This window comes from Rhodnius prolixus, unplaced genomic scaffold, assembly GCF_049639745.1.
Source record: "Rhodnius prolixus isolate KJV_2025 unplaced genomic scaffold, Rpr scaffold_2, whole genome shotgun sequence".
NCBI lineage: Eukaryota > Metazoa > Arthropoda > Insecta > Hemiptera > Reduviidae > Rhodnius > Rhodnius prolixus.
This window is the reverse complement of record NW_027411592.1, coordinates 14,027,032-14,500,379: the sequence shown is the minus strand read 5'-3', so window position 1 is coordinate 14,500,379 and position 473,348 is coordinate 14,027,032. Positions and strand designations below refer to the sequence as shown.

At 32.6% G+C, this 473,348-nt stretch overlaps 19 protein-coding genes and 4 long non-coding RNA genes across 69 annotated transcripts; 12 read left to right on the top strand and 11 right to left on the bottom strand.

The window, feature by feature from the left end:
- Nucleotides 1-7,849: 7,849 nt before the first annotated feature.
- On the top strand, nucleotides 7,850-90,662 carry LOC141449047 (uncharacterized). 3 transcript variants are annotated; one of them, XM_074118074.1, is made up of 13 exons: nucleotides 7,850-8,119; nucleotides 38,895-38,955; nucleotides 47,105-47,227; nucleotides 62,728-62,888; nucleotides 74,746-74,831; nucleotides 77,265-77,345; nucleotides 77,429-77,537; nucleotides 77,618-77,776; nucleotides 78,143-78,430; nucleotides 79,800-79,972; nucleotides 80,098-80,240; nucleotides 80,801-81,166; nucleotides 81,705-90,662. In XM_074118074.1, exons 1-13 carry the CDS (start codon nucleotides 8,117-8,119, stop codon nucleotides 89,951-89,953), a joined length of 10,002 nt encoding a protein of 3,333 aa, XP_073974175.1. In that variant the 5' UTR covers nucleotides 7,850-8,116; the 3' UTR covers nucleotides 89,954-90,662. The 3 variants fall into 3 exon arrangements, with proteins under 3 accessions (XP_073974175.1, XP_073974176.1, XP_073974177.1); XM_074118075.1 differs by lacking the exon at nucleotides 7,850-8,119; XM_074118076.1 differs by lacking the exons at nucleotides 7,850-8,119; nucleotides 38,895-38,955 and adding an exon at nucleotides 45,383-45,400.
- Nucleotides 90,663-92,397: 1,735 nt separating this feature from the next.
- On the bottom strand, nucleotides 92,398-114,037 carry LOC141449049 (sialin-like). Of its 2 annotated transcripts, XM_074118082.1 has the most exons (12): nucleotides 113,814-114,037; nucleotides 99,684-99,831; nucleotides 98,370-98,563; nucleotides 98,086-98,189; nucleotides 97,184-97,313; nucleotides 95,973-96,060; nucleotides 95,645-95,862; nucleotides 95,414-95,566; nucleotides 94,655-94,787; nucleotides 94,184-94,422; nucleotides 93,836-93,986; nucleotides 92,398-92,978 (listed from the first exon to the last, which is right to left on the bottom strand). In XM_074118082.1, the coding sequence occupies exons 3-12, from the start codon at nucleotides 98,526-98,528 to the stop codon at nucleotides 92,920-92,922; spliced, it is 1,434 nt and encodes a 477-aa protein (XP_073974183.1). In that variant the 5' UTR covers nucleotides 98,529-98,563; nucleotides 99,684-99,831; nucleotides 113,814-114,037; the 3' UTR covers nucleotides 92,398-92,919. The 2 variants fall into 2 exon arrangements, with proteins under 2 accessions (XP_073974183.1, XP_073974182.1); XM_074118081.1 differs by lacking the exon at nucleotides 99,684-99,831.
- On the top strand, nucleotides 107,508-108,548 carry LOC141449059 (uncharacterized). Its single transcript, XR_012455317.1, has 2 exons — nucleotides 107,508-107,679; nucleotides 108,191-108,548. It is a non-coding gene; the product is annotated as an uncharacterized lncRNA (long non-coding RNA).
- Nucleotides 114,038-130,635: 16,598 nt separating the features above from the next.
- Nucleotides 130,636-168,037, top strand: LOC141449048 (cilia- and flagella-associated protein 52). Of its 3 annotated transcripts, none has more exons than XM_074118080.1 (14): nucleotides 130,636-130,653; nucleotides 141,887-142,086; nucleotides 142,327-142,504; nucleotides 143,164-143,351; nucleotides 155,677-155,863; nucleotides 157,626-157,783; nucleotides 158,828-159,003; nucleotides 160,002-160,150; nucleotides 160,241-160,386; nucleotides 163,039-163,190; nucleotides 163,508-163,745; nucleotides 165,163-165,580; nucleotides 167,159-167,263; nucleotides 167,910-168,037. In XM_074118080.1, exons 2-14 carry the CDS (start codon nucleotides 141,895-141,897, stop codon nucleotides 167,945-167,947), a joined length of 2,325 nt encoding a protein of 774 aa, XP_073974181.1. In that variant the 5' UTR covers nucleotides 130,636-130,653; nucleotides 141,887-141,894; the 3' UTR covers nucleotides 167,948-168,037. The 3 variants fall into 3 exon arrangements, with proteins under 3 accessions (XP_073974181.1, XP_073974180.1, XP_073974178.1); XM_074118079.1 differs by lacking the exon at nucleotides 130,636-130,653 and adding an exon at nucleotides 131,121-131,193; XM_074118077.1 differs by lacking the exon at nucleotides 130,636-130,653 and adding an exon at nucleotides 140,040-140,191.
- On the bottom strand, nucleotides 135,652-139,997 carry LOC141449057 (uncharacterized). The gene is made up of 3 exons (XR_012455315.1): nucleotides 139,874-139,997; nucleotides 137,035-138,123; nucleotides 135,652-136,275 (listed from the first exon to the last, which is right to left on the bottom strand). It is a non-coding gene; the product is annotated as an uncharacterized lncRNA (long non-coding RNA).
- On the top strand, nucleotides 144,013-145,229 carry LOC141449054 (ubiquitin-conjugating enzyme E2 L3-like). The gene is made up of 2 exons (XM_074118093.1): nucleotides 144,013-144,276; nucleotides 144,645-145,229. The coding sequence occupies exons 1-2, from the start codon at nucleotides 144,168-144,170 to the stop codon at nucleotides 145,094-145,096; spliced, it is 561 nt and encodes a 186-aa protein (XP_073974194.1). The 5' UTR covers nucleotides 144,013-144,167; the 3' UTR covers nucleotides 145,097-145,229.
- A 13-nt stretch (nucleotides 168,038-168,050) lies between the features above and the next one.
- Atg12 (Autophagy-related 12) lies at nucleotides 168,051-172,047 on the bottom strand. 4 transcript variants are annotated; one of them, XR_012455314.1, is made up of 5 exons: nucleotides 171,807-172,047; nucleotides 171,600-171,736; nucleotides 171,370-171,531; nucleotides 170,583-170,744; nucleotides 168,051-168,792 (listed from the first exon to the last, which is right to left on the bottom strand). XR_012455314.1 is itself a non-coding variant. In XM_074118095.1 (4 exons), the coding sequence occupies exons 1-3, from the start codon at nucleotides 171,904-171,906 to the stop codon at nucleotides 171,406-171,408; spliced, it is 363 nt and encodes a 120-aa protein (XP_073974196.1). In that variant the 5' UTR covers nucleotides 171,907-172,047; the 3' UTR covers nucleotides 168,051-168,792; nucleotides 171,370-171,405. The 4 variants fall into 4 exon arrangements, 3 of the variants coding, with proteins under 3 accessions (XP_073974196.1, XP_073974198.1, XP_073974197.1); XM_074118095.1 differs by lacking the exon at nucleotides 170,583-170,744; XM_074118097.1 differs by lacking the exon at nucleotides 170,583-170,744 and having other exon boundaries at nucleotides 171,370-171,528; nucleotides 171,807-172,005.
- Nucleotides 172,048-172,110: 63 nt separating this feature from the next.
- Nucleotides 172,111-182,957, top strand: Mrm2 (Mitochondrial rRNA methyltransferase 2). Of its 4 annotated transcripts, XR_012455311.1 has the most exons (11): nucleotides 172,111-172,251; nucleotides 172,327-172,507; nucleotides 172,596-172,687; nucleotides 174,754-174,860; nucleotides 174,950-175,120; nucleotides 175,193-175,332; nucleotides 176,633-176,870; nucleotides 177,871-178,160; nucleotides 178,259-178,537; nucleotides 179,796-179,926; nucleotides 181,413-182,957. XR_012455311.1 is itself a non-coding variant. In XM_074118092.1 (7 exons), the coding sequence occupies exons 4-7, from the start codon at nucleotides 174,960-174,962 to the stop codon at nucleotides 178,058-178,060; spliced, it is 729 nt and encodes a 242-aa protein (XP_073974193.1). In that variant the 5' UTR covers nucleotides 172,334-172,507; nucleotides 172,596-172,687; nucleotides 174,754-174,860; nucleotides 174,950-174,959; the 3' UTR covers nucleotides 178,061-178,205. The 4 variants fall into 4 exon arrangements, 1 of the variants encoding a protein (XP_073974193.1); XR_012455313.1 differs by lacking the exon at nucleotides 172,111-172,251 and having other exon boundaries at nucleotides 172,334-172,507; nucleotides 177,871-178,065; XR_012455312.1 differs by lacking the exon at nucleotides 172,111-172,251 and having other exon boundaries at nucleotides 172,334-172,507; nucleotides 179,796-179,979.
- LOC141449052 (uncharacterized) lies at nucleotides 180,446-249,640 on the bottom strand. 3 transcript variants are annotated; one of them, XM_074118088.1, is made up of 7 exons: nucleotides 249,302-249,640; nucleotides 205,924-206,047; nucleotides 189,730-189,840; nucleotides 187,870-188,007; nucleotides 185,799-185,896; nucleotides 184,805-184,973; nucleotides 180,446-181,671 (listed from the first exon to the last, which is right to left on the bottom strand). In XM_074118088.1, exons 1-7 carry the CDS (start codon nucleotides 249,425-249,427, stop codon nucleotides 181,559-181,561), a joined length of 879 nt encoding a protein of 292 aa, XP_073974189.1. In that variant the 5' UTR covers nucleotides 249,428-249,640; the 3' UTR covers nucleotides 180,446-181,558. The 3 variants fall into 3 exon arrangements, with proteins under 3 accessions (XP_073974189.1, XP_073974190.1, XP_073974191.1); XM_074118089.1 differs by lacking the exon at nucleotides 184,805-184,973 and adding an exon at nucleotides 183,311-183,476 and having other exon boundaries at nucleotides 249,302-249,638; XM_074118090.1 differs by lacking the exon at nucleotides 180,446-181,671 and adding an exon at nucleotides 183,354-183,476.
- A 37,068-nt stretch (nucleotides 249,641-286,708) lies between these two features.
- On the bottom strand, nucleotides 286,709-306,244 carry LOC141449046 (uncharacterized). Its single transcript, XR_012455310.1, has 4 exons — nucleotides 304,688-306,244; nucleotides 287,998-288,071; nucleotides 287,670-287,896; nucleotides 286,709-287,577 (listed from the first exon to the last, which is right to left on the bottom strand). It is a non-coding gene; the product is annotated as an uncharacterized lncRNA (long non-coding RNA).
- On the top strand, nucleotides 300,543-357,274 carry LOC141449024 (uncharacterized). 6 transcript variants are annotated; one of them, XM_074118022.1, is made up of 8 exons: nucleotides 300,543-300,647; nucleotides 320,048-320,098; nucleotides 344,953-345,085; nucleotides 348,986-349,234; nucleotides 349,358-354,922; nucleotides 355,584-355,663; nucleotides 356,342-356,453; nucleotides 356,534-357,274. In XM_074118022.1, the coding sequence occupies exons 3-8, from the start codon at nucleotides 344,980-344,982 to the stop codon at nucleotides 356,686-356,688; spliced, it is 6,267 nt and encodes a 2,088-aa protein (XP_073974123.1). In that variant the 5' UTR covers nucleotides 300,543-300,647; nucleotides 320,048-320,098; nucleotides 344,953-344,979; the 3' UTR covers nucleotides 356,689-357,274. The 6 variants fall into 6 exon arrangements, with proteins under 6 accessions (XP_073974123.1, XP_073974122.1, XP_073974126.1 ...); XM_074118021.1 differs by lacking the exon at nucleotides 320,048-320,098 and having other exon boundaries at nucleotides 300,549-300,647; XM_074118025.1 differs by lacking the exon at nucleotides 320,048-320,098 and having other exon boundaries at nucleotides 300,554-300,647; nucleotides 344,956-345,085.
- Nucleotides 345,086-360,236, bottom strand: LOC141449045 (uncharacterized). 3 transcript variants are annotated; one of them, XR_012455308.1, is made up of 7 exons: nucleotides 360,091-360,236; nucleotides 358,109-358,324; nucleotides 356,214-356,254; nucleotides 355,737-356,136; nucleotides 354,983-355,545; nucleotides 346,208-349,225; nucleotides 345,086-345,684 (listed from the first exon to the last, which is right to left on the bottom strand). It is a non-coding gene; the product is annotated as an uncharacterized lncRNA (long non-coding RNA). The 3 variants fall into 3 exon arrangements; XR_012455307.1 differs by lacking the exon at nucleotides 356,214-356,254; XR_012455309.1 differs by lacking the exons at nucleotides 356,214-356,254; nucleotides 358,109-358,324.
- Nucleotides 360,237-360,370: 134 nt separating this feature from the next.
- On the top strand, nucleotides 360,371-376,292 carry LOC141449032 (uncharacterized). Of its 5 annotated transcripts, XR_012455305.1 has the most exons (6): nucleotides 360,371-360,613; nucleotides 362,947-363,168; nucleotides 363,980-364,600; nucleotides 365,955-366,131; nucleotides 375,541-375,655; nucleotides 376,159-376,292. XR_012455305.1 is itself a non-coding variant. In XM_074118049.1 (5 exons), exons 2-5 carry the CDS (start codon nucleotides 362,960-362,962, stop codon nucleotides 366,826-366,828), a joined length of 1,191 nt encoding a protein of 396 aa, XP_073974150.1. In that variant the 5' UTR covers nucleotides 360,371-360,613; nucleotides 362,947-362,959; the 3' UTR covers nucleotides 366,829-367,877. The 5 variants fall into 5 exon arrangements, 4 of the variants coding, with proteins under 4 accessions (XP_073974150.1, XP_073974147.1, XP_073974148.1 ...); XM_074118049.1 differs by lacking the exons at nucleotides 375,541-375,655; nucleotides 376,159-376,292 and adding an exon at nucleotides 366,642-367,877 and having other exon boundaries at nucleotides 363,983-364,600; XM_074118046.1 differs by lacking the exons at nucleotides 375,541-375,655; nucleotides 376,159-376,292 and adding an exon at nucleotides 366,642-367,877 and having other exon boundaries at nucleotides 360,373-360,613.
- On the bottom strand, nucleotides 366,845-370,450 carry LOC141449037 (uncharacterized). Of its 2 annotated transcripts, XM_074118055.1 has the most exons (6): nucleotides 370,304-370,445; nucleotides 370,025-370,111; nucleotides 369,502-369,583; nucleotides 369,250-369,338; nucleotides 367,061-367,190; nucleotides 366,845-366,974 (listed from the first exon to the last, which is right to left on the bottom strand). In XM_074118055.1, the coding sequence occupies exons 1-6, from the start codon at nucleotides 370,343-370,345 to the stop codon at nucleotides 366,904-366,906; spliced, it is 501 nt and encodes a 166-aa protein (XP_073974156.1). In that variant the 5' UTR covers nucleotides 370,346-370,445; the 3' UTR covers nucleotides 366,845-366,903. The 2 variants fall into 2 exon arrangements, with proteins under 2 accessions (XP_073974156.1, XP_073974157.1); XM_074118056.1 differs by lacking the exon at nucleotides 369,250-369,338 and having other exon boundaries at nucleotides 370,304-370,450.
- frj (membrane bound O-acyltransferase domain containing farjavit) lies at nucleotides 371,497-379,712 on the bottom strand. The gene is made up of 9 exons (XM_074118045.1): nucleotides 379,363-379,712; nucleotides 379,143-379,269; nucleotides 378,921-379,068; nucleotides 378,077-378,228; nucleotides 377,874-377,973; nucleotides 377,143-377,257; nucleotides 376,886-377,065; nucleotides 374,812-374,953; nucleotides 371,497-373,771 (listed from the first exon to the last, which is right to left on the bottom strand). The coding sequence occupies exons 1-9, from the start codon at nucleotides 379,572-379,574 to the stop codon at nucleotides 373,529-373,531; spliced, it is 1,419 nt and encodes a 472-aa protein (XP_073974146.1). The 5' UTR covers nucleotides 379,575-379,712; the 3' UTR covers nucleotides 371,497-373,528.
- Nucleotides 379,684-385,193, top strand: LOC141449038 (uncharacterized). 5 transcript variants are annotated; one of them, XM_074118059.1, is made up of 6 exons: nucleotides 379,684-379,811; nucleotides 380,492-380,635; nucleotides 381,487-381,564; nucleotides 381,647-381,740; nucleotides 382,057-382,205; nucleotides 384,636-385,193. In XM_074118059.1, exons 3-6 carry the CDS (start codon nucleotides 381,529-381,531, stop codon nucleotides 384,741-384,743), a joined length of 387 nt encoding a protein of 128 aa, XP_073974160.1. In that variant the 5' UTR covers nucleotides 379,684-379,811; nucleotides 380,492-380,635; nucleotides 381,487-381,528; the 3' UTR covers nucleotides 384,744-385,193. The 5 variants fall into 5 exon arrangements, with proteins under 5 accessions (XP_073974160.1, XP_073974161.1, XP_073974158.1 ...); XM_074118060.1 differs by lacking the exons at nucleotides 379,684-379,811; nucleotides 380,492-380,635 and adding exons at nucleotides 380,989-381,145; nucleotides 383,688-383,744; XM_074118057.1 differs by lacking the exons at nucleotides 379,684-379,811; nucleotides 380,492-380,635 and adding an exon at nucleotides 380,990-381,145.
- Nucleotides 385,194-386,992: 1,799 nt separating this feature from the next.
- Nucleotides 386,993-391,692, bottom strand: Rad23 (UV excision repair protein Rad23). 2 transcript variants are annotated; one of them, XM_074118051.1, is made up of 6 exons: nucleotides 391,501-391,692; nucleotides 391,144-391,222; nucleotides 389,658-389,971; nucleotides 389,446-389,557; nucleotides 389,057-389,376; nucleotides 386,993-388,121 (listed from the first exon to the last, which is right to left on the bottom strand). In XM_074118051.1, the coding sequence occupies exons 1-6, from the start codon at nucleotides 391,564-391,566 to the stop codon at nucleotides 388,011-388,013; spliced, it is 1,002 nt and encodes a 333-aa protein (XP_073974152.1). In that variant the 5' UTR covers nucleotides 391,567-391,692; the 3' UTR covers nucleotides 386,993-388,010. The 2 variants fall into 2 exon arrangements, with proteins under 2 accessions (XP_073974152.1, XP_073974153.1); XM_074118052.1 differs by having other exon boundaries at nucleotides 389,057-389,373.
- Nucleotides 391,693-391,981: 289 nt separating this feature from the next.
- Nucleotides 391,982-423,819, bottom strand: LOC141449028 (uncharacterized). 7 transcript variants are annotated; one of them, XM_074118037.1, is made up of 13 exons: nucleotides 423,562-423,819; nucleotides 403,198-403,438; nucleotides 402,486-402,636; nucleotides 400,086-400,306; nucleotides 399,755-399,973; nucleotides 399,182-399,479; nucleotides 398,528-398,579; nucleotides 397,365-397,441; nucleotides 396,766-396,878; nucleotides 394,280-394,429; nucleotides 393,931-394,091; nucleotides 393,525-393,843; nucleotides 391,982-392,966 (listed from the first exon to the last, which is right to left on the bottom strand). In XM_074118037.1, the coding sequence occupies exons 1-13, from the start codon at nucleotides 423,624-423,626 to the stop codon at nucleotides 392,649-392,651; spliced, it is 2,385 nt and encodes a 794-aa protein (XP_073974138.1). In that variant the 5' UTR covers nucleotides 423,627-423,819; the 3' UTR covers nucleotides 391,982-392,648. The 7 variants fall into 7 exon arrangements, with proteins under 7 accessions (XP_073974138.1, XP_073974137.1, XP_073974143.1 ...); XM_074118036.1 differs by having other exon boundaries at nucleotides 394,271-394,429; nucleotides 423,562-423,818; XM_074118042.1 differs by lacking the exon at nucleotides 423,562-423,819 and adding an exon at nucleotides 423,250-423,470 and having other exon boundaries at nucleotides 394,271-394,429.
- Nucleotides 423,820-424,017: 198 nt separating this feature from the next.
- LOC141449044 (uncharacterized) lies at nucleotides 424,018-443,895 on the top strand. 2 transcript variants are annotated; one of them, XM_074118072.1, is made up of 3 exons: nucleotides 424,018-424,165; nucleotides 442,357-442,541; nucleotides 443,687-443,895. In XM_074118072.1, coding segments are annotated over exons 1-3 (303 nt in total). In that variant the 5' UTR covers nucleotides 424,018-424,163; the 3' UTR covers nucleotides 443,803-443,895. The 2 variants fall into 2 exon arrangements, with proteins under 2 accessions (XP_073974173.1, XP_073974172.1); XM_074118071.1 differs by lacking the exon at nucleotides 424,018-424,165 and adding an exon at nucleotides 440,756-441,264.
- Nucleotides 424,249-462,124, bottom strand: okr (DNA repair and recombination protein RAD54-like okr). Of its 8 annotated transcripts, none has more exons than XM_074118034.1 (15): nucleotides 461,995-462,100; nucleotides 458,214-458,454; nucleotides 457,927-458,123; nucleotides 457,787-457,856; nucleotides 454,706-454,900; nucleotides 437,644-437,865; nucleotides 434,790-434,951; nucleotides 433,151-433,266; nucleotides 431,385-431,530; nucleotides 430,692-430,872; nucleotides 428,749-428,950; nucleotides 427,400-427,606; nucleotides 427,118-427,281; nucleotides 425,788-425,977; nucleotides 424,249-424,665 (listed from the first exon to the last, which is right to left on the bottom strand). In XM_074118034.1, exons 2-15 carry the CDS (start codon nucleotides 458,292-458,294, stop codon nucleotides 424,588-424,590), a joined length of 2,211 nt encoding a protein of 736 aa, XP_073974135.1. In that variant the 5' UTR covers nucleotides 458,295-458,454; nucleotides 461,995-462,100; the 3' UTR covers nucleotides 424,249-424,587. The 8 variants fall into 8 exon arrangements, 5 of the variants coding, with proteins under 5 accessions (XP_073974135.1, XP_073974133.1, XP_073974132.1 ...); XM_074118032.1 differs by lacking the exon at nucleotides 461,995-462,100 and adding an exon at nucleotides 458,545-459,322; XM_074118031.1 differs by lacking the exon at nucleotides 461,995-462,100 and adding an exon at nucleotides 458,545-459,322 and having other exon boundaries at nucleotides 458,248-458,454.
- On the top strand, nucleotides 444,045-450,590 carry LOC141449041 (uncharacterized). 3 transcript variants are annotated; one of them, XM_074118068.1, is made up of 4 exons: nucleotides 444,045-444,685; nucleotides 445,307-445,497; nucleotides 448,607-448,653; nucleotides 450,502-450,590. In XM_074118068.1, the coding sequence occupies exons 1-4, from the start codon at nucleotides 444,648-444,650 to the stop codon at nucleotides 450,505-450,507; spliced, it is 282 nt and encodes a 93-aa protein (XP_073974169.1). In that variant the 5' UTR covers nucleotides 444,045-444,647; the 3' UTR covers nucleotides 450,508-450,590. The 3 variants fall into 3 exon arrangements, with proteins under 3 accessions (XP_073974169.1, XP_073974168.1, XP_073974166.1); XM_074118067.1 differs by lacking the exon at nucleotides 450,502-450,590 and having other exon boundaries at nucleotides 444,045-444,574; nucleotides 448,607-448,890; XM_074118065.1 differs by lacking the exon at nucleotides 450,502-450,590 and having other exon boundaries at nucleotides 448,607-448,890.
- On the top strand, nucleotides 450,452-452,354 carry LOC141449043 (uncharacterized). Its single transcript, XM_074118070.1, has 3 exons — nucleotides 450,452-450,589; nucleotides 451,116-451,300; nucleotides 452,204-452,354. Exons 1-3 carry the CDS (start codon nucleotides 450,585-450,587, stop codon nucleotides 452,320-452,322), a joined length of 309 nt encoding a protein of 102 aa, XP_073974171.1. The 5' UTR covers nucleotides 450,452-450,584; the 3' UTR covers nucleotides 452,323-452,354.
- LOC141449033 (glutaminyl-peptide cyclotransferase-like) lies at nucleotides 462,086-469,940 on the top strand. Its single transcript, XM_074118050.1, has 6 exons — nucleotides 462,086-462,367; nucleotides 462,457-462,600; nucleotides 467,214-467,483; nucleotides 468,345-468,503; nucleotides 468,630-468,840; nucleotides 469,518-469,940. Exons 1-6 carry the CDS (start codon nucleotides 462,278-462,280, stop codon nucleotides 469,670-469,672), a joined length of 1,029 nt encoding a protein of 342 aa, XP_073974151.1. The 5' UTR covers nucleotides 462,086-462,277; the 3' UTR covers nucleotides 469,673-469,940.
- The last annotated feature ends 3,408 nt before the right edge of the window (nucleotides 469,941-473,348 follow it).

Here is a 473,348-nt window from a genome sequence, read left to right as displayed (position 1 = left end):
TAATAATTACCCCTGTTAATTTCGTTGGTTTTAAAGAGGAAGAATTCATAAAAACCTACTCTGGTTTCTTGTTCCTTGATAATAAAAGTTAAGTTTTCTGTTTTCTGAGAATAAATAAAAATGAATTTTAAAAAAGCTAAATTTCTAGTCTCTGAAGATAAGTGTGTGTCTTTTAGAAAAACCACTTTTCACACTAAAACCATTAATTCGATCGCAGAAGATGGAAGTGGACCACAGATACAGAGAACTAGATCTAAACAAACAGAATGTATCACCTCCATCAATCACAAGTCTGCAGTAGCTGATGTACGACCATTTGGTACTATATTCTGGCTCATCAACTCTCACACATGGCCTCTATCAATCAGTGCCTTAAAAATCCTTCAAAGAAAGGCTAAGTTTATTGCTATCTGATAATGAATTATTACTATTTATTTTATTTTCTTTTCCATACTCCAGGAAAATGACTGCTCTTTAAGTCATATTACAGCACATGTAGAAGACAGTAATGCTATAAGCAATACATGGCAAATGAATGTCAATAACAGGTGTTTTTCAGATGCACTACTAAAGAAGTAGCTTCACACTAATCTTTCATTTCAAACTATCTCATTGATATTTAAATTTCATCTATCTTCTTCTTATGAAGTTAATAAAAATAAAAACTGCAGAGGAGTTTTTATTGCATTAATAAGATTATTCTTGTTTTTACAAAGTCTTTGCTTATAGTTCGTTCAGGTGTAGAAAGGTGAGTTGTCTAAAAGTATTTTATTTTTTAAATAAATAATAACAGTTGATTTTTTATTATATGTATAAAATTAAAATATTTTTAAGTTAAATGTCAAACGTTTTACTAATATTATTATGGTTTCAACCTCAATTTGTTGTGGAAATATTAACTTTAAAAACTTGTTTTTCTACTATTGATCATCTCTGAAATTCATCTTCCTTCTCCACTTCGTCGTAAAGTTTTCGAAAGATCGTGTCTATTTTTTTTTTTTTTTTTGAGGCAGCTAAATATAAAACAAAAACAAATCTTGTCAGAGATGAGCGTGCTGATACACATGAAGAGCAGCTTATCCTTGATGACGTCCTTTCGAAGGTCACCATCTGACTCCTTTACTGTTACCTAACATGACGTCATTCTTTATAGAACTAATCCAACTAGGTAATTCTGTTTTATCGTTTTGCAAATAATTTATTTGTTTACAGAGAGTTTTACAAAGTATTTTAGGCAATTAATTATTTAGTCATTGTTTGAGATCTACAGTTTTGAATTGATTTTTATAATTTGATAATCTTGAATAGTAGATTTCCAGGAGACAAGAATGGTGAATATTCGTGTGTAAATTGGAAGCAGAGCGCTCAGTTAACATCTGCATTATCTCAGTTAATTATGATTCAGCAATTGGTGGTTTTCACGTTTTACCGATACGTTTATCAGATCTTCTTTTCTTTAAGTATAACTTCGAATGATTTTTTAATAGAGAAGTAATTGTTCCTGATGCCTTAATTGTGTCCTTTTTTCTGTAGGTTAGAGTTATGAAATCTGGTGAGATTGTATGTTAAGAAGTTCCTCATTCTTGCCGACGGGAATTCAGGAATGATCGGTGTTTCCGTTGAAGCAATCACGACTTCCTTCCCTACTCTCTCATCTGTCCTTGCTTTTATTAAGAAGCGAAGGAAGAATCCTTGGTTTTAGGGCACTTATCTTCGAGCAAAGAAAAGTCTGCTAGTTTATTGAAACTTTTCCGAGCTTTGTTGGTTCATTGTTGGTTAGAGATGTCTACAATAAACTAATATAAATATAATCGATAGATTATTTTAATTTGCTGAGATAGTCTGCTGCACTTTTGTTGACCTTAAGCTATTACAGCATCCTTTAAAAATGAAACCCCGTCTCTTGCAATATTTGCGGCTAAGGTGACCATTAGAGAAATCTCTTAACTTTGTTCCTGCTACTTTTCTACCAATACAACCCACTGCTGAAATTGAGGTAATCCTCAACCTTTCTGTACTTCAACTATTGGTTTAGAAGTGGGCGGACACCTTCAGAATATCTTTTTTTCTGGGCCTCAGCTTGCACCATCAGCCGTGAAATTTTGAATATTAAAGCTTGGGAAGAGAGAGGGACGTTGTTACCACGGAGCTAATTTCCCTGTCTAAGCTCCCCTCTCTAAAATCTTACTGTAGTCAGGATGATAAACCTCTTTCAACTTTTTCTTCTAGTTATCAAATAAGAGTATAAAAAGGTCAGTTTAGGAACAAAACTTATTGAAGTTCACTCTATAAAGAATTAGGTAATCAGAGAAAGCGCGTTTGTGTGGTACACGTATGAATGTAGAACACCAGAAAAGAGTTGATTTTCCCAGGGTATTTGGGCAAAGAACAGGAACCCTGAAGAAATAAATAAATTTCCAAGCACCTTCTATGAACAATTTATTTATTAGAATGGCAGAAACATGAACTTGTCCACATGAAGAATCGTGATCAAGACCTCGTAAACCTGTCCGGTAGCTTGGCCATCATTATGCGCTGAGTTCTTAAATGTTAACAGCTCGAATATAATTTGGGAATCTGAAGGCATGCGGCGGTGTTGGTCCTAAAAAAAATTAGCTACTTAGTGTCATCTTCTTTGGCAAAGGATTGGAGGATTTTAACTTAATTTTTTAACTTATTTCTTCTCTGAACCCTGTGTTTTAGGTTCTGGATGAGGTGATGAAAGAGACATTGTTAACTTTCGGTCCAATGTATTACATCAGTTTTGGAAATGTCCTTCAAGAGTTTTCTTGTGTGCATTCATGCAACTAGAATTACCGCTTTCATCTGGGAGCAAGATCTTTTTTTCAGGAAGTGGCTTAATTTTGACTTTTCTCATCAAAATAATCTCATTCGGTCAGCTGATAAGTTGGCCTAATAGTTTTCTCGCTGTAATTAATATTTATTTAAGCGTAATTAATTAATAGTTTTTAAAATTAAAAATAATATTTGTAACTGTATTTTATTTTAATATTTGAACAATTATTCTTGAAAAAATAGGGTGTTGTGTAAATTTGTTTGTTTTTTTGTTGGTTTAAAAATTTCAAGTTATGAGTACAGACTGCTTTAGATTCCCTTTGAACTGAATGTGACCAGATGGAGATTGTTAGTTTTTGCTTTGTTTGAATGCGTATATTATAATATCAGTGGAAAGCTTTTGCAGATTTAGAGAGGGATATGTGAAATCGAGGAATGATCTATTTACCCTACGTTTTCTTTTGCTGTTATTTAAACAAATAGTCCATTTTCATCAATTTTTGCAAAGATTAACTTAAATTTTTTCAACTATTTGGTGCAAATATGTTGATGAAAATGTCAAATTTGCATATAAAGGCATCTATCAGAAAACGAGAAATCCACCATGCAAAGACTGGATAATAGATACTAGTTCTCCAGGAAACTTATCAGCAAACAATTTGGTCGGAGAACGCCCAGCGAACTTTTTTAAGGAAGCACTTCTACAGAGATGCATTTTTCCAGATGCGCCATGCTAATGGTAATCCTCGGTGTGAATTACAACAGTTTTTTTTCAAATATTTTTTAATTAGTTAAACATAACTTCTTTTTTTGTTAATGTTTCTAAAAGCTTTGGAAAACAAATTTCTGTTATAATTTATTGATTTGACAAATTACTTTGATCTTTGGAGCTGAGCTTTTTATAAATATTATTATTAATAGAACCTGACGCTCATGTGATGAAGCGTATCATGAGAACATTATGATTGGTTCCAATTTGTTTTTGTTTCTACAAGGACCAAAACATTTATTCCACTTTTGTTTTTCTTTATTAAATTCAATGGCACAAGGAACTGTGTGGAATTATTTTAACTGGACAATAATTTTTTGACATTCAAACCTTTGTAGATTACCATTTAAATTTCTTGATTGCTATTTAAATTTTGTTTGATAATGTTCACTTAAAATGTGAACTGCTGCTGTCCTTCAAGATTTGATGATTGTTTACAAATGTTAGGAGAAATTCCTTTAACATTACCAACACAATTATCCTTTTTTGATCCAAAGGATCTTGATTAAATAACAGTTCTGGTCAATTTGCATTTTTTTTTTTTTTTATTCATTTATGAGTTTGTAACAATGATGCGTATCTAGGGCAAAAGACCAATAATATGTTTTCAGTATTGATAACTGACTAGACACTTTTCAAAAATCTCTTTACCTGCAAGCAATACTAACTTCATTTTTACAAGGCAGAACTTTTGTAATTAGAGTGAATACAACTCTTATTACTCGTCAATGAACAGAGCTCGAGTTCTTTAAGGTTCAGTTCTTAGTCTAGTTCTATTTGCTGTACCACGGTACATGCAACTTTCGCAAACGATATCCTCTTTCTTAAATGAGGTCACCAACTATACAATAGAAAACACACAATCTTCATTATAGTAACTAAGTCATCTACCCACCACTTAAGAAGTCTGTTTTCAACTCTACAGCTCCTAAACCCCCAAAGTACCCTGAAAAATGTTTCAAATAAAAGTGATACTTAATAATACAACAGTAGAACTTGGTTAGTACACTGAACTCCTCGCGAAAGCCCTGACTTCCATTCCATCTGCTGGCCTGTGGATTTTTCCTTCTCAGAGTGTTCGGTGATGGATAGTTTTTAACTATTTAGAACAGTGATTAGAGGCCGATAGTGTAGTGAACAAGTCTCCGGCGCTGATACCTTCAGATGTTAGCAGGTATTGAATAAAAACAAAAAAATACATCTCCAAATTTTGATAAGAAAAAAGGTAAATAACCATTCTAGTTGAGTTAGACATTCTGGTTGTCGTTTGTCCGAAGAGATGAGTTGTTCTACAGTTGACATTATAGTGGCTACAAAAATTTTAGCAAATGCTTTAGGCTTCACGAAAAGAAAACAAAATATACCTAAATAAATACTAAAAGTGATTAAAAAAAGAAAAGAAATACTTTAATGCTTAACGCTCATGTACTTGAAGGACCTAAACGATGATGTAAATAATAAAATTAGCACACCTTTATTCTTACACCTTATTCCTTGTATTCAATAAAAATTTATCTCAAAACAAAACCGACCTACTAAATTATTAAATACAAAGAAAATAAAATCTAGATCTTAATGGATTAACAGAAATTGAATTATTTTATTAGGAACTGGCTCTACTCTGGAACTGGAAAAATTTAGGTCGATCTCCACCGTTTAATAACTCAAACTTCTGGCATTATTCATTATTTTAAAAAATCACATTAAGCGGAATAATTTTTAGGCGAAAATAAGAATTCTTGGTACTTGGTAAATTGTCTTATATTCTCGTTCTAGCTGTAATAACTGTCAACAACTCTCACTCAATTTATCTGCAGATCGATGCAATCTGCCTCATATAAATAAGTAATTATCCAGGTGTTTGTGCTATCTATCTTCAGAGCCTGCTAAAACTCTTTATTTTTAAAGCTATTTGCAAAGTAATCTCTTAGTTGCAGCACACATTCCGCTTCCTAGCAATGGATCAATCGATGTTTGCCATTGTAAACCGCAATAATTTTCTTTTCAACTACCATTTTCCTGAGTAGATTTAAAAAATTTCAATTACCCTGAAGTTTAGAGATGTGCAGGACAGATGGTAAAAGGTCAGTTTACTATCTGAGAAATGTCCCTATTTCCTTGATCGATGAGGGTAAATTGCAATTGAACCACATGTTATTCTAATTTTAGGAGTTTATTTTTTTAATAATTAGAATGACTTTTGATTGCTCTCTTCTACTCATTAATAGAAAATAGTTCCACTAATATGTGTTTATTCTGTTGTCAAAATTTAGGCCTAACGTTTTCTACATTACAAGAACCTTTGGATTATAGGGTTACCTTGTAAAACGCAAAACGTACCTTCTGACCAAAAAGTTTCTCCATAATCTCGAAAAATCATTTCGATAAAATAAACGCTAGAAATAAAAACGATAAGCTTTTCTATGGGTAAAACGCAATGATTGAAGACAGTTAATTGATGAAAATGAAATAATTGCTCTGATGGAAAATTCGGTTAGATTTTAGAATGAAAGATGAAGATGTTCTTTCTTTAACGTAGCTTCAACATATTCCATAGTTCTAAAAAACGTAGTCTTCAGAACTTTTTTTTCGTGGTTTATTTCAAATCAGCAATCATAAAATTAATGAAGAATTCACTCAGTCTACTTCAACTACTTGCAACAGTTATTAGGAATTAAATACATTTAATTTCTATGATATTGTGAAGAGAATTTAAAAAAAAAAAATCATTGTAATTTAGAAGAGAATGAGATTATCGATTTATAAGATACCTCTGAAGGTTTAGGAAGTTTTGAAGCATTGAAGACTTTGTAGATGCAGACTGGAACATTTAAAAAGAGAAAATTTTTGCCAAATTAAGTCTTAAGTTCTTTAATTGCCAACTTTTGACCAAAGGTTGAGCCATCTTCACTTCACGTCTTGAACGATTCTTAAATATTTACTTGGCCCAAATTATCATTGAATTTATATTAAACATGAACTTGTTACCTTAAATTCAAGATCCCTGCACCCTTCATCGGATCCAGTACAAGCGAAACTAGGTTAAGATTTTATCCCCCAAAGTTAATGAATGTGCAGTTTGCATATTAGATATCTTTTACATTTTGAAGGTGTTTAGCACTGACTCAAGAATTTTCTGATTAATCTGTGCTAGTTTTAAATTTTAAATTACACAGATCAGCTTGAAGCAACATAATGCAGTGCTTTTTTTCATTGTATTTTTTATATAAGAAAGTGCATCCCATTAAGAAGCACTCAGCAGCCATTGGAACAATGTTGATAAAAGATTTAGCCAAAGGTTGAACTGCAGGAGAAAATTTTGAAAAACGTCGCTCTCGAAAAGTGGATTTCTATACATCCGAAATGATAATGGAATCCTGTAACACGGCTTAGGTGAACGTCAATTAGAACTTCACAAAGTTAAAGTCAGAATATTGTATTGCGTTTTGTATTACTGGAAACAAAATCCTTTCTGCGTCAGCCTCGAAGAAGTAAGATTTCCAATATGCTTTCACTCTGCTTGATGCTAGGGGAACTCAAGCACCTTTAGGTAAACAAAAATTATTACAAAAATATAAAATTCGTTTTTATAATACAAAACCGAAAGATGCTGTAGATGTGGAAAAAGTACCTTCGGTGTACACAACATATCGCTTTCCTTTCTTATTTACTCTTTTTTTTCACCGATTTGCGAAAGATATGTCAACTGTTATTATTAACTATTGTAAACGTTTGTTTTGTGTATTCATAATTTTGTTCGCAGAAAATTGGTGTTTTGTAAGGTTTTGTAAGAGCAGAACTTCAGATTGACGTCGTACCACAATGGCGTACCTTTGGTACTCTTGTCCCTAACCATTCGGATATCGAGGTACCCAAGGAATGCTTTGATTTTGAATTAAATTTGATTCATGCACAGAGGAACTGTAAACACTCTTCAAACAACGAAAACCTGTGAAGAATAAGTAAATCTACATTGTAAGTAAGCTTGAAATAAAAAATCTGCGAGATGAATCGTGTGAGTAAGCTCTAGGGCCAGTATACTGAGCAAAGGGATGTAACTTAGTGAAGAAAGTAAAGAGATGTAGAGTCCTGGCCTTTAGGTAGCTAATCTTTTCTCTCAATCATTTGACAAATATAGTGTTGATTTTTATAAATACAATATTTCTAGGGTGTGGTTATACAAATCGAAAATCTTATAAGTAGTTGGCCGTCTACTGCCTCGCTTTTAAAGAGTGGGACTTTTTATAAGGTGGGGATTTTACAAGGCATGGTCCAATACTGCTTGAAACAGAATCAGATTCACTTTCGCACAAGCCTACTAGACAATCGGTACAATATCACTTTCGATTTTTTTTTTTTTTAAATTGATACAACTTATTCGAATAGAAAAGTTTAAGTCTTCTTTTTAATACATTTTTAACTGAGAACCCCCTCGGCGGAAGAAATAACTTTGTGAATGTGGAATAAATAAATAAAGTTTGATTTTTTAAAAATTGTTTTACCGCGGAGATTTAAAAATTCAGAAATAACGATTGTCAACTACTACCACTTATGGTGAGTTAATGATACACCACTTCGTTATCTAACCTTATTTATTATAAAGAAATTATTTACCTACTTTAAACTAATACACTAACAATTGACATTTTATGAAAATTAATACATGTAGATTAAGGTTGGAGATTCGACAAATTGGTAGATAACAAAAATCTAAAGAACCGATTGTTTATTTATTTACAAGCATTTGGTACTTGGTTGTACTAAATAAAGAATGTTGATGTAACTTATTCTTAGACGTATTTTATTATTAGTATTACTTCAGATAAAGTAACAAGTCGTTTCTTTTTTTATATGAATTTTTTATGAATAGATATCAGATATTTTTTCAACTTGCTTAAAACCAGAAATTTAACATTGTGTAATTTTTAAATTGGTGATTATTGTAAGAATGTGATATAATTTGTGATATCGCTTATCATCTCAAAACATTTACATTTTACTATAGTTTCATTTTTGGTCATCATAAAAGTTTCTTTCTATGCAATCTTCAACGGTTTTATCATTCTCAAAGCTGTAAACGTTTTTCAAATTTTGTGGCAACAAAATTCATTTTATTCTTATTAACTCAGTTCTATTTTCCAAGTTATATTTTTCTATTATTTTATCAATTTTATTATTTCTATAAGTAGCATTCTTATTCAATAAAATTGCCATACAATTAACTGTTTGATAAACAGATAATTGATTCTTTACTTCGTTTCATTTTATTTCGGCCTTGTGAAAGGTATGAAAGTCAAATTGATAATAACTTTGTGCTTTTCTTTTACTGAAGGCTTTTTGCTTGCACTTGTTACCTCTGAGTTACGCCCACCAGTCAGATATCGAGCTCTTCTTCTTGTTCCATGTCAGTTTAGCATCGACGCCTTGAATTTGTGATTTTTACGGAAATGGTGTTAGAACCCCAGAGTCTTTCCTGTCTTCTCCGCCTGCTTGTTGTACAGTCCCTGAATCTGCAATTCTCTATGCTAGCTGCTTTTTATTTTAAGGTTAAGTATGGTCGCCCAGCTTAAATGTAATATTAGTTTGGAAGAAAATGTTTTAAGCTTAAAAAAATGTTTGAAAGTCGCATTTCTACCATTCTTTTTCCTGTAAATATATTATATTTATTTTCAACCTCCAAACAATCTGTTAAAAATCCCAGAACGTTTCTTTGGTATTATTGGATTTCAACACCCTAAAACTATTATCTGTATAAAGTAGACAATATCTGACGTTTTTTCTCCTAAGTTTACTTCACTCTAGAGTCTGCTTTGGTGGAAAGTCAGGGAAACTAGGCTGAGTTGTCTCACAGTACTTTTAGCGATGTCTTTCATCACATTTGTTATTGAAGTATACATTCTCCAGAGGATATAGTAAAGTATAAAAGAAGCATAAACGTCTGAGCAATATTTTGTCTACCTTTCTTTTATCTACCTTCTTTCTTCCTGCTCCTTTGGTTATCCTTTTGCTTTTATTTTAGCAAAAAGTGATCTATATTTTTGCGAATAATTCTTAGTTCAATTTCAGCAATAAACAAAATTTTTATAAACAGAAAATCCACCTAATTACTAACAGCTTCGCTGTTAAGTACCTTTAGGTTTGTTCTTAATTGAAATGTTGGGTACTTGCTGATTTGTGTACCTTTTGGCGTTTAATCAACCCTTAGGTATACATAACTTTTTAAACTGTAAGTTTTTGTTAAGGTCAATTAATAGAAACAAAAATCCTTTGTTATTTGAAAAGAGGAAGTAAATGCGCATTACATAAAACAAAAATTAAAAAAGAACCACAGAAAGTATATTAAAATGAAATAGTCTCAAAAATTAAATTATAAAAATTACCACTTACTATTACCCCTTCACACAATAAATAAATAGTAGGAATAAAAGGAAAATCTATATTATTAATTAAGACACCTTTCTGCGGTTGTTTTGCTTATTTTCCCTCCAATGCTTTGTTCTGGCATAGATTTAAAATCCAAGGGAAATGTATAGCTTGCCTGCACTTTTCTTCTGAAATTTTACTTTCCTTGGACCTACCATTTTATTTCCTTGAACTTCTACTATAAATATTAGTAATGAAAAAGTAACTGCCAATTTCAGTCATATTTTGTATTTTTTATTATTATGCCGAGCTTTCTACCTAAGGACTAGGTCATCTTCAGGGCTAATTGACAATGTAATATTTTACATCATTCAAGGTTGGTGTGTCTTCTATCTTCTCTGCTCATGGACTGAATGTGATCAGTTTTATGTGTTTTGTTGTGAGGAAGACCAATAAAAGATATATAATAAAAGAATAAAAAATATGACTGAAATTGGAAGTTAATTTTTCATCCTATTGAAACAAGGAATCAGTCACCAAAAATAATGAACAGTAATTATAGTACTCGTAGTAATGTTTGTGAATCTGTCTTTGACAGAAAGTTATATCCTCTTTTTCCCTCCAATTGTGGAATATCTCACTTGGCTTTACCAAAACTTTAAGACAGTGAGAGTTCACAATTCTTCTGAGAGAAATAGTAAATAAAGTGATCACGTTCGGCAAGACTTATGCAACTTAATGAACTGAAGGAAGTCCAATGAATCCTAGAACAAATAATAATAATAATACAAATCTTTCAAATAATTAATAGATATAGGTATAACAACAGGAAATCTGGCAATCGGAAATGTGGAGTATCAGCTACCTAACTGCACCAGTATATTTTTTTTAAAGTATCATTGCAGAGCAGGGAGTTGCAATCGGCGAGATTGCTGGTGAAATGAATTCCCTTCTGGAGGAGCATGCCGCGTTGCGTTGTTATATAATAGCCGTGAACCTAACTAGTGTCAGTCGTACTTTCAGTCTCATTCGGTGGGAGTGGCCAAGTATCTCCGCGTGAGCCCACATTGCACTACACTACGCATCTACGTAACTCAAATTACGCGTTGCTGATTCATTATTCTAACTACTCAATCTCTTTGTGTTTTATTATTGTTTAATTCTCAAAAAGGCTGCAAAGTTACAGAAATAAAAGGTTTCTAATAATTCTTGGCGAATCGGGTGTGTACGATTCGTATGACTAATGTTTATTACCTTATTTTTCCTCTTAAAAATAATATTAATCGCATTAGAGAGATTGTTTTAAATACTCATCTTTCAAAATTCAAATTGCTAATTTCATAAAATCCAGCGTCCACTTGATGTTCCCGTTTTTCTAGCCCAGAGATAGTGGCAATGCACAGTTTTCTTCGTCATAGCTTTCTAGTAGACTCATATTGTTGCTAAACCGCCTCAGACTCACCTAGTCTCTTTAGAGTAATCTTAAAACTGAGTTCGTCATATGCTGGTTAAGTAAATCTTAGGAAATTTCGGTACAGCTGTGAGGCCAAACTTCCTATTCTCAAGCATAACAGCGAAGTAAGTACAAACACTATTTGGATCATCGCTCGTGATCTTCTGCTCTCTACAACACTACCTCCATCAATGACTGAGAATGATGTTAAGTTTACCGTTCATACCCTAATTCTGATGGTTGGTAGGGTTATTTTCGCTACTTAAGTGATAGTTGAAGTGAGTTGAATGAAATAATGGAATTGGACTTTATACCCTAAACCCTAACTTTCTTCTGGAAATTAAGGAATAACTGAATCGTTAATAAGATTAGAGTATTCTTGATCTTTTATTAGACTTCAGATTTTACAGAAGAGAATCATTCAACTCTCGCTATGAGAAGTAGTTTTTAAATAAACTTTTTATCAAGCAAACTATGTGCGTATTTATTTATGTTAATTTTTAACAAAAGTAAAAATAAAAATACTAAACCTGATAAACAGAATTGAGAAACTCGTTCAAGGTTTAAGTTTACAATGTATTAGTTCGCTAAAACAGTCACTGTTCGCTAAATGCAGGACCCTTTAATTATAATTCATATTTCTTTTACAAACCTGTCAGTAGCTCAACCTTGAGCGGTCGCTTGCTTCTGTCTGGACCCAGTTTTATAAGTACTGACCGTATTTACACACACACACACACACACAAAAATCAATGAACTGTATAAAAAAAGATATCTTGATAAATATCCTAATTTTAAAGCTTGGAAATCGAATGTTTTAATTATAGATGTAGCTGACTCATTTTTTTCAGAATTGTTTTCATTTTATTAGTAATGTTTACTTTTTACAACAAATTTAACAAGTAAATCTGATCTTATTGACTCAGTTCACTTGTAAAGTCATGTAAGAGCAATCACCCAGTGGTGAGATTCTTTCACGGTGTATTACACTTAAATCAGTAGGTCCCTAGGCCACTTCCGCTCCAAGCGTCGAGGAAGATTGACTGGAAGGTTAGGAGAGGAGAGCTGTTGCACGAAATTATTAGGGTGGAGAGCTAGTAGGCTGTGAAGTTTGAGGCAACGAGACTTAATTAGATCAGAGACAAAAGGGATTTGAAGGTCTGTAATAAATGGTGAGGTCAGATTGTAGTATGATGAGTTAAGGCTTTTGCGCAAGATTTTAGACTGTAGCGTCTGCAGGCGTTTTGAGTTACGAGGGTTTGGTTGAGCCCCACACTTCTGCTCCATATATCCATATCAGTCTTAACACTGTCTTGTAGATGGTTTACTTGTGATTCAAATCAAGATTTTATCTGCGGTCAAGTGTTCTAGTGGTCTAGAAAGTAGTTTGAAATGTCTTCACGTCTTGTCGTTTCAGTCGAGTATGTAGGTTCCAGGTGAGTCTCTTGTCAATGTATAGTCCTAAATACTGTGTTATAACGCGTGGATAGACAAATTTCCGTAATGTAAAAGGAATGTTCATTGATAGATAAAAATATAATGTGCATTTCTCATAAACTGTCCCTTTCTGCATGTTTCTTTAAGCTTAGGTATTTCTACAGTAACCTGCCTTGGACGATTTCTTTTATTATCATATTTCTTCCAAAAAATTATTGGGATTATTTAAAACTGATCTAGCGTAATATTTTTATACCAATTCTACTAAGATAAGGGATTGTTGCATGTCTTTCCAGTCAATTACTGTTTCTTCCTCAGTAGCGTTGGATCTGATGAATTTTGGTGGTTGAACACCCCCCCCCCCCACCGAAGATAATAATCGTAATTTTCATTGTCAATGTGGGCGATAATGTTTATATAACGTTAGTCATGCATTCTAAAAATTTCAACATTTATTATTACACTTCCTGGGGCGCATGCATCTCAATATGTCGGATTCAATCAAGATGGCCTTATAATACAGAAAAGAATCTAATTTGGCTCTCTTTGGTGTCAATGTTTCAAAGTAAAATGTTCTCTGTTGGAGTGTGTACAACGTGGGATGAATTTAGAAAGAATTTGTCGATGTGTTGTTTATCCAAATAATTGATACCATCATCTACTTCCTCTTCAATTCTATGCTAACTTTTTCCAAAATATAGTGCAAATTATTTATACACATTCGATTATTTTAAATGCAATACTAGAACCTGCTGCATTAGTAATGGTGTGTATGTTGCAAAACATTTATTATCAAGGAAGAAGTGAAAACCATAAAGCGCATTTCTCGCATTTAACATTTTCCAGAACATTTTCCTTATAGAAGAATATTAAGCCCCTAGATCCTCACGTTTTCTTCTCATAATTCATGGTAATTGACTGGTCAAACACAACTCTTAGGAGAGGACACAGAAGAAACAATCAGAAATAAAATTGACTTGATAATCAAAAAGCAAGTGCTGGAAGGATCACTTATTTACATTGTTTAACGACATTATTTTGTTTATCATAAAGAATACTAACTTCTTTTCTGTTAAATTTGTAAAGTAATCAAATTAAACTTAAACAAAATTAAGTTCAGTAGAAGAGAAATCACAACTCATACCAAAAAAGAACCATGTGAGAAATCATAGCTGTAGACATTTCTATTCTATGCAAAGTTGTGTCGTGAAACATAATACATCTGTCATGATGCAATATATTTAACTCGTATCTTATTTGATTCCTACAAACAATGAAGATTGTTATAACGCAATCTTATTGTTTATATGTTTACAATAGTATTTCAAATTGGAACTTAAAAATTTGAACTGGTACTTCGCATCGTTTAGGAAGAACCGTATTTCGTTCTGATTGAGCGAATCAGGGTATTAAAGATTTTATAGTTGGCATAATCCAAAAATTAGTTTCAAAATGATCTGCCTGCTACGGAAGCTCGAATAATCTTCCACTATACTAATCAAACACTTGATGTCGATTGTACAGGCATTTATCGTATGTGCAAATAATTTAATGTTTGTGTTTAAAAAAAAAATTGTACTTAATGACCATTAAAAGCAAATTTGTAAAGAATATATTATTTACTCACAAGAGATTTTTTGAGTACACCTCTTCGCGTTAATGATAAAGAGCAGATAGATGTAAACCTAAGGTCGAGCACTGTATTTGTTTAAGAGGCAGGTATTTGTTTTGGTGAGAGTCAATGAACAGAAAATTTCTCATCTTCAGTGGTACTACTCACTATTACTGCCACATATAAGATAAGAAGTATTAAAATCATCTCAAATTTTTGACGTCAAGTTATAACCGCAAAAAAAAAGTAGAAAATGCCTGCATGTATATGGATGCTCGCTAATTCAAACAGAATAATCGCTGCAACTCAGAGTTTATATTTCGTTCAGCTACTCCTATGTCATACCCAAGTAACTACTTGTAAATTAGAAAAGGAAATCTACAATTTAAAATAGAAAATATATGGACTTAACTTACCCGGGTAAGTTTTTCTCTAAATCACCACATGACGGTCCTATATGAAGGCATAGAGCGCTTATACACCTTTGTATAAGATGAAATATAAACTGTGTCGATGAAATCCTGACTGTGTAAAAAAACAATCAACTAGTTGGAAGAAGGACTTTGCGAACAAATAATATCTACACATGTTATTTTGAGCCCCAGCTAACAAATTGATTGGTGCTGGCGTGGGTTGATGCAGTGACCAGACTCTTAACTAGCGTGTACTGACCTCTTCCAATCTAATCTAATTTGATCTCGATTCAGGTCCTTCCCAGGGAAAAACAGCTGTTAATAGACCTTAATTTACCTATGTTCTCCTTGGAAATCACTAACATCAGCCCTGTAACTTTCACAAAACCATGGCTGGTACAAGGAAGAACTCCGATCCAGGATTATAGACTGCATGCTCCTTTCTTTACACAAATATATTAGAAGTTATGTCGTAAAAATAAACCCAGTATGGATAACTTTCAATTAAATTTGTATTCACTTGGTAAATAGTACTGGAAAGTAAAGCATTCTCGTCGGTAGGTGCAATATTTTAGTTAACATCGGACGGATATTTGAGATCACTCTTAGACATTCTTCTGTCGCAGTAGATTAATCGAACTGAAAGTGGTGGTGGGCGTATCTATAAAATAGAAAGTACATTCACCTGTTAACTTTATTTGATAACTAACTTATATACTCGTATTTATTTTCAACTTATTTTATTCATCATTTATTTCTTACTTTTACTACTTCTTTAATTTCATATCTTTATAGTGAAATTAATACCACCCACTCTATGGTTGATAAACAGCTCCAATTGCTGCTTAACTTTTTAATCTATTATTTTTCTCATCTCTAAATTTCTCTCCTTTAATTTCTCATCTTCTACAGAGCTTCTATTAGCTAATCAGTATATTAGAAAGTTTCCCTCTTTTTTCAATAATAATTTTATAATGTGCAGTATGAAACTACATAAGTTTTCTACAGATTTTGTGCAGAGATGTTATTTAAAATAGGTATTTATTAGCCATGACACGTTCTCAATTTAATGCTATCACGATTTCAATTATTCTTCTATCTAATGCTCTTCATGAACTTGATTTTGTTGCACTACTTTTTTCTATTTTGGAAAGGCAAATTCAACCAACACAGTTGAATTGACTATAAATATTTTTACTGTAAAAGTAAAAGAGATAGATAGGTTCTGCTTTAATGCCTTCAATCGATCACTTGATTACAAAATTTACTTGATGAATTATTGTGTAGGGTTTGTTCTGGTGAGTATAGTTAGAAAGTAGAGTGGTACATCACGCTAGACTAGTACAATGTGAGATTTCAGCAACATCTTACCTTCTCTAGTGTTGATAATTATATTTTTTAGACAATTATGGAGGTCTAGAGTCCTTATAACCCTACAGCATGTTTTCGATACATAGATAGATAGTGTCTGAACTATATGTTTTCTACTGATGGCTTTTTGAATTTTATGTTGCAGTTAGAGGAGCTACAGATCATTAGAGATAGGTTTTTCTAAAATCTATGCAGTTTTTTTTTTTTTTTTTTTTATCGTAAATACTTGAAATTTTGGGAAATAAAAGTGAAATCCTTAGATGGTTTTGAGATTTAGATTTGAGAAGTTATCTTAATTTTTGCTTTGCATAGAAGGGCCGAATGAATTTAATTGTACTCATTAAGAGTTGTGAAAAGGCAAATTTGATATTTTGTAGCTGATTTTGTCACTTCAAGGCAATAGAAAATTTCTAGTATTATCAGGAAGTGACGATAGTTTCCTGGTATACCGTCTCTTGAGATCATTTATATGCCTTGTACAGATATTGTTTGGTCAACTGAAGATCTGTTACAAAAAGTAGTCTCTCATTTAATAGCTGATCATCTTTTAATAATATCGGATCAAATATATATAGTATTTATTTATTCCATTCTTTGGCCTTGTTTACTCATAAATATTTAAAAGATTTTATGTGTTAAGTTCTTCGAGTAAGTTTTTCTTTCCAAAGGTTGTTGCCCTTTTGAATTATCAAAACGAAACTATGTTATTAGCTAGGGTGTCAAATAAGCCTGATTAGGGTATATAAGTTGATTGGAGGATGGTTTGTAAGCGATGAGGGTGAAATGAAAGAGAATCACATAGCTAGAAAGAAGATGCGAATGGTAGAAGATGGTAACTTAAAATGGTAGGCCCTCGTGCTAGTTAATAGATCAGCCATTTCATTTTGATGATCTGGTCTTTGTTAAAACTCCAGGGACAGGTTTATACAAAGGACTGCAATTTTATGCAACATGATAATTATCTGATGATAATTATCAAGTTCAGGAAATTTGTAATGATTTGCTTCAACATAATCAATAAATTTAGCTAATGGTTAATATATATTGAGACTATCTTTTTATTGTGTTTAGGGTGTTGAGTCGGACAATAATTTGTTGGAAATCGATACACTGACTTCATCATTAGAAGAAAGTATTAATCCCAAATCTAAACTCATACATTAGTACAATATGTGTGGGCGTCGTAAATTATGTATAATTGGTGACATGAGGAGAAAGTTAATTGCCACACATGGTTAATGATAATAACAAAAATTGATGTGTTCCATGAATATTTCTTAAATGGCATAACAATAATCATAATTTAATACAACTGAATTAATTATAATATCTTATTATAAGCTTCAATTACTTTATTAAGCTAAAAGACATCCTTTACACATTTCTAATGACTGTACGGGTACCAGAATGTTGTTATTCTGGAATACCTTCGGCAAAACACTGATACAATTGGCTGCCTAACTTCCCGCTTCGGAAAAGAATAAATACTTATTATTTATAAAATATTTACAGCCTCCGAAAAGTTTCTGTATGGCATTTTCAGCCACAAAATTTCTGAGAATTGACTAAAACAATTTACTGAAAGGTTCAATCAACTAAATAAGTTTTGTATGCATTACATCTTACCTCTGGAGCTGATTCCAAATCTACTTGAATTGTCTCCTAAATTTAAGTTCTTTAAAGCTCTAAGATGGTATTCTAAACTGAACTGTTAGAAAACAAATTAATGAGTTAATTAATGTGAACCCAGTCACATGCGGCCTTATTGAATTCAATAAAGGCACTAGAACAAACTGCCTACGCCTGCCCCTTATTTTTTTTTATTGTTTTCCTGTTGCAATAATAACAAGGCTTTCCAGACAATGATGGTTTTTCTAAAGCAGTCTGAAGTATTCAAATTTTAATTGTTGCTGTAAAGTGCAATTATTTTAAAAGAGTAAAAATTATTTTTTTTATAACTTCAAGAGAGTTCAGTTCTTTTATTTTCATTTTCATTATCTAGTTTTGTTAATCTGTACCCTTAAGAACCCTATTTGATTTCCACATCCTCTTTGCTAGGATTTCCACGTTTAATAATAAGTTTCAAATTTAATATGATTATAGTGTGTAAAGAGTGGAGCCCGACACTAGTTTCATTTTCATGGAAAAATGGGTCTGCACCCTTGAGAACCCTATTTGATTTCTACACCCTCTTTGCTAGAATTTCCACGTTTAATAATTAGTTTCAAATTTAATATGATTATTGTATGTAAAGAATGGAGCCCGACACTAGTTTCATTTTCATGGATAGGTGGGTTTTTATATTAGGCCTAGATAGTTAATATGTTGTAAGCAGAAAACAGTATCCTAATTTTTGAGCGCCACTTCAAGAAATAGAAAAATATTTTTAATAATTTAAACAAAAAATGATTGCACAGACATAAACATTTTTACATAAAATAAAGAAGTTTTATTTCCCAGTTTCTTTAGTAATTTAAACCAACATTTGCTGAAATAAATGGGTGATTTATTCAAGGCCCAAAACATTGTACTGGGTAAAATGCCCAGTCCTCATCAAAACCCACAATGTTTGAATAATTTAAATAATTTTTGTATAATATTATTCAGATATGGGAAACCATAGGTGGTGTATTCGATATTGTGAAACTAAATATGAGTGGTTAATTTGAAGCCATTAACGTTCCGTTCTATCCTGCCAAAGTTGGTAAATCGTACCCAAAGCCAACCGGTCATTATAACTGGGGAAAACCACTTTCCAACGGTACACTGAGTCATCTGAGAGTATTGCGTCACTCAGTCTGATCAGATTTGCTGTTAATCACCTGTTTAGTTTGCATATAAATCAAATACTGTATTAATAACAGATAAGTTATTTAATTCATAAATTTTTGGAGATGTGTCCACAGTTAGAAACTTATAGCAAAACAAGTTTTGAAGTCTGTGCCTGTTTCTCTCTTTCTGAGAACCAAATATCTCAAAAGTATAAATACGTAATTGCTGCGTATTTTGAGTACCATCATAGTAACCGTCTGTAACGTAATTGCATTGTTGTGCTGTACCTTGGAAACATCAATGTTAGATAATTACTAAACTTAACTCCTTGTTTTGAAGAAAATCATTAGTCCAGAATCGTCATGAACGTTTTTTTAATTTTTGCCGAAACCACCGTTTTGTCTTAAAACATGGATTCTGTCAGAGACTACCGAAACATCCAAAATCATCTTCAACTCCTTGAACCTTGGCTTCGCCTGTGGAGAGTCAAAGTTAACGAAACGAAATCCAAATACATAATGTATATATTAAATCGCAAAACTCTCCCTCCTCTTTGCATTAATATAGCTGCGAATCTAGTGAAACATCTTGGACTTGATCTGGATGAACGACTCACTTGGAACGCCCACCACCACTCAAATAGAAGAGACTTGAGCTTCAGAAACAAAATGTTAGACCACTATTCGAGAGCCGCTCCAGGCTAGCACTAATGAATAAAAGAAAACTTACAATGCCAGTCTAGCACCCATATGGACTCCAACTAAACGTGACAGCTAAACTATCCAAGAAGATTGGATCTCCTTCGAGATCAAACCCTCCAACATTTGTAAATGCTCCTTTTTACCTCTCCAAACCATACAATCTACACCGACCCAAATACTCCGTGCGTGTACCCAATCTAGCGGTATCTCGCTATGTTAAATTCCATGGCTAATTAATTATCTGTCCACTTTAATCCCCTAATCTGCACTTCAATGCCCTTATAAAACCTTTTAAATTGATTTTTGTTTTGTTTAATTTTTTTTTATTATTATTTAAGAAAAAATAAAAATGGAAAAACTTTTGTCAATTTAAGGGATTTTAGAATACTGGACTCTCTCAATAATCAATTGATTATTAAACGTTAAACTTGATTAGGGGAATGTTCCAATACATACAGAATCCTGGGAGTTAAGTGCATTTTCTTGGTTACAACCTTTCTGTTTGTATATCCCTTTAATTTTATTGAATATGATTCATATCCATTGTTTTAAATTAAAATCTCAGTCAGTTACACTTACCTTCATATTAGTACTTGGGTTAATTGAATTATATGAAATGAATTAGTATATTTTAAACTCCAAAGGTGAGTATTTTGTGAACTACACTAACAAATAATACACCTGCTATTTGTTTATATCACCAAGGTCTGAATCACATTTAATATTGCCTTGAGGTGTGAAATTTTCCTTTGTACTTTTAAGTTTGCACAATATGGATGACCTTTTTTTCTATTAAAGCGTGTTTTCATTTTTGGTTCAATAGCAATTATTAAGTTAAATTGAATTGACTAATTATTTAAAAGAAGTAAAGTTCAGACAACACGTCAAAACCGAAAGTAAGGGCTCAAACCAGTGTTTTCGGTGTGGACACTAAACTAAATAAACCACTCCTGCAAAAGTTTATTGGTTCAGTTTTAAGTAGAAATCTATTAGGAATGAATGCTCTTTGGTGCAGAAGTGCAATATTCTTATGCTTGCTCAAGGTGAAATGAAATGAGAACTAAGTATGAGAAACAATAATTTAAATTTTTATTTTCATTGTCTAGTGCTTCATTTAACTTTCCTAAGAATCCTAATTATGTTTCTTTATTTTATTGGCAATTTGACTTATAAGATTTAATGTTATACAGCCTGTGTAAAATTAATGATTCTATTTTTACTTTTTCGATATTATGATATAGAAGTTTCATTCATTCGCAATTTCAAACAACAAATTTTATTATATTTGACTAATTTGTTTAATTTATACCAAAACTCCATTTGTATAGGGTACTACTCTGGAAACAAATAAAATTATACTCAATCAACAAATTTTGCAATAGATGTATACAGTTCTTCTGTATACATGCAATGGAAATTTTTTTCACGCACCGCAAAAAATTAAAATTTGTACATTTCAATCTTGTTAATATTGCTTAATACTTGAGTAATTTACTCAAGAGGGAAGGTGATGTTAAAATTTACACTTTTTTTTTTTTTTAACAGAAGACTGTTCAAAGAAGACTGTAAGAACCCCAAAAAGAAGTGATTGTGGGTTCTGGAAAAATTTTCTGGGTGAGTGCTTGAAAACAGAATGGGTCACTCATCAGTTGCGATTAAAACCCACGAAATGGTGCGATAAACTCAAAATCTTCTCACAGGCTATTTTCTCTTCTGTTTAAGATTAAAATGTGTTTTCGAAATGACTATTCCATTGCCTTCTTTGGGATTATTAGATCACTATGTATGTTCTTATAGTGTGAGCACTGAAATGATTGATAGCCTACGGCAAATAATGATGTATTAATTTAATTTTAGAAACTAGATGCGAAAGGAAATGAAATGATTCTATTAGGATTTAGACCTAATTTTTCAGAAATTATTTAAGGATAACGTCACTCCTTTGTAAGAGATTTACAGAAAATTTAGTATCATATAACAAGACTTAAAGTTGAGGTACACGAATAAAAATCCCATATTTCTAATTTATTTCACTATCAAAACTCTTTTCTGTTAATTACTCATTTTTTATAAAATTATAATCCTTGCCAATGTAGGTCTGAATATTGTTTAAAGGAATAGAAGGGTCACTGCCAATGCTTAATTTGGTTAAAAAAAGCAACAAGTCCCTCGCCAATTCTTCTTCTAATCGGCGCTAAAGCTCAAGTCGAGCTTTCGTCTCCATGTCTTCGTCAGCCAATCTCGAACACAAATTATCAAGCGTCTCTAGCCATCTGTTGTTAAGCCTGCCGACGTGACGCTAATCAATGGATCTATACTATAAATAGTCAGTAAGATGGAGAAGCTGTTAATAGACAGAAAAATGCATTGCTTAAACATTAGGTACATACTTAATTACCATCAATATGGTTTCAAAACTCTGAAAAGTAAAACTGACGCGATATTATGGGCAAAGAACTTTGTTAAGCACCATTTCACCAGAGAAAAAAAGTGTGCTGACGATACTGTTCGCTTACAAGTTGCTTTTTGAATTAACAAATGAAAGCGAAGCTAATAATCAATTACGGTAGCGTAGCGGCAACAAGAGCCCGCTCCCTCAGGACTCGGCTTTTGGTCTGGGATTCTGTAAATTATTTTGTAATACGTACATTGGCAAAAACAAAATTGTCCAAAAACTGCCGAGCAATGGTATTTCCAGATGTTTATTTACGATTAGTATTATTGAAGATGTTATAGGTCTACAGATCGCGGTAAATAAAGCACTACTTGAAATTAACCAATGGGCCGCAAGCTTGCAGCAAATACGATTCAATAAATGTAAATCACGGATCTGCAGATTCATAACAAAAAAACGCTACAAAAAATTTCCATGTTCCTCGATGAAAAATTGCAATTTTTGAAATCATAGATTAAACTGAAAGGCTCCAAATTAAAGAACATAGCAGAGGTTTCCAGTATTGAACGCTTTGGCATAATGCGTCCGGACTTATTGGGGCCTGCGGCCTTAAAAGTTAAAAAATGGGGTATCTATCCACCATAAAGGCAGCGTTTCTTCTTAGAAAGAAACAGGTCAAAGGGTTTCTCTTACAAATGGAAAGTGAAGGTAAAGATATAAAGTATATCAGCATATAAAACATTTTATGTTTTTTTAACCTTTTAATTTTAAAAGAAAGATAATTTAAATATGACATTTTAGATCTATTTCGTTACGCATTTGATGATAGTAGATATTGTCATTAAACTTGATTCTTTATTGGTTGGTGATCAAGGGAAACAAGAAAAGTATTTAAAAAGTGCAACTTTCATTAGAGTATGGTCAGAAGATGTGTGCCAAAAGTTGGAAGGACGGTTAGCTCTTAAAGAAATTAACGTTTATTTAATGCTGTCCGGTACATTTAATAAAAGAAATGTCATGACACATAAAATGCGGAAAGTGGTCGACCTTCTATTCTCTGAAGAGTTACCATTTATAACTTAAATAAAAGAACAATTTCGTAATGCTTAGTTAGTTATTATGTTACCAATAAACTGGACTTAACAGATACTTAGCAGTATTTTTTTTATTGCTTTTTAACATTTTAAAAAATTTATGCTCTGAATTAGACGTTCAGTATTCTTTCTCTGCTCTATGTGAGGATGGAACTTATTTGTAATATTGGCGAGCTCGAAATTTCTGTAAGTTTGCATTCCACAGGCGAATCTTACTCACTACTGAATGAATTATCCCAACTCGAGTGCTGAGTAGGGTCATTATCGGTAATTAATCGCTTTCCTTATGAGGTAATCAACATAAATATGTTCTAAGTCTAATGCTAGTAAGTAAATTTGGACTAAAAAACTTGGCAACGTTTTAAATATGTTTTGAGCGTTATTCGCCAAGTGATTTTCAGCTTGTATCAGTGACGATGAGTTAATTTTTCAATTTTTATAGGAAACTCTGTGAAAGTGTTAAAGACACTTTTTTCTTAAGCAAATTACTATTATTTCTCTAGATTGTTCCATTATTTCTTTCAAAGTGCAACTAATTAATTTCACTAAGTCTTGTGAATTTGTTCTGCAGATCTTGTGTTCTTCAAATAGCTGCGCTTTGGATTAGATTTAATAGCGCTTAATGAAGTAATAATCAGATCAAACATGAATTATTATCTTCTATTTTGCATAATATTTAAGATTTTATTTAATTCACAGTTATGTAGAGAGTGAATACCTACATTAATAATTGGGTGATAATATTTAATATATAATAATTTAATTTATTTCCTTATTTTCATTTTCTTATTATAAAGAAAAGTCTGAAATCACTTTGAAAAGAATATATTTTGGTCGTTGACAACCAACATACATGTTCTGCGATTCTTATGAATGTGACTATTATTCAATGCTTAGTAATGAGTAAAGTTTTACTTTTCTAGTGGTGATTCCAAAAACTCAGAATCTATTTGTAAGACCTGTTTGTTAGCCGCTCAATGTTGACCTCAATCAAAATTTGTTAATATTACTTGGTACTTTTATTAACATGGAACATAAAATTTTCCCGATGTGGCACTAGATGAAAAATTAAATTAGCAGTTTACACGAAATCCCTTTCTTCAAAGATAACTAATTTAAATTGAGTGATATTCAGCGGGTAAGTAGTTCAGTTATATAAAGAATATCGTAGGAGCATTTTCTTGAGAATACCACGAAGAACTAAAAAAAAATCTTTAAAAAAATCCTATTTTTCTTTATTCGGCTGAAATCTTAGAACGAAAGTAAGCAGAACACTAACATTGATATTCTTTAAATATTTATCTAGATACTGTGCTCTCATAACAAGTTTTTGATATTCAGAGAACCTCAAACATTTATTTACCAGCTGAATGAGAATTTAGACATTAAAGTCTTATTTTATTATTGTTATTAACAAGAAACGATGCGCTAGATTTTACGAGCTCTTTTGAAAATGATATTTGCAACAGTTATAAATTTTGTTAGGTATTCATAATGAAACAGTGAAACTATTAGTTGGAATCATACAAATTGCTTTTAATGAGATACCTCAAAAATGCCTTAATTGTATTCCAGTAACTTTTTCCTAGTGACCTGTATTTGTATGAATCAGTAATGAATACGTATAAATAACACATATTTCAGAATCGCAAATCATTACATAAACTTGTATAACTTCTGTCGTGAATGTTAACAGTGTTTACGTATAGAAATAAGACGAAATTAAAAGGTTCAGTAATAATTAAAGGAAAAAATGCAGCTTTAGAAATCGTCTATTTACAAATTCAAGTGAGCATATTTTGTGATTCTACAGAGAATAATTTAACCTCAATCAACAACCTGGTGTTTGATGAAAGCTTCCTGATTGGATTGGACGGTAATAAAACAATGTTATTCTCTTCACATGACCAATTGTTTTAGCCAAGTAAGAAGAAAACTTTACTTCCATCTATTTCATATATCTTTTATTGTACATCCACGAGTTTTAGGTTCATACTTGATCAGATTTTATCTTTGCCTTCTTGCCTTATCTTGTCAATATACAAGTATTTCGCTCTTCCCATAAGACATCACCTGTTCAAGATCTCTGTTGCCTTTGTTCTTTTTGATATTGTAATTAACTGGAAACTAAAAATGTCCGCAACCCTCGTCTTTTAAAATCAAGAGAATTTCCGTTTTCAAAGTGTATAATAGCGATCTTTACATTTAAAACAGGTTTTACATTTCCCCATTTAAACACCAAAAAACTGTTCGTGACAACAGAGAAAAATGCCGATTTTGATGTTGGTTTTTTTTTCTTTTTAAGACGTAAATAAATCAATTTGAATAGTTAGCGCCTACATAGTCACATCCACATTGACATAAAATACTTATTGGGGCTCTCTTCGGCGACGGTTGTATGTTCTCAGAAATGTGAGGATTTCCTAAGATTTGAATGTGTATGTCTCAGTGTGTTTCCCGTACAGAGATTTCTAATGGGTTCGCTAATTCCATGCAGTTGCACATATTAACTATTTCTGCTGTCGCTATGTGAGAAGAGGCTGGAATACCCATGGAGACGCCAAGATAAGACGCTTAAAAGATGCAAGTCGACTTCCTCTCACACAATTTATGAAACTGAATTCTTTGTTTATCGTAATGGGTGTTATGAGAAAAGTCTACTCCATTTTTACCATTTACTGCCTTGCTACTCGTATATCCATGTACGTACCAGAAAACACCTGTACCTCATCCAACTAGCTCACACATTCTTACTTTTTCTTCGTTTCTTGAAATGAAATAATAAAAAAAAGGTCTCCCCAATTTGTATCCTTGTCCATTGCCCTAGATAGCTATGAACGCAACGGAAAACACTGTATCATGTCCAAACAGCACACAGATTTTTGTTTTTCCTATTTTTTTCAAAATGAAAAATAAAGAAAAATATTTACCCAATGTGTATCATTAATATTGTCGTATAAAATACCCATTTAGCTCGTCAAACTACTAGCTCACCTAGCTTATCTTTCATCTTTAAGTACATTGTACACCACCGGTTAGCTGGTTTTGGAACTAGAGGTTCTCAAAAAAGAGAAAGCTAGAAAAATCATTGTAGATTTACTAGAATTTCCTAGGTTTCTGTTTCTAACACAGTATTTTTAAGCGAGACATACGTTGGACACTTTTGGTTGGCTAGTTTTGGAACTAGAAATTCTCAAAAACGAGAAAAAATACAAAACTTTCCTTAGTTTTACTTGAATTTCCTTGTTTTGTGTTTCCAACACTCTATTTTTAAGCCAGGAATACATTGTACACCTTCAGTTGGCTAGTTTTCGATCTAGAAATCCTCTAAAAAGAAAAAACTAGAAAAATCTTCGTTAGATTTACTAGAATTTATTGGTATTCTGTATCTAACACAGCAGTTTGGAGCCAGGCATAACATTGTACACTTTAGATCCGCTAGTTTTTAATCTTGAGGTCTAGATGTAGAATTACGAGAAAAATAGAAAAAACTTCATTTGTATTGCTGGAACTTCTTTATTTCATGTTTCGAACATTATATTTTTAAGCGAGGCATTCAAGTTAGGTCGGCGGTTTGTGAGCTGTTTTTTAGAGGTCATTTTCTAACGAAGTTGGCGAAATGTAGAAATTTAGGTAGAAGTATAAAGAAGACTGTTATGTTTGATGTATTTTCAGCAGATGCTGTATGCTGCTACGTACCGAGAATGTTTTAGTCTCTTCTTATGCTTGGATCAGAATGGCTCTTCTTTCATCTATTTTCTATCTTTCTTAAGCGAAGTCCCTTAATGCTCATTCTTTAAATGCATATTTTTGGGCCCAGATTTACTATTGTCGAAACCTTAAACAGTTAGGGTTTCAATGCATATAAATAGAATGAAGGGTATCCCCCTATTGGTAAGGATGCCAAAGAATGCGGACCAGGAAGAAGTCACAGAAAGAAATAGGATGATAGTGGCAGAGAAGCATTACTTCACACGAGCTGGACTGGAGTCCATCCAACTTTAAAAAAGGAATTCTACGTGCTAGACAAGTTTAATGTTAGAAGGAGAAAAATATTGCATTAAAATATTAAAATGGCGTGGCATTTTAATTCATTGATTAAAATTACATTTAGAAAAGTTGAGAAACAATGGCATTTTGATATCAGTGCGATTGTTAAACTCGTAACCCCTTGCACTGTTTCTCTGGCACACTTGGCCGTGGATGGAGGTGAATTAGCCAGAAGGATATTGCATACTTGTGTACGCTCAATTCATCCATAGTTAGAAAGCTAACCACTACAGGTGATAATATTTGTTTTGTTACGGTATATGTAACCTTGACAATGCTAATACAATTTCCCACGATAAGAACCAGTTCTTCAATTCAAGGTTGGTTTTGTTTTTAACTATTGTCCGTATGTTCTTCATATACTGGACATATCTACACAGTTTAATAGATTTCTGTTTTAACTTTAATTATTCGCTGAACTGTTCAAATAACTTTTATCTTCATAGATTGCGTATTCATAGTAATTAAACGTATTTATAAAATTCAGTTCAAGTTGAATATTAAAGGTAATTTTAATTTAAATAATCATCTCATTGCAAAAATATTTTATTCCTTTTATTATTCATGATGAGATTGGAAAAACCGTAGTATTACATGGGAAAATATTTCTTAAGAGGTTCTCATATATAGCTGGTTTTTACTTCGCTAAATTACTTTAATTTACTAAATATGTAATAAAACTTTTCGATATCTAGTTGATTCTACTATGATGTGGTCTTACTTTGCATTTTCGATTTAAATTCAGACATGATCCTTTTCGAGTTTCTCTTTCTAGAATAACCATTTACTGCTCACTGTCTAGTGATTGTGAATGTAACAGTATATATTTCTGGAAACCGGTGTAGCACTGAGTATTTCCAGGTACCAATGACTAGTTGTTTTTGCTTTAAAGAATGAATAAAAGTAATCATCAATGAAAGTGCATTTATCATGTTTTGGAAGGATGATTTCCAGGCTCCATTCTTTCTATATTTCACAGTCATCTCAGCCAACCGGTTTTGACACACAGCTTCTTTAAAAAGGGCCGTTTAGCTGTTTTAGTTTTTTGTCTTCACTAAGCCGTTTTCCTTGTGGTAGATTACTTAATAATTTTTCTTTAATCTTTCCCTTGAGTTGAAAAATTGTTCACATTTTTTTGTGTGAACTCATAACTCACTGACGAAAGCAAATATCGGCCTACACAAAGCCCTCACAGAAATTACCTGAAAGTGCCTGAAAGCATCGATATAAAGCTCTAATTCCCGCTTTTATTAGTGTTATTATAATGTTCTAGGAACTTAGACCTGATTCTGATGACGTTCTCAAGCAGCTGGTGTTGCTGATGTTACTAAGGCTACAGCCTCTTACTCCTTTGCTAAATTCCTCAAGAGCCCCTATAAAAATGTTGGTTATGTTCATTACTAAGGTGATCACATCGTGGTCATTAATGAGTTGAGCCAATGTCGCTGGACCTGACCACAGATTAACCGGGCCTTACTTTAATGCTTCCATAAAACAAAAGATTTTCTCCTAAGTCATACAGAAAGGTGTCCAGAGTAACTTTTATTTACCATATGTTTCTGGGATAATGTTCATTTTTATTCATATCTCCATGATGAAAGCATAGATCTCAAGATGAATGCAGTTTTTTAAGTACACTTTACTGTGGCTCTTAAGAAAAGAGCAAATTCTTTATCTTAGAGAAGAAGATGTATCAATTTTAAAAATAAGTATTCATAGGGAAATTTAAGGAGGACCAAGTATTTATTATGTGGGCGAGTCTGTAACTTCAAGGTTAATTTCGACAACCTATTTCGCGCTGACCTCATAATACGAGGTCGACAACATGCTATAGTAAAAAGTATTTGTCACTTATTAGTAATATATTAAACGTTACACAAATTCAACATATTGGGCCATAAATTATTAAAAATTATGAAATAATTTTTATAATCAATATTTTTGCAAAATCAAATTTATAGACTTCATTAAAAATTGTTCCTCCAACGTATAAATTTTGATTCAGGTCAACTTTTTTTACGTTTGAATTTTCATCCACAACTAGAGAACTCGTCTGCAAGTTCTTGGTAATTCCTGTTTGTATGCCTTATTTTAGCTACTACAAATTTACAAAATAAATTTTATATATCTACAAAGAAGTAAATAATAACTTCAAAGTTATTCAAGAAACTTTGAAAATGTTAAAATAAGAGTTCATTTCAGTTAGGTGAATTATGAGATTACCACTTTATCCTTTTTCAGTAAAAGTGTACACTTTGAGCACCCAATACAGTCGAGATGTACTAGTTTATATCCAAGTTATTAAATAAAATCTATTTAATTTTAGAATATTTGTTTGTTTTCATGATGACATTTAGATTCACTTATTCACTTTATACAATTGTGGAATCTCACCATCCAAATAGTGATTATTAACAACACAGGTTGCGAAATATAACATTAGTCAATGTGACAGTAACTTTTTTAAATAAAGGTCAAAATTATTGTTTTTATTTTTTAGAAATTTAATCTTTCAAGTAAACTTGATTTTTAAGCTAGATTTATCGTTCAAGTGTTTTATTGAATACTCCTGAACATGGCATAATCATTAACTTTGTGAGCATTAATAACTTAATTAATTAATTAATAGCATTAATCCCTCAGTAAGGATGAACCAAAAAAACCTTTATTACGTATTGACAGTTTCTTAGTAAAATTATTTTTGAGCAGGTAATGATCGAATAGTACTATGATTTTTATTGTTTTTCAATTATGTACGAAATTGTGAGTTAGAAGAGACCACTTATTGGGAACAGTGAATTTCCTTTAGATGTTTTGATCTGTTCATTAAACCGCTATTCAGATATATCGCTTCTTCCAAAAGTTCTTTTAATTTTTGTGAACATAGAATTAAGAAAAGTAATATTTACTATAGAATTGTAGTTTAAATTTTGGTATTACAAAGTTGTGGGTGTTCTCACAGAAGATTTTTCTGATACAATTGTTGAGTAGTTAGGTACCAAAGAAGTTATGACTTGAAGGCCTAAAGCCCTGAACTCAGTCAGTAGGATTTCTCAGGCTTAGTGAAAAATTCATTTTACTAAATAGTTTTTCATTTATGTCAAGAATTTCCCAAAGACGGTTTGAAAGATTTAGTATCTTATTGTTATAGTTCTATTACTTTTATTTGAAAAATTTCTCTCAAAATTTTCTCAAAAAGTTTGTTTAAGGGCACTTCTTGAAAATGGGATTGGTAGATTCCATTTTTCTGAAATGTTTGGTCCTACCTCTTATATTACGTTAAATCGGGCTAAATGTGTACCTAAATTCAAGTTTAAAAAAAAGAAAATTCCTCAATCAGTGGTACTGGTATCTTTTTATTCAATTAAGAATTCACTGTCTTGAAAATTGAGTTTAGACTATTTTTGCCTGGCGCAGCGATTACTATGGTCATTAGCGCCTCTTAGGATTAAATATGAGCCAAAAGTCAAGATAATTGTGGCTTAGAACCTTATGATAGTAGCAGCAACAGAAAGTCGAGTGAGTGCCAACCTCAGACTTGTTTTAAGGATGCTGAAAATGAGTCACTGAACCCATTTGTAAATCATTGGGACATACGTTAAGCGTAAAAATGTACTATACACTGATGTCATTATTGAGTTCACACAATCACGCCTACTTCTCAGAAATATTAGTACATCTACCTCAGTCCACAAAATGCTTATGTAATTCATGTGAAACTGCTTATTTCTGAACAATTAAATTTCAATGCTGTTTAATAATTGTTATTTAAAATGATTGCTTGAATTTATACTTCTTGAAGAGCGCAACAGAGTGCATTGCAATTTGCTTCTCAATTGATTTATTTTTCTTTTTTAATATAAATGCTACAATAATGTTGCAATAAGTTTATAAAAATCAAGTTTTCATAAGATATTTATTGCTTTATAAAAGCTTGGTTAGCTCGTGGCCCTCTTTTGACCATATTAAATTGGATACAAAGTACCTGTAAAACTAAATATTCATGAAGTAACCCAACTCTTTAGTGAAATTGGATCAGATACATCTTTAAGTAACTTAGCGTCCCTGTGTTTATCACAGCCAAACTGCAAAACAAAATACAGAATTGTATTCCGAAGATCTCTCAAGAAATATGGATAACTTAGTAGAAAACATAAAAAATTATTACCAAATTAAAACTATTGAGTTTGTAATAGGTACCAGAAGCAATAAAAGGGCAGAAGACTACCTGTAGGGTTATTAAGACTTTATTAATGTAAAAGTTTGGGAGCGTTAATATGCAACGACCATCTTTAAACAAAATAAAGTACAATTTAATTTAACCAAATACAGCCTTGATCATGATGCTCAAGAGCCAATGACATACTTTTTGAATGGTTCTCTCTAAGGTGCGATACAATGAACAGATGCTGCGTTAAAAATATATGTAATTTTAATAACTTAATAAATAGTTTGGAAATTTATTCTGCGCGCCAGTTGGCGTATCCAAGTTAAGATGGTAATAAAACAGTTTACCAATTAAGGAGGAGTCACCAGGTAGAGATTTTATCATTCGTTCTTCAAAAGCTTCTTGTGAAATGTCATTCTTTTTGGCCGTGGCGTACAAGTTGCTAACAAATAATTATTGGCTATTTCCTATTACGTCTTTGTCGTATGTTTTCGTGATTTTTGGTATTTAATTTGGGTTTTTAATCTAGAATGAATGGTGGACTTTTATTTTTTGAATAATGTTTAAGTTAAATCAAAAAGCACAGTAGAATATGTTCAATAAATGACTACCAAATTAAAGAAACTTCAACTATTCTATTGAGTTTTTTCCTCAAGATTTTGCAAAATAAAGTTTTAGTAAAAACTCTTCGAAGTGAGAGGATCTAATGCGTGCGAGAATCATTGGTGACCCCCAGCAAAATAAAAAGTGCAAAGTCAATAAATTTTTTAGTATTCTCAATGTTACAAGCATATGAAATTAAAAATATATTAGACCTAAATATCTATACTTTCGTCTGAGACATTTGTGTTTTAAATACTTCACGAACTGTCTTCCTTTTTAGTACCGTTTTGTTTTGTGAAATAAAACAAAACTTAAATGAATAAATTAATAATAATCTTCTCTAGGTCTACTCCTATGTCTATAGAGTATTGAAACATGAAGTAGATAAATATTGGGAGTTAGTGCCACTGGGAAGTCCCCAAAGCCAACCGCAAATTTCTCAGATTTATTGGGCTCTTACTTTACTTTTCGTTTTGGAAATTCCATGTCTTTGGGAGCTGGACGTTAAGTTCACACGAAAAAATAGATATTGCTTTTCTTCCTTTAATTACTTATCTGTAAACTCAACACCATAAAAATGAGTGTTTCTACAAACAAAAACCCAAATTAAGTTTTGATCGGGTGATTGGTATATTTATTTTTTATTTTCTTCATTTATTTGTCATCCAAAATCTACATTAAATATAATTAGTTTATCTCATCTAATTGGTGGATGCCTTCACTTATCAAAATAAGGGTTCATTATTAATTGGAAGGATATTCTGATAGTCGAAGGGTTAAGGGCTTTATCATATTCATGTATCCTCAACACTTATTTTTTTTTAATTCTCTCTCCACTAGGCTTGACGAATAATAATAGCCGTTTAGTAGTTCTAAGTTCTGGCTGGCACCGTTTTACATGGCCAGGCTACATCGATCTTATTTTTTTTGGCGCATGTGTCGGTTTCCAATGAAAACATCCATTAACTCTCTGTTGGGGTATCTTCCAAAGTTTTTCCTGAAATCCTTAGACCAACAAGATTTCTCACGCTAAAAGGGCTGTAGCCTTACAAGAGTCAAGCCCACAAAACCCTCCGCAACATATAAAGCATTGGCACAGTGCTAAAAGAAGCCATCTGCATCCAGTAGAGTAAAAAACTGAAGCCTCTTAGTATCAATCCGCTGCATAAAATAAACTCCTCTAATAGTTACCGAATTATTAATTAATATTTACTATTAATGTTCCATTTTTTAGAGATAGTTCTCAAACTCAAGAGAGATGTTCTGTACTTTATTCTCAGTAAATACATGTATAAATGAATTAGATGATCTTACATTTCTAAAATTGTTTTTCCATAACAGAATCACTTATTTTCCAAGTGAAGTGACATTTATTTTTTAGATTATTTTATAATGAAAAGGCCACAATAGAGATTGGTACAATTAATGTAATAAATGTAAACTGTTTTCAAAGATAATAGTGATAAAATAAGATTGAATATTTGAAATAAGATTTAAGAAAAAAAAGAAACATCAGATTCGACAAAAGTAAGAAGTTTCTGTTATTAATGATATGTCGTTAGTTGGTTTTTTTTATTCTGGCAGTTCGTTTTAAATGTTAGTATATTAATAATTGATAGCTTGCTCAGAGTGTTAAAAGTCAACTGTGAGTGTACGTCACGTCAAATAAGTGTACTTTACTTCCTGGGTTTGAACATTTCTCTATATTTGAAGATTCTGGTGGGAACGGTGGGTATTTATTTAAAGGTCAATACACATTTTAACTTATATTCATTATTAATAAATTAAATAAACTGCTAGGGCAATGACTTTCATTATGATTTCTTCAGACCAGGTTGGCTTCTTTAGCTAGACTTACTTACGGCTAAACTTATGGCATTTAAGTAACTAAATTTCTGAATATAGTCTGAATATTATTAAGATATTTGCTTCAATATTATTCATGTAAACTGTAATAAAATTATTCTGTAGAATGAAGTCTGTAGTCAAACTTACATTAAAATCAATTTTCGCCTGAAGTGTCAAACCAAAGAGGAAGTTCTGCTATCAAAACAGAGGCCACGGTAGCCGAGCAGATAGAGGCGAGGCCTGTTTTGCTGCCTAAGCCTAGAATTTTTAGTTTAATGATTAATTGTAAAGAAATTAATTGTAAAGTAACTTTTTTATAGCCGTCTCCGTCCACGACACCTAATTCTCTAATTACTTTATGTTATCAAATGAAACTCTTTGGCTAATTTTGTTCAGAAAACACTGGAAAACTTATTCAAACAATCACACTTCTGGAGAACTAATTTTGCTCCAACTTGGAGTTGCGATAACAAGTGACCTAGTGAGGTTACTAACACATTACTCTAAAGCATTGGAAAAGAACATATTTCTCCTCTTCTGAAGAACCCTCTGTCCGTCGCAGTTCAATACAGGTGTTGAAACTGAACAACCCACCGAAACTATCCTGTGTACGAGTTCCTGCTGAAACAAATATTTCATACTCTATATAACAATAGATTTTCCGGAAATGGTTTTGTGATTTTCTATAAACATGATATACAAATAGATAATTTGGTTTTCATCACCGCACAATGTATTGCACACTCACACATAGTAGATTAATACTTTTATTAGAACAATTTTCCCTGGGGAAATCGTTTCAAGGTAATCCAGAGAAGGCATGAGAATAGATCATTCTAAAGTCCTACAGACTGTATCCGTATGTTACTGCTGATCAGTTTTTTGAAATTCTGAGATTGCAAAGAATGAATCAGTTGGAACCTTGAGTTAGAAGAGAAAGGTTCGTGCCAGATTTTCATTATCAATTTTCATATTTAAATATTAATGCGCTACATATTAATAATAATTTTCATATTTAAGAATATTTTTTATGGGTATAATCGTACTTCATTTAATTTACTTAACTTTTATTAAGTTAAAACACAATAATACAAATAGTGTAACTGAATCAGCCTTAGCTACTTTTACAATTAAGACGAATATCCAATTTGTTTACAAACTATGTCATATTACGTCATTTTGATATATTCTGAGTCTTGTTTGCACTTTAAAAGATAAAGGAACATGCCTGCCTGTGGCCGGGTGGTGTCCAGTCCTGGGTTATTGTGATCCGGCTGGCCCAGTTACACTGACTGTCTGGCGATTATGAAATTGCTGCTGCGCTGCACTCTCGGACCTTGCCCTGTTTCATTTAACTAATACGTCAATTTGCGTAGGTCGTCAATGTACAGTTGTTTCATGTTTTATATCTTGATTTAATGCTTATATAGAAATTCTCTCACACAATTTTTTTTACTCGCTAGAGAGCTAAAGATGATTTTAGAGTTTTGGTCCGTGAGATTTCACGAAATTTCAATTTTTTATTTTCTCTGAATTTATAAGCTCTTGAGATTTTAGTTTACGATAAAGAGTGATATTTGGAAGGTAAAGGAGAAACTTCGTTGAAGAATAATTTTGCATCCGCATTGTCACGACAAGAATTTATCACCAATGTTGATTCTAGTCATTAAGCTCACATTAGCGGACTCCAACATTTTTAATAAAGGCACCTAAGTCCAAACTTTTGGAATTTAATGCAAAAATATTTCTGTATTGTACATGTTAGAAGTTTTGTAATTATTAAAAATACTAGATAAAATTTTTTTTCTGGAAGTTGTACTAATGTTAATGTTTTTCTCGGCTTGTCTAAGAGTTGTTAAAGGTTGGATTGATCTTCTAACAATAACAATCAGCTTTCGTGGGAGTACCAAATCGACACTCAGACATCCTGGAACTTTACTCCTTTCTAGTTCTTTGACCCGTACGTAGATGGGAACCCATCAGAAAGATAGCAATTTTGATATATAGAATAAATATTAAAGTCAACCAATTTATTTATTCTTAATGAAATTCGAAGTTTGAGGAATGCCTTAATAATTGTTGTTTACGAAAGCTTGAGATTAACAGTTTAATACAAAAGTATCCTCTAAGTAAACAAAGCGAGCTCATCTAAAAAAATGACAAAAAATCCCATTTTTTGTTTCCCTGTTCGGTTACTTATTTCTGAAGAACTTCATTGGATTTTAGAATAGTGCCCCACAAAGCAAATCACAGCCCACGTCCTCGATATTCCCTTATTCAGAACTTTTTCTTGTCAAAGGATCTAATCTGTTTCATATGAAGCCCTTTTCTTGTTCTTCTCTCTCCGCTTTGATCTTTGTTATTTCTTTTTTATAGCAGATAACGAACTACATCCTAGCCGTACCAGAGGTTTCTTCTTTCTTTCTTCAACTTAGTTGGTGCTTAACTCTCCGGCCTCTGCAAAACGAGAAGCATGTTGTTTGAACATTTTCCAAGCACATTAGCCGGGGCATCATTCTCCTTCAGCAGAGGGGTCCAACATGTCCTGTTAACGGCAGCTCGGAGAGACACATATTTATATTCAATTTAATAGTTCTAGTCTAAAAAGACAGGAACAACATTTTCTTATCCAGGTTTCATATTAGATTGGCAGTTAAGTGGAATCCCCCTGTCATTCGCTTGATGCCCACTCATTGAAAGCATTCATTCTTTTAATCAATTTCCGGTGCTAGACGCTTCGCGCAATCTGATGGATCGGCACCATAATTGATTGGAATTTAGTGATCAACCATTGTTGTATTAGAGCCTCCCTCTCACATTGTAAAAGTCCTGATCGACGAAGGACATAAATTTTGGCAGTAAAGGCTTTGGCCGCCATTGTGTTCATAAAAAAATTAATCTTTATCTACATGTAACTTGTTTTATACCATAATAATGTGCAGATAAATATAATTTATGTATATATGTGGAATAGAAATCCGTGGAGGCACCCCATTATAAATTTATTTTATTTAAAATGCTATTTTATGAACATATTTATATTGATGGCAATGGGAAAAGATATTGTTTTGTCTAAATCATTTCCAGGCGTTAAATATATTATCATATTGAATGTGTGTATTAAGACGAAAAGGTGTAAAGGCGAGAAAATATATTATTGCATATTGATTATTATTGAAGTGATTCCTTGTTTTTCTTTCTTTCTTTCTTGTTAAGTATTATCTACTCTCTTCTTTCCTACATATATACTTATCATATTACTACTAATTTCTAAGTTATCGTTTCACACGTACTATAAATGAGGTACGTGCGCTCTGGAAAAGAGCGGCTGTAACTTTCATCCTCAGTAGGATGTAAATCGATCTGATAATTAAGTAAGCAGGGTGTTTTAATCGACTGAAATTTTACTAAATCTACATTGATACACAAATTATAGACAATTAAAAGCATTCTAGGGTATTTAATTCCAAGATGGATATTGAATTAAAATGGTTCCTTTCAATAACAATTTTATCTTGTTGCGATAGTCTTACATAATTGTTTCTCTAGATGGATGAAATTGGATTCATTATTTATAAAGTACCTTTACTTTCAATAGAAACTAATTCTATTTTCAAACAAGATATTTGATAATACGAAATTTCAAATTGGACGGTCGGCTAGGCTTGGCGATAGAAAAGTGAGAACAACTTTCTATTGCCAGATGCAGAACTTTGAAAGTACTCACAACCTTGTTGAACGATCCCATTTGCCTGCATGTCGGTCGAATGTTGAGGTCGAACATAGATCAAGGTTTTACGTATTAATTCGTATTAATTATTTGATTTTTTTAAAATTATGCACTAGTGTTATTAATAAAATTATCGAATCAAATACTATCGTGAGGTTTTGAAATCTCTTCTATGTTTCATTATCTGCGTGTAACATACAAGTGGGGATATATTTGTACTTGTTCTTGTTTCTAAATCTTCTGGTCAAAATTTTGAGCAATGGCCAGTGGAAATCCTTTGAAAATCTATCTCTTTTCATTTTGGGTACCACTGGTGCCCGTCATCTGCTTAATGGACAATACGATAACATCAGTGGATATAATGAATAATTTAAATTCTTTTATTAAAGATGCTCACTTGGTGAATCGTAGATTCTAACAATATGCATTCAAAACTACTGAAATGAGTTTGATTTTCCTCTTAATTAAATCATCATTCTTTCTTCTGTTCAGTGATAAGAATGCAGACAAACGTGTTCCTTAACTAACTCTTTGGCCTAACAAATCTTGTTTGGCCAGAAATCTGTTTTCCTGAAAAATTATCTTGGATTAACAATTTAAGTTTCTTATTTATTTTAATATGATATTAATTGATATCAAATTATTATTTAGAGATCGATGAAAAATCTACAAATATTGTTTTTTTTATTAGAAATATTCAGCAATTAAAATGTTTACTATTAGAGGGAGTAACAAACAGTGGTAAACTAGTTATTTGTAGTTCATGGACTAATACAGTGGAATCCCAGTTCTGGACTTAAATTTAGATTTGCTCTTCCTTCTGTAGTTTAACATTAAAGTCGCTTGATAATGTAAGCCATACATTTTCAATTCTTTGTTTTTTTAAACTTACAGGAAGTATGTTCAACTGCATTCATTCTACTTTTACTGGTTCTAAATACAGTATCAGCAAATTATGTTTAATTTCAACTGTAATCATTAATTTGTTTTTTCCTAGTTTTAAAAAAAAGTTCAAGATACATTTTGATTTATAGAGACAAATTCAAACATTTTCAAGCACATACTTTCAAGCTTTTTGATTAAATGGTCAAAAATGCTTCCGAGTGGGAACAGGAGTGTAAAAAAAACATTACTTGCTCCCTTTCACATAAATAACAACTTTGCCCACCAAAATAAAAGATTGTTCCTATACAAAGATGAAAGTTAAAAATTAATGTTTAACATTAATTATAGTTAAATAGTAAGATCTAAAATGAATATATTTGTTAGTTAATACAAAAAAAATTGTCATTTACTAAAAATCCCTTTTCTTGTTACAGATGGAGCCTTTATGGCAGGTGATAACGGTTTTCTTAGCCGTAATCACCACCGCAACAGCTGGTAAGTCTCATTATTATTTAATTATTAATCGCAAACAATAAATATATTATTGTTATGCAATTGCTTATTGCCTATAAACTTCAGTTCATCTATCTTACATCTATAGTCTTGATAACATTATTTCTTTTATTACCCAATCCGCATTTCTACTATTTATTTATCTGACCTAATTTATCATGATTCTTCTTTCATCAACGGTTATATTTATGAATGTTATTTCTCTTGTTAACCAAACGAACTTTGCAAAAAAAGAAAGTAAAGTAATCACTTTTTTTTTTAACAGCCGGTCTTTTATGTCGTAACTACTAAATTACGGTAGCGGAAGCATATACTTTGCTATTGACATTTTATTTACAAATTGGAAGCAGCTACACACAGGAAACGAACGAGGAGGGCATCCCATCTACAAGTCTGAACACATAATTATTGTACCAAACCACCCAGTTCTGAAGTATTGGTGTTTGAAATTGATTCTTCATTAAAAATAAATGCTTCATAATACTATTGTTTTAATTCTTTACAATAACTACTCGCCGAAAATGCCTATTTCCCTATTTCAATTCACGGTTTCTCTTTAAATGATACTGCAACTTTTTTGGGGGAGTTAATTTCTCTCAGGAGATCAGGAGATTTAGGAAAAACTGTGAGCGGTTCTTCTAATAGGCACCAAAGTTATATTCAAAAATGAAGAAAAAGTGATACTATTCAATCATTTACACATGACTCACTCTTCTGACTTTTAAATCTAATTAAACATCCTCCATTGGGGAAGCTTTTTTTTAATTATTGCTAATTGTCAAGGTGATAGCCTAGGTTAATTGATTTCCTCTTGGCCTACAAAACCCTAAAGAATCTGCATTCGGAGATGTAACAGCCCAAGTAGCCAGAGGTCAACAAATTATATTGAGACTAACCCTTATTTTTCATTATATTTCCATGTAAATGGGTATGGGTATGAAAAAAGATTGTTAGGATTAGTTTATTTTAGGTAAAGAGGGGTTCGAAAGAATGCAAAATCCACTCTAATCTCAAGGGTCAATCAAGGGTTTGTTGATAGGTTTTGTCGTCTCAAATTAAAAATTGCAATTTACTTTTTTAACCCATAAAATAAAATAATAATAAAATTGAGTATAGCTCAGTAGTTATATACTTAATTTCCTCGAGTAGATCTCAAGTTCGGATCCATCTTCTAGCCTTTAGAAGCTTCCTTGAAGCTTCTTACAGTTCACTGTCTGGTTATGGACAGTGTTTTCTGTATCGAGAGAATAGTGACCAGAAACCCTGGCAGTGTACTGAAAAAAGCTCCAGATGCTAATGAGTTGATGTGCCTTGAAATAAAATAAGTGGCCCACTTTTTCGATTTTGAAACAAAACTAATCGTAATTTTACTTTCAATTTTATTCCTTCTAGTAATGGAATTTATTTCATATTTCTGCTGCAAAACAGGAAATACTTTTAACTAGATTTGTTTTTAATTATTTAACGGAAATGAGGGATATCATTTTGTATTGATTATTAATTTCCTCTTGGCAATGAACAAACTGAACACTAACTGCTGCGCAAAACAATTTAACGTTATGACAGAAGTATAGATGTTTTATAATATGTCGTCTAGAATACTTATTTTCCACACACTGAAAAAAACCTTCTAGCTCAGTATTCATTGTTTCTCTCGCGTGTTTTCATAACTTCACAAGCGGGTTGATACCATCTAGTAAACAAAGAACCGCAAAATGAACGGTATTTTCAGCCGTAACTGTTTGATTTCAAATAGTTCAGTAATCACCAAACCTCTGCTTTATATTGTTTGACATTTTAATTCACCTTTTTCGGATGATGACACTTTTTTACAATCTCTTGAATTTTAAATTAGACAATTATTTACACTTCTTTGAGACTGGTACTCTTTTGATCAGCATACTTTCCAAGTAAGGAAAAAATTATGTACGAAACATTTGAGAGACCGTAAGAATCATATGGGGATATGCTACTCCAATAGTTCCCTTGAGAGAGTGGTCAACAGTTTACATATTTCAGATAACTGAATTGTTTTCAAATGTTGAATTGTTTAAAAAATGACTCCGATGGATTGAAACGTAGTTGAATGATTGTTTTTCTGAAATAAAACAATATAAGACTGTTAAAATTTTTTGTTAGAAGTATCTTTACGAATAATTTCTTCCTGATAACTCTGTCTTCTAATGGATTAGTTTAAGATTCTAAAAGAAGCTAGATCTTTTCTTCCAATTCTGTCTAAGCAATAGATGTTTTTGGTCTTGCAAATGTTTTCTCTTCGATTTCCGGCTGGTGAATGTTTTATTTCTGAAATGGAACTGTAAAAGGAATTCAGGGAACAGACTGTTTTTATTGGTTTTCAATTTTTTCAAAAAAATTGTTTCTACAGTTTCCTTAAGACTTCATTTGTTTGTTTGCGCTCATTTAGCTTTGTTCACAATATCTTCACGTCCAATGACGTCCCAATGGATTTTAATCTTAGTTGAGAATTAGGCGATTACTTTTCTTTACTTTTTACCATTAATATATTTTTTATTCCCTGGCTATTTTCTAACATCCTTCCAGTTATAGTTTAAGGAGTGACAAGTCAGAATCAAAGTGTTCAGAAACTTGTTTTGGCTGTTCCTAATGGGAGACGAGCTAGATCCAAGCTCGGAAAGTTATGATGCGTTCCGAACAAACAACAGCATTTTGAATTTGTCTAATAACAGCTGCAATCAATAAATTTTATTTGAACTATTACTCAAGATTTATCCTATCAAAAATTTGTATAAAATTTATAAGAAAACTGGTCTTAAAATTCTCTTATTATTTCATTATTTTTAGTTTTAAATGATATATTTTACTTAAATTAATAAGTTTTTTGTACGTAGATTTTACTATTTTGTAAATTATTTGCTTTATAGTTGAACGAATGCCAGTTTTATATTATTTGTTATCCAACTTTTCATTACTCTGGCAGTTATGCGTAGAACAATTCTCAAAATAATGTTTTTATCGGTTTTTTTCCCCGGTCCAATTAAAGCCGCATCTATTCTTTAAGACAAAGGCTACCAGTCTTTTTATTTTCAATTGTTTGATTTTATTTCTGTGATTTAAGCAGAACTAAAAAATTTATTTTCTCCTATTTTCTGCGCCTCTTCTTAAGGAGGAGACCTGTCAGAGTGTAGGACACTTGGTTACCTTCATCGCCAACAGCAACTGAAACCAAAGCCGGCTGTCATAAAAACGTCTGTTTAATTAGTTATGATATTCTGCCGTGCTGTAACTTCATTCCTCTGGATTCCTCATCAATAGCAATATAATACTAATTTGAAATTTTTCTTTGTCTGGGCATTTATGCATCTGTTAGCCACCAACTAGGCGCCATTATCCTTGCACTTCCTTCCTAAACAATGGTTTGTACGGTGAACTTCCTTGACCCGCCAATCCGAACACCCCTATGCATCTGGGTCAAGGCGTAAACGTCATCGTAAAAGATAAATCTATATTAAAACGTTTTTTCTTTGTTATTTATTACAACCTTAGATAAATATTTTATAGAAATGTTTTCATACATTAACATTTTATCTAAGTATAGTTTTTTGTTTTCGTTAGATGATTTATTTTTGTAAGAATGTCGTAGTAAAATTTTGGAGTAATTATTTGGATTTGATTTCATATTTTACTTCGCTTCTATTTTATAAGTTTTTCAATTCAATGAAAGAAGTTTTGGATGTAAATTTGTATTTAAACATGGTCTCTTATGATTAATTTTCTATTTAAAGAGTAGTGGTTGGTGTACTGATCGCTCAGCCATTCTCTCCTCATTGCTATTTTTTTTCTTTTCGTTAATGCAAATTTCGCATTTTCACATAAAGGTAAATGGTGCAGGGATAAAATCTTTTGTATTTCTTCAAACCCTTTTCTATCGACTGATAACTGATTGAAGGCAAGATCGAGGAACTCTTCTAAAAAAAGTTTATCTCTAGTTTTTTGTTTTGGCCACAGAAGCAATCTCAAATCGTACTGTTCGATGCTGAGGAGAAATTCATGACCTCCTCGAACTAATGTGGATCAACTTTCTTTCCATCCACTTCTAAGTATCTTCTTCGTTATTCTTGTCTCACATTTTCGTTGTAAAACTGATTATGATTCGGTCTCAGAAAAATTTGTTGAGAGATTTCATTTATTGAAAATGTATTGTCTCTTCTTCATATAACTTTTTGTTTCAGGCATAAATCCCATTTTTAAAATTGTACAATCAAATGCAGGCTTTTTATACTTCCCAATTTTAATATTACGGACATCAATTAGACAAACTTAGGCAGGAACTTTGGATTTGGAACTACCAGATGGCTTTTGAGTACTTACAACACTTAAAAGTATGGAAGGTAACCGGAAATGAATCATAATTGTAGCGATTGTTTCTTCGTACTTCTGTCTTCATTAGCATTTCCTTTTAAAATAATTGACAAGGAATAGGGAAAAAAAAGAAATCCGGTTTCTTTCTTAGTACTTTTTCATTCGGCTATTTTATACTGAACAAAATATTTTATCCTCTATATTATATTTTTTGTTTTTTGTTTTACGATAATTATTCTTGTACTTCACTTTGAATTAGTTGAAAACAAGCTAAATGTAATGGAGTTCTCGACTCCAACGATCATCGCTTAAGACCTATTTAAGTCGCCAGAGAAATAAAAGTAATTCCCTGATCGGCCTTACTTTCTTTTTTACTCCCGTAATCGAACAGCCTGTCGTGGGTCATTCCTTCCCAAACATTAATTTCTTTCTCGTGCCTTTTTTTTCCCATCATGGTCATTTCATTGCCTTTGACGTTTCTCCACAAATTGTAGCCAACCTTTCGTCCTGTCCTTTCTTTCAGTGCCCAAGAATGGGCTGTTGATTGTTCTTCACTGCACCCGGTCTGCTGACAAGCCATCAGTCCGGATATGTCCAACATTTTTGATTTGATTCGAGGTTATACTTTCAAATATTTCTTTTTTCTTCTAGTTTCTATTTTAGTTGGGAAATTAGTATTATTCCTTAGCACTAATTATACTGGGAGTATTATTCCTATTACGTTTAGTCCGATTTTGGCAAAATTTAGCACGAAGAAGTATTTAAAAGCTTCCCTACCTAACTCTAAAGCGCTATTAAGCTCTTACACCTACTAAAGGAAAAAGAAAAGCTTGCACTATAACTGGTATAAATTACAATGACTTAGTAATATAGTTAATGAGATATGGAAAGTATTACAATTTTGAAGGTTTTCAAATTAGTTCACATTTCAGTTCGTTCAAATTTCAAACCTTTATATCTCTCTTCGTATTGTTCAGTTTTCTATGAATTCAGTACCAAAATGTAAAGATTAGTTTACTCTATTACTGAAATAAATTGCAATGTTTTACTGATTGTAGTTAATGAGATGTATCAGGTTAAAGTTTGGAGGTTTTGCAACTTTGTAGTAAAATACTTTAATAATTAACTGTCCTAAAAATATACATATCTTATCTACTTTATATTACATATATACAACATTGTGGGAAGAATACCTAGATTAAGAATGTAATTGAAGAATACTATATCATTTAATATAAGCCAGATTAATTATAACAATTGACTACTACTTAAAGTAAAGTAACAATCAATTTAATCGAAAAATAAATATTGTATAAACTGACGATTTCATTTAAAAAATGAAAATAAAATAAATTAAATAAACAAAATCATTGATGTATGTTGATGTAAACATTTTTTATAAAAAGTTTTTTAATTTTTTAGCCTCATATTTTTGTTATTTTTATGACATTTTTCTTTTTAATCTGTATTAATAGTTTGATTATTATAAATTAATAGATATTACAGTCAATCTACTTGAACAAATATTTTGTAGTTGACCAGCATTAGGGTGTATGGCATCAAATAAATTCTAAAAAATATCAATGAAAAGTAATGCAGTCAAATTATTTACTTGAATGATATCAATGAAGTATTGATGAAATGTTAGGTACTTGCTGATTAGTGTATCTTTTAGCGTTTAGTCAACCCTTATACTTAACTTTTAAAAGTGTAAATTTTTGTTAGTGTTTGTACTTATTAATTTGCCTTATTTAAGTATAAGACTGATCCCAGTTATTCTGTAACAAAGTCAACAAACATTACACAAGGGGGAAGACTCTTAACGGAACTAAAAATATCTTTAAAACGCAAGGTCACCTAGAAACTTCGTTTTGAAAAACCAGGTGTTTGCAAAATATTTCCTTGTAATATTTTGTCAATTTATTTTTACCATAAATGGTATTAATAAATTAGAATTCTTTACGAACGTATAAAATTTGTATGTGTTCATATTTAATTCGTGAGACCTCGAAGTGGGCATGTTGTAACTTTGTACTTTAGAAGATGTATCATAAATTTAAAATTTATAAGTTCTACATTTAAATTGGTAATATTTGTGTATATAAATTAGAATTAAGTATTTTGTTTATTAATTTTTTTGTTTTTTGTAGTTTTATTTCATTCAAGTTATTATTTTATTTTAATACTTAAGAAAAAAGTCAAGGCTATTAACGGGGGCCTAAACATCCCCATTTAAATGCAGACGATCTTTCTTCTTTTCCACTAACATTTGCATAACTGTTAAATCAAGTTAAAAATAATTATTGTAATATGTTTACTTTTTTCACTTTCAATGCCGCAAAAGAGGAATTGTTTATTTTTGGCCAGCAGACCTATATCTGTTTATTTGAAGTATTTGAGGTTCGAAGGTCTATTCTACCCACCAATCATTCATATTTGGTCATATTTCCATTGCAACCTCGATTCTAATAGGCTTGCAGGTAATCCATCGCCACATGAGTTTGTCATTTACTGTCCAATAATCCCAATTTTTCTATTCTTCAGTTACCCATAAGCCCTAATTCTCTTCTGTTCAGCAAGATATTGCAGAAATTGATTGATATAGAAATTATTTCTTTTTTCTTGCCAAACAAATGACCAGGACTCTCCTGGACGGCTCATGGGACAATGAGCCCGTGAATCTCTATCATACGTTGCTTCTGCTCTATTTTAAAAACTTTGTTATTAATTAAAATCTCTCTCTCTTTCGCTGGGGCTCTACAGTCCTTAGCCTTCTCCAACAGCTACCTCTATTTTTGCCCGCCTCAGACCTTAGTGGTACCATCTATGAACTCTCATAGATCCGTCAACGCAAAAAACCTTTCACTTGAAGACCCCCAACTCCCTGAAGTGCCATCGAGCATTATCATCCCACCAATTCAGTTCCACATCACCTAACTTCTTCTTAAACAATTTTTAAAAATTTTAAGAAGAATATATGATGACCCCATTCTGGAAGGGGACATATGGAGGATAAGGACCGACAGGGAAGTCAGAGATCTTTATGCTAATCAGGACTTAGTTGGACTTATCAAACAAGGAAGGAATAGATGGTTAGGTCACTTGGAACGAATGGAGGAGGAAAGAATAACCAGCTAGTGGTAGAGAGGAAGGCCCCGGGTGAGATGGCTCGACAGCGTTGAGCAGAATTTGAGAGATTTACCAATTTCTAAGATCTCTTTTTTTTTATGTATAAAGGCCTAAATAACCGTTTCCTGATATAGGGATCAGCTTTGCTTCCGACTTATCCTTCACTTATCTCCTTTTTCACTTCCCGGGAATTCTTCTGAAGATTTTCTTCTCCCACACATTCTCCCAAAATAGCTCCCACATCTGACTTGCTAAGTGCTTCCTGATCTTATAATAGTCTTGCTTATTGTAGTAACGTCTCAAGGCGTGCTGATTTTTGACTGTCTCCATCTGTTGTCCGCAACCATCCTTGCCTTAATGTCATTGAACGTAGTTACAATTTTTCCTAAAAATTTAAACGATTTCTCGCAAAAATATATGATTAACTACTTCGATGATTACTTTTTATCTCCATTGATCTTGCATCTGGAAGATCTTCTGTGTCTAGGTCTCTTGCAGTTTTCATATGAAACACTTTAGAATTCCTCCGTTTTATACCATATGCCCATCTTTGTAACATAATTATGAATGTGAATTTAGTTCTAGAATTGCTAATCTAATTAAATATTTACCTATTAATTTTACTTTGTAATTAATTATTGACTTGATTTATGTTTTCCAGTGGGAACGCCGGGGGGGTGCGAAGAAGAAGTTCCTACAAAGAAAATTCTGTGCCATATAAATAATGCAGTACATCCTGGGACCAATCCCTGCTTGTGTACACACATGGTGGTGCACGATCCTGGTGAGTAATTCAGGCCTTTTTATTTATTTATTTATTTAACATTTTAAAGGTCGCCTAATAATGTTGGACTGTAATTTAACCTATTTTTAGGTACATTCGTCTGCTAAAAGATTCTGCGTGAAGTGAAAGTTTTAGTCCAGCTAACAACCCCTTACCTTCTAGTTCCAGAATATTGATCCTTTTAAAAATAATTTATTTGTTTCACTTAAATGGTCGTAATTTGGTTTAACCTTGCGCTCGTAGTTTGATGCAACCTTGAATTTAATTTTTAAACGAAATTAATTTAATTCAACGTTACATAAATAAAAAAAGAAGAATTTAAATTATAAGTGATAAATAAAAACTTTCAGAAAACCACTTTACTCACTTTATTTTTACTTTTTAAATTATTGTATAGAATTTTTATGAGCATCTGTTTACCAATTTTCTGCCTTTATTTTTATGACGGTTCTTGAATCTTTGTGCTTTGAGCAGCCCCTGTTCCTCAAAAGCTAGCTGAGGTAAGAAAGATGCTTTATATTTTGGCATTTGTTGACGAGATTCTAACAGAAATACTCTTTTCGAAAATGTATTTTTAGTGAAGCATACAATTTTTATGCACTCCTCTTAAATACTCCTCTGACTAGTACGGTTGACCAAAAATAGGAAAGTTTTTATTTTAAATAATTAAGTGTTGTTCATAGTTTTTGGTGTCTGATTCATTAATCCAGATGGAAGAAAGAATATGTCAGGATTATTTTTTTCATTTTTGCCGAGCTTACCGTCTGGGGACTAGCTCATCTTCAGGGCTTACATTTATTGACAATTACAATATTTATTTTACATTTTATTGTAAGGTTGAAGTGGTTTCTTTCTTGTCTGCTATTAAACAAAAATAACTTACTTCCATTCTAATGATCAACAATTAGATCTATGTCGCATGAATGAAATTGAAGGGCTTGAAGAAAACTGTATTACACAAAGAAAAGTTACAAATATTTGATGTGAAAACCTCATTTCTCGCAGGGATATTTCGTAAAACAAAAGTAACAATGCAATACAATTTTCCTCGACTTTTTCATTACATATTAAATACATTCTAATATGGTAAAAACAAAAAAAAATATATATATATATAAATAATATTTACTTCAAAATCCCAGATGTTCTGTTTAGATAGTTGTTTGGCCAGAAATCAGTAAATAAATTGGGATTCAGTATTTTAATAAAACAATGAGTTATTATATTGCTTTACACCACTTTCTCTCGCCTCATATTAAAGAAACAATTTGAGTCGCTACTTTTGATAAAACAACATTATTTTACGGTGGTTATTTTGTTAGATATATCCCATTATGAAAGAAAACAGCCAACTTGAAAGTCAAGAATAAATATCTTGGATAATTCAAAGTTATTAACTGTTTAAATATACCTCTATATTTTACCGACCTAAATTGAATAATTACGGACAATTATTTATCGTATGAGGGATAGTTGATAACATTTACAGGTAAAATCTACTTTTCCTTTATTGACCCGACTAGAAATATTTTTACTAGTAGTCAATCTTCAAGGTTCCCTATGCATAATGTTGAAAAGTTAAATTTTGCTGTATGGATGCTTTTCAGAAATTAAGAAAATATGTAAGTTATACATTTTTATTTTTATAAGTTCTGTTTTAAAAAAGTGGGGAAACAATTTACAATCTCTTGAAGACAAATAAATAGTATTTTATTCCTGGTTGAATCACCAGTCCCAATATATTGGAGCTTATGTGATTGGTACTTAATGTTAAAAATTGGCGAAATGTTATACATGAATCCGAATAAGAGTTTTACTGATTAAGTGGTGTTTACCATGTGTAATGACTATATTTCGGTAGGCAAGAGAATAGAATCTTCTTCAGCCTGAATCGGAGAGATCTGTTGGCTCTCTTCACAATGGTTTTAGGAGAAAGTTCTAAAGTATTCAGAAGAGATCGTGCTTGAATTGAGGGACCATTTTCTTCTAAACTTTTATGTGTAATTAGCACAATGCAAACTAGAAGTATTGTTGTAATTTGCATATTTTAGAGGATTCACAGATTAATTTAAGAATAGGCAAGCGTGGGCATTGCTGTTCGGAGGTTCAAACGGAGGCAAACTAGCCAGGCTCTGAGCCCACTCATATTTCAAGTACAAGTTACCCACTAGTTTATTTTACTTTCTGTTGCTTTTGGTTTGATCAAAGATGAAAATGAAAGTTGCTTGATATAAAAATACTAAAATGTTAATATTATTAAAACTTGTCAAATATGCAAAATTTATTGTTAAAAACATTTTTGCATAAGATTTATCATGTACTTTGTTTTTTGAAATTTTTGGTCAACTCCTACTTATTAACGTCAAAAACCACGTTTTGGCAGTTTTATTTTTCCACTGAGGGGGTTTCGCTCGTTTCCCACTTGGTCTACGCCTTTGTTAACTACAACTTATTTTGCATTCTTTTTGAGTTTCTTTCCAACCACTTCAGATTAGTTCGAATATTGCTGAATTTCGGCCTCTTTTGTTGAATTAAGTATCGTGACTATTATTTTTAGCCCAATAAAACCGTAGTGGTAACTAGAAGATTAAAATGTAATTTAAACAAGTAAAATCTACTTTTTTTAAAAAAATATACAAAGTGGCAGATCTTGTAATAACTACCCATAAGCCTTGTTCCATAAGCAGTAAATCTGTTGATTGGTTCCTGATCTTCCCATTTTCCTTGGGATTTTTCAACTACTTTAGGAGAGTGAAGATGTCTTTATGCAATAGGTTATCCTAAAACAAATTGCAACGTTGCTGGTACCAATGCTACTAGAGAAGTAAGCTTGAGTATTGGGTAGCTGAATATCACATAGTATTTTTAAGCATGGTAAAATAGTAGTTTGAAATAGTTCACACTGCATCAATTTTGATTAAAGAAATGGTGTATTAAGCGCTGGTGTAGGCTAACAAGTAGATTGCATTATGTGCCTTGAATATGGCTGTATTCGTTTATTTAATGCAAGAGAATTATTTCCGGGAGGAACACCATGGATAAGACAGGATTTGTGCTATTACGAGTATTCGTATGCATTACAATGCAGAGACTTCAGTACACTTAGTGAAATGACTCCGGATGCCATTGACCTTAAATTTTACTCATTTTAATTTATATACTTATATTTAAAGAAAAAGGCCGTTATTTGTGAGAAAGTGTGGTAAGTGTTATTCCAGGTGGAATACTGAGACACGGTTTTTGCAAGAGTGTTGCTGATATTAGTTTCTAACATCATTCATCAATTCGTGTTTGGCGAGTTTGGGAATGTGAGATACTGAAGTGCTTTATCCTTTCAAAAATATTCGGCCAGTGTTAAGATGGCAGAGTGGCAAGCAGAGAAACATTGGCATGTTGAAATTACGACCGGCTATCTTGGATATCACTGTTCGAGACTAGTGCTCATGTTTAAAATTTAAGGGTTCGATAACAATGAAACCTAATATGAAAGTAATTTCCAAATCTGAAGCAAATAGGCTGAATAAAAGTGTCAATAATGAATAGGTTTTGTCGTCTACGATTTTCTTTAAGTTGTTCAACTAATTGTTTATTAGGAAATCCGCAGTTTTTATTCGGAACGTTCTTTCTGGAAATGCCCATTCAGTATATTTCTAGGAATTGGAAAGGGTAGGTTCCTTAGAACATTTGCATTTCACGGTCCTAAATCCTGGTAAAAGGGTCGCTAAAATCTAGTTAATCTCTTGAGTTATTAAATGTTTCACATTCTCGATTATGGCTACCAGGCTTTTGAGCAGTTCCCTGGAATCGGTTGTAATAAACTCCCTTTTAGCAACTTCTAATTTCGGTGCAATGTTGGTTACAAACTGTAGTAATGTTAAGAATCAAAATATGACTCAAATCTACGGAGTTTGCAGAAAATTTGTAAGCTCGATCCTTGAGAATAGTTAAAAGAGCAAATAGTATGTGGTTTTACTCTAGATCTTTAATTTCATAAGATGTTCTCCTTGAGTTTATGTAATTCGTAGATTTTGCTGGAAAGGATGTAACTCTTTGGTGTGAGTTAATAGCTAGAGTTGTCAATGTTATATCAATAAGTTTTTAACAAGTCCTTGGCCTTTATAAGTAGGTATTAGTCACAACTTTGGGTAATAAAAATGCATATTATGTTTGGATTGAGGTAAGATCGTCTCCCATTGCCGGTTTTATTGGTAGTCATCAATGTTATCTTAAATCTATCTGTAATGAAAGAGTAAAAATGGAGAAACAAACCTTAGTGGTACAGTTTCTTGTAAAACAACACAGTTAGCTCATCTGTTTTTCTTTTCTTTTTTTAACCTTGTGTTCTTTATTTCAACTTTTTAAATATTTCTTTGCGCTTTGAGTCTTGTTTGTCATTTCCTTCTCCTTGAATGAATATTCTCCCAAGCAAGGTGGCCATATAAAGGATCCGGTTTTCTTTTATTTTTGCCATTATTCTCGGCTAGTGAGTGGGCTTATCCAATGCGTGGTTGTGTCCAGTCTTAGAGATATTTCTTTTGGCGCCTATATATATAACTGCTATTTCTTACTGATTTTTTAATTGATAAAAATAATGAAAAAAGGTTTATGTAATATAAACTTTTGTTGTTCCAACAAACCCCATTTCCCACGTACATTTGCTCTTTATGTATTTGTATTTGATTTTCAGATGTATAGATGTTTACCACTAACAACATTATTCTCTTGAAAATCTAATCGTTCACATTTTCTAAGTTGGATGCTGTCAGAGTAATTAATTGACTAATGTTCAGTTTCAGAAAAAAAGAATCAAACTAACATATTTTAATGAATATTATTCCAGACATATAATGTATAAACCAGACAAAGCACCATTTCTCACTTTTGAAAAACAAGACGGGAATAACAAGCTATGAATTCGATGTAAACAAAGGGAGTGTTCGCTGAACTGCACAAGACTAGGGGTCATTTTACAAGGAGATTGTCTTCCAATTAAAACAATATGGGCTGCGTTTTGGACATGCTATATTCGGAACATATTTTATTAAAGTTGGAAAAAGAAATAACCCGTTGCATCCACATACCAAGATAATCGAGGACTAGATGCACAGTCTCGGAATGTCAGGAAAATGATAGAGAAAGAAGAAACATGTTCAAAGAGTTCTATTTGTATTTAAAATGGTTATTTAATTGTGAAGAAAGGATATTCTCGGATAGCGTTTATGTTTTTTATTCTGTATCTGAATTTTTGACGACTTATTTAGAATTATCATTATTTTAGATTTATTTTGAACCAAGGTTGATCACAGATAAGAATTAGAAGTAGGTAACCGAATGTGTAAGAAAAGGAAGGATATAATTAGCCTTTCCTTTTTCAGAACTAATTCATACTGAGCGAACTATCAAAAACACAAAAATAATGTTCTGGATTAATAGCTTCAAGGATATGCAAATAATAATAATAATAAGGAGGCGCGTCAGCATATAAGATCATTGGGGCCGCCTGGAGCTTTTTTCAGTGGACTGCTGAGCCTCTGGCAGTGTTCTCTCGTGACAGACAACAATATCCACCGGACAGTGAGCTATAAGAAACTCCTTAAAAGAAATTTCAATGGATGCCGTCATACATTACCCATATTTTAAGGGGATGAGATATTCAGAGAGAAAAATACAGTTTCAAGGTCTAAAATTGTAACTATTGCTCTGTTGGGATGAGATCCAGAAGAATCCCTTTCTTGTCAAACTTTTAAAGGAGCCAATTATGGCAGTACATCCTCTGTTAAGTTTAGTTATGTCGTTCAGAACTAGGCTACGCTAATAACGTCGTCCATTATTGCTCATTTTTTTTACGGCAATTTTTCTTGATTTTGCTGTCGGATTTTTTGCGGTCAACCTGGAACTTCTCTCTCAAATGGCGATAATTGTAAGAATACTTTGTAATCATAAGGAATATGAACTTTTACTAAATAATAACCTGGAATAAAACTTTTGCTTTGTTATCTTAGATCTCTTTTTAAAAAACTTTACGTTACTAGCTAAATTTGTGTACTCTACTGAAATTATTTAGAAAGGAGTCGGATAGGTGAGAATGGAAGTGGAGCGGCTCATAAGGAAGTTCCTGAAACTACGAACGAAATTTCGAGATAAAAAAGTGTCTGAGATAAAAAGAAAAAAGCTTGGCGCTAGGGTGTCATCTCAGAAGTATATCTCAGAATTACAGCAGGAAATTTTAACAGAACAGTCAATTATAAGTGTCCTTTTGCACCAGACTCGCTGATACTGGCTTGTTTTTCATGCTTTTATTAACTTATATATTAGCTGAGACAAATCGGAGGGTTGGACAAAATGTAGCGGTCCTCTATAATCGTTCTAAAGACGTAGGTGTATCGGGTGTGTGCTAACTGATTGACCTTTCCCCATAAGGGTCACAAGTTACCCAACGTGCGTGATAAAAACGCGTGTCTTATTTTGCCCTGCTTACATTTTTAAGTATTTAATAATTTATGTATAAAAACTTTCTACTTTAATTTATTACAAATACCCTATTAGCTGAAAGTTTATTTGAATTTAAAAACTAAACACAAGAATATGTTCAGCACGACAGTTGGATGTAGAGCAAGGACCACGATATATTTGCATTTCCTTTTGTAACTGTCTCTTATTAACAGTACATGTTCTTGATTCAATGTAATTCACACAAGTGTTGAGTGTTTGACACTTGTAAATAATTATCTCATTTACTGTATTAGATAATATTATCTAGAATGCATTCTATTTGTTAATAAAATATTATTCCATTAACCTTTTTTTCTGTCGCAATAAGTGATTCAATTGAAACTCTAAATTTTTGATCCTTCATTATGGTTTCCTGCAAACTCATATCTCAATATCTAAAGTTCGCTGGAGCCTTTTAAAGTGAAGCTGTACTGAACTCCATTTTTCATTGGTAGGTCGCACTTCCAATCACCGGACAGTGAGTAGTATGAGGTTTCTAAGAATAGAAAATCTAATTTGAATTGTTCACCCTGGTTATAGAACCACATCCTTGCGAATCATATTTCGAAGCAATTTAGGGATTTTCACCAATGGTTTCATGTATCAACTCTGTGCCATTTTTACATTTGAAAAATTAAGCTTCACGATGTCCGTTGGAAAAACTTCATTGGTATTAAAAGTTATTATTAAATCAGTGAATTCAACTTTTGAAAGATGTTGCACGTTTAAACAAAACATATCCTGCCCTATTTTAATTCATAGTAAATAATGAATTAGGAATTTTATCCATGAAATACTTGTTAAGAAATAGTTAATATGTTAAAAAACGAACTAAACCATCTTAGAATAATAATTTTAATAAGTATTTAAAAAAACCGTTCTCTGAGATTTGACCTTCTACAAATAAAGTGGTTGCTCCATTCTGTTCATATTCACCAGAACAACTGTTCGCTCAGGACACTGTGTGTACACTAATGAACTGTAGTGAAATATAAAAGAATCTGTATTCATTGGCCTTCCATTTTCTTATTTTAGAATGACATATAATACAAATGACTGCCGAATTTACAATAGAATTAGATGACTCATAAAGTCATATTTTCAGCAGAACACTTATTGTACTTGAGTTATTCCTGTTATTTATTGCATTTTAATGAATCAACTTTTTACCAAAAATCTGTATACAAATCCATTTTTATTTATCTTCTTGTTTGTTACCTTAAAATCGTGAGACCTAGAAGTTTGGTGAACATCAGATGTGCGAATATATTAGTACACTTTACCTTTCTGCTAGTTCTTCTTTTGTGTACAATTATAGTAAGACAAATGACAAACTACAGAACTTTAATTATTAATAAAGTACTTTTGGTTATTGTTAACGAAGCTCGCATACTAAGATTCGAGGCATTGATGTTAGGTTTTAACTAAGCAGTTCCATAGATTTCAAAAACCATTTTACTCATGTCAGATGCGCACAAAACCATTTAATAACGATCCTGAGAGATTAAAGTAGTGCATATTTTTTTTCAGGCTGACTTTAGTCGAACTATAAATGAGGTGTGATGGCTGCTAGCATTCGTACTTTAATATTGTATAAACTTCTTCCATTTACCATTTAAAAAATTTGCTAGGCCAACACTGAAAATCGAACCCAGTATCACAATATTTTACCTTTGCGGCGTCGCCTCTAACTGCTCAGCTATCGTTGCGCCAGTGACTTATATAAAACATTTTCCCTTCAAATACTGTTTAAATTTTTGTTTCTGTTTCGGACCATGATACTTTTAATGCGTGAGAAAGTGCAATCACCCAATTGAGAGCGCAGTTGAATGATTCGAAACTACATGGGATTTCTAACAAACGGCTGGCATAGAGGAGGCTGTTTGCAAATTACAAGAGCTGCTATTTGGAAGTTATAATTTGATGTTTTATTGAGAGAGAAAAAAAAGTTATTGTGCACGTTATATTATCTGTCACCTCAAAATAAAGTATCAAGAAACAAGAGTTGCTGAGGAGCAAAGTAGATCGCCAGACTGAAATAAGTTATGCTATTGAATTCAATGAAGGTGCTCAATCAAATCTTGAAATTATATTGAGTGGTCCAGAGGGAGATTCAACTGTAGTTGGTTACCATATCCCCTGTCCACAACCATAACTTACTGGTAGGTTGTTGTATCGCTTGAAAAAGTCAATTTTACTTCATTTACTCTACTCCAATTGAGCAAAGGAATGATGGCATTGTCATTATTAAATTAAAACTCTTAAATGAAACGCTAATTGTTAACAAGGCAGGTATTCGTCATCCGGTTTTTGAAGAATAATCATAATATAAAAAAGGGAATGGCAAAAATAGGATTTTCTACTCCGACAACGAGGGTAAATTCCCTTTTACAGGCTACAAGGGTCTCTCAAAGGTAAATTGGTATTATTTTGTAAAAAATTGTTAGATGAGTAGAACCAAAAATGAGAAGTGAGAGACTAAGGAATGGACGAAGCAAAAAGAATAGCAAAGAAAGTGAAGGTTGTGTGAGTATTTTAAAAGTTTCCTGACGGTAACCCGTAGCATAGAAATTTCTTGTGAAGAAACTGAAAGGGGAAACTAATTGATGGCGAGCGATTTGTAGAAGTAACGCTTTGGAACGTTAAAATGGCCCAACATTCTTGTCGTGCAAGTAAAATTCCTGCGTTCAATAATGCGCTATGTTATTGCCACAAATCTTTTATTCGCATTGCATATGTAAATTTCGGTTTGTGTAATCGTATAAATAAAGTGAAAGAGAAATCAACAATTAATAATCGTTACATGGTATATTATTCTGATTGGACTCCATTGAAATGTCACGCAGTTCCCCCTGTAATCAAGTTTTGTTGCAAGAGTGCGCTATAATCAGCTAATTGTTATAACTTATCACTATGTAACATTTAATGAGTAGTTACAAGACAAAAGCAGTGGGATCTGCTCTCCTGCTGTTCCTACTAATCATAATGTCCGTCTACAGACAACAAATCCCAAGTTGAGTGTGGGATAGTGTTTCGCATTGTCTGAGGCCTACGTGTTATTTTAAATTAGCCATGCCCGAGGTTGAACTAGCTACCAGTTGGTTTAAATATAAAAAACAAAAAAACATGAATGATTTTAATAAATTTTGTAATCTTAAGGCTGAAAGTATTAATCATTTTTATGTTACTTTTCTTATTTTTATGTGCAATATTAGTTACAGAACTTTGCAATAATTGTAAGGTAATAATTTTCTCTGTCTTTTATAAATTCTTATCATTAAATATTAATTAGAATTTGTTCGTTCTTTAAGAGAATTTAGTCGTAACATTTTTCTGTTCTATCTACCAGTATTTATATCGAAATTAATGTTTCTGTTTTTTTCCGTAGGAGCATAAGTTAGTTGCTCTGCCTTCTAATTTCATGTTATAATAATTTTATGACAATTAGTTTAAAAGAAGAAGAATTAGAAGTTTTATTATCGGTGCTTCCTATTATTTTATGATTGAGGTGTAGAAAATAACTTAAGAGGTGCACGATAACTTATATAATATGTACGGCTAGAAATTAATTAAACAGTTTGTCTATTAATTATGATTCAGTCCAGAATATTAAACAACATTTTATTTACAGCAAAAAATGAATCAATTAATAAAAACAAATGGGAGTTTTATATAATTAAAAATAAATTATGAAAAACTTAATAGAATAATTATAAGAATTAATGATTGAAAAAAAAAAGAAATAGAAAACCTTTCTTCATTTGTCTGTTTAAGTATTCTGTTCATGTTTTAGTAATTTACCAAAAAAGTCATTGATTCCTTGGAAAACAAGTGGATTTATCCTATAGCAATTTTTTTTTGTCTTCGAAGTATTCTGCACTGCGTCTTTTAATTAGATCTATTATGAACCATTATTGTGGTAACTGAAACCCTGCAGCATCTTCAGTGATGGAACATCCTCTAAGAAAGTCCGAATAGAAAGGAGCCGACAGAAATGGAAATTCCTGCTATCGGATAGCCTCAAATTGGGATAACCATTCTTGCACATTACTTTCTTCCAGGAAAACATATCTCACCCAACTCACCCAATTCTTGGTGTCTACTTCTCTCAGGAGTACCCGTGAGACAAGAGTTGAACTGAGAAATTGGGATCACCACTCCCTTAAAAGCTTAAGGCTCCTTTCCCAAAAAACAGAGTAAAGCTTTCTCCAACACTGATATCTTTCAGAGGTAGTCAAATTCACTTCCAGCCCAGCTCTCCTTAATTGAGTGTTTAAATTTGGCTTTTTATTGATAATAATCATTACAATCTATTATTCTCTTAGAATATATGGGTTTTCATAAAAGGTTTTATGTGAAGAACATAATTTCTTAGCGTTAGCCTTAAACGTTGAGCAAGTAAAACATTTGGATAAAATACTTTCCAGTTAGTACTATCACAGCAAATGGACGAATACATTCTATTCTATAAGAACTTCAACCAACAAACATTCCGAGCAAATTAATTAAAAACACTCTTAATAGTTCTCTTAAATACGTCAATGGAAGGCGTTTTAAAGAGTCCCATCGGACCCAAGTGTAGTTAAAGCCGATATAATTAGAAGTTTAAATTCATATAGAAGAAACATTAGTGTTTATGTAAAAGTTATTTTCTTTTTTTAGCGCATCGACAGGTCATTAACGCCAGCACAATTTATTCTAATTACAATTATACAAAAAAGAGAAATGTTAAATTAAAGGACCTGCCAGGATAAGGACGTGATTTCCAAAAATTTGCGCTTTTTAACTTTATATTTAGTTGTATCTTTCATCACCCATTTTGTACCTTACTAACTGATATAAGAATATTTTTAAAATATTAAAATTTGAACAGAATACTTTAGTCTAAGTAATATGGCATAAACCCTATTTGAACGGGAAGCATTAAGGCGTTATCAGCAAGAATCTTGATTGAATTAGTTCAATATCATGTAAGCTGCTAGTCCACATTGATGAACATTAAACAAGGACACTTTTCTTGATAGAATAAAAAATATATACTTTACCAATGGAAAATATTCTTAAATCTTATAAAGATCATTTTGATCAGCTCTATGTAAAAGGACTATAAAAATATGTTGAGGTCGAATTCTTGTTCTCTGGTATATTAGCCTGTCAAAGCGACTAGTTCGGCACCGTGTTGATGACCATATTAGGAGGTTTGTTGCGTCTTTAGTCCGACAATTCCGGTTCAATGTTACATCACAATTCTTTTACCAAAAACCACTAACTCATTCTCTGCTTTGTTTGGTGAAATTGGTTGCGCTGATGAGTAACTATTTAGTTCTTTACATAATATGTTTTGATGCAGAATTTAAAGAGTGTCAACTGCTAATTGCCCTTCTTAATTTGTAATTTGTGTTTCATGAGAAGTTTTTTTGGTTCTATCTTAATGTGTTGTGCAATTTCATATAGTATTTTTTATGAAACTTTTAACTGATTTTATTATTTTACTAAAAGAACTTAAGTCGTAGATCGTCTAATCATGTGATTCCGGAGATTCATTTTGAAATAAGTTACTAATATTTTGATTTTTCTGTAAAGGTGAGAATCCGTACAACTGCATTATGCATCATTTATGCTCTGTCTTGTTGAACCTATTACCAGACCAGAGAAAGTGAATTTAATGTTGTTTCTCTGAATGATTATCTCCCTACGATGGTGAATCATTCGCTGTCTCGAAGGCTCTGTAAAAGAGATTTAAGGACAATCATTTTGAACAGAGGTGCTTCCCATAAACTTATACTAAAGCGTGAGAGAGGTCGTAAAAAGCACACCTACGTCCTACTATGTTCACAAAACGAACAGCCGATATCTCATCCATTAGGGTGGGTGCTATTAGGATGGCTAACTTGCAGTTCTAGGGTACATGTGATAAAAAACACCAAACTTTAAATTTATTACTATTGAAGGAGAAAGAAACGACTATTTTAACCACTTCAGTGTTCCTCATAAAAAAAAGGAGCTTTTTTGTATGCGCATAGTATTATTAAGTTGAAAGGGAGAAATCGATGAAAGCGTTTTTCAAAATTGGCAAGAAGTGGTATTGATCCCTAAAGGGAATAAAACTAATTTTAAAATATTGCAGCTTTTGCTTTTTTGGCTGCACAATTTGCAATTGAATAGTTTTTTTATATTCAGTTGAACTCAAAACATTTATTTACTACATTGACTACAGATGTCAATGTAATAGTGCTGCAGTATATAGCAGATGCAATGTAGTAGTGGTTACTAGCATTAATTGCCATGTGATGATATAAAAACGTACGTTAAATTCTGTTGTAAAACTAGATTGTATAAAAGCCAAATAAAGAATATCTGGAGCAATTCTAGAGTTCTCTCTGCTGTAATAGTAGAGTTACTTCAGTCAATGCGCCTTAAATTAAAAACAAAATATATTTCCCGGGAAAATTTAATAATGAAAATTTGTCAAGACTTCAATCGTTTCCTTTCTTAATGGGGAAGAAGTGAAGGGGAGTAAGGAAAAAGAAAGTAACAACTTATGAAACCTTTTTTTCTTTAGTCGTAAACAAACTAAATAGTGAATGAGTTACTTATCTAGAAAGGTTTTTGAACTAGTTTCATCTGAGTATGTGCTAAAACTCATTTCATTAGAATGGAAGACTGGCCGCAAGGCACAGACTTTTAATGTTCACCAATTTCAACTTTCAACCGCTCTGGGCGCTAGATATTGATTTGTAGTTCCATTACCTATTCAATAAATCTACAAATGCGTTTTGTATCAGATTTTAAAAAATATCACGTTTCAAAAGATTCCATTCCTAGTTTAGGATACGATATAGGTTTTGGTTACACTGATCGTTAAGAGTGTTCAAATTCTCTTCACAATCAGCTGATCCTGTTTTTCAGACTTGGATTGTTGATAGTGTATATTTTCAAAAATACTGAAACCAAAATTTAGTTTCTTGATGTTTTCTAATTACAATTTGGCTACCAGTTCTTGCAGAGTCTATTTTCACTCATCTCTATATAATGTCTAAAAAATACTATCTTTTAATCACATAAGTAAATAATATAAGCTTCTCACCCACGAAGTTCTAGTTTAAGTGAAATCAAAATAGATTTTTGTTTTCGAAATAATGGATTACAAGCGAAAACCTTATAATTGGGTAATTAATGAAATAATTTTACATATTTTTAGTAGATTTTGGGTGTTAGCTCGTAATTAAATATTTTTTATTTAGTAGTACCAATTTTGATGCAAAACTCTAGTTATCCAAGTATCAGATCTTATCAATATATTATCTAAGGATACAAAGTGCAAGTAATTAGTACTAGTTTTGCAATTATACATTCAGGACTCTCCTTAAATTAAAAAAATAAATGAAAATTTATTAACTGTCTATTTCTCGATATGTAAGCTGTGTAGCCAAATATACTGCTCTGATGGTGTTAGTATTTAGTAACGCAAAGTCTGCAACGTGAGCGCGATAATAGCTGTCTGGTTTGTGGGGGCGTATCTGCAATGCTTTGGATTTATTTAATGTGCAACCATTAGAAATTCATTGCGTTTGCTTTTGGCCACTACACGCTAGTTGGAATGTAGCTAACTGGAAGCAAGTAGCCATTACTTTAACTTTTTTTAAAGTTAAAAAAAAACACCGGGACAGTTGAAAATGTACGATGGAGATCTTTACAGCTTGCTAACGTTACACATCACCTTCCTCTCTCCAAGCTCCTTGTGGTGGACTCATAGTTAAGCCTCCTGCAGCAACCCCTCAATAGTGCGTTCTAATTACCCCAGTGAAGAATATTTAACTTATAACAATAACGGTTGTTGAAGTAATCAATATTAATTAAAGGTAATTTACTCACTTTGTGAGCTACCTTACTGTATGCAAAATGATATAATATCAAAAATTATAACGAATGTAAAAATATTTAAAAACTTATTTTTCTATGAAGAAGTGAAAGTTTTGAATAAAACATTAATACTTTGACCCAGATTGTACTATATTATGTTTAAAGCAACGTTGTCAGAATTTTTAATGGATTATAATAGATTACACCAACATGAGACAGATGGCATTTGTAAAATATTTCTTTATTGTTATTCAGACATTCTTTGCTATCCACAGAGAATGTTAGTGGTTTAAATTTTTACTCCAATAAATTTTGATATTAATAAATAATGCATACATGTAGACTTCAATATGGTGCTCAAATTTCGAAAAGAAGAAAATCCTGTCTATAGATGAGTATAATGTTAGTCGTGATTCAAGAACGAAAATCGATAGAGTGGTAATCAGCTGCTTTTAAAAGTACTTTTTCGGCGTAAAAGTTCTCTCGAAAAGAATAACAGTTACTCTTCGAAAAGACAAAAATTTTGATCTTCTCCAAAGGTAGGCGCCATAGTAATAGAGCGGTTAGAAACAAGGCCTGTAATGTTAAGAAGTATCATGGTACTAGTAGCTAGAAATAGATCTTAGTTTTCTTTGAATGATAAATAGGTTGAGAATGTTTGCTAGTCACCACCTTCCATTAAACCTAATTTGGTAATTTTACGTATAGCCCGCCTGAAAAAATATGCATTATTTCTTCAAAGGACGATTTCTGAACATTCCAGCCTTTTTCAGCAGCTCTAATATTTGATGTTTTATTACTGATGCTTGGAAACAAAAGACCTGTTCTGTTTACACCTCGAACAAGCGAGGAAAACATGAACATTCTACCTCCTATTTTGGTGGCCGATTATAAGGTCCATATTACAATTTGTGCTAACCACTTAAACAGTGAAGATTGTACTAATCTGGCTATTCACTTATAGAATTTTCGAAATTATAACAAATCGAAAGAATTGCAATTTTTATTTCATCAATTTATGCATATATACAAATAAAGAAATCTGTACAGTGAAAGGGCTTCAGTGCGTGAAATTAATAAAACTTAATTGATTCAGGAATTGTTGCCAACTAAAATGCTAATATTATCACATTATTTGTCCATAGGTCTGCTGAACCAGGTTGAAAAGTTCAAATTGAAAAACAAAAGGCTGAAGATTCTCACAAAAGAGAATAATGCTAATGTACATCCACATCGAGGATTGGATGGTTTCTACTTGAAATTGGACAAACCACCAACAAAAGGAAGATTAAATGATGCTGTCAAGGTAAGTTATTTCATTCTGATAATGATCTAAAGATTTATTACTTAAGCTTTTATACCAAGCTTAGAGTAACTTAATTAGTCTAGTGGACCTTGTTACAGTTTTAGCTAATGCAGCTTGTCTCGAAGAACTACAGATTCAAATAAGTTTGAATAAAGCGAAGAATGGAAGCATTCTGAACATGTTAACTCATTTGAAGCAGCCTAAACTCGAATTATTTAAATTTAATGTTAATATAGTAACATGGGCCTGCATTTGGGGCACACCACAGAACTTCATTCCATTAAATTTAGTTTTGTTGGTATCAAAATTATTTATTTAAAATAATTATTAATTGGTTCAACCGCAGATACTAGGTCAGGTTGAACGTCCAGCAACTAATCTTAAAAAAGAGGCAGTCGGTCTTTTGAAAGAAGTGCATGAAAAAGAAGCGATAGTTCAGCTTTTAATGTAATAGAGTCCGGCTGCAGTCATTTTATTTTGTAAAATACTATTCCGTTTTTAAAAGCGTTGCATCTCAGTAAGTACTAGCTTTAAACAAGAAAGCAGTTCTAATGGAAAACGTATGCGGACGCTGATTTTGATTGTGCTAAAAGACATTTGAAGTAAGCACTAAGTATTTTAGCCGATGAAGGTCAGGAAGCCTCCAGAGAAGTCTCATTTGATTGAGGAACGTAAATGTTGGACGGAAATTGTTTATTTACAAGTGTTATTAAAGAACAGAAGACTTTTCATTGACAATCCATACTTTTAGCCATTGCACTGAATCCATACAAAACATTGTTTAATAATTTTTATAATGATAATTTTTTTAAAGTATTATTGTTCTATTTCAACTTTCTCTTATTTTTAATAGTTAGTGAAAACTGCTCAGTAACAGAGTTGGTTTTTCTTAGTATATTGGGTGAAGCAGATTGTGAGCAATTTTGGAGCAGGTTTCTGAGTTCATTGTATTATTTAGTTTGACATAAATTAGATGTGATCTCTCTGTCTTTAATTTAGCAGGAGCATTCCACTCAATCAATTCAATTTGTTTTGAAAAGTAATTTTGAATTCACAGTTATTATCCCAGTTTTTATTTGGAGCTCTCAACTTCCTCGGATGTATGAAAAAGTAGATGTTTTTTTAAATCATTTACTTTTAAACAAATCAACCGTAATCCTGCGCGAGCTTAGTATTTTATGTTTGTCCGCATAACAGAAATTTTAATGGCTTTTAATATGGCAGCAATCCCACTTAAAAAGGCATTTTTGTTTTTCATAAATTATAGCATGTAATTTCCAAATAAAGGGCTTTAAATTTGATTCCTAGCATCCCTTCAAATGTGTTCAGGCTTTTGTTAACTTTAAGCAGACTCATCTCAACAAAATCTTTCTTTAAAAATGTTAAATTTGTTTTACCTTTGTAGTCGAAAGAAAATAAGGTATTCTGTATGGTACGAGTAGAACACACTCAAATTTTACTCGAAGCACAAAGGCTTGAGTTTGAGCATAAAATTGAGACCATCAAAAGTATTAAGAACAAAAGTACATGAAAGAAGGGAGAATTAGTGTTGAATATATCTTTTCTTCAATTACACTTTAAACTTGTCTGAGCTAGAGGTTATTGCACATTAAAGACAGAGTAACCGTCATTTTATTATAGATTCTAGTTGATGAGACATTTCCTACATATCTTAAAATACCATCAAAACGTAAATCACGCTCTGTTGAGTACATGTACGTTCAAGGGAGTGTACTCCATTGAACTTTCAAACATATCACATTTATGTCATAATTTTTGTTCATTATACTTAAAAAAAAACTATCAATTTGATCTTAAGGCATTTAGAGTTTTTAGAAAGACATTCCTGTATAATTCTTCATCTTATGATGAGTATGTGGAATTACTATTTAGCTTCGTTATAGTTCAGTCTATTGTTCATAATTCACAACTGGTATGAAGTTCTCCTTCAATCAACTGCCATTATTTTTACTTTCTCCTTCCGTGAGTAAGAGGAATTAATGTAATCGTGTGAATTTTCTTTTAGGCTGGAAAATCTGTTTCTAGAAAATACCTGTTTTAGTTCGTAGAGAATGCCTAAAAGAAGTTATTTTATTGTATGTAAATATATACATATATATATTGTTTTTGTCCAATTATATGAAACAATATCAACAGAAGCTGTCGTTAAGTTAATTTTTTTCCGAGATAGAAATCTGGAAAACTGATTTGGAGCAATATCTAGTGACGCGTTCTTTGGCTAACATAAAATACTTTTATCCTGTATATTCATCTTGTACACTTTTAACGTTTATCCTACAATCACCTTTTAAACTTACTGTTGGTTCTTTGAAATCTGTGAACACAACAGACGACTTTTTTAAGTAGGCGAGATATAAAAGTAGATCCGCAAGTCAAGGTCAGACTTAGCAACTGTGGAGGTGTTTCAGAATCTCTTTTTATTATTGACAATTCGTGAGAATGTTCATTTATTTTTAAAATATACTACATGCTTTTGTGGGAACATAATTTATTCTTTCCGTTTAAAAGTTTTCAGTTTTATTGTGGACACAATTAGCCAGTGTTTAAAATAAATCGTATTAGTGATTGTCAATGAATGCAGAGCCCCAGGAATGGGCCTTGGTTCCCCTCACAACAAGTCGCCAGACATTCCTGTCCTTTGCCTTTTCTCTCCAGTTCGTCACAGCCTTCGTTCTCAGGTCTTTCTGATGTCCTGCAATCAACGCCTCCAGGGTCAAATTCTCTTTCTTGTAAAAAACATTCTTGAATCTTACCTTTAATTAAGTGGCCCAACTATTCAGTTTAACGCGCATTATTGAAATGGATGCTGTTGCCACTCTGATATAATTCGAAGAATTCCTGTTAGTTATTATTTTCAACAGATCACTTGTTACCACTCGGACATAAATCTTCCTCAAAATTTTACTTTTGAAATACAAAATACTTTGCAGACTTGAGGATCTCAGCAACATTAATTGCTACTGTTATTATTCATCTTATATTTTGATGTGAATTCATCCAAAACTCGCCAAGCCGCCATTCTCCTTGAAAAAGTGAAAATACGAATAATTCTGCTACCTGAAAAATATTAGTCATCTTAACTTTATTCGCTTAGGTTTTTATGTAAAATTAATTAAAGGGCGAGAGAAAAAACCTCGCTGAAGAATTCGTTGACTACTTTTAGTTAGGGTCTCCTCCTGTTAACAGAATGTAATATTTAAGTTGTTTTATTTGTCGTTATTTGTACTAAATTTCTTGCTTTGTGTACTAAGCATAATATTAAATGAATAAATAAACCACACTGGCAGGTCTCGCAAATTTAGATCGTACTTTCTTAAAATTTGTTGGATGTTGTGCTTATAATAATAACAGCAATAATAATAGTGCGTGCCAAATTTTAGCAATGTACCACCGAAGCGAGGGAAGGCATTAGCTGGGTGAGTAGCGAATACTAGATACTAACGCAGTGATTACGGATTAGAATCCATCTATTGATCCTTAGATATTCTCTTCTTAGGAGCGTCCTACAGCTCACTGTCCGGTGATGGCCAGTATTGTCTGTAACGAGAGAACGAAAGAAATTTAATAAAAAGATAGGGCGTTTATTTGCAAAAACAATAAAAAAAAAATACATTAATGTCATATATATTCAAACAAGTGGTTATATATAGTGGGATTGTAAATAGATGATTCCCAGTTCGACACCCGCATTTAGCTAGCTACTTTTCATTTACTGGAAAAAATATTATTTTTCGCGTGAAAAAAAGGCAATTACTTTATTTTACTATACACACACACTTAAACAAAATTAAATTAAAACAAATTCTTAAGAGGGTAAATTACAAAGTAAAAAATAAATTACTCCTGGCACTTATCAGCATTAAATCCTTCTGCCGATTTAAAATTGAAATTGGAATAACTCATTTTCAAAGAAATGGAGAACACAGATATTCTAAAATTGACAACTTAATCCTTTAGAAAAAAAAAAGAATGATGTTAACTGCATAAATTCTTCCCTTAACCACTTTCTATAATGTAGGACATTTTCTACATAAAATATATAACCAGTCCTCACCATCCCATCAACATACTGTGTATTATAAGTATTATTCAAATAACTTAGAAAAAATGCTTTAATGAAGTGTACAAATCTTCGATTTCACTTAAACTACAAAGGGTACACAGGAGACAAATATGCCGAGTTGAGGTCCTTAAGTCAAGAAGAGTGACTCTGATCTGTATAATAAGTTTAATGTAAGTAAGAAAAGTTACTTTGCTTGTAACTATGCTCTACATTATGTGTAAGTCTGGTGAGAAACTATGCATCTTTCGCTCTTACTTCTCTCTGCAATTCATTAATAAAGTTGTTTAAATTACATTTCGTGTGCCTTTCATTTTCAAAGCCAATGTTCAAATTTTGCAGAAGTACAATTATGTTCTAGTACCGTAAAAGCTCCTTATTCGCGCTTCCTTCATTCGCGTTTTCACTATTCGCGGATTAAAAAAATGCGACCCAATTCCTATATTCGCGGATATTCGCGGAAGTACACTATGATAATAAAAGAATTCCAATAGGTATCCAACCCAATATCCTTTGTAAATGCCGACAAATGGACTAATAAAAAAAGTAAAATAGATCTTAGTATTACAACTTTGCCTAAAGTATGTTGTTAAATGATATCGCCGAGGACTTTGACATAAGCCGCCTTCGCCGCGATCGGTGTTTTTGAGAATGTAAACGCACAGAATGAAAGCAATTGTTCGTGATCCAGCAATAGAAAAAAATGGAAGTGGCGTTGTCATTATGGATCGAAGACCGCATCCAAAAAAGGGTGCCCCTGAGTGGTCCAATGGTCCGGGAGAAGGCAAAGTATCTTTACGCTCATTTTAAAGAACCTGATGGTAGTTGTAGTGGCAAGTTCAAACTTTGACTGCAAACAAAAGCTTTTAAAAACTGCCAAGCAAGAGAAAATTACAAAATTCTTCAAAATTCTAAGCCTTAAGATAATTAATCAAAATGTTCAAAAACTTCAATTAAATTGATTTTTTTATATATTAGTTTTTTTTTTATTTTGTCAGCTAGGAACGTATCCCCTATAATCCCATATAAATTACCATTCCGTATTCACGGTTTCTGTATTCGCGGCATATTTATGGAACATATACCCCGCGAATAAAGAGCTTTTACTGTATAAGTGCTTCTCACGTACTAAACTTGATTGAACTAAATAGAAACTTAAAACTAAATAGAAAAATGGACACCACATTAAATGTTTTTCGTCTCTTTAATTCGTTTATAAAAAGTTCTTCATAGAAATTCACTCTTAATTTTTTAAATGCTAATTTTAATAAAGGAATTTTAACATTTAGGGTGAAGGGACCAGTAATTGACCGGGCACCAGTAATTGACATACCAGAAATAAACTGGTATTATAAGGGATATGAGCCGTTTTTAGTGGTGATTCTTTCAATTTCGTTATTGAGAAGCCTTTGGGCAGCAGTTCCAGAAAAATATTAATTATTGGAAGGTTCCTTGGTATCAGTGGAAGGTTATTTGCGTTAAAAGTTCAAAATCAAGGAAAAAACAAGCCGTTGCTAAGGAGGATTGATAAGAAAATAATTTTCCTTTTTTCTTATTTTTCGTTTATTTGTTCATATATTCGTGTGGTTATCAATGTTCTGTTATAATTAGTATTACTTGTAGATTTCATTTATGTAGTTTTTTTTTTAATTATAAGAAGCATTGAGGATTAAACTGGGGCTGTCAATCACTGGTCCTTGAAACGGCAATCTGCCCAGTAATTGACATGTATGTCAATTACTAGTCCTACAGCTTTTTTGTTTGAGACCAGTGATTGACATCCTGGGAAAATGATAAGATAGGTTGATAAATTTTATTATAATTAAAAATTCAATCATTGTAAAATAAAATCATTGATAAAAATCGGCAAAATAAATAGTAAAACTTCCAACAAAATATGTTTAAATTAATGAATTAGCAAATGTACGCCTTATTTCAAGAGGGCATGCAGAATGATTATTCTGTAGAGAACAACAATGTATGGACAACAAACTGGAATAATCGTGATCGCCGAACAGCTTCACGAGACCTACGTGATTGATAAAAACGACGCCCACTTATCGGAGTTGGAAAATCTCTCATTCTCCCTCAGTTTTGGGTCCCAGCCACATGACAAAGAAGAAAGGGAGGAAATGGCTGAACCATAGAATTCCATCAAATAAAACGGCCAGGGGAAAAATGAAGCTCCCTCAAGAGAAATACCAGGTGCGAAATCAAACATACGTGGAGAGTTGGTGACTTTGTGATGTTACACATTAATAACATAAAAATGTTTGTAAGATCTATTGTATTTACCAATTAACAGACATGTTGACCGAAGACGAATATATAGCATCCCATAGGCTAAATAGGCTAAACTGTAGTAAAAAAAAATGAAATCGGTATGAAAACCATTTTTAATTCCCAAATAGGTGAAGGTTGGATCGCCCTGTACTACTTTATGGAGAACGTTACCAATTTAATAAAACCGTTGATGTGTGAGGTTTTCAAATGGCTTGTGATTTCAAGTGGCTAATTATCAATTACGTAAGATATATTATGATGTTCATTTCCTATGTATTCCGAAAGAATATTTTGTTTTTTCATTCATTTTTTCTTTTATGGTGTGCCTATTTTAATAACACATATTTTTGTCAATTGGTTACCTAGTTATGTGAATATCAGTGGTTTATTTGTTGGTATGTGTATATTAATACCTATCCTTTCCAAGTTAAAGAGTCAATAACAGATATATATTTTTTAATCTAGTTGTTTCTTCATTGACGTTTCATTTATTTATTACTGTTATAAGTGCGAATGCTTACAACCTGTTGCGGGACGCGATGAACGTGCACACAATGTATATATACATGTGCCCAAGAGGTAACTCAGTAATAATAAACAATAAAATACTGAATAGATGCAGAAAGTAAGAATGAATTACATTCAGATAGTTTGGTTTCGAAGCAAATGACACTGGCAGCGCAGATTGTGGAAAATATTAGCGAAGCGCTCCAAAAGAAGGGAAGCTAGGAGAAATTTGGTTCACTAGAAAGCACCAACAACTCGAACCCAAAGACGCGTAGATGCCATCGGTAGCAGCGTTATAGGCGGAATGAATGAAACAAGGATGTGACCACATAGTCTAATCGGAAGTAGAGAGGGTAGTTTGGTAAAGTGAGAACCAAAAAAGTTCCCAAAAAAGGGTTTAAGTAACAAAATATTTAGCGGAAACTTGAAAGGATAAGAGAGCGGAAGAGTTGAGAGAAAGAGATAAAAGCGAGCCGACAGACATTGTGTACGATCTAACAAGCATTTTAGCTAATATCTCCTTGGTACTATTGAAAGTAAGGGCTGTTCTTCAAATTACCTGTCTTGGTTTAGACTTAATTAAAATTGTCCGGTAGGACAGTTGTGTAAGGGTTGGTCGTCAAAAACTGCATAAAAAAGGGCAATGTTGAAAAAATATTAGATTATTTAGGTTTGCCTATTTAAAAACTGATTGTAATTAATTATGAATAAGACTAATTTTTGTTATAAATCCAATTGAAAAAGTGATTTAGGTGATTTATTTAGATTTAAAAGTGATTTTGAATGCATACCTTATGTCGTTTCATGAATATATTTGTATGTCAATTACTGGTCCCACCCCATGTCAAACACTGGTTCCACCGAAAATTCGCTATGTCAATTACTGGGTCACTGACATACTTCCAAAAAAAATCATTTTTGGTTGACATAAAGATCGAATTTACTGCTTTTAAAATATTAATAAAATAAAATACATCCTACTGGAGCGGTACAATTTTACAACCTTCACCTGGAGCCAAAATAACGGAAGTTATTCTATCTTAAACTCGAATTTTTTCTTAAGCAGTCAATTACTGGTCCCTTCACCCTATAATTATAAATAATTTAAGAACTAACATTTAGACCGTATCTTGATATTAATGACACCTCCGTCATGAATTAGTAATTTATGAGAATATATATGGAATTATCTTGAAATATCTTGAAAGAACCGTAAAGGCAGGTTGAAGAATTTAGGTAGGTTGATCATGATTCATGACAGAAAATAATACCGTTGTTTTTTTCTTACGAAACTATTCGGAATTAGTATTGCAATTAATGTTCTTTTAAATTCTTGTAGAGAAATCACAAGAGAAGTTACATAAATTACATCAATGCTTTAAACTATACTACTCAAGCTTGAATGGGATAATCTAAAGAACTGCCTTAAAAATATTATTATTATTTATTATTATTATCATTAAAATTATTATTATTGTTACAGAACGAAAGATGTGCTCGACTTCTTTGTCTGCCAAATTTATGATATTCAGTTATTTTTATTATTTAAAATTGACCTTTAAGAAAAGACAATGTTGATCTCATCATTGAGATCAAAGATTTACTTTTTTTTAGATTTTTCAAGTGTGTGATAACATTAACTAGAATTACTGCCCAAGTACTTGGAAGGTTCAGAAACGTTTAGAATTGGTTCACTCCCGTCGCGGAGTTGGCCGTACGCATTCTCCTGCAATTGTTTAAAGACATTTGACATGTACGGGGGGCAGCACTGCTTTCTCTCTTGAAATTGGCAGAGATCGTTCTACTACTGCTCAATTTGTATTCGGTGCGACCAAGAACCTATAAAAAAATCGTCTTCTTGAACACGGTTTAAGAGCCAGAAGAACTGTTTTCATGGCATCCAACAGAAAAGTTTGGACTCATTGATTAGAGCAATTAAAAATGGGACTAATTTTGAACTTTCTCTGTCTTTAATCTTTGAGGTTTTCTATTCTCACTCTCAATCACATCTTGCAAAAAATAACATTTTTTTTGCTTGTTCTAGAAGTTCTCAAAAACTGTCACTTTGGTAAAAACTCAGATCCGACTTTCTGTTAATATCAGTTAATTAATCTGAATACATCTTTTTGATATTGTGATAGATTTCTATCGCCAGGTTTTTGTAGTATGAAAATACAAGTATACAATGAATATTGTTTTGTTCTGGTGAGCCAACAATCCAGACAATAGTAATATGTATTATAATTGGTGTAACGCCCTTGCGAATTGGTACATTGTAGAATGTGACCTATTGAGAAATTAGGCTTTCTAATAAGAAACATTTATGTTAGTTGCACAATTGATGTACTTAAATTGTAAGGTGGCGCCCGTTATGCACTTTATATTTACAATTATCTATGGAATATTTGTCATTGAATTTTCTTTAATATAAATATTTTCGCAAATAAGTATAGTAGATCTATTGGGTCAAATACAATCAATAAAAGTAAAGCAACATAAACAAATATTGTTTACACTCCATAGCAAAATATAATTAGTGTTTTGAATTTATGAAAATGTTGAACTGATTTTTACCAGAATTACTTTAAAAGTCAACTTAAAATAAACGTTGGTAGTTCATAAGAAGGTTATTCTTTTCCATAAATACTTTCTTTTTCTTTTCTTTTTTTAAATTGTAACATATACCTTGACTGTTCATACCTTGGCTCTAGTATACTACTAAAGACTAGTAATTGATTCCAATGCCAGTATTTGCTTTATATTAACTGCGCACCATAAGAAGGTTATTCTTTTCCATAAATACTTTCTTTTTCTTTTCTTTTTTTAAATTGTAACATATACCTTGACTGTTCATACCTTGGCTCTAGTATACTACTAAAGACTAGTAATTGATTCCAATGCCAGTATTTGCTTTATATTAACTGCGCACCATAAGAAGGTTATTCTTTTCCATAAATACTTTCTTTCTTTTTCTTTTCTTTTTTTAAATTGTAACATATACCTTGACTGTTCATACCTTGGCTCTAGTATACTACTAAAGACTAGTAATTGATTCCAATGCCAGTATTTGCTTTATATTAACTGCGCACCATAAGAAGGTTATTCTTTTCCATAAATACTTTCTTTTTCTTTTCTTTTTTTAAATTGTAACATATACCTTGACTGTTCATACCTTGGCTCTAGTATACTACTAAAGACTAGTAATCGATTCCAATGCCAGTATTTGCTTTATATTAACTGCGCACCATAAGAAGGGGTTGCAAATTGAAATTTCGTTAGATTCGAGTTGTTTCTGTTTTCAAAGTCTTTTTTTGTCAAAATCACTTAAAAAAAAAAAAGAAATCATAATTCCTATTCAAATTGTATCAATTTTGGCGTTAATAGATAGTTTTGACTTAATGCGCGATAAAAATAAATCGGATCGGTTTTATTTATGTTCGTTTATATACTTCCAAACCCGTACCCAATAGTGTTTATTCAAATAATTTGTTACTTCTAAATGCACAATGTAGTTGCTAATTATTATGTACTCGTAGAACATATCCATATAACATATTCATATATTCATCTTAGGTTTGTAAATAATATGACTTGATTCAACTTTTTGTTTTTTAATTTCATTTAACACTAATTTAATAATTTGATTAATACTAATATCCATTTTATATTAAAGCCTATTCACAAAAAACCCGTGTAGAAATCACACTGAATGTCAGTTACATTCCAATCGCAGAACTCGATTATCATATTATGAAATATTTGTATGTAAATCAACAATGTTTCTTATTGAACTGTAACCATTGTATTTAAATGCTCTTTATTTGTACTCATAGATCTTTGAAGATTATTATATCCCACTATGGTGTAAACAAATAGTTTTGAAAAAGTATTGTTAAAGTAAAACTTATTTATAAATGTATTCAATTGGATCAGTATTACAGTAATTATTGCAAAAAAGTATAGTAATAATTAAATAAAATTAAACTTAATTACAAGTAATTAACATTAATTGAGCAAAGTAAAACAATTGCAGTGGCTTCATCCGCCCTGCATTAAATGTTTTCAGTTTGAGATAAAATTGATTTTGTGAAGAATCCTCCAAAAATAGAGGATTATTGAACGGATGAAATCACTCATAATATCCTAGCCATGAGTTCAATGAAAGTGGCCCTTGCCTCAAAGAGCTAGCACAGGCTGGTCTAGGCAGAAGATGTCCTCCATATTTGATGCCCTATGAGTATATTATATCCTGAAGTTATGCCGTTGAAATCTGAATGCCCACTTCGCCAACTCCATTTCAATTTTCTTTTCATGAATAAGAGATTTCAATTCCAATAACTACAATACTTTAGAGTTTTAGAGTATAATGACTCAAGAGTAATAAAGTACCTTTTAAATTTGTTGTTATCCCAGACAATTATAAGAGCTTTTATTTCTGGTGTGTATTCATTGGGCTCAGCTGTTGTTAAAAGTCTACTGTCATATTCTACTCGCACTCATCCTCTTGGCCAACCGGTATCAAAAACACTGCAAGAGTAGGTCTCAGGGTCTTCCTCTAAAAGGTTAAGCCTCATTGACTTACCTTAGCGGATGCATTTGTTTTGAATAAAAGACACTTTCCTGATCTTGCATGTTTCTCAGAACTCCTTAACGGATTTCTCGGCTAGGTTTATTTGTCCGAAGTGGTTACCAAGATTACGGTGCGAAAGATGAAAAGTATCTTCATTTCCTCGCAAGAACTAATTAAATTGCTGCCTTTAGGTTTCAATTAATACAGGATCTAATTGGAGATCTATCTATCTCGACCCAAACGTATCTCTCCTTACTTGGTCTATGAATTAGTAGTGTTGATATGGATTGTCTGTAAACAGCCATTTATTATCATGTAATGTAATTGCCAATCTTAAAGCCATTTATAACCATGATTAATTAATATTTTATTATGATTGCGATCTGATCTTCAATTTGTGATATTTCTTATTACAGGCATTGGCGATATCTCTCGACAACGCCCAGTCTTCGAAACGAGCAAGAGCAAAGTATGAAGGACTCTCAGCTGGAGATAGTGCTGGGTATGTAAATTTTTTGTATTCCATTAAATAACCTGAATTATACAATTTTTGATTAAACTATGAAAAGAGCAGCCTAATAAATACAGATGGTTACTGCTCCATTTCAGAATTAAGATTGCCTAGAAGTTAAATTAGGTTTTTGTAATTTGCTAATATATTACCATCTTATTATTCTTTTGTAGAATTTGAACAATTGCATATTGATTCGTCTCCGAGAAAGAACCCACTTTCTAATATTATAAAGGTTTACTAACTCTTTATAATATAATTTTACTGGTAGTTATAATCTTTATTAAAATTTGCCGCAATTTTCATTTATTCATTATTTATTATTACAATAAGTGCATTACTGACTTCAGCATGAATACATTCTTTAGTTGGGAAAATACAATCTACTTCTGGCTAACTGTGCTGATAAGAAGTTATAACTTTCATAGAATCTACGGAATTTTGTGAAAACAATTTTCTGCTTCGATGCCTGGTAGAAATAGTTTGCAAATCCAACAAAGAAATAATGTTTTTGTTATTAATATTCATAAGTGAGTGATCAGTTCCACTGGGATTCTTGGCATCCGTGCTGGGCAGTTTCCTTAGACTAACGACTACTGTCCTTTAAAGTCTGCAAAGTAAATAGGCCACTAATGATAACGAGTACCAAGTAATCTAAACTGGTCTAAGTATAATACTTGTAATTTCATTTTTATTATTAGATTCACAAATGCTATGTTTTATATAGACAACCTCATGTTTTTAGATATACGGAAACCGTAAATGAGACTTTGTAGGTCTTTCTAGATAAACAAACCCTTTTTAAAATAAAGTCTTTTTAGGGAATAACATAATTTTTAGAGTTTCCGCTACATCAAGTAAAGTTTGAAACCTGCAAGTCAGATTAATTCCAACTTTCTTAGCTGTAATTTCTAGTTTGCTAAACATTTTAATAATGTGCAGCTTCGCTCGATTAAATACATACAAAATGTATTTTCAAAATTGAAAGTTATTGTTGCCTGGAAACGCCTGTAAAGTCTTGAAAATGAAATTACATTCCTACCATACGTATTAAAGATTTGTTTTTGGAGGACAAACGAGTACAAACATGTTCCTCAATAATTATACTTCTACCTTTTCTTTAAAAAAATAAAGTACTGTTATATTCTGAATAATAATTATACAATATTTTATTTCTGTATAAAGCAGGAAATGAGTTTTTCTATTTAATTTATTTTATGATTTTGTAGATAAATTATATCACTGATATTGTATCTAAAACTTTGATTATTCTTTCTTTTTTTTTCAATTGTAACAAAAAATATTATTAAGAATTATGATAATTTAGCTCAATTTTACCACGAATATTAATTCATATATTACATTTAAACCATCGATTAGTAACGTATAAATGATGAATAATCACCAAAAGATTAATTGGGGAATAATTCCGGAAATAAGGAACGCTGAGTAAAAGGCAACTTGTAACTTGTTTAGATCGTTACAACTTCCTCTGATGATTTCCCTAATGAGTTTTCGGCAGGAAAATTCTATTTAAGGGGAGTTCTGAAAGAAGAGATGTTTTAGGTATGTCCTAAACTGGACCAATGTTACCTATTGGATATTGGGTTAAAATTCGTCGAAGACTTTTGTTTCAAAAAACTTCCAATGGTGAATTTCTGTTTATTATATTTTGTTTAAAATATAACAGTAATGAACTCAGACTGAGATAACTTTACTCTCGTTTAATCTGTTTGATTATGCAGAGTAACGTTCAGGACCTTTTTGTTTTAGAGTTCTTTTCTTTTTTTTTAATTTTTATTTTCAGTTCCTCTGGAAAAAACAGAAACATAAATTTAGTATTTTTGAACTGAATTTCCGTATCACAGTTAGTTTGTTTAATTTTATCATTGATAGTATCTTTTATCGTTGATTTTTCGCTTTTCATAAAAAATGACCTTAGATATTGTCGCGCCTGAAAGAAAATAATAATAAATTTGGTGCTTTCTAGAAGTCTCGAGAGTGAATTTAGGCGCTTTCTGCATTATTTTCATTGCTTTGTTTTAAAACACTATTCTTGAGTTTTCTCTCTCCATAGTTTATCAATAGAAAAGGCCCATCAACAATAAAGATACTTGATCTTTAAGATGCTGATGAATGGAGTTCAATTAGGAAAGAAAAGTTAATATCGGGTACCCATTTTTGCCAATTCTCCACCAAACGTACTCTCGGCTCCCATTAAAAGAGTATGAACTCCTTTCAAGATCGTAAATTCATTTTAATAAGACAAAAATTACAAATTTATGGCATCAATTTAAGTTCAAAAGAGAACTTTTTCATTTTGTTCAGTAATTCCCAAATGAAGATTTCGATTATGTCAAAGCTAGTTATAAGAAATTGTTATCAACTATTTTGTAAATACTAATGCAAAATTATATTTTTCAGTGATGGATTGGAAATTTTTATGGAACTTCCATCAGATCCACAAAAATTAGCAAAACATTACGACCTGAAAGCACTTACAAAGTAAGCCTATTACAAAACCACCCCTATCTTGGCTATAACTGGTAATATTTATGTTGTTGATAATAAAACATCGTATTTTGCAGGTACATTAATTATTTCGTCGTGCCTAGCGAAAATTTGACCGATTCGACTGAGCAAGGTCTGGCTTACCATCCCAGTCGTTTAATGGGCATTGATGATATTTTAAATGCGGTCAGTTAAACTGGAAATAGCTGGCATTAATTTTTTGAATTTATTGATTAGTATTAATAAACTCTAATTTATTTGTAAAGGATTCACTTGTTGATTTGCTTTCTGGACTTGGCGCTGAACACGAGAAGTTAATCGTAGCGCTTCCAGCCTATGTTTTAAAATTCAGACTGAAAAGTCCCAAGAAAAACATGCCCAGAGATCCAGTTATGGCATTGCCTATCAAGATATCACAAGCCCAGGTCTGTGAAAAATTTGTCTTCTGTGTATATTTTTTTAACATATAAAGAAAACCATATGTACTCGTTATATGTTATGTGATTTATCTAATATTATAACTATCATTATTAATTTGACTGAATTTCTTATAACTTTTTCTTCCGTCTGACACTGGCTAAATGAGATTCATCTCCACATTTTCCAGAGTGATATATTCTAAGATCCTGTATTTTTTAACACATTTATTAGTCAGTTACACCTGGATTAATTTGGCTGCATAGAAGAAGTAATAATTAAACTTAAACCAGAGAATCTTATTTCGTAAAAAAATTGTAATTAGGGAGTAGAAAGATCATAAAATTGTGCTCATAAATTTGTTCTTATTTCAGTTTTGTAAGATGATGGAGGAAGGTGGCTGGACCCTGGAAAGGGAAGAAGATATGACCGCCCCTTACGCTTACAAAGGGACTGATTGGATGGCATTCGACGATACCACCAGTACATCTATTAAAGCGAAATACATTTTACTAAGAGAACTAGCCGGTCTGTCTGTCGTGTCTTCAGAGCATGATGACTGGACACATTCCTGTTCAGCAAGACCGCTCCTTGATACCATTCACTACACTTTTACTAATTTAGCTAGGAAATCTAGAGCTGCACAATTATTATCTCTCCAGGTATTATTACTCTCTTAATGTATTGCAATTACAATTATTATCTCTCTTAATGTTATTTTTTAGAAAATATATTAGTATACTTTTAAAAACAGCGGCAATATTGTTATGCCAGATAATGGTTTTTTAACTCTCTTAACATATATGATGTAAAAATGACAAGTGAGATTATATTCTTTTTTTTGAAAGACAGTTTTCAGATTTTTTACAACTAAAAAAAAAAAATTATTAATTGAACATTCAATTCTAGCGATGTCTGAAAAGTTCTCCTTAAATTTATTTTTAATAATATAGACATTTTTAGAATCAAAACAAAAATATTAGTCTAGTGAAAATGTGCCTTCACGTTGTCAAGAGTACTGGCTCCAAATCATAACTATGTAATGTAAATAAAAGATTAACTCTTTTTTGTTACACCTATTTAAAATGGTGTGATTTTTTTTAAGCAGAAGTAAAGCAGATAAAAGAAAATAACAATTATCAAAAGAATAAGAAATTCACACAAAATTATCACATCTCTTTTTTTTTTTTTATTACATTTTCTTTACTCATTAAAAGTGGATCTTAAGATTCTTCACCCTTACTTCGTAGTTTTTTCCAATTGTCATCAAATTCAGCATATATTTTGTTTTAATAATTCTATTCTATTTCGTTTAAGTTGGGCTCTTGTAAGATTTTCTTTCCTGTAAAATTATAGTTTTAGGAATAATCTTTATTAGGTTGTGATGGATACCAACTTTAACGTAACTCTACGTCTCTAATTTCAAAGGGACATATCTCGAAGACTTGTTACTACTTAGCTATCAAATATCAAAATACCAGGCAGAACAACTCTAGCACAATATTTATAATGAGTTTCCATTATGGTTTCTGGTGCAAACTAAATAATATTGCTTATAATCACGACAAATAGGCAATAAAACATTTTTGCCTAATTCTTGGTTGGTTGGGTCGAACTGCCTCCATTATTTTAAGATATATTCGATGATAATGAAAAAGCTAGTATTCTCTAATAATTAGAACGTATTGATTGAGAAATTTTTTAATTCCTAAACATCATATGCTCCTATTTCTAACAAAAACCCTCGTTAAAGAATTACCCCAATTAAATGGCTGCCTTAGAACATCCGAAAATTCGCCTCATTTAACGTAACCTTGATAGAAAATCTGTAGGCATTTTTAATAATTTACACCACTATTTCAAAATTATTTTGTACATTTGGGTTCTTAAATAATGTTGTCCAGTTTCTAATCTCACATATCCGTCTGGGGTATGTACGTAACTGTGAAGTGACTATAGGTATTTAAATCTAATAAAAACCAGAATAAATAATTAAATATGATTTCATAGTATTTTGTGTAAAATTTTCAGGATCAGATTCATAATTCCCTTCTGCCTTTCGGCGCGGACGTCCATTTGTCTCCTTATAGAATTGTACGAGTTGTGGATCGTGCTGGAGCGGTGCACGTTGTGAGAAAAGAAGCAAAAACTGAGTTCCAATGTTCTAGACAGGGTTTCTTCACTCATCCTTCAGGATGTAATAGGTACTGTTCATATAATAGCGTAACAGTTTCATGTTTATAATATCAAGGAGCTTCTGTAGTTTAAGTTCAAATGGACAAAGTTGTTATTTTATTTATTACTTAAACATTGCTAAACTTAATTTCAGATTTTACCGTTGCGTTAAATTCAACCAATACTCATCAGACTTTACAGTATTCGAATATGACTGCCCTGCCGGATTAGCCTTTGACGAAAAATACGAAGTTTGTGTATGGCCAGGCTCACTTCGTGACGCTTCACCTTGCAAAGGTAACGTCTCTAAGCGTACAAATTATTAGCAGTTACAAATATACAGATTAACGTAGAGTCTCACATGCTCTTACAGAAAAAACAAGTTCACTTATAGATTGCACTAAAATATAGAACTAATTTTTGAATAAATATTTATTTTTTCAATAAATTTATTACAAGTAAAATTTTTGTTAATGTTTAAAAGTGCACTCTACGGCTGATTTTTTGAAATTTGATAGTTTTCTAAAGAGGGTTGATCCCTTCAGAAAAAAGATGTGAAAAAAGTTGGGCTTACAAATAAATAAAAAGCAAAATTTACCTGTTTCAACTATGTTCTGCAATTCATTTCTATATTTCTTTTAGTTCTCTTTGATTTTTCATTGGCCTTAAATTGAAAATGATTTAATTGGCTTTATTAATGCACATTTTTTAAAGAAATGCTAGAGAATAAAAGTTGTATAAAATTTTCTTACCAGAAATCAGATATTCATCTAAAGAATTATTGGAATTTACTACTTCACAATTTGTACACTTCGTGGGTTTTTTTGTAATTTAAAATTATACTTCCACTTTTGCAGGGTCCAGCGAAATTGCACCTGTCCCCAGGAATAGATTTGCGTGTAACGCTGAAGGCTATTTCGCAGATCCAGAAAACTGTCGTTGGTTCTTTGCTTGTCTTGACCATCAGAGAGATGGCACCACTCCTCCTACAGCTTATGAGTTCCGATGCCCCTTTGGGTTAGTGTTCGATAATTCACGTTTGGTATGTGACTGGCCGTGGAAGGTACCCGGTTGTGGATCTGGTCATGTTGGAGTTATTTCAACTGCTTCTTTATATCCTGGAGATATATTAGAAGGTAGACTTAGGCCAGCTTATGCTGATGTTTCCGACGCACAAGTATCTGGTGGACGAATATCTGGAGGGCCAGGTGGTCTAGTTTTAGGTAAGATTAAATATTTGAACATATTAAATTATAATTATTATAATTATCTTCATTACAATGAATACATTGCTTTGGTACGTAATTAGATGTTAATTGTCTTTGAGTCCACCATTTCTTATTCTCTTGTTTAAATGATTTAAAAACATAGAAAAGTAATTTACTACCTTTTCCTCTTTTTCCTTTTTGGATCAATTTGAACGGGCTGATGTGTAATTAAGGTCGCCGATATGTACAACAATATTAAAAACTCAAACTCTTACGGTTTATACTTTTTGAAATTAATAATTACATGTTGAAAATAAACTTAATATAAAATACTTGTTGGTCTTTTTATCTTGCAGATTTTTCCATTCGGCAGGAAAGAAATTATTAGCTCAATAGTTAGCGTATATTGGATTCCTACGCGGAATCATGGGTTCGAATCCAGCACTGGGAATTTCCTCACGAATACAATAAAGAAGGGTGCCAAAAAGCGATAGAACATAAATGTATGAATTTTTGATATTTCAACTGTCTCACAAAATTTTTGTACTTACAGGTACCACACTACTGTCAGGTATCGCTGATCAGAATGCAGGAACATATGCCACTGGAGTAGATGCATCAAGAGGTAGTTATCTTCGCGGCGGTCCAACATATTCTTTGGGATTAGGCTCTTCAAATCTTGGTGCTGTAGATCAAAATGGGCAATACGTGGAAGATAATAGCGGAGCTTATGTACATGATCCTACTGGAGACACTGGCGGTGAATATAGACATGAAGGGGAGTACTCGTCCAGATATTCCGGTGATGAAGCTGTCGGGAAATTACCTTCACAAAATATTGTAGGCACTGTTGTCTACGATAGCAATAATTTAGCTCCAGGAAGTGTAGTAAGTAGTGGCACATATGCACACGATGGTAGAGGTGATACTGGAGGGGCTTACGTACATGATGGATTTGTAAAAACTGTGCCTGTACTCAGCAGAGGTAGGCTTGCCCAAGGTATTTCATTAACTGGAGCTCAGCGAGAAGGATTGTATGTCCCAAGAGGAAATGTTTTAACTGGAGGATATGGTGCTTACGTACATGATAGTAGAGGCGACACAAGTGGACCCTACGTTTACGACAGTGGTCTCAAAACAGTAACTGAAAGCAGAGGTGGTCAAAGAATATATGCAGCAGGCGCAGTTCCTGGAACTGTAGTGGGCCTGGCTGGAATAAAGACTGTTCCACAATCCACATATGTTGATACTAGTGGAGGATTTGTTCACGATCTGAGAGGTGTTACTGGCTCAGGAACTTTAGGGCCTCAAGGCATTGCTGTTGGAACAAAAACGTTGCTTGGGCCAAAGTTAAAAACTTCAGCTGATATAAACTTAATAAACAGTGGTGTTTACGTGCATGATAGTAGCGGAGACTATGCCGTACCGTACATTCATGATAACCTAGGTGATTATGATAGCACGTATTACGGAGGTAAATACAAAGTTGGTAGTGGTACCACATTAAAAACCAATTTGTATGGAGTACCAGGAGTGGGTGTTTCCTACGGAGATGGTGCTTATATTCATGACACTAGAGGAGATTACGGAGGTGGCTACTATCAGCCAGGTTTTAAAACGTATGTTCCTGCAAGCACGTATGGCATAAAATTGAATCAGGCAGATTTATATCAACCAAGCGCTCCTGTTGTTCACCCTTACGGTGCGACAAGATTAAGTGCGATTCAACCCGGTGTAAAGATAAGCCCCATTACCGTAAGCAGTGTACCATCAGTGCCTCTGAAATCTGTTCAATACATCCAACCAGCAGTAAGACCCGTAGTGTCCGTGTCTACTCCCACACCACAATTAGTGGGATATCAATATAAGACAGGGGTAAGCCCATCAGCTGCAGGATCCAGCTTCCCAGTAGGAAAGATACAGCCAGTAATTCTAGGCACACCATCGTTATCATCACAAACTGTGCGACCTTTAACCAATTTCCCATCTGTAGTAAGGCCTGTCGGCGTAGCTGTACCTGGAGCTCCAGCAGTGTCTTATGTGCAACAACCGTACATCAAAACCCAAACCATCCGTCCTATTACTGTGTCCAGTACTCCTGTAGTTCCATTGAGTCCCGTACAATATGCCCAAACACATTTCGTCAGTACCCCAGCACCACCAGTTGTTAGTTATTCACATGTTCCTTTGGCATCTGCGGTATCAGTCGTTCAACCTGCTCTAGGTGGGCAGACTGTTCATCCAGCGGCAGGACTGGTCAGTCCTGTAGTATCTTATGGACAAAAGGGTGCCGTTAGCACTCATGTCCCATCTGTAGTAAGGCCACTTGGGGTAGCTGTTCCTGAAGCTCCAGCAGTATCCTACGTGCAACAACCTTACATCAAAACCCAAACCGTTCGTCCTATTACAGTATCCGGTACTCCCATAGTTCCATTGAGTCCCGTACAATACGGACAAAAACAATTTGACAGCACTCCAGCGCCCCCAGTTGTTAGTTATTCACATGTTCCTTTGGCACCTGCGGTTTCAGTCGCCCAACCTGTACTTGGAACACAGACAGTTCATCCGGTTTCAGGACTAGCCAGTCCAGTACTACATTATGGACAAAAGGCTGTCGTAAGCACTCATGTCCCATCGGTAGTAAGGCCAGTTGGCGTTGCTGTACCTGGTGCCCCAGCAGTGTCCTACGTACAACAACCGTACATCAAAACCCAAACCGTTCGTCCTATTACTGTATCCAGTACACCTGTAGTTCCATTGAGCCCTGTACAATATGCCCAAACACATTTCGTCAGTACCCCAACACCACCAGTTGTTAGCTATTCACATGTTCCATTGGCACCTGCAGTATCAGTCGCTCAACCTGCATTTGGAACGCAGACTGTTCGTCCAGTAGCAGGACTAGTCAGTCCTGTAGTACCTTATGGAGAAAAGAGTGCCGTTAGCACTCATGTCCCATCTATAGTAAGGCCTGTTGGCGTAGCTGTACCTGGAGCTCCAGCAGTGTCCTACGTACAACAACCGTACATCAAAACCCAAACCGTCCGTCCTATTACTGTGTCCAGTACTCCTGTAGTTCCATTGAGTCCCGTACAATATGCCCAAACACATTTCGTTAGTACCCCAACACCACCAGTTGTTAGCTATTCACATGTTCCATTGGCACCTGCAGTATCAGTCGCTCAACCTGCATTTGGAACGCAGACTGTTCATCCAGCGGCAGGACTGGTCAGTCCTGTAGTATCTTATGGACAAAAGGGTGCCGTTAGCACTCATATCCCATCTATAGTAAGGCCTGTTGGCGTTGCTGTACCTGGAGCTCCAGCAGTGTCCTACGTACAACAACCGTACCTCAAAACCCAAACCGTTCGTCCTATTACAGTATCCGGTACTCCTGTAGTTCCCTTGAGTCCCGTACAATATGCACAAAAACAATACTTCAGTACCCCAGCGCCCTCAGTTGTTAGTTATTCAAATATTCCTTTGGCACCTGCAGTATCAGTCGCTCAGCCTGCATTTGGAACGCAGACTGTTCGTCCAGTAGCTGGACTAGCCAGTCCAATACTACATTATGGACAAAAGTCTGTCGTAAGCACTCATATCCCATCTGTAGTTAGCCCTGTTGGCGTTGCTGTATCTGGAGCTCCAGCAGTGTCGTACGTACAACAACCGTACATCAAAACCCAAACCGTTCGTCCTATTTCAGTGCCCAGTACTCCTGTAGTTCCTTTGAGCCCTGTAAAATATGCCCAAACACAATTCGTCAGTACCCCAGCACCACCAGTTGTTAGCTATTCACATGTTCCATTGGCACCGGCGGTATCAGTCGCTCAGCCTGCATTTGGAACGCAGACTGTTCGTCCAGTAGCTGGGCTAGTCAGCCCTGTAGTACCTTATGGGCAAAAGGCTGTTGTAAGCACTCATGTCCCATCTGTAGTAAGGCCTGTTGGCGTTGCTGTACCTGGAGCTCCAGTAGTGTCTTATGTGCAACAACCGTACATCAAAACCCAAACCGTTCGTCCTATTACAGTATCCAGTACTCCTGTAGTTCCATTGAGCCCTGTGCAATATGCCCAAACACAATTCGTCAGTACCCAAGCACCACCAGTTGTTAGTTATTCACATGGTCCTTCCATACCAGCGGTTTCAGTCGCTCAACCTGTACTTGGAACACAGACTGTTCGTCCGGTTGTAGGACTGGTCAGTCCCGTAGTACCTTATGGACAAAAGTCAGTCGTTAGCACTCATGTCCCATCTGTTGTGAGGCCAGTTGGGGTTGCTGTTCAAGGAGCACCAGCAGTGTCTTATGTTCAACAACCTTACATCAAAACCCAAACCGTTCGTCCTATTACTGTATCCAGTACTCCTGTAGTTCCATTGAGTCCCGTACAATATGCACAAAGGCAATTCGTCAGCACACCAGCGCCCTCAGTTGTTAGTTATTCACAGGTTCCTTTGTCACCTGCCATATCAGTCGCTCAGCCTGCATTTGGAACGCAGACTGTTCGTCCAGTAGCTGGTCTACTCAGTCCTGTACTACCTTATGGACAAAAGGCTGTTGTAAGCACTCATGTCCCATCTGTAGTAAGGCCTGTTGGGGTCGCTGTACCTGGAGTTCCAGCAGTATCTTATGCGCAACAACCTTACATTAAAACCCAAACCGTTCGTCCTATTACTGTATCCAGTACTCCTGTAGTTCCATTGAGTCCCGTACAATATGCACAAAGGCAATTCGTCAGCACTCCAGCTCCCTCAGTTGTTAGTTATTCCCAGGTTCCTTTGGCACCTGCAGTATCAGTCGCTCAGCCTGCATTTGGAACGCAGACTGTTCGTCCAGTAGCTGGTCTAGTCGGTCCTGTACTACCTTATGGACAAAAGGCTGTTGTAAGCACTCATGTCCCATCTGTAGTAAGGCCTGTTGGCGTTGCTGTACCTGGAGTTCCAGCAGTATCTTATGTGCAACAACCGTACATCAAAACCCAAACCGTTCGTCCTATTACTGTATCCAGTACTCCTGTAGTTCCATTGAGCCCTGTACAATATGCCCAATCACAATTCGTCAGCACTCCAGCGCCCTCAGTTGTTAGTTATTCACAGGTTCCTTTGGCACCTGCAGTATCAGTCGCACAACCTGTACTTGGAACACAGACTGTTCGTCCAGTAGCAGGACTAGTCAGTCCTGTAGTACCTTACGGACAAAAGTCAATCGTAAGTACTCATGCCCCATCTGTAGTAAGGCCACTTGGGGTAGCTGTTCCTGGAGCTCCAGCAGTGTCCTACGTGCAACAACCATACATCAAAACGCAAACCGTCCGTCCTATTACAGTAGCCAGTACTCCCGTAGTTCCATTGAGTCCTGTACAATATGCACAAAAGCAATACGTCAGCACTCCAGCGCCCCCAGTTGTTAGCTATTCACACGTTCCATTGGCACCTGCAGTATCAGTCGCTCAGCCTGCATTTGGAACGCAAACTATTCGTCCAGGAGCTGGACTATTCAGTCCTGTAGTACCTTATGGACAAAAGACAGTCGTTAGCACTCATGTCCCATCTGTAGTAAGGCCTGTTGGGGTAGCTGTTCCAGAAGCTCCGGCAGTTTCCTACGTGCAACAACCGTACATCAAAACTCAAACCGTTCGTCCTATTACAGTAGCCAGCACTCCCTTAGTTCCATTAAGCCCTGTACAATATGCTCAAAAACAATTCGTCGGCATCCCAGGCTCTCGTCTTCCTAGTTATTCCTTTAAATATCAAGATCCTTTTGTTTCCTCCTATGCACAACCTTTTGTTACAGCCCAAACTGATCGACCATTAACGGTTACTAGCACTCCAGTACCTTTGGGGGCGGTTAGCTATGCACCTAGAATCATTTCTCCATCGCAGCAGGCAGAACAGCAAAATGTTTATTGCGCTTCTTGCAGCGTGGCCCAGACAGTAAGTCCAATAACTGTCTCATCCACTCCGGCACCTCCAGTTGTTAGTTATTCATATAAACAACAGGTTCCTGTCGCTTCTGTAGCTTCAATAGAAACTGCTCAACCTGCAATACATACACAGACGCTGCGTCCTGTCACTATTTCTAGTACTACATCAACACCATTCATATCTTACCAACAACCACTTATAAAGACACAGACTGTACGTCCCATTGTTGTGTCTAGCAGCCCTGCTGTACCGCTAAGTCCTGTGCAATATGTGCCGAACGCTTATGTAAGTACACCTTCACCACCAGTAGTAAGCTACACTTATCAGAAGCCCGTTTATAAAACACAACCCATCCAACCAATAGGCTTTAGCACTCCCGATCCTTTCATTGACGACTCTAAGATTGGTGTTCAAAGCGAAACTGTAGCCCCTCAAACGGTGCAATATGTAACCGGAAAGGCACTACCATCTTATCAACAGTCTCTTGGTTATGCTTATCCTAAACCGGTAAATCTATTTGAAACGCCCGAAAAGAGAGTATCATTTCGTCCAGACGGTCAACCTGTGGTATTGACTCAAACTGGAACGCTTGTTGGCCAAACCAATCTCTTATCTGGTAGTACCCCTGCAACTCCAGTAGTCGGTTATTCATATTCTCAACCTGTTTTACAAACAAAAACCCTTGTAACAAGTGCGCCAGTTGTTCCACTTAATCCTGTTCAGTATGTCAGGCCAGTCCAACCTAAACCTGTATTCCCTTATACCTTTGAAAGACAACCTTTGCAAACAGTATCTACATCAGCTCCCATTGGTTTCCAGCAACCAGAACTTAAAACACCAGAAATTCCAGTAAGGCCTTTGGTAGTTACTACTCCTGCTCCAGCTTTAGTATCGTATAAACAACCATTTATCAAAACTCAAAAAATTAGCCCACCCACCTTTACTAGTACTACAGCGGCACCTTTAGATACTGTGCAATTTGTTAGACCAGTTGAACCTAAACTGTCTTACACATATTCTAAACCCCAACCATTTACGGTGAGCACTGCAGCACCCTCTGTTGTACAATATCAAGAACCCTTTATCAAAACACAAACATTAAGCCCAGTAACAGTTACAAGTACTCCTGCAGTTCCATTAAGTCCAGTACAATATGGTCAACCGGCTGTGAGCTTCAGTTACGTTAAGCCTCTTCCAGATGTAGTTAACACGATCAAATTACCTATTTCCAATTATCCACAGACCTTTATAAAAACTCAAACTATTAAACCAATAGCATCTGTAGTGACTCCAGCTCCAGCAACAGTCACATACTCTCAGGAGCCATTAATTAAGACAAATATCGTTTCTCAAGCACCTTCAGTAGTGAGCTACCAACCAGTTGTACATAAAACTGTTTCTCCCGTCACCGTAACTAGCACTACGCCTGCTGTTCCACTCCAAGAAGTTCATTACATAAAATCAGAAGAGCCCAAAACAATATTAAGTTACAATTTAATCAAAGAACAACCTGATGTCACTTTAACTTCTCAGGTACCTGTAGTTCAACAGAAAGCCTTTGTAACGTCTCGACCTGAAAAACCTCCCGTTGGTACCTATTTCGAAGAGTACTTTGAAGCTAACAATTACCAAAAACCAATTATTGCAGTGCACGATTCTGGAATTGTAAATGCTCCTCTATCACCTGTTGTAGTACCAGAAGTTAGCACCGTGAGACCTGCTATTAAATTACCTTTAGGTTTGGACACTGTACAGACTGTTCCTCTTGGTGTAGAAGAAGAAGGTTTGAACGTACAGTTCGATGTACAGAAAGTTGGTCTGCCCTTAGTTACATCCTCAACTCCACAACAAGTGGTTGAAGTAACCACGGCGTCACCTGTGGGGCATAAAGTTCGCTTTCAAGATGGAAGTTCCAGAGGAGGATATTATGTTAGAAAACAAAAGGTCAAAGTACCTCTTGGTACAACCTCTGAAAACTACCCTGCGTTTTACACTAGTACAGTAAAACCTGTTTATTCAAGTACTGTGGATCTTACTTCTCCAACATTTTATTCAACTACAGTCACTCCTTCCACAACAGCTCTTGATGATTATGCGGTTGATGTGGAAGGTGATGTAGACGATAGCAGCCTATTAGGTCAAGTATCTGGAGATTTCGGTGAAATAATCCACGCAGGAGGACAGGGTATTATCAGAGAAGGTGTATCTTCCACAACGGTATCTAGTCTGAAGGACGGTGAAGCTGTTGTTGGAGTAATTAAAAAGGAAAGAGAACCATTAACGGGAAGAAAGAAAACTAAAGTGGTTGTTGTATCTCGCCTGAGTGACTTCAATCCCTTGCTTGTAGGCAAGCTTGGCGCTGTATGCAGTTGTAAGTCTGACTCACAAACATTGGATCTCAGAAAGAATTCGGAAACTCAAGGAGAGCTATTTATACCAGATCCCTCAAGAGAATATTTGCCTACCAGTAGCGCACCATTACCTCAAGAATTAACTAGCTTTGATTATAATGATGTAAATCCATCCGTAGTAGAAATCAAGCCAGTACAAAGAACTCAGAACGTGTTGACAACCTCGCCAGCAACACCGTTGACAGTGGTTACAGTGGACTCTGAGACAACTCCAAGAACAAGCAGAAGAATAACAGCGAATGGAGGTAGACTTCTGGAATCTCAGATTGATTGTCAAAGGCCAGGTTTATTCAGACATCCACATCTTTGTAATAAATTCTACAGTTGTGATTGGGACCAGAAGAAGAAGAGATTCACTGTCAATATCTTCAATTGTCCTATACATCTTGCTTTTGATTCTAAACTGGGAGCGTGTAATTGGCCATCGAAAGGACCTGCTTGTTCTGACAATAATTTGTTGGTGTAAGAATGTATAACGGCAGCCACATTGGTAAATAAAGTATTTCAGAGATCACACATACGCTTAATATAAATTCAAAATTATAAAATAGTAATAATGTTTGTTCATAACTTACAAGTTTTATTATTTATTTGATTAATTCGTCATTCAATTGAAATGCTTTCTTTATCTTTGTGGCAACTTATTATTCAATATAATATCTATTAGTTACTGAACAAATTTGATCAATTGAACAAAATTGAAAAATATGCATTGGAGAAGTTAACAACACCTTTGTCTTGAAATAAAATTACTGATCGAGGAAATAGTTTATATTAAACGGCGCCTCGGCTTTCTTATTGTATGCATTTGAATGCAAAAATTTACGGTCTTAGATTAAAATGGACATATTTGTCTAGTTAACAATGGATATTATATATTTTTTCTAAAAGAAAATTTAGCACTGGGAAAAGCTCAGAGCTTGCCAATTAACTTTCCCATAATTTGATTAGGATAAGAGGGTAGTTTTATTAGATTTTTCCAATTTTGGTGTCTTTAAAACTATTCCATGTACATATTCTGATATTATATACTTTACTTATGTTGTACTGTGAAATTATCTCTAAGAGTTTGGCGAGATTTTGTGAACTTCTAGTTATTATCAAAAACATATTGTAAAATTTTATGTTAAAAAATTAAGATTAGTTATATATGAATAAATTTATTTTTTCAAGCATCCAACTCAATATCCGATAATTTTCCTTTTCCACTGCAGGGAGGTTAACAAAAAAGTTGGGAAAAACTTCTTCTTTTTCTTTTAGTGATATAATCTCGTTAATTAGAAAAACAGCAACACTGTAGATGCCCAGAGAGATAGTGTAATGGTTGCAAATAGACTCTAACTTTTATTTAATACAATTATGATCCCTGTTGTAGGTGCTCTCAGGTTTGACATCGCAATGAATTTAGTTTGATAGAATTTATATAAATATCTTAATTATATGTTCGTTGTTGTTACTCACAGCTTCGTTATTAGTCTGTTTTAAAAGATTTATCATAAAATGGTTATACAGATCATTCTCAACAGAGAAAGAAACTGTTATTTTATTATGTTGGAGTACATTTTGCAATCGTTATTTCATTCATTTAAGGAAACGAAAATTGCACATAGTTTTTATGCTTAAATTGTATTATCTTTGGATATTTTTTAAAAGGATGGTTTCTACTTAACTCAGTATACAAAAGAAGACTAGGTGCTTAAAGTGTTTCAGAGCATTGGAATTCAAATTTTATTTTTGTTTCCCTTCTTTTTGTGGTCATTCTGTGTACTATAATGATTAAGTGAACTAAATGAAACTTATTATAATTATTGCAGTTGAAAAAAACTCAAATAAACACGTTAATTTCATAAGTTCATACTGTTTGGTAATTAATAAATTGGGTACAGATTTTAAGTTACTCATGGGAAAAATTTATTAATATTTTTTTAACCATAAATTCTGTTTAGACAGACTATTACAGTTGTTACTTACCCAAAATAGAATCGTGTAAAGTAGCTTTCCTAGCAAACTAAATCAGTTACAATTATTACCTATTATATATTATTTTTAATGATTATAGCATTTAAAGTAAAATATATTGACAAATTTAAATGCCAGTTTTTGACATTTTTATATATCCAGCTGTAATACTTAGAATGTACAATAACACTTGAAGGATAGTGTGTGATGCTAAGCTTAACAAGCTACCAAGGCGATGGCAAGCTGTGAAGGGAGAAGAGTAAAAACCTCGGCCAAAATGGTAAAAAGGCATCAAAGGATGCTAAGCGACATCTCTTGTTAACTGACACACTAATAGAGTAACTGGCAAACATTTAGACAAAATTTCTTTATATTATAGAATAAAATAAATGTAAATGAATACAAAAAATAAAGTAGAATTCTTCTCCTACTATACTTACCCATTCAAGCTAGCTAAGAATTATTTGGCGTTATTTTATGGAAATCAATAATATCAATAGATTAAAATGTTCAAGAGGCTTTTTTTAGGTGTCCTAGAGGTTGGAAAAGAGTTTTTCCCTGCCACTTCGCTGGCGCCAAGTTGCGGGAAGATTAAAAATGGGCAACGTGAGCCCGATGCCTCAACCGCTGATGTATTTTCGGTTGACTTTCTACAGGCTAAAATGCGTACGCTTGCTCAGTGTTCTTGATCTTTCTTTCGGTCTCGTTCCCTGTGCACTGTATCCAATGTATTACTCCTTTTTACTTCCTGCATTATTTAAGTAGTACTTTGATTTTATTACTTTACGAGTATAATACTTTGGTATTATTATTACCATTATATTAGTAACATTGTTTTTATTAATTATTTCAAAAACGAACTGCGATCAGAGGTTTCCTGCTTCCCTTCCTAAATTTAGAAATAAATGTTTTCTTGTCTCAGGCTCTTGATGGGATGGATTAAAACAAAAATTATTAAATAGGATTTTTCCTTTATTACTGACAACTAGACTTTTTTAAAAAAAACTTTGAGGGCATTAAAGCTTTTCAACTATAATTAAAAAGAAATTTGTCAATAAACATTCCAATTCCAAAATTAAATATTGTATGATGGATAAAGATAGAAAATAAATGCATTATTTTTTTTTTTTTTCTAGTATCAAAAGATTAAATTTGGTTTAAAATCATCTGCACCACTGATTAAGTTCATAAAAATTTGAATTGTATGATGATCATTTACACAGATAAGAAATAAAATTTTTAAAATATATACAGTCTTACATTTTGTCTAAAGAGCGTTGTTTAGTTTAGTAAAGCTCTAATATAATTACACAACTTATTTACATTAAAAATATTGGAGCGCAGTTGTATATACAAACTCATTATTTACAAATCATCACTCAATTGAAAAATTGGTAACATTATTACAAAGAGATCTTTTTCCACATTTAAAGGAAATAAGAGTTGAATGTTAAATTCTCCTAAATGGAACTGTCAGACGTTGTTTTCCTTTATTTTTTCTTCATCTTCAGGTGGAATTACAATCTGACTTCCTGAAACAGACCGAAAAACATCCTACTATAGTGTTAGTTGAAAAAGACAAACATACATTGATTAAAATTTATTCACCATAATTAATTCGAGAGGAGATTAAAAGGCTAAGTTGGCATTATAACTTGCTAGGGAAACCAGTTTCCCTCATAGGTTCAGAATAGTAAAAAATATATATTAAATAAAAATGGTCTGAAAAATAAAATCAAACATATTCCACAAAATGGACAACATATATTTACTGAAAGTTTTACTGGTCATCACTGTTTTCTTTATTTTTGTAAACTGATTAAAATATGGTGCTATGATCGCTTTCAAGCTTGGAATCCAAGTACATGAAAAATCTTTGACGAATTGGAATCAAAGTTTAATATTTTTTCAACCCAGATAAAAAGATCTAATCTAAGATTAGAAACTTGAGCTCCATTACAAACTTTTCAAAGTTAGTTGGTAATGGAAGTTTTTCTATAAACATACCAAAGAAAACAAAAATGTGGAACGCTTTCACTTCAGGTTCTAGCAGGACCTGCCAAAACGTACATAGTTAACCCAATAAACCATCTTTCGGATTCATAACTGAATATCTGTACTCACTGGATAATATAGAGAAACCACATACAGTTAGTGACATAACAGAGCAGGGAATTTTTCACTTTGCGTAATAATTTACTTTCTATTCTATTATTAGGAGTAAAATCTAAATCACAAATGTGAAAAACACTTTTGTTTCTAATAGTCATGTTTGCTTTATAAAATGTGATGTTTAATGGTCAGAAATTATTTACTTATTATTTACAAGAGAAAAAGCTGAATAGGAATGTTTTTCTTTTAATAATTATCATTCAATGCACTGACTTACTATTGAGACCTATAGTTTCTTTTTCATTTAATGTGGTCAGATCATTCCACGGCTGAACCTTGGCAGAAGCAAAAATCACGTAAATGATATTCGTTGCCATTATCACAGCAAATGAAATCCAAAACACCGTTCTCCATTCCAGTAGAGTGGACTGAAACAATATATCAAACCTTATTACCTTATCAGTTTTATTATAATAATTATCTAAGTTTAAAAGTCATACTAAATTAACACTGAAGGCTTGATATTGCAAATGGGATCATAGGAAAATAGAAATATACTTTTCTTTTATTGAATTCAGAAATAAATTTAACTGAAGCATATTTTGTTTATTATTAATTAACTTACATTAGGCGCAAGATAGCCAATAAGATTTGGCGTAATGATTCCAGACACTGCACCCACGCCGTTAACAAACGCCATGAGAGTGCCTGCATAGTTTGGCGACAGGTCTAATGTGTTTACTTTAAGACTAGAATAAAAAAAGCCCATGAAGGCAAAACCGATGGTCATTAGAACAGACACGGCTACCCGATCGCAACCAGCGTATGATGCGGCAAGCATTCCACCAGCCGGTCCCACAGAAGCTGAAAAAAATAAACATCAAATATTTTTAAGATGAAGTGTGATACGTTCAAAAACATATTCATCAATTCAGCTTGTCAAAATCAAAAGCTATTGGTTTAAATAATTAACTAAATTTACGGAAATATACATAGTTGACAGATAATTTAATACACTAGTATCGATAGATATAATTGTTTTAAGAGGATCTGGAATTGGAAAAAAATAAAAATAATTTTTGAATCTATCACTTACCAATGGTTGTGAAAATTTTCCTCTGAGCTGTGATTGTCAAATATTTTCGTTGGAGAAGGTAGTCACATAGCCAACCAGTACCTAAGGCTGTGAACCACATCACCAGAAATGGTAGAGATATTAGAATACCATTCTAAAAAGCAAACAAGTTAGTTGACACAAATATTAAATAACTGTATGTTAGATTGAACATTCTTTCATTCTTAAAATCCTTTTCTAAAAAGCATTAGAGAACTTAGTTTCGAAACTCCATTCATTGCTATACTTTTTCGACCACAAGAACAAATAATTCAAGAACAATTTTGCAATATTTCAAATAACTAAGGAAAACTAACATTTCATTCAAGTTGTTCATTTAAAATGGTTTTGAACGAAGCCTTAGGCTGACGAGTATCAAAACTTTCCGCTATGTTTTTTCGTAACCTAATTGGCTAAGAATTTTACGAGAATTTTTATAAAATTGCATTTCATAAAACAAAACAAAAAATCAGTATAGGTTAAAATCGAGATATGGTTCTGAAAAACGGTGTGTTGAGAGAGATCAGCTAATTGCTGATTGGAAAGTACAGTAATTAATAGAAGCTTAATGCTAAACTTTTACCTCTACGCCCCAAAATAGAAATTTAAAACAAAAATTGTCAACTGGATGATCGATCGATTCTACAAGCGAAAAGAATTTCATTGACTTATGTATGAAGTGTGGCAAATTACTAAATAACATATAACTGAACACTTTTGCTAAAATATTTTATAAATTACCTGCATACTATTAAATTTCATCACAGATTTCATGTACTTGGGTCCATCAGTAGATATTGTAAAAAGTGCCCAGTCATGTCCAACTTGGCCAATAATCAGCGCCCATAATGGCATGGAGACGACCATCGCTTTCCAAGGTATTGGTGGTAAATTCTAAAGAAATACAAAATGTCATTGCAATGAAAAATAAGGCAAAAGTTATTGTTTAATGATATGATCATAATTTAATACTTCTTTTCTCTTCAAACAACCAAGCGTCTCCTGTAGGTAATCCTTTTCTTTTTGTGAGACGTAAGGATGTGATGCTGGATCGCTGTAGCAAGTGAAACACCAAGCTAGGTACCATATAACACCGAGGGCTCCAAATAAATAAAATACAATAGGCCAATCTCCCTCTCTGATCAGGATGCCAGTTAATGTTTGTGATAATACTGTACCTATCTGATTTCCTGTAAAAAAAATATATTTAAAAATAAATCAGGTTCTATTTGGAAAAACGTTCTTATGAACACTTGAAAATTCGCTTAAAACTGCATTGTATAAAACCACAATATATTACCTGCAAAAACCAATGATCCCATTTTTCCTCGTTCCAGTGGAGGCACCCATTGGGCGAGAAGTGCATTCAGAGCTGGAAATGTTGTGCCCTAGAGAGGATAAAGGCGTATAAAAACAAGGTTGTTCAAGTGGAAGTAGAGAATTACTACTCTTCTATTTAAGAATCTATGAGTTTGTTAACATTAGGCGACTGTATTTATCTATGACTACCATCCTTTCTCTTAAAAGGCACTTCTACAGAAAATAAAAATTAATTACTTATATATATATTAAGTTTTTATTACAACACTGCAGTGAAAGTTGCCAGGATCCGGAGCTTAATAATTGTACTAGGAGAGAAGGTATAAGCTATGTGGGTTAGCTTAGTAAATTCCACTTGGAGATCCTAGTTCGAATCCAGCTGCTGGCCCTTAGATTTTCTTTTCCTAGGAGCTTCTTACAGCTCATTGTCCGGTGATAGGCAATGTTTTCTTTAAGAGAGAACCTAAGAAGTTGATGCGCCTTAAATTAAAAAAACTAACTAGACCTGCTCATCTTTTCGGCTAATTCGCCTCCTCTCTTCTGGTAAGAAATAAGGGAGTACGCGAATATTGTAATAATTAAGCAGGAGTTCTAAAGATAGATAAAGACGCGTGAAGAAGAAAGAGCAGGTCTTCAGAGTAAATTTTTGGATGACTTAAAAACCGATTTTCAAGGGCATTGTTTAAAGCAGCAAGAGTAGTAAATGGAGTTCACAAACTCTACAGTTAAGATGAATTTTTTTTATGGGAATACAAGGAATTGACAATATAACTAGGTGGACTAATAAAAGGAGTCACTCAAACGTGTATTTGCTAAAGACGAGAAATACTCGTCGCCAACTCCAAAAAGGGCCTTTCTATGAAGGTAGGTAATTTACAAAATTAATTTATGTTGCATAATTTTTAAGACTTCCCTCTTTTGACATGAATTGGTGAGAAGAAAGAAGAAAGAAATAAGAAGTAATAAAGTTTGGAATAGCAGCTTCCCTAGCGGATAGTTAGCGCAACACATCAAAATAACTTTCTTCTGATCATGATCAAAAAGTGGAGTAAGCCTTTCCCAACAATTAAGTACATGAAAAAGATCCTCCATTACATTATCTTTTATATGAATCCCAGGAAAATAGCACATTTTCAACTTATTATCTGTATTTTTAAAAAAATGTATTCTTTAACCAGGTAAAGTACTTACTTCACCTAGCCCTTCCAAAGCTCTAACGGCAATTACCCACCCAGCACCAGCCCTTGCCGCCATCGGGGTAACTAGTGTTAATAAAGCTGTACCTAGTATTCCAAAACCTAATACTTGTTTTCCTCCAAATCTAGAAAAAAAATGTTATCAATTAATTTTCAAGTAAATCTTATTAAAACTGTTTTATCATCATTTTGCTTTTAATAAAATACCAATAAAAACAATAATTTCCTAATATCTTTTAAAGTCCTAAGAACTTTACTCGTTAGTGTATGCACTAAAATTCTCTTATGATGAAATAAAATAATGACATAAAAAATAATTTTAAAATTAAAACTAATGATCCGATTCTTAAAATTCATTGTTTGTAGCAGAACTGATCGCCGTATACTTGAACAGTTATTTTGTAGAATGACATTTTGAAAAAAAAATAATAATAATAATAATAATAAATAAAGAAATCTAAGTTGGTTCTTTAAAAATCAATATCCTAGATTTTTAAGGTTGGAAGCCCACAATATACGCTTGTAATTTTAATTTTTATTACTTCTCTTCTAAATTCCTTATGTTAAAAAGGTCCTGCAAGGAGATCCACGAGCAACCCCCTTTTTATTGAATTCGAAACCCAACGAATATGTAACTATATTGAAGTTTATCTTATATTTTGTTAAAGTTAATACCTTATTTTAGCTGATTTCTTTGTCTATTTAATTCGAGATAAAATAAAACAATTTAGTAATCTTAATATTATAAATTTGAATAACACAGCTTGGAGTAATCAATAAACAAGTTGATTTTGGAACAACTCAGATTAAGTCTTATATTACACGTAAATTCTTCTTTATTAAAAAAAGAAAATTAAACTACTGTTCGAAGATATAAAACTAAGACGAACAACACACCTTTCCGCAATCATGCCACCAGGTAAGTGAGTGATTACATAGCCCCAATAGAATGCAGATAGAATGTAACCTTGCGTTTTCTCATCCCAATGAAACTCATTTTCCTGAAAGAAAATAAATCATTATTCCTTATCTTTTAGATTTACTAAGAAGTAATATTATTAAATAGCAATAAAAAAATAATAATTACTATTACTAGAATAAGTAATTATTGTTTCTCAATCAATCAGGAACGTATTCAATTTTTAGGTGATTGCAGCATTTGTTAGAATAAGTATACTCACAGGATTTGAGGTTTTATTGGTGATTTGTAATTCCAATGACGGGCAAGCGTGTGTATCTATTTTAAGTGAATCCCTTTTCTGCTCGACAACCATTTCGGTTATGGCGATGTTTAAGCAAGATCTCATTGCGTAGGCGTTTACCACGGCTAGAAATCCCATAAAGCCCAATACATATCTCTGTTTGATCCAACTATCTGCGAACAAACAAAATGTTTTTAATTTATTTTCGAGTATTGATTTTGGCAATAAAATGTTGTCGATTTATGATAACGGTAATTATAAACATCAACCAACAGATCTTTGTCTAAAAGCTAAATTTATGTCAAATTTAATCGTCCGCTGAGTAAAGACTTATCAGTATTTGTAACTACGAGGTAAACGTCAGAAAGCTTGTAATGTTTCAGTTTACAGAGTGCTGAATACATAAGAGGGATTCCCTAAATGCTCCCTAAATCCAAGTAAATGTGCAGAACTACTATTTATTTGCTATTTTTGGGATAACACACGAGAAAGTAACGTCTTTTATGAGGCACTTTCACGAATTAACATTCAAACTAATTCATGTATTCAAGTTGAAATTGCCAACTTATGTAATCCCAGACAACTGGAGTCCCAAGTAAGGGCTGAGTCCCAAGAAGGGAATAGTGTGAATTGCCTCAAGATTTGGTTATCTCTAAAACTGTAGAATCCCTGCTCTATAGAGGTTTCGCTGGAGCGCCTTGATATTAGCGGGAAAAGATACGCTACCTATAATCCTCTTGGAATATTGGAATCTTTAGAATATTTAGGAAAGGTAATTAACAGTATGGGCGAGCTGAACCAGCCTTCACTGCCCTTTCCAGATCAATGCTCTCAGCTGGAACCTGTAGAAGCACAGTAGATCTATCTAGCAGAAACAAGAACTGGTAATGCGACGGCAAGTTATGCCCAACTCGTCTACAAAAGTTTAAAAGCATTTGCTTTGCGTGAGTAGTAATTAGATATCCTTAATCCTTAATAATTTTTTAGGATTAAATGCACGCATATTTCGCTTTAGAAGGAAAGTTTGTCTGCCGATATATTTTGTTCTAGCTGGTATATAACTGTATCCACAGGGGCTTTAGATAGCGAAGGGTTGGAACTCTAATTACAGCAGAGTTGTCATAAAAACAGTTTGCATTAAGAAAATCCATCAATTAAGTTACCAGTGACCAATAAAATGAACAATAAAAACTAAAATGTGTTTGGATAAATTTATAAACTTATACTATCCAATCCCATGCACTAAAACGTTTAATTAATACAAATATTACGTAGTTTAGAAGTAGTACACACATCAAACTTTGATGTAAACTGAAGTAGTTTTCCCGTTCAAGCTGTAGCAGTGAATGAACCAAACAAGAAGGGGTTATCGTCTAATAGGCGATTAATATTGACTGATACGATCTTTAATTGGAACTGGTATAGTGTGTCATTCTTGACCCTGTAAGAATGGTTTTATTAATTATCTTCAAAGTAAAATCATTCCCGAATTTACACAATTATTGATAACATTTATTGAGTATTACTACTCGTTTTAACTTCTGTTCCAACGATTTTTACTCATTTTTTCGCCACAAAATATGTTTTAAGGGGATTTTAGTTTTGGTTATGATCTAAAATTAGTTGGTTTCGTCCAAACCCGTGACGATTCTAGTAAGCAAAAAATAAAGAAATCTGTCCAGGCGTTATTAGCGGCTCTTCAATGGTTTCAAGGGATCTATAGCGTTATTTCTGGGCACACGCTACAAATATCTTTTAAGACTTCATGACTTCGCTGTACTTTCTTCTTTCAAAATGATTCTGAATGAGTAGAATGAGATTATGAAGTTGTAGAATGATTCTGATCCAAATGTTTAGAGATCTCTGCAACTTAAATTAAGTCATTTTCAATAATTAAGAATATAAAAAATAGAATGAATTGTTAACTGTCCCGAATTCTCAACATCGGGGCCAGCAAATTGAAGTTTAGTTCACGAGGTCCTGTAAGTACCAGTTGGACATGAAACCATTCAAGCTCGGAAAGAGAGCTCTCCAAAAAAAAAAAATTTCCTTAACTTTGATGGTTATGAGGCTGCGATCATGAGTTATCTCGTATAAAAATAGTTTTCCTTAAAGTACACAGACTGGGAAGGCTCATAGGTTAATTCATTTGGTTCATCTTTCATAAATAACCATATCACAGACAAGAATTTGCAATCAACTCGTTCGTTGCAGGTTGTTAACCCCTTATTTATAGAAGAATTGGAATTGGAGTCAGAAAGGGAGGTAGATAAGATTTTTAATTCTGTGTTACAATTGTTTTTTGTAATCTACATTTACACTTCTCTAAACTCATGCTGGATGTTAACTTTGACAAATTAGGAAGTGACTAAGGAACAAGTATTTAATTGCTTTCTGAGTATAGTTGACTGGTTTCTTGCTTCCTACAGGAGTTTTCAAGTGATACAAAAGGCATTGTTAGGTTAATGTCTGGTATAAAAAGGCTTAATCATCGCTTATTGTAAGATGTTGCATTTTATTTACGAATGAAATATTGGCATCAATTTGCTCTAAGTTTACGAACATGCAGATTTATGACATTGCGTTAGCTGTCTGACTAACTTAACAAATGTACTTTTTCAGACACAAGATATCACAAACTAAATTTAGTAATCGAATACGTAAATTTGGATAATACTGAATATAATACAGATAATATGTTTTTGGCCTGCCTAAAATGAAAAAGATAAAATTATGAAGGCTAGGATTTGGAAATATTTTTCGATTTAAATGACCTTACAAAAACAAGACCTTTCAGGACTTGAGGATTAAAGGAGAAAGTTAAATTACAAGTTAATTAGACTTTAAGCAGTGAGAACAGGGAATAGTCTCTAATGTTGTAAAAATGAAACGGGTTTTGAGAGATCGGTTAAATAATTTTCATTATTATTATTATTATTATTATTATTGTATTTATGTTTCTTAATCACTTCCGTGGTCAGTGTCACTATTTCGACGAAGATTAAAGCGACCAAAAACGCGGCCGCATGCTGAGTGGAGCAAGAATCATAATAGACAGAAATATCACTTTGCTGTAATCAAATGGGCAAATTTAATTCTGTTGCTCTTACTGAATGAAATTTTAGGCCGTTTGTAAGGTCTCCCAAACTGAACCTTAATTCTTTGTGTGGCTATTAATTGCCAAGACCTAGATACATGGGTTTCGGGTATGGGCTATGACCATAAGTCGTCAGATTTCGATTAAATCTAGATTCTTGCCGTGTGATGGTACAAAACCGATTAGAAAAAGAAGAAAATTGAAAAAATTTAGAATATGAGATTCTTTTCATCAATTTCCTGGATGCTCCATATAATGATGGCATTGAAGGCCACCAAGAAGTGAATTTGGAGTATTTTCTATCTTCTCACTAATTGTCCTGGAAAGACGCACCACTCTCCCAATGACCACCGTGTCTAAATTGCCCTTTGAGACTTTTCATTAGCGTTCGTAGACTTTTCCAGCATATTCAGATGGCATGAATCAGATTATTTCCAGTCGTAATGGTCCTGTTATCGTTAAACATCCATATCGTCCTGTTATCCTATGTTTAATCCTCTTATCGCTATAATGTTAAATATTACAAATTGATTTTTTAGGAGATTGTAGAGGATATAGATTTAGCACTAAAAGAGAAAACTACTTTTTTATGTGATTAGAGTTAGATTCAGTGTGGGATGTCTGAGTCCTAAGTTAAGTCTTTGCTTATTGATCCCGGACGTATTAAACTGAATGCCCATGGTGATTTAATCTTGGTTTTCCCTTCTTAAAGGGCGTAAAATAGGTTGAGTATTGAGTAAAATCAGAATTTCGTCATTAAAGTTGTTGATCAGGAAACTTTAAAACGAAACTCAGTACTTAATAATAAATTTGAAATAAATTATAAATTTATAGAAAATAAATTTAAATATTCAAATTCTTCTCAAATGATTTTAATAATAAATGTCTCTTCCTTTGGGGAATAGTTATTCTAAAAAAAAATAAAGATATTCACTTAAATAAAACATGCAAATGTTTATCTTACAACATCATAAAGTATTTTATGTGTCGGTAAATCTTATGTCAATAAATGTTATGGCATTCGATTACTTTAAAACGTTGATTACGAATTAGATTGAGATGAGAAAAAGGTATATTGAGGAATCCAAACCTTCAAGATATAGAGACCTTAATTCTTCAACGTATATTGAAATACTACACGCGAATAACTTTACCACTGTGATCTCAACTGACAACATTTTGACGCTGATTGTTTGAAGATAATACTGTGATTGATAATATTATTGATTTCTTCTGTTAGTAATGAGTTTGCCATAATTGCAAAATGTTCTCAATACAAAAACATTTGTTCCTCTCAATTTCATGGCTGATGGCACGAACTTGTTGCCATAAAATAAGGAAAAAAAGATATAACCAATTAATTCGAACGTAAGACACACCCCTTGATTTCATTGCCATATTTCTAATAAAGTAATTTTAAAATATTACATCATACCCGCTAAAAACAATTATTTATTTTCCAAACACTTTTCTTGCGCTTATCAATTTTTTGCTCCAGTTTTTCTTTTCTTTTTTTGTGAAAAATAAGTTTTGAAAATTATGGATTTTTTCCTTGTTTATTATATTAATTTATATTGTTTTCCTTATGTTTCCAAGTTTATCTCAATATTTCATATTGAAACAATATTGACATTGCTGCTATTCTATTTTTATTTTGAAATAAATTCCAGGAATGTCTTTTATTCTGCGAAATAACTGCGTCAATTTCTTGATCACATTGTTGTAACTACTTAAATAATCGAAAGTCGAAAATAGACTTTACTTATTTGCGCATTTCTGGTTTGATTGTTTATTGATGATTGATTATTGTTGCAATATTAAGAAAATCCGGGTACACACGTGGAGCTGATAATTTAGCATTGTTAACGTTACTGTTATTTACGCCTTCACACATGTAACTTCAATTGACTATGTGAATTACATAAAGTAAAAACATTTTGTGCATATTTTCATCTTTCCAAGAAATAAATTGATGTTAAAAATGGAAATAATTGTTTTATGATACTGTAGAGTGATGAGTTGTGATATTTAGATTATCTTCTATTGCGTAACATATACTCATTCCGTTTGGTTCATTTAGATTAACTGTTTCTCACTTCCTGCAACGTTGTAGCTTTTAATACTAATTGCTTTCATCCTAATTTATGTTAGGCCTATATTCCTTTCTTAAACATTGGTCTAATGTGCAAGTTGAAAAAATTGAGTAATTTATTTTTATAACTAAAATATTTAAAAGTTATCTGTATTTAATGGGACCAATCAGCGCAAAACATCTCATTACAGGACGATAAATTATATTAGAATTGAGAGCAGTGCAGTGGTACAAGTTTATTAGCATACTTGAAGTTTCAGTTTGCCAAATGAACTGTATACAAATTTCACAACGTTTAATTATCAAGAAAAATAGGTCTTTCGCTATAGTTGGTCAAAGAACTATAGTGCGATGCATTATTTCAATCAAAGTAATATGAAACGTTATTTATTTTTCACAGCTGATTTCTTACATAAAAACAATGCGACTGGTCTAATGATTTCAAGAATTGCGAATTCTTCTCATTCTTACCAATTTGGCCAGTGAATGCAGCGCGTATTATGAAGAGACGGTTTGTTGTGGTCCAAAGAATCTTAAGAAATTCTGAGGCCGAGAATCAACAATAAGATTAAGAGATTTAATATTATTAAGATAGTAACTTCCAAAATATGTCCCTATGAAGAGGAGATTGTACAATTTTACCGTGCAAATAAATTTTAAAATTCCTTGAACGCCCTTTTTTCAGGGGAATGAATATCTTTTTACAAAAGTAATGAAATATAAATAGGTTTGTCACTGAACTTACTGAACTTAGTCACGGAAGCCAGCTCTCCTTCTTATAGCTCCCTGTTTTAATGGTGTAATCACAATGGTCACTCCATTTGTTTGGAGGGGCGGATGTAAATATTGTTACGATGGAATATGAAAGTAAAGTTGGGATTTCCTGACAAAACTTCAGTAAAAGTGCGAAGCTAACGCTTCTCGGCAGCAGAGGCGATGTCAATGTGTAACACCAATCCAGCTACTTATCAGTTTCCAATACATCTCTTCCAGTACTTGATTCCAACTATGATTCATCCTTGAAAAGTTCAAGTCATCTTCGCTTTCAGAAACTTTATTTATTGTTTGGTACCAGCTGCCTCATGCTCGGTGCCGACAATACTAGAATACTAAATTTCAACCATACGTACATCTTACACTGAAGTTTTGTCAGTAAGTCAGGAAATGTTATACCGCACTTCTACTGAGCCTGCTATCGCCAATTCTGGCAAAATAAAAGGTAAATTTATTTAAAGTGTTAATTTAAAAAAAAAAGATTGCTTTCTGTAGCCTTGATGCAATAACTCTGCTTCATGAATGAACAATCTTTTTCTTACTCAATCTTTCTGATCTCCTTCAATTACTTAGATCCAATTGCGTGATCAATCATTTAAGAATTTATCATAAATGAATAAAGTTATTCATCATAAAAAAATTGTTTAGACTTCTCCCGTTGGAACGTTGGTAAAATGTGTTTCTTTAGACTCTTCTGTTGAATTATCTTCATAATTGCGAACCAGATATGTTACTAAAAGATAATTTCTCATAATGATGTTTGGCGCCCAATAACTAATATCAATTAAAGTTAAGTAAATATGTAAAGATAAGTAAATATAAATGAAGGTCAAAAAGAAAAAAGACAAAAATTATCGTTTATATCTCCATAACTCTGCTGCAAGTCGAGTGATGCTTCACATCAAGGAAAGATTTTTTCGAACACTTGTAATGATAGTGAATGCTTGAATTTTCAAAGGCGACACTGGCATGAATAACTAAAGTGAGCTATCTGTCTATTTGACCTTCCATCCATCTCAAGGATTCACCATGACCTCTTAAACTAAAGCGGAAGTGGACCATTATGAATTTAATTAGAATAATTTTTTTTTTATAATCTTAATTCTTAATTCTATGAACTAAATGGAAAAGAATTGAATTTATAGTCGATTATAGCAACAATATATTTAACAAACATTTAAAATTGCGCGATTTTGTTTTTGAGATACTCTAAATTACATAGATCCTCTCGGCTCAAGCTGAATTCTCCATTTGTCCCTTCCTTGAGCTCAGTGAGACTCGGCCGTGGCCTCCCCAATTCCTTCTACCCACTTTGTCATAGACCCTTCCCCTTTTCCATCTTCCTTCAAGCTCCCAGTTAAAAAACTGCCTGGGGTACTTGGTATTCATTCATTTTAAGTAGGTGTCATTTCAAACTACTTCAATTGCTTTAGTTCTTTTGCTTGAAGGATGTTTACATTTACCTGTAGCTCATTTCTAATGTCCACGTTCCTTACTTTATATTTTCTGGATTTTCCTGCCGATCTTCTCAGTTGCCAAAAGTCTTCCTCTTTCGAGCTTATAAAGACTCCAGGTTTCTGACCCGTACAGTATTACACTTTCACTACAGATAAATTTTACCTGAAATGTCTTATAAGCTCCATTATTTTTTCTCTAACTAGACACTAGATTTTGTAACAGAAGTTTTAATGGAAGGAGAATTTGCAGATTACTCAGAAAAATGGTTCAATCAAATTAATTTATACTTTATGTGAGCTTTTTAAATAATATTGGATTTCACTTCAAATAATATAAAGTAGCACAGCAAAATAAAATAAATATATTTATACGTAAAATAAACTATTTTGGATGAACTTTCAAAATTTAAATTTTTTGAATTCAGTAAAATCGCCACTACCGTGAACTATATTCTCTTCAATATGTGGTCCTACTAAATATATCACCCGGGTGATAAAACCGAACATTCAGCAGAAGTTGAACATTATGAGGATAATGTCCCGAGTTCTACCTAATAAGCATTTTTCCTTAAAAAGAAAGAAGATAAAATTTATTTCTTTTATATAAAATTTGTCACTGAATTTCATTACAATAATGTTAATTTAGTCTGACTCTCCTGCGGGGCTCCTGCCCACCTGTCCTCTTCAACAGAAATCTTCTTCCTTCTACAGATGTGGTGCACTTCCTTCGGCTCTAAATAGACAGACAACTCACGTGGAACCCACACACTATACTTACAAGTCAAGCAATCACAGAACGTCCCAAACTGCTTTACAGACTACTTGGACGACGCTCCAAATTGCCCATAGAACTCAAACGTTTAATATACAATACAATCCTCAAACCTATGTGGACTTACGGACTAGAGCTGTGGGGTTCAGCCAAACCAACAAACGTATCGGCTGTACAAACATTTCAGTCAAAACTACTCCGACAGATAGCTGACGCTCCTCTCTACGTGACTAATCTCACTCTTCATAACGACCTCAACATCCCATTTATTTTTATTATTTATTTATTTTTTATTTTATTTTTTGTGAAGTGAGTGAATTTAGTTTATTTATTTAGTTTTGTTTTGGTAAATTTGTTTTGGTTTAGAACAAACTCCCCAATCTCTTAGAAAACTTATTGTATTCGCTACTATTTATAGAGGTACTAGATCATAAAACTAAAAAGTAAGTGGAGATGTCAGAGTTATGAGAACCCTTCTCATTGGTTGACTTACGGAAAAGAATACCTCCAGACATTGTTCTCTCGATATACATCACACAGTCCACAATCGGACAGTGAGCTGTAAAAAGCTCTTAGGAAGAGAAAATCTAAAGGCCAGCAGTTGAAATCGAGCCCGGGATCTCCAAGTAAAATTCACTAACCTAACCTCAAAAAATATGTATCATCTTCTGCAACGACTCAAACTCTTGCAAAACCACATTGCCTCCTCCTCTAAAAAATGGACTATCAGCCCATTAATCCCCTCACTCATGTTTATTATTATTATTATTATTCAATTTCCATCTCATTAAGCGATTACAACTAAAAAACTTTAAATTAAATAAGTGAAACTAAAGACAAGAATAACAGAAAATTTAATAAATTAACCTAAAGGACAAAATAAATAAAGGAAAGCTATCCAGATAAAATCACCTGATAATATAAATGTAGAAAAAAAAGATAAAATTATGAAAAAAATATTTAATTAAGGAGAGAGGGTTCAATAATAATAATCCGATAGTCAATAATAATTATAATAATTTAACTGTATACAAATAAATTTTAAATTCTGTAATTTTACAGCGTGGTAATACCCGTCTACCAGAGGCAGGAACGTTGTAAGTATGATCCCTATTTATGAACATTTTTCAAGAGAGATTATGTTGAACGTAGTTTTCTTTTGCATGAATGAAATTTACTTCATTTTCAAAGGTAAAGATACAATCAAATCAACATATTCAATTGGACGATCGTAGTTAAGACATACTACAGGCAAATAATTTTTAGCGAAGTAACCGAGTAATAAGCGCAACAAGTTTAGAGATAGTTGGTTGTTACTATTATAATGTCGCTCTCCAGCAAATACTTGCTGCTCACTGATCATAGTGAACTTAAGCTGTTCGAGGGACCGAACGAATAGAGTTGCATCTAGTGCAGTGTGTTTTGGTTAACTGGGGCTAACATCAGATGGTCAAGAGCTTTCTATAATGTAACTGTTTTATTGTTGCAAGCAAATGTTTTCTTTAGAAAAGAAGCTGATACTTTAGTAAACAGCATCTGTTACTATTAGCTTTTTTGATATTTGACCATTAAAATGAAATTTTATAAGGCAAATAGTATTTGGTACAGGTTGCTGTTTCAATACCCAATGGTAACAAATTGTCTACATAAGTAAATACTTTTTCACTTACTTCTGCTAAAGTAAAAAGTATTGTGACGGTAAAGATTCACGAGTATTCGTTCTGAAGACTCTCTCCCACGAGGACACGTTCCGAAGATGTTCTAAAATGATATAATGATGATATAAGAGTTTCAAAAACGGAAAATCGAAAGATTTAATTCGATATTTAAGTTAAGACATAATTATGGAAGCCATTACTAAGCGAAATTTACGTATATTTACATATATTTTACGTTTATCCATTGCATGGATGTACATGTCTTTATGATAGTAATAACATTTATGTTAAATAAAATTATATGAATATTTTAAAGGGTCTGAAATTATGAATTTTCTTTTAATTTCTTTTATAGTTTAATAATAAGTTTTTTTTGATGGTTTTTATTTTAAAGAAACCTAATAAACCAGTGTCTTCCAATAAATAATGTTCTAGATATCTGACTCTATAGAATGAAGGACAAGCATCGAAAAATATTAAAAAGATCATCTTTCAAATTTAGATTTCAATAGTGGCTTGTAGTTTCCGCGACCCACTTGCAACTAATTTTATTTAAAGAATAAAAAATATATCTAGAATGCAATGGCCTAATTCTACCATGACCTTTGGGTACTGTCAAAAAAATAAATAAAAATACTCTTCTATGCCCAGTACTGTTTTTAAAGAGAACTAGAGAGTGTTATGACATGAATCCTTTATTCTCTCCCAGTCCTTAGAGAAAAGTTTATTCTCATAAAGGAAAAGATAAGTTTCTTGTAGGGCGGCCTACGCCACTGCGACCCCTTTGGATCTACTGTGGCTCCCCAACTTTAGAGCTCACTCTCCAGACTCGTTCTTTTAATCAGACTCCTGGGTAAGGCTCTCATGCCTTGCTTTTTTCCTCCCCGAGAAGTAACATCCTTAGACAGACAAGTCCTTCACACTAACACAACACTTGCAGTGGCACCTGACAGAACCTACAAAGGCGGCTATCATCTGCCAGGCCCATACGATGCATGTGCTTCCTTAGCCTGCAGTGGCCAATTAGTAGTCCTACAATTATCCTAGTAACCACACCTACTTAACGGATTAAATCTGGAGTCTATAGTATGCGCAACTGGCAAATATGAAGGCAAAGAATTTATTCGCTCGCCTCTCGATGAATTTTCTCTTACTATCAGAACGTTTAAAGATCCAAACTTGGAGTTTTTGAAATCATTTAATTGTTACTAAAAAAAAAAGAAGTGGCCCTTGCGGTTGATAGAATTAGTTCCCTCCAAAAATCTGTGGGAGCTTCCTCTGCAAGTTTTGGTTTTTGAGCTACACTCTTCAGAACATACTCACCTAAGCACAGGTTAAGCACCTAAGCAAGCTATTATCTATACATCACTTTTTGGACCCTAAAGACCTCCGAATAGATATTTCCTTTGGCTCACCGTCTAGAAACTATTTATTTTTCTGCGCACATCCAATTTCCGTTTCTTGTAGTAAGATTAGAGCTTTCCCATTTGCGTCTACTGTTAAGTTAACGCAAAGCTAAATTAAGTTTCTCTCTATTTTGTAAGGTGTTCTCTAAGAGTTTCCAGCAAAATTCTTCAACATCTGAGGTCATTGGCCTTTTTAGTCATTTGGCAGTGTTTTCAAAGTTACAGACCCAAGTAATGAGCTGTAACAGATTCGTAGGAAGAGTGAAGCTATGAGCCAGCTGTTGGATTCGAATCCGTAATACCTGCTTGTCTAGAAGCTTTATATAGCTCATAGGAGTGTGATGGTCAGTGTTGTCTGTAAAGAGAGAACGCGGCCCGAAGGTGGACAATGCATTGAAGCAAGATAAGGATGGCAATGAATGACCTCTGATGTTAAAAGATGTGCCTTAAATTAAAAAATTATATATTTTTTTTTACTTAAGAGAGCGAAAGGTTTTTTGAGATAATTATCTCCCGTTCTTCTCATTCCTCAGATCTCGATCTCTAGTAACTTTCCGTTTGTCTTGAACTGATAACGTTTGGATAATCAGCTGACTCCACGATAAAAATGTAATTCAAAATAATAACAATTTACAAGGAGGAAGAAACCAAGCTGCCTGTCATTAGGATTTCTCTCTTCCGGAAGTTTCTGACGGTTCACTGACCTGCGTTGTCTCAACGAGAGAACTCTGTTTGGTAGCCGGTAGAGCTCTGAAAAGGTTTAAGGAGCCAACGACCTCAGATCTTAATAGGCTTTAAATTAAATAATAATAATAAAATAAATAAATGATGAAGGTTGTTTTGAAGTGTTGCATGAAAAGTGGTCATGACGTTTAAAAGATATCGGCTCGACTCTAAACCATTTAGGATTGTTTAAAAGGTCCAATTATTTCTGCGATATAGCGTTTTGTTTTTATATCTACTATCTTATACCTCTTTATAAAGAAAGTGTTAACCTAACAAACAAAAAAATACAGGTAATTACATTGTGCTAATTTTATAATGGAAAACAATGCAAGTCATAAAAATAATAAATAATAATAACTCAATTGGAAAATGTACTAACGAAATTACGAAGCAAGCGAATGCACAAAACAACCTGACACAAAAATACATCCACCATAATACGCCATTAACTTAGTCCAATTTCAAATTTCTTTTTTATTCAGAATTTTTGCTAAATGTTTAAGTTACTTTCAATATTATGAATACGTTCTACACGTTTGATGGATAATGCCACTTCTGATTTAATCACGATGCCTCCAATTGTCAAAGGTAAAGGTTTATTGGGAAAAAGCAGATTTTTAATAACATTCTTTGTTATTGTCTACAAATAAGCGAAAGATAGTTCATTCAAGTCGCACTTCGGGTCGATTATTTTCTGCAACATCCTTCCGGAAAGCATAAAAGAACAAATGTCACGAATAAAATCCTCAGAGCAAAAAGGTTTGGTGGGGTATCGGAGGACTCTTTAACAACACTGAAGAATTATATCCCATCAATAATTCTTCGTAAGAGGCGGAAATAGGAAGCATTACATTAATTCAATTCTTTAATTAGGAAATTGTATTTCTTGTCGTTTTTATCTAATTTTTTTATTTAATTAAATAACAGCAGATTTATATCTTTTTAAGTTTTCATTTTATTCAATTGTGCGTGTTCATTTTAGAGGATAACCGTAAGAAATATTAGGTTATTAACCTTGTTATTTTAGTCCAAAAATCTAATTAAATGTACACAATATTTATCTTATGAGTTCCTGTAATGTTAAATTCCTTTATTATTACAATTAATAATTAATATTTTTTTTGATGTTAGATTCAACATCCATTCTGTTTCAACAGGATTAAACAATAGCGCTATTCCTTAAATAGAAAAAAAATACGCTCATCGAAGAGTAAACTTAATATTACAGATTGAACTTTTTGCTGCTACTTTTGGGGAGAGAATAATTAGTTAAATTCCCTTTCTTTCAGCAATAAAATTCCCAAAAATAAACTAGAATTCAAATCTTACTCGATTTTTTTCGAAGTCTTCGTTAAAACCGTGGAATTTTAGCTAAATGCTTCATTGTTTCAATAACTTAAATATATATAAATATGGTTTCGATATATTAATGTATATAATACAAAAATATAATTTAGAAAAGAGAGTAGCTAATCCTGAAGACGACTTAGGGAATGTTATCACTGGGTAACTTCTCCCCTCAATTAGTGAGTTTGTAGTGGTCTCAGTTATTGCCATTGTTACAAATAGTGCATCTAGCGCTGCTGTAACTTTACGAATAAATTAAAAAAAAGAAAAGAAAAATAGAACATTGAAAGGAATGATCCTGAAAGGAATGATCCTGAAAGGAAAGATCCTGAAAGGAATGATCCTGAAAGGAATGATCCTGAAAGGAATGTTCCTGCAGAAATTTTGCAGTTTTTAAACTGAGCATTAGAGAGAGATCTTTTCTTTGAAATCCACTGTTATCACAGTTACGCGATTGCTTAGGCTTTTTGGCCTAAAATTCAATGTCGTTGAAAGTTGTTCCTTGAGATTAAGTTCAATAACTTTAAAGTTTAACCGAGCTAACTAGTATTAAGCATTAAATGTAAGGGAAGGATGAAAATCCAATCTACTGTAATTTATTACTTACAGACTTGTTTTGCGTATGCTTCAAAATTGTTTTATGAGAGGTATGGAGTAATAAGATAAGGGCTGCTACGTAATAGTTGTGTTAATATAAGAATTATTGCAACCTTGGTTACAAAAAAAAACACTTTTACCGCAATTTCAATAATTTAATTTCCGTAAAACACCAAATAACCATCTTAGAAAATTAAAATTAACCGAACTAATCGCTAAAGACTTGGAAAAAATGTATTCATTAAACCTGTTTTTCTGGTCAGAATTAATTCTCTTCAAATTTGAAATTTCTGTTAAATATTTATTAGGTATAACAAAAATTAGTCACATTTACTGAAATGAGACTTTCAAAAAAACATTTCCTTTCCCATAAGTACCCTCATTCGCATTTTTCCGGAATGACAGAATATTATATTTCAAAGAAAGGTTTTTTTATTAGATTTATGCGTGAGCAATACGCATGATCATTTTATATAAAATCGTAGAAGGTGCTTTTTTGAAAATCTGTTAAAAAAAAAAAAGAAAAATTGAAAAGTCTATTCTGTAAAGTGGCACTTTCGCCCGGATGCATCTTAAATATATGGTGACTTAATCTCAAATGTGGGCTTCCTGCGATGTTTTATTCTAGTTAGCTGTGCCACTAACACATAAACATGTGATAAATTTGTAAAAAAGAAGAAAGAAATTCACACTCAAGGGACCCAAACGAATTATTTCCAATGAAAACACGAAATCGACATTTTGAAACGATCGCAGCTCTTCCTCTTCCTCTTAATAGAGGAAGAAAGTGAAAATGTGATGAGTCTGAAACCGGTCAGGCATACAAAAAAACCTGCGTGACTGTAGGATAAAATCAGCATAATTTTATATTTAAATAATTAAAAATAAAAAGAGATACGCTTTGGGATAATACCCTCAAAAGTAAAATAAAAAATCAATCTAACTTGCCGGATTTGGTCCGAAAATGTCGTGGATGTTATGATTCATTTAAAAAAACTTACTTGAAAATCATTTCGTACAAATATTGGATATTATGATAATAATATCATCTGTTTAGTTAGTATCATCAGAAGTAGAAAGAAAATTAAAGTATGCAAAAAGTGAAGTAGTTCCGGTTTGCTGGAAGATTACATTTTTACACTCTAGTCAATAGTTTTTGAGTTACGTTCGCTAATCGTCAGACAGACTGGCTGACAGACGCTTGAATAAGCTTTTCCGGTTATTTGTAAAAACTAATTTATATACCATAGGAACTCAGAGAAAACTAATCTCAAGATTAGAGAATCTGCATTTTCTGAATCTGAAATTTCCTCTTCCAGTTGGTACCTAACCGGAAAGGCAAAGAACAATTATTTTCATAGCTGTCAAATATTCTGGTTATACGAACCTGTGTATTTCTTTATAGATACAAATTTTCTAATTTTAGTTTTCAGCTAATAAATAATAAATTAAAAACTTATACATACTAAGCTTGTAAAAATAATAACAAAAGCATACCTTTGGTTTTATTTATCTGTTTAACGTGATTCTCAGTCATAATTATAGTCCATACACATACAGTGGCAGTAAAAACTGTTAACTATTAGTAAAGTTATTATTAATAAATTAATTTTAAACAATCTAAATACGAGGTATCAATCACAGAAGTACTTAAGACTTGCACAGTTCACTTTTGACGTACTGTTCCATGGTTGAATACAGATTAGGAACTATCATAGTCGTGCATCGGGTTATATATACCGTAATTCGTGTTTACTCCACTTGAAGCGCTTTATTTTTATTTTGTTTTTAAACGGTTAAATGCTTCTAGAATATTATTATTTGTTTGTTTTACTTCTATAGTGGAAAGAATTTTTTCTATGAAGTGAATTCGTCAATATACCATTTGATAATATGTGCGTAAAATGTTTGTGAATTAAACTTGGGTAAGCAAATTCTAGAGAACTAGTAACAATTAATTATTAAAGAATAATAGAATACGTTTCATTCCTAATTATTTTTCTGGAAAATATGTTTATTCGTAATCATTTATATTATTGAATGCTTTATCTAAAAACTCTCAAGATTTGCTCACTCTGTAATTCTTAAATTTTTCTTGTGATTTGGAAATAGTGGACTTTAATATAAAATTTACTAAAACTACAACAACATACAAACCAAGTCAGGTAATAAAAATGAAGTTGCGAGTGGAAACTCAGATTCTTATAAAAAAAATAATATTGTACAGTATATTTCTTATAATAGATTAAAATCTGAATCCGGTCAAAACTTCCTGTACTAAAAACGATAAATTCCTTCGAGAAGCAAAGAATTGAATAAATGGTATTTATATAATAGACCGCATATGATAGATTTAGATTTTAGCGATGTATATATGTAAGAACTTTATCGAAAAATAGTTTGTAAAAGTTCGATGTCTGTTCGATGGATTTTGACTTTATTATAAACTTCACTAGTAATTAGACAATCATTCGTGGACAATTAGGTGACTGTAAAGTAAAAGAATAAAACTTCTAGCTTTAAGTTCGCTTGTAATGGTTACGGCAGACAGATAAAAAAAGGAAGTCAACTTGCTAGCTTTAGAAGGAGAGAGTTTATTGTTGCTCGGCTTTTACCAAACATTATAATTACTTAAGACCTAGTTTTACTAAAAAAAAGATTACAAGAAGCCCTGATGTCCGCTCGGTGGTGTAGTATCGCATTTCTACACCTGTTGAGGTGAGTCCAAGACTTTTGGCTGATGTCCTATGTCGATAAGGCACGCTAACATTTTTTAAATATAAATCAAATTTATACAAGGCAGCCCGTAATAATAGACTAACACCTAATCCAAATGTCAAGCTTGAACTATCCACGATTTTCTGCTTTTGAGTTCTGTGGGCAGAAGACACACACTCCAATTGTCCAAACAAATGAGTACATAATACACGTTTTCACCAGAAGGTGAGATGAACATCAAACCGACACATTTGCTACACATTCTCTTCCAAAATAGAAGTAAAACTCTGGTGAGAAACACAAATATGTCTTAGGCCTGCTGCAATTCTCTTTATTTGTACACGTCCTCATGATGTATAAAACGCTTTAGAACTATGGTACAGGTGCTAAATCTTCATTCTCCTAATCAAAGTGTTATTAACAGAGAAATTGCTCTTAAAACTTTTTCCAGGTCATTCCTGAAATTTATTTTAATGAAAAATCAATTAGAATCTTTACGAACACTTCGTAAAATGGCGTTTTAGCTCGAGCGATTTTCTTCAAATTTTGAATGAAGACGTAAATTTACTTAAAAGACTTAAGTTTAAGTCTTTTACTTAAAAAATGAAGTTTAATTCTATCTCTGCCTCAGAACTAGCAGAGAAGCATTTTCTGAGATTATTATATCAACACATGTTTCTAACTACGAATATAAATATATATCTAAATACGAATCACATAACGTATTATGTGATTGCTTTAAGAACATCCTGGTAGTTATCTTTAAAAAAGGCTTACAATCATTTTTGCTTAGAAGTTTTATAAGATTCAAGTTCAAGTTTAATATGATTGTTTTACAACTAATTATGTATCATTTCCGATCTTGGACTTGAACTAAAAAGTAGGACGAACTATAATTGTAGTTGTCATTGCTAGTTTGGTGTCATTGCTAGTGTGGTGGATTAGTTGTTCGCATTTCTGTCTCGAAGGTTTGAAACAGGAAGTCTACGTCTGTCCTCATCACGAACTTCTAGTCCTCAAAATTCCTTTTTCTTCTTTATCTACTATTGATAGTCGATTCTAGGACAAAGTCAATTTATTGTCTCTCAAAATGAACAACCTTGAACATGTGGTCGATTAAAAAAAAAAAGTTGACATTCATTGACTATTCGATCTGTACATATTTGTTGAAAAACATGTCGAAAGGTAAATATAAATTGTATTCACTTCGTAACACACTTATGTTACCAACATGTTTGTCAACTTTAGTTTTAATTAGGTAACCTTGAGGCTAAACAGTTAAATATGTAATATTACAACCTTCATGAATATGTTTTTGTTGAAACCAACATTGTTTCAAATTCAGTTCAAACTATCAATATGTTAAGTTCAATGGAATATATTATAACAAGGTAAATTTTAGGCTGGCATAACATTTTTGTTCTCGTTAACGACTAGAAAAACAATTACAATTTTGAACAGCAATTAACCAGTTCAACAAGTGAGGGAAAAATCTTTTGGAGGCACTTACATGATTTTCACTTGCTAACAAATTGTCATCAGGAATTTCAATTGTGATTTGTACTAAAAGCTCCCTTCTTCAAGTACCTTGATGTCCCCGAGGGTATCCCAGTCTGTATCACATGACAGTAGATATCGAGACGTGGGCAACTATTTTATTTAGCGAATCCACTGAAATTATGAGACATCACTAAACACACTCTGTTAAAAAGAAATCAGTAATGTGCATAGAGCGTGCGCTGTATTTAAATAGGAGAAGCGACTAACAAGTCTCCTTCCTGATTAAGACGACTACACCTCTTACTCACCCAACTGGTCTCTTAGGATGCTGTAACTGGTTTGAATCTTACTTCTGTCGGCATCTTGGAAATCAAAGAACGGAACCAGTGGCATTCAGTGACTCAAGGCACCAATTTACATCACATATCGCGACAATCTCTTTGACCTCGATACCCAATTCCACCGCTGCCAACAACACCTACAAGAGTCGAACAAGCGAGATCTCTCCAAATTGACTGATCTTACAACATAAAAAGCGCAATAACTCACTAACCCTTTCATTTGTACTAATTTACAGATGCACAAACGCTGCCTACACTTTAGGGAGCCACAATGCACTCTCATTCCACTCGATTTATCTCATACTCGCCTACTAAACGTTTCTTGAAATATTAAGAAGGCATAACATCTTTGAGGACAATATGATGTACCTATCCACTTTCCTTAATAACCACCTACAATCAATGGGAAGCGAAAAATGTACAAGTTTTAGTGAATAAAGCTGGAAGAAGAGCTAGCTAGTAGCTCATAAAAACCTGTTATTGTTTTAATCATGTTAATAAAAAAAACGTTTAAGCCACATTTCTAATCGAATGATTTTTTTTTCACCTCGAAATGAAGGCTAAGGATAAACAGTCAACAATATTCAGCAACAGGAAAATCTCAATATAGGTATAATATAAAACTAAATGATTAAAGGAACTAATAAATTTCCGGAACTAATTGTTAACTTCCGACCCCGAGACTACATGTACACATTTCAGTACAATTTTTGTAGATAACAGTGAGTGAGGATGGCCAAATATTCACATCACATTATTTCCTTTTTGATTCTTCGATTCGAAATAATTTTCAATGAGGAAAAGTTGTGAACGACGTAATAGATGAGCAGATGGATTGTTGAAGGAAGTTAAGAGGGCAGTGCTCTTAATCATTTCAAACTTGACTTGTAACCCCTAAAACAGAGCAAGTAATCATCATTACACACAATGATTGCCATTGTGGAATGCCTTTTACTAACTACATAATTATACTCTCAATTAATTTAATCTAACTGTAGATGAAGATACCAGAATACTTAGTGAATGCTCTTTCTAAAAAAACAATAAAAAAGTCTGGTGGTTTTAAACATTCAAATAACAAGGAACTGGTTGTTTATTTACCCATTATTTTTAAATAAAAATCCATGTAATAACATCATTGTGAATAAATATTTTACATAATATGACGGTAGTATTTTGTTTTTGTAATTTTATTTTAGAATTTCTATGTTTTTAAATATATACATATACATTTAGCTTATTGAAAACATGATAAATCGTTATCATGTATTTATTGTCTCTAGGAATAATATTCTGGTTATTTTCATTTACATAACAGGAGGAATTCCCGAAAAAAAAAATCTTTGTTACAAATTTCGCAAAACTTTTATCAATACCCAGCGTAAAACCATTCCCTTTATTTTTAGATTATTGTCATCTGGAAAGAAGGCCAAATTAGTATTTAACACTTTATAAAAAATATCAACTCTTACTGTTCTTGTAAGCAGAAATACTGCAATAATCAAACTTCCAATATAGTTTTCACTGTTATTGGAGGTGTCCCATGAACAAAAAGTAGTGCCACATGTGTAAAAGGGACTTGTCATCATCATGATTATCGCTTTTGATAAACATCAAAAGTAGCCGCCGACATCCGCCTACTGAATTTGCTGCCATTATTAAAAATTAATTGCTATTTATGGTTCACTATAAATAATTAACCATCAGTTTCATGGCAATTTCTCTTTCATTCAAACAATTTTTTTTTTTTTTTTAATATGATCTCTAACGAAAAACTTGCTTGCGATTGCTCTGTAGTGATTTACCTATTTCTAGAAATATAAAACAATTTTACTAGATTCTGTTTGCAGGATCGTACTAGCCTCAGGGCTTCTGAACTCTCGGGGTGGACCATTTTATGAGAGTGGTTGTTCGGCAGCTCATCACCGCCAGGAATTTGAAAGTGTTCGTCCCTGAATTTTCATTCCTAAGAGACAGAACACACAGTGAATTTTCTTGTGTATGGCAATAAATCCATTTTCTTTATAAAGGGAGCACGTATATTGTTTACTGATGAGTCTTAGATTTGCCATAACTGCGATTTGTCAGACTTGATTCGGAGTTCAAGGAGTGTAAGAGGTGAAAGATTTGTATGATACAACTTTTACTTTTAGGCGTTCCCAATCTCTGATGATTTGAGATGGTTCTACTTAGCGTAAAGAGTTTGTGATCATTAGAGCAGATTTCATGACTGCGATTCATTATATGTTGCGAGAACATATTGAAAGAAGAATACAGGCGTGTAAAGAGGGGAAACTGCACTCCAAAAAGTACCTTTTCTTAATAACAATGCATTGATGTCTTAAACTGGCCTGCTTTTACGCTACCTTATTTTCTTTTCAACATTTATTGAATTCACTCGAGAGGCTGAGAAAAATTCATATGTCGCTACTTGTGATCCAATTGGAGTCTTCAAAAAGGAGAGGCTTTTTCAATCACGCAATTTGAGATTTCTGGCTTAATGAAGGCTGACCTGGAATTGCAGTCGAGAAAATACTCGAATGTACCCCATTATCTGGACTGAACACCCACTTACACATTAACATTCCTGGCAACAATAAATTGCTTCTCTAATAATTTCTAAGCACAACTGATACTCACTTTGTTTCTTTCTGCTGAGGTAAAATGTTAAATTCATTAAATTTAATATTTTTTAATTAACCCAAAATATTTAGAAACTAAGTCTTGGGACCTGGAAAGCCCTGGTTCATATAACTCTAATCCTACTCTTGCAGACTGCAGACAATATAGTTCTGTAGGTTGGTTGAAGTTTCTTGTCTAATAAAATTCTAAAAAATAAGGGAATCATTTAGTTAATTTGTGGTCTACATAAAGTCCTAAGACCTTAACTATTGGCGATTGCGAAACTTTAAACGGCCCTAGCTGTATAGTGCCAGCAAGAATGTTCTGACGCTTTCTACTAAACATGGTGACTGAGCTCTTATTTTCAGAAATGCGAAAACCCAAGTGGTTGCACCATGCATTGAGATCATGCAAGGCCTGTCCCATTATTTCTACCAAATTTTCTTCGGATTTTCCTCCAGTGTATACAGTGAAATCATCAGCAAACTGGACTATCCTGATTTCCGGAACGAGCCAGTCTCTCAAATCAGATGTATATATATTAAATAGCAAAGGGCTAAGCACGGCACCTTGGGGGAGACCAATGCCTGTTGTTCTGGGACCCGTTACCAAAACTCCCCTTCTAATAATTAACTGTCTTTGTTGTAACATATTAATTATATTTACTATTACCCTACCAGGTACTTGCATTACCAACATTTTATCCTTTAGTATTGCGATATTTACGTTATCATATGCTTTATGAATATCTACGAAAGCCGCTAATAAGGGTTTGTTTTCCGTTCTATTTAAGTGCACTTCATTAACAAACGCTGCCAGACAATCTAATGTGCCACGGTGCCTTCTAAAACCCAGCTGATGTGGGGCCAGCTTACTATATTCCTCCACCCACCAATCCAACCTATGCTTTATCATTCGTTCATACGTTTTGCACGCACAGGACGATAAAGCAATTGGCCGATACGACTGGTACGAGTTGGGATCTTTACCAGGCTTTAAGAGAGGAAATATTAAATGGGTTCTCCAACTTTCAATCATAGCTCCCCCAACCCACATTTCGTTCATAATTCTAAGGAGCGACAAAAGGGCCGGAAATGGAAGGTTTTGTAGCATTTGATAGTGAATACCGTCTTGGCCGGGCGATGTACTGCCTCCTTTTTTTAGAGCATACTTCAATTCCCACAATTGGAATGGCTGATTCAAGTCCTCATCACCAATTGGGATATTTGATAGGTCGATAAACTGGCTAGCATAGTCCGGAGTCAGAGATTTATGGAATTCTTCAACCCAATGGCCATCATCAGTGACTTCTACTTGGGGAGAGTAACCTTTTTTTAGACTTCGAATTCGCTTCCAAATGACGTTAGAGGGAGTTTGTCTATCTAAACTATTGCAAAATTCGTACCACATTATTCGTTTTTTTTCTTTGTACGTCCGACGACTGATTGCTAGTTTTCTGTTTAAATTGACGTAATTTTCCAAGGTGGGTGCTCTCTTATAGCTTTCGTAGGCTATTACTGACTCTTGCTTGACTCTATTGCAATCATCATCCCACCAAGGCTTGATTGCTCGATTTGGGTTTAAATAAAGCCATTGTGGGAATCTAGGAATGGATCCTAAGGCCGCTGATCTTATTTCTTGAGTCAAATAATCATAAGTGCAGCTGGTGGATTCCGATGCACTGAATTTTAAATCCAGTACCATCCGATACTTTTCCCAATCCGCCTTACTGAGATTCCAACCTCCTGCCTTAGGGTGCCTAATGCGTGCACCAGAGGTTGCCTGCCGCCCATCAAATGACTTCACCAGAATTCCCAGGTGATCCGAACCCAAGGGCTCTTGTATTACTTCCCAACTGAGCTCAGACATCAGATCCGGAGAACATAAAGTTATATCCACAGGTTGAGCTCGAGCCCCCGGTCGGGGAATCATAGTGGGTGACCCATCATTTAATGTACACAGATTGTACGAATCTATTAACTCTGCTAGAGCTCGTCCTTCTAGGTTTTCCCGATGTCCCCCCCACATTGGATGAAGCGCATTAAAGTCTCCACCAAGAATAAGAGGACCCGAAACCTGATTTAGCACATTACTCCATTCCTCTACTGAGGCTTTATGCCCAGGACGGCAGTAAGTGCCAAGGACCGTAATACTGACGCTCCTAAATAGGATTTTAGCCCCACATATCTGAACTCTGCCCCTCAATGGATTATTCAGCACTATTGGGTCGAAAGGCAATTTTTTACTGATAAATATGGCACTTCCACCATATCCATCCTCACGATCGTCTCTGACAACGTGATATCTTCGCAACTCTAATTTTAGGTTATACTTAAACCATGTTTCACTTAAGATGGCCACATCGACGCACCTCTCGCGCAGCAGGACATCAAGACTGTCCCTATTGGCTAAGTACGATCTTATATTTATTTGAAAAATTTTCATTAGGATTGAGAATGTTTTTGTGTGATTATCTTAGATTTACAGCCTAAAGGCACTTTTGGAGTATCCTTCATATGTTCAAGGTTATATGCTTTTGTTTTACTATTCTCATTTCTTTCCGAACTAGACCGCAGACTACTCCTTCGTTCTTTGGTGAGCATTCTCGCGTTACCCGCAGAATGCGCTCCTTTTGAAGGAGTAGCACTCTCAGTTTTTTCCCCTTTATAGAATTGGGATACAAGTAGTGCTAGGGATTTGGTAGTTTCACCAATATCTCCCTTACTCAATGAATCGATCACTCCAATGATTACATCCACCACTGGGTGATCTACTGCGGCAAAAGTTTTTCGGATATCCTTGATACTGATTTTATCCTTGTCTTTTTTTTGGCTGACTTCTTCGATTTCCACAATAGGCCCTTCAGGAACATCCCGATGTTCGCCCAAAATCGGCGTTTTCTTCTCTGACCGCCTCTTTTGTTTTCGTGGTCGTTGATGTTTTATGGGGTGGAGTAAGGGATCTGGAAGGGGGGGAAATTCTTCCTCCGACAAGCACTCGAATCTGTTCCTTTTGGTTACCTCTACGAAGGTGGTACCTCCTAGATATGTAGTACCATATGTAACTTTTTCTTTAATCAATTTGTTTTCTTCTTTATATTTTGGACACGCTGCATCCGTAGCCAAATGATTACCTCGGCAGTGGATGCATTCCGTTTTGTTTATTTCACATTGTTCGATGCTATGAGCACCAGAACATTTACTGCACCTCGGTTGCCCTTTGCATTGTGAGCTGGAGTGCCCGTATCGAAGACAGTTGACGCACGGTCTTCTATTTGGTACATATGGTTCCACTTTAAACCTGGCACCATACATTGAAACGTATCTCGGTAAGCTCTGAAACGTCAGAAAGCAGGTCTCGAGTGGCCTGTTTTCTACCCTTCTGAATATTCTTTTTACATTAACTACTCGGATTTGACTTTGAATATTCTCCAAAATCTCTTGTTCAGATATTGAAGACTCCATCCCTTTTATGACACCTTTTGAAAAAATAAGGTGGTCCGGAATGTAGGCTTTCAATTTTTTTTTTAAAAAACAATTATTATTTGTCAAATAATTTGCTGCCTCGGGGGTACTTGTTTCAATTTTCATTCTATTCTTCCCAACTGACCTTATATCCAGGATATCATGGGAATGTTTATTATCCTCGGTGTAAATCCATTTGCCAAAAGTAACCCGATGGATACTTCCCAGGTTACCCTCATTTCCCTCAACAAAGATGAAGTAGGGACCTTTATCATTTGGCTTGAATTTATTTCCAGCCGGTAATTGTAATGTTTCTATGGCAACATGACCACTATTTTTCGTCATGTCGTCATTTTTACCCAATTTGGGAGCCCGGATTAGGTCCAAGGGGGTTCCCTCCCGAACCAGCGACCTTTTATTTGATTTGCCTGCATTAGGAATTACGCTAATGTTTTCTGTAGGCGAACTATTGGAGTTATTGCTACTGTCAGTATTACTATTATTAGTAGTATACTTATCCGCTTGGATGTAGGGTATCGGTGGTGGTCCTCTGTCATGTGGCAGCCCATCGCTACTCTCCTCCATTTTAGTTTTGCTGTTGGGTTTAGTCCTTTGTTATTGTAAAAATTTCAAGTGTAAAAAAACTTTTTTTGCGCGGAAAAACGAGAATTTTTTTTTTAAACAGCTCCCTAACCCCACAAAGTTCCTTATTCTAAATAATTTTAAAGTTAAAATTCTTTTCGTCCAACAAAAAACTACAAACTTTGTGGAGCTAAAAAGTGAAATTAGTAACATTATTTCTGTTTTTCTGTAGTAGTTGAAATAGTTTATTCTATAGCAAGGCCAAGTTGATTAATTGTCGACTCTATTATCTAATTTCAATTTATATTTTTATTTTCAAAATTACGCAGAATTGTGGCTGTGACCTCATTGAGAATTTCTTTTTGTTTAATTAATATTTTTTCTGCGCATGCCACTTAATAAACATTACTTCAAAATTGATCTCTTCTATTTCCTCCTTGCGAGTTCATTTGAATATATTAATTTTTTTTTTTTTTTTTTGTGACTGATTCAACAACCCAAGAGGAAGAAAGATTATGGGTAATTTTAGTTATAATTGATTTAATTTTGTTTTATTTATTACATAATGCTTTTGGGGTTTATCCCCTTAGCATGGAGTTTGACATAGAATGATTTGACAAATAATATAATTCATAAATACCAGTATGTAAAAATAAGCAAAATAATAAATTTAAATTCATGAAAACAAAATTATATCCACCTCCTCTGAGCTTTTCTTTTCCTTCTGTCTTACATCATATCTTACCTTTTATTAGCTTTCTTAGCTTTTAAAAAAATTACCACTCATTAAGTAAAAAACTTCTTATTTGTAAAGATAATTTTGATATAACCATAGCACTGATTTGCTGTACAGAATTAATTTAAAATAGATTCACATAATTTTCTGAGTCAGGCAAAGCTGTTGCAATAAAGTTGTTCAATTTGTGTGATCGGAAAGGCTCGAAGACCTGGCAGGAGAAAAGGAGGTGCAGCAAGGAGTCTGGAACATTATTTTTACATAGAGTGCATATATTAGAACTATCAAAGACATAAGTACCAGAGTTTAAATAAATTTTTGTCTTATTGAGGTTAGCTAATCTAAGCTGGGATATTAAGCGAATTTTTTTGATGAAGAAAAGCCAAGATAGATACTGTGCATTGCTGCCCAGACTACTTATGTGACGGTACAATAATTTCAGTTATAATGTTTTTTATTTCTATTAATGGCAAGTTTTCGATTGGCCTTAAGCACCTACGATGACAAAGCCAGTACTTAACGTAAGGCATACAGAGATAAATCTAGAATACAGTATTTGGGTTTGGTGTTTCCTGCAGACAATCTCTTTTTTAACGCCACTTAAACATTCACTGCTCATAGTCATTCTCTTTTCAGAAATGGTATTATTTGCTCTAACTCCGCTGTGAATATCATCTACAATATTATATACTAAGTGTCCCGCCTGAGACAATTCTGTTCTGGCCAACCTAGCACCAATTATTTGGTTATCATCTTTTAAATATATAATTCTATTTGATGTTTGATGGATTATTCATCATCTTATATGTTTGAATATATAAGTTCACCCCTTCACATGCCTTTCTTATGCCAAAGAAAATGGCTAGAGTCGACTTTTCAAAGTAAACTAAATCTTAATAGGACTCTTTTCTGAACCCTTATTGAGATGAGATAGTTTGGGCGTTTTTCTGACTTCCATTCTAATTTATAGTTTGTTTTTTTTTTAAATCTTTTCAAACGTTTGAAGACAGTGCGATGGGGCTGAATTAGATAAGTTGGAACCTCTTCAGAATTATATCACACGCCTTCCATTCAGTCGGAATAGCTTCAAAGCTCCGAATATTGTTGTATACATTTAATAGAATGATTATGTTGCGTTTGGGCAAGTTATTAATTATTTGGTATCCCTATTTTATTATTTCCCAGTGCTTTATTTCATTTATTGTTATCACTTTGAGTATTTCATTTAATGCTTAAGGAAACTGTTCTCGTTAGAATCTAAGAAAAGGTTGATCATTATCAAGAGATAAATTATTCACGAATTCATCACTCCAGCCAAAAATTGTCTGCAGTTGCGATTAACAACTTTTCTATTCTTTAATTTGATCTTATACTAACAGATTTTGATAAGGGAATTTTTGTTTAAATTATTACTCAAGTTTACGTTTAATACATTTTTGTTATAGCAACTTGCTTTTTAGGTAATTTTTCATTAATTGTGCTTTTTTCTGTCGTTTGAGATTGCAGAGCAGTCTCCGAAGTCCCCCAAGGATAGCAATTTAAATTTAAACTAATCGACTGGACAGTTGTACATTCGAATACCTAATTTTAAATTGCAAGTTTTTGTTAAGGGGATTCTACACTTTAAAATTGAGGAAAAGAATTGAATTAAATGCGATTTTAATCTAATATATTGTTATTAGCGCCGCTCCCTTTACAATTTAACTTCATCCATATTTCTTTAAATTTATTTCAATATTCCAAACGCGATAATTATTAATGGGCAGATAATTGACTTTTGAATTGGTTATTATCAACTTTTATTGACAAGTGGATAAGGAATCATTCGCCGCTCAAAATCATGGGCTACATTCGAGGGGTCCTAATATTCACTGCTGAATTTCATGTCTGAATAACGGTCTCCTCTATTGTCTGCCCAATCTGACATCAAGACAACATTATGGCGATTAAAGTTGCCTAGTACTTAAATAAGGGCCGTGGTAAGCAGTTAAAAAAAGGAATTCTACGTCTGACCAACATTACTATGCCCGCATTTATATTCTGATACCAACTTTATATTTATTTTGCAGCTTTATTGTACAGCTGTTGTGAATATTATTACTTATTCTATACTATAATTTACTTTTCTTTGTATAATAATGTTGCTCCTGCGATCAAACATGCCCGAATAAATTGAAATCTCTATAGATACAATTTATTTCTAATCGGGACCGAGTCTCGACAAATTAACAGTATTATCATTATACATCATTTCCATAGTCTTCTAATTCTTCTTCCTTGCTTACTTCCGCTATTGCAAGATTATTAGAGGGTCAGTTATTTTAATGGAAGTATAAATTTCATTTAAAAAAAAATGAAAAGAATTTCATAAATTATACTGTTAAGAATGAAGTTATTGTGAATACTTTGTTGCTTGGTCCTTATTTAAACTGAGGAAATTATTATATTATAAAATAAATGCTAATAACAATATGTTACTTTAAAAGCCATATCTTTATAGACTGTTGACTCTTTCTTGCATCTTGCAATTATTACATTGTTTCATATAAATAAGTCAATCTATATTCATACAATTGATTAAAGAGTATACCGCTACCGAAATAACATCACTTTTTGAACTTTTATAATTGGACGGTAGGGATTCTGCTGCACTAACCCTCAGGATATGTATGTTTTTAGGACAGTTTTGTTGTATAATAGGTTTTAATTAATTTCTGTTTTGTTTTTTTTTCTTAACTTCTTTTTAGTATAAAAAAAACATCATAATTCGTTCAGTTTTCTCTTAAAAGTCGAGCCTTTAGCAGCACACATTCTTTTTGGTTTATATTAAAAAATAAAACACTCCCAGGTCATTTAAATCTGACATTGTATTAATATTAACTACGACAGAAAATGAATTATTCTTTAGATAATTTACAGCTTCTATAAAAGAAATGTTACAATCTACTGCAACTTGCTTGATAGTTATTCTTATTTAAACTTGTGACTCAAAGATTGAATTTTGAAAACATGATCTCGCTGACACAATTTTTCTGAACTTTCACAAGAACTAGCAACATCTAGACGAGTGCACTTTCCATCAATAATTTCCCTTTACACTGGTCCTTAAAGTGCCCAAAATTAGTGTACCTCTCAGATATGCACACAACTGGGCAGAGTTCTGTTCTCTGTAGGCGACTAAGATTCCCCAGATAGACACATGTTATCCTTGATTATTTCTCTCATTTTCCTTTTCATTCCTTTAATATCCACTATTGCATAATTAAGCTCTTGAGGGAAACACATAACGCTTCTTATTTCCTTATCAGACAGTTGCATATCTACTTTCCTAATTGCACCCCATCCAAGGAGTAAATACTTCAGAATGTCAAAACCCTTTTCTTCAGTTCAATGGACTCAAAAATTCATTTTGCTGATACAGCATTACTAAATTCTACTTTGATTCTATTTCTCCCAAACATTTTAACGTTTTCTTAATGTTTTTGGATGTGTAAGTGTAAATAAATTTTGTTGGGACAAAGGAATCATTCTTATCTTTATTTGTATTTTAAAAAATTAAGTAGAATGGTCCATAGTGTCTCTTCTACATTTCATCTTAATTTTAGGGTTTGCTCTCTTCTTCCTTCTTTCATCAGAACGATATTTCTACTTACCTCATTTCCTGCAGAAATTACAATATCAGGAAATATATCAACTTTTCCTTGATTACTTCTGCCCATATTTACTAACTATATTTCCTACAAATTATTTAAACTGACCCAGTTTATAAAACTTACTCTAAAAACATAGTTTCAAGCTCTTTACTTGGTTTACAGATGGATCTCATGTGCTTGAATCCACTTCCTTGACACAGATATGGATAAATTTTCTGCTTTCGTTGTATTAAATAAAAGCATCAAACACCAGTACTGCATCTTCTTTCCTATTCAGAGTCAACTATGTAATATGAAACCTAATTTAAATATGGTATTTGACAAAGCGTCCAACGATACTTGAGTGGTCAAGTTACAGTTGTATTAATTTTTCCCCAGCTTTAGCAGACTTGACACAAGCTGAAGAGGGAACTTATTATTCAAGCTAAAGTGAGAGCTGTCTATATTCCTCGGGAAGGGATTCTTGAAATCCATGTATAATCAAAGTTTTCTCGTGTGTGAAGATTACTTTTTGCCCTAAAAGGTTTTTCTGTAATAACTACATTTGTTTATATCACTTTCAGTTATTTATCATTGTTTATGTTAACTCATTGTCAGAGAAGTTACAATAGGTTTTCTTTACATTAAGAGCAAAATAAGCTCTCCAGAAAAGTACAGAGAAGAGAGAGAAAACCCAGAGATGGAGATAGCGCCATTCCCAAGCACCAGATCCCCTAATTTTTCCAGTGAGGACATATCCCATCCATCGCCTGGTGACTATCCAGTGAAGGATGGCTCCTCCCAAAGTCTTAACGCCCCTGTTTCCTTATATATCGTATATATCTTCCTCCACCGCGCGATATTAACGAACGCTTTCTGGAGAGATTAAATGTACTTCTAAACCAAAGTAAATTAATAAAAGAATACTGTGGAAGATTATAGCCTTTGCTTTCAGATAGGCAGCCATGTGCCATTCATTGCTACAGAATGGGTCGCCTTACGCCTTGAATTGGGCTTTGGAAGAGAAGGAAGCCGCAGTTTGGGATAGTTGGTTGCCCACCGCCAGACATCCTCTCCAGAAGATGATCAAATGATCTTTCTCTTTGCCAAACTCTACTCAGCAAGATGGAGGGCTGTCAGGTTGAAGATTTCCTTTATCCCCTAAGACTAAGGGACAAGCCATACCATTTCTGTTGCCTACTCTGAGGAGGGGCACCTCGAGGTGATAGAAATCGGTTTTTACCCCCTCTCCCAACTGGAAGTTAAGTACAAATAGGTAATAACTTAATTATTTGGTAAATAATAAGCAGTAACTTCCTTCTTTCTATTTTAATTGGTCTGCTGCACGCTAATTTTACAAACCTGTAATTTAAATTTGCTTGGTGCACACACATTCCTTTTTCAAATATTTGGAATAAAAAGTCCTTTAAAATATTGAAGTTTTAGTTATAGCCTTTCTTTTTAAACTCATATAGTATATATTATCGGTGTGGCTGTTGTTGCTTATACCCTCGGTTAGTATTTTTTTTTGAATTCTCAAACTCATAATCCCAAACCAATCGCCGACTGCTATATTCATTTGATGCAGTTTGAACCACATTTTTGATATTTTTCTAATATGAAACTTTATTTAAATATGGTATTTTGCAAAGCGTCGACGATCAGTAATGAAATCCATGAGTGGTAACTTGTTATATTGTGATATTGTTGTAACAAGTCTTCTGTATCATGACATCACGAAAAAGTGATCAGATAAAATTAATGTAAAACAATTGGGGTCAATCTATTTTAAGTGCACAATATTGATAGCAATAGAGATAATATTCATAAAGTAATTTTAGAAAGTTGTTTAAATATTTGTCGTAACTTAATAAATAATTATAGATCTGTGTGTAAAGCTTGCTAATGGTATCAATTATATGTTCCTAAGTATTAAGTAGAAATGACACTTCAAGTTGGTCAGCTGCACTTCAAGAGTAGGTACGCTAAATCCACGAAATTACTACAAGCAGTTTGCTTTTGGCATGCATAACCCCTTCAAGGATCTTACCAAATATTCTTATTTTAATGCTTTTCTATTTCCAGTCGGAACCAAGTCAACGTCCACCTTCCTTTTTTATATCCACGAAATAGGCTATCGCCTATAGCTTTTTGGCCACCTGGGTTTGCTTTTCGGGGGTATGCTGAGGGTAAATATGTGGTAATGGGTTCGATTTCCTGTCTAGCCCTTGGATTTTATTTAATTTTTAATATGAGAACTTTACAGTTAAGTTTATCGCAAGTCACCTCCATCCACAACACCTAATTGGTAGTTGGACGTAAAGCTCGCTTGAAAAAATAGGCATTACTTTACTTTTTTAAATTTTAACATATCATGGAGTTTAAATTTCTTCAGAAAAAATAAATTGCAGATTTGTTTGCACTAAAGTTTGATTCAACTACTTGGAAAAAAAAAAAGATCCTGAGTAACGTATTTTGCCCGAAATTTTCGAGAATGACTTTAGAACAAATCAAAAGTTATGTGAACTATTTTTGTACATAAAATATTTAACCACTGCTTCAGATGGGGCAAGCTGATGCGATGGCTGAGCCTTGTTGAAAGAATGCTATCTTATTTGTCTCCCTGAAGGCTGATGCAAGCATGCGGAGGTGGAAGATGGACTGCCTAGGGAAGGATAGAAACATAATAGCTGTTATGAGAATCGTGATTTGTAGCAAAAAATCGGAGAAAACAAACTGTGGGTTAGTAAGATCTTGAAGGAATGTTATATTCTACAAAATTAATATTGTACTTCCAGAGATTCTGAAATTGGAACAAACTTATTTACTAATATCACTTTTATTTTTGTTGAAGCCATTTAGAATTTCAAGTTAAATTTAAGAATGTAAAAAAAAAAAAAATGTTTTCTCTTGCACATACTTCATTTCTTAAAAGAAACAATCTTTGATTGAACGCATTACGTACATTAAGAGATACGTATCAACGAGTTTCTGAATAATCTTATATTATTAATTTATGTCATACGTTAATTTCCTTTGATATTTCTAACTAGTAGCTAGTATTGACTATCTAAAACCTTCTTTTTATCTAAAGTTGTTTACAGATTTGCAAACAGAGTATATATATTTTTATTATCTATAATACTGATTGAGTTAAAACGACTCAACACATTACATTATCGTTTGTTTCTAAACTTACTCTTCCGTTCAGAGATTATTTTTGTATGAAAATTTCTCAGCAGAATTGCTACTCCCCCGTAGAGATCCCGAGTTCGAATCCAGGTACCTCTCTTAGACTTTTTTTTTTTTTTTTGTAGATATACGTACTATTAGCAAATTCTTTTTCTTGATAGCCAAAGTGATTTATTGGGAAAATTCAGTGAGCGATGTAAAACGGGCTGGATTGGACGTGACCGCAACGCAATGGTGGTCCCACAAATTTCGTATCAACTCTAGCCCTGACTGTATTGTATTATTAGGCTTTCTAGCATGTAAAGAGACTTTTGGGAATACCTGAAATAAACAAGTCTTTTCCTGGTATAACAAGAACGTGAAATCCTGTTTCTTCCTGTGAACTGATTAAACCTGCATAGACTATTCCTTAAGCTGTTCAATAGAAGGTCAATCCTCACTTTCCTGCGCTACAGAAAGGTAGATGCGATAAGAGTTATTAGCAATATATTAAAGAGTATTGAAATATATTTGCTCTGTCTTATGATTTCAGCAGCCCAGAAACTGGTAAACCACTGCCTCAATAACTGTTACCAGCTTTCCTACCCACACATTCCAGTTCCCCTCTCGCTTCATTTCCGAAGTTATCCAAGTGATAATTAACGCCAAATATTACTATAGATCTCCTACTTTATATTTCCGGACAATCTACCCGTTACAAGGATAACGTAGTAATTGGTAACCATCAAAAAGGAGAGGTGAATTGATTATAATAACAAATAATTTTAGATTATTTAATTGTTATTGTATAATGTAACTGTCAATTTAAAATTAGTTCGTGAAGATAAGAAAATTGTCAATAATTCGTTATTGGAATTATTATTCGAAGTTATTCAGATTTTTGTTCTTAATAGTAGATCCCTGGGAAATAAAAAAAAATTAATGGATTCTTTAAAGGTTAAAAAATAAAATCATATTTAAAGATGTTTACCTCACTCTTTTAATTTTATAAGTAAAATGTTGCATCATGAAATTCTGGCGTAATTTATCTTTTTACAGGAGGAAAAAAAATAAAAAATTAACTATCGTCTCTGATTATTTTCATCTTTGATTTGCCGCGTATTAAAACTATAAATTTAAATTCATTTTGGATACCTTTTCCTTGATGATAGTCGTCTTATTTTGTGTTTCCCCGATCTTTTAGGTTTTTAAGTATTTTCCTAATTTTGTAGCGTTCGTGATAAATTTATTAACCAACTAATTTTACCACATTTTCCAATAGATGTACTGAAAGACAATTAGTTCTCAAAACGGCCAGTAACTAAGGGGGGAAAAAAGCAAGAATTGTCTAATTGTAATTCCGGACCTATCAATTTGTCAAAGGAAAACAAATAAATTATTTAGATACTGTATTTAATATTATGGAAGATTAACAAGAAAATGAGGGTTCACATTTTATATACCTATCGTTGTTATAAAGTACTAAATGTCTAGATGGATCTGCGACAGTTTTAATCATAATTTATTAATACATGTCCTCATTTATCCAATTTCTCGCTAGGCTTTTTATTTTTATAGTGTAGAGAAAATCTTTGCTGTACGAAATTGCTTAATTAGTTAACAATAATGAAAAAAAGAGAAGATTTTATACGGAGAATAATAAGATAAAAAATTAAGCAAAACTAACAAATGTTGATTTTGCCACAGTTTGTTCATTTAATTCAATAGAATAGTACAAATAATAAAAAGAAAGAAATAAGAAATTTACTACTTTTTATCACGTTAAGGGCGTTATACTTCAGATAATAAAGCTCGGTTTCTCAGTTTATTTGAGTAGTTAGCTTCCTTCTTAATCTAAAAGATGTAAGTCTAAACTGAATTTAGAGGCGAGAAAAAGTTCATCAAGGATTATGCATGCAATTAAAGATTATCACTTTCCATTTCGTTGATTAATTTATTTTAAATTGAATCAACTTGATTCCGCGAGATGCTGCTAAGATCCTACTTGTTATTCTTTATCCTTTTGTAGCAGATAGTTAAATCTTTATTTAATTATTAATAGTTCTCAGTTCATACTTTTTTTAATTGTTTTCTATATTTTTGTCTATACTGACAGAATGTTTATTTTTTTTTGTAAGCTCCAACAATTTTCATTTAAAGCAATGAAGTCTATTGTTATTTCTCATAACAACGATAATCGTTAAAATTTACAGAATAGTAACCACCAAGGACTTCATGGTCTATTAAGATTATTGCAGTTTACTTCTCCGTTGGAATGAATGTTTGCCATAAAGTTATGGTAAAATCCATTATATCTATTTACTGTCTTTAAATATACACTGGGCCAAAAAAGTCTGTGAACACTAACCTAAATTTTATTACTTTTATTATTATCTTATTAGAAACTTCTTTTATTTTCAAATGAAATATACTATTCGATAGAGAGAAACCAGAGTTTTTCATTTTATATTCAATCTTTTATTTTTGTTCAGCAGGAATATCACAATTAAATGTTTAACAAAACAACACCCCAAACGAATGCAAAAAAAGTCTGTGAACAGCTGTATAAATATGTAAAAACATTAAGATAACAAACAGAAAAACGATTGAATAAAGTTTCAAAGTTCTCTATTGTATTGTAGAAACCACTACAGTCAGTTTTGTGAATAAATAATCTAATTAGTACATATTTAACCACTAATATGGAAGTTCCCAGACCAATTCGAGAACTTATTGTGACGTTGCGAAATGAAAGAAAAAGTATTCGAGAAATAGGGAAGATAGTTCAAAAAAACCCTTCAACGGTGCATAATATAATTAAAAAGTACGGAAATGTGATTAGTAGGCCACGCAGTGGACGGCCACCAAAACTTAATTCCTTTCATAAACTGCAAATTCTGAAGTCTGTTCGAGAAGAACCCAGGACAAGCGCTCAAAAAATCAGTCAAGAATTATCAAATGGTTATGTGTAAGCGTAACACCGCAGACAATTAGAAATAAATTACATGAATACGATTATTGCGGTCGAGTCCCGAGGAAAAAACCTTTAATCAATAAAATAAATCGTAACCGCCGATTGGATTTCGCGAAAGAATATGTTTCTAAGCCTTCTAGTTTCTGGGAAACCGTAATCTTTTCAGATGAGTCGAAATTCAATGTATGTGGGTCTGATTGACGACAAAAAGTGTGGCGAAAAAGAAATGAAGCTATGAAAATGAAAAATATGAAGCCTACTTTTAAGCATGGGGGAGGCAACATTCTGGTGTGGGGTGCATGAGTGCTAAAGAAGTGGGCAAGTTAGATCTAATTAATGGTATGATGGACCAATATGTGTATGTGGATATATTAAGACGCAATTTAAAAGAAAATTCAAAAAAATTAGGGTTGGAGGGAACGTTTGTCTTCCAACAAGACAATGACCCGAAACATACCGCACTAAAAACTCGGGAATGGCTTTTAAATAATACACTCTGGCGCCTAAACACCCCTCCACAATTGCCAGACCTTAACCCAATAGAACATTTGTGGGATGAAATCAGCCGCCAAATAAATAAACGAGGAATAAGAAACCGTGAACAACTAAAAAACGCTATTTTAGAAGAGTGGGATAAAATTCCAACATTGACGACCACAAAATTATTAGGATCGATGAAAGCTCGCTTGTTGGAAGTGATTAGGAACATAGGAGGTCCTACAAGTTTTTAAAATTTATAATTCACGTACAATGTGTAAGAATGATTTATTTCTGCAAAGTGTTCACAGACTTTTTTTGCATTCGTTTGGGGTGTTGTTTTGTTAAACATTTAATTGTGATATTCCTGCTGAACAAAAATAAAAGATTGAATATAAAATGAAAAACTCTGGTTTCTCTCTATCGAATAGTATATTTCATTTGAAAATAAAAGAAGTTTCTAATAAGATAATAATAAAAGTAATAAAATTTAGGTTAGTGTTCACAGACGTTTTTGGCCCAGTGTATATTTACGATAACGGATTTATATACATATATTAAAGAACAAAATATTATGAGTTGAAATTTAAAATGATGATTTTATGATGTAGTTCGCCTACCAGTTGAATATTGTTAATTAAAATCTACTTAGTAAAATACATTACTGCGACGAATACAGTTCTTAATAAGCCAAGACCAAGACCCTTATTTATATTAACAATGTAGGAAAAGGAAGTATCAGATGTTGATGCGCCTTGAATTTATTTATCCTATCTAGTGTGTGTGAGCGATAGTTTATCAAAAACAATGAGGCAGCTTTCAATTCTACAATGTAGTAATGTATGAGGAGATGTCTTGGCATAAAAGGTAAATAAATGAATTTTTTGAAATGTATATCTCTGAAAATTTAGAACAGAAAAGCAAGGCGGATTTGAATTTTGAATTTCTGGTTTAGAAGTATCTAGACACTTTTTGCAAAACAAAGACCACCTGTCCATCACAAATTTGATGGCCTGGTTAATAATTTCATAAGAACTTTGCCAACAAGAAGTACTGTCCACTTCTGCGTACTCAGTTTCAAAGAAAGACAGCTGATTCCTCTAACCTCTAAGGTACCATAGATGTGTTTGCTCATTTTTCTTTGAGATATCTCAAGTCATTTTAGTTCAACGATAGTATAAACAATAGAAGTCTCTGTTTTCTTCTTTTTCAAGGGAGAATGGTGATCATTTAGCCATTTAGGGTGAACTACATAGTTGTTTCTGTGAAGCATCTGTTGCTGCGGGCCGTTTATGGAAAGTTGTTTTTTGTACCCTGAGGGCTGTTCACAATGCCTCATTATCGCCAAACAAAAAATAAACTACGATTCTTGCCAATTAAAAATTATAAGTAATTGAAATCATAGTGTTTTTGTTTTTCAGTTTCGATAAGGGAATAAAAAAAAAAATTATTTATTTATATAATATATAAAACAACAAATTATCAGACACTGGTGCAATTAAATGTGCAGTTCAAGGTAGGACATCAAAGTGCCCTTGAACGAGAAATAGGACATTTAAATGACTGGAATGAACGGTACGTTTTTTTTTTCCTTTCTTTTTCTCTTCTTTATTTCCTTTCTTGATGTTGCGGAATCTAAGTTTACAGCCAATAAGCTTCAGTTAGTCCAGTACAATCTACAGTTTCTGTCGAAAGAATACTTTCTTACTTGTTTCTTAAAGAAAGATCATTTATATATGTACCTGAAGATGAGAGAAGTATTATTACTAGTGAAACCGAATTATTCCGTCATTAAAGGAGACAAATGCAATTACATTTTAGTGGTATGTGTTCGTTGGCTGCGGCTACTTGTTGCCAAACTAGTGTGAGTTATGTCATATGCATTTTGCAGCTGACTAAGGTCGTCCACATTTTTGGCAATACCCTTACTCCCACGATTTCTTTTTATTTGAAAAAAGTAGAATAAAATAAATCGCATTATTTAAAACAAAAATTAAACCATTTTCTGATATTAGTATGGTGAGAATCGAGGCTATGTGTCTGCTCCACTCAACTTATTTTCCTCAAATTCTAATTTATTCAGAAAAGTAACCAATCCGGACATCAAAGTTTTCGATATTAAGAAATAACTGCATCAGGATCTCAAACTGTCCAATAATAAGCCTAATACAGGCCAATTTTATGATTATTTTTTAAAATAAAACCAAGATTAGCAACCTCTTAAGAATTTCTTTTATTGTAGTTCTAATACATTAATTAATTTGATAAATTTTCTTCATAAACAGAATTGTTATTACATGTTGTTTTGTACCACTCACTAGCGTCTTACGTGGCTGATGCAATTATCGAAGAAAGTTAATTAACCTTTTTAAATATACATTATTTTAATCTAATTAAAAAAAACAAATCTGTAGCGCCATATCTGTAGCATCGTTTATGGATTTTGTCTGTTGCTGATGTTTGCGATGGTCATTGAAATTAAGTGATAAAAAAATCATTACCTTTACGATGCAGGTAGTGAGTTAGCTAGTCTATGCGGGTTATTGTTTGATAGCACTGTCTTGAGAATAGTCGGCAGGATTACTAACACTGGTTTCTTATCAGTTGTCTTTCCTCAGCTTTAGTTCTTCTTCATATTTGTTGTGAATTGTTCACAAATACTTTTTAGTCTCTTCATCACTGTTCAAAAAACATGAGTAGTCATATTAGATGCGAATTGCCAGGCCTTCACCTTTTTGAAATGCGATAGATATATTCTCAAAGAGAGAGCGAGAACTTTTTGTATTCAGGGGCCTCAAAAGAATATTCAATATAGAAAATTCTGTAACAGTGCAATACTTTCTTCTTCAAAGATTAGCTAAGCATTAATTTGCTAATTAAGTGCATTGTACTTTTACGAATGAATTATTTTCTACTTTGGCTCCCTTATTACAATTTCTAGATTAACTACAATGCACAATTCAGTAAACGTGATAGATTGTGCAATTAGAGGGAATGGCATAAAATATTTTTAGCACTATTTTCAAGATATAGGAAACAGCAGGAAAGTTCAAAATTCCGGTAGATGGTTGTTTTCTCTTCCTTAGTGAATAAACTGCTTGAAGTTGGTTCTTTAATAACAAGAAAAATGTTCTGTTATAATTTTCAATCTTGTTAATTTAGCCTTTAATTTGCTAATTTCTCCTTTCTATGGTTTGACATCAGTTGCCATAAAAATTATTTTACCAAATTAATCACCAAAGTAATTAATGTTTTCTTTCGTCCAATGAGTTTTGGTACTGCGTTTCCCAGTAAACTTGGCATTGCTGCCTTATTTGTATTTAGTATCTCGTTGCGTAATATACTTGGTGGTAACTGTGCGTAACAGTAAGGATATATTCCTCTTGTATGGCGGAGTGGATAGTTGACAACTCTTATGCGGTCCAGTTGTTCTTATAAACAGTCATGACCACTTAAAAGGCGAAAATTACCATTCTCATTGACCTTGGTTGCTTCCGGAAGAAGGGAGCGTCATATAGCTATTTTCTCCTTCACTTTTTAAGTGCCAAACGTGAGGTGGTTTTCGATGACACTCTCTACTTTGCCATATGCTGAATCAAATAGAAAGATTATCGTTATATTCCCAAGGGCGCTGTCAAGAAGTCCTGTCAAAGCTTAGAATCCAGTGAAAATTGAAGCTTCGACAACTTTTTTTAATATGTTAGCTTCCCTGGTCAATTTACAGTAAAAATATGCGGAAAGATCAAGTGGAGGAGATGATAGTTGCAAGATAAGGAATAAAGGAAGAAAAGCACGAGATCTTTCAACTTGGAAAGGATTATTGTAGAAAGATTGAAGAAAAGTATTCAATACTTGAGAACATGGAGAAAAAATTACTACCAAAACAAAAAAAGGCTAATCTAAAGAATAGCTCCCCGGAGGTGTGGCCTGTTTATTTTTAGGGGGTGGGAAGTACAGCGCACCTACCGGTGAGATTTTAAACTACTTCCCGCCAATGAACTGTTTCGGATTGTGCGAATTTCGTAACTCTTATGTTTCGCGGGCAAGCGCAGTACACTTACTGCATAGTAACTGCTTCCTGTTTAATGTATTAATAGTTCCCGCGAGTGCCCTGTTTGTGACTTGAGGTGCCTTTTTTTTTTTGTAACTTTATGAGTATGAGCGTTTTAAATTTGCAGTTTTTTTTTAAATTAAAGCATGATTGTAGTGTGAGTGAGGATGGAGTAATGAATGTTATAAAATTTTGTTCGATTTTCTGGAGGGAGTTCGACAAGAATACCCTCCTCAGGAAAAGGACTCCACAGAATAAGGTAAGTTTCTTTTGTATTGTTCTGTGTAATTATTGTAATGAATCTTGTGACACAAATTAAAAAATTGAGGGTGATTAGTTAGGTTAGGAGGGGGTATGGGGGCGAAGCCCCCATTAAGAAAAAATCAGGGGTGTGGGGGGCGAAGCCCCCATTAAGAAAAAATAAATAAATCAGCGGGTGTTTAAATAGAAATATCAATCCTAAATAAATAATTCGAAGTGATTCTGATTCGCTGTTACCATATAACCCGCTAGATTTAAGTGTAAATATAAAATAAAGAAATAGTTTTATATTTATATTTGAATATGGCGGGTTCTGTAGTAACAGCGAATCAGAATCACTTCGAATTAGGCCCCCCTCCTAACCTACCTAATCACCCTCAATTTTTTAATTTGTGTCACACCATTCATTACAATAATTACACAGAACAACAAAAAAGAAACTACCTTATTCTGTGGAGTCCTTTTCCTGAGGAGGGTATACTTGTCGAACTCCATTCTTACTCACACTACAATCATGCTTTAATTTAAAACAACCCGCAAATTTAAAACGCTCATACTCATAAAGTTACAAAAAACGGCACCTCCGGTCACACACAGAACACTCGCGGGAACTATTAATACATTAAACAGGAAGCAGTTGCTATGCAGTATGTGTACTGCGCATGCGCGCTAAACATAAGCGCTACGAAATTCGCACCATCCGCACATTGGCGGGAGGTAGTTTTAATTTTCCCCGGTAGGTGCGCTGTACTTCCCACCCCCTAAAAATAAACAGGCCACGCCTCTGGGGCGCTATTCTAAAGATTAGCCGAGAATTCTTCTAAACTAATTTTTTTTAATATGGAACACAATCATAGGATAACAACAGAGGACATTAAAATTCTAAACGGGAAAAATTCGCAAACTTAGAATGCCTCGGCAAACACGAAACGTCTGGTTGGTCGCCTAAGTAAACTTAGAAACTAAATAGTGCTAAGTGGTGCATTCTGTTGGTTATGTTTGGAATGTTGTGGTAACATTTTACTTACTGTGCAACAGGAGAATTCAGATTTGTTACTTGATATAAAATGATTATATTAACAAATAAAAATGTATTAAAATGTGTAAATTAAAAAACAATTTTCCCACTCAGAGAATTAAAATTACTTACGCTTTAAACAAATGTTTTATTGCATTTTAACAAGTCCATGGAAGTGTGAAGGGTTTCCTTGGTAACACATCAACTTTCCAATGCGTTTCTTATTTTTCGTTTTGTCATTTTGTTTATCTTTAATTGTAACTTTATAAAATGCCAGACGAAATCGATGTACAAGACTTGGAATTAAGATCAATCATCGGATTCGATGGTAAGAATTGCAAATTCCTATAGCACTTTATATTCTCAAGAATTATTAAACAATTTTGGTCTCTGTAATTTAAAATACCAAATATTTTGTGACGGCATTTTGTCATAGGTCTCTAATTAAAACAAAACAAAATTAAATTTCAGATAAATTATTAGAAACACTTAATTTTTTAAGCCTCCAAGGACAAAAATTAAATCTTCATTAAACCCATTTGAAAGAAAATTTCCATTCAACCCAAATTGAATTGGTCTATGAACACAATTAACAATTGGGTGTGGTGCCTAATGATAGCAGGATTTAATTATCTATTTAGATCCATTTAAACATGATCTGTTTGTTTACTAGTGGGGGGTTAAATAAATCTAGTATGTGATTCACTCACACTCCTTGTAATTATTACAATATAAATATACTTATAATTAATGTTCAAAGGATGCACATAACTGAGTCGGATATAACACTGTTCTAGATCAAATTCTCTTCTTAGATACGGTTTGCGACCAATTGTTAAAGTTAAAGTTAGACTCATGATATCTCTTAAAGATGCAGCCAAGAGCTAATATGGTGTACATAACGTGCAGGTCAGCACCATGGGGTCCACAATGTCAGCACAATGAGTCCACTCGGTGCTAAGCACATTTTACGACCTTCTTCTATTGTCGATTTTGGTCAATATTAGTTTTTAGAACGTAATCTCTAATACAAAGTAGTCATGCGGCAATTAAATCCATCATTAGCCTACCAAGTCAAAGCTAGACTGTATTCAGTACCTCATTTAAGCTGACTCTCTCCTGGTACGAGAGCATGAAGTGTTTATGGGTTATGTAAGGACGGACTGAACGTAGTAGTTAACAATTCTTAGTGCCTTCGTCTGTAATGGAACTTGGACTGAAATGTTCAAGTTCTGAGTCTGTAGCGAATTTCAAGCCGCCCACCGGTCAAATAGAATCGGACGAGTTTATTTGAGGACTCATTCACCAAAGGCAACCGTGAATCAGCTCATCCAAGACCGTACAGGCCGAGAGGGCCTGCTGACCAAGTAGACTTTAGAGCCAGACGTCCAGCAGCAAGTACGGTTGAAGGGTGGTATTGTCTGAGAAATATTCTTTCTTCAAGTTCGTTGCACTAGACGTTGAGCTATTCAAAAGAGCATCTAAGACACCTTTGAGATTTGCTCGCGAATTTGACTTCTTCGTATGTCCTCTTACCCCTCTAACAAGTGCTAACAATTCAAATCAGAACAAGAAATCTGTTTAGTAGAGGTTTATTCAAAACAGATTTCATTAAGGGTGTCCGTGAAAGTAATTTATTTTATAGTTCTTTCGTTTCCGTTTAGATTTCTTTCGATTCATTCAGATAGCAATAAATATTCATTTTTGGGGGGCTGACTATTTCTGGAAGCAAGAAAGACATGTGAGCAGAAGCAAACAAACTCCAGGTTCTCTCCCATCATCGGAGAGAGACAATCTTAACCTAGTGGCCATCTTTTTGCTTCCTCAAATCTTCGATAGAAGAATTTCTTCCACTCTTTTATATCAACCCAAAACAATTTTGACCAGCACTAAATACTGCTGGATTTGTATTTGACTATTAATGATTAAAAGATTCAGAAGTTAAATTGAAAGTGATTTGGAATTGAAATTTAGTAGGATCTAAAACTTGGTTATGATTGTTTAAAGTTGTGTTTCCTTGCAGGCAATGCGATGAAAGGTCTAAAGGTCCATCCAGATGGAAGCCATATTATATATCCTTTCGGTACCAAAGTTGCCATCCAGAATATGGAAACTAAAACGTACCGCTATTTAGAAGGCCATAATAACGTTATTTCTTCAGTAGCGGTATCTAGGACTGGGAAGTACATTGCATCTGGACAGATCAATCATATGGGATTCAAGGTGTTTATCTAATCAACTCTTAATTAATTTTATGTTGAGTCTAACATGATGAAAATTTAACAAAAAATTAAATTGAAGAAAAATATTTTTTACTCAATTTTCAAGTTTATTTCTTTATAAATCATCTGGATCTTACCGAGTAAAAGTCAGATTATCAAAACTAATTTGTGTTCTAACATTGGATTTATTATTTGTCACAATCTAAAAGTAAATAATTCATTTTTATTTATAAACCCTCAGGCCCCCGTCATTGTGTGGGATTACGCTACTGGGCAATCAGTTTTCAAACATGATTCCCATAAAGTTCGAGTCGAGAATGTACAATTTTCCATTTGTGAAAATTATATAATCTCTCTGGGCGGAAGAGATGATGCAAATGTTGTAGTGTTTGACATCATTTCTGGAGATGCTATTTGTGGTAAGTAGATATTTTTAAGTATATTTATCTATATTGTATTCCACACAATAGACTTAAAAGAACAGAACTAATCAGACCCTTTCGATAACTTTTAAGCGATTGATTATATTTGATTTCAACAAATGACTTATAAACATGTTATAAAATAATCTATACATATGGAATTGAACTTGGAGTTCAACCAAACGCACCAGGCTCCAACGAATTTAATAACTACAATCTTAAATACATATAATATATGTATAAAAGTCCCATAATATAAAAGTCTATAACCAAACTATGCATACAGTACAAGAAAATTACTATGCGTACGTAATAAGAAAATCACTTTTAAGTAACCAAAACTCTAAGAGAAACTCCTCTTCTACCTGCAGTCATTAGTAAATTTTCTAGTTCAAACTATTTCTTTATTGACTCTTCTTGAGCTAACAGGGCGCTTAAAAGGCAGTGATCAAGTGATCTTCTTTTCTAAAGAGTGACTAGTGGTCCAATCAGTTTTGGATATTTCTCCACTTGTTTGTATCTACAATTCAGTTTTATCATTGTCACTTATAGCGTCATAGCGCTGATTGTTACTCCAAACTGCACTGTTAAATTTCCAACCATATCACCCCAAACTCTTGGGAAAATTTTCAGTTAATTTAAAAATGTTCTATCAGGAACATTTTCTTCCAATCTAAATGCTGGAGACGCAGTAACCATTGGAGCTTTGAATGTGCATAATTTATGCTTTCTTACTGGAGGAGTGTACACATTGAGACTATGGACCCTCGATCCAAAGAACAAATCCGTCCTCGGAGTCGATGTTCTCATGGGCAAAATCAGAAGGAAGATAACCTGCATTGAGGTAAAAAACTAATCCTTCTTATTTTTTGGCTAGTATTTCATATTTTTAATTTTAGGTAACTTTAATATCGGCAACTATCTATAAAATTTAATTTCAACTACAAAAAAAATAAATTCATTTCGGTGTAAAACAAATATACTGCTGGATTCAACAATTTACCTATTATTTAAAAAACTTAATAAGATATTTGCAATATTATTATGATAGGAAAACGTTTTTAAGTAAAAATAGTCAGATATTTTTTAATTTCTTTTTTGTTTGGATTTGAATCTCTTATATTTTTATTGTACCAATAGTCCAATTGAAGTAGTCCAATTCCTGATATAAAATATAATATGATATGATAAAATGTGTTGTTCACATTCTCTATTCGCCTAAGTGGAATATCAATACAGAAGTCGATGAATTTGATATCGCCTGTCTTGCTGCAAAATATACTCGTAGTTCGTTATCTTGGCATTCCCATTGACTAATGACTAATAAGGAACCCTCTAATAAACTTAAAAGAATGGAACTTGATAAAATGAAATAATTTACTAAATTGAACTTCTAGTCGAAATAAAAAACTAATTTATAGCAATAAAAACTCTGCGGTTCAAAGCTAACACCAAAACTTACCAAAAATTTAGGCCTTCCAATCAAATTTTTCTGAATTTAGGAAAATCTTTTACTTCACAGTTACCTTAGCAATGAGCGCACATGATCGCAAGCCATATGTTCATGAAATAAAATTTAAAAGTTTTACCTTTACTTCATTATAGTGATGATTTTTTATATTTTTTTTAATAAGTTTTTTTAAGATAAATTGCGCAATTAATGGGGGCTGTACGTAAATTAAACGAAGAATATTATAACGTTTTATCAGCGGGATTCGGGAGGAAATTTACCCTTGAAAGGGATTATGGAAACATTTTTCGTTGGCGAGGTACTAGATTTGGTGAAGTTAGATTTTGAGTCGTCAATTGATAATATAGTGCTAATGAATGGCGTGCAGATGCGTTTCTTATCTTAGTTTCTTGCACTTGTGTGTGTGTGTGTGTGTGTATTTTCTAATGAATTTCTTTTCGTTCACACAAATTTTAAAGTACGAGTATAAATCTTAAAATTCATCATTTGGTGAATCATTTCAATCATTTGGTATTTAGTGCTTGTTTCATCATCGTCTTTTATATACAAAACCGTTTTTTTAATTATCTTAATATTATAGTGTTTTCAGATCAATAATATTGTATAATTTAAAAAATAAAAAATATCTTTATATTAATAAGGGGATCGCAATTCTGTTGGGCTTAGGATCATTTATCTTATATAAGAAGCCGCTTGATGGTGCTAAGATTCATTTTGGTATCATGTTCAGCGATAAATATCCCTTCAGACCGCCACGTTTCACTGTATATACAAGAATCTATCATCCAAACGTAAATGATCAAGGAGAAATGTGCATGCCCATTGTTAGTCCTGAACATTGGTTGGCCAGCCAGAGTATGGTCACTGTAATGAATGATTTTATCTCATTGCTCAATGTTCCTGATCCTCAACATGCATTCGACACATCAGCGACTAAAGAGTATTTAACCAACCCATATCGATATTATTACAATGCGTTCAAATGTTTGAAAAAAGATCAAGAATTTAGGATGACTGGTCTAGTTAAATTAAAGACTGATCCTCTTCATATGAGTGAAAAAGCTATGCAGTCTATATTCGCATTTTATGGTGACGATTCCCCAAAATCCTTGGAGTGATGAGTGAAACGAGGAAGTAAAAATAAAAGTCCAGCAGGAAAAATAAGGTAGAGATACTGTTCGTGACAATTATCAAGCATTCCAATATAATTTTTCTTTTATGTCAATTAAATCATAAAAATGATCAAATCTATTTTTTTGTATATATTACTGTTTAAAAGTTTAAATCTTTAAATAGATAATTATCGATAATTATTCAATCTATTCAATTAAATAGATATGCTAAGATAAGTCCAATATTATTCGAACCGTAATCTGTGGAGCAAATGTTTCTTGTAGCTTACATTCGTTTCGCACCAGTTTCAATTAACGTTGAGCATCACGAACCAAGTCATAATAATTTTATATCTGCATTTTGATATCTTTAATGGTAGTATTCCACACATCTGCAGTGTCTCAGCTCAAGACAGTGTTATTAAAAAAACAAAACTGCTACTGTTTCTAATATGATTTATTAAATACATACTTAATTAAGGTGCGTCTACATCGAAGAATGTATTATTTATTAATAATAATAATAATAGTGTTTTATTGAACAAAAATAACATATTTACTATACGAACAAATTTACAAACACTTTAGGCATGGACTCCAGAGTCCGTCCGCCAAGTTGACCAAGTTGTCCATTGCAAATGTATTATTTGTTATTGTTATTATTTAGTACATTGTCTTTAATATCAGCATCCTATTATTATAATCTCTGTCGTTTGTTTTTATTAAATTCAGTTAAAATTTTCATGTTCACTATCACAATTGACTAGAAAAAAATGAACAGTTTTATTTTGTACTTAATTTGTATTTATACATTTTATTTTTCATTTAAGGAGCGTTAAAATATGAGGTTAATGGCAACTACTCTCGTTACAGACAATACATTCAATGAGTGGACAATGAGTTGTACGAAGCTCCTAGGTAGAGAAAATCCAAGGGCCAGCAGCTGGATTCGAACCCGGAATCTCCGCATTGGAAACCAGTACACGCGTACCACTGAGCTAATCCCTTCCCTTATTTACTCTATTATTTATCTTTATGTTACACCGAAATATAATGATACATCATGACCTTAAAAATCTGTAGTGCTGGAACTAGATAAAGCTCTTCAGCACCCTCTTTTAGCCACTCTCGAGGAGAAAGTTGCTTATCCCGCGACAGGTTTCAAGAGCTTAAAAGGAGATTTGGCACCTTCCTTTAGTTGGGTGCCGGCTCTCTCAGTATATTGTACTTACTTTGAATTTTATATTCTGATTTTTTTCATTTTTACGTGATTATTGGCTCGCTAAAATTAACAATGCAATTTTTGTTTGGAGAATAGCAAGCATGGATGGTTCCGCGAGAAAATCTTCTTTTATTAGCAATGTACTTTTTTAGAAACACAAATTAAGTCGATTAAGAATAGCATCTTTTACTTAATAATTATCGATTCCATTTCATAGATTGCCTGGGAACGAATGGAGATAGGTTAGCGATTTCTATTTTTGACTTAATGTCAATAGTGCACAATAGGTGAACGAAACATGAACTTGATCCGACTGACGATTGGTGGACTGGATCTAAAAGTGCAAAAGTTGTTATAATGGATAATTCAAATATAACCGAAGCAGGGCAAGATTTCACAAACTAAAATACGAAAGTTTTACTCAGCTAGTATCTGGTTAATGAAAAAAAAAAATCTGATGTATTACTGTTTTTCTTGAGTGATTTCACAACGGAAAGTCAAGGCAAATAACATAAAACATTTTAAATGATTACTCAGGCAAAAACTGCTGTCCACCCTCAATAAGGTTTCTGATTTAAAAAATAAATAAATATACTAGATAACTTAGCGATTTCTCTTGTTTGAAACTCTTACTTTTTTTGAGTAATTGGATAAACGACTTTACTGAAATTAAATCATCGTCACAATTACTGTATCTATAAATACAATTAGATGGTGAATTCATCTTATTGGAGTAGAGGGGAAATGGCAGTTCTGGCACACCTAAAATGTGCACCTTTTTTGTGCAAGATGGCCGCCATCCCCACTCCGCCCAACCCTACCATCACCCATCCTTATTGATTAATCATCGAATTGGACGAGGGTTTAAGCCACGCCCCCTCTTCTTATTGAATAATCATCGAATTGGACAAGGGTTTAAGCCACGCCCCCTACCCCCTCATTATTGACTAATCATCGATGCACCTAAAATGTGCAAGATGGCTGCCCTCCCAGGCAATCATCGATTTCGACGACATCACGTTTACCCCCACCGCTTCCTAATCGACCAATCAGCGAATTCGACGACACCACCAGCCCTACCCCATCCTTCTTAATCGCCCAATCAGGAACTTGGATAAGGGCTTTAAGCCACGCCTCTTCCCCCCTTAATCCATTAATCGGCGAATTCAACGACACCACCTTACCCCCCACCCAGCCACACTTACATGACACCTACCTTTATCCCACCTCTCAGTCGTCATATTCATTGGCCTATCAATCCTCCTACAAGATGGCTTAACCGCTGTAGTACACAAGATGGCGGACCTCCTATTAGCTGATGACGTCAATATGGCGGGCTTCATACCACCTGTAGACTTAAGATGGCGGACCACATACCAGCTAATAAAACATACCTCCGCCCCCTCGCCCACTGATAGATGGGAGGGAGCATTTTTTTTTATTTATTTCTTACCTGAGATTCGATCCTACTACCTTCGTGTTGGAAGACACGTCATCTTCACCAGTCGGCTACACTAGCATACTCGAGTTATGAACGATCTCTTCTTTAACCTCCACCCCCTCACACACCGATGGGAAGGTTTTCTCACGAGGGAGTCGATCCTACAACCTTCGTGTTGGATATTACGTCATCTTCACCAGTATTCCACATAGTCTCGCTTACTCTAGTTTTGAATGTTCTCTTATGTTTTACCTTGGAATTATTTTTTTAAAAATCTAACCCCCTTACCAAGAATGTTTTTTTATTTTATTTAAATTGCTCCCACTATCACAAAAATATTCAACTTAAATAAAAATGGATAACCTCACTTTAGGTAATAGAAAAATTTATTTACTTACCCCCTTCATCTGGACTGCTTCCTCTGCTGATGCCGCGACCTACACTCACTGAAAATTAAACGCTAACAAACACTTGGGATATCCTACCAGCTAGCTTCTAGCTTTATCCCCCCCACCACAATTACGTTACACTCTAACTAACCAATAGAATTGCGTCTTTTTTTCCAAATGATTACCTCTCTAGACATGCCACTGTATCAAGACCCCTCCCAACCACTACTTTTTATTTTCTGTTAATTCATACATGTGCTAACAGCTGTTTTTTAAATAGGAAAATGATTTACACTGCTAACTTAATCAACTGCGCATGTGTAAACTTCAGTTGTGTGAGACCTTAATACAGAAAGCAATTGCACCCAAATATATATGCGCTGCATTTATTAATATTTTTGAAAAATTAAATAACAGAACTTATGACGCAACTTGTAGCAACCTTAACTCATTAGCATATCTCTGTGTACTCATTATTTCTGTGTACTGTGTAGTCTCAATAGGAAAACTCATATTGTTTTCGTTTTTATTTAATAGTTAATTTGCCTGTACATGCTCCAACAAGTCTGGCCATGTAGTTATATTCCTTTATTAAAACTTTAATTGTTTTTTTTTTTTTTTTTGTTATTATGAAGTTAAAAGTAAATTGAACTTGAAATTTTTTTGGGACATGGTTTTACTGCGAAATTGGGCCCTTATAATTCCCACTCTAAACAAAAGATTATTCGTATGAAATTTTGTGCACTTACACACTCTGTTTTACTGAGTAGTATGCTATAGTTTTCTTGAGTACAGATCCATTAGTTAAGAAGATATTGAGAGTTGAAATTTTTTTTGGTCATGGTTTTGCTGTGAAATGGGGCCCTTGTAACTCCCACAGTAAACAACAGATTATTCGTATGAAATTTTGTGCTCTTACATACTCTGTTTTACTGAGTAGTATGCTATAGTTTTCTTGAGTACAGATCCATTAGTTGAGAAGATATTGAGAGTTGAAATTTTTTTTGGTGAAATGGAGCCCTTGTAACTCCTACAGTAAACAACAGATTATTCGTATGAAATTTTGTGCTCCTACAGGCTCTATTATACTGAGTAGTATGCTATAGTTTTCTTGAGTTCAGAACCATTAGTTGAGAAGATATTGAGAGTTGAAATTTTTTTGGGTCATGGTTTTGCTGTGAAATGGGGCCCTGATAACTCCTACAGTCAACAAAAGATTATTCGTATGAAATTTGGTGCACTTACACACTCTGTTTTACTGAGTAATATGCTATAGTTTTCTTAAGTACAGATCCATTAGTTGAGAAGATATTGAGAGTTGAAATTTTTTTGGGTCATGGTTTTGCTGTGAAATGAAGCCCTTGTAACTCCCACCGTAAACAACAGATTATTCGTATGAAATTTTGTGCTCTTACACACTCTATTTTACTGAGTAGTATGCTATAGTTTTCTTGAGTACACAACCATTAGTTGAGAAGATATTGAGAGTTGACATTTTTTGGGTCATGGTTTTGCTGTGAAATGGAGCACTTATAATTCCCACTGTAAACAACAGATTATTCGTAACAAATTTTGTGCTCTTACACACTCTGTTTTACTGAGTAGTATGCTATAGTTTTCTTGAGTACAGATCCATTAGTTGAGAAGATATTGAGAGTTGAAATTTTTTTGGGTCATGGTTTTGCTGTGAAATGGAGCCCTTGTAACTCCCACAGTAAACAACAGATTATTCGTATGAAATTTTGTGCTCCTACAGGCTCTATTATGCTGAGTAGTATGCTATAGTTTTCTTGAGTTAAGAACCATTAGTTGAGAAGATATTGAGAGTTGAAATATTTTTGGGTCATGGTTTTGCTGTGAAATGGGGCCCTAATAACTCCTACAGTACACAAAAGATTATTCGTATGAAATTTTGTGCACTTATACACTCTGTTTTACCGAGTAGTATGCTATAGTTTTCTTGAGTACAGATCCATTAGTTGAGAAGATATTGAGAGTTGAAATTTTTTTGGGTCATGGTTTTGCTCTGAAATGGAGCCCTTGTAACTCCCACAGTAAACAACAGATTATTCGCATGAAATTTTGTGCTCTTACACACTCTATTTTACTGAGTAGTATGCTATAGTTTTCTTGAGTACAGAACCATTAGTTAAGAAGATATTGAGAGTTGATATTTTTTTGGGTCATGGTTTTGCTGTGAAATGGGGCCCTTGTAACTCCCACAGTAAACAACAGATTATTCGTATGAAATTTTGTGCTCTTGCAGACTCCATTTTACTGAGTAGTATGCTATAGTTTTCTTAAGTACAGATCCATTAGTTGAGAAGATATTGAGAGTTGAAATTTTTTTGGGTCATGGTTTTGCTGTGAAATGGAGCCCTTGTAACTCCCACAGAAAACAACAGATTATTCGTATGAAATTTTGTGCTCTTACACACTCTATTTTACTGAGTAGTATGCTATAATTTTCTTGAGTACAGAACCATTAGTTAAGAAGATATTGAGAGTTGAAATTTTTTTGGGTCATGGTTTTGCTGTGAAATGGGGCCCTTGTAACTCCCACAGTAAACAACAGATTATTCGTATGAAATTTTGTTCTCTTGCAGACTTTATTTTACTAAGTAGTATGCTATAGTTTTCTTGAGTACAGAACCATTAGTTGAGAAGATATTGAGAGTTGAAATTTTTGGGGTCATGGTTTTGCTGTGAAATGGAGCCCTTGTAACTCCCACAGTAAACAAAAGATTATTCGTATGAAATTTTGTGCTCTTACACACTCTATTTTACTGAGTAGTATGCTATAGTTTTCTTGAGTACAGAACCATTAGTTGAGAAGATATTGAGAGTTGAAATTTTTTTGGGTCATGGTTTTGCTTTGAAATGGGGCCCTTATAATTCCCACTGTAAACAACAGATTATTCGCATGAAATTTTGTGCTCTTACATACACGGTTTTACTGAGTAGTATGCTATAGTTTTCTTGAGTACAGATCCATTAGTTGAGAAGATATTGAGAGTTGAAATTTTTTTGGGTCATGGTTTTGCTGTAAAATGGAGCCCTTGTAACTCCCACAGTAAACAACAGATTATGCGTATGAAATTTTGTGCTCCTACAGGCTCTATTATACTGAGTAGTATGCTATAATTTTCTTGAGTTCAGAACCATTAGTTGAGACGATATTGAGAGTTGAAATTTTTTTGGGTCATGGTTTTGCTGTGAAATGGGGCCCTCATAACTCCTACAGTAAACAAAAGATTATTCGCATGAAATTTTGTGCACTTACACACTCGGTTTTACTGAGTAGTATGCTATAGTTTTCTTGAGTACAGATCCATTAGTTGAGAAGATATTGAGAGTTGAAATTTTTTTGGGTCATGGTTTTGCTGTGAAATGGAGCCCTTGTAACTCCCACAGTAAACAACAGATTATTCGTATGAAATTTTGTGCTCTTACACACTCTATTTTACTGAGTAGTATGCTATAGTTTTCTTGAGTACAGAACCATTAGTTGAGAAGATATTGAGAGTTGAAATTTTTTTGGGTCATGGTTTTGCTTTGAACTAGGGGCCTCGTAACTCCTACAGTAAACAAAAGATTATGCGCATGAAATTTTGTGCACTTACACACTCGGTTTTACTGAGTAGTATGCTATAGTTTTCTTGAGTACAGATCCATTAGTTGAGAAGATATTGAGAGTTGAAATTTTTTTGGGTTATGGTTTTGCTATGAAATGGAGCCCTTCTAACTCCCACAGTAAACAACAGATTATTCGTATGAAATTTTGTGCTGTTGCAGACTCCATTTTACTGAGTAGTATGCTATAGTTTTCTTATGTACAGATCCATTAGTTGAGAAGATATTGAGAGTTGAAATTTTTTTGGGTCATGGTTTTGCTGTGAAATGGAGCCCTTGTAACTCCCACAGTAAACAACAGATTATTCGTATGAAATTTTGTGCTCTTACACACTCCATTTTACTGAGTAGTATGCTATAGTTTTCTTGAGTACAGAACCATTAGTTGAGAAGATATTGAGAGTTGTAATTTTTTTGGGTCATGGTTTTGCTGTGAAATGGAGCCCTTGTAACTCCCACTGTAAGCAACAGATTATTCGTATGAAATTTTGTGCTCTTACACACTCTGTTTTACTGAGTAGTGTGCTATAGTTTTCTTGAGTACAGATCCATTAGTTAAAAAGATATTGAGAGTTGAAATTTTTTTGGGTCATGGTTTTGCTGTGAAATGGAGCCCTTGTAACTCCCACAGTAAACAACAGATTATTCGTATGAAATTTTGTGCTCCTACAGGCTCTATTATGCTGAGTAGTATGCTATAGTTTTCTCGAGTTCAGAACCATTAGTTGAGAAGATATTGAGAGTTGAAATATTTTTGGGTCATGGTTTTGCTGTGAAATGGGGCCCTCATAACTCCTACAGTACACAAAAGATTATTCGTATGAAATTTTGTGCACTTATACACTCTGTTTTACCGAGTAGTATGCTATAGTTTTCTTGAGTACAGATCCATTAGTTGAGAAGATATTGAGAGTTGAAATTTTTTTGGGTCATGGTTTTGCTGTGAAATGGAGCCCTTGTAACTCCCACAGAAAACAACAGATTATTCGTATGAAATTTTGTGCTCTTACACACTCTATTTTACTGAGTAGTATGCTATAGTTTTCTTGAGTACAGAACCATTAGTTGAGAAGATATTGAGAGTTGAAATTTTTTTGGGTCATGGTTTTGCTGTGAAATGGAGCCCTTGTAACTCCCACAGTAAACAACAGATTATTAGTATGAAATTTTGTGCTCCTACAGGCTCTATTATACTGAGTAGTATGCTATAGTTTTCTTGAATTCAGAACCATTAGTTGAGAAGATATTGAGAGTTGAAATTTTTTTGGGTCATGGTTTTGCTGTGAAATGGAGCCCTTGTAACTCCCACAGTAAACAACAGATTATTCGTATGAAATTTTGTGCTCTTACACACTCTATTTTACTGAGTAGTATGCTGTAGTTTTCTTGAGTACAGAACCATTAGTTGAGAAGATATTGAGAGTTGAAATTTTTTTGGGTCATGGTTTTGCTTTGAAATGGGGCCCTCATAACTCCTACAGTAAACAAAAGATTATTCGCATGAAATTTTGTGCACTTACACACTCGGTTTTACTGAGTAGTATGCTATAGTTTTCTTGAGTACAGATCCATTAGTTGAGAAGATATTGAGAGTTGAAATTTTTTTGGGTTATGGTTTTGCTGTGAAATGGAGCCCTTGTAACTCCCACAGTAAACAACAGATTATTCGTATGAAATTTTGTGCTCTTACACACTCTATTTTACTGAGTAGTATGCTATAGTTTTCTTGAGTACAGAACCATTAGTTAAGAAGATATTGAGAGTTGAAATTTTTTTGGGTCATGGTTTTGCTGTGAAATGGAGCCCTTGTAACTCCCACAGTAAACAACAGATTATTCGTAAGAAATTTTGTGCTCTTGCAGACTCCATTTTACTGAGTAGTATGCTATAGTTTTCTTGAGTACAGAACCATTAGTTGAGAAGATATTGAGAGTTGAAATTTTTTTGGGTCATGGTTTTGCTGTGAAATAGAGCCCTTGTAACTCCCACTGTAAACAACAGATTATTCGTATGAAATTTTGTGCTCCTACAGGCTCTATTATGCTGAGTAGTATGCTATAGTTTTCTTGAGTTCAGAACCATTAGTTGAGAAGATATTGAGAGTTGAAATATTTTTGGGTCATGGTTTTGCTGTGAAATGGGGCCCTCATAACTCCTACAGTACACAAAAGATTATTCGTATGATATTTTGTGCACTTATACACTCTATTTTACTGAGTAGTATGCTATAGTTTTCTTGAGTACACAACCATTAGTTGAGAAGATATTGAGAGTTGACATTTTTTGGGTCATGGTTTTGCTGTGAAATGGAGCACTTATAATTCCCACTGTAAACAACAGATTATTCGTAACAAATTTTGTGCTCTTACACACTCTGTTTTACTGAGTAGTATGTTATAGTTTTCTTGAGTACAGATCCATTAGTTGAGAAGATATTGAGAGTTGAAATTTTTTTGGGTCATGGTTTTTCTCTGAAATGGAGCCCTTGTAACTCCCACAGTAAACAACAGATTATTCGCATGAAATTTTGTGCTCTTACACACTCTATTTTACTGAGTAGTATGCTATAGTTTTCTTGAGTACAGAACCATTAGTTAAGAAGATATTGAGAGTTGATATTTTTTTGGGTCATGGTTTTGCTGTGAAATGGGGCCCTTGTAACTCCCACAGTAAACAACAGATTATTCGTATGAAATTTTGTGCTCTTGCAGACTCCATTTTACTGAGTAGTATGCTATAGTTTTCTTAAGTACAGATCCATTAGTTGAGAAGATATTGAGAGTTGAAATTTTTTTGGGTCATGGTTTTGCTGTGAAATGGAGCCCTTGTAACTCCCACAGAAAACAACAGATTATTCGTATGAAATTTTGTGCTCTTACACACTCTATTTTACTGAGTAGTATGCTATAATTTTCTTGAGTACAGAACCATTAGTTAAGAAGATATTGAGAGTTGAAATTTTTTTGGGTCATGGTTTTGCTATGAAATGGGGCCCTCATAAATCCTACAGTAAACAAAAGATTATTCGCATGAAATTTTGTGCACTTACACACTCGGTTTTACTGAGTAGTATGCTATAGTTTTCTTGAGTACAGATCCATTAGTTGAGAAGATATTGAGAGTTGAAATTTTTTTGGGTCATGGTTTTGCTGTGAAATGGAGCCCTTGTAACTCCCATAGTAAACAACAGATTATTCGTATGAAATTTTGTGCTCTTACACACTGAAGGTGGTGTCGTTAAATTCGCCGATTAATGGATTAAGGGGGGAAGGGGCGTGGCCTAAAGCTTTTATCCAAGTTCCTGATTTGGCGATTAAGAAGGATGGGGTAGGGTGGTGGTGTCGTCGAATTCGATGATTGGTTGATTAGAATGGGGTAAGGACTTTTATGTGGTGATTAACGCCGATAAAATACTTTCTTTAGAGTACCAATAACAATGTCAAGTTACTCACCACGAGGCCACCTTTCTTTTGCTACCTCAAGGTAGGCTATGCAATCATGCATTTTCACAATCTATCCCTCCTCCACCCAAAAAACTGTTCAGTCGCATCAGACGTCAGATGAAGACTTTACAAAGAAGTTATGGATGGCACTATTTTCACACGCGACTGTCTGGGAGAAACTATCTGATACCCACATATTCCTCTCATCTTATCAAATTACCACTAATGTTTGCAGTTATATCTTACTCGTGAATGTGTAAATATCTTTTTTATTAAAAAAAAAGAAAAATCTCAGGGTATGTGTGAATACATTAAACAATTTAAAAAAATCAGATTCTCAAATAGCGTCAAATTGATTGTTTATTAGATTAAGTGTCCTAATCAGCAACCAAATAATACAGATACTCTAACTACTTAGCACCAGAAAATTGTAATTATATCTATAATTTAATTTTTAGGTTGATAAAAAAGATGAATTTGCCTGGTGCGGTACAAGTACTGGAGATCTAATGAAAGTCAAACTAAATTTTTGCAAGGAAGATTTGAAGAATTCTCAACCTATCTCAACTCCGTCCCTCGTAGGCTGCTTTGCTAAACATTCACCACAGAAGAAGCGACCTCTTCAGCCTGAACTTTGGGTTGTTGGTATGTGTATTTTTTATAATTCTGTAATACGTAGTTTTGTTATTAAAATTGTTTTTTAGTAGAAACTTATTCTTCTATAAAAGATTTCGCAACTTGAATGCATTCTTTAGTAAAACTTGATTTCTTATAATTTTTTAAACAGTTTTTTTTTTAAAAATTAAATATAAGAAATGAAAAGCAATACATAATAATAAAATGAATCTCTTTTAGCTTAGAGGTTAGAATACGGCCACGGTATTCACTGTTTGTTGTAAGAGGTGACTAAAGGAACAACTGTCGTTATCTAGTTTGTTTTTGTTTTAATTCCCTGTATTATACTTGCCTTCCTCCAGTCCACTCCTATTTTAGGCCAGCGTCTTAGCGGCGAAGAAAAGGTGTAATAAATCCGCTACCTGGGGATCGCCATGGCGTTCTTGTAGCCACTGCTGAGAACCAATATGCCGTTGTACATGGCACATAGGTCTGTGGCAAACAATATTTTACAATCGGTTTCATTATACGTATTCTGCTCCCTAGATAGAGCATGGAGGAGTAGCAGCTACTTTCCCCCGAATAGAGGGCCTGAGACCAGAATGTAGGCCCAGAAGGATGAAATGAACTCGTTCATAAATGCATTTAGTGGTAATCTACGCATACTAACTGGCTACACGAGTTAAAACGGATTTTAACTTTTTCAGACTGTCGAATGTAGAATCGTTGGAGAGCTCTTATGTCCGACATTAAAGTTAATCCCAAAGAATTATCAGCTCAATTATAATTGTCAACCATGGCCGTAAATTATTATCTTAAGCTTCAAAATATAAAAGACATTACAACAAAACGAAATCGGCACTCTAGATCATCATTTTAGGTGTCCAACCTGCTGAATACTTGGGTCTCAACTGCTGCAAATTTAATAATGAGCCCCACACAGCTAGAGCACACTGTTGATGTGTCAGAATAGCAAAAGTTGATAAAAGATACTGGACTCTCTGCACCTTGAAATATATGGGAATTCCCTTATCGGAGCCTCTGAAGGTAGTTTAGATTCCCTAATAAAAAAATACAATTGCATCCTAAATGCCAATCAATTTATTGCCACAGGCTTGGGAATTCCATAGAGCACCGTGTAAGAGCTTTCAACCCAGTAACCCGTAGCTGGCTGCTGCGCATTTACTAATCCGCGAGATTAATAAGAAGATAATAGATTTCTTGAAAGTGTATATGGATTCCTGGAATATCATCCTTTAAAAGAACATTAAAAGAAAAATTCAACAATTGGGTTATGTAAAACTATGTAGATGTATATCAATGGGACACAATGAGCCCTTTGGGCTTCTACTCAACCTTAAAAACGCTCTGTATTATGATGAGAAAATGCATCTTATGTTTTCTTCTAGACTTCGCCAACAAGCCAAAAATTACACATTACGTTTACATGCCATATTGTAGGATCAATTGCAGAATATGCTTACCCTGATGACATCCTTTAGTTAGACTACTGGATTGACTCTAGGTATAAAAAAGTGTTTAATGAAATTGAAGAAACTAGGATCCACGATCCCGCAACTGGAATAAATAAAAATTGAATCAGGTGTTCTAAACCATAACATATCCGGTCAATTCTCATTTTTGTTAGGCCTTTAATATAATATATGTAGGGTTAAGATAGTACAATTTACTGTATGTGACGGTAGTTATTAAAGTTAGTTTAAAGTTGTTAGATTTTTATTCTTCTCAAGTATTTTGCTGTGTGTGCTTAATGGAACACTAATTGCATTAGGTGTCAGGTCGCTGTTGATGTTAAAAGATGACCTTATGGTAGTTGGAGCAGGTGATGGAACCATACAACTAGTACGGCAACAACAAGTGAAAATAAATCGTTTAGATAAGAACGTCTCGCATAAACTAATAATACCTACCTATCCGCTTTTTGTACCGGTAAGTGAAGCTTTCAACTTTAATTTTAGAGATGATTTATGCTTAAATTCGTTTTAGTAGCCTCCTTCTTATACTGTACCAGAAAAAAATAATACTTCAAAATTGAAACAGTACATCTGAGATTGGTAACCTCCACAATTCTCCTCTTTAGGTATCATCTTTAACTTGCTCAATAATTTGTAAAGGAAAACCATCTTTATTTTACGTGCAACTTATTAATGGCTTACAAAATTACTAAATTAATGTGTAGTGTGTAAATTAGGTCAGTCCTTTTTTAGCTAATTAAATCTTATTGTTAAGGTTTGTAGTTGGTCTTGTTGTTTTGGTTTTGTCGGCAACATCTGTTTTCTTCGGCACAAGTCAGCTACTTCTGTAGATTGTTTACACTATCTTCTCTATCAAGTCATATACAGTGAATACTTTCAGCTCCCTGTGGATTTGTTCATTCAGATTAACCAAGTTGCCCCTAATGCGATACGGCAGTAGCTACTTTTGTCATACATGCAGCTTCATTCCCATTCCACCCGAGAAAGCATAAGTTAGTAAAGTTCTAAGAGTATAGACATGTAGAGAAATGTAGAGCATTGGTTTTAGTGGTGTCCAACCTTTTATGGGAGAATGGAGTTAAGAGTTTGTGTGGATCTGTATTAATTTGAATGCTTATGTAGGTTCCAGGTCAGTAAGGTGTCCAGTTGCATTTTTATGTTTCGACCGTAATTCCTTCCACAGTATTCCCGTACTATCAATTTGAAAATTTTGGAAAGAGTTTTTCGTACGTTTGTGTCTAATTCATTGTGGCAAACGAGATTGAACGTTAGCAATAGCTGAAAGATGAATTAATGTATTGAAATAAACGGTATATCGTCTGTGTCAGTAGAAAGCAACAACGGTAGAATATATATACCATATAATAAAAATTGTATTCTTATAAGTATGCTAAAAATAATGATAATTTGTTGGTTGTTGATGCGCAACAAATATAATAAATAATAAATTAATTAATTAAATAATAATATGCTATTATTTAATCTCATGATCTTTCAGATGAAAACTTGCAGTGTAGGAGCATTGGTGACATCAATGCAGTTTCTATTCAACAAGAAGCGAATCCTTGTGGGCACGATAAAATGTGAGATGCTTATCATTGACTTTGAGACTTTCAAAGTTGATCTGTACCTGACATGTCATACTCAAGCAATTTATAGTCTTACCTTTCCAAAGTAATGAAAAATTTTGCTTAAAATATTATTTAATTTGTATGAATATTTTTAAATGATCTGTGTGAAGGAACGAAGCAGTGCGTTTCACGACGCTATGGGCGCGTATAGCTGCTGTTCAATTCATCAAATAGATCGGTGTGAATTGTTGTACCTGTGTATGTATGAGAGGACATGAGATTACCATCTTGAGTTTACCAGAGAGTTTTCGCAGATCCTGAGTAGGTTTAGTAGGATTTTCGAGCGGACTTTACGTCCAACTATTGCTCAGGTGAGGGGCACGGAAGCTAATATCAGTACATATAAGTCACCTCTCCAGGCCATTAAATATACTATGTGTGTTGAGAGTAAATTAAATTAAATGCTTGTTAGCTGGGACACCCTTAAAGACGTCAAGATCTTTGAATAGGTAGTTAGTTGGTCCATACTTCCTGTGGGTTGTATGTTTTATTTACGATTTAGACTTTCAGAAAGTTTAAACTTACATAGGCAGACGTTAAAACTGCTTTGAACTACAAAATTATTGGCTTTCGCTCGGTGCTTTCTTCTCTTGCACTATGCCTGTTTTTTGTGTTTCTGAGCGTTTCGGATTTCTATTCATTTTCGGAGATTGAACGTTTAGTTTTGAGCGGAAAAATTTTACTTCTGATTATAAAGATTCTGTCCGTTGTCGTCACCACGCTATCTGACTCAGATATGGATGTTTGCAAACTATAAATTGGGAGATGATCAGTTTGAGTCATTCCATTCGTTGGTAAAATTTTATATCATAATGTGAGGTTCCTAGTAGTTGGTCAGCTACCTTAGAAAAATGACCAGCTATCGTAACTTCAGCTGGCCATAATAGAATCTCTATAAAATTCTCTTCAACAACTTAAAAAATATTTTTTTTTAAAAAAAAAAAAGATTAACTTCCTTTAAGGTTTAATGTTTTTTAAGATTTAATATCAAAAACGTTTTGTTGCTGTATTTAAATAGCGCTTTATTATTTTGCTTTTTAGTAATTATTCCGATGTATTTGCGACATCTAGTAAAGATGATGTACGAATTTGGAGTGTCAGCATGTCCAGGGAATTGCTTCGTATTAGAGTACCAAATTTTACTTGCTCTTCTGTATTATTTGCTCCAGATGGAAGAAATATCATTACTGGTAAAGAAGTTTTTTTTTTTTTTTTTTTCAAGTTATATTACATTTCTATGTAACATTTAAACATATTTTCAACTCTTGATTTTAATCCAGGTTGGAATGACGGTAATATAAGAGCATTTACTCCTCAAAGTGGTAGATTGGTGTACACAATTCACAATGCTCATAACAAGGGTGTAACAGCAATGGCCATGACATCCGATTGTAAAAAGTTGGTGACTGGAGGCCTGGAAGGAGAGGTGTGTAATTTTCCATCATTATTAGTTTTTATCTAAAGTATCGCTTCAGTAAATTGTTGGTTATTACACCTGTAAAATAATTATGAGTATAAATGTCTAACCAAATTAAAGGTTGGAAGGAAATCCACCGGTACTGTACGGCTTTTCCGAATTTTCAATAATTTTGTAAGTAGTAGCGAAAAGATTTTATTTGAAATTTATAGAAAATATATATTATATACACTATTACAATTCAATTCAAGGAACACAATTTAAAAATTATTAAATTCAAATTAATTATACAGTAATAATGAACCTAAGTTAAATCTGGAACAATGCCGAGTTCTTGTAAATATTTCTTCACTCTCCAGACTCTGATAGATTATTGGTTTACCAAAAAAAAATTCATTACACTGACAATTTAGTATGAACCAGAGATGGGCAAAAATTAATCAGTTCAATTCCAATTGAATTAAAACAAAATTTAATTTAAAAAATGTAATCGACCCAAATTAGTTGATTGAATTAAATTCACTTTTAATTTAATTGGGATTTAATCAATTTAAATTTTTAATAATAACTAAAAATTAAGATTAAAATTAAATAATCAGCATTTTAATTTAATGAATTAAATTCTAAATTAAGTTTTAATCACTTTTGACGATTAAATTTTTATAACCACAACTTTGCCAGTAGTTGACCCAGGATCCTGATCCAATGCATCTTCATTCTGTCTAGCTGGTGCTTCATCATCAAACTCGGCTCCTTCACTTTACCAATCTGGTCCTCATCTACATGAATAATTTCACTTTACTGAAACTTGGCACCTTCCTTCAACGAATTTGAGTGCCATCAATTGCAAAAGTGCTTGGAGAATAAGTAAAAACTATTGAAATAGCTTCTCTCTTAATATTGTTCCCTTTCTATTCCCAAAGACCCTCTCCCAAACCTTGTGTGGTTGACTCCTTTTGTCTACAATTCAATATATTGTTGAGGAGAGTGCTTGAAGTTTATCGCAATCCGGTCTTTGGAATTAGTTCTGATGACGTCTGTATTGACGTATCGTTGGAACAATTGTTTGGTAGGGGCACCATGATCAAAAGGATTTTCGTAATTGAAATCTGTAAAACAAATAGCCATAATAAATAGTTTACTGGAGTAGTAACAAGTAATTCTTTTAACTTGCAAAGTGTTATCAGCTCACGGAAAATACTGATAAATGAGGAATAAAACACATCCTCTCTATCCGCGAGTGAATCCATAGTGAGTGAATAACTCACTTTGAATACTCGGTTCAAAAAGATGAAAAAGATGATTTCATTAAAGTAGTATTCGCCTACTTTATAAGCCGCAAGTCAATATAAAGTTTGTTCAATGTACCATAAAGTGAGAATTACTATAATGTATGCATAAGACTAAAACAATTACAAATTAATTGAGTAATGTAGCCTTACTTCAGATATTTCTAATCCTGGAATGATCTACAAAACGAGGTTCCACCAGAGTGGAATTGCAAAGGTGAAAAGAAAAAGAAGTAGCTCAAATTACTTACTTCACTAACATGGAGATGTGTAGTAGATAGATTGTCAAAATAATAGATTCTCAACTTTTTTGATTCTGTTAACGATATTTGCGTAAAAGACGAAGTATTATTGCTAAAATAATATTATTTTTCCTATTTTTACCGGGATTTTTTTTTTATTGCTTAAATCGATAGATAGTTTATCAAATACCTATGGGAGAAATGTCGAAAAAAAAATGTAATTACTTAATTCTTTGAAATTATTAGGTTTAAAGTTTTGACCAATCACAATGTACTATGGTTGCAGACTGTGGGCGGGTCATACCCACCCATAAGTGTGATCACGCCCTGTCCAATGAAAACGATTCATGGCTGGTGAAAGTTTATTAACAATGGTGCTTCAATACCTTTCAAATATTTTTCTAAACCTTTATTATTTCCTAATATCTTAATAGCATTTTTTTGTTATTTTAGAAATAATAATAACCTTACGTAAATATTAAAGAAAATGATTACCAATTATTCAAAAAAAATAATATACTCAATTTTCAAGATTATTTTCGAATATTTTTCGCCAAAATTCGACAGTTTACTTTCTTATGAAAAGAATCTCGTATGAACACTCGCACGACTTTTTCTTGCCATAATTTACGAATATAATTGAATTTTATTGTAACTTAGAATTGCATAATAAAAAGAAAAATGTGCTCAAATTAATAATAATGTTGATAGGATGCGACACATTCCCTCTGAATCAAACTGTTAATTAAAAAAAATTACAAGCCAAACTGACATTTAAGCTTAAGTAGGCCATTAGATCAGCTTCAAATGAATCCGTTTGGCGAATTCATAGTAAATTATAGGAAAAGCCTTTCTTTAAAACTGCACTTTCGATGTATTGATTTTCATTCTTCTCGGAAGTTTGGTTAGAGATTTAATAAGAAAATACTTAGAGGTAGTAAAACCTTAAAATATCTAAAAGGAAGGAAAAAAAATCAATTAAATTTGTGATTAAATTGTATTTTTAATCAGTTCCCATCTTTGTATCTGCCCATCTGTATGAACTCTAGCTTAATTCACAATGCCACCATATATTTTTTGTACTTTGTCAGAAATAATTTTCAAATAAAACTACTATTCATTGTTTTTAGGTAAGAATTTGGCAAATAAGTAGAAACGTAAGGAGTTTATGGAGAGTATTAAAAGAACATAAAGGACCTGTTTCTTCTTTGGACGTGTCACCCGATGATACTGAAGCTGTATCAGCAAGTACTGACGGCACTTGTATAATATGGGATATAGTGTTAGTAATTTATCGTTTTTGTTCGTCATTTCGCATAAAAGGAAGAATCAGAACTTTGCGCAAAGCATTTCTTTTCCGGGACCTCTGGTGCAAAAGTGTCATTTTATAATTATTGGAACAAAACCTAAAGGTTTAATACTGACAGCAATATATTAACAAAACTAATGTTTTTTTTATTGCAATTTGACAACTAACTCTCAAACAATTTGTTTGAACTAACTTACAATTCGAATGTAATAGATATTTATTGAACAAATATTTAATTTGTTTTAGATTAATTGTAAATTTTGTCACCTTAACAAATAAGAAATTTTCAGGAAAGCTGCACGGTTAGCGATTCTCTTTTCTACAACTCTTTTCATGTGTGTGAAATACCACCCTAATGGCTGCCAGCTGGTTACTACAGGAACAAATCGTCAGCTAGGTTATTGGGAAGTATTTGATGGCTCTCTAGTCCGAGAAATAGAAGGATCTAAATCAGCAGCACTTAATACATTGGATATCTCGAAAAATGGGCTATACATGGTTACTGGTGGGAATGATCAATATGTCAAGGTGATCTACATAATTTTATTTTTATTTTAGATTAAACAAAGACATTGAGTCATAAAAGCATTGCAATTCGCAGGATTGAATTTGAATTCGTTTTCAGACGGGTTATGGTGCGACAAACAAAATATCAACTTGTATGAGAGACTTTGAGTTTTTGCTTTCTTGTAGCGTTTTTCTCAAGATCGGCTGGCAATATTATCTTGAAACACTCATTTTTACCTCTTGCTCAAGTTCGCCGTAGAATTGCTCTTCCCTCTCGTTACTACTGGAATAATTCCTAAGCTAGGTTATTGGGAACTATTTATTTGATGGTTGTTTAGTCCGAGAAATAGTAGGATCTAAATCAGCAGTACTTAACAAATTGGACATTTCGAAAAGTGCCTCATTAGGAACGCCTTCTCTCTCTACCGGGGACCTGTACACCCCGTAGACTTGTACTTCTCTGAATTTACTTTTCCTTCTATGAATTAAGGTTAGTTTCTCAAATTGTTCGATTACGTCTGTTATTTGCAGAAAATGTATATGGTCACACTGCAAAACAAATGACACTACGTCATTTCACACAACTTCACGTACTACTTCAGAACAAAGTCAGCTCGCAACATATTTCATATTTCTTATATTCTTTCGTCTACCATAATTGAATTTAACCTATCAATAGCTCTGTATTGTGAGATACTTTAGAAGGTAGTATATGTTTAGTCTAGTACTTCTCCAAATTTGTTATTAACAAAATACAATCTCTTCACTTTTTACTCTGATTACTACTTCGTATTATGTTCTTTCCACTTTTTTAATTTCTTACCAGAGAAGCGTATTATCAGCCTACCATTACTCTTTCAAAACTAATTAACAGATGCGACATTAGCCTTTCTGTAAAATTTGATTCCATAATTTTAATGTGTTAAAAATATGTATACGTATAACATTCAGATTCAAACCAAGGTGCGCCTTAGATTTCTCTTCCTATAAGCATTGTCTACAGATCACTCTCCGCTAATGAACATTGTTATCTATGTTGTCGGTGTAGCAAGAGCTCCTGAGGCTTGCAGTGCACTGAATATTCTCGAGGTGCCGATGATTTTTAGATGTTAACGCGTCTTAAATTAAAATAGCAAATTTCAACTTAATTATTTCAACAAATTATTGCAGCCTTTATTATTTATTTATTTATTATTATTATTCAACAAAATTATTGCAGCCTTAATAATGGAGCCTAGAGCTGAGATATTGTACAAGTCCTGTCCACATTGTATGTTTTAGGTTTTTACACTAGCACTAGAAAATTGCCATGTAATTTAGAATAAATTCTTTTAAGTAAAAAAGTAATCATTATTATTAACTTTAAGTCTAGTTATCACTTTCAAAGATTCCATTCTGGTTTATGTATGTTCACATTTCACATTATTTATTTCTTCAGCTGTGGCTATACAAGGAAGGCTATGCAACACATGTAGGCCTTGGACATGGAGGCATTATATCTGCGGTCAAATTTTCTTGTGATATGAAAACTTTGGTTTCGTGCAGTGCAGATGGTGCTATTTTCATATGGAAAACACCGATCGAAACAGAAAGTGAAAGTTTGAAATCACAGGAAAAGTCTGAGCCAAAAGATAATGTTGCTGAGGAAAAAATTGAAAAAATTTCTTCGAAACAAAGTGTCAGATCTGAGAGCAGAGCCAGTGATGGTAAAAAAATAGAAACTGAAGATGATAAGAAATCTCTAAAAAATCTATCCAGGAGCAGCAGTAAAGTTTCTGCCAAATCATGTAAGCAAGACTTACAATCTAATGTGAGAGCTGATGATAAAAGTTCAGGAGATTCATTGGACATCAGTGGTAAGTGTATTAATTGTAGGTAATCGTATACGTATAAGTTATTGTAGTTATCGTTAGATCTAGTTTTATCCGGGGGTGAGAGTTAAGTTTTGATCTAAAATTTCACTATTCAATCTTGCTAAAAAAATTGTACCAATTAACTACAATATTTTTTTTTAATATAAATCTAAAGCAGTATTGAGATTTAGTTCTTAAAGAAGAAATTAAAGCCTCACATAATTTAATTTCTTTCTCGTTCCCAGCCGAAAATAACTGACTGGCCCACTAACTTAGCTACGAAATTTATTTATTTTATTACTCGTTTCCATATTTCTTACCTTTTTTTAACCTCTTCGAAAATGTTCAGTTTTGTCCTGAATCAAAAGTAAATTAATAGTTCATTTAAAACCTTTTTTATTAATTACTTTTATTAATAGTAATTTTTTATTAATTTAAAAATATTAATTATATTCTAATACCATGCAATATCCGTCTCTGGTATCTTGAGTATACTGTTCGTTTCGATAATACAACCAACCGAAGTACGTAATTACTTACGGTTGTAGAGCCTGTCTTGGATTTTATTTAATGGTTAATAAAAGAAATTTACTGTAAAGTATGTTTGCTAGTCGCCTTTAATGAAATTAAAACTAATCCTACTAATAGTCGAACTTTACTAAAATGAACTTTCTAAACAGAGTATTTACATTCTTAATTTACTTAAGGTCTGAAACCTAAAGTGTCTCTATTGAAATTTCTGTAGATTGAATATCGTTATCCTGCAAGGAGGAAAGCTGAAGTTACACAAAAAAGAGATGCCTATATGATCGAAGACCTACTCTTACACCAAACCTCTTGCTCCAAGTTATCCGGCCGGATGTTAATCAATGATTCCTAAAAGCAAACTCTCCTACAAGCAGCAATAATCATAGCACCATAGAATAGGTTTTTCTCAACAGTTAAACTCGGATTTAAGCGTTAAGTAGCACTCTTCCAGTTCATTCAAAAGAGCTTGCTTGAATTTGGCTACTTTTGGCCGTCACCACTTACCAAAAGTAAGCTGTGAGAGAGCTTAGCTGAAAAAGCAGAGGGAAAAAGGTGGCAATTGATGTTTATCCGGGTGGAAGGATTCCTCGTGAGCTTTACAGAAGTGACCTGATTTATATTTCTCACCTGTGAAGCTTATCGTAAAGGCTAGGTTCTCTTGTGAGGAGGTACTGGGCGAAAACCACCTCTTCCGCCTCAAACTACTCAAGAAATTAGAATTTTGCCAACTATCTAAAATATACTGAGCTTATTTTGTAACGGTATTACATATTCAAAATATTATTTGTTCTGAGTCCAAAATCTAAATTGATCCTAATTGCTTTACCAACTTTATTGTATCGTATTAAGTTAGTTGCCCTAATATTTAGTGAAGTGCTAGCCTTGAACAAAATAACAAGTGTCCTTATAATTTTCTTAATCGCTGTGACAAAAAGTTAATATTTTTTTTTTTCTATAGTTTTCATATTTTACTGCATTATTATTTGGATTTTATTATTTACTATTATTACTTTTTACATTCGGTTCTATCACTTATCTTTGTATTTTTTTAAGATGGAGGCTCTATCAAGTGTTATTGTACTCAAGCATGTACATGTGAAAATGGAAAGATGTCTCGACCACCTGAAATAAAAAACGCATCCAATATTAGTGATGATGGTAACTCATTATTATAGTTTCAACCTTCTGTTTTTAAAACGTCTTTAATGATACTGTATTATTATTGAACTCATAAAACTGCAATAAAACACTCTACAATTTTATCCTCACTTCTTTAAATACTCAATATCAATTAAAGAGTTTTTAGTTGCAATTTAATTTCCAAAAGTACAGTGTACTTTTATATTGTACATCTTTTGTGAAGGATGCAACTGTTTAAGAACTCAGAAAGCAAGCATTACACTATACTTTTCAAATTGAAATTTTTTGTGCAGGGGTTTTTAAATTCTTCTTTAAACTCTTAAGTTTTTAATTTGTTAGAAAAATCTTAAAATTAATGGTTTTGCTCTCGAATCCGTCCGTATCACCTAATTTGGCATATGGTTGGTTAAAAAAATAGGCATGATGAAACTTAATTTTTACTGTTACACACATGTTGAAGACTTATTATGCTGAATACAAATTGCGAATTCGAAAAAATAGTAAAAATTGCATATATATGGAAATTTCAAGTGGGTTTTTCAACTACTTTATTTAAGTTTATAAAATATTGAGGATGATGTACAGAAAAGTAATGTTTGTTTTTTTAACAAATAATGTTTTATTTTTTTATTACATCAATTTTTGTATTTTGTTTTAATTACAGAACCTGTTAAAGGACAAGGAAGTGGTGCAAGAAGGTAGACGATTAGCATTTTTTATTTTTTGTAAAAAATTTTACTTTCTGATGACAAAGTAAAATATAAATAAAATACTGTGTGACTACTTCTAAAATTTATCTTTGCCAATTAAAGATTTCTCATCCATTACTAAACTAATATCAATTAAAAGACTGAACAATAATATAAACCATGTAGACTGAAAAGTGGTGAGAACAAAGTAATATTCACATATAAAATTACAATTATTTTAGGCCTTGAATTTTCGGAAAAGAGTGATAGAAACAAAATGATAAATTGTAATTTAAATAATTATTTTGAAAGTATATACAAATAGAAAGAGAATTAAATACTATTTAATTTAAAGAATAACTTACTTTTTTTTTTATTTTATAATTATGTATAGTAAAGAACAATAAAGATTATGCCCAAAGTAAAATTATTAGTTTCATATTATAATTACACAATTATACATTTGCCTGCTTCCTCAACAATTCCTTTAATCATTTGACGTTCCGACCTAAAAAGAGATTATATTAAAATATTCAGCACTTCACCAGCACAATGTAGTAAATAGCACATTGATATCACTTTATAATTTCAAAGTAGTACCTAAGTTAGTAAAGAAGAGCTGAAGATGTAGTAATATACAGTAATTAGGCAGGAATTGTTGAGGAATTAGTCACTAATTTAAATCGTTTAAATTATTTTCTGTAAAAACAATCTGTACTTTTTAGAACTGGAATCAAAACTATCCTTACTGAGCATGTATACCACCTTCTTGAATGGATACTTTCTTCAAAGAACTATGGAATCCGAATTCCATAGGCCCACAAAAGCCCTAAATGCTATCTTTTTTCCAGTAAGCTCCTGCAAACAGATCCACAATTAATATCCACAAATGTGAATAGGGCACAGAGCTAATGGTTATAAACCTTAATTTTTTACAAATTAGCACCGTCAAATAGAATTAGTTATAAGGAGAATCTAAGAAAAATTAAAGGAAAGATTATTTCTGAATAACTTTTGTATTAACTATTGTTCGTTGTACGTTTTAAAATATTTAGTTCAGCTATGATAATACACTAAAAATAAACGCACCAATTTGTTTACTTATCCCACCTCCACAGATTGTTAATACTAGCATTAAACTTAAAAAAATCGATCATGAATTTATGAATATAAATCAGTATTGTTGAGTTAAAAAACATTGCAAAAATAAATAGTTGCTGAAGACTCGTTAAATTATTGTTAAAAGTATTGTAGAACTAATGGCGGCTGAAGAACTAGATGAGAATTATTTAGTTAACGGAAAGTAGTCAGTCACGGAAATAAATTATCGAGACACTTTTAAAAGATGATCGTGACCTGCCAATAGCTTAGAACTTGAACAAAGCGAAAATTAAATAATACATTTCTGAAAAATGGTTCGAATCTCAAGTTGGGGTTAATAGTCCTAGTACAATTAGCAGAGAAATCATTAATTTCCTAATCTTTAGGAAACTGATAACCAACATCTTTTAGATCTTCTTCTTTGTACTTTGAGTTGTGATAACCAGATAATTTGTTCCAATCGTTTAAAGATTGCCCAGTATTGAAATGCCTAAAGTGATGCACATCGAAACAATCAATAATCCACTTAAATCCACTATTCTAGGCTTCCCAAACAACTTACATTTAACCTTAATCATCGAATCATAACAAGTATTTAAAAAGAGGAACTGTAATTTCTAATTTGTTAATGGGATAAAGATTTTGTTAAAGTTATTGGCAAGTGATTCCGAGATATTAACACAAAAATATTGTGATAAACGTGGATATATATATTAAATAAATTGCAAATCATTATGGTTTCTGGACAACTTCAAATTCATTGGAATTCACGAATCGTTTTTCTTTCAGGTTTCGGGCGCAGACCGTACTATTACCTATACTGGTATCTTATATGTACCATCGTCGCTGATTGATTCGGAGATGCTCCTAGTAAGTGGTTCTCGTATCTATTGAATGAGGAGAGTACGATTAAACATATAAATTTCAGTTCAAATTCGCGCTCGGTTGCTAGTCTCCGGTTGTGAACTGGATCATTACTATTTTAAATAATAGAACAATGTAATTTTAACTGACATTAATTATGTCTTTCTAACTTCTGTGGAATGAATTACATTCTTCTTCGTACATTCATATATTCATGTATATACACTAACAAAAAACAAAACATATTTCACGAGTGGCCAACATTTTTAAGTTGATGGTTTGGATTTTACTAATTGGTTGAATTTAATGAGATTTCGATTTGGCACGGTTTTCCATATAAAGCTTTACGGCCTATTTCTCAGGAACCTATTTTCTTTATAAATCGCTAGATGATGTGTTATTGAACTTTTACTTTGCTTGGTTTAAAAAATCCCCATACTTTTAAACCTCATGCAGAAAAGGTATAAACAAAAAAATCAAAATGATGATAGGGACTAAAAATTCCCTGTTCTTCTTTTTTCATCATGCCCTTCTATTTTACTTGAAACTTTCCTTAACTCATTCAAGTATAAAAAATATATTGATTATCTATTTCTATAACTATGTGATTCGTACCTATCTATTGTATGTTGAAATAAGAAAGGGTACACTAGGATCGTAATTTTAACTAAAGAAATTTCTACCTTTGTATCTTTCCCCCTTGCTGATGCCATTGCTTGTTTTTGTATTTATAAAATAGCCTGTTTCGTTCCATTTTCAACTTCTCTTTTTTTAGTAACACTTAGCAACACCTCTGGGAAACAAAATCTTAGCAAAACGATAAAGACGGAGTCCTGGCAGGTAAACTAGAAAGGGTACAACAGGTTTAAGAAACTAAAGATAAGATACACTTTATCTCTTTAAAGATCTAGGGTTGGTTTGTTTGGTAGTGCTGAACTCCACCAAAATATACTCAGTGAAGATGGTGAGGTAATAAAGCAGGCTTCGGATCCAACTCAGTAAAACATAAAAGAAAAAGAAGTTAAAAACCATTCAGAATCTCGTATTCTTTTCGGTGCATCTAGCGACGGATGGAAAATGATACTTAGGTTTGAATAAACAGATTCTTAGTAAATCTCGCTATAGGATCTTAGGATCATTCCAAGATCTATTTCATATGTATTTCAGAGGGAAACTTTCCAAACCTGATTCTGTTATATTGGAAAAGTATGTTACGAGACTGACAGGTTTAATTGTTACCAATGTGAAGATAAAATGCGACAATTAAGATTGCAGGTCCATCTGTGATCTAAGTGCAATCAATGCCTTAGGATAAATAGTATGTACGGAAACATACCACTAGTACAATAGTATTAAATACTATTTAAAAAAAAATAATAACAGGTGCAACATATTTTTATATTTCAGCTACATTTATCATTTACTCAAATGTAACAGTGCTTAAGTTTGTAAAATATAATTTCTACGTACCTTTCAGGCATTAGTTACAGAAAATGGATCTCATTATTACCCCCAAGCTGGGGTCTTGCAATAGTGAAGAATAAGAGTGCCATCAGTTCCAAAACAATCGTACAAGTTTTTTACAATTTGATCAGGTGATGGTGCAAATGTTTGGTTAACATACAAAAACTGCTGACAAAAGTTATCTTTAATAAAATTAATATTTATTTATAAGTTGTAATCCGCCTACAGGTACTTACCAAAGATTCAGACGGTTCAAGCTGCAAGTACTTTCTAACAAAAGCTGCTATTGCTCCAATTTTTCTGTCAGGTTCCACCATCCATTTTCTTTTCTTTATTATTGGAGCATTAGCTGTGGCTTTAAGAAGCACGGTAACTATTGAATAACCAACACATTAAAATATACCTTAAACGAAATATCAATTTATAGCAAATAAACTGTTTACTTTTCTCTTTTTTTGCTTGTTGACATTCTTGAACTCCTTCAGAAATATCCGTATCTTGAATATCTTGGTCTGCACTTCCTACATTTTCTACTTCTGACATTATTTGGAGCACGAAGTAATACTACATAAAACTCAATCTCTTCTGATTGCTTCGCTGTGCTGGTGTGCTGTGGACATTCTATACTTCCGATAAGATATCAGTATCGATACATTTATTTTCAATATCTGGTATCAAATACTCGATACTTTTTCCCAGTATGATACTGTTCTGAGTGCTGATATTTTTTAGCATATACAGTATTATTACTTTCCCTATGAGTTTTTTTTTTTCTGTGAAGGAGGACATCTGGAAAAGAGAGGTTTTAGAAAAGAGATGGCCTGGTTGTTGTATCTGTTTATCGTATAATAGACAAACGGCTAATGTCCGAAGGAAGTTTTTGAAAAGGTTAGAAGATAATATATTTAAAAATTTAAAATTGACGTTACAGGATTTTGTGTGATTTCATTTTACTCTATTAAGCGTTGAGATTTAAAAAAAACGATACTGGAGTGTTGCAACAGATTTATGCAAAAATATTTTGTGGAACTCTTGCCTCACTCAGTATAATGAGAAAAAAATAAAAAAGTGAAGGAACTTTCTTGGCGCCCTTCAGATGAGCAAACACGGAAAACTTCTGGACTGGGTCGACCCAGACAAATGTGTAAGGTTTTAATTATTCCTCATTAAAATCTTATTAAAATTATGTTTTTTTTTCTATTATTAGGTAAAAATGAATTTTTATTTTCTAGTTACTGATGTAAAATATGGATAGCCTTTTAACCTACAACACTGGCTCTGGGTATTATTTGCTGTGGCGCCTTGCTGTTGCATGTTCATAATAGTGATGGGCAGAACGAGTCCGTCTTTGGACTCGTTGGATTTGAATCAGTTCCAGGGTTGGAATCGATTCCAACAACTCGTTCACCGATTCCGGTCTCTGTACTTACCCTATGCATTAGTACAAATGTCACGCAATTCATTAAAAAATATCATTAAATGTTAGCTTTCCCAGTTAATAACAAAACTATATTTCTTTAACACACATTGAGTACTATCCCTAATTTCCAATTGCACTGATAAATATAAAATTAACAACGTAACACAAAAATTAACATAAAAATAGACTAGTCAATTATAAAAATTAAAGCAATGATGTTTAGTCATTATCTAGCTTGACCACTGGAAGACTGGAGTTAACGTGCTTCAAGAGGATCCAAGGTAGAGAAACGGAAATGGGTAGGAAATTATTCCCATAAAAAAAATTCTAACCCTTCAAGCAAAATGATAATTACTCATAAATAAAGAAATATTTATTTACTAGGACTTGTATATCAAGCTTTAAAAATATTATCTTATTATCTTACGAAAAGAAAAAGCTGTGTGCTTAATCTTTAACATAGCGCTGGACACTCTTATTCTTATCTTCATTGGGTAAGTTTAACCGTGTACATGACCGTGAGACAGTCAAAGTAACACTGAGCCAAAATTTAGTATTACCTAATTGGTTTACTTACTGCAGTATCCCTCCCACTCTATCACCAATTTCACAAACATTCATCGATTGGAAATAATTTTTAGTTAAATATTCGTTTTATTTGAATACAAAAAACATTATAACGCTTTCTTAAGATGATTTTAATTTTTAAAATTTGTTTTTGTCCATTACTCTTATATAATACGAAGAATTTCAAATAAAATATAATATACAAACACAATGATCTAGTATGCAGGTGGAGTCAGTCCTCGTTACCATAGCAATGGAACCGTTAAACAACTCCGGTTCCAGCTCCAGCAATTTCTATTGGCTAGATTCAGTGAACGAAAAAATGGAACGAGTCCGGTTTCAAAAGGATTTAAATCACTCCGGATTCGACTCCACCAACTCCAGTGGATTTAACCAATGAAAATGCTAGAGCTGGGCCGGAGTCGTTTAACGGTTCCGTTGTCATGGAAACTACGACTGACTCCACCTGCACACTAGATCATTCTGTGTTTGTATATTATATTTTATTTGAAATTCTTCGTATTTTATAAGAGTAACGGACAAAAACAAATTTTAAAAATTCAAATCATCTTAAGAAAGCGTTATAATGTTTTTTGTATTCCAATGAAACGAATATTTAACTAAAAAATATTTTTAATCGATGAATGTTTGTGAAATAGGTGATAGAGTGGGAGGGATACTACACTAAGTAAACCAGTTAGGTAATACTAAATTTTGGCCCAGTTTTACTTTGACCGTCTAGCTGACATGTACACGTTCAAGCTTACGCCAATGAAGATGAGAGTAAGAGTGTCCAGCGCTAAGTTTAAGATTAAGCACACAGCTTTTTCTTTTTGTAAAACAATAAGATAATATTTTAAAAGCTTGATATTCAATTCTTAGTTAATAAATATTATGAGTAATTATAATTTTGAAGGGTTAGAATTTTTATGGAATAATTTCCTACCCATTTCCGTTTCTCTACCTTGAATACTCTTGAAGTAAGTTAACTCCAGTCTTCTAGTGGTCAAGCTAGATAATGACAAAACTGCATTGCTTTAATTTATATTTGACTAGCCTATTTTTGTGTTAATATTTGTATTACGTTGTTAATTTTATATTTATCAGAGCAATTGGAAATTAGGGATAGTACTCAATGTGTGTTAAAGAAATATAGTTTTGTTATTAACTGGGAAAGCTAACATTTAATGATATAATAATATAATAAATTGCGTGACATTTGTTCTTATGTTTAATCGTTCCAAACCTTCTGCTGCCTCATTTTCATTTTTATTTGCCTAAATTTTTTGGGGCGGGGCGGAATCACTTTTTTTAAAAATAGGGATTTGAATCAACTCGTTCCACCATCGGACTCGTTCCAATGGAACGAGTCCGCTCAAATAGCCCATCACTAGTTCATAATATACTGTGCATTGTGCTCAAGAAGTTCCGTAATTTAATTGATAAATAAAAAAAAAATTGTATGGTGAATATTCTCGCACTTCATTAATATTTAAGAGATAAAAAAAGTGTAAGTTCTGAGCATTTATCAACATTGCAGACTTATGCTGACCAATTTTGTTGATTAGAATTGTGAGGTTAAAATTAAATATTTTTTAGCCGATGCAATATGGCCATTAATTGCTTCCAAAAGAGATGTATATCTCTATTCAGTTTTCATTTTAAAGAATCGCATATCAAGTTGAAAGGGAAAAGTAAAAGCTCACAGGAATGGCTTCTTAGGCATCTAAAAGATCCTTACGTGGAAAAAGCAAAAATGGGTAATTTCAGGTATTGTTTTTTGTTGGGTTTTAGTTACTGTTGTTTAAATTGAGGTGGTTTATAGAATTGAATGCATTGCAGGTGCCGTAGTGCTTTTAAATTATTAGAAATCGACAATAAGTACAAGTTACTTCATCCTGGGCAATGTATTTTAGATTGCGGAGCTGCACCTGGTAGCTGGACCCAGGTGGCTGTTTCTAAAAGCAATTCAGATGGAAAAGGTACATAATATATAAGTTGATACTGATTTCAGTGTATGACAGACACTAGGATTGATTGTCAGCATATCAAGCACATGTATTACCAAGTTTAACCTTGATATATAAAAGATGAATTATAAAATTGAGTTTAATTAAATGTATTAAATACTAGGGAATCGTAAAGGTTTTGACGATAATGAGAGATTTTTGTAGGCCATTTACCATACTTCTGTAGTTTATGGCTGAGCTTACATTTTAATTATACCTAAAAGTTCAATAATGTTTCTTAAGGTGAAATTAATAATTTCATGTGAATTTGTTTACTAGTAATTCTAGTATGCAAAGTTATCGGAAAAATTTACCATCTGAAGAAAAAATGTAAAAGTAACGAATGTGAAGGGAACATCATAAACCATTTACTTAATTGTCTAACATTAAATAAATCCCTAGCCTATTCCCAACAAAAAATTTAAAACATTTTTATGTGCAGGGATTTAATAAAAATCCTCATTTTTAGTGCTAAAGGTTTTAATTTACTTATTAGCTGATTAATTATTTGGATTTAAAGGAGCACGTATAAACGTGCTTGGTGAGATATATTTCAAATACAAGTGTCCTTCCTCACATCCTAGACGTGTTGCATATGTAATTAACCAAATTCGGCCAGTTGAAAAATGTAACATTATTCTTGTGCTAACTAAGGTTCATTCTGCTAGTGAAGCCCTGTTTACATGTAAGTGGTTCACGATGGACTACGCCTTTCGCTGCCCAAATCTTTGATTTATATAAAACATTAGCATCTTATAGTTTACTTACAAGAAACAACATTGTCAGGACGTACAATGTCGAATTATTCCATGCTTGTATTCGACCAGTGAGAGCATTCGGCTATCTTCAGGAAGTTTGATAACAAACATTGTGATTTATTCTATAAATAAAGAATAAAATTTAATACATATATAATACACGCCATAAATACTGATTAGATATCATAGCAGTGGAAATTTTGCATTGTGGCGTGCAACATAATCTTCTGGTCGGTGTTAGAAAATAGTGGGAAAAAATTATTCCATGGGCCTAAATGGCTTAGTGACTGCATATGGCGATTTTGATGGACAAGTTTTTATGAACTTAATGCCCTAAGTTTTTTTGTAATTATTTTTGTTTATATTTATTAAACCCTGAAGAATTTCGAATGACTAATCTAGACATTATTTACCCTTGTTCTGTAAAGTATGTTCCTTAATCTAGGCATAAGAAATCTGCCATAGAGTTTGATTTCGTTTTTCGTGTTTACAGGCAGAAATCGTTGTTTTTTTAGGTACGACAAAGCCTCGAGGAATGGTTATTGCTGTAGACATATTACCGATTCTACCAGTTGAAGGTGCCCTAGTACTTGGGAGGACTGATTTATCTAGTGAAGAAGGTCTAGATCGAGTTAAGCTTGCTCTTAATGGCAGACTTGTTGATGTTTTGCTTAGTGACATGGCACCTAATGCAACAGGTGTAAAGGAGGCTGATCACGATTCAATTATTCATCTTGCTTATGCGGTGGTTAGGTATGGTTGTGTGTTAATACTCTTAACTGTACCTTGTATGGAATACCTTTATTTGAGTTAAAAATTTCATGAAACTAATTATAAAGGTCTATTTAATGTACGAGTTATCAGAGGTTAAAATATTTAATACCACGTCAAACAAAACCAAAAGATGAAGGAAGTTGAAAGATGAAAAAAGGATTCAAGGTGTAAGCTTGAATTTTCATAATTGAAGATAGTTCAGTGAGCTGAATTATTGCTATTGGTGAATTAGTTCTGAATGCATTGGAATCAGGTCCTGCTTGAAGTTAGGTTGCTTTCTCAGCTTTCAATTTCTGAGGAGCCCATAAGGGCATAGGCGGTAATTGTCAGAATTTGTAAAGAGATAGCATAGAGTAAATGCTTATAGCGCAGTGAGAGGCCAACAATCATAGTTGCATAAATTTAAGTAAAAGTAACAAGAGATTTTTTTATATTTCTCGATTATCGAGAAAATTATATTTAAAATTAATATCGATGAACCTTTCACAGGGACAGTACTTTTTTTCCAGTAAAAAATAAAGTAAAACATCCTTTTAAATACTTTTTTTAGTTATATATCACAAAAACAAAAATCAATTTTTTTCTTTGTAAATTTCGTTTGAAAGTTGATTACTAAACGGACTTAATTTTAGGGTCTTAGAAAGCATTTGAATAAGTAATGATCCAAATCGTTTATTTATCCATTTTGTCATATCTAAAATGGCGGAAAGTATAAAATCTTGTACAGTCGCAATCTCCGTTTAAATTTTATCAAAACTTCACAAATTTCTGGTGTGTTAATTGATTTAAGTTTCATATGTTCATAGTAATTTGCTTTGAAAAAAATTACAAGAACTTCCTTCATTATTGACTTTCAAAAGTTTAGGAAATTTTAAGAATCTAGGATATCGTGATTAGTGTGATATCTATTACCCAACTGTATTTTCAGTGTAAATCAAGAAAAAGGGATAAGTGATGATTTATGTGAAAATATTTTCAGATTTGGACTTGGAGTTAGCCGTACTGGTGCCAGTTTACTTTTAAAGATCTGGGACGGAAGGTCATCTACTCAATTAACTAATGACATCAGCAGATTTTATAACAAAGTTAAACGAGTAAAACCTTTTGCAAGCAGAACTAATTCAGCTGAGTTATATGTTCTAGCAACAGACTTTAAGGGATTAGACTAATTATTGTAAAGTTTCTTTTTACGTAATGACCACTAATGCGAATATTTGACACATTATGTAGAATATTTTGTATATACTGGAGTAACAGTTGATTCAAATTGTAAATAAAAATAAAATAATCAATTTTTTAAATAATTTTCTAAAATTTGCCTCGTACTTATTAGTTACCAATATGGTGAATGTATTTTTATTTTTCAGTTCCTGCGGATAGACCCGCTTCTAACTTTGAGTGGAAAGTAGTAAACTCTATTATTTTTGCTGCCGTTGTTTACTAGAACGGAATGATCCTAATGACCAGACCGTAAAGTTGACAGCCTTAGAAAGGTAACGACTGATCTTTAGAAGGTCCTAAGGTGCCGTGTTTTGCTTGAACATTGATTATCAGAGAAAGCCAAATTGATCAGCACACTGAGGGATTGAGAGAAACGATCCGACCTTGTTAAATAAAGCATGAGAAAGAAACTGCAGTCTCGTAAGGTATGATCAAACGCCTAATAGAAGAAGAAAAGATAAAATAGATATTTCACTTAATAATAAAAGCGAACAAAAAATAGCAGGTCACATCTTGAGATTTCACATTTTCAATTAAAATTTCGCCTTGTTGGCTAAAATGTGCATTAAGGTTTCAAGCGTCGAAGCGCAATCCGCTGATGTTAGAGCTTACTTAGTACTTAGTTTTATTATTGTTGTTCTACACTATTAACCACTTCACAATTGTAAGGGAGAATATTATATTTCTTAATTCGAAGGTATAAGTAAGCAGCTACATTAGTTGCTACTCCTTGTACTCCTTAGTTGAACTCCTTTGGTTGGCTGAGTGCTTGAGAGTATTCTCGTAAATTAGAAGAGATTATTGTTGTTCTTGTACAGTAAGGCCTTATCTTATTGCAGCGATATAAGGATTGGGTAAAACTCTGTGAAACTGATAATATTTCGTTCACCGATTTCCTTAAATTTAATATAAATATCAGTACAATATTGGAAAATATTAAAAATGGCCTACTTTATAAGTTTTTCGCCCTAAACAGTCAGCATCACATTCTTTACAAAACGTTAGACCTCAACCCAATTTAACGTATTGTAGTAACTTAAGGATTATTGAATTAAATATCGTTTATACATTTAAATAATTATAATATAGTTTATAAACAAAATTCAATAACTTTTCTGGTGAACTGTTGGTATTTAAATCCACTTATGTGGAACATTTTACATTCAAAATTTTTAAGGTCATTCACTTTTTGTGAGTTTATTCTCTGTACCATTGATGTCATGTTGGTAAAGTTTACAAATCTCTTTAATGTAGGACAAACTCAATAAATACTGACCAGTTATAATAGAACCTATAATTTTCTTCGGCATCGTGGATTCGGTCGCCTATTCGTGTTTCGAATACAAATTATAAACAAATTACTGATATTTATTAATTAAAGAGTATTTACGTATTATTTTATTTATTTATTTATTTTTGTATCTGAGATATTATTTTGGTTACTTATTTTAAAATAAAACAATAATTATTAAAAAATATAAGGCTATAATAAACTTATAAAATATACTTTTGACTGCTTTTCCTTCTATTGGATCTTCTGTAATTGTATTGAAAATGTTAACTTCGTCCCTCTTAATTTAGTGTTTAATGTTTATATATGAGTATTTTAAACCTTAAAGAGCTTTAATATATTAGCAAAATTAATACAAAAATTTTCTCATAGCAGAATTATTTGCATTGCAGTGGTTGCCTGTGGCCAAGAAACACTGATTTTCTTCCAACTTCGACGTTTTGGATTCTTTCTTGGTTAGCGTGTGATGTGGAAGGATGGAAGATGGAAGATAGGAGATAGAAATGTTGGCACTATAGATGAGGTGATTGCTTTTGAGTTTTAGGAGCCAAGTATCTTCTCTTTGAATGACGCAAAGTTAGTTGAGTTTTGGAATAAGTGGGTACACCTTTTCATTCCAATATTATCTTTTCAATAAACGAAATTTTCTTCGCTTATTAATACAGCTATACTCAACTTTTTGCACGATATTTATCCGTAATTCTGGAAAATATAATACAACTCAGCGTTATTGCTTTAAATTTGATGAATTGTAGAATTTCCGAGTTGGAAGGATTTCATCGTCTTTGCAGCCACTTCTTTAACGCATAAAAAACGATATATAAGTTTTTTGAGCATAATAATAACTCATCAATGCACCATTCTTTCTTGGTCACTTTTTTAGCTTTGAGTAATATTAAATCGAAAAACTATCGAATGTAAAAATGTTACCGACATTTATTGTGCTATGTAGCATAATATATAGCTATATATTGCTATATAGCAAGAAATCGTATTATCAATTAGTTTTGGAGCAAAAAGACACTAGAAATGAAGAAGCCAGTTGGTGTATAAATTTGTATTTTAATATTTAAGTTTTCTTTAAGCATATTTCATTTACAGTTTCAGTAATTTTAATCTTTTTATATTTTTCCAAATGCTTTATTTCGATACTTTATTTTACTTAATTTATTTATTGAATTTAATTTTGTCTTATTTATTTTACATATAATAGTATTTTTATTCAAAAGAAAATATATAAAAAAGTACTTTTTCCTTTATTATATGATTTGTTAAAGAATTTTATAAATTTAACATTTTTATTTTCTTTGAATAAATTCCTAAACTAGTCATAAAGTGACTAAAATCACAGAAAACCTATATTTACAACTTACAGAATTTTCATAACGTAAGAATTTCTTTCTTAAAGTCACTGATGATATATAAAATTATATTCTACGTTCCTCTTACATTAAAAATAAAAAAAGTTTTTATATACAAATGTCTAAAAGATAAGACTTACATACATAAGTTAAAAAATAAAAATAATTTCATCGTATAAAACAAATTTAATATAACATATGTATAGAGATATACTATACATAAAATAAATTGTCGTAAATATATTGTCATAACACAATTTTAGAAATACAACCTTATATGTATTTCTGAAAAATATGCCCTAGAAATATGAAAAAAAAAAAAAAATCAATGAATATGTTACTATAATACAAAATTATGTATATAATTATCATTTATATAATACAGGCACTTTTTTTAAGGTAAAAATTTACATCGTACATTGGAATATAAAATATATTGCCTGAGAGTTTTATCGTTGTTCATCTCTTCAGTATACACTATTTCAAATAATAATGTCTTTCCTGCATTTTTTTTGAAATTGAAATGAATTACAATTTCAAAATGACTATAAAATAGATTTATTTTATATTCTTGAATTATTACTAATAAAAATAATTTCTAATCTACACAGAAATCTCTCTCACTGTTTGTGTGTTTGTCTGTGTTAGAGGATGCTGTAAACCGAGGGAAGCTGAGGAACCAATCTATCTAGAAGACAAATGGCTAATATAGATCATCCTCTTTTTTATCTTGTAGTAACTATTATTAACAAGAATACTGTTCTAATTTTTTGAACTCTTAATTCTTAAACTATTTAATAATTGTAAGGGCCATATTGAGAACCATGGTAGTAAGGAGGTCCTGGAGCATAGGCCGCCGGTGGATATCCTGGTGGCGGATAGGCGTACTGCTGCTTTTGTGGATACACTGTTGGACACAAAAATAAAAATAAAATGAAATAAAGCAAAAATAAACAAAATATATGCATAAATTACTTCGTTAATTGTAACTGAAATGATTGTAATTTTATGTAATAGTAAAAATGTGGCCCTAAGATTTTTAAATTCGAATAAATATTTTAGATTTTACCAATATAAAATATGTCGGATGTTTCAATTGATTTGTACAAAAATGAATTTCCATTATCTAACCAAGTGATATCAAAATGCACAAAAATATTTGCTAATTAGCGTTTACATTATTTGCTAATTAATGGTTCTTCTTCATCTTGCAAAACTAATGTGACGCCATAATTCTGAGTAATAATTATTGGAATAAGACAATTTATTGCATTTTATTTTGCATTATATTAAGCTTTAGTGAAAGCCTCTTTATGGCATCAAGAAAAAATAATAATAATAAGGTATGCATTGAATCTTTGCCCAGGGCACCAGATGGTCAAGTTAATCAAACTCGATCCAGTTGTAAGAAGGGTGTTTGTTTTTAATGTATAAAGGACCGCTAGTTAATCGCGATGGCGTAGGCTTTCTACCAACTCTCATGGAATTTGAAAGTTTCATTTATTTTCACTGCTCAAAATTAAATATTTGGAATATAGAGTTAAAATATAGTTTGCCCTGCTTCATTTATATTTTATTTGCACGGTAAACATATCTGAATGAGTATGTAATGACTATACGAGTACATAAAACTATTCTTTAATATCTGATAGAATATGTGGTTGATAATTAAGTAAAAATATTAAAACGTGAAAAAGTGCATAGGAAAAGAAATTTAAGAAAAGTGTACCTTAGAAGTGGCGGAAATTTTTAAAAGTTGTGATAAATAAAAATTGCGAATAAGGGGAATCAATAGAAAATTGAATTTCCTTAGTTTCACATCTTAAAAGTTTAATTAAGAAGTTTAAACTTAAATAATTAGATCAACCAAGTTTACTAAAAAAAGAGAGGTATTAAAGAAAAAAACTGCAGTAAATTAAAAGTCATGCAATATATGAAAAATTAAATTGATCAATTTAAGGAATTACTTTCATTAATTTTGAAATTTTAATTTTTCATGTTTTCATATTTCAGTGTAAATACACAAATTGTACTCTATAACAATGCAATCACCAATATGGTAAATTGTGAAATAATTTTTATAAATATGTACATATGACATGGTTACTCAAGTTTGTTAAAATAGCAAAATTATAAATTTTGTCTTAACTGTAGTATTTAAAGAGAAATTATTAAAACCATTTTATACACATTCTCTAGGGGGATGTTGGTTACGTGCTTGGATTTATAAGTGGGAGATCCTTAGTTCGAATTCCGTGTGTAATTAATTTTTATTTGTTAAAAAAATAAATGAAATAAAGTAAGTGCTTCCACCCGCCCACAACATTTAGTCGGTAGTTGGACGTTAAGCCACGCCTAAAAAATAGGCAATTACCTTACTTTACAGTTACACATTATTTACTAGAATTAATAAGCGATAAAATAATTAAAAATTAGAACACCAATTTAAGCAACGGCTGTAAAAACTGGTAAAATAAAACAAACATTGTAAAGCTGTTGAGATTCATTAATTTTTATTGATTTTGTTAGTGACAGGCTATTATTACCGGGCATTAAATATTGCATGTTGACCGTTTCCTCCTTGATACGCTCCGATCGCAGACAGACTGCTGCACCAGAGAATAGTGCTGCAGACACAAAAGAGAAGCCAACTCCAGCCCACACCAAGAAGAATGACCAGTCGTAGCCAGTGAACGATGCATCACGTAACACCTGTGTGCGTGTGTGTTAATACAGTTCTTCGTTTTAGCGTTAAGCCATAGTTAGGAAGTAAATACAATAAACATGCCAATTTAGAAATTTCTTATCAAGCGTAAATGGGAATAAAAACAAGTAAGTACTCGGGGAAGATCTAATAAAATTTGGCTTCTTTATAAAGTCACCAAACATGATATTTACGTGCACAAATCATGATGTATGCATAATTAACCTAATTTGTAGGTGAATATTGTCTGAATTAAAAGTAAGAATCAAAGTTCTGTGAAGGAGGGAGGGGGAAAGAGGACTTGTGGATCTTGATGACCACTGTATTCAGTAGCCAATAGAACGGAGGAGTTTATGTTTGCAACTTTCTTTAGTTTTAGTGGGTTTAGTTTATTCAGACTCTCTCTAGCCGCAAATATTCAACTTAGCTAAGAACGTAACTATATGAAAACCTGCAAGAGTTCCTTCCCTCTAAATAAATAATATTAAGAATCAAATTTCAAAAGTCTAGCTTGAACAATTAATTCCTTTTAATTCAGCAGGAGGTAGCAAAAAACTGGAAATTCTTAACCAATATGGTCAGAGTACATGAGAACGCTAAAGGATAAACAAGAAGGATCAGAAGGTTTGTCCGAGCCAATGGCTCTCCAACGATACAATAGGTGATTAAAGAAAATGTCAAGAGTACAAGCCAACACCAACTGTACTTTGGCTGGGATCTTCTTCCTGCCAGTTTCACAGATTTCAATCTCCAGATGAGGTTTTTTTTTGTTTGTTAAGTTACACCAGCGCTAGATACGCTACAAGTAACAATACAATAACTGGCACCACTACCAACTCACTAACTGAGGGGAGAAGTTACCCAATGATAACCCCCAGTATTAGCTACTCTCTTCAGAAGAGAGAAAATCGCGAGGCCACTGACGTTTTAATCGTCTGGGAGGATGATCTGGATAGTGAAGAGAAGATAAATGGCGGACAAGAGGACTGGAATGAGAGTGCTAGAAAGGTTAGGTTAGGTTAAGCCTTTTTTAGCTTTAGGACGGCTTAAACTTTGTTAAGAAACAGAAAATTTATTTGGTTTTGATACTCATTTTTTAATTTACCTAGAGTTTTACAAACCAAAATTCACCTGTATAAAGAAATTTCTAAAATTAGCTATTAGGAATCATAAGTGAGCAATTTGTTACAAATAGTAATTTAATTAAAAATAGTAACTAGATAAATAAATAGGAAGGGCTCCAAATCCAGTGTTAGTGCTTGTAGAGAAAGGTCCGAAGATCTCGGCAGGCCACACACAAATAACCAATTTCTCTCTCTCTTTAAGATTTTACTACCTGGCATGACGTAGTGCATGTTGTGTGAATCAATGTCCGATTCTAGCTCACCACGGACACAGCAGGCTGATACCATAAACAGTACTGAAGATAAAAACATTGCACCAACCGAGATCCACGCCAGTAGAAATGACCAATCTCTTTTTGTCACAGATTCACTTTGCAGCACCTAAACGGGAAATTTAATCGCCCCCAAAAATTTAGTTGAAAGTCTAGTGCTTATTTCATTATATATGTGCTATTTTACTTAAATTAATGCCAAAAAAACTTGGCAAACTTATGGAAGAAAAATAATTTAAAATTTAACCTAATTGGATTTTACTAACAGAATATTTATATTTAATTTTTCAGACAGAATTAAAATTGTTAGAAATACAGCCCCGTTAACATATGATTAATCCTGTTTATTCTCAGAATGACTCCTTATTTTTTTTTTAACAATACAGACCGAAATTTACGCCTTAGTATTGATTTCCTATCATATTTGACCCACTTTAATCATATGAGCGAAATACGAATATTCAGAAAGTGTTTTTAAAAGTAAAAACAAATAATTAAATGGTTTTTAAAAAGTTTTGATTATTGAGTATCTAATGTTCTAATTTCTGCCAGCAATAAGCAAACACTGCAGATAGATACTCCATAAAATTTGATTAGACCTGCTTGAACCACCGCATGTGGCTTTATTAACCATCAGCTGGAGATCAACAGTATTTTTTGCTAAGGTTTGAACCTTAAACTTCAAAAATGGAGATAAATATTTCAAAGAACATTTACTAACTTAAGATTAAGAGATTAATACCAGCACTTGATTGAAAGAGTGATAATCAAAAATCGGCATTAATGTACTTAACTAAATATTCATCTGTTAATTCTTTGTTTCATCCATTCGTAAATATTGTAAATGAAAGATACCTTTTTCATTTCCATTTTGAGTATATAACAATAGAATGGACATTGTACCCAAATTTAGTAAAATTACTGCAGTGCTTACATTGTTCCATTGTTGATAAAATTCTTCCCCTACAATTCTTTCTTTTTCATAATATTCAACTCCATGCCATAGGCCCATTGCGCCAGCAGATAACAAACCTACAACATCAAATTTATTATATTTAACACAATTCTCTTTGTTTAGTGGCAAAGTTTCTTGAAAATACGTATTTGTTTTTTGTTTTGTTTCTTTTTAAGTTAACTTTCGTAAAATGAATCTGGATAGTCTGAATATAAGTGGGTGATGTAATTTACTAAGTCTGTTTACTTGAGTTAATTTAAATTAAATTGGCATTTTGGTTAAATTAATGTACATCAATTTTAGTAAAGGAATGAAATTAAATTACTTTAGTAGTTAATAGAATTGTAACTTTATAAGTTTATTAGCAGAGTGGTTGCTTTATCTGTAAAGATCTAGTTACACTCTACTTATTCAGACATTATTTGACTATCGGTTATTGTGATATTATATTATTTTAATAAAACGTGATTGAATGCATTTTTCAGTAAATTTTAGATTAATTAAAAAATAGAAATACTTAAGCTATTTTCTCATTAGTCATGCGCAAGTTTCATAGCAAACTGGGAATTTATTGTTTGGCGGAACCGCTTAAAAAAAAAAAAAAAAAAAAAAAAAATTAAAATAATGAATGATACAGAATAAAAGGCATCACTGTATTCACTTCCCTTTGCAACTGATTCAGGCAAAATAATGGGCCAAGTACAAGGAGGAGAACTGTCCAGGAATACGGAATTACTGTTGGGATTAATTCTCGATATTCGACAATTGCTAGAATTGGCGTCATATCATTCCATCATTAAAAGAGGACACTAAGAACAATGTTCAAGTTTTCAATATGCATCAACTTCATTTTATAGAAAACTGACGTGCTTTCTGGCAAAGTCAATCAAAAGATAAAAGAAAAACCTCTTAGTTGTGTCAGTTTGTAGATAACGGAACTGCTTTTTAATTACCAGTTGGTTTTTGGTACATTAGCAAACAACGTTGCCGCAGTTGCGGGACGTAAGAAAAAGGCAAGTCTAAAAATTATAAATTAAAGACAGTTTTGACTTCTTGCAGGTAATAAAATTCTAACTGGAGTCGAAACCCAAAAATTAAATAAGAAAATATAGTTTATTATTAAAGTAGGGAAAAATTATTTAATTGGGTTGATAAGATTAGATTTCAGGGATAAGTATTAAATGGCCTTCTTTCAGGTCATCACTGAAGGAATAATGCGCAAAAAGATGCATTTGGTTTAAACATTGAGAGCTTTTTAAATTGTTTGCCAGTCAGTATTTGATTTCTGCAATTCTACATTCTTATGATAAGTGGAAATAGATAATTTTAGTTATTAGCATAACAAAGCGAAATTCAAATCAAAACAATAAAGGGAAGAAAATTAAGTTGCTGACTGGCGACGACCCCAAAGCCCCAGGGAAAAAAATCTTGGATGATCAAGTACTATTTATTTGTTTCAGGTTTTTTAAGGTACAGATCTTTTACGTTCAACAAAGTAGAATAAAACTTAATTCAAAAGAGTATTAGAGCGATGATTTGGACTAACGATTCAGCTAACCATTTTTCATTTTATCACACTCGTTTCGTCTGGTCTACTGGGCAGAAAATCGTAAAAACTAGGTAGTAATAGTGTTACAGTTAGTTCGCTTAGAAAATTACGAGGCTTGTTTTCATGTTCAAAGAAATTTTCGGAACTGGTTTCCATGTGTCCGGAAAGACTTGAAAAGGTGTAATTTTAAGTTCGATAGAAATAACTTTAAAATGAACTAAATAGAAAATAATAATAAAAGAAGGCTGGTTATTACTTCCAAAAAAATCTTGTTAAAAATAAAATGGATTACTAATTAAACAATAATGTTGGTGTTTTAATTAGTAATCCAACAAAAGCGTGTTAATACTCTTTACAATTATTCAGTATTTTTGGTTTTATTAATTCATTCATTATCTGTAAAAATGAATATTGTTCTACTGAAATAATTTAGACAAAAATTTAAAAAAAAAATTATTGTAGAGTAAGATTCAATATAGTTTATATTAGATAATTACTTACAAGCAAGTAACATGAGAATTGCAGTTGCAGTAATATTTCCAGGTGATCTTCTCCAGCAACCAGCAATGCCCGTCCAAAATGCAACGAATATTGTAAAGAAAGCCAATATAAACAACGCTATTGCCGATCTACCCATATCTGAAATAATTCTTCCTTATTAATGCACATACATATAAATATTTGTATTTTATACTTATATACAATTTTGGGAAACCTATCATTTTACTATCAAAACTTATTTCTTAAATTGTTGAAAAAGATTATAAGTTAACTTTCTGTTAATATTTTATCTGAACCAATTTTTGTGTCTATCTGCATTACTCTTTTCTTCATTAAGAGAAAGTTGTTCGATGGTTTAAGAAGATAATTTTGGTCAATTAATTGAGATAGAAAGTTTTCATTAGGCGACATGGTGAAAATAGAAGACAACATCTTTAAAACACAACATTTCGTGCAAAATAGACATTTATTTTAATATTTTCTCCAGATTTTAAACCAAATGGATGTAGAATACATAAAATTGGGTCTGTTAAAGTGCACCAAAACCCTGTAAGATTAGGTGTTCACTCTCTCATAAGTTCTGACTTTCAAATTAATTATTTATTTTAATTTTTTATCTCAGACAGAATTCTCAGCCATCAATTTTTCAGCTGGATTATTTCTTCTTTTTTTTTCTAATATGAGAATGAAGAATCCTTCTAAACTTGCAAGACAACAATTACTGATCAATATTATCTTATTTTTCATATCTTACTTGGAGTAAATCAGGACTGCAACCTATCTACTGGCCCTGTGGCCAGCCTTCCTATTCATTTGGAAAGAACATTCCTTCACTTTTCAGTTGCTTAATTACTGTAAGATGTGTTGGGGAACCTTCTTTAAATTAGCTAAAAACCATTGAGATCTCATTGAGTCCCTCGGTAAGTGGAAGAATTGTTGGACCTTGCTGGTATATCATTACATTCGAGAGCAGTCTCAAAAATTGAGATATTAACTATACATTAACTTCAATTTTTTTATTTTATCGGTGTCAATAATAGTCAGACGCTGTCATAAATTATTAAGTGAGGTAATAAAATATTTATTTAGAAAAAATTTAATAATCTCAATTTCGACCAGAATTTATTTCAAGATAGCTTAAGAAATAATGTGTCATTAAGTTTAGAAATCAAGACATTAATGTTAATCTATAATCCAATTTAAGATCAAGCAATGTGTGTGTAAAGATATATTAAGTGTCTCATTTGCTGAAAACATTTTAAGTTGAATGAATAATAAAAAAAACCTTCAAGTCTTTGAATAATATCCGAAAGCGTAATTACTTTCGAGATCGAGTTCCACAGTTTTAATGGGTCAAGAAAATAGATTGTGGATTAGCGAAGAAAAAGTGAATCAACTTTCCAAAAAAAAAAAAAAAAAGAAATTTTCAAAAAGAAATGAATATAACCTTTTTTTTCTTCATTGTTATTTATGAGATCATTAAGTTGGAAGAGCTAGAAAAAGATTTAACTCTAAACTGAGTGAGATGGAATGTAAGCCAATATAAGAGATGGAGGCTTCATGATTCAACATGATGGTAGGAATCCCAAAGACTGACTGTCAATGAGATCAAAGTATTCAAAATATATTTCTTATTTGCCCTCGAGTTTAGGACATGAACTATAGACTAGATTCTGTGGGGCCGGCCAGAAAGTCTATGAATCATTGCGCCATGTTCTTTGTTTTTGCAAAGATGATGTTTGGTGTCCCACGATTACTTTCTCACTTCAAGTAACTTTCTCTTATCTATTTAATTAATCATTTCCTAGTGAAGTAAATGTGATGCAATATATATAAATGTTTTAAGTGACCCGGACTTACGAAGTCTGGTCATGGCATCCTCAGAAAATCCTCTGGTTAGATTGTCGACATCAGGCAAGTAATACTCTATGTTCATACAGTGCGTTTCTACTGGGCTTAAATAGGTCTCCACTGCAACAGAAATATTAAATACAAAATTAAATATTATTAAAATAAAGAGTTATGGTTTGGATGGATAAATAGTACACTCCCCAAAGAAAGTCTTTTGTCATGGCCTTTCTTTTTATTCTCAGTTTTTCAAAATTTTTGTAAACTATTAGATGACTCAGTATATAATGAAAGAACTTCAGAAAGAAGCGTGCAGTCCCAGAACCCTGCTTTAAATTTTAAATCCTTTTTATTGGCCTTGGCAATAATTAGATACCCAAAATTAACTCGATTTGTTAAAAGTTATGTTATTTATTATGGCCTACTTTAAGGATAATATGATTGATCTAATTCTATAATGGTTCGGATTTAACTACAAGTTTTTTTCGAACAGACATGGGCATCTTAAAATTTGCTTCTTTAAAAAATATTTTTCAAGTAAACCATTGAAAATATGCAAATTAAAAGCTAATGCGCATTTAGAGAGTGTTCGGACAGGTATTCTCGAGTAAGAAGATACTTACTGAGAAGGTTCTTAGATGGAGTGATTGTACCGTACAATAATTGCCATTATTTATTAAGACAAAGCCAGATTAAATTAAATAGGTGTTTCATTCTTGCGTTCCGTATTTCATTTAAACAATATTCAGAATTCCTTTTTATAAATAACTTATGAAAAACTCAAAATAACTCAACAATAACTTGGTTTAGCGCATTTATTCTTTCCAATTAAATGGATAGAATTACAACATACCTAAAATCTAAGTCAGGGTGGCGAACCCAAGGGATTTTGTGGTCTAATTTGGAAGTCTGCGGTCCGCTTATCTATTAAATTGGATCCACTACAAAAACTTTTTGCAGTGAAAATTTAAAAAAGAATTAATATTCATTATTGTTTTATTACTATAAAAAGAAATAACATAATAATAAAATTATGAGGTATTCGATTATTTAATTTATTTAATTAGTGAGATATTTGTTTGTCAACTAGTGCAAGTCGATCTCAATGCACATATTAATAACACATTTATGTTTAGTAAACTTCTTTTAGAAAAAAAAATCGCCGGTGAAAGTAGATCAAAAAGCGGTCTCAACTTTTTGTGTCAGATTACTCAAATTAGAAAAATTTTCTTTTGTGACAAAAGTGATAATCTATTTTTGATTATGATGTTTCAAAAATGTGTATTAGTTCATTATTACATTGTAAGTCAATCATTTTCACTTGGAGTTATACAATTAGAATGAATCACAAGACATAAAATTATTCAAGATAGGCCACATGCCGCGGCAGGCCAACCCTGGTTTACTAAATTTCACGAGATACAGCAATTCGAAATATGAAAGAAATGCTGGACTCCCAAACTTTATCACCTTATATCTTCTTTATTCTAAAATTATTCTAGACTGGCCAAATGCGGCGCTCGGGTTGGCCATCCCTGATCTAAATGATGCAGTAAGGACTTGTTTAAGATTCAAGTTATCTCTAAATATGAAAACGGAAAGTTAATAAATTTTTAAGTATTTTGTATTCATGAAGTAATTTTTTTTCCCCGGTTCACTTCAATAATGAAGAAGATATTGACTGGGAATGAGTAATAGGACATACTACTGAATGACTCCAAGTGAGAATATAAGAAACGATTGGGCTTCGGAATGTTGTTATTTTTAAAATAAAATATAAGAAGATAATACTTGAAAAATGTGGTGCAACTTATTACTATTTTTTGTTCACTTCATTTATACCTAAACGAGTTAGATTTGTAACAGACCCTAAAAATTTACTCTCGACAATATTCTGGGAATGCTAGTTTTTGCCGAATTACATAGAACAATTTTTTTAATGTATTTCTCACATTAAGAAATATTCATTATTCAATTTAATTCACTTAAAATTAATGATGACTGTTGCACTTATTTGAAAATATACAGAGTAAATTAAATGCACGCTGCTATTTCAGGGACCCACCTCTTAAAAGAAAATAAATTATTATATTTGTATAATTTTAAGGCCTCAAATTATACAATGTTACAATAAAAAGCTAAGAGTGAATCATAATGTTTTGGAAAATTTCATTTTCTTTGAATTTGTGTAATTATTTTTGCCGCTGTAGGCTTAAAAGCCATGTGTGATAAAATTATCAGCAGTGAAGTTTTAGATTTTACATTTATCTTGAATTTCTTTCTACAATATCATATACGAGGGTCGTTTGAAAAGTGCGTGCAAAAATAAAAACTACTTAATTTTTTGGGGTAAACCTTTTTTATTTTTCAACATAGTCTCCTTTTAGGCTTATACACTTCGTCCAACGCTGCTCTAGTTTGAAGATCCCTTCCGAATAATAGGATTTGTCCAAGTCTGAAAAATAGCCATTCGTTTCTGCAATCACCTCCTCGTTTGAATAAAATCTTTTTCCCGCCAGCCATTTCTTCATATTGGGAAACAAATAGTAGTCCGAGGGAGCCAAGTCTGGAGAATAGGGGGGATGTGAAACGAGTTGGAACCCTATTTCCATTAATTTTGCGACCACAACTGCTGAGGTGTGAGCTGTTGCGTTGTCGTGATGGAAAAGGACTTTTTTGTGGGCCAATCGTGGGCGTTTTTCTTGCAGCTCGGTTTTCAAACGGTCCAATAACGATGAATAATATGCACCTGTAATAGTTTTACCCTTTTCCAGATAGTCGATGAGGATTATTCCTTGCGAATCCCAAAAGACAGTCGCCATAATCTTTCCGGCCGAAGGAACGGTCTTCGCCTTTTTTGGCGCAGATTCCCCCTTGGTAACCCATTGTTTAGATTGTTCTTTGGTCTCAGGAGTGTAGTGATGTATCCATGTTTCATCCACAGTGACGAAACGACGCTTAAAGTCCTGCGGATTCTTCTGGAAAAGCTGCAAACCGTCCTTGCAACACTTCACACGATTTGAAAATCACTCGACTTCCTCGATTCAAACGAATGCCAAACACAAAGAAATAGACCGATCTGGCTGAAACTTGGTACGTTCTTCCAAGAGATGCTGCTAACTAAACATAACCTCGATACGCGCCAGTAGTGCTATCTCTCTGACTTTGCACGGACTTTTCAAACGACCCTCGTACTTTGTATTTTGTAAGAAAGGACAATGAATTAAGCCTCAATAAAAATTTAAAGACTAAAAGTAAATATTGCACTTGGGTATATGTTTTTAAATAATATAATTTTTGTTTGGTGGAAATTAAATAATATAAATTATTTGTATTGCGTTCTACGTTAAGAGGGTAAACTGTAACTAATAAATAAACATGTAACTAAAGTCTGATTCAGATGTTCTTATAATGAGATGAGCGGTACTTTCTGTTAAGGTAAAGAGTTAAGTTCGTTCACCCTATATTGAGGCTTCATTTTATAATTGTATAGCGGTACCAGAGGCTATCATTATTGTGTCGGGTGTAGATTGCCACTACCAAATGAGAGGGCCTCCATCCGTGTATAACACGTGTCCTATGTACGAGGTACTCTATGTTGGAGAAGGTTCCACATAAGAATTGCATCCATCCAACCTTATTTCCTTAGTTAACGCAAAATTAAAAATGTATGGATGATTTTACTCATTATATTTTATTTGAAATTCATAACCGTTACGGAAATTTATGTGGAAGGTCGTGTGACTAGATCGCTAAAGAAATGAAACTTTAACTTTCTATGCGGACATTGCTGTATTTAGTGTATATTTATTGTTTTTGTACATTTTATTTGTTAATTATTTATAGAGTAACACAGACGACAGTGATAACAAAAAAAAAAAATAAAAGAAAAACCAAATCATTTCTTATTTAAGACAAGCAATTTTTAGCCTGTGGTTCTTTGTAAGAAATAGGCTTGACCCAGACGTGTTACTAGTTACTTAGTTCTATCAAATCTATCGCAATACTATAAGTAATCTCAGGCCAACAGAAAATAAGACAATAATAAATAAAAAAGACAATAGAATTTTGTATGAAAATTAGCGTATATTTCTTTTCCATTCACTTTACGTAACTCTCTTCTCTTATATTCACACGTCTTTATTCACATGCTTGTTCAACTCTTTAGAGCTAATATACGAAAAAGAGATTCCATAATTCACCCAATACAATTTATGCAGTCCTTAATGTTGCAATATTTCATTTTTGATTACATTTTTACACATTAGTTACGGAAGTTTTAACCATATGTGAAAAATGAATATTTTTCTTCAACAATTATTGTATAAAAAAATTGTCGTAGTTAGCTCAAAACGTCACGACTGTAGATAAAGTCACTGTTTCTGGGTTTATGAGAATCTTGATTTATGGTCACTTTAGAAATAAACAAATATTTATGCCAACTTTACTAATGATATTTAGTTCAAAACGTAGACGTAAAGAATTTTTATTTCTAATCTGACCAAAACTCAAAATTTCTCAGATCAAAAAAAGTCTGTTACGACATATTTTTTTGTATAGTTTCCATTAAAAAAAACTACCAGATATTATTCTAGAAGGGCCGAAAATGTATTAGCAACTAGCACTCGTCCATGTCCCATGGTACTTGAAACCAAATATTCAAATTCTGTAGGGATGTAAAATCCACTACAAATCACTTTCTGAAATTTATACAAAATAAGATAATTTGGATAGCTAATATAACAATTAACAATCCACGTTAAAAACCAATAATTATGCAGTCACTTCCTGTGAATACTAAAGAAAAAAAATCTATTCTCTAAAAACAGTTCCGGCTAATGAATGTTTTAGAAAGTATTCCAATATTGCTTAAGAAGTATGCAGATCAGAAGCACAACTTTAAAGACATGCTTTCTCATAGATTTACCTGTCGAAATTAAGATGAAACAACGGATGAAATGGATGTGAAAGAAGCTTTCAATAGTGGTAACTGAAGAGAATTATGGAAGGAAAATTCAAAAGAAGAATAGCCAATTTTTTATGAAACTTGGGCCTCTGCGAGTACCTAGCCAAAAGCAAAAATCAGGAAACTATATCTCAATTTGAACTGTATATATCGTTCAAGTCCAGCAACGCTTTCGCCGGATACATTGTGCTTTGCTCTGCCGAAAAACTAATAAATGACTAAAATCGTCTTTAAATCCCCTTAAGGAAGTTGTAGACTTCCTCGAGGTTCCCACTTTCAGGTCTGAAGATCCCACTTTGCTACATATAATGTTTTAAATGTTAATTTAAATTAAAACCATATTCAGTACAAAAAATAATATTTTTGTTTTTGTAAATTTCGTACATTTGTTCAAATTTGTTAAAAATTATTTGTTTGTTAAGAATAACATTTGTAAATAACCAATTGTTAGATATTTGTTCATTGAGCCTTGAAGGTATTAAACTACCCCTGCTCTGGAAATCATTTTGTGTCGCTGCTCAAGGTAACAAGCAGAATTAGTTCCACATCTGTCCGGATGGATTCGCTCAACCGGAAGCCAATGAAGGGGTAAAAAAGACGTTATTTCCTATCTCTGTCTAATGAGAAATTCCAGACAAATTTCCAGTGGCTATTTCAATAATCATAGAAGCGCTACATCGATAATCAACCAATACAACAGATAGAATCCCTTTCACAGAAAAGAAAAGTTGTTATATTCTTAAAAAGTTGGTGGAGATTGTATTTCTATATTTGGTAACGATAATGTTTGCTCCACTTGAGAAGGTAAGAAGGCTCTTCTCATATTCACCGCTCATATAAAAGGATGTTCAGAACAAACTTCATACAGCTGAACTTCATTAAACTTTATTCAACTGCACGGCAAAAGAGCACACCACTTAGGCGGTTAAAAGAGGTTTGATGTTAAGCATTCGGATGTTTTAAGCAACTATTGGTTACCAGGAGAACTTAACAGCTCCGTTTTTTCATGATTCTTCTGATCTGCTGTTTCACTACCTTCCATCCATCACCTCACTGCCCCCTCACTGCCCTAGCACAACCTGCAGAAATGTAGTAATGAAATTCTAAGGAACAGTTTTGTTTGCAAGAGATTTTTACAAAATAAAATTCATATTAATAAATCAAAAATTGCAAAAAAAAAAAAAAACTTGTGCAAATAGAACAAAGACAAAAATCTGGTTTAAACTTCGAGCATTTGGATTCTTATCACCTTAGAATCCCAATCTTTCAGTCAGAAGTATCCTTAAAGGACCAATTTGGAAAACCCCTGTACACATGTCTCAAATTTAAAAAAAAATTAGAAACATCCCTAAAAGTTTTGTTAAGAAAACAGTTCAGGGACGAAGGAGCAATTTACTGTTGAGTAAAAACCTTTTTTAGCCATTTTTCGATATATTTTTGTTTGTTTCGACCTTTTTTGGACAGATAGTCAGACGAATAACCAGTATGAAATATGTACAAAATTTGAGGGGTACTAACCTTTCTTTATTAGTAGAGTAAGAGACAGTAAAAAAGGTGAACATGAATTTATTAAAATCCACAAATCCTTTTGTGACATCATTTACAAGAATTTATCCTGTTTTTGCTGAGTGAAACCTGATCCTGTATCAAGTTTCTGGCAATCTGAAGTGAAGCCAGGAGAAAGCAGTCCACACACTACTGACACACTAGCGCTATAACATGTGGCGCTGTTAGTTTGTGAAAGTACCATTATCACTTAATAGTTTCTGCTATCAAAATAATAATTTTGCCATAAGAAGTTACCTGTTTTTGTGGTAAATATTTATTTAATAGCATTAAAACTGGAATTTTATAGTCAAATTAAACAGAATTTTATTAACTGTTTAGGAAAGCAATCTTTTGAAATGTATCGTGTGACTTGGCTGACTTCTAAGTGTGTACTCGGTTTTAAGTACTGAGCGTACGATCTATTAAGCCATGGTAGGAATTTCATAAAAATAAACTAATAATTAAAAAAAAAAAACATGTTTACACTCATTATTACAATATTACTTTTCTGATTTAAAAGTAGTGCCTAATAGTGTGGATTATAAATGTAGTTGTAAAAAACTACCAAATCTCTAATTAGGAAACACTCAGAAATCGTTTTATTCATGAAAGACGATTTTTCTCAGCCTTTGAATATTAGATCAATGCTACATTAAAGGTTTCTTAATATTATATTACTTATATAACATTAGATTGTTTTGTAGTGCCTCAGGAAATTAAGACTTCCTTTGCGTGAAAAACTTATACAATGATCCAGGGTTATGGATTTCGATCTGATTGTGGCATTGTCACATAAATTTTCGATTATTTGTAACATTTTCAGCTAACTGTTGCTGAAATTTTAGCCACAAAATCCCTCTTAAAATCAACTGTTGCAATACTTTCTTTTTCACAAGATTAATGTTGTCAACGCCTGTTAATGTGTACAAACAGACGTACCAATCTCTACACTTCTGGAATCCATTTGTTTCTCTTTTACTCAGCGGGGCAAAGTCTTGTATTAATTATTTGAGTAAATATCTTGGTTAAACAGATATAGTACATGAATTGATTAAGAAACTCAGCGCTTTCTTTTTTTCAGATAACAAATGGCCTAAGGAAAATCGCAAATCCAAGGATCTGATCACGATTAGTTCTTACAGAGTTTGCTAATTAAGTAACATTTTAAAAAGAAGTCAACAACCCAGCTTCTCCCAGAACTGCTCTCAATAAATTTTGCTAGAAATCTTCATATGAATTAAATGAGTAGGAAGTCGTTACTTGAAAACCATCTCTATGCTTGAATAAGTAAATATAGATTTAAAACTTTTATTTTATTCGAACCGGAAAACAAAATTTCCTGTTTTGTTTCATTTGATTAAAAGTTTTCAGTAGAACTCTTGTGCTTGCCGAATAGAATTGAAACGGAAGTTCTAATTTTTACTTCAGGCTAAACCAGCGTGTAAACTTAATAAACATTCACGTAGACGCAAAAAAAAAAGAACTTATAACTTCCTCTTTCTTAAAATATAATAAATTATGGCAAATTTCACAGTAAACGGAAAATTTCTTTATTTAAACTAATTTCACATGTATTTCATTTAAATTTAATAACATTAAAGTTTATGGAAATGATAAAATTTATCAACAAATTCTTAAATATTTATGTAGTTTACATGTATAACATTTTGAAACATTACATAATTTAAATAAAAAAGTAAGCAATTCAAATGACGCACCCGCCAGTGCAACAAGTGACAGCGACTGGTCGCTTAGCCGGAAGTAATGTCCCACATTCCTCTGAAAGGAAAGTTGTCTGATATGTTCTGATTTGAATCTAAGTTCTCATAACCCTCTCCAACGATTTGAAAAAAATAATCTTTGGTTGCCAGAAATTTGGTTCTCTTTATTTGTCTATCGATAGCTTGCAATTGAATATCCTAAATTTAGGGTTTTGCAATATAAATTTTCGTGGTTTACTTAACAAAGTAACAGTAACATTGAAACAGTAATATTTTGTGGACGGCATGAGATCATTGTCGATTGTCGTTCAAGAATAGAGAAGCTGGTGTAGCTGGAGATGACTGAATTCTTAGGAATTTATGCTTGTTGTCGTTGCCAGATTAGAACTTTCTGAGCAGGAGATAACAAAATCACTTCACGTTGCTTTTAGATGGCTAAGAAAATCCCAAGTCTTATTATCTTTGAAGAACCAACATTCGGGATCTCTCTTTATTTGAAAGAAAGATCGTTTAATTTTAATTTGCCTAAAATATACCAAAATTAAAATTATGCACTTTTACAGTTAATTTTGAATTATCTAAAAAGCCTTAGAAATTACGTGTCTTTCTTCTATGTTTTCTAGTTTTTGTCTCCGTTTGCTAATTTAATAGTTTGTATTTTATACTCAAAACAGAAGTGAAATCTTAGAACAGGAAAGTAAAGGTCATAAATTTATATGTTAAAATTGGCTGCATTCCCAAATGCTCTAATTTTCTCAGGTTTCTTTAAATATAGTTTAACTAATTTCAGTTGAAACACGAACTTATCATTGCGTCCTTTGATTACTTAAAAAACTTAAGTTTTGTGTTTTTAGTTCTTGGTTTCTCCATTAGCCATTGAGTTCATCTAGTGAAAGCTTTCTTTAAGGAAAGAAGGTTATCAGAGGCTTTATCTTTCTTCAACAGGTCACTATTTTGTTCTCACTTTGTAAAATTAAGGATTTCTCTCATATTTTGTCGAAAAAGGTGATGTTCATACAATAAAGAATTAATCTCTTAAAATAAATAGTTCACTGAATGTAGAAGGCCCATTGTTTCTCTAGAAGATAAGAAATAACATTGTGCTGCCGTAAAAGTTCAAAGTAAAGTAAAATAATCGCCTATTTCTCATGCGAACTACTCAATTCAAAACAGCACAAATTCCCTTGAGTAATTTGAACACCATTTATTGAAATATAGAAGATGATTGGTCGGACAGATTCATTGCGCGATGAATTTTCATCCTAACTTTCTCCTAAGGTTTTAACCAGATCGTTCTTCCTAATTATACGTTTAAATGAAGACAGAGTGAACGCAGGCTTAATTTAGTAAAGGCAAAAATGATGGTGGTGCTGTATGAAGTATAAATTTGACTTTTATTTATGTCTAATTACATGTCAACATCATGATAGCCTACATGGATATTGATCATATATTCATTGCATTTATCAAACATGATTCAAATTTTAATGTCAACAGCGCTGTAGTTTTGAAATAGGTTAGAATGAATCGAGAAAGAGTTTGAGAAAAACTCGTAAAATGAACATCACCTAATTGCCCAAACTTGATGTTACGCCCTGATTGCAATATCGCTGCTTTGAAGGGAAATGCGCCTTTACTTATGCGATTTTCTTAAAAAATTTTTACGTTGTTCACTCTCCTAAATGCTTTATCACTTTTATTTGAAAGTTTTAAGTGAAAGTTGCTTTCCTTTGGAACAAGTTATCAGTTTGTTACTTATCTAATGTCTGTACTAATGTTTGAAAAAACTAGAATTCTAAGTTTGGGTAAAATTGTTTAGCCGGAACTTTTGCTTTTCCAGAAATGATTCATGAGATTTTACTCTCATATTTTTTATTAGAATTCGCTCAAAAATGCTGACACGGCTATTTTAAAACTTGGAATGATAACCGGCTACTTACTTATTATTGTTAATTATTCACATTTCTAAACTAATATTTGTTTGATCTGAAAAATGTTTCTATTAAATTTATTTTTTTGAAAAGTGGGAGCTCATATGTTAGACAGTTCAAAACGAAGAGAAGTAAGTGGATCACTCTGAACAGTTATTCTCCGGATATAAATCTCCTCAACAGAATTTTTCAACCATTTTTAAACAGAAATTGGTTGGGTTTATATTATGTTTTGAAAATTGTATCAAATGTTCTTGTTCACCTACCAAATCCAAGTTATGTGAGGTTCATAAAGTCAGGGATTCATTTTTAAATAACACATTTACTTCTTTCTTCTTACTTCAGAATTCTGAATATGCTCTTACCAATGCCAACATGGCTCAGAGTTGAAGACGTTTGCTACTTTAAGGTTAATTTGTTCGGACACCAACCGGAGCCAAATTGGATTATGCGATTGACCACTCCTTTATGGTGCTCAGGAATGGTTGGATTCAAGTACTCTAACTCAATGGAATTTTGTCATTTAAATTTCTTTCTACAAGGTTTCACTCGGACTTTCAAGATGTACCGCTAATTTTGCAAACCTCCTCGGAGTGGGAACTGTTCTTATTAAACATTTACTATTGTAGCTAATTCTCAATTGGTTGTATGCAGTTGAAATGTATGGTAATAGGTACTCATTCCTGTGTTTTTTTGAATAGAATGAAAATGTAGCTCAGTTGTTGACTGCATTCAGAATTGCTTCCAATAAAGAATAGAATTTTACATAGCAAAAAGTCGAAAGAAATTTTACACTCACAGAGAGAACAGCTGCGCGATCTGGACATAGTCAAAATAAATGAATATATTAATGAGTGTATAAGTTAGCTTAAAATTTAGGCCACTTTTTTTTTGAAAAGGATCAACAACCTCAAATGTATTTTTCATACAATTTACATTTCAAGTTTTTTAAAGTTTTTGGCTCAAGTTTAGACTGTCTTCTAGGTTTTCCTTAAAATTAACTCTCGGCTGTATTACTTGTAAAGTTAACTCATAAGAACTGTGTACCCTGGGGTAAGTTTGCAAGAACTCGAAGAGCTGTATCATTTCCTAATTGCTTTTCCTGTTTATACTCCGTTAAGATCTGCCTTTTACAATCCAATATTAGGCATTTTCAATATTTTGATTATTCTGCAATCTCCTAACAAGGCAACTAATGATTAATTTGTACAGTTTCATTACATTGAGCATTAGTATAACTTGCTGTGGCGTTGGAACTAAGAACTTTTTGGTTGAATGATTGAAATAAGCACTAAAACTAGCATTTTGCATTTGCTCCATTCTTTCAGTTTGTATTGTTTAAATAAACATATTCTTTTTTGTTTTATAATACTAACTCATTTTATAGGGTAACTAATAACAATAAAGGTTATCTAAATTTTAATTCTTTGGTCATGTTTTATGTAGGTATATATATATTTATTCGAGGTTTAAAAAAGTCAAATAGGTCAATGTGGTACAATTTAATGAACAAAATTTCGACCTACAAACTCTTGTATTGTTATGAGGCGAAAACGATTTTTATTTAAAATGTTTTTCATTCTTTTTAATAAATCATGCAATCTGATATCTTTTTTCTGTTGTGATTACAGAGCGTTTCCTCTGAAACGCTTGAAAATAAGGCTGAACACCTTTATGTATCCAGTGCTTTCAACAACTGACTGAACATGACATTTGATACAATTTTGAAAACATAATATAAACCCAACCAATTTCTGTTTAAAAATGGAATCTGTTCACGGTTGAAAAGTTCTGTTAAGGAGATTAGTATCCGGAGAATAACTGTTAAGTGTGATCCACTTGGTGATGCTGCATAGAAGTTCAATCTGTAGAGTAGGTGAACCGGCACGAACTTATTTGCATCTTGTTTATTAATGCCAGTTTCCAGAGGCTAGAAATACTAGTTACCAACTGAACATGGAGGATGGATACAGATTGCTACTTATTTACTTAAAAAGCCTAAGATGTTTTCTTTGTTCTGTTATGCAGATAAACATTTGAATATGAACATTTTAACAGTCATATTTAACTGTTCTGTAGCTGAATTATATTTTCAATTTTTCTCCAAAATTTGACATGCTTTGTACTACACACTTCCAGAGAATTGAACTAGCCTAAACGAGCAGCTGCAGCAAGGTTTATCGAACTTTTTACAGGTTATTTACTTAGGGAAATTGAATCTTTCATTAATTAAAAGTAAATACTTAATTACTGCATTCTCTCTTTCATTTTCATTTACTGAATTACGCGGCGGAAGAAGCTTGCATGTTCTTTGATCTTTTCCTTTAGGCTCCGAGAAAAAAATAGTTATCGTTAAGATAGCATGTTATGTTTAGCAAAAAAAAAAAATGTTTGCCATTAAGTGCAATAAATGAGACAGCAATTGTCTTTAGAGGAAATTATTGTAAAATCGTTTCTCTATGTTACCTTCATTTGAGATTCTAACAATTTTTTCCATCCAAACTTCAGGTAAAACACTATGTCTGGAGCGCAATGGTCTTCGCGAACAGTAACTTATTAGAAAATATATCTTATTCCTCAAGGTTCCTTAGCGAATCATATTCGGTCATCTTTTTATCTTCCTTCCGATAGAGGCTGTCAGTAGTAGAATCGATAGAAGAGAATCACATACGAGTAGCACGGCACTTCAAGAACACGAATGCTTTTTTAAGGCCCTACTAAGTCCAACTAATCGGTTTTAGTAATTGACTGCTACTCTAATTCCACTAATAATTGACTTAACTAAAAGAGTTAGTTACATTAATTAAAAGTTAATTTTCTGTCAAGAATAAAAGTCTTTTGACTTTCCAAATCCAGTTTTGACAATAACTTAAAAGCTACACATTTTTTTTTCCACCTTCAATGCCAAAGCTTGAAGAAACCTCACAAAAATCAAACACTGAAGAGATTGCAGCTCCTCTGGCAAGAGCCAGGATAGGCGGAGTTTTTAAAATATTTTGTTAACATATTCGCATACAATATACCCAATCTTCTGGAGTCCCAATGATACCTTTTCTTATTTAACCGCTATATGCCACGTTATATACTATATACATATATGTGTCACTTAAATTTTTTATTTGTTAGTAAATTTTGGAAATTTAATGCGCGATAAATACTCCCTGTCTCGAGTAATTAGAGAAAGTAGAGTAATAATGTGAACTTCTGCACTTCATAAATGCAATTTGTTAACCATTTGTGGTATAAATTTTTCATTTTCAGCCAATTGAGAACTAATCATTTCTGATTCGTGTCATCAAACATTATAACGGACGAGACTACAGTTATGAATGTGATATAAAGCATTACATATAAAGTGTTATGTCAATAATAAAAGTGCATACACATAAATATATATAAAGGGAAATGCTGCTGTAAGATTCATATAATTTCCTTTGTTTTTAAGAAGTGCCATTACACTTCTTATTACTTTTTATATTACGTAATTACCTTACTACTAGCAGTAATGTTTAAAAACCAAAAGGAAAATTATCTTTGACAAAAATCTATGTAAGAAATGATTAAATACAAGTGTGACGTTGGGACATACAATGTCTTAGAGCTAGCGCATTCTATGTCTGTAAGAAACCAAACCAACCAAAACAATTACACATTATATAGCCCAGTAATATTGTATCATTGTGCGTATGTGTAAACTTTTTGGGTTAAGTTGCGTACATATTGGTAATATGTTGTCACATAACGATATATACAGTACAATATAAAAAGAAATGATACGGTACAAAACCGGCAGTTTTATAGTAAAATAAGAGTTCAAATTACCAATAAGAAAAACACAATTTATTGCGATTAATATTAAAATAATATAAATTTATAATTATAATTCCATGTTGAATACAGAAATGGGCTTCTGGGAGGATGTAAATTAGTGGACGAGGCAAGGCGTTCGTCTTTGAAACAAAGCATTGCAAGGTTTCTGACTCCAAATCGACTTGTTAGGGTGCTTGTTCTAACGAATCCCTTATTAAGGATCAAGTTTTGAAGAAGATCTATGTCCTTATACAACATTTTTCTTTTTTAAGCTGTGTCTCTTCTCCTTGCATAACTAGCAAGTTCTGTCCATCCTAAGCATGGCTTTCGCCTATCAGTATAACCTTTCTGCTAACATCCAGTAAGTTGAGCCTGCTTTGGAAGCCGTGTAACATCCTAATGTGCATATTTCCTATCATTCTCTCATATTCCTTTTAAAATTGTTTCATTAATCGAAGCTCTTTTCCAAACGATTGATTTTTGTAACTTATCGAGGATTTTTTTTTTTTATTGACATTTCCCAAAACCCCATTTCAGTGGCATATAGGGCATTTCGCATCCTGGCTTTCTATTTTGGAGGTTTATATAAACACAAGGTGCTTTGTCAAAATACATCGCGGTTTCACAACTCGGAGTTTAGCAACCTCGAGGCTGCTCACCCCACTCCTTAAATCTCCCTAATAAGACCCTACTTTGATAAGTATTTATTCAAGGATTTATCTTTAGCAAATCCCTTTAATATCTGTTCTGAATGCAACATTGAGCAACATAGGTTGCCCATTCTAATTTTAAGACATTTGTTTCTAGACATCATTTTTCCATAAGTTTGTTTTTCACGTAATTGTGGCATCCTCTTCATCTTGCGCGACAATAATTAGACCGTTCCCTTAGTTGAGGGAGTAAATGACTAACATACATCATTAATTATTGAAACTCCCAATCTTTCTCACTTTTTGGTCCAGACCCACTAATGGCTGCTTGCAGGAAAACGTTAAGCCAGATTTAGTAGGCAGCGGATTAATCCTTTTAGTGGAAAACTATCTACACAGGAAGTGAATAAACTATTAACTTGGAATTTATTTCAAAGGTAACTCAAGATAAATGGCTAGCGGAAATGAGAGTTTAAAGAACGCTATTACGTCCGTGAGGAGCGTTATAGTTCTAGTCTTAGTTTAATAGCTATACTTTATTAAATGTAGTGTTTAGTTACATTGTCAGCAGGACGTGTCATCTCTGTATAATAATAAAAGTTTCTTTTACTAAACTACCTTCTAGGATTATTAGTCACTTCCTCCTGAACGTAGATAGTACTTTATTACAACCGTTCACATTCTAGTTGCAAAGTAATTTACGTGATCATAATTTTATAATAGTTTCTGCTTAGTTTTTACAACGAGTATTTAATGTAACACAATTAAAAAAATAGATGGTTTTCCTAATAAAAATAAATAAATAAGCCTGAAATTAATGTAATCTTTAAAAAAGAGTCTTAAAAAACAAATTAGGCTTTCACTTCTTAGTCATGGTTTAATTGTACTTAAAGGAAATTCTCTAGCCTAAAAGATTTTGAATGGAAAAAGCATTGCCTTTTACTTTCCCTTCTCCTTATTCAAGAATTAAAGCTTGTCAGGTTATTTTAGGATTTTCTTGTGACTAGAAATTAGAATTTACAAGAAGTAGCTAACTTCACTTTTTATTCAACCTGTAATTTTAAGAAGGACATACATTTATCAAGTACATATACACTTTTCTAAATTCAAGAAATCTTCAACTTTGAAAGGGTTAACCGTTTTTGTATGTAATTATTCTTAAATTGAAATTTCTTTCTTTATTCCCTATAAGTTCCAAAATATTGATAACTAACTTCTGAAAACGTCGAAAATGCAAAATATATTGCACAAAAATCAAATAATAGGGTTCAAATTTAAATATACAGGATGAAAAAATAAATGCCTATTGAAACTATAAATCAGTCACCAAAAATAGTGAACAGTAATTTAAATATATACTTTAGTATGTATTGGTATTCAAAAGTAAGCCTTCATTTTATGTTTCTTTTACTAACACTCACTACTCGTTTAAATTAAAAATAGTTTTTAAATGTGCACACTATTGTTTACAATAGTTAAAATCATTAAAAAAAAAAACAGAAAAAAGATGAGTGAAACCATATTACAAGTTAGAAAAGAATAGGTGAAATTATAAATACCAATAATGGATCAGACAATACCTGTGGGCGGTCTTTCTTTTGGAAAACATATTCTGAAGAGTCCTTTAGTCCTTGTGAAATAGTAGTATTTAGTATTCATGGCCTCTAAGAGTGCTTCTTGACCGCCACGTTTCGATGCATACTCCTGAAACAAATAAAAAAAAAACACAAAGCGTTACAGTCTGTGTGTACTCTTGTTGTTAAGATTTTGTAATAAACAAACAAACAAAAAATTAAAATCTAAGTAAACAAGTAGTTAACATGGTGTTCTCACAAAGGAAATCTCTGAAAAGAACAGTTATGCAGAAAAGCTGCTTTCTGAAGTGGCGATGAAAGAGAGAACAGTTGACAGAGTGTGTAATGCTGCAGAATGGAATGTTGCGGCTATCAAAACGGTATTGCGTGCCAGTTTGGGGTCCTATTTGAATTGCTACGCTAACATTACACTATATTCAGGTAGCTTTTATTATTATTATATTTTATTTAATAGAAGTTACTATTTTCATTAAATGGACGATTTTTTTCTTCACTTTTATAATGAAATCTTATAAAAATTGAAAAAATCTCCATGTTTTGTCAATTTTTTGTATCTGGTCTATTTTGATTCCTAAATAGTAAGTTTTTTTTAAATTTCTTGTATTATATGTTAGGCATGTATAGTTTTTTTAGTTACTAGAGTAACAATTACATACTTATTTAGTTAATTAGGAGCTCTTTGGCTGCGGTGCCTTCGGAAAGAGGATCTCTCCTTGTCCCAAAATAATGAATAGGTAATTATTACTTAGTCTATGATTTTAGATAATTTAAATTAAGCATTATTAGTTAATTAACTTTTCCAATAGGTTGAATGATTCTGTATTAATGTTGCATACTCTTACCCCAAACTTACTACTTAATCCTAGAAATTTTAAAATCAAGACGACTCCTGGCAAAATCACATTACAATGTAACAAAAGTAGTTGGCTTAACGATTTACCCTACCTACTCATCAAAATGTACTTTGTTAATAAAAACCTACTCTAAGAGCACATAAATTATCTCGTTAACATGATTGGTCGTAGAGAGAGTGGAAGAAAGAAAAGATAAAGTTCTGTAACAGTTGGGGTTTAAAAAACCAAAGATCGTTTCAAGTTGCGATTGAGAAACAAGAATAAACTATTTATAAAAATAAAAAAACAACTCTTTTTTTCGCAGGGGATCCTGTAAAGAATTCTGTCCTGAACTTCCTCAGTTGAACTGAATCAGTTGGGAGTCAGTACTGTGAATTCCATGTTCTCTTAATGCCCTTATTATAGCTTTAATACCCGAGCTTATTAAATCTAAACCAAAGTTTGCTTATTTGTACTCAAAGTACCAAAGTCCACATGAATCACTATTACTACTGCTTACTTCTAAGTTGAAATGGGTTTTGGGAGCAACATACTAAGTTTTGTTTGATACAGAAGTTAGTTCAGGGATACTTGGCATGATGGTCAACATCTTTAAAAAAGTAACAACTTTCCGGAAGCAAGGCAGAGAACATTACTTTCTATTTAGTAATAGTTATTTATGGGTTGGTTGATGTGGTTGGAAAATTCTGGATGAAAGACTACTCTGTGGTTAGACCCTTGAACCGTGTACTATCCCTACTTGATCAGAGAGAGACCACAATTATGAAGTCCTGTCGATCTTCACTAAGTAAAAGTGCCAAGCTATGTCGAAATTTCATTGCACAGCCTAAAAGTTGGCTTAAACTCCTCTAAATGGCCCGGATATTTGATCCACTTATTTTATTGAGCCATCATAAAGGTTTTGATAGAAACTCCACCGTTAGAGCTTTTGTTCCATATTCATCACTTCTCTGTCTGACGGCACTGATGTACATCAGTATATTTATATTTTTTTTTTCTCGGCGCATCGACAGCTTGGTTACTCGTTGTATAAAACATCTCGTGCCACCCCTGCTACATCTATTACAGCTTCCTCTGGAAAGTAGTATGGAGCCAAGGGATACTGGAGCACAACTTCTCCCTTCAACCCTTTGACCAACGACTCCAGTCGACAGAAAGAAGAGTGTTGCCACGATCCTCTCTTTTCTTGTATGCTCTACATCAGTTTAAATTCGAGTTGTGGAAAACACAAACATTATTGTGAATACAAAGTAAATTGAAAATAAGATGCGAATAGAATTGTTATATAGAGAAATACTTTCAAATTTACTGCTTATTTATGGTAATTTTTATTGCAAATAATAATTATAGTAATAAAGTAATGTTCCATTGTATTATGCATAATTTTATTAGTTGTTACTGCGTCAACAGGTAATAATAATTTTAATTACACAATGAGACAAAAATATCGAGAAACTAGAAGAAATGCGCAGATTAGCAAAATTTTTGAATAAAACTAAATCAAGTTTGTACATTAGGGCAGCAGTTTTCGATTAGATCGATTAGAACTGAATTATCCACCACCAGAGATAAACACACTCAAAGCCCTATCTATCTCTGACTATATCTCGAATTGGGATTTTTTCTTTTTCTTTTTTTGAAAACGGTAAGAGAAAGTAATAATTGATGTTTGCTGTAAGTTAAAGTCTCGAGAGAAAAGATTTCTCTAATTCTTAACAATTCACAAATCAGGCCTTCATCATTTCCTGCCTTCACGTTGTCATTTTGCTGCTAACTAGATTACTGGACAGACACTATTAATAGGGCAAATTTATTACAATGTTAATTCGCTTAATATTCAAAAATTTGAAATATCGTTAACACATTGTGAAAGTTAAATTTCTATTAAATTGCAAAGTGTTAGTTTAACGGCGCACAAGTGAATGTAGAATAATGTCCTATGTTCGATCCGGAAATGTCACTACTTGTATCCACTTTCTATCTCATTATATATAACAACTACCGCTAACTGAATATGTTCACCATTCTGTTGCTTTACCTATATTTCAACAAATAGCTGTCACCTACTTACTCGTAATTAGCTCTTTCCAACTGGTTCTCCATTTTATATCTGAATTTTTGTGCAATTCGGGGTGTACAGTGTAATCAATAATTTATTTTCTTTGATATTTTAAAGATGAACTTTCAAAAAGTTCAGGTCCAACTTTGGCGCAGGCGCAGAATAGTTCCTTTCTACTTTCTAAATTTGTGTTTTGAAAATAATTTTGTACCTCGAAAACGTATTTTTTTTAATTACTTTTCTTTTCAAATTGACAGCAAAATGGCTTGGAACGATCCAATAAAAAAGATTGGCAAAGCAATCTATCATTTTCATTCCAACTAAATTTCTGTCGCCTACATTTTGGCGAAAAGTAATTTATTAGACTGTACAGTGCATTTTGTCAGAACGATTAATAAGCTTTCTTGCGCTTTGGTTCCAGCAAAAATCCTAAACCAATCAAATCATCTCTTCTCCCACTACAGGAATACTTTGCATAAACATTGAGAATGACATAAGTAACATATTTGGCTTTCTAAGAGCACTGAGATGAAATACAATCTGAAACAATGAGTACCCGTCAAATTAAGATTCTTTTCCTAAAGGTCACTAAAAGGATTATGACGAAATTTGACCTCAATAGCTTGCTGACCAGTTTGAGGTTTTTAGCACAGTACCGACCAAACTAAGAGAAACGAGGGTATCGCAGAAGCTGAGAGCAGCTACTTCTGCCTAATCAAAAAGAGTTTTAGCCAATCAGCTCACTGTAACCTACAACTCATCGAGCGAAGCGATCTAGTGAGTGAATTATAAAGGAATAACAGAACCATTAAATATAATAAAAATCTTATAAATTTAACGAAAAATTGTCTCTTTTTTGGTTTAATAAGAAAAAGTTGACTGAAAATAAAGAAAAATAGTTCTTAAATTAGAATTAGGAAGTTTTACACAAAATTTATAAGATGTAGGGGATTGATTGAAGGAACACGGCAACCATTTTATAAACAACCAGTCAGGCAGGAAGGAATGTCAAGAGAATTTCATTTCTTTTCACGTCCCACACTTCTCAGCACGTGACCTGGCTAACAAAAAAAACTCCTTAAACCTTATCCTTTGCTTTGTCGTCATTATCAAACTACAATTCACGCGATGGAAGAAAATTTACAGTTATTATCGATTGAAGAGAATGAAAAAAGCATATTTATAAAATAAAAATGACAGATAATTTGTAATATAACTAAAAATGTTAATTAATGGCAATGTTTTGTTCAACCAACCATAGAAAAAGAAGTGTTAATTCTCAGACCGCAGAAACTCTTGAAACATCTGTCTTGTATGGAAAGTTGTTCCAAATGAAGGCAATAAAATGAAAAATAATTATAATTGAATGCAGCCGTTCAGATCCAAAAATCTTATTTAAATCTGTTTTTTAATAACCTTTTTTCCTTATATTTGAATTCAATGAAGTTTTTTATATCTCAATTTTGGAGGAGAATTAAGGATAATTAAGGAAACTATAAGCAGTGCTTTGAAAAAAACCTTCGGACGCTAATGACGTCAGTTGAATGACGCGCCCTAAATAAAGAAATAGTCGTAAGAGTTTCTCACAGAGTTTATTTATAATATAAAGTGCGTTTCATAACTATAAAACCAATTTTTTTTTTTTTTTTTCAATTTTTCGCTTAAAATTTTCTATAGTTTCCAAAGTGTACCTACAACCTGTACACAGAACGTTTCAACAGGTATTTGAAAAGAAAAAGTAATTGTGTCATTAACATATTACAGTTTATTATTTTTACACTTGTTTTTTAAATAAAATGTAAAAAAAATAAAAAATTCACATGTTCCATAACTATAGAACCAAAATAAAAATAAAAAATTTCATTATCAAAAAACTACTGGTTGTAACATCTGTACATTTTTAATAGTCAGTGGTTCCTCCCCTCTTCTCAGCAACCTGGAAAAGCCTTCTTCCCATACTTGAAATTAAATTTTTTCTGACTTGGTCGGATATTTCGTTCCATGATTTGATTATGGCATTTTATAAATCTTCCACATTCCCGTATTGGTGGTTTTCGGCGTAAACCTTTCTTACAATGATACCCCATACATTTTCAATGGGATTAAGATCAGGAGAACAAGCAGGCCATTGAAGGAGAGGGATGTTATGAGATGTGAGCCATGTTTTGGTTGCTCGGCTAGTGTGAATAGCAGCGTTGTCTTGCTGGAATGTCCATTGCACGTGATTATTTTGGTGAAGGAAAGGCAACAAGTGGTTTTCAAGAACAGTGGTGTATTCTGCACTGTTCATTTTGGTGGAGGGAAATGCTAACTTTAGCATTTTCGTTGAACAAAAAGCTCCTACCACACCATTACACTCCCTCCGCCAAAATTTCGCTTAGAAAATTTAACAGGGTTTTTTCTAAGATCTCTCCAATAATGCCTGTTGCCATCTGGACCATCTAAATTAATTTTTTTTTCATCTGAAAAAAATCACGGAATGCCAATCAGTGGAAATGTTGTGTCGCCCGAATTCCAATCTTGCTGCAATATGGCGAGGTTGAAGTTTTGGCGCTTTTCGCATTTTTTGACATTTAATAAATTTACTTCGTTTAAGAACACGGTACACGGTAGAGCGTGAAACGTTCAGATTAAGGTCAGAAATCATTTTGCTAATGCTTTTGACTGAATTGCTTGAATAATTAATAATTCGTCGTTTACAACGAAGTGAAAGTTTTTTTTTGGGCCCACCTTTTTTATTTTTTCCATAATTCTGTTGGTTTGCCAAAAAGTTTCGCACCACATTATGGGACCTTTGCAGTCTCCTGGCGATTTCCCGAAGACATAATTTTTCAAAGTGGTATTCAAAGGCTAGCTTGCCTGAGTGTCACTGGTGCCATGAGGACTTCCCCTACTGCGGCCTTGGAGGTTTTGTTAAATCTGCCCCCACTGCACATATACATTCAGGGCGTTACAAGGGCCGTTGTCGTTAGGCTTATGGAAGGACAAGCTCCTATTACCGTTAGGCATGGAGGAGCATATCAAGAGTTATACGAGGAGCTGGAGGCCGATCCTATTTTGGGCCTGCCTTCGGATTTTATGACTCCCAAATATAACTTCGATAAGCCGTTCAAAGTCTGTATTGGAGACCGGGAGGCTTGGAGACGTGGACCCCCAGTGCTGGGAGATTCAATGTGGTACACTGATGGCTCCAAGATGGAGGAGGGTGTGGGAGCGGGAGTGTACGGGGTGAAGCCGAAATGTAGCTTTTCGGTTAGCCTAGGGAAACTAGCTACAGTTTATCAGGCTGAGCTAGCTGCAATTAGGTTCTGTGCTACCGAGATTGAAGGGCGAGGAATTATTAATTCTAAGGTCGTAATTTTCTCGGATAGTCAGGCTGCTCTACGGGCAATTAGTTCCTATCAGGTTAACTCAAAACTGGTTTGGGACTGTCTGGGTGCCCTGAAGGAAATTAGTGACCAAAATAAGGTCTTTCTGTTCTGGGTACCTGGTCATTCAGGACATAAGGGTAACGAAGCGGCAGATTTACTGGCCCGGGAAGGCTCTGCGGGATACTTCGTTGGCCCGGAGCCCTGTTTTGGGGTTCCGAAGTGTGTTAAGACTGCGACCATTAACTTATGGGTGCAGAGTAGGTCTCAGGAGTGGTGGCTTGCCACCACTGGGCAGAGACAGCCGAAGGAGTTTATTAAAGGCTATTCGCCGAGGCTGACTGCAGAATTAATCCGTCAAGGCCGTGGGGCTATCAGGATGATTGTAGGCCTATTAACTGGCCACTGCAGACTCAGAAAACACATGCATCGCATGGGCCTGGCAGATGATAGCCTTTGTAGGTTCTGTCAGGAAGAGGAGGAAACGGCACTACACGTGTTGTGTCAGTGTGAGGGGCTCGTGTGGCTAAGGATGTTACTTCTCGGGGAGGAAAAACCAAGGCCTGTGAGTTTTACCCAAAAGTCACTCTCCAGCATTAAGAGTCTAATTAAAAGGACAGGTCTGGAGGGTGAGCTTTAAAGTTAGGGGAGCCACAATAGACCCAAAGGGGTCGCAGTGGCGTAGGCCCTGAGGCCGCCCTAGTCTAATCTAATCTAATCGGCAAAAGCCAAAATTTTACCTTTTTCTTCGTCTGTGAGTAGTTTACCTCGCGGCATCTTGCATGGAAAACAAAGAGACTAATGTTCAATGTCTTAATGTTCAATATCATTGCATGGAAAACAAAAGGAGACTAAAGTTCAGTGTCTATTTATCGCAATAAGAGGATTAGAGTTTGTTTTTAAATGACAAGATTCCAAGCAGATATTGTTTACTCAATTGGTTTTATAGTTATGACACACTCACAAAATCAAGTTTATTAATGAAAAACATTTTAAAAAGCAAAAGTTCAATTAGAATGGATATTTTTTCTTTATTTTACCTTTTTTTTTAAATTGCTTGCGTGCAATTAATTCTACAATTCAAGGAACTCTTTTAAATTAAAAATTTCGAGTGGTTTTATAGTTATGAAACGCACCTTATATCGAATCAATAATTTTCAATAAGTGTCTGATTTTTGTTTACGTACAGAACTCATTCTGTTGACTGATGTTTATTCTAGCATATTCAAACTTATTTTATTCACTTGACCACAAGTCTAATGGTCGTGAGGCGTTCGGAAGTTTTGTACGGAGTTTATTTTGGAAGATTTAGTGGAGCCTGACAATTCTGCTCCGTTATTTCCACATTAATTTGAGTAGTGGTTTTTAGAGTGTTATTTTATTGTATTGCCATGGAAGATTTTGGTCCAAAAAGTGTCCTAGAAAGTCCGTATAGTCTTGTATGCAGGCCTCACGTTTGTGGGTACATCAGTACTGTTGATGTTTTAGTGGTTAGTCTTTCCAGTGGACACATTGGTTGTTTTAGTTTGATTCTTCATTTTTTATACCAAGTTCCAGCGAGCCTAAGAGGACAGGATTACGGTGATAACCAGCATAAGTGATTACAGTTTGTGAGGATGTTTGCTAGTACTTGGTTGTAAGAAGACTTAAAAACAAAAAAAGCTTATTTTTCGATGGTAGTAATATTTGCAGTAGTAGAAAGTTGTATGCGTTTAAATAAATGATTTTTTTTTTTATTATTATTGAGCGATTTCATTAAGTTAAAATAACCGGTGGCAATTAAATGTATGTATAACGGTAAAAGAATTTAATTTCGATGATTCATTGGTTTCAATTACGTGGCCATGGTATAGTAAATAATATTTTTATTTTATTTTCAATTGAAAGTGGCGGAAATAGGCGTGCACTCTTAAATAGTCTAGAAAGGATTGGCGCTTAGAGTCTTGTACACCTTGGGCCACGTGTGGAGTCTACTTTTTTTGGAGTTCTCTAACGGAATTTTAAATTATTTTTTCTCATTTCAATCAGTATTTTTAATTTGTTTAGAAAAGAATTGAGAAAATTCAATTTTCTTTTATAGTTAAATGTTCTTGTTACTACTCCTGCTTATATTCAGCTGGTTCATTAAACATTTCCTCATTAAAATTATCTCTACGATCAATCAAAAGTTTGCACACAAAAAAATGTAATAATTATAATATATTTCCACATGTCTTGAAATAAAGAACTGGTACATTCTACAATAGAAAGATCTTAGGTCTATAAATGATATTATTTTCCTGTAGATCAGCTAACGTCTCTAAATTATTATCCTAAAATACTCCTTCTCTTTATTCTTCAGAGAGTTCGTCTCATGAATTTCATAGATCTCAAAAAGTATTTAACTGCAAAAGCTATATTTGATCAATTTCAGTTTTATTAAAAAAAAAAAGGAAGGTAAAAGTAAAAATAAAATCAGTTGAATCTTCAGATAGCGGAAAGGAATTAAAAAAGGATGGAACAATAACATTTTAAATGATTTTTCTTTATAATTCGCATCGGCCTTTTTGAGGAATAATTTAGAAAAACATAGAATTGATTAACTTCAATTTTATTCTCATCATCTGCTAACAAGATGAAAAAAATTGTATTTATCATCGGTATATCCAGAAACTATTAGAATTTTAAAGTTACTTTTAGGGAGTACTGAAATATCACTTGGTTACCTATGATAACTTGTTTCTTTTTATGGTTCATCCCAGCTTAAACTCCAATTTCTCATATTCTTCCAACTTTTTACAAAAAAAAAAAGATTAGCGAAAGCAAATTTAAACATAGAAATATAATAGAAAGTTAGTCTTCGTCTACTAACAACGATTTTGTAGTACACATTACTGTGACCTCATCTAGAAATCACATTCTTCCAAAATTTAAAATTCTTTTGCCACTCCAGAAGGTATAATAATAATAATAAAAAACTACTGCCAATCAAAATTCAAGTTAGTTTGTGATAGTTACAGGTTTCGCGAAAGTTGAAATCCTCTTTCTCTCTTTTTTTTTTTTTGTAGAGTGGGGAAGATTTGCGCCACCTTGAGAGATCCTAGCGACCATAAAGATATCACACGTTAGCAACACTTACAGTGATGGCCACGACACACAAGGGGATGGATGACTCATGCAACTACTTTTGTTCAGCAAACCTACAGAGAAATGTATATTACTTTGATTGAACATACACTTATAAATAACTACAATCTTGAAGGAACTGAGCTTTTAGGACTGCGTGAGGTCTTAAAGGAACTCTTTAAAGTGCTTAACTATTATGGTCCTTCGCGCCAGTGACTGATGTGAAAGATAAGTCTGGCAAGCGCTAGTCATAGAAATAAAAATTCTTGTAAATTTTGTTTAAAATAAAAAAAGAATTTAAATTCTAATGACACTTTTTTTATTTAATTAATTCAAGTTAATGTTCAACTCAATGTGGAAACAAAGTAAACCAATTTGAAAACATAATATCCTTGAATTGCATGTTTTTATGCCAATTTAGAATGTATTTGTGATTTCAGCCTTGATCTCTGACATTAATTATTCCATATATGTTGATATGTGTATGCAGTTAGAAGCTTCCGATATAAATTGAAGCATTGCACTTTTTTTTAAATTTTATTTTAATTAAAATTGTTACTTCACTTGTAATCTAACTACCATAATTACTTTATGAGTATTATGAACTTGAATTTCCCATCCCTTCAGTCTAAAATTAAAAAAGAACTATGTTGAACAAACTGATGTTTCTTTGACCGTATTGATCAATGAATGACCTTATCCAAATTGCATTCTAGCAAATTCCATTCTCTTCTTGGACAATCCTTTCCTCCAGATACTTTCCCTAGCATCCAGTGCAGATAATCTCCTTTGATTACTGAGACGACAGTGGCCTTGCAGTCTCTTATGTCTACAGTAAAATAATGTAATGACAACACTTAAATAATGGACTTCACTTCTGGTAGACTTCTCCTTCGCCGTCATTGTATGACGGCTATTTACTTTTTAGCAGGTTCCACTAGTGAAGCAGCAATTGTAAATTTGCAAATTGAACAAAAAAAAAAAAAAGACAGGGAAATTAGAAAGAAATAGAAATGGAAGTTTAAAATCACATCCTGTATTTCCTCTTTACTGTTACCTTTTGCAGTTCGCACTTCTGTTTCCAGTATTTCATTGCATGATGGCCAATTAACATACCCAGCAAGATGGCTGAGACCTCTTGGACACACGCTCAATTTTGCTGAATCTAAGTATATTAATTAAACCAAAAATCAAAGCAATTACAAAAACTGGTTCTCACGTTTCCTCTTCTGATGGTCAATTTATCCAAAAATTTATGAAATTATTATATTTTCTTTACCAGATAACTTAGTATAATATTAGAGAGAAGTGTGGCCAGCCTTTCTAAGCTCATTACGAAGTTTAAGCCTAATATTATTTTTAAAAATTTAACAGAAAATAGTTATTTAAAGAGAAAGAGGAGAGATCTGATTCTTCATTTCTGTCAATTCTTCTTTATTACTTCTATATGATTGATTAATATAAGAACATGACTGTTTTGAAAATTTGTACGTTTTGAGAATAGCCAATCTTGAAATTATCCTTAATTTACGCTAATTTTACAGCCCGTAAACACAAATTTTTCCATCAGATGTAGTTTCTAGATTTTACCTAAAGATTTGCCGAAACATTTATTAGAGTTTTGATGGCTAAAGAAAAATTGATTTTTCAATGTTTTACGAAGCCCATTTGTGGCATAAGATTATATCTCTTTAGTAAAATTTTCTTATTCAAAAGAGAGATCAGTGATAGAACAAGAATAAGTTGTCGGACCGTTAACCTGATGACCTCTTTGGCCTGATATGCTTGATTTTCTCTTATTATTATCCATTAGTATGTGAATGTCGCTAGCAAATGGTTATATTAGGAAAGTAAGAGGTATTGTTTCTGTGATTTTAACGTTATGTTCTTCTAGGCAGTAGAATCTTCAAAGGTATTGAATAAGACAGTGTACCCATTCGTCTATCTAGAAACAATTCTACTTTTCTTTACCTATCTGTCTATAAAAAGCAGACATTTAATATGATGTTTTAACTAGCATATATACAATGAAAACGTATTATTATTATAATGCCTAAAATTTATTGCGTCCTACGGGATTCTTTAAAAATCCATTCTTTGTATCTTAAGCGTTGTGCAATGTTGATAAGAGTGTTTAGAATGTTGATTTTCATCAGTATAAGCTATTCTATAGCTTTAACCAGGAGGGGTCATTACTGGGAGAGCCAGTGAGTACGATAATTCAATTTTAAATTGGTTTACTTAATTTTTTTTCCTGAAAAATGTATTGTGCTCCTTCAAACACTGCTTTGGTGTGTGCTTAGATTGCTTAAGTTCAAAATGGCACATTGTTAATTGTGCACCACTTACAATTACAAAAATAACCATGAAGGATACTGGCACTTCTTGGAGATGATAGTGGCTTTGATGGACACCCGTCAAGTGCTCAGACCTACCTCCATTACTGAAGTAATTGCCAATGTGTTTTTCTTTTTAGGTTCAACGTTCCAGTGAACTAACTCTGAATCATTGCGATTTTGCGATTACTGCCAATTCTTTTTGTTATACTTTTATTCGGCCATTTTTATTAAAGCATTAAGTATAAGTATAAGAAGCATTAGTATGAGCATTAAGTATAAGAGTAGAAACAATCTGAACTCTCAAATCTCCATGAATTTGATTAGTACCTCATCCAATAATAACGATTCAGCTATTTCTTCATTTTAATTATAGAATAGAAAAGTTGTGCTTATACTGATTTATTTTTCCATAAGTTTTTCATTATTAAATACAAGCTGAAGTGAATAATTTGTTTTTTATCAATTTTAGTGTATTCATCTTAATTGTAATCTGCACAGACCTGTAGTGCCCAGTTTTGCTGCTTTAAATGGCGTTTTCATCGTAAAAGAGAGAGATTAAGACTCTAGATCGAAGTGGTCCATCCCAGGAGGCAGAACATTTCATGTGCAGGCCGATAAATGCAGATAAAGATGCTGGCACTCTTCCACCGAATTGCAACGTTCTTACTTTTATTCAGATGAACTGTTTAATAATTTATTATTTTTATTTTTTGACTTCCTTAGAAAACTTGATGCTACGTTTCTGTGAGGCGAATCCTAGCAGGAATGTGATGTGACATCTTTTTGAGAAAAGTCTTGAATAGTGCTCTCTATTAAATTATCTATTTACAAATTCGTAGAGAACTGTTACAAGAATTATTTTTAAACGAAATGTTATAAGAAAAATATGCAATCGATGTAAAGATACAAGAGATTAACCCTAATACTTTCCACACCATGTTTCCTTTCACTTCTGTGGTTTGCTAAGATGAATGAACATTTTGAGTATACTTAACGGTACCTATTAAATGTTGATCTAAATTTAACACCATTAAACTTCTTAGTTAAATGTAGTTTCTAAACTCCTTAGAATTAGTGTTGCAGATTGTATACATACCACAAGAAAAGGACAGGCGCTAGGTTTTATTTTTAAAAAGTTAAAAAAGTGAGACTCATCACTGCAAATATCTAAAAGTTGTTTACTTAAAAGAAAAGTTCCGTGACCAAAGGCTATGAGTTCCTAGAAAGAAAATTTAGTTTTTAAATAAATTGTTATTGGTGTGTTACCGCTGAGAAATTTCTCCATTCTGAGTGTTAGTTGACGTTTATTGTTACCATTGCAGCTTATAACGCAATAAAATGCGTTGATTGTAACTAAATAAACGATCAAAAAAGAAAAAACTATTCGTTAAGCAGATTCCTTTCGTTTGTTGGTTCCAAACTCAAAGGTAATTTTTAAAAATCACAATACACTGTCGAATAAAGCATGTAAGAATGAATTAAAAGTTTATGTATTAGACTGATTGGGGTTTCTGTAGTATTGTTTTAATCTAATAAATAACTGCTGCAATTTAAAGCTCTCAATAATCAATATTCATTTTAGATTCTCTTAGATTTTAGATTAGAAGAAAAAAAAGCTGTACTTCTAGAGATGAATAGTGTAGTTAAATATAAATTGAATGAAGGGCAATTAATGGCTTCTATTGACATACTGTAAATGAGAAAGTGACCGACCATTCTGAAGATAATTGTCCATAAAGTAATAAAAATTATTTATACATCGCTTTTAAATTTTATTGGTAATGATAGTGAACACTTTCCACTGAAATAGTTGCAAGAATAAATTTCTCTATCTTTCATCTAATCTTGTTGCCCAATAGCCAGATTAGCTTCGTTTTGTGATTAAATGAGGATAGATAAATCAAATCACTTGCGACTGGTAAAACTTATAATTTGAAAATGGAAAGGATGTGCAAGGGATGATGAATAGGGTGACATTAAACCCAAGGTTTTACAGAAATGATCATCCTCAGCTAGTTCCAAAGTAATGGGTGAATCAAGAAGGGTAGATATTCAGTGTTTATTGTTTGGCTTGGATACCGGCAGGAACGTTAAGTTTTCAGAAAATATAACTAGTTAACTGGACTTTTAGATTAACTAGAAGGCTTCTAGATGTAAGTACATGTTACATAGTCTATTGGCAGGCCCGTACGCGCGTCTTTCAAGAGAGTATTCAAAATTCATTTTTCGTGGAGCCTTCAGAAGTAAAATCAGGAGAGAGGTGTTAATAGAAGATTAGGAAGCCGCAGTTGGTTGCGAATGTGTGATAGCCAATGCTAGAAGAAACCGCTTTGGGTATCAATTAAAGTCACTGACAAGACCTTCTTTGCAGGGCACTCTGAAGAATTTCCAAATGCGTTATTTCTTTAGCATTCTCCAAAAAATCAATTATTAAGTTGTGGTAACAGTGATGGTATGAATACAAGGTTCTAAAAATATTGGGGACAAATAAATGAAAGAAGAAAGGCGGTGATTAACGTGGTTTATTGATTATTCTTCAATCACGGATTTCCTGTCACGTCTTGTCGGATTACTTTTTTGTTCCCTTTAAGGGAATTGGAGTGATTACTTTGATTATACGTAAAGAAAAAGTGATGGCAAAAGCAATTATCAATCAATCAGTGCTTTCACAAAGAACAAAATAAAAGTTTTTTGTACTGGGTTATCTTTCATTTGTAATCTTTCATTCTCATCAAACAAAGAAGAGTTAATAGGCTTTGTTTACTTTTAAATAAATGTCCAAATTTTCCGATCTAAGGAGAGTTTTGTACTTTCACTAGTTTTTGATTGGCTGGTTGATCCTTATTTTAACCAGTGTAATTACTTAATATCCAAGAACTGTTTTCGGTTTTACCTTAGAGTGAAGTTATTACCTGTGAAAGAGAGGGCATGATTTGATTGTGAAAGCAAAAAATTAAACTACTGGCCACTTCGTCAAGAATCTTGGCGTCTCTGAGCAGACTTTGATCTGCACAACTAATTGTTGGGTTCAGCGAATCCACAGGTGAATTGGCCCAAGATTATACACGCCAACATTTATGCACTAAAGTGACGTTGCAGAAACAACAACAGATTTTATAATCTTACAACCAACCAATTGTATATGCAATTAGATCAGGTGCTTCACACTTCCTTTAATAGATCATTATTATACAAATAATGTTCAATTTTAATGCTGTTGTATTAATTAATTTAATTTAAATATATTAAAACACTGTGATCTCAATAATACCATTTGCAAAAGAATATTGATTAAAATGGCATTTTTCAGCGGAAATTCAATTTGAAAATTGTAAAAATGATTGAAAAAAACAGGAATTAAAATTAAAAATACCTAATTTTTGAGATGAAGCAGCATCATTCATCATCTTGTTTGGGAGGAAACATTTTTATTTCTAAAACCTTTATTAATTCCTTGAAAGTGGCGTTCACGAATGGGTTCCCTTAAAAATCCCTTGAAAACTGCAAATGTGACCTTTAGGAAAATTTCTACCACTAGTTGGTTACAAAAAGTTTATGTGAATTTAAGTTCTCTAACAGTAATAAGTTATTTAATTGATTTTTTTTTTTTTTAGAAATTTACTGAACATTTAGTTTTCCTTAGGTGCTATGGGTCCGCTAAAAATTCATGTTCACGAAATGAGTGAACATGAGTGGATAGAAAAACTCGCCTCAAGCAGAGACTACATCAACTATCAGGGTATTTCATGACTTCAATTTTATTTTTCAGATTGCTAATTATCGTAACTATATAATTACGACGGTCAAAAACAAGAGTTCTACTGCTCCGCTCTTCTCTCATTTCGTAATCAGTATAAGTAAATCGGCTTGATATCGAAAATGTTCGTTTTTTTTTATATATTTATATTTAAGCCTTGTCACAGTGTCTCAGGATAGTAATGCCTCGTCCCAGATCACTTGTAGGTAGTAAAAATAAAAGAGTGGCACGTCTCAAGTTTCGTTATTATTTTTGTTTTAATATTTCGTTTGATCAGACGAGGAAATGAATGATTCCAACTCTCTTAAATTAACGAAATTCGTACAGCAAATTGTATTTAGGTTATTAAATACTTCTTCTTTGATGTAAACTGCTTCATTCGTCATTTCATTTGTGGCTGCCCAACGTTTTTGCACTTTTTAGCAACACTGTGAGACCATTCTTTTGCTACAACACTTTCAAGTGAAAGGAAAAAACTTAATTATAGACAGCATAGTACTAGAAGATTTCTAGAGTTCGCTTTTGAAATTTTTGCTTTAATAATGCAGAATTATAGAAACAAACGCTTCCGCCATGATAAATCGTAGCCAACGTTCTTTCCCACTGCCAGCAGGCTGCGCTGAACAGTTAATAATGTAGTCTGGAGTACTGCACAAAAAAGCATAATGACCCATCCTGAAAAAATATTTTCAGGTTTTACTTTTACCTTTTTTTAATTTTGAGGTTGTCAAAGTATTAGCTAGATTTCCAGTTTAGAAATATTGGTGATCAAAAAAGGGAATTTGCAGAAAGGATTCCTGAATTATTTTATTGTATTTTTTACCATACATTATGATATTTTTTTAACGCAGTGTATGCTGCAACACTATTAGAGAGATTTTAATTTTAACAAACTTTAATTACAATAGATTAGGTATAATTTTTGAAGTCCAGTTACTTTTTTTTTGTAAAATATTGTATCAAGCATTAAACTTCATATTATTATTATATTGAAATCTGATTCTTTGTAACATTGTTTCTGAAAGTTAACCTCTTCATTATGAGAAAGTGAAAAAGTTGAAACTATTTTTCTTTAGAAGTAATATTTTCCAAATTGTGACTATAAAACAAGAAATCAAATAATCTTAAAGATAAGTTTCTTTTGGAAAACATTTATTGTCCATAATTGAATTCGGAAAAGAAGGAAATTTAAAAGGGAGTTTTCATTCAATTCAAATTACTCAATTTACTTTATTGTGAATTTGAACTTTATACAATTTTATGCTTGAGTTGGACTAAAAATATTGGCAAATTTTATTAAAAACGCGTATACTTATAAAAGATCTCAGCTGCTAGCCACTCTCAGTTTTATTTCCAGTGGATACGCTGAGTATTTAAAAAAATTAACTCGGAAAAATCTACTGCGAGAAATAGGTTTTGAAATCGCGAATTTTCTCTATCTTCAGTCAAATTCAATATTTATTCCATTATTCAAATGGGTACAATAGAAACTTTTATTATTATTACTATTGTGTTTTCAAAATTTAATTGGCTCTAAATTTTGTTGTAAACAAAGTTTGCACAATAGAAAATAAAAATTTTATACCCTGTTTTATATATATATCATTTTTATTCAATTATTTATCACGATCCAATAAAGTAAGTTTTTTTTTTATCTCATGCCTCACGAGTACACTTTAAGTTAATTTTTAATCAAGGATACACACGCGTTTTTATTTCCGGTCACGATAATTTCTTCCCCGCACAATGTGTTGAATCAGTTTATTGATATGTTGTGGTAATTCCTCGCATCAAACGATCCTTACTGTGCGAGCATTAAAGATTATGTATAGCAAAGTACGTGACGTGTCTTTGTCTGGGACACCTCAAGAGCGATCAGAAATTTGTTGAAACAAGATACAGATCTGCTGTAAAATTGAATTAGTAAATTTTTTCTATAAAATTTGTAGTAAATATCAAATTTTTTAAAAAAAACATCCATTTTCAATTTTTTTGAAAATTGAAGAGATTCCATTAAAATATTATGCATGGTATAATTAATTTTGACTGAATAACGGGTCCCTCCTGTCTGTCTACTTACGAATTAATTGGGTAATGATCAACTAATGATTATCTGGCGGAATAGAGCGACTATTTAGTTGAATTAATTGCATCTACTTTTAATTCATAATTTCATAACAATATCATTTAAATCCAGAAATCTTGTGCTCCTTAGGAATGTTTCATAATCTAGGCCTTCACTAAATGAATGTCCTTATAACTTATTTATAGTTTCTGTAAAATGCAACAAAATCTTTGGTTTTGACAGATTGACCTAAAACTTCTCCCCTCATGTTTGTTTGAAAAAATTTGTTGAGAAAATAATTATTTGATGAATAAATTGATAATTCAAAAAAATGGAAAGTTCTGCGGTTAGTGTCATCATATTTTTATTCAAAAACTGAAAAAATCTGAAATCTGTTGATAAAATAGAATAAATATATTGTGTGTGCGCGCAAAATAAATATCCTTGATGCTCAAATGGTAGGTATTTGTTTCAGCTACAATCCTTATTGTTTATAAACAAGGTTATGAAATACAATTAGGCAATGGGCTATGCATATTCTACTAGTGTTTTTTATTTATTGTTTATATTTATGAGGTCATTTTGAGAAAATAATTTTGGATTATTGTAACTAAATTAAAAGTTTTTTTTAGATTTTTCTCTTTAATTTTTTGAATATTTAATTAGACCTTTAGCTTCTCTCACAACAAATCCTCTAACTCCTTCCATTCGCTCGCTATCTATTCACCCGCAGCTTCCTCAGGTTTTCTTCCACGTCCATCTCTTATCCCTCTACAATTTCCTTCCTCTTACTCTTCTTCTTGTTGTTGACTCTTACTCTTCCATCACCATCTGGGGCACTCCCCAATTATTGCTCTGTGACACATCAATCCAGTCTGTTCATCTTCACTAATGCCTCTAAATCAGACACTCGTTACAAATTCTTCAGGTTTGCAGTAGTCTCCACAACTCACAGACCCATAAATTTCTCTAAGCGTTTATCTTACCCAGGTTTTCGACCTGTCTTCTGTGGCGCTTATAAATTCTCTATGTAGACAATCATCATTAAGGTGGAAGTTAGAGCTGATTATCAGTTTCCTGTAATAGGAAGCTGATGATGATGTTTAGAACATTATAGCCAACAGATTTCTTTAGTATCTTTTTTCCTTGATATCCTCCTTTATTTTGAAGCGGTTTGGAAAGTTTGTATTTCAGTTACACATTTAGAATACATTTTCTTACTTTATTTACTGTTTTAGGAGATGAAAAAAATAAAAGGGGTACTCGTTAATCAAAGTTTCCGTCGTGTGCAGAAGTTCGATGACAGAAAACTGTTTGATGTTGATAAAAACAGTTATATCGAACTCCGGCCAAATAGATAAGTAGCACACACACTCGACTTGGCCAAAATGAGGTGATGTCCTAGAGAAAGTATTTGTTTCTAAGAGAAATGAAGAGAAGATTTCAGCTCTTCACTAATAATAATAAACCACAACTATGCAGTCCCTCGGATTATTTATTTACTGATAATATTGGTGAAAGTTTAAAAATAAAAGAATGAAACCAAAAATTATTAACCACACATCGAATAGTGAAAATTTAAACTATTACCTACTGTTAACTTCATTTTTTATAATTTCCGCATCACTGAATAAGCGTGATTATTTGAAAGTACAAGCTGTGTTTATTAAACCGTTCTTGAACTACCCAACTAGATATATGAATAATTTTAAGAAAATTTTTGACAACTATTCAAGAGAAATAGTTTACCATTCTTTAATAAACACTTAACTTACTTATTTGTTATTTAAAGTTCATTGTCTATTGTTGACTAAACAGTTATCAATTCTTGAGGAGAAAGAAGAATTGATCAGTAAAACTGGATCATATTTTTTCGTACAGCGAACAAATTTCTTATTTTAATCCTCGAATAACGAATATTTAGTAAAAAGTATATTTTAATTTTAATTATTCCAGAAATATGTCTGTTTTTGCTATATTTCCAATCTTATTTGGTTATTTGGTAGGTAGTTTAGAGAGACTTCCAATACATTGCGACCAAAAAGATCAACTTGTGGTACTACTTTTAAGTGTTAGATTTTACACATGGAATGTAGTCGTCTGTAAAGTATGCAAAACGTTAATGTGAACGTAATTTAGACTATAGTTTTGTCCATAGGCTTACAGATGCCTGTGGGTTTAGGCGGTATTAACAGGCAAAACTCGAGCTCAATTAGACTCACTTACATTTAAAGATTTTTTTTTTCTGGACATCTTTAAATCAGTTAATAATTTTTTCTTGCATTTAATACTAATTCTGATAATTTCCTTAATTTTATTTAAAATTTTAGAGCTTTTAGATTTACACCATTCTAGGTCACTGATCTTGTAAGTTCATATCGTAGCTTAGTGGATGCATCAGCTTTCCTAATTTTCTTTGAATTTGAATAGTAAAAGTTTTTTTTACTACATCACCAAATTTCAAAAAATTAAGGACGAAAACTGGACTACCTCTTTAAGAGTCCTAAAAGTTAGTAAAACAGAAAACAATAAATTTAAGTGTTTCAATGTTTATATATATAAAAAAATATCCTATTCTATTGCAGACTTAAAATGAAAAATACTTTTTTAAAAAGTTTTATCCGTATTGACTGCTTTAATAGTTACTGTAACTTGAAACTGCACCAACTAGTTAATTTCTGTATTTTTCTTTGGTTTTAACGCAATAACTAAGAACAAGTTTTAGCAAATAGTTATGCAAAAATAAAGGTTTTAGCAAAGAACTATGGCAGAGGGAATGGGTGAGTGAACTGGGAAAATATCTAGTTCCTCTTGGATGAGTACCAACCTAGTGAAAAGTACAAGTATTATAAAACTTAATTTCCGGGAAGAATTTTTCACTTAAAATGCATTCTTCTGTTACTATTTTCTTTTTATTTATTTAGAAAAATATTCATATTTAATAATTGCGGATAGTACGCGAGTACTTCTCTGAGAATTGCGACAATGAAAGCTGCATTCACTCAATTTCGCTCCTTAGCCACTTCATTTAGAGTTCTTCAATCTAACTCATTTCGGGGACACCCCGATAGATTTTGTTGGATAAAAGTGGATACTAAATTTCAAAGAAAATCTAAATTTTACATATCTTGAACCAAAATTGTTTGTTTATGTTTGTAAAATAAATATTTAATTACGTGTTTCCATTCCTACAAACATTTCTAAAGAAGCTCATTGCGATTTCAGCTAGTTTTATCTTGAATTCAAGAAATCTGGGATGAATGTAATAATGCATTTTTTACTCAATGGACTTAAGTACCGAAGTAACAATTCAAAATAAATGATACTAAAGTTGTTTCATTATCCAAGATACATTTAAATTTGTTGTATTCTCTTTGATCACAAATTTACGCATAATTCTAGTTTCGACTGAATCTTCGAACCAGAAAACTTAAAACTAGATTCATTTATTTACTTTATAATACATTAAGAATATAAATATTTCAGGACTTACTAAACAATAGTTTAAGAAGTCTTGCTTAGTCAAGATTGTTGATTTTGGAAGAGTAATTCATTGTATTTAAGTAGCAATTACCGAAGTAAGAATCAAATTAAATAAAAAAAAAGGGCATTACTGAGGAAGCATTTCTTCTGAGATGTTCAGATACTTCTCACCTTGTGCTAACCCTCACTCATAATTGCATCACCATGCAGAATTGGGACAAACCGTTGTACTATACTGCACAACCAACTATTCTGCTGCAGTCTTTTTTGGTGGTAAAGTACAAAGATATTTCTGGAATATACCCTACTACTTTCATTATCACTTTTTTTTTTTTGATGTGGAGGCGCATTTATGTGCAAGGCCATTACATTTTATCCTTTTTTCCTCTTTAGTCGAGAGAATGGCTAAATTATTTGTATTTTTACTTAATTTGAAATACGTTTGTCGGCGCTCGGGGCTTTGTTCCCACACTAGCGATCACCGGACAGTGAGTAGCTGGGAAGAGAAAATCCACTTTAAGATTTGGTCCAGAGACCTCCAGCTTACTATTTTACCGGTTTACAAACTGACTCATTTCTTATCATTTTATTCTGGCAAATTGAAAACTTGGATCATTAGTTCATTGTTATTATCAGTAGAAGTTATGAACAAAATTTGAGGGAAATCTTGAGCACCGTTGATTCACTGCTCACTAAAACTACCTTTTTTTGTATGTGAATAAATTATTTCAGAGCTAAATTCGTTAACAAATTTTTGTTACTATAGAAATCTGCAGATCATGTAACTGAGGTAAGACCAAAGAAATAGTGCATGTTTCCTGCTAGTGAACATTAAGAGAGAGAATGTTTTATAACAAGCTGAAGAGTGGGGTATAGTAGTTTTTTTTATGTTTTTCTTTCAGATAATAGTGCGCCTGAGGAGGCCATGGCTTAAAGATAGTTTTAGTGAATGGTATGGGATTGGTCACGATAGCTTGCGCGTACAAACACAAAGCACATCCCAGGCGCAGTGGGGCCAACTATCTAACCAACAAAAGAACTAAAGGAATACGATGAAGAAAGAGATCCAACAAACCAGTATAAAAATAACACTGCCACTCATCTTTTGATCATCAGTTTTAAAGGAGAGATTCACTAACTTAAAATATTTATTTATTTTATTGTAAATAATGATTTTCATTTTATTAAAATGTTAAATAAAAATAATTGAATGCCGCCTCTTGACGGGGTGTCTTATCTGCTTAAAATATTGATGATACAAATCATAAACTATTATTAATTTCCCGAATATTTTTTATAGTTATTTAATATTAGAATGAAAATTAGAATTCTTACAAACCAATTAGTATTTCAAATTCTTCAGTCAAGCAATGGTGTATTTAAGAGTGACGCATTCAGCGCTTCTTTAGCGACAGATCCGCTCTCGATTTGAACTGTACAAGCATTCAAGCATTAAATCAATGAAATAATCTGGGACCTTCTTGATCGAAACTTTTTATAAGGAGATCTGAATCTCGCTATATTTTCACATTCATTTTAGTCATTTGTACATTAGCCTTTTCACACTTTCACCTTATTTTATGTGAATATGGAAGGGCTTTCGCTTGACTCAATCTCTTTTGCATTTTTAAAGATTACCGGCCATCTGCAAAAGTAGTTAATTTGATGTTAGAAGATAATTGTATCCAGGATATCGTGCTGTAACATGCAACCTTCTAAATATTTGCTAGCGATAGAAACTTTGTTGCATTCAACAAGACCTTAGTTTTTTATTAATTTGTTGCAATGTTCCTATAGGTTGAAGGGCACTGGAATATTTGCAACTAATTCTCAATACTTTAGGTCACTGAGCAGAATTAATTAGTCTCTGTAAATCTAATGATGCTACAATGACTTTTGATTTTACTGGGAATGTATTCTTCTAATTGCATTGTATCTTTGAATTATGCAGCAGTATTCAACTGTAAAGATTACAATTTATCGTCACTTTTCTAAATCCACGATACAAAAATTAAATGATATTTATGTGTAGGCCAGAGACATGACGGTGATGATATTAAAATATGCCCTCTGAAGATGTACGAATTGACCAATGTAGCCCCGAACTGTAACCCTCAACGAGGGTGCCTCTTACATTAGGCTAAATGTCAGATACGTGCCTGGATACTATAAAATAAGTGTTCTATTACTATACGACGTACCTGTATGTGTTCTTGTACTAATACTTCCAATAATGCTACACACTACTATAACTTGTTCACTATTTTGGGTAAGGTTTCTTTTTATGAAAAAATGCATTGTTTTACCCAAAAGAATACTTAATTGTTTTGTGGCTACAGAATGTTTTTCTCCATTTCCCCATCTTCACTTAAGTGGAATTTCAGACTGAAGACATTTCTTTTCAGTTAGTAATTTGAGACTTCTTTGAAAATACTTGTTGAAGAAATTTCAAAAAAAGTTCTAATTTTTTATTCTGATTTTTAAACTCAGTGAATTTTGTTGAAGATTTTTTGAGAATGAAAGTTCGGATACTAAAAGTAACAATATGACTTGTGGTTTCCAGATACTATATTTAATATTTAAGATTGGTCTTTCTATAAAATAATAATAAATAACAATAAAACAATAACAATAAATTGATTAAACAGTTAATTTAGTAGGGAATTTATCGAGAGTGATCCTTGATGAAAAACGAAGTTGGAAGGTGGTAATACTTCATTCTTGAGATCGCAACAGGAGCAGCAAAATATTTTTCATGAACCAATAAATTTTTAATTACTCGTATTCAAATCGACATCGTATTGTTATAAATAATAATATGTTAATATATTGTAGTCCCACAATTAAAAAGTATTTTTCCATTAGTTTAGGCGTCTGAAAATTGTGAAATAATGGTAAGCTAAACTGTCATTTAAAATGAGTAAGTGTTGGTGCAATGTGTCCGCCAAATACAAATAATCGATTAAAGGAAGAAAGAATCGCTTTAGTGGCTTGTTGTCTCCGGCCAACGATATTTAGTATTCTATAGCATGCATTTTTTTTCCAGCCGAACTTTAGTTCCAACTTCATTGGGTATGTTGGCAAGGAGTAAACTACAGCAATTTCCAGAGATTCATATCACTACTCTAGAAAACTACAGCGAATTGCATTAAAAAGACCTTTTTTCATTAATAGATACTTTCAAACATTGTAGTCAAGTTAATATAATTCTAAACCTTTTTTTACAACCGTTTATTTGGTTTTACTTAATATTGTTTATGTCCGTTTACCACTCGAAAATTATTAAGTTCGTTTGCATTTGATTTGGTAAAATGAGGTGTCACAAGGAAGTGAAAGCACACAGTTTACAAACCCATATTCTCACTAAAGCTTAACTTTTGAAAGTTCTCGCGTTTTCGAACTACAGACCATTCCAGTTTCAAGACCAGGCTTATTATTATTTCTACATTAAAGCCAGCCTTAATGGCTATCATGAAATATTCTTTACACTCTGAACTGTTTTTTTGTGTAAACATGGATCCAGCTCTAAGTTGTTTAAAAAAAACATCTTAATGGCTGGCCGCAGTTTTGCTAATCTAACTAGTCATCGCAGTCTCCAAATTTTCTACATCCTATCCGGGGTCTCACGGTGTAATTTGCAAGGAATTTCAACGATTTTGTAATCTTAGGCCAATGTAAATTGTGGTTTCTACTTAGGCGGTGAGAATAATATTTCTCACTTCTTATTTCATGTTTATTTACAGTTCAAATTAATTTTGCAGATATTTTTTTAAATATGAATACAACCAATAACATAAAACTTCAGAATAAGTGTCAAGAAATCTTGGTTACCTACGTAGCATCATTACCAGAATCAGTAAACAACAAAACATGTGCAGAATGGCGATATTTATCAACCCCATACAGGGTGAGTTTGACACAATAATTGGGAATTTCACAACACATTATCTCCAAAATATTTTAATCATAACCTATAAATCTCAAAGTATTTCTTTCTCTACACTAGTCAATTAAAAGTCACTAGGAACTTTAATAGCGAAATTATGAGTTTCAAGCGTATGTTTCTTTGAAAATGTGGTTAGATCCACGGTGCTGGATAAACTCAAAGTAGTATTCCTTTGCCTTAAAACAAGTTAAAAGTGGTTTAATTACTAGTAAAGGTTACTGAAATTAAGTAAAACACAGATGGATATTGGATGAGATAGAAAGTAAAACTACTGAGGAAGACAAATAAAAAAAGGTTGTATTATTTTCATAATTAGCTTATAATCGGTCAGCTGGTAGTTGTGGAGCTACCAACACTTTCCGGTGGCCTTCATCAGGTCGCAAGTAACAGTCCCCCTTTTACTTCTTCACTAATGTGAAGGTGTTCCTAGACCCAGATTTCCTAAAACACATCCACGACATATCTCTACCGTTATAAGCCCTACATATTATCTTCCGACTAACTCAAACCAATCACGCTAACCATTTTCTATACTACAAGTTTCTCAGTTTTATTGATCAACACTGTTCTATTTGTTATTTGCATTTTCATTATTGAATTCAGATAGATGTGTTAATGAAATAATTTTTTATTATAATAACTTTGATCTGTAACAACTAATAAACCTTCGGCCACCTTGGATCTTGTTATCGACTGCCCTTCTACTAGTAGTGCAAGAGTTCCTATGTAAAAAAGGGAAATCTAAGGACAAGTAGCTGGGCTTGAATGAAGGCAACTTGCATCCTGAGTCCAGCCACTACCATCAGTTACGCCAGAAACATTGTTATTACTTATTTAAAAATGTACGTATTTTTTAATTGTACCACAACTTTATCATTTAATGAACATACTATCTACAAAAAAAATCGAAGGCGTTTAAAGGGTAAATGTGTTAACTATTTCAACAAACTTGAGATTTAAGTAATATTCATTTAAGTTATCAAGGTCAATGTTTCATCCATTAAGATAAGAGAAACTCTTCTTTTTGCTACGTAGGACTTACTTTTCATATTTAGGGTAACTATTATCCTTCATAAACCGCTCCGTTAAAGAATTACCCAAAAGGATCGCATTCAATTGCAAAATATATTGGTCTTTAGAATGCATTATGAATGCACATGAAAAGAAAAAAATGGTTGAATTCTGCTGGTAATTAAGCAAAAGGCACAGGGCTGGACCGAGCAATCGTCAGTAACGTAAATATAAAAATAATTATATAATAGAAAGAACTGAGAAGAAACCAGCATTTTATTATTACTTTTTATTAATGCAATTACAAATATGTCCTGTATATGTTACTAAAACGAAACATTTTTTTTGTTTAGAGTTCAAACATTAAACAAACATCAAACAACTAATCAGCATGTTGAATATTTTCTAAAAGTAATAAATTGTAGAATAATTTCTGTCTCTCAGTTGGATAAATTTTTTAAATATTTTTAGATCTTATAAAAAGGTAATGAGGGTGTTTTTATTGTTTAAAGGAAATTAAATAATTGGTAACTGTAAAAATTATCTACCTATTTTACTACTTTGAAATGATTAGGATAATAATGTTCACGTGCTGATGGCTATTAATGCAAGAATTTTATCTTAATGAATTATCACCTGCTACAACATGAATACAAAAGAATTTAAAACACCCATTTAACTCTTTTAAAGTTGAATGGCAATCCATTATTCGCATTATGTGAAAAATATCGAGAATTTATTTTAAATATTCGACATTTCTTGGTGAAACATTCATTTCTGTTTAAGGGTCCTTCGCACTGACATTCATTTGCGAGTGTGTGCTGCGCTAACGGTATTGTGAGAATCAATGAGTGTTCTTAAGATTGCCTGCTGCTACTCGGAATGCTACTTCGTTCATCACCTACCTCCGAGGATTGTGACTATAGGAGCGGAATGTAATGAGCAAAAATGACTGAGTAAGACTGCGATGAGAGTACTTTAAAGTTGATGATTGATTTAGAATGAAAGATGACCGGTAGTTGAGATATGAGAAGTTGTAAACAACTTAAAGTGGCAAGCATTAGACCTTTGGACAGCGCAACGAGACTTGAATTGAGTTTTATTGTGATGCGAAATCTAGGAAAAGAAATATTTGAGAGAGTATGCTTCTTCACATTGTTCTTTATTTTTGGTCTTCGTTGCTTTTCAACTCATATTCAATCATTATAGCAATCAGCGCAATGGTTATTTGTGAAGATAATAGAAAGGTAACGCTGGAAAAACCAGTTAGCTTGATTGGTTAAAGCTTTGCCCTTTTAAGGGAGATTCCAGAGTCGATTGCCCTGCCAACCATTAAATTTCTTTCTTAGGGCCTCTTATATCCCACTACTCGTTTAAGGACAAGGCTGTTCGTAACATAAGAATATGTCCGAACGCTGGCAGTGTTTTAAAAAAGACATCATGTGTGCCTCACCTTCTATCACTAATGCATTGAAAATTTTTTGAAAAAAACCACTGAGAGTAAAAAATTGAAAAACAGATGATTTATGTACTTTATTGCTCGTTAATGAAGTTGCTATAAAACAGAGATTAATCTCTATATTGTAACCAACTTTGTTGACCCAAATTAATAAATGGGCCCCCTAGAAACCAATTATTTTGGTTTTACAGTACCTCCGCCATAATATAAAGTTAAATTTCAGTAAACATAAGAAATGAAATTTTAATTTTTTAAAGCGTCTTAAAGATTGATGTCACGCAAAACTAAAATTTCTGTAATAATAACATTAATGCTACCACGTATTCGCTAAAAATAGCTATAGAGTACAAATTGAAGACAGAAGATAAAAGCCGATGTAACAGTTACAATTTTGTGTGAATACTTTAATTGAAATTCTTTCTTTGCAGAAAGACACTCTTGTCTTTTATCGTGATAATAGTTATTTATTCAATAGAATCTACATTTCAAGAGAGATCCGCTTTTTGGATCATTATTTCTTGAAAAGTAATGTTAGCTTCCACTAGAACAGCTGAAAGCCGTTATAAACATACTTCTCCGACTTGATTTCAAGACATAATGATGATACTGCTAAGATGAATATAATTGGATAATAATAAGTATGTAAGTGTGACGTCGTGGTTTGGGAGTGTCCAGTCCAACCAGATTCGGCTAACAGTTAGCCAACCTTTTCTTCGATGTTAGCTCCTTTCTCTCGGTCTTCGCTCTCAGTTCCTTCTGTTAATGGGAAAAAACTTCCAAGGTTGTTCCTTGCATCAATTTTCTTTTCTTTTTTCTTTTTTAAATATATTTTTCCATTGTAAGTATACTTTCTTTTCCATCTTTTTGCGCGTTCTAGCGTAACGTCTTAGTTACACTCTGTGAGTACATTATTTTAGTAACTGTTACTAATGGTTTTGCTAGCTGGGGCAGGAAATCAACTATTAAAAGAAAAAAAAAACAGTAAAGAAGATTTCTGTGCCTTTAACCTAAATTATTAGTTGTTTACCACTTTTGGCTGTTCTGGAGAGAAAACGTGGTAGGAAGGCTCAACGGAATAAACTTCTTGAGCACTTTCATTAGTAATTCCTCTTCCTTCTGGTAAGAGAGCAATCTGAGAATTCTTAGGAGATCCGTTTTTGTAATATGAAGGTTTTAAAAAGCCTTGCTTAACTGAAAATGGAAAAAGAAATTCTAATTTTGTAAAAAGAAAACCATTTATTTCCTCTTGCTTTATATGATAAACATTAAGGAAGAGATGAAATCCTTGGTTATTACACTGGATTACCAGGCAGAGATCCCTGGATTGAATCCAACTTCCTACTTTAAGATTTTCTCTTAATAGGACCTTCCTAGAATCTTATTTTCTCGGTGATGGGATAGTTATTTGCAAACTTTTGCAATGCTTTTAGTGTCCATGACCATAAAGGTTGACCGGTTTAAAATAGATTTTTTTTGTTTATTTGTATTGCGACTTTATTATGTATAAATAATTGTTATTAGATTTTCCAGCTCATTTTCAGCTTCCTATTGTAATTTCTGTTTTGTGAAAATTGAAGGAAGTCAAGTACAATTTATTTTGTAGGAATCTTTTATTTATGTTTAAACTACTCTTGTTTTACAATCTATTGTTCCGGTTTGAAAAAAATCCATTCTTAGTTTTATCACAATAATTATATTTGCTTTTGTGAATTTTGTTTCAATTAATCCTACATTTTATGGGAGACTGTTAGTTGGCCTGCGACTCGCAAAGTAAATGGTGTATAATCCGCAGTTTCCCAACGTGATACCTCCGGAAACTACCTAACATTTCTCTGTTCAAATTTATTGTTATCATTCTCTGATCCATAGGATTATCTTATTTCTGCAACTGTCTCAGTAAGGTCCCAAAGTCTGAAGGCAGACTACAGTCTACAGACAGAGCGTGGAAGTTTGTCCATCTCTAATGATGCGACAGCTCTTGCTGAAATACTGTTTTGAAATGCCACACTTTCAATGAAGCACTTAGCAAAGTTAGTTCTATAAATGTTGATTTGATAGAAATAATGTGATTTAGATTTACAAATCAAGGATAAAAGAACCTTGATAGAAAAAAAAGAAACAAGCAAAAATCTCCATAATGATAATTTTTAGAAGAAGATACAAAGAGGAAATTTACCAATGGCCTTGCGTACACGTAGTTTTGTATAATTTTAAAACTTAAAAAGAATTTGTTGCTGGAAAGTGCCAAGGTTGACTATATCAAGCTTGCTGTTTTCGTACCAAGTTCCATAATAATTAACCAAATTTCCCACGCTTATCAATTTCTATTTTAGATTAGGAATGTTAGTCTACTTTTCAAAAATGTCAAATAAATTAATCAACAAAATTCAGCAAGAATATAGATCAATTTATGATCTTAGAATGCATTTTAAGCAAATATGATCTGATGTGAAACGTTGCTCTTTTTTGCACCCGATAGATACAGACCGAAACCGGCGGTTTAAAGGCGATTTTTCATTGTTGAGATTTTCTTACATACGATAACAAATGAAAATATTATTTGTCTCAGATGACCCTTATGTACTAATAAATTTTCTTAACAAAATAATTGACAGAACTTAAATCATTTAATTTAATAAATGAATGAGCAAACTTACTCGTACATCCGTAACAAGGTGGAAGAACAGAAACTTACCTGTAACAGAGATCAAAATTAATGTTTACAAAAGTAAAAGTAAACTGATTGCAAGTGCCAAGAAAAAAAAAAAAGTACTTAAAAACAAAGCTGTAAAAAGTTTACTTTTTTAAAATATGCATCTTTTAGATAAACACTGAAAACGAGTACTACAAAAAATTAGGCCCAAAATAATTTTTGCCTCAATTGTGTCACAATGCTGTTTCTAATTTCCTCCTACACTGCATCAGAACACAACTTAAGAGCCATGAAAATACTTAAGACTATTTTCTTATTGCAATTCTCAAAGCTCTTGATTATTTTTGAAAATATGAATTTTTTTCAAATGTTGAGAATTCAGTAATTATTCATTATTATATATTCATAGACATATTTAAGATTTGAAATTCAAGAGAGGTTGGCTGCAGGTAGCAGATGCTTCTTCGCATTGAGCCGGATAATGAAATCAAAGTCCATTTCACGTAAGAACAAACTCCATATCTATAAAGTTATTATCCGGCCGGTTGTAATTTATGGATCAGAGACATGGCTGCTGAACCGGAGCGATAGTAACTTGCTAAGGGTTTGGGAGAGGAAGATTTTAAGGAAAATATTTGGCCCTAACCTGAAGGACGGAGTTTGGAGCATTAGGAAAAACAGGGAGCTCAGTGAGCTTTACGCGTCGCCAGACATAGTAGCTGAAATTAAAGGGAAAAGACTTGACTGGCTGGGGCATGTAGAGCGCATGGATAGGGATAGTATTACAAGTAAGTTGTACAGAAATAAACCTGAAGGAAGAAGAAAGGTCGGCAGACCGAGGAGAAGGTGGATTGAGGAAGTGGAAGAAGATATTGCCAAGCTGGGCTTGGCACGATGGAGGTATAAGGCAAAAGAGAGAGAAGACTGGAGGAAAATTACTAATGAAGCCAGGGCCCTACAAGGGCTGTAGAGCTATAAAAAAAAAAAAAATATTTAAGATTATGTTCAGAAAAACGACATATATTTGTACTCCAAAATATTAAATATAACTTTAACCAATTTTGAATTTTTTCTCCTCAAAACTTCTATATTTTAAATTGAACTATTCGTCATAAAGAGTCTGGAATTTGGTACCTTGTGTGTATTTGTTGCCGAAAAACTTTTTGGGGTTAAAAAATAATAATTAGACTGTTTTGTTAGGTAATAATATTTCGGTCGTGTTGGTTCCCGTCCATGTTGTTCTCGAAAGACTTACCTTTTTATTCTCTGACTGACCTTTTTTTGCATCTAAATATTTGTTTAGACGGAAACGCTTGTTTTTTGGAAATTCCAAACTACCCCTTCATCATCCCATTGGTTTCTATGAATCCATGTGAATGTTTTTTTTACGTTTTATTAAATGGGGGCAAATTCAATAAGAATTCATTTGGCTGAGAGAATTCATTTCGCAATGGGTAATTTTCTACCATGAACCGTTAGCTAACGGCGCAGGAAAATTGGCTGAAATTTGAAATTCAGTTGGAAAACAATGTGGGCTTTACTTGTGGCAATAATGTTTCTCAAGAAAGCATTCACAATGCAGGCGGCTGCTTGTGTTGTGCGATTTGCTGTCAAATTGAAAAACAAGAGGTTCTTTGCAGCTTTTTTAATTCAAGAAAGTAACCCACAAAAACCTGTATTTTAATTAGTTTTCTCTTAACTGAGGAGGTAGAGATTTTTTTTTGAATTGAAAGAGTGCGCTTTGTTTTGGTTTTTATAATGGCGGCAATACTTTCTCTTCGTGCAACTTTGAAATTCACTTACCATAAGACTACATTTTGCATGAAGTTTTGTTTGCCAGTTTTCTTTATTTCAAGAAGTAAACTTGGCCATCAAAATAAGTGTCAATTCTTGGACAATGAATTCCAGTTAATTGTAATTTATCTAAGTAGAAGTTAGAAGAAGATTTCGTTAGCGAAAATTATTTTGCAAAGTACAGGGTACGCCATTGCTTTTTCCTTATTTTTTTAAAAGATTTCACTGAATATCTTAATTATTTTTTAATGATCTTATTCTGAATATGGACGCTATTCTTCAAAATCATCATCAACAAATGAAGTAGTCACTCCTTAAGTGGAGATATTTTGGTTCTCGAGGCAGTGCCAGTGTTTGTTTAGCCCGCTGCGAATTACAGTTTAATGCTTACATATTGTTATATTTTCCATACAACAGAAAATTACAATTTTCCACATCATTCATGATTATAAACTACCGGGTGTTTCCTTAAAAATTTCCTAATAAGATATATTGAATGGTGAAAGTTTGGAAAAGTGAAAGTACACTTTAGACAATTTCAGTGTTACAATTTTACTAAAAATAATAACTAATGAAATCACAAATATAAGTACAAATAAATACCAATTTTATTTTGTGTATTAACTGTTAATTTAGAAATTCATTCATTTTAGATTTTACAAAGTTGTGAGGGGCTAAAAGAAACTGTCGGGGTGACGCATTATGTGTCGTAAAGATTTCCCATAAGCTGTCAGTGAATAATCTACTCCCACAAAAAAGCAAAATATGGTTAAAAACACGTCCAATTCTTTCTGCCGGCCAATTTCTTCTAATTCAATTGGGGTTTGCAGCAACAAATTTCTTTCTTAGATCTAGTATTTATTCATTCTCAGGAAGCAACCTTGTTCTTTCTTTCCCCGAATTTGATTCTCCACTACCCAATAAGACAGTAAATAAAACTTAAAACCATTCTGTCGTTATTTATCTATCTTAATAGGAGAATACAAAAACAGCCATTCCAAATTCGAAATAACTCCAGAAAGTATGATTTTGGTCTTTCCACTATGTGTGTACACATATTAAGATAAAAAAAAGAAACCAGTCTTGCTGGAATTACAAGATGGAGCGCTAAGCCTAAGTACCGCTATCTTCAGGGCAGTTCGTGCGTGTAGAATCGTGTGTATTGAACACACAGTAGGATAACACTACCACGATCCTTTGATTTTAGTATTACACGCAACAGTAAACTATAGAAATATCCTCTAACATATAACACTTCTCAGGTGAACGGATTTCTCAAAATGCGTTGCTACCATTAACCATTAAATAACCATTATCTCCAAAATGTACGTGTTATTTTGGTTTAAAAAAATAAATAAAATGGAAGTATCAAGAAGAAAACTGTCTTCAGTGCTGCAGAAACGAACTAAAAATTTTTCTTATTTGTTCCTTAAAAATTTATCTTTTAAATCGCAATTTTTTAAGTTAATCCCGTTCACATAAAAACGCTCACCTAGTGCATCAAAGTAGAAATTATTATGTATTAGGAACAATGAGTAAATAATGACTATGAAAAAGAGTTGATTTCCCTAATGTTGGATGATTACATGGATGTTAGCAAGTATCGCAGAAAAGAATCTAGAAGTTTACAAAACATGATGACTGCGTCCATTATTTGATCATCCTGACATTTAAGTTCCGGCAACAATAGCAGAAATTAGGTTTGTTCTTAAGCTCCATATCTTTAAATATTCTAGTTTCGTACATTCACCGGGAAGTTAGTTTATAATATTGCTGATTAGCCTTAGAAACTCAAAGAGTTCTTCTCTTCCCTTTTCCCGTTCATGTTTTTCATTTTCTTTTTGAAACACGAAGAAAAAATTTGGGATGTGCCTGCAAAATGGGTTCTTTCAGAAATTTGTCAAATACTATGCTTTGCGAGGACCCGGTACATCAGACGTTGTGAATAGTCCTAAATGTCCCACATTTTCCTGTAGGTTGATTAAAAAGATAACTTTTTATTATTTGACAAATCTCTGCGCAAAGGAAGTTTGTTGTTGGTAGTGGTTCCAAACCAAAGGTAAAAGGAATAACTTGGCCTAACTCTCTACATCCAATCACCGAACAGGATCTAATGCTAATGTTTGTAAAGCAGAAGCTTGAAACATGTTTCTCAGTTTCCTTTCTACTAAATCATTGTGTGTTATTTCCATTTTGGTGGACAAAGATGAGGATCTTTAATACCCTTCTTGGAGATCATCCGTTTGTAGAACCAAAAGAGGGAAAAAGGAGAATTTGAAGCAGATGAAACTTAAGAAAAGTGAACTTTCAATTTTATACAATGCACTTTCATCATTTATCTGCAATTTGTTTACAAAAACAATGATCATTACTTTTACAAAAAACGACTAAACAAAAACGATATTTCGAAATAGCAAAATAAAGCAGTTAACAATTAATAAAATTCTTATGTAAATATTAGATAGAACGGAGGCTAATTGCCTCATTACAGACCATCGTATAACGGTACTCCTTCACAATTATACGTTAGGGAGAAGCTCAAATCTAAATTATGCTGGTGTCTAATGACATACTTTTATTTGACAATTGTGTAAATTTTATATTTAATCCTAGCTATGTTCAAACAAACAAAGTAACAATGGATTTTGACTACAAATAGCTCGTTATATAATAGTAATAATTAAGGATGGTTTACTAAAAGACATTCTGCTTTTGTTGACTAAACCTTTTGCCTGGAATATATAATGTATAATTATCTAAGAATATATAATTTTTGGAACATGTAATTTAAGAATATATAATATTGAAAGGAATATTTATCAACTATATTTTCTACCAAAGATAAGTGTACGATAAGTAAAAATTCAAAAATATAAATTTTGAAACAGTCATTACTGTCAAATTCGAAGTTAACTTATAACAGTCTTAAATTAAAGAAATAATAGAAAATATTTCCTAGAAAATAATAGTTTTTATTGAAAGGAACCAATTTACTAATCTGTAATTGAAGCGAGTAACCAAACACTTCGTTTGGATTCACAAACTTTGACTACATATTCAGTTCTGTTCAATTAGTTGTAAGATATCCGGTGAAATAATACCGTTAAGGTACCAGAACATAGCTGGCCTTGGTTTTCATTACCAGGAGCAACTTCACAGCATTCTAATAATGTGACTCCTCGGATATTAGAGAGCTGTGGAGTTTTTAATATTGGAAATAATTTCACAAGGAGAAAATCCTCCTAATACATATCGAATTATAACCCTGTTTTAGAATTAAATAACAAAATTTTGGCAAGGTAAGCGATGGTAGACAGTCTTTCTACCTTTATTGTAAAATTGTTTTTAAGGTCTTCATTCTTTTTTATTAACAAAGACGTTTGATTTGATGTTCTTTACAACGACAGGTTGCCTAGATAACAGTGAATAATCTCATATCTCTTAGGAACTAACAAGGATTTTTCTAAGATGGAACGAAGGTATGAGTAGCTTATTTTGTCGAAAACCGCCTCTTGTCGATGGCCAATGGTTTTCTAAGGTAGGCAATTCTTTGCTGGTTTCATCCATGTATAATTAAAGAACTCAAATGCAAAAGGAATTGTACTTGCTCAGGGAACATCTCTCGGATTCGTAGTTTATTTTTTTTAATAGGTAACTGAACTTTACTTTTTTTTATTATTGCACTAAATTACGATACGGCACAACGTATTAGTAATCATCGATTACAATCAACTATGGAAAATTATCAAAACGCGTTAGAATTATCGATAGAACACGGTTGTTATTATTATTCAACGTGAGTTCTTCCGCAAACAATGTAGATAATTTCCTGATAAGATGTTACAGATAATGGTGGAGTTAAACACCAATTTTTAGAACATTAAAAATTATTTATTTATTAATGAGATGACAATTAATTGCATTAAAGTAATAAAAGTGAAGGTGAGACGAGAGCGTTGCGTTGCTTGGTTGGATGTTTCAATTAAAAAGAATCAGATTGCCTAGAGCTTTCAGAAAGTAGGCGGCCAAAATAATTTTTCCAACATGATAATAAACTGTTTGTACAAATATTCACTGTTCCATTCACACTCTAGGCAGTAGTAGATTTAACTTGCAGACCTTTTTGTGGTACAAGATAAGAAGGGCAGTTCAGTGCTGAAGAACAAGGACTCCCTAAAGAATGATTCTAAACATTGCCCAGAGTTCTGTTAAAGAAACATTACCTGGACCAGGATTACTAAGCTTTTGAGCCTTAGATTTTGGCAAGTTATAAGCAAAGAACTTTTTTACACACAAACTGTATTTGACATAAATATAAAATGTGGAAAGACAGATTATTCTTCTTAGATATAAAGAGCCCAGTTTGTAGAATTACTGTGGGAATAGTAATGCCCATTAGGCATTCGCTGAAAAGCAAGTCCATTCATTTTAATGATTTTGCACAATCATATTCATAATGTGTTCAACTAAAGGAACCGTAACAACCTAGTTATGTCCATTATTGCTCTCTAACCGACCATAGATTACATTTCTTGCATGTTTAACGTAGTCTGATATGACCATCTTCAAAATTAAGAAGCATTCATAGCAATAAAACATAAGGGATTGTAAAAAAGAGTTTTTTCTACTGGTTGACACATTTAAAAGAAATAACAGTTGTTATCAAATTCAATAACAGACCATAGTATCTCGCTACGTTTTTTTTTTTCAGCTGCAATTGTTACCCTGGAAGGTAAATGATGTTACCTGTAACTGGTTGAAATATTGTTAACATCCTGGCTGTAAACAAATATATCAATGTTCAAATACTAACAAACAAAAAAATACTGGTACAACAGGGCAATAGAATGCTGGTATCGTTGTCTAAAAAAGTAGCAATGTCAAAGAATCTGAATAAGTCAAGGCGTTAATTTTGTAAAACAATAGTCACATATCTACTTGATAGTGTTGCCCTTAAAAAAGATAAGATAAAAACAAACTCTTTTTTGGATGAGCTAGTTTTACAAAGTATTCAAAAAAATAAATAAACGTCAATGCCTTCCAATCATAATTCCCATAATGAGCTGCTAAAAAGACCGTAACAACTTGGTTATGTTTCAGAACATTTCCTTATTTTCTTTTCTTCTTTTTATACATTTGATTTTCTAAAAAGGAATGCTGACGGTATGAAAACAGAGAGACGTGACTAAACCTATTACGAACAGCTTGTGTTCCCTTTGCCACGTAGTTGGTGCTCCCCATTGGAATTGGGCAATGAGGGAACATTCTGTTATATTACGGATGATCCGAAACGTGACGCTATTACAATATAACCGACCTGAATACCTGAATGCAAATCACAGTTGTTATTTATATAAATATTTCGTAATAATTAAAAATTCCTAAGGCTTTCAAAATTTACTGAAATGATTAATGGTAAATATGGCCTGCAGCAGCAACACGCAAGTGACCGGTTTCGGACTTTCGGTTACGGATACATTCATGTTACGACGGAAGAAATTAACTACATTACAGAGCACTGCGAACCTAACCACATTTTTAATAATAAATCTTTCATCAAAATTAGCATCTCTTCAGGAAATTCAGAATATTAGCAAACAAATTTGTGTCAACATTATAGACACTTTTTATTTAAATAACACTGACTTTCAATTTGAAAAATAGCTCTCTAAAATTTGTAAATATATATTAAGATCTTCATGCATGTGTGGGTGATATCCAAAAATAAAAACAAAAAGTAGGAAGGGCCTTTCTCGAGGTGAGAATAAAAACATTTATATAAAGGGCAAACCCTATTAATGAAATACTTCTTGTTGGGGAATTTCGATCACTAAATTATGTTCTAATATATGAACAAAAGATAATTTACGTTTCTGGATTCTTTTCGTTTTCCACACCCAAAACATGTTTTTCTTATAAAAACTCATTTTCGATAATGTGATAAGATCGCTATTGGGAAATAGCGGCGGTATGTTGTAATGAATAAAAGAAAACTAAGCATTATAACAAGATAATGGATTTCTCTTTCCGTCCAAATCATAAGGTACAGTTTCCTTCTCAACTTTCCAGAACCGAAACAGAAAAGAAAATTATCTTGGTTGAAAAGAAAGTTATAATTTCTCTTCAGAGATCGATGAATAACTGACTGTTTATTCTAATTTCATTCATAATAAAATATATTTGTGATTTTTACAAAAATGAAACTGTGTGAGTCATGCTCCATTGAGTCACATTGTTGTACTTAATACAATTCTAATTTTTTGTTTGCTTAAACATTAAATGTTTTTCGACATTCTTAAAATGTACTTTTTGTTTCTGGAAAGTTGATCAGTAATAACATTACTTGTTAGTGCTATCTGGTTTGCGTTCTTTCCACGTCGAGCGTTTCAGAGGATATCCTGCTTTCAGAACGTGTAACAACACTTCCTTAGAAGAAAAAACCACATCATGCTACTATTTAGTAATAGAAAGTTTTCTCAGTCCGTCTGATGTATCCTGGGGGATACTCTTCGCCTTGCTGTCCAGGATGTTGTATTTAAGAAATCACATTGTCTCATGAGAGTCAAATCAAATGAAATTTCATGCCATCATCCTGCACATCAGTTTTGTCACTAGTCCACAAATAGTTTTCAAGAAAGCTATTTCAAGACTACATCTACAGTAAAGAATGGTTTGACTTTTGTAATCGGCCAGGACACTTTCTGCTGCAAAGTACTTACAGAACCAAAAACTGTTAAAGAATGCTGAGAAAAAAGGAAGAATTATCTACTAGGGAAAGCTTCAGGATATAACATTTATCGGCTTGAAAATAGAAAATCATTTAGACTAATGTATGGTTTTACTGATTCTATAGTGTTGGAGAATTACAATATACCTAACTCATAAATTAAGAGTTGGAGGTAATTGATGAGTAGAGCCATAGAGAATTATAGCAGGAGGAAGTCCTAGGAGGACTCACTCCAGATTCTTTTGTGGTCCTGACAAATTGCACTTTTCCATCTTCGTGGAACCTCCAGATGTTTTCTTGCGAAGACAACCGAAACAATAACTGCAATAGCAGTAATTCTGCTGAGCAGTAAGAGAGAGAGAGAGCATTAATTTTAGTTTAGTGATTTCTTCTTTTAGTAGCTATTTAACTTGTCTAACCACTCACAGGGTACCTTTGGCTTTTTAAAATAATATTTATTTATCTAATCTCTAGATTAGACGATTATTATTTGTACTAAATAGAAATTTCTATTCTGTTTATACTTAATAATTAAACAAAAACTAGAAATACCACGTAGACGATTGTATATTATATAGATAAAGAGGTATGGTGAAATCAAGGTTGCAAAGATGTTAACAATCTAAGAAAGGCGACACAGATTTATAAACCACTATATTCTCAGAGATACACCTTAGCAGCATGCTGTGTTTGTTTGCTAAGGGAAAGTCTACCTGTAACCGCCAGATAGACGTGTCAAATGTTGTTAAGGGAATATCGTTGTCTATAAGTTTAGCGACTGTTTATTTATTATTAAAGCATTTTTATTGTTGTAAATTCTCCCCACATAAATAACAAGTTTTTTTAAAAAACAAATGAAAAGAAAGTTTAATAATTTAATAATAAGAGAAAGTATTAATTACTGAAGATAATAAATAGTCTCATTTTATATTTTATATATTGTTTCAAAATGATATAAACTAAATACTTGCGCCTAATATTTCTATATTCTAAAATAATTTATCTAGCACCGAAGGATATTCTGAGAGAATATAAATTCATGGATTTACTAAAAAAAAACGTTACATTTTACAAGAAAACCAGCTTTATTTCGGTTATTGCTTAATTGCAGTTTTTTATTTAACATTAATTACATAATTCCGCCTTTTCATGTAAGCATAGCCTTAAGCTTAAATATTTTAAAACTGTACCCTATGTTATCCTGTACAATTATATTAAGTAGAAAGGATTTTGATTCTGAAGCCCTTAATTTATACTGAATCTTACAGTTTCAATTTTTCTAGTGTTTGCAATGTTGATCGTATTTATATTCTACAAAATAAATCAAATTCCACTGAGTATCTTATTCATTTATTATGTTCCTAACTAACTCCGATTGATAGATTTATCATCATAGAACAATCACTCAACCATTTGAAATAATGATGATGATGCTTTTGTTCAAACAGAGTAACTCATGCTGTTCAGCTTGAACCAAAAATTGGTCTTGAACTTGAAAATTTGTCAATTAGCTACCGTGAAGGGCAGTTTTATTTTATTTTCCTACTAAATTTTAATGAAATGTTAAACGTTATTCAATAAAATTAGTGTGCATTGGAATAAAACGTGATGTTTTGAATTAGAAATATGAATATTCATTTTTATAAAGTTCAACTCTTTAATGCTTCGTGAGTACAATCGAATCTCTACTCTCTCTTACCATATGTTGGAGGGGAATATATATCCTTTTTAGGGAAGGAAGCCTTCTTCATATTATTTTGGGAAGGGAGAGTTGCCTCAGGAAGTGGTTACCCCTAACTGCCGACTTCAATTTCTCGTATAGGCTTTCTGAGAAAAGTTTTGTGAGCGCCACGGTAGCAAAGCGGTTAACGGCAAGACCTGCGAAGCTAATATTTATTGTGGTACTGGGTACGACTCCCGGTCTTAGGCCTTGGATTTTATTTAATGGTTAATAAAAGAAATTTACAGTAAAGTATGTTTGCTAGTCGCCTCCGTCCACGACACCTAATTGGTAGTTGGACATTAAGCCCCGCCTGAAAAAATAGGCGATTACTTTACTTTAATCGCCTAATATGCTGCAATCTGTATAATCTAAATTTGTGGAAGGCAAATTGATCTACATAATGGTAGCAATAAGCGCCTTCATTTCGATCGTTGGCAGAGGCGAGTATGCAACTATGTTGGTTTAGCGAAACCACAGGCAAAATCGAGCAATTTCTCACTAATATCACCTACTCGAAACCTGCAATTGCCAATGTTCTAGACTCTAACACTGGCACTTTAGGGAGCCACTATAGATCTTTTAGATGTAATAAAATATATGTGTTTCCGCCACGGAAATGAGCCAATCGATCAGACAATTTAAAAAAAAAGATACAGAAGAATTATGAAACAAGTGTAACGAAATTTCATTACTTATTTGGCCCCTCCATTTATGATTTTTTTAAAGAGAATTTTTACCACAAAAAGGATAAATAATAAAAATAATAATAATCAGACGACTGTTGCTAACCGATCGTTCAATTCTCCGAATTGCAGTCATTTCATCTGTTCTGTACAGATCACTGTTGAATTCAAGTTTTTTGCAACCAACTCGTTGATTTTACTTATTATTGCTATATTTTTTTTAACCTAGAGAAAGCCCATTCAATATTATAGAAGGGACCTTTTTAGGAACTTGGATTCCCTGCAGGTATCGTCTGGCATTTCATACAATGCTTACTCTGACTCGTCCTAAACTATTATTTGTTAATTCATCAATCTGACAAGAGAAGAACATAATAAATAAAGAAGATGGTCAGTGTCATGTGCAAGATATGAATAACTGGAAAGAATCTATCCACTGGGAGCACTTCCCAAGGAAATGGGTTTTCTTTTTTAAAAATATTTCAAAAAATATGCTATCATCGTACCGAAAAAGTTGTCATGCGATTTAGGGTTTTTTTTTTGCGGTACCGTTCTCTGGACAGCGTTTTATCGTTACAGACAACATTATCCATCTCCGGAAAGTGAGCTGGAAGAAGTTCTTACGAAGAGAAAATCTAAGGACCAGCAGCTGGATTCGAACCCATGATCTCTGCGTTGAAACTAGTGTACGCTGAAAACTTGTTACTGATTTAGGATAAGTGGAAGTAAAATTTGAGATATTTGTTAGAAATAGAACACATTATTTTTCTTAGGGAAACTGGGAATACCTAGATGTCAAACTCCTGACTTTACTTTTCTTAAAAAGATGTCTCCTAAGAAAAATATTAATCCTCAATAGATAAGAGTAAAGAAGTGCACATTTGAGATCGAGAACCCTGTGTCTCTTATAGTACCTGCAGATTTAGCTGATTGATGTAACTATTTCAGTCTAACTAATTCTTAGACAATCCGTAGTCCAAATTCTGATTAGTTGGCGTAGAAGTGGCCAAATCTCAAACTTTCCATTAACAACTTATTTTACTTTGAGTTCGACCAACCAGACTGATTATGCGCTGACCACTTCAATCAATTGCAATTCTAACAGCCAATGTTGCTCTTACCATGTCCTGTTTCTAGTAGAAGGAAGTGGGCTAGCCACCCCTTCAGGGATCTATTACACTTAAAATGTCAATCAAATAGGTCCCACAGATATAGCTGATGTAACCATTCACAATCTCTAGCTCACTACCACATAAGATATTTTTACACATTCATAGCTGCATACTTTTCAGATGACGACATTCAGTACTGGCGCACTATCCGCAATAGATCTTTCAGGTTGTATGGTGATTTGTTCTCTTTTAATAAGTCCTTATGTCTGTTGTCTGTCCAGAACATTTTTATCTTACTAACAATTCCAAATTCGACAAATCTTTTACGTCTTTATCAAAGTTAATTATTCAAAATTTACCATCAGTAAAAAACAAAAATAAGAAATTCAAGCTAGAAAACTTGTCACTCTTCAATAAAATTGGGTAGAATAGACAACATTTTAGTAGTGCAACAGGTTGCTAGGGTTCTTTTAGGGCTAGAAAATGTTTTCTTTAAACGAAACATAATGTTAGTAAATAAAAGGATCTAGGTGGGGTATGTACTGTGAAGGGTGAGTCCAGGTAACTAAGTCCTTCACCCAAGGTCACATTCCAACAGATGGTACATTATCCTGCTAGCTGACAGCTTCACCGAAAACTTAGCATCCTGATCCAAAGATCATTAAATTTAGCCACAATATTAAAATTCAAGAAAGAGAGACAGGATATTATTAGTATATTATTTATCTTTTCCAATTTTACAGTTAAATTTTGACTGAATTTGAACATGAGCTAATTTTTAAAGAAGTGAAATAGAAATAATATTAGAAGAAAACCATCTTTTGTCTATATTCTGTGCCTTTTTTTGGTTAAAAAAAATAAATAAAACTTTGGCTCAACTGAGTTGAGGAAGGCAATAGGTAGGCCACGTTTTTATTCTTCTATAAATTATTATATAACTAAAAAATACTTTGATTTTTCCTCACTTAAAACACAATTCTCAGACAAATTTCTTCCCTCTAATAATCTCCAACAATGGTACAAATTATTTCTTTGAGGCAATACATTTCATGAGAACAATTCATCTCATGACGTTCGTTACCTTGACTGGTGTAGGCTAAGCGAGAGGGGGGAGAACCCACATTCTTTGCTACTCCTGCATCATTATTGTTGTCATTTTACAGTTAATCTAATCAATTTATTGTATTTTAATCTTTAAGAATTGCCAAAAAGAAAAAAAACTCACCTTGATCTGAGATCTTTTTACTTCAGTATATAGCCAATTGTCAGTAGAGAAGGCGATCGCTAATAAAGCTGTAGCCACGATGGCTGTAATTGTCGCCAAAGACAAAGTAACCGCTGAACAAGGCATTGCTTAACACTTATTAAGTAACTAAGTAAGCTAAGTAACTAAGATATAATTTTTCTTTTTTTTAAACAAAAAAAAAAAGAAAGATATATCTTACAGGACTACAACACAGAGTTCTTCACACACACACAATCACACTGCCAGTAGTGTAGTGATGTTCTACCCGTTGAAATGTCCTTAGAGGGGGATCGTACAGGTAAGTGAGCTCAACCCAACCCCCACTATTCACCTGTGAAAGCAAGGATGGAGTATTAGAAACAGAAGTTTTAAATTGTGACATCAGATTACAGCACTGGCTAAGACGTTAGAAAACAAATGTAAATGTAGAAACGTGAATGAATGCTAAAATATCCTTTATTTCTTAATAGCAATAAATATTTAGTAAAAGTACGGCTAGCCGAATGTTTACTTTATGAAAATTCTCGTTCAATATTTACATATGATGTGTGTACACAGCACAAAATTATTTTTCACCTCCGCTAAAACACTTAAAAAGAATTTACTAATGCTCATTCAAAGAGCTAATCTAGTTATCTTGCATATTTATTTTCCGCCGTGTGCGATGAAAATTGAAGCAGCAAAAATTAAGGAGCATACTTGGATCGACGCTTTGTCTTACTCATGTTCTAAAACTGGGATAGCCTATGCAAGAGTCACCTTGGCAATTTTTTTACACTATTGTCCCTATAATATTAAAACCTCAAAGTATTCTCCTGCTACAAAGGAGCATTCATAGCTGACAACTCACTTATGGAAGGGAAGTTCATAAAAAATTTAAAATTCATAAAATTCAGCGATTTAAGTCAAAACGTAATGCAGTCAACGCTCAAGAGCCACTCTTAAGGAGGAAAAATGTTAATTTATTAAAAGACCGAATGCAAAAATGTTACTTTAATTTTAATTATTATTTATGTTTTACAAATGATTCAGTTACTTCAACTGATAGCCACTAACTACTCAAATTGCTTCAATAATCGTAAATTTTGAAAATTTTGCCGAACAATATCTCATCAATGGCCAATTGTATTTAATATTAATTATTTTCTTTTTGTTTTCTCACAATATTGACACTAGCTTTGAATCTTGAATTCTTTACTTATTATATTCATCGTTTATGTAAAATTTTATGAGTTCTAAAGCCCCACGTAAAATCCTTCTTTTTGAAAATCAAAGTAGGTGTCACTGTAAATCTCATTTCTAGATATGGGATGAATCTGACAATTTTTATTTACATTAAATGTGTGTACGAAATCTTACAGAGTAGGACGAAATCATTAGATTACTCATTTTAAGTTACTTAATGTTCGGGGGATGAAGAAAAAGCTTGTCATTGATTTTTTTTTTTTCCTTCAGAATAGCCGAAAGGCGAAATACATACTAATTAAAGAGCGAGCCTATATTCATTTTAGGGTTTATTGGTAAAACTTATTGAGAGCATTGATGTTTTGCATTTTAAAGTTTCAGATTACGTTCATTTTCCCTTCTGCACTTGCACCTCTCCGAGTCAACCTATAAATATGAATACTTCCTCGTATGTCTTACTAGCACGAGGCCTTTGTTTCAAAGTGGGATGAACGTGAATTTGTATACTTGCAACAAGTAATTATCTCTCCAACATAAAATTTCTTAAGGTTTTAAATGGCAGGAATATTTTCCGAACAGCCTTCGCGTGGTGGGTTGCTGTGGTCACCAAGGTTGCCTCAGATTATGAGCCCCCAACTTTCCATCCCTGACCATAAACATATACATTTATATAGCAGCCATTCAATGTGTCTGAAAGATGAATGTTTCGAAAAGGTTTAATGCTTTAGAAAATTCTTCGAAACTTTTCAAAATGTCAACAAAAGTTGGTTAAAAAGATGATTGAGTGGAAAAAGTGTTCAACTTGCAATATAAACAGGTGCTGAGTGGGATTAAAGCAGGATCAGTATGGGGGGAAAGCGGTCCTAAATGCTCACAGAAAGAGATGCTCAAAGAATGGTCAGAATGTGAGAAGGATGGTTAGGACCATAATTAGGATTATTCGGAAATGGTTCTAATTTGGTCAAAGTGAGTTTCAGTAAGAGAAAGATGTTCTTAAATAATTACCAGGGAGTAACCAAAGAAAGTTTTGAGCTCGAAACCAGAAAAAGGTTCCCAGGAGCTAAATAATTTGTCTATAACATAGAAACTAAAAATCAAAAGTGATAGACAATATTGAAGAAACCTACATATGTAGGTCCTACTGTTTTATATACATTTTTAGTGTAGTACACTTAAACAAGACCCATACATTTTAACTTCTTTATATTTAATTGTGAATTGAAGTTTTGTTCACCTCTGGCGACAGTTTGAGGCAGTAAATGAACAATAGAATTAACAGAAAGTTCTATAATAGAATAATTACAGAACAATTTGGGGTAAGTAGAAGTTGTAGGAATTGTAGAGTAGTGCGCTCTATGGACAAAGTTATTAAACTATTTTCAGGTTCTACAAAATTCATAAAATATTTTTCAAAAAATATTTCAGATTATTATTATTGTAATATATAAATGCAATTTTCAAAATAATATTGTTGGATTCATATCAACGCCTTTGGAAAATTATTTATTTTCCTTAATTATCGATATGTCCAATTGTTTTATATACTTTTTTAGTGTAATACACTTTAACAAGACCCATACATTTTAACTTCTTTATATTTAATTGTGAATTGAAGTTTTGTTCACCTCTGGCGACAGTTTAAGGCTATAAATGAACAATAGAATTAAACATATTTCCGAGTAAAAAGTGGAGTCATCTGAAAGAAACGCTTGGAATGAAGAAAATTGCTCGTTAATTTCACTCTATCTCAGAATCTACCTCATCTTCATTCCTTGAAACAATTTTATTTTTCTCATAAACCAGATGTAAAATATTAAATTCATCTTGCCAGCCAAGTTGCCTCTTAATCATTAATACAATATATAAACTCAAGAATCTTCAGTTTTCATTGCTTTACTGAAGTTTTTATTTTATTTATTGATTTAATGTTAAAATAGCATTGATTGAGCATTTTTCTTATTCTGCTTTTTAAACTTCATGAAATTTCTACAGGGTTTGAATAAATTACAATATCATCTTTTTTTTGCTTATTTAAAAATGTATAAAGAAAAAATTTTAATTAAGAAAGCGACCAATTTTAATTAAGAAAGCGACCAATTTTAATTAAGAAAGCGACCCTAATGTTTTTCGTTTTTTTTACAAGGCTTGAGAAGTAATAATAATATTATTATTATATAATATTTAATGTACCATCCAACCATCAAAGCTAAGCCTTGAGCGGCCGAAGTGTATCTCTAAGACTTTCCAAAGCTTTATGAAGAATTTGAAAGTTAGTACTTTTGATTATCTTTACTACAAAATTTAATTTTTATATTTCTTTTTCATGGAACATTTAAAAAATTGTAAAGAGCTTATTTTATAGAAATATGAATCTCTTCTTGAAATTAAAATCAGAAAATATATTTCATCTCATTTTTCTGATGTAAAAGTAGCTAATTTTACATAGGGCTAGAATCGTACTTTCCGTTCTTTAGGGAACCACAATTAACCTGAGAATATCTGATAAGCAGGTGGAGTTACAGTCTGAACTAATAGCCATTAATTCATTGATGCTATTGGCATAAAACTAATTATAGTTCTAGAATGTTTCTTATGGGTGGCACTAAACCATCTTGAATATGTAGGAGAGTGTAAAGATCCGGAAATCATTTGATGGCGTAAACTAAGTCACAGCTTTATAAAAGTTGTGTTTGTATTTTTTTTTTTTTTTTTCACCGGACAGTGAGCTGTAAGAAGCTCTTAGGAAGAGAAAATCTAAGGGTCAGCTGCTGGATTCGAACCCGGGACCTCCGCGTGGGAGTCCAGTATGCTAACCGCATAGCTAATCCCTTCCCTTTGTGTTTGTATTATTTTTTTTTTTCTGTAAATCATTGATGTTATCTTCTTTTATTCTCTTGATCAATGTCTCTAACCGTTCAACCAGCTTCTATGGCACCTAATTTAGTAAAAATTGCTAAAGCCATTTTTAAGCGATAAACTGAAGAATCGCTTCAGCAATATCATTCATCCGATTAATAAATTGAAAATTTAATCGTCCGAAATCGTTTAATTAGAATCGACAATATTGTAAACTTTTGAAGCTTCTACAACTTTTAGATTGAGATTTTTCCAGATTTAATTATGTTTGTGTGTGTAAAAAAGAGAGTATCATTGCCCTTAATAAGATTTTTTTTATATTACGTTGATCTGGAAGACCCTATTTTCTAAATCTATAATCTGACGTGATGGCAATCATTTTATCTTAATAAGAATTAAAAAAATAATATGAAACCACCACAGTTCTATCTCTAGCATTATCAAACAGAGAAAAAGCTCCCAATGAAAGCTTTCTTATACAATTAATGAGAGCAATTCGTTTAAGAAGAACAGTTACTGCCGATAATTAAAAGTTATTTTAATAAGACTAAAATGGAGATGGAATTATGCAGGTTGATTGATCCATTAAGAATTACACCACCCGACTATTTATGAATCTAAACAAATGAACGCCACTGAGTTAGGAACCTTCTGTTACCTAGATACAACAATTTGATGTAGCAAATTTGTGTTCATATACACACTAACCTCCTAAAATAAAAGCGTGGGTTTAAAGTACCGCAACATTCTTTAAAATGTTCTGCTCAACCTTTCTATCCTAACCTAGTATTATCTTCCGTTCGATCATGAATGCCTCTCTTATGAATAATTGATTAGATTCAACAAAAATCATTATAATTAAATAAATAAATAAAAAAACTTAATTTGAAGACAGTTGTTTGCACTTTCAAGAACTAAAGACTTGAATTGCTTTAACTTGTTATCTATGTATTCTCTTTACCTAAAAGAAGAAAACTTTCTTTATCCAATGTTCATCCGAAAAGCGCGCAGTATTTAGGACAATGAACTAAGTCCAAAATAGAGGTTTTATCCTTTGATTTTCTCTAAACATTGTAGATTGATTACATTAATAAAGATCTAAGGTTTTATTTTTAACATTTTTTCAGTTACTTTATTTTGATACTGTTCTTGATTTTTTACAGTCTTATTTTCTAAAACCATTTCAGAGACCAACTTTTCTAAATGCTATTAATATATTTTTGTTTTAATTTCTAGCCAGAATTCTCTTAAAGTTTCCAAGAAATTGCTCAATTTCTTTTAACTTAATATTTCTAGAAAGTTTACATAGTCGATAACCACTTGTATGGGGGCATTTAAACGTTGGAATGATCATCAGATCATTTGTGGAATCCAACAGTCTTTAGTTTGTCCACAGTTCTGTTTTTACTTTTAAAAAAGGATTTATAGCTTACAATTCCATTGGTAAAAAAAATGATTCTTTGAAGTTAATTTTTTGTTGAGGTAATCAAAAGCAAGTTATAATTGTTGTGTTTTATTAAGTCGTAGATAAAAGTTTCCGGCATTTACAAATCTTTGATTCTATCTGACATAGCATGCATGTTTTCTCTGTTGCCAAGATTCGTATCATCATGAAATGAACTCGTAGAGTTTGTTTAATAAGCTGCTTTATGTAAGCGAGAATTCATTGCAATATAATTTGCCCTCGTTTATTTTTTCTATTTTTTTTTTTTAATTAATTAATTTTTTTTAAAGGAGCATCGATTTCTGTTTTCTCATTTAATCTTTGCTCTGCTTCTTTCGATGTTTTAATAATTTAATTTGACTAAGAGTTGACGGAGAAAGAGCTTTAGAAATTTCCCTTTTAAGGTGAGATTACGAGTGATCTAAATATAAAGTTCACTTCCTTATTGAAGCCACGATTCTAGATTAGATTTCTGTAAAGGTCCAATCTATCGGGCTGCTGTGAATTTTGGTCCAAGCTCCGTTTGTGCAGTTGTTATTCTTTGCGGCAGCTATTCGAGCCCAGAGAGTATTTGGATAGTGAAGGGTTTTCTTCTTTTCTGAAAAATATTAATACTAAGAACATGTTCACCTAATAATCATACTTCTATTTATTGAACCCAAAAGCTCCTTGAAAGTTGATGGAACATTAGCTGGAATTTGTTTTGTTGTCTATTTTACAGATTGTATTCAGTATAAAATTGGATTTTATAACAGTTCAGCAAATACGTGCCTCATATGTTTACATATCTCTCTTTGAAAATGGTAAGAAGCTCATATTTTAACTGCATAAGTAAATACATTTAGAGAGAAATAAAAGAAAAAGCTGCGAGTGTATTTAAAGATTTTCGAGTTCGTTGTCCTCTATTTTAAAAAAAATGGAAGGAGAGGCCGCTTATTGAAGAACTCAATACAAGCCGGTCTGCCTTGGGCGAGGCCTCCCCCAAATCATCAATCAAAGGCAGAACTGGTAGAATTCACGCATCGCCGTTCAGATCACAGTTATTCGGGCATATGGTATACAAGTATTTTAAAATTAGAAAATACCCTTTTCTTCCTCTCTTTGTTTTAAATAACTTTTTTACTGTTATGGATGTTATGGATGTTATGGATACTATTTTCAGCATGAAAGTTTATTGAGCAAAGTTCTCTTTGATGAAAAACTTTTTTAAGATTTAAATTTATGAAATATTTTTGTTCAAATATAAGTTTCCTTTTGACAGATCCGATAGAATGTTTATTTTAGTACTTCGAAAGTTTTTTTTTTAAATTCTTGTTTTTAGTAGTTTTATTGTAAAAGCTTTAAAGTTTTAAAACTTTTTTTCAAAGAGACACTCTGGGCAAAGACAAAAAGAAAGTATGGCGATAATAATTTACACGAAAGAATGAAAATTTTGACGCTCAAAAATAAATGCAAATAAGTCAATTTACAAGTAGTGTGTCCTGGAACTTCACAATAGATCTAAGCCATAGATTTGGGGTACACATAAAATAGACAGAAGACAAGTAATGCTAAATCAGGAGTGAGGAATTTGTCAATTATTTTCTAGATTCTGAGCTTACCTAGGGAGAACTGCGTTACAATTTGTCAACAGTGATGCCTGAAAACTTCAAATCAACCCCGTATTATTCAAGATCGTCGCGGCCAAAACACTCAGAAATGTTGATCTCAGATGTACGGTTCCAAGTCGCAGTTGCCCAAAATGTTAATTGAATTCAATGCGACTTAATGAAACCCTAAACCTCTATGTCTTGAAATATCCATTATCAACCATTTAAGCAAAGAATGTATTCGACTGTAAATGTGCAATGTGTAAATCTGAATGTGAATATCTGTTGACAAGCTAGAGTGTGATGTGGTTACACCCAAGTGTTGTGCACGTATCAACTACTGCCCTTCGTGTTTTGTATGAGTTGGAAAGTGGAATTTTTGTTACCCACACATCCACAGAAACGACTTTTACTTGAAGAACTTGCTGGTCCACTACCCTCTTCAGGTTGCAGGAAATAAAATTTAGAAAACGTTTGTGACTGTTAATGTAGTATTTTTAAGATAAAATAGGTTTTAATTCTCATAGCCACATTCTTATTTAGCGGCCTCATAGCGGTCCGATTGCAATGTCAATTGCCGTAAAACGCTGACGGATCATGGACTTAACGTAATAGTGACAATCTTAAGATAATCTGTAACTGCACATGATCAAAGTTTCGATTCCTTATGGCGCAGTTGTTTTTTTTTTTTTTTTTTTCATTCCAAACGGTCTCGGATTTTAATCACTTTCTTAGATAGGGTGGAGATACAATGACAGAAGCTTTAATAGTGTGAGTCAAAACGTCTGAAATTGAAGCTAATCAAGTGAGCAAAAACAAGTAGGCCAATAGGCTTACTTAAAAAAGTGGCAAACATATTAGCATATTATGAAATTTTAAATTTTAAAAAAAAATCACCGTTACTTAATCTTAAGAGAGCATAGTTTATTAGCAAAAATTTTTATCTTGGCAAGACTCCAGATGTATTTTATTTCTGTTTTTACTTAAGTAACTGGAAAATATTTCGTTAAGGTCGATTTGTTGGAATTATCATTTGATGAAATTATTAATAAAAAATTTCCAACCAGAATTAATTCCATAAATGTTGTATTACTCGCCAATACTACTGCTTTGTAACAGTACTAAATCTCTATTTATGAATTTTGTTTACATCTTATCCCGTAAATGAATCTTTATCTATTTAATCAACTATGTACAGTTATCATTTTAAATTATACGTGTGTAATGCGAGTTTATTGTGTAGGAATATATTTTTTTAGAAGGGCATAGAACATCTAACCTAATTTACGTTTTACGTGCGTAAAAAGAAGAATTGATTTCACAAGTGAAGAATAAGAATTGTGCATGAAAGATTATACTGATTTTACTTTAATCTGATGGACAACCCCCATGAAGAGCCAAAACCAGTTGTGGTTCACATCACCAGCTGTCCAATCATCAAAAAAAAATTCTGTATGCCACAATATACCTTTCGGATAGCAGTTTTTGGCAACCTCTCATAGAATCCTGTCTGTATAATCCGTACTTCACTTTCTCCTCGAATTGCGGGGAATAAATGAGTTGGTATAAGAAATAAAACAAAACAAAAATTACATAATTTTTCATTCATTTTTCCACAGAAAAATTAAATTTTAATTTGTCTTTGGGTTGGGGTAAAGAAGCCGGCGTTTCTCTAAAGTGCCTAAAAAAATCTAAATTTATTACTTAAATCGGCTTGTGCCATCCCAGTTCCAGTTCATGAAGGAAAACATTGTCTTGGGCTCTAACGTCTCACAGTAGTCAATGCGCCAAAAAATAAACAAGCAAAAACTTCTTACACAAATTACTTATTATGCTTTTTCTTATGCTACACTATTATAATAAATTAACAGGATGTTCCAGTCTTTTCTCGCATCTCACTTTGTTCCATACCATTCGTGGGATAAGATTTCATGTCATTTGCAATTGATTCCAATATTATTGTAGAGTAGGTGTCCTAAACCTGTTAGAAGTCTAGGAAAAAGATGTTGCAGATTCACATTATTTATGTACATGATACTATAAACAAAATACTCCAGTGAACTTTCATTTGCAAGAAGTGAGCTGAGCCAGAATATACATTTTTGCCAGACAATATCTTCTTCAACATGGGCAGTGTACTTACAAACATTTCTGTCAGTTTAATATAAAAACAAAAAAAATGTTCACGATAATATTTATTATCAAAAGAAAAAATGACTACAAGATTGTTCAGTACTGTTATATTCTATAATAACATAAATTATTATTGTATATGTTATAAAATAAACATTAAACTGTCTGGAACATCTTATGTTACCTGCGGATATTCTCACATTAATTTATCTTGTATATTACATGTATTTATAAAAGTTTTACTAAAAATAAATTGCTATAAATGTGTAAAGAATATATTAATTGGTATGCAGATAATGCTTTCGCTTTAAATATTGAAATCTCTTTCTACATGTGCACATAATTTTATTTAGAGCCAATGAACTTCATTACATTGCATTTTACTGCTTTATAAACATTTTCAACATCTAGTATATGTAGAGTTAGATTTGCAGAGCAGTGATTCATTTTCTTAAATGAAGAGTAATTTATTCTTTCAAATTGTTAATGGCAAAAGTAAAAAGACGTTTTAGAAGAGATTATTTTTGTGTGAAGAACAGTCATCTCAGTAGCAGTAATCCATTTCCTATTCAAATTTTTAATTGGTTTTAGTATCGCCAAAAATAAATAGATTCAATTTAAAAAGACGTTTCGTAAGTATGATTGAATTAGTGCATTACATCATTTATTTATTTATTTTTTCCAGCCCGGCTGTATGCCCTCAACTGTAAAATCTTAAATAATCAAGAACATAATTATATTTGGAAAACATAAGAAATGTTAAACTCCCATTAGATCTTAAATCTTCAAATTATAATATTAAGCGGATTTTCAGGATACAAATTAGTGGGATTGGTAGTTTTAATTATTTCAACAACCTACAAGAATAAATGTTTATATAAGTATATTATAGTATTTTAAGTGAGTTGAACTAACCCATTTTAGCGAAGCTTCTGCGATTTGTGAGATAAAGTGACATCTAACACAGGGTGTGTCAGGGTTCTGTTCGAACAACAAAATAGAAATAGTTAACAAGGAAATATGAAGCTTTAATATGGCACAATATGACTTGCATAAACATAGGTCCAGGATGATCTTTTTAGATTATGATTTATGATCAATCTGTCGACATGTATTCACTCTGATCATTAGGAAGCTTCCATCAATTGGTTCTTTAGTATGTATGAATGTAGCATTAACGACATTGAATTTATTTCATTTTCAGTTTATTTAAATTCAAACACATATGTACTTTAACAATTTAACACAAATTGTTTTTCCTACTAATCAGACAAGTTATACCCAACTCTTCTATCTCTTGCCTGATATAAGTTACTTGTCAACTATCACAATCGGAGCTGATTTTCCCCTCAGTGTTTTCTCTGGAAATGAGGTCCACTGACTAGGAAGAAAAAGTGTTAATTGACTGGTACTGGCAGAGTAATTTGCTATCTTGTTTAGTTGTAATTAATGAACAGTAGCTATTGAAGTAGTTCAGTCATATTTTTTCTAACTTAGGCGTGGTTAACCTAAACTATTTGAATAAGTTTATGATTCACATCTTACACAATCTGAAGAGTTTTAAAGGCTCATGAGGCTAGAGTTAGGTGTATAGAGTTTCGCTCTAGTCAGTTGACTACTTTTCATCTGCCGACAAAGCCCAGTTCTGTTTGGAAGGGGCCTTTACATGAATGGAGCTAACTCCTCTCCCATTCAATGTATAGGGTCCAGACCCCAAAAAGACATGTTTAAAAAACGCTGAATCGAATGGATACCTCATTCATGAAAATCAGTTCGCGTGTTTAGGCGTTATATTACTTTAAAAAAAGGTAACAACAACAAGATCAACAAGTAAAATTTTTTAAAAATGCGTTTTTTTGGCAACTTTTTTTCTCGAAATCTATTAAAACTGGGTTGTGGCAAAAAAAAAAAAAAATTAATACAACTGTATTATTATTATTATTTTTTGCCACAACCCAGTTATAAAGATGGATTTGCCCTATATTTTAAAGGAAATTGGGGAACTTTGTCTTTTATAGAAGAAGAAAAATAAATTGTCAAAGTTGGGAGTTTTTCAACGCTACGCATTTTCGTACAGTTTTTGACGATGAACCTTATCCAGCTGCCGTTATGGGCAGTTTTAATTAAATAAAGAATTATTAATTACCATTTAAATAAACCAGAAATTGTTTTTACGATAGATTTATCAACTAGAAGAATTGCTAGGTTCTGAAAACAAATAAATAATAGGAAAAATAAAACTAATGGCCAAGAACTGTTTGTAATTATTTAAATGGCTCTATGTGAGTCAGCGCTTTGTAAAAAAGCGAATCATCTGTTAATAAGATTTAGACATCAACTAGTGCTGCGGGAAGGACAAATTGAACACGTCGTGTACATTTTTATTAATTATTACCTCATCCTTTCAGTCTTACTAATTTTTATAAAATTTTCATTTCCTTCCGGAAAAAATGTATTATTTAAGAACTGAAATATAAGTAAGTTGATTTATATATTTAAAACTATTTCAAAAGTTTACACTGATATATACATTCTTGCTTACAAATGCACTTTACATTGCTGCTAACTATAATTAATAAAAAACAGGGTAGTCCATAGTTATGATACAAATAACGCCATCAGTACAGCTGTAGACTTTTTAGTGAGAGTTCGAAATGAAAAATGAAGCGTGTATAAACTGTTTACATGAGAAGCACATGTTTTTGATTGCAGTGATATTTGTTGTAGTATAATTTTTTTAAGAAAGTGTTCGTTCACGCAGCTGTTGAATTGGATTCAGAATTTGGAAATAGAATAGTAGTGACCCGAAGAAGAAGGAAATTCTTAAACTAAATATCTTTTGGTTTTTCGAAAAGCACTACTTAGCCTTTATTCCCAACAAATCTTTAAATTAGTGTTCACAGCTGGCGGAACTAGCAAATCTGATGTCTGGATATCACTTGTACTTCGAGCGAACTGCTAAGCGAAACACCGCGATCAACCACACTATACTTCACCTTTCACTTATATCTATTTGTTATTTTATAACAGAGAATAGTGCGCATCTTCGGCGATAAATTTCTCTTGGTGTATTCTATAAAAACCTGTACTACTACTAGTAAAATTGTCAGCAAACACTTTTCTTCTAATATGGCCTTCGATAATGTTAAGCTTTTTTATAGACTGCTCATCTTTTACCATTTCTTCACCACTTCTTTCACTGAAACCATTAGCTTCCTCCGTATCCGGTGTCTGAATGCGAGTTTATTAGCTTATTCTTTTTTCGATTTGTTCATGAATTGAAACAATTGTTCAGCTCATCAAAGTCATAATGCGCGCATATCGAAAGCATATCGCATATTGAGGTAACTGTTTAGCATGTCTTTTCCTATAAACTTCTTTCCATAAAAAATGTTTCCTCTTTACTTTTAAATGTTGTGGAAAAGTAATAAATTTTTTTCCATTTATTGTAAAACTTCAATAAATTTACTCCGTTTTCCTTTTTAGCACATTGGATATTGTTGTGAAGTTCGGCGAAATTAACAAGGTAATGAGGTAACTAGTGTTACTGCAATCTACTGACATCTACTTTGCCAATTTAAATTCAGGTCGAACGAATATAACAGGTAGTGGTGAACAGGAACATAGACCTCTTGCTCCTTTTGAACTTGGTTTTTATATTCAAACAATGTTTAGATGTTTGTATGTTTTTTGTGTGTACTTGACATTGTTGTTGTCTAACTTATTGACTTCCTTTTAAATAAATACATTCAACTTTATTGGTTAACTTGGTGTGAAAATAATTAACTAAAGAATTTATTAAAATAATACTTTGATAATCTGAAATAAATTAAATCTCTGTAAATGTCCTGCTACATCACATTATTTCTTGGTGAATCACTTTAAAAGTAGTTGATGCTTGAATAAGAGAAATGAAGATGGTTCTTGCGCACATGATCCTGTGAATTGGAACATCCGCAATGACATCACCATTGCTGAAGAAAACCTTCCTCCCTCTAACACTTTTCCGGAACCGCCCTGGATTCGCCTCCTCCAATGAACATTCAGAATCTTTCCCTGGTTCAAACTCATTTTGATCATTTTCTGTATCTTTTCATTCTCAGCCAATAATTTGTAAGTCCTTAGGCTAGATTATCAAAGTGGACGAACAAAGGTTGTGCAGGTTGGAAAGAAAAGTGTTAAGAAGGATTTTCGGACCTGTAAGAATCAGGACGAATCGAGAAGTCATTGAACTGTTCGGTGAGCCTGATATAGTAGCCACTATAAAGTTTGGTAGACTACGATGGCTGGAACATTTGCACCGAATGGAGGAGACGAGAGGTCCCAGGAAAGCTCTATATGGATACCCTAGTGGAAAAAGGCCGAGGGGTAGGCCTCGACTAGGATGGTTGACAGACGTGCAGGAAGATTTGGAAGCCCTTGGTCAGCAAAGATGGAGAACGTCGGCAAGAAATAGAGAGAGGTGGAGAGCTTTAGTGGCTTAGGCTCGGGTCCTTCATGGACCGTTTTAGCCCTTGAGTAAGTAAGTAAGTTAGGCTTAAGTAAGTTAGTCGTTCTCACGGTATAACTTTGAAATGTATGTGAGGATCACTGTGATATGTCGATTATAGAAAAGATGAACGATTTTACTACGTTTGTAACAATGAAGTTGGGTTCGCTTGTCGTTATGTTAAACCCAAATATAGAAGCTTTAATTATCAGCAACTATAGATTTATGGACTTTGTGTTTGTACTATGTTTCGAATTTCTTGTGCAACTGCACAAGATAAGGCAGATAAGATCTTCGCAGGGATGGATACAAGGATCTCTGAAGAAGTAGCGGCTAGATATTTCTCTTAAGATAAGAATAAAGTAACTTTAAATGTTATTTACTTACACTGCAATTTAAATATTATGGATTATTTTACAATTTTCTTGTTTAAAATAATTTTAATGGATTTCAAAATTTTTATAAAATCCCCAAAACAGTCATTTTGAGTAGGAACTCAAATATCTTCCAACCAGAAACTGGTAACAAATTTATACTGTTATTTTATAGAAAAATTATATCAAAAAATGAATGAAAATATCAAATAAATAAGAATGAATTTTAATTCGCATAGGCAAGAAGATATACCGCTACATGGATGAAGAAAAAAAAACGTTTAAAAAGTCGTACGTCTTTACAAACGCAATTCCTTCTTTAGAATACCGCATAAATCAACGGTACGACCCCCCAACAGCAGTAAGCTGATTCAACTCACTAATGTCTCTTTACATATTAGTGATATTTGTCTCCTCAATGTTAAGATCAACACAGATTAACCATGTTAGATTGATTATAACCACGAGATAGTATCTGACAAGCCCATTTATCTTTTCTTAACTGTTCTTTCTTTTATCGCTAAATGTTTTTAAAGCTCTTTAATATTCTTCAATATTTCGCACCGTTTTGTCCCACTGTCTAAAATGATTTACTCAATACATGTGTACTTCATGAAGTCCCTCTTGATTCTTTCACACAGCATATAATTTTTTCAGACTTAGTAAAGAAAACAAAGTGAAGAAGACAAATTTTAAGATTTTAGTGGTTTAGTTGGGCTGGTCATCATTAAACAACTTTGTCTGTTTCACAGACATTCTCCCATTTGACCGATTTAAAGCTCTTGTCGTCAAATTTAATATTGTAGTTTAAAGTTTTAATTTTAGTTATTTACAACTTTGATTAGACATTTCTTTCGAGAACTTTAATCTTTTCTAGCTCTCTCAGGATGCTTTGTTAAGAGTTTTTCAAGCTTTTATCGTTTCTCATTAGCTGCAAATATTCTATCCAAATATTAGATTAAAAATAGTGCTTTGAGAAAAAAACCTCAGCTATTTAATGAGATCACTGCAAGCAACTATAAAATCGAAAAATATAAATTCTTCTTGTCCATTGATTTTCCGGTGTTCTAATGCAGTGGGAAGCCACTGAAAACGATAGGTAACTAAAAATTGAAGCTCTTTCCAAAAAATATTTGACATCAGAGGCATAAAACTGTAAAATCCAAAGTGGCGATTTTACAGAATTTACTCTCTTGCAGCTTAAGTCTATCTATCCCCATCAATCCCTCTATCAATACATTTTCAATCCAGCTATGGAATGGACACCACGAGCGCATTAGTCCGCATAGGATCGATATCAGGCATTTCGTGAACGCTAATTATGTTTCAATTTCTGGACTACTCTGGAAAAGTCCATCGAGGAATTTGAATGTAGAAGGCCAAAGTCCAAGAACGTGATAGCTGGCGGCAAATTTTGAATGAGGTCTTTTGAGTGCTGTGGAACTGATTATGTTTATATTATAATATTATATTATATTTGACGAATTAGTCGGTTGAGCTTTATCAACCGAAGCATTGCATCCTTTCTGCAGTACTATTATTCCATCTACAACTTTAGCGAAAATCCACGGCCGTAAAGGTTTTTTAGGCACAGGGGTTCTTGCTGAGATAATCTTTGGTTACCTGCTAGATCTATTAGCGGCTAATCGCAATTACCATTAAATTCTCCCCTCTTATCTCTTCACTTTATTCTAATCATTCATTTATTAAAAATAGCGATTTACAAACATTTTGGCCTCACAAGCACTCAGACCCAGTTTGTGTTACTGCTACAATAGCAGTAATTATTATTAATGGTACTGCTCGGCGTAGAAAAAGCCATTGACACCGTTTGGCAAACTGGACTTCTGTTCTACCTAATTGAATACAACTTTCCTGTATTCCTCATTAAACTCCTACACTCAATAGTAGGCTCTCCATACGTCCCGGATTGACCGGGATGGTCCCGGTTTGAGATCACTGTCCCGGTTTGAGATCACTGTCACGGTTTGAGATCCCTGTCCCGGCGTCCCGGTCAAACTTGAACAACACCGACATCCCGGCCGAACGTTCCCCCGCGCCCATTTATTAATATGTTTTCAGTTCTTAATAATTTTGATTGCATTTCAAATATGAAAAACACAAATTAAGCGAAAAGCAAAACGAAATGAGCCTCTTCCTCTTCTGCGTTCCGGTTTGGCTCTTCGTAATTATGGTAAGCCTACTCAATAGAAGTCTGTCATCCACCTCTGTCTCTGTATCTTAATACTCCTATTCAATTGCAGCAGGTGTTCCTCAAGATTCTATCCTAGGTCTTATCCTATCCAATCCATCACCATCATACTTACACTAACAATTGATAAACTACCTAAACACTGCACTAAATGGAAAACCAAAATAAACCACGAGAAGACTAACGCCAATACTCTTCACTAAATGCAGACCCTTTCTCAACCGACCAATCACACATAACAATATTCTGATCCCGTGGTCTTACTACATCAAATACCTATCCATCTTTTTTCCCTGCATTCTCTAGCCTCCCTATCCTGAGCTTTTTGTATACTGTGTTATGAAGGTTGTAATGTAATTAAATGAACACCAGAGAACATCAGAAATTCATATTAGGGAGGAGAGGATGAAAGTGCCAACAACAAAGGGTGGAATGTCCCGGTCGTCTGCCCAGAAATTCAAGGAAACGAGTTCAAATTATAAAAAACACGAACTCACAATTTTATTCTTGTTAAATGAATGTAACCTCTAAAAAATAAATCCTAAAATCCTATAAAAAATTATGGGAATACATTTTTTTACGAGTCAGTTTTTAATAAGCACATTGCCTCTGATTTTGTCACTTTGTTCTTTGCTTCTAACGGGAAAATAATATTTTAATTTTAGAATTCCAGGCAATAGACTACCAATTATTTCCTTAATTTGTACTCCCACTTCTAATGGACAATGGCTAACGCACACTTCTTGTAAGTCTAGAAATTGTAAAGATATTTGACTACATTATGCCAGTATTCGTTTTATTACATTAATTTAATTCTAAAAAGCTAAATTTTTTGGCTGGCTGGCAAAATATAGAGCACAATTTATAAACACTCTCTTCAGACCGATTGACATAGATATCAACAGTAGGATGAACAATTGTTTCCAAGTTGGATGTAGATACGTGGGATGCACTTGTCAGTGGAAAACCCACTGATGATCTAGATTCCTACTTTTTAAAAATACTTTGCACGTTATTCTATTTGTATTTTGATAAGGAACTTGTAATTGTCTTAAGTAGAGATGTACTTATGAGCTTCAAAGCTTCCTGTGAGGTGCGGTCTACAGTTAGTAGTTATTCCATCTCTTAAATTACAATTTTATCAATTTAATTTTACTTTTTCAGATGCAAGAGGTTAAATTCCATTGTAGTAATTTCTTCCGTGAAAGCAATATTGATTAAAATGAACTGTTAAATTCATTAGACACTATTTAGTGGAAGTATTTGTTTGAATTTCAATTAATTCGATAATTTGGAGTAAAACTGGTCACGATCTTTTGTTATATTTTTTAAAGAAATCTGATGAACTTACAAAGAGTAGGTATTTATACGTCATGGCCACTAACTACCTGCTGAACAACCAACAGGTGTTCATCTCTAAACTAAATATGGTGTATTCAATCGTTAAATGACAAAAAAGTGCAAAATATATTGCAGCGTTCTATGGTCTCCAATGGACCTATATAGTAACTAGTTTTTCAACTATAAATGGTAGACTATCCTAGTGAACGAAAGAATGACACCGGAGCAATCAAACTGTCCAGGTTCAAGGTCACGCTATAATGGTGCTGGACATCTGGAGAACTGATGGCATCTTGTAAACCCTTTTTTTTTGTCACCCAATTACATATTTATTTTGTCAATCATTTTTAGATCAGCTTTATGTCTTTATATTCGATAGAAGTAACAATATTTTCACACTTTTTACTAAAGGATGACCCTTTAAGCAAGGTAAGGTCTTGGGTGTGTCCCAGTTAGTTGATATTTTGCACTCCCCTGACAAGCTCGAATCCTCATATACAGTATGTGTTTTTTTCTATTTGGACCATTGCTGAAATTCTGTTTTAAGCGCTCCTCTCTTCATAGTGAGTCTAGGTTAACGTTAGAATTGAATAAAATAATAGGTACTAAATGTCACACACTTTGTTTATTATTACGTGAGACTTTTTTCAATACTTGTAATTACAGAGAATCTAAAATATGCTTTTTAAATAGTAAAATTTTATTAATATTTATTATGAAAATCTGTAAGAAATATTAAATATTCTTAGAACGGTGAAGTTCCGAGCGGAGATGAATGGCCCTGATTGCAAGGAAATCATAGGTTCTGTACGGTGAACCCACAAAACAGACGCACTATTCATATCGTAATCTGTAATTATAGATAAGTCACATCGTTCCTTGAAGATTAGCGTGCAATGTTTAAAAAACTAACGTTGCAACAGATTATTATAATTTTTGATTATTCAAATGATTAAAATCAATCAGTGAACTTTTAGTAGTTTGAATTCGTATTTTTCTTTTTTTAATTTGAAAGTATTTCACGAAGCAGTTTTTATTATTTTTTTTTCGTAAAGCATAATTGACAAAATGCAGTTTTTTGTAATAATTTGAAGGGGTTAATTCTACAAAATACGTATTTTGGTCCGATTTTTTAATTTTTTGTATGTGTAATAAAAGTTTCAAGTATTAGAAGGCGTGTTTGGGGGTGAATAGGTAAAGAAGCTTATGAATTGGTGAGTAATTGGACAAAAATCGAAATCTAAACTGAAACACAAAACTTATCGCTTCGACTGGTTGTTAATTCCTTTACTTATATTAAACATTTAAAACTTAGGTTTACGACGCCGACTCAAACAAAAATTTGGCATATATAGCTCTTGTACGTGACAATCACTTCCTAAAATTGTTGCTGTTAAAATTTTATTAATATTTATTATGAAAATCTGTAAGAAATATTAAATATTCTTAGAACGGTGAAGTTCCGAGCGGAGATGAATGGCCCTGATTGCAAGGAAATCATAGGTTCTGTACGGTGAACCCACAAATGTTTAGGTTGGTTACCTGCTATTGGAGATATTTATCGAAATAAGTTCCTTCTAATACGAACCATGTAAATAATAAAGAACAGCTTATTTAAGGCGTCGAGATGCACTTACTGTACGGTTCTGGAACGATCGTCAATTAATGAACGGCGAGATAGCTGTCAGTATAGAAAAAAGAAAAGATATATTTTAAAACAAGAAATAAATATGAGATCCTTTAGTGCAAGATGGGTGCCTCAATTTTTAAACCACAAAAAAAAATGACAACACCAATTTCGCAGCGATATTTGGAACTTCTAAAAAGAATCCAACCGATTAGGTGTGCCGATTGATTATTGGAAGTTCAGCACAACATGCCAGAGACCAAGCAGCAAAAGAACATAAGGATGAAGCCAGTTATTCTGTTCCGAAAATAAAGGCAAAATGGATTTCATCTACCAGGAAGATTCGTGGCCAATGTTTTCTTGAATCCAGTAAAGTAAGAATTGGCTCCCTTGCGAACATTATCAGGCGAACTCTACACTACTTAACCAACTGGTTAAAAAAAAGGAATGAATTGAAAAAATATCCTTTTTTTCTTGGACAATGCACCCGCTCACAAAAGTGTATTGGCACAGGAAAATTCGGAAAACTGAAATACGAATTGTTTGTTTGAGCCTCCAAACTATTCACCATATTTGACCCTCTGACTTTCAACTTTTCCTAAATCTAATGAAATTTTTAGATGGCAAACATTTTGATTGAAACTCTTAGTTTCCGAACTTGCCGCCAGATCACTGCCATAGCTACTGACATTTTATTAAATATTCTAGATAATCACTATAATTAATCTAAATAGTATAATGGCTAACTTTTTTTGTGTATCATTATACTTTCTCTTTTTTTTCTGCAAATTATCCTAAAATTTGCTGACCATTATTCTCGCACAATACGGATAGGGCCCATAGCAGTTGAAGAACACAAACTAAATGGCTTTACAAAGGTCACAGATAAAGGCGAGCTGTAGGTCTGTTCGTCTAGACAAACATACATCTCCAGTTACTCACACCAAGGGTAACTAACTGCTCAAACCCCCAGTTCTCTGAATAATGGAGCATATTGGCTCACCACAGGCAAACAAGTTAAGTTTTGGACATTGAACTACGTGGATAGTTCAGTGAGAGCTTCATGTCTACAAGACTCGAAAGGTGTCCCAATTTTTTATTTGGTAAAAATTTCAGGAACTTCTATAAAAGCTAACTGAATCCTAAAACAATTGTCCCTTGCCAAATTAAGTTTGATACATCAGATTCAAACAGAATGTTTCCGTAAAAATTCTTTTTTCTAGCCTTATAAAAAATTATTTTATTTATTATCCATCGAAGTGTGGATTATTCTTGTTTTTATTGATTCGGACGATATAAATCTATTTTATCCTAATAACTATTGCTTTGAATGAGTGGTGATACCCTTAAACTCTATTTATAAATGGTAATGTTGTAAACAATTTATTTTATTTCAAGTTCTGTGCTAAATTTAATACACAAATTTTTAGTATATCGTTATCGTTATTGATTAAAATTATTATAAATCTTAATCGCTGGCTAAAATCTGTATTGTAACTAATTAGTTTACTTCTTTTAGGAAAATTCTTACACGTCACACATTTCTATCATATCTTAGTCGCAGTTTTTATATCTACGCTTCTAATTTCATTTTGGTTGCATTTGTGAACAACTTTTTTTCGGTAAAAAGACATCAGTCCAAGAAGTGAATTTTTTCGGGATTACTCTGAAGCTGTTTAGATTCAACATTATACATTTTTCTTTTTTTAAACAAACTAAAATGCTGGAAACAAAAATTACACTCAGATATAAGCACCTATCAATATTGATGATCGAAACTGAGTTCACGGAAATGTATGTTTTGAGGCTGTAGATCAAAATAAGTATTTATTTATTTAATTTTTTAAGGTAACTTTAGTTGCAGGTAACTTTTTTCTTGGAGTAAGTACTTTTAAAAAAACCCAAAATTTGCATTGCATTTCAACAAGGTTTTGGAGAAGTTGTAGAATTTTGATATTCAGATTGTATTGATGTTACAGAGTATATTTCTGTATCGTAGAATGAATCCTATTAAGTCCAGAAATACACTGCTGAGCGTGAATGAGCTGTTTCGATTAATTTGTTATAGCTTAACATAAAAATGCCCACAGTGGAGATTTTGGGATTAAGTCCTGCTTAATTTCCCTGCGATTTTGTTTTAGTCCTAGAAGCCTCTTTCACTTATAGTTCGGCGCAGCAGCATCTGCGATATTCAGTTTCCAAAATTTGGATTTATTTTTTCTTTAACGAGCGCTATACTAGGAGTATATTTAAGTTTCTATTCACATAAAAAGATTATTACTTACTTTGCTTGTTCTAAAGAATATGGATTATGTGGTAGACACGGACAAAGCCGAGACAATAAGATGTAAAAGTGAAATGGTGCCTGTCAATTGGCGACCCTGTACATGTTTCTATTAATACTGAATATGCCAATCGTTCTTGAAATAATTATGTTTTTTATATATTTATATTATTAAGAACGATTATATAATAATTTTAGTAATGTTCAGATAAGTATTTTAGAAGCATCTAGAGAAGTAAAACTATGTCCATACACTGTTTTAACCATAATGTATCTGGGCAGCTCTTCAAGTTTCTAGTTAAGATGGAATTCAACAACAATCGACGAGAATTCTAATATAGAAAAAATGTTAATGAATACCTTATAGTTTTATTACAAACTTATGAGAGTAGAATTAATCATAATGACTTTAAAAAGCTACAAATTAGCCAGCAAAAAGTGATAATTATAAAATTTGAGATTCTTAAAATTTGTGAACTAAAAGTAACATTGAATTATTTATACTTACAATAAACATTTATAAGTTCGTTCTATAAAAGTAGCAATTTTCAATGACAAACCAAATAAATTTTGTAAGTGATTTTTAATATTACAGTTACAATAGAATGAAGGTTGTAAGTTTATAAAATAAAAGAGTAAAGTTGCCAGGTCATTAACAGAAAAAGTTTTTGCCTCATTACTCAAAATGCCCTTCCGGTTAGATTATTATAGGCTGTTCTTTGAAGGGCAGAAGTTACATAATTGGAGAAAATAATAATTTAAACAAGCCTCTTAAAATATTTTCTTTTTTAGATTTGCAATAATTTCTTTTCTTACTCAGTCCGATTCTTGCTTCTAGTACAGACATTCTGAGAAATAATAAGTTACATTTCTATCCATCTTCATGTGCTCTTATTATGCCTAAGAAACTGTAATTATCTTGACAAATTATCGATCAATAGCTCTTTCAATTTGTACATCTTTTGGTTTCAGCAAAGACTGCAGAAGTTAACAAAAGTAAAAATATGGGGTTTATAGAAAAACATATCTTATGATTTATTTACTATAGAAATGGTTCAGGTAGTTATTATATAGATTACTCTCTTAAGTTTGTTGTGTAGTCTCTAAGTCAGCGTTTGTTCCAAATATATTCTCAAGTAGCTAATTTTTTTCAATATAAGAAAGAAATTCGCCACTTAGAAATACTGGAAAGCAAAATTTGCTCTTCGGAGAGTTAAGGTGATGTGATTACATTTGTTAAATTCAGTATTATCTAAACTATGAATAGAAGGCTAAGTTGGTGTTGTTGAGATCAAGCTGTGGAATCATTACGGGATGAAAGGATGGTGCTGCGTCGTTAGCAAAATAAAATATGGGATGCGTTTTATCGTTTGGGTTGGTTAAGAAAAGAAACATACTTTTTATGGGGAAAACCCCACTACTTTCACAAAATATCCTAAAATATTCTAATTTATCAGGCAGGAAGCAAAGTGTCACTGGATTACTATATATCTCTGGAAAATCTAGCTTTTTTGTACATTCCATACTATCTTAATATTGAAGTTTACAATGACCAGTTGTGATGGGTAAAGATAGCTTACTTACATCAGGGCAGTTCTACAAACTGAACACATGTTTATGATTCGCGGTTTATCTACTTGCCAGCCTCTGTCTGTGTATACTGCTAGAGAGCAAACCACGTACCATTACGAGTTAATGTACCTTTATGAGGCTTGCAGCTCACAGCGTCATCTCTCGTGTTATCTTCATCTGTCCATCCTCTGTACCACACACAGCCCATTCGTGAGAGGTAAACATAACTACGTCTGTTTATAGCATCTTTATAATTTACGAAGGGTATAATTTAATAAAATTCACTCAGGCATTAACAAATATAAATTCTGTCGCTTGCAGAATTTTAATAATTTTTTCAAGTTTACAAGAAGAGATAAGTTAATGGTTTTTTTGTTCTTTATTTGTTTATTACTGTATATAAAATAATTATCAGTGGGTGGATAGCTCTCCGGAATTCCAGAAATGGAATCTGCCTCTTATAATGCCAGAAACGTTTTTGGAATTAGCAAAATGGCTATTTTAGATTGTTTTAAAAGAGCCACTGTACTTTATACTTTTATTGGGCTCTTGTTAATTACCGACCATTTCAATTTATACACTAGAATTTTTAGCTAACTAACGTAGTAGCTAACGAAAATTCGTTTTTTTGTGTTTTGCATTGAGATGCTTTAGTTTTACAGATTAATTAAGAAAAATTAATTTAAGCTCTCCAGATCAATTCTCAGACATATTACAGACTTCAGTGAATCTTTACTTTAGCAATAATTGGCTTATGTTATTCTACCGAACTAGTTGTCGATTTGACTAGCGCACACCAGAACATTTCCCTTGGAAGTTTGCGCACAACTTCTGGATAAAATGGTATTACCATTTGCCTTACAGCAAACTGTAATAAAGGCTTTAAACGTTCTGCATCAAATCGAAATACGAGTATCATATCAATAACAAATCTGACTTTAAGTTTTCTCGAAAGTGGTTGACGGGCGAATGAATCCCTCAAATCCCAATAGATATCCTTTTAATATTTATACGATTAAAGGGAAAATAGGCCGAGGAAGGATGCGATTAGGAGCAATCAGCTGGATCTGACACATACTGGTATATATGTTACCTGTTCAACTTCAACAAGATGGACGCGCTTAGTGATCTAAGTAAAAGAAAATTGTGGGGCTATGTTGGAGCTGGTTGTTCCATATAACCTGTAATGTGGGACAATATTTGGAGATACAAATAACACTATTCCATTTTAATGCATTAATTTTTGGGTTTGCTTTTTTAAAAAACTAACACAATGTGGCTATTTACATCTAGCTAAATGAATCAAAAATTGTACACTTTTATTTGATTTTATGCTTTAATTATGTGTTCATATTTATTGGGTTTTTGTCTTTTAAAATGCTTAATACGCACGCACTGTTTATATCTGTTGCAAATCCTTTTTCTGCTTAATATCTTCTATTAGATTACATTCTAATGATAAAATATTCTGGTGCTAAAAGAAGACAACTGCGTGGAATTTTATAACTGGCCAGCTGTTTAGAAATTGTTAGGGTAGCTAACAATACTAAACCATCAATGGAGGTAATTAAGAAGGAAATAAAAAAAAAAATTCTGATCTGAAAAATTGGTACGACGAGTTTAAGTTTTCTAAATTAAGGTAGCCTGAAACACTGCGATGCGTGGTAAAAGATTATCCAAGAATGTGATGTACAGCAAGTCCTCTGCTTACGATGGCTTGGTGTCAATTGTTAGAGGATCTGAGACGGATACTGGTGAGGAAATTGAGCAAGACCGAAAATAGAGATGAGTGCTGGCGGATCTTTGTGGAGACTCCAATGAAACTAGAAGAAGAAGAATAAAGATGTTAATATCTAGAAGCACATTATGAATGATTAATAACACAACAACCTCATACATTTACATTAAATAAGAAATGGCTTTACTTTTAATAAGGAGGTTGTAGGAATTTCAACTTATCACTTAGCTGCTGGCTTGTCAGTTGAGATGATGTAATCTCATGTTGGGGAATATTTATTGACTTCATTACTGGAAATAAATATTTAGTTATAATTCACAAAAAGGATCTGTATAGCTTTTTAGACAGTTGTGAGATGTTCAGAATCATTATTTAGTGGATCTCTGAATGTTTTTCACGATACAAATCTAGGATTGTTTGGGCAAATAAGTCCTGAAATTTGCGACTATTGATGTGTCATGATACATTTTAGCAAATTCAGATTTTTTTTTTATTTACGTTATTGTTATCGATTCCTAATCCCAAAAATTTGTTTCAAATTACTGGTATATTCGTTTCAATCATCTAAATTCGAGAATCATCCTTTAATAATTCTGAAAAATAAGTCTATTTTGCGGTCGAGGTGACTCTGGAGGAGGAAATCAGAAAAGAAGTGAAATATTGACATGGATGAAGAGAGTATAATTAATAAGTTGCCGGAAATAATAGAATGCGAGATAATTACAAGTTTCTGAAAGAGTTACTGCCAAGTTATACAGTATTTTAATTGGAAATAATGTTTGACTTTGTGTGTCTGATATTCTTGCGATAAAAATGGAATATTATTGTTTTTTCGAGGAGTAAATTGCTAATGCATTTAATAATTTAAATGATACTTATGGTGCACATATCCCTATTTGGGAAAAATTCTCAGTTTTTCTCCGAGATTTTTAATACAGATCTAACTAGCCCTTCTTACTGACTTCGTTCAAAATTTAATTCTATTTCACGCAGAAAGTTATAGCATGAAAAGCCACATCGTTAGAGTTCTTGAGGCCGTTTCAAATCACAAGTTCCGAATTCCTGTTATAGAATTAACATAAACGACTGAGCCAACTAAATTTAGAGATTATTAATCGATAAAAACGTTCTTTTTTTTCAATTATAGCAAATTGCTTCATTGAATGATTAACTTTTTCGCCTAAATCGAGAGTACCAATTAAGTGCTCTAAAAATTGTCATTTTCCCAAGGTATTGTGTCGTTTTTCCCAAAGATAGCAAAATGATAATAGTTCTCTCTTGCGATCTTTCACAGTAAACTTGGCTCCAGAAGAGAAAAAATGTCGAATCTACATAAATAATAAATATGGGAAATGACGGCCTTCATTGCTATCAGCAATTCTTTATTTTTTGTTTTAACCTAAACTTATACACAGGGATAATTAGATAATTATAGCCTTACATCTCGGTAAATATCTCTCTCTCTTTACTATATTTCAGGTTTTAAGAAAACGTACATTTCCTCTGGTCGTTGAACTGATTTCTCATTGATAGATTCTTTTTTTACTATTTTGTTTGGTTATTTTTGTTGTTTATTTCGTAGATTCAGCAGAGTCATTGAAATATTGTGTGTGTACGTTTTTATCATTTCCTAGTCGTGCATTTTGTTTTTCTTTATTCCAGAATTCACATCCTTGGCCGTTTATTCGAGTAAAAATCCTTCACATAAACTCAATAGTTTAAGGCGTACGAGGAAATATTCACCAACCTGTGTAACACTATTATTAAAACTTGATTCTCTCTATTATGCACTGTTATTCATTTCGTCATACTTACAGTATCTGACTGTTTATTTGCAAAAAATATTTTAATAACTATAGTGTTTCATTTTCTTTTGATTCTGGGTATGGTTCACCGAACGGTCATTATTCTGCCAAATAATCAGTATTTATTATTTTAAATGTTATTAGGCTGAGTATGCAATGGCATATCTGGGTGGTTTACATTCATTTGATACAGAATAAATTTGAGTGAACGCTTTAAATTTGTATATGTTTAATAATTTGAAAATAGGCTACTAAGAACTGTACCAAAACACCTAGCTCATTTTTTATTTTGATAAAACGAAACAACTGGGAATGCAGCTGATTGCGCATTTATTGTTGAAGTTATTAGTTGAAAATTATTATTATTTTTCAAACGATTTGAATATAGCCTTATTCGGTCTGATACACAATATTGTTCCACTTGTTGATCCAATATTGCTACAAAACTTTATTTCTGAGAAGTGCAGGTGAATGGATGGAGTAGGAGTTCTGAGTTTAAAAGATGGCCAAAAGAAGGCCATTGGCTGTACAATTAGGGACAAAATGATGGATTCGTGTGTATTCGGACGGCAACCTAAATTTGCATCAGCCTCGCCACATAAAATAACAAAATGGGAAATATTTACAGCATAATCTCTGTTTACCGTTCTACAATAATTCCTAATCAAAATATTAAGCTCGTAAAACATTAGCTAGTCAAACTATTTTTACATTTAACAGAAAGAAGAAATCAAATGTGATTTTTAAGTTAAATTGTGTTGCATTTAACAGCTATAAACATAACGGGTAGAATTAACATCCGATATGAGGTACATTCGAGGAAGATGATTCTTTCAGATCAATGTAAAACCGTCAGTCTATAAATCCATTTTAATACCTTTGCCTATTGTTTCATGTACTAATAACTCACAAAATAAGTTTGGAAAATTATTCATCTCTTTGGGAATTACCGGAATATTCTCTCTTAATTAATATCGAGCGGAGAAAAGTTATTGCTATAGACGTGGTTATATGCTTTGCAAAAGAGGATTTTTGTTAAATCAAGGTTAATTAAAATAGAGAAGAATTTACTCTCAGAAACAGTGAATTATGTCAGTAAGCAGATACGGTGACAAACAGTGTGCCATTTAATGTAATTCAAGGATAAAACGTTTTGCTTTTTAAAGTCAATGTTACTGCGTTTTCTCGCATTTGATTTCGTTGTTTAGAAAGAATAATATAAATAATCATTCAATGAATGGCTGATTTATTTGTTCACAGTTAAATGAAAAAGTAAAAATGTCCTATTTTTCAGTTACATTTATAGTTGTCGGTTTTCGACAGAAACTTTTCCTTGGTTAGTAGCACTTAATGAGAAATTAGAAGCGGCCTTTAGAGCGGTTTTCTTTTATAGTAAGAGATACAGGTTCTGATTTTCGAAATTGAGTTTTCAGCACCTAAAAGCAACCGAAAAATACGCTTTTAGTGAAACGCTACACTCATGGCATGACGACACTCTCCTCTTGGGTCCTACTGACAAGATGGTAGTTATCAGCCAGTAGATAAGATACCAATTTAATGAAGTGCGAAAATTCCATGAAGACAATCGTAAACCAGAACTACAACTTTACAAGATAGATAGTTAGTTCTATAGAATTTTATCAAATATGTTTCTTTTAAAACACCACATACCACATACGAACATAAATTACTTCGAGTTAATGAGTAGTACAGCGGTACAATAGATCTATACGCACTGCTCTAAATCTTCTAGCACAAAATTACATCAATGGATTTAGATTTGAATTAAGCATATCACCTAATATTTTAATCATCGACCAAAACATCAATTTAGGCCTCAAAATTTCGTTGGAGGGGACTAGTAGCAAATCACTTTTGCAAGTTATGTACAACTTTATGTTGTTCCTAACTAAATTTTCGTAAATGCTATAAATGCAAGGCAACGCAGACATTCAGTTCAGCTATTACCTCCATTATTTAAATTCAAGCTTACATTATTTAATATCTTACTATAACTTGATTTTTGGTTGTATTATCTCTTTCCTTTTCTGGTGCTGAAGCCCAATCTTTCAGATCTACCAATCCTTTGTTTCTAAATTGGTGTTCGCAAAGAATTTCGGAAGGAATTTGCCGTTTCATTTGACTTTTAGTTATAACCTACACTGGCTGCAGTCGTGGATTTAGATACAGGCAGATAGCCTGTCGTCAGGAATAATAACATGTGGATGCGCTTGATTTGGTTCTACGAATGTCGCCTTGGTTTACATGAGAAAAGAAACTGTCTTAGGCTACCCCCAAGATTAAATAGAGAAAGGTCAGACTTTGTTTTTTTTTTAACAAAATATTACAATTTTTTATAATCTTAGAAACTAGTGAAATGTTTATACGTTGGTTAACTGCTGGTCAGCCTCTGTCTGTGTAAGCATCCACGTACCATTACGAGTTAATGCACCTTTATTGAATTGCAGGATTGCAGCTCACAGCGTCATGTCTCATGTTATCTTCATCTGTCTATTCTCTGTACCACACACACAGCCCATCCGTGAGAGGTAAACATAACTACGTCTGTTTATAGCATCTTAATAATTTACCAAGGGTATAATTTAATAAAATACCCTAGAAATAAAAAAAAAAAGAGTATTTTGCAGAATTTTAATAATTTGTTAAAGTGAACAAGAGTTAAGTTGTTGTTTCCTTGTTTTTTGATTATTACGGTTCCGGAATCAATTATTTGGTGGATGTCTTTACATAATTCCAACGGATTGCTTTGACTGTTACTTTAATGCCAGAAACGTTTTAGAGTAGCCAAATTGCTATTTGAAGATTACTAGAAAAGAATCAATACATATTATACAATGCTTTTAATATTCTCTTTAAATTCAATTTAATATCTGGGGAGTACATTGCATCAGTCAGAAGCATTACTGTTTTCCTTAATGGTCTTTTTGGAGAGAATGGTAGATTGAAATAGGAGTGATTTAGTTTTTTTTTTTCTGATCCCGAATATTTTCCATTGCCCCGAGATATTTTTTGGAAAACTGTTGCTAGAAAACGCCAATCCTTGCAAAAACAGAGTTCGTTAAATTTTTGCTAACGCATTACGTAGACAGCATTGTCTTTTATGCAAATATCTACTTATCATTGGACTAGCTAACCATCTCTCTATGTAGAGAACGATGACTAAAACCCTCTTTTTCACTTCTTAAGGAAATTCGAGCAATATTCTCGTAAAGGATTCCTAATTCTTCTTGTTTAGAATCAATCTGAGGATCGTTTCTTCTCTACTACCGACATGGTGTGTTATAAGTTGTTTTGAAAGGGAAGACAACTGTTCCCATTGATGGTCTAACAGCTGCTTCTTTCTTGGGAAAAGGAAATCCGTTTTTTCCCACTTTCGCAAAACTAGACTGAGTGGTGAACACTAAGTGCAGATATGATTAATCAAAAAAGTGCTCTCAGTGCGCTGAGGAAGGCTGCAATCAGTGAGACCAGACCCGTATTATTTTTCTGATTAGCAGCTTCCTCATGCTGGATCCGTTTAGTGAACTAATTAAAAGAAACTTAAAGAGTCTCTTAAAGAGGTTGTTTAAGGAAGGCATAATGTAGCAGTTCACATCTATTTAAAATGACCCAAAAAAGTGTTAGATATCTTTTATAAACAGTGAAACAGTAAGGTGTACGTTTCAATTTTAATAATATTTCTCATTTCTCTAAAAAAATCTGTTCTAATTTTTCAAAGTCTTTGTGACGAACTGTGTTAATATCCCCCAGTAGAATATATCCGGTGAAAAAATGACTAATACTGAAGGAAGAATAGGATATGTGCGTAGAATTATATAACAACCTACCAGCTGTCTTTAAATTGCTGAAACTTGCAAATAGTATAATTAAAGCACTTTTATTAAAAATTGGTGAAATAATGATTGTCACTTTAAATAATATAATTACTCCGTAAACACTTCAAATTGTTTTCTGGAAGGACGACACTGGAACTTGGAAATCAATAATATTTAATGGCTATTTCGCAACATCCTGTACAATATGTCTCCCATTTTGTTGTAAATATAGATCGCTAGAAATTATAGAGTAACTCTAAAGCGGAACTGCGCAGATATACCATTTTCATGTTCATTTGATCTTAGGCTACTCCCAAGATTAAATAGAGAAAGGTCAGACTCAGAGCATAGACTCTAAATCAGCACGAATAAAACCTTACGTGTACCATTAAATCCAAAGACCAAAAGGCCTCGCGAAATAATTGCAAAGGAAAGCTTTGTTGGAAATCTTGCAAAGATGAAGGTTATTTAGAACACTGACAGATTGTTTTTCACGAAAAACTTTTTCTCAAAGGTATACATGAGTTTTCTCTTGCAAGAACAAACTTTTTTAGTTCCCAGTTCTAATATAATAATGATAATAATTTACAACTGTCATTCCAAAACTGCATCAAGCAACCTACTGCAAAACTGAGTCGCACATAACGCCAATATCTTTACTGGAGTGAACCCAGAAAAGTTAAAAGTAACATTTAATAGGAAAAAGAAAAGGAATGAAAAAGATGGATGAGGTTTTGGTATTCCCACGATCGAGCTAAGAAATCGCATTTTGTTTTAATAGATAGGTCTCTGCTGCGAGACAAAATAGCATGCACGGATGGAATATTTGTAACAGCGCGGCTAGTTTGTTATTATAGTGCCCGCTGGAGTTACGAGACTGTCCCTGGATAACATTAGATTCCTACGTGAAGAAAGATTCCAGATTTTTTTAAAATACTTTTTCTGTTTTTTCTTACTATTACATTCTGCTCACTGTAATTGAATTAAAACGTTGCTTCCATGACTTTTCAATAATCCTGACCCTACCGTATAGTTCTTACTTTTAAGAACTCAGTCATTTTCCAATTGAGGCGATCAAAGTTTTAATTTTAATAAAAAAATATATAAATTTATTCACTTCGATAATACCAAGTTTTGCCATGATTTAGTCGTTACCAATGAGTATCTTAAAACTGTGCATTCAACTTATATGCAGAACTTTTATTTTGTTTTCATACTAAAATCAATTTTTGAAATTGATGAAGCCGGATCGCTCCATCCCAAGTGAGATAGAAATAATTGTAACCTCTTAAAATCAATTTCGTATGTTTTCTTTCTTAAATACATCTGGATTAAATTGTGCTTTTCAGGCACTACGGGTCACCATCTCCAATTAATCAGTGTAAATCCTGGTTCCTAGGTCGAAAACTTGGCAGAAGCAAGTAAATAAATTAAACTGGAAAAAGTAAATTAGAGATATTTTTTCCCGTTTACATAATTCTTAAATTTAAGGGAACAAATTACAAATGATAATTTTTAGTCTAACCTGAAAGTCCATACAAAAACATTAATCTGTCTTTCAATCCAAAATATTACAAACATTAAACTGGCAATTAATTTTATGTGATTATCTTGTGTAAGCTAGAGACATGACCGTATAAAATAGAGTGTAGATAACATGAGCATATAATACATGTGGTATGGTGTTTTATAGTTAGTTGGCGTCTGCTGCCTACACATGTTCTTGTACATCTTGCAACCACTCAGCAATGAGATATAGTATGCGTGTAGCTAACGATTTTAATCTATGTTCAAATGTTTTTATGTAGCTTGTAACCTGTTACATTAGGGTTTCAGTTTCAGGTGCTTAGATTCATTTTCAAAGGTTTTATTTCAAAGACAATAAATATAACACCATCTCTGCCTATAATACTCGTAACTGATTGGTAGCAGGACGTGAAGTTAGTTTTTCTTTTTTGTTAAGTAGGCATTAGAAATCTTGTGAGAAACTATTGTGTGGTATTTTATAAGAGAAAGAATCAACTTATTGCGATCTTGTCCAACTTTAGAATTGAAGTTTCCACCAAAATTACAATACTTGTCTGGCAGAAAGCAAAAACTTATTATTTTTTTAGCTGCTACTAAAAATAAGCAAATGGAATGTATGTGCCTGATCAGACTGAAAGTTATTCCAGACCGGTTTCTATCTAAATATTAGATGAAGGCGAACGTTATTCAGAACTGAATGTAATCATGAAATGACCGTTTAAAAAACAAATATATGCGTTCTATAAAAGCATAAATTGTTACTAAAATTAATTTCAATAATTCCTACGTTTTATAAATCATTAGTTATTCTCTCTAATCAGTTCTTTTTTATTTATAACAGATCGTTACTGTATTCTGCTATGACAGTACTCTTTACACTCAGAAATCCCCGTTTGTGTCTTTCTTTTTAATGTTGTAATTATTAAAAATCTGTTCAGACTAAATTTAATCATTTCAAAATTGAAGTCGCCATGGTTGTAGATGATAGTCTTCTGGATCACGAGCTTATTATAATAATTTTTAATATAATAAGCGAATGGATTCTCCGATTTTTAAGTCATTTGCGCTTCCATTAAAATAACAAACAGACTTCTAATCAACATACTTGATATATTGTATTTTCACTTTGTAGGTGAGTATGTGGTAAGTGGCCGAGAGTACGTTATCATTCTGGAGGTTATCTCTGCCTAACTACAAGAACTGTACGACAAATACAAGAAAAGAAAAAGAAAATTGTTTAACCACAATTTCTTGGTGCGACAGGAGCAGTTTTTAAAGACTGAAAAGGCTGTAAAGCCCAACCAAAAGCTGGTCCTCTTTGAAAGTCTATTACCACAAATTCTCCTGAAAAGGGCTAGACTATTCTTGTATTGTAGTACGCCTTGCACGGATGACGTTGAAAAATAAAATCACATAGTGTACTGTTGCTCATAGTGAAGCGGTGAGTCAAGGTGAGGAATGTTTTAAGTTCATTTTATCTTTTTCCCGTCTTAAAAAGGCCCGAAATCAAGACGGTTACATCTTGAAGCGTTAAATTGTGTCATAGCCTAACTATATTGCATTAATTAGTTAGTAGGTCATTATAGTTATAAAGGAAATAGTTGAACAGAATGTTGAATACAATTTATATTAGACATATTGAACAGAATTTAAAAATTGGCAAAATTGCTTGCTGTTTGTGAAATAAAACTGCTGTGATTATTTAGTATTGTTAATTATTATTGTGTGAGAACATTTCGGAAATTAACACAATTATTGTGAAATAATTAATATAGGTATTTATAAGTTAACTGATAAAAAACTAATTTTACTGTCAGTATTTAAAAAAAGGGAAGTTTATTTATCAGGGTTTCTCTGAGCAGTCAAGTTTGTGGATATAAGAAGAATCTTCTTTTAATAATCACGACATACTAATAGAATAAGAGACGATGTGGTGTTAGAGGACGCGCGGAACTAAGTAGTTAAAGATACGATGTCTTGACAACGCGACCATTCTCGTGGACAGCTTTTCCTTTTGCTTTATTCAACAAGTACTGTCGGAAAATAATTGGAAGACTCCTGTATTCCCTTTAGTGCAAATAATAGGGTTAAGTTAGAGGTTATCAATTTATGGCTTGCAAAGAGGAATTGCACCTTCCTAGAATGTCCATTGTAATCAGACACCAACAATGACGTCACGTCCACTAACTGTAGATGGAGGAATAGTTCTGGTTCTTATCCTGAGCATTTCCTAGACTGTAATAAATAATTCTGGCCGTCTTTTGTGTCTAGTTGTGATATATGTTTTTTTTTTTTTAATAAATTCTGCAAGTTGCTTTTCTTTCTTTGGGGTTTCAATGCAATCACATTTTAGGTTTTCTTAAAAGTAATTTCCTCATTCTTTCGTTCTTACATTCTAATTTTATGCCGGGATTAAAACGTACAACTTAGGTCTGCCTGTTTTTAGATGTTAAATTTCATAAAAAAGGGTTGAAATGGAAAATGTTTGATACTTTTACCATTATTTCCTAATTTTCTTCTTCTAACATCCATTTATTATGGCAGGGATAGTTCGTACATCTTAGGTCGGCTTGCTTGGACGTACAATTTCGTAAAAAAGGGTTGAAATGGAAAATGTTAGATACTTTTACCATTATTTCCTAATTTTCTTCTTCTAACATCCATTTATTATGGCAGGGATAGTTCGTACATCTTAGGTCGGCTTGCTTGGACGTACAATTTCGTAAAAAAGGGTTGAAATGGAAAATGTTAGATACTTTTACCATTATTTCCTAATTTTCTTCTTCTAACATCCATTTATTATGGCAGGGATAGTTCGTACATCTTAGGTCGGCTTGCTTGGACGTACAATTTCGTAAAAAAGGGTTGAAATGGAAAATGTTTGATACTTTTACCATTATTTCCTAATTTTCTTCTTCTAACATCCATTTATTATGGCAGGGATAGTTCGTACATCTTAGGTCGGCTTGCTTGGACGTACAATTTCGTAAAAAAGGGTTGAAATGGAAAATGTTAGATACTTTTACCATTATTTCCTAATTTTCTTCCTCCTTTAATTACTTCTGCGATAAAAGTTCCTCCTTTGATTGGGTATTCCTAATATGATCTTTTAATAAATATAATGGAGTAATCTGTCTATTCGCTCAAACTAGGCTGGCCCAGGAGTACAAGCGATCTCAACTAAATTAGTACAATTTTCTTATGTTCTGTAATTTCCAATCTTGAGAGGTAGATGCCGTAGCTGATGCTGTAAACTCTTGCAGTGCCCTAAATATTGAAACAGCAGTGCCGTAGGCTGCTAGAGAAGAGTGTTTATGAACTGTCCGCTCTATTCACCACAGACTTACGGCAAGAGGGCAGGCAGCATGCAGACGGTTGAATGGATCACTGTCAGGACGGTTAAAACTCCACCATGTGAACTGATAGATCATGGGCCCTTTGTGTGAGGAAATTTGATTTCTAAACATGTTTTTTTTTTACTTTTCTTTATTTTATATCCATTACTATAGTGTTTTCATATTTGGTGCCAGTGCATGATAGTGAACTGTTTTTCTTTGGGAGTTCCACTTATTGCAGAAATATTCTGCAGTTGTGAAAATAAAAAAATAAAAAAAAGGTTTTGAGCTAGTTAATAACTTTCTTTTGATTTATTAGAAGGATTTCAGTTTTAAGTACCATACATAATACTACCTTATTTTGTGGCGCTATCTCGGCTGTAGCTGTAACTATTCTGCCTATCAATTTATTTTCTTTAATAGAAACTATGGAAGATATAAATAAATAATGGGATATCCAAAGAGAAATACCGTTAGAATTAATATTTCTTCTCTAGTCTCTATAATGTAATATGCAAATTAAAGTGACCAACAAAAATGATTTGGTGAATTAATTTTTCTATTCCTTCCTTGACAGCCAATTGTAGAGGACAATAACAAAATTATAATATGTAAGTACATTATGATTTGGTCGGTTAATTAGTTTAATTTATTAAACTAGTGGTTAAAACAAAGAAATTTACTGCTTTGATCAAGACCTAGACATTATTCTAAATACTTAATTCAAACATTTCATGGCCGGGTAGTACCTCTTCATTCATTTAAATTAAGGCTATTTATTAATTTATTATTAGATCTAATGTACTTAATGAAATTCTAAAAAAGTTCATAATGAAAACTGGATTTTCGTTTTGGTGACTTGTAACTTGAACTTTGTATTGATATCGAACTTCCCGTTATGATTTTTACCTGTTTTACCAGTTTCACCTGAATGAATGAGTGTATCTTTCTGCATAATCTACACGTCTTGGAGAGCCGGATGTGTAAATGTATGTGATTTCTGTTGTGACGATGCCAAGGAGTTCCAAGATTCCTCAGAAATGGTTTAATCTCTACCCCCTACAAAGGAAAGAATCAACAAAAATGGGCATCTTGGAAAACTGTCGTTGTAATGAATGGAAGAGAGATGTATCAGCAACAGAACATTCAGTGGAGTAGTTTCATCGGCTAGGGGCTATAATGTGAACTCTCGGTCTCAGGAGGAACAATATTCTTGAATTTGTCTCAGCGATTGTAGCCGAATAACAAGAGATTTGATGAGAAAGTTTGTTTTTTAGACATTTTATTTCTCTGGTTTTGAACAACATTAAAGCGATCTGAAAATAAATATCCAGTAAAAATGGAATTTCTAGTAAACAATTCAGTTAAAAGAGAAAATTATTAAGTAATGTAATTGAAATTAAGATAGTAAACAATCCAAAAGGAAAACAAAACTCTTGTACTTACATTTTTTTACTATTCTTGGTTGATGATTTCTGTCTTTTTGCAGATTCACATGCTACGCCCAGAGAAAGTTAAGAATTTTAGAAGAATACTAGCCTTGATCCAAACCCAAGTTATGGTGCTCAGTAGAATTCCTAAGAAGAAGTGATTTCTTAAATTATCACTCAGAGACGTGGTTTGAAGTAAATAGATTTATACTCTTAACTATTCCTACTGCAAACTCAGAGAACTTTGTTACTGCTGCAATGTTTTATTGGAAAATGTATGAGAGCTTAGATTCACTGCACTAATCAATGGGAGGACTATTTGCTGGCAAGCCTTCTTTTACTCCAGCAAGAAATTGGTGCGGTGATGTAATGCTCTCGGCATGTGGTATTAAATACTGAATTTAAGAAGACAAGCTCTTTGCCTTAGGCAGTAAGAAGAGTCAATTATAATATTATTATAATTAATTCTAATTATAGTTTAAGTTAGAGAAATACAAACAGTTTGGGATTGGGAGAAGAGTCCCAGAAATTGAACTGTTATCTTCATAAATCACAACTATTACTTCAAGTTTGACTCTTTTATTTTAAACAGTATCAGATAATTTTTAAAGGAGTTATATATTTTTAATAATTCATTCTTAATTCTTCACGGATAAATATTTATTCAGGTATTCTACACTTTGCAATAATTTTTGCTAATCCTCCTTGGATAAATTAATGGCTTTTTCAATTATATTACTGGTATTCTGAAAGATTTGTTTGTTTATAATTAACAAATAATTTATTGATGGCTAATTTGTGCTCATCATAAGGCCAAGAAAGAAGGGGGGAAAAGAAATAATTTATATTTTCAAGTTATTTATATTGATACCTTTAACATTTATACAATAATAATCACTGTCATTATGAACAATATTAGATCATAATAATAATCCTAAATATTAATCTAATGCGCACAAATTGAGTTTATTTTTTTTATTATTTTAGAAGAAATTATCTTGATCATATTAGAATATTATTTCAATTTTCTAAAATCAAATTTTTGTTTAAATTATTTTATGAGGTAGTAAAGCAACACTATGTTTAACCATTATGTTTCTATAAATGTTAATAGTTTATTTTTATTCCCGCAAAAATGTTTTGTTTCTCAATAATCCTGTAAATTGGAGAGAGATTTTATTTATTTGTAAAATTATGTACTGCACTAGCTGAAAACAGTTGATACTTAAATACAGAAATATTTGAACTTATTTAGATTTTCTTTTCGTTTTCAATGATTTTATTCAATATAATGAAATAGACCAAAAATAGATTGTATCTAACTTATTTAAATAACCGGTTTTCTTCTTACAAAACTGAATGATCCTAATTTATGAAATCCAACTGTGAGCTCCTCTAAAATATAGACATTCTTTGCATTCTCCGCTCGTTTACTCTTTTAGTGTTCATAATTAAGGTATTACACCTGGTTTTTTGATCTGAAAAAGTAAAGAGAATTACATTCATCTAGCCTACGAGAGAGATAGATTAACTATATTGAATTAAATATTTGTAGTCAGTAGGATCTTACTCTCATTTAAATGTTTATTGTATGCTTCTTCTTTGCTACTTTTTCCCAATGTTCTTTGATGTGACAATAAAATTCCATCCTTGATTTTAGCTTGCTAATTTTTCCTATTAGCATTTTGTACATACTCAAACGGGAATTCGTAAAAAAGTTTCTTTTTCTAAAAATCTTCTAGATGAACGTATGGAAAAGTTTCTTGTTTCAAACTATTTTCCACAGCAATTTTTGGTCTTACAAAAATATAAATTATAAAAATAATAAAAGCTATTTGTAAAAACAACTGTCAATCTTTTAGAGTGTTAATGTATTAATGCTTAAACTGTAAACTAACCTTGCGTGTGGATTGTACAAGAGATCAGCGTGAAGGAATCCAGTTTTATGAATGAAGAAGGGTCATCAGCCTGTCTATTTTGAAGGGAAAACAAAAATAACATTTCAAATTATTTACAGTTACGAAATATTTTGAAAAATCAGGATGGATGTTTGCTAAAAATAATGCATTTTGAGATTGGATAATAATGTAGTTGATGAAGTGGTTTTGAAGACTAGACTTTTCGTACTGTTGACAAGGAAAACGTTCTCCACGCCTCACGGCACAGAGGAGATAGGTAAAGAAGAGAAGAAGAAGGCGACAAGGAAACCTACTCCAGCTCAATGGACTGATTCTTGTCAACGATATTTCTCGCCCTAATAACTGATTCTATCTATCTAATTACTTTATCATTTTCACAGGTTTGAAGATCAATGGAAGCGCAACAAACCGAACCTCATACTGCATTAAACAATTAAGGAGATTTAAGTCTCTTTTAAATCTCGTATAGAGATTTTTCTTTGTAGTCTCGAAGTATAAAATAAGGAGATTTTAGGTAATATCACATGCTCATTGCCATTTTATGACTAAAATCCCTTTTTGTTTTCTTGACCTATTAAAATACCTACATTCCCTTAAGATTTGCCGTAAGGGAAATAGATCATAATCTCTTAAAGGATTTTGGTCTTTGCTAGTAAACCAGATTGAACGTATTGTCATCCCAGCATCAATATAAAGCAGCAGAGTTGATTGATTTGTGCAACAACTTCAGTACACAATCTTCTACTTTAGTTCTTTTCTTATAATTAAAATCCAAGGATCTTAGCGATTTTTTTGCAGCCATAAAAAAGCATATCTTGAAGAGTTTTTAAAATTTTAATTGTACTTATTTTAATCTGGAGCATTTTAAACGTAATTACTTGTCAAATTTCAGGTCTTAAGTGAGAACTTCAGATGAAAAGCTTGGTAAAATATTTTATTTTTCTTTGCATTTAGTCACTTGTTTTCATTAATTGGATAAGTCCATCACATACTTCAACTTCATTAATCTAGAAGAAACTCAGTTAGTTACAAACTAATTGTGAATGAACAGCCGGTGTTTTTACCCGTTTAAAATAAAGAAAATATAACAAATGTTCTCTTGGTTTTCACAGTACTATTTGAACGTGGAACTGAGGTTCCTTTGCACAATTGAGGGATAATCTTATTAGCCCATTTTAAGAACACCATAAACCGAAATGTTTGAATTAGTTGATTATAAAGCCAATTGATTAGGTTTTGAAGGAACTGTGCATATAAGTGCGCTCTTGGTTGGAACGAATCGTGAAGGCAAAATGCAGGCAGTATCATGGAAGACATAGGAAGAAGGCGATTTGGTGGAAGTTCGTGTTTTGTTTTGGAGTTCTGTACGCCTTTAACAGACGACGTCCCGGTGTGTAACTGTTATTTTTTATAATATTTATTTGTTTTAAGTATTCTATTGAACTCTAAAACTTATGGTGCAATTGCTCCAGCAACTAGTGAAACACATGACTGCCATATGCATTGTAGAAGCTCTAATAACATTTTTTTAATTCGAAAATTAATGAAATATTGCAATTTCATAAAAACATGGGAAGTTGATAAAAGTAAGAGATTATTAAAGGAAAATTAAAAAATTTTCAAAGCACTAAGAGAAAAGTCTAAAATCAATGACAAATGTTGAAGAATTTGATTATGTCGGTTCATCTATTTGTTGAGAAAAAGATAGTCAAATTTTAAATAAACCGATTATTAAATTACCTAAATTTAAGGTAAAATTAACAACAAATTTCTAATTAACGTTTTTATATCAGTTATATTAATTTTTATATTTCAATAACCAATTAAATTAATCTATTAATTTTTTTGTGTTGAGTATATTATTAATTGCCAATTCACTTTACAATCAATAAGAAAATTTGACCACCAGCAACTGTTGTAGAACTGATCAACTTTATTTAATAAGCTAAATAAATTCAAATTTAATTTTGGCCTTAAGTGCGAAGTACAGAGTATTTTCAAAATCCGAGTATAAGTAGTTTTCAAAATTTGAAATTTTACGAAAGGTAAAGTGGAGTGAGAAACAACTCACATGATCTGTTTTTATAAAACATTCTGTCGGATAAAGATTCCTTCATGTATTCTTCCTATTGTACCACTCTGGACATTAGGTCACCAAATGTTATAAATAATAAAACAAATATCTTCATCTGCCGAGATGCTGTGATGGGATTTCCTTTACCCTCTGTTTAAACCATTTCGGTTGGTGTTACCTATGACCACCTGAGCATTACATCAATTTATTTGTATAAAAAGTAATCCTCCCAAACTTATCTTTTGCGTTTTCTAGTTATTTTTGTTTAGTTTTTGCTTTTGCCGCGTGGTATTTTCGTTTTTGTCTTTTCAATGGTTCAGCAACCATTGAAACTTTCCAGCTTAAATAGTTTCCAGAAACCCATTCGAAAGGTCCAAACTTAATTTGTTTATTCCTTATGGTCAAAGCTACATTTTTGCCAGCTAACCTACCTGAAAACAGGTTCCATATGTTAATCTATGAGAATAAATGCATTTGTTAATAAAATTATACATACATTTTTGTATTCTATGTTAATCCTACTATTTTTCTCCTAAAATCTACAGCTATCTATTAAATTTTTTTATTACCACTTTTTGCCTTTAAAATTTACACTCTAAATTTTTTGACTCGGGAACATTTTATATTATAAAGTTTAAAGTTGACATAAAAGGATTACTGAGGATTTATATATATATATTCATTACTGAGGATATTTTGGCTTAAGAGACCAAAAGTTGTAAACAAGTTTTGTTCAGGTCATCGTGCAAATATATACTTTATTATCTGGTTTGCTACTGCGTCTTGGCCAAGATCAAAAATTTTAAATAAAAAAAGAATTAAAAAACTTCGGATTTCGAAAGGACCATTGTACGAGGGGTGTTTCGATGGTCGCAGTATTGGTTGCTAACTTCTCTTCTTCGGTGAAAACAATTTTTTATAGTAGTTACAAGGTATTATAATGCAAGGTAGCAGATTAACTTAAAAATTGGAATATTCATGAGCAACGAAAATTTATTTATTAAATTTTTATAGCTTCAAGTTTAAAATCTACTTTTTTAAAATTATTATTCAGGAAGGGCGTGCAAATAATTTCACTTCCAACAGGAATAGTATCTTAGCCAACATAATTAATTAGTACTATTAATTATGTGAAAAATGAAATAGAACTAGTTGAGATGGAATTGTTAGCTGAGTGGACAGCGCACCATGAAAAAGTGGGAACCATGAAAAAGTATTTTAATTTTTTTTTTTCTGAACACTCTTCAGTTCTCTATCCGATGGCATGCAGCGTTTTCTGTCCGGGGGAACTGAGAGGCTTCAAAAACTGACGAACCTTTCATACAGTGAATAAAATAAAAGACAGACTATTAAAATTAATTGTTACCTGTTCATACGGACAGCAAAAATATCTCTCTATTCCTACCCCAGGTGTGACAGCATGTCCTGATGAGTAGTTTGAGTACTTTATTTTTGCCACATCTATTCCAAGACAAGAAGAGACTCTTCGTCAAAAAGTCATTTAGAGCTCTGCCCCAAAGTCGAATAATTGCAAAGCTCTTCGTCGAAAAAAATGCGTTTTGCAGCTAAATAACCAATATAAAAATTATCTCTGAAGATTCAAAACAATATTGGAGCGGCGAAGATATCCTCAAGTAGTGCGGACGATATGTGTCTAAAGGGCTGTGGCTAAAGAAGCCACTGGAATGCACTTACAGGCATATAGGCATGCTGAAAAGAATTGTAGGACGGTATTAAAGATGAAGAGAGGAATTAGCTTGGCGATAATGGAAACTATAAATGATCAGACTCTTGCTTGAATATTTGGAATAATGAACGTTGAGTCCTAAATAAAAAAACAATTAATGCGAGAAAGACTGCTTGGAAAAACGTTCACAGCCATTATCAGAAAATTCTTCTGTAAGAAAATCACGATTGTTCTACATTGCCTACCTACCCTTTTCTACTGCATTCATTCGTTCTGGTTGATGAAGATTTATTTGTGGTGTTGAGGAAAAAGAACTGATCACTTTGATTATTGAAAAAGTAAAGTGATTTAAGCGTTATCATTAAATTATTAAAAGAAGCTAACATGAAAAGCAACAGAGGAATAATTTCTAGAAGAAGAGATGGAGAAAGTATTAAATTACCTAAAGTGGTAACGAAACTGAAGTCACGAGATAAAAGCAACGGTAAAAAACGGTGGAAGTTTTGGAAAAAATGTGTTCCTATTTTCAATGTCTATGCTACAATATAAGAAGGGAAAGAATAAAGTATGATAATTAATATTATTTGCATTATGACAATTAATAATTTGTTTAAATTAAAATTCAACTGTCAGAACCAGTTGGTAAAAAAATACTTACCGCACCGACGTCAAGGGGGCCTGAGCCTTGTTACGTATTTCTGTTTTGAGGTGCCCCAAAGGGTAAGATTTAGTATAGATGAAGCACCAAATTCAAGAATATTCAAAAAATGTTCTGTAATCGTTCTATTAATTTTAAATTAGTCTATTTCTTCATCCACACCTGCCTGCGTGTAATAAATAATTAAAACTAAGTTGTAATTTGAAGGTAAATAAGATATTGTATGATTCATTTGTGTCTGGTATTAAATGCTCTATAAATTTTGATTTCCTAAAGGAGTAAAATCATTAACAACATTCATAACATACACGTTTTCAATATTTAGTAGGGGAATGTGGTTTAGCCACTTCTTGAGGAATCTTGGCTACCAGCTGGGATCCTAGACAAACTACAAAAATACCACTCACGCTTTATAATAGGACCTGAAAAGATAATTGATGTGCGCAACTATTTTGGTGTAAGCAAACCTTCTGACCAAACTGAATACCTGTTAGTTCATTGAGAACTCTCGATGGTAAACTAGTACATATGATTTTATATTGTAAACTGGGTGGTAATTGCAATTTAGTAAGACAAGATATGCAAGATATATAAGTTCTATTTTTGCGCACCTCAACGTATTAAAACTGTCCTGTAGAACATTTGTATAAGGGTTGATCTTCAAAACTCCACAAAAAGCTTAACATTGAAAAACATCCAACTTTGACAATTTGTTTCTACATTTTCTATATAAGATAAAATTCCAAAATTTTCTGTAAAATATAAGGCAAATCCTCGTTTACATTTCTTTTCTTTTTCTTGTACATCTTCTGCTTCTAGTTGAGGTTATCTTTTTTGTAAACAACGTAGCGTCTAAAAACCTCTCCCGATTTTGTTAAAATTTGGTAGGATAATGGGATTAAGGCTCCCTTAAGTAACAACAAAGTGCCGCCCTACTTTTGCATCTATTAATGGGAAGTATTGCAATCGTTACATATTATCGACGCGAGAACCGATTTTCATGAATAAAGTGGCATTTGATGTAGATTTGCATTTTAGATTTCTTGAAGCTGCGTATCTTTTAAGAGGACATTACGCTCCACGCAGGTAACATCCCCTCTAAAACATCACTAATCCTCTGTAAATCTTGATCTAGTTTGGCAGAAAATTTATTAGATGTCATGGACTCTTTTGCTGGCCATTTTCATTCATTCAAAATATTGGTCCAGTCGAGTAGCACACCGTTTAACTTAGATTGAATTTAATGAGAGGTATCAAACTGTTAATCATTAAATCTTTTAAAATAGATAAATAACAACCCTATGCAAATGAACATACAAAATGACTGGGAATAATCGGTGAATATGAAACATGACCCACAATTTTTTTGCCTAATTTGGAAGAAAATAATCATTTTTCCGAATTTTCTGTTTACCCTTACACTATATAACAAGACATTCACCGACAAAATCTTTTATTTTTTTTATGAGACAATTTTTTATTGCATAATTTATTGTGTATAGTCCCGGATAATTTGACTTGAACTCGTGGTGGTTTTTCACAAATTTTATAACTAACAGAGCATAGTCTAGTTTTCTATCTCCGGCCGTATGGAGGATACTAGCAGCCTCATATTTTAATGATGCACAAAAATGCGAAAAAAAGGGTAATTGTTTGTAATTGGATTGTTTTGTTTGAAAAATCTATCTTCCAAGTTTTTTGAAATTTATTAAGAATGAAAGTAATGTTGACATTTCCATTTACTCAAAAGATGAGATTAACATTTTTAAATTAATATTTAGCGATTCTCAAGCTAGGAGCATGAGATATTAAATTCTAAAGAAATCATTTAAAAGATTTTCCTATTTATTATGAAATTTTCATCTGTTCAAAACTTAAAAATGTTCATGTACTTCCAAATTAAGAGTTCAAGAGTGAAAGTAAGGATGCATTTTAAAAGACTAACTTAAAATTAGGCTTTTCATTCATTGTAAATATTAACAATACAGTAAAACATTTAGAACTAAAATTTAAAATTTAATAACATGCGATAAGCGGAGGACGTTCTTCTCAGGCTAAACAAAAGATGATCAACAAAATAGTTCTGTTCAAATTGCCTACTAACCTAGTTGCAAACTGAGACATCGTAGCCAACTGTGACTAATATAACTGTACCTACTCTTGTAAAAACAAAAACAAAACAGTATAAAATAAAAAATGCCAATCAGGCGGTGAACACGCCCACCATCCCTCTCGGCCATGGAGCAAGGTAGCTGACTTTGCGGACGATAGTTGCATGGTTCTTAGTTAGATGTAGTATGCGTAGGATGCCAAATTCACTGCTAATCTAGATTACAGCCATTGTCTGTTTTCGTTGGTTGTAGTTGCTGTTGATGTTATTAAACTCTACCTACAGTTTTTCTTCTTGTTTTTTATTTATTAGACACTTTTTACACTTATTTAAATTCAGCAAAAGTGTTTAAGGACATCTTTCAAGATATCTTCTTCTTCTTCTTTTTTCACATTTTTTTATATTTTTAGATTGCCTAATTCTATTGCATTCCTAAACAAGATATAGAACTTTGGTTTGAAAGATCTTTTCAAAAGGCTACCCACATTGACCCAAATTTAAGAAGCTCCTTCCTTAAGCAACCTAACTCTTACTCCTAGTCTTTTCTCGGTGACTCCCTCCTAGTCACGGAAATGAAATTAGAATTTGGGTTTCCTATCACTTTAGTATGAAGAAAAGCTAACTTTAAGGAGGAGACTTACATATTATATTTTACTTGCAGGTTGCATGCGATCTGGATATTTTTTTGAAGGAATAAGAAAGAAAAGGAACGCTAATTTTATTCTCTTTTTTTTAGGTATGACCTGGCTTCTCGCCAGTATCACACAACTATTTGAAGAAGACGTTACTAACAGAGGAGGCCGATCGCGCGCCTACTACCCTACTTGCGAATTACAAACTGGTTAACGTGATCTCATTTAACATTTGGCACGGCTTGCCAAACCTTCTTCCGACATTACCTGTGCACAACGGGTTTGCTAAAAGGAATGCAAGTCCATCAATTCATCGCTCAAATTCTTTTGTTTACCGCCGGCCGTCACTCTTCTGTAGTTGGACTGGTTTGTTTTCCTCATTCTAGCAATTTATTTAGGACTGTTTACAATCAAAATTGAATATTTAAGTTGTGCTATTGAAATAAAGGATTTTATATTATCGCTAAAACACCTAAAGTTTTTAAAGTTCGCGAGGTAATTATAATTATTGTTTATTTTAGCGCAACTAGTTTAACAACATTCAATCAAATTGAAATAATTCGAAAATAATAAATGAAGGAATTCTAAGAAAAGGAGAATTTTCGAAAGAAACTGCACAATCTTGGAAGAACTTGAGGTAGGTATCTATGTTTTGGCCAAGTTAAACGAATGCCAGAAAGCAAACTATTGCAAATTAAAAACAGCAACAGATTGTCATTTTTTCTAACTTGAATAAAATTAATTTCTTCAATATTAAGATTTGACTAAGCATTTTGCAATTTAAGCAAAATTTGGTGAGATTCCGTTTTGGAGATATTCTAAGAGAACTTGATATGTATTTAGAAAATTTGATGAGAAAGGTAAAGGTTCAATTTTGTTTTATAATTAAATGAAAATATTTTTTACCTTTACTTTCTCATTCTAAAGGTTCACTATTTAGATTAATTTAGAATACATTTCATTTTTAAGATTTTTTTCAATGTATCTCTAGAACGAATAAGAGAGATTCCCCTGACGAAATGCTTGGAATTTCAGATGTTTAGAATAGATAGTGGTGCACTTAGACTCACTTAGCAGTGCTGAAGAGCATAATGTCTGCCTCCATATGACGGTTCTTGCAAGTTTTTATTTTATTTTATATCCAACAGTAAAGTGCATTAAAGTGCCCAGTAATGCAGTTTTACTCTCAAGGTCGTTCATTCCTCCTGGCGCGCTTTGATTTCATATATGATTGTAATTGCATTGTTGTAACTAGAATTGTGTTTTAAACTGGTCACTTAGAATTTAGAAAACTAGCTGATCTGTGCTTGCAAGTAAACGTGTAATATATTTTCAATAACGATTCAGCGCATGTAAATATCGTTTTATTTTTCTTTCGATAAAAAACTTCATTCAGCGGACAAATTTCTAGAGAATTCCTGAACTACCGGACAACGCCTCCGACTACAAGAGAGGACGGCGTCAAACCAAGTCTAAGCAAGACGAATTTTCAATTTCACAGACGGTTAGCGATAATTATAAATGTGAACAAGTTTATTTTTGTTACATAGTTTTTATTTTTATGCAGAAAAAAAACCGCGAGAAAATCAAGTTTTTGGTTTTCCTTTTCTCACAGAATCGCCACTTCCTAGCTTCACCAAATTCCACTTAGATTTTAAATATATTAGACATTATGAGATTTATATAAAAATAATTTTCTACCTCAATTATACTACCACCTCAATCCGTTGCCTTTCTCCTAAATCCCCTGTGATTATATAACTTCATACTCTAAGTTGTATGCCTTATTGCCGCAATACCTGTCTAATAACTATCAACAATACACTTGTTGTCGTTTTCAATGCTTTATTAAGTTCACGCATATTTTTATATTTTTACAAAGTTTGTAATTTACTCTTCAACTAGCTTCAGCATTGTTGCACTTAAGTACTGTGACAATCCTACGGGGGCTAACCGTTTACAGATATCAATGCAATCCATGTGCTTACTCAGTTTGCAATGGTCCGTCAAATGATCTCGTATAATCGTCTAAATGGCATTCTAGTTTTGAATAATGCCGTAGTAAACTAACTCAGGCGAATGGCTAATAATGAATTTATTGTGTGTCAACAAGTCATCATTGCTATGAACTCTTGAGCAACCACACTTTTGGTTTGGGCCTTTTTCTGTACTGCTAATGGCTCAGGTCATTTTTTTTTCTTTTATCTCTTTACGCCTTCTCTTATACAACCTGGATTGTCCAACCAGGAGTCTTTCACTAACTTAATAATGTAAGACCTGATAACCAGTAAAGCTGCCTGGGCATCTAAGAAAATTGCGACTTTAGAATTATTATTCTCTTCTCTTGCAATCTCATCACTAAGAGTGTTGCACTGTTATGTTTGCTTAAGCTAATCACCATGTGCATATTCAGAGTAGCATTTTCCTCTCCTTCTGTCTTGGAGACCTCCAAGAACGACACAAAGGTACAAGCAGACAGTTATGTTTATTTTTAGCTTAAACAGATAATAATGCTGAACTTTTTTGTGAACAATTCTTAAAAACAATCATATTTAAAATGTCTTGTGGTACAACCTAAACGAAAGAATTGTTTAAATTACATTTATTTCCCATTCTTACAGATTACGATTTTAATAATTGCTGTATGTTACGACAGTTTGAAACCTTTTCTCTTTTCTTTTTTTATGGTTTTGTAAATATTAGTCACCAAAACTAGAAGGCACTTAAACAGTAGAGATAAACACTCGTAAGCCTGATGAAGTGTGTAGCAGTGATTGCAATAAGAATGACGGCGCTAGCTCGGTTGGGGAGAACTGGCCACCTCACGTGCTCTGCTGTATGGCGCAAGTTAGGGAACTGCCGCGGCCGCGCACTTGACCTCAAAACATTCTCAAGTTCATTCACGTCTTACTCTCTCACAGTACGCGACTATCGCCATCAGCAAAAAACACATTTCCACTGATTGATTTGCAAGGGTAACTACAGCTGTTTTCATCACACCCAATTTGCAAATTATTATACTTTACCGCATCTTTTCTATTAATGTTATAAAATTTATGCGTATGGTTTTGATGTAAGCGTATTTACTCACATCTCGTTTTCTTCTTATTTTTCCTTCTTCAATATATAGCCTTTTCATTTTACTAACAATAGCTGTTCACAGGGAAGGGATTAGCTATGAGGTTAGCATACTGGACTCCCACGCGGAGGTCCCGGGTTCGAATCCAGCAGCTGACCCTTAGATTTTCTCTTCCTAGGAGCTTCTTACAGCTCACTGTCCGGTGATGGACAGTGTTGTCTGTGACGAGAGAACACTGTCCGGAGGCCGGCAGTGCACTGGAAAAGCTCCGGGCGCTAATAACCTCAGCTGTTGATGCGCAAAAAAAAAAAAAAAAAAAAAAAAAAAAAAAAAAAAAAAAAAAAAATAGCTGTTCACAATTTCCGTTCTTAACCTGAGAGAAGGTAGTTCTTCTGTTCTCTTAATCTGCTATCCGTAAATTCTTTCTGCTATCTTTATCTCAATAAACATCTTGTAAAGTTTTTTTATGGAATAGGAAGAAACGTTAAGCGATAATTGAGTTTACAAGGTTTGGATTCTCTGCCAAAACGAGATCCTAACCATCTGGTAATTCACCAAGAAGGTACAGCAAAAAGCCAACCAAAGAGAACACACGCAACGCTTGGGGTTTCTGCCAAACAGCAAGAAGTGAGTCAATGCAAAAACAAACCTGGTATTCAGGAACTCTTCTTACCAGAAATTAAAGCACCAAAAATGGCAAACAAAGAAGGTACAAGTAATCCTTACGAAGCGCCTATGCTATGACCATTACAGCTCCACCAGGTTTGGCTTGCTTGCCACATACGATGACAAAATAGAAACCACAAGCTTCTAGGCCGTCATCAATTTTTGATAAAAAAAACAAAAACAAAATTTGAACTTCGTTTTGACAGAGTTTAAAAAACTAATAAACATTTTGTATCTTATCCACAATTCTAGATCTCAAAGACAATTTTACCTGCAAGGCTAGAATCACTGACTTAATAGTAAATGCTAAAAGGTGCAAGTGGTCATCTGACACAAGAATGCAAAAAGGACCCTAAACACCCTAGCAACTTACACACTTTGCAAAGGCCCACATTCTGCCTCATAAAATGGCTGTGCAGATCCCATAAAGAGCTGTAGACGTCATCGCCTCCTCCTTTGAGCTGACATATTTGTGGACATTTCTCAATCTTTTTGGCACCGAGTATGACATGAAGGTCTGCTGGGTGAGCGCAAGTGCTTCTTTTGCTTTACATACTTAGTCCTGCCCTCTTCTACCGTGTGAAGAGGCCTTTCAGGGCTTCTTCCATTCATCTCTGTCCCTTGCCAGTTCATTCTCCAATCGAATCCGCTTCCCTTCAAACCTTCCTTCACTTCCTACTGCCAGGTCTGTCTTCTTGGCCGGGTCATGGCGTCTTCTGCTTTCGACTCTGGACTCCTTAACTAAGTTAGCCACCCGATAGTTCTCCATTCTAACAACGTCCAAACCAACGAAGTTGGCTCTTTTAAATAAACTCCATTGCCGGTTCAACGCCCAGGTATCTTTTTCTTTGCCTACTTAAATAACAACAAACGATTGCACTTCTGGCCTCCAGTTAGACAGGAAGCTCCTAAAAAGAGAAAATCTTATGGTAGCACCCCTGAATTTGAATCCAGTGAAAGGTTAAAAGGCCCTATCAACTGAGCTAATCCCTTCCGTAGTATCTTTCATTAATCAATGAAAATTTGGAGAGCTATAACTAGAAGAACCAAATGATGGCAGTAATAACATATTCCATTTAATCCGGCTTTGGAATATTTTGATCAGGGCGGAACTATTTCTTTTTCACATGGACAATGGCGTACATTATCCCGAACATTGTAAACAATGGTTGTTTAGTCACCAATGAAGATTGTTTGAATGATGTCATTTCAAAGGTAACATCAAAATAACTCCGATCTTGAGAATGGCATAAGTTAAGTCTTTTGATGGGCGCCTTATTTCTAATTTAGTTCGAAATTTTTCTGTTAGTTTTTTCCTACAAATATATATATATATATATATATATATATATATATAATAAGTATACTAATTCATATTAATAAAATACTTAACATATTTTCTGCGTCTGTATTTTTGCATATTACAAGTACAGGGGAGGCAAAGAGAAATTAACTAGTAATGTACATTAGAGTACGTGCAGAGAATCTGCTTCGCTGTTCCAAGCATTGTGTGTGTAAATGTGCAGATGTGCACATACATGTGTCCGTGTAGAAGACGCTACCTGGCAGGGTGGTGGCGGTTTCCATGACTACCAGCTGCACAGGTATATAAGCAACTTAGCAACCTTGCTAAGCTTCATTTGCCGATCGTCTTCGCCGCGCGTATTCTCTGTCGCTCATTGTCTTCTCGCGTACGAATTAAAAATAAAATAAAATATAACACGTGAGTAAAATTATCAACATTATTTTTAAATTGTTCTTGATAATTAATAATTATTTTTTCTTCCTAGCTTCAAAAAAAATAAAAGAAATTTGATTTTTTACAAAAATAATAGTGCATCAGGACAGTTCTGTTGTAACAAATTTAGTGAATTGTGAAGTGTTTTATTACTACAAGTAATAATTCTATAAAAATACAAAAAAATCATTGGCTTACATAAATTTCAACAGAGCATTTCTATTGGGTATTGTGAACGCTGATTTACTTTAAAAATATTATAATTAAAAATATAAAGTTTGCTGCTATATTAAATACTTATTTCCCAAAAAAACTAGCCTCATTCTAAATGCCAAAGATAAAAGGTTGCTAATTTGACTTAGTGCTAATGCATCTTATGCTTATCTAACAATATTACTTTCCACTACGGTTTTTAGGCTCAGTATATGCAAAGCCACCAATAACCCGGGAATATGATTTCAAACTAGAAGTTTAAAATTAGAACAAACATTCGGCCGTCATAAATTTGACCGATAAAACTGTTCAAACAATAATTACAGTTTATGATACTATTTCTTGAGGTGCATATTTACTTTATCCCTAATCAGGTAGGGATACTTGACTTCTAAATAATCCACAACTTCTCTTCCAGAAGTCCATTTAGAGAGTTAGAAAGTCTATTTTCTAAGTTTAATGAAAATGTTATTTTTGGTTAGAATGTTGGATACCTATTGTAAATTATAACTTGTAACGTTCTTAGTATTTTTTTAAAAGGGTTGTTACAGCTTGTAGTTCATATTCCCTATCCAAAGAGCCATAATTTTTGGTCCAGCCAATCTTCTTCTCTAGGTCTTCTAATAGTCCTGTTTGACTACATCTGAATCCTCTATTCAGCGTTTTCCAGGCCTGCCTAGAGGTAGCTGTAAACTCTTTATGGCCAAACACATTAGATGAATAGATCGTTTCTGTAGTACACACTACAGTTTTCTTGATGCCTACTTTAACTCTAATCACAGAGTTAGGATACGCTGCCTTCTAGACACACAACCACAACTTCTCCTCCAGAAGTCCATCTCAAGGGTTATAAATCTAGTTTCCAAACTTTTGATCATTTTTCAAGTTTTCCGAGCGAATCAACACGTTTCCTACAATAGCGTGGTAGATCTCTTTCTTTTCTTTTTTTTTCTTCTTCAAGGGGTAGAATAAAGATCCTTAACATTTAAGGTTGGAGAAAAAGATTATAAAACACGATTGGACTGCACTTGCGGTTGAACATTCATTGATCATCTATCCATTGAATCTGTTGAGGACATCCATTGAAAAAGAATCATTAATAGCATGTATTTCGAAGTCAAGTCTGAAGTCCAGCTTTCTTTAGGGATACTATATTTTTCACGCAGTTTTAATAATTTTGTGTAGTTTGAAAAAAGTCTGAACAAAAAACAGCTAATGTAAGTTTTCCTTATTATTGGAAAAACAAAATAAGTTATTAAACACACATCCCTTTCTCCTGAAAGAAAAGAAGAGAGAAGGCAATTTGATCTTTTTAAATTTAATGAAATTTATTCTCACAAGAAAACATTGAAGTCTGCTGAATCTAAAAATCATGACGGAAAATATCGCAGAAATTCCTCAACTGAAAAAAAATAGAACAAACTAATGTAAGTTTTATTTAATTTTTTGGGGCAGTAATTTTTTCAAAATAAGTAAAAAAAAAAAAATTTATTTTAGTACATTGTCCCACAAAAATGGTGGTGGTGCATCATTCACTTCCTTCCGAAATGCCACTGTACAAACGGTTTGTCCAAATTGAAATCTTAAGCTAAATTTATAATGTTGATAGAAACAGTGGAATTTGTTTCCAGCTAGGACGATTTTACGGAACTGATTTTTTGATGTTCATTTCCTCTCAATACTTGTAAAATTTTAAGTTAACACCGGAAATATAAATCAATCCAAAATAGAAGTTTTACATCCAGGTTGTGAACAGTATAACATGAAGGCACATATTTTCTATGATCATACCGTTTTATATTGCTATATTTAAGAATATTTCAAACGTATAGAAAACTGGTTAAGAGAAAGTGATATTTTTCTGGATTAATATTTGGTGTTTTTCATTGATTTTTTTCGCACAAATTTCAAGTTTTAAGAAAATGTCATTAAGTAAATCACGCTAAAGGAAAGAGTGCAAGTGTTTGCATCAAATATTTGGTTTTTTGGTTACTAGAAAATGAACTAGTACACAAAGAAACATATATTTTTATTTTAAACGTTTACTATAAAAAGAATTTTTGGTGACTTTTGTGGAATCTGTGATTTGTAAAGATTAGTTTAATTAGAAAAAGGAAAACTTTGTTCAAGTTCATGGGATGAAAGAAACTTGGTTTGGAGTACGTAGCCTCAGTTAAGAATCTTAGACTGATATTGCAACACCATCCCTCACACTTTATGAATTTATGTACCAGATCATACGTTTCGTCTTAATATTGAGGTAAATTATTTATAATTGTGAAATTTTCACAAACAGAAGGTCATGTTTTGCACCAAATTTAAAAGAAAAAAATGAAAAATAAATTTATTACTTGTGGTTTTTTTAGTTTTCATTAACATTACTTCTGAATTTATACGTAGTATACGGGAGTGACCTTAGTTTGCAATGTAGGTAAAGAAAACAAGATTACAATTGGACAAAGAGAGAATCTTGGATGAGTGTTTTGCTTGGAATGACAGTGGTTTATGACGCAGTCATTATGGTTTTAATTGTAAATAGGCTGTGAATAATAAATTAAGATTAGCGCTATCGTAATTTCTACTATAAAATGCTCTAATTTTAAGAAATCGGTCAAGGTTTTCTTCCAATTTCGAGTTTTACTCAATTTTATTTTGTCTTCATTACAATAGAAACTACTTTCGAGAAAAACTATTCGTCCTTAAATTAATTTTTGTAAAAGAAAATCAATAGGGTGAGTTGCAGTAGACCTTGGACGATTACCAATAAGAAATCGAGAGATTCGTGTTTTCAGTCTAATGACTTCTTTTTTTTAAACTCTTGAATTTCTGTTTGAGTTCAATTGAATTTACTTAAAACTACCATTAGAATAACTTGAATATAAAAGAAAATTCATGGAAAAAGTGCAGCACCTTGTGTAAAGTGGTTTAATGTAGTAATAACTTTAAATGCATTTCGAAAAAATAAAAAACTGAAAAATTAGCTTAAAGATACTTTTTTTTTACCGTTTGTTCAAAATCTTATTACAGATCCTTTGGTATCTTCAACAAAAAATATCACATTTGAACTAATTGCGATTTTCTGATTTATACTGATTATGGAAACGCTTGCAGTCCGACCAGTAAATCACGACTTTTTCCGTTTTCATAGACCACTTCGAAATGTTGCATTTCTAGTGAAAACTACAAAAAAAAAACAATTCGATTGCGATTCTTCCTTTTACGAAGTAGAAAAGAACGTAAACATGTATTAATTAAAAATGCAATATTGAGGTCGAAGGTGACAATACCAAATTTTATTGAAATGTTGTTCAGCAAAACAGTAGTCCCCATATATTAGCTCTAACAGCGTTATTAGCGCAGATTGTTATTTAATTACTTCTCTTGTGTAGATTAAGATAGTTTTTTTTATCTGTGCCATGATGGTTTAGATTCAGAAAAAAACCGTGTTTATATCTTCCAATGCAATCATCTTTCAGTATATTGCTTTGTAAGCGAGTTCTAGTTTTTATTTATAGAAAATGACAATTTAAGTTCAGTGGGACTAACATAATTTTTATTGAATTATTGATTTTCTTTGAAGAACTGTCCAAATGGAAAACTTAAAGGAAAATGGATATACAAGAGAATATAAATAGAATCTCATTGATGTAATGATTATTTTATACAACGAACGTTTTGCTTTACGTTGAAGGGCATCCATATTGACTTATCAATCAATTGCAGTTTTACAAAAATTATGGATAATTATTTCTTCCAATTACCTTTCGTAAGAAGAAGTACGACTAATTTTCTAAATTGCCTTTTATACATACCTACAAGTGCAGGCGAGTGAATGCTTGTGTTGAGAACATCTGAGAAAAGACAACTCTGAGAAAGTAAATTAATATCCTCCGTGGTTCATATTGTTGGTGCTGTGTTTTCGTCGTATTAATTGAATTTATAATACTCATTAAAAGAACATTTAAATTGAAACTACTTCCTCAAAAAAACAACTCCAACTAGATTCTTTAAACTTTTAGAGAAGGCACACTGCAGACTTTTGACTCAAATGTTAAAATAAACAGTATTACAGAAAAGAAATACGGCTTAATACTCGTATAGTTCGACAAGTTCCTGATAAAGTAGTTTGGAAATAGGAAGAAGAGTTAGCTTTTAAAGATAATCAGTTAAATTATTTTTATTTCAAATATTAATTTTTCTGTTTAGTTCTGTGCACTGGCTTGGGTACTCAATTGCATTTTGTTCCAATGCAGTTTAGCTTGCTGTCTCTAGCTAGTTCCTTCCTTGTCAGTTCATTTATCGGTGGTTCACAATGTTGTTTTGTAACGCTAGAACAGAGAAGGTACATATATGCCACAATGTCGTCTTTTGATGCTACTTTTCACACAAGTAAAAAACATTGTAGCTAGAGCCGTAGTGATTTTCCGTGTAAGAACATAAGATAACTTATTAAGCTGAAACGTTTCTTTGTACGGAATTTCATTATTGTTCCTTTTAACATTTTTGGCCTCAATTAAAATGAGATATACCTTGGTATCATCTCCAACAGATTACAGAAACCAGCCTATTATATTTATTTGTATTTATATATTCCTCAAATTTACTTTGATTAATCTTTCATATTCTTTTATTTTGGTTAGTTCTTTACGTATATGTTTTCGAAATTTTCGACCCCAATTTCTTTCTTACCTTTGCTGGCATAAATTAAGTTCTTGTCAGCATGCACATCTATTCAATTGAAACATTTTCTTAGTTCTCTACCAGATGAACTTTGATGAAAAACATATTTCAAAGAACTTCGTAATGCAGCACTGAATAGATCATCAAGGTATGATATATGGCGCAAATAAATAATCAAATTTATAATTTTATAGCTAGAGAATCGTATCTTCATAAAAATTTGTAAAATATTTTATTCTTCACTTGGTAGTCAGTCTTAAGAAACACGTCACAAACTATTCTTGATATTGATTGACAGTTGATTTTTTAAGGGTTTGCTTTAATAATTGAGAGATAGATTAGAAAATACATTTACTAAACAATTTATTGTATATTTTTATCATTTACACAAACGGAAGTATCAGAATAAAGGAAGGGATTAACTAAGTTTTAGCATACTGTTCTGGATTTCAACGCGGATTTTCCGGGTTTGAATCCAGCTGGTGGCCCTTAGATTTTCTTTTCCTAGGAGTTTCTTACTATTTTAAATGAACAGGATTTACGTAATTTCTTTAATTTGGTTTATTTTAGTTCAAAATATTTAATTTCATTTGAAGCTAGTTAGCTTGAAATATGTTTCTAATTTAATTTTTACAGGAAATCCCATTATTGCCGTTAATGCCTATTTTCTCAGCCGGGCTGTACGTCCAGTTTCCTGATTAGCTGCCATAGACGGAGGCGACCAGCTAACATTTAACTTTACTGCTAAATTCTTTTATTAAACAAAACCTAGTCCGGAAATCGAACCCAATACCACATTATTTATTTAATTATTCAAACATGAAAATAATCTTTTTTTGAGAAAATAAGTTTAATATTATGGTTTAAAATCAATTCCCTAATCAATATAATTTCATTCATTGAATTGGCAGATAATAAATCAATTTACCATACATTAACCTTAACAAAATGGAGGTCAAGTTAGTGTTGGAAAACAGAAAGACTAAAATTAAACTATTTACAATATGGGTTCTACCGTACTTGGTTGATAAAATTCTTATTTACCAAAAATTTTATCTGTGAAAATTTTCGCCATTAGCAGATAGTTATTTCTATTTATCAATTTTGATCTCTTGTTCTAAAACGAAGTTAAATGAACTTGGCGTCATATGGGATATATTAGAAAACTGCGTGTAAGTACTGACTGCACTTACTGATTGTACGAAGGGTACTTGAAAGAAAGATTGTAGATTGTACGGAATGTAGCTAATCGCCAAATCCACTGAGACTGATGAAATCTCTTGCGGAAACTGAAATTGTGTTCGTTGATACAATGTATGATGTGTTCTGTCACTAGGGTGAGATATGTTACCAGTGGGTTTCGCTAAACCCAAATAGTTGTACACATCAACTACTAGTCCTGCAGAACCCAAAGTTCATTGAGTGTTGTTGAATGAACTTTTTCAGTTGTAAATTTATTTGATAGTTATTTTAAATTTTACTACTGAGGGAGTAATTTTATAGCTTAGAAGGATCACTTCTATAGAAAGTAACCCTCTGAAATGGTCGCGCAAGTTAGGATAGAGCCAGAGTTTCCCTGTGGGTTCACTATATCACCCTACATTCGTATTCATCATTCCTTCCACCTGAGAGTATTGTGGGTGAGTTACCGTGGGATATTTTTGTAGCTAGACAGTATATTCGCAGAACGCTGAAATTCTTAAAGAAGTGACTTTTCCACTGAGGATTCACATTTATAAAGATGGACTACCCAACGAATTCTCATTAATTGAATTCATATTTGTCGAAATTGTATTGTCCTGTAGATAAAGAGTTGTTTTTTTAAATATTTCTGCGATTTCGGAAAGTATCGCCCTCTGAATCAATAAATTATGTTTTCTAATAAATTATGAGATAGCTGGTTTTATTTGAAATGAATCATTAGAATTATTTTCAATCCATTACTTTATTAAATCAGAGCTCAAAAGTATAAGTTTATTTAATGATTGATTGCGATAATTGGTACTATTATTCATTAAAAAATAAATAAATAAAAAGTATTTTACTTTTAAATAGATTGTTTAATCAACGGTATTTCAAGAGAATTGGTTATTGCTTTACCTCTTTCCCAACTAAATACCAGATCGATGCCGAACTGTGAACTGCACGGAATTCTTACTATGCTGTTTCGTAGTATCATAGCAAACTTTGCTCTTTAACATGGTTTGAGGATTGAGTAATTACTATATAATCCTATTGCAACGGAAAACCTCGACAAATTTGCTTTGGCAGAATAGTGGACCGCGAACAAGAATGGGTGAAAACGTTTAGGTCGAATTAGCAACGGAAGTAACATAATTTATTGATTCAGAGGGCGATTAACAGAAATGATAGAAATTTAAAAAAATCACTTAGGAATGCTGGAAGAAGGTTGAAGATTCTTTAGAAATTTTAAAGTATAGCTTTCTCAAGCTATTACTCTTAATATTCTTAAGTAAGAGTGTTTCTTATGAAAGACGTATTAAGTTGAAATGTTATTGTTATGCTGAGATTGAGTTAAGAAAAACTTGCACTGTCCAATCGAAGCAAGTAAAGGCCCTAGAAAAGGCTGCCAGCACATCACCAACTCTCGCTAAGAGCTATCCGTGAACGAAGGAAGTTCTGATAACGATAGATCGCGGTGTTAGGGACGAGGATGGATAGGGCCAATGACAGAATAGTGGTTCTATTTTCTTGATTATTCTATTTGTTTGCTTGAGGAGCTTTTTTGACAAATAATTTTTTTTTTTTTGCAGACCTCAGTTAGTTTCTGCTTTACAAAATTTATGAATACATTTTATGATATTATTTGACATAACTTCCATAGTAATAAGAATCTACAACAATTAGGTTAATTTATAATAATAACCATGCATATTTATAAATTATAGAAATTTAGTCGTACTTTTTGCTATCTTTATTTATTATAAAAGAATAATAATAAATAAGAATTTTAGAGTTAACGAAGTGAGTGTCAACAATTTATTTTTTGTACTGAAGAGAAATCCCTAATGATATACCATTTTATGAGTTAAACACTATAATTGAGTATTGACTCAATACACTATAAAGGCACTAAGCCTCTGGGTCTCTTGCGGTGGTCGGAGATATGCCATCAACATAATGGTGGATATTTTTGAAACAGTCCATTCTCTGGGTAGTTTTCTGGGTTATTGCTGGTTATTATTTATTTTTGTGTGTAGTTTTGGTTTGGAAATGTGTTACAAAATAGTAAATATGAATTTCTATGAATGATATCAATACGAAGAGGAAGAAGATTTGCGGAATACTAAAATATTGAACTATAATCTTATAAACTCAGATATTTCCATTATTTTCGTACATTTTGAGGAATTGTCTGACTTAATGAGAGCCCCGGAAAAAGATGTGGGACTTATATGTGTTTTGTTATGAACTGATGCGACCAGTTGAAATCCAAACATTGCTGTAGTTCAATTTGCTGATTACTTCCACAGAATGTAAACTATGTAACTTGAATTTATGCTGCAGAATAAACTGTAAAGTAATGGAGAAGATTAATTAAGCAACAATGTTATTCCTCTACTTGAGAAATAAAAATCTGGAAGGGAGATTTTTTCTTACCACAGTTTATTAGGTAATTCAATTTTTTCTAAAATCTTCATGAATGAAATAAAATACTTATTTATTTTAATAAAATATTTTTGTTGAAGGAGACTTAGATAAGCCTAACACATGCCGAAAATGTTACAGTAAACGCAAAAAAACCTTACTGAAAAAGACTCACTTCGGGTATAACGATATTCTTTCTATTTAGATATTTCTTGATCAAATATTGTACTGATGTTATAACCGAATAATACCTAAACATGGAACCGTTCCTTTAGAGGAGAGCTTTTCTGAACCCTACCAGAGAATCTTTCATAAATAAAAGTTACCTAAAAAAAGGTTTTAAAAAGCATTTGGAAATTTGTAATGTGTGAACAAAGTCTAAAGAAAATTGTTTAAACCAGTTCGGAAAACTATAAAGCACGTCATTAAAGTGATACTTCCTTCGTAAGTTCATTTTCTCCAAATTTTGAATTTTTCTTTCCTAGTAATTTTTTTTATAGAAATTTAGGCCGTACATTGAACCCAAATAATACACATTTCAGCAAGCCATCCCCAACCTCGACCCAAAATTTTCTAAAAAGTATAGGAATTTTCTTAGGAAAAGTCACAGATCTTGCAAGTGAGCAATTAGTATGATAAATGTTTTAAGAAAATCACAGGAACTTAAGGGACATGGCGGTGCATATACTACTGAACTGCCTAGAAATGTCTGAACTTGGCCGTATTAAGGGTCACTGGTACATAAGTTTACAAAACAATTATATATATTTACATTTACGGCACACTTACACTGCCAAAGGTGAAAAAGCAACAATAGATTAGTTAATGAAGCGAGGTTATCATCTGCTTAATTTTGCAGTAACATAATTAACACAAATAATTCGGTTGTAAAATTACTTGATTGTTTATTTCAATACGCTTTGAATAGAAATTAAATTGTAATTTCTGAAGTATTATCAAAGAGTTTTTATAGAATTTGATGGATTTTTATGAATAACACTGTTTAAAAGTTACAAAGTTACGAAAATTAATAATGGAAAATTTGTATTTGTAATCCCAAATTTGGTTAATTTGATTTTGAATGCGGTTTTACCTATTTAACACTGCTGTAAGTAGCAGAAATTATTGATCGATTTTTCTTGTTTCTAGATTTGTTTTATCTTAAATTTGCTTTCTTTAGCTTTTTAATCATTCATTAAATCATTTTTTAGAACTTATCGATACGGGAACAAAGATAAGATAGTTCTTGGAGTTACAGGAAAAAAAATCACGTAGATAATTGACACTTTCTGTGTTTAGTACTTTTAGTGCAGACAGATGGGCGGTTACTTAGTGTATGACATCGTTCCTGAAAGAGAAGGAGACCCTATTTATATTGCAGTCTAACGATATTTAACATTACCATATACAGATGCCCTCTTCTATGCACAATCGCTATTCCTTTAAGAACTTAACGAAATCTTTTAAGATTGCATTTGACTTGTCATTTGGCCTTTTATTTCTCACTCTACAAGAGTCTATTAAGAGCCCCCCCAAATTAATTAGAGCGCTCATTTCAGTTTTGTGTTTCATACTTTGGAAAGTGGCTTCCAGTTAAGCTCGAAGACATCGGCTTAAACCAAGCCCGTCGACCTGACACCATACATACAGATCTTTTTTTGTTTTATTGAGTAGCTAATAATATTGTGAACGCCTTTGTTCAGAATAATATTTCGGTTTAGTAAGTTTGGGCCAACTAAAAGTGAGAAAAAAACAGTATTTTGTTGCTTAAGAGGAATATTCTTAAAAATATAATTGAGCCGATAAAAGAGAATGCTTCTTCCATGAGCAACAGTGTAGAACTTTTAGAATTGTAACGCGATTGCGATTATAGCTGATCGCATGTAAAACAAGATAATTGACTATGTAAAATTACTATGACCCCTATGAAGTTATTGCCAATGGAGAATTAAAGCCAGGATTTTAAAGATTCTTGTACCTAATTCATAATAACACGTGCTTTGACTTCACCTTGCCCTGTGTAATCTAAACGGTTAACAGTACACCAACCAGAATGGGTTAGACCGCCTCAGGAAGGAGTTCATCTACCTATAAAACTCTGAAGGTGCTCAGAGCAAGTGAAGAGGCCTAGAGGAGACAATCATCCCTTCATTATTCTAGGGGGTTGTGGGCCAATTACCCACATCTCTGAAATCAAAAAGATTCGAAAAACACTTTTTTGTCAAACCTCTACACTGAAAGGTTGATGAGTTAGAGGCTAAGTTAGTTGAAAAATGAAAGATAATTTGAGATTAAAGATTTAATTAAATTTACTGATGGTTTACAAACATATCTTATTAACTACATAGTGTTGACCTGAAAGAAATGCCATCTAGGTATAATGTAGGATTAGCATTGAGGATATAGTATTGATAGTATAGACTGCGAGGATATAGTATTGATAGAGGAGAATTACCGCCACCCTTCAGGACTATTGTCATTTCTTGGTTATACCAATACCAATAGCCAGTGCTATTCGCGCAGCAATGGCTCACAAGCAGAACCCAAAACTGCTGGAGAAATTTCTCCGTATAACTCATCGCTGTGGCCGTTTGAATTCTGCCTAGAGTGGTATCTTTCCTTGGCTAAGAAAAACTAGACTACCTTCGTCTACATCAGGTTTATAGGTTTCCTGAGTTTACAATCAACAATCCTGACCTCAGCTAAATAGATCTGCAGAAAGGTTGGTTTACAATATAAGCGTTAAATCTATTATTCATCAATAATCTTTATACGAAAATAGCTTCAAGTAAGGGTAAATGGTGAATTGTCTCTAAATATTACAAAAAGTCTTGACTTTATAGAAGTTGTTTAATAAGGCCACAGTCCCCTTAGAACCCTAAAAATAATGAAGTTGCCGAGCAAAATGTATCGTGAAAGTGACGTGTTCTTAGATTATTAAATAAAGAAAAAACCAGCCGTGGGATGCTGCAGCTTCTTTTCCTTAAAGAAAGAATGGCTGCTCGCTTAGTCGCGCACAAAAAATGCATCTAATCTCCAAACTTGCTGTGTAGAAAGGACTGGTTTGTACAAAAACCGTTATGAAGACCTAGGTATTCGGACTTGTCCTTGTATATATAAGGTCATAATGACTACATCAGTAAAGTGTGTTGACACCAGCCTTCGTATATAGTCTGACTCGTGGGAAGTCCGAATCAAAAGCATGCTAAAGCCCTAACAAACCTATTCTTTTACAACTATTTATTATATCCACAAATTAGAAAATGACCAACATACTAAACAAAACTTCTAACACCCAGATTTCACAGAATGAATCCTTTACTCTAAATTCTTCATTTATTCTTTGTGTTCTTTTTATGTTCACTTGAACTATTATTTCGTAGTGAAATGTAATTGATGCCATTTTTAGTAATAATGGCAGTAAATCAAGAATATAAGGCCATCTTCAGGTGCTATTTAAAACTGGAGGCCACAAAATTAATTGTTGTTGATAAATACTTTGACTTTGATATTAACGTTTTTCTCCATCTATAACTTTAGTATATAACTAGGGCTACAGTAAAGTCATCGCTTTAATAGATTTATAGAGTGGTCATACATAACAGTCTGGTGAGAACTCGCATGTTTCACTGTCAACATTTAAGGTTAGGCTTCGCTATTCATAGATCATGTAATTAAACATTTTATGTATAAAATGTTTAATATAAATAAATATATTTAGGTTTATTAGGCCAGGGACCTTTTGAAATCTGAGTGCAAAAATTCGTACACAAGTGTGAAATGTAGGGCGTCTTTACCCTGTTCGTCAATTTCCTAGATATACCTAGTTATTCACAATTATTTAATGCATAATAATGTTATTGATCAAGTTACATAATGCCACACAAATTAATGACGGATGTCCGTTTTTTCAAAATAATAAACAAAATAATTAGAAAAATAAAGCACGGAAATCGCCGGTAGAAAAAAATTTACAGTTGTGAATCTTAAGTGAAGCACTTCCTCAATGATCAGGCAAAATACTCGCTCTTACTGCAGTCCTAATTTGCGAATTTCCTGTAAAACTAATAGTGCTTATTATTTCAATGTAGTTGGTGAGATGACACGAAAGTTTCTAGTACCTGATCTCAAATCTCATCATAGAAAACAATTAAAACCAAAACTCTGCTTAAGGCATGAACTTGGAACCAATCAGAACATTTCGATTTGCTTTATAGAGTTTAGAAAATATTTACAAAATAAAATTTAAAACAGGAAGAAAACCACTGTCATAAGTTGGATGGAACTTAAAATCCAGCCTCAAAACGATTATGGTTTTAATATTTGAAGCGCTGAACTGAAGGTTTAATGATTATCAATTCTATTAATCAATAACAAAATTGATTTATGATTTTTTAGTTTTCAAAGAATTTGCTTAATTGACCTGTTGTTGGAATCAATTTGCTGGATGATATTTTTCGAAAAGGATAAGGGTTTATAGGGACTGAAGTGTTTTCTGTAATTTAGTTTGAGAATTCAGTGAAGCATAGTGATGTTAATTACGCTTACAACAGCGCCAAGAGAAAGTAGATTAACTGTATAAGATGGAAAATTCATAGAATAATCGATAAAAGTTGCAAAAAGACAACTTTAACAAACATTAGTAGTATTGACTAAGAAAACAAAAGGTTGTTGGCCAACTAAATGTACACTATTCTTGAATTGTAAAGCAATTTAATGTTGTGTACATTCATTCGTTGATTTTAGACACTACGATGTTATTCATTCAGTGGTTATCTTGATTATTTCATCAGTTTACTTCTGTGAAAGAGAAATATTTTCTTCTCTCTTTCATTAATTAATTCAATTTCTCATTTCTGCTAAAACAATTGATTATAAATTATTACTTCATTTATTTCTCGGATAAAACAGTTTTAGAATTTTCTTTAAGAAATAGATAATTTATTATTTAAACTGCTGACAACTGTTTATCTGTTCAGTGTGGAAAGTATCAAAAAGATAAAAGTGTTTAGCAATGAAGGACAGAAATTAATGAGAGCATGACAGCAAGAAAAATGCATGTACCATAAAAATAGACAAAGCTTTGTGTCAATGAGGAAGCTGCCCGAGGAGACATCCTTAATTTTGTTTGATGTAATTGTTGCAAGTGTTGTAATTGCCTCGTTTATTTTTATAAACTCACCTTCTACTATTCATTAAATCTGAACAAAGTAAATTGAAAGTTATTGTAAAACATTCATTATAGTGATATTGAATATTATATTTTAATCTTAAAAATAATTAATTTGACAAGAATTTCCCAATTAACCAAAATCGGTTTCTTTTTGATAATATTATTTCATTTTTTTTTTTTAATTGGGGATTTTCCTTAAATGTTTATTACCAGTAAGCTATTTCTTTCAACAGCATCAATGGTGAAACAAAAACAGAGAGGAGCGGTATCTCTTTCTCAGTCTAACAAAACCATGATCATTATTACCAGAATTACACATGCTGCCTCTCCAGCAGAGCCACCAAACTTCTTATTGGTTGAGCAGATCTGGCGTTAGCTACGATGAAGATGCTTGAGTAGTTGTTAATGACTGATTTTACCACAGCTTAAAATAATGTTTGTTTTCAATTATTTTAAAGATCTCTCTCGAAATTGGAGAGGAAGCAGAGGTATGAGGAAACAGAATTCTTTAACTTCCTTCACAACATAATGTGCAAACTTCCACACATTGTTTCTTGGTGTGGACAAATAATTCAGTTATTTTGGAATGCTAAATCCGTAGGAAATAATCAATTTGCGTGAAAAAGAAACCTCGAAGTTAAATTCATTTTATGAGTTTATTAATCTCGTTTTCAATTCATCTTAAATGGAATGAGTTTTCTAACAAACTGCACTCATTGCAAATATTTTGTTAATTACTCAAAGGGAAGTACATTAATGTGAAAAAAATAAAAGAAGTAAAGTCGACAACAAAATTACAAGTGGTCCTGATTGTCAAATACTACCTTAGAAATGAAGTTATCTTTGTTATCTTTTAAATCCATAATAATTCTAAAGTATAATTCTGTTAAACTCCTTTATGTAGAACCAGCGTAAGTTAAGAAATACAAAAAAAAAGTAAATCTCTTTAAGGTAAAAAACTTAGAAGCATTTTCAGGGAATAACATTTTTAAAAAATCCTGGAATTCCATCCTCAAGAATCTATTTTTAGTTTAAGCACATTTAAATAATGCAATAATAATAAAAATGGCTGTACTACAATGTCAGAATTCAGCTTAATTGTGTCTGATTTGTTAAAACATTAATTCTTGTTAAATTTCCAAAAATATCTCACAATGGAAATAAAAGCAACGAAATGACTAACATCACTTAAGAAAGTTTTGTTCAAATAATGAATAATGCGCATTAACTTGTATAAATTGTGGAAGGAGGAAATTTTTGATCGTCGAAATGGCTAATGGTGGACAGCTTTTTAGTGTTGTGGATAGCCTAGTCAGCCGGTGTTGTCGACCTTTAGAGGATCGAAGCCGGTACTTAAGTATTAATGTATACCTTACTATACTGATGATGAAGTGGTACTTCGTGACCTTGACGCTTCATATTTCTTGTTTACCATTGACCATTCATTTTCTTTCCGTATCCTCCAATCTCACTTTTCGTTTTTACTAAATCCTCCTCTACTTCTTTCTACCACCTGAAGATACCTTTTGCACACTATTACTATTTTACCGTCACTATTTTTTTTTTACCAACTAGATTTTTCGACTGAAAAGATTTACAGTCCGGTTAAAGCCTTTTACAGTTAAAATTTCCCAAATAGAAATGAAGGAATCTTTTAATTTGACATTGTTATTAAAGCAAAACCGCTGCGATGGAAAAGATCTATAAGTTTGTTCGCTTAAATAACAGTATTTTATGATTGATTTTAGAGAACTATAAAGTGAGCAATGCGTTAGTCTAGGTGAATATGTATGATAAAAAACTAGAATTTAACTTGTGTTTGCTAAATTAATTGATTGCACACATCTACAGTAACTTCTGGTTGATTTGTTCAGTTTAACTGGTAAAATGGGGGAAGATTCCTCAAAAAGTTAATAAAACGCTCATCGTGTTTGAAAAATGGCTATTATTAGAAGTTCAAATTTAATATATTCTTTTAATAATCCTTCAAAGATGAATTCTTAGTAATTCAGTCTTCGTCTGATCAAAGAATCTTGAAGTTCCTAAGGCTGGATTGACTACTTGTAAAAGGTTTTTTCTCTGATGGCTAATGTGTTACATTTTCTTTTCATACAAAAGTTCTGTTTCATATTTTGAAAAAATTATTGCTGTTCAATCTCCCCACATTCGAAAAATTTATCATTAATTTTCTGGCACTTCAGGATTTATCTCTAATAAGTAAGGTATGACTTGCAGTTCCCTCAATAATAATGCATATCCTTTATCATGCATAGAATATGCTTATATTCTTTATTGTTATTTTTACAGTTTGTTTAAGTTAAAAAGAATGAACGCGATACAAATTTTTCGTTAAATACTTGGAAATTCATTTGCGACGCTTCCTAATGTTTTTCAACAACTCAATCGCAGTAACAATTCACAGAATGGTCATCATTACTGTAATATGTTTTGTAAGTTTTACCCAATTACTTGGGTCAGGTATTTAATTAAATTTTTCCCTCTAATAGTATTGACTTTTAGTTATAATGGTTTTTATTTTATTTTTTCCAAGGTTTTTGTCAGTACAAGGGAATTTGTGATTAGAGTAGTAATGGTTTCCCGTTTAGAGTTGAAAGATTAAGAAATTTTTGTAGGGCTTTACATTTTAGAACTATAAAATTGTTTTCACTCTATGAGTATCCAAAATTAATTTCAAAAAAGTATACAAGTTCCATGTCTAATAATTCTTGTATTAACCAATTAATAATTCTTTCTTGTGTGAAACTCTTAAGAAATTTATTTAGTTTTATATTTGCTAGGAGTAATTTTTATTTTCATCTAATGAAGTTATGATGAGGAAGTAATCTAATGTCACGCTCACATTTATACATAAAAACAAATGATGTGATGCTTATTATATTTTGGTAATTGCTAGATCCTAAAGGCTTGCTGATGAGTCACTACTACCAGTAATTACGTTCAGATCAAAAGAGGTTCTCTGCAATAACCACAATATGTATTTTTACTAAGTTATAATTAATATTATTTGACAACGTAATTATTGATTTCTTTGCTATTCCAAGATTAGCACTGTTGATAAAAATTACCTACTGATTGGAGATTTAATGCTGCTTGCTAGTATTTACTTTTGTTTTAATGATTTTACTCTTGTAAGAATCTAAGAGTTTCCCTGAGAAGCAAAATCTGCTGAATACATTCTTTTGGTTGCTTTCTAATAAGATGCTTTCTAATGATCTAACTTGTAATATTTTTTTTTCCAAACCTCCTACATTCAAAACGTACTTTGCAAAAGTAACATTGCTGTAGTAAGAACTTAGCAACACCTAAGTTTGGGTTTGATGGACAAACATTCCGCATGTCTGCAAAAAATAAATAAAGTTTTCTCTGCTTCCTCTTTTTGTTCGGATTTGTTTACTTATTATTATAATTTATAATAATATAATTAAAATAAATGTGGTGTGCAGTGCAATTTGACCTAATTAATGTGATAGGTAGCTCCACTAGTGGTGGCGAGAGACCAGTCACCTTGTACAATCTATGGAGTCAGCTGAGAAATCTCAGATTAGCGAAGATTTGCAAGAGGGAGTAAAATCACCTGGTAAACTATCCAGACACCTATCTTACTTTGAATGATATAATTGCAGTCAATTAAGAGGTAATTTGGAGTTTTCTCTTTTTCTCCGCAGAATCTGCATCACGTTCGAGGCCAATCTAAAATTTAGTTGTGCTCTGACAAGCCTTCTGTTTTTATTTAAAGGAAGCTTCATCATGCGCAGCTGAATCAGCAGTTTTTGCTAAGACCGCAGCCTGAGATCTTCACCTGTCTCAGTCCTGGGGAGCTCACTCTACATCTTAGTTCTTGCTGGCTTCCTTTTACTTTCTGAGCTTTTCCTGCAGGAACCTTTTGCTAATTCCACCCAAAAGAGCTTCGTGAATTTCTGTAGAACGTAAAAACAGATTCATTCTGGGAGAAAATATTAGATTCATTCTAATTCTTTTTTGAGAATCGTTAGTCGGGTAGTTTTAAGGCAATAAGTATTTAAGACCTTGCTATGTCCTGAGCAAGCCAGTTTTGCACCCTTCTCGTTACCACCAGCCGTGTTTGGGTCTCGAACCCTTCTAAAAAATTAGTCTAAAAAATTTTGAAATTTTTCCAAAAATTTGTTTCCTTTACAATTATTTAGAAGCAGATTAAATTACAAAATTTAATATAGAAATATAAGGTATAATATGATAACACATAACATACTCGTAAATTCTTCAGAATGAATATAAAAATAAAAATGATCTTCTTTGGTTTTAAAAATGAAGATTGTCATGTAGTTACAATACAGGTTGTTACCTAGAGATCTGCTCTTGACCTGGAATGGTAAATAAACAGCCAGCTCCATCTTGGCAACTATATCCTGTTTGAGGCCGGCCGCCAGCTCCTCATTATTGTTCATTTCAGTCATCAAATCATCACAAACGTGCTTGCACGCACGCCTGCATGATAAACTTATTTACAAATACGAATCCTTATTTACTTCAATATTTCGTTGTGATTTCCACTTAACTTCTTATTAAAATAAAAATGATTCTCTTGTGATTGATGTTAGTTGTTTTTGTTTTACAACTCATTAATGGTTATAAATTAATTTGCTTATATTTGCTTTATTTGCACCATTTGCTTATTTTAACTACAACAACTTGGCTTAAAAGCCTAAGCCTGCTCTATCCTTTATTTGTGACAGAGTTTGGCATTGAATCCATCATTTGCTTTGTTCAAAAATAACTACATTCATTATTCACAATCAGCTTCTTATTAGTTGGAGGAATTTTGAGTAATAAAGTTCGTATCATTTTCGCACTAGTTTCTTCAAGAACACTAAGAGATGGAATAACTATCTAAAAAAAAAAACTAAAAGTCTGTTATCGTCTTTTGAAAAACTACAATTTTTAGCCAGAAATCCATAAACAGATAGTCGAGAGAACACTGTCCGGAGGCCGGCAGTGCACTGGAAAAAGCTCCGGGCGCTAATGACCTCAGCTGTTGATGCGCCAAAAAAAAGAAAAATTAAAAAAATAAATAAATAAACAGATAGTAAAACTTTACTGAACTTATTATATTCTTCAAATAGATTTTCTTACTTAAAAAAAAAAAACTATTCAAGACTTACTGCAATAACATAAATCTCCAAGCATATTTCCAGTTTTATCGTGGCGTTTCTCTGCAATAGTCAAGACACTTGCTACATCCTTTAAAAGCTGTTATGTTAACAAGCCGATAATTGTTTTTAAATGAATTTAGTCAATTAGAATTTTACCATTGCAGAAATAAGTAAATCATTTGAGTCACTCTAGCAAAACATTTTTTTACATCAGCTTTGGCGACGATGCTGAAGTCTTTGTATGACCCTTTATACTTCTCCCACATAATCGTAGCAGCTGCTTCGATTCTGCTTGTTCTTCCCAGATTAATGTATTTATCTTTTTTAGGAAATTACACGACTACTATCTTTGTTGTTACAAAGTCTCACTTATATTTACTTGCTTTTTTAGGCAAGAAAAAGTAAAAAGGATATATTAAATAAAATTTACAGCTGTAAATTATTTGTTTATAAGAAAAATGTTTAACTACATTTCCATTGATTGTCCTCTAGATAAAGGCTTTAGTATTTTTGTTGTGAGAACAGTTTTCCGCATAACGAATATCTTTTTAATGTTTTAGAGAATTCGGCTTGGACTGCTCTCCTTAACCTAAAATTATCCCAAAAGTGGGGTAAATAAACGTTAATTTTAAATTTTTTATTAATGAAATATTTACATTTCTATTTAACGAGTGAAGAAAAGAAGTGATCTGCACGCTATCCGAAGTTGCATTGGATTATTATCGTAGTATCCCATTAAGACAAGGCATATGACTGGCGTGTGGCTAGTGTGGGTTAGCATATTTTTTAGTTACAGATGATGAGGAGCTAGAGATAGACTATGAGGAGGCTAACTCAAATAGTTAAACTAATCAACTGCAGAACTTTACGAATTGCGTGAGTGTGGAATTGTGTGTTGAATGTATTTTTAGCCTAATGTACCCGCCGCAAGTAATCTAAGGTCTTCTTCCTCCTTCAGAGGAAATAATAATGTATGTAATTGATGCAATTGTAAATTAATAATAATTATAATTCTAAATTGAAAGTTTTAATTATATGGTAGTGTGGTGTTAATAGTTTTTTGCCTCAAATCATAATTAATCGTCGTGATTTCTAGTTTTCAGCTACTCGGCCTGTTAGTGCCGATAATTTATTAAGTATTAAGACGATAACTAGGAGTTCCTGTAAGATCCTGTAGCGGAAATTTAGTTTTTCCTACATCAACTAAGTTTTTTTTTCTTCTTAAAAGCCAAGAAAGCTTTTATTGTTTTTATATATGTTTCTATTAATCACAATTATGATTAATTTTTAACTTTATAGAATAAATGACGGGCTTCCCAGTGTTTATTTTACATTTTTATTTTTAAAGTTAGATCCGGGAATTAATTAGATAACGTGTATTAGTAAAATAGCCAGTAAATCACCACTAAGTACTCTCTGATGTCAATACTAATTATATTTCTAAAACTCAAAAAAAAGAGCAATTAAGAAAAATCTCAATTTGTAGAATAAGGTCTGTTAGTAAAAATAATACAGCATGTTGTTTTCAATTTAGTTTATTTTATTTTCTTTTTCGAATTTTTGACATTGAATTTTGAACAGAAGAATACTTTTTGTGATTCGCTATTTATATTAGAAAAGGTATGGATAACGCGACCTACTGAGCGGGATTTTTTGTAATATTGTTTTTGGTAATGATTTCCTTTGTCCTCTTGCACTAACATTAAATGCTCATGTAAAATCCTAGCGCTTTTACTTCATACAATTTAAAATTGATTTTTAGGGAAATAACACACGGTTCTATGAATTTAAATATCTCTCTAAATTTGGGAAAAACCTCAACCTCCTTTAATATTACAAAAGTAGCGATACATTTGCTGATTACAAAGACAATGGTTTGACGTTGAAAACACTTTACTTCTCTTAGCCATCCAATTTAGAACCATTATTTTCCTCATTTGCAAGTCAGTTGTTTCTTATACATTCCAGTATAAGACAACTAAGTTTTCTTTGACCTGCGGCACGTGAATGTTCATCGGTTTGTGACCCCTGACCTACACAAAAGCTCAATAGACTTGCATTGTATATGACCTGTAACGTTTCTTAGTGCCCATAGAGCAGATGTGTCTGACATGGTCATTCGTTAACTCCTTTCTGCCATTTCAAGTTTGATATGATATAATTAGTCGTATCTTGTGATCTGGGTCAATAACACTTTTGGTGCCGATTTCTTTAAGAACCCGGCTCGGAAGTATCGATGAACGAAATATTTTTTTATTTTAAAGAGCAATAGCAATTTTATAAATACGCTTAGTACATGAATTCAGAATTAGTCAGCTGATATGTTGAGAGATAATGACTAATAGAGCCCTGTATTGCTAATATTGCAGGAAAGCTTTATCACTTTTTTTTTTTTTTTTAACACATTAAAGTAATTGTGAGTTCCTCAGTCGAGTCTTTACTTTAATTGTGGTTAATTTCTCTACATCTACACTATAGTTGATGATGATGTGGCTGTTGTATCCTTGCAAGGACGTGGTCAAGGATTACTTTGTCTCTCCAAGGCAAGTTTTTTTTTTTTTTCTTAATGCTTATTGCAAACACTTTTAATGATAACATTCTTAAGTTAGACGATAAAGGACTTAAAGTAGGACAAAGAGAGTCCTAGTCAAAATTTACACATTGTTTCTTGTTTTTTAACATAATATTCCTGAAAACTTTAATTTCAAACTGTATTTCTTCTTATACACTAATTGAAGTTTAATATTAAATTACTGATAGAGTAATTATTAGGTAGCGTCATAATTGTGCTGGGCAAAGGCAGTTTAATTAACGTCACAATTAGGTTAGTTAGCGTGAAGAAATAATGTAAAAATAACTAAAATCAATATAATTCAACCGTTCCATTTTTAATGATTCCTTAACTGTGATATCTTCATCTTGTTATATCAATCATCTATTATATCAAGCGACAGATTAAATCTGAAGAGATTTTATTGTATCTCCTTGAAGATATAGAGTTCCAGTTGCTTCCAATAACTTCAGAAATCTGGGTTTTGCAATGGTTCGGTTTTCTTGCTGCTTACACCATATCTAGACGTCGATGGAAGCAAAAAGAACTTAATCACAGAGAATAAAACAGCTGATATTGTTCATCATTCATCTTCTCAATATTATATTAAATTGCTTGGAATGTTTTCAGTAGTGATGCGAAGATGATGTGCACATATAAAATAATAAAAACACGTTGAGAGAATATTTAACTAGGTGGGCTTTATAAAAATGACCCCTCCAGTTACCTCCGGCAGTAAAATGAGTAATACAAAAATATCGCAAAGGTTCACTAATATGAACAGGTCGTGACTTCTTCAACCTCAGAACTGAGGTCTTAGCATCAAACACAGCATCTCACTCAAGGTCTTCGTTGTGTTATAGTCGTAGTATGTATTCTACTGTTGGTGTCATTCTCGTAACAATCCATCATATTACTGGTCAGCCTAGTAGTGACTTTGTCAAGATAGTAGAGCTTTCCTGATTCCCTGTTTTTGCTTGTTTGATGTTATCTGTGACTAGCAAGAAGTTTTGTGAGTTAAATTTAAGGTATTCAGTAACTTAGCTCTCCTGCCTAAAAGCCTAAAGAAGCTGTAGAAGGAAGGATGTCTCTTTAGAGTAGCCGCCAGTTCTTCGCCATTGGATCCGAGTGCTTTCCTCGCCACAAGTAGCGTATTCAATGTTCTCACACTAGGAATTCAATTCTGAATACAATCCTTGCTAGCTCTTCGTAACACCACGAAAGTCTCGAATCTGAAAATAGAAACTTGAATATGCAGAAAGAGAAATTAGCTGCTCTCTGACCAATGAGAGATTGTTCGAAGGCAAAGCTAAATGATTCAAGAAATTTAGATGGAATCAAATTAAAAAAATTACTTTGTTTATTAGGTGTGATGTGAAGGAATAAACTTCTTCAGTTAACTGAATAAAAAAGTTGTTCAAGGTGAACAAACGAGTAGGGCAGTGTTCTCTTTCAAATCGTTCAAAACTGTGTACAGAGGACAGGATAAAAGGAAAAATGCATAATTGAATTTTTTTTTTAATCTTAAATTTTCTGTGGAAAATGGAGCTATTAAAGGTGGGATACTGGAAAATATGCTTGCAAATTCCAAGATGAAGAGAGGGGTACTTGGAGGATAAAAGGAAAAAGGGAGATAAAAGCGAAGGAAACAATGGAAGACTGGATTGAAAAAGGAAATTAGTCTGGTGAGAGACCTGAGAAAGATGCTGGAAAAGAAAAAAAAAAAATTGGCAAGAAAATGTGAGACAATGAATCCGTATGAAACTGAAGAAGATAGATCATCAGCAGTAATGTGTGTGAAGTGCGGGCAAGAAGAGGCTTGGTGAGAAGACGGTCCAAATTGCCGGCAAAAGAAAAGAGCTGTTCACTTTCAATGTCAGCCAACAAAAAACTATTATCTGCCATATTTTACTAGGTTACTCACTGGTAGAGAGCCTGGATTTAGCCACTTGTGTTTCATCTCTAAACTCTGTGGACTATTTCAGCTCCACTTAGAACTCGGTAATTGAATGTAATTAATCATAGTTATGGTTTTATTTGAAGGTCAAAAAGTCATTAGTCTTAAAGTAGAGCGACGCAGTTAAATTCTTTTAACCATCGATATGTTTATGAGTGATCAAAGAATAGAAATCACCAAAAGAAATTTTGTAATTCCGTGTTGATACTTTTCTCGCTTTTGATACTATGGTTTTAGAACGGATTTCTCAACCTAAAGTTCTATTATATAAATGTGATTTTTTTCAGTTTTCTGGCGATTTTAAGAAAAGTAATTTTAGACTGGTGAGAGACCACAGAGAGATGTTGGAAAAAATTAATTTGCAAGAAAATGTGAGACAATAAATCCGTAAGATACTGAAGAAGAGCCTAGGGTAATCATCAGCTGTAACCGAAAGTTACCGCTAGATGGCAGGGGATGATGCAATTGGCATTGCAATTGGCAATTGTAACTTTGGGCTGCAATGACTGTTGGAATGCAATATTTGACTAAGTATATTCTTTTAGTTTTAAAAGTTTTCTTTTGTATGAGTTTTGTTTTACTGAGCATAGGGTTTACATTTAATGGTTCCGAGCACTCGCCACAGAGCACTTGGTGTTTAATTATTTTTTGTGTCCGACGAATTAAGAAGAGGGACTCAGAAAATTTAATACAAATAATGGCGTCCAAGAAGTGTGACACAAAAAAATAAAAAAAATTACCCAAATTTGGGCACGTAACGGATGAAAATAGAAGCTAAAATAAAATTAACTCATGTTACATATTACTCGTATGTTCTCGGACTTTGTTTTGTATAATATTAATAAAATTATAATTTTATCAGTTTAAAGGTAACATAAATTATTCGTTTAAGGAAAGATAAGTTTACAGAGAAGATGAAAGAATTTGATTTAAAATTTTGTTAATGTGCATAGTTTGTCCCGATATCTGGCTTGCTCTTAATGTTAGTACGATAACAATTATGTCTAAAGGAAACATTTATTACTTATTGTTGCTTCAGTAATATTTCATTCCACACTTAATTTTATTGTCCAATACCAAGCCAATAAAAGTCTCAATTTCTGTTTCTCACTACTTTTCGATTTTGTATGCATCTATTCTATTTTAAATTGCCTATTAATTGAAACAATTTTATTTAATTTCTTTTTAATGGTACGAGTGTTTACTGAGAATAGGGTTTACATTTAATGGTTCCGAGCACTTGTTACAGAGCACTTCGTGTTTAATTTTTTTTATGCCCGACGAATTAAGTTCTGAAGAAAATGTTGCACCTCGTATTCCGCACTGGAGTTGGATTTACGAACTAAGGAAGCTAGAATTCTGTTCTCTTATCACATTATCACTCTCGCCTACAGTGCGTGCACGGAACTTAAGATATCGATTTCGAAATTTGATTTTTGGATTTCCCGTTCAATTATCAAGAAAAATTAAACCGAGAAATTCATAGACGAACACAGGGAGAATCCGAAAAGATCCCTGATTATGTTATTAATATGTCTACCATGAAGCCCATATTAGATAAACCCGCTACCGAAGAGAAACAAATAATATCTGAGATTTACAATAATCTCCTGCCAGCTTTTTAGGGTTATTTTAGTTTTTCTGAAATCCGTAACTTCTCAGATTTAATTAACTTATGCCAAAAATATTGGTTTTACGCTGAACGCATTACATTTTTTAATCTTCTCCTCCCAAATGTGTTGCTTTGATATTTGGAAGTGCTTATATTCCTCCTCCAATAGATAAAGGAAATAAAATTTTCCTACTAATACGGTCCAGGTGACTAACTTTCAAGACAACGTAAAACCCATACTATAAGATAGCTAACCCTGTCTCTGGAGGGTTAGCTTCGGATCAGAGGGTTCGGTCACGGATCATCAGGATGATGCGAGAAGATGATCACTTAGAAGTTTTCTGATTAGATAATTTAGATAGGCCTAAAAAGGAGATAAGAAACAATTTATTTAATTACTAATATGAAGTAAGGTAGGATTTAACTCCAAACACTCTTTGTGTCTTGATAATTAGAAAATGGAACAAACATTGTTTTGGCCAAAAAATATCATGATATTCCAATATTATTTGCCGTTGATATTAACATCAGAGACGACTACTATTGGCTTACTAATAAGCTCTCAAATGAATATTTGTTAGTAAATATAAAATGGAGGTTTATATTCATCAACAGAAATATGGTGTTTGTAAATGATGCTAAGTTGAAAACCACAGAAAAATGGTATTTTAGTGTCACTAAATTAGAGAAGGATATTATCTATATAGGATTTAGACTAGACCTAACATAAATGGGGAGATCTCATCAAATTTTCAAAATTAAAAGGAAAAATAGAAAAACACTAAATAGGTTTAAATCATTAATTGATCACTTTCCTATTTCATCTTTTTAACAACTTAATTAAATCTTTCACGATGAATGGTTTAGAACTGTAGAGGCATTAAATAAAGCAGAACAGGGATTTAGAAAACATTGTAAACAGATTCTGTTAATACTGTTCTGGCTTGGGTATGAGCGTGGCTAACTCAGAGGTTCTCTGTAAACTTCTGAAGACCGAAGTTCTACACAAATTCTTATTTGAATTAATTAGTTAAATCGTGGCAAAGGATATTTTTTAAAGTCTATATCGACTTTTGAAATGAGGTCAACAATCATAATAGTGGGTAAATAAATTAAAAAATAATCTGGTTAAATAATGTCTCAGTTGAGTTTATTTCATCCTCTAATCCTATGTCTGATAATGAATATGATTGCCATTAGAGTTAATGATTAGGGAGATTAGGTTTGTTTAGCTAAATTACCACGTATCTTTTTTTTTTTACAACACAGAGCTTCTACTTTGATTGTTGAGTGACTGTGAGCGGAATGCGATGGATGATGTTTAGATTAGCAATGGGGGAAAGTGAGAAATTCAAGAAAAACTTGTCCTGAGAATGTGTAAATCTTTTGTAGAGGTTTCGAACACCAGCATAATATAATGTAGGGATTCCCTGTCGGCGACATCAAGAGATTTCTGATGAAATCAAGTCTCCTGTAGGGAGTAAAGAAGGGAAATTATGTCCTATTTTTAGCATGAACCATCTAAATTTCAATCATTTCATCATCTAGGTTTAAAAGCTTCGATTTAACAAAGAAAATATACGGTACAAAAAGTATTTATAATCAGACTAGGTTTTTCCAATTCACTATTTTTTGCACTTTAGAATTGTCTTTTAATTATAAAACTACAATTGATCAGTATGTTGTACCATGTCATATTATTTATTAAATTTTACATTTCCCAGTTATGATATATGTATAATCCAATGTGTAACTATTAAATTGAAGTTCTTGTTTATTCAGTTGTTGTTTTTAATTATTTTACACAAATATTTACGATTTTTGTGCAAGAAATAATTGTATTTTAAAAAATATCTATTCTGGATTTTCGTTTGGAATACATGGAGGCGAAAGTATTAAATTAATTTTTTCAGAAGTTATTTATAAAAATTGTGTGCACATAAATCTTGAAATTTTGACTGTAGAAATATTTTATATAAAAAAAATGTTTTTAAACAGAACTGAGAGAACGTTTTAGACTTGTCTTAAATTTTCGATTCAAATGGAATTCTTGAAGTAATATTAAAATCAGAATTATGAAATCCTGAATTCATTATTATATTCCAAAATATTATTTATAACTTTTATCCTTCTTATAGAGATGATACTAGTAAGGATAATTTAAATAAGTAACAGGGGGAAAAAACAGTCAAAGAAAACAAATTGTCGTGTTAAAGATGGGAATAAAGTATGAAATAAAGGCAGTGTACTAACATTGGGAGTGCATAACGAATGAAAATCATTATAGCGTTGCCGAGTGTGTGTGAGATGAGGTTACTGAGGAGGACCAAGAAGAGGAAGCCTCATAGACTAGAAGAGATAGAGGAACTGGCAAATAAGAAGAGTAGAAACCAAATCATCTTCTCTGCGACTTACATCATCCCAAACTATAATCACCAAAACTAATTCTTTTATTTTTTACTCATTTCCAACAAGTGCGAGTCTGTCTATTGTATTATCGCAGGTTGTGACCTCTCTACGTTGCTATAGCTCGCCATAAATAACTAAAATCTATATTATACTGTCTGTATACATTATAATACCAATTATAGAATTGTTTTCTTGTTACTAATTTATATTACATTTAAATATTACAAATTTTACTAAAAATAAACATTTTCTAAACGATTCTTTTTTTTTTATTCGCAATTATAGTTTTGTTTTTTATTAAATATTTTTCATACAACTAGTTACTATATATCATTCTTTTGCACGTGATTATTCTGTCATGTTTTCACTAATTATTATCCTTGATTATTGATTCAACCGTCTTCTGAAACTAATGTCATACCAAATTAAGGTCTTTTGTTATTTATTTTTGTACAAATCCTTAAGGTTTGTACAAGGTTGTGAAAACTCACAACAATTGAAATTACTAGTGAATTAAACAATCAGAATCAAACAATATCTGTTTATGATTGTATAAAATATTTGATTTTCCTTTGATATATATCATTCTCTGGCTTCGATTTATTTTTAACAGCTGCCTTTGAAAAAAAATCTAAAAATCTAACCTTATATGGGAGGAAGATTTCTTCAGGGAAGAAGAGGATGTGTGACCAGAAACTCTAGCGCAACACATTACAGAAGTAAGAAGAAGAAAGATTATTTCAGTAATGTTTTGTTTTGCTTTAATGTCAAACTTTCGATTTAGGGACTAGGTCATCTTAAGTCAGGGCTTGTACTTATGAACAAAAGCAATTTGTTTTACATTGTGGGTGATTGCTGTAAAAGATAGTATGTCTTCTGTCCTGACGGTCTACGCCCTCAGGGTTTGGCATTAAAACAAACTCAAAAACTTATGAGTGAAATTGGCGATTATCCTTCTTCCCCTTGTGCTAATGATCCTTCACCAAAGTAGATGAACAATGCTTTATAGTAATACAAAATTCTACCATTACAATCATTTTCATTTCTTCACTGGCTGATTTTAGCTTAAATAGAAACGTACATTTTCATAAAGTAAGAAAATAATAAAAATTTCCTTTATTTAATCGCTGCGATATTTTTCTTCCTTTCCTATTAATTTGGCTATATTAACGACTTTTACCTGATACTTTCTGCTTCTGATATAAATTATTTAAGATATTAACTGTTAGAAAATGAGGTTTTACAGGGAAAAAATATTCCTTAAACCCTACTTTTTTTAAATTTCAGATTCTTGAAGGATCCTTGCAGGGCAGAGCAAGAGGTAAATCTGCAAAATTTAATTTGAGGAAAAAACTTTCAGAAATATTTTTATTTGGGCAAATACTTGAAAGGATCTGCTTGTTTATGTAATATGTTCACTACATAAACAATTCTCCCGACAATTTCTGCTCCAATATAAATAAATGAATTTTATTTTTTCCTTTAAGTTTGGTTGTTCCATTCATCAATGATGTTTCTTCCTAAAAATGTAAGAGAAAGTGTATTATGCAATATAAAATGTAATTATTTTTCTTTTAGAATACAACAATTTGAAATCATGCCTTGGTTAGTTTCGGATTGTTTTGTTCAATAGGTTTTAATCTTCAAGAAAAATCTGGTGACTAATTATTCAGAATTGAAATAGATAACTAAAGAAGAATTCCAGATAGTTTAATGGTGTTTTAATGGAAATGCCTAATACCTTCTAATGAAGTGTTGTCTATCTTTGCACGCTTTTAAAGTTAATTAAAATTCTTCAGTTCTGATATAAAAAATTGCTAAAAGAGATATATTATATTAATAGTTAATGCAAACATGGGCTACCACGATTATTCTTGCAGTGCATGTTCTAGAAATTTCATTATTAGAACTACATTCAATTAACTCCTCATGCCTAATAATTATCACGTCAAATCTTGATGATCTTTTAATTAATTAAGAAACTATTTTACATAAAAAAAATTAAATTGATTTTGTCCTCTCCCTTGTCTCAATGAACTGTTGAGATGATTTAATTCGAGCTCTTCAATGACAGATATATAAAACAAATATTTATTATTTTTGGATGAAGGATTTAAATTTATTTTCTATATTTAAATTGGTTTTTATATAAATATTTATTTATTTTTATTTTTTTACATATACAAAGATTTTTTATTTTGATTCAAAGACCTTGTTACCTTCTTCCCTCAAAATGAAATGATCACTTAAATGCATACGTGTTTCTTTTGTTTAAACGTTTCTGTTAGATACGGCTGTTGTATACTAATGCGGCCGAGGGATGAAGTCCAGTATACAAGCTCTTCTTCTCACCGCTCGCAGGTACAAGTGACTGGATGGCCCTGAAAAGGACCGTTCACAAAAAAATGTGTCGGCGCTTGACTCGCCTATGGCGCTCCCCAGCGGGGTAGCCGTACAGTTGGGTGGCCCTGAAAAGGGCCGTTCACACTGTTGGTTGAAGTGACTGCGCCGCTCCGAGAATGGCTTGCTCCCAGCGCGAGGCCACAGCAAAAGTGATGTGAGAGGCCCTGAAAAGGGCCGTTCGCTAATACCAGTCAACCGGCTTTGGGAGCCCCGGCAGTGTGGCCAGCACCCCGATAAACCCCGGTACCAATTGGCCTGGTCCTCGCTCGTATCTCACACTGTGGCAGCGCTGGTGATTTGGCTTGCCTCCGTAGCTGGCGAACTGCAGCGGCTCGTGTGCTGGGCTTGGTCCTCGCTCTTGTCTCGCACTGCGGCAGCGCTGGCGTTCGGCTCGCCTTCGTAGCTGGTAAACCAAGGCGTCTCGTGTGCTGCACTTCCTTCTTTCTTCTTTCTTCACAATACAGGGGTTAAGTGATCGATTTTTTGTTCTGGTCCGGACAGTGAGGTCCTTTGGCCGGTACAGAGATCCAGGTTGAGAGTAAGGCCCAGTCAGCAATCTTCCAGCTAAGGTAGCTATTGTGGATGTTTTCCCGTTGAAAAATTATCTTGGACTGATGCAGACACGGCCGATTCTGCCCTTTTTATAGCGAAGTCGACCGTGCTGCGCCCTGGCGTCGCGACTGCGTCGCTATCTCTGTACCGTCCAAAGAACCACATTGCCATTCCAGAGTCTTGAGAAAGACTTTTTAAAATGGGCTATTTGCCTCTTTTCCTTTTTTATTTTTCTTTGATAAGCAATCATATGTACATATAAAAATTATTTTTTTTCTATTTACAAAAATTATGTAGCTGTTCAATTATGCAGCAAAGTGAAGTTGGGGTTCCAACATGCCTCCGCTCTAATTGAAGAGCTACGTTGCAAATCGCACTGGCCGCCTGATGGTCCTCGATGGTCTAGTTGACCGATGCTCGCTTCCTTCATCGTTGGCGGTAGAAGGCTCCGGAGGTTTTGGTGCATCCCGTTGGCTCTCCTCCAGTAGGTAGGCTGGCTTGAGGCGGTCCAACGAAACTCGGTCTTCCCTGCCGGGTAGTTGCACTGTAGCCGTTTTGTCATCCCGTTTCCGCACTAGGTACGGTCCTGAATAAGGTGGCGTCAGTGACCGCTTGTGAACCTCTTCTCGTAAGAATACGTGTGTGCACTTTTCCAGGTCCGGGCTGACAAAACATTTCGTTTGCGTTGGACTGATGGTTCGTGCCCATTCCTGCCGTAACAGTTGTAAACTGGCGTCTGTGGGTTCTTGAGTTCGAGGAGGCATGAATATTTCTCCGGGCAAACGTAGTGGCTGTCCCAACACTGCCTCTGCTGCGCTTAGCCCGGTGGTTCTCCTTAGAGCCGACCTTAGTCCTAGCAGGACCGTAGGCAAGGTCTTTGTCCATTTGCTGGCCTCTTCTAGCCTCGTCCGAAGTGCGCTCTTCAGGGAACGGTGCCATCGTTCTACCATTCCGTTGCTTTGTGGATGGTAAGCCGTTGTCCTGAGATGCGTGATCCCTAGAAGTTGCGCTAGCTGGTTGAACAGCGTCGACTCGAATTGCCTTCCTCTATCAGTTGTTAGGCGGACTGGTACTCCATATCGAGCTATCCAGTGGCGATAGAAGGCCTCTGCCACAGCGGTAGCGGTGATGCTAGTCAGAGGTATCGCTTCCGGCCACCCGGTCGCTCGGTCGACCATTGTCAGGAGATATTCTTTCCCGTCTGATGGTGGGAGTGGTCCAACTAAGTCCAGGTGCACGTGTTCAAATTTCTTGGACGGCATGAAGGACCCAAGCGATGTCGAGGTGTGTCGGTTGACCTTGGCCCGTTGACAGGGTATGCAGTGTTTTGCCCAATATGCTACGTCCTTTTCCATGTTTGGCCAGAAGAATCTAGCGGTCACCAGCTTCCTTGATGCTCTGATCCCTGGATGGCTAAGGCTGTGCAGATTCTCGTAGATTCGCTTCCTTAATTCCCCTGGTACGTATGGCCTGGGTGTTCCCTTTGTGGTCTCGCAGAAAAGACTGTACTCTGCACCAGGTACCGGAACTAGCTGGAGGCGAAGAGTCTCCCTTTTCTCTTGGGTATCGATTTCTTCGTCCCGTTTCTGAGCTTCAGCTAGGTTCTGAAAGTTGTTCAGTACAGTTACCTCCGCAATCCTCGATAAAGCATCAGCCACGGTGTTGTCCTCTCCCCGCTGGTAGCGTATATCCGTGGAGAATTGAGAGATGTAGTTCAATTGCCGTAATCTCCTGGGACACAAGGTCTTATTGCTCTGTAGCATTGCGTAGGTTAGTGGCTTGTGGTCGGTGTATATTAGGATATGCCTGCCCTCAATCATGGGTCTGAAGTAGCGTATTGCCTCATACACTGCCAGAAGCTCTCGGTCGTAGGTGCTGTAGTTTTGTTGCGCCTTGTTGAACGCTTTAGAGAAGAACCCTAGCGGCTGTAGTGTGCCCTCTTCCTGTTGCTGTAGCACTGCTCCCATGCCGATGTTGCTGGCGTCACAAGCTACTGATAGCTGAGAGTCCGGTGAAGGATGTGCTATGCATGTTGCATTCGCAAGGTCCTCCTTGGTCTTCTCGTAAGCCGCTTCTGCTTCCCTCGACCACACTATAGGCGTCTTATCTCTGCGTTTAGCGTGGTGGAGATATTTGTTGAGCTCTCTCTGGGTGGTGGCTGCGTTGGGAAGGCACTTCCTGTAGAAGTTTACCATCCCAAGAAATCTCCTTAGATCATAGATGGTGGCTGGCTTTGGTAGTTCCCGAATAGCTTTCACCTTCTCCTGGAGTGGGCAGATCCCTTCTGGTGACACGGTGTACCCAAGGAAGCTGACTGTCGGTTGTCCCAGTACACATTTATCAGTCCTTAGCGTCAGCCCTCGCTCACTCAGCCGCTGGAACACTACTTTTAGGTGGGCTTCGTGTTCTCGCTCATCCTTGGACGCAATGAGTATATCGTCTACGTAGACGAACACGAATGGTAGATCCCTAAAAAGGTGGTCCATGTATCGCTGAAAGGTCTGGGCTGCGTTTCTTAGACCGAACGTCATCTTGACGAACTCGAATAGGCCAAACGGTGTGATTATAGCCGTCTTCGGAATGTCTTCTTCCGCCACTGGTATATGATGGTACGCCTTGTTTATATCCAGAGCCGAGTAAATCTTAGTGCCGTATAACTGAATCGTGAAGTCGTGCAAGTTAGGCACATTGTATCGGTCTGGCACGGTCTTGCTATTCAGCAGGCGGTAGTCACCGCAAGGTCGCAATGTTCCATCCTTCTTCTCAACCACATGCAGTGGGCTGGCCCATGGGCTCTTGGATGGCCGACAGATACCGTCGTTCATCATTTGCTGGAACTCCTCCTTGACAGCTTGATACTTGCCTGGCGGCAATCTGCGCGCCCTGCTGCATACGGGAGGCCCTGTAGTTTCAATGTGATGAAATATCCCGTTGTTTTGTCGTACCTTATGTGAGCCAACCTTCGTTAAAGTAGGGAACTGTAGCAGCAACTCCCTAAATGGTACGTGCGGTGGTACAGTAGATAGCTCTAGTAGCTCCACGACTTCAATGGACCCTATAGTTGCGAGTCCTGTGGTCCGGTCTATTAGACAGCGCTGGGCCAAATCAACCACCAGATTGCTTCCGGCGAGAAAGTCTGCCCCAAGTATGTGCTGCGTGACGTTGGCCACGATGAAATCCCACACGAACAGTCGGCGTAAGCCAAGATCCAAGCTCTTCCTTTGCTCTCCATAAGTTGGGATTGGAGTGCCGTTAGCCGCATACAGGCTGAATCCTGAGTCTCGTTCCCTGGCCTTGTTACAGTTGGGGATGATGGATATCGCCGCGCCCGTGTCCACCAGGTATCTTGTCCCTGTTTTTATGTCAGTGACGAAGAGACGGCGGAATTTATTAGCGGTAGCGGCTTCCGCCTTCCCGTCTACCGCGTCCCATTTGTTGACGGCTGGCTGGCGGTCTCCCATTTGCAAGGTTTCTTGCACTTTGTGGCCTTCTCCCCGAACTTGTGGTGGTAGTAGCAATACCCATCCTTGGGAGCTCCTTGGTCACGGTTCCGGGACCTACTTCTTCCACGGTTGCTGCGCTGAATGGTAGTGGCCAATGAAGAAAATTGCTCGTGCAAATCTTGCAGTTGCTTCTCCAGTCGAGCCAGTCTGTCGCCGTCGGTATCCCTCACAGCGTGAACAGAGGTATTGGAGTCTACCTCCATTACCTTGTCTGCCACAGTGGCCAACTTGTCTAGGTCGTCCTGTTCAATAGCGGCTAGAATCCCTCTCACTCTCTGCGGTAGTGCTCGCAGCCAAACGGTACGTAAGACGCCGTCCGACATCGCTGTACCCGCTTGGTTTTGCATTTGTCGCAACAGCTGTGAAGGAGTCATGTCGCCAAGCTGTGTTTGTTCCAGAAGCCTTAGTATCCTTCTCTCCTGGCTTTGACTGTAGATAGCGATCAGTTTTTCCTTCGTTGACGTGTAAGGCACTGGACCAGGTGACTGCACTGAGCCGGCTATTTGTGTAAGCACCTGATATGGTAGCTGACCAACCAGGGCTTGAAATCGTCCAGCCTCGCTCTTGATCTTGTAGGCCCCAAATAGAGCTTCGATTTGTAGAAACCATAATGCTGGATTTTCCTCCCAGAACTGGGGTAACTTCACGAGGCTTACAGCCTCTGTGTCCGGTGCAGGCTCGAGCGGTGCGTCCCTCGCTTCAGTCATCACGTCGGGGTCACCAATTGTTGTATACTAATGCGGCCGAGGGATGAAGTCCAGTATACAAGCTCTTCTTCTCACCGCTCGCAGGTACAAGTGACTGGATGGCCCTGAAAAGGACCGTTCACAAAAAAATGTGTCGGCGCTTGACTCGCCTATGGCGCTCCCCAGCGGGGTAGCCGTACAGTTGGGTGGCCCTGAAAAGGGCCGTTCACACTGTTGGTTGAAGTGACTGCGCCGCTCCGAGAATGGCTTGCTCCCAGCGCGAGGCCACAGCAAAAGTGATGTGAGAGGCCCTGAAAAGGGCCGTTCGCTAATACCAGTCAACCGGCTTTGGGAGCCCCGGCAGTGTGGCCAGCACCCCGATAAACCCCGGTACCAATTGGCCTGGTCCTCGCTCGTATCTCACACTGTGGCAGCGCTGGTGATTTGGCTTGCCTCCGTAGCTGGCGAACTGCAGCGGCTCGTGTGCTGGGCTTGGTCCTCGCTCTTGTCTCGCACTGCGGCAGCGCTGGCGTTCGGCTCGCCTTCGTAGCTGGTAAACCAAGGCGTCTCGTGTGCTGCACTTCCTTCTTTCTTCTTTCTTCACAATACAGGGGTTAAGTGATCGATTTTTTGTTCTGGTCCGGACAGTGAGGTCCTTTGGCCGGTACAGAGATCCAGGTTGAGAGTAAGGCCCAGTCAGCAATCTTCCAGCTAAGGTAGCTATTGTGGATGTTTTCCCGTTGAAAAATTATCTTGGACTGATGCAGACACGGCCGATTCTGCCCTTTTTATAGCGAAGTCGACCGTGCTGCGCCCTGGCGTCGCGACTGCGTCGCTATCTCTGTACCGTCCAAAGAACCACATTGCCATTCCAGAGTCTTGAGAAAGACTTTTTAAAATGGGCTATTTGCCTCTTTTCCTTTTTTATTTTTCTTTGATAAGCAATCATATGTACATATAAAAATTATTTTTTTTCTATTTACAAAAATTATGTAGCTGTTCAATTATGCAGCAAAGTGAAGTTGGGGTTCCAACACGGCTCCCACTTCTTGAAGCATTTAATGCAATTCCGTCGCTTGAACGTTTATTTTGGCGAGGCTTTAATAAAGGAGAAAAGCTATTTCATCCAAAACAAAGAAAAACAATAAAAACTCTTAAAATAAAATCCAACTTCACAACAACAGTTTTCAAAATATCTGGCATTTGATATTCATTTGACTTCTTCTTACTTTAATTTTCTGCAAATTTCAATAATACTGTTCAAATGTAGTGTAATACCTATTGGAGAAAGCTTGAGGTATTAGAGAATGTGTTCTCTGATTTTCCTTTAATAATCTCCAGCTGTGAATGTTTTATTTCTATCTTTGATTTTATCAGTTTTGGCACTCATGTATTGGTATTGCACTTTTATCCATCATTAGATAGATTGAGATTTCGACTTCACTTACGTCACTGTCTCATTTGCTTGGGAGATAACAGTGACCGCTCTGTTTTTATATTTTTCAACCTTCCGTATTTATGTTGATCTTTTCTACTTTTGTGGTATGTCTTGTTAGTCGAAAGAACTTTTAAGGTTGATTTTATTTAGTATGTATTCAAATTTCAAACTGAACATCGGTAGCTTTTCGATAGATAGTAAGAATATTCTTTTTAAACCTAGAGATTCTAACCGAACTATTCTTATTTCAGAGAGCTTTACTTTTTATCCAGTACTTAGTGAGAGAACTTTAGTGCTATTTGGCAAATTTTACTATACATTCTCAAATTACAGGGTATCACTTTTAATACCTACCGATCATGCAAGACTAACATCCATACAAGAGGGTTGGAAACTAACTCACAAGCCTTCCATTTCTTACATGCAGTGGTGTGCTCTTTAGGCACAGCCTTTCTACAATTATTTTGTAAAACACATAGAGGACATCACAATGCGAGTTTTCTATCCAAAGAGACCCTGTTCCTCGGCATGCTCAATCTTCTCTTTCTAGTAAATGGACAGAGAACTGAATTGGATTCAGGCCACTAGAGTCACTCCAGTACCCTTCAAGCTCCCGTCTACATTCTTCCTATGGATTCCTTAAAGAGATGTATATTTATTCACACATCCTCGGCATAAAAGACCATTTTACTATTATTGATCAGGACTGATTTTATTTCAGCTACATAAATAGAATATGGCGTAGAATGCTTCTCTAGAAAAGTCCAATTTTAGTCCCTCATGGCCCCTTTTAGACATTGTTTATTTCAACGTAGATACGTCCATTTGCAATTAATTCTATTATATTTTTATTGAAGCTATTGCATCTTTTAGCCAAATCGGAAATTTCAGAATTATAAGCAGCGCTGCAATCTGAAAGCACCATTAATGTTATATTTTAAATTTTACGTTTTGAAATTTGATTGGATTTTTTTTTGTGATCAGTTTGATTTCACTTATCCTGTACCATTTTTCCTTTTCTAAAACCATTTTGGCTAGATGGTAGCAACCTGTTAGGACTCTAACCACCAGTCCAGCCTGTTTTTAATCATCGTTTCGAAGTTTTCATAACAACCGACAACATCGTATTGTCGATATGAATCGCTGGGTTTTCGATTTTAATTTTCATGTCAGAAGAGAGAATATATACTTCTCCTTTTGGTAGTTCGTTTGAAAGAGCTGTCACTGAAGCGAGGTGCCGGTTTGTTTTTATCGAGAACCGGTAATGTCTGCATTAGTATTGACAAAACTCTTTGTATCTGATTTAGATAAGATACGATATTAGTAGCTATAATTTGCTTTACAGTAAACTATTTCTTGTATTTAGGACAGACGCTGTGAAAAGACGTTTTTCTCCTTATTAAAACTTTCCATCTGTATCTGAAATGGCCTTGCGTCTTCATTTCTGTACATTACTTTGTAGTAGTAGTGTCTGTCCCTTTTTCTGGGCATTCTGAGCTCTTGATGCCTTCCTATAAACTAATTCTTCCTCTAGCGTAGCACAAAAACTAAATAAGTAATAATTAGGACAGTAATAAATACCAACGATTGCTTGCTTTTGCAGCGCGGTTGTTTTGTTTCGCTTATTGAAGAATTGTATGCTTTAGCTGCTGATAAAATTATTTTAATATTGTTCCTATTTTGGTTACTATGGCATTGCTTCTGTTAAACATTGCGCTATAGAGTTTATGTTTCCTTCGACCTTGAATCAAAAGATTTATTATGAGTTATGCTATTTTAATGAAATGTAGTGCAAAAAGGAAACCAAAATTAAGTAGTCTTTTTTACATATTGTCGGCAGGAAAATTGTAATTATGGGATAAACCGAAAGGTCAAAGCAATATCTGATCAATATCTGTAGAATACAACAATGTAGACGTAAACATCTAATTTGCCGCAACGTTAATCTCATCAAGGATGAATAGAGATATGAATGATCATATCTCTTCACACCATCATCTCACAGCATTCTATGTAATATTTAGAGATGACCTTGATGTCACATAAATTTCTTTTAACTATTTGGGGATGTGGTCATTCAGATAAATATTTGTTCGATTTACTTCTTAATTGTAAATAAAAGGCCTGGTTTTCGAATTTAAGTCAACAATTAAAACACTTCACTGCGAGATGTAATAATTATTTAATGCTTTGTTCAACAGAATTATCTGAGAAATGTCAAACCAGTAGTGTTTATAATATTCTTGTTTTGTTCTTTAAAATTTTCTTAAAAACCTAAGATTTTTCTTTTACTTTCTCCTTACACATTATTTGATAAACTGTTGCCATTCAATACAATTTTCTGCAATAAATTTTAAAAATTGGAAATACACGTTTTGAGATCATCGTAAAGCTTAAAAACGTTTTAGAGTTTACGTTTAAAAATATTTCATTAGGAATTTCATCGCATTCCTCGGAAGGATAATTATGTACCTTCCTTCCATTCATCATCTCTGAAAGGTTTTTATATCGAATACGTTATTCTTAAGAATAATCGTATAAGATAAAATCCAATGGTGAGATATCAAGAAATCGCGTTGGGTATTCTTCACAAGATTAATTGGTTCATTCTTTTTTTAAGACACTGTCCGTAGTAGTGCCTGTTACCTTAATTTTATTGCAGGAATCTACAGGTATTCTGGAAGATTTTAGGGATGAAAGACTCCACCAGATGACCATCGTTAGATCTTTACCTATCTTAATGAAAATCAGCCTAACAGGAGATAGGACGCAGAGATTTTGTAGAATACCCACTGCGACCTCTTGACTTCTCACCATTGTTGTTTTTCTCTTGTACGGTTATTCTCAGCAGGTTCGCGGACGGTCTAAATTCACACATGAGCACCCTCCTTAAATGCAGTTTTAATGTTTGATAGATGAACTCGGACAAGAGGTTTTTGATTTGAAGTAAACATAAAAAATATTTTTAAAAAAAGATATAACTGCATTAGCAGTCTGTCTGATACTAATTGTTTTTACCATTAAGAGAGTCTGCAACTGCAATTGCAGTCAATACTGTTATAGTATACACATTATTTAGCTGCCAAACTTTATACATATATTAGGTGAGAAAAGCACATTAAAACAATTGGGTATTTCATAAATTTATTACTTGCTTATGATAACAAAAATGAAAAAAAAAATTATACAAATTCCAATAACATGCGACAAGTAATAATAATTTATTAAAGATAAGCAAACATTTTATGAAAATCAAAATTTAATCGCTTTCCTCGTCGGTATTTATTTGTTATTTATGGCATTTTTTAATTGATGAATTACTTTCTAAACATACCAGTTGCCCAGTGCTGTCATCTGAAGAATACATCACTCGTAGAAATGATTTAGTCCATCTCTTGGATGAGTCCATGTTTTAACCCTATCAGTACAGGGCTTAGGGTGAAAATAAAGCCATAGATATGAAATGGCAAATTACAATGAATGTCTGCATGTGCTTATTACTAAGAAGTATAGCAGCTTGCTACAAAACTCAATCCCAAAAAAGCAGGCTGCTCAGAACGTCACCTTTTGTTTTGGCGCGAAATGTATAATCATTTTCCTCAACCTTTAAAAGTGTAATAAAAACAGAACAAAAGAAATCCGGTTTTTTTCTAGCTAATAAGGTGTGATAAAAATTTTTGTGACTCCCACCCAGTTGTAATTTGTGATATTTGTAAAAACCCGAGTTTAAAAATGAAAAATAGCAGGAAATTTAAACTTTTCGCAAGTGATGGGATTTTTCACATGTGTGAGATGCTTAGTTCGTAAGTTTTAAGAAAATTTGTCATAGACAAAGTTGCATTTTAATTCATGTTTATTATGAGACTTTGTAGTCAATTTATTTTTGCTAATCGCTTTCTTCGTCCACGACACCTAATTTAGAAGTTAGACGTAAAGTCTACCTGCAAAAATAGGCGTTACTTTACTTCTTTTTTTTTTTGTTACATATCCAGAAAGATTAACGCAATAGTAATTCGAAAACCGGTTTGCAAGTTCGAATCTTTTTAATTCCCATTTCAGAATCCTTTTCGATAAAATTCTGATGATTATGTTGTATTTAATGTAGGAACACTTTCCTTGGCGCCAGTGATACGGCTCCAGCTGTGAATTAGTTCAACTTGTTTTTGCTCTTTTATTTAAAAAAAAATAATATTTTTAAAATAAACAGAATTGAAGAAAATTATCGGTTAGAATTGTGAGAACATAAATAGACAATTTTTCTATTTGATTTATTCACATAAAAATTTTGTATTATGTAAGTAATTTTAATTAACATAAGTTGTAAAGAAACATAAGTACTAATTGTAAAGAAATTCAAGAAGAATGTTAAAAAAAATCATAAAACGAATTCAATGAGATTAATTGCTCTTATCCGAACGATGTTGACTGTAGTGTACAACTATATAATTTAATATTGGAACAAAATAAGATTAGTAGGGCGATTGTATACAGTGCTTAGCCGTGGACAGGCTACCCAAAATTAGGATGAGCGTGTGCTTGCAGCTTTTTTTTTCTGCAATAATTTGGACCGGCTAGCACAAATTGTTAGTATCATTCTTAATTCTGATTTTTATACTAAATAAATAGAATACTGAATTGATTTCCTTCAATTTTTGTGTTTTGCTTTTTATGAATTCATACCTATTCAGTAGGTTTCTTCTCACCTTCTCTTAGAGTGTTAACCATTTTATTGGTAACTCTTTTCATTATGAGGGTTGTTGTGTGTAAGGTACACAATGTGTATTAAGAAATCTTGTTTACACAAGGTTAATTGTGTCGCATCCGTTTTTTGTTCTATTCCATTCCTATCTTGGCGTGCGTGGGATTATCTGTCTTCCACATTCCTCCCAATTATTTACATAGTCCTTTATATTATTTTTATTTACTTAATTTGTATTAATTACAAAATCTATAATGTACTTAACAATAAGTATTTCGTGAGAGCTAAAAGTTTAAATCTAAGATTGCGTTATTTTTTTTTGCTGTTTAAAGATGATAATTTTTAAAGGTTGTAGTTTAGTTATTTGAAAGTAATGGTAAAAGTTAATCTTTATTTTATTAATAAGTACTGAAGTGACAATATAAGAATATTACTAAATATGAAAAAAAAAATGAATATTCTGAAATAAAAATATTAAATGCAAGTAAATGTCATGCATGATCCACTCATTGCGAACTCGTGCATTGTGAGTTTCCATCTCTAAAGATACCTAAATCTAACTGTATTCAATATAGAATGGTTCTATTGATTGCAGATCAATTATATAATGTTCAATACTAATGAGTATTTGATAAGAATAAAAAGTGTAACCTCAAATATTTATAAAAAAGTGAAGATATAAGAAAATTTAAAGATATTAAAGAAATATAAGTGTGATATAAGAATTCCTAATAACAAGAGAAATTATTTTTCATTTCTTTAAATTCCCAATGAAATACATCAATTAGAATTTTACTGGTTATATTAATCATTTATATGTATAACATGATATCCACAAAATTTTATTTCGTCCACCAAAGATGCGCTAAACTGGGATCAGGACGTTAAGTGGCGCCTCTAAAAAATCGGCGACTATTTTAATACTTTACTTTAATCTCTTTATTTTGTATTATTTATCCGTTGGAGCATGCATATTACTCTATCATTATTTTTATCACATCATTTACTTACATTACTATTATTATTGTGGCTCTATTTCTGTGGTCATTGACTTCTAGACCCTTCAAGCACTTTAAAGTTATAACTTTGTCACGTTGTTGCTGTAAAGTTACTACTAAAAAATACTTTTATCTAAATTTTTAGTCTTGGGACTAAATTAAAAGTATTTTTTATTTATATACGACATTTTCTAAGTAAGGGCATATTTAAGAGAATCAGAAAAACTGAATGTAATAATGGTGATGAAATTAAGTTAGGGTGTTCGCTGCGTGACAGATGAACTTATTCGAAAATGTCCCGATCCAATCACTTGCTAAACCTGACATTACAGGATACATCCTCTTCGGTAACCTTGGCCGCCTCGTACTCGATGTAGGTATTTTAACCTTAACACACGCCTAATGCGTTTGCAGAAATATTAACGCGTACTGAAATTCTTTATTTTCACTTTATATAAAACCCTAATTATATTTTAATAATCTATTAATTTCTTTACTTCTAAACATTTTTAAGAGTGGCCAAAAACTGGATGAACCTTTACCATCTGATTTGGGATGGTCTTCTACCTTGCAAGCGACACCTTCTGTTATATGCAACACTATCCAAAACCCTAAAGTGGCCGACTAAAAAAATATAATCCACGTCCATTTCTTAATGCTCGTTATCTCTTACTTTTTTTCTAAAATTCATCTTCTTCGAGTGGTGTTAGACCTTTAACTGCTGAAATTTATCCGGGTCCTACGATGTTCGTCTTTAAAAATACCCTAAACATTCCCGGAGATATCACTGCCTCCTCTACTAATAATAATCGTAATAATATATAATAGTAGTAACGTATAGAGTAGTAATACTAATAATAATAAAAACTAATAGTAATTTTAGAAGAGGCGATTGGTTGCAAGTGTAAATCTTTTAGCAGAAGACGCTTGAAGATTTGCCCTGGGTACTTCTAGCTGAACAAGACTAACGAAAGGAGATTGATTCCTTCCTTAGAGATGCGTTCGGCTTGGTTTGGTGCTGCTTAAAGTATACCTAATCTTCTATTTTGGGCCGTTTTAATCAATGATAATATCTTGGAGTTTATCTTTAGCCTTCCTAAACTTTCTTCACCTTGGCGCCACTTCTAGAAGAATCGATTCTAGATGAAGGATTACAATTGCCGAGAAGAACTTGGGAGTGGTAATCATGCGAATTTATTTATTAATAAACTAGAAATAGAAGAGACAACTTTAATTGTTTTTTACACATAGTTCTTTTCATTTTAATATTGGGTTGTCAACTGGTGGGAGAAAACAAGACCCAAACAGCTTTACAAAGACATAACAGTCTGTTGTATCAACAATCAATGTCAATGACTAGAGACGAGAGAAGTCTTAACATCAGAAGAGGTCACATATCTGGACCAGCTATGCTAATCTAAATTAAAGTCTTCCATTGTATGTAAATCAATCTTTACGTACCTACATCTTAGTCGGACACTGTAAAATAAACCTCCTATCTCAACAAGTCATTGTTTGTGCTCAACGTCATAAGAACAAATGTGACAACCAGCATTTTAACAAATCAAACTATCCCTAACAGCTTCAATCTGGTTTTATTATTTCTAGCTATTTACCACGTTAGAGACGTTAAGTTAGATCAAAAGATTTACATAATTTTAAAAGCTTTCACAGCGGAAAATGTGTTATCACAAAAGCTAAACTTCGCGAGAAAACCATGGCTTCTCTTTTACTATTGTCCTCACTATTTTAACCCAGCTTCCTTTTGGAAATCACATATTGGCTTAGGGATATGTGTAGAGCAAATGGTTACTAATAATCTGGGAACTGTACGATCTATTGCGGCTTTCACAGGAGTCAGCATTAGTTCTTGATGTTGGGTGCGTACAAAGTGACAATGTGGCGACTCAGTTTGTACACAAAAACTACCCGAAGTATATTGTTCAAGTTAAAGAGGTATCAGTGTAAATATTGTTTGTTAGGCATACCCGCTAGGACGCCGAAATACCTGAAGAATAGAAATCTTGAACGAACTTTTTAAAGGCGCATTGATTAAACGTTTGAAAATATAAGGAACTCTTTTTTATGAAAATGTCCTGCCTGGAAATAAATAATTGTTGGAATTTATAATTCCTTTAATTAGTCCATAAATGTTTAGTGAAATCATCGTTTGAATACACTACGATTATTGTAGAACTGCAAAAAAATATCTCCTTAGTATTTGCGTACATGTATTCAGTATCTTATGTTCATGAATTGAGAATCAACCTAATGCGATTGCAAAAAATAAATTATTGTATTATTCAACATGAGATGATAGTCTTGAAAAAATAGAACCTGACCACCGTTTGTCTCAGTCGAAAACAACGTTTACACTGAAATACTCAAGAGACAGCAGAAGTGCTTGGTGTAGGTTAAGAAAAGCAATTGGCCAACCTATTCGCTCATTTAATATAGTGGCCCTTTTTAGATCGCAACGAATGCGGCTTGTCGTCACTTCCTTTACATTGTTGAGTGATAATTGTAATTTTCAAAAGTATATCTTAATCATATTAAATATGCGAAGTCTTTTATATCTTGCAGACAAGACAGCCATTTAAGGTTGGATGACCATAATTACTTACTTAAATGAACTAATTTTTTCCCCTCTCTTTCAGAAGATTAGCTAAAAAGGGGACCACAAGATGGGACCACCCCGGGTCTCCATTCTAGTCACTGTAGCCATAATAACCATCTTGACGACGAAGACAACTGAAGCGCAGACTGTTTACGACAATTTATTCGAATTCGGTAAGTTTATGTTTTAACAAATTGTACTTTTTATACACATATAATCATTTAATTTCATTTAAGTTTTTATACAATTTATATTGATTTTTCTGTAGATTAACATTTTTTAAAGTCATAAGGGAGTCGAACCTTAATTTCTTCCACTAGATCATACAAAACTTGAGGATCAAAACAAATTAATATACAAATAAGCGAAGAACTTCAATAATTATACAATTACTTCTAAAGGTTCTCATGAAATATTAATATTAATATATGGGATCTCAATCAGGTTAGATAATTTATCTCCTATCATCTCTTAAAATTATTTCCCCAAAAACTTATACAGCAAAACATTAAATTTACAATTTTGATGTAATGTGTGAGACTGGCTGAGAAATGTAGACCATCATGACTTCAAACTTGCTTCGCTTAACGTCTTCGTAGGATCAATTTACTTCTTTGAATCCGTGAAGAGTTTAGAATCTCCTTAAATCATTTTGAAAGGTTTCATGAACGTTGCTTTCTTTTACTAAACGGTCTTGAACCTTCTTCACATACCCTGTCCAAATAACCTGAGGAGTTCGTTAAGAGAGCGTTGGCTTCAAACTCTTTAATTACTGCAACAAATAATAAATAAATAACTTATTAATTTATCGAAATAGTATGTACATAGTAGGTCGGGAATAAAAATCGGAACTTATACTTTTGGACACTTTAGCCATTAAATTAAATGCAACTATAACCATTATAGAATCGAAATAATGCGGATTAGGTTACGCCCTCTATTTGGCCAATCTACTAAGAGGTAAGATGATTGCAGTTGGCTCGGGTAGTTCATTTTCTCCTTCGCAGTTGCTTCTGAAGAATTAGAGAGTATCATTAGAAATGTAAATCGTTAATGCTTATCCTACAACCGTATTGAGGACACTTCACTCTAATTCCGACGTCAAAGTTTAATTCTTCCCAAATGTGTTTCCTTTCTTCAGAAAAGTAACACAGTAAGAGAAATAAATAAACTAAAATGTTCAACAGTAGCTCTTAGTTAAGGTACCAATCTTATTTAAGTAGCCTCTAAAATAAAGTATAACAATCCTCTACTGCTCGAATATTACGGGACATCTCTCACAGATGTTTACTCACTCACTGGAAGAAGTCCATCCTGACGTACCGTCCATTCCTGTTAGCTGAAGTTTGTTCGCCCTTAAAAGAACGTAATACTGCAAGACATTCAAACACGTAACTCCTTTAGTTTTGCTGCTTTTTATACGGTACCAACTGTATTTCCTGAAAGAGGAAATAACAGTGATTTTGAACTTATTCTTAGATTTATGTTTTAGAACAAAAATAAAAACAAGAACAATTTTTTAGTTTATGGCATTGAGCAGTGATCAAACTATTATCTTACTGCTTTTGTGGATACAAGTAACTTTTGAATTCTAAATATCTTACCGTAAGTCAGTTATTTATATTAATTTTAAGGATGGTTGATTACCCGCACACTTCTCGTTGAAGTATCATTTTATCAGTTCTTATCACTCAAAGGAGTATCATTGAGGATTCCCACTCTTTGATTCTTGCAATCCAATAACTACCAGAAACGGTAGCGCGAGGTCTGGTTTTACGAAAGATTGAGAAGAGCTTCCTTCGCCAATTCTTCAGCTTTTGCAACATCTATGATTCTTTTGCGATCAGGAATCTAGGAAAAGTTCACTATTTTCTTCTGTCATAGTTCTAAGTCTTCTTCTTTCTACCTTCCATAAGATGGTTTAATGAGCACTGGCATTTCCGGGGCCTTCAATGCAGCCTGGCTATCCGAGAAAACAACAGTTGCCTTTCAGTTCTTCTGGTCATCAAATGCCGTACTATAATAGATGAACATCCCTCTTGAGGCTTTATTTAATTTTAATTAATCTACAGTCTTGTTCTGAAAGGTTTGGACGCCCATGCAATGGATTTTTGTCAGAATTTTCTAGTATCTTATACCTTGCATGAATGGTCAGGTACACCAACTGTTTATAGGCAATGTTTGCTATATTTTTGACTACCTTTGCCTAAAATAACTATAGACCAAAATAAATTTTTTCAGTGGTTCTAACAAACATTGCATGTGAGACGCAGATCGTACATTATTGTGCCCTAAACACAAAAAGATTGTCTACATCATTATTTCGTAATCGTGCCGTATTTACGTCACCTGCCAAGTATACAAAGGGATCATCTATCCTTCTTTGACGGAGATAACCTTATTTTGTAGCTTTCTTAGCTTTTGAAGAAGTCTTTAGGTAGGCAGTTAAAATGAAAATTTTAAATTCATTGCATCAGTAAATAATCTTTTTTAAAATAAAAATCGGCAGCACATTAAACTTGCTTTGTTATTTAAAAATATGGGAAAAACGGATAGGCATTTCGCTGGCATCTATTAGTCATTTCTAAAACCCTATAATCTGCTTAAACAACGACAACTTTTTAATTCCTTAATTAATGTTCAAAACCCCTATTATAATAGCCCGCAATTTGTTTTTTATTTTGTTTGTAATCAGTTTAAAATGCGGAAGTAAGTTGCCCTAAGATTATCGCTGTTATAAATGATGAAATAAGAAGTGTAACGAACTTTATATATACATGTAGAAAGAACCCGTTTGACTAGATACCCATCGACCAAAATGTAAACAACTCCACGTGAAGGTTAACTGGCCTTCGCAAGCCCGCAGCCAGCGGTGTTTATGTGGAGATTTTAGTAACTGTGCATGTTGTAAATAATATGCTCTAGGACCAGTTTCTTTCACTGCACGACCTGGAGAATGTTCACCAGACTCTCTTCCTTCATCCTTCGCATCTTGTCCACCCAACACTCTGTTCGACAACATTTTTAACTGTCCTGCTGACTTAGCTGATCTGATAACGGTATCTGTAAACTTTTTGTTGTAGATTTTAGTTAGTGCTTCTGGTTTATTCTGGCAATATTGATGCTAATTAGATCGTTATATACATTTTTATTTTTTAAACTGATAAATCCTACTTCTGAATTCATTAAATGTAAATTACAAAAGTCTGGTGTAACAAGACTTACTTTAAACTATCTCATTGGGAAACAAACTTTCAAATTTTTACATTATAGAAAGCAGAACACATTTACTCGTTAAATTGGAGTGTTATGCAACCGAAAATTTTTCTCTGTTTTTAAAGTGTTGCTGTCCATAGCAGACTTAAATATGTTCTTTGTATTGGCTTACTCCACCTGTACTGTACACTTGTATACTGTTTGGCAGATATGGCTAGCGTTCGAGAGGCAGTAAAAAAGTTTTAATTCTTTTTTTATTGAAATTGAATTTTTTTCGAAAAACCCCAAACTACTGAAGTTGTTCAAAGCCACATTAGATTTTCCAATTGTAATCATAAAAACAAACTCATAGAAACTTTTGTAATACTAAATAATTAATTAATTTTACTTTTGTGGAAGGAAAATGGTATCATTAAAAAGTAGCGTAACAGAAATCAAAGAGAATAATGAGGTTTTAAAATTTTTTGAGAAATTTCCTGAGAGATAGTCCAAAGAAAATACTTGTGAAGTAAAACAAGAATCATTACCTAAACGGATTTTGATCTTTATGATCTGTATCTAATCTCGAAACAGAGACTGCGGTTGGGCAAAAAACAAAGTAGTGGGCTGTTGAACTTTGGGATGAGCCACTCGTCCCACCAGACCGTGCCAATATTTTCTCTTCTCTACGTAATTAATGATGGTATATACAGAACAGGTAGGTAATAATACCATATACATAGGGTAAAAGGTATATATACAGTGGCAGTTAAGGTTTAACTAAGCGATCTTGTATACCTCATAAAACAATAGTTAGCATAAACTTATAAAATAAATTTATTGTTTTGTAATTTAGTAATAATATTTCTTGTAATTAGGTAGAAGGTTGTTCAGAGGTGATGATTTGCAGCAGTCTCAGAGTCCTCCGAGTGGCGAACAATTTCAGTGCAGATCGGAAGGTTTTTTTGCGGATCCAACGAGTTGCCAGTCCTTTTACAGATGTGTCAACTATGGACAACTTAAAGCAGTAAAATTCCAATGCGGTCCTGGAACAGTGTTTGAAGAAAGTTTATCGGCTTGTGTACATCCACGAGACTCAACTAGGCGTGAATGTCAATCTGCAACAAGTAAGATAACTTACTTTATTTAGTGAGAATTACTAAAGTCTGGTTTTTAAAAATTAACCATTATTTAATATTTCAAAATAGGTTTTGCACCTCCAAACCAAAAATTTTGCAATTTTGTTTTAGATCCAGAAAATGGGGGAAGTTCAAACCCATCTTCAAATAATCAGGTATCGTCAATAAATTCTTGGGAAGAATCACGACCTTCTCCTCTTCAACCAGAGCAGCAGCCTAAACCACAACATCCTTGGCCACAAGAACCTGTACAGCAACAGTGGCCTCAACAACCAGTAGAACAACAGTGGCCACAACAACCTGAACAGCAACAGTGGCAGCAGCAACCTGAACAGCAACAGTGGCCTCAACAACCCGAACAATCATGGCAACAGCAACCTGAACAGCAACAGTGGCCTCAACAACCCGAACAAACATGGCAACAGCAACCTGAACAGCAACAGTGGCCTCAACAACCCGAACAAACATGGCAACAGCAACCTGAACAATCACAAATTTCTTCAGAAGCACAACAACCCGCAAACGTTAATCCTCTTCAACCTCCATTCACACAATGTTTCAATCCAGGTTTTTTCGGTATCCAAGGCCAATGTAGATCATTTTACAGATGCGTTGATGGAGGAAGAGGTAGCTTTACCAGATACGATTTTCAATGTCCACCAGGTACCATTTGGGATGAGCAAAATGAAGCCTGCAATCATCCATGGGCTGTGAACAGACAAGATTGTAAAGAAGAAATTACTGTGTCTCCAAATAACGAATATAATCCATCAAGTGCAACTGAAAGTTCTGTCGATTCAAATAATCCCAATGAACCTTCCACAAATGAAGAAAGCTACCCTCCAAGTTCTTTACCAAATGAAAGTGGAGGCCCACCTAAACAAAACCGTCCAACCCGTCCCGCCGTATCAAACAATCCGAACGGTCCGTTTTATCCTAACTTAGAAAGTAATGAACAGAATGTTTCCACTCCGCCTACAGAATCATTTCAAACAAATGAACCAAATTCTGGACATTCGTCAAATCCTTACCCCCCGAAGAAACCTTCACGACCCGTAGTGTCCAACAATCCAAATGGACCATTTTATCCAAATATAGAAAATAATGAATCTGGTGGTTCCAAGCCAACCTCAGAATCAAGTGAACCTTCATCATCTGAGAATTTCCAGAATTTTGAAAATAATGAACCAGAATACCAATCGAGTAATAATGATGAATGCTTCTCGGAAGGGTTCCATCCAGTTATGGGTAATTGTAAAAAATTTTTAAGATGTGTGAACAAAGGGGATGGCTCATTTATAAAATATGAATTTAAGTGTGGCGAAGGTACGGCTTGGGATACTGAACAAGAAACTTGTAACCATGAATATCTTGTTCATAGGGAAGATTGTGGTTTGACAACTACTCCGTCGAGTCTATTGATTCAGTCTGACACTACAGTGCCGTTGGGACAACCCTCATCACAAACAACAACTACTTGGACGAACAGTACTAGTTCTTCAAGCAGTCAGTCTTCGAGTTCTTCCTCATCATGGAATTCAACGTCTACATCAACTACTTCAGGGGTTGGCGAAACTACTAGTTCCGGTGGAAGTGAAGAAAGTTCCTCTTCTAACAATAACCAACAATCATCGTCTTCTGAAGGCACATCAACCACCTCTTCAGGGTCAAATCAGCAAACTAATACAGGTTCAAACCAGCAGACTACAACTTCAGGATCAAACCAGCAGAGTACATCATCAGGTTCAAACCAGCAGAGTACATCTTCGGGTTCAAACAACCAAGCTACGTCGTCAGCTTCAAATCAACAATCCTCTTCTTCAGGTTCAAACCAACAGAGTACATCTTCAGGTTCAAACCAGCAGAGTACATCGTCAGGTTCAAACCAGCAGACTACATCTTCAAATTCAAACCAGCAAACTACGTCTTCAGGATCTAATCAACAAACTTCATCTTCAGGATCTAACCAACAGACCACTTCGTCTGGTCAAAACCAGCAAACTACATCATCTGGACAAAACCAACAAACTACATCTTCTGGTCAAAACCAGCAAACTACATCATCTGGGCAAAACCAGCAAACTACATCATCTGGGCAAAACCAACAAACTACATCTGGTCAAAACCAACAAACTACATCTCCTGGTCAAAATCAGCAAACTACATCATCTGGGCAAAACCAACAAACTACATCTTCAGGTTCAAATCAACAAACTATGACTTCAGGAGCTAACCAACAAACTACATCCTCTGGATCAAACCAACAAACTACATCTTCAGGATCAAATGAACAAACTATGTCTTCAGGGTCTAATCAACAAACTACATCTTCAAATCAACAGACTACTTCATCTGGTTCTAACCAACAGTCAACTTCTTCAGGAAGTAATCACCAAACAGCCTCTTCCGGCTCTAACCAACAAAGTTCTAATAATCAACAAATGTCTCAAGGAAGTAGTCAGCAAACAACACAACGACCAACAAAACCTCAAGGCCCTCCTACCAATCCAAATCAAAGTCAGTTTACCACATCCCGTCCTGGACAACACCCCAGTCAACCAGGACAAGGACCTGGTCAAGGACAGCAACCAAGTCAACCAGCTTCTCCCTCGAAGCCTGCTCAGCAAGGGTACCAGCCAGGACGTCCCACTCAAGGACCAAATCAACAACAAGGACAAAGACCAAGCCAAGCCCAGCAGCCAAACCAACCAACCACACCTCTTCCAGGACAACCGCCAGGCGTACAACCTGGCCAAACGCAAGGACAACAATCAAAGCCTGGCCATGAATCGGGGCAGTATCCTGGACAGAAACCAACAAAACCTGACCAACAAACAGGACAGTATCCAGGTCAGAAACCTAGTCAGCAACCAGGACAGAAACCGTCACAACCGGGACAGAACCCTGGCCAGCAACCAGAACAACCTGACCAGCAGCCTGCACAATATCCTGGGCAACAACCAGGGCAACATCCTGGGCAACAACCTGGCCAAAAACCTGGGAAATATCCGGGGCAGCAACCAGGACAGTATCCTGGCCAGCAATCAGGTCAGTATCCTGGCCAGCAACCAGAACCACCTAGCCAGCAGCCTGCACAATATCCTGGACAACAACCTGAAAAATATCCGGGGCAGCAACCAGGAAGTGGAGATACGTGCATTCAAGAAGGATTCTATCCCAATTCAAATGATTGCAACAAATTTTATAGATGCGTCGATTATGGTTCAGGAAAATTTACTAAATATGATTTTGACTGCGGGCCAGGTACAGTCTGGGATTCTCAAAACAATGTCTGTAACCATCCTTGGGCAGTCCAGGGGCGTTGTTCCAATGCTGGTCAAACCGGAAATCAATCTCCAAGTCAGCAGCCTTCTCAAGGAGAGAGTCAATATCCAGGTCAACAGCAACCTTCTCAACCAGGACAGCAACAGCCATCTCAACCAGATCAACAACAACCTTTTAAACCAGGAGAACAGCAGCCTTCACAACCAGGTCAACCACAACCTCCTCAACCAAATGAAGAGCAGACACCTCGACCAAGTCAACCACAACCTTCTCAACCAGGACAGCAACAGCCATCTCAACCAGATCAACAACAACCTTCTCAACCAGGACAGCAGCAGCCTTCACAACCAGGTCAACAACCACATGAAACCTCTACCGGTGGTAATGATTGTAATAGTGATGGATTTTTTCCGGTTCAGGGAGATTGCACCAAGTTCTACAGATGTGTAAATAACGGTGCAAGTTATACGAAGTATGATTTCTCATGTGGTCCTGGAACGGTTTGGGATTCAGAAAATAATGTCTGCAACCATCCTTGGGCAGTAAAACGTACAGATTGTAATCAAATAAACGAAATTCCTGATTCTGGACAAGAGTCCTCATCAACTGCTCCTTCCAGCGCCACTAGCTCAGAGACAATGCAACCAAGTTCTGAAGTTCCACCACAATCTTCTCAAACAACGCAAGGATCTACGCAGCCTAGCACTCAAGGATCAACTCAAACTTCACAGACAAGTCAAGGGCAAACTCAGCCTGCTCAAACAACTGAGGGACAAATACAGCCTTCTCAGACTACACAAGGACAACCTCAACAATCACAAACAGCGCAGCCCTCTCAATCTACAACACAGGAACAAACATCGCAAGAGGGTTCTCAAACCACCCAAAGTCCAAGTCAAACTACTGCGTCATCTGGACAGTCTACAGAGCCACCAAATAACAGTTCTATGCCTTGCGATAAAGTACCTCCACCAGGTCAGATAATTTGCACAAAGGCAGGTTATTTTCCGCATCCAACAGATTGCAAGAAATTTTACAGGTGCGTTTACTGGGACGGCGATCAAGGGAAGAGGTTTTCTAAATATGACTTTGAATGTGGAGAAGGCACAATATTTGATCCCGCATTAAATGTTTGTAACTATGAATCAGCCGTTCAACCCCCTAGAGATTGCAGTGGACAGAACACAACATCTGGAACCACCACTACTTCCTCAACCAGCACTACCGCAGGATATACTGAAACTACCAGCTCTACAAATAACACTACCACAGTTTCTACTGAGGACGGTTCCACTGAAGCAACAACTGAAGGTTCTCCTGGTGAAACCACCGGTACAGTGGGTGAGACAGGCACTTCAAGTGGGACAACATCAGAAGGAACAACTGGCGAAACAACTATGACAGGATCAAGTGGAGGTACATCCGAAAGCGCAGGATCAACAAGCACTGAATCAGCAACTCAGTCTACTAAACCGATGACAGAATCAACGACTTCAGTGACATCAAATGAGACTAGTTCTACTGAAGAAAGTACAGGTTCGGAGACACAATCCACTACTCCTTCCAGCGCCACTAGCTCAGAGACAATGCGACCAAGTTCTGAAACAACTCAGCCAGGAACTGAAACCACTCAGCCAGGAACTGAAACCACTCAGCCGGGAACTGAAACAACTCGGCCAGGAACTGAAACCACTCAGCCAGGAACTGGAACAACACAGTCTGGAACTGAAACAACTCAACCGGGAACTGAAACCACTCAGCCTGGAACTGAAACAACTCAGCCTGGAGCAGAGACTACTCAACCATCGGGTGGAACTACTCAGACAGGAACTGAAACCACTCAGCCGGGAACTGAAACCACTCAGCCCGGAGCAGAGACTACTCAACCATCGAGTGGAACTACTCAGACAGGAACTGAAACCACTCAGCCGGGAACTGAAACCACTCAGCCCGGAACTGAAACAACTCAGCCTGGAGCAGAGACTACTCAACCATCGGGTGGATCCACACAGACTGGAACTGAAACCACACAAAGTGGGAGTGAAACTACACAAACGCAAACAGGGACACAAACTACTCAAACTATGACAGAAACCACGAACCAAGAAACCACTAGCACTGAAGAAGAATCGACCTCAGAAACTGGAACGAAACCCATGGAGAGTACTACAACACCCACAACCGATAGTTCTGAACCGCCAAAAACGTCTTGTGAAGAGCTGGAGAGTGATCAGTTCACCCTGGTTTGCCCAACAGGATTCAAGAGGCATCCTAAATACTGTAATCAATTTTACCAATGCACAATGTCTAACAATAATGCGAAGGTGCTAGTACTTTCATGTGCAAATGGAACAGTATATGATGAACAAAAAGTCCAGTGTTTACCCCCAGGTAAATGAATTTTACATATTTCAGTCTAAAAAACAAAATAGTATTTTTGTTAATACGAACTTAGCCATAAAATGTTTTAATAATATTTGGAGTTTCTTTCGTGCATATTCTAAAATTTAATATGTTTAGTTCTTTAAATTTAAGCTCTTTCTATTATTCTTTCGGTGCAATCTTCATTCTTCTCTCTCTTTCTCTCTTTTAAATTAATTTAAGGCGCACCAACATCAGAGGTCATAGGCGCCCGAAGCGGTTTCTCAGTGCACTGCCGGACGATTCATCCTTCTTCTTCATTTATTTAAGCATATCTCTTTACCTTTGTTTTCTGGTCGCCAATACTATGGTTGTATATCGGTTATATAACCTTTTTTGATATCGGCCAAATAAAAACTGCTTTCATTCAACTAATACACTAGAACACCACTTCCTTTTAGGGTCTCTTCCATTATTTTTCTCTCATTACGCTCATCTTATGCATTCCTTCCTTACACAGACCTATTTCACACACTCAGCTTCTCTCTAAGTTTTCTATTGGATTTACCACTTCCTTTTTTTCAGGGGTTTCGCTAAGCGATACCCTGAATATTTATTATTCTTCTTAACATAACATATCTTCTTTTGTAAATCTAAAAAATGTAAATAAATTTTATTATTCATATTTCAGATGAAGCGGCTCCCTGCAACGGAGAAATGGCTGAAACAAAAAGATTGGTCAGACGACGTGCGGATGGATCTCCTCCACCGGTAAAATATTTGCATTTATTTATTTATTTGATTTTTAGAATGTTAAAAATCATCTCTGAAAAAAAGTTAGTACCTGTACTCCACATGTTCAATTGTTTTGTCAACTACCACAACCATTTTCTCATGATTGGTCATTAATTTAGTTTCCCCCAAATTCACGGGAAAGTCAGTGTTTACATACCAATTCCCCCAATAATCTTAGAAGCTCTTCATCAAACAAAATCTGACTTTTGATGGACATAATCTATTAATTGACTGACAGTACTGCCAGCATTAAATTCTACAAACACATTCCACGGCCATCGAATAAAAACAAAATGTGATTGATTAGAGCCAACCTTGCTTTCAAATATTTCTTAATTTGATCACCTATCTTTCTTCCCAATTTCACATAATAATAATTGTTTTATTATTCTCACATATTTTTTTGCAGCTTCCACATTGAGATTTTCTAACCGCTCATCTTTTAAATCCTTCAACAAAAATTAATTATGCTATTAATTATTATTAAATGGCGAACAACTAAATTCATACAAAGCAGTGTACAGACATTTATGCTTTCCTTGATAATGAAACTGGGTCATAAGTTATCTAAAATATAACAGTAAGATATACAATAGAAAAAAAATCACTTGATAAATAAATTACTTTAAATATTTTCCTATATTATTATTTCAGTTACAAGTGAGAAGTAGGAAAACTCTGTGTCCAGAAGCAGGAGCGTTCCCATACGATGGAGACTGTAACCGATTCTACAAGTGTTCGTACGACTTCAGGGGCAGAATGCAAGGTATTTACATTGTAGAAAATGTTAATCTATTAGTTATCTTATAGATGGTGTTAACATGTTTTTGTATTTTTTTCGCTCAGGACGAATGTATGAATGCCCCGAAGGTTTCATCTACTGGGACGTATCCAAGAGATGTGAAAGACAACACAAAGTACCCAAGTGCCAACGAGAAAGTGAAATAGATATGGAAAAGCCCAGTATAGCTCCGCTAGAGACAAATGCTGTTGGATATTAGGCTGTATTTGTACCTGCGTTCTTGCCACTATAAGTAGCGTTAATGAAACGCAACGAAAGAGATAATCTCATCGAATTACTTTTACTTTTTTTTTTCTAGCTTAGGACGAATTTACGCTTGTCTGATATCAAAATCTTTTTAATTTATTTAATATGTAAACGTCAAAAGAAAAATATTCTTGTCTAAAAAAGCAATGTTCTGAATTTGGGGATGATTTTCTAACACAAATAGAATCGACTTTTGCTTGTAAATATTTAGTTTTAAGAATTGGCGTTGTATTGTTAAAATAATTAATCCAGTCCTTCGCCAATAATCTAGTCGGTTACTATTCAGTGTTTAAAATTTAGGTGTTGGGAACAAAGTTGTGATTTGAAATTAGTTCAAATAATTAGATTGTTGTTAGTGTATCTAGATATAGTAGTTTTATCATAAATTAAAAAATGTAACATGTGACTGCGAGTAATATTCCGTCCAAAATGAAGATAGACCAATAAAATTAATTAGTCTTTTTATATTTATTTATATAAAATTAAGCAATTTTGTATTGCAATTTAAAATTGCTCAAAATAAATTATTTGTATTTTTATATTATGTTTTTCCTTAATTCTAAAAAAAAAGAAAAGAAATCAATGAAGTTTTGGAAAAATTGTTTTAGTGAAGTTTTGAGAATTAGGCTACTCTCTAAAATTTCATCTTGGGACAACTTATTCAGAAATGTTTGTAGCGTTAGTAATAAAGTAATGTCTTTTTTGCAACTAACAAATTAGGTGTCACGGAGCAAACAACATACTTCATAAATTTCCCATATTTACCATTTAATAAAATACCGGCAATTGTATCCAGTTCCACTGTTCATGTCTAAGTTTTGCAGACCTCGGTTCAAGCCGCACCTTGGGTTAGTATTTAATTATGCTATAAAATTCTGAGTTTGAAGAAAAAGAAATAATAAGAAAGAAAAGAAATAATTGTTGTAAAACAAAGCCTCATGAGAGTGCTTCCGACAGATTTTATTGCTTGAATTACTATTTTATTTTACTCTCTATTTTACTGGTTACTCTACAACTATTTTATTGGTTCTCTAGCCGGGTATCTACAATGACGCTGGAAAATTTGAAATCAACTTCGTAACAGAGACTGGTGACACAAGAACAAGTAGCCATTTAATCAAGTTTTGGGGATGCTTTTCGTTAGAATAAATCTTAATAGCAGATGGACATCTCATCTCTTACAAGGGACCCCACCAATTTTTTCACATAAGTCGAAAAATATGACGGTTGCGAATATGCTAATTACACTAATTATCTACTCAAATTCATCATTCACTGTTATTTGACACTAATTGAGCCACTTAACTGAACTTTTTTTGAAAGCCTAGGCCTTATTCTTTATTGCAATTTTTTTTTTGACATCTGGTACTTACCACTTCTTTAAAAATGATGAAATGCAATAAAAAGTACTCTAAAAACGTCCAAAATTATAAACTTCCAAAAATGGCCACCAAGAATCAAGCAATATTTGCTGGACGTGGTAGGTATTGTTCACTATTTTTGGTGACTGAGTTATTAATCCAGAAAGAATAACACGTTGACACGCCTTAACAAAACCAGTTTAATGGAGAAAAAGGAATGAAATAAACCTTAAATAGAAAATGTTTGTTAGAATAGAAATAGAATATTGTTAGAATAGTTAAATAGAAAATGTTGAATTAGTTTGTTCCAGTGTTGATAGAAGCCTTCAACACTACCTAGCGGCATTTATTAAAACTACTAAAAATGTTTAGTTCAGGCTTTTGTCGCTAGGTAGCATAAAAATGCACTTTTGGTTTTTTTTAGCTTTTTATTAGAATTAAATGAAAATTTAATATCCATCTTAACAAGTAATGATTGATTTGTTTCTTTTTGGTCACTCTTCTTTCACCCTCAAATTTAATTTTGACGATTATAATTAACAAATAACAATGATATGTTCTTTTTTTATTTGATTTCTTGAATATATATAAATGTGTGAGTGTGTGTAAATAAAAATATGTTTCCAACAACTGGCCTCCCAAGGACGATTTATAAATCATCGTGGTAGTGTCTTTGGGTAAAATAGTAAGAGTATGCGATGCACTTTTGTGTATAATTTGAATAAACACATTTTCTATTCTATCCTATAAAAAATTATTAGATTTTCGTTAAAATTGAATGCTATGCAAACCAAAAGAATTCACATTTGCAGACATTATGCCACATGCATACGGGAAGAATGATATGAATAGTTTTCTAACGTCATTTTTCATTTTGACTTAATTTAATAAACATTTTAGTTCTCTAGAGTGTAGGCTGTTTTTAATTTGAAAATCATCTTTATTCAATGAAATAAAGTGTATAAAGGAAAGTTTATCTTATATTAAGAAGCTGTTTTTCAACGATACTATGAGTTATAAAATTATCGTTGCGTAAAATAAAATTGATTAATTAAATGAAACTTAAAATCTACTATCCTAAAACCTGTGTGTGTGGACATATGGACTAGAGCTGTGGGGTTCAGTCAAACCTACAAACATACATTTCAGTCAAAATTACTCTCTACGAAACTAACCTTCATAACAACCTAAACATCTCATTAGTGCAACAACTTCCAAGACAAAATATTAAAAGTTTCACACTGTTTACCATAAATTACTTTAGAATTCAAACTTTTTGTTTTACTGCGCTGATGTAGTTGATCATAACATATCCTGTTAAATTACCGTTTTTTAATGGAAGTTATGTAAAATTCAGCAGAACATTAGGATATAGTTTCTTAAATGAGAAAATTTAGTTAACATTTATCTAGATTACTTCAGGAGTGAGAATAGCTCAAAACTATTGAGGACTGCGCCTTTAAAAAACAGTTTTAGAAGAAATCATTGTTAGCATTATAGCCGAATTCTTATCATAAATGGGTCTTCTTTAAAAACGTAGAAACCGCCCTAAAGGTAACTTCTATGTGAATATCTATTGAACTGGTACGAAAAAAGTAGTTTTCATTGGTGGAAAACCCTCTTTTTTTTAATCCTTGAAACTCTTTTTTTCTTTTCTTTATTAACAAAATATCATTCATCCTCACCTACATTTGAGGTGGAGAAGAATTACATTCATGCCTAAGTTACTTCTCGCTACTGGACTAACTGATAATGGAAGTCAATCTGCAACTTTTGAAATGTCCAAATGACTCCAATATCTTGCTACAACTTATCTTTAATGTAATTTGGAGTAATTACCACTTACGCCTTACACTTAAAAAAAAAAAATCAATTACATAAGTTTGGATACTTCAGTATGTTTTGATATTCATCCGAAAATTTTACGACTTTTAAATTTAATGAATAAAAAATTAAGTTATTCTTTTGATCTTAATATAAATGAATTTACTTACGAGGTAGGAACACACCAATAAAATAGAAATCCATATTAATTTACAAATATCAACAATTTTATGTAGGGTTCTCTTTAAACAGTTTGATACTCAACTTTAAATTTAAAAAGATTTTCCCAAAAAGCTTTTTAACGCAGTTATCAAAACTAAAAATACTGTGATAAAGAGCAATTTGAATCAAATCAAGTAAATAAGTAATTTGATAAAACAAATAGTTGAGTCATCACATTTTTATTATAGCATCTATCAGCACTATTTCAATGAACATCTGTTAATAAAGTAAGAACAACTTTTGAATGAATTTAGTTTTAGTTTTTAGTCATTCTTTTTGATATTGGTGTAGTCAGGCAGGAGGACATCACATTTAGGCAAAATACATTTTTTGTTTCTTCTTTTTCTTTTAGTTGAAAAAAAAAAAAAATTGTTCGAGAAAGATTACAAAGTTATTGGATGCGATGTGTCTTAATATTTCTGCTTTCCCGAGGTTATTAGCATCATTATTAACTTGGCCTCAAGTATTCGGGTAAGAACAGTCATTATTATTATTTCATATTTAAAGTTATGAATATCCATAGAGAGAACTTATTCTTATTGGTAAATCGTTCAAAAAACCAACAACCAGCGCAAAATATTGACAAGAGACATATAAAACGAAATAAACTATTACTGGGAATATTTACAGTGCTGCTGCCTTTAATTTTGATATTAGTAGGAATTTACATAATGCTGATAATTATAAGAAATCATGATGAAAATTTGAAAGCAACCAGGTTTGAAATACCAGGTTTGAAGGAATGTAAGCTTTTGAGAGAACGACGTCATACATTTGTATACAAGCAAGGCAGTATTTCAACTAATGTAAAACCAGTGAGAAATATATTTTTTATAATCGATGATTCAATAATGACAGCTAAAGAAGCTTGTGCTATTGAAAGTGCTTTACACAAGTTTCCTCACAGAAAGGTATACCTTATGCAACTTCAATGCAATCAATCTACTGTTCCTCTAATCAAATTGGACTATCGAAAAATTCTTTATGATTATCATAATGCTTTTTTCGTAAAGCTAGAACCTAATGAATATTTGTCACATTCACCTGTGGAAGGTATGTGGAATTGCAAAAATGACAAAGCCCAGATAGCTGCAATGGCGTACACAGCTTGGAGATTTGGAGGCAGCATATTCACCCATCAAATCTTAATAAACCACAGATCTCTGCTGAGTAGTAGGAATTTAAAAGTGTTAATAACTCCTGTAAGTTTCATAAATTCCTACCCTTGTCATGGTTTTTTCTATATGCTGATGAACAATATAGCACAAAATAATAGAAACTTTAATGTCAATGAACTAATAGATTCTACTATACTAAATTATAATAGCAACTATTCCAATCCTGTTCAAAACGGAAGTGAACTAATCTGCAATAATTATTTATGTCCATTGATATCATTCTCTAAATATGTGAAGTCAAAAGCAAGTATTTCAATATGTCAGTTATCACACTTATGTCCTCAAGTAATAAAACAGTACCTTATCAACACAGCGTCATTTGACCTCAATCAAACATATTTTGAAAACTTAAAATGATATATTTTTATTAAGTTATCACTCAGTAACACTTGATAAAAAGGAATGTTGTACATCGTAGTATTCATAATAAAATGTAACATTTATAATAAACATTTAAATAAAAAAATACGTTGAATAAAAAAAATGTTATCATCCGATGAAAACTAATAAAATACTTTGCAAGTACTATACAGATAGTATAGTATGATTAGGATAGTGAAATTAATTTGGGAACATTTAAATATAGTCTGCGGAAGCCTCTTGTAACTATTTTTAATCTCTTAAACAACTTGCAAAATTCAAGTCTAAAACTCTTCTATGTTTCTTTTTATTCACTTCTGTGTCTTAAAACTCGAGTAAGTTCTATACTTATGTTTAGAAAAAAATTTAATTGTAAAAATAAGTAATGCAATATAAGGTAAGTGGTCCATTCGGAAAGTTTTAGTGATATAAATACAGAACTGTTGGATAGTTTCATAAATGGTGTCAATCAATAAATTAAAATCAAATTTTGTAGGAAATTCTGAACAGTAGCAGTACATTTATGAAACTATTAATTGAAAAAAATAAGATGGATTACCTCAAAAGTATAGATTCAATTGTAACAATGATTCCCCATATATAATATTTCTAGGTGGAAATTTAGTTTCTTTAATTTTATACAAATTTCTACTTTCTAACATTGCATTTGTGGAAAAACGTTATAAGTTAAACAAAATGGTATTTTCATTGAAAATAAAAGCCCCCTTTTTGACTTAGCAATTGTTTATAGATGTCACACGATAATTATAGATAAGATGCGTACACACTGCTCATTTACATAATAAGAAGAAATAGCATAACTGTGAAAAATTATTTTTTAGTCAATGAACACAGATAAGAATAATGCTGTTATATTTTTAGAACTAAAATTGTTGAAATGAAAAAAAAAAATTGGATTGCTTCAGAAACTCGAAACTTTAAGATACAAATATAGGTTCGCTTACAAATTGTTAGAAGATGGATCGAAACAAGCTTTTCTACATACAAATATTGATTATTGTTATTATTAAAAGGGAAATTCTTCCTCGGAACATTATAAAAACTGGTTTCTAAAATTTGAAACACAATCAATTTAAAAACTATTGGTTTTCTCAGGTAAAATTGAAGGCTACAATAAGATATATTGTAATAAGATGGAGAAAATCAGTTCTCATAATCTAACAATAAAGTTTCTTTGTTTGCCAGTAGAAGTCTTTATAAATATAGTGTGATGATCAAGAAATAAAACATTATTATTTTATATAGTTAAAACACCTCAATGGAGAAACACGAGCGAGTTCGTCTACTTCTTATTGATGGAGAAGAAACGATGAATGGACGCGGAGGACGTATTTCTCATGGTGCTGCGACACTTGTAAGCAGATGGCCAGGGTATATCGCTTCAGCCATTTGGTTCGTCATCTTCGTCATCTCGGTGGTCACACTCTTGATGTTGCTTGTATTTTTGCTATTAATTAAAGAAGAAAGGTGAGTTATTTTCGGAGTGCCAAAATAATTCTCATTTGATTTGTAATATAACCGATTATTGTTCCTTAGATTGCAAATTTCATTTAATCTTTTACAAGAAAATATTCCTGCAAGTCATCAACGACAAAGTAGGAATTTCTTGTAATATAACAGAATCTAACTTAATCAAGGGAGTGAAAGAACACTCCCTTATCAGTAAAGATACTGATATCAATGATTGTAAGAAAAAATATTTAGTAAATCAAATCCTAGTCCTATCTTAACTCAGTCTAGCTTTACAGGTCCGTCTCGATGTGTATGACTAGTAGTATAGAGGTGTAGATGTAGTGACAAATCTACCTTACCTAGAATTGTATAAAGGACGATATATACCTATCGCAAAGGATTCAGAAATCACCCACTCTCAGTGTAGGCAGTGGCAGTTTATCCCAAGATCTATTCTTCTCAGATTACAATAATACTCACAATGCCAAAATCAATGGTCTAGAAGTTGGAAAATTATACAATTATCAATAGTAATTATCTTTAAATTATATTTAATTTCGTTGCGATGCTATGCAATTATAAGAAATAGCCTTATTGAAAAACTTAGAACCAAGATCTTTTGATAATTTGTTACTAATTTGATGTAACTCTTGAGGGAAATTCGTAGAAGCCAAATCTGCTTAATTTTTACTTACAGTGTGACGTTTAAAATTTAATGTTTTTTTTTTTTATTATTATGAAATTCTACAATTTTGTTCCTCCCAAGTCTAGAATTTGTGTTTTATGTACGGAAACACTGTGGCTAATTAAGAAACTTTTTTTTCAGAAGACTGATAACTTCTAGTAAAGATTTTAGAACACCAACTCATGAACCACTTACAACCTATAAACTGAAAAATGATTTCTGCCACGACATGACTGATAAAACATCTATTAAAAAACAAGATTTACCAAATATTGAAATGTTCAATACAAGTAATAATATGTTTTATGTAAGGACTAAACCTTTGAATAAGCATAGTGCCTGTACTGCAGAATCAATTCTCAGAAATTTTAGAGAGAAAAATGTATTTATACTGATCTTCGATGAATTTCATCTCGATTACGAGAACGTATTGAAAGCTGAATATGCAAATCTTTTAACGACAAAGGTTGATGGTAAAAAGTATTTAAGAGGAACGCCTTTCAAATGGGACCGCCAAAATTACAATAAATCAATGATTGTTGCCGGATTGCTAACATTATGGCAGTTTGGGGGTACCATCTTATCGGATAATCTTGTTTCTTGTAAAAAGCCAGAAAACAATCCAAAAATGACCGAAGGTTCTTGCATTGTGGATTATGAGTTACTTTCTTGTGCTGAACAGTGTTCGGCCTATGTTTATGATTTTATGAAGACAATTATGCTGCAAAATATCCAGGATGGAGCTGCACCTATCGTTGACAAGTAAGATATGTATAATAAAATAATATAATTATAAATACATATTAATAATTAATGCGTCAAATAAGTTAATGGCAGGAAAAGAAATGTGATGCGCCATACTACTTTTCATTCACTTATAACAATAAATAATAGAATCATTATAAAATTTCTTTAATTTTGATATTTTCGGTATCCAAACACTGAGCCGTATCGACATAAATAATTGTTTTCTGTAAAAAATAAATAAATAAAAGTGATACGCATACATATCAAACTTTTACATGTATACCTAAAAACTTAATGAATATATAGTTTTCGTGACCTCAAATTGTTAAACTTAGGATGGAAGATTTGCGAGGAATCGGTCAAATAAAATTTATCTGACCGGTTTATTTGACCGATTCCTCGCAAATCTTCCATCCTAAGTTTAAAAACTTAATATTATGTACTTTGGTAATAAGCTTTTCTTAAAATTTTGAATTTTCTATTACACTGCAATTTTTCAATTGGTCTCATTTTTCCCAAATTTCTAAGATACTGCTGTTAAGATGTAAATGTACCGGGAGTGTTAAAAAAAAATATTTCTTCTCAAATAAAAATTCAAACTGTCTTTTACAGATTTACAAGGGCTAAACGTCAAAAACTTCCCCAAAAAAGTGTAGCGTTGGAAAACACTCAATAGAAAATTTGTTCCATAGAAGATTATATTCTCTACTCCTTATTATTTATTTATATATACGAATAGACTTTTAGAACGGTGCCAAAAATGGTATAAATGGAGTTTTCAAAAATTTTTCTTGATGTTGTTACTTTTTTTTTTGTAAACAATGTAACCCGTGAACTGACATTCTATTCGAAATTTCATGTAAATGACCCTTTGGGGTTTCAGGGCTAGGCAACTAATGCACAACTGTCCATCACCGGCCAGTGAGCTGTAAAGAAGCTCCCGTGATCTCTGGGTTTCCAAATCCAGTATTCGCTAACCACTCAGCTAATCCTTTCCCTTCCTAAAATTATTGTATTATTATTATAGCTAATTAAAAACTTTGCCAATCTTAGTCCAATTTAATTGGTAGGATAGAGCGGCTAAGGTTTCACCAACCTACCATGTGCCAGGTAAAGGTACCCCAGCATAAAACATTGATCAGAAATTATATTTTATAGAGCTTCTCGTAGTCAACCTTAAGAGCCTCTATAGTTTTCAGTTGATATCGCTTATAAATGGCTCCTGTCCTTTTCTTTAGAAGATTTTGTGAAATGGAAGAAATAAATCCTCCCTTTTGATTTCGAGGAGATGAGCTTTAAATATTCTTTATGTATTTAATATTACAACTTATTTTTTATACATTCATAAACATATGATTTGCTTTTTAAGATCGCTAAGAGATTTCTGTAGAAATGGCAAAGAAGACTGTGAAGGTGCGAGACGTGCAAAGCATATTTGCGATAATCCAGAATTTGACTCAAGCTGTGAATTTGCAAGATTAGACAACTGGGAAGATGAAGATCCAAACTGGGAAAGAATTATAAAATATTGTCCAATCACTTACAGGTACGCGAATAGTAAAGATAAATATTTAAATTCCATTAGGCCTTCATAATACATTTACAATGATTAAGTAGTGGCCTGTTTTCTCTCAGTATTTACTTCCAACCACCAACAAAATATTGGATGATGAATTATTAATTACATGTATTCATATGTCATCTTAAGTAAAAATATAAGTTACCCAGGGATACTAGTTCAGTTAACTTTTAACCCAAAATTTTAGTTAATTGATCCCATTGTAGTTTATCAAAGTTAAAAGCAGCCCCAAGTTAGATCTCCAGATTTTTCTAATCGTTGTTTTTATTAAATATCTCGTTTTTATTTTTTTGCCTTTTTCCGCGTAAATGGCTAAATAAACTCTGCATGCAAAGGGCAACATTTTACTTTTTTATAACAAACTTTAAAATTAATGTGTGTGCAATTTTTTTGTTTTTAAAGGCGGTCCCCGAGCGCTAGCTCATACCCGCCCGTTTTTTTAAAATTAAAATTACTAAATGATGATTACAAGTACAGGCATTCAACACAGAAAACTGGCATTACCACAGAATCCATAAACAATAATACTGGCTGTTCCGAAGAGACAATCGCACATTCTGCTCGTAAAGCAACTTCAAAGAAAGTCCCATTTAAGACCCCTTCAATCTCAATAAAAACTAGTACATCAACTTCAGCAATTACTACAACTAAAATAAAAAGATAGTTTTATAAAAACTACAGATGGTGTAATGGTTTTATTGAATCTTTTCAATAAAGGAACTAAATGAGTTTCTTGAGTTCAGAAATCACTGAGACGTAGAAGACTGCGAAAGCAACAGAAAACATGTAGCCAGTTGTGTATCATGAATGCTAAAAAATGTAAAATATATGAACGATGAATATTATTTAATTTTTCCATATACTTTATTATAAAATGTATATTTAAAATAACTCACCAAAAACCAAAATAACTAGCTTGTTTAGTGCCTTAATTTTTTCAATTAGTGCTAACAATATAAGGACAAGCAATAGTAATATATTTGCAAACTGCAGTACAAGATAAGGCATAAGTAATACTGCTTGATCCTGAAAAATAGGAAACCCAATTTCTTATTGATTTATTAAGGCCCGAGCACACAGAACATATTTGTAGGGGTAGATAAAAGATCTAGTTGATCTTACGTTACATTACGCGATCTGTCGCAGCGATCCAATCTTTATCGCGACAGTAGGTTTCCAGTTTTGCGAAATAACGAACTAGTTCAGTTCAAATGGACAAAAAATTTAAATTTGGAATAGAAACGTGCACGTGCGTTCTTTTTTTTTTACACTTTTATTTCTCTTGCAATATATTGAAAATAAGTACAAAAAGCACACATATTTTAATGATTATTTTACGTTTTATTATATTGCTTAATTTTAAGCACTTCAATCACTACTTAAGTATTTAGTAAACTACTCGTTTCCTATTAAAGTCTGTATAATGTATCATAAAAAGTATATATATACATATACTTTATATATGAATACTTGCGAAGGACGTAATAAGTATCTGACATTACCGTATTGAATTCCCAATCTCTAACCACCGCGACAGATAGCATTTTGAGCTGGAATCTTTAAGCGAAAAAATTTATTTAAACGTAAATTTGTATTTCCTATTCATATAAATAGAAATAACTGCAATGTATTAAAAGTACGTTACTCCTTCATATATTGTGTTTATTTAAATAAAATAGTTCAGTTCGCAAAATAAAGTTCTTTTTTTCTTTTTTTTTTTGTTTAAACTTATACATTTTTGAACTTGAACAACGATTTCTATTTGTCCGCTGTTATATAAATGCGTTCTAATAATCAGTTGAAGTTAAAGGATTGCAATACTTCGCTGGCAAAAAAAAAATTATAGAATGTAAGAATCACGTAGAAAGTGCAGGACTTTCATCAGTACAACGCAAAATATAGGTATTAAAACGTTACCCGGAGGTTCCCGATGAGACTAGGATAACCCAATAAAGTAAAAGTAACAAAAAGCTGTGCGCCTTGCGTTCACTTAAGAATATTGTCAACAGATGATATCCACACTTTTTAATTGATGAAAATTCACCTGTTAAGAGATTTGTAGAGAAAGAAGTTTGAATATTTGTGCTAGGTTAGTAGGCAGGATACTGAGATAGGTTTGAGGTTTCAGAGGAAAAGTAGGTAGTTCCAAATTTGCCATTGTTCAGAGAATTTTCAAGTTATGGGTAAGTTGTCAAAGAATATTAATAATATTAGTAATATATTAGTAATTTAGTTTTCTTTGGAAGGGGGATTGGTAATTTCAGTTCGAGATTGACAACAGCGAGAATTAAATCTGTGACAATGGATGAAGCAAGAAGCTATCTGCCTCTGCTTTGCCAAAATACCGTCCTATTGAGCGATTATTATCTGAAACAATAGTAAGTTTTTGCTAGCAATTTACTTGGAAGCCATCGATAATTTGAAGTGCGGTGAATATTATGTTCTATTAGATAATATTTCCTTATGTATTTTTCTTTTCTTTTATTTAAAGCGCGTCAATATCTGAGGGCGCCGTGTAGAAGATTGCAGGGCGGAGACCTAGTTTGTTGCCAAAGTTCACGTTCATCGCTTATGATAACAGCTTACTTAAATAAAAATTATAAAGGTGAAGTTTATCATTTTGGTAGAAATATTTGTTACAGCTGTCAAATGCTTTTATTTGCATTGATTGAAGTATTGCTTGAATAAGTTATGAACATAGGTGACTGTTTCATTGATTCTTTTAAATGATAATTGTTCTCAATGAACTCTATGTAATTTACTTTTAGAGTAGATCCTATTTAGCCTATTAGCTCATTTATCAATTGTCATCTAAGTTAAATTACCAAATTGTATCACACAAATAAGCAGTTGTTTTAATCTTTAATTATCATTTAACTATGTTTTACATTAGGATAAAGGAGGTTCTATTTTTTCAATTGGCTGCAGCTTCTTGGAACTGCATCAGGAAACTTACATTCACAATTTAATCACTTTATAATAGTAATATGGGCACCAATTTCCTCAGATGTTGACGCGCCTTAAATTAAAAAAAAAAGAAGAAGTAATATTTGAATTATTAAGTACGGATTTCTTTAAAACTTACATTTAGTCCACCCAAGAAAAGCAATAAATAATTAAAAAAATTAATTCCACAAGAAAAAAGTTTAAAACTCTTCAGTAATGAAGGACAAACTGAAAATAGTTAAATAATTATTAATTTCATTTCATTATTCCATGCGCCAATTATTTGTTACTAGAGTAAAATGGAAGATTTCGTTGACTCAGAGGAGTATTTTCCTACCCATACGAAGTATATAAATGCAATACTCAATTAATTCATTGGAATTATACTTACTTTTAGGATTCAAACTTCTCAGAAAGCAAGGGGTAAGGCTATCTCTGTGTACTAAACAAAATATATCACTGATAGTTATGAACTGAAAAAAATAATAAACACATGAATAAAGTAAATTAAAACAAATTACTCGTATAATTGTTGTAAAAATTCAAGATAAAAAAAGGAACACCAAGCGACTCCCTTTACTTCAATTATTATTATCTTAATAGACAAATGTACTTAAGTATTTATATTAAAATTATAGATGAACTAGCTTAAATAGTGATAAAGCAGGTAGACAAATTTCTTGAACTTTGGTTTGCTAGTCCTTAGAACTTTGAACAGTGTTTAAAATTAAAGCTAACTCATAGAATTTCCCACATTCTTAAAACAAATTTTTCCAGAAACATATTTTAAAAAAAAAATTATATGAGAAAATAGCAAGCTATAAAAGTTCTCAAGAGATCGTTCTTAGGGAAGCTTGTATCTCTAGTCCTGTAAAATAATGTATTAAAGTAAAAATTAATACATTTACACAAACCATTGCCAGAAGACTAAATGTTACCACAAAAACTGAAGAGCCGAATAAACATGGTGAACATAATATTTGGATTTCTTTGTCATATTTCTGAAATTAACAGATTCTAAAATTAGATAAATACTCTATTGGAATAAATATTCTTATTTCAATCTCCTTCATCTATAAAGTAATATGTCTCTGTATAAACTAGATAATATACAATTAAGAACCAATTAGTTGCAAAATTTATATGGAATTCTATTAAATAAATTACTACTTTGACAGTAAAAAATTACTCACCCTCAAGTATGGACCCAAAGTTCCAGAAAATGGAATTTTCATGTTATTTACTTATTTTTTAATATTTAGGACATAATTCTAAACTTTTATAATACTGGACATTTCCATGGTTATCGATAATGCTACTTGCTGCAATGGAAAAATTAAAATGTTTTAAAAAAATAGTCTTATTTAGATGCAATAAGCATTTCACGTTAAAAGTCAACTGCAGGAGTCGAAGAAATTCTGGAAATTTCAGAAATCTCGTAACACATACTTTTTAACATATTTACTTCAAGCTTATCAATGTTTACTTTACTTTAGGGTAAGGAAAGTAATGAGATCATGTCAAATTTTAAATATAGTTTCCATCAGTAAGTTCGTTTTGAGGTCTCCAAAGTGCAAAAAAAGTCCAAAGAAAATGATCTCTCTGAGGGAAGTATCTAGCACAGAACATTGAATCTCTTCCGTCTCAACTTAAACTGTAGAATGAAAAAAAAAAATGCCAATAAATATAAAGAACTTTAATGATAATTGCAACATACTAAGGAGAAAGCTGCTTCTGAAAAACCATCATAAAAACCATATAGCAGTGCCAGTTTTAGGATCATTCGATCCAGTTTCTGCAACAATCCACACACAGATTTGTCTTAAGTATTTTTCGGCTTTCAGTTTCAATCTTGTTTACCTCTTTCTCTGTACCATTCACCTTGAGTTTCATCTCCTGTTCTGGCCGAAACTGAAGGAAATGCTAATCCACTAAGAGATGCATTCAGAAATTCCTGACTTTATCGTCAACTTAACTTATTTTTCTCCATCAATCACTACCTCAGCTAGTTTCGCATTCAGATTTGCTATCATTGTGGTTATAGCAATGTTTTCTTTAAATATATAAAGATTCTGCCTGTTTTTCAAAACACCAGGATTAATAAATATAACAGCTTACATCAAGGTTAAACCTACAATTATAAAACACTTCTATTTCTTATTAAATTGAACTTGTACTTACAGTTCTTAAAGTTTGGTGCTTACATATTACAACTATAAGGATGATAATGATGGAATTATTTATTTGTAAGAGAATGTTCATCCAAGTGTAACTTAACGGTTGACCAGGAAATACAGTATCGGCCACATTGATGTACAAAAGGGAAAACCTAATCCTAGCCTTAAGAAATGGCTTAAAGAATTTAAGCATCAATAAACATTCAGGCCACAGTTCTAAAAAAATACTTTTTATTAAATGGTTTTGAACAACATTCACTTCTTCATATACTCTACAAACATTTAATAGTTAACAGATGAAATCATAGACAAAAAAATAGTATCAATATTCACTTCATGGAAAATGCTACGGAAGTTTATTCGAATATTAGCGTAACAGTTAAAAAAAAAAAGTAGCTTTCTTAATTATACAAAATTGTAGTATGATAACTTGATAACATTTGTAATGAAAAAAAAAAATTGTTTCAGAAAGAAAATAAGAAAAATCTCTTAAATAATATCTTGAATGTAATTCTCTTTTTTACATGCTGATAAGTATACAATAATTTCTATTATAGTTATTAACTATTAATTCAGACTAAAAGTCTGAAAACTGAGATATATATGAGATTAGGTCACATCTTACTAATAATGACTATAGAAAAGAAGTGATAAATAAAGGAAGAACTAATAAAATATACGTTTCACTGTTTTTATTTTTTCCCAATTGTTAAAGAAATTTTAAAGCTTGTTTGGATAGAGTGTATTTTTAATTTAATGAAGTCAGAAATTTACTCTTAAGGAAGGACTATTACGGTTATCTGAATAATAAAACAATAAGCATTTACCGCAGTAATATAAGTTGAATGTAGGAATCACAATTTTTGAGCCAGTCTTTTATTAATTACTCTTAAAACCTAAAATGATAATGATTACATAATTTTAAAAAACAATATGTTCCACCAGTACGAATGAATTCTTAGGAAAAGAAAGAAAATGTAAATACAACGAATTTTTTTCATTCTTCAAGATCGTGGAAAACAGCCTGTTTAATTGGAATTGTCTCATTTTTACGTACCGAAAAATCTTAAGGAAGTTAAAAACTTTTGTCAATAAATACTTATGTGTAATAATACGTTATAATATTAAAAACACAAGTATGCCCTATAAGGGAGGACGTGAATTTAAAGCATTTCATGCTCAAAGAAAAACAAACATTTAAAAATTTAATCTAAGACAAATATGTCATGGATAGATCAAAGAAATTTTTGGTCAACTAACCAACCTGGACCTAACAATTAATAGTTATTACTTTGTGTGAAAAAGAATTATTGCACAAAAAAATATGTATGTATTTTTATAATATCTATATTATCAATAATATCAATTATTAGAAAATGAAATCTACCCTTTTTAATATTAGCTAAAGAATAGTTCGTTTTAAAATAATAAAAAATTTATAGTTGACTAAGTGACATTTAATAAAGTAAATATAAAAGTAACATTGTATGTTAAAAGGTAAAATGTAGTGAGCAACGGTTTTGTTTTCATATTAAGGCTTAAAAACTATTTGCCTGAACTCTAAAATATTCTGATTTATCACAAATTTTACTTTTTTTTTCTTTAAAAGCCTTACCCAAAACATTTATCAATCTTTACTGTTCACCGAAATGATATTATGATTTCTGCCTGATTATTATTTAAACTGATTGAATATAATAGTTTACAATTCAGAGTGTGGTTCAAAATGTACTATTACTGTTTCATTGTCTTTTATTCAGCTTATATCTATAGGATAAATGAAACATTTTTTAAAAACTTATATGAACGAATCTGGTAATTGAATAATACGCTCTTACATGTAAGAAATGAACCATCGACAGCGTCAAAAATGTTTGCTATAATCATATTTACAGGTGTTGTCTATATATATCGCCATTCGCTAAGGACTCCATATTAATACCGTTAAAAGAGACAAAATTATTACTATCATAATTTCTATAGTACAAGATGAACGAAAAGTATTTCCTAAACAGTAGGGAGATTTTTCAATACTATTTCTCTCTATGAAGTAAATTTATGTAGACTATGTTATAACTCAGCCAACTTTGAACTTTTTTAAAGAATATATTAATCAGACTAATTACATCAGTTTTCAGACCAATTTTTTATTCTCAGAAAGTACCTTATACTTTAATATACGAAAATACATATACGTCTTTCTTTCCTTGAGCTTAGATATAAAATTAATTATTGTACAACTCAATCAGTCTTTTTAGTGATCTCAACCACAGTATTATTTTCTTTGGATTTTCTTTTATTCTTATTTGGAAATATAATAAATGAAACTGCATACATTACTAAGGTGATAAAAGTAGGAATGAAATAGACGGATGTCCAAAATTTGAAAGAGGCAGATAGAGTGAGCAAACGAAATGCCATGCCCCAGTAGCCCATCAACAGCATTCTCCACCAGTATGCTATCATAAACCAAATCCAAGAAACCTAAAAAAAATAAAAAATTAAGTACAAAACTAAAAAAGAAAATATCCTGTTATAAATCTATTCACTGAAGGTATTTATTTAAAAAATCATCTAAGGGTTTAGCACTTTCCCTGCGACTTATAAAATCTCAACATTCAATCGGTCTGACTGTCAGAAACTGAATCAATGAATGTCAGACTAATTAGCCGTTTAATGAATTGGTTGGATTTGTCTAGTTATTTTGAAATCTGAGTTTCAATCACGCCGAATAGGGAAATTTTATTATTCAGAATGATCGCTTAGTGCCTCTGACAACTTTTGGCGCCAGTCTAATGAAGTAGTAGCCGTGGGAGACAATATATAATAGACTGAGTAACATGAAAGAATTCCCCTTGATACCAGTTACAAAATGCTTTACATTCAAATGTATTATTTTAACACCTAACCTAAACCTGAGCTCTAAATGTTTGTAATCTCACCATAAATTTAAATGAAATGAAGCGATGGCAAAACTAATTTTAATTAATACATGAATTAAGCCAGGCTCAAAAATAGATGATTTAAAACAAAAAATCTGGTGTGAAACGGTTAATATGTATAATGGGTCTTATCTCTTTCTTCCCCTTAAAACAAATTCTCCAAAAATAATTTTTTTAGAAAAATATTTCAAATAAAGAAGAAAGCTTGCAAACATGGAAATATTATGAGTTGAAAGAAATGCGATAGAGCCTTTAAAGCTATAGAACTGTTGGGAAAGTTCATAAGAACAATAGCCGCAACATGGTAGAATTAATTAATTTAGGAGTAAAATATAAATAATGGTGGACCGCCCTTCTCCCTTAGTAGACCTGTATAGTGAGTGGTATAGTGACCTGCCTATAAATATTATAAGTATTTGGCTACATTGTCTGTTCTAAACGCCTGGGTGCCTCAGCCAAAGTGCTAACTTGTTTTCAAAAGCATTCTTCCTTATTTATTTGCACTATCTGGTTTTTTCAGCCAATTCAACAAATCCTTCTACTTTTTTATAAAGCTAAAAAAATACTAAAATAGCTACTCACTAGTGGAGAAACCTTAAGGTCCTTAAGATTCTTGAAATATATATCCTCAATGGGAAGGTAAAAAGGAACTGAACAAAGACAACAGTAGTAACCTGCATACATTCCATGCCATATCGCCGAGATCATGAAAGTTACAGCCACCCTGAAAAGAAATATTGGTATCACAGGCTTGTCCTAACTAGAATTTCCAATAATTAGTCCCCCTGGTTTGTTATTAACTTGAATTACATGCGTACAGATCCATACTTTAGAAGATATTGGGTGTTGAAATTTTCTTGGGTCATGACTCGTTCTAAAATTACCCTCGCTATATCTCCCTTTGTAAACAACATATTAGTATTTAAAAAATTTATTCTCTGAAACTCTATCCTTTACTCAGTTATGGACTACAGTTTCATGAGTACAGATCCATCGATTTAGGAGATATTGAGTGTTGAAATTTTCTTGGGTCATAACAGGTCGGAAACGTAGCCCGCTATATCTCCCTCTGTAAACAATCATGTATGAAATTTTGTTCCCACATACTTTATACTTTACTCTGTCATGTGCTATTGTTTCATGGGTACAGATCATAGCTTTAGGAGATATTGAGTGTTGAAATTTTCTTGGCCGTTACCTAAATATCTAGATTTGTAAATTTCATTAATTGTAAAAAAATTTAAAAATATTTTACATCTTTACAATTAAAATTATTATAATATATATAAGACAAGGTTCGTTTGATTACAGATGTTTGGGATATATTTCTAAAATTTGGTTTTTGTAAGTACCTTGGACGTAAGAAGAAATTCAAATTTCTATTTTAAACATTTTCAAAGAATCCTAATTTAACTAGGGCATTAAGGTGAGTACTTTTTTCACTAAAATATAGTTTCTAATCTATGCAAACCTAGAGAATCGTCTTAATTAGATGTACATTAGTCTACAGGAAGTGTGGGTTTACAGAGCGTTTTTTAGAAGTCTTCAACCATTTTCTAGGGAAATTTAAGGATACCATCAAGAAAGTTGCAAGGTAGACCCCTTACAGTTTAGCCATAGCTTCTCCGAGTTACCCAGTGTGCTGATAGTTTTCCAGGCTGATGCCCTTTTGGCTTAGAATGGACGCTAGGGGAATGTTCGGAGATAAGCTGTACTATGGGAATCCCCCATTGTTGCCCTGGTTGTTCGCTGGTAACGGAATATTCACTCTATCCCCACTGTCCGATTTTTTATAGAAACAGAGTATGCGTCAGGACAATGAGGATTGCGCCCAGTAAAAAAGTTACTCGAGTGTGTGCACGGACCAGAATAGAACTAATAGTAATTTTCTGAGATATAATTCCGTTTAACTTGATTTTCTATCCGTAGATGATCATACATGGTGATCGGAACGATGTTGCGATATCGATGAGAGAAAAAACAGTTAAAACGAAATCACCCAAATTATTTCATACGTGGTGTCAAGTTTTTCAAAATAACATCTACTTGAAAGATACGTAAAATTTTAAGTTAAAATACACTTGATTTTTTTGTTTACTGTTGATTAAAATTAATTTTGCAACTAATTTTAGTTAATTTACCGATTATTGAATTTTAATTGAATAATTATCACACTCAGATCTCTAGTTTTTGTTTTGGACCCTGAAGAAATAATAGTTATGATAGTTGGGTGAGAAAAGATTTTTTTTTTATTTATAAACTGACTAAAAGAAATTTCTCAGAAAAAATATTTTTAGAACTTTAAAGCTTACCTCGTTTTTAAACAAATTGTTATTACCTTTAATTATTTGGTAATGTATTTAATTATATAATGAATTAAATTATTAAATATTTAAAGAAAAGTTAATACACAAACACCTAAACGAGAGAAAAAGAGTTCACAAAAATCAATTTTTTATTATTTAGAAAATGAAATATTGTAAATTCAGTTGAAATATACATTTAAACTTTCAATTATTTCAAAAATCATAAATATTAATTTTATATTGATGCTACTCAATGAAATAAGCTCCAGAATTCATGTTAGTTACTTTAATCTTAAGTATTTTCATTTAAAATAAAACTAAGCGCAATATTTACTATAAATCATATTTACCTATAAGTTTTAAGAGGAAACCTCTTATATACATATGCTGCAAGCCAATATTGGACTGTCATATTCCAATGCTTCATTGATTGTCTCACGGTATAATCAAATTCTGCACCGTACGGTTCGATGTTGTGCACAGCTCGAAAACTGTATTCAGCATTTTTTACTTTTTCTTCATCCTTTGATCTGTAACTCATCTGTTTCTCATAATAATAATTTAAACAAGTTTTAACATTCGTATTAGTAGGCTAATTTGTTCTTACATTAGACTTATTTGTTCTTGTTCTTTAGAAGGACCCTTTCCAGGTAAGGGAGCAGTAACTGCTGGGTAAACTCCAAGACCAGACATAATCAATACAGCTTCACTCAATCTCATTCCTGAAAAGAAATTTAACTCACTTAATTTATATGTTCAGTTGAAAATTCCAGGTTAAATTAATAACTCTTAAGTTCTGAACATTTTCCAAGTTTTTTTCTATTCATTGTATGATCTAGGCAATGAAAATATTCTTTACAGACTAAATTGTAATTTGGTTAAGGTCTAATTGGTTGTTCAATTTAGATTTCTTAGTTTGAAATTTACGATTATTTTCCACCGTAGAATAAAAAAAAATTGTTTCGATCCTAAGAAAAGTTGTTTTACTCGCTTTAACAATAAGAAAATGGCTTCAGACATGTTTACACTAAAACAGTGATTCTAACATTTTTATTTTTGGCATTCTAATAAATTTAGTTACATATATGCATCCCTGCAACTTTAGAAGGAAGAATGAAAATTGTAAAATGGCTTTAAAATGAAATAAAGATTTTCACCACTTCCAATCATTTTTTAATTTTCCTAATTTGGTTCGGAGGGCGAAAAAATGTATTATGGCCACCTCTTTGCTGTAGAAATATATCTTTTTTAAAAAAGCAAATAAAGTTTTAATATTATAATTTCAATTCATAACGCTGGCTAGAGAAAAAATAAAATTACTAACTACTAAATTCATACCAATATACATCCTCATACGGAACTGCACGAAAACTGGTAATATATACCAAAGTCGGTACCATACACTCCGATCCGTATAAAACTCATCAGTTAAGACATACTGAAACAAATGGAAAATGTTTAGAAAGGAAGCTACGCTCATATTTCTTATTTTCAACAATAATAACTTTATATTATTTGTTGATGCATAGATAGCAACTTACATCAAAAGAAAAACAAGATGTAAAAATTAAAAACAATACAGCATAAAGCGGAACCATCTTCATTCTTTCCAAAGTATGATCCCAACAGTTAACATATTTTACAAATGGGGTATTGAGCATATCAAGATACATTCGATAAGAATAATATGGTCCTGAAAAATAAATATTTATTAATTTATTGAAGAAAACCACATTTTAAATTAAATAATTAGATTATTAGCATAAATGTTAGTTTAATAGGAACAAAATAGTCCCTCGCCCTCGAAAAAAAGATTGTGCAATTCAGAAGAATGATGAGGGACAAAAACGTTTAAAAAATATTTAACACAACTCTAAAACCTTAAGTTTACCTATAAGTTTTAAGAGGAAACCTCTTATTATGAGCTAATTGATCAGTTGAGACTAGAATATTTCAGCTTTTCAATTGAACCTTCACAAAAACGCATTTTTTTTTAGATTTGAGGTTTTTTTATTCGTAATCGTGCTGATTTCGCACATTAATTTCTCTTACGAAAAAGTGCTGTAATTCCAGGAATAACGATGTACCTCAGGAAATAAAACGAAGAATGATGCTACTTTGGACTGAATAGGCACATAAGGAGCAAATTAATTTCAACTCTAATCCGGCCGGTGCCTATGTATGATTCTAAAAAAAAGTAAAAAAAAAAAAGATAAAAGGTGCTACAAGTCTTTGATAGAAAAATTCTCCGGCCCAGTTCATGAAGGCACGGTTTGGAGAAGAAGAAAGAATAGCGTCTTTAAGGATCTACTATAGATTTATGCTATAAACTAGCATAAATACAAAACATTTCTTCTTTATTTGCAAATATTAAATGTTACATACCCGTAAGAATTCCAATATAACAAAATGAATAATGGAAAATGTCACTCAGAGATGGTTCCGTAATTTTGGTAATCTCAAATTCTGGATCATTTTTTCCACTTTCAATTCCTTTACTAGTATCATGAAGCTCGAAAGCAAGTCCAACCAACTGTAATTGAAATAATCTTTCAATAATCATTCCAGCTCGGTTCCTCTAGTGCGTAATATCAAACAACTACCTACCTTTAAAGTCATTAACATCTGGATAAGATTTAAATGTGATGGAGGATATGGAATGCCAAACAAAATTGTATTTCGAAAGAAGATTAAGTATAAAAATGAAAATACAAAACTAACAGTATGAATAATTCTGTAAAAAAAATAAAATAAAATTTAATTAAATTAAAATACAACTGTCAACAAATAATAAAATTCCTACTTTATACACGAATATTTTACCAACCTTTTGTGAAGGCCTTTTATAATAAGTATGTTAGCTAATGTAAACAATAGCGGATGCCAAAAATGAATTCCTGAAGCAATCAGTATAATGACAGTGCCCAAAAAAGTTGCCACATTTCTTTTCATGCATTTATCTTTAATTTTTCTAAATACCGACCCAAATCCGATCGAAAAAAATAGAAGAGAAAGGTAAACAATATCGTCCCAATCCATTAGAAATGCACTACCTTCCTTCAGGGTTTCAATGATTTAGTCAAAACGCATTGGTAACCGTTATATAACCTTTCTGTAATGTGATGACGTAATTGCTAAGTTAAATTTAAAAGAAGAGTTAAACCATTCCTCAACAGTTTTTTAATTCTTAAAATTTTGTTGCAAAGAAGCAAATGATAGAGGCATTTTAGAAGTAATCAACATAAGAAATGTAATTCTATGCATCTACAATGTAAGGCAAGTATAATTTTTCGGTATAGCAGTAAAGAAAAAAGAAGGTGATAACTTGGGAGAAGTAAAGAAATTGCGTGAGATCGTTAATTCTACTGACGAGTTTTAAAATTCTAAAATACAATCAGTTTCACCTCATGAAACCTTAGTAAATAACCCTCCCACCAACAGTACGCACCCTCCACAATCCACAAAAATTCAAGTATCGATGCATCACTTTTTATCTTCATAATAAACAAAAATATTTTATTCTTGTAATAAGTATTTCCGGCCTACAATTATGTTGTACTTTTTTTCTTTTTTAATAAATTAATAAATCTTGGGCAAAAATGTAACTTAATCCCCTTTAGTTCTTCATTTTACCTTTCCTTTATTTTTGATACAGCTTTAAATCCAGTTGATATAGCAGTAGAGGCAAGTTACCAAAAGAAGTGTGAGCAAATGTCTAATTTCCTTATAACACTAAAAATATTTTAGCTATATTGAATTCAGATACGCTTCGAAGCATTTATAAATTATTTAGAGAGAATTAAATAAAAATATAAGATGAAAAAAGCGGAGATCATTTCATTTCATTCATCATATCTCTATGAATTTGTCATAGTGCACACAATCAATTATCACGACTTACACAAGGATTGAAAACCTAACTATGTTACATTCAGATATCATTGCTTTATTTCTAGGAAGTGAAGTTCCTGCCTGAAGCACTTACCCAAATCTCGTGGAAGTCATGGAGAAGAAAGGAATGGAAGAGATCCATGCTTTTTTTGGAAAAATTTTGGAGAAGAAAGAAGTGAAATACGCTGCAGAGCAACTATAAATTTGAAGTACGTGAACGTTGGAAAAGTGGAAATTTTTTCACCAATATAATAAAATTTGAGGCAATAGACTCCAATAGCTGCTATGAATACAAATAAGTTTTTTTTTCTAGCCCTCAATGTGAAAACAAAATCAGTAGTACAAATAATAAATATTCTTGTTCCCGTATTTGAATCACGTAGCTACAGTAAATTTAACATCTCATTGACCGCTTAAGTTTATAGAATTCACATCTTCTTAAATAATACTTAATGTGAGAGGAGAAGAGACGTCTGTAAGAAGTAGTAATTTTTAGTTAATTTTAATTGAGTAAATAAAGAAAAATATAGAAAGAAATTATTTAATTGGAATCCAAGATGTTGGTAGCAATGTAAAGAAAAGTGGGTGTTCAGCCAGTTATGACTGAAGAAGTAGGAAGATTAGGTAGTTAAGAACTAGTCCTCCTTGACTTTATATGCTGGTGAGTCAACCTACATTTTTCTTTGGCATCTACGTTTCCCATAGTGTGACTTAATAAGGTGTGGTTTATTACATTTATTTTTATATATTTTTTCTTTTTTTTTTAACTACAATGCTTAATAATAAACATTTATAATTTTGTACAATTTTTCACATAGACTGAATACTTTCCTAAGAATTGAAATCACTTTTTAAAGTGCTGTACTTGAAAAAAAATTCAGTTAAATTTTTGGTATCTAATTTTATAAAATTAATTTTAAATTGTTCATTATATAAATGACGACTTTTAAGTTATTAAAAAATCATTATTGGTTGAAATTCACAAAATAAACGTACAAAATCAATATATGTATGTACCAGATTATTTCAAATGTTTTAATTACAAATTCATTTTTAACAGTAATCCATTGACTTCAAGTCTCTAAAATTTTACTTTCATAAAATGCGGCTGATTGTTGCAGTATTACTGTTATTAGCAGTTAGTATAATAATCCGTTATAATTTGCTTAGTAAATTACGGTTTATTTTTATTTATATTATTTCTCTTTTTAATGTTCTAGGTTGCCATTAATGCTGGCGATATGTTGATGAAGTCTATTGTGTTTGATAAGAAGACTCCAGGGGTGTTTTATTGTCCTCAGCATAAACCTACAGGTGTTACTATCTTTTTTTTTTTTTTTAAGATTTAGTATTGATGATTTCTTGTTTAAATTATTTTCCTTGAAATATTATGATTATTTTTTAGTTAATTTATTTATTATAACTATTTACTCAAAACAAATTTATAAATACAAATAAATTATTTGTATATGACATATATTTGTGTTCCATAAGCCAGCAACTGTCATAAAATATACCTACTACTGACAATCATCTGGTTACATCAAGCGGTATATTTATAGATGATGATGCCTCGTATTTTTAAATGGCTACTACATTGTAGTTAACATAATTTTTCTTTGTTTTGTAGGTTTAGATAAGATGATAGTTAGATCAAGGCCATTAAAAAAACTCTGTGAATTTGATAATAAAAAGCCATTGCCACCGGACTACAAATCCGATTGTTATCATGATATTGATGAGTCGGAATGGGCATGTAAAGAAAAGTACAGAATTATGGTAATGTCATTTAGTTTATCATTTTTAATATGCAACGTCCTGGAAGAATTAACAAAATATTAATTTTAATAGTGCTTCATTGGGAAATTGTCTAGGATTAAGTAATTAACTGTTTTAAGTAGGTTAGATACATCTAAAACTGGAAGTATTTAACATATGATAATTCATTGGAAGTTGATATTCGTAAGGGTTAAATACATAAGAATCTTGGCTGTCCATGATTGGATAAAAGTCAAAACCGATGACAAATAATAATATTTAATAATACCCCTCAATACGAGAGAACACTGTCCGGAGGCCGGCAGTGCACTGGAAAAAGCTCCGGGCGCTAATAACCTCAGCTGTTGATGCGCAAAAAAAAAAAAAAAAAAAATACCCCTCAAAAAAAATGTAATAAAACACCTTCTGTTTAATAACTCACAAAATTAAAATAATCAAAGAAAATTAGTTTGAAATAATGTCAGTAGTGAAATACATTTGTGATTTTCTCATACCGCCATTTGTAATAAAATTGTCTAGAAACTATTTCGTGCCAAAAAAAAAGGCACTGAAACCCCCAAAATTAAATCCGCAAAGTGGCCTTTCGCTCTTACGATTTTCTATTTTTGAGTTTATGCTGCTCGTATGTGTACATCTCCCAGTTTGTAAAAACTAATGTTTTTAACTCAAACCGATACTTCTGGTAAAATTGCAAAATCGAAAAATCTGCTATATCACCTTTTCTTATTAGTATTTTGGAGAAAATGATGTTTTTTAAAAAGAATGTATTATAATATTCCAAAATGTTTAAGTAAAAATCCACTGGTTCGATCAGAAATTTTTTTTTTGAGAAAAACTTGTTACTTTTATAACAATATCAACTTTGCTAAGTTTCATGAAATTATCAGGACCGATTATTGAGAAAATCGTGGACAGTGATTAACCCCTTCAGGAAAATTCGCAATTGTAGACAGTATTTCTTATTCAAAAGTTGAATTTTAGCAACATATTCATTTTTAATATTGTACAGATGACATATTTAATCAAGATACTGATTTACTGAGATAAGAGATACGCTGAGTGACTGCATATATCGTATGTGGATATTAATTAGTCTGATTCTAAATGATAATGTAAAGAGTTTAATTTAAATTCTTTTTAACTGCTTCCTATTTTTTCTAATGAATATTTAGTATTTTCACCAGTGGAGAAATCTCTTTCACTCTTGTTCAAGTAGAAATCTAGGTAGTTGAGAATAGGAAGTATTTTCATGCTCCAATATCTTTTACTTTCTTCAATGTGTAATTATTAATAATAATGAAAATATTAATAATAATAATTAGTTTACAGATTTTAAAACATTAACTTTATTAAGTAAAATGAGTTTCAAGCAATTTAACAAATGTTTAAAAACTACTTATTTTAATTTACTTTCATTCATTAATTTAAAATAAAAAAATACTAATATGTAGATTTAGATTATTAACACAGGATAATTTACAGAAACGTCTCAAGGAGCCTAAAGAAGATATTGTGGACCTGCAATCTCAGTATTCTTAGGTAGAACAAGTAAAATTCAAACAAGCAAACTTAAACTTATTCCGTATTCTTTTCTTCGTTTTTGTTTTTTTTAAATCTTGCCACCTTTTCTCTGTGTTCTAACATATGCTATTAATTTATATTTAATTATTAACTTTAGTTTGTATCTCTGGTTAATACATCTTTTCTGTGTTTTTCTGTAGATATTTTTTTTTTTCTCTGTGTTACTAACCTTCACAAGAAGAGGCTTGTTTTATCTCAGTTCACAGCATAATTATATGTTGTGTTTTGTATGTTTTACTTCACCTTTTATTTTTGAATCATCTTCAGAATCTTGTTGATTTCATTTATTTTTCTATAGGATTTATTCTTGTATTTTTTTTTTTTCTACTGCTTTTAACTTTTGCTGGGCTATTCGGTTCTACATGAATTATTACTATTTAAAACTTTTTTTCAATATACATTGTTGAATATTCTTTTAGTTTTTTCACTTATTTAAGTTTTTCTTTCTTTTCTCAGTTGTTCTGCTGCTAAACTTAAGAAATGCGTCAGTTTGTTTTTTTACACTAGTTTGAGGCAATTATACCTATACCAGAAAATAGCATAAATATCTTGTATATAAATGTCATCCATCCAATAAACCTTCATTGCAATCTTTTAAAAAACTTAATGTTATTTCTAGAGTTATGTAGGAATCTTATCTTTTTTACAAGTTTTATTCCTGAAAAAGATATCAGCGTGCAGAATAGTGTATCATTCAGACTTAAAGTTTGATTTATAATCTTTTCCATTTTACAAAGTTATTGTTTAACTTACTAGTGTAAAAAACGTAGCTGACAGTACTTCTAGATTCTCTTTCGCTCTCTTAACTTTTGGTGAATTGTAATTTAATTAATTTTCTTTCACTTTCAGATGAGATTATACCCACCTGGTAGCGAAGACAAAAAGAACAGCGATAAGTGGCAAAGAGCCTACAATAAATACATTAAGCGGAAGCAACAAGGAAAGAAACAATATTGATAAAATCTGAAGTTAAATGCGATGGATTAATTATCAACAAACAAGTAAAACAAAAGTAACCAATGGAAATAATAAAGAAAAGGGTAACACATAACAGCAGGAATTGTTAAAATTTTATAAATCTTGTAGTTCACAATAGGCCAAAAAAAAAAAAAAAATCGCAAAATACCTAATGAAATTTAACAGCTGGCTGTGAATAAAATGAATTAAGAATCAGTTTAATTTGTACCAATTTAATACAAATTTTAGAAGATGCTGTACAGAATATGCTTGGTAATTTTATTACATAATGGTGTCCTTTTTCTCTCTCAAATTTTTATTTTTTGGAACTCGCACTTTTCGAATGTATTAAGTTAGAAATTTAGTGGAGATTACCTATTTTTGATGTATTTTTACAACTGTGTACTAACTCTGGAAAACAAATATTAATAATAAATTCTTTTAAATTAATGTTCACTTTTTCTTTTTTGCGAGATTTCTTTAAAAGTTATTATATATTCATTAAATTTATTTTAAGAATAGTAACTATTATTTTCTTCTAATCCTTAGACTAGGCCGACTAGGTTTGGTGAAACTAGTTTACCTATTTCAAAGGAACACAGTACTTTTTATTTTTTATCAGTTTCTTTCAACTATCTTCAAACTGCATTTCCTGCTGCAAATCGGCCTTTGTAACTACAGCTAAGAGAAAAATACTTTGAACTTGCTGGCTCACCTAATGCCTGTGGACGTTCACAGCTGATTTTCGCTTCTTATAGACTTCGAGAAAATTATCTTAAACAATTTATTTTCTAAACGACTCTATTTTTTTTTTTTTTTTGAACAATTATTTCATTTGCTGGGCAGAAACATTCCATTTTTTACTATATTAATTTGCGGGATACTCTTGGTTGAACGTTATATTTTAATGTCTTTTTGGTACTAAGATTACCTTGAGAATAAAATTACTGTGAAAGACTGTTTTTCAAAGACTACGTTTCCAAATTGAAAAAGAAAATTGTTTAATTACGTTCAGCATTAAGTTGGATGGGGCCAACTCTTATTTCATCGTTTGCTTAGGGCATTTAGATATGTGTTTAACAAATTTGTTAAAAGTATAAATTAATAAATAAAAATGAGCAATCAAGTCTAATTTTTCTCTAGGGCTTCGCGCATCCCACACGTCAACAAGGAGATGAATGAAACTCTTGTTGGGAGCATATGTGTAATCTTCGATTTAGAATAAAACGACAAGTATAAGATAAGAAAGGGCCAAAGGGTGATCTTATTGACGCTTATTGTTAAAAATGCGTAAATAAAAAAAACGCTGTTTTGTTTCTATCATTAATTTTTAAATTACTCATATTACGCACATATATTCACTTTTAAACGTTGTATTCCGTTTCTAGAAATATTATGTCTCCTTGAAATAGTTAGTTCATCAGTACGCATTTCAGTGACTATAAAAAACGCAACAAACCTACCGCTGAAGCTACGCAAGATGCTGGGTTAATTCGAAGTGGAATATGCCCTTGATCATCAAGATGGGCTTCAAAAATTTGTTTGTGATAGAACCTAAAAAAGAAAAATTTAATTCTTATTAACATTATATTGTTTTTAACACCATACAGCACACTGAAATGCCTCTATTGACTGTAGCCCTTACCTTACCATAACCATACCTTCAAAACTGCCATAGAACTTCATTATAATAAAAAGTTCTGGACCTACACATACATAATATGTATGTATAATATTATTATATATACAATAAAACCAATAAGTTTAGGGAAAATCACAGGAGATATTTACGACAAATTAAAAAAAAAAAAAAAGAGAAAACCTGTTCAGTAAAGCAGTACTATTCGATGGTGAATATTACTTCAATCCCGGAATTTAAGATATAGATTTAATCCAATCATATAAGATGGGGATCGTAGACTAAAATGCCACTTTAAAGGAGAATACCCATAAACACCATTATTTTCTAGTAGAATATTTCAAATAAAAGTTTGCAGTGCTTCATGTTTGCAATAAGCTTGCCAAGTTTCAAGGAAATCGTTGAAGCAGTTAGCCACAAAAATCTGTGAAGTTTACATATCAGAGCTCATCGCTAAGATACTGTCAGGGTCCTGACACAAACACAATTTGTGTACGTAAATATAGAATCTAAAAACCTTTTTCTTCAAAAAATTTGACGAACGCAACACTTTTCTGGCCTGTAGTAAAAGGAAGTAGAAAACAAAACTAGGTGATTAAAAGTCTAAAAATATAGGGAGCCCAAAAGCATAAATATTTTTTATTATATTTTTTTAATGATCTCTAAGAATTTTAAATTTAAAACTTTTCAGTCCTTTGCATCTGGGATGCAATTAATTACACTTCATTTCACAGTTAAAGTCACAACTGTCCTTTCCGGTAAGTATTTTGCACACATATTAAAATTTTACTTCTTTTTCATTTAATAAAGGTAAATGAATGTTAGAAAAAGAAGTTTTAACTGTATAACATAAAAATAATAAAACCTCTACAAATAATAATTAGGTATGTAGAAAACCAAAAGAACGTTTTGTAATTTAGCACTTATTTTCTTAGTCGGTCATTTGAAATCACATTTGCCTGAGAAGTTAATTTCATCTAAATTAAAAATGTTAATTCTTGAATTTGGCAATAATTAGCAAACATACAATTAGGGTAATGTGCACCCTACAATCTTGATATCAATCACAAAAAGAAAATTTTTCTCTATATAATTCTTACTTTATTAACTATATACTGCGTACAGGTTTTTTTTTTTTATGTACAAAAGATCATAAATTTCTAAAAACTTTTTGACAAGAAATATTCGTGTTAAGGCCAAAGCGCACCTCATTCAAATTTTAATTTTTCAACAGTTACGAATAAAAAATAATATATATATAATGAAAACTGAATTTAAAAAAATTTTATTTAATTTTCTTGTCAAATACAGAGAGAATAAATAAAACATTCTTCTTCAGTTAATTAAACTGTTGTATTCAGCTCTCCACTGCCCATATTTATACAGCTACAATTAATTAAAAGTGCAATTAATCTGTACAAAACGAGAAATATGAAGTTTTATAACACTTTCTAGGTTCGACTCTCGTACACTCTAGAACGACGAAGCCTCTTTTATACATATTGCAAAACTAAATTTTTTTTTGTTGTTTTTTGGATTTTTCTTTTTTATGTATAAACTGGAGAGAAGAGAATTATTTGTAATTCTTTTGGATTAGCAGCCACTCGAACCCTTGCTCATTAATAATTTCAGTCGTCCAAATTCTGCGAAAGGAGGAAGTTAGCTGCCAGGTTTTCATTTTTTTCACATGCGAAGTACGCCTGAATCACTAGATGTTCTGGAAAGCCTAAAGCCTTTAACTGTAAAAGATATAAATATAAAAAAAAACGTTTTAGTAAACGTATTTGATAAACAAATGAATTTAACATAAAATGCCCAAGCTCACATATATATAAATAATTCTGTATAAGAGAACAAACTATGCCATCGACATTACCCATCACGATAGATAAAAATCAGGATCCTGAAGGGAACACAAAAATATTTAAAAAAATAACATGCATGACGCTATGACGGTAACGCAGTTACACAATTCCAAATCACGTATTTCCAAATACTTTGATGAACGAATAATCTAAGGTTAATAGTTTCAAGCTTCGGGATTCACATATACATTACAAAAAAATAAGTAAATGGTCCAACGATGCCGAACCCAGCGATCAGAGGAAAAACCAACATGCGACTTTTTCTTAAAACCACTCTTATTCTTTTTTCAAAATTAGATTTTGTACAATCTCAAATGGCTTCAATTAAAATTAACTACAATTAAAGGACTTTTGAGAGAAGTGTGACCGCACAGAACGATTTTCAAACGACTGGTCTTAATATAATTAGGTGCAAGGTGTATGTTTTGTGTCAATGGAAAGTCACTTGTTTAAACTTTAAGTAAAATATTTCTTAAAGAAGGAAATGACCAGAGATTTTTTTTTCTTTTCTAATAAGTTACAAAGTAACTAATTTTTTATTATGGCACGGTAGTCTAAGATCATTAGAGCTTGAGTCTTAATCAGTGAGCTGCGGTGACCAGACAATGTACTCTAGATATATCTATAGACTTCACTTTCATTACCGGATGATACGCTGTAAGAGGAACCTACAAGTGGAAAAATCAAAGGGAAGGTTGACTCCGATTTCTCCATTTCATCGCACTTATCACTGAACTAATCCTTTTCCTAAAATCTGTTCATTATTTCTCTCCAATACAACAATCACTAGTAGAATAATAACTACAAACCCTTTCGATAGCTTCTTTGTCTTGAGGAGTGACCGGCACTTGTGTGGTAGTTGTGGTAGGAGCGCCTCCTTGTCCAGGTGTGGCTTGTCCGCCGCCGCCGCCACCACCCTCTGCTGGTTCATTTAACATTCTAACGAACTCTTCTTGGTGTTGGGATATTAATTGCAATAATGCAGGGTTAGATTGCCCAATTTGCTGAAGTACAGTATTCAACAATTCAGGATTTTGTTGTACCACAGTTCTCATTTGTTGGAACTGTGGTTGCGACCTAAGGAATCCCAGGGGCGGTTCATCAGAATCACCTCCTCTTCCTCCTTCTGCTAAAATAATTAACATGATTTCTTAATATCACACTTAATTTTACACCTCAATTAAATAAGAATACATACGCTGATCCGCAGACTGTTGATCAACAAGTTCCGGATCAACGGGAATCCCTGTAATTAGATATTCCACAGCTCTGTCTGGGTTGTTAAAACTAGCTCTTAAAGCAGCTTCTACCTACAACACATACGATTAGAAATTGAGGATAAAATTTAATTTTATAGGTAACAAATAAACTAACGCTCGAAATTATCTAGATATCAACATGCAAACTAACCATTGGGCGTTCGTATCCCATATCTACAATATTTTGCACCATTGTATTATATTCATCTCCCATGAGCAATGCGGACTCTGCTTGTGTCAGAGTTGAAGCTGGAGGTTGTTGCGACTGCTGTTGCTGGGTCGCAGGTTGTTGTGCAGGTGTAACAGGTGTTGAGGATGGAGTTGGTTGATCTGATACTTGAGTAGGATCACTTGGACCTGTAGGAGGAGGAGGAGGTCCTTTTGGTTTTGAAACCATCACTACAATGAACTTCTTTTCATCAATATTGTATTCTGATACTGGAGTCTCATCTGTAAGAATCTTTCCTGCAATGAACATTTTTATTTTTAATTAAACGAGTAAAAATTAAGTAAGTATTTCTGGAGAAAGTTGAATTGAACACAATAACTGAAAAATCCTCAGCTTATTACCAATATTATCGTGAATTCTACCTTAATTTCATTGAGGTGGCATGAAATTGATCTTGATTTACAAAACACGTAGTGTAAAGCTAATGCGTCAAAATTTTATATTTTGAAAAAGAGCTTAAAAGGAACACGTAATAATCATTTAGATATCCATCATTCAGAACTATATTAATGGATGTGTTGCTGCTTTTGTAAATTTAAAATTAGCGTTCATTCTAGGGATCATAACTATTACCTTTACTGAAACAAGTCGATGACTTGACAAAATCACAATTAAAAAAATTGAATTTATTCATGCCAGAGAAAACTTTTGACTCTTTCCTTAGGAGCTTCTAACAGCTAGCAGGCAGATAATAAATTGTCTATGAGAGAATACTGTCCGTAGACGAGCATTTCAGATGTTGCCTTAAATTAAAAAAAAAAAATCTGACTTTTTATCAAAAGAATATTAGAAATTCAGCGCTGTTAGTTAGACACATTCCTTTCTTCGTGGTTAAAAATTAAAATAACACATATTGCCCTATCTAAGTATTTCGTAACATAACAAGTTTTACTAAATGCATCTATTTGTGTAAGACACACTTTAATCTTTAAAAATGAAGCAATATTTATATTCTCAAAATTCTAGTGAGTATGGAGAAGAAAAAGGTAGATCCATTTTTGGAACTGGTTCATTTTTTAAAATTCAGATGTTATTCCGGAAATTGCTAAATATAGTTTTGAAAGTAAGTTAACAAAAGAGGCAGAAATTTCGAAACGATAATTTTTATCTATAACTTATTTACTATATTAAACTTTTACCGGATTTTTTTTTCTTGACTGCTTACTTTTATTTTTAGCTATCTAACTATTTTGGACGATTCAACCAAATTCTTTCAGTGTTTATTTTAAAGAAAGGACCGAAATAATTAAATATTTTCTGTATAAAATATTTCATTTGGAATGAAATTGAAGCAAAAATTTATTGATTTCTAAATTCCTAAAATAAGAAATTGAGTTATTACTAACCAAATCCGGGCATTGAGAAATATGAATGCTAATCAGATATCTTCTATAATTTAAATTATTACCTGCATAAATAAGTCTTTGATTTTCAGCAGGATACTCATGGCCTTTTACTGAATTGATTTTCTCCTTTAGTTCCTTCACCTATAAAAGTAATAAAATGTAGGGAAAAAATTGGATGTTTGTGTAGAAGATGAGTAAGCTAAGTCAAAAATGAATTTATGCAACCTTCTAGAGTATCACAGAACTTCTCGATTTCCAACCATTTTATAAATTAAGCACAAAATGATAGAATTTTATTTAAAACAAAATTCAGTGCAGCGGTAAATTACTAGTGATAATGATTGAACTGATTGGTTAGTAAGGTTATGTCATATTATGTTGGGTTATGAACATGTCTATTACAAAAGTTCATTACTTACTGTTTTCGAAGGATCTATATCTACTTGAAACGTTTGCTGCTGTAGATTTTTAAGTGTTATTTTCATTTTTATAAAAGGTATTGTCAAACTTCTTTCTAAACCCAAAAACTCTAAAGTAAAAACGTATTATCCACAAACCGACTTACTCACTCACCAGTGCGCCATTGCTGTGCCTTGGTGACTGGTAGAAGCAAATGCCAACTAGTGCTTTTTCGATTGTTGCAAATTAAATTTAAAAAAGAAAAGAAGTTGACTGTTATAAAATGTTATTAATCTTGGATTTTTTTTTTGCGTTAAATATGAATTTTTATTACCTATATTTATCAGTTCACTTAAGATATATGATAGATAAAGTAAAATGCTTCAGGTGAATGTCGATTTATATTTATGCTTTGCTTAACTTAGGAATACAAAGTTGACGAGAATACCGTTAATTTTCCATGTGGTGTTTTTCATAAGGATATGTGAAATTAAAAGAAAATTTGTAAAGAAATAAATTATCTTCCATTTATTATTTCTGGTACTTAGGAATACATTATACAAAATATTTATTTACAATAATAATTAAAAAAATCCGACATTACTTACCGAAAATGGTAAAACTAATATACACTGTGTTCAAGATGATAAAAAAATTAATTCCAGGAAGCAAGTATAAATGATTCAAAAACCTAATTTTAAACGAGAATCAATATATATACTCCATTAAATTTCTGCAATAGGCCCACTATTTTAGTATGATTGTAATAATAGGCCAGGTACACAAATAATCCTATTGTAAAGCTTAATAAATTGAAGGAAGGGGAATGTTATTTCCACTCTATTTTTTACCTTTTTACAACCCTTCGGTTTATCTATTAACTGATTTTAATTGTAAAATAATTGAGCATTAATCTAATTTGAAGATGGGTTCATACAAAAGCGAGAAAAAATAAAAAGAAAAAACAAACAAATCCTAGAAATTAATACTAAATAAATTTCATAAAACTGGGAATGAAAATATTTAATGAATAGTAATAAAAAAAAGTTCTGATATATCAATGATTTTTATATTATGTACAGCAAATTAAGTCATGAGTATGGAGCAGCAAGGGATTGTTAGGAACTAATAATATTATACATATAAGTTACAACCTAATTGTCACATTCTAATCATAAGAAAAGTTGGGAGCTGGCTGTTGAAACCTCAGGTCAACATCATTTCCCAGTGGAAATGGCGGATGTCCCATCAGTTCGGAATCTCTAGGATTTGAGACATGATGCCCCATAAGGGGCCCTGGTGGGTGTGGTAACAAAGGTCTTCTTCGTGGGTCATTAGCTAACACCCTTTGCCTTGGATCCCGAGTTGCTGCAGGTGTAGGTGCATGTCCACTTGTAGCTGAATTACCCATCAACGCAGGTAATGGGAGTGACATTGGCTGCAATGGTTGCGCGACAAATCTCTTCAGTCTTGGATCATTTATATTCTGAGAAAAGAATATGAAAATAAATAACGTAGAGAAATAATACAAATATGTTGTCTACATCTTAAAACGAGAATGATGCTTATTGTTTGCCAAATGTTGCGAGTCTCAAATTTTTTGTCATTGAAATTGTTTATGAAATATACGGTACAATTTCTACGAAAAAATTGGTTTTATCAAAAATTTCCGCTAAATTTAGAAACACAGTTTTTCACAACATTTGTGGCATTAAACTAATAATTGACTTTTATATTTGATCTTCAAAAAATAAAATCATTTGTACTTCAGAAAATTTCGTTTTTAATTTGTGATTTTTTTTTTTTAACATAAAAGCAGTTCTTTAAAAGCTTTTATTTTGTAATCAGGAGTGTTAGAACATTTCCTTCCATTGAATATTTTTCTAATAGTGATTAAACTTCATTTTTAAATGTTCATTTGTAGAAAACCGAGTCGTCAAACTAAGTTTTCTGTTAGAGAGATTGAGGTGGGGGAGTGAGAGAAACTGTCTTTCAGCTAACTGCACTTAATTAGTAATCTAGAACAAAATACTGAATTTCTTACCTTCGGCTGTACATGAGAATAATCTGGTTTTGCCACTGACGGAAACGGAACAAGAGCGTAATTTGCTATTGGAGGATGAGATGTTATAGATGCATCTATTTCATTAGCTGCTTGATGCACAGGTGCTGGTTTAAATGGAAGCTGTCTAAGATCTACATCACTTGTAAGGCTCAATGGAGTAATAGTTGATTTGTGTGTGTAGCGCAAATCAGCACCAAGGGGATTCGTCAACGGTGGCAAACTCGGCATGAAATCGTTTGGAATTCTTCTTTCTATTGGAGGACTGCCGACAGCTCTTAAACGAGGATCTCTTACTCTTCTGAAAATATTCATATTCTTAATATTATTATAGAAACTCACATAAAAAGAAAAAAATTGATAGAAAAAATCTCTGAATTTTTCTTACCTCTTCACTTCCTGAGATGATTTTGACTCATGCGAAGAGTGTTGTGAATTTGATTTCTGTGATAGCGGTGAGTGAGGCTGCTGTTGCTGTTTCTGCTGTATAGTTTCCCTAACAGTACTCAAAAGTTTCGATACCGCTTTAACGTCGAAATCCGGAAACAGCTGCGAACATATTTATAAAAAAAAAAGAGCAATTTAATAGGGATAAATACAGATCAAGATGCCGAAAGGGAAAAATGTTCAAGAGGAAAATCATTAGAAAACTTAAAAAGAAAGAATATTATATCAAGGAAAGAAAGAAAAACTATCAACCTAAAAATAAATTAAAAAAATTGATTTACTTCGGGTACCGTTTGTTCTTGATTAGACTCTGATCTCTTATCCTTTATCGTTTTGAGTATTGTGGCCAGAGGAGGAGCAACATTGCCTTCTTCATCTGATGAATACCAATCTTCATCTTTATAATCTTCTTCTTTGCCACGTTCTTCTTCTTCGTCGTTCTACGGACAGTACGATTAAAAAAAAAAAAACAAAGTAAGTTTTAAGCCTTTCCATATATAACTAGGCAATTTAAATTTTAAAAATTAATTCAAAAAGAGAGTTTAAATAAAAAAAATCTTTAATTATTTCAAAAGTTTGTGGACTATCTTGCTATTCAATTTCTTTTATTCAATTTTTTACAATTTATTATGAAGCTACAATACAAGAATAATATAACAATATTTTTCATTATGTAATTTTCCTATAAATTTGAAGAATTCCCAAAAAAGGCACTCCCTATCCCTGAAAACTCTCCTTAAATCAATTTTTACAAAAAAGTTTTAAACTAAATGGATTAGTCCTTGGAGAATATTTAAGTATTTCTAGTTCGTCAGAGCTCCTTTGGTTTTCGACTCGCACTTTTAGCAATTCATTAATTCCAACTTCATAGAATATAAGTGACAGGGTCACAAACTTCGGTAGTACATTATTTTACCGTAACCATTTTCCTGGATAATGTTTCAGAAAAAAGTTATGTGTGCACATATGTGCACTGTGCACTAAAATAAAAAAAAATTGAAGTAATTTTCAATAAAATTTCAAAAAGTGAAAATTCTTTCCATAATATGCTATTAGAGGTCGAGGAAATTCGACAACTGATGTCTAACCCATCAATTAAGTTTGAGCTTCCGATTTTTTTTTTTTAATATTTTGTTTTCTTATACGTGGACTATTTTTTTGATTTAGAACTAATAATGTATACCTGGTGAAAATCGAAAATTTGACATGAACTATACTTCCTCCTAAAAGAAGGATGGATATCAAAAACTAAATCAAAAATATGGGTTCGTGACTTTCATGGCATTATAATGGAAGCATACAGGTTTTATTCCAACATAGTTGAAGTGCAATATACAAACAAGTTCATGTACGAGGGTCATTCAATAAGTAACGAGACAAATTACTACTGCTCAAAAACAGCTAAATTGATCCGTATGAAACTTTCAGGACATAAAGTTGGCAACCTTGCGATGACATCTGATCAGCTGTTCAATTATATTTTGTAAACATAACCTCAAATTTACTCAATTAACGATGGCGAGTCCACTCGAGAATTGCACCGTGGAAGAACAACGTGCCGTGATCAGATTTTTAGTCGCGGAAGGTGAGAAAGGTAGTAAAATCCACAAAAGAAGGTTAAAAGTGTACGGAGACAATTGATTGAATCGTTCGAACATTTACAAATGGGTAGAACAGTTTCAAAGTGGCCGTACAAAAGTTTCTGACGAGCAACGCAGTGGACGACCGATCGAAGTTGGGACTTCCTCTATCAAATCTCGGATTGACGCGTTAATTCGGGACAATAGGCGTATCACCGTTGAACTGATAAGTGAAAAAGTAAACGCGAGTGTTGGAACTGTCCATAACATTATTTACAACAAGCTGCAGTACAAGAAAACCTGTGCGAGATGGGTGCCCAGACAACTCACGGACGCTCACAAAGAAACCCGGCTTCAAATCAGTCAACAGTTGAAAAATCGATATTCGACTGAAGGAGAAGGTTTTTTCAAAAGAATTGTAACGTGTGATGAAACATGGATCCACCACTATGAGCCAGAGTCAAAACGTCAGAGCCTTGAGTGGAAGCATACGACTTCTCCCATTCGGAAAAAATTCAGGACCCAGCCATCTGCCGCTAAAGTCATATATAGCCGTATAACTCAACATGTCAACTTCTACTCGTACAAACTAGATACACAAAGATAAGTAACTCAAAAACGATAAACGAATTGTTTCCAATGTATACTAAAGACTTCTTTTTAGGTTTAAAGCTATAAAGAGTCAGTAGAATTATTGGCTCACAACTCTCACTGGGTGTACATTTTTTGTCTCATGTCTTTTATGTTTGGTGTTGAGAATATAAACTATTCAAAATATAACGAGAATTAAAGTTCACTTTATAAATTGTGCAATTAACACTCATAGATATTTTAATATGAATAATAATGTGATATATTATATAATATCGCTGCACTATCTACTTTCAAGAGAAAGAGTAACTTTGATAAATTGTAGGTAAGGTATTTCTGAATAAGTACACTTGTGAAAATTCCAAATCTTTTTCTCTGAATTTAAAAATTTGAAATGAATCATATATTGTAGAAATACTTTTAAAACAAGAAGCTAACTTAAAAATAAACTGGAAGAACAGTACAGATTGCGGCAATAGCTAGCTCTTAAGAAAATTACTGCCTATGACGTTTGATGGAACATTAAAGAATCAACATTGCTCCTTAGTTGCTAGAATGACAAAAACAAAAATTAAGGGGAAATATAAAAGAAATAAAATATTAACCTGCTCTTCCTGTGTATGCCGTTGCTGCTGTTGAATCCGAAGATAGAGTTCCCTCTGTTTTCGTGGTAAATTAAGTGGCACTTCTTGGGGCATTTCTTCCCCGAACCCACTATCTATTTATACACAAATAGATACTTAAATCAAAAACAATAATAAACAATAAAGAAATTATTTCAAACATATAATAAAGACTTTCAAAAAAATTTATTGCTGACACAATATAAATTACTTAATGTTAGGTTTACTGTTTGAAAATAACGAACAGCAAAAAATCTTGATCGTAAAACTTGCCTTAATGAATAAATATAATTGAAAAGAAAAAGAAAACTGTAGCTAATATATCTTATTTACTAAGAGAGTAGCAATGCCAAAAAAACTTTTGTAAGATATGACTGAATGGAAAGAATAATATAAGTCTCCTGAATCATAAATAAACAGTGAATCAATACTGCGAGGCATCCAAGTTAAAACAGAAATCAATAAATTATAAATAAATTAAGCGTTAACGGAAGTTAAATACTTATTTATCAAATTGTTAATAAGCAAATCACTAGCATCTGATTATGTTCATATGTTTATTAAATATTTTAAATATTTACCTTTCTGATCAGATGCTGGAGTATCTGAATTAGAACTGCATTCACCCAACATTTCTCTTTCAGGTGATTTCATATCTCTAAAAACAAAAGAAATAATCATAACAATACCATAAAATACAGAAAGAGAATTTTTTATATGTATATAGAAAAGAGAATAGATACAAGAAATATGCAACAAGAACAATATCTGACAATTTTTTTACGAATTGATTTTTGAATAACAATATCGGGGTCTTATAAATCGGACAAACACAAAAAAGTACACATTTTAATTTCCAAACGTGCTGTTTAATGAAAAGAGCTGCATCAGGACCGTACACGACGCAATAAACGATTTGTATATTTAAAGGCTTTACAGACAACCAGGAAAGCAGCCGTATTTTATACGATAGATTATCAATAAATAGTCTTTGGATCAGTTTTTAATCGTCAAAACCCTTACCAATGATTTCCAAGAAACAAAAGGACTCGTTCCTTAGGAATTAAAATAAATAAACTATCTAGAGTGTACCAGCCACAGTTTATGTGAATGGTTGCGTACCTCTTGTTTGAATTAGTAAAATGAAACTAGAGAAGAGTTTTATCTTTGTTTTACAGAAAAAGAATGTGCATGAATTACTAGTTTAATCAGGTTAAATGGAATCATTTTCGAAAAAATTATTCATTCTGATATTTATCGAAACTCCACTTAACTTCTGAGAGAGGTGTACATGCTTTTCTCTGAATTCCTTATGCTGTACGAAATATCGATTCAAGATCTGAGTTTTAACACCTAGAATTGCACTGATAATAAAGCAATCCAGCAATTTTATTTTATGAAATCATATTCAACAATGAAAAACCCTCGATATTTTAAGATTAGTAAGTGCTTTAAAGTTAAACATACAATGGAATAGTGGGCAAAAGTATACTATTTCAAGGTATAAACAATGGGATGTTGGCATATAAGATTGTCTTTGAATATGCTAAGCTAAGTATGTACTAACACATCTCTTTACTGGACTTTACAGATTTTTGTGTATAATGAACTGTTAATGTAAGCGTTTTAGGGCAAGGCAACAACTAGATGCCTAAATCACAGAAAAGGAGTCTAATGATCATTATAAATCTTTCTTTGGGTTTCTACATTTAATGTCTTAACATATTCTTAATCTCAAACTTACCTATCACTGGAATTTTCTTGAGATGGTGAAGGCATTGGAGTCCTGTTCCGTTCTGGCAAACAAAAAACAAACATTAAAATATCGAGGAATGTAACAAAATGTTAATTAAGTAAAAATCATTAATTAATTCATGGATAAAGAAAAATTGGTAAAACCTATATTTACGAAATAATGGGAACTAATAATAATGAACGATGGCCTATATTTCATCAATCATGTATTAAGAGTATTATGAAGAAATAAAATAAATAAATTTAATAAACTAAAGGGAACTGCAACGAGAAGATAGCTTAAATTGTTTTTTGAATAAGTTTTACGTTATGTTACGAAGACAAATCGACAGACGACAAGAAATTAAAAAGGTAATCCTTTTGCAAGACGCAATTGGCTGGACTGAGCTGCCCTAACAACTTCTCATATCAGGATGAGAGTGATTTGGCGTCCATCAGATGGAGATCAATAGATAAACGTAAAAATTAAAGAAAAACCATTAAAGAAAAAGAGGCTAAGACAAAAAAAAAAAAAATCACATTAGTCAAGCAAGATTGTCCATTACACTCTAAAATACCGAGCACTAAGAGGGGGTCCTAATCTAAGTTTATAGAACCTAATTTTAATGACAGTAATGATAATTATTATTATTGCTATATGTACCATCATCAGAATATGATGAATCAGGATTGTTTTGAAGCGGCACATCCAGTTCACAATTTAACTCTTCGTTATGATCACTATGAGGAGGTGAAATGGAACGCCTCACATCTTGATGACTGTGATGCCTACTGCCACCGCCACTTTGGTGCCTGTTATGATGGTTTTGTCCTCCACGACGGTGATGATGATGCGAAGGTGAATCTCCTCCTCCATCCATGTGATCGTGAGTTGGTGATTCCCTGGGTGAGAATGTTTCCAGATTGTGAAGAAAGTGTTTATCACTTTCGGATTGATTGTGCTGCAATAATAATGGTCGTCGTGAATTAACATAATGAAGGCACACACACCCTTAAAAATAATTAGTACTATATATTTAATCATTTATTTTCTTCTATTAGTCGTCTCTTATTTTGAAATGGTAATATAAATCTGCATTGATTAAAAAATCCAGGTTTTTTCATAAAACTCAAAAAAAAATTTGACTCAGTAGTGCGAGACGGAAACATAAATGAAATCACCATCACTATATCAAACTGTGAACGTAAACTCATTTTCAACAAAATATAAAATTACCTTTATGAGTTGCTGTTTTACAAATGATGATACTTTGGAGTGAGAGAATTTGCAACGTTTGCCTGCATAACATTTGAGTCCCAGATGAAAGAATTTGCAGGGAAAGTCACTGTGCATAAATAAGCATTTGTCCTTTTTGGCACAGCAATCATTCATATAGAATTTACACAGTTCAAACTTCCTCTGAGAATTGGCATGAGCGTAGGGACAGTCAGGGCCCTAAAATAACATTTAAATGAACTGGACGCTAATAATTGTTTTCTAAGATATTCTCTGTATTACAAATAAAATGACAACGTATAAAAAATATTAAGTATATTGACAAACTTACCCTTACTCGCTGGCACTTCCCTTGTAGATAAAATTTACAAATGTTGGAGTCACTTCTTCTACCTCCTCCTCTTCTTCCTCCTCCTCTGGTCCTTACTCTTCGGCGAGACTGGAATCCGTCTCTTCCTCGATTATTTCTCCTACTGCTGCCACCACTTACTCCTCCTCCTCCTCCGCCGCCGCCTCCACCACTGCTGCCAATACCTTCTTCATCTTCTTCATCTAAACATATAAAATTTTTACTTAATATTATTATAACATTATTTCTGAAAAAGGAAATAATCATACGATTGCAACTATCAACAAACAATACATTAAGGAACATGATAAGTTGAATGAGTTTCAAACTCCTAAATGAGAACCGTAATTCGATATCTTTTATCAGGAACATGAGCAAGTGAAAAATTATTACTTTCAGGTGTTTAGAATTTTCTCAGAAATAAGGCTGTCGGGGCTTATTTTTGAAAATTGAAAATAAATAGTACAATTTACCCAATAAAACTTGAAAAAAACTGTCCTCCATGTAGTCAAAATGAATTAGAATTTTATTAACTATAGAATTAGAATAGTATTTATAAAACAAAGTTCCTGTTTAAAAAACTTTTAGAAAGCCTCTTAAAACGAATAACATTAATCTATATTTTTTAATTTTAATTGAGTACTCCAAATTTATTTTTCTAACAGGTCACTAACTCACTTGAACTGTTGTACCTCTTTGTAACAGATACATCGTGCATATATAAATAAATACATATATTTGTATAAATGATTTAAGAGTATTGCAAAGAAATTAAGCGCAAAAAGAGCAATCGACATACTGAACCCCCGTATTGTAGAGCGGCAATATTATAAATAGTACCAAAAAGATAATATAAAGCACCTTGGTACAATGTCTTGTGCTATTTTTCGAAGAGACTTGAATTTTATAGAAGGCTATAAACAAAAAATTTCTACCTACCAAGATGGATTACTGGAGAAGGGCAGCACGAATATCAAGGCTTTGAAGAGTAAGAAATGAAGAAATAAGAAAGAAAATGAACTTCTCAAAACATTTGCAGAAAGTGGAGGGAAAAGAGAGGGCAGGTCATATAAAAAGAATGGAATGAAGATGGAAGAATGGCTAAGGAAATTGTCCTTAGGAAAGCCGAAGGAAGAAGAAAGGGCAGACCCAAGGAAAAGTGGATAGATGGCGTCCGATGTTTTGGAACAATAATCTGTTTGTTTACAAATAATTCTAGAAACGGTATCGGGAAATATTCTGCAAACTTCCTTTTGTTACTAATCCAGAGATTTAATTTGAAGAACTGCACCAAGAAACAAGAGGCAATGGCTTCTCTGAAAATCAGTCCTTTCTTTAAAACTAAAATAATAATTCAAGGGACGATGGTAAGGCATGTCTACGATAATTCAAAAGACAAGAGAAGATTAATGTTGCCATCGTTTGAAAAATGAGGCAGAATGGAGGCAGTGTTCATATTTTATGGTGATGAAATGACCAGTACTTTCATATGCATGAATTGCGAAACCGGAATAAAGACCTTGGACCAATTCAAGCCCAAGCTGATAGACATATTAAAAAAATCATCCACCTTAAAAGCATATGTGTAAAGCACTTATTTAACAGATTTAGACTTTTTCTGTATGGCAAAAATTCTGATATTGGTCCTCCTAGACTGAAAACAACTGGATGGAACAAAAGGCTTATTTACGTATATGAGTAAATTCACTCTGATTGAAAAGAAACATCTCGGCTAGGTTTTTTCTTTTACAGTAAGTTGGATGGCATTCCAAAAATAATCTTGTATACCAGAGAAAAATTTTACAAGTCTACATCATCATCAAAATAGGCGAGGGGTTTTTCCCTTTACAGGTGTTAAGACCGTGCCCAAATAATTAGCAGTGATAACACAGTTAAATAAGAATAACTTTTCCCCTAATAATAAATAATTTATTAATTCGAGTTGAGGTAATAGATGAAAAGAATACGAAGGATGGAATATGTTTGAGATGAAGGCGACTGTGATGTTAAACTGGTGTCTGGCAACAGGACATACGAGCATATTCGGTGAAGATCTGGAAGCTGGAAGGCAGGGAAAGACTGGGAATTAAGGTGTCCAAGGTGAAACAAATATGGCGAGAAAATACTTGTTTACATTATGTTCTTTCTGGTTGCATCAATGCATCTTTAAAAATTGTTTTTTTAAGAAGTATTTTCTAAGAGTATGGCATTCTTTAATATCCTCTTGCTAATAACAACCTAAAGGATCACTTCCTTTTTCAGTTGTAAGTACAAAGCAAAAATAGTTTGCATATTATATTTAAATTCATTATTATTTATCAAAATTAATATTGATCCTTAGGATTAAAAAAAAAAATAGTGCCAACATCAGCTTTAACAAACCTGATCTACCATGAAATCTGTCCCAATCATTATTTGTTCTAGCTCCAGGGGGTGGAGAACGAATTCTAGTCACATTCAACAACTCATCCTCGTCAATCATAATTTCTTTTTCACGATTTTTTTCATGCTCTTCACTACGTCGTCTTTGTTTCTAAAAATAAATTGATAAAAATAAATTATTAATTCCAATAAATGTTTCTTTCACAATTTAACATACCCTCTGATAAACAGCCAAATTTACCCTTTGTACCGGCTTAAACCAATAAATTTGTATTGTACTAAATTAATGTTACTTTTAAAAACGTTTAGAAAGTATAAATAGTTTGTGATAAACAGAAGCAACATTTTGGGTTAAGATTCCTTTACAATAAATGTTAATATATTTTTACTATCTCCAACTAGGTAAGAAAAATATTGTTTGTTCTACTTTAAAAGAATTAATTTCAATTTTCTATTATTATTGCATTATGTATTTTTAAGGTACCACAACGATCTTCAGAGAAATAAGTGTAGGAGGCAAAACATTATCACCTAATTAATGATAATAAATAAATAAACGAATTAATGATAACTTATTATATAGATATTTTCTCTTGTAAGAAAATCCATTAGTAGAGAAATATTCTCTTTTAGTCCAAAAATGGGAAACGCTAGTTAAAAAGAATGTAACAAAAGAACTTTATTGGTAGAAACCAAATTCTAAAACACCAACCCTAGGGAACGGCCTATCATCTTCCCTTCCTCTCTTGGTTCTTCGCTGCCTCGGTGGACGTCTCCTATCACTTCCAGTGGGAGACAAAGGCCTCTTTTTCGAAGGAACTGGAGATGAGGCAACGGGTGGTTCAGTTGCAACAGCCGATTGCTGGACAGGGGCTTTTTGAATCGGCGCAATATCCTCTTCATCGTCATCAAATATTTCTCCATCTTCTAAATCTTCATTCAAAGGCGCAGCACTGTAATAAAAAGGAATAATTTAATGTTTGTCTGCGGTTAAAGTATAAGGTTTCATCATTCCTTGTTTGACAGAAAAAAAAAAAAGAATTCCTAATATTCAGTGTGAAATAGCGAACGAATTTAGAGAAACATTAAAATTTTATTTCAATGGGCATTAATCCTTCATTTGAAAATAAATATTACAGGCTATTTGTAGACAGGGCTTAAAGTTCTTTAAGACAAACATCTTGCTTCCTAAGGTTTGGGTAATAATTAGTATTATTAAAATAAAAATGAAATAAACATAACTTTAGAACTAGGAAAGCAAATAAGAACTGAGTAAACCCAATTCCCATGAATGAATAATTTCAGAAATGAACCATAGTTTAAAAAATCTCAAAACTATATTCTAATGTTGAAAATTTAAACTATTTCTTTTGGAAGATTTTTAAAATAAGTGAAAATCCATATCATTAAGTTGACCTCAAGTTTAGTACTTTGGCGAACCGTAGAATGATATGATAGAAGGAATAATTATGCACCAATTCTAGTTTTAGTACTTCAGGAGCAAAGAACAGTTTTTAATGTCTTTTTCTTTCTTCCCTCTACACCATTATCAAATGGCAAATGTTCTTTCTAACACAATTAGTAAAATAATTGAAATTAAATATTTTGGGTACAGCAGATTGATGGGTGAAATGAATTGATCATGTTATGAGTTAGTGTTACACAAAACAGTAATCCTGTTATGGTAAACGCTCCCTAAAACCTTCGGATATGTTTTTTACATTTTTTAGGTATATTTTAAGGTATAGTTATTTTTAACATACTTGGGCAATTCTTAACTAAAACAATAGATTAAAATTTTGTCATCATCGTTGAAATGGGAAAAAAACAGTACCCCCACTTTGCGAACTTTTTGGATAAAGACATTTTTTAGTTCTCGGGGCAAGAAATTAATATGAAGGTTGAAAATTCACTATAATCACATAGATTTGGGAGAACTGATGGGTTTTTAACAACTCTCAACCTCGAATTATTAAGAAAAACAAAATTTTATAGAAAATTGGGAAATGAAATTTATGATTTTTCTTCTGCCTTTGGAAATTATTGAAATTCACTAAACGCTATTTAATTATGTACGCATATAATACGTACATAATGGTATGCAACATAACCTCAGATACTGCACATGCGTTCAATTGAAGTTACATCTAAACTAGAATGTTTACGAAAACAAATTGCAAATGAATGAACTAATTAGTCTTTCATTCAGAATTTTTGAGGTTAGCATCAAAAAACAATGAAATAAATATATCTTATAAAAATAACATTTGAAATAGACAGTATGTCAAATAAATAGAAGTAGAATGATAGAAAATAAGAGCATTTCATAGTACATATTAATATTTTAAAAAAACAAAAATGCAGTCACATTATTTTAAATGCTATGAGAAATATGGCTACTGGAATTGTAACCTGAAAAAAAGATTACATGGTTTACTGGCATCACTCTTAGCAGCAATGGTTGCTCGTATTTCCCTTGTTTTAAAAATCAATTAATGGATTACAAAAATAGTCAAGATAATTTCTAAAATGGGTCATAACTTAATAAATATGATCAATACTCCCACCCAAACCATTCATCGAACGAATCGAATTGAAATAGATTCTTCCATTACATATATTACTTTATAAAATACATATGTTACTATTATTCGTACTTTAGCGTCATTTTAATGTTATCTTCGTCACTTGAATAAGTTTAAGACTAACTGTAAAATAAGCAAGGTTTTAAACCAGCTTACTGACTTTACTATGCTAACTAAATGGTATATTTCCATTAAAAAAAAAAACAAAAAAAAAATGTGAATTTTGTGATGGGAAAACAATGAAGTAATTTAATTAGAGAAGTGGAACTAAACTTAGTTTTAATGGCAGATTTTGTAATTTGTTTAAAAACTTCAGTAAGCCTGTAACTACATAATAAACCTATCAGATTATTTTACTCGAAACAGGTATCCGAAAAAATAGTGTAATTAGGACGAAAGAGGTACTTGATAATCGAATTCAATGAGCGTCTCTAAAGATGACTGTCAAAATTAAAAAAAAATAAAGGTCATTTTAGTAAAAATACCAACTTTTTCGTCGGTAAAAACCCACCTAAATTCCAACATTTTCAGTTCTTTTACGGCAGTTAACACATGGATACGATAGTTGAAAAAAAAAAAAAAAATTATCTGCTTTTACAGAATTGTCACTGTAGACAAGAAATAGCACAAACGCTTGTACATTGGTCCAAATGTAGTGTTAGCTCAGTTCAAGCGTACAATACAATTCGCTATTGGCGGGAGTAAACTTTTACAAAACAAACGGAAATTTAGAGGTGGGGACATTATGAGGAGGCAGGTAGAGTGCATTCCTCTTTTCTAACTCGAACAAGTACGAGTTTGTACGAACGTCTATTGACTGCGTAGGGTTGCCTCCCCACCCTAAAGTAATAATTTTACAAAGCTTTAGAGTTTGTTGACGTCCATCAGAGGTTCAAGTAGCTTATGAACTGTAAATTCTTTAGGGTAAAAGAAAAAAAAAAAATTAATAACTAAGCTTATACTTTCATTTAGGTATAAAAACGTAATTTTCAAATTTTAAAGTTAACAAAAAAGAAAGCTGCATTTTGTTTTAAAAAATGAAGAAAGAAATACAAGATACATTTTTTTTGTAGTTAACAAAAAATATTTAAGCAAATAAAAAATGGAGTTCAACTGTCCCGAAATCATTTAATGATTTGTATTTTAATTAAAATGCACTTTTTTATTTAATAATGGCACAATTATTAAAAAGTTGTGCTCTTAATTAATGGTGACTAATGGAAAATTCAACTAAAAAGATATTCATTAGTTCTAAAGCTCCAGTCAGACATAAACCGTTACCAGAAAAAAGGGATAGGATATTACCTGCTTGAAATTCTGGTTTGACTGACTCTGGCTTTAAAACTACTCTAAGAATTTAAACATTTTTCGAACCCTAATTACATAAATAATTTACGAACTTCAACTAAGAAATTAAAGCATCTCCCTAAGACTTTTATTTATTTACTTATTTTTGAAGTCGGAAAAATAAAATTAAAAAAATGATTCACCGAGAGTTTTGCAGTAATCCGCATCTATCAATGTAAATTACTGAGATCTGATATTCCATTGCAGGATTTCCGCTTATTTTACTAGTGTTTATACCTACAACTTCCAATCGCTAGAATATAATTCAAATCGGAAATTTATGGGCTAAATGGAGATCTAAGAGATCAAGAGATATCACTCTCTCTTCCGCCCTCTCTTCATAATAATGTAATATCATACAGATATTACAGAGTTAGTTGAGGTTTCCTTTTAAGAGAGGGCGGAAGAGAGAGTGGTATCTCTTGATCTCTTAGTTCTCCATTTAGCCCATAAATTTCCGAATTGAATTATTTTCTAGCGAATGTTTTGTTCCAGGATTTTGTTATTCAGTTATGGTGACCTCACTAAGGTAGACAGTCTCCTCCCCCCACTCTTGCAGACTTTATAGTTGTAAAACCACTTTTTCAGACTAGGGGGACCTCAAGGCGGGGACATTTCGTATGAATACTTAACATCGAAAATCTGAACGGTGACAATTACTAGCTAGCAGTAACAGAAATAGAATGTATTACGGTTTTTCGGTTCAATTTCTATTATTAAAAATTATTATCTCAGATGCTTTACTATCTTTGATTATTTTTATACTATTTTACTTTTTACATACAGACAACTAGGACTCTTGGCAGTCGGTAACATTGCCCTTGTCAATGTTTTTTATTTTAATAGTATTTTTTTTATGAATGTTACTTTGCTTTTAATAAAAATATTTCCATCCATATTTCCAGTCGTCACGTTAATAATAAATTTAGATAACAAAAGACGTTTAACAGCTGAAATAATACAAATTTTAAAACTTAATGCTAGTTAAAAAAAACCTTGATGGCATTTAATATGAATAGAAATGTGTATAGTCACAATAATAACGATTCTAAATAAATTGGAAATGGTAGAAGAATGCAACAAAAATTTATTTAAAATAAATCGATTTTAAATAATTTATTTATTCAATCGATAAAATTAGCATTGATCCCAAACTACTTGCGTTTTCATCCTATATAGTACACAAATAGATTGCTTCTTTTCAAATCTTAATACCAATTGTGTAAAAAGTTTGCATAACTATATATTTTAGAACAAGACTAAGGTAAATTTTGTATTATGAATTTTAAGCTTTTCTTTCCTTTAATAAAAGATAATCTAAATTTTCCTTGAACCTATTTTACATTTAAATATTTTTCACTTAAGGAATAAAAATTTCTTATATAGGAAAGTAAATTGTGTCAATTTTCGAAATTGATCTTTCATAATAATTTCACTTGTTAAGTCACCTGATGGGGGAATAAACTACTTTTATATAAGGTCTGCATGAGTTTTTCAGTATGGGAGTGTGTGGATACAGATTGGACGATGAGTGATCGGCTAGATTGAGGTGGAAATTTAGAATGGAGGTTATGATTAGAGATGTAAGTATGATGGTGCATTTACAATTATGTGAAGGGACTTTGAGCTGGAAGAATATAGGTAGGTTGAATGGTGGAAGATTTGGCGTAGCTCTTACAATGCGCCTGAGGAAAACCCTCGATCAGAAATGAGGTTTATCAAAAACAAAAATTCAAGTGCCTATTATTTGTACCGATAAAATTCATTGCAAGGCTTTATTTTATATAGAGAGCTGGGTTCTCCAGGAACAGTGGCATATCCTCTTAAAGACAACTTCTGAAATATCGGCATCTACACTATATCAATGTATGATCGATACCAAAATTTGTTGTTAACCAATAATATGATTTTACAGAATTTATTATTTTTTTTTAAATTGTGCAAACAAGCAGCATTGATTGATATTCTTTAATCTATTTGGTTAATTCCTACTTAAAATCTCCATAAATTTATTTCCAACATTTTACTGGGGGAAAAAAAGTATTTTTGAAGAAATTTTATGGGAATATGGGCAAGGTTAGTTTGAGTGTCAAACTTGTTGAGGGTGGGAGAAGTTATGGTGCTATTGCCACCTGGATAGTTGTTGGCCATTTGTAAAAATTGATTAACTACGATTCGTAAGAAGTTGTGTGGTTGTTTTACACCAAGTTTTCTTTTGCATCAATCAAAAAATGTCGGATAAAGCGTGTTAAGCTGCCTATTTTAGAAAGCAGAAAGTAATGTTCTACCTAACTAACTAAATGCAATATAATACCAACCAAGTAAGAAGCAAAACAAGGACCAAACCACATCTTCAATTAGAAAATATTGACTTGCAGCCGTTTCTAAATTTCCGTGTAACAATTATTTAAAATAACAGGATAGAAAGGTTTTTCTTGCTTTTTGTATCTACAGATTAGCCAAGTATACCAAAATAGACATATTATTTAAAAAATTAAAACCATTGTAACATATCTAAATTTCCTAAACTAATGACATAAAAATCGGACGTTTTGATCCATAAAACCGATAAATCAACAGCAAAAATTTTATTAGCACATTGAATCTTTATTTGATGATGACCTTGAACTCTTTTGAATCGCGTGGTATCCTTAGTATTAAAATGTTACGTAGTTATTTTTGAATACATTTAAATGTTTTTACGGGAACTTTTCTAGTATTACCTATCATAAATGACTGATGAGATTTTTGCCTCCATTTATGGGGAGGGGAAGCCATTAAATGCAGTATTTTTCGTAGAAAACAAATCCTGAACAGGGCAGGAAAAAATATTACGAAATGGTCGAAAAATAATCATTTAGTATTAAGAATTAGAGTCATACTCTAAAAGTAGCTTCCGGAAATTGATTTAAAATATATATAAAGTAACATTCTGCTCATATAAGTGCTCAGAGGCACCACGGTAGCCGAGAGGTTAGAGGCGAGACCTGTACAGCAAATATGTATTGTGGTACTGGGTTCGATTCCCGGTCTTAGGTCTTGGATTTTATTTAATGGTTAATAAAAGAAATTTACAGTTAAGTATGTTTGCTAGTCGCCTCCGTCCACGACACAAATTGGTAGTTGGACGTAAAACCCTACCTGAAAAAAATAAACAATTTACTACTTTACATTTACTATATAATGCTCAGGATGAAGACACTTGGGAGAATGCCCATCAGAATACTGACACTGCTTTAGCGATACAAGAAGTATTGGATTAAGAAGAAGAAGAAGCGATTTTAGGCAATGCGTAAATAGAAGTTACTTAGTACAGTCGTTTATAATAAATCAGCCAGAATCTACCATAATAAATTACCAAATACCTAGAATTGCAATTAAGACGTTTCACCATATGCACCCATTATCATTAGTATGGAGTTAAAAATGTAGACAAGAAGTAGGTCTGCCTAATAAACTTAAGTATTCCAGAATAATGCGATGATCAACAAAAAATAAGAAAAAAAGTTAACGTAATTTGGTAATTCTGATATTTTATTTTTTTCTCAATTTTGTAATAATTTTTATAATGACAGCTGGGATAAAAATAATTTCGTAACAAGATGAATTCACAGTTTACACCTGCGCTGGTTATCAAGAATTTAATAAATGAAATAAATAAAACATATGATTTTCTCTCACAATTCTTAAATTGTAAATTTAGTTGCCAAATTTTCTGCAAACACAAAATTTGAGCAACATATTTGTATTAAGTTTACACAGGTACAAAACTATAGATTACACACACTGGGATTATCACTTGCAGTGATGTTTGCAGGAAAGAGATGTTTTCAGTTGAGTAGTCCAGTACATCAAGTTTAATGAATTATGGCCATCTAGAAAATCGCGCAGGAGGAAATCACGATATTCGCACTTAGTGTCACTTTATTTTATTCAAAATTTCTAATTTTGGTAACTTCTTTAATCATTTTAAATATTATGTAAGTGATAATGATATTCATTAAGGGAAAATGACATTCTTAGGAAGCCTAATCGTTTACCGTAATTTTCCATCGTAACCATTAAACCACCTGGTAAAGTATTTCAAACTTGTAGATCTAAATGTGGGAATGAGTATACATATGTACTGTTTAAAGTAAACCACATCAGCCACTTATGGAAAACGTTTTTAAAAATATAAATTAAAAAAAACTAAGGATAAAGAATTTCATATTGATGCTTATACGGCGATTTAAGTTCAATCTGATTCTAACACAACGCGCAAAAGGGACAAATAAATCAAAATATTTTTTTTTTTAAGGTAGATTTGGAAAATGAAAGCAAAAATATTTACTACTAGTAGGAAATCTTTACAAAATTGAGAATTACAAAGAAGACAGAAAGTTTCCGTAGCTAGGAATACGTTCTATATTTCAATAAAATCCAATCAAAGCTAAAGATATCCGAAACTATTATTGTGGCGATAGTAAACAAGTGTAGTTTCCATATTTAGTTAGTTATCTAATTATACACTTTCATGTGGGTTCCTTTCTCACACTCAAACAACAGATTGGGCATCCTTCCCAGTAGAATTTAATCTAATAACTTACATATTTTCGGGTTGAAATTTCTAAACAAATAATTTTGAAATACAAAGAAACAAAGATAATCATTATAAGCAAACAAATATGAATAACTTTCTTCCATTAATATTAAGTTCTTTCTTTGTAATACAGTGAATGGTGAGATAAATAATTTAATATAAATAAATAAATAAGAGAACAGAAATGTAATCGCATTAAATAAAATGCGTAATTAAGAATTAACAAAGAAAAGAAAAGTAATTAAAACTTTTTTACTACACCTTTATGTTCTTGGACACTCTCATTTTTCTAAATTTAAATTTATAAGTGGGGGCATATCAAGGTTTACCCGTGCATGAAATTATCAAGCGTCCAGCAAAAATAAAAAGAAAACCTTGAATAAATGTATTGCACTTTAAAAACTAACTCCATCAAATTTGTTTTCATTGATTATACTTATATATTATAGAATATATTGCCAATAATACGTTTAGGATATCATGTATGCATAGAAAAATAAGCGAAATATCTGATGGCAACCTTCCTAGAAAATATAGACTGAGAAGAACTGTGTACAATTTGGATGAACTCCCAGATGAGGCTGAAGGTGAGGGAATGAAGTCGAAGAACTAGTTAAGAGTTGTAATTCAATTAGAAGGCAGTGGGCTTGCTAATTCTTACTGATCTTAGTTTCTCTGCGGTAAACACCCAGTGGATGTCACTCTCAATATTCACACTATTAGCTGACTGCAGAAACTTGATGTATGCAACTAATTGCACTCAGCTACAATTTGCAGTCGAATGCCATCAATGGAGAAACAGTGACAGTGAAGGGAGGCATAAAAAAAAAATCGAATTGCAGTTGACCTGGATTGCGATCGCTCCTAGTGATAAACTAGGGTATAATGCTTACTAGGAAAATCTGAACACTTTATATTCTGTAAAATCATTGAGCCAAAATTTGGTAGGACAAGATTTCTGGTGGCAAAAGTGGAAACGAGTATCGCCCAAAAACAGAAGTTTGCAAAAACGAAGGTGAAGCGAATAAGTCACTTATTTAGGGATTTTGACATACCTGCTGACATCTCAGCCTAACAATACAAACAAGACGACGGGCTGGAAGTGAGTTTATGGGCGCTACTATTTGTATTAAACCCTCAGAATGAATTCTAGCTCAGCCTAATACAAAATTTACCAAATAATACCACTTTAAAATATTACAGCTTACAAATTAAAGTTATTAGTATTTATGTCGAGTCCTACTTGAACAATGCTACATTCATCTTGTGAAGCATTGAAGTAGCTACCACCTACTTCTAGGATCTTGGCTTCCTGCCAAGGGTAGGTAGACTATGCACAGTTGAACTGATAATCAAACAAAGTAGAGGCACTTTTTACTCTGGAAGTGATACTTTACAAAATGCATACAGAACATGCAATCTTACTTGAAATGAACCGACTACTATTGCATTCAACATTTCCACACGCAGCAATATGGCGCATTATCCTATAATTTGTACAGGAAGCTACATTCAATAAGCACATATAGCCAATTTAGGGAATCATAATATTCGACAACCACTGTATGGGTAGCCAGTTTAGCTCTTCTAATCAAGTCTTCCAAGGTATACACAAGAAGATTCCCTTCAAGGGAATTCCAGGTAGCGAACTTCCTCCTGCCTAAGTTCTTCAGGAAAGCCTCATGTAGAGCGGGAAGCCGATAGTCAAGTGTAACAATTTCCTAATCACCCCTAATGCTTCTCTAAGATCGTAACTGTTTGCTTCAGTAAAGTTTTTGGAAGAGATTGTAGCCGGCAGTCAGAGACATCCCAGATACTCAATGCATCCCGAACATTGCAATGTCCACCCTCAAAAATTAGTCTCCACAAAATGAAGACTCTTTCCCCTTAAATGGAGTATTAGAAGAAATAGGATGGTCGCCAAAGGTTTTACACGATTGTCTCCCAATAGAAGATTATAAAACTGCTAAACCAGGCTACAAATCTGAACATCAGAAAATGTTACTTTTTTGGAAGATTTACTTCCTTGGGAATATTAATAGAGAAATATCTCAACCTAGCAGATCCTAATGAAATGTTTATCTCCCGGGCAGCCATTTTTCAAAGATATTAGTTTGTTACCTTGATTTTATTATATGACTGCTGACATTGAGAACAATTAAATATGTTTTAATATTCCAAATCTGAGAGAGAGTAAATAAAATCAAATTTACATACGTCACCACATCAGTTGCCTTTTTCCCTAAAAGTTCATTTAGATCAACATTTGGCAGGCCAAAAAATTGAAAATTATTCCTTCACTTTAACTTATTATTCATTACAATGACCTTGGAGGATACAGATAACGTTGCTACAGTTATAAGGAGAAAAGTAACTTCCATTACACTGACTCAACAGAAAAAAAAAAATTATATAAATAAGTATGAAGTAAGATTGATTATTAGTAATAATTGAACAATAAATTCTGACATTACTAATAAGGAAAATACTAATTTTTTAAATGTTAATTTGTTGTACTGTTTGCGATATTCACGAAGATAAATACATTTTAACTTAATTGATTCCACGTAACTAGAACTAAATATCAGATCTGATCTAACCTCATTTTCAACAGAAATATCATCAAAATAAATTCCAACTAATAAAAATATCTTTTGACGTAATCTGAATCCTATTTTACAGTTAGAATATTTTAATGTCTTAAACCCTAGTAAACAATAGCTTTAGTTTACATAATATCTAAATACCTCTTCACCAACTATTGCTTTAATTTGAAAAGTTAAAAATTGTTTCTAAAAGTAACAATAAATTCTAAATCTGTACTTTAAAAATGTTTATCTTATCAGAGTTAACGCATATCAATGTACAGATAATTAAACTTTTTACTTATAAAATTGGAGTTGGTTTTAAAAAGAACATGTTTTTTTAAATTATTTTCTGTCAAAATAGGGAACTAATTAAATTGGTAATTAATAAATGGTATGAAAGAGTTGCAGAAAATAATAAAGCTGTTGTGTACGATATTGTACTGCTTTAGGTGGTATCTTTAAACATTGATGTTAACCCCTCATATTAGAAGTATTAACTTTTTCTCAAGAAGATCAAGAGTGGGGGAACGGAAGTATCTAAACGGAAGTGTCCCACTCTAAAGTGTTATTTTAATATGATATTACCAGCGTTAGTAGAATTAGATTCAACTGAACAATTTGTAGCATCCGTATATCAGTTTCTCAGTAAAAGGCCTAGTGCTTTTGTTTCAAATGACGTAACATCACGCTTTCCATAAAGGTCCTATTTTATGATGAATCCTCAGATATTGTTCTTTTTTTAGTAATGAAAAACAGTAAATATATAAATATTTTTTTGAACTTTAAATAATATTACATTCTGTTAGTTCTAAAAGTTTTCTACGAAAATAACATTTTGAATTCTACTTTAACTATGTTTAATATACGTTTTCTATTATTAATTAAATAAATAAATTCAATGAATTTAAAATAAAGTAATCAAACAGATAATAAAGTGTAATTGAATTTTAAATGTAATCAGAAGAAAACATTTCCCTCGGAATTTCAATATTATCTAATCTTACTACAGAGACATGTCATCAAAAATAAATACCTAGAAAAAATTATTATTATTATTTTTTGAGGAAATAAAACTAAATATAAAATTAATGTTTTAAAATGAAAAAAATAAGAATGAAATGAAACGTTAATCTTTTGAAATAACTAAGATTGTAAACAAAAATATCAAAAGCCCATTTTTAATTTGATTTTCTCCTTTGTGAAATAAAATCACTGATTTGATTTTAATAAAAAAAAATTAATTAATACTTCCTGATCACAAAATTTTGGTCAAAATTCCATATTCGAAAAAAAGCTACTTTTATAGTAGTTTTTGTCAGTTTCGGCTTGTATTTTCACTATTTTTATTTATTGTTATTACATACAATCTTAGTAAGTGTAAGGATTGCGTTAGTAACAATCTTTACAAATCGACTCAAATGACTTCAAGCTAGTTCTAGCCATCTCAAAGCGACTATATCGATATTTTTTTTTATATTAGATTTGACTTTTTTCACTTTTCTTTTCTGACATTAAAAAAATGTTTTCCCACCTGTTTCTACTTGGAAGGAATTATGAACAATATATGGAAAACACTTTTCCCAAGAATTAGGTGGATAATTGGAGGATTACAAGCAAGTTATTGTTCCAAAACGATGTTCAAAGTATAGAATGAAACGGTAACTATTTTACCGTTACTAGTTAGTTAGTTCTTAACGGTAACTGCAATTTTCTCTTAAAATCTATGAAGGTTAAAATTTTTACATTATTATTATTATTATTCAGTGAACATGATCACCCATGAGTTTAGTAAAATTTATGTGAGCATCCATACGTGGTGTATCTGTGCATCAATAAACCTGATGAGGCGATAATTTTTCACTGATAATAATTTATGTGCCATACGTTATCTAAATTTACTTATCCTTGAAAAGATAATGCCCAATACTTGATTATAATTTATGAATTTGTTTTCATTAAGTTACATAGACTTTTCAATATGAATACGTCGGAATTATTTATAGAAATTTTAACTGTTCAATAAACTTTCACTCGATAATTTTGTTTAGTCCACTTCGAGAATGATTTCTAGAATAGTAAGTCAGATGTTGCAAAGCTTTGTTGAAATCCGAGAAAAGTAAAAATAGTACAATTTATTAATATTAACGTGTTCTTTACTAAATCCTTTATTAAATTCCTAAGCATAAATCATAAAAAGGGTAAAAATGAACGCCTAAACATTGTCTGAACAAATATTTATGGAAAATTAACTGAGACAGAAAGAGCTAATATCAAAACTACATAACATCGAGAGGAGTGATTAAAAATGGAAGTTAATACCACCGCCGCACAATAGCCCCATAATCGGTAGGTAGCTTTTCACTGTTTACAAAACCACCCACAGAGTGGTGGCCTAAGAGGTGGAATACTTTGGTATAAATAACATCGTGGCTCTTCTCTTATAACTGACCTACCGTAACTATTAACTGTTATGCACTTTCTAGCCCCATATCTAAATATTCCATGCGTTTAATCCTCCTTTAAAGAAAATATTGTAAACTAGGCAGGTTTATTTTCAATTTGTGTCATCATCGGGAATATCCGTTTTAAGGACCTCTGAGAAAAACTGGGCGGGCGTTGTGTGTGTGTGTTCATGGATCCACCGGAAATAGGAAAATAAATATTGCTCAATATTTAAATTGAACATTTTTATATTCACGTGCCACCAAAGAACCCAATCTAGGCTTCAGTCGAAAATTGATTTTTATACTGATTTTATTTTTTATCTTCTTTAAAATGACTCCCATAGTTGGCAAAAGAAATTATTATTATTATTTTTTATTTGAGGCGCGATAACATCTAAGGTTATTGGCGCCCGGAGCTTTTTCCAGTGCACTGCCGGCCTCCGGACAGTGTTCTCTCGTTACAGACAACACTGTCCATCTACGGGCAGTGAGCTGTAAGAAGCTCGTAGGAAGAGAAAATCTAAGGGTCAGCAGTTGGATTCGAACCTGGGACCTCCGCGTGGAAGTCCAGTACGCTAACAGCATAGCTAATCCCCTCCCTTATATTATTATTATTTTTTTTAAAAATTTAGCTGTACATATTGCGCAATAAATCACTTTTATTTCAAAAAATTGTATAAAATTAGTAATAACCAAATTTAGTAGCATATTTTTGGATCGATTTTTTTTTAAATCGATAGTTTCTAGACGAACATTATTTTCTCCCCCTCCACAGTTTTTTTTTTAAAACATACTAGTTTTTTTTTTTAATGTGGTTAGGTCCGACTGCCGGAAGTAAATTAAATAAAGCTCCGATTTAGAGATTACAACTACGCTTTTGTTTCCGTCTCTAGATATTAAGTGGTCATCAAGACGGAAACATAAGTGAAGTTGAAATCTGTACTGCAAACTGGTTAATCTATCTCTGATGATGGATGGAAGTCCGTTACAGGATACAATATACCCGTGGTGCTTTTACAGATAAAATCAAAAGGTTTCGTTCTTTTAAAGTTTGTATTTTCACTAAATACAAGTAGGACCTTTAGATGCATTCTAGGGTTTTGCACTTCCCTCTTTTTTAGAGAAGGTGGATTATGGGGTTCCTGAGATGTCATACTTCTCACAAAAAGGTCGGTTCAAATTCTAAAGGTGATTTATACGTTAGGATTTTGAGATTTGGGGTGGGTGAAATTGTGCGAGTCTACAGAGTAGATTTTTTTATTAGATTTATTCAGGGTACATAAGGTAAAATCTGCTTTAAAATCATAAACTAGCAGAAGATCTGATCAGAATGCACAAACCAAAAGTGTAGTCTAAGGAGACTAATATCAATAAATAATCAGTAGATATGTCACTATAACTTCAGTTTTCAGGTTCCACAATAATTGGAAACAGAAAAATGGATGCCAAATGTAGTGACGAAATCCAAAGTTCCAATATTTTTGCAATGGGCGTTTTGTTGATAGAAATTCAATTATTTTGCCAATGTTTACGTGTCTTGCCGTAGGAGCACATAATTTTAAATTTTGGCCAACACCAACCCGTAGAATACCTTCCTTGCAAGAGATCGTGTACTTCTTCCCACATCATGACCAACTTAAAGTAATCTGGTAAACGTGATGGCGAGGTAAATATTAATGGCTTGAATTTTCAGCGATTATACTACTTCTCTAATCCAGGGCCGCGGAACTCCCTCGCAAAGCAAAGGAAGCCAAGGATCGTTTTACCGAGTTACCATTCAACTTATGATAATTATAAAATTCAACAGTTTTATCCATCCTAAATTTTGAGAATTTCATCAAAATCAGCTTCAGTGAGCAACCTTGGGAGTGATCTTCCAAGACACAGATAAGCCACAAAAAATAGAATTTCTATTCAACGCCAGAACATATCCATAACCTGCACTCTTTCATTAAAAAAGGTTACCATTTGAAATGAATAGACTAGAGTCAAGTTAAACACAAGGTAGGTCTCCCCCTAACATTGTTTGACACCTGTTGCTGTAGTACACTCTTTTCAACAGGTGTCTAGCATTATTCAAAACCGATAGATTTTTCATCATTCACAAACCCTGAAATATTTCATCTAGCGAAGTTTAGGATAAAAGAAGTTTTGACTATAACACTCTTTTAATTACGAAAGCTACTGCTGCAATTACATCAATTATATCACAATATAAACGCGGATATTTAGTTTTTCTAAAGTAAGCAAAGTCGCCACTCTGTTCTGTTAGAAACTATAAAATTAAAACGATCGAGAATTAGAATTTAATTGGACGATGTAATGTAATGTAATTGTAATTAAATGTTTCAAATATCTTGAGGAAATTGGAAGGCCCTTCAGCCAAGACCGTTATTTGCAATGAACTAGCAGACATTTCGCGAATATTAGGCAATTATTTCACCTCATGTCGCTAGAACGAATTTTTAATTCCCACAAAATACCCTAGTTATCAAAAAATTATCTAATACTAGTCAGCAAGCACGCTAAATATGCTAGGGTAAGTTCTTGGACTATTTTGAAACAATGTGTTAATAGAATCGGTAAAAATCCTTTATTCTAAATGAAAATGACCACGAAATTATTTTTGTAAATTTCTTTCTAATGCAAAAAGACTTTTTTTTAGTTCAATGTAAAGACATCAAAGCCATTATATAAAGAAACATAATGTTAATAAGCTAAAAATAAATTATTGATAAAGAAATCGAATTAATCGATACATGTAACTGTGTCTACTTAGAATAACAGCATGTGTGAGTGTAACACAAATAAGGACGTTCAGCGTGATGTGCAGTTAATCTGCGTATTAAATTTGTAAAAAGAAGAGGGGACTCTCTATTGTTTCCTAACGGAGAATTAAACGCAGTTATAACATTTGTTTTTCCGTTTAAACAGATAATAATGCAGTTTGGCTAGCAACCTGAGAAACTTTAATATGGCATTAGCACAATTGCAAGTGGCATCATATTCAGCTTCATTATAAACTATCCCTCAGAACAATTTATTGCCATCTTTGGAATATTAAGCGCCATTGTTGGTATTATGAATTATTAAGAAATTGTTTAATTTGTGAAACAAAATCGGTTAACCATAAAGTGCGATCTTTCAGCACAGAACTTTAATGTTTTTAGAATTTTCTCGACAATGACTGCATTGATTTTCATAAACTTTAAATATTGCACATGCTCATTTAATCCAAATATCAGTCTTAAGAAGGCAGGCAAATTGAATCGGTTGGTTGGTTTCTCTAGTAAGCTTACGTGGGACTGAAACCTTTCCATTGCGAATCAAGGGTTCTGATGAAATCGGCCTTTATTTACTGGTTTTGCTTAAAACTACAAGAAGGCATAATCTGCAAGGCCAAAGACAAGCCAAAACTCTATAGACGATACCTTGAACTCTTGGTTAAAGTTAATGGCAGTCCTGTTTAATCAGAGCTACTTTAGTCTAGTATGATCGGCTAATCGGGCAATACTGATTTGAAAGACTCACCAGCCTAATCCGAGAGTGGTCATTGCAGGTTATGCTAAACTTTGGAACAGACAAAGCTTCACGTTTTCCTACTATTTCGAGAGTTTGTCGAGGTTCCCTAAACTGATCTATGGAACATTCACGACTTTAAGCTACACATACGGAGGCACCTCTCAAATGGCTTTGCCTGTATTGAGCTTGCAAAAAGATTCTTTTGAGACATCGTTAGGTTACCATTGTGGATGCTACAATAGATCCATACGGACCACAGTGTCTATGGGCCTTTGAATCGACCTCCTTGTCTATATTTTACAGGTATTACCCACAAAATGGTCTTTGTCCTTCTAAAAATCCGAGACTTAGAATTTTAGGAACAAGATAACCTTCCTCCATCACTTGCAATATGATTTACACTTTTTCGTTCAGTTTCAATAAAAGTTGAAGTTTCAAATTCAGATTAATTTTGAAAACAGATAAACACAAAATTATTTTCTTGAAAACGTCGGGTAAAAAGTACAATTATTAATGCTCTGAAAGATGCCGTGTGGTAACCAACAACCACCCGCCATCTTAAACTCACACTTTTAAATATATTGCACATTTAGATCTTCTTTAATTACATGGGAATACTTCCTTAGTAAAGAACCGTGTATTTTTTTTTCAAAGGTGGGGGCGAAGATTTGTGCAATTTCCAATAATTGGATTTTGTTTAAACTTTTGTTGCAGTTTGATGAGAAATAATAATTTATTTTAATTATCTTGTAGATTCCTACTATTTAACCGATTGTATTATAATAATAGTTGCGTTATAGATATTACGTCCTCTAAAGTTTGAATAATTACAATAGTAATAATCACCCTCCACCAGAAAATAATATATATATTTAAAAAAAAAAAAACGCAGCAGCAAAGATATATACTTTTAATCTTTAAATCTTAATACGCTATTAATGTTTAGTTCGATTTTAAAGATTCAAAATTACATATCTTTGCAAGCCACCATTAATAAAATAAACGAATTTTTTTTTTTAAAAAAAAAACTATGTCAAGGCCCAACCATGTACATATTTTTTCAAATTTGATTTTTTTTAAAATAGAAAACATATCATAAAAGTAACTATTTATACAACCTTGTTTTTCATTTGTTTTCCATACAACAATTTACAACAGAATCGATTATTTTAAATTGAAATCATCTATTTATAAACTAATTATTTCATGACCCAGTAATTACGACTAGTTAGAAGTGTTATGTACTTTAGTTACCTTTTAACTAAATTGTAATTTTTTTTTTTTTGTTTAACATACACTACCTGCCATTTTCATGATCAACCATGTAGAACAGAAACTCTTAAATATCACTTTTAGATTTCACGACTTGTTGTTTTTTTAACGTTATTTTACTCAGTAAAAATAGTCTGGAATAAAGGCTAATAACTTTACCATTACAGTATGTTTTCAATTAGATCCAGCAATAGTGTGCCTTTCTTTTGTCGTTAGCCATATTTTTTTTTCCCTTCCATAAAGAAACCTTATGCTTTCTCCCCACCATGAATCCTTAGAAATACCGTACGTGAAAGGTGAAGGGTATTTTTTCTCAGGGCCATTTCAGCTTATATTTCTCCAAGTTCGATGAATAATTTTGTTCGTAGAGCTTGAGTAATTTTTATAATAACATTATAAGTAGGAAATTGTAAAGGAATAAAATGTAATGTATTAACAAATCTCGTGAGCCGGATGGACGCGAAATATGATTAATTCTATTACTAAAATTTGATGATTAAAGTTCCAAGGAAGTGCCGAGAAGCGTGGTACAGCTCTTTTATTTTTTTAAGGAATTTTGAAAGTAATTGTGAACGAATGAAGCTGCAAACAAATTAAAATTAACGATTTTAATAAGTTTTTTCTTTTTAAATAGTTCATTTATCTGTAACAGTATTTTTTCTCCCTGAACAAAAATTTGGTTTAAGATGTTACGTCTTTAACTGTAATATTGGTTTACTAAACGTCACTAGAATACAAAAAATCTGATTTCCGTAATGAATCACTTCCAGTGAACAAACCAATATGGTGACTGAGGTTAAATTCTAGAATTTAATCAGAGCTTACGCCTGCCTACATAACCAAGTATTAGAAAGTAACAAAAAAGTAAGTGGCTACATAATTGGGGTGGACAATGATCTCTCATGAGTGGGGGACATTACACGTTCTTGCCTTCCCTTCCCGCAAGAAACACATTTTATATACATTCGTATATTCCTACATTCTATCCTTCATAATTCATTTTGAAAGAAAACTAATCTAAAAACAATTTTTTTCTTATAGTTTTTTTTAAAAAAAGAAGAAAAAAGTTGGTTTAATATAAAACCGAAAAAACTAATTCTAAAGAAAAAAAAATCTGCCTAAAAACCACATGGTCCTATGCGAATTCCTATTACATAATAACAACTAAAAATAAATTCTATGATTCATCATATAGTTTCCCCTGTGTTTTTCTGAATCGAAAAATAATTATCTGTATTGATTTGAAAAAATGGAAACCCAAAAAATTTGCTTTTATTTAATCGTTAATATTCGAAAAATTTTGAGAAGTCCCAAAAACATCTGCGCCTGTTGCGTGCAATTATTCCAATTATCATCATGGTAAATTTCTCCTCCCAAATTAATCAAATAATTCCGAAAGGAAGCCTTTGTAACGAATATTCTTCGAAGGAAGTTTTTGCCTTAGCTTGTTTAACTTCGAATAAGTTACTACAATTAAAATAATTGAAAAGTATATAGTTGAAAAGAGGTTTAGTGTACCGATAATTACGTATTTGGCGATAAATTAAAATTAATGGACAACTCATTAACATTTAATTAACCAGTTAGGGCTTTAGGTCTGAGGCTAAACAGTGACCTTTTAGAATTAACAATTTGTTGTGGCCATTAGAACAAGTAGTGACGCAACAGTCGCGTTTATTTTAGTGTCCTTTTACTATTGATTTTTAGTGTCAGATATTTCTTACTTAAACTTTTGTAAAATTTGCCTCGTTTATGACCTATTAAAAAAAATCTTAAAATCCTCAAAAGTTCCAGGATCAAAAATAAAATTTACAAACCAGTTCTGAGGATAATACGTCAAATTAAAACATGCTCGAATCTTTAATTGTATTTAACGTTCAGTGCTGTAAAATGGTTGATTTAACGAAAAGAATAAAGATTTATTAAGTGGAAGTTTTGTTTACCTAAAATAAACTACTTTTGAACAGGAACTGTTACTAACTACTAGCGAAGTTTCCGAGCTAGAACGGATTATTAATTTCCCAAGGCGGCCGACTGGGAGTGCACTGCAGTCCCCCACTTCTATACATCTCCCCCTTCTCTCGTACACGATACTCCATCATAGGAAAAAGTCTTACGGACTGTAAATTTTTTTTTTTTTTTTTAAATAGTTTCAAGGACAGTTAGTAATAATAAAATTAGTAAAATGTTTACCGAAAAAAAAAGTACTGGAAACTGAAACCAATTTCTACATCACAGCCTGAGTTAAAAAAAGCATATAGAGACGTAGCGATAATTTTAGAATTTAAGACCGCAAATGAAAATGGCTGATGACAAGTTTTATCGTTTCGGCTTAAATTGCTAACATGCTTTTTTTAATTAATGGGATAAAATTTTATGTTCAATAGTCTCATTTATAGACAATTTATAATATACTGCTCCTACCTTCTATCCACAAGCCGTTTATCGACGTAATATATTTGTTGTGTCTTATTTGTCAGGCAGGCACACTCATTTGCTGTTGTAATAATGGTATTGTTATAAGCCTAAAGCCAATCCCCCAAATTTATTAAGGTTTAATAGTGTCAATTCAAATAATCGATCCCATTTTAATTTTTTATAGCTCAGTCGAAGTGTAAGACTGATGAAATAGAAATTTAATCATAGAATAAAAAAAAAATACTTTGGTGGCCTTGACAATATAGTGAAATTATAAAATTAAAACCTTAGTAATAAAGTATTATTATTTTACTGCACCTTTCTTTACTGATTATATTAGCAACGCCATTAGGTGGCGATGCAGTTTCACTTTTGAGTGCCATTCCTTCATACGGACTGGAACGGCCAGAAAAATTAATAAAGCACTCGAGTTGAGAATTACACTATTAATAAGAGATTGGCTTAGCGGCTAAAAATATTAGATCTTAATATTATTCTCTATTTTTTGGTGAACCTGTAAATTTCCTCAGCTTCCTCTCTACTGTGTCACGGATACACTTGATTCAATATGGCGTCAGGCTAAGCCACATCAGCCTGGGAAATGATTGCGATGACGTCATGAAGGAGGGGAGCATATCTAACCAATCAAATAGTTTTTTAGATTTTATTCAGGAGTTATCCTAAATTTTTAAAATATAATTTTTTTGATTTTATTTACTTGTGGATCCTAAATTTTTAAAATATTTTTAAAGAATTAAATCAGAATGCGTAGAAGTATAAAAAAGTTTTATCAATAAAAGGCTTTATATCCACAAAATTTTATTTCAACAAATAAAAAAATATTTACAATAAACTGCGCATTTATTTTCACTTAATAAAAAATTGTTTTATCACAGACATGCCATAAATAAGGTGGATATATGTAAGTATAGTTTATTATTTTTATTTTACTTTAGGAAATAAAAATCAATTAATTTTTTATGATGAATTGTAAAAACAACCAAGTAAAAAGTAATGATTTATTAAATTATGTTTGTTTGTTGCATTTTAGCGAAAAATTAAACCTACCAAGAATACATCTTGAGATACAATAATGGTAGACTTTTAAATAATATATTATGTATAATATATATCCAATAATAATAAACTATATTTCCTAGAAAAAAGTAGAAGCTATCACAATTAATATTATTTCATAGAATAAACAAATCTAGATGAAGATATCGTATCTTACACAAGAAAAGAGGCAACATATGTAGTTTAAACTTTACTGGGTAATAGGTGTCAACCTTATTAAAAAGAACAATTGCTTAGGAAAAAAGAAGCCTAATGACAGAAATTACTTCATACTGCACAATTCTCTTCTTCGTTTTCTTCATTACTATTCTCATTATTTTCTGCAACACTATCTTGAATACATTTCTGAAAACAAAAAAATATTTGGTTAATTGAGCAATACTAAATTTAATTTAAAATTTTCGACTCTTAACAGAACGTGTATGCTAAAACTTCTGTGGTAAGTTTTATCCTATGTTTTTAAAATAATTAGATCACAATAAAATGATACCTTCGTAGAGAAATGCCTCTACCCCCACACCCATCCACAAACATTCCCTAAAACTGATTTTTCAAGAATTACGATAAACGTTTTATGCACAACGAGTTTACGAAGTTAAGAGAAAATGGTAGGAACTATTTTCAAGGAAATCTCAAACAATTAAAAGTTTATTCTTCTTATTTATTTATTCTTCCAATTGAGTAATTTTCTAGGGATTCAGAATTTGAACGAATAATTTATGAGGGATGTCTGCCAAAAGTGGTTGTTAATAAACAAAACATACTACATTACGTCAAGAGTTGTCATTTTGTCTGATTCAAATAGAAATTAAGACTAAGACCTGACATAATAATAATAATCTCGAACTTATGGAAGTCTGCACTCTTTGAATGCGTTTTTCTGGATTTCGCTGAGGTAAAGATACAACACCATCTCAAAAAAAAATCTTGTTCACTAAGGTCGAATATTAGGAAATTAATACACCATGCTTAAGCTTTGAGGAAAAGAGCAACTGCTGTCATAAATTGCTTAGAAACCTCAAAAAATTGATGGCGAAAACTTTACTTCGAAAATTTAATATGGTAGAATTATTCTTACTGGGAGAAAGAAGTTTTAAATCATATTTTCGTTCTTTTTATAAGAAATTTTTCAAATCAAAAATTTTCAGCTGACAATAAATTTGCTAAGAAATAATAATTGAATATAAACATGACTGATATTAATTACTTTCTCCAGATTCATAGTGCCCATACGCGATCCTACCCTAGCTATGTTCATATCAAAAATACATAAAGATAATTAATCTGAGAAACTGTTTGGATTTAGCGTTTTACAAAGGCAAACTATGACTTATAACCTATCCCAATCCTGCACTCTTGTAAAATGCATCTTTACACATTCTTTCTTAAAATCCAATTCTTTCTTAAAAACCTATTGGTTTTTATTAATTTATTTTTCAAGAAGTTAAAATAAAAACTTATACGAACTGGTATTTGCTTTTGAGAATTTTGGTAAAATATAAATGAAATTCCTGAACTCCAGCATTGCTTGATTAATGGATCAACAACCCACTTCTTTTCAGCGCAGTGATGCCAGCAAGAAAAATCATCGGTACAATCACTCTCAAGTGGTGGTCCTCTAGTCTGTATTCCATTTACACATCTCGGACATTTCAATCTGTTTAATGTAAAAATAAATATCGTTAATTTGACGACTGGAAAAGTGCCATTACCATTATTTTTCCTTTTATGTACAATAAATACATAAATAATTATAGATCTTATGAATAATAAATTTATACGCAATACTTTGTTTACACATGTACACAAAAATTAACTAAATTTATCCAAATCATAAGATTTATAATTTTTGTATTTATAACTATACTAGAATTTACAATAATATTTAAAAAGGTCTCAAAGCTTTATAATTAAATCCTTTAGAACTTCTAGTAAACACCGTAAGAAATTTAAGGTTATTTTGGGAGTCAAAATCAACCTCTATCTGTCTCCTTGTGTTGTTTTCTAGACCACAACAGGCCAATAGATCCTAAATGAGGAATTGATTGGAATCCCCAAACCTTAATTTAATGGGGGTTATGTGCTGAGCGGTTATAGCATAGCGTTTCCTCTTCAATGATTAACAATAATAATCATAATCAAAGGTATTAGAGTTAGCGTACTGGATTTCCACGATCTGGAGATCCCGGGTTCGGATCCAGCTACTACTACTAGCGCTTAGATTTTCTCTTCTTACAGCTTACTGTTCTTTATTAGGAAGAAATACTTCGCCACGGAGATTCTAACAGAAAGTAAAATGATCCTGAGGTTGAATGGCTCTAATTTCCCGTCATTGATTGGATATATCAAAGAATCCCATCACTTATAGAAAGTTTTTAGCAAATTTTAATAATTACAATTCATAAATAAATACATTTAATATTTACAATTCCTGCCCTTTTATGTAGTTTGCTTTTATTTGCTTATAGCACGATCCACATTTCATAAACTGAATTGATTCTTCATTTTGTTCTCATAAAATGTAAAGGTTTAAAAATAATACAATTTACACGTTTTAATTTTTTGTTTTCCAAAAAAATTTGTTAGTCCGAAGTTTTTGAAGATGTTTAGTTTTAAATAATAACCACAATTTCCTGAAAAACGATTGATTTATCCATTTTAGTAACCATACTGTTTACTGTTTAATTATTTTTGTAAATATGTTTGCAATACAGTTTTCTATCTACCAAGGAAATCAGTTTTGTTTCAGACCAATCCCTTTTTTTGTTAATTTTGTTTAATACGAATAAGTACTAACTTGTCATGAGTATCACTGCGAGTTTCACAAATATATGCGAAAAGGGATTTAAGTTCGTTCATGCTGAAGTGGCATTTAACATCTTCCTCACAATCCACAACTGATGAAGATAAAGCTTTTTTGTGTGCTTGCCGCTGAAGCATTTTTTCTTCAATAGTACCTGTCTATAGAAATGTAAAATTTAATACAAGTATTGAGCCAATAATTAGGTTTTACTTAATTTTTTCACTTATTACTTGATAACTGAAATTTCATCACAATTAAAACTCACAAACTACTTACAGAAATAAACCTGTATATGAAACAAGGCTTTTTCTGTCCATCTCTCCATACTCTTGCCATAGCCTGATCATCGTTGGCTGGATTCCAGTCAGGATCGAACATAACAAGTCTATTCGCTCCGATTAGATTTAGACCACAACCTCCAGCTTTGCTACTCAGCATGAAAATAAATAACCCAGAATCTGGTTGATTGAATTTCTCTACTACCTGCAGCAAAGAAAACCAAACAATTAAATCAACTGGGCTAATTCACCTGGATTTGAGAGTTACAAAAAACTATGGTTTGTCAAAAACAATGACATAATAATGTCGTTTCAAATGTAGTGTTAATTTTTCAAGAGAAAAAGAAGGTGTTGGTTTGCATGCGAAAATGTAGGCATAATCTCAACAAATATCAAATCACTAACGTATTGAGTGCCATTTCTAAAAACTATAATCAAGTTTGTTTGTTTATAACAAATTCAAACGAAAATAAGTTTTTTACATATATGGTAAACATTTAAAAATAATTCTAGTGTTAGACACTCATTTAACTTTATTTTTTACAATTATTGAAATTCTAAAAACACTAATTTTCTTAAAATTAAGAGTAAAAAGAGATCAAATTTTCTTAAACGTAAAAAATAGACTACAAAAATGCAGGGATGTGGAATGTTTCTAAGAATCACATATTTCTAAGATGTTGGAATTGCATTCTTCCAACAATAACGTAACCACCCACATAGCATATCTGGCTCCTGTTTAATGATTCCATTCTCACTTTTCCAAGGATACTCTATGAGGAACTGAATCATTAAGCTCTAATTTAACCACAAAACTCAGCCATTAGAAATTTATTTTCATCAAGAATTGTCCAATTACTTTCTTTTAGTTATTCAGCAGCATCAATTGTTGACTTTCATTGTCAATATTTCATACAATATTTCTTTAAAAGAAGTTTTCTAATTAACTTAGCAGTTTCCCGAGGGAAACCTTAAAATGAAAGTGGGACTGATTGGTGTAGAAAGTATGTTAAAAGAAAGTATTTACAGCCGTTTCTGTAAAAATCTTAAAATTGTATCAGTGAAATTATATTTCCACGTGACAAACTTCGGCCAGAATGTTTTGTTATCTTAGGATATGCTGTTATGATCTAGAATCTAGATGGATCAATAAGTCCGTAATTAATGATAAATAAAATTGTTTATTTGAGACTAAGAGAACATTTGTGTTATATCTTTTACAAAAGAGAACTTGGTCACTAGAAACTAACCTTAAACCAAAAAAGTAACTAATTATAAAGTAACTACAAGTCAAATATTTATAAAAGCTAAAAATACATAAAAATATAATATTGTTATTGTTGCTACCTTTCCTCTTTTTTTAATGGTCATAGTGCCATCAAGTCTGACATATTGATAGTTTCGTAATGAGCATAACTTCTCAAACAGCTCAAGCGTTTGTGTATAATTAGACACTAAGACAACTTTGTCAGTCGTTGTTGTCTTTATTAAGGCTAATAAACAATCTAAAACCATAAATTTTGCTGAAACTTCTACCTGGATCGCACGTCTAAAAAATAAAGAAAAAAGATATAATAAAAATAATGCATCATGAGACATCACTTATAAAAGTATAAACATCACACAAAGTTAAGAAGTAAATCTATTTTATATTGCTATAAGAAATTCTGTTATTGTAAAGAATTAAGGAAATAAGGATAATTAGGGAACTGCAAATGTGCCATTCTTAAAGACGCTAATATTACATGGCATGGAACAATATCTCGAAGGGTTTGAAAGGAACATCTAATCATGGTTTCCAAGGGTGCTAAACATAATTTGTCTAAAGTAAATTAACAGAAGATACAACTAATAAAGAAATATTTAAATAATGATCATACTTCAATATATGTATAAACAAACAAGTTAATTTTACAAAAACAAAAAAAAAACCTTTGTAGTAAAGGGATTATTCAATGGTTAGTGTACTAGACTGCCACGCGGGGATTTCGTGTTCGAGGCCCATTGTCTCTACTTCTTTTTGTTCTTAGAAGTTTCTAACCTTTAAATGGAAGCATATTAACCACTTCTTTAGAAATCTTGATGTTCAGCTGGGCAACGAAGCCTAACATCAGAAACAATACGCTGACAGCCCCACATTCGAAACTTGTACACAGATGGCCTGCAGAGACAGTTGATGTATGCAACTATCTGGGTTAAGTGAACAAAGAGGCGACTCTAGTTTGACTATCATTCTCTCTTTCTCCGTCACACTGCTCAAGCAACATGGGCCCATCGGGGCTTTGAATAGCATAGGGCTACCACCCTTCTATACTCATTAAGAAATTTACTATTCAAATGAATACTGTACGCCAATGACCTCATATTTTGAGGTTTCTTGACCAAGAAATTAGAACAGAAAAAAAAATCATCATATATCTCATCCGGTTAATCGTTTTTAGTGATTTTATATTAATTAATAATAATGGGCGGAGTATACTTGAATTGAAGAAATACTTTAAAAGAAAAACTGTGGATGCCCAAATTAGCTCTACTGGTCACAAATAACATTTATTTGTTAAATAGAAACGTTTCAAACCTCTAAGTTGCCGTTCTTTAAATTAATATTTAAAAATTTAATAATACATGAGGAAAATTAATAAATGTTTAACTCATCTGACGGATCAGGTTTATCTTACGTGGTGAATAGATGATGGTAAATTCGAGGTGCAACATCTCATTACTGTTAAACCATAACTCATTATCAAATTAGGAAGCATGCAACTAACTTAATATTCATTGGCTATCGGTTTTTTGACGAGTCTGTAGAAATAGAAGTTGAAGAATATTAGGGTTTGCAATTTATCAATTATACCCCGAATTGAACCTAAATCAGGTAAACACTGATAGTAAAACATTAATTTCATCTGTATCATGTACTGCAGTTACGAGTTTACATTGTCTTTACAAAAATTTTTGAGTATATTTCAGTCATCCAGAGATCAATTCCCAAAATTAAGTCAGTTTTTCTTGCACAGATGAGAGAAAAAAAAAATCCAAAGGCACACAGACACAATCAGGAGTTTATTAAATTTTAACGTTGGTTTCTATAGATAAACGTTATCAAATAAACTAGTATAAAATTAATGCAAATCATTGTAAATCTTCTTTTAACTCATCAGACCGTTCGATCACCATTAAATGTAGTACTTTGTGGATGTATAATAGCATATACTCCAATAATTTCAATAACTTCTTTCACAAAATTTATAAAAAAAAGTTTCATTAACATAAAAAAACCAAAAAATTACCTCTTATATTTTAAAACATAATCGTCAGGTAAGTGTTTAACTGCGCACTGGAATCCATCTTTTCCTTCCAAAACCTTTTCCATCACAATATCAGGATGATTACATAACTGTTTCAAAGACGTTACAACAGAAAGTGCCGAAAGACTACCAACACTATCTCCAATACCATTTTCAGAACTTGCTGAAATGAAATAAAATTTCAGAATAAATATTGCAATTAAATAATACCCAGAAAAAACTAAGTCCATTAAAAATCATATTTTTAATATTAAAATGTTTGAAGGATAAATTCTGGGCTATTGATAAGGCATAAGTTAAAGATAGCCCAAAATCCAAGAACCTAGTTTGAATTGGCTAAGAATATGTATGAACTCGGATTTCAAATGAAATCTCTGAAACTTAATTTAAACTCATTTCAATAATATATTGATTTTAGAACCAATACATTAAGCAAAGACATAGAATTTGTGATGAGTTCCATCTATAGTTTATTTTACAGTAAGTTTCTTAGGTGTGGCTAAACAATATTTATGCTTGAACTCATATTTCTAAACTCAAGTCAATCACACAGTTAAGCCTAGTCGAAACGCGAGATGTGATGTTATTGTTCAAAAAAGGAAATATTGCTTTAATAAAGAACAAACACAGAGAACGGGCCCAATTCTAAATAAGATTAGAGTAATCGTGATATACCTTTAAGGGCTTTCCTAGCTGTATCAGAAGCAAGAAGACTCTTGTAAAGGGCTTCCTGAATACTTGACAATTTAATGCATACGACTAGTTCTGTTTTCAACGGAAGATACTGGGATAACAGAGCTGACGTTCTTCTAATTAAACATCTGCAAAATGTTTTTAAAAATAGCATTAAAAGCATATAAGGACAAGAATTAAAAAGTTAATTTAATTTTAAAATACAGTGTAAATTTCTTTCATTCATTAAATGTTCACAATTTATTTTTTATTTAATTTGTATTTAATTTAATTAATCTGGTGCTTCTCATAAAAAATGAATATTAATAATAAATAAATTATCTTCTCTCCAACCTTTTGAAATGTTCCAAAATATTACTCCTCCCCTGACTAAAAAAATATAAAAATATTCTTTTTTGTTTAAAATTACTTAAGGTAAAGTTCCATGCTTCTATTAATTAACTATTTACAATTCATAAATTTAAAAAATCTATCGGATATATGCCCAATAGCGTGCATGAATTGTTGTGTCAATATAAACCACATTGTATATAATATTTACAATATAAACGCAGCAATTAAATAAATCTGTTCTGGATATTAGCACACAATAGAGTTTACTTTTGTTGGGTTACACATAATTGAAAGAGTTTTACTTCGGAGCTATGTTTGCCTATATTTATGAAATACATAGTATGAAATATAGTTTCAAATTCAGAGATAATAAGTTACTAGTAGCATGTAAATTATTCCCCTTCTTGATGAAAATGTAGGCGCAGAGAAACTACAAAGTCCCCACAACACATGAGCTATGAGAACCTCACCAATGGCGGCAATAGAGATGTTATTCAATTCGGCACCGTTAATTAGATGAAGTCATGAAAAGATAAACCTTTATTCAGACTGAACAGCAAGGGCAATGGATGAATGATATCCTAATGGATAACAAGTCTTACAGGTAAGAATTCGGAGATAACGAAGATAATATCAAAGAAGGATTATGTTCCTTTAGCTAGAACAGTCTGCAAAAAGTACACTTTTTTAAAGAAGAATTAATTAATGTTTACATATCTGAGTAAACTGAGCCAGGAAATTTATTCTGCTTTACGTACTTAATAAAGCAGGAAAGTAAAGATCTCTGACTGCTATTGGACTATCAGAAAAAAAATGAGTATAAAAGAAATGGACATGAGATGAAATAAGTGGAAAGATCCATCTCGTGGTTATGATTATTACCATCTGAGGGCTCGCACCTAGTTCAACAAGAAAGTAATTTGGGAGGCGTAATATCAACAGTGTTACTTCGAGTCTACATAGTCTGTGATGCACTACATTAGGGGGATGCTCACGCTTTTGCGTAATGCAGTCTAAGAGTCTTTGGAAGTGATTTAACTTACAGGGACAAGTTCTTCTGATGAAATTGAGAAATTGCTGTATCCAAGGTCAGAGTAACTATTGTGAAGAATGAATACAAAGAATTGGATGAGAATTACTGTTTTCTATCAGTAGAACAGAGGCAAATGTATGGCATAGTTTCTACTATATAGGATGCGCTTTGAAATAAATAAATAAACTACAAGTGAGAAACTTTAATTTATGTCCCTGTTTCATTTCAAATTCAAATTTTTAAGAAAAAATAAGTCGTTCAAAAAAGAATAATTTACAGTAAAAAAAAAAAAATAAATAAATATCAAATCAAATAATAGTATTTGACAGAAAAAATAAGATCAAGGATTGAAATTTTATTTAACTACTTTGCAATGAATAACCTGTTTACAATTCCTATAAGCTGCTCCAGTCTCTCTTTTGCAATTTCTTTTTCTTTATCTGTCGCGTAAGCATCCTGACCTTTTAAAATTGCGATTTCAAACTGCTTACGAAATTCCTGAAAATACATACAAAATTTAGGTTAATTTTGTCAGCTAATTATTTCCTTTCTTTAGGAGTTCATTTTTCTATTTCATTTGTATTTATCTCTCTTTGTCTGCTTAAATTCTCTAAAATCATTGCCTGATTAACCCAAAAAATAAACTTTAATGAATTAAATGTGAACGCCAAGCTTCCTTTTCTGAATCATTAAATACAAAGTGATGCCTTTTATTTTTTAAACTCAAAAGATTATAAAAAGTACTTCATTTCAGATGAATCAGCTATAAATGATTGTTTAGTTCAGCGATAAATGATGATTTAGCTATAAATGTTTTATACAGGAACTACCGTGGGATTATTATTTTTTCCTCAATTTTAACAAAAAATTGGGAAATGAAGTAAAACATTTTACAGAGGTGAAAAATAATTATTCTTTATCCAGATCTGAGAAAAGTATTACGGAACTCATTAAAAGTTTATATTACTCAAATGTTATCTTATAATGGAAGAAATAAAAGAGGAGAGTAGAATGGCCAAGAATACAATTAGTATTGAGGTGATCATAGAATAAACTTTCATCATAAAATAAACTTTATTATTCCGTGTTGAGTGCACTTTCGACTACCGCGGATAAATAATAGAGGATCTGCAGAAAACAAGGGAAAAGAGAAGGACAGTAGAAATGGAATTGTGTAGAAAGACAAAAGAGAAAAAAGGAAAAAGGTAAATGCAAACAGAGACGGAGGTTAGTGATGAGTGATGACAGTTTAAAGGGCCAATCTGTAATAAAACCAAAATAAAATCTACGATCACACGCAAAGTGCCTCTACGAAAGTGTACCGCAAGTGGCAGTGGAGAAAGCAAAAAATGGAATAAAGAGACATAAAGACCTCGGTAATTTTAATATTGGCAGAAGAATTAGAGAAGTAAGTGAAATTTCCAGTAAACTAGCCAAAAGATGTTTCTCGCCAAAAATTAATAACTTAGAAGTTACACTTCTGTAAATTATTATCATTTACTCCTTGAAATATTTTTATGTTGAAATAAAGCAAAGTTCAAGTCTTTGTTTACAGGTATTTTTATTTACTTAATTATTTTTTTAATTTCGGTTAATTCCAAAATATAATTATAAAAAGAAAGTGTTTACTTAAATTTATTAATATTAAAAGATATTTTAAATTTTTCTGTTTAGATAAACGTACACATTAAATAACACTTTTCAACTTTTCATTTGATGACCTTAATTAACTTCTTAACATGTGTACGTGATTAATGTTAAAGAAATACTTCATTTTAAATCAATACAGAATAAAGTGTCACTTAAAAATGTTAAGAATCAAATTGTTAAACGCAGAACTAGGGATAATTATAACAGTAATTAAAAAATATTTTATCTTTGCACAATGTACTAAGAAGTTTTTTATTCCAATGCTTAAAACATCTAAAATAGTTTTAAGAAAAATTTGTCAGAAATACTGTTATCATTATTTTAAACAGAACGCGCTTTTGGTTTGCTAAAGATATATTTTTTTTTTTTACCTGAGCCGTGCCAAGCAATCCTTCATTGACAAAGTGCACCAAACTGAAATATTCCAAAAGGTCATTTTGAATTGGAGTACCAGATAAGAGAACTCTTCTCTTACATTGCAGTCCAGTTAACGCAAGATACGTCTGGTTTTCTCGATTCTTTAACCTATGCCCCTATTAAAAACCAAAAATTTATTAAAATAAATACATATTTTCTTCATATTATATTGACTAGATATTTATTAACTAGATTTAATTTTATTTAATAATAGTAACTACAGTTATAAATAGTAATAAAAAGTAGTATTTCTTTGATTTATATTTCAAAACCGAAAAAGATTACAAAGGTAATATGTAGAAACATCTGCGTAAACAAATTTTAATTCTTAAAAAAACGAAATTAATAATAATAAAATAATGAAATATAAGTTATATTTCTGGCTGGAGAACTTAATCATAGTTTGAATTTTTTGAGGTCTTTTCTAAGTTAATTTCAAAAGGAGGTTGCGACTTAACTGGTAAATAATCTTGTGAAGAATCAAAGACAAAAAAAGAGGCCAAATTGCATATAATTGTTATGCTTACTAAATAAAATATACTTAATTAAGTACATCCAAGATGTTGTATTACACTATCTATTTGCAGATGTAAAAGCTACTAACAAGAGTTCATGATACAACTTACGTACTTTGAAAGCACATAATAAACTGAAAATAGATTATTACGTTTGGATGTTTATAGAAATAGCAAATAAATGTAAAAATTGATAACAGAGTCACATTTCGAATAGTTTCGCCTAAATCCAGGCATTTTCACTTTTATTTCTTTCTTCTTTAACAAAAAGTTCGGTTTGAATCTGGGCGATTCAAGGCTATTTTAGAAATAGTCCAAACAAGAATGACCCCCAGTAACTGTTAATATTATTGATATCTCTCTCCTTGAGTGAGAAGAAATAATTAATCTGATAAAGAGTTAAAAACATCACCGGTACTATATTAAGAATTTAGCGGAGGTTTTTGTGAATACTTGAGGTGCCCTTTTATAATATTCAATAGTTGTGGGAACCTATTCTAGGGCCACCTTGTTTTACCTGTAGTTAGTTTCACCTCTAAAAGGTTGAAATGATGAAGTAAAAATGAACTATAAAGCAAAAATTTGTATTTATTAAAATTTGTATTTTTTTTTGTATTTGCAGCAATTCAGAATTTTTTTTTTTTTTTTGGCGCATCAACAGCTGAGGTCATTAGCGCCCGGAGCTTTTTCCAGTGCACTGCCGGCCTCCGGACAGTGTTCTCTCGTTACAGACAACACTGTCCATCACCGGACAGTGAGCTGTAAGAAGCTCCTAGGAAGAGAAAATCTAAGGGTCAGCTGCTGGATTCGAACCCGGGACCTCCGCGTGGGAGTCCAGTATGCTAACCTCATAGCAATCCCTTCCCTAATTCAGAAATTAATCAAATACAACAATTAATAATTACATAATGAGCTCTTCACTTTTTTTTGAATGACTTCTTCATTATTTCAACAACCTTATAGTAAACAAGTATTTATTTATAATTTTCTTATCAATAAAAAAAATTAAATTAACAATAAAGAAAAGGATAAATGATGGATAACTATTTATTTCTTAATCTCTCAACATCAAATTTACTTAAATACCTTAATTTTAAAAACATTATTATTAATACAAGAATAAAAAAAAATATCTGTAAACATAAATTCGTTTTGCTGTAAAACATAATTTAACTTTATCCGAGCAAACTGCAGCCAGTTTAGGAAAATGAGGAAAATGCGCCTCGCACTGTGCGAAAGATAAGAGGAAGGTTTTATGTAGTTTTTTCAAAGTATATCACTAAACTAACGAAGTGGATTCAGTTATTTGAGGGTCGTTATCTCGAACTGTTTATACTCTCTAATTATTATTATTACTTCCTGATATAATATAAATATACATTTTTTTAAAATAATTTTCTTGGCAAACATTTATAAAAATAAGTGGAAGATCCCCAGGACGAATCCCGCGTGTGACTACATTTTACTTAAAACAGTATTATGATGTACTAACTATTATGAATGATTGCTCCCGCGGGATTCGTCCTGGGGATCTTCCACTTACAAAGCCACGCTCTTGACCACTAGACCAACACCCTGGCAAGATATTCTTACAGCAGTCATAGGCCAAGAAGTCTTGCATTCGGGATACATTAAAATGATGTGATGGTTGCTTTTATTTGATGATAAAACAAATTTATCCTGACACACCCACAACCATTACACTACTCATTTTTTAAAATGTTCAATTATTATTATTTTTGTTCTTTGCGTCACAGATAACATTTTTTGCAGCTAGAGGACCTCCCAAAACGTGTATTTCTGGTGGAAAATTAATACTGAAAACCGTTCACGAATAGATAAAATTGTAACTTTGATCTTAAATACCTCCACTAATATTAGGGATATCGAAACGGGGTTAACGTCATTTTTCACAGTTTTTTATATAGTTTTCATAACAATAGTCAAAATCAGTGGTCCTTATGAAACCCCAATCGGGTTTTTAGCCGTAACTCCGCCAAAAGAAAAGATGTAGCGTCGGGAGTGGAAAATTTGAAAACTAGACAAAAAAAAAACATATAGTTTACTTCGTGGGTTTTTTCGAAATTCCGCTTTCCTAAAAAGTATTAGCGATTGGTGCGTTTTAAATGGATCACCCTGTATAATCAGTTTTTAATGTAGAAGGAGAAAAATAACTTTTTTTGCTTCACCCTCGTTGTTTGAGGGTACAAACTAAAGATGAGTCGGACAATTTTAATTGGAACAAAAATAAGACTCCATTACTTAAATGTAAAATTAAATGTAAGACACAAACCTCATCACAGAGTACGAGTCCAACTGGTGAAGAATGTAACATTTTTGAATGAATTCTAAAGGTTTCGTATGAAATTATAAGAACCGGATGGGTATTTCTTCTTCCACTTGGAGATGTCATAAAATTTCTAACTTGTTCCTCAACTAGTTGGGTACCACCTCCTTCAATGGCCACAGTATTTATTCTACCAGATAACCATTTGTTTATCTCGTTAGCCCAGTTCTGAAATTCAGAAAAAGGAGAAATTAATGTCTTAATGAAGCTGTCTGTTACCTTAATTTAAGCAGGAATCGTCGATCTGTATACATTATTGAAAGTTATAAATATTATATTATCTTGGAGTACTAAAATAAATTAGAAAATATATACATATTAAAAAAAAAAAAAAAATAGCCACCCAAGTATGAATTTTAAGAAGTAATAAAGTAATTTGAAAATACTTCTCTAATTTACTGACTAAAATCTTTTAACTTCTTAATTAAGAAATTTATAGTTAACACGTCAGCAGTTTATATTCATACAATATTTATCTTCAAATAAAAGCTAAAGTCAGACAACCAAAAAAAAACACAACTAATTTCATTGCTTATTTAATTCAAAGTCTGGTTATCCTTCAAATATTACCAACTAATCGCTGATTTATTTACAATCTCACACCCTAGAGAGCTAAATGCTTTATTCCTCTAAGATAAACTCTAGACATTACGGTTTTTTTTTCTGGCTTATCCACCGCTTCCAATTTGTTGATTTTCAAAAGAAATTTTCTATGTTTCATTGCTGAAATTCTCGTGATGATGCTATTCATATCGATATTAAATTTGACGAAATAATTAGCCCACGGGAGTTGGGGCCGCAGAGTAGTTAATAATCGTTTAAAAGTGATAAATTTGAAGTGGGTCCCTTCAAAGGTCGGGGTGATATCTAGGACAGCAATATTTATTTTTTCAGTTTAATACTAAAATAGTTTTTTATTTTTTGAGGGATTTTGAGAGTTTTTGAAACAATTTGTGGCACACGAGTAGTAAGTGTACAAAAGAATAAACACGTTGACAAAAAAGATTAGAAAAGAAAATGATAATTTAATAAGAATTCATAAGTACGAAACTTTAAAAATAAGATCACAATATGTAGGCAAAAGACATGCTCTCAGAGCAACAGTTCAAGGATCTGCAGTTCACTGAACTGATGACTACCCAAACGTAACTATTTGACATGTACATTGAATGAAATACTATTTACTTAATACTGCATTGTTGGTACACTAGTTTACAGCAAATTTTCTACATTTTTATGAATAGGCTTTCGTTTTTTGCAGAACATTTAATGTTACTTTACCTTTATTGTTTTCCCACAATTAAAGAACCATAATGATAGGTAGGGAAAGCAATTTTGGACGATTTTCTACTATGAGTTCAAACTATGTCCCACTATGTGTGGCTGGAAAAATATTAGTGTATATATTTTTTTTGGGGGGGGCACTAAAATTTAAGTGAAAACGTTGTCTAGCGATTTTGACCTCGAAGACATCCACGTACCGGGAAGGTGACCATCTTAACGGTTCGGAAAATCGCAAAGAACAGGAGTTAGCCATATCGATGTTGTCCGAAAATGGGTCGTTTTTGTTGTGCCAATAATGAAGAATAAACGAGCAAAAGTGACAAATCTTTGCCGAGACTATTGTGTAGGTCCATTAGGTATCCAGTATTCGAGTCTTTTTCACCTTTTCATTCGCTTTAAACCATCCTCTGCAGCGATGTAGCTAAATTCAGTGCTAGGCGACCTTTCAAAAGTTAAGATAATAGTGGCTGTGTATAGAGTGATAGAGTGTTGTGGATGGTTTATAAAGCTTAGGAAAGGTGGTAAATACTCCAAAAGAAGGTACCTCATGATTTGAACGATCACTAAAATTCATCATGTTTCTTTGAGGTTTATTCTTCAGGCATTTTCGCAACTAAATTGACTCATTTTTGGAATCAATCTCCTTAACAAAAACTTACAGTTTAAAAAGTTAAGTATGAGGGAAGAGCGTTTAGGCGCTACGTTGTTTACAAAAAAGGTAACAACAAGAAGAACAAGAACAAGAACATTTTTTGAAAAAGCCGTTTTTGCTCATTTTCGGCAACTTTTTTCTCGAACCTATTAGATCTGAGTGGTTGCAAAAAAATTACAGTTATAAAGGAGGGTTTGCCCAATATTTTAACGAAAATTTGGGAATTTTTTCTTTTATAGAAAAAGAGAAAAAAATTGTCAAAGTTGGGTGTTTTTCAACGTTACGCTTTTTCGTGCAGTTTTTGATGGTCAACCCTTATACAACTGTCCTACCGGACAGTTTTAATGATCTTTTATGCAAAGTGAATCCTGTACGACTCTAGGAAACGTTGTGGTCATTAGTTGGACAAAGCTAAGCCCCCAAACACTTCCTAATGGCAGATTCCCATTAAAAAGAAACCATAGTTATGGTATAGTCGGCGGATGGTGTTCACTACATTTTTGTAAACCGTTGACACCATTCATTAATGCAAATAGGTTTGTCAAGAAATTATTAAATGTAACGGTAAATAGTCAAACAAAAAACTGGCATTAATAAACAAAAAGGGGCCCCCCAATCCAAAATTTCAACAAAAAAAACCTCCTAAAATTGATTGAATTGGAGATCAAAGTTCTGCCATCATACACAACTCTGGCCAATTGACTGTCAACTTTTATCGCAATTTGGGGAAGGCCAGGCAATTTGATTTTTTGAATCCCGATGTCCTCATTTTTACTTTGAATGGTTAAATGGACTTTTTTTTGACAATATGTTTCTCATGCTAATGTTACTTATTTCGATTACATTAAACTTGAATAGTTATACAGTTTTTAAGTATGCCGTTGGAAATCCATAAAAATTTCCTTCCAATCTATGTGAAAAACGAAGTTGTCTGAAAATCGTGTAATGTTAATAAGGGAATGATGAAATTAACGCGAACAATTGTTGGCACGAGATATCATTACAGAAATTTAAAATTACATAAGAAAATAATTAAAAGAACTATTTAGAAGCCTATATCAGAAAGATCTTGTAATGAAGGGAAGGTTGCCATCAGATCAGTTTAGATCACTGTGAGAAAGTTCAGGCTGAGTGAATTCTAAATGAAATTAGTAAAAGTCAGGTGATAAGAACAGTTAAGTTGGTTTTTCTTAGGTAGGCGATTACTGAATTTATCTTGGTGTACTTTAAATTTTAAAACCACGCAAAAACATATTACTGTGGGAAATAATGTTTATGCGCAGCACCAAGGTGTAAAAATAAGCTATGGGTTATTTATATTTTAACTCAAACGTTAAAGAAAGATTTGAAATGTAAGGGAAAAAACAATCTCAAAGTTCAAACTGTCAACAGTAACAACAAAACAAAAAATGAAAGTCATAAACTAACCAAAAAAAAAAAAAAATCTAAAAAATAAAAACAAAGAGAAATACGAAATAATAACAATAAAAAATTCCAATTAAAAACTGGGCGTAAAAATCCAATTAAAAATGCAATGAAAGATAAGGTTTAATTATAAAAGACCCACAAATGGAGTAGCTATTCAGTACAATTCGAGGTACAGATTGAAACATCTAAACGATTAGCATGAGGTAAGGTTTTATTTACGTCTATCTTAGTTATACGACAATTAATTTCCAAGCAACTGTTATGAATCATTCATAACTTTAATAGTGACTGTTATTTGAAGCTAGATTGAAGTAACCCAGGTCCCTCTCCGATATATCAATCTGTATTAATAATTCTAGCAAAACGACAACTATTTGGTGTTAATCTCTTTTTAATACTTACTTAACAAAAAAAAAATCTGGACTTTTTGTTAGAACAGTACTCAAGATTCAAACATACATATTTCCTCATTAATTTTTTGAGTCATTTAATTCTTTCCAACATTATATAGTTAGTAAAACAGCTATAAAAGTCTACGAGTATGTAAAGTACAATATAAGTATATGAAATTCACTGAAAATTTTGGGAGTCATTTTCGAGAAGGTTTCAAACAATCTATTTAATGGTGGAATTTGCGGTTGGGGAATTTTCTTTAATCTCGAATCTAGCAACACATTTCCCCCTACTAAATGATATATACAAGAAATAGGATCGCAAATTTCACAAAAATGACGCTACAAAAAGAATCTACCCATCTCCATTGCCAGAAGTAGATTTATATTTTCTGATCACATTAAGTTTAAATAAAAAAAAAAAAAATGGAGGACTCGAAAAAATCTGAAAATAGCAGTGATTGGTGCTGATGTTGGGTCAACAAAGTCTAACACCTGGACAGCGAGCTGTAAGAGGCTCCTGGGGTAAATCTAGGTATTCTACTAGTTTTTGGGTTTACCGCGCAGTAGTCCAGTGCACTAACCAAGTGATAGATCAGTATATTGCATAGTAATGCCCTTTTAGGGATGCTTGGGGTAACGATTTCTCTAGAAATTAGTATTATTCTGGAAAAAATGTTTCCGAATTACAGAAAAAATAAATAAAATAAAATCTCAACACTGAACTGTTACTTATTGTTTAATGGAGATGTAAAGAAACCCACAGAAACGTTGTCATTTTGTATTAGTTTTCTAATCTGGCTAACACTTCCTTAAAATACTTTTTACTAATATAATAATTATCTTGTCAACTAATTATGTAAATTATGCTAATTACTTTTGTACTTGCAAAATATTTTTCAGGACTGTTGCATGTTTATTTATGCTCGCGATGATGGCAATAGCCATTACTCATGGCTTCGTTTGTCCTGTAAATATATGTAGCCAGGTGGAATGTTCTGATGAACTGACCGAAAAAACCTGCGATGGTGAATTAATTCCCAACTCATCATTCTGTGGTTGCTGTACAACGTGTGTTAAATATATTGGTAAGCTTTTTGAATTTAATTAAACTTCAAAAAATTTGATAAAAGAAGAAACACATTTTTTTACGAGTGAATTGCAATTATATTTATTTGAATGCTACTCAAACTATTCTTGTTTTCCAAACCCGACCAATCTTCCCGGAAACGCTTCTTCATCCTTTCTTCGTTCTTTTGATTTTCGAGCGAAATGTATGTTTTTGGAGATCTTCCATTTAATCGATTCCTATCATTCTTGATCTTTCTTTTCCTTTAAGAGGTTCCTCTACCTTTTCGTCTCGTTCAATAAAGTCCTCAAATAATTCTGTCTCTATCTCATCAAATCTTTGCTCTTGAGTAGATTTATTGCCTTTGTCTTCATGTCCCGCCAAACGTCTTCAGGAGTAAATATTTCCCTAGATTTAGTCGTATCTTAGAAGGAATTATACATTATTTGTAATTTCGACCCTCACTACCTCAGGCAACCTGATCCTGATACATAAGTCTTTTCAGAGTAACCTACGATTATTCCCATCTAGCATCGAGGTCGAATTTTTCACTTCCTTTCCCTCTATTTGAAAAGATTTCCTTACATGCGTAATCGCTGAAGCTGTGTGATAAAGCATCATTCTATTCAGACTTCTAATAGATTATCTAGTGCATACACTGTGTTTACCACCTCAGTCCAGAAAGATATTGGTGAGCCAGATTGCAATAATAGACAGACATCTTGCAGTTCTAGTAGGGTTCGATTTTTTTTCAGAGTTTCTTAGTCTTCTGACGATTCCATGATTCAAGAAGTTTTCGAATTCCCTATTTGTATATTCAGCCAAGTTCTAATTGCAAACATTAATCTTCTCATCACTTTTTTTATCAACTATTAAATCATTGCAGAGATTAATGTAAGAAGGGTTATATTGGGGAGTTAATCTGAAAGGGATTAAAGCTGTTCCTATTTACATTAGTCGCATAAATTTGAAACCGTTACCTAAGATTTACTAATTATTTAAAAAAATATATATGTATATGAAAATATATATATAAAAAAAGATTTTATCAACTAGACAGCTAATAAATTCAAATTTGAACATATATAAAAATGTATAATATATAATAATAATATATTATATATAATATTTGTGTTTTTATCTTTTTCTTTTCAATTTTTCAAGAATCAAATGGGCACTGCAACGCCTTGCTGCAACAAATCATTGGACCTGGAAGCCCTAGTCAGAGATGTTTACCTGACCATATCTGTGTTGACAACAGATGTATTCCAATATTTTAATTTTAAGTAGTAAATTTGTTTATTTTGTTAAATATTTTGTAAATAACGATTTTTAAAAAAATAAAGGGCAAAAAAGCTATTATTTATCCCAAACATACAATGATTAATTGCATTTGTGGCGAACAGTTTTTTTATTGCCACCAGAGGACTGTCAAGATCGTTCCAATCTTAAATGAGTGATTCAATAAACGGCAACTAATCACATATTATATTATAATGCTTTTACAATCTTGAAGCATAAAAATGGTGATTCGATAATTGTCAACTAAAATCCTACATTTTATTTACTCTTTGAATCACTTTTAATCAGAATGAATGTTCTAACTGGTGACACGTTTAACGTGGATTAAACATTTTAGTTCAAAAGCACGCGTGGCTACAATATCGCAGTGTTATTTATTTAGCATCGTACTTCGTCACTAATTTTAATTAACTAAAATATCATAAAATATAAGTTATTTTTTAATAAAATTAAATTTCAACTGTAACATTTTAATTAGTAATAAAACAGCAAATTCTTTAGTAAAGAAAACCGCAAATTCACTCAACATTCAAACTTGTTAACTACTTATTTAACAAAGGTAACCTTAAAACTCCCTCTACAGAAGAAGTGCAGTAAAAATTAAATAAGTTATTAAAAATAATAATAAAAAAAAAAATGTTAGAGCAAAAATTCCATTCACTAATACACCAAAAGATAAGACTAACTATAATACTTTACAATTCAGTTCTAGCTCGTATAAGACAGTAATATCAGTTTTCACCATATGGAGTAAGTTATTATACAATTTCCTTGGCTGATTAACAAATAATAATTTTGAAATCATTTATAAGAATTGTTAATTATGATCCAGTTTTATTTCAGTATTTTTCAATTTAAAGAGTAAGTAGTACGAATTTATCTGTTACTAATTTATCCGTTCTTGGACGATAAAATGAAATGTATTCAAATACCTCCAGTTATTAAATATAAAACCATTTTACACTAATATCTTTCAATTTTTACAAGTTAACCGCTATAAAACAGCCAATAAGTTTGTACTTACAGATTTTGTCTTTTAACTTGATATTTTGGTACCTACTTAATATTCAGTCATTGTACAGACCGCAAACGGTACAATACATTGAAATGACAAAAAGATTTAAATTCCCAGAAAAATAATTCTCAGGAGAAAGCGAAAAAATAGATTTCACTGAACGAAGTACGATACGAAATGGCTGAAAAGGTGGTTGTACTAATAATGCTGGAGGATTTTAGATCAGATCAGGTTGACTTTTCTCTTTTAAAATTTTTGAAACACTACCTGCAGGTAGAGTTTAAATTCGAGACAAATGATAAAACTTGTCAGTTTAACAAAAAACATACCGACCATAAAATTATAAATAACGTGTATTAACTTTTACCTCTGGTCCGGACACCTCTTTAATGGTTAATAACACATTATTAATTATATTTTCTAAGAGTGTTAATTTATTATTTTTTCCCTTTGAAATAATCTTTCAGGACTCTAAAAATTTTATTAATCGTCGTCATAACGACAAATGCCATCGAAATTTTTGAAAACTTTGCTTGTACACAAGATTTCTGCACATCAGTGGATTGTCCACAAGATCTGACAAAAGAAAATTGTGGTGGTCAACTAATTCCTAACTCTTCAACCTGTGGTTGTTGTCCAACATGCGTTACATACATAGGTAAGTTTTTAAGAGTGCATAATTTCGAAAATTAATAATAGTACATACACATAATCAATGTAGATCAAAATGAATGAATGAACGTAATAAGTATTAGAAGTTTAAAGAAAATCGTACGAGCTGTAAACAAGCACAAGAAAGAACAATTTGCAAAAGCAGGTTTTTCGAACTTAGGGAGCCCTTGAAACCCCTTTCGAAAATTTCACATGTAAATATTTTTTAAAATTGAAAACATATTAGGTATGATAGTAATACATTTTGGATTTTTAATGTGCACACATAATTGTACTGTTCATTACTTTTATCTTTCTGAAGTTGTTTTCCGGGAGTATTACTCTATATCTATGTCAACCCCGCGCTTCAATAATTACACACAGAAATACTTAATTATAAATATAATACTAAATTATTTAATAACAGAAGCTAGAAAATTATTTTTAACAAATTTGACATAACTTCAATCATTTCGCGAATGTTTCTATTAAAAATGCAATTTTGAATTTTCAACAATGAAAATGTAATAGTATAAATTTTTGTTGTTAGTGTTGTTAATTCCATAAAATTAAATATATAAAAAGTATTTTCTAATTTCTCTTTTTAGAATGCCTTTTCTACGTTCTAATTAATCACGCTTTATCACAATATTCGTATACTCGAACTTTAATCTAAGTAAATAATTCGAGGTTGAATAAGAAAAATCGCGTTACTTTCTAAGACATCAATCATGATTAATAGAAATCTAAACAGAGGGTTTCACATTTTTTATCATTAAAAATGGTAAATAAATTTCTTTAATGCAGCTTAAAATATCTGGCGTAAATACTCACACACTACTTTCTCATAAAAAATACTACTTGGAAAGTAAATAGCTAAATTGTCTTCAAATCCTTCGTTTCTCTCAATGAAATTCGAGGGAATAGGCGAGGAGAACACAATAGCTTCTTTTGCAGATAAGAAAAAGAGTGTAAAAAAGTCAGCCACCTTTTACTGGAAAAATTTTCAGGATATATATGTATCAAATTTTTGTTCCATATTATAAAGAAAATTGAAACCAAATCTGTAAAACAAAACTTAAAACCTCAGATAATGCCATTGTAATTACCAGAAACCCCAGAAAACAAATTATTTAAAGAATGTATGTAAAAAAAATAAATAAATAAATAAAATAACGGAATTTTAATCGTAAACTTTACCTAAGCGAATTAAAACAAAAATCATAAGCACTATTTCTGACAAAATTGCAACATTTGATTCTCACTTACGGTTGACGGATTTCAGCCAAATCCTTAGAGTAGGCGACTGGGTGCCAAATCGTAATCATGAGTTTGAACATTATCCGACCATTCCTTTTTTAGATATTCAGATTGTCCCCACGATAAAAAATATTTATTCTTCCTCTGTGTACCTTAAAACAAATATTCCGTTAAGTCTTAATTTCGAAAATTTTGAAACGATTATAATAGTTTCTCTTAATGAGAGAAATTATTTCATTCAGGATTGATATGCTTATTTTTTTAACTTACAAAAAAATTTATTTAACGTTCGTTGCCTTTAAAATATTTTGTTGAAGGTGTCGCTGCAAAACTCCTGAAATTAATGTTCTCTTCCGTAAGAAAGAAATCTCAAAATCATCCTAAAATGATCTTTCTCAGAGAAATGTAATCCTTTTTTAACCCTAGTAGTATGACTTTTTTCTTCTTTGAATAATTTAGTATCACATTAAAGCATTTTGGAATACTTTTACTCTTTTAAACCAATTTAATATCTCAACAAGAATTTTAATAATTTTCTAGCACAATGAGAATCCATTGAATCAACTTATTACTTCAATAAAAGCAATTTGGAACACCGGTTTCTCGGGGAAAGAGATGTCGTTAGGACCTAAAATGCACTTTATTCTCTAATTAATTTTGATTTCTAAAATGAATTTTCAAAAACTCATGTGGCTTCCAATGCCTGAATATATTATTTAAATCAAATTTGTAACCAAAGTTCTGAATTTAAGGAGCATCAGTTTCCACGTAGGTTCTCGGTGACCTACAATTGAACAGATTAAAACAAAGTAAAGTAATGCCTATTTTTTCAGCGACAGGTTTCGTGTACGGAGGCAAATAGGAAACATACTTATTAAACAATAAATAAAATCCACGGCCTCGACTAAGAATCAAACCCAGTACCACAATCTCCTTAATAAAAACTTACAGTTTAAAATGTTAAGTGTAAGGGTTGATTAAACACCAATTTGTGTACCTTTTGGCGTTTAATGAATCCTTATACTTAACATTTTAAACTGTAAGTTTTTGTTAAGGTTAGTAATAATAATTTAGGAGGGGCCTCACATATATGGGACTAACTCCTCTCCTATTCGATGTACAGCGTCGAGACCCCCAAAAGGCACATCTACATAAAATTCCGAATCGAATGACACCTCATTCATGAAAATCGGTTATCGCGTTTAGGCGCTACGCAGTTTACAAAAAAGGTAACAAGAAGAAGAAGAAGAAGAACAACAACATTTTTTGAAAAAGCTGTTTTTGCTCTTTTCGGCAACTTTTTTCTTGAAACCTATTACATCTGGGTTGTTGCAAAAAAATTTCAGTCATAAAGGAGGGTTTGCCCTTTATTTTAAAGAAAATTTGTGAATTTTATCTTATATAGAAAAAGAGAAAAAATATTATCAAAGTTGGGTGTTTTTCAACGTTACGCTTTTTCGTGCAGTTTTTGATCAACCCTTATACAACTGTCCTACCGGACAGTTTTAATACATTTTAGCACTGCTGGCCTCGCCCCAACCGCTCGGCTACCGTGGCGCATAAGTTTTATTATTTTATTGATTTTTTAAACACATTAACGCATCGACGGTTTTTGTTAATCTTGAGTAATTCTACAAATATTTATGGCTGCCAATTTTTATTGTATCTTTTCGTTTTATGGGGCTCCGAGAGTATTGTAAACGTTACTCAAATGATCTTAACGAAATTTGAAAGGACTTACAAGAATTACTGAACAAAAATAAGTCTCAATATTCTTAGTAGATATATTATTATTCAGAATTTTATGAATGTAATGTAACTTGTAATTTCTACATTATGATTTTTTTTTTTAATAGAACCATACGGATGTTGCAGCTCACTCTTAGAAAATATCAGGGGACCAGTAAGTTTTTATCAGCACAAATGTTTACCAGAATATTCATGCGTTAACGATAAATGCACTCCAATAAAAATATATTAATTAATAGATTATTAAAAACATAATAACTTGATAATTAATTTTTTTTTTCTAACTAAATAAATTATCTATTTTCTTAAAGCCTAAATTGTTCTAATACATTTCCTGCGTTATATACATTACACACTGATATATTACTTCACTCATACTACTGCTTTGTTAGAGTGGAATAAGTGAACATATATAATATTGATCAAAACTATTGCTTTAGAATTAATTCAAAATTTTAAGAAAATTCGATTATGTAAATAGACACAGTCAGTAATATGTTCTGTTCGTAAACTTAAAGAGGCGACTTGATTAATAAGGAAATATTTGTCTTAGCTACTTCACATCATGGAACATCTTGGATAAAGAGTTAAGAAAAAAATTAGCAAAGAGCTTGATAAAAATTATCACAATCTGACTTGTTAGCCCAAGGATACCGAGAATAACTTACATAACCTAAGTCGCCCCGAAGTATTTGAGCCCAAGGATTTCGAGAATAACATAAATAGATAACAATAAAGCGCTGAACAGAAAGATGCACAAAAACCAAAATTAATTGATACTAGAATTCTTATGAAAAAAACATAATAATAATAAAAATTAGATTCTTATCGTCCAACTTGTTAAACGCAGGTAATCAATTTAGACACTAGACTGAGAACCCTCTAAAAAAAAAAAAACTTTAATAATTAATAAGCCCACCGTTCTGCACAAGTCAGGTCATACTCTTGAAACACTGATTCACAACATGAGGTAAGTTTTTTAATCAATTACAGTGTCTAATCAACAAATACCATTTATAAAGTCATTGCTAGAATAGTTTATCAATTTAATGACAATTCAATTTTGACTTGATATTACACAATATAAGTCCCTCCCTATTCATCGCTGCAAATTTATCATGGGTTGGGTCGATGAACTGTACTCAACTGAACATAACAAAATGTCCAATTATTACAGCATATAGGCACTCTTGAAAATGAGGTTAGGTATGCAGTGCTAATTAATATCGCATATTTTACAAAGCACGCATGCTTTTAAAAATATATTCCAAAATTCTAACTTTAAAAACAAAATGGGCGGAGCACGTAACTCTAGTCAGCTGTATATTAATCTATAGGTTTATTCAAAAAAACTTTTTACATTGTTTCCTTTCTTTAAGAAGTCGAGCACTCAGAAAAAAAATGTTATGTCACAGTTTTATAACTTCATCAACTTCTTTTTTTTAACAAACCCTCTACACTCTATGTTTTGCAGTATACTTTCTTTAGCTCTGAGCGATACTCTGACACCCTCGATAATTCTCACGAATCCAGTATTAAGTCTCAAGTTCCGAACAGAATCCCTATATCTCTTGAACAGTTCATACCCTAAGTATAAATTACAAACTGCAGATGGGAAACACGAAAATACAGGCTACCAAATGAAATACTGAAATAATACGCATAAATAGGGAAGGGATTAGCTATGAGGTTAGCATACTGGACTCCCACGCGGAGGTCCCACGTTCGAATCCAGCTGCTGACCCTTAGATTTTCTCTTCCTAGGAGCTTCTTACAGCTCACTGTCCGGTGATGGACAGTGTTGTCTGTAAGGAGAGAACACTGTCCGGAGGCCGGCAGTGCACTGAAAAAAGCTCCGGGCGCCAATAACCTTAGATGTTGACGCGCCTTAAATCATTAAAATAATACGCATAAACAAAAAATACCTCTATTTTAATCATAACTATAAAATATGTACTTTAAAAATGACCATTGTCTATTTGGCACTTATTGTTTGAAACAGAGATAAGAAATCATATATAACAGTCTTGAACTGTGTAGGGAAAAAGTCTCCTACAGTATACCAACAAATAGCAGTTAAATAAAATGAGGTAAGTTTTTAAATTATTCTACTTTTGATTAATACGATAGCTAGACCTGCCTAAAATTAAAGCATTGAACTAATTACACAGTTTTCTTTTAATTTTGGGCAAGACAATGCCACTTGTTTAAGTAGATTACAATGTTTGAGAAGTGAACAAACTCCATTCAGTTCAATGTTCGATAATTAGACTTTGTATAAGATAAAATAAGTTGACCAATTAACTTCTTTATAAAATTTAATTCAGTGAATCTTGACAAATAGAGTTTTGCAGTTTTTTAATTTTTTTTAGAAAATAGCTATAACAATTTTCTTTATACTTGTACGCTCAAGTATAAAGAATATAACTATAACTTAAAATTAAAATTTTGCATTATTACACGTTGTAATAGTTGACTGAGGCCAAGAAGCGCCGTTTTATGAAGAAAGATTTCTGTTCGACGCTCAGGACATCTCATTGAATCCTCGTCATGGGATATATACGTATATATATACATATTTAAAAGCGTAAATATAATTCTTTTATTCAATTTCAGGAATAAAGTAAGCATAGTAATTGTGTTGATGATGGCATTAGAGGCAACACAGGCATTGGTTTGCACGAATAATTACTGTCAAATCGTGAAGTGCCCTGTGGAATTGACTGAAGAAACTTGTAATGGACACTTTATTCCTAGATCATCTCGTTGTGGATGCTGTTCAACTTGTGTATCATATATCAGTAAGGCAACGTTTACAATAACTTTTATTTAACATTATTAATCTGCAATTTTTGTGTGATAGTTTTTTTACATCGTAAACCAACTATTTAAATAAATTTACTTCTTTTATTAGATGTGCTTGAAAAACCTTTCAGATACCATAAATTCTAAATTCAATATTTGATTGCATCAGTATTTGAAAAATATATGCATCGAAACTGGCGTGCTGAAGTAAATTAATGCAAAATTAATTTCGTGATGAAACTGATCTGATTACTCCATTAATTTCCGGGAATTTTTTTCCCTACGCCATTGATGGCATTTCTGCTAACATAATCGTACATTATAATTTGCTTCGCTCTCAAGTTGAAGCATTTTAATAAGTTCACACTCTATGGCTGAGACACAAAAATGTAATCACCATTTAACTCTTGCATCAGAAGGGACAGATCAGTTTCCATTACCCCACTTGGTGGAAGTGATTATGAATATTCATATTTCATTTTTAACGGATGCTTGCTCCGGACTGGTTAGTTCGAGCTTATCGGCTAGACCATTTCTCCAATGGTTTTAATTCTTTTCTTCACGTCGTCTTCTCGCTTCTGTATAACAGTTTCTTTCTGGTCGTGGTGCTAATATTGATCCTGCCGAACCGTTCAGTAAATATACATCTAGTTGAGATTGTGCTGCTCCCGTGTGTTCTTCATTGTTCGGAATGTCACAGTTAGCGCAATCCACTCGCAAGCCAAGTTTTCTGATTGGGGTAGACAAGCTTTGATGCTGCACTGTACCAATGTTGTAATCGCAGCCAGAGTCAACTACTGCACGCCCTTTCAAAGTGTTCATACTATATTTAACTTTTAATTTTAACCGTATTAAAAATGAACGAATTTTCCTGATTTTAAAAATTTAATTTATTACAGAACCATTCAGTTACTGTGATGAAATAAATGAAAGTAGTGAACCAGAAAATTTCTTCAAGCACGAATGTCCAACAGGTTATGTTTGCGCTCTTCACCGATGCTCACCATTGATTCATTAATTAATTTATTTTTTTAAATTAATAATTAATTTTGTTATCCTTGTTTTCATATATATAAATTTCAATTAGATTTCATATTAAAGAACAAATCAACAAATTCTGGTTTTTGTTTTATTTTATTTTTTGCTAATTATTACTATTTTTGAATAGTTATTTTCTCTTCTAGCACTGTAGTGTACTTTCTCTGTTTTGTCAAACACATTTTATTAGCATGAGAGAGAGGAATTTGAACAAGTTCAATGTAGATATGTGAGGTGTTTTTCCTCCTCATATTTTTTCAACCAGTTGGTTAAATTACAACTGATTCTTCTTTAGTTAGGTACTGAGTAGCAGCATAGCAAAACAAAAATCTATTGTTGCTCAACGTCGACCTTCTTTTACTACTATTTTCAAAATTCTATTTCAAAAATTTACTATTTTATAATAAATCCGAATTTTTAAATATCTTTACATCTTATTTTACATTCGTGCAGTTTTTGTCGACCAACCCTTATAAAACTGACCTACCGGACAGTTATAAGCACTGATGACAATTGTTCATCTGATGGTTTAGTGGCCTTTAGAGGGACGAAACAGCGATTTTGGTGGAGTTTACAACACGTTCATTGGAATGGACACAAATAAACTAAAGAGATAGAATGTTATGTATGGATTTCTTCTTTTTAAAGGGACCATATTCCGTTAGTGGATCTTTGTGAAATTTTAAATCTGTCTGTTGGCTAGCTATTCCATAAACTTAGCTAAATTCCACACATTGACAAGTAGTCTGACGATTGTAACTTCGGTAAATTTTCGGGTAGCTAGAATTTTTAATTTATCATCCTGAACTTGTAGCATAAAATAAGAAGGAAAATAAATATACTTCCCAAATATACTGCTAATGCAAAAGATAAAACTGAAGATTAATTCAAAACAGATTTGCACTATCTTTGTAAAGTTTTTCCTCATCATTAAAAAAAACAGGTGTATCTGATTTTAACTCTAAGGCATTAAAGATCTTAATCCCATACTATTTCGAAAGGGGGGGGGGTTACATACATCTCGTTCATCCATAGTACATCCAAATTTTACTAAGAATCGTTTTAATAAAATGTCTATTTTGATTTCTAGAATGATAATTTTACATAGAATAAGAACAAGTAAGCTCAGTATTAAGTGCACTAGTCTCTTATGCGTATGACCAAATTTTTTGTTCCAAGTAGCCTCTTACAACGCAATGGGTGCGTTCCACTTGGCGACCACAACGACCACGACCACGACCGCGATTTTGGCCGTTCCACTTGCTTGTGAGCGTTGCGATCGAAAACCCAAGTGGAACGGACTGTGGGCGTTTTAACCGTTCATGTAAACATTGCATATGGCGGCCTCGAAAATAAGTTAGAAGCTTGAAGAGGTTATTTTTTAATTTAAACCCCATTTATAAGCAGTTATAATAAACTTTATTAATTATTGGTAAAGTTGACTTATATTAAAAGAATATATATAATTCAATTTTTTATATTACATTTTAGTGGAGTATTTATAAAATTTACGTTTAAATAAAATTAAAATGTCTTTTGTGGCAACAGTTGGATATTTATTAATAATGCTTTAGAAAGTTCTTTATCTAGTTCCGATTAGAGTGGAATGTAATTTTACAAAATCGCAATGATAAAAAGCGAAAACTTAGGCCACGTATTATTAGCTATCAGAGTAATTGATCTTTATTCAAATGAAGAATTTAAAAGTTATTTCAGGTAAATGATTTTGTGTTATTCAGTGATTTAGTGTGTAAAGGGATAAGTAATTATTTATTTATTTATTTTTTGGAGACTTTCGAGAAACACATTCTATTATTTACATGAAATAATACTTTCATTTACATGAGATAATTTTTTCGGTCGCCATATTTTGTTTTAAAAATTGCGCCAACTCTGAACGCCCACTTCGACCCAGCTCTATAGATGGGGCGTTGTGGTCGTTGTGTGGGCGAAAATAATGACGTCATTAGTGACGTTTTCGCCACGACCACAACGACCGCGGTCGCCAAGTGGAACGCCTGAAAGTATATTTTGGTCGTTGTGGTCGCCAAGTGGAACGCACCCAATATCGGTAATGAGAGAAAAAGGCTAGGTAATGAAAGGGTAACCAACACCAATGAAATCAGAAGTTATTACCTATAGTTAAAAATAATAAGTTTTATATTTTTAATTGGAAAGCAAGAAATAACTAATAGAAATTATTAAGAACCAAGGAATGACTTATAAACGTTGAGTAGAATACGCATCTTGGCACGTCAGCTCTACAATACATATAGTAGCAGTTGTAGTAAAGTAAATATATATATATCAATTTTACCACCATGCTTTTACAGTTCATTTAATTTTAACATATAAACTCTTACCTTGACTAAAGAGCTTGGAGCTACGATTATTGCTTTATCTATCGTTGGTTTAGCTTCCGGACTTTGACGTAGCAGAGTCCACATCAATGTTATACATTGCAAAGTTTTACCAAGTCCCATCTCATCAGCCATAATGCAGCCAAAAGCATCTTCTATTCTTTGGCCGGTCACACACTCGTACATAAATTTAACTCCCTGTAGAGATCATAAAAAAAATAAATAACTGTATTCAAGAAAAGTCCATTACTCAACCATCTTTAATTATAAGGAACTTTTTTCTGAGCACTGCTGGCCTTCGGACAACGAGATGTAAGTACTTCACAGGTAGGGAAAATCGAATGTCTCGCAGCTGAACTCGAACCCGGGATCTCCGCGTGAAACTACAGTACACTAACTTCTGACAATAAGCAAAACAAAATTTATCGAATAAAGAGAAAAGAATCCAAAAGATTTGCTCAGGGCTCTAGTTGTAGACTTGGATTCTGGAGCATTCAGTTCGATTCCTTTTTAAAATTGAAATATCCACCTAAATCTTCCTATTACAAACTACTTGAATTACTTAACGCCGGTTGTGGCCAAAGTTCAGATCCAACGGGAAGGTCAAGTTCTCCATTTGTCAACCTTCCACAAAACTTTCTCGATCCATAAGCCCCTGGATAGCCTGAATTTTCCCTTAAGGCAAATAGTTAAACTTTAGCCACTACTCAAGTAGCATCATGCATCCTTAAGGAAATAACTAATTGGTCCCTTAAGAAGAAAACTAACTTCGGTCAAAACAAATCAGCAGTCCATACAAAAAACAAAACAAAAACAAACAAAAAACAAACGTCTACAAATCTCATCCTAAGTAAACAAGATTTCAGTTGAACTAGTAAAAGAACTGAAAAACTTGGGCGTTCATTTTATTGTTAAATGGAATTGGAAAAGCCATATCAGTAATGTAAAAAACAAATGCATGAGCTTATACATTCTATCTATGAATGCAAAAGTGATTGGGTTATGGCAAGATATATAAAAGAGTATTTATATTCATATTAATGTAATTTCCATTTGCATAGAAGGTTTATAGTTAAGGATCTGAACATGGATAAAGGACGATCTCTCATGATGCTACTTGAGTAGTGGCTAAAGTTTAACTATTTGCCTTAAGGGAAAATACAGGCTATCCAGGGGTTTATAGATCGAGAAAGTTTTGTAGAAGGTTTACAAATGGAGAAACTTCCCTTGTATCTGAACTTAGGCCACAACCGGCGATAAGAAATTCAAGTAATTAAACAAAATTGAATCCCTGACTATTCTGATGGCAGTAGAACTTTTTTTGGTGAGTGATGTGTTAAGAGGCCTGATGATGAAGTGAATTCCAATCGCTTCAACTATTGGGCCAAGTTGAAGCAATTCCATTCAGGAAGCAATTGTATGGTTTTTTTTTTTAATCTCGCAAAACTAAGAGCATGAGGAGGATTTAAGTGTTAAGAGATAATGTTAAATGCCGAAAGAATTAAAACTCTGATGATAAGCAAGAGAAAATTTATCAAATAAAGAGAAAAGAATACAAAAGATTTGCCCGGGGCTCTAGTATAACAAACACTGTTACTTTTCATACTTCTTTAGTTTCTAGGTTAATAAAGTTTTTGTTTTCTTCAGTTGGACTAATGCTTACATTGGAACTGTCGACAATGAGAGAGTCGACTAGTCGGCAATCAAAGGATCAGTCAACTTGGATCTTGAAAAGTTTATTGTTTCCAACTTTATTCTTGTATCTTTGGAGCAGAGAAAACGTTCTCCACGAATAGCAATCTAGGTAGGAGACCCAAGGTAAAGATGAGATAACTAGGTAGTTCTTTTCTCAAGTTAGAGACAGAATTAAATTGGTTGAAGTAAAGTAAAATTATAGGATGACCCAACTGCTCACAACTCATGGAAAGATATGAGTCTACTTGAAACGCTTTCACCAATTGAATCGGCAAAGTGTTCCAGTAGAGCAGGCAAGACCAGACTGTAGACCAAATAATTTCCACACTTAAAACATCAGGATGCCCTTTATAGGGTGGTGTAAGTTTGAGTTATGGTTGGCCTTCTGATAAAAAAGACCTCCTCCTAAGGGTTGATGTGTCGGAAAAATTGTTTAGATATTGTGAACCAATAAAATGGGGCTTCAATAATTGGCATTATACTAAAGCAGGAATTGGTGTATAGATGACAAACTAATTATGAAATATAATAAATGAATAGTTTAAAAAATATAAAAGAACTCTGTATCAAAATGTTTAATGTTAGAACATGTCTAATACTTTGTTTGCTATTGTGTAGACGGTTTCGTTTGTTGTTTAAGAGTAACGTAATTGTTTTATTTTGCTTCGATTTTTAATTATTTTATTCCTAATTTATGTAAACTTTGTTGTGATTTATTTTGATGGATATAGGTCTTTAAGGTTTTTATGAAATGGGTATGTCGTAAAAATTCCTCGAGAGGGCATAGAGATCTTGGGAAGGTAGTCGCATATAGCATGAACTAACAAAAACCTAAACTAAACTGCGCCTAATCTAACAGTGTGAAAAGAGAGGATACGAACTAGGCATAACTTAAAAGTGGCTTAGATTATCTTAGAGCCTCTTGGTGTAATGTATAAGAGTTGCGTAGGTCAGTAGAATCGTTACTAGTAGTGGGCTGGAATTCCTTGGGTCATTCAGCTCTGAAAAGAAGCTAGTCCACTTTTCTCAACGGCGAAAATGTAATAATGGATATTAAATGGAAACGCCTATTTTTTTTAGGCGGGGCTAACGTCCAACTGCCAAATAAGATGTCTTGGATGAAGCGAACGCAATTTGCCTATTTTGTTCTACTGTGTTGTTTACATTTTTAATCAAATAAAAAGTACCTTCACGCGGGTTATGAACTGGGATCTTTTATATAAATCCTCGCAAACCAAACCACCCGCAATGGCTATTATGGAACTCCAATGTTAAAAGTACATAAAACAATATGAATAAATCATAAAAGGAAAAACATTGTAAAAATTTTGTTTATAAAGAAAAACTGTAAGGATAAAACGAATAAAACTGTATTACTACAAAACTTACCTCACGTTGATGAGGGCGAAGAACATCTCTTAGAATAGGGTCAACGACTACATGTACTAATTGTTTCTCCCTAGCAATTAATGGATATGTTAAAAAATGTCTTTCATTTAAATTGAATGAAAAAACATTAGATTACTTACTTATCTAAATTTAACTGATCATGTGCAGATAACTGGGGTGGATAGTATAATACTAAAGCATTAGGTGCCATAGGATCATGCAACGGTCTCCGCACTCCATCTTTACGCATACCAAGAACTCGACCAGAAGTTCCACCTGTATACCCAATGAGAGGGATTCTGAAAGGCTTGGAAAGAAGATTTCTAATTCTTGTTTCCTAGAAATTAAAAACAAATTATACAAGTTAAATTAAGTATCATTAGTCATCATGTGTTAGCAATAAAAACGTGTATTCATATAAATTTACTATGGTGGTAAGAATTGAAGCAAAGAAAGCATACGTGATCCGATATTGTAGACTGAATTCCATTATGAGGGGAGTTCTCATTAGTAGTTACAGTAGAATTTTCAGTTTTCCTGTTGGTTCGTAACTTAAATTCTACCTGGCTGTTGCACGTTGAGTTATTTTTTTTTGCAACAGGAAAATCTTCATTTTCAGTATGCTGTAAAGCCCTCTTAGCAATTTGACTTGGGGCATGGCTTCTCCTCTTGATGAAAAAAAAGAAAACAATATATGCTGTATATATGAACTAATTCAAGGAAACAAATAACTAATAACATCAAGACTAAAAACCTACCATTTCTGATAATCGCTTGCACATAAATCCACAAAAAAGAATTACTTTTAGAACGTATGAGATCAAATTGACCATACACAGATAAAAAATATATTACACTTGTGTCAATAATGTTTATTACAAAATTTACATCCACAATGAAAGTTTGTGGATCCCGCCAATACTAGCGCTTGAAGGTTACAAAAGGGTTATCGAGTTCGATAAAAGCTTAGACCAAAAACACATAACGAGAAGATTTTGACATCTATTCAGAACTGAAGTAATGTGATACCTCATATATTAGAAGAAATACAAAACTATAACTTATGGTTAATTGAATAAAATTTCTCAAATGATTGTGTTGTTAGGTATTTCGGTTCTGAGTCTCATTTAAAATATTTATCTAAAACTTCATTCATTCATACATACATCAGCAGCTGGTTGACTTGTAAGACAAAAATTCAGTACTTGATTTGCGTAAAAAGTCCATAAGAAAAATTACGAGCTTACCCAAAAAACAAATTACAGGAGTTAAGTTTGCAAATGGATTTCTCAAAATGCTGTTTTAGTAGATCGAATTTTCTATAAGAAGTCACTTTTCAAAACATTCTTACATTCTATTAGGAGCTTTGGATATTTTGTTTGGTAGCTAAGCTTTTTCTTTTCTTATAAAACTTAATTAGCTAAATCAATTTGAATTTTTATGTAAACAGGCTCAAAACAATTATTTGTACCAAAACAATTTATTTACACTAACAAATTTACAAGTTCACTTTTTTTCTTCTTCAGTATATCTTGATTTAAATATCATGAAATTTGCTGAAATCCTCGTACGGAATGTTGATGATTTTTCCACTCAAAGGGCCACTCGATATTTTCAAAGAACCACAGAATTTTTTCGTATCTATTTCTAAGAGCTCTGCAATTAGTCCAGCATAAGCACCATTTAATATCTTCACTTTTCTGCCAATCGCGGGTATTACAGTCTCCAGATGTGCCTGGTCAAGTTTCAGCTTATGATTTGTGTCAATCATTCTTACCAGGGCAATAAATTTATCTATTACTCTTTCCACTATTCCTTTTTTATGTTCGTATCTCTCACCAAGGGAATCTGTAATCACCTTCACTACAATACCTTCATCTAACCAGTTATCTCTTCTTTTAATTTTTTTCCTTCTCTCTTCTTCTTCCTCCATGATCTCATCTAATGCTGATTTCTTCCTTTCTTCTTTTTTAGAAACGCTTTGTTTAACTGGAGGGAGAGGTTTCTTAAAAGTCAATAGAGGCGATGGTTGAGTATCTATCTTTGTAGTTTCTGTTTTCTTTATTGGCAGATTTAAAACAATTTTGTCGACATCTGGTCGCACAAGATCTGTAGGTATGTTATCTGTAAGATTTTTTGATAGCTTCTTACCGCGGGCAATTTGTTTATCAAGAAACTCCATCATTCTTTCATTATCATCTTTATCCATTTTATCCTTCTTAGCCATTGCTTCCTGCAATCTAATTGTTTCTGGATCTCTATCTATGTAGGTGACAAACCATCCTTTTTCTGTCTCATCAACAACACATTTACCCTCTCTACCTAACCATTTTACAAAATCCGTAAGTGTTTCCCACTGTGTTGAATTCATATGCAAATGATGGCGATCAGAAATGTATTCCTGATAAACTCTGTTAGCGTGTACTCTTTTTGTACCAAATTGCCTTCGTAAAAGTTCCAAATATCCATTAGAAAATTCCTTAGAAAAATAACTCAGGTACTTATCTTGATTGTCTGAAAAAAGTAGCAACTGCCGATGGTGTGACTCCGAAGTCATATGACATTTGAAACCATTCTCGTCTCGACACTGTTTTTGACACATCTGACAGTACCATCTAAGCTTTTGAAGTCCTTTTGCCTTAATTTTATTAGCAATGTATTTTGGTGTTCCCACTTCATGCTTACCCATTATTGTCCACTGAATTGAAAAAATATAAACCCAGATTCAAACTAAACTGTTCAAACTTGAGATTACTAATCAGAAAACTAAAAGAAACACTAATATATTTTGCACATACAGACCCAGTGTTTCTCTGACGTTTGCCTGTCCTTCTTCACTTAAGGAAGGTTATTCTAATTTTTAAGGCTATAGGTTAAACACCTGTTTATTTATCAAGAAGAACGTTTAACTTAAAATCCGTCAGAATTATTTTAAATTCTCAAATGAGTCATCAAATCGAATGCTGAAATTATTATAAAGAAGTTACATCTTAATTTCTGTGTAATACTTTAATTTCAGAATCATTTTTTCACCAAGTGTAAAAGGAAACAACCTATTTGAGAAATGAAAAGAAAGGAATTATCTATTTTATAGAATCTATCTTATCATCTTTTCTATAAAAAAAAATTATCTTTCTGATATCAAGAGGCCAGGTAACGAAATAACATGGTAGCTTATGTTAGATTCTTAAGAATTAGAAAAAGATATGAGACAATGGTTTTTGATATTTTGTCACTTAGTGTTTGTGTAATTTAGTCACTATGCTATTCCTTGTTAGAAAAGTTTAATTACTTTTAGTGACCATAAGTAACCCAGATTACTTTGCTTGATATTCTAAAGTGAAAAGTGTGGTTTGAAGCACACACATACTTAGGTTTATTGTAATTATCCAAAGTTCTATTCTTAAAGAAAGTTACTTCTTTATTCTACATAATTGAGGGTGATAGAGATTTTCGGTCTGTTTCTTTCAACAAAATCTATTGTTTCCTCACTAGAAACTGTAACAGACTTGAAGCCAAACTTTATTTTCCTGCATCCAAAAATCAACATCAGGATTATTTTATTGTGCAAAGAGTAGGCAATTAAATTTTAATAAAACATATTAGAAGCTACTTCCAAAAATTAACGCAGAAACTTATTTTCTAAAGTCACACTTAAAATACAGTTTCATTAAACGTGCAATCCTATGTGTGCTTATAGTCCACTGATAGTGGTACATTGATGTACTTTACAATTAAAAGTACATCTAACGATTTGCTAGATGCCTTCTTCAGTGTTACTTAAAATATAAATGGATACGCTGAGAAGTTACGGGAATTTGATAAATTCACTACTATTCCTATTTGTTAGAACGGTATAATAAACTTGATAAATTATTTTAAGAATTATTGATTTTGGTTACTATACTTTAGTTGTAGTCTGTAATTGCTTATGGAACCGAACTGATCGTTGTGCGATACATATTACGTTCTAAATTCTTTAGGATTATTGAACAATTTTTATTTCGGACTTATTTTTTTGTTTTAGTATTCAAACTCAACTTAATTTTTTTCATTCAAGCAGTTCTGGAGTGAATTGGGTAGCAAAAAAATTTCTCACACGTTGCATCGGTTTAAATACCAAACAAGAACACCAAGTTTGATGCGAAGGATATTGGTTCTCCCAAATTGGGTTCATTACCTAACCTTCATAATAAAATGTAGTTAACCTTTCATTCCTGGTGGTAACTGGTAAATCCATCCCTACCTACTGTATCCACACCCAGCTGTCATACACCATGCGATGTTAACGCGGTGGAGAGGAGGCCGAAAATGAATGGCTCACTTCTCTTCCTTTAGTTCGCACTTTGCAATTTATTGTGTGTGTGGGGGTGGTGAAACATAACATCACTCTACTTTCTTTTTTTTGTCTTTTAATATTATTGATTCTTTATGGCATTTCCACTTCTATTTTTTATCTCCTAGTGTTCACACCGTGGACTTTTGTCAATTATGAATTTTAATATTTTACTAGTTATAACATTTGCAATTTTAATTACTTCTATTGTACATCATGAAGCATTAAAGTTTTACGAAGAAAAGGTAAGTTTCAAAATCAATCTGTTCCTTATTAAGAGAGATTAGGATTTTAAAGTAATACCTCTTGTGACTTTCCATTATTGTTTTTACAGGATCTCCATGCACCAAAAGCTCTATACAACGATGAAATTGCTCAAATAGCGGCGCTTACGGATGAACAATATTTTAAAGATGTCTTAAGTCATATTCTAATACCTAGAGTAGTTGGGACTCCTTCTCATGAAAAAGTTAAAGATGTAAGAAATCACATATTTATATAGAAAAATTCAACCGTAGTAGAATTTTAGTTTTCTAATTTTTAAACGTACGCTCAAAGCTTATAATACAAATAATACATTTAGTAATCTTCCTTCAGCTTATTAATACTTCTGTGTTAATTGCTGCTGCCGTCTATTTACACATCCAGCCGACTTTTGAAGCTTTTGTAAATTTGAATAGTAGACTTTAATGTTGGTAATTTCAACAGAGTATAATATTATCCTAAATCGTGAGCTCACGTTGAACTCCGAAGTATGAAATTTTATTTTTTAAAGACATTTAAGAAAAGGTTACAGGAAATACTGACCTTGTAATTATGCTACAAGATTTGTGGGGGCAATGAAGTAGATTCTATTAGTGCTTCAGGCAAGAATTTTTAATTGCAGTCTCTTTTTATTTTATTTTTTTAATGGCTTTTTTGTTCTACTCGCAAACTTACACGAGTTTTTAAGAATATAATTAACCAATGAAGTTACGGAATTCAAGAAACGAATTCATGATTATACAAAAGTATGAATTGATTTTGAATTAACGGGCATTTGTACTCAATCTCCTTGCATAAGTTGTTGTTATTTAGTCTGTTCATTTCAGAAATCTTCGCTATGGGAATTTTTTCAGTAAATGTTGTTAGCAAAGTACCCGTCTGTATTAAGGATGCTTAGTGTCGACGACATTTATAGCCTCGTGAACTTATTCTCATTAGCATTCTAATACGTGCAAGTGTATACTTACTTTAGAGCAACATTAGTCTAACCATTGCGGTATTCAGAAACACTATTCTCATGAGGCAGCATGACCCCAGCAGTGCATATGTTGAAAAGAGTATCCAAATAGCATGCCTCCTCTTTGACTTTGTACTTTATATGGGAAGTGTTCATGAGCATTCTTTTGGTTGGAATCACTCCCAGAATCATCGTTGAACTGCGAAACTAATTCGTTTGTAATAAATAAATGAAAAGATAACATACTTTCGCCCTGATTTTTTATTAAATTTGAGCAATAAATTTAAACAATAGTTTAAGGGGAAGTAAACACATCTTTTCCACTTAATATGGAAATTGCATTTTTAAATAACCTATTCACCTCTCCAATTTTATTTTATTATTTCTTTGTATTTGTATTTTTTAATATTTTTTTTGGCGCATCAACTACTGGATTATTAGCTCATCAACTAGCACAATACTCAATACTATCAGTCTAATCTCTAAACAGGAGATTTCGTCACTTTACATGTAGATGTTTTTATATAGTATCTATGTATAAAGAGGATGTAACAAACAAATAAATAAAACGCAAAATTTCAAGGCCGAATATGACATCGTCTGTTTTTATGACTGTGAAGAAATTAATTTTAGATTTAATTATACTAATTAAAAGTTCAGGGTTATCGAGAAATACTGCACGTCTAGTGGATTTGTCTCCAATTTCTTTAATAGAAATAGTAGCCTTGTAATTCAATGATAAATTCAATTTTTTTTGTAAATTTGTGTATTTTCTAAAGTTTAATTAAGAAAGCATTCAATTGGGGTATTAAGCACGATTAATCTTTGATGTCTTGCGTTTATTTGTGAATTCCACATCAAAGAAAAGCTCTCAATTTGAACTTAGGATTTAAGATTGGCGAGGAATCGGTCAAATAAAAAACAAACTCGTCTTCTTGCCAACGTTTCGACAAATATATTGTTCTCTTCAGGGCCTGGATATTACAAATACACAAATACAAACTATTTAGTAATACAGAAAATCAGTAAAAAAACAGTAATATAAAAATAAAAATACAATAAAAAATAAATGAAAAAATAAAATACAATAAATTCAAAATAATAAACGTAAGTTTTCAGTAATTATAAAGAACTAGCTGTACCCGTTCACACGTTGCTGTGTTTGAACAAAAAGGCAGTTTTGATACCTCAAACATAATTTATTAATGACCAAATGTATACAATACATCGAAATGAAAATTAACAATAAAATTACCCCTACTTCAGAGTACAGTAGTGTCCTTGCAAAGGTATCATTTCTACATAATGTGAAAAATTCAGTTAATGTTGTTGGCGGTGGTGACATTGCTCTTGCACGTACATTTTCTGATGTAAAATACACACGCTGTCCATTTTCAAGATGTACAGCTAAATGAACAACCGTTGAATATCGTTCATGAATGGAAAATGATATACAGGTAATTCGCCATACAGCCTCATTGCTACTTATGAAGCGTCCCAGTTGATATTGGGTGACTTCATCGTTAGATGCAGTTGTATTTTCCACTCCAAACACTGCCATATCTCTTCCTTTGTTCACATATTTGCAAATATATTTTCTAGCTTTCACTGAATTGCAGTACCCAACATTTATGTGTGCGTTATACGTTTTTAGTAGTAATGGAGAATATGGTACTACCCAACGATTATCAACATCAATAGTATTGTTGAGTACTTTTAGTTTAATGGATTTTCCACCATCTTCGGTATAATTTATTCTCGTATTAATAATTGCAAAAAACTGTTTTTCATGGTTACACTTTCAACAAATATTACTAATTAAATGTTATTTTGATATTTTTGGGAGATTTGTTCGGGTGCACCTAGAACCCCAACTCTGATTTAAAAAAAAATTCCAAAAACCTTCCCGGGGATATACCTAATAATTTCCCAAATTTTCACGGCGATTGGATGTATGGTTTTTGAATCTATCGAGTACAAACAAACAGACACACATTCATTTTTATATATATAGATTTATTGTACATATTTTATTTATTTATTTTTTATTGTATTTTTATTTTTATATTACTGTTTTTCTGTATTACTGAATTGTTTGTATTTGTGTATTTGTAATATCCAGGCCCTGAAGAGGACAATATATTTGTCGAAACGTTGGCAAGAAGACGTTTTTTATTTGACCATTCCTCGCCAATCTTAAATCCTAAGTTCAAATTGAGAGCTTTTCTTTGATGTGGAATTCACAAATAAACGCAAGACATCAAAGATTAATCGTGCTTAATACCCCAATTGAATGCTTTCTTAATTAAACTTTAGAAAATACACAAATTTACAAAAAAAATTGAATTTATCATTGAATTACAAGGCTACTATTTCTATTAAAGAAATTGGAGACAAATCCACTAGACGTGCAGTATTTCTCGATAACCCTGAACTTTTAATTAGTATAATTAAATCTAAAATTAATTTCTTCACAGTCATAAAAACAGACGATGTCATATTCGGCAACTTGAAATTTTGCGTTTTATTTATTTGTTTGTTACATCCTCTTTATACATCCACTCATCCACTCATCTTAATTTGGTGTAAAAAAAAACAAATAAAAACATTAGTTCTGGTGATAAAAGAACTATAAACAATTGAACATGAAAAAACAGTTGTGCAATTAAAGTGGCCTTTACCTAAAAAATGAAGTAGTTAATTTATAAAAATAAAGTAATGGTTTTATATACATAAAAAAAAGTCCAGTCAGCTCACAAACAAGTTTAGAAAAGTCCAAAGTTTTTTAATTAACATTTTAAAAAAATCAAAAATCAAACTATTGCTTTCTCTTAGAATACTATCACATGATTACAAAATGGCAAACATCTCAAAATCAATAATCTTTTTTGAAGTATGCCATCGTCTCCATTTTTAAGTATTCAGATTTTCACCAAGAATTCTTGATGCGAGGACACTTGATTCTGGAAAGAAATATTTATTGCGTATGATCTTTGTTTGTTAACAGAATCCTTAAAAACAATATTCGCACTTAGTATTCAGTTTTGATAGCATCATTACCAAAATTTCGGCTTAACTCTCTCATATACGAGTAGATTGCTAACTTGTTGAATGGATTTTTTAATATTGTTCCATGATTTTTTTTTTACTTCCGTTGGGTTTATGAATCGTAGAACGTTTTTCTTTTCCTCTTTCTAATCGATTTTTGATTTTTATCCATGATCAAAGGTTGACTGATGAAAACTGAGACGGCGCGGACCATGTGATTTATTCGGTGTTGGAGGTCAGTGTAATTGACAGTGGACCGGAGTGGAGTGGAGCGGTATCTATTCTCACGACAGATTTCAGTCAATTGATTAACTGATTGCTAAGCAGAATTTCACCTGCAACTGAAGATTTCAACAGTTATTGAGAAAGAACAATATTATCAACCCTTATGAGATGATGAAACCAGTAAGAGCTCTAGTACTCGTAAAAGTCAGACCCTCCGACTTCTCTTTTTGTGGCCTACTAAGAAATAATCTTAGTTATCTCGCCTTGTAATTCAATGATAAATACAATTTTTTTTTTTGTGTAAATTTGTGTATTTTGTGAAGTTTAATTTAGAAAGCATTCAATTGGGGTATTAAGCACGATTAATCTTTGATGTCTTGAGTTTATTTGTGAATTCCGCATCAAAGAAAAGCTCTCAATTTGCATAGAAACAAGTGAACTATATTTCTTCTCAAATTCCTTTTGCTTGTTCTTCTGTTTAAACGTTTATTTGCTTTCTATTGATTTAAAATTCTCTCTCTCGCAAAAAATCAGCATTATATTTAATTATTTTCTGATGAGATGACTTTTAACAGAAATAATTTTTTGTCCTATAGTTTATCGCCCGTGAACTTTCAAACCTTGGTTTTGCTACTGAACTTGACAAATTCATCGCAAGAACTCCTAATTTTGGAAATCTGCAATTTACAAATGTTATTGGATTGAAACCAGCAAATGCCACTCGTTATTTGGTACTTGCCTGCCATTATGATTCCAAATACTTTCCAGATTTTGAATTTTATGCAGCTACAGATTCTGCAGTACCGTGTGCTATGTTGCTTCATATTGGAAAAGCATTACAGAGCGTCATTAATAATCAACAAAATGTAAGTACATACTATACTATACATTAATAATAGCTGGCCAATTTTAAGGTAGTCTCTATAGACTTCCTATATTTGTCTAATATTTATATTTGCTTTTACTTGTTTTGTTGTCCATGACATCTAATTTGGTAGGTTGGATGTTTAACCGTTCTTTCAAAATAAAATTTTGTGTTATTTGCAAAATTTAATATTTATAAATTTTGATTTTTCTATCTTAAATATTCAAAAGTAATGTACAGGAGAGACGCTATGGTACTCAAACGCCTCTGCAAGCTGTTAAGAGTCTTTATTAGTTTGCTTGAGTACACTTTTTTACAAAGAATAGAATTTCGGAAAATTTTAATGAAAATGAAATAGTGTTATAGAATTTGTTAGGTAGAGATTTGAGTATGATAAATTCAATGTGAACATATTCGGAATGTGAATAATAATTATTTTTGCTGTTTCTTCAAAATTCCTACAGACACGCTAAAGGAGACTCTTCAATGAGTGGATAGTTTATTTTCTTCTATGGCTTGTTATAATTTTAATAATATTTATTATGTGTTTTTTTTAATTGCACTTGTTTTAGTCGCATTTTTTCGCATCATTAACTATGGTTTTTGCGCCCTAAAGCTATTTGCTCCATTACTCAATTGCAATTTTTGACATTTCTCTGATTGTAAGAAGGAGCCACATGTTCAAAATCTGTCCTTGATTCGACCTGCAAGATGTTTTTTTTAAATTTTATTTATTTATTTTTATAAAATCCCAGTGGAGTTGTATATGGCTTAGTCATGTCCCGCGGATAAATACTGATACTATTATAATAGACTTCTTCCACTAAGAATGAATTGTAATAACTTAATATTTATGTTAAAGGATAGAGTTGGATTGATGCTTATATTTTTTGATGGAGAAGAAGCTTTTTTGGATTGGAATGAACAAGATAGTCTTTATGGTTCAAGAAACCTAGCAGTAAAATGGGAGCGTACACCTTATCCACAATCAGGTGCATCAACGAATTTACTTCATAGGATCGTTAGTACATTCTACCAATAATTTTGAAATTTTAGGCTTAGAAAGAAGCGCTAATTTTTGTATTTAACTTAATTATTGTGTTGTAAATTAAATAAAGATGAACTGACGGATTATTTACTTTTACAGGATCTACTAGTTTTGTTGGATTTATTGGGTGTAAAAGATCAACAGTTGTATAGCTTGTTCAGGGAATCAGCTCGCTGGCATTCACTACTTGCTCGGATCGAAAGGAAACTCAAAACATTATCAGTTATACCATCTAATCAGCCTTTGCATTTCCTTGAAAAATCTGCTTTTGGATTTATTGACGATGATCATAAACCATTTCTTGCTCGAAGTGAGTATGTGCGAGTTTTACTTTCAGTTTAACATTGGGGAAAAAATCATTAGCTTATTGTATTGCGGCACTAGTTCAGAATGTAGAGCTATTAGGTTCAAATGTAGCTTGTTGCCCTCAGATACTCTCTTTTAAGGTACCTCAGAGATCACTGTCTGGAGGTCTTCAGTGCAGTAATCCACGCTTACATTTATCTGCTGGCAACTTTATGATCTGAAAAGAGATTAATTGTTACTGCGATGATTTAATAATTATATTCAGATGCATCCAGTTTCTTTTTTTCACTAACACTCTTCAATTATTTATCAGCACACTTTTGTAAGTTTTTTACTATAACATTGCTGGACATTTTGCCTTGTTCTTAGCCTTATTATCAGGTCTTCACTTCTTGTACAAATTATTCAAATTTTTGTTCTATCAGTGTTTCTTTTGCCTGTTGAAACAAATGGTTGAATGCGATGTAAATGCCCAATAAGATGCTAAAGTCAAGTTTAAATATAGGCTAATGTAGGGTACTTATTATTTGGCCAATATTCTTTTTATAATTTTCATTCTTGAAGGTTATTTGGTCTCATTGAAATTAATAAATTTTAGCATTATTCAAAGGTATCTATTATAAGAAAACCATGTTAATATTTAGAATTTATGGAATGCAAAATTAATTTTGTATGTTTCAGATGTTCCTATTCTACATTTGATTCCACCTGTATTTCCTAAAGTGTGGCATACTGCCGGAGATAATTACTCAGTACTGGATTTTCCAACTATTGATACTATGAACAAAGTATTTCAAGTATTTGTTTACGCCTATTTAAATGGATCTCACGAATAGGAAATAAGATAATTTCTGATCAATTTTTACTTAAAACGAACTGGAGTACCTTATACGAATAGTTTTTAAGCACCTTAGAGAAGGGGTACAAATTGAGGGCACTTGTGCAATGGTACTTTTTATCCTATCACAATTAAAAGTAATATCAACATTTTATTTTCCCAAAATATGTATACTATATGGTGTCGCCAAAGTAGTTTAATTTGAAAATGAGACTGTAAAAATCTTGAAGAAATACAAGTTTTGATTGTTTTTATGAGCATCTTAATTCTTGTGATCGTAAGTTAATATTTTTTTCAAAATCCTTGGAGTAGCCACGATTTTATAAAAACCAAAATCCTAATATTAATAATGCTTCCAGTGGCTGCTTTAAAAGCCCTGGAAAAACCAATAAAGAGATTCATAAAGAATGTTAAACCTAAGGATTATCATGAGATTATCAAAGGAGCGAGAGATATCTAAGGGACATTGTAGCGCTGGTTACGCAACATATACTAGTAAGCGCCAATTGTTTAACATGCAAGTAATTTAGCACACACATTTTCAGCAGTGAAATAGAACACACTACCTTGGGGAATCCTTGTGCTTCCTGCAATGCGGATTGAAGGTCTTTGGAGTGGTGATTATTTACTAGAACAGCTTCATAAACCCTTCCTAGATTTGGAAAGTTACTTAATGAGACAGCTAGGTTTAAGGGCAACCTGTGTGAATTTCTCGATAAGGTTTTCTATAGCGAAGGATATGGGCCCAAACATGGCCTAGACCGAATTCATTAGGGCACCCGTCTCGAAATATAGTATTTCAAATAAAAGTGATATATATTTCTATAATCATAATTAGAACTTAAAAAGCAATTTTAAGTACTGTCCGACTTCCAATTGGCGAATTTTGCAGGAAACATACCATAAGAAACGATAATTGAATAAAACCAATTTTTAGTTTAAGTTCTCATCAGTTTTCATTTTTTAAGATAATCCATACACACACTATTTTCTATAAACTACTTTTGTGATGGAATCGAAAAAGATATTTCCGGTAATCTATGCTTTGACACGATTGCAATATCAATCTTAGGAAGTACCATAATTCTAATATTTTTGACTGCGAATTTAATTCCTGCAAATGTCCAGTAGCACAGTTGTGTAAGTGTCCAAACGTCAAAACTGCCTGAAAAAAGCGTATACAGTTATATAAATACCCAAATTTTGAAATTTCTTTCCTTTAAACTGAGTAAATAGGGGTAGAACAGTTGTGTAATGATTGATCTTTAGAAGAGGAAATTCCTACTTTTTCTTTAAAATGTAAGGCTTATCTTGGTTTAAAAGAGTTCATTGCATCAACGCAGGACAAAAAGAATTTGGAAGTTAGAAAAACGGCATTTTCAGAAATTCTCATGTTACCTTTTTTAGATTTTCACGAATGACGTGTTATTCGATTCGAAACTTAGTAGATGTGACTTTTGGGACTTTCGACCTGTATGTCCGGTATAGCTGTATAAAGAAAGCCACACAAGAGGAATACTCAAGCTCCAATAACTCCATAAATCCAAGAAAATTTGGTTGGATAAAGGATACGATTTACCTAATGAAGCTTAACGTGGATATCCTGCTTTTACTCCTACTTAGGGGAAGTACTGCAATCGGTTCCAATTACTGACTTGTGTACCGACTTTGTTGAAAGTAGTGAATGCTTTAATGAATCAAATTATTTGTAGATATGACTTTTGGTGGTCTCCACGCTCTAAATACTTCAGAAGTAATGTTTGTTCCCATATAACGAAACCCCGTTTTAAAAGTATTACTAATATTAACTCTGATTAAATTTGATTAAAATCTGGGAAGAGGTTTGGGTAGGGCTGTAATCCTGTTCTTCCTATTAAGTAGTATTGCAGCAGTGCCGTATTTGCAGTTTAATTTTATTCAAATATCGTCTATCCTTGCTATTAACATTGCATTGCCATAACAGGAAATATTAATTTATTATTGCAAGGGAAAGAGAGGATACATTTTATAAAAATATTCTTATATGAAATTCTGAGTATTCTAAATAGTATTTCAGTTTTATGTACATTTATGTAAATAATATAATGGTGAGAAAAGAGGTACATACACTGGGCCAAAAAAGTCTGTGAACACTAACCTAAATTTTATTACTTTTATTATTATCTTATTAGAAACTTCTTTTATTTTCAAATGAAATATACTATTCGATAGAGAGAAACCAGAGTTTTTCATTTTATATTCAATCTTTTATTTTTGTTCAGCAGGAATATCACAATTAAATGTTTAACAAAACAACACCCCAAACGAATGCAAAAAAAGTCTGTGAACACTTTGCAGAAATAAATCATTGTTACACATTGTACGTGAATTATAAATTTTAAAAACTTGTAGGACCTCCTATGTTCCTAATCACTTCCAACAAACGAGCTTTCATCGATCCTAATAATTTTGTGGTCGTCAATGTTGGAATTTTATCCCACTCTTCTAAAATAGCGTTTTTTAGTTGTTCACGGTTTCTTATTCCTCGTTTATTTATTTCGCGGCTGATTTCATCCCACAAATGTTCTATTGGGTTAAGGTCTGGCATTTGTGGAGGGGTGTTTAGGCGCCAGAGTGTATTATTTAAAAGCCATTCCCGAGTTTTTGGTGCGGTATGTTTCGGGTCATTGTCTTGTTGGAAGACAAACGTTCCCTCCAACCCTAATTTTTTTGAATTTTCTTTTAAATTGCGTCTTAATATATCCACATACACATATTGGTCCATCATACCATTAATTAGATCTAACTTGCCCACTCCTTTAGCACTCATGCACCCCACACCAGAATGTTGCCTCCCCCATGCTTAAAAGTAGGCTTCATATTTTTCATTTTCATAGCTTCATTTCTTTTTTGCCACACTTTTTGTCGTCAATCAGACCCACATACATTGAATTTCGACTCATCTGAAAAGATTACGGTTTCCCAGAAACTAGAAGGCTTAGAAACATATTCTTTCGCGAAATCCAATCGGCGGTTACTATTTATTTTATTGATTAAAGGTTTTTTCCTCGGGACTCGACCGCAATAATCGTATTCATGTAATTTATTTCTAATTGTATGTGGTGTTACGCTTACACATAACCACTTGATAATTCTTGACTGATTTTTTGAGCGCTTGTCCTGGGTTCTTCTCGAACAGACTTCAGAATTTGCCGTTTATGAAAGGAATTAAGTTTTGGTGGCCGTCCACTGCGTGGCCTACTAATCACATTTCCGTACTTTTTAATTATATTATGCACCGTTGAAGGGTTTTTTTGAACTATCTTCCCTATTTCTCGAATACTTTTTCTTTCATTTCGCAACGTCACAATAAGTTCTCGAATTGGTCTGGGAACTTCCATATTAGTGGTTAAATATGTACTAATTAGATTATTTATTCACAAAACTGACTGTAGTGGTTTCTACAATACAATAGAGAACTTTGAAACTTTATTCAATCGTTTTTCTGTTTGTTATCTTAATGTTTTTACATATTTATACAGCTGTTCACAGACTTTTTTTGCATTCGTTTGGGGTGTTGTTTTGTTAAACATTTAATTGTGATATTCCTGCTGAACAAAAATAAAAGATTGAATATAAATTGAAAAACTCTGGTTTCTCTCTATCGAATAGTATATTTCATTTGAAAATAAAAG

Coding starts and splice junctions, on each gene's coding strand:
- LOC141449054 (XM_074118093.1), top strand. CDS start 144,168: ATGGGGGCTGTACGTAAATTAAACGAAGAATATTATAACGTTTTATCA. Junction 144,277..144,644: donor AAACATTTTTCGTTGGCGAG/GTACTAGATTTG, acceptor TGTTGGGCTTAG/GATCATTTATCTTATATAAG.
- LOC141449038 (XM_074118059.1), top strand. CDS start 381,529: ATGCGGCTGATTGTTGCAGTATTACTGTTATTAGCA. Junction 381,565..381,646: donor CAGTATTACTGTTATTAGCA/GTTAGTATAATA, acceptor TTAATGTTCTAG/GTTGCCATTAATGCTGGCGA. Junction 381,741..382,056: donor TCCTCAGCATAAACCTACAG/GTGTTACTATCT, acceptor TTTGTTTTGTAG/GTTTAGATAAGATGATAGTT.
- frj (XM_074118045.1), bottom strand. CDS start 379,574: ATGGATTGGGACGATATTGTTTACCTTTCTCTTCTATTTTTTTCGATC. Junction 377,066..377,142: donor CAAGAACAAATAAGTCTAAT/GTAAGAACAAAT, acceptor GATGAGTTACAG/ATCAAAGGATGAAGAAAAAG. Junction 374,954..376,885: donor TTTCCTCTTAAAACTTATAG/GTAAATATGATT, acceptor ATTTCTTTTCAG/GGTGGCTGTAACTTTCATGA.
- LOC141449048 (XM_074118079.1), top strand. CDS start 131,136: ATGAAAATTTCTCAGCAGAATTGCTACTCCCCCGTAGAGATCCCGAGT. Junction 157,784..158,827: donor CCTATCCGCTTTTTGTACCG/GTAAGTGAAGCT, acceptor ATGATCTTTCAG/ATGAAAACTTGCAGTGTAGG. Junction 159,004..160,001: donor TATAGTCTTACCTTTCCAAA/GTAATGAAAAAT, acceptor TTTGCTTTTTAG/TAATTATTCCGATGTATTTG.
- Atg12 (XM_074118095.1), bottom strand. CDS start 171,906: ATGTCAGAAGTAGAAAATGTAGGAAGTGCAGACCAAGATATTCAAGAT. Junction 171,737..171,806: donor ACAAGCAAAAAAAGAGAAAA/GTAAACAGTTTA, acceptor GTTATTCAATAG/TTACCGTGCTTCTTAAAGCC. Junction 171,532..171,599: donor TTGAACCGTCTGAATCTTTG/GTAAGTACCTGT, acceptor AACTTTTGTCAG/CAGTTTTTGTATGTTAACCA.
- LOC141449033 (XM_074118050.1), top strand. CDS start 462,278: ATGAATTTTAATATTTTACTAGTTATAACATTTGCAATTTTAATTACT. Junction 462,368..462,456: donor TAAAGTTTTACGAAGAAAAG/GTAAGTTTCAAA, acceptor TTGTTTTTACAG/GATCTCCATGCACCAAAAGC. Junction 468,504..468,629: donor CGAATTTACTTCATAGGATC/GTTAGTACATTC, acceptor TTACTTTTACAG/GATCTACTAGTTTTGTTGGA.
- LOC141449041 (XM_074118065.1), top strand. CDS start 444,648: ATGATCCAGTTTTATTTCAGTATTTTTCAATTTAAAGA. Junction 444,686..445,306: donor AGTATTTTTCAATTTAAAGA/GTAAGTAGTACG, acceptor ATAATCTTTCAG/GACTCTAAAAATTTTATTAA. Junction 445,498..448,606: donor AACATGCGTTACATACATAG/GTAAGTTTTTAA, acceptor TTTTTTTAATAG/AACCATACGGATGTTGCAGC.
- okr (XM_074118031.1), bottom strand. CDS start 458,619: ATGGTCAATTTGATCTCATACGTTCTAAAAGTAATTCTTTTTTGTGGA. Junction 434,952..437,643: donor GACTCGTACTCTGTGATGAG/GTTTGTGTCTTA, acceptor GGTTTTTAATAG/GGGCATAGGTTAAAGAATCG. Junction 427,282..427,399: donor TCATATACAGGTTTATTTCT/GTAAGTAGTTTG, acceptor ACATTTCTATAG/ACAGGTACTATTGAAGAAAA.
- LOC141449047 (XM_074118074.1), top strand. Junction 38,956..47,104: donor AATCACCACCGCAACAGCTG/GTAAGTCTCATT, acceptor TATGTTTTCCAG/TGGGAACGCCGGGGGGGTGC. Junction 78,431..79,799: donor CACAATTATTATCTCTCCAG/GTATTATTACTC, acceptor TAAAATTTTCAG/GATCAGATTCATAATTCCCT.
- Rad23 (XM_074118051.1), bottom strand. CDS start 391,566: ATGAAAATAACACTTAAAAATCTACAGCAGCAAACGTTTCAAGTAGAT. Junction 391,223..391,500: donor ATATAGATCCTTCGAAAACA/GTAAGTAATGAA, acceptor TTACTTTTATAG/GTGAAGGAACTAAAGGAGAA. Junction 388,122..389,056: donor ACAAAGAAGCTATCGAAAGG/GTTTGTAGTTAT, acceptor TATCTTTTACAG/TTAAAGGCTTTAGGCTTTCC.
- LOC141449044 (XM_074118071.1), top strand. Junction 442,542..443,686: donor AACGTGTGTTAAATATATTG/GTAAGCTTTTTG, acceptor CAATTTTTCAAG/AATCAAATGGGCACTGCAAC.
- LOC141449052 (XM_074118088.1), bottom strand. CDS start 249,427: ATGCCTTGTTCAGCGGTTACTTTGTCTTTGGCGACAATTACAGCCATC. Junction 189,841..205,923: donor AAAAGAAAGACCGCCCACAG/GTATTGTCTGAT, acceptor TTTCTGTTGCAG/TGGAGACCTATTTAAGCCCA. Junction 188,008..189,729: donor GGATGCCATGACCAGACTTC/GTAAGTCCGGGT, acceptor GAATTATTTCAG/ATATGGGTAGATCGGCAATA.
- LOC141449049 (XM_074118081.1), bottom strand. CDS start 113,853: ATGACTGAGAATCACGTTAAACAGATAAATAAAACCAAAG. Junction 98,190..98,369: donor CCAATAAAACCTCAAATCCT/GTGAGTATACTT, acceptor ATTTTCTTTCAG/GAAAATGAGTTTCATTGGGA. Junction 96,061..97,183: donor CTTTGGAAGGGCTAGGTGAA/GTAAGTACTTTA, acceptor TATCCTCTCTAG/GGCACAACATTTCCAGCTCT.
- LOC141449032 (XM_074118046.1), top strand. CDS start 362,960: ATGGAGAAACACGAGCGAGTTCGTCTACTTCTTATTGATGGAGAAGAA. Junction 363,169..363,979: donor CTATTAATTAAAGAAGAAAG/GTGAGTTATTTT, acceptor CTTTTTTTTCAG/AAGACTGATAACTTCTAGTA. Junction 364,601..365,954: donor GCTGCACCTATCGTTGACAA/GTAAGATATGTA, acceptor TTGCTTTTTAAG/ATCGCTAAGAGATTTCTGTA.
- LOC141449028 (XM_074118036.1), bottom strand. CDS start 423,626: ATGGCACTCAAAAGTGAAACTGCATCGCCACCTAATGGCGTTGCTAAT. Junction 403,439..423,561: donor AATATAATCAGTAAAGAAAG/GTGCAGTAAAAT, acceptor TTTTTATTACAG/TGCTGCGCCTTTGAATGAAG. Junction 402,637..403,197: donor ATGATAGGCCGTTCCCTAGG/GTTGGTGTTTTA, acceptor ATTTATTTTTAG/AAACAAAGACGACGTAGTGA.
- LOC141449024 (XM_074118022.1), top strand. CDS start 344,980: ATGGGACCACCCCGGGTCTCCATTCTAGTCACTGTAGCCATAATAACC. Junction 355,664..356,341: donor CGGATGGATCTCCTCCACCG/GTAAAATATTTG, acceptor TTATTATTTCAG/TTACAAGTGAGAAGTAGGAA. Junction 356,454..356,533: donor CTTCAGGGGCAGAATGCAAG/GTATTTACATTG, acceptor TTTTTCGCTCAG/GACGAATGTATGAATGCCCC.
- Mrm2 (XM_074118092.1), top strand. CDS start 174,960: ATGGCCATTAATTGCTTCCAAAAGAGATGTATATCTCTATTCAGTTTT. Junction 175,333..176,632: donor AAGCAATTCAGATGGAAAAG/GTACATAATATA, acceptor TTGTTTTTTTAG/GTACGACAAAGCCTCGAGGA. Junction 176,871..177,870: donor CTTGCTTATGCGGTGGTTAG/GTATGGTTGTGT, acceptor AAATATTTTCAG/ATTTGGACTTGGAGTTAGCC.
- LOC141449043 (XM_074118070.1), top strand. Junction 451,301..452,203: donor AACTTGTGTATCATATATCA/GTAAGGCAACGT, acceptor AATTTATTACAG/AACCATTCAGTTACTGTGAT.
- LOC141449037 (XM_074118055.1), bottom strand. CDS start 370,345: ATGAAAATTCCATTTTCTGGAACTTTGGGTCCATACTTGAGG. Junction 369,339..369,501: donor GAGAAGTTTGAATCCTAAAA/GTAAGTATAATT, acceptor AACTATTTTCAG/TTTGTCCTTCATTACTGAAG. Junction 367,191..369,249: donor TTTTCTTGGGTGGACTAAAT/GTAAGTTTTAAA, acceptor CCTATTTTTCAG/GATCAAGCAGTATTACTTAT.